The following is a 576716-nucleotide window of genomic DNA, read 5'->3' on the forward strand; positions in this document are numbered from 1 at the left end:
CTCCCCTCTCTCCTCAGGTGTCTGGCGGGGTGGTGGGAGGGGTTGGGTTGCCGGCCCACCCCCTGGTGGCCGTTCCGATGCTGGCCAAGCTGGCCTCTCGGTCGCTGGCTTCCGCACGGGGAGACAAAGCCGCTGTGCTGAAATTGAAGGACTCCTGCTCTGATGAGCTTGAGCAGGCGTCTGTTTCAAATAAAAAAGACAGCTTGAAGGAGGACTTCAGACTCAGCGATTTCTGCCGTAGCCTAGAGTTGGAGAGGAAAAATGTATTAAAATGCGACTGTGCACAGCCCCAGAATTGTGAAATTCAGACAGCAGAGGATAGTGGGAAGCCACCCAATTATCCCAGTAAACCAACAGCTGCAATATTAATTTCGAACCAAAACAAACTGCTCCTAAATGACAATTCTCACACTCTTGGAAGGATACAAACATAAATATTGACACACTTAATAGTACTAAACCAACAATCGAGCAGAGCATACAAGTGCTTGCACAGGCGGCAAGTCCTGCTAATTCACGAAGGAACTCACTGGCAGTTGCCGACCAACTATTGAGAGACTTGAGGCACTTGAATGAAAAAGTGCAAAATGGGGGCTCATATGAAATTCTTAACGAAACTAAGATGGATAACTACGTCCAGTACAATAGCTCAAGAGCCTCAAATAGCATTTATGACATTAACATCACGAATGAAACCGTAGGAGAACAAATTGGTTTTACTTGTGGTGCTACAAAATGACGGCGGCTGGTCCTGAGCGCACAAAGAGACATAATGTCCTCGCAGAAAAGAGCGGATACAAATGTCTTAATCAACCGAGACAGCAAAGACCCAATAAAAAACGCCATGAGCTCAAACATGGATAATAGTGGAATTGAACAAGATTCCTCTTCGGAGGATAATTCCACTGATTCCTCGATTGCAGAAGGAGACTTTCCGAAAGTCAGAAGACTAACTAATGTGAAACAGTACAAACTACATTCACCAAAACATGCATCTAATTCAACATGTTCTCTCGCAGAGACAATTAGTTTGGAAATGATACCAAAAATATCATCGGCCATAACAATAGCAACGGCCCGTTCATAAAAATGTATGAACAATTCAGCGATAATTATCACGATCAAAACACACTAATTGCTCTAATCAATTCAAAAACAGCTAATATGGAAATACGTGAAATGAAAATTCAAATGCACAATGATCTACAAGCCGTGGAGAAGGCGAATGAGCTATTAAAGGATCAATTGCGATGCTCTGCTGATGACAAGAAACTGCTAGCAGAGGTGGCAAGGGAAGCCCTTTCAATCCTTAAAAAAACTCACTTGGAGAACATCACAAAAGAAATAGGAGCTCACCCTACTGATAAAATCGTACTAACGAGACTATTGGACGAAATCGCCCCTGCACGTGCTTGAGAGAAAGCGACGATACAGGGCAACCTAACGTGATCACTGTCCATAGCGCATCTCAAACGATTCCGGCAAATGAAATAACCTCTTCCTCACAACCACAAGCAAATGGATGCAGAAGGATCAGTCCTGAACGGTTACACTGCAACAAACCTGATACTCTTATGCAAACAGCCGTTACGAAACCAGTTGTGAGTGAAGGTGAAGACAGGATAAATTTATATGAAAAAACTATAACAACAGAAAGCAATCAAACTGCCCATGCTTTTGAGGAAAGCATGGATGTTACTACCAAAAATATAACCTGTGGGGAATTGGTTGCAATATCTAAAAAGACAATCGTGAACTTAGAAGTCACGAAAGAAGGGACAGAGATCGAAAAGTCCCAACTGTTCTATCCATTATTTGAAAAGAAAAATCAAGTAGCCCAGATCCCTCAACAAGCTGTTCAACAAAAACAAGGGAAGTGTAAAAAGAAAACTAAGAACATAACATGTCCAAAAAGGCAAAATGGAATGGATCTCGAAAATTTCTAAGGAACTTGAAATCGCTAAATCTAGTAGTGCAAACAGCCAGAATTACAAACGATTCACCTATTGTAGTCATTATCGATCCTCCAATCACTACTAAATCTGACTGGAGTAAAGTGTCAAATGCAAATCAAGAATTTGATGAAGACAGAAGTGAAGAACTACTAGATTGATCAACTTATGAAATAAGTGACGAGGAATATGCCGCTCAAGAGGAACAGTTGGACCATGAAACTGAAAATCAAGGATCGGCCCCTGGTCCATCTAATGAGAAAAAATGTGCAACCGCTCACTCAAACAACTACAATATCCATAAAAAAAAACAATCACAAAGACTGGTTGAAATTGAGGCTTCTCCGGAACCTGAAGAAACAAGTCAATCACTAACAACTTCTTTAAAGCCAACAGTGCAATTCAAGTTTAGCACTTTGGAAGAAAAATGAAAAGCCTTAGAAGTGAAAGCAACAATGATACAACTCCCATTATCTAACGAGGTAACATCAAAAATTTGGAAAACAAGAGTTGATTTGAACCCGAAAAGATCTTAAAAATGTTGTTACAAAATCAATCAAACGACTCTAGGACATCCCACAAAATGTTCAACGGGAGCTGTAACGAAGAACTGTGTATAGCACCCCACTACAAAAATCCTCAAGAGAAAATGTATGGAAAAAGACCACTTTCAAATTATAGCATTCTGCTAGAGAGAATGTATGATTCTGATGATGGACTAATATTAAACAGAGCCAACGTGATAGGATTGTTCCATCGCATTACATGTCTGAAAAATGTTGTCTCAAAAGACATAAAAACAGTTGAATTTTTAAACAAAACTTAAATGGATCGAGTCCTATTGAACATTTATGAAGGCGCAATCAAATACCTCATACTCGAAGGAGAAGCAGATCTTATCGAACTAGGCTTTAAGGTGATCGAACCGGCTGCGGAGAATGTGGCACAGGTAGAACTCCATTCCCTGGCAGGACGCATCAATGAAAATAGAGATTGTGGAGGAAGAGACTAGAAAGAGTTACTACTAAAAAATGAGTGCCTAGCACCTGGTGTCGCTCAAAACGCTCAACCGGAAACTCAATCAAAGATAAACAACAAACAGCTGAACCACTTTCAACCTCAAAAAGATACATACAAATCACAATTTCTCGTGATAACAATGTGAACAACAGTACAAAAGAATCTCCTCAGAACGCAATCAATCAGATAGAAGAAAACTGGAATTGGATAGCTGGTGTTTTAAATTCAAATCAAAATAGTTAATGCTTAAGGAAAGAAGACGAGGAGATTATAAAAATTGGCTCATGGAACACAATAGGCCACTTTCATCTCTTTCACAATCAATTAAATGTTCTAGCAGAACTTGACAATGTATGTCTCCAGGAGACATGGCTATCAACTACACCAATCACTGCTGATTACGAGGTAATCATGAATCCAGCAATTAAACCAAAAAAAGGCCGTCCTATGTCGGGTTCACTAACATTAGTCAAAAAACAAGCTGGACTTCGAATAACAAAATCTACCAACAAATCTTTGTATATTCAAGCATCAGTGATAAACAGTTTCACTGGATTAACTGGAGCCTCCCAAGCACTACTAATAATAAATATCTATTGGCAACATAAAGTCACCGGGACGTGGGCATTTATCGATGAATTATGTGAAATAATAGATGAAACAATGTCAATTAATGATGCTCCACAAATCATCATATGTGGTGATTGAAACTTTGACTTCTTGAACATGAAAGCAAGTATACATGACAACAATGAAGCGTCAAAGAGATCTCGAAGAAACAACCTCGAGCTGTTAGTAGATCACTGGCTACAAGAAATAAGCTCAAGACGAATGAGAATGCTAAACAGAAACACACCTGGTGACACACCTGCTCAGTCTACATGGCAATGCGACAAACAATAGTCCATTCTTGAATATGTTTTTGTCTCAAATTAAGTTGCTGACAAAACCTTGTCACTAAAAATAATCAATATGACTCAGAGCAACCATAATTTAGTAACCTTTGTGAGGAGCAACCCCACTAAAAAAAAGACCAACGATCAGTACAATTGCGAGGTGGAAGTCGAACCTGGACGCAGCAGACTAAGATTGAACTCCGAAAAAAATAGTTAACATCAAAGATGCAATTAAAGGAAATTGTGACACAAACTTTATTCCCCTTTTGGAACAATACAAAGAATTTAGGGCATTCAGTCAAAAACAACAATTTAAGTCAACACAATGCCATAATTACGAAATAGTATCTAAGAAGCGGCAATTACAACACAATTTGCAGGCTCTGTCAAAACCCATATGAAAATCTAAAACATCTAGTGCTTTATTGCCCTGCTCTCAGGGATATTAGTCTAAATCTGTTTGGATCTGAAATTGAGAAAAAATCCACTTGCGATGGTGAACAATGGTGGTCTGCCATCTTCGAAGGCACAAATAACAAAATAACTTTCCCTCTTATACACTTTCTGAAATTGATATTGGGAAAATTGCTGACTGAGAATGTATCCCTTGGGCAATTCATCAAGACTGGACACGTCTGCATCAACTGATTTTGGGGTGTAGGAGTACCACACTAGACGTCCTGACATCTAATTAAGAACTGGTGAATGAACCAGAACACGACAACTAAAATAGTGGACGGTGACGAGTACAATAGTTAAAAGTAGTTAAAAGTAGAAAACTGGATGTGTACCGCGAAGAGCTGCTTGAACTCTCTCTTCTCATACTTCTTCTTCTGTTCCTTTTTTCTTCTTTTCTTTTTTAAAAGTTTGTAACAAACTGTATAAAATAATGTACAAAATAAAAAACTATATAACAGGTTGACTCAAGGTATACATGGAATAATGAACCACATTTGTAACTGTTAGCAAGTATGCAGGGCCTCTTTGTACTTTGGGACTTATTTCCGGTTCAAATTAATTTTGTTTGACAACTCAAATAGCAATGTTGACAACATAAATTACTGTTTTTTAGAATCCTTTCACAAAGTTCATCAATAACTATTGGTTGACTAGACAGGACTGATTTTGCACTTTGTCTTGAAAAAACCCGAGTGAGGGTGAAACTGATGGCCATACAGTTAGTTTTCTGTTACTTTTTTTGAATATATTTTGTCACATTAACTAAAACACTTGAAGTGTACCAGCTTAACCTCTAAAGTTTACATGAATGAAAATAAAAATGCACCATTATAATTGAATTAAAGAAAATTCTGTTTAACAGAGTAGTGCATGTCAGAGAGATATTTTCATTGATTCACTGTATGTCTTAGCCTTAAGTTGTGGGCTAATTCTCTTAGACTTGCAGTCCTCTGAACATTTGAATATTGCGTTATAGGGTAAAAGGTGCAGTTCTAGAGGGTTTGACAACCACTTCTCTTTTCATTAGTTAGTGAGATAGTACCACTGCTTATACCAGTACCCCAGAAACGCAGTGCCTTCACATTGTAAAGCCACTCCACACTGTGATATCACATGTCGTTGCCATGCAGAAAAACGGCAAAGTCAGCACCAGTGTTGTATCAGAACACCTACCCAAGTAACTGGATTGGCATACTGCGATAGTCAGCTGGGGAAAGTAAATACATGGGCGAAAGTTGAGCAGAATATAAAGCAGGAAATGCATGCAATGACCACATGGAATGAGGGGTGAAGTGGAGATGGCCAAGGCACTTGAGAGCACCTGATGAGATGTGAAACATGTTGTGTCATTACATCACTATAATGGGTAATGCATGTCTGCCCATGTACCAGGAGCACAGCCATAGAGCAACATATACAAACCTGGTGCACACAACCTTAACAAGTGTCTGAGCATACCCAAGGACAAAGTAAATTCCTTTGCTGAGAAGGGTGGTGCCAATACCTTTACATCCTGCACATAATCCAGAAATGAGAGGTCATGTCTAAGACACATATGTATAGCAGTATGGGGATCCAGCACCACAGAAAGGAACTCGGGAGCAACCTATATAACAAAAAGAAACACTTTTGTTGTCATATAGGTTGCTCCATAGTCGTTTACTGCTAAGACCTCAACATACACATTTCCAAACAATGACAAAAATTATTTGATGAGGTCAATTAATGCTCATTGATCCTCTCTATGTACAACATTGACTGAGTTTGACAAGACAATAAATGACCACTTAATCATCAGTACATTGAATTCAATTCTAAATGTGTAAACAGTCCATCACAATTGGCAAAGAATAGCAGACACACATTCTATCCATCAATGAGCACATCTAACAATATTCATACAATATGAACACAGTATATGATTAGCAAATAGTATGAAAAGCAATATTGCAAATATGTTTTGCTGTTCTTTTTAAGGAATATAATAGAACATAATTGTTTTGACTTTGTATGTTTGTAATCCTAAAAGGTTGTTCTAGATTTTATAGGTGGTTCTAGATCCACTGGAAATCCACTCAAGACTCTGTGGGTTCTAGGCCGATGTATAAAAATGTTTCAGCATGTTCTGATTAAATAAAATACCTTCATCAGGATCAAATTGCAATTCCAAAAAAGCAGTTTATAGTCTGAGAGAGGAGCTGTTGTAGAGGAGCAGCCTAATGCCTCTACAGGAAGTGCCACCCTTATTTTGCCTATAGGTTGGAAACCGGAACTTGTGACATGTGCCAACCTAGTAATGGTACCTATACTACGAAGAGTTTTTGAAATAAGGTCTCCTGAGAGAGGCACCTGAGGAAGTGTGAAGACGTGAAAAGAAGAAGCTGGTGGCATCACGAGAAATGAGTGTGACACACTGAGAAGGAGGACCAGAGAAGAGAATGCATAGGCGATATAGAATCTGATGGCAAACAAATCAAATAGACTTTTATGTGCAGAATGAAAATTGCATGTGTGAAGAACACTGCAGAAAACACAAGCCATTTTATAACTGTACAGATGCTGCAACACAAGTAGACTAAGTATTCATAAGGCTGGCTATGCATAGTATATAGACTGCAGGCGGTACTGCCAACATATATGTATATAGAATTCTGGACATTAAATGATACAATTTTAGTAAGCGACTTTGTGTCACAGCAAAGAATAGGCTCTAACTACAAAGCAAGACCAAAGACTGGAAGCAGCCAAGAACTGGTTATCAGCTTACGAAAAACAGTAAACGTGAGAAGGTGAGGCATCCCTTGTCAAGTTGCAGAGAGAGCACCATGCATGCCATGTTTCTTTATTAAAGACAATTAAATGCTATAATATGGGCCGATTCACCGTCTCTGATCACATGAACTGATGATGAAAATAGAAGAAAAGCATGGTGCCCCAGATTGAAGATAGCTAGTACTCAAACTCCCTTATATTCCCAGAGACGAGAAGCTACTACAAGGCCGAGATCAAAGACAATGTCAATGACAGACAGCATGAGTGATGAGAGTTGATAGGCTAATCGGGTGGGAAGACACAATCAAGTACACCCGCCAGTACGTGGGTGGGGTACCAGCTTACGTGCTGCTAGAGAATCAAATGTTCCAGAAGGGTACAAGCATGCCAACCAATTGTAGAAGGCTGTATAACAAAGAGCCTTATAGTTTGAGAGCCATTTATGCGTTGTGTTTCTAATTACTGTCGAAGATGACTTGCTCTAAAGGCACGCTTAAATTGTCCACCTGACTATAGAGGACCAATAACAGTCCTATCCCATATAGAAAGTATACTTAGATAGTACCCTTAGTCCAACCACAATCTCCCATACGTTTTCTTACTTTGCCACATAAGGGAAGTCATGCATGATTAATTTTTAGCACCTAAATGTGATTTTTTATGAAATGCATTGAGATTATGCTTTGCAATGTCCCTTTATGTCCGTGTTTTAGACAATTGCAACTAAAACAGAGTTATTTTCCAACTTCCTGAATTGGTCTTATTATTTAGTTTGAGAGGTTATTCTCCATCCCATCCATAGTACGATGTGTTACCTTGATTAAAAGAGCCTCTAGAGTTCACGTGGTAGCATGTTGGATGGTTGACAAAAGACCCATCGACCCAGTAGACTCCAGTGCTTTGGACGATCGTGTGCCCTTCACCATCTAGCAGGAAGATCGCAAGGTTTCCTATGGAGAGCGGCCGATATAGAATTCTTGCAAGAAAATTGAGATATGTGGGACGGGTCCCTCTTTGAAGAATTCCCTCCTGGTTTCCACAGGCCCTTTGCGGCCCGATGGCGTAAGTGGTCGATTGGAGGCCTCGAGCTGAAAGAGCGAATGGTGAGTAGATTTAGTGGAATGACAAATTGAGGGGATGGGATTGTGTTTGTTTTGAAAGTAACGGGGAACATAGAAAATAGTGTGGAAAAAGTAATACGTGGTGTTTTTTTGTGAATATAGATAAGAGATAAGGAGATAAAAGACCCAGAGAGTCCTGGTCCATGAGGATGTCTGAAGAAGTTATTATACACTTCAGTCAAAGTTACTTAGGCGATGCAGAGGACAGGTGCCTTTAAAATGATGACTTAAATCCTGTTAATCATGGAATATTTAGGGGCAAAGATAAGGAATAAAGCAATGTGTATTAATGTGAAGCGTTGACTTGTATGTCTATTTGTGATATATTTAAGGTGTCGAAGAGCGACAATTGTTTCAGAAAATAAAGAGAAGGTTGAGAAGACATAGCATCTATTTGGAGAAGTTGTCAGCACTGACTTAAAGCTAGATTGAGACTATTGGAAAATAGAGGTTTTGAGCAACGATTGTTGAAGCGCGCTCATATTTCTTGTTTTCATAAAAGTATTGTTTGTAAAGCACTGGTAAGTAAAAAAAAAATAGCAAATAAAAATAAATGCAAATAAATAAAGTATTGACAGTCAATGGAAGATGTTACACTTTTGATGCATTTGTGTAAAACCTTGCAAAAACATATGCCCAAGCTTAAACAGTATAGTGCAGAATTGGTGAAGGGCACAGCAGATAAGATGTTCATGCCATGGCCACAAGTGGGATCTTTGTCAAAAGTAGTATTGCAGCAAATGACCACATACTTGCACGCTGCATACACGGGAAAGAAATTGGAGAAGAGGTTAGCTATTTGAGCGTTGGAAAATGTAACAGGAAGAGAAAGCGGATCTGCCACCTGAGGATTGGATTCTTAACCACTGTCAAAAGGAAGGTGTCGAGCCTTCTGCTCCCCTTGCATCATCTGAGGTAAAAAACATTAGTACAGAACATGCAGGAATGTATCCATTGAATGAATTGAAAACGGTGATGGGGTATAGTAATCCAATATACGAACCGCCTGCTTATAACAGTGATGATAGTCCAGAGGAGACTAAGAGGAAAGAGGGGACCTTTAAAGTCTTACAAAACAGGGATGAGAAAAGTGAGCGATCAAATGTATCGACAGACATAGAATGGGAAATTATGGAATGGAAAGGAGAAAAGGAGAAAGCTGATGAGGTAACGCTTGTACAGAACAAATGGATAGGAGGAAAGATATTAATCAAGCTGGATGGAAAAAAAGCATTGCGGATGTTTGGCAAACAGAAGATAGAGATTAGCAAAATAGGAAAGAAATGTAACGAGAAAAGAGATTAAAAGAAGATGAGCAGAAACAAAGAGTTGACAGTGGCGAGAACAGGGGGAGAAGCAAAAGAAAGATAGTATGCCAGATCCTACAGCATGCCCAGAGCACCCTAAAGGACTATCATATGGTGATAGGGGGGAATCGCCACCATATGCAAGCTGATTAAGGTCCCTGCCAGGAAGAAGGCAATCACAAACTATTGTTCCTACTATAGATAGGCAGACGATGGAAGCGGATTGCGGAATATGATTTACACAGTTTCCCCTATTGGAAAAAGCAGGGGCGAGACCACAGTATATTCCATGGCCACAGCGGGTGTGGGAACATGGATTCATGAGTTAGAGAATATGACCGGAAGAATTACCTTAGCAATAGAGGATATTAATGGACTTCCAGCAGCTATCCTTGGAGAAAGAGCAGATGACATTTGGACGAGAGCAGGTTATTCGATTGCAGGCATCTGGAGAGCCGTTAGAGTACAATATCCTGACGTGTCAGATATGGGTGCGATTATGACGCGAAAGATCGAAGAAGATGAGGATCTGCTTGCTTGCATGCAAGACATTCTTGAGCGCTGGTCTCTTGAAACGCGCAAACTAAGGGGAAAAACAGTGGCAGTATTTAACCACTTTTTGTCTCAGGGACTGCCTGAGCCGGTACAAAGACAACTTAAGAAGTTAGTGGGAATAGAAGCAAAACCGTGGCCTGAGATACAGTTGACTATAGTGTATCACTGTCCACTGTAACAGGAAAAGAATAAAAAGAAATACATTGCTAGAAAAATTGAGAAAGCCAGGTTACTCCAGAAAAAACAGTCAAAATACACCATCGAAAGGGGGGTATTGACAGGCGGAGAAGGGCTAGGAGTACAGCAAGCAGTGAATACATCGCAGGCGAATAATCAGCACCCGAGGAATCAAGGAGGAGATGGGTTTATACCTGATATGTCCCGCGGGCGCCGATGGTCCATATGGCAGCATTGGAGGATGATTGGGTTGGTTACTCTTGGCTCTCCCATAATGGCACTGTGGAGGAGAAGAAGTGTTCCAGTTTCCAGCAGTGTTTCATGTTGGCTAGCTCCGCCCCCGTTGTCAAGGTACGGTTATCTGTTAGCAGAGACAGAGCAGCATCACGTTGATACGCTTCCCATGGCTTCGCTCTGTGAGTTCGTCCTGAGATCCTTTCCACTTTTCTTTCTATTCTCTCCCTGACTCTGCACTGAGCTAACCCTGTTGTTTCTTTCCCCTCTGTCAGTCCCCGCCACTGTTAGAAGCGACCTTGCCTCCCATGACAGTGTCAAATCCTTTACTTGCACACATCCAAACATCTACAAGAACAGGAAACTGGTAGGGAAACTGTGTCCATCTATCTGACTTGCTAAACTCATCTATTTTATATACTGCTCAGAACATTCAGTGGTCTGCAACCGACTCCTTTCGGTTTCCACAGCAACCTTCTTTGTGTTCAACAGACCCAGAAGTCTCTGAACGCTCAGAGGTCAGCATAACATTGTCACAATACCCTGCCTTCACAGATGCTGGTAGGAAGACCCTTCTAGCTCATCGGCACCCATTGTACATTGTCTTTCTTGTTGGCTATTCTTTTTACTCATGCTTTACTTTCTTACCCAAAAGCACACTGTAGTCCTTATGTGGCTTCAAATGACGCAAGACGATTTCATGCTGCAAACACCTCTCCACGTCTTGCTGCACTCTGGGTAAGAAAGATTCCAATCAATCTTGTTTTCATTCTTTAAACCCTAGCCCTAAAATCTGATACTTAAATCAACAGATGCTGAAGAATTGCACAAGTTATCTTCATGGCACTAAGAAGTTGACAACGCTATCCACACAACGGTCCTCTCACAGAGGAACCACCAGAGAGTGACGTCCAATCTCTACGACCGTCAGGGTTTTATTCCCCATGGGATTTCCCTGGAAAACCACTTCATGCTTGCTAATAGTTTCAGAAGGTGGACAGGGGGCAACGAGGACAATTCTCCTAGCATATTCGACTGTTGATTCTTATCCAGGTAGGCGGCTTCCTTCTTTACTCGAGACTTGGAAGTTATAACACTTGTGCAAACGTAGTATACAGTACCACGGGTTAGAGGCATGGGTTACAGAGAAAGGGGTGGATTTCAAAACACTCAAAATGGTTTTCAGAATGGGCAGAATGAGAATCAGAATGTGCAAGGAGGATTCAACCAAGGAAGGCTAACCAGATGAAACCCTCCGATATGTTGGACAATGTGGAATGACAGCACACATTGTGCACACATGCAAGAGCCGAGGGGGTATAAAAAATGGTCAATACTTAAGAGTGGGGATAGTTTATCCTCCTGCATATAGCTCACAAGTTAGGGAAAGATTCGCCCAGGATCAGACAGTGTATCAGGGACAAGCACCACAAGTGCAACAGGTGCAGCAACCACAGCGATCCCAGCAAGCACCATTGAATCCACTGCAAGGGCAGTCGCAGCACGCACCATTGCAGATACAGCAGAATGCAAACACAGGACAGTTACTGACACCTAGAATAGGGGGTGTCATAATGGTGGGGGGGAATCCTTTCACAGGTACAGGTATGTCTGTATCCACAATAGGACAGTTCACAGGGCGACTTGATGTGTTCAGTACTATCCATGACACCAAGAGGAACCAAGGGTTCATGTGACTATAGGAGGAAAATATTTTTCATTTTTAGTTTACACTGGGGCAACTCATTCATGTATACAAGAGGGAAAATACCCAATGTTGGGAAATGCCATGAATGCTCAAGTATTCTCTGGATTACCAAGTTGAGTTCCTTTTACTGACAAATTACCAGTCTCTGTAGGAGAATGTGACATGTGTGTTCCATTGTTGTATTCACGACAGATACCAGCTAATATTTTGGGACGAGACTTAATGGCAAGACTTAATATGATGATTTCTTTTACTGATGAAGGTATAGTGTGCTCCACGCCTGGGCTACACTGTATGAATGTGTGTGAATTTATATTGGCATTTACAAGGCAAATGGCTCTGCGAGGTATGCTGATGGAGCCAGACGTTTTCCTTTATGGGGTGAGAATTCTGTTGACATGGTTACCTGGTTTAGTGGGAAGGACTTTGAGGATTGTTAGGCGGAAACCTGTGCAGTTCCCTCTGGGACCACTGCAAAAGATTTAGGACTACAGGTGTTTGGCAGTAAACCCACTTGGTAGCAGTCTGTACCACACAGATTCACTTGGTAGCTGTGGCTGAGCAGTCAGACTTCCCTCAAGAAGAGTTAAGCAGTATGTGGAGTATACAAGATAGGGCAATACTTCACAGTAAGACAAGCAAGCACGCAATGAGGCTTCAGTGTAAAGATATTAAGGTATTTATTTATAACGAAACATCTATCAAAAACACTATGGCACTATCACGGCAAACAAATCAAATACAATTACTCTACGAAGATGAAACGATCAATCCCCCTAACAATATTTCGACAAGTCTAGGTTCTACCAGCACCACTTATTTGCAGACAGAGGTGTATGCCTCAACCTAGATGGCACTCTAATATTAGTTAGGACGGGAGAGAAAAATCAGTAGGTTAAGAAATCAACACAGTTCAATACTTCACGGGAAAGAAAATGCAAGGCAAGAAGGCAAGAACCACAATAGATCATAAAGTTCAGAGGCCAGGCCCACTCGGAGAGAGGCAAGGCGATATGTCCCAAAAAGTCTCTAGTGGAGATGCGTTCGAGTCTTTGTAGCAAATTGTTATCGGCAGATTGAACTAGTTCAGAACAACACGTGAGAAAGCTTGGAGGCGACCCAACGGAAAGGAGAGGATTAAGACACCTCACTCGAACCGATCGAAAGGGAAGCCAGGCGGACACGGTACCTTGTTTGTGGAGAGACAGCTCCGGCAGGGGCAGTTGTTCCTGGTGGTGGATGCACATCGGGTCTTAGCCAAGAGTAGAGATGATCTCGTCATCGAAGAAAAGTGAAGTCTGGTGCACCACCAGGGAAGAGACCAGCCGCGGAGTGCTCCGTCACAAGGCACCACCTTTTGGTCGTGGTACAGGGGTAGTGGCTATCCGGTTGCCGAGGTGCTCTGCACGGGCAATTCAACCACTGCGTCCTGAGGCGGTTGTTCCCACCAGTCAGGGGAAGAGACTCTCCGGCAGGGAGATCTCCTCTGTCGTCGGGAAGTGGTGAGTCGGTTCAGCAGGGCTCCACCGGAGGTGTCGTCCTGCAGGTCGGCTCAGCTTTACCCTCTTCTGATTCTTAGGTCCTGTGGCGACTTCTGAAGATCCAGTCCCAAAAGCCCTGCTTTTATGCAGAAAACCCCCATTCATTCAGCCTAGCTGTCAATCAACACATGCTAAGTGGTGAGCGGGGAGGCTCACCACTTGGGCCAATCACACCATAGTGCGACCGGAGTTGGCAAGGCAACTCGGTCCAGGGTGCCTAAACCCCCTCCCACACCCCTGTGGTAACCCAGACAGAATGGCACCACGTTGGAGGGTCTCTGTACAGAGCCTGCCAAAAGTGGAACAAAGGGCTCAACCTTTGGTTTAGGAGTCACAGAGACGAACACAGAGGCCATTTTAAAAACCGAGTTCTGGCAGAAAATACCATCCGATAACTCATTTACTTATTTAAGATAAGTAGACCGGTGGTACGTTAGAGATTAACGAGAAAAAGTATCAATCTCTAACAATGGGACAAATCCCATAGGGTTATGTTCGGGGTCGAACATAACAAGTAGTTTCCACTGCCACCAGCCAAAACTCGACGAGGGGGGACGGGACAGTGCCCCCTCGAGTAACAGATCCAGGAGTAATCGAATTACCCCTACTAGTACGTCCACAATGAGATGGTTTGTACTAGTTCTGTTAGTAAATTTAGGTCTAGTAAAGCCAATGGTGACTTTACATGCCCGGGGAGACAGTAGTCAGTCCCCGGGTATGGAGTCTATGGTGGGGGTCTGCTAGGACGCCCCAGTGCTACGGCACGTAGGGTGCGGTGTAACGCACATAGAAAAACATATGAGACCCTATGGAGTAAAAGACCCCATATCCCATAGAACACATGGACATTCAAAGGAATTACACACATTCATGTCCAAGAGTGGGGAAAAAAGAGTCCCACTCTTGGCAAGATGGAAAAAAACAAACTCCAGAAATCCAGCAAAGCTGCTGGGGGACTCACTAGGTTAGGAAATTCAGCCTAAACAGAGAATTCTCCCTAACAAGGATACCTGATGAATTTCTGTTTAAACCACAGGTACCTATGGACGAAGAGAGGGGACAGACTATCCCTTTAGAATTAGATGCAGCCAAAGTACGAAGGGTGTTGGCAATGCTCAAAGGAACAGATGATGAGGGTAGGCCATGGAGAACAGTGATTGACATTGGGTGAGGGTGCAGATTGACTGACATAAATGATAATGATATATTTAGAGATGATCCATTGGGTGATGAAGTGATGTTCTTTATGAGCATTATGTATTGGATCAGAATAGAGAAAAGGGAGATCCCACAGCAATGGCAATAATGCAACAACAACCAGCATTTTTTGATGAAGACTTGGAGAAAGTGCCAAGTGATTTATGGACTACAGGCCCTTATGATGTAGGCATACTAAAAGGAGTGGGAGAGGTTAAAATAAAGCTGAAACCAGGAGCAATTTTACCTCAAGTGAGACAATACTCAATGGGCCTCATTACAACCTGCCAGTCCGGGACCGTGCAAAATCCGTGACGGCGGTAAAAACGTTTCCGTGTCCGCAAGGTTGCGGAAAAACCGTCCGATTACACGCTGTTGGTCGCGCGCACCACACGGACTCGGAAACGTTGTTACCGCCGTCACGGAAATGGAAATAACGCAGCCACAAGTGGCGCAAAACCCGTTTCCGCCTCCGCCGCCACGGACACGGAACCGGAAATACCATGATCGCCAAAACAGGAAACAGAGAGGCGGCCATCATATAATAGCACAACCCATTGCCATCCAGAGCCAGCACAAGCACAATCCTAACTCTGAGAAGCTAAAAGGGACCACCAGCATGTCTGCCAGGATTCCTGCTCAGAGGCAGCGCAAACAGCGCTTCAGCGAGGCGGAGCTAACCGTCTTGGTGGAGCACATTGTGGACAATGCGGAGATGCTGTTCAGCGCCAACCAACGGCGTGCCACACAGCAGCGGAGGAAAGAGGTGTGGGCCAAAGCTGCACACAAGTGCACCGCTGTGGGCGTGGCAGTGAGGAGCGTGAAGGACTGCCACAAGCGGTGGGACGACCTGAGGCTGAGGGTACGCAACCTCATTTCCACGCACCGCCAACGCAGCAGTGAGACAGGGGGAGGACCCCCTTCCCCACTGAGGCTGCAAGCATGGGAAGAGCGTTGCAGCAGCGTCCTCCACCTAGAGGGAATCCATGGGATCGGGGAGGCTGAGGCAGGAGTGAGCCTACCTGCAGATGCCGGTAAGTGCCCAAACATGAATGCCACATGTAAATATGCAGTTGTGAGTACTGGGCCAAAGGACCCATTAACAAACCCCCCCCCCCAGGCAGTGCATGTGTGGGCCAAAGGACCCATTAACAACCCCCCCAGGCAGTGCATGTGTGGGCCAAAGGACCCATCATGATCCGCATGGCAACCAATATCACAGAATGCATACAACAGCAATCAGATGCATGTGACTAACACTATTCAATGTACAATCTTAATGACGCATGTGATGCACCCATCTGCCAACACAACAACACTAATTGCATGCCCTTTGTGTCCCCACAGCCGTTTCAAGTGACAGTGATACTGCACAACAGGCCAGCCAATCTGCACCGGCAAGTACACAAGCCACCGAAACCACACAGGAGGATGCTGCCGGCAGTTCTGCACCTCTGGCCACATTACCAGCCACTACAGATGTGCGGCCCACCACCACCACCGACATCCCCACCGTCTCCACACTGGCTGAGTCTAGACAGGTGCCACGGCAACCTATCATGGCCACCCAACACAACACCGAAGGCAGCAGCACTGCAGAGGGGGCGGCCTGCAGTGATAAGAGTGCCCCGCAAGAGCACTCGGAAAGGGGGCCACAGGGGGAGATGCCCACATTGGAAGACCTGGGCTCCTTCCATGAGCTGGGGTTCAGCCCCACATCACTGGGGAGTCCCATGAGGTCGCCCACCCATCCATGGCCGAACTGAATGCCCGCATGCAGTGGATGGAGGACCAGCAGGCTACCCTCACCCAGCTGGTGGAGAGGCAGCTGGAGGAATCCAGGCTGCAGAGGGAGAGCTACAGCGCCTCAGTGCGTCGCCTGTCGAGGTCCATCGGACGCTTTGCGAGCACTATAGTGACCCTTGCACGCCATGTGCGGGAGGGCAACGACCACACCTCCAGGCTTGTAGAGGCCATGTTGGTTGGCCAACAGGCAAATCTGGCACGGATGCCCTCAATCCCAGATTCTGCCCAATCAAACACAACCACCCCATCCAGCTCCACTACTGCCAGTCCAAGGAGATGCTTGAGTAGGCTAACGGGTCCCTCGGGCAAGGTTGCACAGGCACAGAAGCGCACACGGAAGTGATGGCATGTGTGTGGGGTAGTGCAGGACACATGTGGACTACAAGGGTGTGAGAGGGGTGGGCACGTTTGGGTGGTGGGGAAGGTAGTTTTGGGGGTTTGGACAATGGGGTCTGGGTGGGGGTGGGCACGTTTGGGTGGTGGGTGGCCCCGGGTGTACAGCTTCCCTAACCAATGCACCTCCTTCCCTGTTGTTATTACATCAATACATCACCATTTCGAATCAAGACATCCATTCGTGGACATTGATCATTTATTTTGCAGTGCAACTATTAATTCATTGTCGTCACCATGTTCGTGCATTTCTGTGATTGTGCTGTGACTCAAAAGTAAATGTGAATCAGGGCATCCCGTGCTCTCTGGCCATCATGTGGACCCACAGGGGGAGGCGGTGCCATCCCATCCCCATCTCCATCCCCATCCCCATCTCCATCCCCATCCCCATCTCCATCCCCATCCCCATCTTCCTCATCTGCGTCTGGTGGCATTGTGATGTTCCTGCGCAGGCATGTATTGTGCAGCATGGCACATACGAGCGTGATTTTACCCGTCTTCACTGGGCTGTAAAGCAGTGATCTGCCATATCTGCTCAGTCAGCGGAAACGGGCCTTCAGCAGTCCAAATGTCCGTTCAATCATTCCACGTGTGCGGATATGTGCCCTATAGTATGCCTCTTCATGCCTGTTCCTTGGTCTCCGTACAGGTGTCATCATCCATGGCGTGAGTGCATATCCCGCATCACCTACATGGGATGTAGATGGGGGAACATGTCAGTGTTCGTGGCATCATGTCCTCATCTGCTGCTGTGCATTCTTGTATCATCATTCATTCATGCATATGTACCATGCAGTGTATGGAGGTATGTTTAGGGCATCACGATGTATGTCGCTGACTGGATATGGGCCTACACATTAACTTGCATGTTTACTGTGCCCTGCGGGTGACATTTGATTGTGTGCATGTCACGGTGCAGTGCTGTCGACACATGGCAGAGTGACTCCACCATACGGAAGTAGTAAATACACGTCGTCTCATTTACACGCCTCTCGTGCCTTTTGAGGCAGTGTTTCAATTGAGGGTGGGTGTCTGCAGTGGCACAGGGTTCATGGGGCAGTGACGGGATTGGCTGTGCCAGCGTGTGCACGGGCACATTGTGGTGCCCTGTCATGTCTTCCTTCATGATGTTTGGCATCCGCTGTGTATTTGGTAGATGGAAGGGGGGTGATGCATGTGCGGTCACAGCGGCACACTCACAATGCTCATTGGCCTGGACACACACACACCACTTCAACAGGGTTGTAGCATCGTTAGCTGTACTCACCCAATAGCCATGTGCTTTGTCTGGCATAGCGTTCCATGTACTGTGGCAACGTGGAATTCCGCAGTACCATTGAGTCATGTGATGAGCCTGGGAAACGTGCGTAGCAGTGTGTAATCAGTTGCATGGCATCACAAACCATCTGGACATTCAAAGAGTGATACTGTTTCCTATTGCGGAACACCGCCTCAATTGCATGTGGTACTGTCAGCTCGACTTGGGTGCAGTCAACTGCGCCTATGCAATTTGGCATGCCTGCTATGGCATGGAAGGCCAACTTGGTGGCAATGACCTCGGGGAGGGTGCGGGGTAGGGCTATGTGTTCCGACACATGGCGCAACAGGGCATCCAGTACCTGTACCAGGATTTTGGAGAAACAGGGTTGTGATATGCCGTGCAGCTCACCAACCGTGTGTTGATAGGTGCCAGTTCCAAGGAAATGCAGTACTGAGACAACCTTCAAGAGGGGGAGGATGGCGGTGTGGGGGTGTCAATTAGGCTGCTGATGTTGTCCTCAATCATGGCGGTGATGTGCAGGATTGTTGCACGGTCCAGCCGGTATAGTGTGTGGATCTGTCCTGGGGTGAGGTTCCAGGGTGTGGCCCTGATGCGTGGTATTGCTGGCTGGCGGCGGGGTCGGGCTGCCTGGGCAATGGGGTTTGCCATAGCTGCAGGGTTGGCTGGTTGCCGCCTGCGCCTCCTCCGCCTACGCCTCCTCCTCTGCGCCATTACTGCCACCATGTGCAGTGCTGCCTGTTGGTTGAGTAGGCCCAGTCCCAGTGCTACTAGACCTGCTGCCTGCATGGTTCTGTGTTGTGCTGGGCTGGGTGTGGCCCTTTTGTGGGCTCCCAGTGGCCTGCTAGGTCCGGCTGGGCTGATTTGGTGCACCTGTGCCCTGATTCAGTTCAGCAGGCAGTGTATAACGCCATGTTCGCGGTGGCGGCGGTTCCGCCACCGTGATCACGGTATTTACGCCATTTTTTTGCCGGTATTTCCGTGTCCGCGCTAGTTGTGATGGTCACGGTGTTTCGTGTTGACGGTAACGGAGGGGTTTCCGTGCAGACGGACTTAACGGGACCCCTATTTCCGCGGTGGCGGTTTAGGGTGGTGCTATTACCGCGGGTCATGATTGGGCGGACATGGAAACGGTGCCGGTATGGTTTTACCAGCAGTGTTAATTCTGGACCGGAGTACTTGTAATGAGGCCAAATGTCTCGAAAAGCAGATGAGGGCATTGTTTAGACGCAGCATTGATGAAGCAAGGTTTTTTGGTACCATCAGAGTCATCGTGTAATACTGTGGTGTACCCTGTGAAGAAATCAAAGAGAGGATTTTGGAGATTAATACAAAACATGAGAACAATTACGCAGATGGTAGAGGCTGAGTTTCATTTAGCTCTGAATCTGGAGACGATATTATATAGTATCCCAGTAGAAGCGTGATATTTCACAGTGATTGACTTGAAAAATGTGTTTTTCTCAATTCCGTTTCACAAACACTCACAAGACTTAACCTCCTTCACATTTTGCCAAATGCAACTGAAACATACTTGTTTGCCTCAAGGGTACGGTAAGTCTCTGTCGATCTTTAATAGAGTCCTGCAGATGGACCTTGGCAATATTGATTTGAAAAGTCAATATTGTGTGCAGAGCAGCTGCAATGACAGGATATTATGAGCCAGTGATAGATGCTGCAGAGAATGAATGAAAGCACCACTGGCCGAAGATTGTGAAGCACTTGACATGTATCAACGATAAAGGAGGATCTTTTTGCAGATAGTGGGCCTCATTACACGGTAGGTGGTAAGGGTTTACCGGTACCGGTATTTTACCGGTACCGGTAAATCCTTACCGCCTTACTACGAGGTCCCTTTGCGGGGTGGGGAATTTAACGCCTGCTTTTTGCAGGCGTTAAAAACCAACCCGCAAAGGGACCAGTGGAGCTAATTACGGTACCGCAATTTGCAGTGCCGTAATTAGCGCCTTCCCCATTCCCATTATGCCCTATGGGGCAAAAATGGAAATGGGGAAGGGCAATGGAGGAAGGAGGAATTACCGCCCCGCCAACCTTGGAATAGGGCGGGGATTCCCCTTTCCTCCAAGGCGGTACCAGTAAATTACCGGCATGAACCATGGCGCTAATAGCGCCATGGTTTACCGCCTACCGTGTAATGAGGCCCAGTGTCTCTGGCCAGTGCAGCCCTACATTTCAGAAATAATGGTACAAGCAAGATTGGATTAAATTATCAGTGTGGCTGAATCTTTGACATACCAGGAATGAAGGATGGCACAGTAGTACTAACGGATCACTGCTGGGCCTGTGGATATGGAGCTTACATGAATCTGCCCAATGATTGGGGAGGGGTGTGTTCCCTAGTACATGTTCACGTTCCAGCATTAGTGACTCCGAAAAGTGACTTGAATATTGGAGAATTTCCAAAGGCAAATGCCCATTTGAGGAAAAGAAGATAATTTGAGTTCCTCAATCGAACAAGGAGAGAGAATTACTTCTCAGCATAATCGATCGAAACCTTTCATGCTATCCCTTATGAGCATAGACTGTTCAGCAAGACTGCCGCAATATTCACAACTATCTTTATACCAGGGAACCAGACAATGGCCAATGTGAAATGTCTACAGATTACCAGATGGGAACTCCTGCAGACGATAAACACCACTATAAAAGGATTAAATGTGATAAAGGAAGACTTGAGAGCCATAAGGCTGATGACTCTCCAGAATGGATATGTTCTTGACATCATCACAGCAATGGATCGAGGTGTTTGTGCCAAAATTGGAAAATAATGTTGCACGTTCATACCTTCTCATGATGACAAGAATGGAACCTTGACGGAGGCCATAACGATGCTGACACACTTGCACAACAAAATGGAAGATGAGACAGAAGATATTGCAGATGACAGTTGGTTTGCATCCATCTACTCATGGGTACCACAATGGATGGCGAATATCTTCAAGCTCTTGAGAGCAATACTAATGATGGTGATGTTTGGATTATTTGTAATCATCATAATAATTACACAGTGCACGAAGACAGCGAAGAGAGCATTAGGAATGAAGATCATAATAGATGTCGAATCAGGGTTTAAACCCAAGGAATTGACAGCTGAAGAAATCAGAGACTATATAAAGGCCAGTATCATAGCACCAGAGGGAACAAAGTTCCTGCATCCATGAAATCAAAGGAGGTATGTGGGATGATGGATTTGCTGTAATCTGAATGGCCAATGCAGTCATATGACCTGAATTGTCAACGAACATGTTAAATCACCAGGATCATTGAAAAGAGTAATGAAAATGTGGACTCCAAAGAAGCACTTTTTCAAGAGAAAATGTCATGATGTGGAAACTGATGGAGTGGTCGATAAATCGACCAGAGGGAGGAATGTAGAGGAGCAGCTGAATGCCTCTACAGGAAGTCCAGCCCCTATTTTTCCTATATGTTGGAAACCAGAAATTGCGACATGCGCCACCCCAGTAATGGCACCTATACCACGAAGAGTCTTTGAGATAAGGTATCCATTGAATAGACCCTATATGAAGCATCCCCGAAAGACTGGTGGTCTCCAGGGGGAAGCGCCTGAAAAAGTGTGAAGAAGTGAAAAGAAGAATCTGGTGACATCACGAGAAATCAGTGTGATGCAATGAGAAGGATGACCAGTGAAGAGAATGCATAGGCAATATAGAATCTGATGGCGAAATAAGGAATCGAGAAAACTTTTAGGTGCGATATGAAGGTTGCACGTGTGAAGAACACAGCAGAAAACACAAGCCATTTCCTAACTGTACAGATGCTGCAACTGAAGCAGACTAAGGGGTCGATTCATGGAATTAATGTGCGCCGAAAATTCCCGCGCAGAGGTGCCAAAACGTGCGATTTGCAGTAAAAGTGCGAAAATCGCAGTGCAAGTGCGAAAATCGCAGGGAAACCAGCGCACATCGATTCATGGAAGTCCGTGCGCGAGAAAAACATTGGATGTGTGCTAAAAATGTGCGCCACGCACGCCGGCGCACAGGTCATCCGACAGCGTGCGCCACGGCCACTGCGAAATCGCACATAGCGCGGCGCACATCACAAAAGTATGCGGAACACGGGGCGTAGCACTAGGAATGGGGAATAACGCGTGAAAATATGGGCGTCACGGGGGAAGTACAGGAGGCAAGTGCGTGGAACGCCGACACGCTCGCCTACAACCCGTATTCATGGAATCGAATAGGGTAAACCAGCGCACGGTCAAAGACGCGCACAGGGCCAAACAAGTACGCCACAAGAAAGCAGGCGGTAGCGCCCCTGCGCCTGAAAAAAATGTGCGCCAAAATGTGCGCTAACAAAAAGCACCCATATACAGCCATGATGAATGGTTCATAAAGTGGCCCTCTAGGACAAATGAGGTGCAAAGGGGTACCGACAAACACGGACACCCGCTGTGTGAAAAATAGCGTGTGCGTGTGTTCCTGCGTGCGCGGAAAGTTCCACACGCGATTAGCCTGGGTAGGTGTACTACGGGGTGCGCGGGAAGTTCCGCACGCGATTAGCCTGGGTACGTGTACTTTGGGGTGCGCGGGAAGTTCCACACGCGATTGGCCTGGGTACGTGTACTTCGGGGTGCGCGGGAAGTTCCACACGCGATTGGCCTGGGTACGTGTACTTTGGGGTGCGCGGGAAGTTCCACACGCGATTGGCCTGGGTACGTGTACTTCAGGATGCGCGTGAAGTTCCACACGCGATTGTCCTGGGTACGTGTACTTCGGGTGCGCGGGAAGTTCCACACGCGATTGGCCTGGGTACGTGTATTCCGAGGTGCGCGGGAAGATTCACACGCGATTTCAGCAGGGTACGTGTATTTCGGTGGTGCCGGGGAATGCTACATGTGATTTGGCCGTGTGGGTCCTCCCAGGTGTTCCCTCTACACCCTCCACGGCCCCTGCAGGCAGCCCACACCACAGGGGACTACCCTGCACCCCTGCTCATGTCCCACAGGCAACCCATCCACTATGGCCATGCCCACCAGCCAACCCACATGTCACCTTGCACTACCGATCACCAACACATCTCTCCCAGCACCCCCACCCCCCAGCATCCAGAGGCATCCTCCACCAGGCCCCCAAACATGTCTACCACCACCCCCACCCCCCAGCAGTGCAGGGCACCCTCCACCAGGACCCCACACATGTCTACCACCACCCCCACTCCCCAGCATCCAGGGGCACCCTCCAACAGGCCCCCACTCATGTCTCCCTGCACCCCCACCCCCCAGCAGTGCAGGGGCAGCCTCCACCAGGCCCCCACTCATGTCTCCCTGCACCCCCACCCCCCAGCAATGCAGGGGCACCCTCCACCAGGCCCCCACTCATGTCTCCCACCACCCCCAACCCCCAGCATCCAGGGGCACCCTCCACCAGGCCCCCACTCATGTCTCCCACCACCCCCACCCCCCAGCATCCAGGGGCACCCTCCACCAGGCCCCCACTCATGTCTACCATCAACCCCACCCCCCAGCAGTGCAGGGGCACCCTCCACCAGGCCCCCACTCATGTCTCCCACCACCCCCACCCCCCAGCATCCAGGGGCACCCTCCACCAGGCCCCCACTCATGTCTCCCACCACCCCCACCCCCCAGCATCCAGGGGCACCCTCCACCAGGCCCCCACTCATGTCTACCATCACCCCCACCCCCCAGCAGTGCAGGGGCAGCCTCCACCAGGCCCCCACTCATGTCTCCCATCACCCCCACCCCCCAGCAGTGCAGGGGCAGCCTCCACCAGGCCCCCACTCATGTCCCCCTGCACACCCACCCCCCAGCAGTGCAGGGGCACCCTCCACCAGGCCCTAACTCATGTCTCCCACCACCCCCACCCCCCAGCAACCAGGGGCACCCTCCACCAGGCCCCCACTCATGTCTCCCACCACCCCCACCCCCCAGCATCCAGGGGCACCCTCCACCAGGCCCCCACTCATGTCCAACTCATGTCTCCCTGCACCCCCACAACCAGCAGTGCAGGGGCAGCCTCCACCAGGCCCCCACTCATGTCTCCCACCACCCCCACCCCCCAGCATCCAGGGGCACCCTCCACCAGGCCCCCACTCATGTCTACCATCACCCCCACCCCCCAGCAGTGCAGGGGCAGCCTCCACCAGGACCCCACTCATGTCTACCATCACCCCCAACCCCCAGCAGTGCAGGGGCAGCCTCCACCAGGCCCCCACTCATGTCTCCCACCACTCCCACTCCCCAGCATCCAGGGGCACCCTCCACCAGGCCCCCACTCATGTCTACCACCACCCCCACCCCCAGCAGTGCAGGGGCAGCCTCCATGTTAGGCGGAAACCTGTGCAGTTCCCTCTGGGACCACTGCAAAAGATTTAGGACTACAGGTGTTTGGCAGTAAACCCACTTGGTAGCAGTCTGTACCACACAGATTCACTTGGTAGCTGTGGCTGAGCAGTCACACTTCCCTCAAGAAGAGTTAAGCAGTATGTGGAGTATACAAAATAGGGCAATTCTTCACAGTAAGACAAGCAAACACGCAACAAGGCTTCAGTGTAAAGATATAAGGGTATTTATTTATAACGACACATCTATAGAAAACACTCTGGCACTATTACGGCAAACACTTCAATTACAATTACTCTACTAACAAAAAGATCAATCCCCCTAACAATAGTTCGACAAATCTAGGTTCTACCAGCATCACTTATTTGCAGACAGAGGTGTATGCCTCAACCTAGATGGCACTCTAGTATTCGTTAGGACGGGAGAGAAAAATAAGCAAGTTACGAAATCAACATGGTTCCAATACTTAACGGACAAATGCAAGGCAAGAAGACAAAAACCACGATAGATCATAAAGTTCAGAGGCCAGGCCCACTCGGAGAGAGGCGAGGCGATATGTCCCAAAAGTATCTTAGTGGAAATGCATTTGAGTCTTTGAAGCAAATTGTTATCGGCAGATTGGACCAGTTCAGAACAACACGCTAGAGAAAGCTTGGAGACGACCCTATGGAGAGGCGAGGATTAAGACACCTCACTCTATCCGGCAACAAGGGAAGCCAGGCGGACACAGTACCTTGATTGTGGAGAGACAGCTCTGGCGGGGGCAGTTGTTCCTGGTGGTGGATGCACGTCTGGTCTTTGCCAAGAGAAGAGAGGATCTCGTCGTCAAAGGAAAGTGAAGATCGTTGCACCACCAGGGAAGAGACCAGCCACAGAGTGCTCCGTCACAGGGCACCACCTGTTGGTCGCGGTACAGGGGTAGTGGCTATCCGGTTGCCGAGGTGCTCTGCACGGGCAATTTGACCACTGCGTCCTGAGGCGAAGAAAAAGCAAAAGGGACTGGTTGTTCCCACCAGTCAGGGGACGAGACTCTACGGCAGGGAGATCTCCTCTGTAGTCGGGAAGTGGTGAGTCGGTTCAGCAGGGCTCCACCGGAGGTGTCGTCGTTGCAGGTCGGCTCAGCTTTACCCTCGTCGGATTCTTAGGTCCTGTGGCGACTTCTGAAGATCCAGTCCCAAAAGCCCTGCTTTTATGCAGAAAACCCCCATTCATTCAGCATAGCTGTCAATCAACACACGCTTAGTGGTGAGCGGGGAGGCTCACCACTTGGGCCAATCACACCAGAGTGCGACCGGAGTTGGCAAGGCAACTCGGTCCAGGGTGCCTAAACCCCCTCCCACACCCCTGTGGTAACTCAGACAGAATGGCACCACTTTGGAGGGTTTCTGTACAGAAGCCCGCCAAAAGTGGAACAAAGGGCTCAACCTTTGGTTTAGGAGTCACAGAGACGAACACAGACGCCATTTTAAAAACTGAGTTCTGGCAGAAAATACCATCCGATAGACTTATTTAAGATAAGTAGACCGGTGGTATGTTAGAGACTAACCAGAAAAAGTATCAATCTCTAACAATGGGAAGAATCCCATAGGGTTATATTCGGGGTCGAATATAACAAGTAGTTTCCACTGCCACCAGCCAAAACTCGACGAGGGGGGACGGGACAGTGCCCCCTCGAATAACAGACCCAGGAGTAATCGAATTACCCCTACTAGTACGTCCACAATAGGATGGTTTGTACTAGTTCTGTTAGTAAATTTAGGTCTAGTAAAGCCAATGGTGACTTTACATGCCCGGGGAGACAGTAGTCAGTCCCCGGGTATGGAGTCTATGATGGAGGTCTGCTAGGACGCCCCAGTGTTGCGGTGTAACACACATAGAAAAACATATGAGACCCTATGGAGTAAAAGACCCCATAGCCCATAGAACACATTGACATTCAAAGGAATTACACACATTCATGTCCAAGAATGGGAGAAAAAGAGTCTCACTCTTGGCAGGATGGGAAAAAAACAAACTCCAGAAATCCAGCAAAGCTGCTGGGGGACTCACTAGGTTAGGAAATTCAGCCTAAACAGAGAATTCTCCCTAACACATAGCCATGTCAGACATGTGACAATAGGACTGAGAAATCCCGAATAGAAGTGGTGGTATGCAAACAATCTCCCTGAATAAACTGAGGTAAATAAGCAACAATGTTGTGGCAAGATGACACTTCAAGGGCAACTGGCGTGGTGTTGGGCTGGATGTCTAATGTTGGCAGAAGGGATGCTGCTATACCCAAATGCTGGTGCGTAGAATGTATAGGATGAGGCACATGGGTGACCCAAACCTCTCAGGCACACACACCCTCACCTGGCACCCAAACAGAAGCCCTCTCACACACACCATGCACATGGAGGACACACACATGCATGTGCACTCACCGGACAATGCCTCGTAATCTGCTAGTTCTCCCACGCCTTGGATCTGTTCCTCCGTGACGTAGGTACCTCCAGTCACTAGAGTTGCGGCATGACTTGAGGCCAGCTTATTCTTTGCCCTGCGCTTCAGGTCATTCCAGCGCTTGTAGCATTCAGTAGCTGTGCGCCTCACGATTCCAAGGGCACTTATGATATCCACAATGGTCTGCCAGTGTGCCTGACGTTGTGCAGGTGTGGTCTTGGATCCTGCAAAAATCACCATTTCGCGGTCATGTGCGGACACATACTCTACAAGTGCATTCAGTTTGGCATCATTGAAGCTGGGCTTCCTTGACGTGCCGGACTGTGTAGCCGTGTCTGGGGCATCAGCCTCTACTGGACGAGCACTCTTCCTCTTCCGCTTGGAAGGTGGTGGGGATCCTGAGTGTCCTACGCCGCTCCTGACACTTGGGGCAGGAGCCCCGGTGGACTCTGTACTAGGAGTGTGGGATTGCACACTCAGCATGGGAGTTGGGGCAGGCATTAGCTCAAGTGTGATGGTGTCAGGGGGAATGTCAGCATGATGGACTTGGACCGACACTGTCCTGGCTGGGTGTGTGAGAGGTGGGGTGGATGGAGGCTCAGCTGCCCCTGCAGCCTCCCCAGCCTGCCTACGCGGGGCAGCAGATGACCTAGCTGCCCCTGATCCACGTGGCCTGATGACACCAACGTTCACCGGCGCACGTGGCCTAGACCTGCTGACCTGGAAGTCAGCCATGGAGTCACCCAGTGCCAGGTCTGGTTCCACAGTGGGCTGGTCCAACAAGGGCTGAACATGGATGGTGTCAGCCACGTTAACCTCAACCAAGGGGGGGGGCATGGGTGTCCATGACTGCTCCTCCAAACATGGGGGGCTAGGGGCACCCTGCAAGTCACGGCCACGTCCCCTACTGGATCCACCACGGCCACCACTTGGGGCTCGGCCACCTTTGCCACCCTTACGGCTTGTTCGCCTCCCAGCCATGGCACTGATGGTATTGTGCGTATGGGAGTCGATGTGAACTATTGTCCTGGGCAATTGGGGGTCAAAGGGGTTGGGTTCCAGATGGTATTCGTACCCTGGTGCTCTAGCAAGGCTGTATGTCACCCCTGGGGAAAGATGACGGGTCATGCAACGCACAGGCACCCCAAAAAAGGGAAGTAAGGTGCACGCAACCCCTCCTAGACCACGTGCGTGGAAAAATAAACCTGCACTATGCTGTGGCACCCAGAAACACAAGAATGAATGTATGCGTGTCACACGCAGCCTAGAATGACCTATGAAGGGGTACGCGACACAGGGGCAAGCACAGATGTTAAATACGTGCGCGACTCACCGTCTGCCAGGAACAAAAGCGTGAAAAATATGCGCGTGTGCGCGTTGGCAACACCCCTGCCAAAAGAAGAATTGTACGCTGTCTGAGGAGACAGGACAACAGTAGAAGGGAACGCTGTTTGAGGAAACAGGCCCAGGAAAAAGAGGAAAAGAGAAAAAGCTGTCAGAGGTAACAGGGAGTACGAACTTGAAATGCCGTGAAGTAAATCGCGTGTGAACCGACAAGAAGTACAGATTTCACCCACTCGCTCCCCACGAAAAGCACATATAAGGAAATGGCGTTCTACACGTACCTTTTATACACACGGCGCCTCTTGAAGGCAGCGGATGCTAAGGGTGCCGGGCCACTTGTCGGAAGATCAGATGAGGGTCCTGGAACGCATATCCCCAGCGCTCTACGTCCGGGTCCTTGAGAGGCAGACCCGTCTGGAGTCGAGCGGTAAGTGTACATGCATCATGATTGTAAGTTGTGCGTGTGGTGTTGTGCCAGTAGTGTGCCGGTTGCACATCTGTTTGTATGGGGCCGAGTATGGGTGGTGGTGTACAGGACCATGAGGCTAACACATGCGAGGGCTGTCATGTGTGAGACATGGATGGTGCTTGTGTGTGTAGGCTTGCATGCCAAATGCAGTTGTGTGGGCACACATGTTTGGATGAATGTGTATGTAAGTAGGCATGTTCGTGATGTCACGCATGTATGTTGTTTTCAGCTGCATGTATCAGCACTGTGTACATGTGCATGTGTGTGTATTTGACAAGGGTGCAACAGTGATGCAACATGGATGCATGTGACAGCGGGATGTGGAAGCCTGATTGGCAGATGTGACATGGATGCCCATCGGAACACTGCGATAGTTGGCTGAGGTGTACACATGCATGCAAGTGTGGTGGTGTGCGTACATGTGTAGTGCACTCCCTGTGTTGCATGTGATGTCTGGCTCACCTTTGCCTGCTCATGCTGTTGTATGTGTATGGATGGTGCTGGTAGTTGCGATGTGGCTGTGGTATGGCTCATGTGTGCATGTTGAAATGACATGTGTGTTGCCAATTGTGATGCCATGTCTGAGGTTTGCCAATGCCACTCATGTGCAACTGTCATGTGTGTATGTGTCCATTGTACAGTGCCCTGATGCCTGTGTTTTATTTCTCCCTGTCTACAGCGTCAACTGATGAAGAGGGCGGAAAAGGTGCTGTGGAGCACAGCGGCGGGGATCGCACCGCCAGCCGGAGACGCAAGGCCCGGCTCCCCTCCCAGGTTGTGATCTCGTCGGGGAGTGAGGAGTCTGGTGCCGCGTCCCAGGCCGCAGCTGCTGGGGGGAGGTCCAAGAGGCGGAGGTCGGAGTTGGACTCCTCGGCAGCAGAAGGGGCAGCTGGGACCCCACAGGGCCCAACGGGGGAAGATGGCACGGAGTCATCCAGGTTGGTGGGGGGTTTGGGGGAGGAGGAGGCCGTGCAAGCAACAGAGACGGGGTCTGGAGGTGGGGTTTCCACTGGTGCTAGTGGTGCAGTGCAGGACCAGGGACAGGAGGCAGCACAGGTCGCCGCGGAGGTGCCTGTGTGCAATCCTCTCCCTGATCCTGTCACTGCATCATCTTGCACCAGCAGGGATGCCTACGTCCAGACCCGTTTTCAGGCAGGGGATGAGCTCACGACAACTGGCCTTCCTCTGCCTGCGGACGTGGCTATCCGGGTCCGGGTTGAGCCTGTCCTGACTGGTGTGGCGTTGCGTCAACGGGCCATGCGAGGTGACCTGCAGTCTTTTCATGAGGAGACTGCATGTCATCTCGAATGGCTCGTTGACCGCGACGGCCTACTGGGACAGGTCACCCATGCCGGATTCCTCCATTTGATGGGGCTTGCTCAGACCCCCTCCTCAACTGAACCCCCTATGCGCCAGTCGTCCTCCATGCATTCTTCCCACCCATCAGTCACCTGGGTGCCCTGTGGAGCTGCCTCTGACGGTGCGGCCAGGCTGGTGGAGGAGGCATCCCTGCCACAGTCGGGAGTCAGACGTCCAGCAGGGGTGGCCACATCAACGACTGCACCCCAGCCAGCGGAGGATGTGCAGGCAGCAGGAGGCAGTGCACGGGCAGAGGCGCAGCAGCAACGTGGTGGGAGCCATGATGGCTCGGGGCCTTCGACATCGGAGGCGCAGGCATCGGCCGGAGGGCAGGAGGACCCAGGACGGGAAGTGTCTTCCGTGTGGCAGCAGTTGGGCCATGCTATAGATGCGGAGCGGCAGCGGGCGGAAGAGGCACGGCTCACGATGGTCAGGGCGGAGAACTCCATACGGAGGGCCCAGAGGCGGGCCGAGTGCCTCGAGGCAATCCGCAGGGAGTTTGGGGTGAACATGTGGAGGGCAATGCGGACCCTCGGGGCCATGGAGGAGGACCGCCTCCGGGACATTGAGCAGGAGTTCGATGATGCCCTGGCCCGGAACATCCGAAGTGAGCCGTCGGACTAGCCCGCTGCCCTTGTAAATAGTTCTGTAGTTAGTGTTAGGTTTCCTTTGGTTTTGCATTTTTTTTGGACCTTTTGGACAATGTGCCACATTTTTGTATATATTTTCTTTTTTTTAGGTAGTGTTATTAGACAGGTTTCATTTCTTCGGTTGGGATCATGGACCCTGGATTGTTTATCTGTATATAGTTGACTTTTGGATTTTCATTTTTTTTATGATTTCCCCATGGAGCAATGGTTTTGGATTTTATTTTTCCATTGGATTTACTTTTGTGGACTGTGACTTTGGACACCTTTCCTTTACATTATGATTTGTGGTTTTGCATTATTTCACGTACCTGCTGGTTTATTTGTTTTGAAATTTCCATTATTGTTAGTTCATTTTTGATTCAATTTATGTTGCTTTTAATACATATTTTTTCTTCAAACTTCAATGTGTAGTATCATCTCATTGGTTTCATCCTTATCATGATATGGGTTTTGACATTCACTGACACCCATTGGGTGTATGTGAGGGACATGTGTTCATTTCCAAACCTGCAATGTTTTTGCCATTTCTAAGTGGGTGGATGCAATACTCAGGTGGGTGTTTGGCATTAAGAGGCTGACCATAAGGGCCAGGGTTCTAGATTGTGGTGACATGTTGGCTGGGGGACATGAGTGAGGGCCTGGTGGAGGGTGCCCCTGCACTGCTGGGGGGTGGGGGTGGTGGTAGACATGAGTGGGGGCCTGGTGGAGGGTGCCCATGCACTGCTGGGGGGTGGGGGTGATGGGAGACATGAGTGGGGGCCTGGTGGAGGCTGCCCCTGCACTGCTCGGGGGTGGGGGTGATGGTAGACATGAGTGGGGGCCTGGTGGAGGCTGCCCCTGCACTGCTGGGGGGTGGGGGTGATAGGGGACATGAGTGGGGGCCTGGTGGAGGCTGCCCCTGCACTGCTGGGGGGTGGGGGTGATGGTAGACATGAGTGGGGGCCTGGTGGAGGCTGCCCCTGCACTTCTGGGGGGTGGGGGTGGTGGGAGACATGAGTGGGGGCCTGGTGGAGGGTGCCCCTGGTGGCTGGGGGGTGGGGGTGGTGGTAGACATGAGTGGGGGCCTGGTGGGGGGTGCCCCTGGTGGCTGGGGGGTGGGGGTGCTGGGAGACATGAGTGGGGGCCTGGTGGAGGCTGCCCCTGCACTGCTGGGGGGGTGGGGGTGATGGTAGACATGAGTGGGGGACTGGTGGAGGCTGCCCCTGGATGCCGGGGGGTGGGGGTGCAGGGGGACATGAGTGGGGGCCTGGTGGAGGCTGCCCCCTGCACTGCTGGGGGGTGGGGGTGATGGTAGACATGAGTGGGGGCCCGGTGGAGGCTGCCCCTGCACTGCTGGGGGGTGGGTGGGTGGGAGACATGAGTGGGGGCCTGGTGGAGGGTGTCCCTGGTGGCTGGGGGGTGGGGGTGGTGGTAGACATGAGTGGGGGCCTGGTGGAGGGTGCCCCTGGTGGCTGGGGAGTGGGGGTGGTAGTAGACATGAGTGGGGGCCTGGTGGAGGCTGCCCCTGCACTGCTGGGGGGTGGGGGTGATGGGAGACATGAGTGGGGGCCTGGTGGAGGCTGCCCCTGCACTGCTGGGGGGTGGGGGTGGTGGGAGACATGAGTGGGGGCCTGGTGGAGGCTGCCCCTGGATGCTGGGGGTTGGGGGTGAAGGGGGACATGCATGGGGGCCTGGTGGAGGCTGCCCCTGCACTGCTGGGGGGTGGGGGTGATAGGGGACATGAGTGGGGGCCTGGTGGAGGCTGCCCCTGCACTGCTGGGGGGTGGGGGTGATGGTAGACATGAGTGGGGGCCTGGTAGAGGGTGCCCCTGGATGCTGGGGGGTGGGGGTGCAGGGGGACATGAGTTTGGGCCTGGTGGAGGCTGCCCCTGAACTGCTGGGGGGTGGGGGTGATGGTAGACATGAGTGGGGGCCTGGTGGAGGCTGCCCCTGCACTGCTGGGGGGTGGGGGTGGTGGGAGACATGAGTGGGGGCCTGGTGGAGGGTGCCCCTGATGGCTGGGGGGTGAGGGTGGTGGTAGACATGAGTGGGGGCCTGGTGGAGGCTGCCCCTGCACTGCTGGGGGGTGGGTGTGATGGAAGACATGAGTGGGGGCCTGGTGGAGGCTGCCCCTGCACTGCTGGGGGGTGGGGGTGGTGGGAGACATGAGTGGGGGCCTGGTGGAGGGTGCCCCTGGATGCTGGGGGTTGGGGGTGCAGGGGGACATGAGTGGGAGCATGGTGGAGGCTGCCCCTGCACTGCTGGGGGTGGGGGTGATAGGGGACATGAGTGGGGGCCTGGTGGAGGCTGCCCCTGCACTGCTGGGGGGTGGCGGTGATGGTAGACATGAGTGGGGGCCTGGTGGAGGGTGCCCCTGCACTGCTGGGGGGTGGGGGTGGTGGTAGACATGAGTGGGGGCCTGGTGGAGGCTGCCCCTGCACTGCTGGGGGTGGGGGTGGTGGGAGACATGAGTGGGTGCCTGGTGGAGGGTGCCCTGGTGGCTGGGGGGTGAGGGTGGTGGTAGACATGAGTGGGGGCCTGGTGGAGGCTGCCCCTGCACTGCTGGGGGTGGGGGTGGTGGGAGACATGAGTGGGGGCCTGGTGGAGGGTGCCCCTGGATGCTGGAGGGTGGGGGTGCAGGGGGACATGAGTGAAGCCTGGTGGATGCTGCTGCTGCACTGCTGGGGGGTGGGGGTGGTGGGTGACATGAGTGTTGGCCTGGTGGAGGGTGCCCCTGGATGCTGGTGGGTGGGGGTGCAGGGGGACATGAGTGGGGGCCTGGTGGAAGCTGCCCCTGCACTGCTGGGGCGTGGGGGTGATAGGGGACATGAGTGGGGGCCTGGTGGAGGCTGCCCCTGGTAGCTGGGGGGTGGGGGCGGTGGTAGACATGAGAGGGGGCCTGGTGGAGGCTGCCCCTGCACTGCTGGGGGGTGGGGGTGATGGGAGACATGAGTGGGTGCCTGGTGGAGGCTGCCCCTGCACTGCTGGGGGTGGGGGTGATGGTAGACATGAGTGGGGGCCTGGTGGAGGCTGCCCCTGCACTGCTGGGGGGTGGGGGTGATAGGGGACATGAGTGGGGGCCTGGTGGAGGCTGCCCCTGCACTGCTGGGGGGTGGGGGTGATGGTAGACATGAGTGGGGGCCTGGTGGAGGCTGCCCCTGCACTGCTGGGGGGTGGGGGTGGTGGGAGACATGAGTGGGGGCCTGGTGGAGGGTGCCCCTGGTGGCTGGGGGGTGGGGGTGGTGGTAGACATGAGTGGGGGCCTGTTGGAGGGTTCCCCTGGTGGCTGGGGGGTGGGGGTGGTGGTAGACATGAGTGGGGCCTGGTGGAGGCTGCCCCTGCACTGCTGGGGGTGGGGGTGATGGGAGACATGAGTGGGGGCCTGGTGGAGGCTGCCCCTGCACTGCTGGGGGGTGGGGGTGATGGTAGACATGAGTGGGGGCCTGGTGGAGGCTGCCCCTGGTTGCTGGGGGGTGGGGGTGCAGGGGGACATGAGTGGGGCCTGGTGGAGGCTGCCCCTGCACTGCTGGGGGGTGGGGGTGATGGTAGACATGAGTGGGGGCCTGGTGGAGGCTGCCCCTGCACTGCTGGGGGGTGGGGGTGGTGGGAGACATGAGTGGGGGCCTGGTGGAGGGTGCCCCTGGTGGCTGGGGGGTGGGGGTGGTGGTAGACATGAGTAGGGGCCTGGTGGAGGGTGCCCCTGGTGGCTGGGGGTGCAGGGGGACATGCGTTGGTGGGCAGTAGTGCAAGGTGACATGTGGGTTGGCTGGGGGGCATGGCCATGGTGGATGGGGTGCCTGCGGGACATATGCAGGGTAGGCCCCTGTGGTGTGGGCCACCTGCAGGGGCCGTGAAGGGTGTAGAGGGAACACCTGGGAGGACCCACACGTGCAATTCACGTGTGGTGCTCCACGCGCACCGCTGGAATACACGTACCCTGATGGAATCGCGTGTGATACTTCCTGCGCACCCCTGAAATACACGTACCCTGCTGCTTTTGCGTGTGATACTTCCCGCGCACCCCTGGAATACACGTACCCTGCTGCTTTTGCGTGTGATACTTCCCGCACACCCCTGGAATACACGTACCCTGATGGAATCGCGTGTGATACTTCCCGCGCACCCCTGAAATACACGTACCCTGCTGCTTTTGCGTTTGATACTTCCCGCGCACCCCTGGAATACATGTACCCTGCTGCTTTTGCGTGTGATACTTCCCGCGCACCCCTGGAATACACGTACCCTGATGGAATCGCGTGTGATACTTCCCGCGCACCCCTGAAATACACGTACCCTGCTGCTTTTGCGTGTGATACTTCCCGCGCACCCCTGGAATACACGTACCCTGATGGAATCGCGTGTGATACTTCCCGCGCACCCCTGAAATACACGTACCCTGCTGCTTTTGCATGTGATACTTTCCGCGCACCCCTGAAATACACGTACCCTGCTGCTTTTGCGTGTGATACTTCCCGCGCACCCCTGGAATACACGTACCCTGCTGTTTTTGCGCGTGATACTTCCCACGAACCACTGAAATACACGTTCCCCGCTTGGCGTTTGCTGTTTGGCAGCCCTGTGAACTGGTCCAGGGTTAGCGCAGCCCTTTGCGATGATTTGGGGATTTTGAAGGCTTTTCCTTGCGCGAGGGCGTTCTTGGGGGCGTAACTGGCGCTGCTGCAGGGTCGCTGCGCCACTCTGCGCCATGGCTGGTTTCGGAGGCTAAAATCCATGAATACGCTGTGCGATGAAAAGGATTTTTTCGCACGCGGCTGGCGCAGTGTATTGCACGGGGACACTGTGCGCCAGCCGCGTGCGCCATTTTTGTGCAAATTTCTATGAATTACCCTGTCAGTATTTACAAGGCTGGCTATATATAGTATAAAGACTGTCGGCGTGCCGCCAACATATATGTAAATAGAATTCTGGACATTTGATGGTACCATTTTAGTAAGCAAGTCTCCATGAAGGAAGATGGACTGAAAAGCTATGCGTGAAAAGAATAGGCTCAAATTCAAAGCAAGACCAAAGAGGCTGTCTGGCTTGACGTGAAATACTGGAAGCAGCTAATAACTGGTTATTAGCCTGAAAAGAACAGTATAGATGGAAAGCTGAGACATCCCTTGTTAAGTTGAAAAGAGAGATAATCATGAGTGCCAAGTTTCTTTATTAAAGACAAATAAATGCTATAATATGGGCCAATTCACGGTCTCAGATCACATGAGCTGAGGATGAAAATAGATGAAGAGCATGGTGCACCAGATTGAAGATAGCAAGTGCTCACACTCCCTTATATTCCCAGAGACGAGAAGCTACTACAAGGCAGAGATCAAAGACAATGTGAATGACAGATGGCATGAGTGATGAGAGATGATAGGCTAATTGGGTGGGAAGACATGGTCAAGTTCACCCACCATAAATTGTCCACCTGACCATAGAGACCCATTTACAATCCTATCCCAAATAGAACGTATACTTAGATAGTACCCTTAGTCCAACCACAATCTCCCTTAGGTTTTCTTAGTTTTCCACGTATTGTGATGTCAGACATCACAAATTGTTAGTATATAAATGTGATTTTTTATGAAATGCATTTAGATTAGGCTGTGTGACGTCCGTTGATGCCCATTGCCCGCTGTTTTAGACAATTGAAATTAAGTTACTAAGACCTGAATCGGTCTTATTATTTAGTTTGAAAAGGTATTCTCTGTCATATCCACAGTACGATTTGTTACGTTGATTAAAAGGGCCTCTATGGTTCAGTGTTCATTACAATTACTTAAAAATGAGGTAGCCAGGCTCTGTAGACCAAACGCTATAGGTTCAATTTTGATTTCTTTTAGCAGAAGCCATCCTGACCTTTCAATATGCTATCATAATTCCAGGGCGATATTTCAAAATTTTCTCTTCAACGTATAGAAATTAATTTACACTGACATCATTAATAATAATATGTGTGATTCTAAGGTGTTCATTTCATTACATATACTTGATGAATAAGTTACAATATTAAGATTAGATAGGTATTTGGGCTAGAATGAAAGGAGTGCCCACAGAGAGGGTCCTAACTCACAAAGTTTGATAAGACGTCATGTAGCTAATAGGTCAATGCAGGTGAAAGTCACTATTACAAGTTCTTGGTTAAAATTGCACAATGATGTCATTGTGTAATTGTGCAATGGGGTCATTGTGTATCATTAGGCTACATGTAAATATTGCAGAAAACTAAAGCTATGACGGTTACTTACTTATATGTTGGTTTAAAACAAAAAACCAAAGGCTATGAATCTTAAAATAGAGTCACAACAAAGTGTGCATGTCATCAATCTATGAGAGATTTGTATGATGAATAATGTTCTGCATATTTAATACTCATGAGCAGTATCAGAATGTTTGCTAATTCAAGGTGATATGGATATGTTTTTTTTTTTTCCTTTATTTGTTTTGGTTTAGAAAAACCTTTGCAAAAGTTAATTTACATTACAAAATTTCAAACAGAAACAGAAATAGCATTTCACTACTGTTCCAAACAAAAGATCGAACATCGTACACCAAGAGGAATAAAAATCCAATATTCTTTTGTACAAGTCGTGACAAATCTTATGCCTTGTGCAGTGATTAGTATAAATGCTCATTGAAACATTACTTTATCATTCCTCGAACTGCATAAGATTACCGAAAGCAACAACCCAAATCGTTCTCAAAGCTCTTACATAGTAAGAAAACCACATCAAAATTTGACAATCTAAAAAGTTCTCTATATATTTAAAACAGAGCGCAAACGTTTCTTAGAAATGTTGCAACCCTGATATTCAAATTGCCTTTACAGTTGTGTAACATTTTATGCCAAATTAGCTCTCTGTCCACTTCCGCAGTATTATTAACATATTGGGCAAAATATAGCAGTCTTTTTCCCTTCAAAGCCGGACAGACCAAAATAATATGTTTCAGGTCCTCGACCTTGCCTTCTACCCAGCAAAACCTGCACCATGGCCATAGTAGTTGAGCATTAGATCTAATTGCTAATATTTGGTTTGTCTGTAGAACATTGAATCTAAAACGCATGAAGTCATTTCGGATTGTTATATTAGGATACTTATTTAAGTAACATTCCATCATTGGTAGCCATTTATTTAATGCACACACTTGTTGGTAAATTTTTGCATTCAATATCGCGTTTTTGGTATGCATCCAGTCAAATCCCAGGACACTTTCTTTCACCCTCGACGGGTTATTTCTCAGAGAAGTGGCTGATATCCCTATTTTCATCAGACTATTTGTAATCTCGTCATTCAATTACACTATAAAAGGGTTAGCGGTATCTTGGCCTGCATAATAATACAAGGTATTTGAAACTGAAGAATTACATTTCCTCAATAACGACATCCTTCTCCAGGTCACCAAGGTCTGCAGCAAATTAAGACCCAATTCATACTTGATTAAATTAAATGGGATACATTTCGGCAGGTGATACAATACCGATTTCCAGATGCTACTTTCAATTGAGGCCCATTCACTCTCCCATGTTAAGTGGTGAAATTCAGCCCCATATATCAATCTAGGAATCACTTTTTTGGTATAAAATTCTCTGATAGGGATCATTGAGAACTTCACAAATTTTGCATCAAGTGCCCGTATTTGAGAGATAGCAATGTCAGCCTTAAGTTTCAATTGAGTGCCCAGTAGCGGTCTAGATAGTGTACCAGCTATCGAGAAACCCAAATATTTAAATTCTCCTTTGGCTTTAAGACTGATGTTACCCGATACCCATGTCAACCTATTTAAGGTCTTGTTCATTCTCCCAAGTCGTACAATAAATGTTTTGTCAGGGTTAATCTTTAGTACAATTGAGTCACTGTAACCCTCAAAAGCTCTGAGCATACGCTGAAGACCCACTTTAGTGGTGTCAATTAGGAGAAAGTCATCAGCGTAAGCTAGCCAGGCCATCCGTATACTCGAAATTCTAGGTGAAACTAACCCCCTATTTAGTAGAGCCAAGAATGCACCACTAACATATAGGTTAAAAATTGTGGGAGCCAGTCTACAGCCTTGACGCAATCCATTATGAATTGTAAATAGGTCCGAAAGTGTGCCCGCTGAGTCTAATCTGACTCTCACCTCTGTCTGAGAATATATTGCCCTTACAATATCCAACAGGATTGCCGGCATGTTTAAAGTTCTTAGTTTAATCCACAATATATTCCTATCGACCATGTTGAATGCCGAGCTTAGGTCCATCGACGCAATAAAGACAGAGGTCCCCACTTTTTTCATAGCTTCCGCTCTCAAGCACTACACAATGAGTCCCCCACATTCCGTCCCCACATTTCTCCTAAAGCCAAGGTGTCTCATATCCAAAACCTGCTTCTCGTCAATCCATTTCTGGATATCTCGTAACACAAGTGACGAGAAGAGTTTGGATTCCGGGTCCGCCAGGGCGATTGGTCTATAGCTATTCGGACATAATCTGGAACCCTTTTTAAATATGGGTATAATAATCGATACCCTCCATGACATAGGAAAAGTTTTGGTCATCAGTATATTTGTAAATAACGTGCCAAGTATTCCCGCCCATAGTTCCGGGTCAAATTTAAGTATTTTATTTGACAGGTTGTTTGGTCCCTGTGCCGCAGAATTTTTGGATTTTATTATAAGATTTTTTATGTCCCAGGTGGTGAAATTCAAACACCAGGGTAAATCTTGTCTCCCTAGCACATCCGTCACATCCACCTTGGGACAGTACAATTTTGCAAAGTGACCCTTCCATGTTACTTCATTAATGGGATTCACTAAAAACTCTTTCTGGGGTTTATCCCAATTATTAATTAGATGCCAGAAATGTCTTGAGTTAGTACCCCTTAGTGACGCCAACAGTTTTTCCCCATCACTCTGGCCTTTGGTTATTCTGTGCTGTATAGACCAGTTTTTATATGTTTGTTTAGTTTTTTTGATACTATTAATCATATTGATAACAGTCAATCCCGATTACTTAATTATTCTTATATCTTTCTGCAAGATCCACTTTTTATCTCTAATTTCTAGGTCAAAGTTATGGGCACATCCTTTCCTAGGTTGAATAACCCTCTTGTTAGTTTTATCCAATTTTTCCAAGGAACTCCGTATATATTCTGTGAAATTCCTTGCTGCATAGGTCAATTCCCTCTGCTGTTCTGAAAAATTCTCAATATCAGTTATCATGGATGCAGTAAATTGTCTACTTTTTGATCCTGTCCAAGAAATTCGGTTCCCCGCTTGATTAACATTAATATTATACTCGAAGCCCATATTAGACACAGGTGACACAATGATACTTATATCCACCGTCAGAATGCAGTGATCGCTCGCGGTGGTCTCAATGCACTGTAGATTACCTGAGCAATTGAACAGGTCCCCTGAACATATAATATAATCAAGGATTGAATTGCAGCCTCTGGCTATCCAGGTTGGCTGAATGTTTGTCAGGATTTCCAAACCCCACGTCTCTGCGAAGTGGGACCACATCCTCCCCCTGGCTATTAGGTTATCACCCCTTGGATTTAGTTCCCCCAATTTGCTAATCATCACTTTACCAGTGAAGAGGTCCCCCTGTATAGTAGCATTGAGATCACCTGCGATCACCACCTGTCCTCCTGTATTGATTACCAACCAATTCTGCAGTAAAAAGCCTAAATTACATAGTTCCAGGCATAATTGCTTGTCCGACAAATCAGCCGGGTTCCAGTAAATGTTAACCAACAAAAAAGGTGTAACTCTGTTGTTATATAACAGTACGAAACCCACTGCCATAAAATGATGAGCAAAGGCCCATTCTCCCATAATATTAGGTTGTAAGTGGTTCTTTACTGCAATAAATAGGCCTCCTTTTGGACGGCCCCTGCCACCACCCTGAGCACAAATTGAGCACACCGTAAATCCCTCCCAACATAGAGGGACTTTTGACCACGTTTCTTGGATAAACAGTATATCATATTGTGCCAAATCCTCCATTAGATTCACATTATTTAGGAGATTTGCCGACCCTCACGAATTCCAAGTTAACAATTTCAAAGTACCATTTTTCTTTACTAGAGTGGCTTCCCTAGTTTTTTGAGATTATCAATGGACTCTCTCAGGGACAAGGTGAGCCATCTCCAATCCTGTAACTCCTCCTTTACCCTCTCCTCCTTCCTTTCTCCTTTGTAATTATTCAAAGGATTCTCCCTCAGTTCTCTGCCTGAATTTCTCAATGTCCCACTTGGATGAGGCTGGGTCTGTACATATTCAAAAATATCAAAGCCCCTACGATACAGTTCCTCTGCTTCCTTCATCAAAAGGTTTCTAACCAATGGAGATGGTATCACAATACGGACATAGTCCAGCCTCTGTCTATGTATATAGTCAACCAGATATATGTCTGAAGTTTCAATTAAGCTTAAGTTTCGGATCTGACCCAATAGAGACGAATATATGGTCTATTTAAGGAGATATTGTACTGGTCCCGAAACAATGTAGTCAGAACTAGTGCCGGGAGGTCCGGTCTCACCGGATCCTTCAGGTCCAGTACCTGAGATTGATGGAGCTGATCCTTCTCCTTCCTCTCCTTTTCCCTTCCATAAGCCTCTCCCCTCCCTCCATCACAATATTCTTCATAGGACTCCTCCCCCATGATATTCTTTCGCAGTTCCCTCCCAATATTCAATACCTCTTGTAGCTGTTTATCTCTTAAGACCCTTAGTATCTGGTTCTCCTGGGGGGCGATGGATCCCCTCTGAACCCCCCGAATAGCTTCCCCGGTTAGTTCACCCGGATGCTTTATCCCACTCTCCACTCCCAATTCATTGTTACCAAGGATGGGGACATCCAAGATCATGCTCGGCTGAATTTTAAGTACATTGGGCCTCATTACGACCCAGGCGGTAAGTTACCGCCTGGGCCGTGACTTTACCACCATGGCGTAAACTACGTTTACGCCATGGTGGTTGGCGGACTTACCGCCCCATTCCGAGGTCGGCGGGGCGGTAAGTCCCCAATCCCCATTTACCCTTCCCCATTCCCATTTTTGCCCCATAGGGCATAATGGGAGTGGGGAAGGCGTTAATTACGCCACCGTAAATTACGGTGGCGTAATTAACTCCATGGTCCCTTAGCGCCATGGATTTTAACACCTGCTAAAAGCAGGTGTTAAAAGCACCATGGCGCTAAGGGACCTCGTAATTGGCGGTAAGGGGTCGGCGCAGCTAACGCTGGCGTTAACCCCTTACCGCCAGGGTCGTAATGAGGCCCATTGTCTGGAGGAATCTTCCAGTCCCTACTCCCCAGTCCCTCCTTCACGGCAATGGGGATTATATTCCTTCCCAGGGCCTTCTCAGTCGGTATATCATTCATCTTTGTGTTATTTTTAGACATGGGTCCCTCCTTACTAATACAACGATTAATGTCTTTATCTTTAACAGGCCACCCCATATTCGTTGTAATTTCCTGGGGGGGAACCACATTAAAGATTACATATATCACATCACTTGTTTTTATTTTTCAGTACTTCACAGAGTTGTTGATCACCTTCTACATATGAACTTTGGGTGGCTTGATCCTTCATCTTATCAGAGGTCCTTCCCTCATCCATTAGACTCTTTTTATTCTGCTGTTGTATATTACCTCTCATTGGAGATTCCTCCAGATCCTCACCCTGACTAATATTTCTCATAAATTTTCTAGATGTTATACCGTTTTTATTTGCATTTTTTTTTTGTTTAGCCATTTTTTTAGTCTGTCTTTTAGACAGTTTAAATTCAGTCAATGGTACCAGCTGCCCTTCTGTCCCCATTATAGCATCTGGACCTATTAGGTCAATTACCTCCAGTGAGGTATTGCCCCCATCTCGACCACATCTCGGGATGTTTCCTGTGAGGCATCGACCATAATTATCTCTCCCCGGAGAGGCTCTTTAGCAACGTCCATCGGCCTTACAACCCCTTCCCCCTCTTTCCTGAGAGATTTTAGCAGTTTGTCTGATGTTCCATCTGGTAATATTTTGATTTCAGTGAATACACTTGCCAAACACTCCGTTTGCTTACGCAGTTCCGACAAAATTAAGCGATTAAAGATAGTCATCATAACCGTGAATTCCGACGGGGAGGAATTCAATCCAAACTCAGTTGTCTTCTCTTTATCAAAAGTAGTACCATTCGAAAAATCCAACAATTTATCATAATTCAACTTATCATAGACATCATTATTATTGCATTTAAGAGTATTTTCTTGCTCTTTATTACTGTTGGTTACATCCTTATCCTTACACTTAGAAATATTCTCTTGCTCTTTATTTCTGTTGTTTACCATCCCTATAGATTGGTCAGGGTTCCCTATATCGTCCACCCCAAAGAGCAATTGAGAGGAATCAACCAAGTCCTCACTCATTTTCTCCAGAAGGGACCGTTCTTGGGCAATTTTTAAAAATTCAGCCTCTTGCGAGGGATCAATTAGGTCCTCAGCCTGATTCTCTAACTGGGGACCTTGTTGTGCACATTGGAGTAGGTCTATCTCCTCCTCATTGGCCTCAGGCAGCGGTAAAGCAGCTGCTCTGGCCAAACTCGTCCTTCTAGTGCTTACTGCCACAAAGAAATCTGACCTTGCATCTTTGCGGGGTGGAAGTTTAGCTTTCCCCATTTCACACACAAGGAGGTGCTTATAGCTGATTCTAACTTCACCTTGTCACCTCACACCCCCTAAGCAACACAACACATCAAGCCCGCCTCCTGTACAAAATCTTCACGACCCCCAGTAACTCTTACCCCCTCCTCCCTCCGCCAGCCGAACAGCCCAACAGCCACACTTCCACGCACTTCCGGATGCTCGCGCGAGATGCGCGTGCACCGGTGCCTTTAAGGAAGTGGAAGTGGCTGAGAGCAAATGGGCCGGCAGTGGGATGGACCAGTGGGTGTGTCTAGAGAAAAGAGAGAACCAGAGAGAGTTATACACTCCCCACGCACGACCCGCGGTAAACCCGCCGTCGAGTCAGAACAAATAATTCACTGAGGGCAGTGAGAACATAAATACCCTCCAATTCAGGAAAAAACGAAGTCCACAGAAATGCGCGTTACGCGCGACCAGGAGGATGCAGGCTTCCTCTTGACGACGCCTCCACCGTACAGTCCACTTCAGAAATCAAGGTTCCAAAATACGAATCCAACAGCCCAACGCAGCCCAACGCAGCCCAACAGCCACACTTCCATGCACTTCCGGGTGTGCGCGATGCGATATGGATATGTAACAAATCAGCAATATAAAAGAATAAAACACTGAGTCATGAAAATCAGTGCATTGCCTACATCAAATTAAGAAAGATGTCAGAAATAATTTTTTGGAATACATGTAGTGTTGAAAATTCCATAATGGATCTAAGTACATAATACTCAAAAGTCCTATAGGAATAGTTGCTAATTCGAGATAAACTAAATGTATAACAGAAATCAGTAACAGACTATTAAGTAACAGAAATCAGTGTATTGGGTTCATCAAAATTGTGAAAGATGTTAAAAAAAATTGCTGGTATACATGTAGTACTAGCAGTTCCATTATGGATCATAGAAGATATGTCATATAATATGAGGATCTAATTAATACATTCCAAACCAATTCATCATTGAGAATTACAGAATGTGGTGACATTCCTTGTATCGAATATTGTTCGCTATAACGCAGTATTCTTTCAGCATTTACTACATTATCTAACAAGTCTACAACCCACCAAGAAAATGAATTACGTGTGTGTTTGGATTTAAGATAATGTTTCGCCAGTAGTGCCTCATGATGTCTGCATTTAATGTGTGACCTATGTTCAATAATCATGATGTTTGCTAGGCATGAGATTTGGCCAATATGCTTGTCCAAAATACATGACACACACTCATGTTCTTCATATGCAATTTCCCTCACTGACATGAACTACTAGAGGTGGAAATGGGTTCATCAGAACCTGGTCTTAAATTCCACCACTTGGGGTTGGGGGGGGCAAAAGAGGAGCAGTCCACCAGACTTGGAGAAGCCCAGCATAATGGTGAGCCAACCCTGGTGCCAACCTCTGCCCAATGTGAACCACAGGTACAAGCTGGGGACTATGATGCTGACACACATCTTGGACAAACAGACACATCAACCCCGAAAGAAAACACAACACAGCTTGTAAGAATAGCTGCATGAACCAACAGGGCTGTCAAAAACCCATACACTACTTGGGAAGAAGAGATGTGTCCTCATCAGCACATAGTATGTACCCAACTAACCTCCAAATACAACATATTTGTGGAAGGCCCAGTTGGATTTTCAAGGGAAAAATGCAGTCGGTGCAATGTAATAACCCAGGAAACAAGAGCTACCAGAGATCAGATGAGATCAATATGCAAAGCATTGAGAGTAACATGCAACCACAAACAGTGCACCACCTCGAGGACAATGACGCTGCAGATGATGGAGCATGCAGAGACCATATCTGTTCCAAACATCTTGACGGACACATTTCCACTATGGTGGATTCAGCTTGTAGTACTTTTTCCAGCCTATCTTCCATGAACCCCATCCAAAAATAGCATGCCTCACATCACAAGACAACAGAAGATCATCCAGCGGGTAGACAGAAGCAACAAAGGGAAACGACCATGACCCCGCCACGTAGCTAGCACCATGTGCATTACAAATGATGTCGCACAATTGTTGTTATCCAGATGTTCACATTTAAATGGTATCATTTTCCATGTCAATTTGTCATAATATCGGCTGACAAGACTACTAAGACTATTACGACTAATACGTTTTTTCTTTGTTTAGTGAGCTAAGACGAATTTCACCTTTTGTGTATCTTGCATATGGTAGCTTGACAATGGGTCTCTTGGACACATGGATTTTCTAATGTGAAATACCTGACAATCACTTTGCGTAATGCAGATGCCACATCCATCAGTAGCATCATGTGGGAAAGGTGGCTGCAGCTGCTATTCTGGGCAGATGTCAATGTGTAGATATTATGTAGGACTGCACATGTATTTGTATTTGTATTTGTTTTATTTGTAACGTGCACCATCAGGCCCGGAGGCATCAGGTCGCAACTTGTGCAAAATTACATACAGAGCATATAAATAAGGAAACTTGCAAGCACGGGCAAATTTACATACATGATAATCATCAAATAGGACACACTACATAATTACATAGCGAATGATTTACATAAGACATATAGACAACAGTGTACAGCAGGCAAGAAAGGTGGGGTAGTTACTAGTAGGGCTAAGGTGTGCAAAATGTGTTTCAATACTGATTGAAGAGCCATGATTTTGTTTTGGACTTGAATGCGTTAAAAGAGTCTTCAGATCTGATGGAGATTGGGAGGGCATTCCAAAGCTTGGAGGCAAGGACAGGGAAGCTTGTGCCCCCAGCTTTTTGAAGTTTGAATCTAGGGATCGTTAGACAGTGTGTATGGGCAGTTCTTTGAGGTTGGGTGGGCGCATGGCGGGATAGCCGACTGCAAAGGTACGGGGTGGTCTTATTAGCCAGGCATTTGTGCGTGAGGCCAAGTGATTTCAATGAGATTCTTTGCTTGACGTGTAGCCACTGTAGATTGGTTCTGGATTCAGAGATGTGGTGGTTTCGAGGGATATTTAATGCAGCTCTGATAGCGTTGTTCTGGGTGATTTGTAATTTATTCAGATTCTCTTGGCTGGTTCCCAAGTAGAGGGCGCTACCGTAGTCAATTTTGGACATAATGAGGGTTCTGGCTAGTGTGACACTATTAGGAGTAGTCAGGAATGGCCTGCAGGCTGCGATACGTTTGCAGGTGTATGCAGAGGCTGATCTGACTGCATTTGTTTGTCGAGATAAGGATAGAGTGGCATCCAGGTAAAAGCCTAAGGTTTTTGTGTCTTTCGAGACTTGGATGGTATTGCCATCAATGATGAATGACTGGTAGGATGGTTTGAGTTTGCTAAAGCGTTGTGTAGTGCCCTGGATGAGGAGCTCCGTCTTGTCATCATTGAGGCATAGCTGGTGTTGGGCCATCAAGGCTGGATGACCAAGTAGACGTCAGGGCCTTGGTGTCAACTAAGTAGTCTACAGTGATGGGAATGAGTATCTGGGTGTCGTCGGCGTAGTTTGTATAGGAGACACCCAGATGGTCAAGTACATCAAAGAGAGGTTTAGTAAAGACATTGTAGAGTGTAGGTGACACGCCAGAACCCTGAGTGACGCCACAGTGAATTGGAGAGGGATCTGCAGCTGCGGATTGTAAAAAGACCCTCATAGATCTATTACTCAGAAAGGATTTAATCCACGCCATGGCTGACGGAGAGAAGTGGGCAGCAGAGTGGAGGTGCCTGCATAGGATTTGGTGATTGACCAGATCGAATGCCGCAGAAAGGTTGAGGAGAAGTAACAAGGCTAGTTTGCCTTTGTCCTTGAGGACTTCTATTTGTGTTTTAAGTATCATATGATCAAACGTGTATGGGGTAGATCTCCCCCAGAGTTGTCAAGGCACCTGAAGCGTGACCCGAGTATGGCAACTCTGCATTCAATTGGATTCCTGGAGCATATGTATTCTGCATTGTGATAGTGTTGCCCTTGGGACACAGGGCTCCTGCGAGTAGTGAGTAGGTGCATTTTCTGGGGTTATCTATCATCACATGTGGAGAAAAAGGATATTAGGGCAATTTTATTACATTGAGCCTCGAAGTAATTCTGAGAAAAGATGTCAATAATTATCTATATACCAGGTCTTCCCATATAGTCAATCTTCAAATTACTCTGCGATGGCTGAGTGTTGGAATATAAAGCTGTTGTGTGGTTATTTATCATTCACATTCAAGATGATGCTTCCATTGTCACACATTATGTGCACATTGACTGAGTGCCAATGTCTTCGGTTGTTGTAGATATGTTCTGTGACAAGCGGGGTATGAGGGCCACATGAGTGCAAACAATGGCTCCACACACACAAGGAAATCTTGATATTTCATACAATGCTCACACTATGGCTTACACTATGGCACTGCGTGTATCGAGTGGCATTGCTCTGTGTTGCATGGCAGCTGAGAGGATCACATTGAAAACTTGATGTAAGTCCTTCGACTGTGTGGACTGGAAAATGCCAGAGATTATGCCACTGGTTCTCTGAAAGGGAATACAAGGTGCTCACAACTTTTGGCCATAAGGCATGCCCTGCATTGTTGGTGAGGTGAGACCCTCATCCCACACCATTGGGGTTGGAGATGTTACCTCAGAGTGACCTTCTCATTTGCCATTTGGAAAAGAGATATCCTCCTCCTATATTTCCTTTCCTTCTCCTGCTTCCTTCTCCTAATTAGACATCACAGCAGAATAATTCCCTGTAGATTCATCATTTTGGAGATGTGCATGAGCCTCAATGTGGTGGTCTTTTATGCTGTGATGTATATTGAGATTGGACCACAGGTACAGGCTGGGGACTATGATGCTGAAACACAGCTTTGTAACAACCCCACTCATACGTTTCCACTAGCTTAGCAGCGTGCCGAATAGCCAGCCAGCTGCAAGGAGTTTGTCTGCACCCCCAGCCTCCCTCCAATTATTGCAACAATCAATCATCACTTCAGTGGTCAGGTGTCAATTATTTCTTTGTATTTTGGCCTTGAGACTGCTTCTTGGTCTGGAAAAGTTAAGGCGTCTGGGCATGGCACAAATCCATGTGTAGGTATGAAAGTTTCATACCTTCTGCTTGCTCGTTCACGTGATTTCAACACTGTGAAATTGTCTTATTCTTCATGCAATTTTTGTATTTGGTTTAATTTTGCCAGCCATCTGCCTTCTGTGGCTTATCTTGACCTTTCTGAACAGGATACTCTGTTCTTCTCTTCATTAATGGTATCTACTGTTGGGCTATTTCAGCTGATACGACCTTGGCTTCTTGGCATGACTTGCCTTTGTCTGAGTTTTCTCTCTGTTCTTAATTCTCGATTTTCCTGCTGTGAAGCGCTCCTCTTGAGACCTTAAGTAACCTTTGGTCGGTTCTGCTCTTGTGCATAGTGGAAGTATACTTATATAAAGTGTTTTCTTGAGGTAGCTATGTATAGGTGACGCTTGCCGCAATCTATTTGACTACTAAGCTTTAGCAAGCCACGCGATTTTCTTAGCTGCTTGCGGTTCCTTGCATATGTACATGTGCAAACTGGCTGAATATCTTCATCACGCTTATGGCATAGGTTTTAACATCAATTGTTTTACTTTAAACTCAGGATGTAACTTATCCGTGGTGTTTCATCTCTTTTCATCGTTCACAGGTTGTCATATCTTCTATATGTGAGTCAGTCAAGGTCCTTGTGACGTCACCATTCATCTTCCTTCAGTATCTTTTTAGTGTCTTCAGGGACTGCATTCTGACAATCTTCATTCTGTTTCATTTGTCATTATAGTTTTCTCAATGGGTACCTTACTTTCCAGGTTTTCTTAGGTGTTGGTCCCTTAGCAGGTGCTGCTCTTTTTATAGGTACTGGACAGAGCCCCACTGCGGCTCTCTGCTGATTTATTTGCTCATCATACGTCACATATTTCAGCGTGAATGTTCCTGGTACTTCAAAATGGATGGCTGGAGTGCGGGTCATGCTTGGGACCTCCTCTACAACCTCGTCAGCCTCTTCCACCCTGCTGCCCTGCCACCTACTGCTGCCTAATCTGGAGCTCCCTTGTCTTCTGGGGACCCTCCTACACTGGCTCCCTCAGCATCTTCCACTATCCTGGCTCCCTTGCCTGCCCCCTCCTCACTGACACCCCGTCATCCTTGCCTCCTCTGCCTCCTCCTACCTTTATCACTCCAGCACTCTTGCAGCTTTACAGGGGTGACCTCTGTCCCCTGTACCTCCACCGTAAATCCTTCAAATGTCAAAATTTGCACCATGTTGTCACACTAAACTCTCGCTCTGCTGTCAAGCACTCCTCTGACATCTCCCACCTCCTTGAAATCCTTGACCTTGATGTTCTTGCTTTTACTGAGACAGGGTTTAAGGATAGCTCTGTCACCAGTGTTGTCACACTTCTCCATGAAGTCTGCCCAGGTCCAACATGCCAGGAGATGGAGTAGCCTTGATCTTTCTTGAGTGGATCCTTGTTACCATTATTCTCACTCAGGCCTACTCCTCCTTTGAATGCCTGGTCTACAGTCTCTCTCTCTCTCACCTGTCACCTGTCTTACTCTGGCACCTTCTATCGGCCACCGGGCCAGTCCACCCTCTGCCTCTCAGAATGGGCTGACCTGGCCTCTTCTCTCCTCTCTTCCTCTTTCCAACTCCTCCTGCTGGGGGATCTAAACATCCATCTTGACTCTCTGGACTCTTCAGGACCTGTCTGCATCCAGTTCGACTCCCTTTCTATTTCCATTCTACCCTCTGGGCCAATGCACACTGCCGGCCATACCCTGGATGCTCTCATCTCCAAAGACATCCCAAAATCCATTTTTCTCATTACCTTAATCTCATGGACTGATCATTCTCTTCTCTCTTCTCACTTGAAGCTCTGTTCTCCTTTACCAATGGCACAACCTACACCACCTCCTGCCTTCAAGGTCATCCAATCCATGAAAAGAGTGACAGTGGCGGCCGTTGCCTCCACCTACTCTCCTTCTTCTACTCCTGGTGCTGACTCCCAGCCTGATAGAGCCCTCTCTAACTTTCATAGTTCCATCTACAACAATCTTAACATGCTTGCCCTGTCATGAGGGACCGACTGCAGCCTCCCAAAAAGTCCAACTCTTGGTATGATTCTGATCCGGCTGCACTTAAACGCAAGTGCAGAGCAGCGGAACGGAAATGGGGATCTTCAGGTGCACCGTCTGTCAAACTGGCCTGTCGCTTTCTTCAAAGGCAATATAACCTGCATCTGCTCCAAGAAAAGAGTCTAGATTCAAGCCTGCATCTCTATGGCATCTAACAACATGCCCACATTTTTCAAAGTATGCAAGTAACTGATCAACCCTACTGTAGCTGCATCCTCTGTCGAACTCACCCAGACCCTATCCTCGGCCCCGGCCACACATTTCACCAACAAAACACAGGACCTCCTGTTTTCTCTCTCTTCTGCTCCACCTCCTGCACCAGCATATCTTGGAACCCCCCTTAGCTGCCCCGCCTGTCCCCATCTTCACTCTTCCCTCTCTGCTGTCACACCAGATGAGGTAACTAGACAAGTCCGGTCTATGAAAGCCTCTTCCAAACAGGTGGACCCCTGCCACTCCAAAACGATCAAGGACAATATTGACACTCCCATTCTTGGCCGATCTCTGCAACCTCTCTTTCACCACTGTAGTTTTACCCTCTCCTCTCAAGCACTCTCTTGTGCACCCTATGCTCAAAAGACCCTCTGCCAGCCCATCTATTCTGGCAAACTTTCGCCCCAGCACTGTCACCCCTTTCGTGGGAACACTTCTGGAGAAGCTGGCTTTCACTCGACTTAACCTCCACACTGAATCTGCTGTTTATCCTCTTAACCATCAGTCTGGCTTTAGAGCATCCAGAGGAACGGAAACTGCTCTTCTGAACACCTGTGAACACCTGCTCTCAAATCTTGTCTCTAACTCTCCCTCTGTCCTCATTCTACTTGACCTCTCTTCTGTTTTCGAGATGGTGAATCACAACATCCTGATCACCCATCTCTGTGATACCCTGGGCATCACAGATCAAGCCCTGGCGTGGCTCACATCCGTTCTCTCTGACCGGCCCTCCCAGGTGGAATTTGGGTCCTTTCTCTCCTCTATCATTCTCTCTACTTGTGGTGTCCCCCAGGGATTTAACATATCCCCCTGGTTCTTCAATATCTACATGGCCCCCTTTGCCCACAGGTTCTCTACTTTTACCACTATCTTTCTGTGTTATGTGGTTGACACAGAGCTCTCTTTCAGCCTACCCTCAGCCTCCTCCTCTTCCTCGCTCATTCCTGACTGTCTATCTGCAATTCAGTCCTGGTGTGCTGCTAACAATCTCTGCCTGAATGCCAGTAAGACAGAGATCATCCTCATTGGGACATTTGCTTCTGCTTTCCAACTTTCACACTGGCCAGCCTCTCTTGGCCCCTCACCCTTACTTACCAATGAGGCAAAAAATCTAGGGGTTAACTTCGACTCCACTCTCTCCTTCTCTTCTCACATCTCAGACATCTCCAAAAAGTCTCACTACTAACTGCACCTCCTCAGAGGTAGTCTAACTTTTCTCACATTAATGTCTATGCTAACGGGACCGTCTTGGTCCAAGGCCCTCAGGCCAACCTTCACCTCTTTGATAGACGCTTCCCTTGCCTCATCAACTTCCTCTCCGCTCCCGCTGTCCCCCCTCCTCTGTCCTCGGCTACCTTGCCTCTCCCCTCCCTCCCTGCCCCTTCTCTTGCTCCCTCTTCAACTCCTTCTCTAACACCCCCGCAGGGCGTACCTCTGATCTGTACCCCTCCCCGGAAGTTTTTCAAGGGTGGCAACCTTCTCCACATTGCCACTCTAAACTCTCGCTCTGCCATCAAGCACTCCTCTGATATCTGTCGCCTTCTTGAGGAACTGGACCTCGACGTCCTCGGTCTCACTGAGACTTGGTTCACTGCCAGCTCTGCCACCAGCTTCGACACACTCTTACCTGACGGCTACAAGATCCTCTCCGTGCCCAGGCCCAACCGTTCAGGGGGTGGTGTTGCCCTTATCTTCCCTGAGTGGATTCATGCCACTGTCACTCCTACGCAGACCTACTCCTCTTTTGAATGTCTTGTCTGCCGACTTTCTCTCTCTCCTAGCCATTCCCTTACCGTGGCTACTATCTATCGGCCACCTGGTCAAATTTCCTCCTTCCTCTCTGAGTGGGCTGACCTCTCCTCCTCACTCCTGTCCTCAACCACCCAACTCCTCTTTCTCGGTGACTTCAACATCCACCTCGATGCCTCCTGTCCCCCCACTGGTCTCTTCCGCGAACTCTGCAACTCTCTCTCACTCTCTATTCTCCCGTCTGGGCCTACTCACTCTGCAGGGCACACTCTTGATGCTCTGATCTCTTCTGACCTTCCCCTCTCCCTCCCTCTCTCCACTCCTCTCTCTTGGAGTGATCACTTTCTCCTATCCTCCCACCTCTCCCTCTCTACCCCACAGGCAAAGCCACCCTCTTCACTGCCACCCACCTTCTCGGTCATCCGACCCATGAAGCGCGTGTCAGTTGAGGCTTTCGCTGCTACCTTCTCGCCCCCTTCTCCCCCCTTGGCTGACTCCCACCCTGACACAGCCCTCTCCATGCTCTATTCCTCTATATCTGATACTCTCGATATCCTTGCCCCCGTCATGAGAATTCGCCTGAAGCCCAAAGCCAAATGTAACTCCTGGTATGACTCGGATCTCGTCTCCCTAAAACGCAAGTGCAGGGTGGCAGAGAGGAAATGGCGTGCTTCATGCTCATCCTCTGACAAACTGGCCTGCCGCCTGCTCCAAAGGCAATACCGGCTCTCCGTTCTCACCAAGAAGAGAGCCCTTATCCAAGCCCGCATCTCTGAGGCATCAAACAACTCGGCCGAACTCTTTAAAATCTGCAAGGAGCTGGCCAACCCTGCTGCAGTCTCTACCTCTCCTGTCCCCTCCCAGGCCCTCTGCACTGCACTGGCCTCGCACTTCATCTCAAAAACTCAGGACATCCTGTCCTCGCTCTCCTCCTCTCTCCTCCCTCCCTCTCTTCCCGGCTCTTCCTCTTGCTCTCTTGCAGCCACCCCTCCGCCCTCCTTCTCTGCTTTTCCACCTTTTTCTGCTGATGAGGTTTCCAGACAAGTCCGATCTATGAAAGCCTCGTCTAAACAGGTTCACCCCTGTTCCTCCAAAACCATCAAGGACCACATCGACTCCCTGGCTCCTGCCCTAGCTGACTTTTGCAACCACTCTTTCGCCTCTGGAGTCTTCCCATCCCCCCTCGAGCACTCCCTTGTGCACCCCCTCCTCAAGAAACCCTCTTCCGACCCCTCCTGCCCGGCCAACTATCGCCCAATCTCCATTACTCCCTTCCTGGGCAAGCTCCTGGAGAAACTGGCCATCTCCCAGCTTAACCTCCATGCTGAATATGTTGGTAATCTTCATGACCATCAATCCGGCTTCAGAGCGGCCAGAAGCACCGAAACTGCTCTCCTGAACATCCGTGAGGACCTGCTCCTGAACCTCGATTCCAACACTCCCTGTGTTCTCATTCTGCTCGATCTCTCCTCTGCCTTTGACACTGTCAACCATGCCATCCTGCTCAACCGTCTCCGTGATAACCTGGGTATCACTGGTCAGGCTCTGGCATGGCTGACCTCTTTCCTTTCCGGTCGACCCTCCCAGGTCCAAATGGGCTCCTTCCTCTCTGACATCTTTTACTCCACCTGTGGTGTCCCCCAGGGATCCAACCTCTCTCCCTGGCTTTTCAACCAGTATCTGGCATTCCTTGCCCACCGCATCGCCGCTCTCTGCCCCCACTTTCAGTGCTATGCGGACGATACCCAGCTCATTTTCAGGCTACCCTCGGCCTCCTCCTCTCCTTCCCTCATCTCCGACTGTCTGTCTGCTATCCAGGAATGGTGTGCCGCCAATGACCTCTGCCTTAACGCCAGTAAGACTGAGATTCTACTCATCGGCACACCCACTCCCTCCTTTCCTGCAGCTCTCTGGCCGGCCTCCCTTGGCCCCCTTCTTGCCCCTACCTGCAAAGCTAAAAACCTCGGGGTCATCTTCGACTCCACACTCTCCTTCTCTCCTCATATATCTGATGTCTCTAAGAAGTCACACTACCAGCTGCACCTCCTCAGAGGTATTCTTCCCTTCCTCTCCTTCCCCCAGAAGCTCACTGTCTCCCGAGCCCTGGTTCTCTCAAGGCTGGACTACTGTAACAGCCTCTATCTTAATCTGCCTGCCTTCACTCTCCGCCCTCTGCAACTTATCCAGAACAGAACTGCGAGACTTGTCCTTGGCCTCAAGCCCAGGGACCGTATCTCTCCAGGACTGAAATCTCTTCACTGGCTCCCAGTGGCTGCGAGGATTAAGTTCAAAACCCTCTGCATTGTCCACAAGGCCTTCTGGGGCCTGGGGCCTAAATACCTTCAACTCTCTCTTCCTAAATATCTGCCTTCACGAGCCCTTCGCTCATCCGTCTCCAACTCCCTCATGGTCAGCCGCTTCTCGAAGCAACGAGCTGGGGGTAGATCTCTCTCCGCAGCAGGGGCCTCCCTCTGGAACAGCCTTCCTGCCTCCCTGAAACTTGAGGAGAACCATCTCCGGTTCCGGAAGCACCTCAAAACCTTCCTCTTCGCTTCTGCCTTCTCTCTCCCTCTCCCTTGCTAAACCTGCTAAACTCCCCACTGAAGTCTGCACTAAACCTGCATCTGGGCCACTCTGTGACCTCGGTCCAGGGCCCAGCCACTCTCCACTTGCACTGCCTCCCTGGCTCCTCCTGCACTGTGGGACTGTCACTGCATCCCTACAGCCCCCTTCCCAGCACTTGCTCTGCACTTACCTCGCACTTGCCACCAGCTGGCCCTTTTATTTATTATTTATTATTTATTATTTTATTACGCTACTTACCTTGTACTGCACTTTCCCCCCCACCTCCTCCCCCTGCACTTTCTCCTTTTCCCCTTACCTCTGCACTTGCACGATCTGAATGACACCTGGCCTAGTAGGATCGTTTGTCTGTCTTCCCCTTGTTTCCCTCCCTCCCTGCCTCGTCGCGCCTTGAAACACTTGTGTATAGGCGCGTTACAAATACCATATCATATCATATCATATCATATCATATCATATCACTTTCTCCCAGAGGCTCACCACCACGAGAGATCTGGTTCTATCTAGGCTGGACTATTGCACCAGCCTCTTTCTCAATCTTCCTACTTCTACTCTCTAGCCTCTACATCATCCAGCACACAACTGCTAGATTTATACTTGGCCTCATGCCCAGGGACCGCATTTCTCCAGTGCTGAAATCCCTCCACTGGCTCCCCGTGGCTGCAAGGATCAAGTTCAAGACCCTCTGCATAATCCACAAGGATTTCTGTGGTTGGGGCCTGCACTATCTACAACACTCTCTTTCTAAATACTCTCCCTCTAGAGTCCCCCATTCATCCTCCTCCAACTCTCTGCGGGTGAGCTGCTTTCACAAAGAGGTATTTGGGGGTAGATCTTTATCCTCTGCAGGTGCCTCCCTGCCTCGCTCCATCTTGAGCTGGAGCACCTTAAGTTCTGGAAACTCCTCAAGACCTTCCTCTTCCCTTCCTCCTTCTCTCTCCCTCTCCCCTGCTAACCTCTGTTCTTTTTCTCTCCACCTTCCTTCTTCCTTCTCTTCCCTAACTCTTTTCAGTTTTTGCTGGCTGGTTTCCTGGTTCACCTCCAGAGCCTTACAGGTCCCAGGCTCCCCCTCCAGTCTTTTGCACTTCCCTCCGGGCCACTGCACTATGTTCAGCATTACTGTACTTTCACCTTATGCTCCATGAGCGGGACAATCTCTCCACACTTAACGCAAGGATCTGCTGGACTGGACATTCTTGTTCCTCCCCACCACCCTTCCTTGCACCTCCGGCCATATCCATGCATGACCTAAATGTACCAGGACCAGTAAGTTTGCTTGTCCTGCCCCCATACCCTCTTTTTTTTGTCTCCCCTCCCTAGCTGGTCACAACCTGTAACACTTCATGCACTTGCACTCGTAGAAATGCTGTCAGGCCTAGTATGCTAGTTTATCTGATAAATCATTCAGCTACTTCAAGGCCTAAGAATGATTACTGTACTCCCTTGTTCCCCTCGTGCCCTGTATAAATAAACAATTACAATTGCAATTACAATTACACAAAATATTCATATTAACAATAGCTCCAACCTTAATGGTGGGTCAGACCCAGATAGACCCTGTCACTGTCAGTTGTTTAGTTGTCTCCCATTCGCCATAGGAAAAGTTACCCTGTTGATATGTTACATTTTTTAAATAAATAAGGGTAGAATGGAACTGTATACTCTTTTGTTCAATTTCCAAATAGTAATAAAAGGGATCATATGGTTCCTCTACAGGAGGGTAATTATTATCTTAATTTAATTTTCCTATTGAACTTGTGGAAATCCACACTAAGCTTCAACAGATTTGAATTATAAACTGCAACAAAACTAACTCTCCAACTCTAGTATGATAGGCTCAACGTAGGTAAGTGAACATTCTGAAATATTGACACATACAATTATTTTGTGTATGTCTTTATCTTTGCTTCTGGATGTTCTTGATTTACACGTGTGTATTTGCCTCTTTTGCTATCATTTCTCTCTTTTGCTGCTATAAAACCAACATTAAAATGAGTTGACGCAGTAGGTGTGGGATTTGAAGCAGAATGTATAATGTTAGTATCAGAGATAATAACTATTTATGGTCTGTGTAAGGTTTTGCTTTGTGATTCAGAACTAAGAATATCTTAAGAAGAGGAAGATTGACCTTGTAGTGTGTATTTGAATTTATACTTGGTACGATTGTTTTTATACATCCAAGTGTATATGATAACATTTTAAAAATCTAAGCTATCTTGGTAAAACCTCTTTTGTTCTAGAGTCACAGAGTAGTTATCAAGAAATACAATGATATCTACAAATTGCTTAGTGATATCATGGGGAATACAATTCTTTAAGATGTACTTTGATTTTTTCTAAATCAGACTGAAAAAAATAAATAGTTTTAGAGAGTTCTTCGAGAGGAGAGTGACATCTCATGAGCACTTGTTGAGAATGTGTTGCTACAGTTTGACAAACTCCTTGTTTTGGCTGCAGAGTTTATGCTGTGAGCCAATTCTCAAGCCACTTGGGATATGTTTAGCTTGACTATTAAATAAGGGTAGAATGGAACTGTATACTCTTTTGTTCAATTTCCAAATAGTAATAAAAGGGATCATATGGTTCCTCTACAGGAGGGTAATTATTATCTTAATTTAATTTTCCTATTGAACTTGTGGAAATCCACACTAAGCTTCAACAGATTTGAATTATAAACTGCAACAATACTAACTCTCCAACTCTAGTATGATAGGCTCAACGTAGGTAAGTGAACATTCGTAAATATTGACACATACAATTATTTTGTGTATGTCTTTATCTTTGCTTCTGGATGTTCTTGATTTACATGTGTGTATTTGCCTCTTTTGCTATCATTTCTCTCTTTTGCTGCTATAAAACCAACATTAAAATGAGTTGACGCAGTAGGTGTGGGATTTGAAGCAGAATGTATAATGTTAGTATCAAAGATAATAACTATTTATGGTCTGTGTAAGGTTTTGCTTTGTGATTCAGAACTAAGAATATCTTAAGAAGAGGAAGATTGACCTTGTAGTGTGTATTTGAATTTATACTTGGTACGATTGTTTTTATACATCCAAGTGTATATGATAACATTTTAAAAATCTAAGCTATCTTGGTAAAACCTCTTTTGTTCTAGAGTCGCAGAGTAGTTATCAAGAAATACAATGATATCTACAAATTGCTTAGTGATATCATGGGGAATACAATTCTTTAAGATGTATTTTGATTTTTTCTAAATCAGACTGAAAAAAATAAATATTTTTAGAGAGTTCTTCGAGAGGAGAGTGACATCTCATGAGCACTTGTTGAGAATGTGTTGCTACAGTTTGACAAACTCCTTGTTTTGGCTGCAGAGTTTATGCTGTAAGCCAATTCTCAAGCCACTTGGGATATGTTTAGCTTGACAGTATTTGCTAAGTAAGATACAAAGCAATTTCAGATTAATCTCATTTCTGAGTGTATATTCCAATTGTTTAAGAAGTTGTTCTTGTGAGGCTTTGGTATTTACTTTAATAGTACTGATCGGAATCTTTGATCAGAGCTACAATATGAAATGTGTCTTTAGTGCCAAAACCCTTGGTCTCATCACAGTTGTCTGTTAGTTTGTCAATCTCATTTTAGGACATATTTGTAAGTGGTGATGCTGTCCCTTGTGCCAGGAGCAAATGTGGAAAATCAAAGGAGAAAGTAAGACCATGCCAATCCATTATTTAATATAACCTGTATCATGATATCAGTGTTTCCTACAATTAAAATGGGACACAATTGGAGAGATACAATATGGACTGAAGATGAGCTTCTCCCTATTCATCTCATGGTCTCAAGTGCTTTGAACACCTCCCAAACCTATAGAGTAGGCAAGGAATTAGGTTTCTCTCAACCCTATCTTTCACACCTCCAGTAAATGCTGTTTGGAAAAGCCTAACTTCCAGCCCCACCTCCTAAAAACATGACCTCCCTACTGGAGTCTCACAGAGAAAGAAGTGTGTTAACCCATTGCCACATCAGGACTTATGCAAAAGCAACTGAGAGATGCAGCATCCACAATTTGTGATTCAAAAAGTGCAGCACATTCTGAACCATTCTGCCATATTGATCCAAAAAGCGAAACGACGACACCACATTTTCCTCAGCCTTGTATTCTATAAGTTGTAGCCAATGGAATGAAGGCCTTCCCCTCAGGTTCCCGAGCCTAAGCAACAAGGTCCTGCAAAACACAGGTGGAGAATATTGAAATGATTTATTCAGCCCTTACACACATCTACGAATGATAAGATTTTCCAAAAAGTGTCTTGTTTTTGTCAAGAAATTCTAGAAAATGCGCGGTTGGGAGAACGAACCGATGATCAAATCCCCATGCTGTGGAATAAAATATTCTATAAGGTAGATACCATCTTCATTATTTCTGAAGATATAAGTCTTAATTTCCTCATGCTCACATAGGCCTCATTACGAGTCCTGCAGTAGCCGTGCTGGTAAAACCAACAGGCTGTTGCCAGATCGTGATGAATTACCGCAGCCTGACTTGCCGGAATAACCGGGGCATTACAGCCCTGGCGGTCCGGTTAGTCAGGAGGCAGCAATTGTTATCCACATTCCCCTTCGAGTCCCATAGGACTCAATGTGAATGGGGAGGACGGACGCACCAGCACTGTGTGCAACAGTGTCGGTGCTTCCGTTAAAGTCTGCTGGCGGGTGCTGTTCCGCCTGCCAGGGTCAGACCTGGTGGGAGAAACGGCACCTGCCATCAGACTCGTAGTTTGCCGGTCTGGAAACAATGGTGCCGGTTGTTTCCAGACCGGAAAACTTGTAATGAGGCCCATAGTCTGAAAGATGTGTTGTTGTATTCCCAGAGTTAACCGGGGATGAAGGCACACGGTTGAGTGGGAACAGCAAATCAAGAGAGAGCAACACTTAGCAACACTTCTGGTTACAATATCGTCTGATGATACAAAGATACAGACAACTTTAAGGAACCCAGTGGAATAATACAATGGAGAACACAGAGGGAACTATCTCTTGTCACATATAAAAAACACATTTTCTGCCCCTTTGGAATGTCTGGCAATTCTTAGCCACACAGGACAGAAACATATAAAAGTCAGGCAAAGATTGTCATAGGTGGAAATTAGGTTGAGACAACCGTCCCTATGTGTGGTATTTCTTGGTTGTCAGTTAATTCCAACCAAATATATAGTGCAAACAGTAACTATTGAAGTGGAGTTGGTCACCAATTTTATTTTATTCTCTCTTCTTTTGAATGAATCCTTGTTAAACATATATTCGATTGGTCACTGACACCTATGGGTGAACAAGCATGGGCAAATATGCATTAAGTTGTTTAAATGTGCGTCTTGGTGGTGGCCACAAACCTTTAATGGTGTAGGTGGATGCTATAGGGCTATGGTCTTAAAAGGATGAGTACTGGAATCTGAAGTATATTATGAGTGTTTTTTTAACTGTTACCAATAGGAAGATAGTAACAAATATTTTGTGTATTTATTTTCCTTCCTTTGAACATATCGTCATTCCCGTATCTGGTTTGTGTTTTGTTTATATATATATATATATATATATATATATGTTTGAACGTGCTATTATTCCCATATGTAATGATTGGGAGTGTGAAAATGTGTTTACTTTTTGATGATAAATTCAATTTTTTGTGCATTGTGTTAATTAATTATGGATGTATTTATTGGTATAGAAGACGTGAGAAAGACCTTATAAATAAGATTGAAACAGGTATGGGCAATCCAGTAAAGAGTATGGGCCTCATTCCGAGTAGGGCGGTAGGGGCTTAACAGCACCGGTAAGGATGACGGTGCCGTTAACCCCCTACCGCCACATTCCGAGGTCCCTTAGCGGGTCCCACCAGGAGCGGCTGGTCTGACCAGCCGTTCTTAGTGGGACCCGTTAAGGGACCTTAGAGCTAATAACGGGCCCGCAATTTGCGGGCCCGTTATTAGCTCCTTCCCCATTCCCATTGAGCCCTATTGGGGCTCAAATGGGAATGGGGAATGGTTTTCTGAATGGGGACGTAACCTTAGCCTCCAAGGTTGGAATGACCCGGTAATTCCCCATTCAGAGACACCGGACCCGGGTTTGGAGGCTGCCATGGTGCTAATGGCTACCTCCAAACTCTGAATGAACCCCTATATGTATTGGAACCTAATCTGTGCTTTTATTTGAGATTTCATGCATTTGAAGGCAACACTTCTCAAAAACCAAGCATGTGACAGAAGTGGTCATTATTCAGTTATTTGTTGTATTTTAGTGACTTTGGGCTAGTGTTACTTCTTATGATCAGAGCTAGCCAACCCACATATTAAGTCAGTTCTAATAGTCAGATAATTATTTTCTAAATGTGCGGTAGATAGCTCAATGAAGAATTATCCTCCCCTATAAATTTCTTAACTCGAAGAGATGTCTAACAATGTAGGCTAAAGAACACCTTTGTTTCAAGCCTTGTGCTTTGTGGGTCTTTTTAGTTAATTTCCCTTCCTGGTTCAAACTAACATGAAGACATTTAGAGCTATATAACGCTATTATTATATAAAGCCATTACAATATCCAACAGCCGTACCAGGTATCCCCATTTTAATATCTTGGCCCACAGGAGATTACGGTTAATGTTATTGAATGCTAAGGCAAACTCTATAATGCCCATATACATGGTAGTGCAACTAATTCTAATTCCTAGGCCATTTCTTACTGCTATTAACAGGCCTGATGCAGGTCTCCCCTTCGGACCCTTTACTGCCAGAGTTAGTCAAATCGAACGCCCATATAATAATGGCATGGACCATAACCATGTTTCCGATAATAGGATAATGTCATATGACTCAACTTTAAAGTCTACTACCTTACATGAGTCAGTAAATCTGTGGGTATTCCAGAACCCAACAACAATGCCTTTCAAAGTATTAGCATAGTTTAGTTAATCTTTATTCACAATGACGGCTGCTGCTAACCAAGACCAATTTGATCCTTGATCAAACGTTAGATCATGAGGATTATCCAACACAACCTTACAAGAATTGTAACATGTCATTTGAAGAGGTGCGCAATTTGAAAACTGGTTAACCTTCAACAACCCAGACGCATCTTCTACCTTGTCTTCATACCTCGAGCTGAGCACCAGCATTGGTTGCCTATGCAAATTCATCTTTCTTCTTATATGGCTCTAACCTACGTATCCTTCGACCTCTGACAGACATTGGTAGTAGCATCCAAGCCACATCTAAAATGGTTTGCCAACTAAGCCAGATTCGATGTGAAGGAATACCAATTTAACTGCTTATCACTCACAAATTCTACCTGACTTATATCACTGGACATAAGTGTCCGTATCCTGTGATATAAAACAATTTTAGGCCATTGTTACGGTTCAAAATAACAAAATCATCTGAAACCAGTATTCTCTCTAGTAGCAAACAGGTACATGCAGTTTGGTTCTTAGGCGGAAGCCTTTACACAATGTTCCTGTTTCCCTGTGAAATCTGAATCGAGAGAGGAGTGCAAGTCTTTAAGTCTGTCAGCCTCCTTCTTTGCTTTAGACAATTAGGAGCATTAGGGGCATTCGATTGAACTCAGGATTGAACACCTTGTTTAACTTTCATTGGGACAGATGATACCACCCGACTCTATTCTCTCACTTGAAGACAGCAGGACTAGCTGCTCTTGCTTTTGGCTGTACTCCACTGTATAAGTAAAGATATCGAACAAATCCTCAAGAATCTCTGAACTCTGCACCTTGTCAGGAGGTACCAGGCCACTATCTCCTAACTTCAGTTGGTTCTCCAAGACTGACTTACATTGTTTCTTTGCAGTGATGCTGCTGTTGTAACTACAGTTGAGGCTTCAGTTCCTTCAAAGTCATCAAGTTGGCTTAGGCTTTTGCTGTGTAAAGCGCATAAATGGGCCATCTCAAACCATCGCTGACCTGGTACACTTCAAGTCCTTCCCAAGTCTGTCAAAGTCCTTCCCAACACCTGGTTGTGCCTTGTGCCTGGTTGTCACTAATTAGTCACATTACACGGCCTGAGCACAAAATGAGCACCGCCTGTACCCTGGTATTTTCAGGCTACTGGCTTCTTCTCCATCACTGCAACTCTTCCATCAGTTCGGATGTCAGTACAATTGGACAACACCTCTGCATGCAGCAAGGCTGGTGGAGCAGCAGTGCAGCCAGCACATGTGTGTCAAGCCATGTTGACCTTGTTCCCGTCATCAAACGCTTGCGACTTACAGACTTGCAAATTTGTAGACTCCCTTCAAGCGGGTTACTGCTGTAGCATTGCTGTTAGCAATAGTAATACACAGAGATTTCTTCTGCAATCGCCCCTCAGCCCACCTATGCTAGTTGGCCTTCATACTTCAGGGAAAGGAACGGGACCTCCTAACACCTGTGCAGTCCTCGCAGGGAACAGTGGGAACTGCCTGCTACTGCTGCTGCTATGCTGGCCCTTGGGCTTCAGCGTTTACATATGTGTCAACACACCAAAACCACTTGCTGAACTGCACCGCCTCCACACAGTCAAACTACTCACTACTTACAGTGGGAACTGCTGCTACTGCTGTTGCTATGCTGGTACTTGGTCTCTGGCATGTACATATGGGTCAACACGCAAAACCACATACTGCTCTGTGTTGTGATGCAAATGCAACGTCCTAGAGAGGCAAAGAGATTTAGATTGCCGAAAAAAATATTAGCAGGCATCCTAGTGATAGCAGTTCTCTATGGGCATGGCAGAATGTGCATTTACCCATTTGCAGTTAGTTTTGGCACATATTAGAAACACCATATAGCCATACACAAAAAGCAATAATGTATTCATATTGCGGTTGCAGAGGGTTACCAATAGGGTGATGTATTTTGCATTTAGCAGTAGTGGACAGTGTTATGTTTTAAGGGATGTGGGAGCAGGTAGCTGATATAGGTCGGCGAAGGAGAGGGAGTCAGAGAAGTGTTGCGGTAAAGTTGAGGTCGGGGTGGTAAGGTGGCAAGAGTTCCACCATGTTGGATTTTAGAGCATGTTTCAGATTGTGTTTTTGGAAGAAAGAAAACGGCTCAATGTGGAGCGGCAGCTCTGTCCATTTAGCTCTGAGACAAGTCCCACTTCCTTCCCTTCAGAGAGAAGTTATGATGCCAAGGTCGCAGTCAGCTGTGCTGTGTCTATAACAGTAAATTGAGCCAAGCTGCAGAGCTCAGAGGAGCTGGGAGAGGCGTGTTGGGTCCAGGGAGGAAGGGGAGGGATGCACTCTTTGAAGGTTAAATTAATTCGAGCGTGGCATGGGATTCTGGGATTGCAAGAGGTTTGATGAAGATTTAGTGCACTATTGCCTTGACCCCCCGAAGAACGGCCATTTGAACTGCTGACTCTGCACTCTAGATTGATTGATTTGATATTTATTATGCACCTATACAAAAGTGTTTCAAGGAACAACCAGACAAGGGGAGGTGAACAAAGAGGGGACAATACAAATGTGCTAACTAGGCCTAGTTTAATTTAAATTGTGCAAGTGTGTAATAAAAAGTGCAGGGGAGAGGGTACAGGGAGAAGTGCACCCAGAGAAGCAGGGCACTGAGGTAAGTGCAAGGAACGCTCCCACTACAGGTGGAAATCCCACCCTGGTAGTGCAATGTTGGCCAGGCAGCAATGCAAGGTGGGCCAGGCAGCAAGTGCAGGGGGACTGGTCGGGGGGGGGCAGGTGCTATGAGCAGCCAGTCAGCAGACAGAGCAAGAGCAGGGAGGGTTAGCAGAGGAGAGAGAGCGAGAAAGAAGAGGAGAATAGGAAGGTCTTGAGGAGCTTCTGGAACTGAAGGATATCTAGCTCAAGGTGGAGAGAGGGAGGGAGACCATTCCAGAGGAAAGCACCAGCAGTGGAGAGAGATCTACCTCCCATTCTCTGCTTGGAGAAGCAACTCTCCCGCAGAGAATTAGAGCTAGAAGCCTGGAGGGCTGAAGGTACTTAGGAGGAGAGAGTTGAAGGTAGTGAGGGCCATAGCCCCAAAAAGCCTTGTGGACGATGAAGAGGCCAGTTTGTCAGAAGAAGCACCTAAATCTCCCCACTTTGTCCAGCTACTCTGCACTTGGGTTTCAGAGCGGCCAGTGTCATACCAAGAGTTGTACTTGGTGGCAGACTTCAGGCAGATCCTCAGGACAGGGGCAAGGATACCCAGAGTGTTATAGATGGCCAGGTGAAGGTTGGAAATTGTGTATCAGGATGGGAGTCAACCACCAGAATAGGTGGGTATGAGAAAGTGGAGGCAAATGCGGTCATTGGCATGCACTTCATAGGTCAAATGACCACGAAGGAAGGTGGCAGTGTCGGGTGAGCCTTTGCCAAGGGGGGCAGGAAGCGTCAAGTGAGAATAATGAAGAGAGTGGTCAGTCCAGGAGAGAGGAGTAGTGAGAGGATTAGAGAGGGGGATGTCTGAAGAAATTAGAACATCCAAGGTGTATGGGCAGAATGTGTCAAACTAGAGATAGAATGAAGAGGGAAAGTGAGTTGCATAGGTTGCGGAAAAGCCCAGTGGAGTCTGGGGAATCCAGGTGGATGTTGATATTCCTGAGGAAGAGAAGCAGGGAGGTATAGGCTAAGGGGAGTGGAAGTGAGTTCAGCCCATTCATAGAGGAAGAGGGTGACCTGGCCACGTGTTCTGTTGATGGTGGCCAAGGTCAGAGAGAGGCCAGGAGAGACATAGAGCCTGTGACCGGGCATTCAAGGAGGAAAAGGTCTGAGTGGGGATGATGGAAGCAGGGATCCACTCAGGAGAGATCAGGGCCACTCTGCCTCTGAACCTTTTGGGCCTGGGCTCAGAGAGGAACTTGCAGCCCTCAGGGAGGATTGTGTCAAAACTTGTGACAGAGTTGGCCTTGAACCATGTCTTGGTAAGAGCAAGGACATCCAGGTCCAGGAGTTCAAGTAGGTGCCAGATGTCAGAGGAGTGTTTGACAGAAGAGCGAAAGTTGAGAGTCGCCACATGGAGCAGGTTGCCACTTTTGAAAGACTTCTGGGTTGGGGTGCAGGGGAGAGGAACACCCATCAGAAATGGCAGTTGAGCCAGAGTGTTGGAAGATGGAGGCAGCAGAGGAGACAGAAAGGTGGAGGATGGAGGTGGCCGAGGAGCGAATAAATAAGAGAATAAATAAGGGAAGAATAAATATGAGAGATTTAGACACAAGAGTGGTGCCCTGAACATGTCATTCATGAGGACTTGGGTTTGCCGAGGGATAAGGGAGGAGACTTGCTAGAGCTGTACTGTGATTTGGGATGGGAGGAACAGAGGTCCTAAAAGCAAATTTGAGTGGGCACCACAGAGATATCACGTCTTTCTGACGTTTATTAGAAGTCTTTATTGAGGTAAAAAATGGTTGGATCCTATATGCAGGGGCTGGCTGAAAAAGGGCCTGGAGACACCCAGGCCCAGAAAATCGACAAAAAACAAAGATTGGGTGGAGACCCAATCATACAGCCGCTCTCTGAAGTCCCAAATTGGGTTCTATATTCATTGTAATTCTGCTCAAGATAAATCCTTTAGTGTAAACTCTTGAAAAATACGAGAATCAAATGTGTGATGGTTTTTCAGTAATAATTTTATCCTTCAATTAGAAAATTATTATTTTAAGCGTGGAGGTGACCAATAGCCACCAAAATGTCCTTAGTGAGGAAGAGATAGCCACCCATCACTCTATTCATAGACTTCAATTGTGCCAATGCATTTCGGAATAAAATCCTTCATCAGGGCAAGTCTAAAGTTCAACATTCAAATGCAATTATGTCAACCATTTTCATAGTTAATTCAAACATAAGCGAATTTCCATATTTAAAGCAACACGAATATTTCAACATAAACAGTTACCGTCACAAATAGTAAAAGAATACACATACCGGACCACGATATGAGACGGAACCGAAGGATAATACAAAAAAAGAAAGAAAAACAAATCAATACACAGGCCAGTCAAAGCATCTTATAACAAAATGGAGGTAATCGGGTGTTTACCTCATGTGGGTGAATAATGGCGAAAGCTATCGGAGTGCATGCTGCTTCTACCGGGTGCGGAGAGCAGGTGCTGCGAACATTAGGAAAAAAATTTTTTTATTGAAGGACTTATCCTAGATATGACAACATCCCTGGTAGTAATCTCGGATAATCACTTACCCTATGTGGAGAACGAAGGTGTTCTCACCATGTCTTACTGAAAGTAGACTGCCTTCGTTGCATCGGCGCGTTGCCGAGCAACCTTGTTAAATAGGACACGTGATGGGAGGCGAGGTGTCCTCCCTGTTTGGATACGTTGCCGAGCAACCCGGCACGTGATCACGGCTCCGTGTACATAGGCCCGGACCACGACCTATGTCAAAAAAACTGGACGAAAATAAACCTATAATAAAAATTCTTACTAAGGGGCCCTCCTGGGAAAGTGGTGAAAAAAGTCATCACTTTTAAAGGGGGGGGGGGGGGGGGGGGAGGTGTTATCATTCATAGACATAAACAAAATACTAAATCAAAAATACTAAAACAATAATTGGACAAAATACTAGAACTAAATGCTATAACAGTTATAAAAAGCTGGGTTAAATGGAAAAAAGTATCTACAAGTCGCTAATAATGTAATATGGAAGTATGTGCCTGCATGCCGCTAGTGGTGTTGTCTAAACAGACAACACCTCGGGTCCTGGGGGATCCAGGACGCGCAGAATGCAGGGCATTATAATCATATGAAACATTCACATACATTCGAGTATTCGTGTCCATCTGAACCAAACGATGTTAGGTGTAACAAAGAAAAACAATTAGAGAAAATAATTAGAGAAAACACAATTAGAGAAAACGCAATTAGAGAAAACAGTGATAGTTAATCTCCTCGTTTAACCCATTGGGTGCCAGGCTACCAAGCTTGTCGATCCAATATGTCTCTCTGCGATTCAAGCGCTGGCCTAAATCTTCATGAGGGCTGTTTTTGGTTAGCACTTCCAAAATCACAAATTTTATTTGTGACACGTTATGTCCATTGGTCATCCAGTGTCGTGCCACAGCTGAATTCACATTTGCATTACGGATACATGATCGATGTTCTCCCCATCTCAACTTGGCTGTTCGTGTCGATTGTCCTACATAGAATTTCCCACAAGGACATTTAATGCCATAGATGATATTACTACTATCACATGTGGCGAAAGTCTTAAGCATGATCTTCTGCCCCGTTCTTGGATGGTTAATGGAGTTTCCTTTAATAACAAAGTTACAGTTAACACACTGTAAACAAGGGAAAGTCCCAGTTCGCTGGGTCATAGGTTTTCCGACTGTTGGTTTTGTTTGTACCAGCTCATCTCTTAAGTTCCTACTTCTTTGATATGCAAAGATTGGTTTCTCGCTAAAGATATCTTGAACTCGAATGTCATTCTTGAAAATCTCCCAATGTTTCATAATAGTTTTCTTAATCTTTGTGCTTTGTGTAGAGAACTTAGATACAAATACCGGTGACTTCAATTCCCTCTTTCTTCTGGAACTCTGTTCTAATAAGAGAGTTTCTCGTGGTATGGCATCAACTCTGCTCGATGCCTGATCAAGTTCATCCTGCTTGTATCCCCGAGCCAGAAATTTCTCTTTCATTTCCATCTGTTGTGTCCTGTAGTCTTCAGGATCACTGACTATTTTCTTAACCCTCAATAGTTGACTGTATGGCAGGTTCTTCAATAAACTCGGCTGATGGAAACTGAGGCGATGCAGGAGATTGTTCCGATCTGTCACTTTCCGAAACAATGAGGTGCTGTAGCTAGTTGATTTCTTATGAACTTGTACATCAAGGAATGTTATGGTTTCATATGAGATCTCTCTGGTAAACTGTACCCTCTGGTCAATGCTATTTAGATGTATAAAGAAGGTTTCAAAAGACTCTTGTGTACCTTTCCAAATCCCAAAGATGTCATCTATGTATCTCGTCCATAGTCTAATGTCCTTCTTCCATTCTTGTTTGTTCAATACATGATCTGTTTCAAACTTATGCATGAAGCTATTAGCATATGAGGGCGCCATAGTGGCACCCATCGAAGTCCCTGACGTCTGTAGAAAGAAATGGTTCCCATACTGAAAATAGGAGTTCTCAGCAATAAATTGTAATAATGCCAGTATAAATTCCTTTTGGGCACGTATCTCAGGTGCTCTCAGTAACAACCATTCTACTGCTTCCATTCCTAAGTCATGGGGTATGGAGGTGTATAGACTTTTCACATCTATTGTGAACATCAGGTTTTCAGGCAAAGGTGTCAGCAAGCTCAGTTTCTGCAAAAAGTGGGTGGTATCCCTTGTGTAAGTGCTGGTCCCTTGTATCAATGGCTGTAGGAAGAAATCTATATAGACCCCCAGGGGTTGGTTTATGCTTTCCATCCCTGCAACAATTGGTCTGCCAGGTGGTTTCATGGCATCTTTATGGATCTTCGGCAATGTATAGAAGTAGGGGATCTTTGGGTGTTCATTCAGAAGGAATTTTTGTGTGTGCTCGTTAATCCAGTCCAATTCAAACGCTTTCGTTAGAAGACTCTTTAGATTTTGTTTGATCGAGAGGGTGGGATCATGATCCAAATTAGCGTATGTGGTCTGGTCTTGAAGTTGTCTTTTGCATTCAGCATCATAGTCACATGAATTCTGAATAACCAGGGCTCCTCCCTTGTCCGCTGGGCGAAAAGTAATGCTCTTATCACTAAATAAATCTCTAATCAATCTCATCTCGTGTGGTTTCAAATTCCTATATGGAGGGTTTCTGTAGTTGATACGTTCTAGGTCCCGAGTAACTAATCTCTGAAATATTTCTATAGATGGTACTGTGATAGGTGGAACAAATCCGCTCTTAACTTTAAATTCTTGAAAGTCTGGGATCTCAATTGGATTATCATGGGTCTCCAGTTCATTAAAGAAAACTTTTAGTTTCAGTTTGCGAACGAACTTATATAGTTCTATCTTTGTGTCAAACAGGGTAGTACCGTAGGTCGGTACAAAGCTGAGACCTTTCTGTAGAGTCTCCTCTTCTGCCTTGTTGAGTCTCCTTTCTGAAATATTAACCACTAGCTTTTCTTCTGTTGTAATCTCGTTAGAGGTTTGTTTCCTACCTTTCCTCCTCCCCCTGCGGGTTCTTTTCGGCGGGCGCCTAAAAAAGATGCAGCGGGTGGTGCTCGCGTCGAAGGGCTTGTTGTCTGTATAGGGTTCTCTATACTTTGTTCTGCTGGAGTATCCAACTCTCTTTGAGTTTCTGAGTCGGAACTAGAAGTGTTATCAGATGCGTATCTAAATGGTTTCTTTGGTGCTGTTTGGCCGTATTTGTCCATCCAGGTATATACCTCGTCATTAATATAATCGTAGGTATCCCTTCTAAATTTCTTGATCTTCTTTTGCTCCAATTCAGATTTATACTCCTCAAGTTTAGTGTTGACCTCTAGTAGTATGTTGTCATAATCTTCTCTCCCAAGTGTATCAACCAGTTCTTTCTCTATCTCTTCTAAGAGAAGAGCAGAGAGTTCGTTCGAAGGTGGGAGTCTATATTGAATAAATGCTCACTGGACCTGATCCTGTTAACTATCCAAGAGTTATCAAAGAATATAATAACCTTGAGGACGGAAATAGAAGAGATAGAGAAAGAACTGGTTGATACACTTGGGAGAGAAGATTATGACAACATACTACTAGAGGTCAACACTAAACTTGAGGAGTATAAATCTGAATTGGAGCAAAAGAAGATCAAGAAATTTAGAAGGGATACCTACGATTATATTAATGACGAGGTATATACCTGGATGGACAAATACGGCCAAACAGCACCAAAGAAACCATTTAGATACGCATCTGATAACACTTCTAGTTCCGACTCAGAAACTCAAAGAGAGTTGGATACTCCAGCAGAACAAAGTATAGAGAACCCTATACAGACAACAAGCCCTTCGACGCGAGCACCACCCGCTGCATCTTTTTTAGGCGCCCGCCGAAAAGAACCCGCAGGGGGAGGAGGCAACGCAAGAAACAAACCTCTAACGAGATTACAACAGAAGAAAAGCTAGTGGTTAATATTTCAGAAAGGAGACTCAACAAGGCAGAAGAGGAGACTCTACAGAAAGGTCTCAGCTTTGTACCGACCTACGGTACTACCCTGTTTGACACAAAGATAGAACTATATAAGTTCGTTCGCAAACTGAAACTAAAAGTTTTCTTTAATGAACTGGAGACCCATGATAATCCAATTGAGATCCCAGACTTTCAAGAATTTAAAGTTAAGAGCGGATTTGTTCCACCTATCACAGTACCATCTATAGAAATATTTCAGAGATTAGTTACTCGGGACCTAGAACGTATCAACTACAGAAACCCTCCATATAGGAATTTGAAACCACACGAGATGAGATTGATTAGAGATTTATTTAGTGATAAGAGCATTACTTTTCGCCCAGCGGACAAGGGAGGAGCCCTGGTTATTCAGAATTCATGTGACTATGATGCTGAATGCAAAAGACAACTTCAAGACCAGACCACATACGCTAATTTGGATCATGATCCCACCCTCTCGATCAAACAAAATCTAAAGAGTCTTCTAACGAAAGCGTTTGAATTGGACTGGATTAACGAGCACACACAAAAATTCCTTCTGAATGAACACCCAAAGATCCCCTACTTCTATACATTGCCGAAGATCCATAAAGATGCCATGAAACCACCTGGCAGACCAATTGTTGCAGGGATGGAAAGCATAAACCAACCCCTGGGGGTCTATATAGATTTCTTCCTACAGCCATTGATACAAGGGACCAGCACTTACACAAGGGATACCACCCACTTTTTGCAGAAACTGAGCTTGCTGACACCTTTGCCTGAAGACCTGATGTTCACAATAGATGTGAAAAGTCTATACACCTCCATACCCCATGACTTAGGAATGGAAGCAGTAGAATGGTTGTTACTGAGAGCACCTGAGATACGTGCCCAAAAGGAATTTATACTGGCATTATTACAATTTATTGCTGAGAACTCCTATTTTCAGTATGGGAACCATTTCTTTCTACAGACGTCAGGGACTTCGATGGGTGCCACTATGGCGCCCTCATATGCTAATAGCTTCATGCATAAGTTTGAAACAGATCATGTATTGAACAAACAAGAATGGAAGAAGGACATTAGACTATGGACGAGATACATAGATGACATCTTTGGGATTTGGAAAGGTACACAAGAGTCTTTTGAAACCTTCTTTATACATCTAAATAGCATTGACCAGAGGGTACAGTTTACCAGAGAGATCTCATATGAAACCATAACATTCCTTGATGTACAAGTTCATAAGAAATCAACTAGCTACAGCACCTCATTGTTTCGGAAAGTGACAGATCGGAACAATCTCCTGCATCGCCTCAGTTTCCATCAGCCGAGTTTATTGAAGAACCTGCCATACAGTCAACTATTGAGGGTTAAGAAAATAGTCAGTGATCCTGAAGACTACAGGACACAACAGATGGAAATGAAAGAGAAATTTCTGGCTCGGGGATACAAGCAGGATGAACTTGATCAGGCATCGAGCAGAGTTGATGCCATACCACGAGAAACTCTCTTATTAGAACAGAGTTCCAGAAGAAAGAGGGAATTGAAGTCACCGGTATTTGTATCTAAGTTCTCTACACAAAGCACAAAGATTAAGAAAACTATTATGAAACATTGGGAGATTTTCAAGAATGACATTCGAGTTCAAGATATCTTTAGCGAGAAACCAATCTTTGCATATCAAAGAAGTAGGAACTTAAGAGATGAGCTGGTACAAACAAAACCAACAGTCGGAAAACCTATGACCCAGCGAACTGGGACTTTCCCTTGTTTACAGTGTGTTAACTGTAACTTTGTTATTAAAGGAAACTCCATTAACCATCCAAGAACGGGGCAGAAGATCATGCTTAAGACTTTCGCCACATGTGATAGTAGTAATATCATCTATGGCATTAAATGTCCTTGTGGGAAATTCTATGTAGGACAATCGACACGAACAGCCAAGTTGAGATGGGGAGAACATCGATCATGTATCCGTAATGCAAATGTGAATTCAGCTGTGGCACGACACTGGATGACCAATGGACATAACGTGTCACAAATAAAATTTGTGATTTTGGAAGTGCTAACCAAAAACAGCCCTCATGAAGATTTAGGCCAGCGCTTGAATCGCAGAGAGACATATTGGATCGACAAGCTTGGTAGCCTGGCACCCAATGGGTTAAACGAGGAGATTAACTATCACTGTTTTCTCTAATTGCGTTTTCTCTAATTGTGTTTTCTCTAATTATTTTCTCTAATTGTTTTTCTTTGTTACACCTAACATCGTTTGGTTCAGATGGACACGAATACTCGAATGTATGTGAATGTTTCATATGATTATAATGCCCTGCATTCTGCGCGTCCTGGATCCCCCAGGACCCGAGGTGTTGTCTGTTTAGACAACACCACTAGCGGCATGCAGGCACATACTTCCATATTACATTATTAGCGACTTGTAGATACTTTTTTCCATTTAACCCAGCTTTTTATAACTGTTATAGCATTTAGTTCTAGTATTTTGTCCAATTATTGTTTTAGTATTTTTGATTTAGTATTTGGTTTATGTCTATGAATGATAACACCTCCCCCCCCCCCCCCCCCCCCCCCCCCCTTTAAAAGTGATGACTTTTTTCACCACTTTCCCAGGAGGGCCCCTTAGTAAGAATTTTTATTATAGGTTTATTTTCGTCCAGTTTTTTTGACATAGGTCGTGGTCCGGGCCTATGTACACGGAGCCGTGATCACGTGCCGGGTTGCTCGGCAACGTATCCAAACAGGGAGGACACCTCGCCTCCCATCACGTGTCCTATTTAACAAGGTTGCTCGGCAACGCGCCGATGCAACGAAGGCAGTCTACTTTCAGTAAGACATGGTGAGAACACCTTCGTTCTCCACATAGGGTAAGTGATTATCCGAGATTACTACCAGGGATGTTGTCATATCTAGGATAAGTCCTTCAATAAAAAAAAATTTTTTTCCTAATGTTCGCAGCACCTGCTCTCCGCACCCGGTAGAAGCAGCATGCACTCCGATAGCTTTCGCCATTATTCACCCACATGAGGTAAACACCCGATTACCTCCATTTTGTTATAAGATGCTTTGACTGGCCTGTGTATTGATTTGTTTTTCTTTCTTTTTTTGTATTATCCTTCGGTTCCGTCTCATATCGTGGTCCGGTATGTGTATTCTTTTACTATTTGTGACGGTAACTGTTTATGTTGAAATATTCGTGTTGCTTTAAATATGGAAATTCGCTTATGTTTGAATTAACTATGAAAATGGTTGACATAATTGCATTTGAATGTTGAACTTTAGACTTGCCCTGATGAAGGATTTTATTCCGAAATGCATTGGCACAATTGAAGTCTATGAATAGAGTGATGGGTGGCTATCTCTTCCTCACTAAGGACATTTTGGTGGCTATTGGTCACCTCCACGCTTAAAATAATAATTTTCTAATTGAAGGATAAAATTATTACTGAAAAACCATCACACATTTGATTCTCGTATTTTTCAAGAGTTTACACTAAAGGATTTATCTTGAGCAGAATTACAATGAATAAGGAACAGAGGTCCTGCCAATACATGTATCTGCAAGGATGGGGAGCTGTTTGTGCGTGGCACAGTGTTTGATATGAGGAGAACCATTGTATTATCAAAGCAGAGTTGACCTCACATTCACACTTTGATCAGGAACCGGTGAAGGGGTGCACATCACGTGATGGTCAAGAATGTTTTACTCATTAGAGAAATGCATTATGGTAATGTATCTGGTAGTTAATCAACTCCTAAGTTTCATACTGACAATGGGCCTCATTAGGACCCAGGCGTTAAGGGGTTAACGGTGCCGTAAAAGGCTGCGGTGCCGTTAACCCCTTAACGCCTTACTACGAGGTCCCTTTGCAGCTCCCGACCTGAACGGCTGGTCTAGACCAGCCGTTAAAGTAGGGACCCGCACAGGGACCTTGATGACAATTACGGTACCGCAATTTGTGGTACCGTAATTGCCGCCTTCCCCATTCCCATTGAGCCCTATGGGGCAAAAATGGGAATGGGGAAGGGCCATGGAGAAAGGGGGAATTACCTCCCCGCCAACCTTGGAATGGGGTGGCAATTTCCCCTTTCTCCATGGCGGACTCCGGCATGGACCATGGTGCTAATAGCACCATGGTTTAGCGTCGGAGTCCTAATGAGGGCCAATGTATTAGGTCACATGTCTAGAGGAATGTGCTTCAATAATGTGAGACAAATGGGGTTGTGGAAGCTAGGGATAATTAGAATTGTGTAAAGATGTTAGCCAATGGGTAGTGTGGGATCATGTTGTAATCTGTTTTATGTGTAGATTTGTTAATGTGTGGTTTTCTGCTATAAAAGATTTAACTTCTTTGGGTGGGGAGAGCTCCATGTTGGTTCAGTTCTACAGGATCTTTTGTTGGTTTTGCATGTAATAAAACATTGTTTTCCTTATAAACAGTGCATTATTTGGCATGTTAGGGCTTTTTTTTAATCGATCAGGTTTTGGGTCATTAACACTAAAATACAGGTGACTCTCGCATGATCCCAAACTCTCTGTGAGACCTGTGGTTTCCCCACCATGTAACCTAGGTTGTGGCACCCGTCTGAAGTTGCCAGTCCCACGTACACAACTTGAGGAGGTTTGAAGGTGCTGTATTACCAGAAAGCCTACCTGTTCTTTGGAGCAGGGTTATCACTAGGATGCCTGCAAATATGTCTACATCTCTTCACCTGATATTACATGTGCATCCCACCCACACTTTGCACTCATGGTGTAAACCTTCCAACATTCATGGAATATTATTCTGGGGTACTCATCATAAAACAACATCCCCTTCTCTCATGCCAAATCTACCCGATACTCAGCTAACACAATGCTGTTTTCCAACATCCACATGTTGTTTTCCACCATCCCACAGTTTTATCTAATGTCCTGTTGTTCTCTATCAACCTCCTTTTCTCCATGAATTGCTTTTTTTCTACTAACCTATAGATTTTCCTCACCAACCATTTCTTCTCTACCCCCAAACACCTTCTTCTCCCCCGCTTGTCTGGGGTCCCTTCACCAACCTACTCCATCTCTCCTGCTTTTTATCAATCTCCTTTTGCCTTCCCCCTCCAACTTAAACCCTGTTTTCCATCCTCTGTCCACCAACCACCTACAATCCTAGACTGTGTTGGTGGGCCTTTGCAGACCAATTGTAGCACCTACCAAGCTCAGTCTTTGTTTAGGATTTGCACCTATGTCTGGTGATTATTGAGGAGCTGACATTGGCTGCCCCTTATAGGATCACATAAGGTTAATTGGGTGCTTAAGGGCCACACTAATACTGTATCTGTCCTGTCCAACATCTTGGGTCCGCCTCCTTTGCGTTGTAAATAAAGATCGCCGCTTGGCAAGAGGTTTGCTCCCTTGCGTCCCCAAATTGTGTGATTGGTGAAAAAAAATATTTTAAGAAGCTGCCTCAGAACATACCGGGCATGCAACCCCGGAAGAACTGCTACTTGTATCACGTCCTGTGCAACATTCCACCAGGGACACATTTTTGGTGAATTGATTTTATTCATGCTGATAAATGCAGCTAATAGCTCACGTAGCAGCAACATTGTATATCCGGACTGGCAGAGTATTGTGGGAGTGTCAATTTGAAATGATGGACTACTGGAAACGGTCATATTCTGATTTGAATACATTTTCTGGAATGTAACTGAGACAGATTTTCTTTTCTTTTTTGTAGGGTTCTGCAGGGCCACATGAGGGAGGCCAAGTTAAAATGTAAAGGAGATCCTAACCACACTCCTAACCACACTGAAACTGAGGTCACAGCAGTAAGGTTGGTTACATAGTCATGCCAGACCCATTACATGGTTATGCTATAGGGAATAGAAACAAGGACCAGATATGAATGTGTCATGTCATTATTTTTAGAATAACTCCCTCAATCCCCACAAAAGGAAACATTTGGGAGTCGGTTAAATCTCCTGAAGGCTACATTCTAATTATATGAATGGAAAAGAGTAATATTAATTAACATTTGCATGTGCGCAACAGAATCATTCTATATCAGATAGATACCACTGTGCATATGTAATTTGTGTTTATAAGCTCTTAGATACAGCAAATGAATTGAGAACCAACCATACGAAACCATGAAATCTATTTACATTGGATTATGCAAAATCAAAGTTCCATTGAAATATGAAAGAACCCATTGCTTCGGCTTGTACCTGGATTGTCGACTAACCATTTGGCCAAAGGGAACTGAGAAATACTTCCAATAACAGTAGGTAGTTATCGATCCCAGCTCCTTTAGCCTGTCTCCTCTCAAACAGCTGATCGAACAAGAAAGGCAGAAGTAGAGCAAGGCTGTGTTCGAATCTGCAGCGATGACATGAGTTAGACCTGTGAGAACAAAAGGGACAATTTAAATAATATAGTCCTCTAGCTTCTGGCAGTAAATCAAACACAATCCTTCCATAAGCTCTCACTAAAGGACCCGGTCTTGCTACATTTTGTTGCATCAGAATTGACCACCTAATGTGTACAAAATTAAGTATGGGGCCTAACATTGTAGGTGGTATGCTTTCGTTATGATCTCCTAAACATTTAAAATATATTCTGTGCAGCCTCAGACAATAATTTTAAAAGTTATTAAGCTTATTTTTTGTGATTAGCTATGACAACTGTCTCCCAGAGTTATAATCTTAACAGAAGTAATTGTATCCCATTGAAAAATGATTAGTAAGCTATATTAGAACCCAGCGAGGGTCAACCAGAATGAAACAAACATTCTGATGGGCCTCGCCAGGTCCATACCTTGCCAGGAATCCCTCATCTGGGATTCCATCCCTTTGTCCTCGGTGGGGGCGTAGCAGCACCTCAGCCAATGAGGAGGCTCGAAACGGGGCCATTCCTGCTCCGAGCCTACATACTGTAGGCCATCATTCTCCCCTGCTGGGGATTCAGGTACTTTTTTTGTTTGTTCCCAGCACATCCTTTCCTGATGGTTGCCATGGAAAGGGAAAACAGACACTGTTTTCTCTTGCCCGGCAGGCATTTTCCTTGAAAAAAGTGTTTTCTGTTCCGAAACACTGCAGAAAAAGATTGCTTTTAGTATCCCGGTCTGCGGGCCGGGGTACTAATAGCAATATGCCCCTCGCTGCAGTGCCATTACAGAGTCGGTAACTATTGGCCCCGGGGCATTACCTGACTCGGTAATGGCCCCGCAGCTCGGGGCATATTGCTTCATTCTATTGCCAGATGTTGAAAAGATGAGACCACATAAGAGAGCATTCATTCATACACATGAACTGCCAAATAAATAGTCCATGCCCCTGTCCATAGGTGACTGTGTTTGTAAAGAAAACAAAAAAAAACATGAAGACTATTGGTGTGCTGTTTGTTAAATGATTCTAAAGGTGTATTCTTATTTGACTTTTCAATAAATGTCATTTACAACGTCGCTATGATACTTGAAACCAAAAATAAATCAAAATTAAGTGACACTTAATAAAGGTGGTTTAACAACACGACCCAAAAAATAATCACTCAATTGCATATTTGATTTAATTCATTGGTATTGTTTTATTTGTGTTTCAGGTTTTATACATCACATACCTAGCTTAGAAGCAGTGAGGCGCTGTACATGTCATTGAGGGTAGAATGTCAGTTAAGGAGTGGGCATTACAATATGTTTACATTGTTAAAACAGTGTTACAAATGGCTGCATGTTGACAAAATACAAAAGCTATTTATCACAAATATAAAAGAAATTCTAATTTCGATCTTCTCTTCTTTTGTTCTCTTCAACATTAGATCATCTTTAAATGTGCAAATGAACATGTTTTTTCACTATTTTGGTCCTCCCATATGCTATCAACAACTGTTATGGCCATGATGCTGTGTGTGATGCTGGAAAGTAAGGAGACATTTGGTATCTTGGTCTTGACAGAAGACCACGTCCATGAATTCCTTCCTGAACTGCAAGAGAGTTGGAACGGTCCAGATTGCCATTGGCATGATGTTCCATTAGGAAGTGGATAGCAAGAGAAGGCTTGTTTTTAGCCTCTTTCCTTTCTTAGGAATTTCTTTTCAAGCCTAGCAATAGGCAACCCACCTGAGCTACATAAATTGTGCAGTTAAGTATGCAGGTTTTCTACCAGCGGTTACCTCATAGGTTATGCATTTAGTCGTTAAATATATTTTGTCTAGGGTGGGGAGCCAGTGCAACTCCCTTTAGTTGGAAAAATGTACAAACATTTCTTGTTTCCTGTTATGAGTTATGCTGCAGCATGTTGGCTGGCACAAAGCGAGACCAAATGTATAGACAGAACACTTGTAATATGGGCTCAAATTGATCTGCAAGATTAGCAGGACCTAGACTGGTGGTGTTCGGGTGGAAGGAATGGTTTTATCTTCAGGAGAAGGGTTGGTTAATAGCAGGAGGGTTGGGGTGTAGCAGGAAATGTGGGGATTGTTGATATATTGTTGGAAGTAGAGAGTGTTATCTAAATAGAACAAACGTGATTTGGCAGTCGGGCCAGGTGAAGTGTGATGCCATTATGTTGCATTTTGTTTACCCACCCTCGAATGATATACTTCTTAAATGGGTGCCTGAGTAGAATCTTTGTGTGACTGAGCGTCAGGTATGTTCTTGTCAGTTAGGCGTAGATGGAGGTGAGGCAATTCTTTGGAATTCAATTATTTGCATACTTCTGGGTTTTCGGTATAATTGGGTATCAATTGTGCATTGTTGAAACAAGATGTCAGTCTCATTGAAAAGTGATTCCAAAGTATCTATGTATAGGTTAAAGAGCAACAGGGAAAGTATTGGGCATTGTGGAACTCCAAAGTTGCCTAGGTTGTATTCTGACCGGAAGTATGCCACTGGGACAGGTGTCTGTCCACGATATAAGGGTTCTATGTTCTTGGATCACCAGGCTTTTTTAGTGGAGTTTTTTGCCAAAAATGTTCAGCTGAAAAAGAATCACTGACTTTTTTTTTTAATATTCCCCACGACCCCCTTCACTATTTTGTAATCCCTCTACCCAACACCCCATACTCCGTATATGCCTTTACCGACCCACCCGCTATATTTTTCGATGAGCTTTTCGGCCAAACAATTTCGGAAAAAAAACACAGCTAAAAAAGCCTGCCGATGGGATAACGTCTTACCGATATAAGATGCAAACCCTTGTGAACAGTGCCGGTGAAACCCACTGTGTTTGTATATAGGCTGGTCAGTTTGAGATGGTGAAGCATGTGGAACACAGTTCTCCTCGACCTCTATGCTATGAGGCATGAAGAAATCTTTCTCCATGATTTGAAGTGTGTAATCCATGTTGTGGACGGTGACTGTTTCAATGATACATTTTGGTCTAAACCCAGATATGTAATCATAGAGCAGGCCATGTTGTTTTTTCTGATCATACAGCTGGCTGGCACATGCTTTCTCCGTGATTCTCCAATAAACAGTCAGTAGTCCTTGAAATTGTTTGGGTCCAAGGAGCCTTTTTTTTTAGGAGAAGGCAGATTAGTGCTCTTCTTAGGGTGCCTTGAAAGTTGCCTTGTGTGAGTGATGCATTTATTATTTTGAGGAGGGTGTAAGGGTGGCCCAATGATCTGGTTTAATATGGCACCATAGTGGGTGTTATGTTTGTATACAGTTGGTTTAAGTGACAAAACAATGATAGCAAGACCATTGGGGGGCGAGGGGAGTGAAGGCGGTTTAGGTTTGGATTATGTGCTTTAGGATAGAGAGGGGGGGGGGGTGAAGGTTTTTCTGTGGTATGTTATCTGATTTGTTGATTAAAAAATTAACAGAATTGGATTTGTCTGAGACTTAGATAGTTGATGAGTAATATGCAGTTTTCACTTGAATGATGCAAGACCAGTGCATGATATGTGAGGCCCTGAGTTTGAGGAGGTCTTCCGTCCTCGGTACTTGTATCCCAGAACACACGGCTTCATTATAAGTTTAGGGGTATCCTGCTGCTAAATCCAGCGGGATGCCACCACACGGTAATACTGTTACTGGCACTTGGTCTGCAGGAATTGCTGGCAGATTACAAGTGCTGTTAATGGTAGTTACTCCCCATTTCATGGAGTCCGACAGGTGGTAATACCAGCAATGTTGCGTGGCGGGGTGGCGGAATTACCTCCAGGTCTTGGCTTGTAAATGGAATTAGTGGCACGTTATTTCTGCACCAGCATACTCTTTCTGAGGCCTAGTTTCCATCCATAACACCTTCACGCAGCCACTGTACATACAATGTCATTGACATTTAGATTTAAATAGCTACATGGTTGTATGCTTTGAAGAGAAGGCTATGGTAGAGTTTGTATAACACATTTAAATGACCATTTGATACAGATTTCGCCATAATTCAATGCACAGCTGCCTTAAGGATCTTTCACTAATTGAACAAGTAAATCCAGGAGTGATATTTATATGGACGGAAACGTGTTTAACTGATATACAGATATTTTGTATTTCTAAATTTTTTATTCTGCTGCATTGAATAAACTTGCTTGAAGTTGAGCGTGTTATGGATTGGAAGCGTGCCAATCATATTATCCAACCACATTGACTCTTAAAATCATTGACAAATAAGGTTTTAATAACAATAAAAACATAATGCTACACAAAAGAAAAAACATACATTTAACAAAAAGCATGGAAACAAATGCTCATAGAAGCAACATTCATGAATCCTCTCCCAAAATTACATATAAAACGGCAGACCCAATAACAGGTCTTTCACTAGAATGCACTTTTTCGATGTAACCAAACAGCTGATTTTTCTCATGAGCCCTGTGTATACTGCTGTAAAAGATCAAAGAGAGACCGTAAGCTCTTTCACACAGATTATAAAACAATATTCAAACAGGAGAGTTTAGTTATGATATTCAAGCCAGATACATGTATGTACACATATTGTTACCGTATTGTATTCTATCTATTCGTGTTCAACTCAAATTTTGAATTAACTGTTTTTTTAGTGCTAGAAAGCCACACAAAGAAGTCCTTAAAATAAGTTTCAAGGCATTCATTATTTTGGAAAAAAAAATTAGTTAACTTTCTGTTGCAATAGTACTTTCTCCGCTGCCCAGACTTTTGCTTCGAAAGGTTATTTGTAATGACCAAATTCGTCACTGCTTGGAACATTCTAAAGGTTAAGGTACATGATTTCTCAATTGTTTTAAATAAAAGACTGCATTTTAAAAACAAATACTTTCCACGTGTATTTCATGGAAATATCAAAAGATGTTTGCACTATAATTATGTGAATGTTTGACATTTACACAACGTATTGCTTTTGTTGAACAATGTCATTCCAACCTATGTATGCTCACTTCATATGAGATTAGTACTGTCAATTACACATAACACAAGGGTGCATTGGATTTCTAGAATGCTCTCTTGGCCTTTATAAATGTCATTATCTGTATGCTCTTAGCCCAATGTCCATAAGATTACAACACAGCATTTTTAGAGGAATTACTCTCCAGACAACCGTAAAAATGCATAGTGCCTGCCTTGGTTATTAAGGTTATTACATTAAGTTGTAGACATTTCAAGCAAACATCAATGCACGTTTTTTTACTTTGCTAGTAACCCTGACTTTGTACCTGTCAGAATGAGTAAATGCCAAACTTTTGGAAATAGTACATTGCTGTCTTTTTTTAACATTTGTTTTCCATTTAAGCCTAGGTGATGCAAATCAGACGAAGCTTGCCAGAAAAAGGTTGCATCTCAGATGTGAAATCAAAACAGTAATTGCAATAGTGCTACATCTACAGTTCTTGTGAAAGTCACTAACTTGCAATACTTACAATAATCTTTAATATGTATGTTGTGTAATACACTTATGCATTACTGGGCATATGTCAAGATCAATCACTATTCCGCACAAACCTTTTGGGTAAGAAGGGTTTTAAAGATGTCGCCACATGGCAGTGTGCTTGGAGTGCATTTACTTTTTAACCTGCACATAAATCAAATGAACGTATTATTTCGTATAATTGTCATGTGTCAAATCATTGGATTAGGTCGTTGTGTAAAAGATCCAAGTGATGTACTTAGGCAATACACTATGAGCCGGGGGCGGTGGCATTACTGTGTCAGATAATGCCCCCTGTGGGATGTTTTGGTTCATTTTAGCTCTGCAATGCGGCATCACTGTGTCATGATGGTGCCAAAAATAGTAAAATGGCTGCAAAACCCTTGTGCGGGGAAAAACCTCTGAAAATCGCGCTTTACAAAGCACAAAAAGATGGCTGTCCAATCTGCCATGCATGTTGTCAGTGTTGGAACAGAGATTTCTCTCCTGAAACATGTCACTGGGCTCCACAACATGTGAAAATAGAGCACAGAAGGAAAAAGCAGTGCTTTGCTGAAGGAAACTCCAAAATCATGCTTTAAATTATTTTTCTTTGTTGCTGAAACTGCAGAATGCCAGTACGAAACACACTGAAACATCCAACATTCTTGCTGGGTGCTACAATTCACTTAGTTTAAGAAATCGTTGTGAACTTACAATGTCCTGAAAATCTGAAAGCATCAAGGGATGTCGACAGCAAAAGTGGCCTGTCTGTGAATCTGTCAAAATCTGGGTGCAGTACCCTGGGCCACCTGAATGACAGCTGTCAGTAGCCTGCATGATTCAACTTTAAACATCTATAAACTGAAATCAAATGTTTGAAATCTAAGAGGCCTGTTGTTGAGAGTAACCTGTCTTGTAATTGGTTTGATTCCATGGTTTAAAATCTTGAATAAGTATTTAGCTGTGATTTGATCCCACACGCTTGTTTTATTCAACAGAAGTAACAATTAAAGTAAGCTGGCTAAAGCTTCCAAACTGGAATACTAGCTTTCCTCACAGAGGCAAGGCCTCTCTTTCCACCAGGAAATCACACCAAATCGATAATTATAGGGTTTGGGAAGAACCTGGTCTGCAGTGGGGACGGAAACAATGGCAAACTGCAAAACAGGAAATGCTAGGTGTGAGGACAGTCGTAAAATGGGGAGGGAGGAGACTGCTTCTGAACTGAAGGGAGAGAAAAAGAGGCGGACCCGAACAGCCATCTGTGGCAACATTCACAAGGAACATTTTGTTTAAAGACTTCTAACTTACCACTTAAAATTGTCAAAAATACAAAAGTAACAGAATTGTAAATCTAAATTTTGGTTGGACATTTCAAGAGGCGGAAAGATTGTGTGACATGTTCTCGATGTGATTTTACACCAAATGTATTTCTGTTAGAAGTATGAAACTTTATACACGTATGCCCAGGTTATATGTGCACACTTATAGAAATGTGTTGATAAATTGGACATTGTGTTCCTGATGAAAAGGGCGAAATTCGGTGAATAGCAGACACAAGATCCCACAGCGACAGGGTTTTGAGGAGGAGCTGCTACACAAAATATGGAATCTGTATTTATGATTGTTATAGAGGTTACTCACATGTAAATATGTTGTGTGTCAAAAGTAGATTTTGTGTTCAAGGGCTAGGGGTGGACTCTAAGCCTCATAAACCCACACCATAAAGGTGACACACTGTTTATCTCCTCCTACCAAGGCAGAGAGGAGACTCTGACCAATCGCCTGTCAAAGGGGTGAGCTTAGGCTAAACCAGCACACACACCCCCTTTATCATAGCATAAATAGAGGCAACAGAGAACAGATAGGGACACACAGATCACTCACTATCCTGATGCTGGCGGAGCACCCTGCTGTAGAACTTTCCATATTCCTTGCTCCAGACTCCAAAAACTTGGCAAAGCAGAAAGGCCCATTGCATATCTGAACCATTTCAGCTAGGCATCTAATTTCAGAACCAGAATCCCACAAACCTAAGGGGAACTAAAAGACAGCCGGGCTGTGCTGTACTGCTTGCCTGCTGAAAATAAATGTCCATCATAACAAACAAGGGCAGATCCAGTCCAATCCTGTGCCATGCTGTGACCAGAGTCCAAAAGATCCAATCCAGTCCGGTGCCGTGCAGTGACAAGAACACCTTGACGCTGCCCAATCCGATGTGCCCAGCAGTCTGTCCTAAAACCTGACCAGTATCCCTGACCAGAGTCCTGACAGTTCCATTTAAAAACATATCTAGTGAGTATTTATAGAAAGAACTGTGTCACTAGCATATGTACTGTCCACAGTCAATCCCTACCTTAAGCCCATTCTATTCAGAACCTGTGTTGTTAGGAGTATTTTTGAATTGTCTGAACTCCCTATCCAAACCATCCAATCTTCCTCCTGTACTAGAATTGTTAAAACTATCTTGCGCTGATAATTTGTCATCTGAAGAAGGCGAGCTCCTCTGCAGGCAGTCACACTGATCTAGTGGCTGTGTTCCTGTGTGGTATTAGTTTATTCATAGTCATCCTCTAGTGTAAGAAATCCCATTTGTCGTTTTAAATGTGCATTCCTGTTTTCCATTCTTGCACCTATCTCGAAAAACGACCTCTACTAACACGTCCATAGCTTCCTCCATTTTTGTGCTAGAAACAAAATTCTGCTTGTAGCTAACATCCACAGCTTTAAATCACATCTAAAACTGCATCCCAAATCCATACTGTTCTCCTGTTATCGCGATTATTGTGCAGTGAAAGGTTTGCAGCAAATTTTCATTTAGGGAAATTCTGACACGTGTAAAACAGCTTTTGAGTGCTTCCAACTTCAATTTTCAGATTTCAAATTGTTTCTTGGTATTAAAGCATTGCTAGTTTTTGGGTGTAACTATCCAAAGCGGCTCCCATAAGAATTATAACAATTTCAGCAATTTAGACCATATTTAGTGTTTTTGCTAGACATTCTAAGATAACTTTAAAAGCCATTCTGACAGTTTGCCAATCAATTCTGTTTTTCTCTTGTGTTCCTGGGGGTAATGGGGATTGATATTCTGTTTGAATTCTGCCATTCCTGAATACCTGCTCTCTCTCCTCCTATCTATTTACATTGTCTATTGGGGGTTGAGGGGTGTGCAGGGGGAACCTTTAACCACAGTGCTATCTGACCTCAACACACACACACAAAAAGTATTATTTCTGTGCTGAATTGTTTTGCTCACTATTATCCCTTCTGTATTACCCTTGTGTATTAAAGAGATTATTACATCACCCCATTGGTGATTATTGTGTACCCATTAAAACATAGTGTGATTACATTGTAAATATATAAATAAATATGTTAACTTTGCAAACCAGCCTGATTCCTGGTTCAGTGTGACCAGGGGGGGTTCCAAGAGAGGGGCGTGATATGAGTGGTATATCGTTCAGAATAAAGAACTTCTAAACAAAAATAATAAGGATTTCAGTTGTGCATTACATGCCAGGCGTTGACTTGGGTGAGTGCCGGATTGAAATAATTTACAGCTTGGGGGCTCGTCACGAGATCCTGAATTAGATATACCACTTGTGACAGTCTAACACAGCGTGCTAACTGACGGGGTACATACACCTTGTTGGGCTACCACACTGTGCTATACTGTAAAAACACCCTTCAATAGAAATACTCAAAGGAGTTGGGCCTGTTTTGCAAAAATAAAATAACCCTGACATAAGTCACAAGGAAATTAATATTTCCGGAATGGTGGCCCCAGTGGAAATCAATATGGCAAAAGACCACAACTGCGCAAGTTCTTTGTCAGGGTTGAATGGGTAGAGCAGGATGAGAATGCCTGACTGCAGGGAATCAAACAACAAATCACTGCCAAAGAATTAGATACATGGCTGGACCAGGGCCCATTACACCAGGCACCTAGTGAATTGTATATGGCCCCAAAAGTAAAAGAAGAACAATGTAAAATTGCCAAAATAGCGGCTTACCTATACATCCGCATTGGAGTAATACAGGGAAAATATGCCGAAAACCTAAATCTGGCAAAGAGACAAGTACAATCCCTAGAGAAAATCCAAACTGATTTGGACTCTGCAGAGCAAAGTCTACAAAAGAGCCAAGATTCAGAGAGAGAAACCAGCCAGTCCCTGACAAAATTAAAGGAAGATCTGGATCTCCTGCAGCAAGAGAAGGTAGAGCAGGATACCAAATTACTGACACTGCAAAGAGAGTGCCAAGAAAGGTTGGATTCTCTACAACAGAGCCAACAAAAGCTGGAGCAGCGACTGAATTTTAATAGAGCCTATGCAGAGCAGGTAGTCACATTACAGAACCACCTAGAATCCTTGAAAGAGGAAAATAATAATATAATTATTAAAGATCTTGAATCCCAAACAGAGTTTGATGAGGAGTGCCAGAAATGATGTGCCTTCAGAAAACAAAGGGACGACCTGGCCGCCCAGAGGGATACTCTAATTCAGGAAAGGGACACCTTAGGCCAGGGAGTCAGCCATTTAAAAACCAAGGTGGAAGAAAATCACCTGGCCCTTCAGGGACTGGGTGACTCAAAATGCACTATGAAAAGCTGTTAGAGCATACCAGGAGGGTGGAAGATGCTATGGCAAAGAATAATCAGGCCAGTAAGGACCGAACTCAGGTGGTGAGTCTCCTGCAGCAAAAATTGGCCCAATACTCCCAAATCAGACAGGAAGCACAGAGAGACGATGAGGCTCTCTGTGAGAAAAATGACAGGCTCCATAGACAGATAGCCATGCAGGAACAACTAATAGAGACAAGTAAGGCCTTAATAGAAGAAGAAAAGGGTCAGATTCTTGCATGCCATCAGAGAGTAGGGGCTGAGAGATATGAGGTCAGATAGGAAAGGGAAATCTCTGAACATAACCTCAGGAACCCTGGCACCAGAGGCTTTAATCTCTTCAATTCCATGGACTCTGCCACCCCCATATCCACTGGCTCACATGACCCAAGGGCAATGGGGATGGTAGACTTCAACCCAAAGGGGAATATGGAGCTAATAGGTCAGCGCCTCCCAGAAATGGATGGGCGGGCATCTATGTATAGGTTCCCAAATGCTAGGGCCATCTTCTCTGATCAGGGAGACTCCAGTGAGGGGAGAATCAGAGAAATGAATCCTCAAAAATATAATTTACCAAGAGATCAGGAAGTGAAATTTGGTGGGGAATTCCTTGAGATCAGGCCCATTAAGAGCATGCTAAAAACCTCTTCCCAGCTAAGACATTGGGGGTGGGTACTAAACCAATTCTGGGAGCAAGGAAGAGTCATAAGACTCTTCTGAGCGCCACAGGTCCCTAGAGACTCGTCCCTCGCACTCTGCCAGCCATTCCCAAGCTTGCAGAATCCGTGAGAGTCTAGAAGACCGGACAGCCACCTGTGGTAGCAGTGTCAGAGGATGACTGGACCAAGGTGACAAGAACTAAAAAGGCTAACAAAGTTAAAAGGGGTTTACTCAAGGATCCCCTGAAACAAATAAAAGCTATTAGGAGCGTCATCACGCCCTACCACAAAAATGCCAAATATTCGGTTTGGGAGCACCTTGAATTATTTGAGCAGATGATGGAGACTTTACATCTGAAGGACAGCCAAAGCTGTATTCAGTATGTGAAGCAGAGATTTTTTCCTGAGTACTCCAGCTTCTTTGCGGGGCTGGAGGATCAGAACCATTCCAGATGGTCCACCTATAGGGCGGCCATCCTGAAACATTGTTCCATTCATAGGAACCCTCAAGAGGCTCGCAAAGCAGCCTACAACTTACAATGTGGGGAAGATCAGGCCCCACAAGAATTTGTTCAGGAATTGAAACGCGCCTTTATGCAGACTACTAAAAGGGTGCGCACTGACAGTAAGTAATTTGTGAACACCATCTTTCATGCTCTCCCTAAGTATATTTGACCCAGCTAGCGAGGGACTTTCATGAGAAAAGATCACTGGCCTGGGTCATTGAACAAGCAACGTGCATCTATGAAGTACAGAAGCCGTTGGAAAGTAAAAATATGGGCAAAAGCCCCAAACCGACCAGCACCCCTGCTGCTGCTAAGGTGGCGGAGGTGAAGGTTGCCACCATTTTAGATATGGAAATGGGGGGGCCAAAAAACCTTCCTGTGCAGAATCTGATGAACCCCAAACCCAGAAGGCCCTCGGGCCAATCCCAATCAGGGAGCCAGGGAGGTAACCCCACAAATGGGACCCTTAACTCCCCTGACTACATCAGCCCATGCTACAAGGGAAATAGACCCATCCTGGGCTGACTATGTGTGGACTCCTCCAGCCCAAGGGGTGTGGTCCAACCAGACAGCAGGCAACCCAGGAAACTTCCCTTCTCACTCTCCCCAGGAGGGAAGCAATCCCCCAAATGCCGGACCAAATTTCTTTCCCCGGTACCTGCCAAACTTCAACCCCCAAAACAACCCTTCTTTCTTTTCCCACTTTCCTGAGTCCAGACAGCCCAATCCTAGAGAGGGGAGGCCAAGGGTGGAGGAGTACCCAAAATGTCCTAACCAGGGGTATTATGCGAGAAGGTATAGTTACCCTTGCCGGGATCAACCCAGGATAGACCTGAGGACCCCGCTCCAGCCAGAGTGCGCATCTCAACTAGAGCGCCAGGTCCAGAACATGGCACAGGATCTGGTTCACATGCTGAGGGCTCAACAGAACCTCCAATCCAGGGTCTGGTGCTCCAGAACAATGACTGGGGAAGAACCCTGACAACCCACCGGTTCCCAGGGAGGAGGCACAGGGGGGAGGGGGGCGTAAAGCCTTGGAGGTAGCTTCCATCCCCACTTGTGGAAAACTCCTGGAATCCCAGGAACCGGAAACAAAATCTCCTGCCCCTGAAAGTCTGCAACCCAAGGAACAGAGGGGGGGGGGAAATAAAGAGCCTAAAAAGGCCCATTTTGTGGAGGAGATGCAAATATTCCAGTTTGAAGGAGAGGGGTCCTCAGAGGATTCTAGGAAAAGGATCTTCTCCTTCAGGGATGGGGGAACTCCTCCCAAAGAAAAATAGGTCCCGAAATATCCATATCCAGACTGGGTAGATGTGGGGACCGAGTTAGAACCACCCATCATCAAACCCCAGAATGACCAGCACGAAAATCCCCTTGTTCAAACCCATTCTGGGGACTGCCTCCAAAAAATTGGTTGGGGGGGGCAGCCCAGAATCAGAACCAGGGGAGCCCAAAACTTCCCCCATATCTAGCTGTCACCTTTTTTTTACAGGTTCCGAAGATCCCAAACAGAATCCTGCCCAAATCACCTCTCTGTCAGTATCCGAAGCAAAGAAACTAACCCACCAGTTGGCCAAAAATGTGCATTATCTTTGCCCCCTTGAGGAAAAGGAGGGAAGGTTTTATGCCCCAGTCCAAATATAGAGACAATGTACAATTATGGCACTGGTGGACACTGGATCTGAAGCTACCCTTCTGTCAAAAGGGGCCTTTGATCAACTGAATTTGGGAAGGGGGGAGAAATACCAAATTCCTCTCACCCCTCTTCCTGGACAACTTCAGAGCTTTGATGGGAAGGAAATTCCCGTCGAGGGGACTGCGGATTTAGACATTAAAATTGGGCGACACAAGGTGAAGCACCCGGTCATAGTTGTGGCTCTAGAGGGCACCCCTTGTTTACTAGGAAATGACATCCTGCGTAGATTGTCTCCCCTCATAGATTGTGTAAACAAGGTCCTCTGGACCCAGACTAACCGACCAATACAATTAAAACAGAGTGTCAACCATGTTAGTTTAAATGGTACATGCCACATGGTTGAACTAAAACCTGACCAAATTGAATTTCACTTCCAGAATAATCTAATCCCAACGTGACAGTAATTGCAGTTCGACAACAAACTGGTGATGTGGAGTCCTCTGTATTTCTGAAAATCAACCTTCCTTCCAGTCTAAGGTGGCATTCCACACTGGAAGGAAACACTCTGAAATTCTCTACAAACTGAAAATCAGAAAATCCGATTTCTATAGTCCAAAAAGATGAGAAATCAGCTCAAAGCTTGGCTGATATTCAGAAAATTGGAGAACTGTTGTTCATCCCTAGTCAGTTAAATGAGGGGAAGGACTCTGTTCTCACCCGAGTATGTTGGAACAACAGTGAGGCCATGTTCCGCAAACTACCAAAAGATTCAGCCATTCCCACATTTAAACTGATAGATAAATGGGAAATGGACCTGGAAACACCCAATTCCAAACATCTCCTGCCTAGCAGGTGCATGCTAAGAATTTCCATAGAAGCCTAGTCCAAAATTTTTGGGTCGTGTGAGATATCCCTGCTGCATTTTATTTAGGCAGTGACATTCTCAATCGCTTTGCCATTAGTTTGGACCTAATAAACTTCAAAGCCTGGTCTCGATTAGTGGTTAATCCCATGGAATTTGATGACCCAGAGAAAGCATTTCGGTCAGCTCAACTGCTGCCATATGCAGTTGAAACACCCAACTGTTCTCAGCTCTGATTGGCCATTGAGCCCTCTTCTAGAGCCTATCGCCAGCCGGTAGGCGAAGCCGGCCCACTCCCATCAAGGTCCAGGACAATAAGGTCAATTCCTGTCTTCACCTGCCCCAGCCGTGTAACAGATCCCCTTCCACACCAGAGGAGCAGGAGCTCCCCCGGAGCCTGCAGGAGCAGTGGGCCCCCTTGTTGGAGTCAACCTGAATTGCCCTCGAATTCCAGTAAGCACCTCTCCCCGTGCAAGAATCACTTTTCACTGCTGCTAATTGCATCTACCGATTTGCCAGGCTGCAAGAATACCCACACAGCCTACATGCTGTAATATTGATGCCAATTGCTGTTTGATTGCCACTGCCACCATTAGCTACCACAAGGTTTTTGCACCTCCAAGATGGCCGCCCGCCATACCTCGACGAGCCCCAGTGCCTAACTGGGCATAGCTGACTGTTCTCAGCTCTGTTTGGCCATTGAGCCCTCTTCTAGAGCCTATCGCCAGCCGTTACGCGAAGCCGGCCCACTCCCATCAAGGCCCAGCACAATAAGGCCAATTCCTTTCTTCGCCTGTCCTCAGCCTTCCTCGCCGTTCGCCCAGACCCCCTGCCGGATTCCTGACCCATTACAATGGTGAACTCAGCTTCGCTCAGGGGGCCCATGAGTAAACGAACTGCAAATGACTTTTGATAAGACTATGTCTCTGTAAGTTTCATATTGTCATTATTGTGGACCCGTGCCTCACTGCACGTTGTATCTGTGCTTGATGATCCACCCTACTGTAATTTCCTGCTCCCCCTCGCTCCAATCTATGCGTATCTACCAACGCCCAATTGCCCTGCACATCTGCGCCTTCCTAGTTTCTGGGCACCCTGATACTGCTCACGGCCTGAGCGCCAACCTCTGGCCAACCTCCTGCATCAGCTCTGCCGCCGTCCCGATGATAGCGATGACTGATAGCTGGTAATTACTTATGCGCGACAATTATATGTATCGCGCGAGTCCCTGTCCTCACTATTGTCTCCATTACATGTGCACCCTCACTGCTCTTGCTGGCTGGCTGTGCACATAACTGTTGATTACATTGGTGACATAGAAGCATGTGACTTTGTTTGTTCTTGCGACTCCCCTGCTCGCCCAGAACTCACGGCACCCATGCTCCACTTCATTTACTCGTCCGCATTCTGTAGATTAATCCACTAAGCACCAGTAACTGCCTGAACCGTCTCCATGCGCTATGCTTAATTACTGCAATACTTTGCCATCATTGCCTATATGCTCGCTGCCTGTATGCTTAGCCGCACTCACACTCTCTGCCAACTTACATCTAACATAACTCATGTGCCGTTCTATGTATTGGTAGCAAACTGTTGTCACCTGATGTTACATATTACATATGGCCACTTACATCTAACATAACTCATGTGCCATTCTATGTATTGGTAGCCAATTGTTGTCACCTGATGTTACATATTACATACGGCCACGTTCGTGTCACCTCTCGTATTTAAATGAATTAAGGTTAGCCATCACATTAGCCATCACACCTGCCAGTCTGCCTAACCTGAACTACATGCTCTTAATTGAACTCATGTACTGCCAGTGCCACTAGCCTTATGCCATCACCTGATGCTATCCATTGCATTCAGACATAGTACTCACTACACACTCTGAGTCCTCCATCCCTGCCCCCTGGCTTAGCTTACTTCCAATATGTATTGGTGCCTGACCACACTCCTCCACCTAATGTACATTTACACTAGACGTTGGACAGGCCAGCCCTACCTACATACTAACCAATACACACACACTAGCACACCTAAGTTAGCTATTACACACACCTTGTGGACTACAACTATGGACACTGCCAACCCTTACTTGGATGATCCAGCACTCTGGATATGCCACTTTGCTACCAGACCAACTCCCAATCAACCTTGCACTATTGCTAATAGAAACCTCAGACTCAACTCTAGAACCACCACACTAAAACAACGTCCATACTTGAAGCTTTATAATAGCTCATCCCTATCCTGTAACAACATCACTAACAACTATGCCCCAACCTTACCATGCTCTTACCACCCAAGCATCTCAATGAGAAACTCCAGACTAGGAGCACGATTGCGATTAAAAAATCCCCAACCACACGCCCACAAGAGCAACAAACTTCGGCGCAGTAACAATACTCTAGCTAATCTGGCCGCTGATTCAGACAGCAAGCAAGCCACCATCACCATACATGGCCCATCTCTACTATCGCAAAAAACTCCTGCAAAAGACACCTTCATCAAAGCAGCGTTGGTGAATGCTAGGTCCCTATCCACCCATGCACTGGACATTGCTGACTTCATAACTCATGAAAAGCTTGATCTCCTCGCAGTTATGGAAACCTGGCTTAATGCAGCCTCTGGACCATCTCTGGCCCTTGCTATAACAAATGACTATGCTATCATAAGATGCGATAGAAACACCAACCAAGTGAAGGGAGGCAGACTTGCCCTCATCTTCAGAAACACCTACGACATTAGAGTGATTCAGGATGCTCAAATTCCCTCTGCCGAATCCCTGTCCATCAAACTGCCACTATCACCTAACCACACAGCAACAGTGCACCTTATCTACCGACCACCAGGACCCATTTACTCATTCATAGAGGATATTGTATCCCTTGTATCCACCGACACTAAACCTAATTCACAAACTATCCTACTAGGGGACTTCAACCTTGGTTTTAATGACCCCACGAATAATAATGCCCGTGATCTAGCTAACGCCCTATCAGACTTGGGTCATACCCATATTATTCATGAGACCACACATATCAAAGGAAGAACATTGGACTGGCTCACCAACCTTAACTGCTCGATCGATCTTCTATCAAATGATCCATGTATTGTGCGGATCATCATAAAATAACCTTTTCCATCAAAGCCAACACACAGCACCCTGCTCCTATCATCGCTCCAGCCACCCGCACTAGAAATAAGAAAGACATTACCCCAGATAAACTCCAACCACTATTACTTCCCCTTCTTGTAAACATGGCCGCCTCCGACCCCACAGTCTTATACATTTACAATCAGGCAATACTGAAAGCCTTGAATACCATCGCCCCCCTAAAATTGCGGAAACCTAAACCACAACGTCACCTGAATACATGGTTCACGCCGCATCTTAGAGAACTACGTAAAAATAAGAGAACTGCAGAAGCACATTGGAAAAAGTGCCCTTCAGTAAATAATAAAAATGAACTAATTCTAGCAACTTCTAGCTATAAACAAGCTATTATACTTGCCAAAAAAGACACCCGTAACAAAAGGATCGAAAAAGCAGAATCTAACACAAAAGAACTTTTTAAGATTCTAAAAGAATTAGAATCCCCGATTGCCCCTATTGATAAATGTGTCACAGATGCACTATGGTGCAGCAACATCCAGAAGGCACTTCTAGATAAAAACGCCTGTTTACAATCTAAAATCAATGCGAAAAAAGACCTGTTACTCACTGACCCTGATCACAAACAACTTCCTAACAAGTCACCTACCTATGAGCAAACCTGTGAACCATTTAGTTTCTCACCCCTCTCAATTTGGGAAGTAGAAAACATCATTAGGAAACTTGAACCATCGAATTTCCAAGGCGTCGCTTGTCCTGCTCCGGTTATCAAAGCAGCAGCTCATGAACTGGCACCATTCATTACTAACCTTATCAACGCCTCCTTCAAAACGGGAGAATTGCCTGATAACTTAAAAGATGCCTGGGTCATCCCACTAATCAAAAAACCCACTCTTGACCCAGCCAACCCATCTAACTATAGGCTGATAACAACTGTACCCTTCTTACTAAAGATACTAGATAGAGCAGTCTACCTGCAAACACAGGCTTATCTAGAAACAAGCAATCTTCTGGGACTAAGGCAATCCGGCTTCCGACCTAGACATGGCACAGAAACTGCCCTAATAGATCTCACTACTGATATTCAAATTTTAAAAGACAATGGCAAACTAGCACTGCTGTTATTGTTTGATCTGTCAGCAGCTTTTGACTTGGTCAATCACCAAACACTTTGGTGCCACCGGAAATCTGCAGCTCACTTTTCCGACGCAGCCACTGCCTGGATCAGTTCCTTCTTGGCTAACAGAACCATGAGGGTCTTTTCTCCTACTGACACGGCTGAACCCTCACCAGTCCTGTGTGGTGACCCGCAAGGCTCTTGCGTGTCCCCAACGTTCTATACTGTATTTACAAAGCCCCTTTTCGATATCCATGACTATCTGTGTGTCACGTATACTAATTATGCGGATGACACCCAGATACTCATTCCTATCTCTGGCGACTATGAAACTGATAGCAAAACCCTCAATGAAATATACGCAGTAATACAAGCGTGGATGGCACACCATGGACTTTGTCTCAATGATGAAAAAACTAAGTTGATTATCCTTGGTACTCACGCTAAACTAAAAAAACTAAATACTGCTTTCAAATCGTTCACTATTGATGGTAACCCCATCCCTGTCTCTAATAATACTAAAACCCTTGGTATCTACCTCGATGCCACATTATCCTTCACCAAACAAACCAATGCAGTAGTGTCTTCAGCCGCCTACACATGTAAACTTATTACCGCATGTAGGCCATTTATCTCCATTCCCAACTGCATTACTCTTGCTAGAACGTTAGTCTTGTCCAAAGTAGATTATTGTAATGCCCTCTACTTAGGCACTAGCCGCAAAAATATTCACAAACTATAAGTAACGCAAAATAACGCCATTAGGGCAGACCTCAACATCCCTAAGAAGTCGCATATCTCTGAGACGAGGCGTAATCTGCATTGGCTCCCAATTGAGCACAGAATATCCCTCAAAGTTCTTGCCCTTACCCAAAAAGCCAGGGCTAACCTCACACCATCCTACATCTCTAACCAACTTACCCCACACACATCTACAAGACCACTTAGAACAGCTCAAGTTAACACTATGGGCCTCATTACACGGATGGCGGTAAGGATTTACCGGTACCGGTAAAGTACCGGTACCGGTAAATCCTTACCGCCTTATTACGAGGTCCCTTTGCGGGTTGGGGGATTTAACGCCTGCTTTTTGCAGGTGTTAAAAACCAACCCGCAAAGGGACCCAGGAGCTAATTACGGTAACGCAATTTGCGGTACCGTAATTAGCACCTTCCCCATTCCCATTGAGCCCTATGGGGCAAAAATGGGAATGGGGAAGGGCAATGGTGGAAGGGGGAATTACCGCCCCGCCAACCTTGAAATGGGGCGGTAATTCCCCTTCCGTGTTCCATGGTTCTCCGCCATCCGTGTAATGAGGCCCTATGTCTATACCAAGATTCAAACTCCATAACTCGGGAGGAGTTCGTTTCCCTGTACAAGCCTCAAAGTATGGAACACACTACCTGTTCCAATCAGGTCTGTAACCTCCTTCAACCTATTTAAACGCAACACCAAACGTTGGCTTCATGACCTGGACACATTGACAGCTTAACATCCTAGCAGCTTAGATTTACTGCCTACCCACTGTACATATTGTAAATAATATTACTATCTGTCTCACCTTCGGCTCACCACCTTAATTGCAACTTGTTGTACCTGTAATACCAATGTATGTATTTATTTGTAACCGCAACTATTGTAACTGTTGCCTACTGCTTGCTAATGTAACTGTACTCTTATGTAACATGATCAAACAAACGTACGCACCCGTATGCCCCTGGGCTTGTTTGCGCTTTATAAATAAACCAAATACAAATACAAATACAAATAAATGAGGGGAAGGACTCTGTTCTCGCCCGAGTATGTGAGAACAACGGTAAGAACTTCATCAGTGAGGCCATGTTCCGCAAACTCCCAAAAGATTCAGCCATTCCCACATTTAAACTGATAGATAAATGGGAAATGGACCTGGAAACACGCAATTCCAAACATCTCCTGCCTAGCAGCGCATGCTAAAAATTTCCATAGGCAACAAGAGCATAGTCCATAATTGTTGGGTAGTGCGAGATATCCCTGCTGCATTTTATTTAGGCAGTGACATTCTCAATCGCTTTGCCATTAGTTTGGACCTAATAAACTTCAAAGCCTGGTCTCGATTAGCGGGTAATCCCATGGAATTTGATGACCTAGAGAAAGCATTTCGGTCAGCTCAACTGCTGCCATATGCAGTTGAAATTCAGATTGGAGAGGAAGTCACTATCCCAGAACAGACTCGACAATTCTCACTTGAAGTAAAAATTATAAGAGGCCAGAAAATAAAAAAATCCTGACGCCTATGTCCATCTTAATGCTCATTTTCAACAGCAGGGGTTGGGGTAAACCCATCACCACTAGTCAACATAGAAAAAACACTATTCCAATAGAGGTGGATATGAGCGACCTAAAGAATATCACTCTTGCCACAGGCAGCATTATTGGAATGGCAGTTGATGACCAATATTTTTCCATAGATTTAGGTAACGAACTGTTAGGACCAATCCCTAAGGACTGTTTTGACAGTGATAGCGACAATGACACAACACCGGACGGGATCTTCACCCGGCATGGGGGGTATTTCCTGGTGTACTCTTCCTGCCCTTATGGTAAGGGAGATGTGACCTGTGACTTCAGGAGGGGTGAGGTGATCTTTCAAGTCCACGAGCACTGCCTTCCCGCACCTGAAGCCATTAGTCCAAATCAGCACTTTGACCAGGGACTTCTCCACCCAGCTGAGGGAGGCCGCTGAGATAGCCAAATCGGAAGTCTTTACAGGCTTCAGGCAGATTGTTGAAAAGAGAGTCAACCTAGCTGATGCCTGTGAGACTCTGGAGCAAAAGCAAAAATTGAAATAAGTTTCATTAGATTTTCAAGATCTCTTTGCGGTGGACTCATATGACTGTGGTCGCACCAACGTCCTACTTGGCAAATAACTCTGTCCTAGGGAAAAGGCAGTCCGGATTCCGCAAAGGTCCTGGCACTGAAACCGCTTTACTAGACCTGAAGAACCAAATTACCCTAATTTTAGACAAAGGCAAGCCGGCCCTTCTTCTCCTCCTAGACCTCTCGGCGGCATTTGATTTAGTCAATCATGCCATCCTCACTAACCATCTCACTCAGGCCGCACATTTCTCCAAACAAGCCACAAACTGGATTCACCTCCTGCCTCGAAGGAAGAGTGATGAAAGTGTTTTCCAATATAGCTAACGCAGAGCCTACCACCATCAGGCATGGAGTCCCTCAGGGCATATGTACGGCTCCTACTCTCTATAATCTTTTTACCAAACCTCTCTTTGATAAACTGGACGCACTTGGGATCACATACACCAACTACGATGACGATACCCAAGTACTCCTCCCGCTCACAGGACTCTACCATCAGGAGGCAGCCACCCTCCAGAATATATACGCTACCATCCAAGCATGGATGGCCACAAACGGTCTATGTCTTAACGGAGATAAGACCGAAATTCTCATCCTTGGTCAAAAATCCACTCTCACTAACCTCGACCCACTCTACACCAACTTCTACATAGACAATTGTGTCATCCCAGTTCTACCTTCTGTTAAAAGTCCACATCGACGCCTCACTCTCCATGGACAAGCAAGTCAACTCCATTGTTTCTGCCTCAGCCCTGAGCATTAAGTTCATTAATGCCATCAAACCTTTCCTTACCAAAGATAACTGCCTCTCTATTGCCAGAGCCACCATTGGAGCCAAACTAGATTACTGTAATGCGCTATTGGCTGGCACCTCCAACTTCAATCTCAATAAACTCCAAACAACACAGAACAATGCACTAAGAGCAGCTCTCAATATACCTAAAAGGGACCACATCGTGCAAGCCAGAAAGGCAGCACACTGGGTACCTGTCAAAGAGCGCATTACATTCAAAATACTTACCATCGCACACAAATGTATCAACTTGTCTGCACCTTCATACCTGTCTGACAGGCTAGCCAGATCTCACTCCACCAGACCAACCAGGCAATGCCACACCAACCAACTTAGGGTCCCATGCATTAAACGAGCCAGAGCAGGTGGAATAGGTTTCCCCTACATTGCCCCTAAGCTGTGGAACGCACTACCTAGCATGCTCAGAGCAGAAACCTTTCACTGCCTTCTGAAAAAAACTGAAAACCACCTTGTTTAACTAATTCCTCTTCCTTTGTGTCGTCTACTCTCTCCTCCTCTCCTCTCTTCTCCTCCTCTCTTCTCCTCCTCCCCTGTAGCTACCTTTTTTTTTCTTGCAAGTCATTTTCATATCTGTAACAAGCGCTATGATGCCCTCTGGGCTGCCTGTGCGCTAAACAAATGCGAATAAACAAATAAATAAATAAATCCACACAACAACAATTCCCACTGACCCTGGCATGACTCCAGTGTTTGTGAAGCAATATCGCTTGCTTCTCGCATTAATGGAGTCCCTTACTCAAATAATTAAGAACCTTGAGTCCCGTGGGATAATTTGTCCAGTCCACAGCACCTCAATAATCCGGGTTCTGGGGATTTTGAAACCAAACGGCCAGTGGAGACTTTGTGCTGACCCAAGGGAGCTCAACAAATGGGTTCATATTTCCCGATGGCCTCTTCCCTACATTGACCAAGGGCTGGCCCAGATCCAGGGGTTAAAGGTATTCACTGCAATTGACCTGACCAATGGGTACTGGACTATACCTGTCAGTAGGGAGGACCAATACAAGCTGGCCTTTACCTTTGGGGGGTAGCAGTACACTTGGACCCGGACTCCCTTCGGATACATCAACTCCGAAAATGAATTTAACATCTTTCTACACAAGGCCATGCCCAACCTGGGTGGAAGGAGTAACCTGGCCTATGTAGATGATGTTCTAGTCAAAAGCTCAACTGTGGAGGAACACATAGTGGAGATCTGTTATGTCCTGACACAGTTGAGGGCTGCGGGAGCAAAACTCTCCTTTCAAAAGGCACAGTGGTGCAGAATCTGTGTCAATTTCTTGGGGCATGAGATAACTCCTCAGGGTTTCTGTCCCCAGGAAAAGAAAGTGGAAGCACTTCAGAAACTGAAAGACCCCGCAACTCTGCGGGAACTAAGGAGCCTCCTTGGACTAACTAATTACACCATAAAGTTAATTGAGGACTAGGCAGAGATCACAAGACCCCATGTCCATCTTTTGAAGGGGGGGTCAAGTGGGAGTGGGGTCGAGAACAAGTCGAGGCAGAAAGACAACTCAAAAGAAGCCTCTCACACGTGCCTTGCCTAGCTTACCCTGTCAAAAACAAGGAGTTCTTTGTGGAGACAGGGTTCTCAAATACATGCTCGACTGCAGTATTATATCAAAAGCATGACAAGGTCAATAAAGTAATCTCCTATGCGAGTAAGCCTTTATCCTCTTTGAAGGAAAAATTCAACGATTGTGAGAAGGCACTCCTGGCAACGGTGTGGGTATTGAAGAATTACCGTCCTTTTATCCAGGGGGATCACATCATAGTGGAGACTCCACACCAACATTTGCAATATCTTCAAAGTGACAGAATCTGTGCCGTAAATGTGAGTAATTCCCGAATTACTTCCTGGATTCTGTCAATGCAAGGCTTTCCTGTGGAGGTCTGATATGGCCAAAACAAGAATAGTCCCTCGCGCAAGGTCTGGCTGACTTGCATGATTGTGCCAGAGAAAACTGTCTTGAGGACGAAAGTCTTAAAATCAAGGACAATATGGAGGCATACCTTAATTCCCCACACGGAATCTATGAAGAAGACCAGTGTGAGGGAATGCACACTGTCTTTGTGGATGGGTGCTCTTTCCATGTTGACAACAACGGGGAAAAGGAACTTGTGGCCGGCGTAGGGAATGCATGGGTTAATGATCCCACAGAACCCTCCGCTGGGTACAAGATCGGTCCCCGAAGTAGTCAAGTGGCAGAGTTGATTGATGTGCATCAAGCCATCCTCACTGCTGTCCAACACCAACTCCACAAACTGGTCATAATCACAGACTCAGATTATGTATGGAACGGGTTCGTGGAGCACCTGTTTAACTGGAAAATCAGAGGCATCCTATGTGCTAATAATAAACCATTGAAACAGGGAAAATTAATACAAAATATTGATGATCTGGTCACCTCGAATGGGATGACCATCTACTGGAAAAAGATCAAGGGTCATTCTAAAGTAGAGGGACCAGAAAAAACTGGAAATGACCTAGCTGATTAGCTGGGCAAAACCGGATCCATCCAAGGGGATCTAATTGAGATCGAGTCCCTGTTGGGGGAAATCTAGGTCACTGCTATCACTAGGTCCCTGACAAATGCTAAAACATTGAGAAATCACAAATTATGGTCTGTAGGCCCCCGGGGAGAGCCAAATTACAAAATGCTGTATGGTATCTGCAACAAAAACCGATGGACATAGTCTCTGAATATAAGTACTTGGGTTTGTTCATCCAAAATAGTGTGGGTGACTCACGTTACTCAAACAAGCTGCGAGTAAAACTCATGTCTCTTACATCTCAGGCTAAAATTCTTGTCTACAAGTACGGCAAATTTTCTCTAAACCATCTGCTCCTGTTTTACGAGCAAAAAGTCATTCCCATACTTACGTATGGTGCTGAATCAAAATTGTACAATAATGATCAGGTTTGACTCAAGCTAGAGGCGACCTTTTGGAGAAAGGTGCTCCATTTGCCAAACTGTGTACCCATGCCGCTCCTGCGCCTCGAACTGGGTATTAAACCTTTATCCAGTAGAGTCAAATGGAGCACGTGTGCGTTTTTTCTTAAGTGTTTGCTTGGGGTCACCAACAACAACATATTGAGCACGGTTGCCAGCTACTTGTCCTCCTCAAATCTGTACTTTCCCGCCAAATGGCGCAGTTCAGTTTTGAACACTCTATTGGAAGCTGATATCTCTCTACAGTATTTAATTGAGAACCCAGCGAGAGCCAAAATCAAATACTTTCAATGGGCGTGGATCCATAACTATGAAATCTGTGTAAATTACAGAGATTTCAATATTAAAACCTTTGGCATTAAACGCCTGGGGCAAATGGCCGGCTATCTTGTGAAGTGTCCTTCAGCAAAAATTAGGAACCAGTTTTTATGCGTAAGGTTGAATTTATGGCCCACGAGGGAAGTCCTGGTGAGGCGAAAAATTACACCCGCTGATCAAAAATACTGTCGATTTTGTGAATCTACTACTGCCATAGAAACGTTGCAGCATTTGATAGTAACATGTCCTCATTTAAACGCCTTACGCTTGAAACAATTCGCTAATCTAACAAATTTACATTTGGCACGGGACGAAGGCGAGACATGGAGCATTTTAGTAAATAGTCCTAGATTTTCGATCTTAACGTCCATGGTACACTTCTTGGAAACCATTTTACCAACGGAAATTTATTTTTAAATGTGTCATTGCTACATTATAAGTCCATACATGTATGTCTGTCTCCCATTTGATATGGGCTTTCATTTCAAATCATTATTTGGTTTCCTTTGAGAGGTCTACACATGCATATGTGTTTTTTTTTGTATCATACGCATATATGTAATTTTTAAGTTGCTCTCATGTCCCTCTTTGTCCTTCAATCTTTGTTGGTTCCAATGTGAACTTTGAATTGTTTATTGATTTTATTTTGTATCAACATGTAAGTTTGAAAAGTTGATTGACTTCAGCTAAATCAAATAAAAAAAAAATAAAAAAAATGCTCACAATGAACTCTTAACTGCACAATGGAGTAAGGAGACCTGAGATGATGATTTGATTACGGCTCAAAAAGGGGATCCAATAATTGGTAAGTTTTATCAACACATTGAGGACCCTGAGAACTTTCCCCTGATGGATACCGATTATGTAGGGAAAGAGGACCTCAGAGTGTTGATGAAATGTCCAAAAATGTTCCGAATCCAAGACGGTTTGCTGGTAAGGAGATCCATAGCTGGCCATGACCAGTGTGTGGTCTCCACCTCATTGTCATGATCTCTGCTTCCAAAAGATCAGGACTTGCCCGACTCCCTTGGAAGCAGACCCATAACCCCGGTTCCGAGTGCCAGCCAGTCCCAATTGGGACCTTTTGGACCCTGTCCTGGCGCCAGTGGCACCAGGCTCATAAAGATGCCCAGTCCCAGTGCTGGAAGCGCCGGGCTCATAATGTTTGGGTGGACTTACCTGCAGCAGACCATGCTGCTTACTTACCTGCCAGTTGAGCCCCTGATCCTCTTCTGTTTGGGACTACTTTTCCTGTTGGGTGGGGCAGGAGCCACTCCCTAGGTTCAGAACACTGGAACTCTTCTGGAAAGCAGGAACTCTTTTCTCACCTAGGCGAGGCTGTGGAAGGAGACACCTAAGCACTACAGGAGGCTATTTAAACCACACCCGATGGATGAATCTTGCTTTGCGTTATTCTGCATTCTCTGCAGCAGAACGCTCATCGTGTCTTCTGCTTCTGATCCTGGGCCTAAGGGAACAAAGGCTTACCATCCTGGAATCCAGTCTTCAGCAGCACCTGTAAAGACAAAGAAAGAACAGGTTAGCACTACGGTCTTCAGTGGCAGCGCATCTCTTACCTGGTCCATTGGCTGTCACCAACGCCTCGCGCTGCATTCCGGCATCTGAAAGACAAAGGCTTACCTACTCTTCGCATGCTCCGGAGGTCTTCGCACTGTATTCCGGCATATGAAAAACAAAAGCTTACCAGCTCTTCGCACGCTCCGGGGGCCTTCGGCGCTGCATCCCGCATCTGAAAGACAAAAGAAGGTGCGTTTAAAGACATTGGGCAACTTTATTACTCACGTGCCATTACTCCTTCCCACGCCGAATCCAGTGGGTATTCCAGCACCCTTCAGCTTCTCTAAAGCTCCGAACTTGTACCTGCAAGATAAAAGGGACAGTTAGTGCGCATAGTGAAGCAGGCTACAAGCGCTTACTTACGTGCTTCCAGGCGCTTCTATTCCTCACGCGGGTTCGATCCTCAACTCTCATCAGCCCGCCATCCGCCATCGCCGGAACCCTGAAAAACAAGAGATATCATTACAAAAGACTTTTAAGACATTTGAAGTGCCCAGAACTTACCGTTCGTGCAGTTAACGACAGACAGCAGTCCTCTGAGATCAAGAGGCCTGCACCCTTATCCAGTGAAGAAACTGGTTACAGCACCCTGCCCCGAGGCGGATGGAGAGCTCGGCGTTCACTTACCTAAGGTGAGGGCGTTAACCTTTGGGGTTCTACAGGAGAAGAGAAAGGGAGGAGGAGAGAGGCACCCAATAACCCCAGTTCATTAATCCCATATTTTCTATCTGCAGACATCTTACTCTTCGAGTCAGACATACAGTGCACAGAGGTCCAGACCAAAGAGCCAACCGTGTGTTACACATCACCTTTGAAGATACGGCATTCACCCAGTCAAGACCGGCGCCTCTGCGGGAATCAGGTGAGCGTTACACTCAGCCTGATGCTAAGTCACGCCAATGATGCGGCCACAGCCGGTCATCGGGGGTTTCATGCAACACTAGAAATCTTGTGAGAGGTTGCATACTGGCCACACATGGGGCAGGACCTCGACCAATACTTGAAGGGGTGTCTTGTGTGTGCACAATTTCGACCACCATCACTCACACACTGTGCTCCCCTTTAAAAGAGGGGGATGACACTGCCTTGGTCAGATTTACAAGTCGATTTCATCGAGCCCATGATTCGCTCCTCTAGGGGGAACAAGTACATGTTGACCGTAACATGCTTGTTCACTAAATGGGTGGAATGTCTCCAGGCCCCAAATTGCAAGGTAGAAACAGCTGCTGCCCTGATGATCAATCACATCTTCTCGTATTTGGACTACCCGAAAGGATTGAGACAGACCGAGGTAGCCACTTTACTAGCAAAGTGATGACAAATAAGTGGGAGATACTTGGGGTCAAAAGGAAACTACACATTGCCTACCGGCGAGCCTCTAGTGGTGGAGTTGAGAGATACAACAAGACAACTGTGACCATATTAAAAAAGTTTGTGGCAGATTCTGGGCCAAGTTGGGACATTTGATTACCTCTTGTCCTGATGGCCATCAGATCTACCCCTTCTTCTGCAACAAAAATGTGTCAGTTTGAGCTGATGACTGGACGAAGGATGGTTCTACCCCAGCATCTGCTCTACAGAACCCAAGAGCAGACCATGATAAATGCCTCCACAACTCATGAGTATGTTGAGAATCTGAGAAAACACCTTCAACATGCTTTTGCCTATGCTCAGTGGAATCTAAAGATCTGCAGACAGTATGAAGACCCACTATGACCTTAAGACAACTAAAAAAGAATATCTAGTAGGAGACCGGGTCTACTTGTACATTTCCAAAGGAACCATGCCAAACAGCACATATTTCTCCCAAGTTGGCGGGGTCCTTTTGAAATTGTAGATAGAATCTCACCAGTCGCCTACAGAATCCACATCCCCAAGGGCAGTTTGGCAGAAGTGGAAGACAAGTGGGTCCACATAAACCAGCTCAAGAGTTGCCATCCCAGGTATACATTGCAGCAAATAGAGGAGCCATTCGGAAACCCAGAGGAGTACATTCTGGACACCTAGAACAATCCAAATGTTAAAACCATTCAACCTGTTAAAACTATTAGTAAATATAGGCGGGGAATATTGTAAATTATATTCAATGTATGCATCTGCCCCGCTCCATGAATAGTAGTGGGGAAATGTCCAAAACCATGCTCTGTTCTGTCTAATAGAACTGGAACCAAGAATTTCTAAGTACCAAGGAAGACCACTCGGGAACCAGAATGAAAGACCCAAGGATCCCAGAGTATCGCGCCATACTCCCATCCAGAACAGGCTAGGAGAGCATGTCGATCCAGCACTGATGGGAGAAGCAGACCAGATTCTCCACCTGGACCAAAGAAAGAAAGAACATCCCAATTTCCCGACTTCCCTTGATGGGTGGTCAAACTGAAGTTGTGAGGGGGGCTCTGTGGGATGTTTTGACCCACTTTTGCTCTGCCATGCAGCATCACTGTGTCACGATGGTGCCAAAAATAGTAAAATGGCCGCGAAACACTTCTGTGTGCCAAAACCTCTGAAAATCGCGCTTTGCAAAGCACAAAAAGAGGGCTCCCCAATCTGCCATGTATGTTGTCAGTGGTGGAACAGAGATCTCCCTCCTGAGGCATATCACTGGGCTACAAAACATGTGAAAATGGAGCACAGAAGGAAAAAGCAGTGCTTTGCTGAAGGAAACCCCAAAATATTGCTTTAAATTATTTGTCTTTGTTGTTGAAAAAGCAGAATGCCAGTACGAAACACCCTCAAACATCCAAAATTCTTGCTGGGTGCTGCAATTCACTTAGTGTAAGAAATCATTGTGAACTTACAATGTCCTGAAAAGCTGAAAGCATCAAGGGATTTCCACAGCAAAAGTGGCCTGTCTGTGAATCTGTCAAAATCTGGGTGCAGTACCCTGGGCCGCCTGAATGACAGCTGTCAGTAGCCTGCCTGGTTAATACTTTAAACATGTATAAACTGAAATCAAATGTTTGCAATCTAAGAGGCCTGTTGTTGAGAGTAACCCATCTTGAAATTCTTTTGATTCCATGGTTTAAAATCTTGAATATGTATTTAGCTGTGATTTGATCAAACAAGTTTGGTTTATGCTAAGGGAAAATTCAACAGAAGTAACAATTAAAGTAAGCTGGCTTAAGCTACCAAATTGGAATAACAGCTTTCCTCACAGACGCAAGGCCTCTCCTTCCACCAGGAAATCACACCAAAGTGATAATTATAGGGTTTGGGAAGAACCTGGTCTGCAGTGGGAAGGAAACAATGGCAAACTGCAAAACAGGAAATGCTAGGTGTGAGGACAGTCGTAAAATGGTCTCTGCCAAGAGAACAGGGAGGAGACTGCTTCTGAACTGAAGTGAGACTAAAAGAGGCGGACCCGAACAGCCATCTGTGGCTGAACATTCACAAGGAACATTTTGTCCAAGGGGCGAGCTTAGGCTAAACCAGCACACACACACCCTTTATCATAGCATAAATAGAGACAGCAGAGATCAGATAGGGACACACAGATTCACTCACTATCCCGACGCTGGCGGAGCACCCTTCTGCAGAACTTTCCATCTTCATTGCTTCAGACTCCAAAAACTTGGCAAAGCAGAAAGGTCCATTGCATAGCTGAACCATTTCAGCTAGGCCTCAAATTTCAGAACCAGAATCCCACAAACCAAAGGGGAACCAAAAGACAGCCGGGCTGTGCTGTACTGCTTGCCTGCTGAAAATAAATTTCCAACATAACCAAGAAGAGTGCCAAAAGATCCAATCCAGTCCGGTGCCGTGCAGTGACCAGAACACCTTGGCGCTGCCCAATCCGATGTGCCCAGCAGTCTGTCCTAAAACCTCACCAGAATCCTGACAGTTCTGTTTAAAAACATATCTAGTGAGTATCTATAGAAAGAACTGTGTCACTAGCGTATGTACTGTCCATAGTCAATCCCTACCTTAAACCCATCCTATCTTGTATTCAGAACCTGTGTTGTTAGGAGTATTTTTGAATTATCTGAACTCCCTATCCAAACCATCCTATCTTCCTCCTGTACTAGTATTGTTAAAACTATTTTGCGCTGATAATTTTTCATCTGAAGAAGGCGAGCTCCTCTGCAGGCAGTCACCCTGATCAAGTGGCTGTGTTCCTGTCTGGTATTAGTTTATTCATAGTCATCCTCTACTGTAAGAAATCCCATTTGTCATTTTAAAAGTGCATTCCTGTTTTCCATTCTTGCGCCTATCTTGAAAAAAAACAACTTCCACTAAAACGTCCATAACTTCCTCAGTTTTTGTGCTAGAAAAATGTTAACTTTTGCTTGTGGCTAACATCCACAGCTTTAAATCGCATCTACAACCGCATCCCAAATCCATACGGTTCTCCCATTATCGCGATTATCGCGCAGTGAAAAGTTTGCCGTGAATTTTTAACCACAGTGCTATCTAACCTCAACACACACACAAAAGTATTATTTCTGTTCTGAATTGTTTTCCTCACTATTACTCCTTGTGTATTAAAGAAAGTATTCAGTGTTACATCACCCCATTGGTGATTATTGGATTATAGAGTACCCATTAAAACATAGTGTGATTAAAGGTTAAATACATAAATACATATTTTAACTTTGCAAACCAGCCTGATTCCTGGTTCAGTGTGACCAGGGAGGATCCAGGAGAGGGGCGTGATATGAGTGGTATATCGTTCTGAAATAAAGAACTTTTAAACAAAAATAATAAGGATTTCAGTTGTGCATTACAGACCAGGCGTTGACTTGGGTGAGTGCTGGATTGAAATCACTTAAACCCCGAGGCACATAGTTACTGGCACAAACATAGCAAGGGCTTTAACGGTGCGGTAATGCCCCCCCCAACGAGGGGCTTATAATCATTAGTACCCCAGCCCGTTAGACTGTGGTATTAGCGAGATGTGTGGCGTTGCCCCCCAAAAAAGTTTTCTTTTAAAAAATGGCCACCGCAGACTGACAAACATAGTCCATTCTCCCTTTCTGTGGTGGCCATGGTAAACAGAGTAAATTGCTGCCATGGAACAGGAGAAGGGACTACATGCAGTCCCTTCTCCCTTTCCATGGTGGCCATTTTAGCAAAAGGTAAACAAAAAAAATGGCCACCACAGAACAGAAAGAAGGGACTACCTGTAGTCACTTTTCCCTTTCCATGGAAGCCTGACTTTAAGGATACGATATCCACAAGAATGCTTGGAACAGGTGTGAGATGCACACCACAACGTGACCAGGATTACCTCAAAGTAAGGCCGGTAAATGTACCAATCAGTGCATAGATTTAATTTTCATTATGGCTCACCTGGTACTAATAATTGTTATAACATGTATTGTGCGATTCTTTTCTGTATCCAACTAGTTTGCTTTGAAAATGAACAGTTTTCAGTGTGAGATTCATAGACAATCATTGCCATTTTTAAGGATGTAATTGTGTCCATTTTACATCTCCTTGATTAATGCATAACTGTAGAGATGATAAAATACAGTTTTTGCCTTTTTTGATTGAATTAAAAGGATTGATTCAACTTTTTCAGCACCATGAAACATGAGTGTTTGCCCGCATTCCAGTAGCAAATCCATTGGAATACTGGTAAGGGCAGTAAATTCCCATTCCATGGAGTCCGATTTTTCCGCTATTACCGGCAGGGCCAATAATACAGACAGGTTCTGCCGGTAGGGGTCATGTTTAACTCCATCTCTTAGCTGGAGGAAATCCTTAACCCCTGCTGGCAAAGTTGTAGTTGGCCTGTCTGGTAAAAGTGCTGGTACACGCTATTAGAGGCACTTTTATTGTATAACTGTCAACTCGGAATGAGTCCCATTGTGTTTTTCAGTAATTCTCATGTATAACTCATTCCTGGAAGGTCAATACTTTAGTTTTCCGATAGCAGTACAGAAATACTGCAGTAGCTGGTTGCTGCGAAAGGAGATAAAAGGCTGCTCTGCTCAAACATTGGATTTCTTACCTGCAGCTCCAGTGTTTCATGGATTTCACCAAACATTGATGAGGGGGGATTTTGTGGCACTTAAACGCTGTGGGCTTGATTAACAAAAAACGTTTTGCACCAGACAAAATGCCTCAACATCAAAACCGCAGAACTTTGCGTACGGCATAAAGTTTGGGTGTGATTCACAAAAGGCAATTTAGGCTGACACAGTGCCCCTTCTGCCTTGCTCAAGCACACTGTGCCCTACTGCATTTGGACCTCAAGAGTGGAGAATGGGCGGAATATGCATGAAGCCCCATTGTATCAGGATAAAGGAGCAGGTCATGGGCATGCAAAGTGAGGCGCGGGGCAGACATCCAAACACAACCACCAAAGTGCAAAACGTTCGTAGTGCACATAACATATCTCAAATGCCCTCAAACATAGCATTTATCAGGAGCAGGGGCAACGTACCAATGCACAATGCAAGCATAGTCAAACCTAACGACAATGGCAAATCACACACTGCTCGCACTAGTTAGTGCTAGCTCACAATGCCAGAAGGAGGAGGACGCAGAATCTGTAACACAACTGGACCACAGTTTTCGGAATGGCAGACAAAAGAGGTGCTTTGCATGTTTATATGTCCCCTTCATGCAATCATGGACATGGTGAGGGGTTGGAGGCTGATTTAATGCTATGCACCATGTACTCACATTCTGTGCAGCCACAGGTGATGATGTTAGTAGCCCTTCACTTTTTTGTCAGTGTCATTACAGCACATCACATCAGTCAATGGAGGCATATCACAACCAACATAAACCCAGTTTATGCATCAGTTGTCATGTGTACAATCATATGCCTACAAAAACCCATCTATATGCCCCACACTAAGCATTCAAGGCAAACAATTGCTCAGGACTTCTATTCCTTTGTAAGTTTCCCCAGGGTCCTTGGTGTCATTGTCTGCACACATGTGCCACTACAACCCAGTTCCCCGTACACACAGAGTACATCTACAGAAACCGGAAAAAGTGGCATTCTCTCAATATGCAAGTTATCTGTGATGCTAAATGCCAAATCATGCACGTGAGTAGCAGTTAGCAAAGATGTACCCATGACAACTACACCCAAAGCACCCCTCCCCCAAATCACCTCTGCATCAGCCCCTGCCATCTGAAACCCTTGGTAACATGTGTCTGCTTGTTGAGTAAGACTGATCACACATATGTAACCACACCCACAAGCAAGCACATGCAAAGCATAAGCTTAGCATACGAGGGAAGCGAACCAATTCTGCCGATGTTTTTCTTTGCAGGATATCCCACTCTCACCATTCTTGCTGACTCCCTCCATTAATCCATAAACACAATGCCACATGTGGCGTGCACGTTTGGTGTTCACAAATCCCAGTTCCACTGCCTAGAGCAGTCAGATTGCATCTTCCACTGCCTAGAGCAGTCAGATTGCATCTTGCTCTACACACTGCCAGCGGTATGTAAGATTAAACTGTCGTGTGTGTGTGTGTGTGTGTGTGTTGCAAAACAATGAAACATGAAGTGGAATACCTGTGGAGATGCAGGGAGGTGTGTGGCCAACTTCAACTCCTTCACCCATACCCCGAAGTGCACAGGGAGAGGCCACCCAAAACCATGTGGACCATATACTCGTTGCAGGAGCCAAACCCGCATCCATGATGAGTTTATTTTTTTATTTTTTATTAAGTGACTGGTTTATTTCAAAACTTTCAATGTTAAGAGAGACCGATGGAATTATCGTCAACTCAAATAAACAGAACATTTCGTATGTGTTCAGTTATTTGGTTGTCTAAGCATCATGTGGCTCTTGTCCTTCCGGTTTCCCTGGGAGAGATTTAGTCCACCTTTTTCCAGGAATGTCATTATAGCTACAATCATGGGTATGTTTCCTCCGAGGCGCATCAGATCCCACCATTCTAGAGTTTTTTTCACAAGCTCCCTGAGATGTTTTGTTCTGCTGTTGCAGAGCTGTTTTGCATTCAATTATCACATCCTATAAGGATTCTATTGTGGGCTCATCATCACTAAATCGACACCATGGTGCATGTCCTCTGTTGGGTTCTGTTTTGGAGGACTTTGGCCGTGGGCAGAACATTAAGTCAGAATCATAGAAATAAATCTCTGAAGTGACGTGATGGGAATTTGGACAGATAGGGAGACATTACGACTGTGGCATTAAGGGTTTAACTGCGCCGTAAAAGGTGTTGGCGCCGTTAAACCCTTAACGCCTGATTACGAGATCCCTTTGCGGGACCCGACCTTAACGGCTGGTTTTTCCAGCCGTTAAAGTAGGGACCCGCAAAGGGACTTTGGTGCTAATAACGGTACCGCAATTTGCGGTACCGTTATTAGCGTCTTCCCCATTCCCATTGAGCCCTATGGGGCAAAAATGGGAATGGGGAAGGGCCATGGTGGCATTGGGAATTACCGCCCCGCCAACCTTGAAATGGAGTGGTAATTCCCCATTCCGCCATGGCGGACACCGGCATGGACCATGGTGCATAGCACCATGGTCCTCCGCCTGGGTCGGAAAGAGGCCCACAGTGTTAAGTGATCGCCTTTCAGAGTTGTGGATAATAGTGAGTTTGTATTTGAGTCTCTGTATTTGGGTTGATATCCAATCGTGTTGTTATAGTCTCTTTTGGACTGCATTAGGGTTGATAATCAGAGTATCGAGTGATGATCCAATGGTCTCTACCCAAATTGCGCAATTCTGTTCCCATTATTTTATTAGCCGGTCTGTGCTCAGCTATCCCTTTGTTTCTGATCATTTCCAGTGCTGGGACATTATTAGACATCATGACTTTCCTGTAAAGGGATATTGCTTTCCATCGTACATTTGAATCATTTGATTGAAGGCTGAGCTCATACCTGAGCGAGGCTATTGGTAGGCTGTTCGGTAATTTTAGCACTCCTCTCCAGAATATGCCTTCCAGGATGTCCCAGGTTTGCCATGGTAAGTCTAGAGATGTCTCTTCTCCATATGTGATTATTGGTAATACCTTTTGTTTGTAAAATGTTATTACTAGTGTCATCGGGCCTCATTACACGGTAGGTGGGTAAAATACCGGCACCGCCTTGGCGGAAAGGGGATTTACCGCCCCATTCCAAGGTTGGAGGGGCGGTAAATCCCCCTTCTGCCATTGCCCTTCCCCATTCCCATTTCTGCCCCATAGGGCTCTATGGGAATGGGGAAGGTGCTAATTACGGCACCGCAATTTTGCGGTGCCGTAATTAGCTCCGAGGTCCCTTAGCGGGTTGGATTTTAATGCCTGCAAAAAGTAGGTGTTAAATCCCCCAACCCGCAAAGGGACCTCGTAGTAAGGCGGTAGGGATTTACCGGTACCGGTATTTTACGGGTACCGGTAAATCCCTACCGCCATCCGTGTAATGAGGCCCATCGTGTAGGCTCCATAACACCTAAGTATGGCTTTCCCCTGCACTAATGGGCACTTGATATTTGTTTGCAGCACTTTGTTCAATTCTGCGTAATTTCTTAATTTATTGAAAAGTACTCCCAGGTATGTTACCAAGTTAACTTTTTCAATCTTTTCCTCCGCTCGTTTCCATGTGAAGCTGCCTTTTCTTTCCCGTGGACGTTTTGCAAGGCTTGCAAGTTTCATTATGTACGTTTTCCAGACATTACTTTAACTCATTTCAGTCCGTATAATGTAGGAGACTATTGGCAGATAGGCTATGACCTCCTTTTGAGCTAAGCACGTATCAGATATGTATAAGTTGAATAGCGTTGCTGCTGGTATTTGTTTGGTCAAATCACTGTTTTTCGATAAACTTACTTCAATCCCCGTGCTGGGGAGTACATGGCCATACTTGCCTACAAAAAGTATGTGGTGCATCCCCATGTTTCTAGCATGTTCCATAGTTTCTCTCTGATGATGCAGTCAAACGCCTGCTGTAGGTCGATAAAGGCTAGGTAGCAACAGGTTTTTTTGTTTAATAGCTTGAAGTTTTAGTATGTTCAAGATGAAAAGGTTCAAGTATTCCGACTCCCTTCACAAGCAAGTTTGCCTGCTATCAAGCTTTCCGCTGTCAGCGGCCCATTTGTTGAGATGTCGCATTGGTACTGGCCAAAATAGTTTGCCTATGATGAATAGTAGGGCTATGGGATGATAGTTCCGCGGATCTTCTCTATTCCCTTTTTTAAAGATGGGAATTATGATTGCCCGCTTCCAGGACGATGGAATGGCACCTGAGACTTTGATCTGGTTAAAGGGAAGGAATATCAATTCTGCCCAGTATTCACTTTGCTCTTTCAGCATGATGTTTGTGAGGCCAGCAGGGGGCGAAAGATGAGTTTAAGTTCTTGATTGTGGTTAAGTTGTCCAAAAGTGAACACTCAAATGGCCTTTGGTTGGTGGGTGGAATCCTGTTGCATCTGTATGGGCACGGTGCGAAGGGCATTATGAAATGTGTTATCCACGATTCTTCTGATATGTTAGATGCTTGTGTGGCTGATTGGAACCTACCATCATTATTGATAAGTTCCCATATGGTGTTTTTATTTCCAACGGCCATTAGCATTAGTTCTGCATCTTGTTGGGCCCTCATTGCTTTGGACAAAATTAGACAGGTTCTATATGTTTGTTTTCTTTTTTCCTGGGTCCTTCTTTGCTGTGATTTCTCTCTCAAGCATTTGTTTGGCTTCAACGCCTCGTGGGTTATTTAAGTGTTGGGACTTATGGGGTCTCTTGATGTGTGCGGTATTATAGGCCTCTAAGATCCATGTATGTTCTGAGCTGTCTCTATTCTTTTTAATGTAACTATCTAGTTTGTTGGTCATGTTGGAGATGTCTTGGGCTTTTAAACTTATTCTGTTTCTACCTTGTCCCACCGGAATTTTTCAGTCAACTGCTTTCGTATGACTCGTTGTTGGAATCATGGAGGTTATTTCAAGGAGGTTGTGATCGCTAGCCGGCATCTGTCCAATTTGGAACTTTGATATTACTTGCAGGAGCTTTAAGGATGCAAAAGCGTAGTCTATGCAGGCTGCACGTACTCCTTTGTGCCTTGTGTGTTTTCCTGGCATGTCTCCTACAGTCTATGTATTCTGCATATGTAAGTCAAGAATTGAAGTTGCAACTGCCCATCTATGCACATTGCTGGCTAAGAACTCTTTGTTGATGATCATGCTGTGACCATCTGTGAGCCAAATGTTTAAATCAATGCATATTAGGATGTGTGGATCATTGATCTCTAGTCTGGAGACATCCAAAAGTTCCAAGATTTCATCAACACATTGGTCGTAATTGAACTTGTCCACGCTATTGTACACATTACAGATGATCATTGTTGAGTTTCCCTGTCTGTTGTTTGTCGTTTTTCCTTAGTGACAGCAGTTGTACGCAGGGGTTCAGATACTGGACATTTCCCATGAATATTCCAAGTGATATTCTTATGAGGGTTAGCAGGCCTGAGTAGGGTCTGCCACTTTCTCCTTTTTCAGCGTGGTTCAAATAGCAGTCGTATGCATTACACACAGGCATGTCTCTCAGCCAGGTTTCCTGGAAAGAAAGTTTGTCGTTTTTCTCTAGCCCCGTACTCCGGCTAATGAAAAGATGTTGAGAAGCCTCGAGTATTCCAAGGAACAATCATCAAACGGTCCCTCACCTGGATGTCTTGACTCTAATGGTCTTTTAGAGATGATGGCATTAGCACCTTTGTCAGTTAGGACCAGTCTTAGAATTTGTTTTTCATGTTATCATTCTCCGCTGGTTGAACATGGGCAGGTGATTGAGCCATCATTGTGTTATGCGCATCCTTAATGGTATGTAGATTGTCATCTCTGGTCTCTTTTAGAGGTTTGTATAAACCAATAAATAAGTTTTTAAAAAAAATAAAAAAAAGTTATGTGTCAATGTCTCAAATGGTGTGGCGGGCGACTTTCTTTGTTGTGTGGCGTGCTTTGGGAATTTGGGGGGTAATTCATAGAATTTAGCGCAGAAGTGGTGTACGCGGCTGGCGCACAGCGTGCGCGTGCGAATCCCTGCGCCAGCCGCGTGCGCTAAAATCCATTTCCACGCACAGAGTATTCATGGATTCCAGCTACCAAAACCAGCCGTGGTGCACAGTGGCACAGCGACCCTGCAGCAGCGCCAGTTACGCCCCCAAGAACGCCCCTCGCACAGGGAAAAGCCATCAAAATCCCCAATCCAGCGCAAAGGGCTGCGCTAACCCTGTACCAGCACAGCAAGCGGGGAACGTGTATCACTGGGGATCGCGGGAAGTTTCACATGCGACTGGCCCTGTGTGAGCAGGGTACGTGTATTACTGGGGTGCGTGGGAAGTTTCACATGCAATTTCAGCAGGGTACGTGTATTACTGGGGTGCGCGGGAAGTGTCACACGTGATTGGCCCTGTACGAGCGGGGTATGTGTATTACTGGGGTGCGCGGGAAGTTTCACATGCGATTTATGCAGGGTACGTGTATTACTGGGGTGCACAGGAAGTTTCACATGCGATTTCAGCAGGGTACGCGTATTACTGGGGTGCGCGGGAAGTTTCACACGCGATTGGCCCTGTGCGAGCGGGTTACGTGTATTACTCGGGTGCGCGGGAAGTTTCACATGCGATTTCAGCAGGATACGTGTATTACTGGGGTGCGCGGGAAGTTTCACATGCGATTTCAGCAGGGTACGTGTATTACTGGGGTGCGCGGGAAGTTTCACACGCAATTGGCCCTATGCGAGCAGGGTACGTGCATTACTGGGGTGCGCGGGAAGTTTCACACGCGATTTCAGCAGGGTACGTGTATTACTGGGGTGCGCGAGAAGTTTCACACGCAATTTCAGCAGGGTACATGTATTACTGGGGTGCGCGGGAAGTTTCACACGCGATTTCAGCAGGGTACGTGTATTACTGGGGTGCGCGGGAAGTTTCACATGTGATTTCAGCAGGGTACGTGTATTATTGGGGTGCGCGGGAAGTTTCACACGCGATTGGCCCAGTGCGAGCGGGGTATGTGTATTACTGGGGTGCGCGGGAAGTTTCACATGCGATTTCAGCAGGGTACGTGTATTTCGGGGGTGCCGGGTAGTCCTACACGTGATTTGGATGTGTGGGTCCTCCCAGGTGTTCCCTGTACACCCTCCACGTCCCCTGCAGGCAGCCCACACCACAGGGGACTACCCTGCATCCCTGCTCATGCCCCCCAGCAAAGGCACATGTCTCCTTGCACTACTGATCACCAACTCATGTCCCCTTGCACCCCCACCCCCCAGCATTGCGGGGCACTTGCCAGTAGGCCCCCACTCATGTCCCACTCATGTCCCCCTGCATCCCCACCCCCCAGCATTGCAGGGCACCTGCCCGCAGGCCCCCACTCATGTCCCCCTGCACCCCCACCCCCCAGCATTGCGGGGCACCTGCCAGCAGGCCCCCACTCATGTCCCACTCATGTCCCCCTGCACCCCCACCCCCCAGCATTGCAGGGCACCTGCCAGCAGGCCCCCACTCATGTCCCACTCATGTCCCCCTGCACCCCCACCCCCCAGCATTGCGGGGCACCTGCTAGCAGGCCTCCACTCATGTCCCACTCATGCCCCCCTGCACCCCAGCATTGCGGGGCACCTGCCAGCAGGCCCCCCTCATTTCCCCCTGCACCCTCACCCCCAGCATTGCCGGGCACCTGCCCGCAGGCCCCCACTCATGTCCCACTCATGTCTCCCTGCACCCGCACCCCCCAGCATTGCGGGGCACCTGCCAGCAGGCCCCCACTCATGTCCCACTCATGTCCCCCTGCACCCCCACCCCCCAGCATTGCGGGGCACCTACCAGCAGGCCCCCACTCATGTCCCACTCATGTCCCCCTGCACGCCCACCCCCCAGCATTGCGGGGCACCTTATGGGTAGCCTCCACATGCCAAACACCCACCCAAGTATTGCATCCACCCACTTAGAAATGCCAATTACATGATACAACCCCAATGGCAAGTATGTAAATGAGTACATGTCCCTCACATACACACAATGGGTGTAAGTGAATGTCAAAACCCATATCATGATATGCATGAAACCAATGAGATGATACTACACATTGAAGTTTGATGAAAAAAATGTATTAAAAGCAACATAAATGGAATTAAAAATAAACAAATGACAATGGGAATTAAAAACCAAAAGCAGCATGTCCGTAAAATAATGAAAAAAAACAAATCATAATCCAAATGAAAGGTGTCCAAAGTCACAGTTCAAAAAAGTAAATCCAAGGGAAAAACGAAACCGAAAACCATTGCTCCATGGGTAAATCCAAAAAAAAACTATAATCCAACAGTCAACTATATACAGATAAACAATCCAGGGTCCATGATCCCAACTGATGAAATGAAACCTATCTAAAAATACTACCTAATAAAATAACTATATACAAAAACGTGGTCCATTGTCCAAAAGGTCCAAAATAAATAAAAAAGCAAAGGAAACCTAACACTAACTACATAACTATTTACAAGGGCAGCGGGCTAGTCCGACGGTTCACTGGTTGTTTTCATGGGCCAGGGCATCATCGAACTCCTGTTCAATGACTTGGAGGCGGGCATGTTCCCTGGCCCTGAGGTCTCGCAGGGATAATGCAGTGTCCAGCTCCAACTCCCTGCGAATACCCTTGAGGCACTAAGCCCGCCTCAGCGCCCTCCGCATGGAGTTCTCCGCCCTGACCATTGTGAGCCGTTCCTCCTCTGCCCACTGCCGCTCCGCACATATCTGCTGGCCCAACTGCTCCCACACGGAAGACACTCCCATTCCAGGGTTCTCGTGCCCTCCGGCCGATGCCTGCCCCCCTGTTGTTGATGGCCCCGAGCCATGATGCCTCCCACGTCGAGCCTGCCGCTGCCTCCGACGCAACTGCCTGTGCCAGCACGACGGCATCCAGGCTGATGGAATCCACCAACGCTGTTGTGCACGTGCCCTGCCCGATGATGCCGTCACATCCTCCATCTGCTGGGGTCCAGTTGCTGGTGTGTCCACCCCTGCTGGACCTCCGACTCCCGACTGTGGCAGGGATGTGATCCCCACCGAGTTGGCTGCGTTGGTCGGGGCAGGTCCACAGGGGACCCTGGTGGCATCTGCGCCGGAAGACGGCATGGAGAACGACTGACGCATAGCCTCCAAAGAGGAGGTGAGGGTCGCCAGAGTGGCCGACACATGTATGAAACCCCCGACCATGGCCGCTCCCAACTGGGCCACGTTGGCACGGTGCTCTTTGTGTTGACGTGCGTGCTCCCCCCGGGAAGCACGCACGTCATCACGAATGACACCCGTGCGCAACGCGACACCAATCAGGACCTTCTCCATACGGCCAGGGGTCCCCTCGTCTGCAGGTGGAGGGGAGTCAGATGACATGGACATCCCCCCTACCTGCGGACGGGCCTGGGATGGGGCATCCCTGCTGGTGCATGGTGGTGCAGTCACAGTGTCAGGGATAGTGACATGCACAGGCACCTCCATGGCGACCTGTGCTGCCTCCTGCCCCTGCCCCTGGACTGCACCACTTGCCCCAGCATGGATGCCCCACCAGGTCCCATGTGCGGCTCAGTAGCGGCCTCCTCCTCCTCTGTGGAAACCACCAACCTGGATGGCTCCACCCCGTCTTCCGCTATTGTAAGCCCCTGTGGGGGCTCACCCACCCCTTCCGCTGCAGCAGTGGGGGCATCCCCACCACTTTGCTCCACAGCGCCGTCTCCGCCCTCTTCTTCACTTTACGCTGTGTAGAGGGAGACATAGAACACAAGCATCAGGGTACTGTACAATGGTCCCCTAGACAGGAAGCAATAGCAGATGAGTGGCACTGTCAAAGATCACTTCCATCATGTCCCTCCACAACACATGGGTCAGTGCAGGCAAAACACATGCAGTAACAGGCATGGCACATGCTATGGACATTAGCAAACATGTCCAAGGGACTCTTGAAACATACAATGTTGTTTTTAAACTCACATGCATCATGGGTCATGCCTATCACATGCACACACTTCACCGTACTTTCATCCATCTGGACTCGTACACCCCAGAAACAGTGGATGCAAGGATAACTAGGCTGCATCAGTGATTCTGAACATTGTCACAGACATGTGTCATGCATCCATGGCATTCACAAGTCACAGACACACAGGTCAGACACACAGACATTGACACCATACATGTACATGGCATCAGCACCCATCCCTCACCCCAACCCATGTTCAGGAACAGAGACGGGCATGCTCTCATGTGTCCATTCCGCATAGGGCTCCCCATGTTGCATTTAAACACATACACCAACTGTGTGCTTCACACATTACTGGTCTCACATGCATGACCATGATGTCCCTGCACACACACACGCGTACATGGCCTATGTCACACATACAGGCAATTATCAGACAAGCAGCACACTGCAACATGCCCTGTCTCACACAGCAATGCTTGGCCACTTACCGCTCGACTCCAGACGGGTCTGCCTCTCAAGGATCTGGGCATGGAGCGCTGGTCATACGCATTCCAGGACCCTCAGCTGGATGGGACTCATGCTGCCCCGGCCCCCCTCCACGAGGCGCCGGGCCTTTATGAGGGTCCTGGACCTCAAGTCCTCCCAGCGCTTCTTGACTTGCTTGATGTTGCGGGTTGCCACCCCCTCCGCGTTTAATGGCAACCACAAAGTCGTCCCAGATCCTGTCCCGTCCTTCCTTGTCGGCGCGTGATGATCGGAAGAGGGCATTATAATGCCCCAGGACAAGCTCCACCAGGACACCAACTTCCTTCTGACTGAAGCTGGGGGCCCTCTACCCCTCGGGCTGGGGGTCGCCAGTGGTCTCAGATGGTGTTTGCCCCGACATGGCGACCCCCGAGGCAGGCGTGGGTGGGCAACTGGGTCCTGGGGCTGGGCTGTGGAGCGATGGTATCCCAGTCGGGAGTCTTCTGTTCCAGCAGGGGTGGACACAGCAACTGGACCCCTGCAGATGGCTGATGTGCAGGCACCAAATGGCAGGGCACGAGGGCAGCAGGCAGTCAGGCAGCAGCAGATCGCAGGTGGGAGCATGCTCGGGGCTCTGGGGGGCAGTGATTCAGCCTTTTGGGCAGGAGCATGGTCTTCCGTGTGTTTTCGCATGGCCAGCTTGATACGGAGTGATTTGGCACGTGAAAAAATTGCACGTCAGCGTGTAATTCGAGGAAAGGCCCTTAGCGCGTAAGCGCGTCTGCACGCATACGCGATTTCATTGGACCGAAGGCCCTTCAAGCGTAAGCGCCTCTGTGACATGATGCGCGCGGGCGTGCACGGGCGTTTCAGCGCGCGTGAAAAACTTCACGTCCGTGTGGGAATGCATGTAATCCGAGGAAAGGGCCCATGCGCGTAAGTGACATGACGCGCGTGGGCGTTTCCCTCAGCACGGGTTAATGGTGAGCCGGGGCAGCAGTTCGCTGTACGTGCCTTTCGTGGAGATCGACGTGTGTTGCTGCTTCCTGTTGTTTCGCGTGCCATCACAACTTCACAGCTATCAAGGACGTATGTCTTCTTTTGGTGCGGGTATTGGCTACGCGTGTTTTTGTGCATCGCGCTAGTCAGACGGTGAGTCGTACGCGCTATATTTCCCACTGCGGGTGCCCCTGTGTATCGCACCCATTTTCAAGGTCATAGTAGCCTGCGTGTCCCACGCGTACGCGTTATTCGAGTAACTGGGTGCCACCGCGTACTGCGGGAGGTTGATTCCACGCACATAGGCTGCTGGGTTGCGTGCACGGTTTTACTGCAGTTTTGGGGTGCCTGAGTGTTGCGTGACCCGTCACTACATCACCGGGGTGCAATACAGCCTTGCAGGTGCAGGGGGGCTGTTAACATCTTGCGTCCTATCCCCTTCACTCCAATTGCCCAGGTCAATTGGGGTGTACACCTCCCATTGGCACTACTCCATCTGTGCCAGCACTACTACATCTGTGCCATGGTTGGGAGGACACCAAAGGTGAGGGGCGCCTCAGCTGGGCGTACTCCTCGTGGCGGACGTTTTTCTTTGGACCGAAGGCCCTTCAAGCATAAGCGCCTCTGTGACATGATGCACGCGGGCATGCACGGGCGTTTCAGCACGCGTGAAAAACTGCACGTCCGTGTGGGAATGCATGCAATCCGAGGAAAGGGCCCATGCGCGTAAGTGACATGACGCGCATGGGCGTTTCCCTCAGCACGGGTTAATGGTGAGCGGGGCTGCTCTGACCAAGACACGTGTCCCTGGGGCAGTTATGTCATCTGCTGCCCCGAACAGCCAGGTGTTGGCAAGTGCAGGGGCAGATGCACCCAACAACACCCCGGTTGTGAGTCTGCCAACCAGGACCGTTGCCGTCAATGACCCTGCCACAGCAGATGTTGCTGCGCAGGTTCCATTAGAGGGCACCCAGATGCCACTGACACAAGTCAGGCCTTTGGTCGTCCCTCCACCTGCCACTCCCTTGGCTCAATCCACTGAACCCACTGTCCATACTGGTCAGGGCGGCATTAGCCAGCCAGGGTCTGCGCCACAGTCCAAGAGGAGGAAGGTTGCACCTGCAGCACAGGCTGGGACCCCACACACAGCCCAGCCTCCTGCACGTCGAGGAAGAAGCCTTTCTGCAAGCAGGAACTGGACTTCCTCGTGGACTACGTGCGGGGCCACAGCCGTGACATGGTAGTGGGTGCCAATAGTCAGACTACGGCTGCCCACCGTGACACCCACTGGAAGCATGTTGCGGAACATGTCAGTTCATTCGGCAATGAGGTGCGCACGTGCAAGAGTGCAAAAAGCATGCATGCATGGTTCTATGTTGTGTGTCACATGTCTGGCTGATGTGTTTGTTGTCGGTGTGTGTGTGTGTTGTGTGCTTCTGACATGTGTAGTGACCTTTTTTCTCTCTATTTTTCAGGCACAATGTCATTGCATGACTGACGTGCATGTTTCCTCTGCCTGCATGCGGGTACTCCATGTAGGCATGCTCCCTTGCCCCTCCTCCGCCACTCTGCACCCCAGTTCCACCTTTGCACTGGTCTGCTTCAATCTTGCCATTGTGTACTTTCCTGTTCATGCGTCCTGTTTACATGCTAACTTCCAGCGTACAATATGCCAGATATATGCTGTGTGGCTTTTTGCAACTTTGAATTGCTTCTTTGATCAGACCTGTTGAAAGGTGGCAGTTTTGCATGGAAGTGGGTCTATGCAGTGCAGAAAATGTGTATGTCACTCACTACCTACATGTACACGGACTCCATGGTGTGTGTCAGGGAATGTGAAGGCAGTGCAAGGTCAAATTCAGGCATCACGTGCACTGTGCATTCAATGGGTAGCATATCTACAAGCAAAGCACCCCTCCACCCAAGTACAAAAGCAGTGATGCCTAGCATGGTATCAAAAGGCTGACCGTAGACCTGTGTATTGACAGGCAGTGTTGACTGGCATCAACAGCTTAATGTGATTCAAGTGACAACACTGCAAATGATGATGGGACAGTAAGCAGGACACATGATGAAAACTCTGTAGGCCGCCCATGTGTGAAGAAGACACTACAACAGTCGGACCATTGGCCATTAAACAGGCTGAGGCCTGTGAGCCACACAGATTGTCAGACCCTAAACATGTGTGCAACACAGGACTGAGCCACAGTTGACATGGGAAGGCTGATGAGATGGCAGGCAATGTATGTAACCAAGGACTTCTATTACAGTGATCATCCAGTCAAGGACACATAGGGGCATGCGTGCAATGCACATGGAGCATGAATGGGAACTCATGTCCCTGCGGGACATCTGACCTATGCACAGTACAAGTGAGATACCCTGCATCAAGTACTAAGGCTCAGGCAGGGCACGCCAGGCTGAAATGTCGTCTCTGCGTAAAGCGATTGCTGCTCATGCAGAGGCGCACATGGATGCCCTGAGGGAGGAGTATGCTTCCCTCAAATCCACTCTGGGTGTCCTTATGATGTCCCAGAGGCAGCGGGCAGAGGAGAGGTTTGCACAGCTTGAGCGTACCATCTCGGCTAAGCTACAGGCTTGCCGGGAGGTGCAGCGGTTGTCCAGCCAGGCCTTGCAGGAGGAACTCCGTGTTACACGTGCTACCTTGCAAGAGGAAGCACGTGTATCACGGGAGGTTCTGCATGCAGACCTACGTCACATCGCCACACAGAACCAGGCTCACCCATCTGGCAGACTTGCTGCCGTCGAGGGGCAAGCTGCGGCTAGGCGTGGCCAGGCTACTGTGCCACATCCTCCTTTCCAGGATGAGCCAGATTCGGACGACCATCTATCTCCCACATAGATCGGGCTGTGCAGGCGTTGAGCCCATGGAGTTTTTTTTTTGGCTCAGCATCATCGCATGTGGGTGTTGAGCAGCACCCTGTACCCCCCCCTCTTGTGTGCCTCCCCTCCCCCCCCGGGTCGTATGTGGCCATTTTTGATTTTTCTTTTAGTTTAATTAGTTAAGTTTCTGTTTGATAGTTAGTTTAATTAGGTAATATAGGTTTTTCATAGTTAGTGTAATTAGTTAATATAGTTTAAAATTGCTTGTCTATTGTGCTTTCATGTGACGGTGCGGTGCTTTGTGGCTTTTGAAAGCATCCTCTGTCTGTTCCAGCTGGGCCCTTCAGGCTTGTCTTGTGTATGTGTTTGCTGCTTGGGGTCCTTGACTCACATATGCCACTCCTGCCTCCCTTATCCATGGGCTCGCAAGGATGGTTCGGTGTGACAGCCTATTACACAAGGGCTTTGGACTGTCATATCTCTGGCATGTCTGGTGCTGTGTAACTTGTGTTAACACCCCTAGTGGGGATGATTGCAGTGTTATTGACCACTGTTCGGCTTTTGCTAGATGGGGTGTTTCATGATTAATGTGTACATTCATTGCTATGCATTGTGTAGTATGTTTATTATCTTTACTGTACACGTGCTTGTTGCAATTCATGCCGTAGATAGTGTGTTCCACACTTTGGATGTGAAAGACGGACTGATGGTGTGATTTCTGATGTACGTCTCTGACATGGTCCAGTAATGAGATACTTGAAGAGACACACACAGATGACTTTAAAGCATTAATCATGTGTTGCATGCACTTTCTGCAGTGGGATGAGCCTTCAGAGCACCTTTGCCAGCAGACATTACCCATTGGATGTCTGGATTCTGGACATGTTTGTTGGTGCCCACATGCACATGTGTGCACAAGCAGAGGCACAGGGATTGCAGACATACATCCTAGAACTGCTGACGTGTTCCAAGGAACTCCAGGCAAGGTGAGCAGCACAGGGGGGCCTCAACACAGCAAAGCTTCCACCAGGCCATTTGCACATGCAGGCTTAGTAGCAGCACTGAGGGTGAGCTTGGACGAATATTGGTGTTGAAGGACACAATACAGCTCAGATGTGTTGGTGGACTGATGGCTGTTGATTGCAAGGTTGTCTGGGGCACCTGCAGGGGCAGTGGCACATACCCTCCGTTACACCAAGGTCCATTGAGGCACTTGTATCACCCATGTAGCCTTCCGAGACATGGGAAGGAGCAGCTCACAGGGACATACAGCAAGGGACATACTCGGGTGCAGTGCATTTCATTTCCATGTACATTTTGAAACATGCACTGCCTACTTTGTTTCGGTCATGGTGGAACACAACTTGTTCTGAAGTCATGCCTTGCTATATGGGTCTGTCTGCTTACCCAGGGAACATTGCATGTTGTGTGAATTGTGCCCCATTGGTGTTCCATTTGCCACGCACCCCCCAGCGGCTGACTTACTGCATTGACTGTGTATGACCCATCACAGGGGTAATGTTACATATGGGTACGAAGCATCCACACCAGATTGTCTGTATGTAGAGTAGTTTGTTGCTATGGGGCATATTTGGTGGTGTGTTTTTGTGTTATGGGCCCGCACAGATTATTAACTGTGGCTCTCTTTGCACATTGAAGTGCTCCTGTAACCGGACCTGAGAGTGCGCAGGCAGGAGGCCAGCATTCAAAACCAGAGCTTGGTGTCTTGTTGTTTTTCTTTCAAACTGCTCTGCATAGGCGTGCTGGGGGTGCACTAATGTATGGATGAACGTGTAATTCAATTTGGTATGTTTTTTTTTCCCCTAATCACCCGGAGTCCTATCCAATTCTAAACCCTGTACCCTCTACCCGGTGTTCCTGCTTCCCGTACCTATCCAACCAACGTTCCCTAACCCTCTTTCCCCGCTGGGGTTGCGGATGCCTGTGTAAGCCCCAAGCTTGCAGGCGCCGAAACCCTAGAGGGGGTGGTTGGTTCATGCCACTCCTAAGCCTGGACCCCGGAAGGCCCTGACAATGATGTACAAGTTTGTTCGGATTGTGTATGTGTTCATGCAGGTAGTACATTTTCGTGCATTCCCTACTTTCACGTGTCATTCCTCCTCCCCTCTCCTGCCACTCATTCCAGTTATCCAGTGTGCCAACGCCTGTCCCGACTGCATATCCCTGACCCTCCTTCCCCACCAGGGTATCAGAGGCTTGTGTGAGTTTGACCTTGCAGGCACCCGGGCCACGGTGGGGGTGGTTGGTTCGTGCCACTCCTGCGCCTGTACACGGGAGCTGTGACAGTACACATCCGTTCGTGGTGCATCATTCTATGTTATGTACCACACATGGTTCACATCCTGTTGTGACATTGTTTTATTGTGCTACCTTGGTTGTTACATCATTGTGGTAGTACTTGGCCTTTGTGAGGTACTGCAACTTCAAGTCATCTACTGGAGGCTGTTCTGGTTTGTTTTTCTGCCTTGGATTTTGTGTTTTTGCAAATGAAGGTGGACTCTTTGGGTGCAGGCACCTTTTTACACACAAGATGGGAGATGGTGACGAAGGGGAAGGGTGATCCTGTGGCTAGGTGAAATTGAGGGTTGAAGGCTCCATGCCCCAGGTGCAGTTGTTCAGTGGGTCATGGTGATTTGTGAGGGAGGGGGGGGTGTTTTGATGTTGATAGTTGCCTTGCCCTGCAGTGTGATGGGAACACTGACATTGTAATTGTGGTATCCTATGTACATGTTGTGTTCTGCTGATCAATGCGTGGTCATGTGTTGTGTTTACCTTTCAGGTGTGAGGGGATAGTTGTGGTTTGACATGCCGGGGTGTACACATGGTGAATGTTCACATGTGATGTATAGAAGACACTGATGGTCACTTGATTGCACATGCATATGTTGAGTGCATGTCCTTACTGACCCACACACTCGCACTATGATGCACTACATGTACAACCACACTTGTATATCCACGTGTACACTCTGTTTGCCTTCTGGTGCCCATTGTGTCCCTGCAGCACATGTTCTGTGACCAATTATAGATCCTGTACATGCCTAATTTGCTTTTTGATGTGGTTTGTCGCTTAGATGTGATGCTCAGGGTGTGCATCACACACAATAGCTGTTCACTGTGCTGTGCGCTGAGCAGTGTGTTGCAGGAGTTGGACACAGCACACAGAAGCTGCAGTGTTGATTTTGCAATGCACAATGTGCATGTAGACAGGCATTCATTGTTATGTTACGGCTACAACTTTTGTAATGCATTTGGGAATGACTTATTTTGGGTGGGAGGTTGTTGGTCAGTCATTTCATCTGATCCATGTCAGACATCATTGTCTGATGCCAATGTACATTTTTAAAATGGCAATGTGTACCTTATTGGTATTGTGTTGGTGTATGGCTATTGCTTGCCATGTCATGTTGTGGTTTGGGAGGGTTTGAGTGACATAACAGTGATGGGCATGGCCTGTTTTGCAGGTGTGTGTGATTCACACCTTGCATGTCAGGGTCAGCCGCTTCTTGAAGCAACGAGCTGGGGGTAGATCTCTCTCCGCGGCTGGGGCCTCCCCCTGGAACAGCCTTCCTGCCTCCCTGGAACTTGAGGAGAACCATCTCCGGTTCCGGAAGCACCTCAAAACCTTCCTCTTTGCTTCTGCTTTCTCTCTCCCTCTCCCTTGCTAAATTCTTCACTGAAACTGCACTGAATCTGCAACTGGGCCACTCTCACCAACCTCGGTCCCTGGCCCAGCCACTCTGGCCCTGCACTGCGGGACTGTCTCTCTATCCCTACAGCCCCCCCTTCCCAGCACTTGTCTGCACTTACCTTTGCAGTTGCCACCAGCTGGCCTATTTATTTGTTTTTTATTCTACTTACCCTGTACTGCACTCCCCACTTCCCCTTGCACTTTTCCCTTCCCCCTACCCCTGCAATTGCGCAATCTAAATGACACCTGGCCTAGTAGGATCATTGAATGCCTTCCCTTGTTCCCCCCACCCTGCCTCGTTGCACCTTGAAACACTTGTGTATAGGCACTTTACAAATGCCATATCATGTCACGTCATATGTCATATGTGTGCCTTTTGGTCACAGAGGATAGCTTGTGTTTAAGTAGCTAGGGATGCAGACAATGTGGCACTTCCATGGCAACAATCTCAGGGTGGTAAGGTTGTGACAATTGACTGTCTCTTTGCCATCATCGATTGTCACCTGGTATGTGCCAGGCCTGTGTGCACTCCGCAGGGGTGGGAGTTTAGGTGACAAATGTGGCCACAAGCTGGGTCCGGGCTTCCTCGCCACGTGCCCTGTCCCCTCCCATGGGCAGCGCCTGTGCCTGTGGTTGGGGATGTGGGGGCACTGTTAGGGAGAATTCTCTGTTTAGGCTGAATTTCCTAACCTAGTGAGTGCCCCAGCAGCTTTGCTGGATTTCTGGAGTTTGTTTTTTTCCATCCTGCCAAGAGTGAGACTCTTTTTCTCCCACTCTTGGACATGAGTGTGTGTAATTCCTTTGAATGTCAATGTGTTCTATGGGCTATGGGGTCTTTTACTCCATAGGGTCTCATATGTTTTGCTATGTGTGTTACACTGCACCCTCTGTGCCGTAGCACTGGGGCGTCCTAGCGGACCTCCTTCATAGACTCCATGCCCGGGGACTGACTACTGTCTCCCCGGGCATGTAAAGTCACCATTGGCTTTACTAGACCTAAATTTACTAACAGAACTAGTACCAACCATCCTATTGTGGACGTACAAGTAGGGGTAATTCGATTACTCCTGGGTCTGTTATTCGAGGGGGCACTGTCCTGTCCCCCCTCGTCGAGTTTTGGCTGGTGGCAGTGGAAACTACTTGTTATGTTCGACCCCGAATATAACCCTATGGGATTCTTCCCATTGTTGGAGATCGATACTTTTCCTTGTTAATCTCTAACATACCACCGGTTTACTTATCTTAAATAAGTCTATCGGATGGTATTTTCTGCCAGAACTCGGTTTTTAAAATGTGGTCTGTGTTCGTCTCTGTGACTCCTAAACCAAAGGTTGAGCCCTTTGTTCCACCTTTGGCGGGCTTCTGTACAGAGACCCTCCAAAGTGGTGCCATTCTGTCTGGGTTACCCCAGGGGTGTGGGAGGGGGTTTAGGCACCCGGGACTGAGTTGCCTTGCCAACTCCGGTCGCACCCTGGTGTGATTGGCCCAAGTGGTGAGCCTCCGAGCTCACCACTTAGCGTGTTTTGAGTGACAGCTAGGCTGAATGAATGGGGGTTTTCTGCATAAAAGCAGGGCTTTTGGGACTGGATCTTCAAAAGTCACCACAGGACCTAAGAATCCGACGAGGGTAAAGCTGAGCCGACCTGCAACGATGACACCTCCGGTGGAGCCCTGCGGAACTGACTCACCACTTCCCGACGACAGAGGAGATCTCCCTGCCGGAGAGTCTCTTCCCCTGACTGGTGGGAACAACCAGTCCCCTTTGCTTTTTCTTCGCTCCAGGACGCCGTGGTCGAATTGCCCGTGCAGAGCACCTCAGCAACCGGATAGCCACTACCCCTGTACCGTGACCAAAAGGTGGTGCCTTGTGACGTAGCACTCCACGGCTGGTCTCTTCCCTGGTGGTGCACCGGACTTCACTTTTCTTCGACGACGAGATCATCTCTACTCTTGGCAAAGACCGACGTGCATCCACCACCAGGAACAACTGCCCCCACCGGAGCTGTCTCTCCACCAACAAGGTACCGTGTCCGCCTGGCTTCCCTTTCTGCCGGATCAAGTGAGGTGTCTTAATCCTCGCCTTTCCATTGGGTCGCCTCCAAGCTTTCTTTAACGTGTTGTTCTGAACTGGTCCAATCTTTCCATAACAATTTGCGATAAAGACTCGAAGCGCATTTCCACTGAGACACTTTTTGGGACATATCGCCTTGCCTCTCTCCGAGTGGGCCTGGCCTCTGAACTTTGTGATCTACAGTAGACCCTGCCTTACTTGCCTTGCATTTGTCCGAAAAGTATTGGTACCGAATTGACTTCATAACCTGCCTTATTTTTCTCTCCCGTCCTAACGAATACTAGAGTACCATCCAGGTTAAAGCATACACCTCTGTCTGCAAATAAGTGATGCCGGTGAACCTAGACTTGTCAAACTATTGTTAGGGGGATTGATCTTTTTCTTCGTATAGTAATTGTGATTGAAGTTGTTTGCCGTATTAGTGCCAGAGTGTTTTCCATAGATGTGTTGTTATAAATAAATACCTTTATATCTTTACACCGAAGCCTTGTTCCGTGTTTGCTTGTTCTGCTGTGTAGATTGCCCTATATTGTATACTCCACATACTGCCTAACTCTTCTTGAGGGAGGTCTGACTGCTCAGCCACAGCTACCAAGTGAATCTGTGTGGTACAGACTGCTACCAAGTGGGTTTACTGCCAAACACCTGTAGTCCTAAATCTTTTGCAGTGGTCCCAGAGGGAACTGCACAGGTTTCCGCCTAACAGGCACCACCATGTCCACCGGTACGCCCTGCCGTGTTGCAACATTGTGCAGGACACATGCTGCCATAATGATCCTGCACACTACTGGGGTGCATAGAGTAGCTGCCCGCCAGAGTGGTCAAGGGAGCGGAAACGTGACTTGAGCACTCCGAATGTGCGCTCCACTATGGCCCTGGTTGCAATATGGGCGGCGTTGTATCTTACCTGGGATGGTGTGGTGGGGTTCCGGATTGGCGTCATCATGTGGTTGCTCAGAGGGTAGGCACTGTCCCCTGGGGAGGTGTAAATGGTTGTGATTATTGGGGTTTGTGTATTTGTGTGTGTGTGTGTGTGACATGCATGCATGTGCAAGGGCATTTGTACTCACCTAGGAGCCATGTGTCGCCATGCTGCCCAGCTTCCAGGGCCCGGCTCAGGGCGAACATTCTGTATATGAAACTGTCATGGGTGGAGCCAGGGTAGTTTGCATAGACAGAGGTGATGATTCCCTTTGCATCGCATACCACCTGTACATTGATGGAATGCCAGTGCTTGCGGTTTCGGTAGATGTGCTTAGTGCCCATAGGTGGACGTAGGACCACATGGGTGCAATCTATGGCACTGAGCACTTTGGGGAAGTGTGCCACCCTGTAAAAATCCAGGACAATGGCCTGCCTTTCTGCGGGTGTTCTGGGCATGTATATGTGCCTGCGGACTGAGGGACGCACTGTCATGATTGCCAGTACCTGGTGTAGGCAGCGTGACTGCGTGGCCTGTCAGAACCCCCCCACTATGGCAATAGTCCGCTGAAATGACCCAGTGGGCAAGAAATGCAGGACATTGAGCACCTTCTCCAAGGGGCTCAATGCTTGGGAGCAAAGGGTGGGGGATGTAAGGTCATCTTCCCACTCCCTGACCAGGTCTAGGATGATATGGGGTGGAAACCTATGCCTGTCATAGACCTGGTCATCAGGCATCCCAAAAAGGCTTGTCCGTGGTGCGAAAATGCGTGCCCTGGCTATTCTCCTCCTGCGGTGTCCCACGATCAGTGCTGTGACAAATGGGGCATTCATCGTAGCTGTATATACGTGTTTGTTGTTTGCGCGCACTTTTATACTGTGCACGGGGACGCTTCCGCCTGCTTTCGTGTGGCAGACGCGTTGACGCCTGTGTGCGTCTTTTGCCGTGCGCAGGTTTCCTGTATTCGAATCCATGAATACTGGTTGTTTGCGTGCGTGTGGGCGTTCCGTGTAGTTCCCTGCAGTACTTCCCCAGTTACGCCTTCTTTTTCATGCGTTATTCCCCATTCCGCGTGTTACGCCCACTGTTCCGCCCACTTTGGTTGTGTGCGCCACGCAATGTGCACTTTTGCTGTGCGTGTAGCGCATGCGGTTTGGTGGAGTGTGTGCCCGTGTGCGTCATGCAAGGATTTGGCGCACGGACCGTGGGAAACACGCGCAGCGTCTTCCTTGAATCCCACGCATGCGCTGGGTTTCTCACGCTTCCGCCACCTTGCGCCTGCTTGCGCTGGGATTTTCGGCGCACGTTTGCTCCATGAATCGACCCCTAGGTATGATCAATTCCATTTTTCAGGGTCTGTACAATGTTGTTTGAGATTTCGAATCCCAGTCATTAGAAGTCCTCTGCTTGCTCTAGTAGCGCCTCTTTTACTAGGCTAGACTACAAGTGAAGCACCACCCAGTCGGTTTGTCTTTCATTTACGAACTGTACGATTTTTAGATTGTCTGTTGTTATGTGTTTCAGGTAAGGGCTGTGGTGGCGAAGTTTCAGGACAGACCTACAGTTTAAGATGAAGTCGTCATTCTCTTGAAATATTCGCTCCACCACTGTAAGGTTAGCTTTTGTCAGGCTTGCTCTGTCTCTCTCTCTTTGTGTGTAAATGTCCAGGGTTTCCCCACTTCCAAGGTCACAACACCATCTCTTTGATTGGGGCAGTGGGGTGCTCTCATCGCTTTCTCATGGGATGGATCAGGTGGGGGGAGACTTCCTTTTTCTGAAGGTCTAGGTAAGCAATTGCGCATTTCAGAGGTTATTGGTTCTATCTGGTGGAGAGCCTCTCTGTTTTCCTGGATGTTTAGTGCATCCACTAGAGCAATTAGATCATCTTGTTTGATATCTGACTCATTGCTTCAGTGTTTTTAACAAGTATCACATCTTGATCGGCAACAGAAGTGGACTAAACTGTTGTATTCAGATTGGCCTTATTTTCCCTCAGCTCATTCTGAATTCCTTGTGAAGGTGGCATTCTTGTGTTTCTTAGAAAAGCGCATGAGCCGTTAGATCTTGCTATTTTGGTGAGGGGTTGGTTTTTGGTTTTCTTTGTCTGTTGTCCGCTGGGTTTGTTGGGCAGCGTTGGGATCTTCCTTTTGGTCGCATTGCTAAATATTGCACATTTCTTGTCTCCTGTTTTGTTGTCATCTGGGAAATGTTGGGTTGTTGTTGATTGCGGTGGTGATACTTCATCTATTTCAGTTACTTGTAGTATCGAGTTGTCACTGAGCGGTTTTTCCCAGTGGGAGCCTTGGTTGTTGATGGGTCGAGTGATGGTTGCAGACTTCTTTACATTGGTCTCTTGGTTGTGGGTCATTTCAGGTCTATGAGTGGTGGCAGGTGCACATGCCTTGTCGTTAGAAGGAGGGTCCTTGTTGTCATCCTCTTGATATATCACATTGTCTTGTGGTTTTGGTTCATCATTTGGCTGTGTGATATTGGTTACTCTTTCTTCAATGCCATTTTTCATCCCAGAGTGTAGGCGGCATATCCATTTGCAGTTTTCCAGAACAGCCTTTATCAAAGATGACCTATCATTTTCAATCCGTCGTGCGAGCTCACATAATCTAATTTGCCACATCAAAGAGATTTCTGCCTCATTGTCTAGTCTTTCATGGGCTTTGGTTGTGAATGTTTCTAGACTGATCAGTTTAGTGTGAGTCATGGCCAATAGTGTTGCTTGATCTTTCAGGGCATCGTATAAGTGATTCCAGTGTTACAGTGATCATGACAGCTGCCATCATGGTCTTCTGCAATGAAGTGTTTGCTTCAGGTGAAAGGTGCATCATTTGGTTAGGTCCGGCTTGGACAGGCACTTGGTCAGAAGGTGGGAGGATCTCAACAGGGCCACCTGCTGATATTATGCTAGGGCTTGTCGGGCTCTTGTTTAGGGGGATGAATTTTTTATTAGTAAATGGGAGTAGATGGTAACTCCTTTTTTCACGTTTTCCTTAGTTTCTCATCTTTGCAGTGGAGTACATTTTGATGTGGATTTCAGTTGTGATCTTGCGTAAGCTACAGAGTTCCCTTCTGTCTTGGATTCCTCTGGTGCATCACTAAATGGGTTCCATGCTGCAGGATTTGTATGGGTATTTGCGCCTGATGGGGCGTTGTTAGTCTATGACGCGATATTGTCTTTGAGCACAGCTATATCTCTTTTCAACCTGTCTGCCAAGCAGCTTTGGGGAGCATCCAGGAGTTGTGCAGTGGGGTCGGTTTGTCCTCCAGAGCTGCTAGTATGCTGAGAAGGTTCCTCCAGCCGTTCATCACCTGAATTTTTGAGCAGGTGTACGAGCGAAGTACATATGATGTTCTTGCTGTGTCCATCATAAGGTTCATGTCTTCTAATTTCAGGGTGAGCATGTTATTGATTGAGTGGACAGCTTGATGGTGATATGGCTCGATAGTCGAGATGCTCGTTTTGAGGAATGGTGTGTCTCTTGATTGAAGTCTTCTTTGGTTAGGTCTGTGTTTGCAGAAGTCGACTTTTTCTGATGAGGAGGAGGGTTTTGAGAACATGCATCCTCGCTTGTCCTATTTCACATAGGCACCCACTTCTCATGGTGGTGGCAGTTGAGTGAGCTTGAGTTGCTGTTACTGTCAGGGTCAGAGTAAGCCGAGGGAGTCTGAGGTTTTCCTGATCAAACATCGTTATTGGCCTTGATTGATGTTGCACTGGGAGACATGGCTGCTGAGAATTGTTCAGGAGCCTCAAGCTGGTGCGTTACAAGAGCCCCCTGCTTTCCTTTGGTGTCTAGGTTTCACAGAGGTAGTGGATCAGATGGAGTCTTAATTAATGGGCTACACCCTGATGTTCTACACTCAGCAAGCGAGCTGTTAAGTGGGGTCTTGGGCATGGTAAGGGGCTATTTGTTAGGGGTCATGCTGCTGTGTTAGCCACGTTAATGGATGTACATGAGAATGGGCAAATAGGCGTATGATCTCTTTGTAGTTTGCGGGGCTCGATGTGGGAGTTGTGCACAGGGTGGGCAGGGAGATAGGAGCCCGGCTAGGGAAACATCAGCTGGCAGAGCAGAAGAAGGCTGGTAGTTAGAGTCACTCACTGATTTGTGGTGGTCAAGTTGCAGCCTGGGGTTGCAGCATCGCAATGTCTAGTTTTCTGCCGGGTGAGGGGCCCATCGATCGTCATTATGATGTAGTGAACTGTGGCACATGACAACCCCTGCAGAACACCACAAAAAACATCCCGACACACTTCTTGCCACGCTGCGCGGCACTTTTCCCTCTCCAGTTTTTAAAGGTGTAGGCACCAGTTCCAGTACAGTCAGGTTTCCCAGCAGAGAACAACAAGGAAGCAGCAAGCAGCATCTGTAGCAACACTGCAAAACACTTCCAGACACACTTCACGACATGCTTCGCGGTGAAGGCAGGTTTATCAGGAGTTTCCTTCTCCAGTTGTTAAAGGTGTAGGCACCAGTTCCAGCGAAGTCAAGTTTCTCAGCAGAGAGCAGCAAGGAAGCAGCAAGCAGCGTCTGTGGTAACACTGAAAAAAACTTCCTGACACACTTTGTGACACACTTCACGGGGATGGCGATTTTATCAGGAGTTTCCTTCTCCAGTTGTTAAAGCAGTAGGTACCAGTTCCAGTGCAGTCAAGTTTCCCAGCAGAGAGCAGCAAGGAAGCAGCAAGCAACATCTGTGGCAACACTGCAAAACACTTCCCGACACACGTTAGTGATGAGAGAGGGCAATACCTGTCTGCCCAACCTAACACCATGTGAAAACCTTTCCAGAATGGTTGTGTGCACAACGACAGAAGAAACACACTGCTAGGCCATCTGCCTCTACATGCCACCTACACCCCCAAACAAAAATGGGACACCTATACAGCATGACCGACTTTATCATTGACCATTCATAACACAAAGACCAAATGTAATGTCATCATCTGATCATCCAACTTGGCAGCAAAAATAATAAAAACAACCTGCATCCACACACCTAAGAAGCACACATACATCAATACACTGAAACCAACACTTGAGGGACGCAGCAATCAATTCACCATGTCACATTGCCCATGTAACAAGGACATATTTCACAAAACTACTCACACTGATTTAAGATTTTATTCTTGAATGTGTGGAGCCAGTGACCCAGACAGATATTGGAAAATGACATCATAGTCAACCCTATTTGTGGCTTTTCAGGACACTCACTGCGATACAACGCAAACATCTATGGCTGCAGGTGACTGATCAGAGTGAAGCCTCTACTATGGAATCGGGCGTTTCAAAGGATCTCTTTAAGTGCATGACCAAAATTCATAAAAGGAACGAATGCAGATCATATTCCATACACAAATCCCAAAGTAAAATAGCAGTGTTAAAATAACACCAAGAGGTATGGCACCCCAAAAACAAATATCATAGTAGCAGACACCCTAAACCCCACCATCAAGATTAACACAACAACAGGGAAGAGCCCAACTAATAGCATTAATAATGCAGGTAAGGAAATCAAGGGGAGTCATTGGGGGTCATTACGAGTTTGGAGGTAGCCATGCTGCTATTTGCGGCATGGCTGCCTCCAAACTCGGGTCCGGGTCCGGGTTCCTTGAATGAGGAATTACCGGGCCATTCCAACCTTGGAGGACCCGGTAATTCCTCATTCAATTTACCCATCCCCATTCCCCATGAGCCCCTTTAGGGCTCAATGGGAATGGGGAGGGTGCTAACAATGGGCCCGTTAATAACGGGCCCGTTGTTAGCTCCCTGGTCCTTTAGCGGCTCCCGCTAAGGGACCTCGTAATGCGGTGGTAAGGGCGTAATGGCACCAGCATCCTTACCAGCACCATTCACCCCTTACCGCCGACCTCATAATGAGTCCCATTATGTCTTCAATAATTGGGGGGATAATTTTCTTGTGCAGCATGCTGGGCTTGGAGCTTGATCCTCCAATGCCACAGCAATCTGTGTGAGAGAGGCATGCGTGACCACCCTAAATGCCAACATGTCCCAGTGCATGTCCTACCTCAATCCACGCAATTGGGTGACAGCCAAGTGATCCCTACAGGTTTGTGGCTTTTACAGGTGTGATGACATATTTTCAACCTGGGTTGCAAATTCAAACAGCACCCATGTTATTTCTCGAAGATGATGAATATGAACTATGTTTCAGCCAGATTGCTACCAAGTGCAACCGAGATCTGATGTTCCTAAACTTAAAAACAGCAGAAAGACTTGCCACTAAAATACATCAAGAATTAAACACAGAGAAGGCCGTATTTCTTGTCAGTACATTAATTACTGACAGAAGAGACACATTTAATTCCATTAATAAGGGGGAGGAATTTAAAAATGTAACTTGCACAACAAATCCAATACATTGAAAAAGGACATAATTGTTTTGGTTAAGGAAAAAGTATATCCTTATCTTGTGGCGGACTACAGGCCACCGCCTATGAATTTTAGATTCCTTCATAGACAACAGAAAAAAAGATGGATTTCCTTCTCAGACATGAGTAGTTCTGAGGAAGTAAGCAATCAGGAATCAGCAGAAGAATTATGTGGTGGGCCCTCAGCTTTATTAGGGCGAGGCCTTGTTTTTACCAACACAATGACCAATGCCTTAGATATCATAGCGCCAGTGAAACTTCGCAAAAGTAAACAGAAGGTTCACCTCAATGCCTGGCTCACACCCCATCTCAAAGAGCTAAAACTTCAGAAAAGAAAACTACAATCTCTCTGGCGTCACTCTCCCTCAGAGGAAAAGAAACTACAACTTATTCAGCTGGCCAATAAATACAAGAAAGAAATAATCCTCACTAAAAAATCGTATTCAGTGAAAGAATTTCCAAAGCCAGGTCCAACAATAAGGAGCTCTTTGTGATCCTCCTGGAACTAGAAGCCCCTATACTCCCTTTAGACAATGCACTGAAGGACAAACAATGGTGCACTAGCATCCAGAATGCCCTATCTAGCAAAATAACACGTCCCAGATCAAACTTGCTAATAAAAAACCTCATTGCCTCCTACTGAGCCACAAGTTACCACCCCCACTGAAGTCCCTAACACTCCAGCACCTTTCAGATTCACCAAAGGCTCCATCCAGGAAACTGAGAAAATCTTCCTATCTCTAAAGCCATCCAACTGTCAGGACGACAACTGTCCTGCCCAAATAGTTAAAGATGCCGCAAGAGAATTAGAGCCATTTATCTCAAAACGAATCAATGCCTCCTTCAAGACCAACAGTGTCTCAAAGAACCTAAAAGAGTCTTGGGTTCATCCGCTCCTCAAGAAACAGACCCTTGACCCATCCATTCCTACCAGCTACAGACCCATCACCACGGTACCCTTTCTCCTTAAAATAATTGACAGAGTAGCATACTTGCAAATTCAGGACTACCTTGAAGCTAACCACCTACTAGGATCTCGTCAATCCGGATTCAGACCAGGAACTGGGTTATGTGGGGGCATCCATCATGCCCAAAATACATTACAAGTCCAATACCAAGTCATTCTTAGAGCTATGTGTGAGCCTGGCACTACAGGCACCAGGTCTGCCTCCAAGTGGGTCTCTGGTAGGATAGAGAGGCCCTTAGTGGCATATAGTGGATCATGTATAACAAGGGGGGTGGTTACCGCCGTTCAAAGTTAAGCCATTCTGAAAATGTGGAATGTAGAATTTTGAAGGAACTGTAGTGATGTTAGAAAGTGATCACCCTATTCCAAACCTGCAAGAACTAAAACATGAACTCGCATTTCTCTATAGAAAACAAAACAAATTAAATCATTCTCTATGTACCCTTATTACTCAGGGAGGATGTATTTATTTACATGTGATAAAAAAGACGAAGAAAATCATATTCACATCTTTAGGCAAAGCAGACTTTTTATGTTACATTTTGCCATAATGTATAAAGCAACAAAATGCTAGACAATGCTAAACACTAGGATTGTCCATTTGAACGAAAAACAGAGGTTCTGTATTTAAGCACTATAACCAACATTTACATTTTTGGTTTGAAGTATAGCTCTTGTGCATGAACCTGTCTGCAGAGGAAAGTTTTGTTCCTGGTACATCAAGCTGTGGGATGTATTTACCCATGCATCCGAGCCCTACCTCAAAACTGTGCAGTACTGACATGGAAAACCTCATGATGGCCAGAGCTTCCCAGAAAATGCACAGGGAAATGCATGACGAATAGGCTGCCACTCATTTTTGCCGATGTTATGGGCACAGAAGGACACTGCCTAAAACCACCATTGGACTACCCACACAGTAGTCTGAAACCATTGGGAATGGCAATGCTGATTGCCAAAAGCAAACCCATAACTGTTGGGAATTCATTTTCTTAAATCCCAAAAAGGGGTGCAGTACCAGTACTCACCACTATCCAAAAGCCGGCGTTTTAAAACCACCAGATTTTGTAGAAAACTGAATAAATGAACCCAAAACAGGCCAAAGAAAGACTTATTGAGAGGTGGATCCAATGTAAAGTTATATTCTGAAGTGACTTGAAGGTTTATAACAAGACTGGCTGCGCTGTGGATTTCAGCAGTTTAAGTAAATTTGGACTGAAAGACACTAAAAAAAATCTAAATGTTTAAATTGACTGAGTGACCTACTTTTGAGTGTCACATAGGTTGCAATTGTTTAAATGTCATAGTTTTAAACTTAGAATCAGCCTTCTAGCTGCATATGTGAAAATGTTTAGTTTTATTTGAATGCAGAAACTGGGGAACAGAAATGACAGCTTAAAGAGATTCCAATTTGCCTGGCAACTACCCCCATCAGGAGTGAAACTTGAGTCACAGCTGTGTTCCCAGGCCTAGCTGCCCTTTTGCTGCTCACACTAAGGATATGCCATCTATCTGATAATTGAATTACCTGTGCTCTACAGGAGCTCTGAACAAAGCCCTGTCCTGGCTCAGGCAAAGGTTTTATTGGCAGGAGTCGTAAATGGTCGTAAAAAGTGGCTTCCTCCTGAGGAAAGGGGAGGGGCACTGCCTGTGAGAGCAAGCTGGCTTGGCAGAACTGGATAAACCAGTATTTCTACCTTGTGCTGAGAGGAAACCACACCCCTTTGGAGCCAGAACATAACTTTAAAAAGATGGATCATTCATAGAGCGGACATGTGAAAATTTTATAAATGATACCATAATTCTTGTGATTTTTCTGCCCACATTTTAAGAGGTTTTTCGACCCGGTGGCGTGTTCAGGGGGGTTTTAGCGGAAAAGTGGATATTACTCTAAATGTATGCATGTTAAAAATCTGAAACTTCATCAGTTAATGTCCATACTCCCTGCACACATGTATGTAAAGTTGGGTCAATGTCAGAAATTGAAAAATCAGTTAAAAAGTCAATTATGTGCCATTTCTGAATGCAAGCTCTTAGAAACAGCAGATTTGGACAGAGACATGGCTAAATTCAGCCACACCATGTATATGTAATTTCAAGCAACTGTGTAACTGTGAAATATGTCTTTTATTATCAAATATAGAATATGTGCAATCTGACAGAGGAGTGTCCTATCTGCAAGCCATAAAATGACATCACGCTGACACACACTTCCTTCACCAATCAAATGATAACTGGAAGTTTGACCAATTAGAAGCTGAGAGAGAGGTAGGGTCAGTGATGCTAGAACACACCCACATTCTAAACACATAAAAGCAGACAGACAGGACAGATAGGGATTTTCAAATCCATCTGCCGCTGGAAGCTCTGCCGGAAAAATCCATACTTTACCTCCATCAAACCTCCAGAGAGCCAAACTAGAGACTTCAATCTATCCAGAACTAGAGACCCAGACCAGAGAACCAGAGAGAGCTGACCCAGATCACTGTGAAGTGCAGAGACCAGAGGCGAGTTTAAAACCCTGACCAGATCCGTGACGAGGCCCATTTAATTCAAGAATATAGTGTGAGTACCTAGAAAACTGTGCAGAACCAATCTCCTAGTTAAAATAATATAATTCAATCTATTTAATCTAAGTAGAACTGCCTCCTAACTGTCACCTGTCATTTGTAAAGCTGTCACTTGTCATTTCCTAGTTGCAAGCTGCACTTGTCTTATTGAACTTTAAAATTTCAAATCTGAAAAACCTTCACAAAATCGCTCATATCTCCGCAACCGTTTGTGCTAGAGACTTGCAGCAACTTTTATCTGAAAGCTTAGAATCGTGGCTTTCCTACGAACCTAGAACCGCATTCCTACCCCTTATAGTTTTACCGCAATTGCGGAACACGCATTCGCGAATTTTACCGCGATTTGCAAATTTCTTCACATGTAAAAACTGCTGCTGCTTGCCTTCCATTTGCCAGAAATTTGTTTAACCTGCTAACTATCCCTGCATCATTGCTAGTGTGAGCCTGGACTAATATTAACTAGATACCACTCACCCTGAACCTCTGAAAGGGAATTAAAAGCATTTCCAGCATATTTCTCATCCATTGCTAGCCCATATCAAAGCATTTTGCCTGTGTTTTCAAAACTCCTATCTGTTTTCTGTAGTGTAAGCCTGCTGGGGTGAACTGATTTACATTGATTGCATTTCTGAGAACTGTGTGTTTTCCTTCCATTTCCTTGCCTTGCATCAAGGGGGGGAGGGGATTGCCAGAGAAAAGTGATTACATTGTTTGGTTGAAATCATATTGAGTATTTTCTGTACTGCATTCATTGAATATTGCATCCACCTGAGCTTACATAAAGCATTCTCTACCACATTATACTTCTGTACCTATTTACCAGTGTGCTACCTTATCCATTTCATGTCAACTCCTTATTGATTATAGAGAAGCGTGTTAGTGCCAGATTCTCCGTTGTTAATCTTTATCATATCAGATTAAGTGTGATATTCAATTATTAATTTATTATAAAGTGTGATATATACATCTCTTGTTTAAATTGTCAAATAAACCTTTTAACTTGCAAAACAGAACTACTTCTTGGCTCAGTGGGGTCAGGAGGATTCCAACAGAGGGGTGTTATATAGGGGTAGTCATCCAGAACGCATGAACTGGACATAAAGATATATCAATAAGGGTTTTCATTCAGTATTATAGACTAGGCGTTGACTTAGCTGTAGTGTTGAATTGAATCCTCTTACAAAGCGTAACTTGTTTCTCCAGCAAAAGTCTGTATATTGATATTGCTCCTGTAATTTACTAACAGAGCTCCAATATTATCTAGTGCAATTAAAGTATGTACTCATTGACCCAATTATGAAAGCACTCACAGCAAATAAGATGTATTGTGTTTATGTGGGCACTATTATGTACAAGACATTAGGGTCTGGCGAAACCACAGGAACAACAAATCAGCAAAATGAACAAAAGGGCAAAGCAACCACACTTAACAAAAAATGTGGTGTTATTTAGAAAGTGCTCAGTCTGGCTATATGCAATTTAATTTGAGCCAGCCAATTTTTGATGTTTTATGTTGAGGTCTTTACACATCAATGTAATGGTGGCCAATCCTTGGTCAACGTCGGGAACAGAAAACAATCCCTGATGTTTAACTGGAGACAGGCAAAGGCCTGCTACAGTGACGTTTCGGCCTTGGAAGTAAGGGCCTTCTTCTGGGCCAGGAGGATGGTGGAGGCCTGCAATAATGTGTAGAGAAAGGGGATGGAATTTAGATAAAGTACAAGCATGGGACGGTATAACCGTAGCTAGTACAATCTAGGTAACAGTTAAAACATGCGACCATAGAATGCACATAAAAAGGTGCATTCTGGTCTAAAAAGAGGGATTAAAACAACTGACCTTGGATAAATCCGGGCTAAGGAGAGAATGGAGTGAAGGAAAACGCTTGAACTGGATCGTGTGGAAAAAAGAACCAGTCTCGCGGTGTATGATGTCCCTTGTTAAGGTGTGGAGGATGGTCGTTATTTGTATCCTGCAATATCCAAAAACAGGGTTTTGTAAGTAGTATGCCGTGAAGTTGGGCACAGCAGACAAAAGAGAGTATGCACAGAGCTATTGCCGGGCCACTACCATGCAGGTGCATTGGACATCGATATTTGATAGTGTGGAAAACTGCACATACCTCTGGGGCACCAGCTCAAGTGGAGGCGAAATAGACGTGGGACTTGGGCAAGAAGGGGTCCGTGTATCCGGAAGGACGATCAAAGAGCCCGAAACATTTACATAGTGAAATGTATCTAAAAAAGAAGAATGGCGAAATGCTGTGTTAAGCATACTGCCAGCAGACAGAGAATAGTCAACCGATGTGATAGAGGGGCTGGCCATAGTGGGGCCCCCTCAAGCAAAAGCAAATTACTTACATCAGGCCGTGAGTCTAACTGCCTGTGAAGCTGCTAGCCGCCGCGAAAAAGCGTCCGGCCGGCACGGACGCTTGCCTCGAATGTAGGGAAGTGCGCCTGTGCTGGGGAGCAGTAGGAGCGCCAACCAATGGAGCTGGGCTAGCGCTGTGCATGCGTGGGGGGTTAGTGGCTCCGGGACAGAATGAATGTCGTTCCTATTGAGGAGCCACTACTCTCCCCACGCCTGCGCACAACGGAAAGCAACAGAGTTGCACGTCTCTCGTCACGAGAAAAGCCCGGCCTCAAGCAGGCGGCACGGGCAAAAAATACTAACATAAGGTACTGGCATCAGGCACACTGTGCAGGTTAGCCGAGCTATGTATTAGTCCACGCCTGGTGTTTGAGCATTTCGAATGCGCATGATGGATGCTCAGGAAGGTTTTATGAACCACAGGCACGAAAGATGAAAAAAGCTGAAAAGGAAGATAGAAGCATGGGTCCTAGGCTATGATGCACTCTAGGATGTAGCTAGTATCAGTATATAGAAAAGACACTGTAGCGAGAGCTATCCCAAATATGGATAGAGACAGAGTGCTAGGTGGGGGTAGGGGTGGGAAAAAGGGGGGGGGAAGGGGGAGAGGAGGAAATGGGGGGGGAGTTTAGTTTTAGTAATAGTTTTCTAATGCTGCGGCTTCATTCAGCCCATGTTCAATTGTATGTAATTTGAACATCCACCACGCTTCTTTGTAATTCAGAGCATTTCTGATGTTTGACGTGTGTTGGATTTTGTCAAGAACCCACCATTTCAACTGTTCCTGGGTGTGTTTAAATTCCACATAGTGGGAGACCAGTGGTGCTGAGATTGAGCGGCATCTTATTTTAGAACGATGTTCCCCGATGCGTTTGTGTACTGGTCTTGTCGTCTGGCCCACATACCGTAAGCCACATGGGCATTCAATCGCATAAATCACGTTAGGAGTTTTACAGTTGGTAAATTGCCTGAGCGTCCAGTCCTTACCTTGAATTTTGAAGGATTTTATTTTACTTGTGTATTTGCAAGCTGTGCAGTTGCCACAAGGGTGGTGGCCTGTCGGTGTTCTGAGGTCCCACAATCCTGTTCTGGTAGGTTTCTTGGGTAGGCGAGCATGTGTAAGCCACTCACTGAGATTTTTGGACCTTTTCAGTGCCATCCTGGGTATAGGTTCATCTGGAAGAATTTGGTATACCAGGGGCCAGAATTGTTTAATGATTTTTTTGATCTTATTTGTGTCTGGTCCAAAGGTAGTCACACAGGTGATACGGTCTTCTGATGTATCTGGATCCTTAGGTTGGAGCAATGGTTCTCGAGGGATGCAGAGTACTCTTTTGCGGGTGTTTTTAACCAATTTTCTGGGGTAACCTCGTTCCACAAGTTTGTTTTCAAGGTGAGATGCATGTTGGCGGTATTCTCGCGTTGCTGAGCAGTTTCTGCGAACCCTGAGAAATTGTCCAAAAGGTAGATTGGTTCTTAAACTTTGTGGGTGATTGCTATTAAAATGAAGCAGTGTATTGCGGTCGGTCTCTTTCCGATACAGTGTGCATTGGAGCCTATTGTCATCTGAAGAGATTGTTAAATCCAGAAAGTTGATAGTAGTCCGGCTGTAATTGAGAGTGAATTGAATTTCTGTTACTTGAGTATTAAGCCATGCAAAAAATGTGGTGAGATCTGGTATAGTACCTCTCCAGACAAACAAGATGTCATCAATGTATCTGTGCCAGTAAAAGATTTTCTCGAGGAATGGATTCTGTTGATTAAGAACAAAGGAAGCTTCATATTCTGCCATGAAAATGATGGCAAGACTGGGAGCAAATACTGCTCCCATGGCGGTGCCACTAATCTGTAGGTAAAATATTTCTTCAAAAGTGAAGAAATTTTTGGTTAGAGCAATTTCCAAAAGTTCCAAAATAAAGTTAACCGGAACTCTGCTTTGCTCCATGTGATGAGTAAGATGATGTCTTATGCAATCCAGAGCTGCTGTTTGAGGAATGCTAGTATAAAGAGCTTGGATATCCAGAGTGACAAGAGTGTCATTGCTATTGTCAAACGGCAGGTCTTCAAAGATGTTAATGGTAGACATAGTGTCTTTAAGGTAAGTCGGTGTGAGTTGGCACAAAGGCTTCAAGAAGAAGTCAATGAATTTACCAAGGGGTTCCAAAATGGAACCACAGCCTGAAACGATAGGTCTGCCAGGTGGATTAGAGGCATTTTTGTGGATTTTAGGAAGTGCATAAAAAGATGGAATTCTTCCTTCAGAGGTGTTGAGAAATGTTTCTTCATCCTGTTTGATCCAATTTTGTTCTCTGGCGTATCTGGTACTTGTGGAGATTTCTCATTGGATCGCCTGAGTTGGATCTTGACTAAGTTTCCTGTAGTTGTTTTCATCCTCAAGGAGTGTGGCGACCATCCCTTTGTATTGGCTTAGACTTTGTATTACTATCCCGCCGCCTTTGTCTGCTTTCTTGATGACAATATTGTTGTTAGATGATAGTTGTCTAAGGGCTTGCTGTTCTCCATTCGAGAGGTTATGACGGAGTGGTTTCTGTTTCTTCCGGAGTTTTTTAATCTCCTGTATGACGCATTTCTCGAAAGTAATGAGAGCTGGTTTAGTCTCATTGTCACTTGGACAAAACGTAGATTTAGGTTTCAAGCCTGTGCTATTTTCCCCATTGGGAGGCTCAGAATCTTGGAAGAAGGTTTTCAGACGGATTTTATGAAAAAAGCTTTGGAGCTCATTTTCCAAAGTAAACCAGTTGGTGGGATTGGTGGGTACATATGAGAGCCCTCTACCAAGGACAGCTGTTTCTTCGTTAGAAAGATTGTAGTCCGAGAGGTTAAAGATTGGCAAAGTGTCTTTATTTGCTAGCGTCGTCTGTTGCGGCGGCGTCCTGAGGGCGGCTGCCACTGGGGGTACATTTGTAGGGGTGGGGGGCCCCAGAACATGTCGCCGGGACCCCCTCTGCCTAAAAAAGGCGGCTGATGTTGAAAATATGGGGGTCTCTGTGGAGGGTATGATCTGTTTGGCTGATTGGAATCTCCTGAGCCTGACCCAGAGCTGGAGGTGTCAGTGAACTTAACCCATCTTCTTCTTTGTCTTGCCGAGCCTGCATTGCTTTGCGCTCTCTCTTTCTCCTTATTTTCTTTAAATTCGGGAGCCAAGTATGGATACACCTTTTCCAGTTTGAACTCATTCATATCTTTGGCTAATTTTTTGTGTTTTTTTTCCAATGTGTCAGACATGAATTGGTCCAAAATTTTGTTAATTTCTTTCAGTTTTTCTTTGGCATTATCCAGTGCGGTGTTGTTCAGGAATTTCCTCTCTTCTTTTTCTAGGTCTTGCTGGATCCGAAGGTGGATACGTTGCGCCGTCGTGATGGTTAAAACCATCAAGTCTCTGCTGCATTTAGTCGCAATTTGGCTGAAACCTAGCATGTATTCCTGATCTTCAAGAAATAAAGCTGGTTCGTTGCGTACAGTTAGGCCCATTGGTACTAAATTGGCTTTTAGGTACTCCCTTAGAAAAATGGCCATGGACCTCAGTCCGAAAGCATTTCTTTTTTAATTTCAAGAGTTCATCTCCTGAGGCTGTGGCAGTAGTGGTTTGTAGTGCCCCTGGCATATTAAATAATGGTGGACCCTCTATGATAGCGTTTATTTGATCCTCTGTGAAGCTCATGGTGCGGTCCATTGTGAAATAGATTAGGGTTCGTGGGTGGAAGAGGGGGGGAAAAAAAAAAAGGGGGGGAAAGGGGGCAGGAGGGAGGGAAAGTATGGGAAGGGTAGGGTGTGACGGACAACCTTGGTCAGAAGGGAAAAATATATCCCAGTAGGTCAAGTAACTAGTCTTTAGAGAGAGCAATTATATGCTCAGACAGAGTTTATTTGAACTGGGCCCTATTACAGCAGATGCTGCATCGAAGGGGTGGTTTTACAGAAGGGGGAAGCCATACTGGCGGAACCTGAGGCTACATACAAAACTGTATAACAAGGGGGGTGGTTACCGCCGTTCAAAGTTAAGCCATTCTGAAAATGTGGAATGTAGTATTTTGAAGGAACTGTAGTGATGTTAGAAAGTGATCACCCTATTGCAAACCTGCAAGAACTAAAACATGAACTCGCATTTCTCTATAGAAAACAAAACAAATTAAATCATTCTCTATGTACCCTTATTACTCAGGGAGGATGTATTTATTTACATGTGATAAAAAAGACGAAGAAAATCATATTCACATCTTTAGGCAAAGCAGACTTTTTATGTTACATTTTGCCATAATGTATAAAGCAACAAAATGCTAGACAATGTTAAACACTAGGATTGTCCATTTGAACGAAAAACAGAGGTTCTGTATTTAAGCACTATAACCAACATTTACATTTTTGGTTTGAAGTATAGCTCTTGTGCATGAACCTGTCTGCAGAGGAAAGTTTTGTTCCTGGTACATCAAGCGTAACTTGTTTCTCCAGCAAAAGTCTGTATATTGATATTGCTCCTGTAATTTACTGACAGAGCTCCAATATTATCTAGTGCAATTAAAGTATGTACTCATTGACCCAATTATGAAAGCACTCACAGCAAATAAGATGTATTGTGTTTATGTGGGCACTATTATGTACAAGACATTAGGGTCTGGCGAAACCACAGGAACAACAAATCAGCAAAATGAACAAAAGGGCAAAGCAACCACACTTAACAAAACATGTGGTGTTATTTAGAAAGTGCTCAGTCTGGCTATATGCAATTTAATTTGAGCCAGCCAATTTTTGATGTTTTATGTTGAGGTCTTTACACATCAATGTAATGGTGGCCAATCCTTGGTCAACGTCGGGAACAGAAAACAATCCCTGATGTTTAACTAGAGACAGGCAAAGGCCTGCTACAGTGACGTGTCGGCCTTGGAAGTAACGGCCTTCTTCTGGGCCAGGAGGATGGTGGAGGCCTGCAATAATGTGTAGAGAAAGGGGATGGAATTTAGATAAAGTACAAGCATGGGACGGTATAACCGTAGCTAGTACAATCTAGGTAACAGTTAAAACATGCGACCATAGAATGCACATAAAAAGGTGCATTCTGGTCTAAAAAGAGGGATTAAAACAACTGACCTTGGATAAATCCGGGCTAAGGAGAGAATGGAGTGAAGGAAAACGCTTGAACTGGATCGTGTGGAAAAAAGAACCAGTCTCGCAGTGTATGATGTCCCTTGTTAAGGTGTGGAGGATGGTCGTTATTTGTATCCTGCAATATCCAAAAACAGGGTTTTGTAAGTAGTATGCCGTGAAGTTGGGCACAGCAGACAAAAGAGAGTATGCACAGAGCTATTGCCGGGCCACTACCATGCAGGTGCATTGGACATCGATATTTGATAGTGTGGAAAACTGCACATTACTCTGGGGCACTAGCTCAAGTGGAGGCGAAATAGACGTGGGACTTGGGCAAGAAGGGGTCCGTGTATCCGGAAGGACGATCAAAGAGCCCGAAACATTTACATAGTGAAATGTATCTAAAAAAGAAGAATGGCGAAATGCTGTGTTAAGCATACCGCCAGCAGACAGAGAATAGTCAACCGATGTGATAGAGGGGCTGGCCATAGTGGGGCCCCCTCAAGCAAAAGCAAATTACTTACATCAGGCCGTGAGTCTAACTGCCTGTGAAGCTGCTAGCCGCCGCAAAAAAGCGTCCGGCCGGCACGGACGCTTGCCTCGAATGTAGGGAAGTGCGCCTGTGCTGGGGAGCAGTAGGAGCGCCAACCAATGGAGCTGGGCTAGCGCTGCGCATGCGTGGGGGGTTAGTGGCTCCGGGACAGAATGAATGTTGTTCCTATTGAGGAGCCACTACTCTCCCCACGCCTGCGCACAACGGAAAGCAACAGAGTTGCACGTCTCTCGTCACGAGAAAAGCCCGGCCTCAAGCATGCGGCACGGGCAAAAAATACTAACATAAGGTACTGGCATCAGGCACACTGTGCAGGTTAGCCGAGCTATGTATTAGTCCACGCCTGGTGTTTGAGCATTTCGAATGCGCATGATGGATGCTCAGTAAGGTTTTATGAACCACAGGCACGAAAGATGAAAAAAGCTGAAAAGGAAGATAGAAGCATGGGTCCTAGGCTATGATGCACTCTAGGATGTAGCTAGTATCAGTATATAGAAAAGACACTGTAGCAAGAGCTATCTCAAATATGGATAGAGACAGAGTGCTAGGTGGGGGTAGGGGTGGGAAAAAGGGGAGGGGGAGGAAGGGGGGAGGAGGAAATGGGGGGGGGAGTTTAGTTTTAGTAATAGTTTTCTAATGCTGCGGCTTCATTCAGCCCATGTTCAATTGTATGTAATTTGAACATCCACCACGCTTCTTTGTAATTCAGAGCATTTCTGATGTTTGACGTGTGTTGGATTTTGTCAAGAACCCACCATTTCAACTGTTCCTGGGTGTGTTTAAATTCCACATAGTGGGAGACCAGTGGTGCTGAGATTGAGCGGCATCTTATTTTAGAACGATGTTCCCCGATGCGTTTGTGTACTGGTCTTGTCGTCTGGCCCACATACCGTAAGCCACATGGGCATTCAATCGCATAAATCACGTTAGGAGTTTTACAGTTGGTAAATTGCCTGAGCGTCCAGTCCTTACCTTCAATTTTGAAGGATTTTATTTTACTTGTGTATTTGCAAGCTGTGCAGTTGCCACAAGGGTGGTGGCCTGTCGGTGTTCTGAGGTCCCACAATCCTGTTCTGGTAGGTTTCTTGGGTAGGCGAGCATGTGTAAGCCACTCACTGAGATTTTTGGACCTTTTCAGTGCCATCCTGGGTATAGGTTCATCTGGAAGATTTTGGTGTACCAGGGGCCAGAATTGTTTAATGATTTTTTATCTTATTTGTGTCTGGTCCAAAGGTAGTCACACAGGTGATACGGTCTTCTGATGTATCTTGATCCTTAGGTTGGAGCAATGTTTCTTGAGGGATGCAGAGTACTCTTTTGCGGGTGTTTTTAACCAATTTTCTGGGGTAACCTCGTTCCACAAGTTTGTTTTCAAGGTGAGATGCATGTTGGCGGTATTCTCGCATTGCTGAACAGTTTCTGCGAACCCTGAGAAATTGTCCAAAAAGTAGATTGGTTCTTAAACTTTGTGGGTGATTGCTATTAAAATGAAGCAGTGTATTGCGGTCGGTCTCTTTCCGATACAGTGTGCATTGGAGCCTATTGTCATCTGAAGAGATTGTTAAATCCAGAAAGTTGATAGTAGTCCGGCTGTAATTGAGAGTGAATTGAATTTCTGTTACTTGAGTATTAAGCCATGCAAAAAATGTGGTGAGATCTGGTATAGTACCTCTCCAGACAAACAAGATGTCATCAATGTATCTGTGCCAGTAAAAGATTTTCTCGAGGAATGGATTCTGTTGATTAAGAACAAAGGAAGCTTCATATTCTGCCATGAAAATGATGGCAAGACTGGGAGCAAATACTGCTCCCATGGCGGTGCCACTAATCTGTAGGTAAAATATTTCTTCAAAAGTGAAGACATTTTTGGTTAGAGCAATTTCCAAAAGTTCCAAAATAAAGTTAACCGGAACTCTGCTTTGCTCCATGTGATGAGTAAGATGATGTCTTATGCAATCCAGAGCTGCTGTTTGAGGAATGCTAGTATAAAGAGCTTGGATATCCAGAGTGACAAGAGTGTCATTGCTATTGTCAAACGGCAGGTCTTCAAAGATGTTAATGGTAGACATAGTGTCTTTAAGGTAAGTCGGTGTGAGTTGGCACAAAGGCTTCAGGAAGAAGTCAATGAATTTACCAAGGGGTTACAAAATGGAACCACAGCCTGAAACGATAGGTCTGCCAGGTGGATTAGAGGCATTTTTGTGGATTTTAGGAAGTGCATAAAAAGCTGGAATTCTTCCTTCAGAGGTGTTGAGAAATGTTTCTAGTGATATAGTGGATCATGGCCTGGCTCCAGCCTGATGTCTCAGGGGCCTGGGGCAGGAATCATGACACTCACCTTCAAATGCCTCAATAATGCAGCTCCCCCATACCTCACAGAGAGAATGATCAGAAGAGCCTTGACCCGCCCTTCCATGGTGGCCAACTCCCACTGTCTAGAGATACCTAGATTCAAGTTACCCAAATCGGGAGGATGTAGTTTCCCTGTGAAAACTGCACAATACTGGAATGCACTACCTCTGTCCCTCAGAACTGACCAGCCCTATCTTAGCTTCAGACGTAACACCTTAAATTGGCTGCAGTCCAATAATATATGACCCTGTGGACACCATATAAGACATACCTATGTACCAGACTATGATTGTATGTAACTTACTGCACCACCGTCACTGTAATTTACTTGTATCGTTTCTGCTTGCACTGCATTGATTCCATGTTGTAACTAAGTCTTAAGTATCATTGTATCTGCTGCACCCAGTTACCTACGGGTTCGGTGTGCATTACCAAATAAACAAACAAACAAACAAACATGGGTGTCGACCACCTAGGGGGGAAACGCACCATATGTGGGGCATCTTCAAACATATAATACACAGAGGAGGGAATAGCGCATGTAACCCCGCCCCTGTTCAATGTGTCTTCACATCAATTGTCTGGAGTAGAGTCTAGAGACCTTGCAAAGGGTTTGGGCTTTATGCCCACACAGGATTCTGCATTGAACATTACAGAAATGGAACTGATGCAATTTTCTTCACACCATAAAGCTCAAAGCCTTTTTTGGCAACAGGCAAACTATGGAAAAAGTTGTCCACACCAAATTCAGGCCCAAATCAGCATTCACACCTGAGGACAACAAGATTTCCGACTGAGATTATCAACTTTGAGAATGTGCTGAGGCGAGAACTACCATCACTTTTTTTTAAGAAGTCATCCAGTAGGCCAATTTAATACCAGGAGCCAATGGGACATTAAAGCATTGAAAGAACTTGCTTGTAATAGAAATATAGTTATCAAACCTGTGGATAAGGGTGCGAACATAGTGATAATGAACGGTCCCCAATATGTCGAGATGATGAGGGAACTTATAAACAACCAAGACCACTACACTAAGATATGATATGATTTGGCATTTATAACGCACCTCCAGGAAGCGCTCTCGAAGTGTTGTTAGGCTGAACGTTCTGCTGGACATCTTGCAGCGGAATACGAGTGGAATACGACCATAAGGTTAACCTGTTTTATTACATTGTGTCCCTTGACTTTCTACTTGCTGGCTTGCAGCGATAAAGAACTAAAGACTTCAAATACTCTAAAGGACCTTATACCTACTGTTTTACTTGTCTTTAGGTTGGCCCCCCCAACCCCAGGAAAAACAGCTACATTAGGAGTAACCATGCACATCCAGGAAGTGCTCTGGATGTGCTGTTTGGCTGTTTGCAGAGTGAGAGGTGAGGAGGTGAGTCTAATCCTTAACAAGCTTATGGATGCCTGAGTGTTAATGTTACTGTTAATGTTAAAGTATATATGTACCGCGCACTATCACCACCTGAGTGGCCCCTGATCACGCAGGCAGCTCTGAAAAAAGGGAGGGGGTGAGTTAGTGGGAATAAGTTGGAAAAGTGCAAGAGAGCAGTGATGTGCTGTTGGTGGCCTCAACCAGGAATTCTGTTGGCTGGGCTTGGGGTGTTTACCGGTCGGTAGTCGTTGTGTGCTGTTGTGCGAGTCTATGTGTTGTTTGTTTTGTTGTTGCAGTGTAGTGAAGTTTGTGCGGATTGTTGTGTTATAGGCTTGTGGTTGTGTTTGGTTAGAGTTTGAGAGGTATATGCAGAGGGGTGAAATTGTTAGTGGATTGGTTAATTGGGCAAATACTAACATTCACAATTCTATCTAAGTGTGGCAATGCTGACATTTTAAACCTATCTAGATGCAATGCCAGTTAGGTTTTACAATTTTGTCTAGATGCGACTCTGACTAATAGTGTGGCATGTGCGAATAATCATAATTACATCTGAGTGTGGCACATGCTGCCCTTCACGATCCCTTCTAGATGCGATGCCCGGCTTATGTTCAAGATTGCGTCTAGGGTGACGTCGGCTAATGTTCACGATTATGTCTAGAGGCAACGCTGGCTAATGTTCATGATAAAGTCTGGGTGTGGCACATGATAAAATTCACAATTCCATCTAAATGTGGCATTTGCTAATAATCACAGTTATAGCTAAGTGTGGCATATGCTGAACTTCACAATAATATCTAGATGCGCCGCTGGCTACTGTTCATGATTATGTCTAGGTGTGGCATATGCTAATAATCACAATTCTCTCTAAGTGTGGCACATGCCACCATTCACAATTCCAAGTGTGGGACATGCTAACAATTATGTTCTATCTAGATGCGACCTGGGCTAAAGTTCACAATTTCATCTATAAGTCTGGCACATGCTACCATTCACAATTGAGTTTAAGTGAGGCACATGCTACCATTCATGATTCCATCTAGGTGTGAGATATGCTACTGTTCACAATTCCATCTAAGTGTGGCACATGCTACCATTCACAATTGTGTTTAAGTGAGGCACATGCTACCATTCACAATTCGCTCTGGCTGTGGGACATGCTACTGTTCACACTTCTATTTAGGTGTGGGACATTCTAACATTCACATTTATGTTATGTAATGTTATGTTATGTTATGTTATGTTATGTTATGGTATGGTATGGTATGTTATGTTATTTTAAAGGTACTTATATAGCGCACCGTCACCAACGGAATTGGTCCCCAGGTGCCCTGGCGGGTCTGTAAACGAGAAGGTGGTGTGGGTTAGTAAGGTGAAGAGGGTGTAGGATAATGTGAGCATTGGATCGTGTCAGTCCGCGTGTGCTGTTGGTGTGGCTTATGTGTTGTTGCGGTGTTGGTGAAGTGCGTGCAACTTGTTTTGCGAGAGATGGTTGTGTGAGTTTTTTGAGTGAGATAAGTATGCAGAGAGTTTGAGCTTATATTGGTTAGTGGGTTATATGAAATTTAACATGCTAGCATTCACAGTTCTGTCTAAGTGTAGTACTTGCTGGTCTACATAATGCTGTCTAAGTGTGGCACTCACTAACCTTCACAATAATTATCTAGGTATGGGGCAGGATAATGTTCTCAATTCTAAGTGTGGCACATGCTAACATTCAAGTTTCATCTAGGTGTGTCATGTGCTAACATTCAAGTTCCATCTAGGTGTGGCACATGCTAACATTCCAGTTCCATCCAGGTGTGGCATTTGCTAACATTCACAATCCTATCTATATATGGGGCAGGTTAATGTTCTCAGTTCTAGGTGTGGCACATGCTAACATTCAAGTCCCATCTAGGTGTGGTATGTGCTAACATTCCAGCTCCATCCGAGTGTGGCATTTGCTAACATTCACAATCTTATCTAGATACAGCGCATGCTAATGTTTTAAGTTCTAAGTGTGGCACATGCTAACATTCCAGTTCCATCCAGGTGTGGCATGTGCTAACATTCACAATCCTATCTAGATACGTCGCAGGCTAATCTTCTCAGTTCTAAGTGTGGCAAATTCTAACACTCAAGTTCAATCTGGGTGTGCCATATGCTAGCATTCACAATCCTATCTAGATGCGACACAGGCCAAAATCAGGAATTCTGTCTAAGTGTGGCGCATGCCAACATTCACATTCCTATTATTTCTATCAGAGTTCTGTCAAGTGTGGTGTATGCTAGCCTTTCTAATTCCGTCTAAGTGAGGCAGATGCTGACATTCACAAACCTATCCAGTGTATGAGTCATTATTATTTTGAGAGTACCTTTAAGAGTAATGTTAGGGGGACCCCCAGGCAGGCAGAGCCATGCTACGAGTCCTCGGACACCCAGCTCACGGAAGGCCCTAACTCCTTCCCTTGTCCCAAAGAAGTCAAAGTCCCCACAAGTACAAAAGTCTCTGTGGCTTATTACAGATAACAAACACACAGGGTTCATATGCATGTACAGAAGTCCAGGCACATTTCGGAGAACTCTGGCTCACATTACAGTTTTCATACCTTGTGAAGTCACAACCTTCGTCACTCATTAGGTTCTTCCCAGAAAACCTATTGCCACTCACGATAGGTTACTGAGTGGTATTACCCATATAGGAATCTATAGAGGAGTGATATTTGTGGACAAACCTGTGTCAGGTGGTGTGCTTGGATCATCCCCAGCCACGCTATTTGGTCAATCGCCTTTAGTTGCTGCAGATCGTGGCTGCTAGAGCTATTTTCTGGCCCCCTTTTGGAAAAGCGGATTTTGCTTAAGTCCCTGTGTATGGTGCACCATGCCTTTTATGGCCTGGAACCTGAATACATTCAGGATACATTTCCCTACTATGCTCCTACTCGGTGCCTTCGCTCTCAATTTGCATTTCTTGTTGTGGTCCCTCGTTTTAGACTCGCACTGGCGGACATGTCTTCTCTGTTGCTGTCACCAAGGTTTGGAATGTCTTTCCTCTGGCACTGCGCAAGACAGCTGATCATCTGGCCTTCCATCGTTTGCTAAAAACATTGGTGTTCTAATTCTAGTTGCTAGGCTTCTCTGTTTCACATTTTTAGCGCAACAGTGCCTTTGGGCGTTTGTGCGCTCTATAAATCGGGATAACATAACATAACATCGCCAAAAATTGCTACTCTGAAAATGTTACAGTGAGCAAGCCCGGTGATTGGTCCAGCTATCTGTTCCTAGACCCAAGGGGTCTGATTAGCCAGGCCCCGGGCCTCCAAGACTGGGACAAACTCTGTTCCCAGCCCGCGAGAAACCGCTTTGCAATACTGTGTATAGGCGTGTTATAAATGCCACATCATATCATATCAATACATGTATACTATGTGTCAGCGAGGGCCAACTATGTATCCGTTTGTACAATAGTGTTTGGAAGACTAATGCCTTGAGAACATTCCAATCCCATCGCACAAGAGTAGCTGGACAGTAGCAGACCCATGTCTGGTCATGGGACAGATGCTCCTTCCCAGCCTCTGAGTCCTGGCCCAGTGTCAGCTCGGCCTGGGAACCTGTTTGGAGACAGCTCTTGCAAGCTCAAATACTTTGAATTAGTCAGTCTTTTGCAGGGAATATTCCTTGCTGCAGCCAGTGTCACCTTGGCTCTGCATGTGGAATGTCGTTTGCAACATTGTGGCCTTGGCAGTGCTGTCACTCCTGCCGTAGCTGTTCTGCTTGCACAGCATCTTGTGGGCTTGAGATTTCTCTAAGACGAACATGGCCTGCTAGATTTCCTAAGGCGTAGTCTGGCTTCTAGTACGTGTTTTCCATAGTGTCCATAGGTTAGTGCATCATGGCTGCCAGGTCCCAGGTCCCTTGAGTGCTTCTGTCATGCCATAGGGTTAGTTGCCGTTATGCATCTGCAAGCATGTACACAAGCTCTTCTTGTTTCTTGCGTTCCTGTGTTGCTGCAATAAGCCTACGTGGCAAAATAATAAACGTGCAGACAGTATGTATATGTCACAGTCCTGTACTCCTGCGTGCTTTATGTAGGTTGGGTCTGTGAGTGTGCCGGATGTGCGGATTGCACCTGTGCTTCCTGTCCAACGTGGCTATGTCGTTGTGATGTCTCTACTGACTTGAAGCATGGCTTCTTGGTACTTTTAGTCGATTCTGTCCATGTAACCGTTTCCAGCTCTGTCTTGTGTGTCTTCATCCACTGTGGGTAGAGTTCATATTGCTGTAGGGCTGTAAGGTCTGCTAACAGGGTATCTTTCGTGGTAATTGTCCATTGTGGGAGCAGTGGGAATTGCTGTGAGCTCCTATGATTGATGGTCATGTTGTCGTTGGTGCTTCTACCGGTTGGGGTGTCTTTCAGGACTGAAAGCATATTCTGATTTTCCCTCTTCAGTAACTAACAGCTGCTAGAAACTGAAGTATCTTAAGGTCGGTGACGGAACCACATTGTTACTAGTTATTGACTGCGCAGTTACTGATGAACATGGACACTATCACTCTAGATGTAAGCACCAATGATAAAGCTAACACTGCTACTAGCATATTACATGAGGCGGAGCCCCCGCAGTTGACGAATAATGATAACAAGCTCCACCCTGTATCAGCTTCTAAACTGAAATCCCAGTCTAAACATGCATAACCCTGCAGGTGAAACCGCACTTGTGTTCCTAAAACGATTACAAAATGCAGCCTGGGGACTGGGACTGAAAATAAAGTTGCTGTAATGACTAACCATTATCCCAAATCAGAAGCCATACAGGTTATACTGATTGCTTCCATAAAAGTAGTCACACAGATCAAACGCAGTTGTAATGGCCAAAGTGAGCGCTGAAATAGGAATCACAATAGTAGCCGACCGTATGACCCCACAATACAAGCTGCGTAAAAACAATTGAGGCATGCCATTGCCCAGGCATTGTGTAGAGGAGTCTGAGAGATGCTGACTGTCGACATCCCTAAATATATTAAAGCCCTTAAAACAAAGTATCGTGGGTGGTTGAGAAGGCAAATTGCAAGGAGTAGGTGTTATTTGTAGATGCGCTTAAATTTTCCCTATTAATAGTGTTCCCAAGAGAGCTGGTGTACTCATATTAAGAATACATTGGGGGCTATGATACCCAGTGATGAGGAACATCCTCATAATTATCAGAGCTGGCGTTGTAAATCGATGGTTACTGAAATTACTCAGATGATAGCTAAATTACTGACATTTCTGGCAATCAACCCCGATGGTACGTGTAATGGACTTCGGAGGTTATCCCTCTGTATTTGGGTCAATGCAGTACATCCCTTAATTATATAGATTGGGACTCATGGTGAGTTACCTGCCTCCTGGAAGGAGAGTACCATCCTCCCATTTTATAAAAAAAAGGTTGTTGGAGAATTCCTTCTAACTACTGTACGCTGGCCATTCTGGATATACCGGCAAAACTCTTTGCAAGAGTGTTGTGAATGAATTGAATCAGTGGATTACTGAAAATAAGATTCTGCCCCCTATTCAGATCGGCTTTTGAACCAAATCCAGCACTACACATAATCTCCTGTCCTTGACAAGCACCACTGAATATGCCTGGAATAGACGCCAATTGCCAGTTTATGGTGCGTTCATCGGTTTTAGCACAGCGTTTGACACGGTCATGAGGAATAGACTATGGAACAAACTAGTTTCATGGAACATTCTTCATGACCTGTTAAACATGATCAGGCAGTTACATACTGGTACACAGGTTAGAGTGAGAGAGAGGAGTGTCTGACATTTTCTTAACAACTCTTGGAGTTAGTTTTACAAAGGTAGCGGGCGCCCCTCTCTCGCAAGAACAGACATGATAACCTGTTCAGTGGTTATTAACCACTTGAGAGTTCGCAGCCACTGCTTTTACTCACTGTGCCTTTCACAGATGGAAAATATCCATTTGCATATCAGTCTTTGTCCTGCCCAGGGGCAGCCCAGCACCGAAATGCAATGGCAATTCCAACCTGAACGAGAGTACCACCAGCAACCCCATACACGTGTTTCACCCTTGTTGGGGATCATCAGTGAGGTGAAGCTGATGCCTCTCTAAGCACAGTGAGAGGGAGACCACGTCTGGTTGCCCCCAGGAGACCTAGGGTTACCAATCCCAGGTTCCTTAAAAAATAGTTTTACAAAGGTAGCGGGCGCCCCTCTCTCGCAAGAACAGACATGATAACCTGTTCAGTGGTTATTAACCACTTGAGAGTTCGCAGCCACTGCTTTTACTCACTGTGCCTTTCACAGATGGGAAATATCCATTTGCATATCAGTCTTTGTCCTGCCCAGGGGCAGTCCAGCACCGAAATACAATGGCAATTCCAATCTGAACGAGAGTACCACCAGCAACCCCATACACGTGTTTCACCCTTGTTGGGGATCATCAGTGAGGTGAAGCTGATGCCTCTCTAAGCACAGTGAGAGGGAGACCACGTCTGGTTGCCCCCAGGAGACCTAGGGTTACCAATCCCAGGTTCCTTAAAAAATAGTTTTACAAAGGTAGCGGGCGCCCCTCTCTCGCAAGAACAGACATGATAACCTGTTCAGTGGTTATTAACCACTTGAGAGTTCGCAGCCACTGCTTTTACTCACTGTGCCTTTCACAGATGGGAAATATCCATTTGCATATCAGTCTTTGTCCTGCCCAGGGGCAGTCCAGCACCGAAATACAATGGCAATTCCAATCTGAACGAGAGTACCACCAGCAACCCCATACACGTGTTTCACCCTTGTTGGGGATCATCAGTGAGGTGAAGCTGATGCCTCTCTAAGCACAGTGAGAGGGAGACCACGTCTGGTTGCCCCCAGGAGACCTAGGGTTACCAATCCCAGGTTCCTTAAAAAATAGTTTTACAAAGGTAGCGGGCGCCCCTCTCTCGCAAGAACAGACATGATAACCTGTTCAGTGGTTATTAACCACTTGAGAGTTCGCAGCCACTGCTTTTACTCACTGTGCCTTTCACAGATGGGAAATATCCATTTGCATATCAGTCTTTGTCCTGCCCAGGGGCAGTCCAGCACCGAAATACAATGGCAATTCCAATCTGAACGAGAGTACCACCAGCAACCCCATACACGTGTTTCACCCTTGTTGGGGATCATCAGTGAGGTGAAGCTAACTCTTGGAGTTAAGCAGGGTTGTGTCCTTGCTGCCAAACTGTTCAACTCATACCTTGCCGATCTAGCTGAGGCTTAAAATGTGATGGAAGTGTGCACAGTGAAATTTGTGGCACTTAAATCTTAAATTAAAATTGAATAGCTGAGCTATGCAGATGATATTTTGCTCCTTGATTACACCCCAAAAGGGCTCCAACTTTGCTAGATTCCCTAGGCAAGCATCCCAGCAACAATGGCCTCCACATCAACATCAAAAAAACAAAGAGTACAAAAAACACTTAATCAATATGGAAGATTGATGAGAAGATGGTCGACTGCGTGGGGTGCTATAAGTGCTTGGGTCACCTAATCAATAATACGTTGAATTGGTCATGTCAATGGAACCATTCTATCGTCTGCGTTTGTTGGCTGATTTGATTGCTCAGTCTGGAGTCCCCTGTTATACCTATGCCAATGACATTCAGCTAGTGTTTCGGCTTGACTCCCCTCAATGTGAAGCGGCTCGCAAACTTCGGGACTGCCTGGATACTATAGGCAAGTGATGTCAGCCATTTAGCTAAAGCTGAATGAGGATAAAACTGAGGTGTTGGTGTTTGGTCCCCAAGCATCTGGTAGTCTTTGGAATTCTGAATTTTGGCCCGATTTGCTTGGCCCATGCCCAGCAGTCTGTATGTCTGTAAAGAGCCTAGTGGTGAGAGCCATTCCTAGTGGGTCGCAAGAAGCTCATATTTCGGCACTGTGTAATGCAGGGTTTGGGAAACTTAAAATCCTGAGGGAGATACTGCCTCTCCTGCACTCGGATAGTCAAACTATGTTGGTTACATCTACGATAATGGGGCCACTGGACTACTGCAACGGGATCTACTTGGGGCAACCCAGATACAACTTATGCAGGTACTCCAGAATGCAGCAGCAATGCTGGTGCTTAATGCGCCACGTTTGACCCTGTCTGTAGCTCTCCTGCAGTGCCTGCATTGGCTCCCAGTGGCGGCACCAAGCTTTGTACAATGAAGGCCCGGAGTATTTGAAAGATAAGATAGAACGCTATTACCCAACTAGGCAGCAGCTTTCAGCTGCACAGTCACTACTTTGGAGGCTGCTCCTTTTTGGTCATGGCTCCTGAATTGTGGAATCATCTCCCTCTGGATCTGAGAGTCATAGAGGAGTACCTTGCCTTTCGAAGGACACTTAAATCCTTTTTGTTTTAATCTGTCAACGTGCAATCTCTGTCAAATGAGTTTGTTTATCTCTGTATTGCCAATAGCATAGCCTAGATGCTTTCGGACGGTAGTTGCGCTTTATACTTTTTAAATAAAAAAATTGCTATATACATTTAAAATAGTTCCCTGCATTATATATGGTGTGGAAGTGTGGGGAACCAAACTTAGATCTGAGTTACATAAATTTGAGGACAAAATCTTGCGAATGTTATTCAGAATGCCTAAATCACTGTCAATCAAATATATCCTGCTAGAATTCTATATTATGAAAATAATAGGAGTAATTGACTTCACACTTGTCAAGGGTTATCAGAAATTGCGACACCTTGATAATGGAACAATCATGGTTGATGTAATGGTGGTACATTGGGGTATACATGAGTATGACAGCTTTGGCACTCTTGGTGGCTTACGGTCCAAACATCACACTTGGACAAAAGCATTTGCACGTGATAACATAGGTAGCACAGTGGTCAGTCAAAATCTCGAAAAAAAAATCTCGAACGCCAATAATGCCGAAAAAAAAAATCGAAAAAAAAAAAAAGTGAAATTACTCTCTTTTTAATTATATATTTATTTTGGGGTCCGGGATTAAAAAAAATGGGTAAAAAAAAAAAGGGGGGTGGGTTTCGAATAAAAACGGCATTAAAAGAATTTTTTCAACTTTTCTTTTCGACATTTTGACTTTCGAGATTTTATCTTTCGCATTTTATCACTATAAACCAGGTAGCACACAGGCCAAGCTGAAAGAATGGATCAAGAAAAAATATACTATCTGAATAAGGAAAATTATCCCGTTAGCTTGGCATCTAATGTTGACAGCTGCCCCTTTATCAAATACGGGATGGAGCGTAAAAATTTCCCTAAATATATTGAGGCTTATCCTAATAGTGCCATAATAATAAGTTAAGAAGCTACCTTCTGTTGAAATGGTATTGCACACAGGTATTTGAAATAGAGAGAGCAAAATGGGGCATACCACAACTAGAGCGATTAAGTCGCTTGTGAGGTGAAATCACAATGAAAACGGGAACATATCATGTGCTATTGCAGCAGTCTGAATGCTATTAGAGTACAGTAATGTGTTAAATTGTGATGTTGTGTCCTCCTTATGGGTGCCGCTATTGGAAGGCAACGATTTTAATCTTATTTTTCATATGATGACACCATATGATATATGCATGAAGATTCTGGAAGAATTAATAGCAGGGATATGTTGATTTGTGTGTTAAGAGATCATGCTTGAAAAATAGTATTATATAGATGAACAAATTTTTAATTTTGAATAGGCATTTAAGGCTTTATGCTTTTAGCAATCGTTTGTTGTTTTAAATGTGTCTTATACAAAGTCAGTCATATATTAATAAGTATGTAGCAGAAATAACTCAATTGGGAATAAGAACGTCCCTTACGAAGATGTTGCCATCCATACACCTGTACCCCTAGTGTCTGAGTGACAATCAAGCCCAAGAAGTGTGCAACCAGGCGTTTTGGACCCCAAAAAACTCACGACTGCCCAGGCGTGAAAGGGTCCCGTCAATTGAACCATTCTGTTCTCATGGTGCTGTTTAACAAGGTACCTTCCCTGAGGATATTGAATTCAGGAGACTTTGAATTGGTTGACACCAGCTGGGGAAGATAACACTGATCCATTGCTGTCTCCTGGAGACAGCTTCACTGATTCGTCAGCACCAGGCCTTGCTGGACCACACCAACGATTTAAGAGAGGCCCTCATGCTGCACTCAATGTAAGCAGTGCAGGCTGACATGAGATCATCCAAAACTTAACATTGAAGTTGGTGGAGATGTAATATTCCAAACATCGGCCATAAAGGGGAACTGTGGTCAGCTGGCTGGTGGCCTGCTGATCGGTGCAAGAAACCATCTTAACCCTTAGCTTGTCCACCTGCCCCCCCAGTTGTAACACCTTGTCAGTTGAAGCATCTGTTAACAATAAGTGTGGGGAACAGCAGAGTATGCTAGTTGTGAACATTTACGACCCCATGGAATGCTAGATGTGGAGATAAGGATGGGAGCAGGGTGTATAAAAATGCCTCTGAATATTGTAATATGCCACACTAAACATCCAAAACCAGGGGTATGCAGTGGTCATTTTACCTAAAGGAATGGAGTTTGACCATATTAAACAGACGAACAACAGGGGATCGTCCTGGTAATTCCACTTGGTCCGTAGGTACACAAAATGACACTATGGACTACATTTGTGGCAATGAAAGTTTCTTGGAATGGGTAGTTTCACTAAAGATAGACTTTAATGAGATTAGTGATCATGCCACACTTTCCTTGATCATTAAACAGATGGTGGCCTCACGCAGTCTCATATGTGTTGGGACCTGATGCCTTATCATGCAGGAAATTGTGTCAGTTGGAACCAGAGCAAAATCGTCAAACTGTGCACCCTTGCTTTCCCCCAGGGGTCTGTTGATTGGAGCAGTCTTCGAAAATGCTGAAGCTATTGAAGACTGGCTCCACAAACTAGCTCACTCCATTGGTGCCTGCCATAGAAACCCAACCTGACATTGGTTAGTAAAGCCTGGGTGGGTAAACCCTTTGACCTAAAGATCTGTGATAACACACGTAAGATGCACAGGACAATTAGAGCTCTTCTAGAGCATAGGCAGCATTATGGGCCCTCATTCCTGGTGCAATGCGCAATTAAAACCATAGGAAATAGCGTACCTGGCTAAAACATCATCGTCATACAATCCAGAGGTCCGAATGGCAGCATTTTGTTCAAGTGTTCACAACCGAAGACAGTTGTAAAATATGGAAGATCTTGGCAAATGCAAGGGGGGGAGTTACAAGAACCTAAACCCCATATCTGGAGCTGAATGCAATAGTTATATCACTTCTAAATTTTACAAGCCTGAAATTCCTGCGTGGTCTGTTACTTTAGTTTACTTTACTTTATTGATTTGTATTGCGCACCACTGTCCCGAAGGCTTAAGGGCGCTAACACGGGACACAGACGAAGACAATACACAGAGTAATACCATTAGTCAGGCAAGAGGTTAACAATGATTTAAACAAGTGAGGGAACAGGAGATCAGAAAAAGAGATTTAACTAAACAAGTGGGTCTTTAAATTCTTCCTGAAACCAGATGTAGACATTTCCTCTCGAAGGTTCACAGGAATTGTGTTCCACACAGAGGGAACTACCACAAAGAAAGCTTCTTTCTTTGAGACAGTATTTTTAATTGCATGGTGGTGCTGGATCTTAAGTTGTGTGAATTAGATTTCACTTCCAAAACTTCTTTTAGATAGGCTGGTGCTGTACTGTTAAGGCATTTTTGAGTGATTAGAAAAGGTCTCAACAGCTACAGCAGCTTCACTCCCATAATATATTCTAGTCATCAACCAGATACATCTCTTACATACACTGTTACATGGAGGCTTCATCATCGGAGAGCATTTCACACATATACATGCGGAAGGGACCCCATATGTCCTTTGGTTCGACTTGCGCCGGGCTGGGTCAAAACGTATTGTTCCTCGCATTTATTAACATAGGTCAGTTTGTGGAGGAAAGTGGTCCTGCTTGGTGGTGTAGAACTTTTTCAGTTCTGTAGGATACACTTCTTTGCCACCGCACATGAGATATTGAATAGTCTGTGGGGGTATCTGTGTGATTTCCGACAGCATCTCAGCCAGCTTTCCCCAAAATCCCACCAATGCTGGACACTCCCAGTACATATGAAAGGTGCCTACCAGTGAAGACCCACATTTGGGGCACTCACCAGTGCAGTCCCTTGCAAATTTGCCCATTTTAGCCGGTGTGTAGTGTAGTCTATTTAGGATTTTGAATTGGATCAGACGCAACCCAGCATTTAGTGAAACTTTTTTCTTAAGTGCACAATATCAATTCCATTTATCCTCCGGGTTGGGCATCTGCAAGTCTTTTACCCATTGTCTTTAACCCGGTTCATTGTAGGGGTATGAATTGTACTGACATATACAGTTTAGAGATACCCAGCCCCCCTTTTGTGGTAATGAGTTGTGTACAGGTGTGTGGGGGGGGTTCGTCGGGGAAAAGCAGCCACCTTTTCTGCAACACAGCTCTCATCCTATAATATTGTAGTGTTTTGAGTGGTCCACCACCCAGTGCTCTCGTGAAGTCCTCCGGGGTTGCAAATTTACCATTTATGAACATATCACCCATCCAAATTTCCATATTGGGATCCCAGGCCTACTGTATACTTGTATCGAATGTCGGGGGGGATACCCGGAAAGTCCCACAAGGGGCCTCCGGCTTATAAGGTGTCTCCAGTTTCAACTTTTTAAATATTGCGCCCCAGGCCTGGACCATACAGCTAACCGGATCGTATTTGAATGTGACTTTGTGTCGTGGGTTGAATATAACCAACTTTATGTCTGTTAGGGATGTGGTGCGCGTTTCTACCCACGTGTATGGCGCTCCATCAGTCTCCTCATACCAATACTTCGTAAACTGTGCCTGGGCGACCAGATAGTAGAGCTCAAAGTCTGGGGCAGCTATACCTCCTGTGCAGTAGGACTCTGTAATTTTTTGTCACCCTATTCTGGCCGTTTTCCCATTCCAGAGGAAGGTCACTACCATTGATCGTAGTTTGGGGAAGAAATCCCTGCCAGGCCATATATTTACATTTACAAAAAAATATAGTAGCTTTGGGAGGGCTATCATTTGAAGGAGTGCGATCCTACCATGTAGGGACATAGGGAGGTGTCTCCAAATATGTAGCTTAGTATTCAGTGTTTGTAGTGCTTGGTCATGATTGTCAATGTACAGGGTGTGTCTGTTTCTGGATACTAGAACCCCAAGGTATCTGATGTGTTGTTCTGACAATTTGAGTCCGCAGGTGACGGCTGGGCATTTAGTAGAGGGGGTGAGCAGGAATATTTCTGATTTAGCATTATTTATGATGTATCCCGAGTATTCAGTGAACTCATGTATGTCGGCCATTACGGGTGCAATATTTTTCTTGGGTTCTCAGACGTATAGGAGCGTATCATCAGCATATAGTGAGATTAGTTGGGTGGAGCCTTTCGTGTTTATTCCCTTATCTCCATGGCTCAATCTGACAGCTGCTGGCATGGGTTCTATGGTTAAAGCAAATAGTATGGGCGAGAACAGACATCCCTGCCGCATGCCCATACCCAGTTGGAATATCTCGGAGATGGTTCTTTTGGTGCACACTCTGGCCCCGGGGGCAGTGTACAGGAGTCGCACAAATCTAATGAAGCCAGGTCCCACCCCAAATGTTTCCAGTACCGTGAGGAGATAGACCCTAGAGATGGAGTCGAATGCCTTTTCGGCATCAAGGGCCACTGCAAATGTGCTTCTGCCTGGATCTGTCTGCGCCATTACACCAAACAATCTACGAAGGTTTAAGGCAGTAGACCTTTGGGGGTAAACCCATTCTGGTCAGTGTGAACCAAAGTGGAAACTATGGGTAACATTCGATTCGCCAACACTTTCGAGAATATCTTAGCATCAGCATTAATAAGTGAGAGGGGTCTGTATGACGACATATCACAAGATGAGCGTCGGGGCTTGGGTATTACAGTTATTATGGCTTCTCTCATTGTTGGGGGCAGTTTGGTTTCTTCTAGTGCTTCCTCCCATGTTTTCAGCATCATGGGAACTAGTTCTGCATGGAACTCCTTATAGAATTCAGCCCCTAGCCCATCAGAGCCCGGTGCCTTACCTGATGAGAGGTCCTTAATCGCCTTGTCAATTTCTTCCGTAGTGATTGGCTGATCTAGAGACATTTTATTTTCAAGCGGAAGCTTTGGGAGCTCCAGTGTCACCAAATAGGTCTTTATCTCAGTGCTTGTTTTCCTGTCCCTGTTTGCATATAGTGTTTGATAAAATTTGACGAATTCCCCATTTACACCCTCCTCCCTCGTCACCACCTCATTTTGTGCCGTTTGTATACCGGTGATCGGGTGTGGTTGCCTCTCATGTTTGATCAGGTTAGCTAATGTTCTACCCGCCTTGTTCCCCTCGCCATATCTGCGTGCTCTGGTAGGGGCTACCAGATATCGTACTTCTCTGACGGCCAAGTCGTCGAAATCTCTTATGTGTTTGTGAATTTCAGCAAGGGTGTCTCTATCATGCGTGTGGCTGTAGGTTTCCTCTCGGTTGTTTAATGTATTTTCTGCCCCCTCGATGTCCCTTCTTGCTTCCTTTAGGAGACCAGTGGATTTCAAAATCAGCACTCCCCTGGCCCAAACCTTGAAGGTCTCCCAAACCATGGAGACCCGTTCAACCGTCCCACCGTTGTTGGTGAAAAAATTAGCTATTTCGACACACATAGACTCCACCACATTTAGTTCACCAAGTATCCCAGCAGGCATTCTCCATCTTCTAGCCGGTCTGGGGGTGTCTCTTAGCCTAAGCTCCAGCAGCACAGGGGAATGATCAGACAGTGTGCGGGGCAGGATTTCACAGCTCTGCAGCACCTCAGAAAAGCCCTGGGACACGAAAAAATAGTCTATGTGTGACTCACTGTCGTGCACAGAAGAATAGCCAGGCATCATGGTGTAGTGTACGCCATGCATCTATCAGTGCCATTTGTGTGAGTAGGTGGCCCAATGTTAGTGCCAATCTGGTGGGCGTCCTCATTTTCGTGCTGGATCAGTCCAATGTGGGGTCAAGAGCCATGTTAAAATCCCCTCCCCATATTATGTTCTATGCATCAAGCTTATTGAGGGTTTCATATATGTAAAAGTCTGGGTCCTCAATGTTGGGGCCATACATATTAACCAGTGTTATTTGTTTACCCGCTGATTCCCCCCATACATGAACATATCTTCCTACCTTGTGCCCTTTGGTCTGTAAACCCCAGTAAGAGGTGTGTATGAGAATGATAACTCCCCTGGACTGGGACGAGTAGTCCGTATAATGTCGTAGCTTCCCCCATTTGGACAGTATATTCATATTTACAGCTCCCAGTGCGTGAGTCTCTTGTAACATCACAATCTGAGGGCTATGTCTGGTAACATAGTTCCCGACCTTCCTGGCCTTCATCGGGTTGTTTAGCCCTCTGACATTCCAGGATAGCAGTGGTATTCTCAACCCATCTGTAGCATTGCACATATGTGTATTATGAACAGCCACAGTGTCCAGTAGTTCACGTATTCGCATGGCGGGAGCAGCAACCGCATCCGCAAGACCACATTACTGTTAAACCTAAAACATGAGTTGCCCCGCTCAACCATCCATGGACCCAACTTGAAAACATTTCCACATTCCCCCCTACCCTCTTTCCCATATAGCTCAACATAGCTAAACATTCTCTGGTGTCCTGACCCCCCCACCCGCATCATCTCCCTGAACTTGATGATGCTGCCCAAAAACACAAAAAACTTGCCCTGTGGGCATTCCTCTGAGCTAGTGGACCTTTCCTGGGGGACAGCCGCTGTAGCCATCTGGCTACCCTCATCAGAGGCTTCACGGCTCGATAAACAATGAACTTTGTTCCAGGCCAACTTTGTTGATGTTTCTTCACCATTGTCATACAGCAGATATGGTGTTCCTCTATCAGTCTGCAGAGTCCCTTCTCCCTTCACCTGGCCTTGGTCTCGCATTTTGATCTCCCCCACGGTCCCCAGGAGGAAGCGGGATGGAGGCCTCCACATACAGCATGGCTTCCGCAGGGTTCTCGAAGAAGTGGGCTCTTCCTCCATGTTGGATCCTCATTTTTTCAGGGAAGATGAGGGCGTAAGGCACGTTGCTCATCCGTAGCTGTTTCTTGACCACCTCATAGGACCTTCTCTGTGTTTGTATATTCTCTGTGTTTGTATATTTGCTGAGAAGTCCGGATATATGTGTATTCTATTTTCCTCGTACTGTAGCAATCCTTTTTCTCTAGACAGTCAGAGTATTGTTTCCCTGTCACTATAATTGAGGAGATGTGCTATTATGATGCGGGGTGGAGAGCCTGGCTTCGGAGGGGGTGCAAGGGTGTGGTGAGCCCTCTTGACGAGAAGGTGGTCCGTTCCCAGGACAGTTCTCAGCAAATTTTCCACCTTTCTCTCCATGGAGCCCTTGCCAAACGTTTCCGAGACCATGATTATTCGGATGTTATTCCTCCGCGATCTAGATTCAAGATCTTTGCACTTGTTCTGAGTTTTGCATAGTTTTGCTTTGAGTTGGGCTATATCACGGCCATCTTGCGAGATTGTGTCTTCATTTGTGCTTATTCAGTTCTCTGCTTCCGTAATGCACGTACTCTCCTTTTCCACCCGCGCTTTCAAGGATCTGATTGTCGCCACTATGTCATCCAGCTTGACGTTAACCGCCAGGAATCCGTTTTGTACTATTGTTGCCAGGAGGTCTAAAGGATCTGTCTCCTGGCCATCGGATGTTGTGGCGTCCCTCTGGCTGCTGCATGCGGCTGGGAACTGGCAAAGGAGTCCATTGGGCTGTTTTTTTTTCCTTTTGAGCCCTTTTTCTTGTTGCGGCCCATGTGTCACAACTATCGCTTTGAGGGTGGACTGTGTTTTCCTACGTATTTATGTCCAATGTACTGGTGTCCAGCAAGAGAGTTAGGCAAAAACAGGGGGGTGTGGTGTTACTGTCCTTATGCCCCACCCGGCTCAGGATGTGTTGCACATTGAATAGGGGTTGGCCTCCCCTCACCTCTGGTGAACCACCACCGTGTCAGGGCTGCAGAAAAGGACCTCCTGTGACCCCCTGAGGTGTGTTGGTTGGGGCCCCAAGGCCTGCCGCTGAACCACTTTCCTTGGAGGGGACCGCCTTATCCTCTTCACTTTGGTGGATGTGTAGCGTTGGCAGACAGCTGCATCCAGCTTGTGGGTCTATACCTGGGCCGTGCCAGTGGTGTAAATGCAGTTCTTCCTGATTTCCACAGGGCCCAGGTTCTCTATTGGCCCCCAATTACCGCTGCAGCCCAGGAGCTATCCAGCCGGCCCCCCTCTGTGATCCTGCACCGAGCAGTGCCCCGGAATGTATGTGCACTGATAGGGCCCCCCCTGCTGTGTTCCACTTACTTGGGGGGGTGATGTCTGCCCCCCCGTGGGCCACCTCTCCAGGCCCGCCTCTGCGGCACAGCCAATGCACCATGTTGGGGCACGCCAGGTCCCCTGGAGCGGTCACACATGCGGCCGTCTGGGGCCAGGGAGGCCAGGCCCCCAGGAGGTCTGCCGAGCCTCCAGTCGCACCCCCGATAGGAGCGAGGTGCCGCCACCAGCCAGCACCACAGGGCCTCCCACTCCGACGCTGCCTTCCGGATCAGCAATGTGCAGCTTTTGGCTGTGGCTCCAAGGCCACGGCTGTTATTAGTGTTTCACCACGGGGGAGGGGAGCCACATGGTGTGCTGTTTGCTATGGGTATGATGCCCTTCTCACTACTCGGCCTGCTGTCAGTCCCGGCTACTCGGCCCAGCGTAGATGTCCTGTGGAGCCGCCAGGCGGCTGCGTCACAGCCTCTCAGCCACTGCAGATGATAGGCAGGATTTCTCTGGTATCTCGCAGCGAACGTGTCCCGTCTTCTCAGGGCTTGTTCTGTGGACCTTCCGCAGCCGTATTTTCTAGTGTCGGTTTATAAGCGTTGGCTCTGGCAGGGGCTATTAGACACAGGATTTCTCTCGAGCCAGAGCTCTCCACTCAGGCGGCCATGTCCGATGCACGCAACAGCGCCCTCTCGAGATCATTATAATTCTGACTGCGTTGTTCTGCACAGCTCGTAGCCGATTGACTTGTGTTATGGGTAAGCCCACTAACAAGCTACTACAATAATCAAGTCTGGATCCCTTAAGGGTTGTGGCAAGTACCTAAAGAAATAAGGACGTACATGTGCCAGTAGCTTGGTGTAATATGAAGCAGATGTAACCAGGCTACTAACCTGTGCTTTCATATTCAGGTTATGGTTAAAAAAAGACCCCAACGCACTTTACCTTATTTTTTGTTTTGATCTCATAGCCATCAATTTGGATTTGAGCATATTCACTCTCCATCTTAGAGGTTGTAGCTACTGTGCGTACCAGCATCAACTCATTCTTGCTTGTAAAGTGAAAGCTTATTACTGCACATCCAGCATTGAATTGAACCATATATCCGGTTGATCATGATCGCGTCCTCCGCAAAGTTGCCAGAGAGAGGGACAACACATAGTGTACCATCTGCATAGTTAGGAAACTCAATTTTGTTTTCTTCCAAGAAACAAAGAATGGGATGGTAAAAAGATTATAGAATACTGGAAACAGGCAAGCCCCTTGTGGTACACCCTGCATGAGTTCAATGGGTGTTAAATCTGCAACTGTACTGCTTACTCGGCATTGGCGATTGCTGAGGAAAGACTGAACCCAAAAGGCTGGCCGCCTTGAGATCCCTGCCACCTCCTCCAACCTGGCGACCAGCAGAGCATGGTGCAGCAGGTCGAAGGCAGCGGAAAAGTCGAGAAGCATGAGCATGACGGTCTGTCTGTTGTCCATATAACGCAACAGTCTGGACTTAAGATCCAGCCATGCTGTCTGTGTTCCGTGGCCTTCTATAAATCCTGACTTCCATTTATCCCGAATATTGTTAGATCTAAGATATTCTGACACCTGTATATACGCAACTTGATCCAAAATCTTAATTAGAAATGGGAAGCTGGATACAAGCTGATAGTTCAATGGGTTTAATGGACATAGGTCAGTTTTTTTCAGTCGGGGTATGATCCAAGTGCTCTTGATGGTATTAGGAGCACAGCCTTCTCTGAATGAAGCATTAACAAATGTACACAGAGCCAGGATGAGCATTGAAGAGCAGGCTTTGATGGCCAAGGCAGGACAGACATCCCCTTTACAATTAGTGGGTTTAAGTTTATCCAGTATTAGAGTCCGTTTGGATTCACTCACTGGTTTAAAAGAAAACTGTTCCTCTGGATTCCATATTCTTCTGATGGTGCTCAAAATTCTAGTGTCAATGGGAGTGGTAGCCTTCTTGGTGATTTCAATCTTGCTTTTAATAGTGTTTAATTTATCGAACATGGCGTCTTGACTTCAAATGCACCAATCAGCATTTTTTTCGACATCACCTGTATTGTCTTGGTTGGGGTGTTCCAGGTCCTTCAAAATTTTAAAAAGCTCTCTTGGTTGAGAATGAGCTTTATTAATTCGATCATCCAGGCCGTTTTTTTTAGCCTGGATGATGGCTGCCTTATAACTTTTTGCTATAATTGTATATGTGTCTTTATCATACCCCATAAGGATTTATTTCCATGTATACAAAGTTTTGATTTTTTCCCTTTTGAGTGCTTGCAACTCCGTTGTAAACCACAAATCATTCTCCCTCTGGATTACTTTCTTCTCTCTCAAAGGAGCCAGGGCATTAACAGCCTTCTGCAAGGTACCCTGCAGAACATTTACAATTTCATCCACAGTATGGGACTCATTTAGTTCCTCATAGAGCGGTATAAACCAGGGGTTCAAGGACTCTGGACTTAATTTCCTAAGGTTTCTACATAATATTGCGGTTTTTGGCAGTTTCTTATTCATAATTTGCTTCTCACATACCATGACAAAGTGTATAAAAAATGGTCGGACCAGGGGCATGGGGAAATATCCTGATTGACTATGGTCACATTATGCCCCATTAGCCAATCCTAGGTATTACCCTTGTATTTGGTATTTATTTATTTATATTGCGCACCTAACCCCTAGAGGGGTAGCAAGGTGCAGAGGCAACAAGAGGATTGCAAAGCTTGGTTACATACAAGGAATGAAGTCCAGCTGTGGTTACAATGCTGGACGCGTAAAAGGAAGCAATGCACGCCGATGAGGCATGGGTTACAGAAATATACAATATAAGTAATACTATATACAATAAATCGGTTGTCTCATGAAAAGGTATCTACACTGAGCAGTTGACAACCGAAAAGTACATATTTACAATCATAGTGGTGGAGCATTAGGGTAGCAAGAGAGCAAGAGGTTGTTATGTGTCGTGAGTCTTGAGCCAATGGATGGTCTTAGTTCTGAATAGGCGGTAGGGGAGGTCCTCCCTGCAAGGTGGTGGAAGGGAATTTCAGTATTGTGCTGCTTTAAGTGGAAAGCTGTTCCCACCCAACATAGAACGTTTAAACCTGGGCACCAGGAGGAGATTGGAGTTGGCCATTCTAGAGGGGCGAGAGGTGTGTCATGTGTGGCGGACTTCACATGTTGTACAAAGCCAATGTCTGCTAGTGCCTCCACAAGAGACCTAGCACAAGCATCATTGCCATCATTTAACTAAAGATTAAAAGAGCCTAAAATAAGTGCTCTGGTATTAAGTTTAAAAAAAGCAAGAAGACTGTCATATATTTAATGTGCAAAGTCCTGCATAACAGTAGGGGGTCTGTATACCAGGATCATATTAAAAGCATTTTTTGGATTTGATCTTACTTTAATGTGAAGCATATCACATCCATCCAAGTTTACAAAGTCAACTTTCCAGATATCCAGAGTAGTTTTAAAAATGAAGGCAACTCCCCTCCCACTTCCTCTAGTCTATCCTTGCAAAGTATATTTTAGCCCTGAGAGATGGCCAGAGCAAGTGAGGGCCTGGCCGCTGCCTGAATCCATATCTCAGTAGGAGCGGAAATGTCTACGTCATGTAACGCTATATATGTTGCCACATCCAGAGCATGCTTAACAAGGGAATGTGTGTTAAGCAGTAAGCACTTGGCCATTACCGATGAGTCAGAAGATACTGACAGAGGCCATTATAAAGCTCAAGACCTCTAATGTCCCAGGCCCGAATGGCCTGGCAAATATTCTACTAAAAACAGACCCCGGCAATTGGTCACAGGTATTGCTTTCCTTATTCTCACAGGTTTGTAGAGAATGCAAGGTACCGACTTCATGTCAGCAGTCCGTACTTATACAAGTCCACACAAAAAGGGACCGTACTAATGCTAACAATTACTGTCTGCTGTGCATGTTGGATGTTGCCAGTAACATCTTTGCATCTCTGGGATTAAAAGAGTTACACAATTGGGCAGCTGTTAATAATACACTTAACCTTGCTCAGACTGGCTTTTGGCCTGGCTCTGGTACCTCTCATAACATTAGAGCCCTGGATTACCTGATACAGACATCTCGAAGTAGGAAAGATGCCACAATGTATATTGCCTTTGTAGATTTCCAAAGTGCTTTTGATCAGGTGAACAGGCCATGTTCAGCCATTGATGGACCTCATTCACTCCCATGGTCTCCAGTGCAATGCCTATGCCGACGTCACCCAGATTATGTTCCATTTAAACCTTGACCATGCTGAGGTGCCTGGTGCCCGTGGAGGAGTGGATGGGTAGAAACTGTCTGAAACTTAACAGGGACAAGACGGAAGTTCTGGTGGTGGGATCTCCACCCGATACTGCTCTTTGGTCTCCCTCTCTATGGCCCACTGCCCTAGGTGTTGTTCCTACTCCGGTGTCTCTGGTAAAAAAATATCGGAGTATATCTTTCTGCTTCACTGTCTATGTCCGCTCAAGTCAGTGCTGTGAGTAAAACTGTTCACTTTTTTCTACAGGTTCTCCGAAGGATTTTGACTTTCATTCCTGTCAATCTGCACCCGTTAGTGGTAGTGTAAAGACATATGTATATATATATATGTATAGATGGGGATTTTATATTCCAGTATGCAGTACACAGTATGGAAATGCAGCCAGGCCCAGTTTTTCACACTGTAGGCATTATTTCAGTAACAGCCAGCAGGCAAATTTTTAGGAACATTTAGTTAAAAAAAATTACGTTTTAGCACAGCGTGCTGCCTCCTAGGGCTCTTTCCCCTCCGCAGGGCGTACCTCTAATCTTTACCCCTCCCCGGAAGGTCTTTAAGGCTGGCAACCTTCTTCATATTGCCACTCTCAACTCTCGCTCTGCTGTCAAACACTCCTCTAACATCTGCCACATCCTTGAAGAACTAGACCCTGATGTCCTTGGTCTTACTGAGACATGGTTCACAGCCAGCTTTGACACTCTCCTTCCTGATGGCTACAAGATCCTCTCAGCACCCAGATCCTCCTGGTCCAGTGGGGGGATAGCCCTGATCTTTCCTGAGTGGATTCCTGCCTCTATCATTCTCACTCAGACCTACTCCTCTTCTGAATGCCTTGTCTGTAAGCTTTCTCTCTTGCTTTCTCTCTCGCCTACCCATTCAAATCACCTCATTTCTCGCTGAGTGGGCAGACCTCTTCTTCTCCCTCCTGGCTTCTACCACTCAACTCCTCCTCGGTGACCTCAATATACATTTAGAATCTCCTTGCACCACCTCTGTACTCTTCTGTGATTTCTGCGACTCCCTCTCCCTGTCTATCCTCCCCTCTGGCCCAACTCACTCTGCAGGGCACACACTCGATGTCTTGATCTCCTCTGACCTCCCCCTCATCATCCCTCTGACCACTCCTCTCTCCTGGAGTGATCACTCCCTCCTCTCCTCTCATCTCTCCCTCTCTTCCCCCCAAGCCAAGCCTACCCAAACACGGCCACCTACCTTTTCAGACATCTGGCCCATAAAGCGTGTGTCACTTTCTCTCCCCCCTCCAACTTTGGTTTTCTCACATCCTGACAAAGCCCTGTCTCTGCTCTACTCTTCAATTTCTGATACGCTTGATGCTCTTGCCCTTGTCATGAGGATCTGTTTGAAGTCCAAAGCCAAGTGCAATTCCTGGTATGAGTCTCTGACCTAGCTACACTTAAACGTAAGTGTAGGGCGGCTGAGAGGAAATGGAGGACTTCCTGTTCATCCTCTGACAAACTGGCCTGTCACCTGCTACAAAGGCAATACCGACTCTCTGCAAGGAGCTGGCCAACCCTGCTGCAGTCTCTACCCCTTCTATTGCCTCACAGGTTCTTTGAAATGCCCTTGCCTCTCACTTCATTTAAAAAACCCAGGACATCCTGTCCACCCTCTCCACCCACATCCTTCTGCTCCTTTCTCCATCTGTGCTTGCTGACCCTCCTTTAGCCACCCCCCACCATCCTTCTCGTCCTTTCCTCTTTTCTCCCCTGATGTGGTCGCTAGACAAGTCTGATCTATGAAAGCCTCATCAAAACAGGTTCATCCCTGTTCCTCTAAAACCATCAAGGACCACATTGACAACCTCGCTCTGGCCCTTGTTGATTTTTGCAACCACTCCTTTGCCTCGGGATCCTTCTCCTCCACTCTGAAGTACTCCTTTGTGCACCCTCTTCTCAAGAAACCCACAGCTGATCCTTCTTATCCAGCTAAATATTGCCCAATTTCCAATACTTTCTTTCTGGGCAATCTCCTGGAAAAGTTGGCCATCTCTCAGCTTAACCGTCATTCCAATTCTGTTGGATGTCTCCATGACCACCAGTCTGGATTCAGAGCTGCTAGAGGCATGGAAACTGCTCTCCTGAACATCCGTGAAGATGTGCTCTCCAAACTTGACTCTAACATTCCCTCTGTCCTCATCCTCCTCCATCTCTCTTCTGCCTTTGACACGGTCAACCATACCATCCTGCTCAACCGTCTCTGTGAAAAACTGGGTATCACTGATCAGGGTCTGGCCTGGCTGACCTCTTTCCTCTGAGATCGACCCTCCCAGGTCCAACTTGGGTCATTCCTTTCATCTATCTTCCTCTCTACCTGTGGTGTTCCCCAGGGGTCTTACCTCTCGCCCTGGCTTTTCAACCAATACCTGGCAACTCCCGCCCAGTGAATTGACACTTTCTGCTCAAATTTCCTGTGCTACGCTGACAACACTCTACTCATTTTCAGGCTGCCCTCTGCCACCTCCTCTCCCTCTCTCATCTCTGATTGCCTATCTGTCATTCAAGATTGTTGTGCCACCAATGATCTTTGTCTGAATGCCAGCAAGGCACACCTTCACCATCCTTTCCCCTCACTCTCTGGCCAGCCTCCCTTGGCCCTCCTCCTACCTTCACCTGCGAGGCTAAGAACCTCAGGGTCATCTTTGACTCCACCATTTCCTTCTCTGCCCACATCTCCAAGGTCTCTAAAAAGACACATTTCCTACTGCACCTCCTCAGAGGTACTCTGTCTTCCTCTCATTCCCCCAGAAGCTCATGGTATCCCAATGTCTGGTTCTCCCTAGCTTGGACTACTGTAACAGCCTCTTTCTAAATCTACCTGCCTCTACTCTCTGCCCTCTGTAACTAATCAAGAACAGGGCTGCAAGACTTGTCTTTGGCCTCAAGCCCTGGGATCGTATCTCTCCATTGGATCCCAGTGGATGCAAGTATTAAATTCAAAACCCCCTTCATTGTTCACAAGGTTTTCTGGGGCCTAGGTCCAAAATACCTTCAGCTGTCCCTCCGCAAATACCCTCTCCTCTCAAGCTCTTCGCTCCTCTACCTCCAACTCCCTCAGGGTCAGTCGTTTTTCTAAGAAACAAGCTGGGGGTAGATCTCTGTCTTCGGCTGGGGCCTCCCCCTGGAACAGCCTCCCTGCCACTCTAAAACTTGAGGAGAACCATCTCCGGTTCCGGAAGCACCTCAAGACCTTCCTCTTTTCTTCTGCCTTAGCTCCCCCTCTCCCCTGCTGATGTGTTCGCTCTTGGCACCGTGCACCTGACCACACTCTGTCCTCCTGGCCCAGGTACCTGCTCACACTGCTACCCTCCCACACTGCTTTCGGGCCACCCCTTGCACTGGGGTCTGTATCTGTACCCATACAGCCTCCCTCTTTTTCTTCCTGCACTTATCAGACCTACTCTGTCTGTTGCCTTAAACCTAGCACTTGCAAATTGCTGGCTGCACTACCGCTGTTTACTGCATTTATCATTTATTCATTGTTATGTATCTGTTTCTCCTCTGCTTCGCACTTTCCACTTCTCCCCCCTTCCATGCACTTTTCCCCTCCCCCTCCCCAATGCACTTGCGTATTCTCAATGTCAATGGGCCTAGTAGGAACACTGTTTTGTTCTCCCCTGTTCTCCTCCGTTGCCTTGTCGCGCTCTGAAACACTTGTGTACGAGCGCGATAGAAATAAAATATCAATATCAATATCAATTTTAGAATGAAGAGGTGCACATTTTTTAAATTGGATGTTTTCATGTGTGCAAACTGCATTATATATACATAACTGATTAACCTTGTACTAACTGCATTACTTCTATACTATCAGTCCATGTGAGCTTTTTTGTTTCTCTCTGGAGAGCAGAAACATGTACCAACAGGAAAGGAAAATGAAACAATTATTGTTCTAAACAGGCGAAGAATTAATGCAGCACATTCTTTTAGTATGATTGATGGGAATTGGAGGTGGATGATCCACGTAAATAGAGGGCTGACCTAGAGTTTTCTTGAAGAATAACCAGGGGGAAGGATTCATATTGTGCTGGAACAGAGTGACAGATGGTGCTATATCTGATGAACTCCATGTGGGTGTGAGCGCTAGCTACAAACTTAACTGCTGGCAGCTCCCCACACATGCAAATGAGTTCTTAGCACTGGGTCTGCAAAGCGGCGAGGTCATACGGACAAAATCCTGTCAACGAGAATTTCAGACTTCACTGGCCAAGTGTCATGATGCCTACCTCTAAGGAGCCAGGCCGGGCCCAGCAACCCCAGAGGCAGACATCATTTTCCCCAGGGAAGTCTCAGCGGGCCCAAGTCGGGGCCCTTTGGACTCAGTCCTGGCGCCTTAGGCGCCAGGCTCATAGCGGAGCCCAGTCCTGGCGCCTTAGGTGCCAGGCTCATAGAAGAGGATATGTGTTTAAGTGCTTGGGTGCACACTTACCTGATGCAGACCTTGCTGCTTCATCCAGGCCCTCTTGAGGCCTGAATGGGACTACTTAACCTGTAGGACTACTTCACCACCCGGGTGTGGTCGGGGAAGGATACATACCTGATTGGTGGAAGGATACATACCAGGAACTTCTTCCAAGGCTATTTAAACCCCACCCGAACAGCCACACATGCTTCGCATTGTTCTGCACCGAGCAGCTGGACGCTCACCGTGTCAGCTCCTGCATCCTGACTTCAGCCACGCCTGCAAGCACCCTGGAACACCTGCAAGGGGAGAAAGGAAGAGAATAGGAGAAGAAAAGCCCTTACCTGCTAAATCTGCATCCCAGAGTCATTTCTCCAACGGCCCTGAAAAGGAAGACATCATTTTAAAGGCATTTCGTTTCGATCGCTGCAGCGCTGCATTTTACTCACCTTTGCAAGGCGCTTCCATCTTCAGCAGCGATCTTCCGGATTCAGCTACGCCCCGGCGCCTAGAGGAAAAAAGACAAGAACAAAGGTGAGAGGGAGAAAAGGAATAAGGAAAGCTCAGTTTCCTTTTAAGTCTTACCTGTTGGATTATTCCCACTGCATTTCGGGTCCTGCCGCTTCCTGGCATCTCCGGACCCCGGCCCCTATGGGGAAAAAAGACAAAGACATTTAATGAGCGAATGCAAAGACATTACCGGAGCGCTCATCCAGAACTGTTTCACTTCGGGTCGGCGCCATATCTCCGGCACTCCGAACCCCGGCCCCTAAGGGGAAAAAGACATAAGCATTAGCGCTTGCTGCAATTAGACAACGAACATTATTATTAAGCTTGAACTTTTGAACAGAACTTTTACAGCGCCTTACCTGAACAGTCAAGCTTACCTGAACTCCCATCAATCCTCAATCCAGTGAAGTAACTGGGTTTCAACGCGCCCCTGCATCAGAAGCAGGATGGAGAGCTCATCCTTCCAAACCCTAAGGTGAGGCTTCACGGGGAATCGTGGAGGAGGTATCGTGGAGGGTTGGAAGGGAGTGGGAGGCTTGAGCATTGTTCCACAGTTGGTAATACTCCCTTTTCACGCACAGGAGGGTATCCAACGAGCCAGGGAAGCCAGAATAGAGGGGCCCTTCCTGTCCATCTTCAGAGTTCTGCGCCTTCGACGCTGCGCCTCCGTGGGAACCAGGTGAGCGTTACAGAACGCGAAGCCTCACCACAATTTCCCACATGGGCGCTATGGAGACTTCCGAGACAGATCAGCTGGCCCATCTTTTAGGGGAATTACGGGCAGAAGTGCACTCAGCCCGCCAGGAGACTAATGCTCTCAGAAGGGAACTAATCCTATCCAAGGAAAGAACTGATGATCTGGCCAAAAGGTTATTGCAGGGCCAGGCAGAGTACACTCCTTTACCTGTTTCCGGAGATATTTCTACAACAATGGGTTCGAATAACCCAGTACAAATCAATCTACCTGGACACATGCCTTTGGCCCCGCCGGAACGTTTTGCGGGGGATCCCAAGAAATATGCCGTTTTTATGAACCAATGCCGTTTACACTTTTTATGCAGGCCCGGGGCCTTCCCCAACGACCAGACCAAAGTAGCCTTTGTACTATCTTACCTCAGTGGCTGTGCTGCTGATTGGTCTATTCCATTGGTAAATCAGGATGATCCCATTCTCCGGGATTTCCAGGGCTTCCAGGCCAACATGGAAAGATTGTTCGCTCGACACTCGCAGGGACAGGCCCTTGACAACGAACTGCTATCCTTACGACAAGGTAATCAGGATCTTTTGTCCTATATCGCCACCTTTAATAGACTAGTTGTGGAAACCGGATGGCCTGAAAATAAAAGGATCACATTGTTTCATCGAGGCCTGCGTGGAGAGCTTAAAGATGTTATAGCTCAGATAGTAGATCCACCCCAGGCCTGCGCAGACTACATAGACTTAGTGGTTCAACTTGATCACAGACTTCAAAATAGAAAAGCAGATCGGCTCAAGTATGAAACCAGAGTACCTATCAAGACCCACGTTAACTCCAAGAGTACTGACGTTTCCGAACCTATGCAAATTGGCAGTGTTAAAGGACCATTAACGCAGAAGGAATGAGAGAGAAGGCGACAAATGCAACTTTGTCTGTATTGCGGAACTTCCGGTCACTTTCTTCAAAGTTGTCCAGTTAAACCACCCAAGAAGGTGGTTGGAGCCACTGATAACGAGTTATTGACACCTGGTTTGGGAAACGACCTAGCCCGACAAGCGTAGGGGTCCGCTTGCCGAGCTTGAAAACAAACTCTTTGACCTCGCATGTTGTCATGCCAATGGTGCTTGTGAACCCAAAACAGCCTCAGCAGTTGCATGCTATAAAAGCATACATAGACAGTGGAGCTATTGGAAATTACATAGACCGTGAATTGGTTTCCAGGATTAAGCTTCCTCTCCGCCCGAAAGTAACCCAAGATGTAATTACTACAGTTGATGGAACCGAAATAGCCTCAGGGCCTGTAACGCATTCCACAGTTGAAATCACTCTGGTGGGTCAGGACGGACATCAGGAAGCAATCGTGTTTGATGTGATCAAGGCCCCACAATTTCAAGTACTTCTTGGAATCCCTTGGTTAGAAACACATAATCCGAGAATAGACTGGCGAGCAAAGAAGATAACTTTTCCTGATTGTGAACCAACCTGTTACCCAAGGAATCCAGCTATGGGTCTAGCCTCTGTAACTTCCACCCCTATACAGCTACTATCAGAATACCAAGAATTCCAAGATGTTTTTCAGAAAGAGCAGGCTAACACCATACCTCCCCATCGATCTTACGATTGCCAAATCGACTTGGTACCCAATGCACAACTACCTTGTAGTAGGATTTATGCTCTTACTGAACCTGAGAACCTGCATTTGCGCCAGTATTTGGATCAATACCTGGCCAATGGTTTCATTCGCCCATCAAAGTCACCAGTCTCTTCCGCTTTGTTCTTCGTACCTAAAAGGAAGGAGACCTTAGGGCCTGTATTGACTACCGCGCCCTAAATCAGATAACGATTAAGAATCGTTACCCTTTGCCCCTGATACCTGAGCTTATCGACCAAGTAAAAGATGCTCGTGTGTACACCAAGCTAGATCTCCGAGGAGCTTACCACCTGGTACGTATAAAAGAGGGCGACGAGTGGAAGACTGCATTCCGCACCAAATTTGGGCTCTTCGAATATCAAGTAATGCCCTTCGGTTTGTGCAACGCACCTGCCGCCTTTCAGTACTTCATGAATGATGTTCTTCGGGAACTTATCAATGTTTGTGTCATCGTTTATATTGACGACATCCTGGTGTATTCCTCCTCAGAATCTGATCACAGAAACCATGTTAGGGCAGTTCTTGAGAAATTGCGCCAGCACAAATTATTTGCCAAGCTCGAAAAATGCGTTTTTCATACCACAGAAGTGGAGTTTCTCGGATTCATCCTGACACCTCAAGGAATCCGAATGGACTCGCGGAAAGTGGACGCCATTCTGAAATGGCCATCTCCTAGCTCTGTGAAGGGAGTGCAAAGCATGCTTGGCTTTGCCAATTTCTATCGAAGGTTCATCCCGGAATTTTCTCGAACTGTTCAACCCATCACAGCTCTCCTAAAGAAAAACAAACGCTTTGAATGGACTCTTGAGGCTGAACAAGCCTTTCAGGACCTGAAAACCAAATTCACCTCTGCACCTGTATTGAAGCACCCGCGCCCAGATCTCCCTTACATCGTGGAAACCGATGCATCCAGTTCGGCCATGGGAGCTGTCCTGTCGCAAAGAGACCCAGAAACTAACCAACTACACCCTGTAGCCTTTTGGTCCAGAATATTCTCTCCACCTGAACTCAATTACGCAATTACCGACAAAGAAGTACTGGCTATTAAATCAGCTTTCAAGGCTTGGCGTCACTATCTTCTCGGTGCAAGTAGACACCTACTTCCAAGAGCGGTTATTTCTGCCAAGTAAAGAATTGCAGGAACTTGTCATTACCCGTCATCATGAATCATTAATGGAAGGACACCCCGGTATCGCGAAAACAGAAGAAAAGATCAAACGCCACTTCTGGTGGCCTTCTTGGATTGCGGAATCTGTGCCCAAAATAAGAGTCAAAAGAAAAGGCCAGCCGGCCTACTTCAACCTTTGGACATTCCACCAGCACCTTGGCACACCTTGTCAATGGACTTTATAATTGACCTGCCTCCTTGTGGTGGTTACAACACGATTCTCGTTATAGTGGATCTATTCTCCAAAATGGCCCATTTTATCCCTTTAAAAGGTTTGCCGTCAGCTTCCACCTTGGCCAAGGAATTTATGGAAAATATAGTGCGGTTACATGGTTTCCCTTCCATATTAGTCTCAGACCGTGGAAGTCAATTCATCTCCCACTTTTGGAAGAAATGTTGCCAACTAGCACAAATAGACGTGCGGTTATCCACCAGCCACCACCCCCAGACCGACGGACAAACCGAGAGAACCAATCAGACTCTCGAGCAATATCTGCGGTGCATGTTACACCAATCCGAGTTGAATTGGAAGGACATCCTTTGGATTGCAGAATATGCATACAACAATTCAGTGCATTCTGGAACCGGACAGACTCCTTTTTATACCCTGTATGGTCACCATCCTCGGACCTCTGACCTAGATCCACCTCTGACCCTGGAGATGCCTGCAGTAAATCACCTACATTCCACACTAACCCAAGCCTTCAAAGAAGCTAAAACCCACTTACAGCAAGCCAAGAAAAAGTATAAAGAAAACGCTGATTTGCACCGAAGTAAAACTCCTCCTTACCAAGTAGGAGATCAGGTATGGCTAGCAACTAAACATCTACCCCTCAAGGGTCAGCGAACTTTTAATCCCAGATTCATTGGGCCTTACCCCATCAAAGCTATTATCAACCCAGTGGCCTTTAAACTCGATTTACCATCCAATATGTGGATTCATCCGTTTTTCACGCATCTCTTCTAAAACCAGTACAACCTGGAACCAGACTGTCTGAGCCCCCAGGCCCTGTCCAAATTGATGGAGAATTAGAATTCGAAGTGAAAGACATTTTAGATTCCAAGATAGTTAAGTCGAAACTCTTCTATCTTGTTGATTGGAAAGGATATGGACCTCAGGAAAGATCTTGGGAACCCAGTAACTATGTTCACGCACCACGATTAATTCAAAGATTCCATCGAAGATTCCCGCACAAACCAAAACCCCCGGAGGAAAAGACCTTGGGAGGGACCTTGAGGGGGGGTACTGTCATGATGCCTACCTCTAAGGAGCCAGGCCGGGCCCAGCAACCCCAGAGGCAGACATCATTTTCCCCAGGGAAGTCTCAGCGGGCCCAAGTCGGGGCCCTTTGGACTCCGTCCTGGCGCCTTAGGTGCCAGGCTCATAGCGGACCCCAGTCCTGGCGCCTTAGGTGCCAGGCTCATAGAAGAGGATATGTGTTTAAGTGTTTGGGTGCACACTTACCTGATGCAGACCTTGCTGCTTCATCCAGGCCCTCTTGAGGCCTGAATGGGACTACTTAACCTGTAGGACTACTTCACCACCCGGGTGTGGTCGGGGAAGGATACATACCTGATTGGTGGAAGGATACATACCAGGAACTTCTTCCAAGGCTATTTAAACCCCACCCGAACAGCCACACATGCTTCGCGTTGTTCTGCACCTAGCAGCTGGACGCTCACCGTGTCAGCTCCTGCATCCTGACTTCAGCCACGCCTGCCAGCACCCTGGAACACCTGCAAGGGGAGAAAGGAAGAGAATAGGAGAAGAAAAGCCCTTACCTGCTAAATCTGCATCCCGGAGTCATTTCTCCAACGGCCCTGAAAAGGAAGACATCATTTTAAAGGCATTTTGTTTCGATCGCTGCAGCGCTGCATTTTACTCACCTTTGCAAGGCGCTTCCATCTTCAGCAGCGATCTTCCGGATTCAGCTACGCCCCGGCGCCTAGAGGAAAAAAGACAAGAACAAAGGTGAGAGGGAGAAAAGGAATAAGGAAAGCTCAGTTTCCTTTTAAGTCTTACCTGTTGGATTATTCCCACTGCATTTCGGGTCCTGCCGCTTCCTGGCATCTCCGGACCCCGGCCCCTATGGGGAAAAAAGACAAAAACATTGAATGAGCAAATGCAAAGACATTACCTGAGCGCTCATCCAGAACTGTTTCACTTCGGGTCGGCGCCATATCTCCGGCACTCCGAACCCCGGCCCCTAAGGGGAAAAAGACATAAGCATTAGCGCTTGCTGCAATTAGACAACGAACATTATTATTAAGCTTGAACTTTTGAACAGAACTTTTACAGCGCCTTACCTGAACAGTCAAGCTTACCTGAACTCCCATCAATCCTCAATCCAGTGAATTAACTGGGTTTCAACGCGCCCCTGCATCAGAAGCAGGATGGAGAGCTCATCCTTCCAAACCCTAAGGTGAGGCTTCACGGGGAATCGTGGAGGAGGTATCGTGGAGGGTTGGAAGGGAGTGGGAGGCTTGAGCATTGTTCCACAGTTGGTAATACTCCCTTTTCACGCACAGGAGGGTATCCAACGAGCCAGGGAAGCCAGAATAGGGGGGCCCTTCCTGTCCATCTTCAGAGTTCTGCGCCTTCGACGCCGCGCCTCCGTGGGAACCAGGTGAGCGTTACACCAAGTGAGGAAAATAGAATGATGAATGTGAGTTGATACAATTTATTGGCAGTGCAGGGAGTTAAAAGAAGAAAATACTGCATGTTCATTTCTCTCTATGTTTACAGTGCTAAAAAAACAATTTGTTTTTGCAATATGCCTCTTTCTTCAGTTCTCTTTTATATTTTGTAGGTGATGCTGTGATATCATGTGGTAAGATGTAGTCATGTTTATAATTGTTATAACAATACTGAGTGTACAAAAAAACCAAAGGCTTGGATTTCGGTGTCATTCATGCGTCTGTGAATCATTTCTATACAGGGGAATCACAGGTGTTTGATGTTTATACCAGACCGGTAAAGCATAAAATAGCAAGCAAGGAAAAGTGAGTAAAGACCTGCAAGGTAGGAAGGTGTGTGTAAGTGTTGTGAGTGATTACTTCTTTGCATGCGGAAAAAAAGGCAGTGTCAGATGAGACACATCGATTACTGGATGTACATAAACCAGTAATACCAGCTATAAACCATAGGTGGCATTCAGAAAAAACTCATTGGGGTCTCTGAAGTGATAGGTCTGGGGGTTCTCTACAGGTGACCAAAAGACTTTCTAATATAGAGGAAGGATTGTTTTATGATGGGGCTGTAGTATAAACAAAACATGCTCACCACTATACCACAAAAATAGGGTAATTCTGAAAATACCACAAAGTAAGATACCACTAAAATTACCACCAACACAAGCTAAGATTATATTATCACCAAAATAGTGCAATACTAAACTATCTCTAAATGTAAGGCCAGTTTTCCACCAGTTTAGCACCAACATATCAGAGTAAGAAAATACTGCCAAATCCCAAATTTACCCTAATAAGACAAAACCTCTTACAAAATGGTGCTTTGGGCCTGGGAGCACAGACTGTAGAGCATCTACTGGGCGTGTCAAGTGTATTCCACACTACCATACATGCATTTAAGGGAACTCATTTCGCGAGAGCAGTGTGACACTGAAAGTGAATCTCAGAATGTCTCAAATTGATGCCACATTCTCAGAGTTGGTGAAATATTTGGAGGCAAAATTATATGCACATGGAACATGGTCATCAAATAATGCCACACAGTAGCATGACTGTATCTATGGGGAAGTTCAGAAAGAACCATTGGACAACATTTTGAAGAGGGTAGCATAATTCAGGTCTGTCTTCTGAGATTATTAAATGCTGCTGACAAACATGCAGAGAAAGACTGTTTGATACGGTTATGTGCCAAAACATGGTAAATTTTAAATAGGTCTCTGCGAATGCAAGAAAATGGTGCTAAGCTAATTAGCAGAACTGGAGGTATGTCAAAAGGACATGCAATGAAAGTGTAAAGAATTCGACACTCAATTGCCTCAAAGGAAAAAACTGTTTGAGGACAGTGAGCAAGAATTAAAACACTTGAAAGGATTGGTAGGTCACATTAGAAAAGATAAAGACCAAGCTATTTTAGAAATACAAGTTTTACAAAGAGAATTTAGAGAAAGAAGGTGAACTTCAGACTGTTGAACAAGAGATAGCTAAATGTGTCAAGAAAGGGACAAACAAGACAAAGGGCCTCATTATACGGTAGGCGGTGGACCAAGGTGCTTTAGCACCTTGGTCCATGCCGGTAAAATACCGGTACCGCCTTGGAGAAAAGGGGAATTACCGCCCTATTCCAAGGTTGGCGGAGCGGTAATTCCCCCTTCCCCCATTGCCCTTCCCCATTCCCATTTTTGCCCCATAGGGCATAATGGGAATGTGGAAGGTGCTAATTACGGTACCGCAAATTGCAGTACCGTAATTAGCACCCTGGTCCCTTTGCGGGTTGGTTTTTAACGCCTGCTAAAAAGCAGGCGTTAAAGTACCAACCCGCAAAGGGTCCTCGTAGTAAGGCTGTAAGGGTTAACAGTCACCGGTACCATTACCGGTGGCCGTTAACCCTTACCGCCTTCAGTGTAATGAGGCCCAAAGAGTTTAATGAATGTCAAATGCAAATGAGCGATATGCAAAATGTGATTAATAAAATAGGTGATGAAAACACATACTTGCGTAAGGAGGCAGACTGACTTCTTAGATAGTGCAAGGATTTGGAACAGCAGATATGCGATTTCAGGTCCCAAGACAAGCGACAGGGCTCCACATTCAAAGGGATTGAGGTGAATTCCATTTCTACATGGGGAGATAGCACCCCAGTGGCTGTGCCGGTATCTGGGCTTGGTTGCAGTGCCTTTGGGGGTTTTGACTCACCCATTGGGGGTTGACACCAATCCCATACACCTGGGACAAGGGTTGAACCACAAAGTAATGTAATTCCAGATATAGCGCCAAGTAGCCCTATCAAGATAATGAAGTCAATCAAGGCCCTGATCAAACCGTTCAAAAAGCAGGGGACTGCTGTATAGCGGACCACCTAGAAGCAGTGCACAATATATTTAAAGCCATACACATACCCAAGGAACAATACAGACAATACTTTCACTTAACTCTGGAAGCTCCCATAGTGAGCATAATCAGGAGATTAAATGAACAGGAGAACATGTCATGGGCAGAATTTGAAAAAGAGATTAGGTGTCATTTTTCTCCATTCCAGTCATTACAGGAGGCAAAGAAAGTTGCATACACAAGAGTTACATTAGCCCTAGGCACTTAGGAGACAGACCGCAGGCAGGATATCGACCTGATATGTCAGGCATGAACAATAATCAGAGACAAAATCAAGATCAAAAAAGTAATAGTCCCTACCAGAGGATGGGAACACAGAGCAGAGTTGACACCAACACCATGATATATGGTAACCAAGACAAACAACGGTATGTGGATCGATTTACTGAAAATGGGAATCAGCATAAGGGACAGTACTCACAAAATGAGAGGCTGGACATGAGACAGAATATGAACTATGCTCCATGTGAATACAATCAATCACCGCCACCAGGAGATTACTACCAAAGAATAGGTACACCCCGCTCCCCGCCCCACATCAAGAGTTCAGAAACAATTAAAATAGGAATCACTCTCCTGGGAGATACCAGAATAGATTCAACCAGGGGGAGAACAACCAATATCGGAATAGGCCGCAAAGAGAAGATTCTAGAGAAATGGAAAGATTACAGTGTCTCGAGGCCCAAGTAAAAATGTTGGTTGAACAAATAGAAAAACTTTGTACAGCTCAAAATTAAGGGGCAGAATGTCATATAAGTGACCTGGTGGCTTCTGATTATAAGTGACTAAATATTCATGGCATCTGAAATGATAAAAAGACAGATTCCCCTGATCCGTTTTTTGCATAATGACCCTGAGCTGTTAAATGATTTAAAAACAAAAATACCTTCAAATGAATATGAGGCAGAAATTTAAAACACATCTAAAAAAGAGGTTCGGTTTAACCTGGCGGTGAATTAAACCTTGGAAATTTGTACAAATGAAAAAGGAAAAGGAGAAGAACATGAAATTCCAAAGTAACAAAGAGACAGATTTAAGAAAGACAACTCATGAACGGTTAAAATCATTGATGAGGGAGTAGATGTCAATATTAGAACAACCTCCCTACACAATCAAGATGCTAATAAAATACAGACAAGAAGAATAAGTACTAAAAAGGAGGGTACGGATCAGTCACCTGAAGAGTTCTTTGAGCCACAGATTTTGCCAAATACCAACAAATGCCCAGAATTAGAAAATTACAAATTATCAGGTGATGTTTATATGCATATTCAGTTTGAGAATTGCAGTGTGAGCTGTGATGATCCCTGGATGGAAGGACGAACAATGGCCATGCCCCAAATGACCTCTGGACATGAAGAGATGGGTAAGGCTCAAATGGAAATGGTCAGAAAGGAGGGAAAAATGTCCTTTCATTTACCAATGTGCTTAGCCAAGTGTGAGAAGGGTCTGAGTAAAGTGGGTCCTGAAATCAGTAAAAATGTGCACTTTTTGTGTGCATTAGAGGAAGTTGAAGACAGATATTATGCTCCCATTACTGCAGAAGAGAAGTGCAATACATTTTCAATGATTGACACAGGTGCACAGTCCACAATCATGTCCAACGAATTGGTAAAAAGTATCAATGAAGGAAGATCTCCACAGAATCAGATCAAAGTGAGACAGTGTGAAGTACATAATTTTAATGGTGAGGAGGTGCCTATCGAAGGTGTCACTGAAGTTGACATGAAGATAGGAAAACACAGAATGAAACAGGAAGTAATGATCACATCTATTTGTGAAATTCTATTCTTGATGGGAACAGATTGCCTGAAAAGATTTTCTCCTCGCATTGATGGGGTAAATGGGGTTCTGTGGTCTTCAACTAAAAAACCATTACGTCTAAGAAAATAAAGTCACAAAACAGCAGCGTAAAGGAATGCCATACTGTTGCCAAATCGAATGATGCAGTGGAGGTGTATCTCTAGAATAGCTGTGTGCCTACTGTCACTGTTATTTTTATGTGTCAGGACAAAATGCAAAGTGAAAAAGAAAAACAATCTGTGCAGATTTATTTGAATCCTATGAAGAAATGGCAAACTGAAATAGATGAACACACATTGTGCTTCTATTTAAAAGAGAAGAAGTGCAAACGGAACACCATCCCTAAAGCAGACACAGAAAAACACATCACCACTCTTGCCGAAATACATATGGAAGATGAGCAGCCATGGATTCATATTGGTATAAATGGCCATTCTAAAATTATAAAAGCCACTGTGGCGCTTGAACAGCAAAGGAGTTTTATTAATGAGAAACAACTGCAGAGAATAATTGAAAGGGAGGAGATACCAGAATTAAAAACCAATACATCTCTGGTTTGGACAATTCAGATTTCAAAAATCGAATTGCAGGAAGGTGCATGCTAAAGATTAATGTTGAACAAAAAACCATCTACCACAATGTATGGGTAGTGAGTGGAACACACAATTATTTTTATCTGGGCAATGATATCATGCACAGTATGTGCATGGTGTTAGATTTCCTTAAACAAAAAGTATGGCCTGCACCCGAATTTGAAGACAAAAAAAGGCTTATCATTGTACAAAATTGGTGCCATATGCAATTGAACTAGAGGTGAAGAAGGCTATTACTATTCCTGCATTCACCAAGCAGGTTGCTATAACACTAAAGTGCAAAAGTGGACAGCAAATGAAGGATTCTGATGCATTTGTGTGCTTGAATGAATCCATGAAACAACAATGGCTGGATTATGAATATACCCCATTGGTAGATATTGGGGAGGGATCCGTCAAAATCATGGTGGATAATGGAGGATGTCAGAAAATTCATTTAGAAGACAATTCCATGCTAGGAATGGCCATACAAAAATCACATTATACTGCAGATTTCAACAATATGGTGATTGGGAATATCCCTGAGAGATGTGTAGATGCACAGTGTGTGTTGCCAGAGTATATAATTCTCAACCGAAAGGGATGTTCAAAATCAAATCTGTGTACCCTTATGATTTCAATGAGACAGTGTGCTGTCACAAGGAGAATTGTATATTATTTGATTTAAATGAAAATTAAACCGGAAATCAGCACATTGAAATGGAGGCTGATATGCCAAAATATTTAAAAGTGGTAGCTTTGCAGAGAGATACAGCCACACAGTTGGAAGAAAGCACAGAGGGTCCTCCATTGGAGGATTTCCCGGAAATTTTATAAATGGTAGAGGAGTAGATTCTATTAGCAGATGCTTCTGATAGCAAAGAGGATAAGAATGAATTGAGAAAAATATTTATGGAATTTAAGGACGTTTTTGCCAAAAACGTATATGATTGCGGCCTAACTGATTTAGATGTTGCCACATTACCAGAGGGGTGTGGTAGAAATCCAGTATGTGTGCAACAATATCGATTACCACTGGCATGCTTAGAGTCATTGGTAGAGATAATTAAAAACGTGGAGTCTAGGGGAATTATCATGCCCATTCATAGTACCTCCAACACTCCCATTTTGGGTGTATTAAAGCCAAATGGTCAATGGCGTCTGTGTGCAGACCTGAGGGAATTAAATAAAAGAGTGCCAGTGTCTAGATGGCCGCTGCCATTCATTGATCAAGGCCTTGCTCAGGTACATGCGTCAAAAGTATTTACCACATTAGATATTACAACTGGGTACTGCTGTATTGGAAGAAGACATTCCGAATTTATTTGCATTTTCATTTGTAATATGCTTGGTCCAGAACACCATTTGGGTATGTCAATTGGGGCAGTGAATTTGGCATATTTTTGAGGAAAGCTATGCCAGATGCAGCGGAAAGCGGGACCATAGTTTATGTAGATGATGTCCTGATAAAAAATGAAAACTTAAAAAGTAATTTTGAAGAAATTAGACATGTACTTGACAAAGGCAGGTGCCAAAATATCTTTATAGAAAGCCCAATGGTGCAAGAAAAAGGTGAATTTCCTAGGCCATGAAGTAACTGAACATGGGTTAAATCCACAAAAGAAAAAGTTCAAGGACATACAGAAATTGAAAAATCCTAGATACATGAAAGGTTTAAAAAGTTTATTAGAAATAACAGGATATAACAGGACATTTATTGAAAATTATGCTGAAATCACTCAACCATTGACTAAACTATTGAAGCTGAATACCCCCTGGAAATGGGAAAACAAGCAACCTGAGGCAGTTGCTAAATTGAAAGAATGCCTCATAAAGGCACCATGATTGGCCTATCCCATGAAGAACAAAGATGTCTTTATAGAGATAGGATTCACAGAGCAGTGTATGTCAGCAGTGTTATCTCAAAAACATGGTTGAAATTAAATTCAATGAATGTGAAAAGGCTCTTCTGACCACTGTATGGGTATTGCAACATTTCCGTCCCATTGTCCAAGGAAAGAAGGTGATCATTGAGACAAATCATCAATCATTGCAGTTTTTACAGAGTAAAAGGATTAGATCGGGCAATCTAGCACAGTCCAGAATTACTTCATGGTCATTGGCATTGCAGGGCTTTCCTGTAGAAGTGAGATACGGCCCGAATAAATAGAGCCCAATTGCTCAAGGGTTGGCAGATCTACATGACTGTGCAGCTGAATGTGTATCAGATGAGGTAGAGGTGGAGTCCAGTTTGCAGGAGTTTGAACAATCGCCACACAAATCTTTTGATGAAAATACATGCAAGGAATTGCCAATTGTGCATGTCAATGGATGTGCTTTTCACATTGAAAATTACAGCAAAAAACAGTTGATGTCAAGGATCGGAAATGTCTGGTTGAGATGTGAGGCATGCTGACATCTAACAAAAAGCCCCTCAAACATGGGAAAATGATTCAAGCTGTAGACAAATTAGTGTAAGAGAATGATTAACAGTATACTGGAGGAAAATTTGTGGACATTTGAAAACACCAGGAGAGGATAAGGAAGGAAATGATAAAGCTGATCAATTGGCCAAGATTGGGGCTGTTATGGGAGAATTGTTGCCCATTGAACATTAATTGGTGAAATACAAATAGATGCAGTTACACGCTCTAAGGCTCCAAAATAAATTGAACAACTCATAGTGAGATGGAGTTATGATACACCAGACCCCAATCTGATTAAGGCACAGAAAGAAGACCCTGTATTGGGGGTCTATTATAATCATTTGATGGACCCTGAACAAAATCCTTTAACTGAACATGATTGTACAGGAAAAGACGAGTTGAGAGTGTTATTAAAGAACAAAAAACAAATTAAACTACAGGATGGCCTGATGATCATGGAATTCATAACAGGGCAGATATAGTGGGTGGTACTTCTTTCATTCAGACGGCTAATGTTACACCATGCACATGATGTGATAACTGCAGGACACAGAGGTTCACAAAAAACTTTAGAGATACTGAAAGATTATGCTTACTGGCCACACATGTCCCAAGATGTGGAATTATATACCAGGGGGTGTCTGGTATGTGCACAATTCAAACCTGCTTCACCAATGCATAGAGCTCCATTGATGAAAAGAGATTTAACTCTTCCATGGTCAGATTTACAAATCGATTATGTAGGGCCTGTAAAGAGATTGAGTAGGGGAAACCATTATTTTTTGACGGTGGTGTTTAATGACGAAAAGGGTAGAATGTATTCCTGCACCAGATTGTAGTGCGCAAACAGCAGCTACATTGCTCGTAAATCACATATTTTCAGGATTTGGGTTACCACAAAGAATAGAGTCAGACAGAGGAAGTCATTTCATGAGCACCTTCATGAGCAAAGTGTGGCAGATATTGATGGTAAAAAGGAAATTGCATATCGCATATCGGCCTGCCTCTTCTGGGAATGTTGAACGTTGCAACATATCTATCGTGGAGATACTAAAGAGGTTTGTAGCAGAGGCAGGTTCTAGTTGGGATTCATGATTACGTTAGTATTGATGGCCGTTAATACGACTCCTGCTAAAGCGACAGGTGTCAGTCCTCATGAGGTGTTGACAGGAAGGAAAATGGTACTGCCACAACATTTATTGTACAGGACGCATGAGCAGATACTTGCGAGTTCATCTACAGTTCACAAATATGTGGAAGAACTGAGAAAGCATTTACAACATGCATTTGCATTTGTGCAGCAAAATTTGGAAAGAGCTGCTGATAGTACAAAGTCATACTATGATAAAAAAAGACATCTGTGAAAGATTATAAAATAGGTGATCGGGTATATAAGTTTCATTTTGGGAAAGGTAAACATAAAAACTCGAAATTTCTTGTGGCATGGCAAGTTCCATTTGAAATAATAGATAAAGTGTCACTGATAGTCTATAAAATATTAAAGACAGAGGGTGAAATGATGACAGAACAGTTTGCTCATATTAACCAAATTAAGCCCTGTCATCCAAAACATAAAGTCAGGACACTTGAGCAGGTAGAGGCAGGTTAAATATACTGATTACATGGAAAAGAAAGATGCAGTTGGCTATTTCATAATGCATTGATGAAAGGTGCTGAATCAGGTTAACTTACTGTGGTACAGTGTGGTAAAGTATTCTGCATGCAAATTGTGATGATGTATAATAATGTGTAATTTAAATATTGTTGTTTTTATCTAACATGTGCTTAATTGCAGGTATTCGAAAGTAAAGGATCATAATGTTTTGGGCCACTTTTTTGTTTTTGACAAGGTAGAAGAAAGGGTAAAATTGGTATAGTGCTATTTACTTAATCTGTTCCTTTTCTGTTTGATTTAGACACAATGAACTGACATATTGGTAGGGGTCAGAGGTCGCAGGACTGGAGGATGCGAGAGATGACAGATTCCTGAAGTCCCAGGAAAGCCCCGGATGCGGGCGAAGACAAAGTCTGCAAGAAAGAAGACAATGGAAATAGCGTCAGCAACATGGATGTTTGGCACACTGATCGCGGTGAGTCTTAAGGCCACGGGAGAACAGGTCATCATTGAGCCCAGACTTAAGTATGGTAGTGGAGACAAATAAACTGGTGTGCTAAAAGAGATGATTTCTGTGGAAAAACGCCCAAGAGCGCCAGGCTGAAAGAATTCCACTGAAGGGATGAGGTAATGGAAAATTGGTGATCAGGACAGAGGTGCGGTCATGAAGATGGTGAATGCCATCAATGGAACAGAAGTTAGTTGAACTTAATTTTGCAGCATTGCTGATGGAGCATAGTATTGTCCTGTGTGACTGAAAATGGGTATATTGGAGACCCACAAGTTGGTTATTTTATTTAATTGTTTTAGTTAGTTATGTTAGTCATGTGTTTTATTTATTTATTTTATTTTATTATTTTGTTGTCATACATATACATTACATATGCATAAAGAGACATTCAAACATACGTGGACATTTCGGTTGGAAATATACGCGTACAATGTTTCATTATACATGCACATACACATGTGTGAAAAAGGAAAAGGAGAAGAACATGAAATTCCAAAGTAACAAAGAGACAGATTTAAGAAAGACAACTCATGAACGGTTAAAATCATTGATGAGGGAGTAGATGTCAATATTAGAACAACCTCCCTACACAATCAAGATGCTAATAAAATACAGACAAGAAGAATAAGTACTAAAAAGGAGGGTACGGATCAGTCACCTGAAGAGTTCTTTGAGCCACAGATTTTGCCAAATACCAACAAATGCCCAGAATTAGAAAATTACAAATTATCAGGTGATGTTTATATGCATATTCAGTTTGAGAATTGCAGTGTGAGCTGTGATGATCCCTGGATGGAAGGACGAACAATGGCCATGCCCCAAATGACCTCTGGACATGAAGAGATGGGTAAGGCTCAAATGGAAATGGTCAGAAAGGAGGGAAACATGTCCTTTCATTTACCAATGTGCTTAGCCAAGTGTGAGAAGGGTCTGAGTAAAGTGGGTCCTGAAATCAGTAAAAATGTGCACTTTTTGTGTGCATTAGAGGAAGTTGAAGACAGATATTATGCTCCCATTACTGCAGAAGAGAAGTGCAATACATTTTCAATGATTGACACAGGTGCACAGTCCACAATCATGTCCAACGAATTGGTAAAAAGTATCAATGAAGGAAGATCTCCACAGAATCAGATCAAAGTGAGACAGTGTGAAGTACATAATTTTAATGGTGAGGAGGTGCCTATCGAAGGTGTCACTGAAGTTGACATGAAGATAGGAAAACACAGAATGAAACAGGAAGTAATGATCACATCTATTTGTGAAATTCTATTCTTGATGGGAACAGATTGCCTGAAAAGATTTTCTCCTCGCATTGATGGGGTAAATGGGGTTCTGTGGTCTTCAACTAAAAAACCATTACGTCTAAGAAAATAAAGTCACAAAACAGCAGCGTAAAGGAATGCCATACTGTTGCCAAATCGAATGATGCAGTGGAGGTGTATCTCTAGAATAGCTGTGTGCCTACTGTCACTGTTATTTTTATGTGTCAGGACAAAATGCAAAGTGAAAAAGAAAAACAATCTGTGCAGATTTATTTGAATCCTATGAAGAAATGGCAAACTGAAATAGATGAACACACATTGTGCTTCTATTTAAAAGAGAAGAAGTGCAAACGGAACACCATCCCTAAAGCAGACACAGAAAAACACATCACCACTCTTGCCGAAATACATATGGAAGATGAGCAGCCATGGATTCATATTGGTATAAATGGCCATTCTAAAATTATAAAAGCCACTGTGGCGCTTGAACAGCAAAGGAGTTTTATTAATGAGAAACAACTGCAGAGAATAATTGAAAGGGAGGAGATACCAGAATTAAAAACCAATACATCTCTGGTTTGGACAATTCAGATTTCAAAAATCGAATTGCAGGAAGGTGCATGCTAAAGATTAATGTTGAACAAAAAACCATCTACCACAATGTATGGGTAGTGAGTGGAACACACAATTATTTTTATCTGGGCAATGATATCATGCACAGTATGTGCATGGTGTTAGATTTCCTTAAACAAAAAGTATGGCCTGCACCCGAATTTGAAGACAAAAAAAGGCTTATCATTGTACAAAATTGGTGCCATATGCAATTGAACTAGAGGTGAAGAAGGCTATTACTATTCCTGCATTCACCAAGCAGGTTGCTATAACACTAAAGTGCAAAAGTGGACAGCAAATGAAGGATTCTGATGCATTTGTGTGCTTGAATGAATCCATGAAACAACAATGGCTGGATTATGAATATACCCCATTGGTAGATATTGGGGAGGGATCCGTCAAAATCATGGTGGATAATGGAGGATGTCAGAAAATTCATTTAGAAGACAATTCCATGCTAGGAATGGCCATACAAAAATCACATTATACTGCAGATTTCAACAATATGGTGATTGGGAATATCCCTGAGAGATGTGTAGATGCACAGTGTGTGTTGCCAGAGTATATAATTCTCAACCGAAAGGGATGTTCAAAATCAAATCTGTGTACCCTTATGATTTCAATGAGACAGTGTGCTGTCACAAGGAGAATTGTATATTATTTGATTTAAATGAAAATTAAACCGGAAATCAGCACATTGAAATGGAGGCTGATATGCCAAAATATTTAAAAGTGGTAGCTTTGCAGAGAGATACAGCCACACAGTTGGAAGAAAGCACAGAGGGTCCTCCATTGGAGGATTTCCCGGAAATTTTATAAATGGTAGAGGAGTAGATTCTATTAGCAGATGCTTCTGATAGCAAAGAGGATAAGAATGAATTGAGAAAAATATTTATGGAATTTAAGGACGTTTTTGCCAAAAACGTATATGATTGCGGCCTAACTGATTTAGATGTTGCCACATTACCAGAGAGGTGTGGTAGAAATCCAGTATGTGTGCAACAATATCGATTACCACTGGCATGCTTAGAGTCATTGGTAGAGATAATTAAAAACGTGGAGTCTAGGGGAATTATCATGCCCATTCATAGTACCTCCAACACTCCCATTTTGGGTGTATTAAAGCCAAATGGTCAATGGCGTCTGTGTGCAGACCTGAGGGAATTAAATAAAAGAGTGCCAGTGTCTAGATGGCCGCTGCCATTCATTGATCAAGGCCTTGCTCAGGTACATGCGTCAAAAGTATTTACCACATTAGATATTACAACTGGGTACTGCTGTATTGGAAGAAGACATTCCGAATTTATTTGCATTTTCATTTGTAATATGCTTGGTCCAGAACACCATTTGGGTATGTCAATTGTGGCAGTGAATTTGGCATATTTTTGAGGAAAGCTATGCCAGATGCAGCGGAAAGCGGGACCATAGTTTATGTAGATGATGTCCTGATAAAAAATGAAAACTTAAAAAGTAATTTTGAAGAAATTAGACATGTACTTGACAAAGGCAGGTGCCAAAATATCTTTATAGAAAGCCCAATGGTGCAAGAAAAAGGTGAATTTCCTAGGCCATGAAGTAACTGAACATGGGTTAAATCCACAAAAGAAAAAGTTCAAGGACATACAGAAATTGAAAAATCCTAGATACATGAAAGGTTTAAAAAGTTTATTAGAAATAACAGGATATAACAGGACATTTATTGAAAATTATGCTGAAATCACTCAACCATTGACTAAACTATTGAAGCTGAATACCCCCTGGAAATGGGAAAACAAGCAACCTGAGGCAGTTGCTAAATTGAAAGAATGCCTCATAAAGGCACCATGATTGGCCTATCCCATGAAGAACAAAGATGTCTTTATAGAGATAGGATTCACAGAGCAGTGTATGTCAGCAGTGTTATCTCAAAAACATGGTTGAAATTAAATTCAATGAATGTGAAAAGGCTCTTCTGACCACTGTATGGGTATTGCAACATTTCCGTCCCATTGTCCAAGGAAAGAAGGTGATCATTGAGACAAATCATCAATCATTGCAGTTTTTACAGAGTAAAAGGATTAGATCGGGCAATCTAGCACAGTCCAGAATTACTTCATGGTCATTGGCATTGCAGGGCTTTCCTGTAGAAGTGAGATACGGCCCGAATAAATAGAGCCCAATTGCTCAAGGGTTGGCAGATCTACATGACTGTGCAGCTGAATGTGTATCAGATGAGGTAGAGGTGGAGTCCAGTTTGCAGGAGTTTGAACAATCGCCACACAAATCTTTTGATGAAAATACATGCAAGGAATTGCCAATTGTGCATGTCAATGGATGTGCTTTTCACATTGAAAATTACAGCAAAAAACAGTTGATGTCAAGGATCGGAAATGTCTGGTTGAGATGTGAGGCATGCTGACATCTAACAAAAAGCCCCTCAAACATGGGAAAATGATTCAAGCTGTAGACAAATTAGTGTAAGAGAATGATTAACAGTATACTGGAGGAAAATTTGTGGACATTTGAAAACACCAGGAGAGGATAAGGAAGGAAATGATAAAGCTGATCAATTGGCCAAGATTGGGGCTGTTATGGGAGAATTGTTGCCCATTGAACATTAATTGGTGAAATACAAATAGATGCAGTTACACGCTCTAAGGCTCCAAAATAAATTGAACAACTCATAGTGAGATGGAGTTATGATACACCAGACCCCAATCTGATTAAGGCACAGAAAGAAGACCCTGTATTGGGGGTCTATTATAATCATTTGATGGACCCTGAACAAAATCCTTTAACTGAACATGATTGTACAGGAAAAGACGAGTTGAGAGTGTTATTAAAGAACAAAAAACAAATTAAACTACAGGATGGCCTGATGATCATGGAATTCATAACAGGGCAGATATAGTGGGTGGTACTTCTTTCATTCAGACGGCTAATGTTACACCATGCACATGATGTGATAACTGCAGGACACAGAGGTTCACAAAAAACTTTAGAGATACTGAAAGATTATGCTTACTGGCCACACATGTCCCAAGATGTGGAATTATATACCAGGGGGTGTCTGGTATGTGCACAATTCAAACCTGCTTCACCAATGCATAGAGCTCCATTGATGAAAAGAGATTTAACTCTTCCATGGTCAGATTTACAAATCGATTATGTAGGGCCTGTAAAGAGATTGAGTAGGGGAAACCATTATTTTTTGACGGTGGTGTTTAATGACGAAAAGGGTAGAATGTATTCCTGCACCAGATTGTAGTGCGCAAACAGCAGCTACATTGCTCGTAAATCACATATTTTCAGGATTTGGGTTACCACAAAGAATAGAGTCAGACAGAGGAAGTCATTTCATGAGCACCTTCATGAGCAAAGTGTGGCAGATATTGATGGTAAAAAGGAAATTGCATATCGCATATCGGCCTGCCTCTTCTGGGAATGTTGAACGTTGCAACATATCTATCGTGGAGATACTAAAGAGGTTTGTAGCAGAGGCAGGTTCTAGTTGGGATTCATGATTACGTTAGTATTGATGGCCGTTAATACGACTCCTGCTAAAGCGACAGGTGTCAGTCCTCATGAGGTGTTGACAGGAAGGAAAATGGTACTGCCACAACATTTATTGTACAGGACGCATGAGCAGATACTTGCGAGTTCATCTACAGTTCACAAATATGTGGAAGAACTGAGAAAGCATTTACAACATGCATTTGCATTTGTGCAGCAAAATTTGGAAAGAGCTGCTGATAGTACAAAGTCATACTATGATAAAAAAAAGACATCTGTGAAAGATTATAAAATAGGTGATCGGGTATATAAGTTTCATTTTGGGAAAGGTAAACATAAAAACTCGAAATTTCTTGTGGCATGGCAAGTTCCATTTGAAATAATAGATAAAGTGTCACTGATAGTCTATAAAATATTAAAGACAGAGGGTGAAATGATGACAGAACAGTTTGCTCATATTAACCAAATTAAGCCCTGTCATCCAAAACATAAAGTCAGGACACTTGAGCAGGTAGAGGCAGGTTAAATATACTGATTACATGGAAAAGAAAGATGCAGTTGGCTATTTCATAATGCATTGATGAAAGGTGCTGAATCAGGTTAACTTACTGTGGTACAGTGTGGTAAAGTATTCTGCATGCAAATTGTGATGATGTATAATAATGTGTAATTTAAATATTGTTGTTTTTATCTAACATGTGCTTAATTGCAGGTATTCGAAAGTAAAGGATCATAATGTTTTGGGCCACTTTTTTGTTTTTGACAAGGTAGAAGAAAGGGTAAAATTGGTATAGTGCTATTTACTTAATCTGTTCCTTTTCTGTTTGATTTAGACACAATGAACTGACATATTGGTAGGGGTCAGAGGTCGCAGGACTGGAGGATGCGAGAGATGACAGATTCCTGAAGTCCCAGGAAAGCCCCGGATGCGGGCGAAGACAAAGTCTGCAAGAAAGAAGACAATGGAAATAGCGTCAGCAACATGGATGTTTGGCACACTGATCGCGGTGAGTCTTAAGGCCACGGGAGAACAGGTCATCATTGAGCCCAGACTTAAGTATGGTAGTGGAGACAAATAAACTGGTGTGCTAAAAGAGATGATTTCTGTGGAAAAACGCCCAAGAGCGCCAGGCTGAAAGAATTCCACTGAAGGGATGAGGTAATGGAAAATTGGTGATCAGGACAGAGGTGCGGTCATGAAGATGGTGAATGCCATCAATGGAACAGAAGTTAGTTGAACTTAATTTTGCAGCATTGCTGATGGAGCATAGTATTGTCCTGTGTGACTGAAAATGGGTATATTGGAGACCCACAAGTTGGTTATTTTATTTAATTGTTTTAGTTAGTTATGTTAGTCATGTGTTTTATTTATTTATTTTATTTTATTATTTTGTTGTCATACATATACATTACATATGCATAAAGAGACATTCAAACATACGTGGACATTTCGGTTGGAAATATACGCGTACAATGTTTCATTATACATGCACATACACATGTGTGAGGACTGATGGGCCCTATTTGGGATCTACTTCACTTTTGTTATGATTAAGCAATGGTTTCTTATAAAATATGTAAATGTTCATTTTATTGAGATGCTATTATTTCAACCATGATTCATCTAACAACAATGGAAAAAAGACAGATATACATTTTTTTTAAAAAGGAATTTCGGCTTTCCTTCAATTACGTTTTTTTTTTTGCCAGAATTGTCGGTAAAAGGAGGGTATGTAAGGATATATTTATGGGGATTTTATATTCCAGTATGAAGTACACAGTATGGAAATGTAGCCAGGCCCAGTTTTTCAAACTGTAGGCATTATTTCAGTAACAGCCAGCAGGCACATTTTTTGGATCATTAAGTTGTGCCACAAGCAGGTTCCCACCTGAACCATGAGGGCCTTAAAACCACTGCAAAAGGGCTCCTGGAGCCGGTTCTGGTGCCTTTGGCACCAGGCTCATAAGTAGGAAGCAAGGGCTGTTCAAACTTGGTCCCATTTACGTACATGGGCCTTTAAATCCAACATGGAAGCACCCACACAGTCTAGTTCTAAGAACCAAGGCATGCAGTCTAGTGTTTTGGTGTGGCAGGCCTGGAACTACTTTCCCCTGGTACTACTTTACCTGGGCTATATAAACCACACCCTGACTGCAGAACACGCTTTGGGTTATTCTGCAACCCGCAGCGTGACACTCACTGTGTCCAGCTCCTGGTCTTCAGCATCTTCCTGTATTCCTACAAGAACAAGATTATTCTGCCTTACCTGAGAAAACACCATTGAGCACTCAGCATCTCAACTGGGCTGCAATCTGTGGAAACAGAGAGAAGAAGAAACATCACTCACCTGTGAGTACTAGATTAAGGACTTCCAGTGAACCGCTACCACAGCTGATGTTCGAACATTGCGACCTGCAATAACGAGAAAAACAATATTAGAACGTGCGCTTCCAAAACATTGAATTCCATCAGTCTTACCTGAATTCTATTGCGCCACGCCACGCTTCCATCCGGAGCACCACAGCAACATCTGCAAAGGAAAAGAGACATATTCAGGTTCCCTTTCAATATTAAACAACCGCACAGCGCTGTACTTACCTTAACGGATTGCAGGGGCCTGTTTTTCATCGCGCTCTCATCCACTTGCAGCACCACAGTGGCCTGTGAGGAGAAGAAGAGGAAAACACAGGTTAGCTTTAAAAGACAATAAAGGCGCTGCGCTTCGCAGTTTCTCTTACCTAGAAAACATGCCTCTCTATCCGGCATGCCAGCATCAAGACCTTCGCACCTGAAAAGAAGGAGATAAAGACATTAACAAAATCCCACCATAAACAGAACAAAGACTTGGGCCCAAGGAAAGTGTACTGCACCAATGAAGTTACTCGGGCCGCTCGCCAACTAATGTCAAGTGCCTCTGCACAAGAAACGCAGGACAGATAGCTAACCCTATAAATAACTAAGATTCATTATTCAGCACTGGGCAACTATGCGTCCAGGGTTCCATATCTCAGAGCCTTCCAGATGCCCCCAGGGATATCAGGTGAGGGTAACAGAACTCGGAGCCTTCAAACCTTATCCACCTGGGTGTCATGGAGACATCTGAAACTGATCAGTTAGCCCAGCTTTTGGGACAATTACGCGCCGAGGTACACACAGCCCGGCAGGAAACCAATGCCTTAATACGAGAGTTAATAGTCACAAAAGACTGTACTGATGAACTAAGCAAACAGGTACTACAAATACAGGTGGGGCAGGCTCCATTACCCGGATTTGCCCCATCCTTCGCTACACAATCATCTGTCAACCCAGTACAGATAACGTTGCTAAGATAAGGTTGAAAGATGTCATTTTAAAGAGACATTTTCCGGTTTTCAGCAAAGTAATGCTGCCTCTTTCACTTCACTCCATGTTAAATGTTGCAGAGAACACTGGCACATTCCTGCAGTGAGTACTCTGTTCCACACCACCTGAAATGTGTGTGGCAGGGTGGTGCAGCCATTTTCTGGTTGTTGCAAAAACGTAGTTTAGAGATTTTGGCGCGCACAGGAGTCAGCACAGCCATTTTGCTGTTTCTTGCCCCAATGCAGCAAGTGATGTGGTCCGGCAAATCTGAGTGGGTCAAAATATTCCCCAAATTTCCCCCTCCCCACCCCCCAGCTTCGTCTGGACTTCCAGTCATGGGGGAGTCGGGCAAGTGGGATTTTTTTCTTGAAAAACCAAGTTACTTCGGGTATGAGTACTAGTCCTTCTTCCATCAGCAAATGATGCAACATGCTCTCCTCGCTGCCTCTGGTTGGAATGTGGAATGATACCCCCAGCCTTCTCTTAGGTTTTCTTTTCTGGGTCCCCGAGGAGGTCTTCTTTGGTAAGGACGGTGCAACCAGTATGAATCTATAACAGAGAACACAAACCGGTTACAACAATTTCCCACTAGCTGTCCTCCAATCGGGATGACAGCAGTGGGATACGCATGCATTCAGTGAACATTGAAATATTCCTATGCATCAAATGTATTACCAGTGGGTTTCCTATGGACTCCTCTGTTTGCTGCAACGCATGCCTGGGGTGGAAACCCTTTAGCTGATTGATGTGGACCCACTTCTCTTCTGTCAATTCACCCTTGGGGATTCGGATTCTGTAGGTGACTGGTGAGATTTTGTCCAATTTCAAAAGGTCCCCTCCAGGTAGGAGCGCTCTTTGGTCCAGTTCCTTTGGAAATTGTAAAAGTAGACCCTGTTTCCTACTTGGTATTCCTTTTTGGTTGTCATTAGATCATAGTGGGTCTTCATGCTGTCTGCAGATCTTTCTAGACTCCGCTTAGGGCACGCAAAAGCATTTTGAATGTGTTTTCTCAGATTCTCAACATACTCATGAGTTGTGGAGGCATTTATCAATGTCTGCTCTTGTAATATATAGAGCAGATGCTGGGATAACACCATCCTTAATCCAGTCATCAGCTCAAATGGAGACATCTTAGTTGCAGACGAAGGGGTAGATCTGATGGCCATCAGGACAAGTGGTAATCAGATGGCCCAGAGTCTGCCACAATCTTTTTTACTATGCTCACAATGGTTTTATTGTACCTCTTATCTCCACCACTAGAGGAATTCCGGTATGCAATGTGTAGTTTCCTTTTTACCCCAAGTATCTCCCAAATATTTGTCATCACTTCACTGCTGAAATGACTACCTCGGTCTGACTCAATCCTTTGGGGTAGTCCAAAACGCGAGAAGATGTGATTGATCATCAGGGCAGCTGCTGTTTCTGCCTTACAGTTTGGGGCCGGGAGACATTCCACCCATTTAGTAAACAAGCATGTTACGGTGAACATGTACGTGTTCCCCCTAGAGGAGCGAATCACGGGCCTGATGAAATCTACTTGTAAATCTGACTAAGGCAGTACCATTCCCCTCTTTCGGAGGTGATCTCGGTGTGTGAGTGATGTTGGCTGAAATTGTGGACACAAAAGACACCCCTTCAAGTATTGGTCAAGGTCCTGCCCCATGTGTGGCCAGTATGCAACATCTCGCAAGATTTCTAATGTAGTATGGAAACCCTGATGGCCGGCTGTGGCCGCATCATGGGTGTGACTTAGCATCAGGCTTCAGAATGAGGTAGGGACCACCCACTAGTCACAGCCAGATATGGATCTCCTCACCAACAAACCGTCTTGAATTTGGAACATTTTTGGACATTTCATCACACTCTGAGGTCCTCTTTCCCAATGCAATCGGTATCCATCAGGGGAAAGTTCTCAGAATCCTCAATGTGTTGATAAACTTACCAATGATTGGATACCCTTTTTGTGCCGTGATTAATTCAGCATCTGGGGACTCCTTACTCCACTCGGCAGTGGAAGTTCATTGTGAGCATTTGCCTGGGACCTAGTGATAGCAGTGACCTGGATTTCCCCCAACAGGGACTCGATCTCAAGTAGATCCCCTTGGATGGCTCCGGTTTTGGACAGCTGATCAGCTAGGTCATTTCCAGTTTGTCTGGTCCCTCTATTCTGGAATGACCCTTGATCTTTTTCCAGTAGATGGTCATCCCACCAGAGGAGAAATGATCATCAATAGTTTGTATTAGCTTGCCATGCTTGAGTGAATGTTGATAGCACATAACATGCCCCTGGTTTTCCAATTTACCAGGTGCTCCACGAACCCATTCTGGACATAATATGAATCAGTGATTTTGACCAGTTCGTGGAGTTGGTGTTGGACGGCAGTGAGGATGGCTTGATGAACTGCCATCAGCTCTGCCACCTGACTACTACGGGGACCGATTTTGTACCCAGCCCCAGCGGAGTGTTCTGGGGGATCATTCACCCAGGCATTCCCAACGCCGGCCACCAGTTCCTTTTCCCCATTGTTGTCAACATGGTAGGAGCACCCATAGACATATACAGTGGGCATTCCCTCGCACTTGTCTTCTTCATAGACTTTGTGTGGGGAATTCAGGTACGGCTCCATGTTGTCACGGGTTTTAAGACTTTTGCCCTCGAGACAGTTTTCTCTGGCACAATCATGCAAGTCAACCAGACCTTGAGCGAAGGGACTCTTCTTGTTTTGGCCATATCTGACCTCCACAGGAAAGCCTTGCATTGAGAGAATCCAGGAAGTAATTTTGGAATTACTCACATTTCTGGCCTGGATTCTGTCACTTTGGAGATATTGCAGAGGCTGGTGTGGAGTCTCCACTATGATGTGTTCCCCCTGGATAAACGGGCAGTAATTTTTCAATGTCCACACCACTGCCAGGAGTGCCTTCTCACAATCATTGCATTTTTCCTCCACAGAGGATAAAGTCTTGCTTGCAAAGGAGATGACTTTATTGACCTTGTCATGCTTTTGATATAACACTGCTGTCAAGCATGTATTTAAGAACCCTGTCTCCAAGAAGAACTCCTTGTTTTTTACAGGGTAAGCTACACAAGACACTTGTGAGAGGCTTCTTTGGAGTTGCTTTATTGCCTTGGCTTGTTCTGGACCCCACTCCCACTTGACCCCCCCTTCAACAGATGGATCAGGGGTCTTGCGATCTCTGCGTAATACTCAATGAAGTTCATACTGTAATTAGTCAGTCCAAGGAGGCTTCTTAGCTCACACAGAGTTGTGGGGTCTTTTAGTTTCAGGAGTGCTTCCACTTTCTTTTGCTGGGGACAGAGACCCTTAGGAGTTATCTCATGCGCCAAGAAATTGACACGGGTCCTCCACCACTGTGCCTTTTGGAAGGATAGTTTTGCTCTGGCAAACCTCAACTGAGTAAGAACATAACAGATTTCACTATGTGTTCCTACACAGCTGAGCTTTTGATCAGAACTTTGTCTACATAGGCCAGGTTACCCCTTTCACCCAAGTCAGGCATGGCCATGTGTAAGAAGATGTTACATTTGTTTCCGGAGTTGATGTATCCAAAAGGAGTCCGGGTTCATGTATACTGCTGCCCCCGGAAGGGAAAGGCCAGCTTTTATTGGTCCTCCCTACTGACAGGTACGGTCTAGTACCCATTGGTCAGGTCAATGGCAGTGTATACCTTTGACCCCTGGATCTGACCCAGCCCCTGGTCAATGTAGGGGAGGGGCCATCAGGACATATGGACCCATTTGTTTAGCTCCCTTAGGTCAGCACAGAGACTCCACTGGCTGTTTGGTTTTAAAATCCCCATCACCGGATTATTAAAGGTGCTGTGGACTGGACGAATTATCTGACGGGACTCCAGGTTTGTGAGCATTTCCGTCAGGGACTCCATGGATGCGAGAGGCAAGAAATATTGCTTCACAAACACTGGAGTCATGGCATGGTCCGTGGGAATTGTTGTTGTGTGGATTTCGGTGCGACCACAATCATATGAGTCGACCCCAAAGAGATCTTGAAAATCTAAGAACACCAACTTCAACTTTTGGTTTTGCTCCAGAGTCTCACAGGCATCAGCTAGGTTGACTTTCTCTTCAACCATTTGCCTGAATCCTGGAAAGACTTCTGGTTTTGCTATTTCAGCAGCCTCCTCGAGCTAGGTGGAGAGGTCCCTAGTTAAACTATTGACCTGGAGGAGGGTTTCAGGCAGGGGAGGCAGTCCATTGGACCTGGAAAATCACTTCATCCCTTCTGATGTCACAGGTCACCTCTTCCTCACCATAAGGGCAGGAAGAGTACACCAGGAAATTGCCCCTGTGCCGGGTGAAAATTCTGTCTGGTATTATGTTGTTGTCGCTATCATTGTCAAAACAGTCATTGGGGTTTGGTCCGATCAGTTCATTACCTAAATCTATGGAAAAATTATGGTCATCAACCGCCATTCCAATAATAGTGCCGGCGCCCAGAGTGATACTCCTAAGGTCACTGTTATCCATTGACATTGGAATGGTGTTGTGTTCTACATTGTCTAATGGGGTTGGGTTTAACCCCAACCCTTGCTGTTGGAGATGGGCGTTGAGTTGAACATATGCGTCTGGATTTTGTAGTTCCTGTCCTCTTTTAATTTTTAATTCAATTGGGAATAGTCGTGTCCATCCTGGTGTTTTGCTCGCCAAAAGTGCACGGACAATTATTCATCACCAGTACATTTGTAGAGCAAGAAAATACTTTGAACACAGGTAGACGAAGAAATAAACAGATACGCAGTTAGCAAAATAATGAGCACTTATACGGCTATTTATCCATAGCTTAGAAGCAACAAGTGATAAAACAGAAATAAATCACAGAAAGGACAAAGAATTCAAAAGAAAATACATCACTGTGGGCGTAACTGAATCCCTCATCTCGCCAGAAGCGGCTGGAAGACCCCGGTAACAGCCACGCAGAGTGCACAACAGCCCACATGAAGGCCGGAACAAGGCTTCCCCCCTCCGACTGAGGTCTTCGTGTGGTTTCCCCCTGACCTTTCCGATAGCTCCGCATATATGCCCTACTCAAAAAGGGGTGACAATTTCTCCAACCTTCTGGCATTAGCGCTTGCGCATTGCTGAGTGACTGTTGGTTGCCGGCCGGGTCAACCGACAGTAACCCCAAGGAGCAAAGCTTCCCTCTTCTTCTAAAACACCACGGAAAACAATTCCATAACTCATAGCAAGACATAACAAAACCAGCTTTCCCAGCAGAATGTCCTTGACTGAGGCTGGATACCAGGCTTAGCAACAAATAACATTGAAAGCATGTATTTCAGCAAAGCAAGTACAGCTTTTCACTGAGGCAAGGAATAAATATCCATTATGGCTATGAGTGCCCCAGAATGCAATGCATACCAGCGCCATGTTTTAGCTCAAGCATAACAATTCCACCCTTGGATATTTATCTTCCATAGCCCAGTGGCAGAGGAGCCGGTCTCTGAAACCGACGAAACATTAGAACCAAGTTAGGAATACATTGAATGCAACAACAGCCAAGTATTATAATAGCCAAAATAATGCAAATGCAGCCAAAGGCGTAATGCTGTGTACCCCCAATGTCAGGAATCCATGAAACTAAACAATCCCACCAATTCCCAGCATGACTTTGAGACACTTGGGAAATTAGGTCCCTCAGACCTCTAATATGACTTTCAACGGATCGTGAATGGTCACTTAGATTGAAACAACACATAACTTCAACTGCGTTACAGCCCAAATTATGTTTCAGCTAGAGATCATCAACGGCAGCCCTGTTTTGCAATGTTGCTTTTCTAATAACTTTGCTATCAAGGAGCAACTCTTCTAATGCTTGAGAAGTATGATTCAGACCTTTTACCACTAAACATGCTAGTTTAATCAAAGATTTGTAACCTCCAGCAGCTAAACCCCAGACTCCCACTAATGAAAGGGCTAACGCTAGAACTTCAGCCTCTGATAATGAATGCACATGTGGATCGCAATCTGGGGATAAACCCACAGATTCAAAAGTTGACCTTTTGCTTCAAGACATTGCTGGGTGTAAAGGGAACATCATTAGCCCTAATCGAGTTAAGGCACATGGACCACTGGAAATGTTAGCTGGAATGTAAGTGTATGCGACGTTGCCACATGAGAAGAGCCATCCTGTTAGGAGTTTAACGTGACTCAAATGACTGGCAGCTATCATTGTATGATTGCAAGACATAGAAATATTCACACTGGTACATGTGCTTGGAACTTGTGAACACAACCTTTTCTCAAACGCAGTTTGATTTTTCTGTTTGGTTAGATTCAGCTGTTGGCATTTGCCAATTTCTTTTACATTGCAGGTCATAAAGTAACACACATCGCCTTGAGTTATATTATATGTTATAATATGTGTCAAGTTCCTCCACTTGCGATCTGTTTCTTGATAAAACTTGCAGTACTCATAGACTGAAAAGGATTGTCTAATATCGGAATCCTGAACCAAAGAATCATTGTGCATGATGCCAAAAATGTGCTTTGGAACCGGAACTGGCGCCGTACCGCTACTAAACATGTAGTCAGCAAAGCTTCTGCATGTTGCACGACAGTAAGGCAAAAGCGCGTAATGTTGAGTACTTGCTGTGCCAAATATGTCCACATATTCTCTGCTTGTGTAATCATCTGGGAATATTTTCGTCGTCCTAAAGATATTTGTTGTACAGCTGGCATCAACGTTGTTTGCGTCTGCACCTGACGTGATTTTCGCATTCCACAAATCCATTTCTTCGGTCTAGCTGGCTTTTCGGCATTGGCATAGTGCTGCTTTGGGACATCATTGCTCAACATCATCGGTCTCCCCTGGATTGCTGGCACAGATGCAACATTTTTCGTGGGAAGCAGCATGCCGTTTGACTCTGCCTATTTAGTCCCACAATTACACCAGCCAGACACATGATCTACAAGGCAAACCCAGAAAAGAGATATCAGTGTTGAAAATCACTCTCTTAGGTAACATTTGTCTGCGGGCACATACTGCCATTTCTTTCTACCGGGCTCCATCACTAAGACTACCTGGTCTTTGCCTGATGCAATAACATCTGCGGGCACTGGTGGTACAGTCCGAAGAGCCAAAACCACGATCCCCACTGGTAGTTAACAATGTAGGAGGCTCGCCCTTTATAATCATGAACAACTTAACAGGAATAATAATCTAATGGGCCACCCGATCACCCTTGTGGATCGGTAGCAATTGGTCCCCACTATTCATCAAGATGACTTTGATCTCGCCTTGGTAATTGGCATCAATGACCCCTCTTAGCACTTGAACTCCCTTCAATGCTAGGCCAGATCTAGGGCCAATCCATCCCATTTACTCTGGAGGAATTTGTACCCCAATCCCTGTTCCAATCACAACAATCCCTCTTGGGTCTAATCTGATTTCCTCATGAGAATGCAGGTCTACCCCTGCTGACTCTGGAGTTGCCCGATAGGGAGCTAAAGAACCTGGGGTAACTTCCCAGTACAATAGGGTTTCTCTGACTGAGTTGGTTGAATCTGTAAAGCAGAAGTCATTAGCCGCATCAAAGGAGTTTCATGATTATTCACAGGCCTATTGTTTAATACTTGCACCGCATCAAACACACGATCACGCCAGCCTGGTAAACTGCAATCTCCGGATTTGCGCAGCTGTTCTTTCAACAAACCATTCATCCCTTCAATTAATCCTGAAACTTCAGGGTAATAGGGCACGTGGTAGAGCCATTCAATACTCTTTTCCTGACAGTACTCTTGAATTAATTTGACTTTAAAGTGTGACCCATTGTCAATTTGAATCTGCAAAGGCACCCCATAGTGCAACGTGATCTGATCCAACAACTTAATGGTGTTCAGTTGTGTGGCATGCTTGCAGGGTAAAACCATCATATATCTCGAGTATGTATCCACAATAGTGCATGCATACTGACAAACTTTACTGATTGGCAGGGGACCGATATAATCAATCTGCCAAATTTGGCCTGGTAATTTTCCTCTTCGCAACGTACCCTGGACAGTCTGAGGGATAGGCCTGTGCTGTTGGTGTTGGCACACTGGACATTGCAAAATGATTGTTTTCACTACCTCTAAAGGAATACTGATTCCTCGAGCTTGTGCCCACCTGGTAGTAGCCTTTTCTCCAAGGTGCCCACATTTCTGGTGAGCCCACTTGGCCAAACCCTCCAAATCATCTTCCTGAGCCTCCACATCCACAGATGAAATCTTGGTGTGTTTATCTGCAACAGAATTAAACCAACGTTTTAATGAATCTGCAGCACAATGCATATCCACATGATACACAGTGACTTCACTTTGTGATAACATCTCAGCAATATCTTGCCACAGTTCTTTTCCCCACAACTCTTTTGAATGAATCATCCACCCATTCTTTTGCCAGATTGGCAGCCACACTGTCAATCCATTCGCCACTGACCATGAATCTGTGTACAAATGACATTGACATTGACCAGGGGTCTCTTGTTTCAATGCTTGGTAAACTGCGTAAAGTTCTGCAAACTGACTGCTCTTCCCTTTCCCTGATGTGGTCAAAATCTTTTTTGTCTTGGGATTGTAAGACACCACTTTCCAGTATCGCTCGGTTCCCACATATCGGGCAGAGCCATCAGTAAACCAGGCATGTTCTGTCTGCTCTACGGTCAGATCGCCATAAGGTACTCCCCATTTCACTGGAGATTTGTGTTTATGTAATCTGAGGGTGGTATGTTGGCCACTTGCTCATGTAATTTGGCAATCCCACCCTTCCCTTATTTAGCTCTGTCTTGAATGTACCATTTCCATTTGATTATGCTGGCTTCTTGAGTGTGTCCTATTCTGTGTGTTTTAGGAGAGCTCAGCACCCATTGCATAATCGGGATTTCAGGCCTCATCAACACATCATGCCCCACTGTCATTTGCTCAGTATCGACCAGGGCCCAATAACATGCCAGCAACTGCTTCTCAAAAGGGGTGTATGAGTTACCAGCATCGGGCAACTTCCGGCTCCGAAATCCCAATGGCACACGTTTCCTGTCTTGTTTCTGCCACACACTCCAGTTGGCATAATTGTCTTGCACAGACACATTCAATTCCACTTCGCCTTCCTTCAATTGCCATAGATCAAGCACCTGCTGCACAGTATCTTTCGCCAAATCAAATGCTTTTTGCTGCTCCTCCCCCCACTGAAACTCATATTTCTTTTGGGTCACTTTGTAGATGGGGGCCCAGTATCTGCCCTAAATGGGGAATGTGCTGTCTCCAAAACCCAAACAGCCCTATGAACTGCTGAGTTTCCTTTTTGTTCATTGGAGTGGTAGACTCAAGAATTTTCTGTCGGGCCTTCGGCGCCATCTCTCGATGCCCATTATGCCACTGAATCCCTAGGAATATCACTGTCTCAGCTGGCCCTTGAATTTTGTTTGGGTTAATCTCCCACCCTTCCTTCTTCAATCCTTCCATAATGACTGGTGTTGCACACTGCGCTCATCCTTACCCCGAATCAAAATATCATCAATATAATGAGAGATTTGTATGTCAGGTTTATATGGTATCTTGTCTAAGTGCTCTGCCACCAGCCGGTGACAGATAGTCGGGCTTTGTATGTACCCCATAGGTAACCTTGTGAAGGTGTACTGATGCCCGCTCCAAGAAAATGCAAACTGCTCTTGGCACTCTTCAGCAATTGGTACAGAGAAAAAGGCGTTGGCTAAATCTACCACTGCATACCAAGTCCCCTCAAAGTTTTGGACATTCTCAATCAAGGTAATGGCATCTGGGACTGCGGGCACCAAGGGAGGAGTGTGTTTGTTTAATTTGCGGTAATCCAACATCATCCTCCAAGACCCGTCCCCTTTCTTGACATGCCAGAGTGGGTTGTTCCACGCGGTAGTAATAGGGCGTAACACACCCGCCTCTACGTACTCTTTGATGGTGTCTGAAATTTCCTTGTGCTCCCTGGGAATGCAGTATTGCTTCATTGCTACCGGCTTGGTCGCCAAAGGCACCTGCACTGGGGGCATCTTCAATTTGCCTACGGTAATGGGTGTGCCGGTCAATGCACTCACCCCAAACTGATACGTTTTACCTCCTAGTCCCAAAGTCAATACTTCTAGAATGTCAAAGCCAATTATGTACTTGTGTATCGGGACAATCAACACTTGGTATTTCTTCCTAATCACATTGTCTATTTTCATATCCACTTCTGTTTGTACTGCGGGGGTCTCCTTCCCCTCTAGCCCAGTAATGGTAAAGTGTCTGCCTTTGACTTGTGTTGGATTTCCATGAATCAGAGATGCCTCTGCCCTGGTGTCTATCAATGCTCGCACCCCTTGTGTATGACCCGGCCCCCAAAAAATCTTAACATCAACATGGGGCCGCCTATCAACTTTTACGCGAGCTGACGCTGCCGGGGCTTGGCCATAACCCGAGTCAGATTTTGAATGAGTGTAACCTGACTCTTTCTCTAACACTGCACTCACCACCTTCCTCAAATCAGCATATGTTGGCTGGTACGGGGAAGGTGTCCCCATAGGCCCTTCTTCTTGTTCTTCCTCAGGAGGGGCGGAAGGTGAGGTGTCCCCCTGTGGCTTAGTCACTACCTGTTTCTTAACCTGTTTATAGTGTTCTTTGGCTGCAAGCGCTCTCTTTTTGTATAGTTCATACATTACCCTGGTTTCAATGCCATCAATTTCTTCTCGTGGCACACCATCTTTTAACAAAGCCAAACACATGTCCTTTCTGGAAACTAGGAACTCTCTTCTATCTTGCCTTCTGCCTTCAGTTCTCCTCTCACTACGCCCCTCTCTCTCTCGGTTTGTCATCACTCTTATCCCACTCCCCTAAGTCTGTCAATTGCCGGATGGCATCCACTACTTCATCAGTGGGTTTGCCCGTCATACCTACGAGCAAAGTCATAATGACACTTTTGTATGTGGGTGGTGCAGTTCTGATCACCATATTCCTGGTTGAAACTGAGAGCGGCACGGCCCCCATGTGTCCTGGAGCATCTACATGAATTGCCTCCTTCATAGCATGCTCTCTGACCTTTTGAATCGCCTCTTTCAAAGTGTACCACTTCTTTTCCTCGCTAGGCCAATCTGTGGTAATGGGGTACTTACGGTTACATGCCTGGGCTGCTAGGTGCAACAAAGACACCTGTGAATCTTGCCCATTGTCATCAGGGGGCGGCGTTGCACTTAAGACCTCCTGTACATTGGAGTCAGTTGACAAAGGCAAAAAGCGTGGTGAGTCTGTGGAATCCACCAACAACCCTGCGGCGCCACCATCTACCAATCTCACCATCCATGTCAGTAAAGGTTCCCCTTTTTTTTTACCTCAAACGAGTAATGATTTCCCCAACCTCCTGCTGGGTATAATCTTCCAGCATGGTTAAATCCACAACCCCGCCCGCAGGATTCTGTGGGTGGGGTCCGGCACGCCGTCTCCTAACTGGCTTCACTGCCACTGTCTTTTGCTTCAGTTCTGCATTAGAATGAGACTCCTTTGCCGAGCTACTCTCTGAGCTTGTTGAGTCAAAAATGTCTCCAACTTATCAGGGTCCCAATCCACACCAGCAGTAGCGATTACAGTGGCCACTTTCCTTTGGTTGACACCCCCTCGCCTCTTGTTATACTTATAGCGAGCTACCCTAACCACAGCACGCTCTGCTACAGCTTGATACGTATCAGCTTTGTCTTTAAAAAGTTTAATCTGAATTTCCTATAGACATAAAGGAAGACCGACCCCCGCCTGCCTAGCGCGGCACATTCCTTTCCTCTCTCTACTGAAATCTGTTGTAAACAAAGCATTACTTCTGATGGAGCAGCCTCCCCAAAACCAGCATCCCAAGTTTCAAATCATCAGACCTGCTCCGCATGCCCACACCTGGGCTAATTTATCATGTGGGCCTTTAGCCCAACCTGGAATGATAACATTGGGACATTCACCGCCTGCGGGAACACCCTTTTTCCTGAACAAACTATTCATCATTACAGTAATGTGCAAAACCTCTTTTTTTTCTCCTTTCCACACTGCAGTCACTAGCGCAACCACACACACACACACACACACAAAAAAAGAAAAACAAATTAACACAGTCCAAAACTCACTGCCAAACGAACACACTTTCGTTTGCAAAGAAAGCAAAGCCTATCTGCGTTCAAACAGATTCTTTAATATTTGGAAACAATTCATCACAAATACCCTGCTCACAGCGCCAACATTTTTTCTTGCCAAAAGTGCACAGACAATTATTCATCACCAGTACATTTGTAGAGCAAGAAAGTACTTTGAACACAGGTAGATGAAGCAATAACTCACAACCAGATACACAGCAAAATAATGAGCACTTACACAGCTATTTATTCATAGCTTAGAAGCAACAAGTGATAAAACAGAAATAAATCACAGAAAGGACAGAGAATTCAAAAGAAAACACATCACTGTGGGCGTAACTGAATCCCTCATCTCGCCAGAAGCGGCTGGAAGACTCCATTAAAAGCCAGGCAGAGAGCACAACAGCTCACAGGAAGGTCTGAACAAAAGAGTCCCCTCTCCGACTGAGGTCTTTGTGTGGTTTCCCCCTGACCTTTCCGATAGCTCTGCATATATGCATTTCTCAAAAAGGGGTGGCAATTTCTCCAACCTTCTGGCATTAGCGCTTGCGCATTGCTGAGTGACTGTTGGTTGCCGGGCGGGTCAACCGACAGTAACCCCAAGGAGCAAAGCTTCCCTCTTCTTCTAAAACACCACGGAAAACAATAACTCATATCAAGACATAACAAAACCAGCTTTACCAGCAGAATGTCTTTGACTAAGGAGGCATAGCAGGCTTAGCAAAGAATAACATTGAAAGCATGTCTTTCAGCAAAGCAAGTACAGCTTTTCACTGAGGCATGGAATACATATCCATTATGGCTCTGAGTGCCCCCAGAATGCACTGCGCACTAGCACCATGTTTTAGCTCAAGCATAACACCTGGGATGGTAATTTCCTCTCCAATTTGAACTTCAACTGCATACGGCAGCAATTGGGCTGACCAAAATGCTTTTTCAGAATCATCAAAGTCCTTGGGATTACCCCCTAGTCAGGACCAGGCTTTGTAATTTATCAGGTCCGAATTAATGGCAAAAAGATTGAGAATGTCACTGCCTAAATAGAATGCAGCAGGGACATCTCGCACGACCCAACAGTTATGTACTATGCTTTGGTTGACTATAGACATTTTGAGCATACACCTGCTAGTCCATATGCCATTCATCAATCAATTTAAATGTGGCAATGGCTGGATCTTTTGGGAGTTTTCGGAACATGGCTTCCCTGATGAAGCTCTTACCGTTGTTCATGCACACTCGGGCGAGAACTTATTCCTTCCCCTCATTTAACTGAATAGGGATGAATAACTTATCTAATTTTCTGAATGTCAGCTAAACTTTGAGCTGGTTTCTCATCACTCTTGACTATGGAATTGGGATTTTCCGATTGTGAATTAGTATAGAATTTCAGAGTATTTCTTTCCAGGGTGTAATGCCACAGGAAACTGGAAAGAAGGTTGATTTTCAGAAATGGAGAGCAGTTCCCATCACCAGGTTGTGGTCCTACAGCAATTACTGTCACATCCGGTGTTTGGTTGTTCTGAAAAATTGAACTCAATATGATCATGTTTTTGTTCAACCATGTGGCACATGACATTTAAATTAACATGGTTAACACTATGTTTTAATTTTATTGGCCGGTTAGTCTGGGTCCAGAGGACCTTGTTCACACAGTCTGTTAGGGGGGACAAACTTCACAGAATGTCATTCCCCAGTAGAGAGGGTGTGCCCTCTGGAGTCACGACTATGACCGGGTGTTTCACCTTGTGTCGCTCAATTTTTATTTCCCGATCCGCAGTCCCCTCAACAGGAATTTCATTCCCATCGAAGTTCAAGTTTTCCAGGAATGGGTCTGGTATCTCTCCCCCATTCCTGAATTCAGCTGATCAAAGGCCCTCTTTGACAGAAGAGTGGCTTGAGATCCAGTTTCCACCAGTGCTGAAAATGGATATTGATCTTGCACTTGGACCGAGGCATAACATCTACTCTCCTTCTCCTCCAAGGGGCAAATTTAATGGGTTTTCTGGGCAAGTTTGATGGTCAATTCCCTTATTTTTGACTCTGATTCCGGGGTAGCTTTGGCATGATTCGGTGTCGGAGTGTTAGGGAGAATTCTCCAGAATGGCTAATTTCCCTTACCTACTGAGTCCCTCAGCAGCTTTTCTGGATTTCTAGGATTTTTTTTTCCCACTCTTGCATGTGTTTTGCTGTGTGTGTTTTACATGTTTATGTTCATAGACTGTGAAGCTTCACCTTCTCCATAGGCATCATCTTTTTACTGTAGTTACACAGCAAATTTAGTGCAGTGACACAGGATTGTCTTTTTCAGACTTCCCACTTTAAACTCCATTTTCTGGGACTGACTACTGTCTCCCAGAACATGTAAAGTTGCCATTGACTTTATTAGTCTTTTTTAAATTCACAGACCCAGTACAACTTATCTTAGATAAACTTCTGCAAAGGGTTAATAGTTATCCCATTTTGTCTGTTTCTCATGGAACATTATTTTGTTCCCCTTTCTATAAGATTTGGCTGGTGCCAGTGGTATCTACCCTATTTTTCCTACCGCGGTCTATTTAAATAGCCTTGATACGGTTTTAGGCTAAGTTAGTAGCCTTGAACTTAAACCCGCTGGACCCCTTTTACTTTTATTTGGTTCTGGCTGGGTTTATTCACCATTTCTTTTTGTAAAGGTCTTTCTCAGGTTTTACTCTGTGCGCCAAACCAGATTTGGTTCCTTTGTTCGCCGTCCTTTTGTGGGATTCTGCACAGAAGCCCTCCTTAGGCGCCTGAATGTCTGAGGGGGACAGTATGTGAGGGAGGGGTTTCAGACTCCCTGCACAGGGTCTCCTTGGAGACCCATGTCAACCTCTGTATGATTGGCTGTGGTGACTGTCCTGCTGGGACAGCCAACCTGCTGTGTGGTTGACAGCCAGGCTGTGTGAATGGGGGAAAACTGCATAAAAAAAGTTCTCTGGGACTAAGAAGGCAGAGTCGCCACTGGATCAAGAAACCCGAAGAGAAGCTGACAGAGAGGACCTCTACCACGACTGAACCTCCCGGTGAAGCTCTGCTGCGGGTCCAAATCTTCAAACTTCGACAACAGGGAAGATCTGCAAGGAATCTTCTCCCCTTGAGCTGGTGGGGCAAACCAGTTCACCAAACTGCAAGCCAGGCCTCCCTCCTCTGGTCGAATTTGCTGTGCACAGCTACCGTGAACCGGATAGCCAGGAGGACCCGACCCTGCTTGGGTTTTAAGGAGTGCACCTTTTATTTGTTGCTTTGCTCTCCTGCTGGTTTCTTCCCTGGGCAGTGCAGGACCCTCCAGTCTTCCTACTTCGTCTCAGTCCAACAGTCGCTTCAGGAACTGTGAGCCTGCAGGACCTGCCAGGAACCTCTGCCTCAGCTATAGCCTTCTTCTTCATTTAAGGTACTGTTCTATCCTGTTTGTTCGTCCCGTCCGACCGCAATGAAAGCGTTTAAAATCTTTTGCCAATCCAAGGGCTTGTCCTTCTCTATTCTTTAAAGTAAATTTCCTTCCGACAAACTTCGTTCCAAACTCTTGGCTAAGACTTAACCGCAAACTACTCTGAACTGTGTGATCCTCTGCAAAGACTCTGGTCCATTGACTTTGGCTTAGGCCTCTTGATTGAATTCCTCACTGTAGTCGCCTTTTCTAGATTGCCCTGCTTACTTACTTGTTGGTGCTGCTTAATTTTTGTCTAACCTTTCTTTCCCTCCGTTTTAAATTGCTGTAGTGCCATTTTGCTCACACATTTTGAGCTTCATTTGTCCAGAATCTATTGGGTGGTGTGTACTATATTAAGAGTGCGATTTTTCTACTGCTTTACTTTAGTGAATTGTTTTACAACTGATGTGTAAATAAATGTATATTCTTTTACTCAGAAATCTTGAGTCAGTGTTTGTTTTAACCATAGTACCTGCTGTCCTTTGTGTAACTATTGATACTGCTCACTTTACTCTTGAGATAAGTCTGTCTGCTCAGCCATCACTACCACTTTACTGTGTAGTACAGGCTTGTAGCAAAGGTGAATTTGTATTGTCACGCGTAGTCTTCTTAATTGTGGGTGGTGTTCCCAAAGGGTACAGCATATGATTCTGCCTAACAGGGAGCTTGGGGATCTGCCAGATAAATGTGACATTTGGATATTTGGGGAGTTTTGGGCTACCCTTTTCCTGATTCTGGGCCACTCACTGCCCCTTTTTGGAGGCAGTCACCAGAATAGGTCTGGGCAGTGTGGTTTCCTTGATTATCATTCTGGGGTTCAATAATGGGTGATTCTGACTCCGTCCCCACATCGCCCCAGTCTTCATTTGGATCTCTTGGGACCCATTTTTCTTAGGGAGGAGTTCCCCTGTCCCTGAAGGAGATCTTTTCCCAGAATCCTCTGAGGGTCCTTCCCCTTCAAATTGGAGGACACTAATCTCCTCCACAAAGACAGCCTTTTTGGGTTCTTTATTTCTCCTACCCACCCTCTGTTCCCCGGTTTGCAGACTTTCGGGGGCAGGATATTTTTGTTCCGGTTCCTGGGTTTCCAGGGGCTTTTCATGAGTGAGGAAGGAAGCTTCCTCTAAGGATTTAAACCTCCCTTCCCCCCGTGCCTCCTCTGGAACTGGTGAGTTGTCAGGATGCTCTCCCGGTCATTGTTCTGGAGTACCAGACCCTTGGTTTCTGCGGTTCTGAGCCCCCATGTTTATCTGAGGGTTCTCTTGAGCCCTCAACATGAGACCCAGATCCTGGATTGGGCTGTCTGGGTTCTGGAAAGTGGTGAAAGAAAGGAGGGATCTTCTGTAGGTTGGGGTTTTGAGGGTACCATGGGAAAGAAACTCAACCTGGCATTTGGGGGATTACTGCTCTCCTGGGGAAAGTTAGGAGTGAAGTTTCCTGCAATGGTAGCTAGCTGTCTGGATCCCCCCCTTGGGCTGTGGGAGTCCACACATACACCAGGATGGGTTTGTTAACCTTGTATCATGGGCTGATGTTATCAGGGGAGTTAGGGGTCCCATTTGTGCGATTACCCCTGACTACAACCTGTCTGAGATTGGCCTTAGGGCCTTCTGGTTCTTTGATTGGATGGATTTTGTACAGGTATATTTTTAGGCCCCCCATCTCCAGATCTAAAATGGGGGCAACCTTCACCTCTGCCACCTTAGCAGCAGCAGCAGCAGGGGTTTTGGCTGGGTTGCAGTTTATGTTTGTGTTTTTGTTATCTGCCGATTTTTGTACCTAATAAATGTGGGTCACCTGTTCTATGACCCAGTCCAGTGATCTCTTCTCATGAAAGTCCCTCACCAGTTGGGTCATTATATATTTGGGGAGTGCATGAAAGAAGGTGGTGATGAACTCCCGACTATCTGTGTGCACCCTCCTGTTGGTCTGCGCAATGGCGCGTTTGAGCTCTTGCACAAATTCTTGTGGGGAAAATGTGCTCACTATTCTTAGAGAGGCACAGCTCCTCCCTACTGATGAGGTCCAACCAGACCGAAACACGTGTCTGGGGATGCTGTTGGTACTCTTGTTCAGAGGAGAATTGCCTAGCATTTCGGTGCTGGACTGCCCCAGGGCAGGACAAAGACTGATATGTTTGGGAAATTTCTTCTCTGTGAAAGATAGTGAGCTAAAGACTCTGGGTAAGTCTCTCGTAACCAGGACTAATGTCTGGCAGAGGGACTCCCAGGACCCCCCTTGTTAATTTGCATATTTAAGTAACTTTGGGTTTCACCCTAAGTTACTAGGGGAATCCAGACGTGGACCCCTTGCTCACTATTCTTAGAGAGGCACAGCTCCTCCCTACTGATGAGGTCCAACCAGACCGAAACACGTGTCTGGGGATGCTGTTGGTACTGTTGTTCAGAGGAGAATTGCCTAGCATTTCGGTGCTGGACTTCCCCAGGGCAGAACAAAGACTGATATGTTTGGGAAATTTCTTCTCTGTGAAAGATAGTGAGCTAAAGACTCTGGGTAGGTCTCTCGTAACCAGGACTAATGTCTGGCAGAGGGACTCCCAGGACCCCCCTTGTTAATTTGCAAATTGTAGGCTGCCTTGCGGGCCTCTTGGGGGTTTCTATGTGCAGAGAAATGTTTTAAGATGGCCACCCTGTAGGTGGGCCATCCTGAGTGGTTCTGATCCTCCGGTCCCGCAAAGAAACTGGAGTATTAAGGGGAGAATGTGCATTTCACATACTGTATGCAATTCTGGCTGTCCTTTCTATGGAAAGTGCCCATCATTTGTTCATATAATTCTAGGTGTTCCCAGACAGAATACTTTGCATTTTTATGATATGGAGTAATCACACTCCAAATGGCGTTGATCTGCTAAGGGGATCTTTTTGCATACCTCTCTTAATTTTATTTGCCTTTTTTGGTTTTAGTCACCCGAGTCCACTCGTCTTCAGGCTCAGAGGCACTGCTACTGGAAGTGGCTTCTTGATCCTCTAGGCACGCCCTGATCCTGCGAGCTTGAGAAGGGATTGCAGAATGTCGAGGCCTAGTTTCCCTGTTCCAGGGGTGCTCAGAAGAGTTGTCTGACTCTCCCCTGCTCCCAGGATTGGCGGAGTACCCCCCTCACTGCCCTAACTGGGTAGAGGTCTTCAGGATACTCTTTTTGGGCTTCTTTTCCTGGAGTTCCTCACCAAATTTCACAAACTGATCTTTTGGAAGGCAGTATGTTTGTGGATCCAATTCCCTGACTCTCTCCTCAGAGGAGTCTTCCTAGTCTGAGATATCAGCCCTAACATTTGGGGATCTGTATAGGTACGCCCGTCCATCATTTTCTGGGGGGCGCTGATCTGTTACTCCCATCTTACCAACCCTATTGAATTCTGCCATCCCCATGGCCCCGGTTCATATGAGCCAGTAGACATGAAGCTGGCACTGTTCATGGTATTGAAGATGTTTGAGTCCCTGAGTACAGGGGTCCTTATGTAATGATCAGTGGTTGCTCTGTCCCTCTCTACATTTTCTTTTTCAGCCGCTATTTCCAGGTGATAAGCAAAAATGTAGGCCTTTTGTTCCCCTATCAAGGCCTAACTGGTCTCAATGATTTGCTCTTGCATTGCTACTTGTTGGTGGAGCCAATCATTCTTTTCACAGAGAGACCCATTGTCTCTCTGCACTTCCTGCATGGTCTGGGAATACTGGGCCAATTTCTGCTGCAGGAGACTCACCTCCTGAGTTTTAGCATCTTTGATCTTGGTGTTCTCTTCCAGAGCATCCTCCACCCGTCTGGTGTGCCCCAGTAGCTTCCCGTACTCTTCTTTAATTCATTGAGCTCCTGGAGTGCCCGTTTTCTTCCCTCTAACTCAGTTTTTAATTGGCTTATTTCCTTGCGTAAGGCGTCTCTCTCCTGACTTAGGGTGCCCCTCTGTTCAGGCAGGTCATCCCTTTGTTTTCTAATTTCATTGAATTTCTGGCGCTCCTCATCAAATTCTGTTTGAGAGTGTAGGTCTCTCATAATTCATTTATTATTTTCCTCTTTCAAGGTTTCTACGTGGTTTTGTAGGGTAACTATCTGTTTTGCGCAGCTCTATTATAATTTAATTGTTGCACCAGTTTCTGTTGACTCTGTTGCAGAGAGTCAACCCTTTCCTGACACTCCTCTTTTAATGCCTGTAATTGGGTGTCTTGCTCTGCATTCTCTTTCTGTAGGAGACACAGATCTTCTTTTGATTTAGTGACATAATGTTTAGATTCTGCTTCCAATTCTTGGCTCTTCTGTAGCCTTTGTTCTGCAGAATCTAGATCATTTTTGATTCTCTCTAGTGATTCAATTTGATTCTGTGCCAGAAATATGTTTTCAGCATGCTTTTCCTGTATCACTCCTATGTGGAGGTATAGGTATGCCGCTATTCTGGCAATTTTAATTTGCTCCTCTTTAAGTTTTGGGGCCATGTACAATTCACTAAGAGCTTGGTATAACGGGCCCTTGTCCTGCCATGTATCCAGTTCCATGGCAGTGACTGTTTTGTGATTTCATGCAGCCAGAGTTGTTCATTCTGTTCTGCCCACTCACCTCTGACAAAAAGCTTATGCAAGCGGTGCTCCCCAGCCATTTTGATTTCCACTGGAATCGCCATTTACAAAATGTTCTTTGTTTATTAATTATTTTGGGGTTGATTTCCTTTGACTTTTTGCAGACAGGCCTGGTTTTGGAGTATTTGGGCCTCATTACGACCTCAGCGGTAGCCATGCCGCTATTGGCGCATCTGGGTCCACAGAATGAGGAATTACCGGGCCATTCCGAGATTGGAAGGCCCGGTAATTCTTCCCTCCAAGGACCCAGACCCGGCCCTTCCCCATTCCCATTTCAGCCCCCAAAGGGATGAAATGCGAAAGGGAGAGGGGGCAAACAACGGGCCATTACGAGTTGGGGACCTCGTAATGAGGCGGTACGGGGTAAACGGCGCCGGCAACTTTTACAGTGCCGTTAATCCCGTACCACCAGGGTCGTAATGAGGCCCTTTGTTTTCGGAGGCGCTTGTACAGTGTAGCACAGTACACCAACCAAGCAAAGTGTCACTACCCTGCGGTTAGTCTGCTGTGTCAGACTTTCATGAGAGGTAATCAAACTCAAAATCCCGGACGAGCCCCCACATCTGTTAAGTATTTCAATCAGGCAATACACCCTGGTCTCAGCCTAGTATGCAGTGCACAACCAAAATGATTATTTTATTATATATGTATAGGTTCAATATTTTGACTGATACACCACACATATCATACCCCTTTTCAAATACCCCGAGTCACGATGGACCAGGAATCAGGCTGGTTGGCAAAGGTAATATTTATTTATTTATTTAAAATTCAAATCAAACATATACTTTTTAATAGGGAGCAGCAATCACAAATGTGGTGACAATAACATATAAGAAGGTAAGTCATGCACTTAAATTCACTCTTTAGCAACACAGATGGAAAACACCAGAGAAAATAACACTTTTGGCTTGTTTGGAAAGATAGCACTTAAGTTAGAATTTCCCCCTGCAATTTTCCTCAACCCACCAATAAGCAATTCAAAACCGATAAGGAAGGAGCAGGTAATTAGGAATGAGGAATAGAAAAAAAAGAATTTGAATCCAATCTTGCCTCCCCAAACTGTAACGCTCACCTGGTATCCACAGGGACGTCACTCTGGCCTCTGATGACCTCAAACCCTTCCCTGGAGGCTATTCGACTGGTGACTGGGCCTGAAACACAGGATTGGTAGAGTTTAACTCCCTATTGTCTATGTGTGCTTGAACCCTTTCCTCCCCGGGGCCCAACCCTTCCCTAGCTACTGGAACCAAAATCACATTTTTCCACCAATACATATTTATGCAGTTATAACCTCTGAGAAAATCAGATACACAGGTTACATATTTTGTGCGTCATATTTCTATTTCAATCCAAACCCCAAGACTGTGGGACTTGGTTTTGCCTTTCTGCTACATTTTGGCAATTTTAACCATGAAAGATTTGGCCTACTATTTCCCAATTTTGTGAACAGATGTGCTTTTACCCCAGGGATGTATGTACAAAATGTTATGTTTGCAACATCAATACTTTTCCCGTTATCTGACCTTTTTCATAACTTCTGTTCCTTATGCAGTAATGAGTTCTACCAAGGTTTCAAAGAAAGAGCATACATTTAGATTTAGAACTACAAACGTTTCATATTTGTCCTCAATCCTTTTGCAAAGTTAAATGTCTTTAAAGTTCAGTTACAAAATAATCTTTAAAACCAAAGGTCACTTGATACATGTTTTTCCTTTCCCTCAACTGCAAGCAGCTGTCAATTCCTTTGAAGCAGGATTAGGGGCCTCTCTCTTGATTGAAGATTCTATTGCCCCTCACACTTGACAGGTGAGCGTCTCAGCCTGCTATTGTCCAGCCTGGAGCAAAGGCAAATGCCTGATGAGCTGGGGAAGTCCCTTTGTCCTGGTGCATTCAAAGTACTTGCAGCTAGCAATTAATGCTATACTGCGCCAGAAGTGTGTGAGGCGTCACCCTTTGTCAGGGCTAGAAACTGGAAGAGAAATTCTTTTTTATATAGTTTGCCAACTTAGCCTGAGTATTAACATTTTGACTTAAACCTATGGAATCAGAACAGTTTATAAATGTACTTTTACCAGCAACAAATCCTTTTACATTTCTAAGTAAGCAGGCCTTTACAAAACAATTTATTTTTAAATAGACAATTTTCTTTCTTCATGCATAAAAAGCACATTTTACTATTTCTTTAAATTCATTTTTCATCCCTGGCAAATACACACTTTCTGCAGCTATAGTTCTTTTCTTGAGTGCTGGATTTGTTTTGCAGCATGGATACATTTAACAGGCATCTATTTAGAGTCTTTCTCTGAACAGCTGATTCTTGATACTTTTGCAAAGAAAATGGTTGTGTTTCCCGTGTAAAATTAGAACAAAGCCCTGGTTGATTTTTCAAAGATACTTTTTACAGGAGCTGTCATTCAAATGAGGCCTGGTTCCTCCGAGACACAATGGATGATCCAGGGCATTGCAGGGCCTTTTTAACCACAGTGGTTCATGAGAAATTGATGAATATAACACCAAACAGCACTTTTAAGGTTGAAAGATGTCATTTCAAAGAGACATTTGGGTTTTCAGCAAAGTAATGCTGCCTCTTTCACTTCACTCCATTTTAATAGATGCAGAGCACACTGGCACATTCCTGCAGTGAGTACTCTGTTCCACCCAACCAGAAATGTGTGTGGCAGGGTGGTGCAGCCCTTTTCTGGTTGTTGCAAAAATGCAGTTTAGAGATCTTGGCGTGCACAGGAGTCACCGCGGCCATTTTGCTGTTTCCTGCCCCAATGCAGCAAGTGATGTGGTCAGGCACATCTGAGTGGGTCAAAATATCCCACAGATGTTTCACTGCATTGCAGTAAGCCGGCTTGCTGTCAGAGGAAACCTAAGCGGACGCTGTATTCATTTCTCTGGTGCACTGATGCACTGATCCAATATATGGGGATCTGTGTTTGACAGACTGGATAGCTGGGATGCCAGCCTAGAGATGCTTTCCTGACTCACATTGGTCTGAAATATACCCATCCTCTTAAAATGGTAATACTGGGCTGGAACAGGTCTTGAATAAATGAGTCGCAGGAATGTTACTATATCATGAATGAAAATCTATGACTTATCTTACGTGCCTCATGTTTTAAGATTCTTGCTTATGTCATCATCCATTTCATCAGTTGATGTTGCTGTATTTCATTCACTTAACCTAATAAGTATGCTATCTTATCTAATTTAAAGGAATAGTGCTCTCAAAAATATTATTGTCCCGAGCATTGGGCATGTGGTTTTAAGCATACGTTGAACGATCATAAAAAAATTTCCTATGCACCTTACCGTAGTTTTCCTTACTTTTACACATGCGAAATCAGGCAGCAGGGCGCGGCCCTCTTGTGCTAATCTTATCCGTTTATCCAGGTGAACTGCCGTGGCCGCACTAAGTCATATCCCCTGCCCCTGAAGCTGACATCACCATTCCTAGCGATATTCTCTGCCTATCTCCATGACGTTGCTGTGCAGCTTAGCCAAATGTGCCCATCACCTACGTCTTCGCATCAGTTGACGCAGAACCCGGAAAATCAGCACACATCCTCTCACAGCAGAGCACGTCCCAATTCTGAATACAAAACACTATTTTTAAAGGAAACCGCAATACTCTGAAATTTAGAATGTACTTTTATTTCACAATAAACGCTCCAAGAATATCCGCTGATTAGGTTTAGCTCTCAATGGGATGCCGAGGCAGAAGCTGACAGAAGAATTTGAAGAACACATAGATGGCATTTTAACAGAATATTTGCGTAGAATTTGCTGTTGGTAGAACCTGTGGGAACCCAGACCTGGACTACATACATTTCAGTGCTGGACTGCCCATGTGCCCGGGACAAAGACAAGTACACATAGGTTGTTTTTGCATGTTGTTACAATATGCCAAAAACAACAACCCATTACAATGTTAGTCAGCAATACCAGTCAAAAAAATAAACTTGTCTACAGTAAAACTTACATAATATTCAGCATTTCCATTCTCTCTGCGTAAAGCAGAGTGTCTGTTCAGATCAATGAATTTTCATAAAATGAAATTGCCTGTTCCTTTATCCTGTTTTGGAATAGTGAACCTTATAATATTTGACTATATTATACACCTCCCTTCATTCATTCCATTGCAAATCCTCCCTTTCTTCCAAGTATGAAAAACCATCAATCCTGCTTAGGAGTGCCTATGCTAAGTTTGCTTTTGGTGAAGGGAAGCCAAAATCAGAAACATACAGTGTATGATGCGTGGGTGTGCACAGTTCACAAGCAAAAATCATATGTGGTGACCTTCACTCACCACATATGACCAACATGGTATTTGAAATGCCGCGCAAAGTTTATAGTGATTTACTTATTTTATTAAAACAGTTCCAGTTAGTGTCCTCCCCATTGTCACATCTTTGTGTGCCCTGTTTTCGAGAAGGAATGTGCTCTGCAGATAACGTGAGACACTCACAAGTCGTAAATAGAAGTGCCCTTCCATCTCCACTGAACTTTGCACGCACTAACAAATGTTGGAGGAGAGGCAGTATATCCCGCCCCTGAACCATTCTCGTACCGGTCAAATGACGTCTAAGCTAAGGTGGGAGCCACCTCCACCACTCCTGTACCTATTTGCATCACCCATGTTTCATTTAAGTGTATTGACACTCCGATAATATGTATGTTTTGAACCTCATTTTGTTTACTTCCAAATGCCTTATTTTTAGAGTCCCTCTTCCCCTCTGGTGAACTGCTCACTCTCCCAGCACCTCGCACATCCAGCCCCCACCACCTGTCATCTCAGCCTGTCTCACAGCAATCCAGCTATTTATTTTTGTAAGTAGCGAGTCTCGAGCCCTGACAAAATGTGTTTGTACGAGAATGTCAGACCAAGCCCTGATTCAAACTTTTTGCACAATCCATCTCTGCTGACTGACTCATACCATCTCCAAACCCCTCATGCCAGGCCATGGTCCCCTGAACCCATGACACATGTTCCCTTTGAGCACATCTGTTCCCCAGGCCTACCCCTGCACCAATCCGAATTCAACTCCCCTATACTAATATGGAGTGGTCATATATTTTGGTAACACTAACACCTATCCCCATTGTGTTTCAAATTGTTAGACTCCAAAGGCCTCAAATAAAAGATCAGCCCTTCTGATAAGGCATCTGATAGCAACGGCCCCTAACACATGCCCCCATAAAAACATACAGGTCAGAATGCACCTATTTCACACCAACAGCCCCCTGTCATGCATGGTTTTGCTTACAGTCAGTAGTTCTTGCATGCCAAGTTTGTTATCTAGCCTAGGTCTCATTCCTTAGTGGGACGCTTATTTATTCAGCAATTTGGACACATTCTTGCTAAGGCAACTGCAGGGACCACAGTTGCTTTCATGCTGACCCATCTGACCCTCCCCCGATCAGTGAAGGACCCACACAAGCTCAACAAAAGTGGGAGTGTGAAAGCACTGTGTTACACTGTCTGGCATCCTCCAACAGGCACTGTTTGCAGAAAGAAATTGAGAAAGAGGATACAATTGAATAGAGAATTTGGACGTGTTATTTGGACAATTGACAAAAAAAATACATTTGAAAATACAAACTGGATGCTTTATTTAGACAATTAACAAAGAGTACACATTTGAAAAGATATTTGGATGCTTTATTTGGACAATTTATACTTTCAATAGCTTTGAAATTCAATTTGAATAGATTTCCATTGGTCATGTACAATGTATAAACATTGTTGAACAAATAAATAGCAGCTAATCATTTCAACTGGGAAGTGAACTGTTCCACAAGGTCTACTTTTGGGGACAGGGCACATTTGCAATGTTTTGTGGCAATGTATGTGTCCTAGGAACAAAATCATGAGCTATTCCATGAGAATGCATGTTCAACACAGTCAAAGTGAGATCTTTCACAAAACCGAATTCCATTTCCTGGTATATTAGCTTGACCACCCATTTATTGCTTCTTTTTGCAAAGGCCATTGTGTAACGAAGCATCCCAAAGTTTCCTGCAGTTCTCGATTGTTCTCTCCCTATGCTCTTGTTATGCGCTAATACCGCTATTAGTGTTTTATATTGCATCCCGTCTATGCCAAAATGCAATCTCTTGGGACTGTACTTTAGGCACATATTGTGGAACATCACCATATCTCCTGTGTGAAAGAATTCTGTGAGTCTCTTCAGATCTCTTGATAGAGTTTTATCAAACACAATCTTCTCAAGAGCTTTGTGTGGAGGTGAAGATGGAACCAACCACTTCTTCTTGCGTTCCTGGTCCTCCGATAACAGTGCAGGTGCACATTGGTGAAAATTTAGGTTTTCTGTCCACGAGTGGATGTTGGAACAGTGGTGCAATAATGAGCGCAATTTTTCAAGTAGAATTTTCACAGATCCATCCCAAGTTTTGGAGCACCACCAAAGATGGTTGCTCAAAGACTGGGACCACTTTAAAATATTTTCAGAACACTTTTTTTTACCAGCAGCTGTGATTTTTTTATTGATTGATTTGACAACGTTCCATGCAACAAATTGATTGTAAATGTTTGGAAACTGCTCTCGCATGGCCTTGGCTATTGAAACATGTCTGTCGGTGGCTATGAGGTCTATTTGCATTCCCCTCGATTGGAGATCTTCAAGGGATTTTATAAAATCATGTTTCTCCATAGCCTCTGTGGATTTACATTTGGACACCTGCACGACCTCCAAACTAACAATTGTTTTAGTTTCCATGTCCTGAAAGTGGTATATGCAGTACGTTGATGAAAATCCAGTGCTGTCACACTGTCCATCACCAGCTAGCCTGAACCGTTTGAAGAGAATGTCCTTTCTATTGATATTTGTTCAATTTTCCAGGCTTCACTATTAGCGGGGAATAAAAATTATATTTGATATTTATAGTACTGCATTTTAGCAAGGAACTGAAGTCCCTCAAATTGACAGAAGCTGGACAACTTACTAAAAGTAGAGCCACTGAAAAGTAAAGCTGCAGATTTCCAGCTGGCACTTTGCCAAGCATCAGTTGAGCTGACCTTGATAATGTAGCATGGAGCGGGGCCCAGGTGGCTTGGATTTTCAGGTTAGTGCCTTGTGATACACAAGTCACTTTCACCAATGGCTCCCCGCATACTTTCCCTCTCACTGGATGGACACATTTCAGCATCAGTATAATCTGTACCAGGCATCTGTCGAATACAATGTATTTGTGCTCCTTTATTACACTATCGTCCTGCATGAATGTGGTTTGTGACTCAACTGTGGTGGACATATCGGGCAAACTAGACACACTGAAGTCGAGATCTTTGGCAAGTTCCTCGGTCATTTGCGTTGAGGCTTCAGTGTCTGTTATTTCAGCTTTTTTTATTTGCACACGAATTGGAGAAATCTTAAATGTTGATTGTTTATCAGGTGGCCCTTTTTTGAGGGTGTAGGTTGTGTGAAGTGGTCCCTGAGTAATTCAAAAGCATCTTCCTTATATTCAGTTTAGTTCTTCATCTTGTCGAGTTCTCACACTGTAACAATGGTCCAAGGACACTTTGCTTGCTTCGCCGGTCACATTCAATTAATTTTCTGGCGATTGGGCATAAGCATCTCGAGTCTGCTTATTAACTGGACCACGCTGCACCTCAAATAATAATTGCTCCATGGTGAAATCTGTTTGGCAAGCAGCATCTTTGGTTTCATTTGTTGTCTGTGTATTCATACTTCTTTTCCTTCTGAGCCTCTAGGAGATGGGTTGTAAAAACATGTTCAATGTAAATCCAACATACAGCATATATCACTTTAGAAAAAAAAAATGTTATGAAGACAACACCAGCCCAAAACACTTTTCGTAAACAAAATAGATTGCAAGTTACCCTTGTTTTCTTGATTTTCTGTGAAACCATGTTCTTCAATGTAACGACCGCACCAGCATGCTGGTACCCAGCCTCTGATCCATGTGCCCCCTCTTATAATTCCCAACCTTGTATACATCCCTTGAATATAATATTCATTACAAAAATCAATCGTATTTGAAATCAAATACTTTCATCACACACATTGATTACATACATACCCTCGTAAACGGTGTATGTCATTTAGTCAAAATAGAAATTTCAAATTTCACTTGATTGATGGCAAGTGTACTCGATCAGAGATCAGTATGCAAAACCTACTGATTGTAATGTTGCACTAAATCATTTTGCATTGCAGTCTGCATTAGGGTAGAAATTGTAACGTTCATACTGAAATAATAAAAGTTTGAAACACTGCACATTTACATGAATGTCACTATCTAATAGTATCAGATGTAGGATTTACTTTCTTTCATTCAAGTGAACTGTCAGTACCCATACCTCATACTCTGGACCAGCTCCAAAGGATGATGTAATTGTAGTCGAAGTACCATCATCCGCCTGCAACACAGTACTTGTATTAGTATGGATAAAAAAGTGAAAATTGAACAGAGGCAATGGTACATATAAATAAAAACCCATGAAAGAAGAATTATGTAAACAAACAATAGGATACGTAAACTATTTTATATTATTTAAAATTCCATGCATAATACATTCCCATAATCGAAAAGCGAAATAAAACTACCTGATAGGCGCTCGGACTTGTCATTGACTCCTGAAAAGAAATGGATGCAGAATCTTGCACCTTCATTTTCAGTATATTGTCATGAAGAGGTAAAGGTAAAAATAGATTTTCATTAGATATGTAGGATGATCCAACATCAATAATATGAACTTATGCAGGTCTGTATGGCTCACCATTGGTATCCTGGACGTGTCAGTGATTTTGTCACTACCAATGGTCTGTGCTTCGGTCAATATGCTCACCTAAAAGAATTGACATGTGAAGCAACTAATTACAAAAAGATTATGCTTATTTCAAAGGGCACTATGGCATACTTTTCTATGTTCATATTTATTTTCTATGATGCTTCTAAAACTATGGACAGATGTCTAGCAAAATGTGGTATAGTTATAAAGTAATACAATCTAGTAAATATGCAAAGTTTAGTAAGAATTATTTACACCGAAAGCACCAATCCGTTCATGTAGTTTCCTGTTCAGTACCCCCATACCTACAGCTAATTGATCATCCAGCACTCACCTGGTCCAGCGTGTGCATGAATAGGGTTGGAATTGCATTTGCAAGCATTTTATGAGATGTTCTGGGTTGATGTTTCTTTGTGTACTGCGATTGGTTGTACATATCCGCAGTGAAGTGCAGGCAGCAGATGCGGAATCGATCCTCCCTCAAGCCCCCCAAGACATCCTGGGCTCTACTTTCAAGCTCGCCCGGCGCAATCCACAATATCTGACCCATTCTCTTATTTGATCTATATTCCTTAGGAATGTATGCATTATTGTGCCCTTAGGTTTGTTATGGGTCTTAGAACGTCAACCACCAACCATACAAGCAGGCATTCTTGAAAAATCTGTAAAATAAATACACATTATTACAAATATGTTTTATGTGAATGCGTGAGAAAGATGGAATTATATCATCATTTTTCTATGCAAAGTTTGTTTTGGTCACAGAAACAAAACCTGTTTAGAGAAATTCAACTGTACACTAGGATAACTTTCATACAGAATTGATTGATGTGACGCAAATCGTAACATGATACTTGTCTGTTGAATGTACTTTTATGCATCAAAAGGAAATATGCTTATAGACATGGTCGTTGAAGGATGCAATTTACACTGATGACATTTGCTATATATTGGGAACAGCACAAATTAAACAGAAGACAATGGTAAAGGCAATGAGATGAACGGAAATTACACTACTGGGGACATTAGTACGAAATAGATAGACATTTTAGAGATCAAAAAGATGATTATGATTATGTGACCTGCCCTTACCTTGACTAACAAACAGTTAGATTCAGCTAGAAGGGTAGTTAGTACCAGGAGAACAGGTAGCGCGATCACAAGCTGCCTTTCAGTGCGCACAGATGTTCACAGGTAGTACGATGACAAGCTGACTGTCAGTGCTCACAGATGTTCTCAGCATAAATATCAAGGGGTTTATAAAGAATTAGAAAAGTGGGTGTGTATGTACAAGTAGACACGGGGTGTGTCTAGGCAATGTGTTCAATGTCCGCTGCGCGGGAGATAGCTTCAAAGTGTACATGCTGTTTTGCACCATGGCTGTTCCCGTCCTGCCAGCCCCCTTGGGGGGGCACGGCCACAGGTACGGACTGCCCTTGATAATGGATGGCCAAGAGGCATGCAGAAAAGGGCCAGAACACTGCTGAATGGAGACACAATTATGTGGATTGCAGGGGCGCGGTCTGCTTCACGAGAGCATCCCTGGAGACAGTGGGTCCAGGTAAGCCATGTGTACAATGGCACCTGCTTGTAAGATACCTTTGAAGAGTACATGCTGTTTGGTACCTTGACCATTCCCGCCCTATCAGGACAAGTGAGTGTGTCCTTGAGTCAATGAAAAATTGAAACACCTATTCATAAAAGTTCAGTTGTATTTTATTTTGTTGCTGATGTTGATGGCACAAATGTACTACAGATGGTATACTTCAGGTTGCAGCAGAGTGTGGGAAAATTCCCTGTACTGACCACTGCTCTGGGGAATGTGGCTCTAATGGCACCAATGACACATGCAGGTATTACTCGTCGAATGCGGTATCCAAGCCTCCCATGAAGCCACCATCTAAATGCAAATAAGATACAAACTGTATTTAAATGAACATGATAAGTGTATCAAACCTTAGTTTAAAATGCAATCTTGTATCCTATTGCATAGTTGCCAGAACAAATGATACTTCATGGATCAATCAACTTTTGCTTTAAAATGTAGACACATTACAAAAGTGAACAGCTATGCAGTTCGTAACGTTTGGGGCACAGAGAAATATTGTTTCTTGGTTGTACATGAAAGACACATAAGATGATCATTATGATTTCCCCAAATCACGAGTGATGTATAGAATTGCAAGACTACATTAATTTGGTGGTGATAGATCAAAGTTACGACAATATAGGAGACAAACATGACATTTCAGTGGCCTAAGTGTCATCAGATCTAGAGTATGCTTACTCGTTACTTTGATTGCGAGGGCAAACTGTTGCGTGAAGTTCGTGCATAAGCACCATCATAATCCTCAACACGGACCTTTGGAGGCAGGCTGCCTGAAGTCATGCAGCTCGGTGATGCATATCCGTGTTGTTTCTTCTTCTAATATGTAGGCCGAGCATCCAGAGTTTAATCATCAGAAGAATTTCTCCTACTCGGTTGGCATGACCTTGCACCAATTGCAGGTACACCAGGTGGAGACGTCGTTCATGCGACTAGGCTCAGGCTCTTGATCCAATAATTTGTCCTCCCAACTGTCGTCCTAAGCCCCATCATTTGCACATCTTTCTCTTTCTCTTTCGACTAATTCTGCCTGGTAGGGCTGTATTGCTGCCATCATATGACAAAATTAAAATAGATAGTAATGATAGTACTAGTATCTGTTCGCATGGGCTACAAGCAACGAAGATAGCTGAACAGAGCAGAAACGAGCCACAGGATACACAAAAAAAGACAGTGAAATGCTAGAAAAAGCAACTCTGATGTTGCCTTATTAGAAGCGGGGTCAGTTTATACTTATTGAGGACAGAGGCGTCCTGCCATTTCCATGGAGACACGTCATTACTTGGAGCCCAGAGAACATTGACACGAGACGTGCATTGGCGTTGTGAAGTGGGCTGTATGCGTCTAGTGATGTCAGCTCCAGGGGCGGGGATATGATTTAGTGCCGCCAGGGCAGTTCACCTTAGGGCGATGGATAAACGGATATGATTAGCCACGCCTTGCTGCCTGATTTTGAATGTGTAAAAGTGAGGAAAACTATGGTAAGGTGCATAGGAAATGTTTTTACGATCGATCATTGTATGCTTAAAACCACATGCCTGAAACGCTCAGGACAATAATATTTTTGAGCGCACTATTTCCTTAACTCAATAAATGTTGTTGTTTGTTATTACATGTTGTTTTGTTGATTTGTTGATCTGTATACTACTGATTATTCTTATCTTCTTTTGTGTAAGGTTCTAAATGAACTAAATCACAATAAAGGAATTCATATTATTATTATTATTATTATTATTATTATTATTATTATTATATTAACATTAAACATAAATAAACAAAATTATGCGCTTGTAAAGAAGAGATTCTATGCGCAAAAATAAAGGGAGGAAAGACAGGGCGAGGACGAGGCAAACAATCTTACTAGGCCTTCTGTCATTCAGATTGCACATGTGCGACAGCGCAAAAAGTGCAGGTGGAAGGGAGAGGGGGAAGTGCCAGGGGGAGGGAAGGGGGAAGAGCATTCAGAGCATCAATGCTCTGAGTGAGTGCAGCTAGGGCAGCACTTGCAAGGAGGCAGGGGGCTGTAGATGTTACAGTTACAGCCCCTAAGTGCACAGTGGCCTGGAGGCAGTGCAGGGGGAGACTGATCATGGAAGAGCCATGTACTCAGTGAGATTCTGGGGGTAGCCTAGCAACCTGTCGGCACAGCATACAGGTAGGTCAGCAGGGGAGAATGCAGTAGTGAAAAGTAAGGTCTTGAGCAGCTGCCAGAACTTCAGGTTGTCTGGCTCAAGTTTGAGAGGGGCAGGAAGGCCATTCCAGTGGAAAACACCTGGAGAGGAGACAGATCTACCTCCACTCCCTACCTGGAAAAGTGTCGGACCCTCAGCGAGTTGGAGGTAGCTTAAGAAGGAAGGTATTTTGGAAGAGAAAGTTAGATGTAGTGGGACCACTGCCCCAGAAAGCCTTATGGATGATGCAGAGGGTCTTCAACTTGATCATTTCAGCCCCCGGGAGCCAATGAATAGATTTCATGACTGGAGACATATAGTCCCTGGGCTTGAGGGCTTGCAGTCCTACTCTGGATTAGTTGCAGAGGGCAGAGAATAGTGGAAGGAAGATTGAGAAAAAGTCTTTTGCAATAGTCCAGCTTAGCGAGAACCAGGCCTCTGCAGACAGTGAGCTTCTGGGGAATGCAAGAAAATGAAGAATACATCTGATGAGGTGCAGCTGGTAGTGGGCCTTCTTGGCAAGGTCCGTGATGTGAGGAGAGAAGGAGGGAGTCGAATCGAAGATGACTACAAGGTTTTTTGCCTCACAGGAAGGTGGAGGAAGAGGGCCCAAGGAGGGTGGCCAGAGTGAGAGATGGAAAGCGAGAGCAGGGGCCCCAATGAGAAGGATCTCTGTCTTACTGGCATTGTGGCGGAGATCGTTGGAGGAATGCCAATCCTGAATCGTGGATAGACAATCAGGAATGTGCGAGAAATGAGAGGAGGCTGAGGGGAGCCTTACAGAGCACTGAGTGTCATCTGCATAACACTGAAAGTTAGAGGAAAATGTAGAGATCAGGCGGGCCAACGGGGCTAATCATGCATTGAAGAGCCAGGGTGAGAGGATAGAGCCCCGGGTAACTCCACATGTGGATAGAGAGGTGGTGGAGAGAAAGGACCCAACTTGGACCTGCAAGGGTCATTCCAGGTGGAAGGAGGTCAACCAGTCCAGGGCCTGATCCGTTATTCCCAGGCTCTCTCAGAGGCGATTGATCAGGATGATCAGGATGGCATGATTGACCGTGTCAAAAGCAGAGGAAAGGGACAGAAGGAAAGGTAGAATCAAGATTTGAGAGCAGATCTGCACGGGTAGTCTGGAGAGAAATTTCCATGCCTCTGGCTACACTGAAGCCAGACTGATGGTCATGGATACGACCAACAGATTCAATAGGGAGAGTAAGCTGGAGGATGAGCAGCTTTTCCAGGTACTGAATTAAAAACTGTCCAAATTAATTTAAAATGAACAAGCTAACAGACAAGAGGACTCACTGGGCCTGAAGCAGGAGCTCACAGCCCCAAGGACCGCACCAACAGTCTCATGGTGCAGTTACAGAACCTATGCCATTTACTCAGGTTTCCTCACTACTAATGAGGCTATGTTTCTAACTCCCAAGGATTGACAGATACCATCTATTTACACATTACCTAAGATCCACAAAGATCTGCAAAAGCCTCACGGAAGACCCATAGACCCTTTATGTGGTTCGATCTTGGAACCATGCGGACAGTACATTGACAATTTCCTGCAGCCCCTATCGTATCTTGCATGTGACAGAGACAACATACATTATGGTCACATTGGACATTGCTGTGCTGTATACTAGTATACCACAGGACAAAGTCCTGAATATCATTGAAAATAAATTAAACAACCAAATAATTCCACACAAGGTCCCCACCAATGTCATTATGGAACCTTTGCTAATTGGTAATAACAGTTTCTTCACTTTTGATGCAGAACTGTTCCTTCAAAAACAAGGGATGGCCATGGGTGCTGCGTTTGCAACAGGTCTGGGTAATATTGACATATCTGTCTTTGAAGAAAAATTCATTTATAACATGAATACTTTCAGTGAGCACTTGACTCACTGGCAACGTTACATAGATAACGTTTGCTTTGTATGGACAGGCAATGTGGAAGGGCTGGAACAATGTGTTGAATGGCTTAACCAATGTAATGTCAATCTTGAATTCATATGTTGATTCAACAAAGATTGGCTACCATTCTTTGATCAGATGTGTCTTGTTGTGGCAGGGTACTGTCAGCGAGAGCAAGCTAGCCTGTGTCTTTCCCTCAGACTCAGCCTCACACATAAAGTGGAGGAACCCCTCCTCCTCCTGGGTGGTGAGGTCAGGCCATGCAGGAGTTACCCACATATGTCACCAACATCAGTAGCAGTTTTCTATGAGCCATCATGCCTGCTTCCAAGCGCCTGCAAGCATTGCGGATGTTCATAGTACACTGATTGGTGGTCTGTGATGGTAGATGGTGCGTCTGTAAAAGATCACACAACTATATCATCAGACTCTTCATTTATGCACACAGGGTACACTACATCTTCAATGTACCTCAATAATCCAGCATTAAGTGCTTCCAAAGCAGCTAATGGATCCCTATATGCATTCCATATGACCTCCACATAGAAAACATCACATGCCAGAAAAGCATTTAAACATGATGCATGCACATTGCAAATTTCATTCCTACAATCACATATGCCTGGCAATGGGAACAGCTGCTTCAAACAATCACCAATCAAAAATACATGCAATCACGAAGAACCAAAGGCAATTTTATGGAGCCATACCTGCTACATTCAGTGTACATGTAATGGGTGGGTCAAGAGCCTGCGATAAAAAATCTACATCACACATACCAAGAACACAGTCCTTAATCCTACAGCCACACCATGAATGACCCCTAATGTCTACCTTGTCAGTCTACATTGTCCCAGCCCAAAACCCATTACCTCCCCTCCCTTCACAAAACATGCAGCTCCCTATTTCACAGCCCAATATGTCGGCCCACTTACAAATGCCAAAAAGTGCTAATATCCCAAGGGCAGAGTGTAGAAGGGGTCACTGTAGGCAATTTACAACCTTTTTCCTAACACAATTGATGAAAATAGACGGACATGCTGTGCGTGCTGATGGTTTGCATGTAAGGCCCTATCCCTCCATTCAGGTCAGGCTTGCTTAGATGGCAGGGCAAATGATGACAGCACACCCATGTGAGATGCTCTGCTTGACTTGACCCCTGTCCAATGTGTGCACGAACAGCAAGAAGAATGAATGTCCGACTGAGGTTTGGTGCGGAGCATGCCCTGGTGGTCCTTCTCCACCTGCCATAGAGAAAATATGTATAATAACAGGTAATGAATTTGGCCCATGGCTGAATGTACAGCCATCATGGCCCATTCTCGCAAATGAATGAACCAAGGGGTGGTACACACCCACACATGGCAGTGTACAAAGGCTATGCTCATGCTCAAACTTTATGGTGCCAGAAGCAAGACAGTTTGAGAAATTGTCATCACCCTACACACATACAAATGTTTTTCTTGGTGGCAAAGGCCGCTGCCTGTTGCAGTCTCAAACAAGGTCCCTTATATGTATCTAAGGCTTGCACAGATGCTTCCCTATGAGGTCCGTCCATGGTTTACTATGCTAATTTGGATCAGTCTGCCCAGGACATAATGATTGACATTGCATCACTGCAACCTCTGTTTGGTGAGTGAGCACAGAACTCAAGATGGTATTTGAAACATCATTTTGACCCCCCCCTCCTTGTTCAGTGGCTGCCGCAGGCTCTGAACACATGACTTCTACACGGTCAGCAATAAAGTGTATCCCATATGAAGTGATTTGTAGTGCCTGACACACTTATTGGCCACTGTAACCTGTGCGTTGCTTTCTTTCTATGACCAGTTTTGGAGGTTCTCACATTTCAATTTTGTCAACAAATGATTTCAGAATCAAAGAACAGCTGTGAAACACTGTCCATGGGAAGATGCAATGTATCACTTGTGCCAGACCCCATTAGTTAGGACAGGGTATGTTCACATGATATGAGTTATGTGGAGAGAGAAATGGACAAACTATCCTTTAATCACAAGTTGTAGAGGGAAAATGCCTCATGCATTGGTACATGCCATAGAGCCTCATAACCAGAACTGAAAACTCTCAAGTGGATCCCTTAAAAGGAGGCATGGTTCACAAATAAGAAACGTGCACACTTCACACATCCACACAAGGAGGGAGTTTCCATCCCATGGTATACATCCTTGGAAAACTGCATCACATCCATCTGACACATATCAAGCAGACAACTGTACAATTATGTCAATGGAATCAATGGTCTACAACAAAATCAATGCCTCCAAAACCGATTACAAGCTCACTTGAAAGGAGGCCACTGACTACCTCTTTGATAGGGTTCAGCTCCTCTATCTGGGAGGGGCTTGCACTATTTGATTAGGCAGCATGTACATTCCTTCCCAACCTTTCCTTGGTTCTCCTACTAAGTTCTCCCCTGTGCTCATGTACCTCCTTAAAAGTATGGTGTTCTACTCCACAGGCATTTATCTTATCAGTCCCCTGTTGCCATAGTTGCTTGTGTTCTGCAACTTAGAGGGTGCTGCCAGGCAAAATATACAGGTACTCACAATGTTCATCAACAAAGTCAGTGAGGATAACCATCTCCTCATCCGTGAACCGTTTTTTTAACTTGGTGGTCCATTCTCTTTTTGTGGTTGACCCGTCTCACTGATGGTGATCTGCATGGTGAAAAGAAGCACATACGTCCTCTGCGATTTAGCTACGGAAACATAATCAACATATGGGAATCCTTTTATATTCGAAAAGTTTGTGACCATTGTGCATACGTTGCATGCAAATGATGTGCTTGCCACCTCGAAACCTGCTCCTTGATGCCACCCATACTTTCCTTGCCCTCCTGCCTTTGGCACTGCATGTTATTTCTGCTAGACAATGAGATCTTCTGATTCCTGGATGTCTGCCATTGGTTGCTGACCATTAACACTGTCCTGGAGTCACCATCTGAGTTTTGCTATCTCCAGTACTAATCAAATATAACTACTACTAATTTTCCAATGTTTTCAATCTCATTGTTTTATTTTGTGACATGAAAATTAAATTACATTAAAATTGCTTTTCAGCAGACTCCTTCTTGCCAACAAGATTTTCGATTCTTGAATCTTCTTCAAGGCTTTGCCAAATGTATGTCCTATGGGTTCCATTCTCCTCACCAAATGGTCTTGATGTTGACAGCCTTGTCAACCACTTCAACTCTACACTCAATGCAGACATTGACAAACTGTCCCGCTCAAAACACATATCCCTAAAAGAGCCAAACAAAACAATTGCTGGTTCACCCTCGAGCTTGTGGCCTGCACACCTATAACCAGCAGATTCAAATAAAGATTGCTTCACCACACTTGCCAGAACCTGCAAAAAATAAATCCAGATGGCCAAAGCATCCTAATACAGCACCCGAATCACCAACGTCAAGTCCAACTCCTGTGAACTATTCACCATCTGACAGGAACTGGAATCCCCCGTCCCACACCCACCACGGTCACAAAAAACGATACCTGGTGCAATGATGTCGAGAAAGCCCTGCTGGATGAATCAGCTACCTTGCAAAGAAAATCTGAGCTAAAATTAACCACCATCACTACCACCTTCCAGACCACTACCAGCCCGCACCTGCAGTCCATCCACCTATTCAGCTTTCACCTTTTCACAAAGCCAGAGGTCATTGACATCTTTAAGGGTCTCAAACCATCGAGGTGCAAAGCAAACACCCATCCATTTCCCCTCATCAAAGAGTGCACAGTCCTCTTTGTGCTGCAAATCAAGGACATTAATAATGCCTCATTTGCCTCCATTTTTGTCCCACATTCACTAAAAGAATCATGGATTTCACCCCTCCTCAAGAAGCCTTCGATCAAGCCCCTCATCCCCACTAATTACCGGTCCATCACTACAGTTCCCTTCCTATTGAAGATCATAGACCAGACCACCTACCTCCAAATTCAACAACGTCTTGAGCATCACCACATCTTAAGCCCACATCGATCAGGCTTCCGGGCCAGCCATGGAACCGAATCACCACTCCTTTATCTCAAAAACCAGCTTATTTCTCATGCTCTTAGACCTATCTGCAGTCTTTGACTTTATGGACCACTCCATCCTCTGCCACCACTTAACCGCCACCTTTTCATTCTCTGCAAATGCAGCCAAATGGGTCTCATCCTTCCTGGAAAACCGCACATCAAGATTAGTTGCCGAAAATCACTCCTCCACCCCCAAAGCCATTACCTCTGGAGTACCCCAAGGATCCTGCATCCCTCCCACTCTCTACATTTATACTAATCTCTATACAAGCTATGCCAATGACAACCAGATTCACATCCCCCTCACTCGTGATCACATCCAGGACCCCCAACATATGAATGCCATCTATGAAACCATCCAAGGCTGAATGGCCTCCCACTGCTTGTTTCTCAATGACAAAAAGACACAACTCCTTGTGAGCAACCCCTCTCACGTTGCCAAGCTCAGCCAAGACTACCACCTGTTTATCATTGACAGTCACTCCATCCACGTTTCACCATCTGTCAAGATTCTCTGCTTCCTCCTCAATGCCATTCTAACACTATCCCAGCACGTCAACGCCACTGTCTCCTCTGCTGCTTATATGACCAAAATTATCAATTCAAGCCAAACCTTCCTTTCAACCGACAACTGCCTGAACATTGCCCGTGGCGATTATTGCAGCAAAACTGGATTTTTGCAATGCACACTTGGGGGGAACCTTAGAGCGAAACCTAAACGAATTATAAGAAATTGAGAAGAAACGCCCTGAGAGCCGCTCTGGGGCTTAGCGATCACGATCCCATCATCACAGCTAGGAGAGCAGAGAGCGGTCCACTGGCTCCCCATCCGAGAAGAGATCACATTTAAGATCCTCACCATCATCCACCGCTATCTGGACAACACCACCTCAGAGTACCTGTCTGAGAGACTATCCAAACCTGTTACTACCACGCCCACAAAGTCTGCCTATGTCAACCGCCTATGTATTCCTAGATACAAGCGGACCAAAGCCAGAGGCTCCAGCATTGATGTCTCTGCGGCCACGCTGTGTTACGCCCTTCGCCTGCATTGAGATAGAGCCCTCCTATACTGTGTTCCGTAAAAGACTAAAAACCTATTTCATTAATAATATCTCTTCCTGCTAAATGTTCTTCAAAATTCTCATTAGCAGTAAAACTCCTGCTAATGTCTTGACATATTAAAATGCAACAAGCGCCCAATGGTTAAGTGCACTATACAAATGTAAAAATACATAAATATGCGTATACTGGTGTATTATGATGAACATATAGCTATGCATTTTCCTATGTATTGTGTCTTTTAGCTTCAATGTGTGAAAAAGGCAATGAAGATATTCCTTGATAGTAGCTGTTGCCTATTTTTGTTTGTGATTTAGGTGGGTGCCTCTATGCTACCTCAATTGGATGGTGGCAGCTAGTTGTGGCAGCTAGAAAATGGTTGTTGTTTGTGCTCCTCCTTTGTGTTCCTCAAGATGTAAAAATTGAGGCTTCGGGGTACGCATGTTGTTCATGCACATTCTATTGTATTTGGCTTTCTTTTGTGACGTATGTTGGAGTCACTCATACCTGGCTGTACCTCTTCCAGGTATGCTTCATGTTTGTATACTGAGTCATTACCTATGATAGCATCACGTCCTGTTTTGTGAGGGCAGCAGTTAGTGGCTGCATTGACTTGCTGGAGGCAGGTTGTTTGGTGAGTGGTTGCATTGGCCTGTTTGGGTCAGGTTGGTTGGAGAAGTGGACACTCAGTGGTTGTGATGGCCTGTTGGGGAAGGTGGTTTAGTGAAGTGTTATCTATAGTAGCGCCACTTACTCACTTCCTTCTACTGTTTTGTAGGCCATTGCAGTGGAAACTGGATCCATGACACAGTGTTGGGCTACATTATAGCACTTTTTGGTGACTCAGACAGCAGGTGAGTTACCAGAGTCCCATCGCGTCCTGCAAAATTGGTGTATCAGTTTACTGGGTGAGTCCTGATGCTCATCACTATGGTATTCTGGTGTGAATATATATTGCCCTTGTAGAGTGCATATTCAAGCTGACATCGCTTGGAAATTAAATGCAAAGGGAATGGAGACCAGAGAGAACTTTGAAGAGAACAAGCAGGTCTTGGCTGCTTGAAGGATGGGCAGATTGTAGGTAATAGAGCAAATCTGGCATATGAGCGCTTTATACATGTCGACTAAATAAATAAAAAGAATCGTTAAGGAATGAAAGTTACAGTAACAGGGAGTGACATCTGAAAGAGGACCTAAAGAACCTAAAAAATGGGGAAGTAGATTGTGCACAGAGAGCAAATGGGAGTGTCTCTTTGGATCTTCTTACCCCAGAAAAGTGGACGAAGCTTGGAAAAATCACTGTAACAATGGGCCTCATTACGAGAATGGAGCTAGCCATGGAGCTATTAGCTCCATGTCTGCCTCCGTTCCGGGCTCCATTACCAGGTTCCTGCAATGGGGACTTACCAGGTTGCTCCGAGATAGGAGGACCCGGTAAGTCCTCCATGCAGGAACCCATCCCCATTCCCATTTGAGCTCCCATAAGGCTCAATGGGAATGGGGAGGGAGGTAATAACGGGCAGAGTACAACTTGTCCGTTATTGCCTCCCTATTCCCGTCGCGGGACCCGGAAAGCAAGCCTGGTTTTACCAGGCGTGCGATCCGGGTCCAGCGATGGGAAGCTTGTAATCGGCGCTCCCGAATTGAAGTGGGCCGGTACCGTACTGGCCCCCTTCAATCCGGGAGCGCCAGGGTTATAATGAGGCCCCGTGAGTCACGTGGCAAAGAATGGCAGGGATAAATAAAGCTGCTCTTCTTCTGGTAGGTTTTATACATGGCACAGCAACAGGGAATTCCAGCATGAGAAGCTGGACAAGATTTTTTTTTTTTTAATAATTTATTTATAATATATACAATATATACGACATATCTTCACTCAGTAATATTACAGAAACAGGCTGTACAAAAGCAAAATTTAAAAACTAAAATTAAAAATAGTCATTAAACACATTCCAGATCTTCTCATATGAAGACATACATTTTCCATTTCAACTTGTAAATCAATTTTTCTGTCCGTGACAGGCAATGCATTTCCTGGATCCACTCCTCAAAGGAAGGAGGGCCCGCCCTTTCCACCCACGGAGAATCAGCAACTTGGCCACAATGAATGCATGAAAAATCCACTTCTTATTGGCAGAGCTGACATCATCCAATCCAGAATCATCACCCAAGATCACCGTCCTGAAATCTAGGGCAGGCCTTCCTCCAACAATCCTGAAACACACATCACAAACCTCACTCCAAAAAATTCTGACCCTCACACAACTCCACAACATGTGTTCCAACAACCCAACTGCCTGAACACAACCCCGACAGTCAGTACTGTCAGACATGCCTCTTTTATGAAGTGTTTCAGGACACCAATACACAGGATTCGGAATTTTGATTTGTCGGGAACGTTCACCAAGATTCAGCGAACACAAAGAGACATTACCACACATAATCTGCCAATCATCCATATCAATCTCTGAACCAATCCTCTCACTCCAAACTCTCCATAAATTATCATTATTCCGATAATGTGACACAATTAGCTTGTAAAGCCTACTGTCCAGACCACCACTCTTTCCACTGGAATCTGTCAATAAAGCACCCACATCCAAGGAGTCGGACCTGTCCACCTCACCAACAGCCCTCTTTAGGCGCCTATAAGCAGCGTCTGATAAACCATCAAAATTCCATCTCACTCTCAGCTCAGCAGCAGTCAACCACCGGTCATCATTCCCCAAATCGGATACCCATTTAATATCCATCAGAAACCAATCAGGCCAGAAAATTGTCCTTGAATTATCTCTAATCCCAGGATTCAGCCAGATAGAGGCACTCCTACACTTAAATGCGTCCCGACCTAGCAATGACAAAACCGCAGTCCAAGAATTGCGCAAAAATGATGTTGCTAACAAATTACCACCCGGAACCTTTGTATTAGTGGTCAACAAGGCTTCAGGACCCAGCGGCCCAAAGGCACTCGCCTCCGCCACCGCCCAGCTGTCCAATTCACCTGTCAAAAATGGAACAAAAGAATGAGCAGAAAAGGCCAGATGGTAGGCCCAAACGTTCGGTACTCCCAATCCACCTAAATGGACAGGAAGTTGCAACTTCCAAAGACTAAGCCTTGGAGGTTTTTTGTCCCACAAAAATTCCTGGACCAGCCGGTCCAAATCATTCCAGTAACCGCTCTTAATTTTCAATGGAAACATGTTAGATGCAAAGTTGATCTTGGGTGTTGTATTCATTTTCAGGGCATTGACTTTACCCCATAGAGAAAGATTGAGCAAAGACCACCTTTCCAGATCCAATTTACAATCCCGAACAACCTCACTCATGTTCACATCAACTATCCTGGAAAGAGGATGCGTCAACCATATCCCCAAATACCGCAAGCGAGCATCACACCAAGTAAACCCCTGCCCCGTAACCAGAGTCTTATCACATCTATTCGTCAGAGGCAACACTTCAGACTTCAAACGGTTGATTTTGCAGCCCGAGCAATCATGAAAATTGACAAAAGCCTCATGAAACTGGGTAAGGACACCTGCAAATCCCTCAGCACCAACAGGAGGTCGTCCTCAGAAAGCCAAGCCTTCTGTACAACACCCCAACAAGCAACGCCCTTCAAATTAGGTTCATTTTTAATGCCAATGGCAAGAAGTTCAATCGCTAACATGAATAACATAGGAGAAAAAGGGCAACCTTGACGCGTGCCTCGCTCCAAACAAAAAGGTTCCGAAACAACCCCATTGGTCTTAACGTCAGCCGTTGGTCTGGCATACAGAAGAGCAACCCAAGAAATGAAATCCTCACCTAGATTCATCCTCCTCAGCACAGAGAACAAGTAATCCCAACTAACTCTGTCAAAAGCTTTCTCTGCATCAAGGGAAAGGACAGCGGCGTCACAGTCTATCCTGTCCGCCATTTCCATCGTAAGCAACAACCGTCTGATATTACTTGACGTACGCCGATTTTTCATGAACCCAGATTGTTCCTCATCAATCAAAGCAGGCAAAAACTGTGCTAGGCGCATAGCTAGAACCTTGGCAAGAATCTTGTTATCTGTTTTGATAAGGCTGATTGGGCGATAACTAGCCAGATGATGACAGACGCATGGTTAGTACTTTTAGGCAAAGTCCCGATCAGTTTGCTGGAAGCAAACATATCTCTCAAGAGCTCTAAGGCCGACTTTGGGAGGATCCTATAAAACTCACAAGGGAGACCGTCTGGGCCCGGGGATTTTCCCACATTCAGCCCTGAAATCGCACTTTTGATCTCATTCACCGTTATCATATCACCAAGAAGATCACGTTCAGTATCCCGAACCCTAGGCAAATTCAAAGAAGTCTTCACCCCTACCAGTACTTCACCCCTACCAGTAATACCAGCCTCATTGCTATAGAGATTCTCGTAGAAGTCACGAAAAATAAAGTAAATTTTATTGGACAAGATTTTTACAGTGAAACTGAGAAGAGAAAGGATTTTCCCAATCAGATTAAGAGCAAAAAAGGATGTGCTGAGAGGGAGTTGACCACAGACGCAAGAGGAAAGACCAGGGTAATTTGAATTCTAAGTTGCTTTTCTATGGGAGAAGGAAAGGGAGAATACCCCCAACGGAATATCATCCTCTCTGACAAGCAGCATCTCCTGAGTTTAGCTTGTTCCATTGCACTTGCATTGGCTTATCCAAGGGTAACAAATGCTACCTGGTCTGATCTTCTAGTGATGTTCTTTTGGTGCTGCTAGCATACTAACAAGAAACAAGTGCAATGGTGTGGCCATGCTTAGCCAGGCAAAACATTCAGTTTGAAAAGAAAAGTCAGAACAAAGAGCCTTGTGCTGCCTGTCCTTGAGAGACAGGCATGTGGTCAATGGTAAAAAGGTGAGTCACTACAGAAAGCATGCAGTGACATCATTTCACCAAAATGCCAGGGGTAGCAGAAGTAACATCACATAATCCTTGACCTCTGATGGCAACACAGGATATGATATGATATGGTATGGCATTTGTAACACGCCCATACACAAGTGTTTCAATGCGTGAAATGACAGGAAGCAATGTCTTTTGACCCCACCCCAAAGTGACATCACAGGAAGCGATGGAACATGACCTTTCACCCGTTTACAAAACAGGAAGTGGCACCACATACCATTGTTCCGAAGTACACTATGAAAAATATGGTTACGCTATCGCTGTAATGTGATAAACATTTCATACAAGAATGGATCACCATATGTATCATTAATATCAGTATGTATAAACCCATATTACCAAATTCCTGTGAATGCCAGCAGACGTCCAAGGTCGTATTATAATGACGTGTTATGGTATAGCACATACGCTTAAGCGCTTTATATACTACAGATATACATACAATATCACCCAACCTGCGTTGGTGCTCATTTATCAACCTCAGAAAGATGAAAGGCTGAGTTGACCTTGCCAGGATATGAACATGCAAATTGCAGATTCCACACAGATCGCAGCAGTGAACGCTTTACCCACTGAGCTATTTTACTGGCTATAGTAAAATGAGCAAGTACACGTCTGAATGTTCTCACAGTGAGAAAGCAAATTGCACACTGTAGTGGATATCATTAAACTGGTAACTGAAATATTACAGTACACCAGTTAATCTGCAGGTCTGGTGCAAAGTTGGCCACATGTCCAGCCTGCGTGGATCTACTTTTCAGGATTCAGAGGTTGTCAAAATACATACCACTGGGAGGTTCATAACTGTTAATTGAAGAATTTAGAGTAGCACAGTGAAAGCAGCACACTCACACAGCATCCCGTACTCTGGGCACATGTTACCTCATGCATGCACACAAACATCATGAAAAGCATGCCATGGAGATAGGGGAGATAGACACATTACAACAAAGCATGAATTGTGGCACAATGAAATCAAGGGCCACCTTATATACTATTGTCAAACATTTCTACACTGTACACAAGCTTTTAGGCACAGGGATTTTGTCAAGTGACCAAGGACACCGAGATGGAATGTCTTATGATGATCGTAACAGACAACGGTTGAAAACAACATGCTATAACTGCAGCTTGCGAAAAGCAAAATACAAAGTCTGAAATGGATGCTTATTGTACTGTAAATTATGTTTGTGTCTGCAATGTGAATTTGAGGTGTTTAAGAACAGATTAAATAAGTGACTCACCCCTGAAGTGTGTCTGAAATAAACTTTTAATTAGTTTAGCAATTATTACATAGAATTCCAGAAAGACAATTATTTGTTAGTCCTGTTCTTTCTTATTTAGGGTAATTGCTCAACGTGTTACACATGTAGAACCCCCCCTGTTTTTTTAAGAGGCCTGAACACTAAAGCCCACCACTGCAGAATCAAAGAGCCACATGGCCCTGGAGATTCAATTAAAAAAAGACACAGTGAAGACCCCTGGCGACACCCAATGACGTCCCTGCATGTATTCAGAAAGTACGTATTGGCCTTATACATGAACTGAGTCCTCGAGTTTAGCATCAGAGATTTCTTTGAGCTGCATTGCATGGCCAGCGTTGTCAATGACAACCACCAGGTCCAAAAGAACACTATCGCCATTGGCCAGCATGCGTATATTATCCCACCCTGAGAGCAGGATTTAGTACAAGAAATCGTGACTTCTCAACCATTTCACATATAGAAATAGTCTATAGTACCGCTCTGATCCTGGCAGCAATGTGACAAAGGGAGAAAGAGCAGAAACGGCTGGGGGGGCTGATCCAACTATAGCTTTTTTTAAAAAAAAAAAGTACAATACCTTATTTTGTCCAAAACAGAGTGGACAGATGATAAACACAGTGTTCTGAATCATCAAAATGAGTAAATGTCGGAATAATATGGTTTACACAGTTAGTAAAAAGAAATACATTGAACACAAATGTCTGTTGTGGACAAAAAAAATCACACATATAAATTAAATTCTCAGTTAGCTATTGTGCCTCTTCAAAAGTAAATAATCATGAAATGCAGATGTCAACGATGTTCTTCGCTGCCTTGGGCATTTTCTGTGCAATCAAAGGCTGTTCAATGCTTTACAGAACTGTCGACCTTTCCACTTCAGATTCGCACGTGTTTGCAGTGTGCACATTGTTGCCAGGCCTATGCTCCCCTGGGTTTTCATGGAAAGTGATGAATGGACTGAACACATCATTGGACACCTCGGAGCATGCCATAACGGCTGAGGGTAAAAGACAGTACACCTATGGTCTAGTACCACTGGGATGGAGCACGCAAGCTGCCATTTAACCTCAGATACATACCTTGTAGACAGGAGATCGTGCTGGAACTGTTCAGGCAATGAATGCAGTGGGACTGTAAGAAAAGGCCGTGAAAACGAATCAGAATACAGAATTTCAAAGGCTCCACCCCTCCATACAGCTGCAACTCGTACAGGTACGTGGTTTACCAGGTTTGGTGTTCAGAAGGATGACTCCAGCAAGTCAGTGGGGATGAGGAAAGGCCAATCAACTGGGTCGGAGTTTTTCAGAGACTTCTCCGAGACATGCAGGTCGGTGACAAGATGGAATCATGGGGTGGAGGTGATTCTGAGATGGTGTCCACATAAACAAGACTGGAGTCAGAGCTTTAAATAGAGCACTTCAGCAGAGAACAAAGAACATTCCAGAGTGACACTGAAATGCACAAACACCTAGACATGAGATCCGATGTCTGAATCACAGGCTGGTCGATTTCCAAATAGCAGGCAAGCATTGCAAGGCATCATTTACATGTCTTGGGGTATGTGTATAGACAGCAAGCTAACACAACTGTTAGAGACTATTGTTATAGCTAAGCATGCTGTTCTGCCTCACAGACTTAACATTTGTGGAGCCTCTATCTAGCACCACGTCACTCAGAGACAAAGGTCTGCAGGAGCACCTGAGAACTCTGACACGATGGAATTTGAATGAACATTAAAATGTGTCAATCATTCATTTATTGACAATGTGGGTTTTGTGTTTGTAAATCCAGCATTTCTCTTAAGATAGCAGTAATCAACGTCAAACGTGTGTTTAGAGGGAGGAGGGACACATTTTGTCATAGTCAATCTTTTGTTTTACTTCCTTTTGGTTTTTGGTAAAAATGTGAGCATTGCCATAAGCTTGCAAATCAAGTACTCCTGGATGCACTTGACACTTTGTGGTATGACTTGTTGGTTCACATTAACTTGCAAACCATTCTTTCGTTCTTTCCCAAGGGAAGTTCAGTTGTAAATGTGTGAACTTGCACAATTTTTGGTTTTATGGCTCTACAAATAACTCAGCCGCATGAGGGTGAAGCAGGGTTGGTACTGCCAGAGGACACCACAAAAGGAGATGAAGAGAGATTCGATTGTGTGTTTATTTGGTGTATTGTTTTGTAGGCATCTTTTTAATTACACATGTCCACATTTAGTTTGCTTTTTATCTTTAATTTGTAGTAATTGGTTGGGTGTATTACATTACAATATAAGCTGGTGTAACCGAAGGAAAAGTTAAGTATCGAGAGTCCCAACAATAGTACATTCGTTGATGTTGGCTTTGAGATGTTCACTTCTATATTCTGTTACATCAGGTGTCTAAGAATGAAATTGAGAATGAAAATTGTGATGAGCAAGGTAGAGTTCACTGAGGAAAAATAAATCCTGAATATGGAAACTGTTTGGGGTTGTCTTTTGTGGTAATAGTGAGCACATGCTCTCCTCCATGCATACTGCTGCCCCTCCTCCACCATGCCTGAGTGAGTTGAATTCAATTTTGAAAGGAATCTATGGTCTCAGAGTATTGTGTAGCCAAATAAAATTAGGAAAAAAAGAAAGGCGAGGGATGTGACTAGTATATTTACTTATTTATTTGTATACAGGAGGAACAATGCTCTTTTCATCTTAAGTTTGAGGGACATTCTGACCAGGTTGTGGAGGGAAGTAAATGGAACAGTCACCGGGGACAATACATAAGTGGACATACATCGATTAAGGACAACAAACATTGGTCATTTTTAAGCGCAGCTAGGAAGTACGGCCAGTTTTGCTCTGGATGTGACCAGGATGGGTGAAGTGCTAGAATGGAGGAAGAGGAAGTGAGCGACAGAGGCAGGTTAGAGGTAAGGACATTTTTTTAGATAGCAACCGGATGAGAGGTAGGTAAAGAGGGTAACTCAGAGGCGAGGAGATAGGCTTTTAGTTTGGTTTGAACAAATCCATGTGCACTGTTTCTCGGATGGCCGGGGAAGAGAATTCCATGCAAGTGGAGCAAGAAGAACGAAAGAGCGGGAGCAAGAGAGAGCACAGGGAAGGTGAGGATCCACATCGGTAGTCGAGGAGGAAGAGCAGAGATTACGAGAAGGCTTGAAAAGTCAGATAGAGGAGGATAGATACAGTGGTGCCTTACCATGGAAAGATCTGTGAACCAGGAGAAGACTCATACATCTGTCCCTGGTGACGGTACGAGGAAGTCGGTGTGAAGCGAGGGAGTTCAAAGAGAGCCCGGGTAGTGAAGCTAATCATCTTGTCGAGAGGACAGAAAGCATAGTTGCATAGTTAAGGAGACAAAAAAAGGACCCTGACACAGTAGTCCAGTTTAGAGAAGAAAAGAGTGGTTGAAAGGAAGGATGTGCCTGATTTTCCTAATATTTCGGAGGTTGAGATGAGCTGCTGTTTCAGGTTTGGGGGTGAAAGTAGAGATGGTGTGAGAAGGGTCATAGATGAGTCTGAGGTTTCTAGCTGAAGAAGAGTAGGGGAGAGTGTCATGTGGGAACTGGATAGGCAGAGAAAGAGATGAGAGAGAACTTTTGGCAGGGAAGAAGAGTACCTCTGTTTTGGTAGAGTTTAACATCAGAAGTCGAAGCCATCCAATATTTAATGGCAGAGAGACAGTTGGAAATGTTGTTAGATCAGACGAGAGCTCAGGAAAAGGGAAGAAGATTTGGGTGTGTTCCGCGAAGAGTCGTAAGAGAACCTAAAGGAGAAGATTGTTGCCCCAAGAGCAGAAGTGCAGAGCGTAAAGAGGAGCGGACCAAAGACAGAGACTTGTGGAACACTTACAGTTAGAGGAGTGAGATGAGAGGTGTGGTTGCTCCAGGAGTCAGAGCATTGGAGATGCAGGATTATCTTCCTGGTATACTACTCAGGACATCTGGCTCCTCACACATCCTCCTCAGCCTTGGAGGCAATGCTCCATTTCTTTAGTAACAGTTTGTGACTGACATCTACTTTTCTTTGCCAAAAGAAGGACACAAGGATGAGATGCATCAGGTTGTTCCTGTTTAAACACTAATCAATAATAAATAAACAGACCTTCAGCATGTGTGTGTGGCTAGCTTTCTTGATGCAGGACATAGCAATACTGGAGGGGGTTAAAGAATACAATGAGACCACTCTACTTCCAAAATAAGAATTCAATTTTTATTATTATGAACAATGCAAGAATTTGACCTAAAAGCTTGCTTGCACGCATGTATTGGCAAAGTGTCAAATGCAATTCAAAAAGTATCACATGCTTGCTAAGACAATCAACAAATCATGGATCCATCAACAATTAACACAATTCATCCAAACAGTAGAAGAGACAGCAATACATAGAAAGACCACAATACATATACATAACTATAAATCAGTTGTACTTATTATTATTTGGAAATCATGACAACATCAGTCCATATGACTAATAGTACCAGACTCCTTACAAGTAGAGGTGTCAATTCTAACCCATCATGTTCCATTCCTATATCAATGTTTTGATTATCAGGAAATTCTTCAGGGCATGTGTGTCTTCTTCACTGTTATCACTATGAACCACTCAAATAATGGGCTGGCATTTCAATAGGTCACTAAAATACAATGCTCAGTATATTAATACCATTCATAATGCTGGATTCCATAGGTAATATACTTCGCTGTAGAGAGTGTGGATACCTTGAATAATGTTTAAAATTAATAGCCGCAGTAGGCTGAGAAGAGTAATTTCTTCATATATCCCTTATCCGGCTTTTCCTCTGTGTAGTGGTTTATATTGATGTTTTGACTCACAGGCCCTCATTCTGACTCAGGCGTTAAGGGGTTTACGGCGCCGTAAACGGCGCCAACCCTTAACGCCTGATTACAAGGTTCCCTTTGCGGGATGGCTTTTAACGGCTGCTTTTTTGCAGCCGTTAAAATCCATGCCACAAAGGGACCTTGGCGATAATTACGGCTTCGTAATTTACGGTGCCGTAATTATCGGCTTTCCCCATTCCCATTATGCCCTAAGGGGCGAAAATGGGAGTGGGGAAGGGTAAAATGGGAAATGGGGATTTACCGCCCCACTCACCTTGGAATGGGGCGGTAAATCCGCCAACCACCATGGCGTAAACATAGTTTACGCCATGGTGGTAAGGGTACGACCCAGGCGGTAACTTACCGCCTGGGTCGTAATGAGGGCCACAGTGGAATAATTCACATCTGCATAGGTATCCAAAACAATGCCTTTACTTGGTGTTTAATGCGAGCGGTTGTGCACATAGATGTTTGTCTAATGTTCGATCCTCACATTAAGGTCCAGTTTCATCTAGATTGCTGCCATAGCAACGTTTCTATAGATGTTTCTTCTTGCTGGCATCTATGCATAGCCCTTGTTGCCATATGGGATGAGGTTCAATGATGGATTCCTTACTAACATTTAATTGCCTCACCGCTTTCATGCCGTGTTTATTCCTAAAATGTCAGCACCGCACATTAGAAGACCATGGATCTGCTACTGATGATGTCACATTTTCATAAGAAGCCATTTGCCTCTAACAAACTCCATCTGCATTATATACCACTGGGCAGGCACCAGTTAATTTAGCGACACTCCAGCTCTTTTATAGGGTAGGTCTCTCCTGAGGAAACAGATTGCAGCTAAAATGCATTAGTGGTTTCTCCTCCCCCTCCTGTACTTGGGATAATACTGTGACCAGGCTAATAGTGGACATGTCAGTTTGTAGAATAAACTCTTCCGGGAAGTCTGGCATTTTTAATATTAGGCTTTTGCACAATGAACCTTTGAGCTGTTCCAAGGTGTCTTGAGCAACACTGCTCCACAAGATAATGTTAGAAATTTAGTATAAAACATTGATAATACCCCAAGAGGCCCAGGAACTCTTGTATGTATTTCTTTGTGACAGCCAAACCTTCTGGATTGCTTCTTTATTAGCCTTCTGTTTAACAATTACCCTTGACCCACTTGAAATCCCAGATATTTGGCACTCAACTGGCCAAGATGGCACTTGCTTGGTTTGACTGTAAAAGGACTTTCCTTAACTAGTTACAGTTGGCAATATGATGTTGCATATGTTCCTCCAAGGTGGAGCTGTGCATAACAGTGTCAACAAGGTAGGTTGCAGGAAAGGTATGCCAAGGAGCTAAAACGTGGTCAATCAACTGCTGAGTGGAGCTGCATAAAGACAGAAAGGCAAGACTGTGAAATGAAAATGTCCCTCTGTCTTGGAAAAGACTGCTTTTGGTTTAGCTTCTTCATTCCAAGGCATTACCACTACCACATGCTTTTGAGTAAAACTGACAAAACCTGGCCTGGAGCAAGTGGAATGGAGTTGTTACTAAAATGGGAATGGACAGTGTTTCCCTACCTAAGGATTCAAGGGAAGCACATGACCAGACAACCAAGCCAAAATCAACCACAGGGGTATGCTGTGGGACAGCAGCATAGGAACTGAAACTGGAAAGAAACTGCAGGGATACAGTGGAGACCCAGGAACAATTACCAAACCCTGTTTGAATACAACCTCGCACAGGAAAGATGAAAATTCCAGAGCAAACTATCTTGCTGAGCACATGGTTGGCTTCATGAAAATGGAGACTGAAAACGTGGTGGGGCTATAGGACCTTTTTAAGACTTGGAGGTGAAGTTGAGTGCCCACAAAGGGTGCAGCTCAGATAGCAATTGGCCCAGTTGAACAGCTGATGCAGGAACCAATGGGAGCAGCAGGGAATTCTTGAGCAGGCCATAAAAATCCAGCAATTCCAGTAGGGGATGAAATATGTATGGTTGAGGTCAGGGGCAGAGGTGGTGGACCAAGAGACTAGTGAGGATTCTATAAAAGGTGGGAAAGAAGTTGTAAGAGACTATTATAGTGATTTGAGAGAGTGAAGGTAAGTTGTTGTGCCTGAGAAGGTTGTATCAATTGAGTTGTGAGTGAGAGTGTGAGGAACTCAGAGAGGGATATTGATAAATCCAGTGCATGAAGCTTTGGGAGAGAGAAAGGGAGAGATAAAGCCAACCAGAGTATATAGAGAAGGGAGAGATCACTTAGGAGGTGGAGATAGGAAAAGGGATAGGGCAATAAGATCAGGGGTCTGAGGGAGGAGAGAGGGAGAGAAAGACATATGGGGTGTAAGAGAAGAGAGAAAACAGGTGACTTAGGAGAAGCCTAAGAAACAGCCCTCAGGAGAAAGTCAACATAGCAATCACACTACATTTGTAGGTCCTGTGCCAGTCCATGAGAAAGTTAATCAAATGATGCTATATCCTTTAGGCCTCTCTAGGGTAATGGAGAGATTTAGATAGTAGGGGCCCCCTGGATGTAGTTAACCAATGTTGTGGAACCATCATGGTGGAATAAGGGGCCAAGGCTAGGGAGGGGGGACACCACATTTAGATCAAGTGAAGGGTGCAGGGATCCCCTGTAGGCTGGAAACACCCATTGCAGTACACACATATTTTCTTTTCTAATAAATAAGGTAAAGCTTATGAGCAGTTGTCATAATATTTGTTCAGCAGCACACATATTTACTTTTATCATAAAAAGTTAAGACTTTGAGCATTTGTCGTGAGATTCATTTAGCAGCTTCCCACAAATTGCTCAAGCTGGGGTGAGGGACACCACAAGCTGCATGTTTCCCCTGCATCTAGATCATTTCTGTACTCCTAGAATATTGTCAAGCATGAATTGGTCACTTAATTAAAGAGCAGGATACTGTAAGGGTGCAGAAGAAGGATTCTGAAAGGTGACATGTTTGGGGCGAAAGACTTTTATTAGTAAATAAAAGTTCACTTTTCTCAGTAGGCCAGGAGATTTTCTCATTTCTCCTGGTGTTTATCTCCATCTGAAAAAGACCTGGTGGAATGACTCCGTTTCCCAGGCCTGTTGGACCTTCCTCCTGGTCCAAGTTACCAAAAGAATGACTCCCTTTTTCTGGTATCTGTAAAATGATCTCTTATAACCAGGGGGAATGACTCCCTTCTCCATGTCTTCTCCATATTATGTTTCACTTTTCAACACCCAACTCTCAGCGTTACCAGGATCAGCGACCCTGGTTTCTCTCTTATTCTTTGGTTTGGCCCACTTGGTCTACTTCCCTTCCAAGTACTGCCATGAGGGAAATTACTCATATTGCTCTCTTGGTTTGGGTCCTCAACCCTTGTTTCTCTTCTTCTTAGGTTTGGTCCACTTAGTTCATGTCCCTGCCAAGTACTGCCACGAGGAAGATGACTCGTATCACTCTCTTGGGTGGGGTCCTCGACCCCGGTTTCTCTCCCCTTCTTGTTATGTTATGGCTGCCTTGTTTGCAAATTACTTACACAAGGAAGACAGTCCTGCTCATAATCTCGTTATCAGGTTTGTGCCTTCGACACCTTTTAGCCCTTAACGGTCCGTGCTCCTCTCACATTACCTTATCTGCACCCGTGATGTGTGGCTGGTTCATCCTGGGGTACTTCTCCTGCTCGAGCGTTGCGCATGATTCCCTGCATCTTGGTTCCTTCGCCTTGCGGATCTCCTGCCCAGCCCTTGGAGTAATGGGATGGACGTTGCTTCTTGCATTCACATCCCCATATGCCTGCCTCCCATGACAGTTTAGATGGCACTGGGTGAAGGAATCCCATTGTCCTCTTGGCCACGAGAGAGGACTGTTTTTGGCTCCATTTTGGCGTTTTCTGTGTGTCCCTCATGCTTCCCAGTCTTCACGTCTGTTCTGGTTGCCTTTATCTCTCTTTAAGGCAGTCCTTCTTTGGTGTTTATCACGTAAGCAGGACCATGCTTCTGCTAAAACCTGTACTGCTGCAGTTCCTTCTTATTAGTGTTCTTCATTGCTCCTGTGTTCCACCTCATCCCAGTTCTTGAATAAGCTATGTTAATGATGTTCTTCTTCGTCCCAATACTTTCCAGAACCTTGTGGTAGTCTACCTTATAACAGAACAAAGATCTAGTCTCTACAAAGAGTTAGTATAGGAAGAAGAGACTAGAGTGTGTGGGAGTCTGATATTCCTATGAGGGCTGTACCCTAGATGGATGCCCTTCTCCCTAGGGGTGGGGGGAGTCCATTCCCATGAGATCTGCCCTCATTATTTACCCCTTGGGGGACTATCAGGTAGCAGCCTCACCTTGCAGGCCTCATGGAAAGGGACCCGCTCCTGGGCAGATGTGATGCCAACAAAAGGGTCACCACAATACTGATAGGTATCTCCTGAATCCCAGTACCTTTCTCCTACTACAAGGGTCATCTCACTGTCAACACAATGGTGCAAGCTATGCTCAGGAATTCTCAGCTCCTCCCTTTACCCTACAGTCACTCGAGGGCACATGCACTGCTCATTCACTGACAGCCTAATATCTCCTGCCTGACTGAATGTCTGTAGCCTCTTCCATCTGTGAGTTTCATGTGGGCATGTCAACAACAGCACAAGATCACGTCCACTATCACGTATAAAAGAGTACCATCACTCAGAAACAAGTTAGTCTCCAGTTTTTTGTCACCCATTGATAAAAGTCCTCCCTCTTCCAATTGGCTGGCGGTGTCCCCCATTGGCTTTACTAAATGTACCAAATGTAAAGCCTGTGCCCACGCTAATCCCTGCAAATTCTATTTGCATCCGGTCACCAAATGTAAGCAAATCATCAATTACTCCATCAATTGTGACACCAGTTATGTTGTCTATGTTCTTTCATGCCCCTGCATGAAGTGGTACGTCGGGAGCACTACCTGTAAGCTCAAACTCAGGATTCTCCAGCATCTTAGGGCGATTAAAAACTCAGATCCCGCGTACCCTATGGCTAAACACTTTGTGCAGGAACATGCCAATGATTCTAATTTGCTTACGTTTTTTGCAGTGGCACACATCCCCATTCATCCTAGGGGTGGAGACCGTGTTTTAAAGTTAAGACAATTGGAGACACGATTTATTTTGGACTTTGATACCAAGTTCCCTAACGGACACAATCTAGATGAGCTTTATACGTTTCTTGGGATTTAAGGCTGGCCGACATCTTCATTCTCTGTTATGCCCTCCCTCTTGTTGATTCATCTCGATTTTCTTTTGGTTTAGGTGTCTCTAGCTGGTATTTCTTTCCATATTTTGTATCCTTGGCTTGACTGTATTATTTTACACCTTATTTTATTGGTGTTTTTTTGTTTATTTTTTCTGTCTTAGACTTATGTATGTCTATCTGTCTTTTTGCTGCATCACGATTTGATGGGACTTGAGTTCTTTATTGTTTTTTTTTCCTATTATTATTTGTTGTCCTTTTGCTTTTCTTATTCTTGTGGTTCTACCTTCTCTTCCATGTAGTTGCACAGTCGTTTCTCTCTTACTATTTGTACTTTTGCATTGACAATTGTTCCCACTTTTTGCTAATACTACTTGTTCCGTCTTTTCATTGCACCTTTAAAGTTTCATGACTATGGGCATCTTTCACAGCATTTCTTCTTTTCTGGCTAGCCATGTACTAGGTAATGTTATATGTGTTTCTTGCTATCATTCCGGCTTTTGTATGCTGCATACTTCGAGGTTGCTATTGTCTCTTTTAATGATGCTTACACCTTGCACATTTTTGCAATTTTTGACTCTGCAATAATGGTCCGGTATATTTTGCACATTAGCATGCTGCTATGCACTTGCACTTTACTACCATTTTTAATAGGGCCATTATGTTGTCTTTTGCATTGTTTTAGATTTGTATATTGCTGCCTCGGTGTAGCGCACTTGCGCTGTACTATCATGCTGCTCCAATTGCATGCACTTGCACTTCATTCCATTCCTTCAAATGCTGCTATCTGCATTGTTTACACATATTGCCATTGTCACTTTCATTTTGCATCTTTGCACATCAATTGGCTGCTAGAATTGCTTTTAATGTTTTATTATATTGGTTCCATCGGCTTTAGTAATTTATACTTATGTCTCATGGTGCTCTGGATTTATGTCATTTATCTTTTAGTGCGGTTGCTAGACGGTGTGTTTATTTCCATTTTATATTTTATATAATGGTTTTATTTATTGTGGGTGGATATCCTCTTTATTTGACAGTGCTAATACATCATTAATCATAATTATGTATTTATATTGTTATCTACATTCTATGATACCTTGGAATCATGGACCTGCCTTACATGTAAGGCGCGCTACAGATTACACTTCATGGTCATTCCGCCATGACGTGCATTTTTATGCATTTTTCATTGTTGTGCCACTTTTCCCATAATATTGCTTATCTGTGCTATTTCATTCCATCATGGCCGCCGCCTTTTCCATTTGTTTAGGCACTCCTGCAGTTCCAGTGAAATAGCAAAAGGACTGCATTTGTGAAACTACAAAAGTGCCTCAGTCCTTCATCTCTTCACGTGAACCAGCACTCAGTTGATAGTGAAACGCGTTGTGTGCGGGTCGTGCGTACCGGCATCCTGCCTCTGTTTTGGCCGCTGCTCCTCAGCCGTAATTTGTATTTTTGTAATTTTGTCTTTTTTTTTGGTTACATTAAATATTCCAAGACCTTTACCTTTGTTGTGAGCTGCTTTATATATTTTTTTATGGATTCTGGTCTTCTAACTGACCGCAGAGAGTGCGGTTCATTCCTTCCTCTCTTTGATCTCAGTATATATATATATATATATATTACATGGCCACGGTAGCGTAGTTATGGTTAAGTTGGTGTTTCCATAGGAAGAACACTTTTGGGCGGCTTATAACTTCGCTCCCCCTGGACGAATACTCACCAAACTTTGCAAAAAAAGTATATGGCCCACTCTGAATTTTTTTGCAACGTTTGGTGAGGATTCGTCCAGGGGGGGAAAAGTTATAGGGGGGGTCCCAAAACTTTTTTTTTCCCATAGACTGAATACGAAAAAACTTTGCGCATGGCTACACCAAATTTGTGGCAGGAGCGGCGGCCTGGTCCCGAAAGCGTGCTTTTGCAAATTTGGCGTGAATCCGTCCAGTAGTTTTTTTAAAAATGACCAAAATGTAAGGCCAAAAAATTAGTGATATCTGTGTTCGCTTCGCGGAAGGACTTCCCTGTTTGCTCCGCGGACAGCACCCCGATTGGTCAGCGGCTTGCGTCATGTCCGCGGACATGCGACGTGTTCGCTGATTGGGCGGCGTGGTGCGTCAGATTTTCTGTCACACCCGCCATCATGCATTTGCTGACGTCCGCGGACAGCGCAGTGAAAGTTTGTTCAAAATGTGTATTTAGTAGAGTGTGTTGGTGTGTAGAAGTCTTTGGGGAGGATGGGGGAGTATGAGATAGGTTCAAAGTTGTATTTTATTTATTTGCTATACGTTTTTGTTGTGTTCGATTTGTCTGCGGACAACACAGCTGTTCTGGAATGTTCGTAAATAAACAGAATCGATTCGGTGTCAACTTGAAGGTGTTCTAAGAACACTCTTGGGGTCTTGGAATGTTTGCAAGGGGTGTCCTGGAGACGTTGTCTGTATTGTTCGTTGGCAAGGTGAAAATGTTTTAAGAACAATCACTGTGTCCAGAAATGTTCGTACATAAAGAAAATGGGGGTGTCCTGAGGACGCAGTTTGTATTGTCCTCTGGCAAGTTGAATGTGTCCTAGGACCTTCCCCCTGTCCGCGGACATAACAATGGTTGCAATGTTTGGATCTATGGGTGTGATATGCTGCGGTGGTTGTGGCCAGGGTATAGAATGTTGGGTGCATGGCCATTTGGCCATGCACCCAAGAGTGTATGACCTGGCCATAACCACTGCAGCATATCACACCCATAGTGGCTTTTAACTTTGGGTCAAAAACTAATTTATAAGGAACAATGTTATAAGCTTGTATGGGTGTGATATGCTGCGATGGTTGTATTCATCTTGTTATACGTACTATTTGGTTTAGTAACGGGAGTCCATGTTTTTCTTGTTCATTTCTGTAATAAAAGAAAATAGCATGTTAGTATTAGTATTTTATAATGACATATTACATTGTACAATCAACATTTTCTTCTTTTTATTGACCCTCATATTTAGTAGATTACAAACCAGAGTACTGTGCAATGTGCAAAGTTTCTGTGTTTGTTGCTAAAATCATTGGGTCTGTGGGAGAAAAAAAATCCATGTTGGATTAACAAAAAAAAACCTTTTTCTGTTATGCTACAGTTTATTTATTTGTTTGTTTTCCGCGTTTACTTGTTCTTTCTGCCTAATGCTTTATGCATTGGATTGTTCCAGTTTTTGTGAGCAGTAAGATATTAGGTATTTGTTTGGATATTGTAAAATTTTGGCCCATTTAGATACCAGTAGGCGTATTCTAACTGTTTATGTTTTGATATAAGTTCGTGGTATTGATTTATCTGTTTGCATATTTGTAAATTTTGGGACAGTTAGATACCAATTGGCGTATTCTAACTGTCTATTTTTTGCTCTATTTGAGTGGTATTAATTTATCTGATTAGTTGTTGTAGAATCTTTGGGCAGTCAGATAGGTTTTGAAATATTGTGACAGTTTATATTTTTTTACTACAAGTGTACTTAAGGTTTAAGTACAGTTCAGCTATCAAATTTTGGTTTTAAGAACATTAAATACGCGTTTGTAAGATTAGCTGGTAATCTCTGCTTTAGAGTAACGGTACTATCATTACATTCAAACCATCACATTTTTTTTTATATATGCAGTGTAGTGCCCTGAGTTGGTTGTGGCTCCTGCGTGGTAGATTATACCTATTGTTGTGAAGGTTTTCCTACCAAGTGAAATTTACCATGTGTGAATCCAGTCAGCTTGCAGTTGTTTTTCGTACCATCTGCATTGTAACGTAGAAGCATTAGTATTACGTATTTACAATGTGTTTGTATTAGTAACGTGGAGCGATTATCCAAATTGCAGGTAGAACATAATCTACCGTGGTTTGCATTTTGTACAAGTTGCTGAAATGGAACGGATTCACAATTAGGTATTGATATATAGACAAAGCGTTCATTGGGGATTTGTTCTTGTGTCACATTGTTGCAGAGAGTGCATGTATGTTTCCACATGTATGAAATCTGGAAGATTTCATTTATAGGTATGTTTTTGTTTTCCAGTACTAATAGTAAGTACATTAGAAATTCTTGTGGATCTTCCTGTGAGTTTATAGTGAATTTCACCATTCCAGCACAGTAGTCCAATTGTCATCTTATTCCAACAACACTATACGTGTTGTCAGGATTGTTTGCTGCATTTCTGTGAAGTACTAACATTTGCAAACACAATGGGTCTGTACTGTGTAAGTAAATGTTGTCAACAATTGGTGGTAATTGAAATAGAATATTCATTGCTACATTTGCGTAGCAACTTACACCAACTATATTTGAGAATTTAAATGGTCCAGGTCGTTCTGTATCTAACTGCTTTTTTTGGAGTTTGTCTTCCTTCTTTAAAGAAGTACCTGGTTTACTTTCCCTAATTGATTCTTTTTTGCTTGTGGTACTTGATGAAGTTTTAGTTTCTTTTAGTCTCTTTGGAGGATTTGCAGTGACATCCTGTTGCATTTCTGTTTGATTTAGTTTTCTTTTAGAAAATGTTCCTTTTTGTGGAACAGGGCAAGTTTGTAGATGGGGGGTGTATAGTGAATGAAGTCTATTGTATTCTAAAATGCAAGGAATATCAGCGTTTACTTTACTTGCGTCAAAGTTTATTAGAAATAGACCGTCAATTGTACGTAGGCGTGACAGTGCTACGTAGCTCATGCCTTCTTTAAAGACTGTGTTACCAATGTCTATCATTGCTTTGTCTAGAGTAAGACCTTGTGATTTATGAATGGTGACTGCGTATGCAAGAGTTAGAGAAAATTGTTCTCTGCGTACATACATGTCTTTGAAGAGAAGGAATCGAGCTGTTGAGCGTCCTATTCTTTTTACTTCTGAAACTTTGTCAAAGAGAATATTGACAAACTGAATTTTGTTGTCACGTGGGTATGTTTGAAAGCCAACAACTGTACCCAGTTCTCCCTTAACTAGTCCTTGGTCCACGTCAAGGTTACGTTTAAGCATTACTCTGCAATTTAAGGATAATTTTAATATCTTTTCCAAGCCTGCTGTGTTTGAGATTGATTTTTCTAAACTATTTAGTCTTGCTGTGGCTTGGTCACACATGGGTAGTGTCATTCCATGTACATCTAGTTTGTCTGTGGCGCTAATTTCCATAATTGGTTGCATTTCTTTGCTTAATATTATTTCATTGAATTTGAAACATCTTGCAAGAGTTAGCATTAAGGCCATACAATTGACATTTTTGTGGGCTAATTGTTCCATAACATCTGTAGCACATGCATTATCACCATAAAGTGCATGAATGTGCTGGGTTTTCAATATTGCTTCTGCTTCTCTAGAAAGTAAACCAACTCTGATACTTTTTAAGATGTTGGCATAAGTGAGATCTGCAGATTGGCGCATGTTTTCTGTTAATTCTCTGTATTGGAAATGTTGCCAGGGGTTGACATTTCCAATGCTGCCAACAGTTTTATGGCAGAGTTTGTGTCCTAATGTTTTAAAAATAGGCTCACCTTTTACAGGTGCCAATTGAAGAAGATCTGCAAAGAGCTCTTCATAGTTTGTTTTGAGTACTTCTTGTAATCTGAGGTGAATCAAAGCTAACATTAGGTTGTACACCATGCTCACTTCATCTATTAGTAGCATTTTCATTTGTTTCAATACTCTGCGTAGTTCCATTGCAGCTTCTGCAGAAAGTTTGTAATAATCTAACTTGTTTTGGTGTTCTACTGGCAGGAGTAGTAATCGGTGTAAAGTGACACCACCTATGTTGTAGGCAGCTAAACCTGTGGGGGCAGTGACAACAGCTGACAGTTTGTTGTTTGTCAATTGTTTAAGGAACTTACTGATGATTTTGATTAGGAATGTTTTGCCAGAACCAGCTTCACCACTGACATACAATAGTATAGGTTTGTAATTTTGGTAGGTGCATTCTTTGTTTTCATGTTGCACACCATGTGCAATTTCTTTTGTTATTTCTTGAAAAATGCTACGTTGCTCTGTTTAGTTTTGATTGTAGTGTAGTTAAGTCGTATTTATCTTCATAGTGACATATGGTGTTTTCTACTTCTATCATAGCTAATTCTGCCTCATTTGTTATTAGTGGTTCTCCCAGTGGTTCTTGGCTTCCTGTGACAGAAGGTTGACTACTGTCAGGAGTGTCCTTATCTAGTTGGGCCTGGAGTTCCTCTTCGTGTTGCTGTTCATTGTGCAACATTGTTTTGTACTGTGCAAAGTTTACATCAGTTATACTGCTTTCATTGGCTTTGAAAGCGTCTTCATATGAGTCATAGGCATCTAGTATTTCTTCTTCTTTTCTCCATGGTTTGAAGAGTTGTAGCAGGGACATGTAATATATTTATTTATGTTGAGGAGTCTTTAATGACAATTTGATATGATTAATTAAATTTGTTTTGGTGAGTTTTACTAAGCTGCCATCACGGTTTGTCACTTTGTATTTACGGTTTTGCTCATCAGGTTTTATATTGTTTTTGTATGTTTAGTTTTAGGCTATGTGGTATAGACACATGGTTTCCAAAGTGGTACTCCTGTTTGGGTAGTATGTGTTCAATAAATTGTTTTTTAAAATGTCTTGGCTGTTGGGATCATGTTTGGCTATTGTTTCTATATCTTCGTATGATTTTAGAACTCTTTTTCTAGATTTAGCTGGACCAAGACTTAGCCATACTATATTTGCAGATTTACCATACAATGCAGTACCAGTTAATCGATCAGCTGCTTCATAGGATCCACATTCTCTATGGGACAGCATTTTTATGCCCAAGCTGTATAATTTCTGAGACACTGTTTTATCTGATGACAGGTCATTCCAGAGGTCTTGGAGCTCTGTCTTTTCTGATTTGGTTAAGTATGCTGTGACATATCGTGCAACTGCAGTAGAATTGTCTGCAATGTACTGCACATCTATGTTTGCATTCCACAAGTGGGCAATGATTGCATTGTAATCATTGATATATTTTTCTTCTTCTTTTCTTTTTATGCAATATGTATTATTATGTGACTTACCTTTAACACTATGTCTAACTGAAGACATGAGGCTGTTCACTTGACCTGTATTTGTAACTGGTCTAGGGAAACCAAATCAGCATTTGGTGTAGTATTTCCCTTTGTTTTTGTATTTGCGACGACAATATTTGACACATTTGTGTCTTTGGAATTGTAAGATTTTTGCATGAAGATCACTATTTGTGGATTCTGACGGAATTTCACAAGTGACATATTTTTCAATAAACTGTAAAACAGTGGCATCACTGTCTTGACCAAATTTTATGAGCATCTTTAATCCATAAAAGCATGTGGACATGTGGAACTCCTCTGGCTTGGTATTCTTTTCTCCAAAAGAAGTGTTGCACTTCTCCAAGGGGAGGAACAGTTTTATTACAAATAAAATGTAGCATAGCAATGAAGCGATGGTGAAAATATCTAGAAACATTAACAGGATCCTGAGAACAAAGTTCTCCAGGTGTTAGTGTATCTATGTTTGTTTTGTTTTCGTTTGATATGCGTAGGAAAGCATGTAAATCTTCCCATGCATATTCTGCGCAACTTAATGTAACAAACCAAGTGGGTGGGCCAAGGTTTCTGATCATACAACGTACATCTCCATGGCGTCGAAACCAGTACTCTTTAGTACCTTGCATATTTGCTAATAGATTTGTAAGATTTGCCTGTAAAACCTCATCTTTTTGTTGAACTTTTTGTAATAATTGTGTGGCTGTCATATTTTGAAAGTGTGATCCTGATTTTAATATGTGTGCAACTCCGTAACATAAAGTTGCTAGTTCACTTTCAAAGAGTAGGTGGAATATGTATTCCACATTTTGTCGAAATCTGGGATCTTCAGAATACATTCGTAATGAGCGATATTCTGATGCTGATATTTGAACAGGTCTATCATCATATCTTCCTCCATTGCCAGTAGGAAAGAGTAGAGGAAAAGCACGTGCTTCTATACTTTTTTCCCATATGCTGATTGGTGATCCTTTTGTTTGACGCATTTGGTACGTTTCCAGTGCATCTTCTATGGTGTCATTAGAGTGCAATGGGTGAATTGTATAATGGTCTAAAGTGTTTGCTATTGTAGCAGGATCTAGGAGCTCAAATTGACCAGTTTCTTGTGTCTCTTGAATTATTTCAGTTGTATCTTTCAAGTTTTCTTCAATATTAATTTCTTTGCAATAATCATTATTCTCTTTGAGATATTGCAGGGTTTCTCTAACTTTATGTAAATCTACCAGTTGTTGCCAATTTGTTTTGTCTTTTGTAGGTACTCCATTTACCAAGATAATTAAAGATTGTTGCATTGGACGTTGCACTCCTAGAGTGTGCACATTTTCTTTTAGATCTAATGGTAAATACACTACTTTTCCACGAATACCTTTCACTAATTCAGCGGGAGGTAATTTTGCAGTTTTTGGTTGAAGGCGTATTATTGCTTGAAATGGATGAACTGTTTGAATTATGATGCTCTCATATAAATTAAGTTGTTGAAGGAGTTTTGGTAGTGGATGTAATTCCAAGTTATTGGAGATAGCACGTGAAGGAGTTTGGTTGTTGTCAAGTTTGGTAGTGCAGTCACTGCAAAGTATTATGGGGTCAGTTATTTCGTATTTGTTTTCTGCTATAAGGTAGAGAGCTAATTCAAACCATTTAGAATCTTCATTGTCTTCTATTTTGTATGAAAGGTCTATAGTTTTTGTGTTACTTTTATAACACGTTCTGCGGCAACATACACACACGTGGTTTGGTACTTCAGCTGAAGTGCTTTGAAATTTTAGTATTTCTTTTTTGTATGTGTGTAGTGAAAGGTTGCCATGTGCAGATTTGTTACGAAGTTGGTTGACAGCTATTTCATCTTGTAAGTGGGTTTCATTTCCGAAATATTTTTTCTGTATATACTAGATTTCTTCTAGTAGGTCTTTTGGTGTACCATGTAGAAGAATGTTATTTAAATTGGCTAATGCTAAAGCAGGACTTTTTGCATAATACAGTTTATAAACTAGATTTGTTATACTTGCATGATGAGTTGACATCCTTTTGATATCATGGAAGGTAGTTTTGCAAGTAGCTCCTGATATGCAGGCCAACGAATGTCCTTGCAGTCCTGTGTGCTTGTGTACTGGACAAGCATCCATACTTTGTAGTATTTTAATTTTGATTTTGTCTTTGCTTTTCACATATTGATTGAGGAATAGGCGTAAAGATTTGAACATTTTTTTGGGAATGTTACACATTGACGTGCATGGCCATGTGTAAATTAGATGTTCTGATTCAGTCGAATGGAGGGGTAAACCTATGTTTTCAGGGCATATTTTTGTAAGGAGTACTTCTTGTTCCATTATGGTATTATTAACTTTTTCATAACCTCGACCACTGCTATGTATGGCAATTGTATTTGTTTGCTTTTGTTTGTACGCTTCTTCATTAAAGTTTGGTTCTGTGCTTGTAGTTTGACTCCATTCACCTCCACAGATATTTAAGAAGTTATTTCTGTTCACATTTAGTTTATTGAGAAGTCTTTTTTGAAGTTTAGTTATTAGTTTTGTTAGTGGTTTAATTCTGTTTAACACAACAATAAATACGTTTTTTTGAGAAGAATTGCACTGTCTATCAACGCTTCTAAGATTACTTTCCTACGATAGGTTTGAAGTGTTGAACCTGGTTTCTCTCCTGTTTTTATCAGATTTTGAAGGACTTTGTGACGGACCATTTTGGCTAATATACTTTTCTTGGTATGCTTACTTTGTACTATATCAAGATTTATAGAAGACGTTTTATTTGTAGTGATAGTTGATTTTCTGTTAATAGTTTTTTGGGTCGTTTTACTTTGTGATAGAGGAGGCAAAGTTTTTGCACCAGAAACTTCTTCTGTTTCACAACATGACTATATTAGCTGTTGTGTTTCAACGTTTTTTTACAAATTCTGCTATAGATGGGTGTTTATGTTGGAGACTTTTCTTTTCATTTGCTCTACTTCTGCGTCCCTTTCTACGGAGTTGCTTTTTGGTGGGCATTCTGTAGCGTCTGTTGTAAAAAATACAGAAGGTATGGGTTGGGGTTTTCTGCAATGCATGTGTGTTGTGTGCATGATTGTTTCAGTAAGATGATAAAGATGTATGTAATGGTGTGTGATTGTGAATTGGGAAGTTGAACTACCAGGGATGGGTATTCTTCAATTAATGTGTTACTAAACTGGGGTTCAGATGACAGAATAAAATAAGCCGGTGGTGTGGAAAAGAATAAATAATAGAGGTAAAGCTATACAATTAAAACAGTTGTTTGTTCTACAACATCTACATTCTAGCAGCTGAGCTGGGTAATTTGTGTGCCGAAAAATAGAAATTTGAGGGCCATTCTGAAAGGAGATCACTGTTTAAGACGGGGGGGGGATTTTTGGTCAGAATGGTGCAGAATCTCTATTTTTAGGCACAGAAATACCATGAATGCACCGTACAGTGCGTGTGAGTTATAAATCAAATATTATGGTAACAATCTACTTAATTTTTTTTCAAAAATGAGTAGTTTGCTTCTTAGTTGTTCTTTGTAAATCGAAATCGGCTGCTTCTATTCGGGAGAATGGGCTTCACTGCAATTGTAAAAGAAAGAAATAAGTTATTTGGTTGCTATATAGCACTGTTTTCATTTTAGACATAGATTTTTTTAAATTGAAATGCTCTGCGCCTTCCTGAAAACCATTAAAACTATATTATGACTAAGAGTAGGAAAGAAAATATCTTTACTATGGTTTGTGGAATTCATAATCTACCAACGTATACCACTATTCTTGTAACTAAGCTTTTCCACGTAATAGTGAGTCATTGTCATCATAGCTCTCTCCGCAAAGGCGGGTGAAATCACCTGATTTTGTTTTTGGTGGGTGAGACGCCCATTGGAATGAATGGGCGTGCAGGAGGCTTGGAGGGTGAGTCAGTCCTTTACAAGGCGGGTGACACCCGCCAAAAGCGTGTGAGTTGAGAGCTATGTGTCATAGCCTGCTTTTGCACGTAACAGTGAGTGAATGTCATAGTCTGCTTGTCCTATATAAATGTATGTAAGTACTTATATAAACGAAAAAAATTAAAACCAATTATGTGTTTGTACAAATATTATTGTTTGAGATTTGATCATAGAGTGTGTATGTTATTTTGTGTGATTATATGTCATGTATATATTTTATTTCAAAAATGTTAGTTTAATAGTATTTGCATGTGTGTGTGTGTGTATGAAGAAATTAAATGATATAAAGGTTTGTAAGTGACAGGTCATTTTAGGACAATGAAACAATGATCGTCCATTCATTTTTCAGATTATAGAAGGTAAAAGTCGGTTAGAAAATGTGTTCATGTACTGTGTAGAAAATATGCATACCTGTACTTTCTGTTCATGTATATGGATATGGACCAAGCTGCAAGTAGAAATATTGGAGATTTGTATAGTATTTCTCGTAGATCGTGGTTGTCAATGGTATGAGACTTGTACTCCGAGAGATACACCGTACATTTGTAGTGCTGCTCTATGATGATGCAGTTACATGTAGAGTTATTGGATTTGATTGGTGGATGGTCATGTGATTGCTTAGCTACATCCAATGAGGGAATGGCACAGAGAGTGAAATCGAAATGGTAGAAGGGCTGTACATGTTACGATACGTTCGCGGACATGGCGGTAGTTCTAGGACACCGCGTATTACATCCGGGGAATTGGGAAGGGGAGGTATGGAAATGAGATTGGATGAAGCAAGGGATTGGTCAGTAAAGTTTAGTGAGTGTGTTGTGCTAGGAGAGGTTTTCTCAGATATTGTTTTTGCAGAGAGAAGAACAGATAGCTATGGCTGAGTGTTTCAAAACACAGATTGTATGGATTTTGGGAGACTCGTGGATTCATTGGTTGAAGGTGCATGCAGAAAGCTGTGGAGTATCTATAGATCTTGGATTCCCACATGTGGAAGTGCACTGGCATGAAGTGTGTGGAATGATGTGGTTGGACTTGCTACCTCTCTGTGCAACTTTGAAGATAGAGGAACATCCATACATGATTGTAATTCATTGTGGAGGGAACAGTTTAGGACATGTGTCTGGAATTTCTTTGCAATTTGCAATGAAAGAAGGACTTCAGAAGATAATGGACATGTTTCCAAACTCTTAAATAATTTTTTCACGGATTGCGCAGAGACAAGTGTGGCTTCGTTCTTTCTCATGTGGTCCACAAATGGAGAAAGCAAGGCGTAATGTTAATAAGGCTGTTTGTGCCTTCCTAAGAGATTTTGGCATGTCCTCTTTTAACAATGAAAATATTTTGTTTTGTAGTACATACATTTTTCGCAAAGATGGAGTCCATCTTACTTATGCTGGCAATCAGATTTTTCTGAGAAATGTACAAAATGCATTGCGACCTTTTTTAGAAATACAGCATTCGTTTTGAAGTACATCTTACGTAGTTAAAATGTTTTACATTCAAACACCTCCCAAAGGCTCTTTTCAGAGCCACCACTTCCTGTTAGAGAAAAATGCATTGGTTTCAATAGTGTAGCAATGCAATTGTTTTTCTGTTCGCGGACCGTCCGCAGACTTTCACAAAATGGAAATGGCTATGCTTTATGTATCTTCACTTCTATTTTTTAACTGTGAAAGGCGGCTCTGAAAAGAGCCTTATTTTTTTTTTTTGATTTTTGTTATTTTGTATTTTTTTTGTTCTTTTTTATACACGACACACTAGGAGAGGAGGGAAAGCAGGGTAAAGGGAGGGGGACACCAACCACAGGGATAAGAAAGGGTGAGCTGAGAGAGGAAGATGTAGAGTGGGTTTTATTTGGGTAGTGAGCAGGTCTTCTGGTGCTCTAAGACGATCGCCTCAAAAGCACTCCGAAGTCGTTCCCCCCTGCAGAGTACTGTCTCACAGTACACACATACAACTGTGACCCTCGAAAGGTAAGGGTCATCAGAATTCTGTATGGCCTGTGAGGCAGCTTGAGGAAGACGCTGTCCCACAGAGGTGTTCCTTGTGGTGACAGGATCAGGAACGGAGGATGAAGTAGAGGCAATCAACCTACTACGCTTCTTGCAAGGTACAACCTTGCGAATGGCCCCAGTGTGGAATGAGCGCAGGTGTCGCTTCATCGTAGTGGTCACAAAGCTATACCAACCGTGCTTCCCACGACTGAGTACTATTTTGCACTCATTACAGGTGACACGGTTCGCATGAGACTTAGGACCGTTTCCATGAACGGTAAACAACCACCACACCCAAGATTCAGGCCGAGGGCAGGAAGTAGGGATTTCCTCTACCTCATTCTCGTCATCCTCTTCTTCCTCCTCTGTATCCTCACTCCTGTTCCCCTCTTCAGGCCCTTGGGGAAATGGTGGTGGTGGAGGGGGTGGGGGTGGTGCTGAGGCAGATGTAGCACCATGTGGTAATAGTCAAGCCATGGATGTCATAGGCTTGGAGATGGAAATCTCAAAATCTGCAAAGTATGCAGCAAAATGCAGTGTGCTCTGTGGAATAGTCAGAAACACAATGAGAATGCGCTCTAGGGCATGGTCTTATATCGGGGTGCTTGTGCGCGGGTCGCGGTCATGCGTGCCGTCCGCAAGACAGATCGAACATCAAAAAAGGTTCAAAAAGTCACAAAAACTATGTGGAAAGTTAGGATTAGTATGTGGGATTTGTGGTATGGGAATTTTTTAATGAGAAATATTGTGGATTACTTGAAAATGTACTTTTAAACTGGTCGGGGACTCGAACAGTGTCCGCATTTAGAGCACGAGATGAGCGTGGGCGCGGTCAAATGATTGTTTTGTGAGCATGTTCGCTAAGGTAGAGGTCGTCCGCAGGACACCCAATGTACGGACATTGTTTTGCGCATGCGTGTTGATGTTCTGCGGACAGTGTTCGGGTCCTGAACTAATTAAAAGTGCGTCACATGTAAAACGAACAGTTACGGACAGCCGTTTGTTCTTAGCACAGTTTCATTTATTTGCTAACAATACGGACAGGCATAGCGTTTGAAGCACACCTCCATTTTCGTTTATTTACGAACAATTCAGGACACCACTAGTGTTCTTAGAACAGTTTCTGTTTGCTATCGAACACTACGAATAGGCATAGTGTTCTTAAGGACACCTCCATTTTCGTTTATTTACGAACATTTCAGTACACTACGAGTGTTCTTAGAACATTTTCAACTTGCATGAGAACATTACGGACAGATGTAGTGTCCTCAGGACAGTCACATTTTCGTTTCTTTACGAACATTTCCGAACAACCGCGGTGTCCGTGGACACCTAAATTGGTTTTATCACAAGGAACAGAAAGTAATTACAACACAATATAAGAAAAGTAACTTTATTCATTTATATATACAATTATGACTGGGAAGAAACGGAAACAAAAACAGGAGAATTAGGGATTTCTAGATAACTGGGATCAGGTGAAGAAGGGAAGGAAATCTCATCGAAACGCTTTGGTCCATAGACAGGGTTTTTCAAATCCATAACATTTTGCATAAGGTCGTCCATTTTTTGATTAATCTGCTGTAGAGTGATATCCTCTGATTGTTGTTGTGAGATGCTTGGAATTTTTGTATGGTGTTGGGTGTCCTGACCCACGTTTAAGCTATCATGCCACAACATTTGGTGCTGTGGGCTTAGAAAATTCAAGATGGCGGAAAACCCACATGTGCGCCGAAATCCAGGAAAGCTGCGCAGTTTGTGCGCACACCAAAATGGTTGCCTCACTTGCCACCCACCAGTGCGAGAATGGAAGGCCGGGTTGCCATGAGGGAAATGGGTTGCCAAAGGAAAAACAGTAGCGCCGGTTAGCCTCAAAGCGCTTTAAAATCACCATTGGACTACCCGCACAGTAGTCTGAAACCATTGGGAATGGCAATGCTGATTGCCAAATGCAACCTAGAATTGTGGGGAATTCATTTCTTAAATCTCAAAAATGGGTGCAGTACCAGTACTCACCACTATCCAAAAGCCGGCAATTTAAAACAACACCAGATTTTACTTTTTTGTGTAAAAATGAATGAACCCAAAGCAGGCCAAAGAAAGACTTACTGAGAGGTGGATCCAATGTAAAGTTATATTCTGAAGTGACTTGAAGGTTTATAAGACTGGCTGCGCTATGGAGTCAGCAGTTTAAGTTGCACTGGATTTAAAGACACTAAAATCGAAAATGTTTAGATTAAATGAGTGACCTATGTTTGGTGTCACATGCCTTTGTAACTGTTTAAATGTCATAGTTTTAAACTTAGAATCAGCCTTCTAGCTGCATCAGGAGTGAAACTTGAGTCACAGCTGTGTTCCCAGGCCTAGCTGCCCTTTTGCTGCTGGATATGCCATCTATCTGATAATTGAATTACCTGTGCTCTGCAGGAGAGTGAACAATGCAACTCCCTTCACCCAGGCAGAGGGTTTATTGAGAGGATCATAAATGGCTTCCTCTTGAACAATGAGCCTCTCCTGACTCAGGCAAAGGTTTTATTACAGCAGTCGTAAAATGTAGCTTCCTCTTGGCAGAAGCTGGGAGGAGCACTGCCTGTGAGAGCAAGCTGGCTTGGCAGAACTGGATAAACCAGTATTTCTACCTTGTGCTGAGAGGAAACCACACCCCTTTGGAGCCAGAACATAACTTTAAAAAGATGGATCATTCATAGAGCGGACATGTGAAAATTTTATAAATGATACCATAATTCTTGTGATTTTTCTGCCCACAGTTTAAGAGGTTTTTAGAACCGGTGGTATGTTCAGGGGGGTTTTAGCGGAAAAGTGGATATTACTCTAAATGTATGCATGTTAAAAATCTGAAACTTCATCAGTTAATGTCCATACTCCCTGCGCACATGTATGTAAAGTTGGGTCAATGTCAGAAAGTGAAAAATCAGTTAAAAAGTCAATTATGTTCCATTTCTGAATGCAAGGTCTTAGAAACAGCAGATTTGGACAGAGACATGGCTAAATTCAGCCACACCATGTATATGTAATTTCAAGCAACTGTGTAACTGTGAAATATGTCTTTTATTATCAAATATAGAATGTGTGCAATCTGACAGAGCAGTGTCCTATCTGCAAGCCATAAAATGACATCCCTCTGACTCACAGTTCATTCCCCAATCAAATGAGAAATGGAAGTTTGACCAATTAGAAGCTGAGAGAGAGGTAGGGTCAGTGATGCTAGAACACACCCACATTCTAAACACATAAAAGCAGACAGACAGGACAGATAGGGACCTTCAAATCCATCTGCCGCTGGAAGCTCTGCCGGAAAAATCCATACTTTACCTCCATCAAACCTCCAGAGAGCCAAACTAGAGACTTCAATCTATCCAGAACTAGAGACCCAGACCAGAGAACCAGAGAGAGCTGACCCAGATCACTGTGAAGTGCAGAGACCAGAGGCGAGTTTAAAACCTGACCAGATCCATGGCGAGGCCCATTTCACTCAAGAATATAGTGTGAGTACCTAGAAAACTGTGCAGAACCAATCTCCTAGTTAAAATAATATAAGTCAATCTATTTAATCTAAGTAGAACTGCCTCCTAACTGTCACCTGTCATTTGTAAAGCTGTCACTTGTCATTTCCTAGTTGCAAGCTGCACTTGTCTTTTTGAACTTTAAAATTTCAAATCTGAAAAACGACCTTCACAAAATCGCTCATATCTCCGCAACCGTTTGTGCTAGAGACTTGCAATAACTTTCATCTGAAAGGTTAGAATCGTGGCTTTCCTACCCCTTATAGTTTTACCGCAATCGTGGAACACGCATTCGCGAATTTTACCGCGATTTGCAAATTTCTTCACATGTAAAAACTGCTGCTGCTTGCCTTCCATTTGCCAGAAATTCGTTTAACCTGCTAACTATCCCTGCATCATTGCTAGTGTGAGCCTGGACTGATATTAACTAGATACCACTCACCCTGAACCTCTGAAAGGGAATTAAAAGCATTTCCAGCATATTTCTCATCCATTGCTAGCACATATCAAAGCATTTTGCCTGTGTTTTCAAAACTCCTATCTGTTTTCTGTAGTGTAAGCTTGCTGGGGTGAACTGATTTACAGTGATTGCATTTCTGAGAACTGTGTGTTTTCCTTCCATTTCCTTGCCTTGCATCAAGGGGGGGAGGGGATTGCCAGAGAAAAGTGATTACATTGTTTGGTTGAAATCATATTGAGTATTTTCTGTACTGCATTCATTGAATATTGCATCCACCTGAGCTTACATAAAGCATCCTCTACCACATTATACTTTTGTTCCTATTTACCAGTGTGCTACCTTATCCATTTCATGTCAACTCATTAGTGATTATAAGAAGTGTGCTAGTGCCAGATTCTCCGTTGTTGATCTTTATCATATCAGATTAAGTGTGATATTCAATTATTAATTTATTATAAAGTGGGATATATATATATCTATTGTTTAAAGTTTCAAATAAACCTTTTAACTTGCAAAACAGAACTACTTCTTGGCTCAGTGGGGTCAGGGGGATTCCAAGAGAGGGGTGTTATATAGGGGTAGTCATCCAGAGCGCATGAACTGGACATAAAGATATATCAATAAGGGTTTTAATTCAGTATTATAGACTAGGCGTTGACTTAGCTGTAGTGTTGAATTGAATCCTCTTACAAATTGGGGGCTCGTCCGGGATGGAAGGTTGATTTTCAGAAATAGAGAGGACCCCCCATCACCAGTCTGTTGTCCTACTGCTATTACTGTCACGTCTGGAATTTGGTTGTTCTGGAAGTGAAATTCTACTTGGTCAGATTTTTGTTCAACCATGTGGCAGGTGCCGTTTAAACTAATATGGTTGACAATCTATTAGGGAATGACCTCCTGAGAAGGTTGTCACCCCTAATAGATTGTGTAAACAAGGTCCTCTGGACCCAGACTAGCCGACCAATAAAATTAAAACAGAGTGTCAACCATATTAGTTTAAACGGCACCTGCCACATGGTTGAACAAAAATCTGACCAAGTAGAATTTCACTTCCAGAAAAACCAAATTCCAGACGTGACAGTAATAGCAGTAGGACAACAGACTGGTGATGGGGGGTCCTCTCTATTTCTGAAAATCAACCTTCCTTCCAGTTTAAGGTGGTATTCCACACTGGAAGGAAACACTCTGAAATTCTATACCAATCCACAATCTGAAACTCCCACTCCTATAGTCCAGAAAGATGTGAAATCAGCTCAGAGCCTGGCTGATATTCAGCAAATTGGAGAGCAGTTGTTCATCCCTGTTCAGTTAAATGATGGGAAGGACTCTGTTCTCGCTCGAGTGTGTGTGAACAACGGTAAGAGCTTCATCAGCGAAGCCATGTTTCGCCAACTCCCAAAAGATCCAGCCATTCCCACATTCAAACTGATAGACAAATGGGAAATGGACCTGGAAGCGCCTAATTCCAAACATCTCCTGCCAAGCAGGTGTATGCTCAAAATCTCCATTGGCAACCAGAGCATAGTCCACAATTGTTGGGTCGTGCGAGACGTCCCTGCCGCCTTTTACTTAGGCAGTGACATTCTCAATCGCTTTGCCATTAGTTTGGACCTAATAAACTTCAAAGCTTGGTCCCGATTAGCGGATAATCCCATGGGCTTTGATGATCCAGAAAAAGCATTTAGGTCAGCTCAATTGCTACCTTATGCAGTTGAAATTCAGATTAAAGAGGAAGTCACCATCCCAGAAAGGACCCGACAATTCTCCCTGGAAGTGAAAGTTAAAAGGGGACAAGAGTTGAAAAACCCTGATGCTTACATACATCTAAATGCTTCTCTCCAACAGCAAGGGTTGGGGGTAAACCCAACTCCATTAGTCAACATAGAACATGACACCATTCTAATAGAGGTGGATAACAGCGACTTAAAGAGTATTACTCTAGCCGCAGGCACCATTATTGGAATGGCGGTTGATGACCGACATTTCTCCATTGATCTTGTAAATTAACTGTTAGGACCAATCCCCAAGGACTGTGTTGATAGTGACAGTGAGGACAATACAACACCAGACAGGATTTTCACCCGGCAGGGGGGGAACTTCCTGGTGTACACTTCCTGCCCCTATGGTAAGGAAGATGTGACGTGTGACTTCAGGAGGGATGAGGTGATTTTCCAGGTACATGAGGGCTGCCTTTCCCACCTGAAGCCTCCGGTCCAAATCAGCACTCTGACCAGGGACTTCTCCACCCAGCTGGAGGAGGCCGCGGAAATAGCCAAACCAGAAGTCTTTCCAGGCTTCAGGCAGATGGTGGAAGAGAGAGTCAACCTAGCTGATGCCTGTGTGACTCTGGAACAGAAGCAAAAGTTGAAACAAGTTTTCTTGGATTTCCAAGATCTCTTTGCGGTAGACTCATATGACTGTGGTCGCACTGACATCCACACAACAACAATCCCCACGGACCCTGGCATGACTCCTGTATTTGTGAAGCAATATCGTTTGCCTCTCGCATCAATGGAGTCCCTTACTGAAATAATTAAGAACCTTGAGTCCAGGGGAATAATCCGTCCAGTCCACAGCACCTTCAATAATCCGGTGCTGGGAATATTGAAGCCAAACGGCCAGTGGAGACTCTGTGCTGACCTCAGGGAGCTCAACAAACGGGTCCATACTTCCCGATGGCCTCTCCCCTACATTGACCAAGGGCTGGCCCAGATCCAGGGGTCACAGGTATTCACTGCAATAGACCTGACCAATGGATACTGGACCGTGCCTGTCAGTAGGGAGGACCAATACAAACTGGCTTTTACCTTTGGGGGCCAGCAGTACACATGGACCCGGACTCCTTTCGGATACCTCAACTCCGGCAATGAATTCAACATTTTCCTACATAAGGCCATGCCCGACCTGGGTGCGAGGGGTAACCTGGCTTATGTAGATGATGTCCTCATCAAAAGTTCATCTGTGGAGGAACACATAGCGGAGATCCGTTATGTTCTGACACAGTTGAGGGCCGCCGGAGCAAAACTTTCCTTTCAGAAAGCACAGTGGTGTAGAACCCGTGTTAATTTCTTGGGGCATGAGATTACTCCTCAGGGCCTCTGTCCCCAGGAAAAGAAAGTGGAAGCACTTCAGAAACTGAAAGACCCCACAACTCTGCGGGAACTAAGGAGCCTCCTTGGACTGACTAATTACAGCAGAAAGTTCATTGAGGGCTATGCAGAGATCACCAGACCCCTGATTCATCTCCTAAAGGGGGGGGTCAAGTGGGAATGGGGTCCAGAAAAATCCGAGGCAGTAAGACAACTCAAGAGAAGCCTCTCACAAGCGCCTTGCCTAGCTTACCCTGTCAGAAACAAGGAGTTCTTCCTGGAGACAGGGTTCTCTAATACGTGCTTGACGGCCGTATTATACCAAAAGCATGACAAGGTCAATAAAGTAATCTCCTATGCGAGCAAAACTTTATCCTTTGTGGAGGAAAAATTCAACGATTGTGAGAAGGCACTCCTGGCAACGGTGTGGGCATTGAAGAATTACCGCCCGTTTATCCAGGGGGAACACATCATAGTGGAGACTCCACACCAGCCTCTGCAATATCTCCAAAGTGACAGAATCCGGGCCGGAAATGTGAGTAATTCCCGAATTACTTCCTGGATTCTGTCAATGCAAGGCTTTCCTGTGGAGGTCAGATATGGCCAAAACAAGAAGAGTCCCCTCGCGCAAGGTCTGGCTGACTTGCATGATTGTGCCGGAGAAAACTGTCTCGAGGACGAAAGTCTAAAAATAAAGGACAACATGGAGGCATACCTTAATTCCCCCCACAAAGTCTTTGAAGAAGACAAGTGTGAGGGAATGCCCACTGTGTATGTGGATGGATGCTCTTACCATGTGGACAACAACGGGGAGAAAGAACTGGTGGCCGGCGTAGGGAATGCATGGGTGAATGAGTCCCCAGAACCCTCCGCTGGATACAAAATTGGTCCCCGAAGTAGTCAGGTGGCAGAATTGATGGCTGTGCATCAGGCCATCCTCACTGCTGTCCAGCATCAACTCCGCGAACTGGTCATAATCACAGATTCGGATTATGTACGGAACGCGTTCGTGGAGCACCTGATTAATTGGAAAACCAGAGGCATGTTATGTGCTAACAACAAACCCTTGAAACATGGGAAGTTGATCCAAAACATTGATGATCTGGTCACCTCGAATGAGATGACCATCTATTGGAAAAAGATCAAGGGTCATTCCAAAGTAGAGGGACCAGACAAAACTGGAAATGACTTAGCTGATCAGCTGGCCAAAACCGGGGCCATCCAAGGGGATCTAATTGAGATTGAGTCCCTGTTGGGGGAAATCCAGGTCACTGCCATCACTAGGTCCCAGACAAATGCTCACAACGACCTTTCAATTGCACAATGGAGTAAGGAGACCCCTGATGCTGATTTGATTACTGCTCAGAAGGGGGATCCAATTATTGGTAAATTTTACCAGCACCTTGAGGACCCTGAGAACTTTCCCCTGACGGATACCGATTACATTGGGAAAGAGGACCTAAGAGTGTTGATGAAATGTCCAAAAATGTTCCGAATCCAAGACGGTTTGCTGGTAAGGAAATCCAAAGCTGGCCACGATCAGTGGGTGGTTCCTACCTCATTCTGAAGCCTGATGTTAAGTCACGCCCATGATGCGGCCACTGCCGGTCATAGGGGGTTTCACACAACATTGGAAATCTTAAGAGAGGTTGCATACTGGCCACACATGGGGCAGGACCTCGACCAATACTTGAAGGGGTGTCTTGTGTGTGCATAATTTCAGCCATCATCCCTCACGCATCGTGCACCTCTCCAAAAGAGGGGGATGACACTGCCATGGTCAGATTTACAAATCGACTTTGTAGGCCCCGTGATTCGCTCTGCTAGGGGGAATAAATACATGTTGACCGTCACATGCTTGTTTACCAAGTGGGTGGAATGTCTCCCAGCCCCAAATTGCAAGGCAGAAACGGCAGCTGCCTTGATGATTAACCACATCTTTTCCCGTTTTGGTCTACCTCAAAGGATTGAGTCAGACAGAGGTAGCCACTTCACCAGTGAAGTAATGACAAAGATGTGGGAGATACTGGGGGTCAAGAGAAAGCTGCATATTGCTTATAGACCAGCTTCTTCTGGGGCTTTAGAGAGATATAACCGGACAATTGTGAGCATATTAAAGAAGTTTGTGGCAGATTCTGGGCCAAGTTGGGATATCCGATTACCTCTGGTCCTAATGGCTATCAGATCTACCCCTTCATCTGCAACCAAAATGTCACCATTTGAGTTGATGACTGGGCGCAAGATGGTGCTTCCTCAGCATTTGCTCTACAGGACCCAAGAGCAGACACTGATAAATGCCTCCACTACTCATGAGTATGTGGAGAATTTAAGGAAACACCTCCAACATGCTTTTGCTTATGCTCAGCGGAATCTAGAAAGATCAGCTGATAGCATGAAGACCCACTATGACCTGAAAACTTCCAGGAAGGAATATCAGGTGGGGGACCGGGTCTATCTATACAACTTCCAAAGGAACCAGGCCAAGCAGCGCAAATTTTTTGCCTACATGGAAGGGACCCTTTGAGATCATCGACAAGATCTCCCCTGTGGCCTACAAAATCCACATCCCCAAAGGTCCTTTGGCAGCGGGGGAAGACAAGTGGGTCCACATAAACCAGTTGAAATGTTGCCATCCCAGGCACACTCTGCAACAACTGGAGGAATCCTCTGGAATCCTAGCGGGTACTGTCTCAGACTAATTCTGTTCCAATCATAAAACATACCACATCTAGTCTCTAAAATATTGTGATTTGCATGAAACTGTCTCTTAGTTATACTGTTTTTTATCAAAATAAGAATGTAATGTTTCGTCATGATGAAATGCATATGCTGTCCCACCATCTCAACAGTGGTGGAAAAACGTCTATGAGTAGGTATTGCCGCTCTTCCTTTGTCGTCCTAGGAGAAAGAAAACCTGAAGACGGGCCAAGGAGGACGATCCGGAGACCGGGAACGAAGATCCAATGGGCCCAGTGGACCGCCCAATACTCCCATCAGGACTGGCGAGGAGAACTGATCGATCTGACCGGATGGAGGAAAAGATGCTGAACTGTGCCATCTACCGGAAGAAGATTATGCGGACAGACCGGTGCGTGGGTCAAAACCCTTGGGCACGCGACTCCCCATCGACTCAAATTCAAAGTGCAGTCGCGTGGGGGGGCTTGTTGGGTGTCCTGACCCACGTTTAAGCTATCATGCCACAACATTTGGTGCTGTGGGCTTAGAAAATTCAAGATGGCGGAAAACCCACATGTGCGCCGAAATCCAGGAAAGCTGCGCAGTTTGTGCGCACACCAAAATGGTTGCCTCACTTGCCACCCACCAGTGCGAGAATGGAAGGCCGGGTTGCCATGAGGGAAATTGGTTGCCAAAGGAAAAACAGTAGCGCCGGTTAGCCTCAAAGCGCTTTAAAATCACCATTGGACTACCCGCACAGTAGTCTGAAACCTTTGGGAATGGCAATGCTGATTGCCAAATGCAACCTAGAATTGTGGGGAATTCATTTCTTAAATCTCAAAAATGGGTGCAGTACCAGTACTCACCACTATCCAAAAGCCGGCAATTTAAAACAACACCAGATTTTACTTTTTTGTGTAAAAATGAATGAACCCAAAGCAGGCCAAAGAAAGACTTACTGAGAGGTGGATCCAATGTAAAGTTATATTCTGAAGTGACTTGAAGGTTTATAACAAGACTGGCTGCGCTATGGAGTCAGCAGTTTAAGTTGCACTGGATTTAAAGACACGAAAATGTTTAGATTAAATGAGTGACCTATGTTTGGTGTCACATGCCTTTGTAACTGTTTAAATGTCATAGTTTTAAACTTAGAATCAGCCTTCTAGCTGCATATGTGAAAATGTTTAGTTTTATTTGAATGCAGAAACTGGGGAACAGAAATGACAGCTTAAAGAGATTCCACTTTGCCTGGCAACTACCCCCATCAGGAGTGAAACTTGAGTCACAGCTGTGTTCCCAGGCCTAGCTGCCCTTTTGCTGCTCACACTAAGGATATGCCATCTATCTGATAATTGAATTACCTGTGCTCTGCAGGAGAGTGAACAATGCAACTCCCTTCACCCAGGCAGAGGGTTTATTGAGAGGATCATAAATGGCTTCCTCTTGAACAATGAGCCTCTCCTGACTCAGGCAAAGGTTTTATTACAGCAGTCGTAAAATGTAGCTTCCTCTTGGCAGAAGCTGGGAGGAGCACTGCCTGTGAGAGCAAGCTGGCTTGGCAGAACTGGATAAACCAGTATTTCTACCTTGTGCTGAGAGGAAACCACACCCCTTTGGAGCCAGAACATAACTTTAAAAAGATGGATCATTCATAGAGCGGACATGTGAAAATTTTTTAAATGATACCATAATTCTTGTGATTTTTCTGCCCACAGTTTAAGAGGTTTTTAGAACCGGTGGTATGTTCAGGGGGGTTTTAGCGGAAAAGTGGATATTACTCTAAATGTATGCATGTTAAAAATCTGAAACTTCATCAGTTAATGTCCATACTCCCTGCGCACATGTATGTAAAGTTGGGTCAATGTCAGAAAGTGAAAAATCAGTTAAAAAGTCAATTATGTGCCATTTCTGAATGCAAGGTCTTAGAAACAGCAGATTTGGACAGAGACATGGCTAAATTCAGCCACACCATGTATATGTAATTTCAAGCAACTGTGTAACTGTGAAATATGTCTTTTAATATCAAATATAGAATGTGTGCAATCTGACAGAGGAGTGTCCTATCTGCAAGCCATAAAATGACATCCCTCTGACTCACAGTTCATTCCCCAATCAAATGAGAAATGGAAGTTTGACCAATTAGAAGCTGAGAGAGAGGTAGGGTCAGTGACAGACAGGACAGATAGGGACCTTCAAATCCATCTGCCGCTGGAAGCTCTGCCGGAAAAATCCATACTTTACCTCCATCAAACCTCCAGAGAGCCAAACTAGAGACTTCAATCTATCCAGAACTAGAGACCCAGACCAGAGAACCAGAGAGAGCTGACCCAGATCACTGTGAAGTGCAGAGACCAGAGGCGAGTTTAAAACCTGACCAGATCCATGGCGAGGCCCATTTCACTCAAGAATATAGTGTGAGTACCTAGAAAACTGAAATAAAATAATATAAGTCAATCTATTTAATCTAAGTAGACTGCCTCCTAACTGTCACCTGTCATTTGTAAAGCTGTCACTTGTCATTTCCTAGTTGCAAGCTGCACTTGTCTTTTTGAACTTTAAAATTTCAAATCTGAAAAACGACCTTCACAAAATCGCTCATATCTCCGCAACCGTTTGTGCTAGAGACTTGCAATAACTTTCATCTGAAAGGTTAGATTCGTGGCTTACCTACGAACCTAGAACTCCTAGAATTCCTACCCCTTATAGTTTTACCGCAATCGCGGAACACGCATTCGCGAATTTTACCGCGATTTGCAAATTTCTTCACATGTAAAAACTGCTGCTGCTTGCCTTCCATTTGCCAGAAATTCGTTTAACCTGCTAACTATCCCTGCATCATTGCTAGTGTGAGCCTGGACTAATATTAACTAGATACCACTCACCCTGAACCTCTGAAAGGGAATTAAAAGCATTTCCAGCATATTTCTCATCCATTGCTAGCACATATCAAAGCATTTTGCCTGTGTTTTCAAAACTCCTATCTGTTTTCTGTAGTGTAAGCTTGCTGGGGTGAACTGATTTACATTGATTGCATTTCTGAGAACTGTGTGTTTTCCTTCCATTTCCTTGCCTTGCATCAAGGGGGGGAGGGGATTGCCAGAGAAAAGTGATTACATTGTTTGGTTGAAATCATATTGAGTATTTTCTGTACTGCATTCATTGAATATTGCATCCACCTGAGCTTACATAAAGCATCCTCTACCACATTATACTTTTGTTCCTATTTACCAGTGTGCTACCTTATCCATTTCATGTCAACTCATTAGTGATTATAAGAAGTGTGCTAGTGCCAGATTCTCCGTTGTTGATCTTTATCATATCAGATTAAGTGTGATATTCAATTATTAATTTATTATAAAGTGGGATATATATATCTATTGTTTAAAGTTTCAAATAAACCTTTTAACTTGCAAAACAGAACTACTTCTTGGCTCAGTGGGGTCAGGGGGATTCCAAGAGAGGGGTGTTATATAGGGGTAGTCATCCAGAACGCATGAACTGGACATAAAGATATATCAATAAGGGTTTTCATTCAGTATTATAGACTAGGCATTGACTTAGCTGTAGTGTTGAATTGAATCCTCTTACAATGGTCTGTAATAAAAAAATGTATATGTTAAATGTATACAGAATAATATTTATTAATTGGTTTATATAGTAAAGTGTGCACCATTAGGTTGACTATTTTCTAACATGTCCTCTCGTGGGAAATGCTCCTCTAGCCAGTCGAGAGTACTACACATTCTGTGAGAAAACAAAAAAGTTTTTTTTTTCTAATATAGAAAGTTTATAAATATATGAGTAAAAAGAAGTGCACTTACTATGTCTGGTGAGATATGTAATCAGTAGTGTATACGTCTGGTGTTGATGTTGGTTGTGGAGCATATGTGAGGTAATTATGGTGGAAGCCACTTTATCTTCTTTTGGTATATTCCATTTTAAAACATATTGTATTTACATGAATGGTTAGTGTGTTACATATATGGGTAACATTTTTTATGTATTACTACATATACTTTGTATGTGTGCTGCTTTGTGAATTTGTTAAATGTTCCTATGTTATGATATAACTATTACACATACCTCCCCAGAGTTTTTAGGTGGTGGTACTGTTGTCCAAACATGTCTGCGGACCATCAAATTCAGTAGAAAGGGTTCAGTATGTTCCATATTATATGTACATAAAGTCAAAGTTATTATTGTTAAGTTGTGCTACTAAAAAACTATGAAATTCAGTAACAAAACATTGTTAGAGGGACGTTATGGTTAAGTTGCGCTACTAAAAACCTATCAAATTCAGAAAAAACCTTTGTTAATGGGACGTTATGGTTAAGTTGCGCTACTAAAAACCTATGAAATTTAGTAAAAAAACTTTGTTAAAGGGACGTTATTTTTAAGTTGCGCTACTAAAAACCTATGAAATTCAGTGAAAAAACATTGTTAAAGGGACGTTATGGTTCAAAGTAAAACCGAAAAACCCCTGAAATTCGGCAGTTGTGGTAAGATAAGCAACCATAACTCGCGCCGCCACCGTGCACTGCTAAGACTAACACCCAGGACATCAAAGATGACATCACAAATGGTAACCGCTACCCCTTCTCCGGCGTTTGTCTTCATATGAAGAGTGCTGTGCACTGGGGTCCAGTGTGCATGCGTGAAGGGGTAGTGTTGCTCCCGTCAGGCATGCGCACTGGCTATTTTCAATACTAGAGATGGTTGCCATGGAGAGCCGATGCCGTCGGAGGCGCGTCAACTTCGGCGTTGCATATGCTGCAGGTCTCTACCTGGCGCCGGGTGTCTACTCACTATTGGGCATTGCCAGATGAGCACGGGCCGGCCTCTTGTGCTCAGGTAAGTCAGAGGGGCCCCCCACCTGTAGTGAGAATACCCGGGGCCACCATTAAACTCCAGTTTTACGGCATTGAGGTGGGTGTGTGAATAGGTCCTGTCATGGCTCTATATATGTGAGTCTGTATGTTCGCATCACCGTAGGTCCATGGGCATTTTTATAGACAGCCCGGGAGTAGGCTGGTGTATGGAATAAAGTAAGGAGGAGGTAGACTGGCAATTAAAGTGAAAACACGTGTTGCAGATGTGGTCGGAGTGTATCATGAGTTGTCCGTGTAGGTTTAGGTACATATGAACACGCCATCTGATTCAAACTAGAGTATTAGGGGACCAGTGAGCCACGTACGTATATATATTTTTTATATATATATATATATATATATATATATATATATGTATATATATATATATATATATATATATATATATATAAAACCCACTACGCTTCTTTGTGTTTTAATGCATTTTTTGTATTGGTGTTGCCATCCACTTTGTCGATGACCCACCAAATAAAGTTGTCAGGTCCATGGTGGTATTCCAGAAAGTGGGACACTAGGGGTGCATTGTGTACTTTGCACCGAATCCTTGAGCGATGCTTGACTGGTCTTTGCGTTTGGCCAATATACCTAAGCCCACAGGGGCATTGTATAAGATAAATGGCATTGCATGTCTTGCAATTTGAAAAGGGCTTCAGTATCCAGTCTTTTTTGCACACTTTGAAGGATTTCGTTTTTAATGTGAACTTGCATGCCACACAGTTCCCACATGGATGGTGCCCAGTTAGGTCTCTCAGGTTCCACAATTCCAGTCAGCAAACAAGAACATATATATTGTTTTATTCATTGTTATGTTTTATTGCCTTTCTTTCCCTTTCTCATTACCCAGAATACAGGATCTTGCACATTCTCTGTTCTTTCTACAGAGATGAGTTGCAGTGTTTTCTATTTAGTTATTATTGCATATGGTGTTTTTGAGTATATATATTGTTATTGAATCTTGATTGGACATTCCTTTATTTTGTACTTTGCTAGTTGGGTTGCTAGTGTTCCACATTCACACCCCTCTTGAGAGTATAGCCTTCCGATGAGGTTCACTCTTGGTTTGTAGAAGTATGCAGGCAGAGTAGGAACAGTAGCCTCTTCTCATCCTTGTACTCTTGCAGCGCAGAAGCCAATCTGTCACAGTGACACCCTGAAGGTGCACCTTAAAGTCTCCAAAGGACAACTGTACAATTCTCTCACTTCAAGAAGTGGACAGTCACTGACAGTATCGCCTGCCTCCCTGAATGTCTTTGATGTTCTCCCTCCACAAGTGTCACGTTACTGTCAACACAATAGCACAAGCTGCACCCAGAGATTCTCTGATCCTCCCTGCACACTAGTTATCCAAGGGCATGTGCACCATTTATTCTATTCAAGACAAAGACTGTCAGCTTGCTATCTAATGCCTCCCAGAGTAATTGTTACTTCCTCTAATCATGAGTATTGTGTGCGTGTGTCAACAACAGTGCCAAGTGCACTTAGGCGATTTCTGCTCCTCCCTGCAGCCAAGTGTCACCAGAAAGCAACTTCACAGTTCTGTCTTTTGAAGAAATGTTGTTTTGTGTCATAACCGCATGCATGTCTGCACGGGAGTGTCTCCCAATGGCACCTGCACCGTTCACTCAATTCAAGAGTTGAACAATGATACTAATCTCTTTTTCTCTCTACATGTCTGTAACTTTCTCCCACCACATATGTCAATGCATTATGCCAAAACAACAGCTCATGCTGAACTAAAAGATCCTCTGCTCTTCCCTGGACCTGAGTGTCACCCTATCGCATTTGCAACATGCTTGCATTCACTTCTAGACTCAGTATGTCTTGCCTTCCTGAAGATATGTCCCTTTATCTCACCAAGTGTCACAGTACTTTTCTCCAGACCCCAATAAGGGTCACACAAAATCAAATGATTTCTGTGTGTATCCCAATGACCATCCTGCTCTCACACTCAGGGATTCCCTCCATCTATAGTGATGCAACATGAGTAGTTGACTGGTGTCACATTGTGCAGTCAAAAAATATACAAAATCTGCTAATAAACTTGTTTTTAAATCTGGTTCTCCCAAACCATGAAACCGTCACTACCTGCCCCAACCCGTCCTCTCACACAGCTATTATGTCACTTTCCCACAATGACCACAAATGCTCTTACCTCTCTGAAAGTTGCCCAAGAGTCCATGAAGGTCAATGACTCGGCACCATTGTATAGCGAGCAGGCCTGAACTTTTCATACGTTTGACATTCAATCCAACATTTCAAACAACCTGAAATGTGTATGGTTCGTAGCTCAAGCTAATAGATTTGTGTACATTAACGAAGTATAAGAATATGGGTGGGGAAACAAGATCAAATGCAATATATCCACTTAAAATTGAGATTTTGTAAAAATACAAATTATGCAGCAAAGCAAAATCTGATAAACAGAGGACAGGTCTAAAATGTGCATGACAGAAGAGCAATACTAAGACGGACATATTTGTTAATATGAATACTTGCCTCTTTGCATCTCAGAGGCTGATATACATAATACATAGAACAGTATCTATCCAACATGTTGCCTACACCACTAAGCATAGACATAATAAGATTTACAGAGTGTAATACAATGGTAAGTGATACACAGACAAGTAGGTGAATACGTAATTAAATTGTATTCAATTCTTTGTTGCTCTAGCCCTGATGCAGGTTACTCTTTCCCCAACTCTTTGTACCCAGGGTGGAAACACATCAGTACCAATGTTCCCTCTAAGCTGTGCGCATGTGCGCTTGCCCAGCTTCCCTCCGGGTGCCGCTCAGAAGAGTTTTAGCAGCGCACACAAACAATTCCCACCTATTCATAAAGGTGTAATAAGAGACAAGCCACAGTAACTACCTTATATTTGCTTTCTTTCAAAATGAAGATAAATGATACTAACTATTCTTCATATTCTGGTCTAACTGATTTACATTGCCCTAATATACAATCTTGACCTTGAAAACCTAAAAACCCTAAAAACAGAATACACTGACAAGAGGTTAAAAACTATTATGAAAAAGTGACTGTATGAACAGAACATATAACTAAGATATGCATGCACACATTAACCAAATTATCTTCCCTCCCCACCGATGGCTCCTATACTTGATTCTACCACATTACTCAAACTCCACCCAAGGCCACATTTAGATATTACCAGACAACCTTGACTCTGTCTACCTTCGCTCTGCAAAAGGTTACCAGACTTAGATAATAGTCTTGTTTTATGTTTGTAATAATATGAATGACGTTCAAGCACAAGAATTTCTGTTACTCATGGTACCTTAGCAAAAGCATTGCCCACTCTATGTAACCCATGTTTCAGCTCAAGTATTGGATAAGTAAGCAGTCTACTAGGATGTGTAACCTCACCGCATGCTTCCAATGGTTTGTACATATGTCACACAAGCACTTTGAAAAGCCCCACTTGAAAGTTAACGCATTATAAAACTCAAAAATGAATTTGCCCTGTAAGGATTTTGAGTAGGCAAATGTCATGGTCAGCGTCTCCTATTTAGCATTGCTAACATTACCATATACGAGGAGAGCAACATTGCAATATAATTTACTTGGCCTGCGAGAGATCATTGGTATGGACTCTGCCTGGCATTATTCGTATTTAAAATTAGGGCAACACTATTCAGATAACTAGAATGTTTTTCACACCATCTGCAACCTTTCAAAATGTTTAGAGTTCCATGGAGCATAGACGTAACAAATTATATCTTGGTGCTATACAAAAATGGTTTCACTGATCACTTGTATAATCCTATCCAACAATTGAAATATGGGGTATGTTGCAAACAATCTAGTATGTACCAAATAGTAATTGTGCATATGCAGACTTATGACATTTTCTTAAACTCCACATAATATCATTGTGATACTTTACATTGGATTTGCTTGCAAAGTATTGTATGTATGCAAATCTCCCAGTTAGTGTTTCACTGCTACAGTCCCTCACTTTTTACAGAGTCCTGCCAACTAATATTTGAGGCTAGTACAAGAACCGGGGAGGGGAACGGGTGAAAGGGAACAGGAACACTCCTTTGGGGTGAAGAACAAATCAGCAACTTTAAAAAACCATTCAGATGTTTTGGCAGTATAGGATAGTGAAGGAAATGTTTGTTTGCTAAAAAATTAGTAAACTATATTAATAGTCTAGAAAACTGCACCTTCTCTTTCTGTCTTTGCATAACTGCTGAGGGCTTTTCAATATAATCATGGGTTTGCATGTATTGCCTTTAGCATCCCCATGCATCTTGTTCAGCTGATAACAGTGAATTTCAGAGGAGGAGTCCCTACGTAAAGAAGAAGGTACTCAGTATGTTGTACCTGTGAGCATTGCTACGGTTGACAGGGCAAAAATATTTAATGTTCTTTAACAGGGCACCAGAAGAAACCTCAGTAAGGCTCTTGATTTTGTGTCTATGCTGTGGTGGGCAAAACTATAAGCTGTATTATGTGCCCTGTAATTTCACTTCTTATGTCAGGGCTACAAGCAGGGTTCGTATATGATTTGAATCCATACTTGGAATCAAAATATTTTTCAGGGTGTAAGAAGGTAGTTGGCTTTTCCAGTAGGGAGATTCCATGCTTATTAAAATATGTTCTTTCCCCTTAAAATTCCTCTTGAGATCAGGCAGTAATATTATTTGAGTTTCTACCAATGCCACTGCTCTGTTGGTCATTGATTCAAAAAGATATTAGTGGAACTTTGTGGGTAGACACAGGGGTAGATTCTTATATGTTCATGGCTTCCTGTTTTTGTTGGGCACATTGCCTGTTTTTAGGGACTAAAATGGATGGTGTATATGCCTACTAGCTGTAAGACTGGGTTTGAGCATATAGACCAACATAATGTGGATAGTGAGGTGAGGCCCAGGAATTCTGATCATCATATTCTGTTGTGCAGTTATTCTGATGCAATTATCGTCCAATTAGCAAAAATTGCATAATGTCTGAATTCTTTAGTCGCATCACTGATTAGCTACACTTAGTTTTTTGTCATGAACATGAGTTGTTTCCCAATGGCATTAAGCACTTGTCTCTGCGCAGTGCTGACAAATGAATAGCCACGACTAAACCTATTGTTTATCCTAAGCATGCAAAGCTTTTTTTGAGCATACACGTTTTTCTCTCAGGAGTTCTTTTGTTAAGTACTATGGCATATCTTGAAGTCTTGGACTGGTTGATGAGCTCCTCTTATAATCACATATAAAATATTTTTTGTTTAGCCTATATTTTCAGAACAAGAGTTGTAAGATGCTCCTTTTACACTAATTTGTAAAGAATTACAGTGGTTCGGAATGGAAAATTGCCTTCCAAACACTTCAGAGATGGTATCTCACTAACTATGCATGCTGAAAAAGTAGGTTACATCGTTATTCAGTTGCGCACATGGAAAATAATGTGCGCACAAAGAAAAATCATGTCCGCACTTAGAGAAAAATAATTAGAGGGAACATTGATCAGTACTCTAATCAAATATTGGTGTGGAACCAATAGCCACGGGAGAATGTGAGTAAGTGCTTCAACTACAACAATATATGTGGCAAAATAGAATCTACTGTCAATTGGTTCTGACAGGTTGTATAGCCCACATTTATAAGACGTTACCTGGTTTATCTGAATTGTATTAAACTCTGTTAGTTGCAGTTCGCTGAATCTACAATGGAATTTTGCGACATGACAAATAGGATATGGCCCAGAAAGATAGCGTATCAACCAAAAAGCCCATTGTATTAAGTGGCCTAAGCTTTCATCACTTTTCATGTAGGCGAAGCATTTCTTGCACTGATTCAAAAAGAAAAACTATCAGCAATTTTCAAACAAGAATGTATACAATGTATTTCATTTAAACTCTTTAAACAACCTTTCTCCAATACAAAAAAAGTATGAACACCCACAATTCATAAGCAAATACAAATGCATACATAAGCACACAATTTGTTTGTTTATAAACCTATTAAAATCCATCGTACCCCCGTATAAATCCTTCAAACCTACACCGAACATAGAAATACAGCAATAACAACTCTCAATGCAATATTTATTTCTGAGAGTAACATTTAAAGTGCAACTAATCATCTTGAAACCATGTAGCATCAAAACAATCTATTATGTATAGACTCATTAGCCCCAACATACCTGTGTTTCGTACTCTAGTAGTAACAACTACTATGGACCATTTTTCAGGGGAAATTTGTACACGAAATGGACATCAATGTGCTTTATGCATCAGAACTCCAAAACAGCAGAAAAGTGATTAATAAAACAGACTTCAACAGTTTTAATACTAATGTAGTGCATTGCTCATACTGAGTATACAGAAAGATAGCGTATAGTTGGCCTTTTTCAAGGCACTCTTTTTAGATGGACAGGAGCCAATAGCTCTTGCTATGTCACCTGCCATACAGTTGGTGGTTCCCATAGGTGACAGTGTAATCAGCAGAAGTTAAATGTCTTATTGACCCAAAATATTTTAGAGGCCCAGGGGTCTGCAACTCCAGACCTCGTGGGCTGGAAACATGATGGGGTTTTAGGCTATCCCTCATAATTTTTCATTAGCTAAATTTGCATGCGTGTAGAATCACTGTATCTATATGTATTGTATGAATTATAATGATAAATATCCTGAAAATCTGACATGTTTCTGGCCCTCAAAGCCTGAAGTTGGAGAACCTTAGTAGACCAATGACAAAAAAGCCGACAATGCAGAATGCCTCTAGAAATGACATGTGATTTATCCCTCAATTTTGTCGAGTGAGGATTGATAATACTAACCATCATCAAGAGAAAAGTTCTGTTAAGCCTATGAAATTACTTCCCTTGTACATAAAGGAATTGGCTATGGGGCATGCAAAGAATCAATATCCCTATTGTGGGGTGGGAATGGCTCTTATCCATGACCTATCTGCAATGGTGCATCAGGAGCCACTTGGATATTTTTCAGTTAGGCTTTGACAGAAAAACTAGACCTCTTCATTCTTAGCAAGGAACACATAGAACTGGCACTCTACACCATGTTATCATAATTTCCTATTACTTATCAGGCAGTACTATTAACCATGCACATTATTGCCTTAGGGTGTCACCAGCGAATTATGATATTAAAATATATTAAGTTATGTTAAGGCAGCTTTGGTTCACTGAGCACAACCTAGATTTAGATTGGGCAGCTAAAGCAATTACCTTAAAGTGAGCATATTGTTATCATAGTACAGTGCAAATGAACATCAGATACAGGACATCAGGACATTAGTTGAGGAACTCCCAATACCTGCAGTCAAAAGGAATAAGAAAGTATTGGCTGCCGACACCACTTCAGAGTTCACAAATGGCTTTAATGAACAACATGGAAACGTTTTATTTTGATTCAGGCACATAGTATAGTACATGACCTTAAAGGGGAAGTTCTCTCAGAGTTTTTAATGGCCCAATCGATAGGGCATGTATTTTTGACAATTTATATCAATCAATCAAATATTTTGTCCAATGCATGTTACCTTCGATTTTCTGACATTTACACATGCACAACTCATGGGTTGGATAATCCTGTCTGTTAATCAATAGCCCTTAGTTCAAGTGCCCTCACAGCAATAAATGAGATCACTCACCCGTCACGCTGACACCACTAGACGCTTACGCACCTTGTCACAACGCCAGTGTGCGTCTTTGTTGAACGTCTTCTGTGAACAATCTATTGACGTTTCTCCATGGAAATTTCAAGATGCCTCTTTCCTCACTAAGTATCAATAAACCCTTTCTGATGAGAAAAAATTTGAGTTTTTGCTGCCTTAGTGTCTGCCTATTTCACTACGCGCCTCCATATTTTTGCTCCATTTAGCTACTTTACAACTATGAAGAATTAAACTGAAAAAGGTACTTACACTGGCTCAAATGAATTTTCTCTGTAAACACATTCAATTTCAATAATTATTACATAATAAACAAATATCTTTAATAAACCATATTTAAATTGCATATTTACATCAGTTCTTTCTTTCCAGCTTTGGGCCTATTTTTGTTGTCTTCGCACTATGGGTTTTTATAACATGACCGTTTCTTCTGCTCATTTTCTTTTAAATGTCATTTTAAAATAAAACCTCCATTCATTACTTTATTCAAAGTACTATTTTCCTCCCACAGTTTATTTTGTACTTCTTCAATCCTCAATAATGATGGCATCCATTCAGCCATATCTTTACGACCTGGAGTATACCGAAGATGAAATGGTTGAGAGAGAAAGTAGCCAAGAAGATGGTGAATCGAGTGAAACTCGTGACGATAGCACCCTTGATCGCAATTTGCGTGGAATGGAAAATGGTTCCACTAGGTGTACCTGCCATGTATGTGAAATACTACCTACTTTGGTTTAGAACTGTTATTGCTGAGAAAACACTGGCTGCTTGGTTTACATAGCCACCACTATGCATTAACAACTATGCATTAATCAGCTGCATGACGTCAGGGCAGCTTGCCTTACAAGATCAGTGTGTTGAATGCTGATAGTGCAGATGCATGAATTTAATGCAACTGTTCACCCTTGTACTAATAGTAATGAGTAAGTATTGTGTCTGTATTTTTTATTTGTGGCAACCTTGCTCTATAGCCTTTGATGTTGTTCTCCTAGTACGAGTGATATCGTGGGTTCACTCACAATATTTATTTAAATGTATTTGCAAATGTGCAGTTCTTTGTTCATGCCAAACTATTCCATCTTCTACGTGTTGGGCGCAAAGGGATACCGGGCACCGGTAAGGACACCGGTGCTGGTAATCCCTTTGCGCCCTATTCCGAGTTCCCTTAGCGGGTCCCTTCCTTAACGCCTGGTTTGACCAAGCGTTAAGGACGGGACTCGTTAAGGGACTTAAGAGCTAATAACGGTACCGCAATTTGCGGTACTGTTATTAGCGTCCTCCCCCTTCCCATTGAGCTCTATGGGGGCTCAAATTGGAATGGGGAATGGCTTTTTCAATGGGGACTAACCGGTCTCGCAAAGGTCGGAATAGACCGGTAAGTCCCCATTGAACGAGGGCGGACTCGGTACCAGTATTGGAGGTAGTCATGGCGCTAATAGCACCATGATTACCTCCAAACTCAGAATGAGGCCCAATAACAACATTTTAGTTACTTTAAAACTATTAAAAAATCATCTTCCTATCTTTTATTTTTGTTTGTTTGTTTATTTATTTGTAATGTGCGCCAACCCGGGGGAATCAGGGCGCAGAGGAACAGGCAGAAACATGAATACTTCAACTTATAGTTACACAGGTTACATTACAAAAGTATACACCCGTTACAACTAGATTACAGGTGGGTAGATGTGTGCCACATAGATACATACAAATGGGCATAAGAATTGTGTAATTACATAACGTACAGGGTTACAATTCACATATAAAGAACTTTGCAAAATCTATGTACAGTTAGTTCCAGGGTACAGCAGTGAGGCAATAAAAGGGAGGTACATCACAGGGAGAGTTAATGATCTTTGTCTCTAAGCCATTTGAAGATGTTATGTCTGAAGCTCCGAAAGGTTTGATCCGCCCTCAAGAAGGGAGTATGGAGTCCATAGATGAGCTGCTTTAACCGGGAAGCTGCTCCCCCCGGCTTTTGTCAGTTTAAACCTGGGTACGTCTAGACAATCAGTGTTAGTCATTCTGGTGGGTCAGCAAGAGGTTTTTCTATTGATCCTTTCCACCAGGTAGCGAGGTGCGGCATTGTTTAGTTATTTATGGGTTAGCGAAGAAGTTTTGAGCAGAATTCGGTTGCTGGTGGACAGCCATTTGATCTGTCTCCTTGCCTCTGAGATGTGCTCTTTCCTAGCAATGCCCTGTGCCGTTCTCAAGGCATTATTATGGAGAATTTGGATCTTGTTAACAATATATTTGCTAGTGCCCAGGTACAGGTAGTTGCAATAGTCCAACTTGGCCAAAATTAGGGCTCGGACCTGTATGGGGCAGCTATCCTTGGATAGAAAACGTTTACCGGTTCTGATCCCTCACCCACAAATGCTTGAACAATGCAGCACCCCGCTATCTTTGCGACAGATTCACCTTGAAGCCTATCACAAGAATCACCAGACTCTCCAACACCAACTACCTCTGGGTCCCCAGTTACAAACGTGCCAGAATCAGAGGCAGCAGCTTCCAGGTCAAGGCAGCACTCCGATGGAATTCACTACCATCCCACGTAAGAATCGATCAAAGCTATCACAAGTTCCGCCATAGCATCACGAGTTGGCTCAAAGCTGCCGACATCTAGGCACACACCCACTGACTCTGCCCACCACCCTCTACACACTGCAGGCTCCAGCAGCACCAACTACCTACCTTGTAAATCTATGCATGCCACAATGTACCTGCCTATTTATATTGTAACCTTATTGTGCAAACATGTAACCAATTGGCACTTGCACAGGAATGTATTTTCATGTTTTAACCAAGCTTTGAATATCCTTATGCCTTGCGCCTGAATACCCTCGGGTCTGGAGTGCACTACAAATAATAAACTAAACTAAACTAAACTAAACTGATCAGTTTGCATGTGAATGCAGAGGCCGAGGCCATGGCATTGACCTGTTTAGCAAAAGTGAGAGTAGAGTCTAGGTAAAAACCTATGTTTTTGTTCCTCTTTAGCAACCTTGATAAAGTTGCTGTCGATGTTAAAAGAGGTATATTTGTGGCCTAGTTTGTTGAGGTTCAATGCAGTCCCAGAATGAGCAGCTCAGTTTTGTCATCGTTCAGGCATAGACCCTGGGCAGCCATCTATTTTTTTGAAATGGGCATATTCATTATTGTATTACCCTTAGTTCAAAAGTATTGGACCATGACTACTTTACTCACAAAGTATGTTTTTGTAATTCATACCAATGCCTTGTATTTTACAAGATAGGCCAAACAATATAAATACAATTTCTGGATTCATACAGCTAAACTATGTCTCTATCTTTTACACAGATGATACAGGCTTTTGTAGCTATCAAGCGTTTATATGGTGGATTAATGGAAGACTGGGATTTCACATTCAAAATGTCATACCTGCCTGTGCGGTTCAAGACATCTGTGAACAATTTCCTAGTTTCTCCAAACAATACAAGGCATTTTCCTAAGCAGTATTATTACCAGATAATTATAATTTTTCAGTCAGTATATACCATCATCATTTATTTAAAAAATGTGCCTTTTATAAAATATATTACTTTCAATATAAAATATATGTATCCAATAATTTTGGATTGTTTATTTTCTAATTATTTATATTTACAATGTTTCATTTAAAGTTTTTAGTTTTCCTTGCAAATTTCAAGTTTTCTCATATTTTCAACAACATATAGCAAGGCACAAACCCTAAAGACAAAATACAAAGTAGTCATTACTTGCATTATAAGAGCAATTGCATTTGTTATTCTTTTTTTTGCTAGTTTCTAGATTTCATTCCATCCTATTTAGGAAAAGACAACTCTTGTTAATTGTTAACAATGATCACACCTTGACAGTCATAGGAAATAAAAGCAATCAAGTAATATGATGTCAAGTGAATGAAAGTCATGTCAACAACACCATCAAATATAATAATAAAAAAAGGTATGCTCTAACATCAAGCTCAACAATTATCACTGTTACTGCCATCAATGTATGTTCAATATAATTCTCAATTGATATTGATCATATTTGATCCAAACACTTCTCCCTTATCAATGTCCTGTAATCATTATTTCAATACCTTTTCATTCGTTTTTTGGTTTTGGGCCCACAAGTTCAAAAGAGTGTACAACTCAATGTTTTCTTGTGTTTATCGACAATTGTCCACCTGAGACCTTGTGTCTCCATACTGTCCTTTTAAGACCCTGTTCCTGTAATCAACATATCTTTGTATCTTTGATGCTGTGCCCATTGCGCTTGCTTCAACCTTATCCATCCCCCTCCCATATCAATGGCAGTTCTCATTTGGGACTATGCATTTGCAATGAGGCTGGGTGGATGGGAACGTCCAAGGTGCTGAATACCATGTACAACTCAACGGGGCCTTTCGCATGGGGACCATTGGCCACATTGGCTACCCCAGACCAAGTGTCTCCATGCTCCCCTTTGAAGATCCTATCCATTCAAGCAACATATCTCAGCATTATCCATCCCCCTCCAATATCAATGGCAGTTCTCATTTGGGACCATGCGTTTGCAATGGGGTTGGGTACATGGGAACACACAGGGTGCTGAATGTTATGTACAAATGAAAGAGGTCTGGCTTTTAGGGACCATTGACCACATGGCCACCCTATGCCCGGGGTTGTCATGCTCCCCTTTGTAGACCCTGTCCCTGCAATCAACATATCTCTGTGTCCATTGACAAGGTTCTGAACCTATTGCACTCGCTTCAACCTTATCCATCCCCGTCCTGTACCAATGGCAGTTCTCACTTGGGACATTGCACTCACAATGGGGTTGGGTGCATATGAATGCACAAGGCACGGAATACCATGTACAACTCAAAGGGGTCTGACCTCTCTGGACCATTGGTGGCATGTCTACCACAGACCTGGTCATGCATACTCCCCTTTGAGGACCCTGTCCCTGCAAACCAGATATTTACATGATCATTTACGAGGCCCTGGGCTCTTCTGCTCGCTTCATCCTTATAGACCCCCACCATTATCAAAGGCAGCTCTCACTTGGGACCATTCACTTACAATAGTTGTTTAAAGGTTCCCACATTCTTCTTTGAAATTTGACGCCATCAATCTTAACACAAACCCCAATTTGGCTATGAAACAATACTACATCACGCCCCTAAAAAACACAACCAACATAATGTAGAGGCTGCCCCTCCACTCACCAAATTCACATACAACCTCACTTTCAAAGTGTTTATAAACGCATTGAGATCCTCACAAAGAAAACATCTTTGCTATCTGCTACAGATAACATAATCACACTGCTAGTTATCTTCATTGCAGATTTGCTTAATCGATTTAGCATATTACTGGTTATTGGACTCTTGGTTATTAGTGTTCTAGTTTTCAGCTTGGTACATTTATAGTGTGTTTTACTAAATTTCATTTTCAGATATATTATATTTTGAATTCCTACAACACGTGATAGGGTAATTTTTGAATATCTAATGTTCTGTCATCCTTCTTTTCTTTTGGTGGCACAATGGAAGATCAATGTAACAGTAATATGTTTCTTCGTGTGACAGACCATTGACATAAACGTTGGTGGTTAGCCTGGCAGATCATACTAAATTACAGGGCAATATACAAACTCAAAAGAGTTTTGTCTTTGCACATTTTTTTATTGGTGAATTAATCACTATCCTACTTTAATATTTGTTATATGTTTTAATTTATTTTTACTACATCTTCCTGAGCATAAATCAATACCATCATGTGTTGTTTTTTTGGGTGCCTTAATATCAGCCATTATAAAACTCATGGCCCAGTTATGCATATTTTCCCCAAGGATATGTTGTTGATACGAACATGGTTGGTCAATTATGGATTTCCAGCATTCAAGATTGACAGCAGAGCCAAGGATGTCGTGGAGGATGTCAGGGGCAATTGATTCCACGTCTGCAGCATGTTCTTCTTGGAAGATATGTACACATCATAAAAATTCACTAAAAAGTGCCACCCCAGACTCACTTGCAAATTACTTCCCAATGCTGTTCCAACTGTAGTCCTACTGCTAATGTAATGCCTGCTCTCCTTTTTCGAGCGGTCGCCGGTGGCCCTAGGGGAACAGCAGGCCTGGGAAGCCCTGCCTGGGCCTCCGTGAGTGCTTTTAAAATAATTTTGTTTAATTTGCTTTTCGCGCTCTGAGCGCGGTGTTTGGTCTGCTCCTGCTCCCCCCTCCCACTTCCTGGTCCTCCTCTCCCTCCCCACCTCCCTGCCCGCCCACACCCCCCCTTCCTCTCCCTATGCCTATAACCTCCCCCTTCCTGGGCAGCCCTCTGCCCGGCAGCCCCCGCGGCTAAGGGCCCCAGGCCAAGGGCGACTCCTACAGTGCGGCTCCCTGTGTGTCTGCAGGTGTCCGCAGGGGACCCAGGCGCCAGTTCCACCTGTTCTCCGTTCCCCGGCCCACCCCTCCTACTCATGATTACATCCGCATGGGGCCTTGCCTCACTGTATTCACAGTTGAGGTAAACTAGGGTGTTACCCTCCCCTCGCAGGATTCTCAAACTTAGGTGGCCCGGTACCTAATACGCATTACTGTTTGCTCTTGCTCTGAACGGTGGTAAACTAGGGTGTTTTTCTCCCCTCGCAGGATTCTCAAACTTAGGTGGCCCGGTACCTAATACGCATTACTGTTTGCTCTTGCTCTGAACTGTGGTAAACTAGGGTGTTTCTCCCCTCGCAGGATTCTCAAACTTAGGTGGCCTGGTACCTAATACGCATTACTGTTTGCTCTGAACTGTGGTAAACTAGGGTGTTTTCTCCCCTCGCAGGATTCTCAAACTTAGGTGGCCCGGTACCTAATACGCATTACTGTTTGCTCTGAACTGTGGTAAACTAGGGTGTTTTTCTCCCCTCGCAGGATTCTCAAACTTAGGTGGCCCGGTACCTAATACGCATTACTGTTTGTTTGCTCTAATTGTGGTAACTTGTGCTTGCCGCTCACTTCCTGTCTGCGTGCTCTCGTTTCGTCTGTCTCCCCCCTCCCCCCTCCCTCCTACTCCATGGTGCTCTCTGTCTCGCCTATCTTCTCTAACTGCTTCTCCATTGACTATCCTGCTCTCCTCACTAAATCTGGTAGGAAAAAGTTTAAAAAGGACATCCTGGTCTCCAACCCAGGCCTCCCTATCGCTGACACCTACACTAGTGCCTGCTCTAAGGAAACTCTCACTGACATCCTCTTTTTCGTGCCTTCGCCTGACCTATGGACCCTTCATATGGTCTCTGTGCTCTCTCCTTTCTCCTCCTCTCCCATTAATGGTGGCACCCGTTGGGATGTCCTCTTGGCCCCCTTCCGCTCCTCTAAGGCCATCATCAATGTCTACGCTAATGGGACCATCTTGGTCCAAGGCCCTCAGGCCAACCTTCTCCTCTTTGATAGACGCTTCCCACACCTCATCAACTTCCTCTCCTCTCCTGCTGTCCCCCCTCCTCTATCCTTGGCTACCTTGCCTCTACCCTCCCTCCCTGCCCCCTCTCGTGCTCCTTCTTCACCTCCTTCTTCAACACCTCCGCAGGGCGTACCTCTGATCTGTACCCCTCCCCGGAAGTTCTTCAAGGAGGGCAACCTTCTCCACATTGCCACTCTAAATTCTCGCTCTGCCATCAAGCACTCCTCTGATATCTGTCACCTTCTTGAGGAACTGGACCTCGACGTCCTCTGTCTCACTGAGACATGGTTCACAGCCAGCTCTGCCACCAGCTTTGACACACTCCTACCTGACGGTTACAAGATCCTCTCCATGCCCAGGCCTAACCGTGCAGGGGGTGGTGTTGCCCTTATCTTCCCTGAGTGGATTCCTGCCACTGTCACTCCTACGCAGACCTAGTCCTCTTTTGAATGTCTTGTCTGCCGACTCTCTCTCTCTCCTAGCCATTCCCTTACCGTGGCTACTATCTATCGGCCACCTGGTCAAATTTCCTCCTTCCTCTCTGAGTGGGCTGACCTCTCCTCCTCACTCCTGTCCTCAACCACTCAACTCCTCTTTCTTGGCGACTTCAACATCCACCTTGATGCCTCCAGTCCCCCCACTGCTCTCTTTCGTGACCTCTGCGACTCTCTCTCACTCTCTATTCTCCCGTCTGGGCCTACTCACTCTGCTGGGCACACTCTTGATGCTCTGATCTCTTCTGACCTTCCCCTCTCCGTCCCTCTCTCCACTCCTCTCTCCTGGAGTGATCACTTTCTCCTATCCTCCCACCTCACTCTCCCTACCCCACAGGCAAAGCCACCCTCTTCACTGCCACCCACCTTCTCGGTCATCCGACCCATGAAGCGTGTGTCAGTTGAGGCTTTCGCTGCTACCTTCTCGCCCCCCCGCCCCTTCGGCTGACTCCCACCCTGACACAGCCCTCTCCATGCGCCACTCTGCTATATCTGTTACTCTTGATATCCTTGCCCCCGTCATGAGAATCCGCCTGAAGCCCAAAGCCAAATGTAACTCCTGGTATGACTCGGATCTCGCCACCCTAAAACGCAAGTGCAGGGTTGCAGAGAGGAAATGGCGTGCTTCATGTTCATCCTCAGACAAACTGGCCTGCCGCCTGCTCCAAAGGCAGTATCGGCTCTCCGTTCTCACCAAGAAGAGAGTCCTTATCCAAGCCCGCATCTCTGCGGCATCTAACAACTCCGCCGAACTCTTTAAAATCTGCAAGGAGCTGGCCAACCCAGCTGCAGTCTCTACCTCTCCTGTCCCCTCCCAGGCCCTCTGCACTGCATTGGCCTCTCACTTCATCTCTAAAACTCAGGACATCCTGTCCTCGCTCTCCTCCTTTCACCTCCCTCCCTTCCTTCCCGGCTCTTCCTCTGGCCCTTCTGCAGTCACCCCTCCTCCCTCTTTCTCTGCCTTTCCACTTTTCTCTGCTGACCAGGTTTCCAGACAAGTCCGATCTATGAAAGTCTCGTCTAAACAGGTTCACCCCTGTTCCTCCAAAACTATCAAGGACCACATCGACTCCCTGGCTCCTGCCCTGGCTGACTTTTGCAACCACTCCTTCGCCTCTGGAGTCTTCCCTTCCCCCCTCAAGCACTCCCTTGTGCACCCTCTTCTCAAGAAACCCTCTTCCGACCCCTCCTGCCCGGCTAACTATCGCCCTATCTCCATCACTCCCTTCCTGGGCAAGCCCCTGGAGAAACTGGCCATCTCCCAGCTTAACCTCCATGCTGAATCTGTTGGTAGTCTTCATGACCATCAATCTGGTTTCAGAGCTGCCAGAAGCACGGAAACTGCTCTCCTGAACATCCGTGAAGACCTGCTCTTGAACCTCGATTCCAACACTCCGTGTGTTCTCATTCTGCTCGATCTCTCCTCTGCCTTTGACACTGTCAACCATGCCATCCTGCTCAACCGTCTCCGTGAAAACCTGGGTATCACTGGTCAGGCTCTGGCGTGGCTGACCTCTTTCCTTTCAAATCGACCCTCCCAGGTCCAACTGGGGTCCTTCCTCTCCGACATCTTTTTCTCCACCTGCGGTGTCCCCCAGGGATCTAATCTCTCTCCCTGGCTGTTCAACCAGTATCTGGCACTCCTTGCCCACCGCATCGCCGCTCTCTGCCCTAATTTCCAGTGCTATGCGGACGATACCCAGCTCATTTTCAGGCTACCCTCAGCCTCCCCTTCTCCTTCCCTCATCCCTGACTGTCTGTCTGCTATCCAGGAATGGTGTGCCGCCAATGACCTCTGCCTTAATGCCAGGAAGACTGAGATTCTACTCATCGGTACACCCACTCCCTCCTTCCCTGCAGCTCTCTGGCCTGCCTCCCTTGGCCCCCTCCCTGCTCCTACCTGCAATGCAAAAAACCTTGGGGTCATCTTCGACTCCACACTCTCCTTCTCTCCTCATATTTCTGACGTCGCTATGAAGTCACACTACCAGCTGCACCTCCTCAGAGGTATTCTTCCCTTCCTCTCTTTCCCCCAGAAGCTCACTATCTCCCGAGCCCGGGTTCTCTCGAAGCTGGATTACTGTAACAGCCTCTATCTTAATCTGCCTGCCTCCACTCTCCGCCCTCTGCAACTCATCCAGAACAGAACTGCGAGACTTGTCCTTGGCCTCAAGCCCAGGGACCGTATCTCTCCAGGACTGAAATCTCTACACTGGCTCCCAGTGGCTGCGAGGATAAAGTTCAAAACCCTCTGCATTGTCCACAAGGCCTTCTGGGGCCTTGGTCCTAAATACCTTCAACTCTCTCTTCCCAAATATCTTCCTTCCCGAGCCCTTTGCTCATCCGCCTCCAACTCCCTCAGGGTCAGCTGCTTCTCGAAGCAACAAGCTGGGGGTAGATCTCTCTCCACGGCAGGGGCCTCCCTCTGGAACAGCCTTCCTGCCTCCCTGAAACTTGAGTAGAACCATCTCCGGTTCCGGAAGCACCTCAAAACCTTCCTCTTTGCTTCTGCTTTCTCTCTCCCTCTCCCCTGCTGAACAGCTAATATTCTTCACTGAAACTGCACTGATTCTGCAACTGGACCATTCTTAACGGCCTCGGTCCTGGGCCCAGCCACTCTCCACTTGCACTGATGCCCTGGAATCCCCTCTGCACTGCGGGACTGTCTCTGTATCCCTACAGCCCCCCCCTTTCCAGCACTTGTTCTGCACTTACCTTGCACTTGCCACTAGCTGGCCCTATTTATGTATTACTTTACGCCACTTACCTTGTACTGCACTCCCCCCCTCCCCTTCCCCTTGCACTTTTCCCCCTCTCCCACCCCTGCACTTGCGCGATCTGAATGACACCTGGCCTAGTAGGATCGTTGTCTGTCTCCCCTTGTTCCTCCCCTCCCTGCCTCGTCGCGCCTTGAAACACCTGTGTATAGGCGCGTTATAAATGCCATATCATATCATATCATATCAAGAGCATATTTCCACTTGCCCACACCTGTTGCGAGCGATGGCAATGCCTTGATCAAATTATTTCTATCCATGTGGGTCAGGGCACATACTGTGCACTTCCGGGACCTTTATGCAACAATGGACACAGTGTTCCCACCTGCTTCGTCAGTAACTTTCTCCCCCTCTCTTTACTTTGACCACCGCTGTGCGACCTGATCGTGATTTCAGCCTTGTACCCTACAATCGCTCTACTCTCGGTGTCACTCTGGGTGAAACTTTGTCCCATGCTCCTCATATGTTCACCATTCTTCCTCCTCCTCTGATACTGCTGCATCAGCATCTGATCTGATTGACTCATAATCTAAACTCCCTGCTCTTCGTAATTTTCCTAGATACTATTATTGTGACCAGTATCCTCTGTTTCAACATGTATGTACCTAATTGCAGTACTATATATCCTAAATTAAATATCCCCTGCTCACCATTCATCAGCTCCTAATGGTGCTCTTCACCCCTCTGAAAGATCTAACCTTACTTTTGTGAGCTCTGCCTGTGCCTTTCAAAGGGCTGTTTCCAAATTTCTTTGTGCCCTATTCTCTGTCTACATAACTAATGGATCACTTGTTGTATTCACTGCTGGGAGCTGCAGTATATTTTCATTTTCATTGGTTGCTGGTGCTAGCTGTCAGGGGACTGTGTGGGGTATATACTCTGGGTTAGTGTAACCTATCGCAGCTTGCATTGGGCGGTATTCCTGTGGGGGATGTGGGGCTGTGGTGGTTGTATGGATATTACTAGACTCAGGGATTACACTAGGTGTGGGGGTGACAGAGGGCACATGTATTGCAATGTCTCCTCTTTTAAGGTCCCCAGGGACATCTTCCAGATCCCCCACCATCTTCCACAACTCCAAAATACCCTTTCTATTTGCCAACTTCTTTCCCTTATACTTGGCAGCTAAATATGTTTATTTTCTATTCCATAATCAATGAGTCTTGTCTTTTATGTTGCTGCTCTTCTATCACTCCTTAGGGTTGGTATACCCTGCGGTGGGCTGTAAATAAAAGCACTCATAAGGGGTTGGAGTGGTGGATTATGCGTGTGTTCTCTACATCCTCAAACATGTTCCATATTTCCATAATTCATGTACACTCTCCCTATTTTTCAACTGTTTTCCATTAATGTTAATGTTAAAGGTACGTGTAGCTTGGGTGTGATTATCGGATCGATGTGGGTCTTCATGTGCTGTTGGTGCGGGTTATGTGTTGTTTGTTGATGTGGTGGTGAAGTATGTGGGGTTTGCTGTTCAGAGAAGTGGTTGTGTGGGTTTCTGTGTGAGAGATGTGTGCAGAAAGTTGAGCTTTTGGGTTAGTGAGTTTTTGACTCTCAATCTTTGCATTTCTTGTTTCACATCTCTGATTGCCCTATGGGTTTGGCTTTATAGTTTATCAGTCTAGTTGTTAGATGTGAAGGGGTGGCAAGTATCCAACTGAGCTATATCGCGGCTTTGTGTCCTAGGTTGAGGAACACATATCCCCCCCTCTGGTATTGGTGCTGTATGTTTTACATTCATCAGCTCCCTTCCTATCCATGTCCCATTTGGTGATCCATAGCTGCCTATGTCTGCTTCGTCTGCTTCTGCTTCGACAAGTCTTCCTTACCCTTCCTTTCCTTATTTCTCCAAATTCGCTCCTTACTGTGATCCTAACTTTCTATATTTCATTTTGGTATGGTGACATGCCGTAAGTTGTTCTTCCCTCCTCCCTGTGTTTATGGAAGCAAGCTTAGGGAGACAGAGAGAATCAGTTTCAGCTGTTTATGCGCCCCATGGCATTCCTTCTAGGGGAGAAGAGACAGGTTTTGTGTAGCTTCCTATATTGAAGGTGGTCTCTCGTGTGATGTATGTTCTTTGGCATCTAATTTCAGGTTTTTGGTGAAAGGTGAGAGAAAGAGGATCCTCTGAATTTTCTTTTGTCATGTGGTGTTGGTTCCAAACGGATGTCGCTGCACGATCTGAGTGGTCTTGTTGGTGGTAGACACTTATTTTCTTTCTAAGGAACTCATTAATGATAAATGCATATACATAAGTTCCAATATATTTTTGTCATGTGTTGTCTCCTCGAGCCAAGCTTTAAACCCTACTCCTCAAATCCAACCTTGTTTAAATCAAAACATTTGCCAACCACTGATCCAGTGGAATGTCACCACAACAACTCACAATACCCTAACACAACTCTTTGACCTTCACACAACAAAAAACATCCAAAAAAACAGCCCCTCCATCAAAACACCTTTAGCATTATAATCACCACACGAAAGCCTTATCCACACAATCAGTTACTACTGCCCACATAAAACCTGTCTAGCTGCACAATTACTAACATATCCAATAATAAAACACATCTACTTCTGCAATGATGTAGACCCTTCCTCGGTATCCTTCTCTCGAGATCAGGAAACTCAACCCTCCTCACGCCCCTTGACTCTAGGAATGAGGGATACAGGTTTTTTTGTTTCCATTCAGGACCGTCACTTCCACTAAAACACTGTCTTTCCTTGTCTAAGAGAAGATGCCCCACAACAATTCTTCACTTTTACTACTACTTCTGATTCCATCTTTCCCCACATTGGGGGAGATTCACCTCTCTGTTAATAAAAACTCATGCAAAATCACAATGTTGTCTTTCCTCATCTTCAAGGAGATTCCCCTTCTCTCTTTAACTTAGTCATAGACACAAAAAACAAAACTGTCAACCACACTTGTTTTTCCTGTAAGAGTGCACTCATGTTAAGTGTCCTCCAAGCTCCTCCAGTGTGTTGTCCCCTTCAATTGCCTGAACAGCTGGGCACAGTGCCACAATCCAAATATCAGGCAGGCCTTCTGGAAACACAGTGCCTGCAAACCTCCTAAGGGTGTGCACATGGACTAGTCCATGCAGATGGGCTATACAACACTGGATGCATGGTGGGGACATTGCCAGCCTCTCCCAGGAATCAGGAGATCACATTGGGGAAACCAAATTTTAATGGTAGGACCAAAAACCGATCAACAAAAAACAATCCATGAGGTCAATAAGTTGTTTACGTTTTGTAAGAAAAACAAGTTTTAATACATGCATATTTGGTTGTAAGGGTCAATCAGCTTCATAGGACTGGAAACTGAGAACTCACTAGACAGCTGTTAGTTACAGCTTTTAATAACAAGATCCACAAAAACTATACTTGCAACATGTATCTAATGCAGATTAATCCCACATTTCCTATTGGCTATCCCCAATAGAGAAATCCTAAAATCACTTATATTTTACTGCACCATTGGTTAATTACGTATCTGTGATGACATGAGTACAACACACATCGAATGACCTACTTGTATGGCCAGCAAAAAATACTTTGTTCTGATAGTTACTTTACATTCAGGTAACTTGTTCCAATAATGGACTTTCCTTATTGATCAAAACAACTTCAGATCATTTGTGATGCGCATGCCCCTCAAAAATACTAACGAGGTCATTACAACTTTGGTGGTAAGGGGTTAACGGCACCGGTAAAAGTGCTGGAGCCGCCAACCCCTTACCGCCTTATAGTTATTAATGGGCCCGTTGTTAGCATCCTCCACATTACCATTGAGCCATATAGGTGCTCAATCGGAATGGGGATGTTACGGGTCCGGGTTCCTTGAATGAGGAATTACCGGGCCTTCCGAGGTTGGAATGGCCCGGTAATTCCTCATTCAAGGAACCCAGACCCGGTACCCGGTATGGGGGTAGCCATGCTGCTAATAGAGGCATGGTTACCTCCATAGTCGGAATAACCAGGTAAGTCATTGGTGAGTGTGAACAATGAAGTCACTAACCTGTGGCAATGAAATGGACACAATACTAATTTCTCATGAGACCGGAACAACCTGGCAACACTGAACGCCTCTTCAACCTTGCAGCTGTACTCTTTAGCATCACCTCTTGCAACTCCTGTCTTGAAACATGTTGCATTCCTGGTACGTATCCTTCCCTATCTCATTTGGGAACCAGGTGGTTCATAAAAAATGCAACCAAGACACTGCTCCTGTGGATACATTTCTCTTATGCATTTCCTCTATTTAGCTTGGCACTTATAGTTCTGATGAACCTGCCACTTCTCAATGGTGGTAGTATAGCCCCAACCTAGCATAACACTGTGGTAATATCTGACCATCAGGCCTTGTTCTCAGTAACATGTGCCCTTCACATTTGTTACACTAATCTAACTGACAGGAAAAAAGGTGACATCATGCATTCTGTTCACAACTACTGTGGACTGCTCGCCCTTGCACAATTAACTACTAACTGTGCAGTGCTTTCCCCCTTGCTCCAGGGACCTTGACTGTCTGAACACATTGGGAGTAAGGATGAATACAATGTAATTAAATGAACAATACAGAAGCTCCAAGAAGTGGACTAATGCTATAACTAACAGAAGCTGCAACCTCTAAAGGGGCCTAAGGAAAATGTCAGAAATCATGCTAACGTAGCTGACAGTCCTTATGTTACTCGAAAATCAACACCTATTCTACTTACAGGGTAATTCATGGAATAAATGTGTGCCGAAAACGTGTGCTTGCGCGCAAAAATGAGCGCAAGCGCCCATTTTCGCGTGCATATGTATTCATGGAACACATTGCGTGTGGCTTACCTGACACCTGCACTGAATCCACGTGGGTCCAACATGTCACTGCGACACCACGCACGCCTTGCAGGATACGGCCAGCGAAGGCGCACTCTGTCCAGAGCACACACCTAAAAAGGGGGCGGAACACTTGAAATGGGGAACAATATGTGAAAATGTTGGCGTTACGGGGGAAGCACTGCAGTAAAATCCTCGCAACGCCCACATGTGCACTAACAACACATATTCATGGAATCTAAAAGGGCTCACCGGCGCGTGGCAAAAGATGTGCAAACCCATAAACATGTACGCCACACGACAGCAGGTGGAAGCGCCCCTGGCACCAAAGCCAATGCATAAAAGTGTGCGCAAACAACAAATGCGCATATACAGCTACAAAGAATGTACCATTCCTCGCAGCAGTGAACGTGGGAAACGGCAGGAGGAGATGGTGGATAGCCAGGCCCCATATTTATTTACCCAGGCCTGGACTTTTTGGGATGCCTGATGACCAGGTATAAGGCAAGTATAGGTTTCCAGCTTAGATCATCCTAGACCTGGTCACTGAGTAGGAGGATGACCTCACATCACCCACCCTGTGCTCCCAAGAACTAAGCCCCTTGGAAAAGGTGCTGAATGTACTGCATTATTTGGCCACTGGGTCATTTCAGCAGACAACTGCCATAGTTGGGGGCATCTCACAGCCCACACAGTCATGCTGCCTACACCATGTGGTGGCAATCATAACTGCATGCCCCTCAGTCCGCAGGAACATATACATGCCCTGAACACCAGCAAAAAGGCAATCCATGGTCCAGGACTTTTACAGGGTGGCACACTTTCCCAAAATGCTTGGTGCCATTGATTGCACCTATGTGGCCCTAAGTCCACCTAGGGCCACTAAGCACATCTATCGCAATCACAAGCACTGGCATTCCATCAACGTGCAGGTCGTTTGCGATGCCAAGGGAATCATTTCCTCTGTCAATGCCAACTATCCAGGGTCCACCCCTGATAGTTTCATATTCAGAATGTCACCCCTAAACCGGGACCTGGTAGCTGGGAGGCATGGCAACACATGGCTGATTGGTGAGTACACATGCCTGTGAGTACACATGCCTGTATGTGACATGCATGCATGCATGTCACATACAGACAAATAGACAAACCCAACTAATGACAACCACTATCACCTCCCCAGGGCACAGTGCCTACCCTCTGAGCACCTACATGATGACACCAATACAGAACCCCACCACACAATCCCAGGTGAGATACAACACAGCCATATTGCAACCAGGGCCATAGTGGAGCACACATTCGGAGTGCAAAAGTCACGCTTCCGCCCCCTTGACCGTTCCGGTGGACAGCTACCATATGCACCATCAGTAGTGTGATGGATCATTGTGGCAGCATGTGTCCTGCACAATGCTGCAACATGTCGGAGCGTACCGGTAGACATGGTGGTGCCCACACATCCCCAACCATAGGCACGCCCGCTGCCCCTGGGAGGGGAAAGGGCACGTGGCAAGGCTGCCCGTACCCAGCTTGTGGCACAGTTTTTCACCTAAAATCCCACCCCTGAGGAGTGCACACAGGCCTGGCACATACCAGGTGACAATCGATGATGACAAAGGGACAATCAAGTGTCACTACCTTACCACCCTGAGAATGTGTCCTTGGAAGTGCTACATTGTGTGCATCCCTAGCTACATAATGCAGCACAATCCCGTGTGACCAAAAGGCACACATTCAAGATGCAGTATGCCACTAACCCCATGCAAAACAGCAGATCTAAATACTGGAATGTCACCTAAATCCTCCCAAAACCCATGTTACCTGGCCGACACACCACACCATGGCATGCAATGTAAAAAGTCAAAAGAAAATGCACAACACATGACACAATGGTCACAAAGTGCACTTTGACAAATGGAAATATGTCCAAAACAATTCCCTCTGACACATCAAATGAAACCGTACACAGGAAGATCCATTTACCAGCATAACATATCATAAACACAGGACCCAACAGTGACAATGTCAGACTGTGACCAATCACAATTGCACAAGTGCCTCAATGTGACAAAGCCACCACATGGACCCTTCCATCTTAAGTGGGTCTCTTCTAGCTAAAAAGGGCAGGTTAACGCATACATCATGAAGGGTATCAATGATGGACACAGGCAAGGTAATACATGAAAATGTAACATAATACATTTACCAATCTCCAAAGCAAAATGCATGCTAAACATGCACAGGTCAAATAATCATGAATGGGGTGTATACACAGGTTGGACTTCAGACTGGCCACAGAAATGATGGAAGCCCAATGCCTCTCTGTAAGTTATGTATGTTTACTGTCACACGCTGCCCTCCTTGCAAGCCCATGGAAAGGGGAAGCAGGAGTGGCATATGTGTCTGGACCCCAAGCCACAAACACAAACATGAAAGAAGCCTGTATGGGCCCAGCTGGAACACACAGTGGATGCCTACGGGTGCCACACAAAGCAACACGCTGTTACATGAATTCCAAATAGACATACAAATATATATTTTTTTAAAATGGCCATGGTGGACCAGGGGGCAGTGGGGATCACCCAGGAGGGAGGAGGTGCATGGCACACCTCAACACCCGCATGCGTGGATGTTGAGAAAAAAATAAAAAACCCTCCATGGGTTCATGGCCTGCACGGCTAGCCTATAGTTGGAGAGCTCTCACCGCTGTCGGTACCCTCTGGTGTAACACAATGTGAGCGTGGCAAGGGAGGCTGACCACACATAGCCCTGGTATGCTCCTCAATGGCAGCAAGAAAGCAGGATTATGGCACAGAAGCCCCCATCCAGCACCTCACATTGCCCAGAGGTCCGCCTGCAAGGACTCCTGTGATGCATGGATCTCCTCCCGGGTTGCATGGAGTTCTACATGCAAGGCCTCATGTGATGCACGTATCTCCTCCCGGGTTGCACAGAGTTTAGCCGAGATGTTGTGCGTCAGCTGCCCCATCTGGTGTTCCGCCCGACTGCTGCTGGCAATTTCATGTGCAGCCAGAGTAGCTCTGAGGGAGGTGTTCTCTTACCTCAGGGCATCTCTGTGGGCCTGTGCCTCTGCAGCCACGGCTGTGCGCAGAGCCCACATTTCAGCCCGTCGGTCCCTGTTGGCGGCCAATATGTCCAGCCTGTGCGAGCTGCATGTGCACCGCACTGCCTGCTGCTGGAGCTCCATCTGCCTTCCAGGGGGGAGAATGGAATTGGCCACCCTTTCTACGCCCTGAGCCATCATCTCACATGATGCCTCCTGTTGCTGTGCAATGGCATACATGGAATTCTCCGACACAGCATTCCCGGGTGGCATATGGCCACTGCATTGCCGGACACCACCTGGCCCTTGATGTGCTGTCGCTGGCTGTGGCTGCAGGACTGCATTCCTCCCTCGCCCAGCTGCCCCAGGAACAGCAGCAAGTGGTGTGGAACATGACCCTGTATCTGTAACCACCACAGACGGATGTAACAACACTGACTGGCCCCTTGAGAGGTCTACCCCAACTGCAGGTGTGTCAGACAGAACACCATCCACAGCAGAATCACTCACCTGCGACAGCAATGAGAGGTCAATTTCCGATTCAGCGCCAGAGGCATATGGTTCTTCAGAGGTGTACTCAGACACCCCTGGCCAGGATGGTCTGTAGCACCAAGGGATGTCCATGTGCTACCACCCCACAGCCTCCACTGGTGCCTGGTAGTGGCTCTGAATACACCAACCCCTCTGCCATCTCCTCCTCCCCCGCTGCTTCCCGTGCCTCATCACCTGCACAAAATGAAAAAGAAGACATGACCGCACATGTTAACAGCATAGCCCACACACATAGGTATTACAATGTTGACAGCCAACAAATGAAGCAGCCATGTGACACATGACACAAACTCAGGCATGAACACAGTGCCAATGTAATGGAATGGGACCCTGAAAGCAAACATGGATGCCTGTCAAATGGCAAAACAAGACATGTACTGCATGGTGAATAGTACTTGCATCACACACAAGCTTGTGACTGGCATAGTCCTTCCACAAACATGACAGATGCCAACACACAGATGGCACGTAGCAATGCCATGCCCGAACTGTCAACCAGACCTAGATGGAAGCTCATTACCACTGTCCGTGAGCCATGTAGAATGCATGTCATTTGACATTTCATTGAAATCACTATGATAAAACACACGTGTCACAGGCTGCAACAATGCTAGTGTGTTCAAATACAGTGAAGGAAGACACATAGATTCATCAATGGCAGGTCACTTTGACATGACGCAAGTGAATAGGCATGTGGAAGGGGAGAACAGGGCTCAGAAGTGTGTGGGTGCAGTGCAGTACACATGTACGGTGTCAACTATCATTGAGTACACAGAGGCAGTAATGTGAATGTTGTGGACTGATGGCAGTGTAATGGCAAGTGCAGTCTTTCTGTGTAAAGTGTTGGTACCGTGTTGTAGCAGACAGTGGGCAGGTGTCAATTGCATTTTTTCAGTCATATGGGAATACAGCAGGGGTGAGGAGGACAGTAAGTACAACACATGAGGAAGCATTGGAAGTGCCCCCAGACCCAATGAAGCAACAACAGCAGTTGCATAGAGGCAGGGAGGCTGTAAGAGAGGGAGGCTTACTCTCGACACAGACGAGAACCCTAAACTAATGGCCATGAGGAGCAACTGACCCTGAGTGAGCAGGAAAGGGATGATGAAATACCATGAGAAGGAAGCAAATACTGAAGATGGAGTTGAATGGATGACTTGCCCGGGGCCCATATGGACTTTCTGGGAATGCCCAGGGTCCAGGAATGAACACTCATAGCCACTTTGAGCCTGTGCCATTCTCACAGTCCGAGTGAGATACCCTGCACCAAAGCCAAAGGACGTTCCACACAGTCCAGGTTTGGCAGAGGTGCAGAGGGGAGAGTGCATATTCACAGAAATTCGGGTACTACCTGTTGCAGTAGTCCGAAATTGAAATCACCAGTCCCATGGTGACAGTGAGCTGCTGGGGGATGGAGAGGTAAGGAAAAATCCCTCTGAGGAGGAACAGCTTGCAGGATGACCACATAGAGACGTCAGTCATGCGACGATAGAAGGTGAGTGTTGAATGGAAGATAATCACAGGCTATCTGCAACCATAGGTTGGAGCAAGAATAGGGCCGAGAGAGGCAGCACAGAGATTGTGATAGAAGGAGGGAGCAGGTGTGGTGATGACGATTGCCTCTGTGTGCAGGACATGGTGTGCATGCAGTCAGCATGACAACAAGCACGTATCAGTCCAACATCACATGGCTCACACATGGCAGTCATGTCAATGTAGCCTGAACTGACAGACAATCATAACACATCACCCAAGCAACATACACATGGCCTGGACACACATGCACGACCACTCACCGGACATTGCTTCATAATCTGGCAGCCCTCCCACACCTTGGACCTGCTCCACTGAGATGAAATCACCAGCAATCTCCTCATGTGGAGTGAGTACTTTGTCCTCAGATGGTGTCCCACTGCCAGTCACCTGAGTAGATGCGTACTTTGCAGCCAGCTGGTCTTTTGTTTGGCATCAGAGGTCAATCCAACTCTTCATCACATCATCTGCTGTGTGCCTCTCATATCCCTAGGCGCTAATATCCTCTGTGATGCGCTGCCAGTGGCCCCTACGATGAGCAGGCATATGTTTGCTCCCTGCCATCACCAGCATGTCACGGCTGTGTTCAAACATGTAGTCCACAAGTGCATCCAGTTCTGCATTATAGAAACTCTGCTTTCTTGACGTGTTTGAGGGTTGAGCCGTGTCTGGGGTACCAGCCTGTTCTGCTGGAGCACGCTCTTTCCTCTTGGGAGGTGTTGTGGACCCTGAGTGGCTTGTGCTGCTCTGGTCAGTAGAGGTTGAAGCACAGGTGGACTGGCCAATGGAAGCAGGCAATGACACAAGAATTGAAGGTCAGGCTGCAGGGATCAGCAGTTGGGTGCTGTTGCCAGGACCCTGCGCCGCACCTGCCTCAGTGCCAAGCATCGGGACCAACACAGTCCTGGCTGGGTGACTCAGAGCCGGGGTGGTGTCAGCTGCAGCTGCCCCTGCAGCTTCCACACCCTGGCTGCTGTAGGCAGTAGATGACACAGCTGCCCCAGATCTACTTGACCTGGTGACAGCAACCTTCACCACACGTGCCTTGGCCTTCCCGACTCAGAAATCAGCCTGTGAGTCATCCTTTGCCTGTTCCGGGACCAATCCTGGCTGGCTGACCCTGAGCCGGGATGGTGTCAGCTACAGCTGCCGTTGCAGCTTCCACACCATGCTTGCTCGTGACGGCAGATGGCACTGCTTTTCAGGTCTGATGGGTGCTAGGAATGGCAGCAGCAGCTGCATCTCCCTGACCCGCTTTTGGGGGGCATAGCTGTCCATGCATGTGCCTGGACATCCTGCCCTCGTAGACCAATCTGGCCACGGCACCCACCATGGCCAACTTGGCCACCCTGTCCACCCTGGCCATGTCACCCAACATGGCCACCTGCCAACCCTGGCCACCCTGGCCATGTCCCCCACTGCAGCCACCTCTGGGAGGTCACCCAGCTTTGCCTCCCTTACCGCTTGTTGCCCTCCAAGTTGTGGTACTGATGTACTAGCGCAATGCGAGGTGCAGACAACAATTGTCCTGGGCAATTGGGGTGAAGGGGGCATGGTACGTGATGGAAAAGGTACTGCTGTGCTCCTGCAAGGCTGTATGTGACCCCTGGGGAAAAATAACAGGTCATGCAATGCTCAGGCACCCCAAAAACATCCCACAGTACGCTGTGGCACCGGGGAACACAAAAAATGCATACGGCTTGAACACGAAGGCTACTATGACCTCGAAAATGAGGTAGGTGACACACGGGGTCAACCACATTGGGAAAAATATGTGCGCGACCCACCGGCTACCTGGAAAAATGAAGAAAAACACACCCCCAAAAAAAAACAGAAGTACGCACTGCCACAGTAGCGATCAATTCATGTTTGAACCCACAAAAAGAAGAATCTCACCCGTCGGTCTCCATGAAAAGCACGTACAGTGCAATGGTGTCCTACGCAGAACTTTAACCCATGCTGCATGTGAGTCCATTCAAGCGTCACCCACATCAATGGTGTCTGTGTTGCAATGCGTGATGTGCACCGGCATGTAACAAGGTGCACATGTTTGCATACCTGTGTCTGGACTGGGGCATGCTAGAGGTTTGACACATGGGTGCTTATGTCACCATCATGGACATACATGGTGTACATGTGCGTGCGTCTGAGTAGTGAGTGTGTGACTGGCCAACCCCATGGATGCATGACACATGAGCATCTCAATGCATGATTGACTAATGCAGCCCAGTTGTCCCCAAGTGCACTGTGATGGGAGTTCTACATGGCCTGATGCATGACTGTCAGGTGATGTGTGTGCATGTGATATGCATGTACCATGATGCATGTGAGGTACACCTCCTCTTCTGATATGCCCACAGTGCCTTGTACATGGATGTGAATGTTTGTTGCACATGGCATGCATGTTTGTGCATGTGTGTTGCTTGCAGTGACCTGTGTATTCTTGAGGGTGATGATGATTGTGACGTATGACAGTGCCACTCATGTGCATTTGCTTTGTGTGAAGCAGACATTTGTTTGGTACACTGATGCTTGTGTGCAATGTATCCCTATCCACAGCGGCGATGGAGAAAGAGGGTGGAGACAGCGCTGTGGAGCATCGCAGCAGGGATGCCTCCACCAGGCGGAGACGCAAGGGCCATTCATCCTCCAAGGTATCAACATCTTCTGGAAGAGAGGGGACTGGTGCCGCATCCGCAACAATGGTTGCAGCTGCTGAGGGGAAGTCCAAGAAGGTCAAGATGGTTGTGGGCTCCTCGGCAGCGGGAAGGACAGGTGAGCCCCCACAGGGGCAATCCGATGCGGAAGACGCTGGGGAGCCAGCCAGGTTAGTGGTGGACGAGAAGGAGGAGGCCACATCAGCCCAGCACATGGGGCCTGGCAGGGGTGATGAAGTAGGAGCAACTGATGCAGTCTAGGGTCAGGGGAAGGCAGCAGTTCAGGTCACCATGGAGGGGCCTGTCCCTAATCCTGTCCCTGAAACTGTGCCTGCATCAGTATGCACCTGCGGGCATGCCTCAGGCCAGACCCGTCCTCGGGTAGCAGATGTATCCACGTCAACTGATCTTCCACTACCTGCAGATGAGGCAATTCATGACAGGGTGGAACCCATGCTAGCCGGGATCTTGAGGCAGACAGGCACCCTTTGGGTTGATTTGCAGGATTCCAATCAGGGGCACGTCATCACAAAGAGGTCTGTAGCCTCATGAACGGGCTAGGTCATTGTCGTGAGTCTACCACGTGTGCTGGCCACTCATGCGATCCACCTCTTCCTCTTCCTCCACTGTGCACCAGTCGTCCTCCCTGCCGTATTCCAGCCCAGATGACACCAGGGCCCCCTGTGGACCTGTCTCAACCACGGCAGCCAGACTAGCGGAGACCACATCCCTGCCACAGTCGGGAGTCGGAGGATCAGCAGAGGTGGTCACCCCAGCAACAGGACCAGTGGCAATGGAGGTGGTGCAGGCACCTTGCAGCAGGGCACGTGCACGACTGGCCCTGGGGTTGTCATCATCCGGAGGCAGTCCTGGAGGTGCATGCACAGGGCTTATTGGCAGCAGCAGGCTCTACGTAGGAGGCAACAGGACTCAAGGCCCTCAACATCACAGGAACAGGTATCAGCCATCGGGCAGGAGGAAAATGTGGGCCTTGGCACAAGGATGTCTTCCGTGTTACAGCAAATGGGCCATCAGATCGGTGCAGAGCAGCAGCGGGCACGGGGGCACGACTCACCACTCACAGAGGTGGGTGGAGCTCCTCGAGGAGACTCGCAGGGAGTTTGTGAGGAGCATGATGGAGTCCCTGCGAGCCCTCGAGGGTAGAGCAGAGGCCCGCCTCAGGGAAATTGATGCAGAGTTCGATGATGCCCTAGTCGGAACTCTTGGGGGAAATGCTGAGTCATAGGACTAGCCCGCTGCCTTTGTAAATAGCTATTTAGTGGTAGGTTTCCTTTCTTTTTTATGATTTGGAGTTCATGGACTTTGCGCCACATCTTGTACATATTTTCTTTTTTAGTGATTTTTAGGATGTGTATTTTGCATTTGGGATCATGGAGCCTTCAGACTTGTACATAGTTGGACAAATTCATCTTTCTTATAAATGTTTTTTTTTCACCATGGAGTAATGGTTTTTTATGATCTGGATTTGCCATTGGAGGACAAACATTGGACATGGACCACTTTTTTAAGTTTCAAATGTTTTAATATCACATTTCTTTTGTTTTGGATTTTCATGTTCATTGGCATTCCTTTCATTTCCATGTTCATGGTTATGTTTCAGTTGGTGCGATTTTTGTTTCTTAATACATTTTCATTCCTTACATTCCAAGTGGTGTCTGCTCTCAATGGTTTGGTGCATGTGTCACTTTTCATTGGCCCTGTTACGTGTCCCTGCTGTTGGGCAATCTTTATCATTTTTTGTGATTCCAATGACATGGGCCACGTACTGGGGAGCAGGACCAATGGATGGGTGTTGATTTGCACAGTGGGGGGCAGCGCGTGGTTACATTATGGTGGGCATTTGATACATGATTGCATGTTGGGACAATGAGTTTGTTGGGGGCTAGGAGTCGGGCCTGCCTGCAGGTTGCCATCACTGGTGGGGGTGGAGGGGACATGAGTCTAGGCCTGCCTGCAGGTTGCCATCACTGGTGGGTGTGGCGGGGCATGAGTCTAGGCCTGCCTGCAGGTTGCCATCACTGGTGGGTGTGGGGGGGCCTGAGTTGGGGCCTGCCTGCAGGTTTATTTTTATTTTATTTATTGCATTTGTTGTACGCCCAAAATTCTAAGGTATCACAGTGTAATTATACAGAAATAGTTGGTAACAATCTTTGTGGTTAAAGGTACATAGTAGTTGTGCATAATCAGGGTTTAGTTACAGATAGAATACAATGGCTAAGATGTCAAAGTGTCATAAGCAAAAGAAACATCTAATTGGATAACTCAGTTACAATGTGCAGGTTCCGGACGCAAGCTTATTCCTTAGGTATTGATCTTAATTTGCTGCTATTGGGAAGCTGGAGTACCTGATCTTGAATTCTTGAATCTTGGGATGTGAAGGAGAGTGTTATTGTTGGATCTAAGCATTCTGCAAGTGATTTTACGGCTGATGCTTTTGTTGAAATAGTTGGGTGTGTTACCTGTGACACATTTATGTGAGAGTGTAAGGGTTTTGTGGAGAATCCTCTCTTGAATAGGGAGCCAATGTGCATCTCTTCTATGTTGAGATATGTGTTCATTCTTTTTTATGCCTATAGTTGCTCTTAGAGCTTTATTCTTCAGTAGTTGCAACTTATTTAGTTTTATTTTAGAGGTGCCTAGTAGTAGTATATTGCAGTAATCAATCTTAGCAAGTATAAGGGCTTTGGCAAGAGTGATGCACTTTTGTTGTGAAAGGAAAGGTCTACTCAGTGCAATGAGTTTGGCAGTGTATGCAGTAGATGATGATAGGGCACTGATGTGTTTACTCATAGTGAGACTAGAATCCAAGTAGACGCCTAGCGTTTTTACTTGGTTGGAGATAGGGAAGTCAGTGCCATCAATGACTATCGCTGTGTATTGAGGGTGAAGTTTGGCTAGTTTAGTTGGAGTGCCTACAATCAGAATTTCAGTTTTTCCCCATTTAAGCAGAGGCTGTTTGCTGCCATCCAATTGTGGATGATGAATTAGATTTTATTCACTAGCATAGTGGCCTGTTTGAGGTTTCCTGAGATAGGGATTAGTATTTGAGCATCATCAGCGAAGTTGGTGTATAGTACTCCCATTGTTGCCGTCACTGGTGGGGGGACATGAGTCGGGGCCTGCCTACAGGTTGCCATCACTGGTGGGGGTGGGGAGTCATGAGACAGGGCCTACCTGCAGGTTGCCATCACTGGTGGAGGGAAATGAATCAGGGCCTGCCAGCACTTTGCTGTCACTTGTTGGGGTGGGGTGACATGAGTCATGGCCTGCCTGCGGGGTATGTTGATGAGTGGGCTGCCTGCGGGCTATTTTGATGGGTGGGCTGCCTGCAGGGTATGGTCACGGGTGTTGGGGGGCTTCCTTGTGGTGTGGGCTGCCTGCGGGGTATGGCCCCAGGTGATAGGGGTTCTCTTGTGGTGTGGGCTGCCTGCAGGGTATGGTCACGGGTGATGGGGGGCTCCCTTGTGGTGTGGGCTGCCTCCGAGGTATGGTCCAATGTGGGCTGCCTGCGGGGTATGGTCATGGGTGATGGGGCTCCCTTTTTGGTGAGGGCTGCCTGCAGGTATGGTCACGGGTGATGGGGGGCTCCCTTGTGGTGTGGGCTGCCTGCAGGATATGGTCCAATGTGGGCTGCATGCGGGGTATGGTCACGGGTGATGGGGGACTCCCTTGCGGTGTGAGCTGCCTGCAGGGTATGGTCACGGGTGTTGGGGGGTCCCTTGTGGGGTGGGCTGTCTGCAGGTATGGTCACTGGTGATGGGGGGCTACCTTGTGGTATGGGCTGCCTGTGGGGTATGGTCCCATGTGGGCTGCCTTTGGGGTATGGTCACGGGTGATGGGGGCCCACTGTGGTGTGGGCTGCCTGCAGGTATGGTCATGGGTGATGGGGGCTCCCTTGTCGTGTGGGCTGCCTGTGGGGTACAGTCACAGGTGATGAGGGGCTCCCTTGTGGTTGTGGCTTCCTGCGGGGTATGGTCACAGGTGTTGGGGGGTCCCTTGTGGTGTGGACTGCCTGCGGGTACAGTCACAGGTGATAAGGGGCTCCCTTGTGGTTGTGGCTTCCTGTGGGGTATGGTCACAGGTGTTGGGGGGTCCCTTGTGGTGTGGACTGCCTGCGGGTGTTGGGGGGATCCCTTGTGGTGTGGGCTGCCTGCAGGGTATTGTCCATATGGGCTGCATGCGGGTTATGGTCACAGGTGATGGGGGAGCTCCCTAGTGGTGTGGGCTGCCTGCAGGGTACTGCCAAAGCAACATATTCTGACTTCCCTAAATACAAACAAAGCACCACTTAACTCACTGATGCTAGCTACAAAGCCCTTAAAATATCCGGAACATAACCTATAAATATAATAAGCACTATTGTTGCTGCTCCTCCGTTCACCATGTGACGCTCTCTAAAATGTGTTAAAGCTAACTACAAATAGCACGTGTGTGGAAATGCTAAACCAAACATCGAACATGAAAAGCTCTCCTTGCTAAAGAAATTCATGCAGTCCGAACCTCCTTCCATGGTTATGGAGCTGCACTTGCATTTCAGCAATGTTGATGGTAACATGCTTAATGTCAAACGGGTAGAGTGTCTTTCTGCCCCAAATTGTAAGGCAGAGACAGCTGCCGCTCTAATGATGAACCATGTCTTCCGCAAAGGAGTGGGTCAGATAGAGGGAGTCATTTTACCCGTGAGGTGATGACCAAGATGTGGGAGTTCCTAGGGGTAAAAAGAAAACTCCACATATATCACTGCCTGGAGAGATACAGTGATACCATTGTAAGCATACTGAAGAGATGTTTTGCATACTCTGGATCCAGTTGGGACATTCGATTAGCACTGGTCCTGATGGCTTTTAGGTCTACACCATCTTCTGCAATCAACATGTGTCCATTTGAACTGGTGATCAGACAAAAAATTGTGTTACCGCAGCATCTGTTCTACAGAACTCAAGAGCAGACCTTGATTAACGCACCCAACATTCATGAGTATATTGAGAATCTGAGAATGCGCCTCCAGTTTGCTTTTGCTTATGCCCAACTAAAGTCGACTTGAAAGGGTTGAAATCATACTATTACTTGAAGATTACGAAAATGGAGTATGAGGTAGGTGACAAGGCCTATTTCTATACTTTTATAGGAATAATGAAAATACAATGTAACATCTTCATATGAATCAATGGGCGGAAGAAGGGCTAAGGGCACCAAATGGCTGGCATTGCTCCTCCTATCCCTCCGAGGGTGCTAAGGCTTTTAGCATTTGTTGTGGCGTGCTTAAGAACAATAAAGCAAGAAAGAATAGATGTACAAACAAAAATCTGCTACCATCTGCATGCCGCGTTGACTGCCACATTGACTTGGTAGAGTGTGCTTGACCACGGGAGGTGGTGTGATGACAGGATGGACGCTGGGAGAGGTGACTAGCAGTGTGAGTGACAGAGTGAGGAAACCAAGGCAGTGGAGAGGGAAATCTAACTGCTCCCATGACAGAGGCTGGGGTTTGGGGTCATGCTGGGCCGCAGTACATTGGTAGAGGTGGTACTGAAGGAAGAGGAAATTCCTGGAACTATCAGAGACAAGCGCACATAATTCTGTTTTTTTTATTGGTTGTGGCACTTGCAACATTACATGGGTGCTGCACAACATGTTAGCACGCTGTGAATCTAAGTTCAACATCTTAGCAAATTACTACCTTAAACTTCTGCAAGTCTCAACATAAATGAGAAGATTGCATAGTAAGCATTTAGTCACGTGTCATGTATAACTATTAATACTAGTGGCACAAACTAAAATTGTTTCTCATGGAATAATAGGTACTAAAACCTTCGCATGTTGTATTTTCATGTCAAAGTCTGTATAATTCCATCATCTTAAGTATGAAACAATATGATTGTGCGAGATACGCACTCAGCTCTTAAGAAACAGCATTTTCTCAAGCAATGGCCAGTTTGATGTGTTTCGAAATCCACATGAAAAATGGTTCTATTCTCTAAAAGGGGCATGCCCACGTAACTATGGTAGCAGAGAGCTGAAAGGCGGACAGACGTCCAAGATATCAATTAATACACTAGAACAAATTACATACATTTTACAATCACTGAATATCTAATGAGTATTCTTGTTGTGTAACCTTGAGAGCTGAGCTGAATGCCTCCCTTTGGGACTGCTCGGAGGCATTGCTTCATATCAATGGCATGTCCAATATGGACACCTGGAACACTATCTCGCTTGCATATGACAAAGCAGCCTTTTCAAGAATCCATAAATCCGAGTACAGAATGTTTGCGTGTGCTCAGGACCGACCGCCTCATTTAAATAATATATACATTCTAGTTGGCAAGTCAGTGACTGCTGAAGTAAATGAGCTGGAGTTGTTCATAAGGCACAAATGGACCTAATTGTGAATGTTAACGATGAAAGCATATGGCATTTTAAAAAACTCGTGCTTTAAACATGCTTTTTAAGTATGATATGATAGGATATTATATTTTTATTTTATTTATATCGCACTCATACGCAAGTGTTTCAGAGCGCGACCAAGCAAAGGGAGGAGTACAGTGGAGAACAAAAACAACAATCTTACTAGGCCCAGTGACATTGACAATGCGCAACTGCATGGGAGAGGGGAAAAGAGGGAAAGTGCATAGAGGGAGAGGTGGAAAGTGCGGAAGGGAGGAGAGAACAGAATAATAAATAAGTAAACTAAATAAATAAAGGTGATAAAAACAGTGGTAGTGCATCCAGCAAGTGGCAAGTGATAGGTTAAGCAGATAGGGAATATCTGATAAGTGCAGAAGAGAAGTAGGTGGGGGACTGTATGGGTACAGATACAGAACACAGTGCAAGGGTTGGCCCGGAGGCAGTGCAGGGCAGTGGCAGGGTGAGCAGGAACCTGGGCCCGAAGGACAGGGGGTGGCCAGGTGCACGGTGCAAGAGAGAAAACAGATCAGCAGGGGAGAAGAGGGTCAAAGGCAGAAGCGAAGAGGAAGGTTTTGAGGTGCTTCTGGAACCAGAGATGATTCTCCTCATGTTTCACGGTGGCAGGGAGGCTGTTCCAAAGGGAGGCCCCAGCTCGTTTCTTTGAAAAAAAAGACTGACCCTGAAGAGGGAGTTTGAAGTAGAGGATCAAAGGGTTTGAGAGGGGTGGTATTTATGGAGGGATAGTTGAAGGTATTTTGGATTTAGCCCCCAGAAAGCCTTGTGGACAATTCAGAGTGTTTTAAATTGAATCCTTGCATGCACTGGAAGGCAGTGAAGGGATTTTAGAGCTGGAGAGATGCAATCACATGGCTTGAGGTCAATGACAAGTCTCGCAGTTCTGTTCTGGATTAGTGGTAAAGGGCGGAGAGTGGAGGCAAGTAGATTTAGAAAGAGGCTGTTACAGTAGTCCAACCTAGAAAAAATCAAAGCTTGGGAGACAGTAAGCTTCTGAAGGTAGAAGAGGAAAGGCAGAGTATCTCTGACGAGGTGCAGTAAGAAGTTAGAATTTTTAAAGATGTCAGAGATTTGTGCGGTGAAGTAAAGTGTGGAGTCAAGGATGACACCAAGCTTGGATCACTAATTTTATGGACAACATGGGGGTACATAGGCAATACTGCTTGCGATCAATATTCGATGTTGACTCCATAAAGTAGTTTCTATGTAACCCATGTTGTATATGTCCCATGCGACCCCCCTTCATATGTAGGTGATATCTTGAAAACAGGATGTGTTTGAAATTGCACATGATTTTACTGTTACTCATATTTATGCCCAAGAAGCTTTGGTTTCACTGTTCAATAGCATTTCATTCAATTCAACTAATGTGGAAACACCATTTTGCTACAATTATACCTCAAAATATGCCACATTAAATTGTTTTTTTTTCTCAAATGTTATATTATGTTATGTTATTTTGGTTTATACCTTGCACTGCTACCACCTAGGGTCAGTCTCCAGGTGCTTACGTGGCTCTGGAAGAGAAGGGGATTGGGGCAGGAGGAAGGTTAGTGAGGTTAGTGAGGATAGGATGAGAGAATATGTTCAGAACCAGGAAGAACTGGTGTCTGTGAATGTTATTTTGCATGTGGGAGTTGGTGCGGAAGGCCCCATGCATTGTAACCGAATGGGTAAGACTCAGTGTCTCCGGTATGTACTAGTTTTTGTGTTGGTGTTAGTGTGTTGTGTGTAGTTGGGGTGGGTCATGTTTGTGCGTCCTGGTTAGACAACTTCCATAAGGGATCCAGAGTGATGGGTGGTGTAGCTGTAAGACTATCTGGTGTTTAGCTGTGCACTTGCATGTTGACAATTTTATGTACTATGTGGGGTGGTTCACTCTAAGTGTGGTTCCAGAAACCAGAGATGGTGGGTGTGAACATAAAAATGATTCTTGGTTTGTTTATGTGTAGTGTGGCTAGCCCAAGATGGCGTTGGAGGAGCAGGAATGGGAAGTGGGTTAGTAATTCTGTCCGTTTGCTGTTGCTTCTGGTGTGACTCCTTGGTTGCCACTTCATGGTATCTACCAAGGTTCTTGGTTGTGGTTCATCGGCCCATCTCGCCTCCTCTATAGTTGTCTATCATTGATGTTATTGCTGCTGGTGTCCCTTTGTGGTTGCCATTTTCTGGTGAATAACAAGGTTTTGAGTCATTTCCTGAAGATAATGTGGTCTTCTGTGGTTCTAATTACTTTGGGCATGGTGTTCCAGAGGTTAGCAATTGGACGTGAGAACACTGTTTCACCGGATGTCAATTTTCTATAATGTTTTGCCTCTATTTGTAGGTTGCTGGATCTTAGGTGCCTTCTTGGGCAGAAACGGCTAATCTTGTCTTCGTGGAATTCAGCTCCTTGTTTGTGCAAGGCTTTGTGGGTGATGCAGAGTGCTTTGAATGCATTTCTTTTACTAGTGTAGGCTTTTCAGTACTGGCATGATCTGCTCTTTTCTGTTTAGTCCTAATAGGATTCTGACAGCAGCATTTTGCACCTTTTGGTGTTTCTTGTTGAGTCTTTCTGGCATTCCTAGGTAGAGGCTTTATGCATAGTCAATTCTTATGAGTATCAGGGATATGATTGTGAGGGTTCTGTGAGGGAAGGATAGGTAAAGGAATAATTCTCTGAGTAGTCTTAGGAGGAAAAAGCATTTGTTGGTGATTGCGTTGACTTCTGGTTCCAGGGATAGTCCATTGTCCATTATTATTCCTAGGTTATCTACTAAATTGGTGAAAAGTAGAGGAGAGAGGCTTGATCCCTGAAGGTAGGTTCTTTTGGTTCAGTTTGTTAGAAATGAGGTAAGCCACTTTAATGAGGATTCCGGTATGCCACATTCCATCAATCTTTTTATCAGTGTTGCGTGGTTGTTTGTGCAAAATGCTGCTGATATATGCAGTAGAATGAGGGACGATTGGGTGTTGTCATCTGCGTTTATTTTCAGGTCATCCCATATTGATAGGAGTGCTGCTTCTATTCCTCTCATTGGTCTGAAGCCAACTTATGACTGGTTGAGTATTCGCTTGTTTTGACCTATTTAAGTAGGATTTGTATACATGGTTCTTCAGGATCTTTGTTGGGTGGGGCAGGTTGGATATTAGTCTGTAGTTGCACAGGTCTTCTGTGCTTTCTGATTCCTTTTCATCAGTGGTTTGATGTATGCTGATTTGAAGGCAGACAGTACTATTCCTCTTTTGGGTGACAGATGCATTAGGTTCCGGAAGTAATGTGCTGGGGTTCTGTGGCTGAGGATTCCTTTGAAGATGTCAGGGGGCAGGATCCCTTGGGGATCCTGTAAGGTTGATGTCTTTGATCAGTGTGGCAAATGCTTCTTCTATGATTGCTTCCAGGCAGGTGAGTTTTGCTGTAGTCTGTGTTTCACACAGTGTCTGTGGTCTGGCAGTTGTGGATGTATATGCCCAGGCTATGCTGATGTTCTTCTGGATTATGCCTATTTTTTCTCTCAGGTGATTGGAGATGTTGTCACAAAGTGCCTGTGTCGGGATGATGGAATTCTTGCATGCTGTGAGGCTTTTAATCTCTTTTCCGCCGTGCCTTTTTCCACCTCGAAATGTCCACGTATAACCAATTTTGAAGAGTTATTTCTGTGGATTGTTTGCTGATTCTATTATTGTGATGTAATAGTATTTTATTGCTTTGAGGACCACTGATTTGTATAGTTTGAGCTGTCTTTAGTACTTTATTTGGTCTTGTTGGTTGTATTGTTCTCTTCATATTTTTTCCATTTTGCAGTTGTTTTTTTTTTTTTGCAGTTCTTTCAGTTCCTCTGTGAACCATTTTGCTGTACGTTTTTTGGTGTTGCTTTGAATGTTTCTGCAGTGCCAGCTGGTCTTTTCCCTTTGTGAGCCACATGTTGAGTATGTTTTATGCTGTATCTATGGTTGTTTCATGGGTTATGTTCTGCTTTGGGGGGGTTGAGTCTAGAATGTTTGTTAGGGCTTCTAGGTCGAAGTTCTTCCACTTTCTTTTCTTGCTGGCATGGAGGATATCCTTTCCGGCCAGTAAGCGGGTTTGGGTAGTGATGTAGAATGGTATCAAGCAATGGTTACTCCATACCATTGGTGTAGGTGGAACAGATACGCATAGTCCTTCTATGCAAATAATTGCATCCAGGGTATGTCCGGCATTGTGGGTGAATCCATTTACTATTTGCTTGAAATGCAAAAAGTCCAGGAGGGCACAGAGTGAGTTTGCTGTGGATTTGTTTTCTTTTTCTAACCAGATGTTGAAGTCTCCAAGTATGACTGGGTTTTCATGGTAAGTTGAAAAAATGACAGCAGCATACAATCATTTTGGTGCAAAGTTAGGGTTGTAAGGTAGTGGTCAGTAGATCAGGAGGAATACTATATTGGTTTGGTCATTGAGTTCTTGATGAGGAGGTATTCACAGTCTTAATTGTTGGTTTTGATTAGTTGGAGATGTTTGAATGTGTTCTTTATGTATGATTGCGATTCTGCCTCCTCTTCGGTTTTATCTGTTGGCATGTATTTGTTTGAAGTTGACCAGCATAGCTTTGTTTGCAATGGCTCTGTAGTTGCCTGATAATCGTGTTTCCGTAAGAAAGAGCATGTCTGTGCCTCCATCGCTTAGAAGGTCAGGGATTTCTAGTGAGTGTTTTGCTATGGATCTAATGTTGAGGAGGGTGCAATGTAGTTTGCTTGATTTTCCTTTCGGGTCATTGTTTGTATTGTTGATTCAGTTCAGTGTGTTGTTGGTAGGGTTTCTGTTGCTGGTGGTTCTTGCCTGGTTGTGTCTGTTAGGAGGTGGAGTTATTTGGTGGTTGGTCTCTTCATCGAGTAGACTGATACGGTTAATGGCAGGATTGGTTGGTTTTGTTTTGTTCCAGCTGGTGAATTGTGCTGGTACCCGTCCATTTTTCCAGACTTTGGTGATGTAGGTTGTGTAGAGGGTAATGGATTATAGTTGGTCCCTGATTCTCCTTGGGTTGTTGTCCTCGGTGCAGTGCGGGTTGGTTTGGTTTATCAATTGTCGTGTTCCATTTCATGTCCTGGAGGGATCTTTATTGGTAACCTTATCGCCTGTTGGTTTGTTGTTGCTGGTCCGTCTTTGCTTACCAAGCAATCGTATGTGGAGAGGTAGCAAGCAATGTAGTCCCTCTTTGCTCTTTTCTTTGTATGCGTCATCAGGCCGCCTGGCCTGTTCTTTACATAGATTTTCAGAGTTGTGGGACTTTGCAGGTCGGCACTTTCCCACAAGGTTGGGGTTTCCTTATTATTTCTGTTGTGCATTCTGGCTTCTTTGTCTTTCTTGTGGCAAGGCATGGTGCTTTGATTGTGAGTTGTATTCCTTTGAGGGGGCATCCTCTTTGGATTAGTGTGTTTCCTGGTCCTTGCGGTTCAGTCTTCGCTGTTTGTGGTTGGTTGTTGTTTGTTATTGGTGAGGCTGCGGTTGTTAAACCAGGGGTTGTAGACATTTACAGTTTGGTCGCTTGCTGATATTTCCTTTCTTGCTTGATTTGTTATTTTTTCCTTCCTTGTTATTTCTTTTGGTGTTTTTCTTGGGGGTCCTCCGGCTGATGTTGTAGAGGAAGGGCAGGCTGTGTAGCTACCTAGCCATTGAAGTGGTAAAGACCTGGTGGCTCACATGCAGCAGGGGGGTCGTTGGGATGGGGACACTGCTGATGGGGTGTGAACAACCTAGATTTGGTGAGTTTTACTCAGTGGGAGGGATGGTTTATGCAAAACCTGTGACGGGCGCAGGTGTCTGTGATGGAGACATAGCGATTACTCAAAAGGGCATTTGTACCTTAGCTACTAGGGGTTGTGGTGGGGCCCAAGCTGGGCCACAACAGAAGTACTTAGCTTTGGGATGCCAGGTAAGTGGGTGAAAGGTTAGGATTGTGGTTACAACCATAAAAGCCTTGATGCTTAGCTTTGGGATACCTAGCAGGTGGGTGAGAAGCTTAGATTGAGGACAGAACAACTGCGCCAGACATGGCCAGCAAACACAGTTGGCCTAGATGTCAAGTATGGCTAACTGCAATGTGGCTATCTCAAATCTATTAACACTGTGATTTATGACACCTGCACAGTGGAAGAAGGGCCCAAAATTGGGGCACAACTATAACTGCAGCAACCATAGATTCGGAACAACGGAATAGAGGGAGAATGGCCTAAAATGAGGTACTCCTCAACAAAAAAGGGAGACTTAAGGGAACATATAACACCCCAGTTGGACAACCCCTGTGCAGGTTACTAACCTAATAGAAAATAAAGTGTCACTGGGTCAGGTCGTTTCAGAGGTTTTTCGTTTACACCATTCACCACAATGTTATATAGTCACATATGAAAAGGACTAATCAATTCATTAGTGTACAAAGAAGACATTTTATTAGGTTTACATTACTATAAAATGAAAATGTAAAAACATAAGATTAACTAAAGTGATTTGTGCTTCAATGCATACAGTTAATTATACAAACCCAATCATTATCTCCCAAAAACTAAATTCACTCTCTCATACTAATCATACGTCTCACACAACATGTTTCATTCCTTCTACTCAATTAAAAACGACTGTAGGAAATTCATCAGGGCTATGCTATTTCTTGACTCCATTATTTGAAATAAATGCATCTTGTTAGTTAGTCCAATATTATCCCTTGATCTCTCTAACTCGATAGATCCGGGTTTAATCGATGGGGCCAGTTTTCTTCTGAAATGACACAAACATGTGTGTCAAATACCATGTGTATTGCATTTTGAATAATGCTATATGAGTGTTAAATACTCTTGTTAACTTCACATTTAAATTGTGTCTCTTCATTGCTCACAAGTCACTGTTGGTTAGGAGTTACCAACAGCTACTATCCACTCTAGTTTAGACTCCAAAACCTCTCAGTTCCCATTGATATACACACTTTAATTAAACATGGTGAAGTTAAGCCTGATACGGTTGCTCTTTCCAGGTTCTAGAGCAACCCTGTGTGTTAGAATGGGTGAATTCATTTGGAACAGGAAAAGCAGTTTGCACTCATGAATACCGTCCACTGTACTGCTAAGCGTTCTATTCGAGATGAAAGACAAATTGTCTATTGTAGGGTCCCAGTGGCATCATTTCTACTGTGTCCCAGGGTGTCTTTGTATGGAACTGATGAGGAGTGGAGAGGAGGCAGTAGTTACATGCCTCAGATCTTACTCCCTCTCTTTTTCCCTTTGCTTTGCAATTCTTGGGTCCCACATGCCATTTGTATCCTCACCTTGTTGGCTGTCTATGTTCACGTGCCTTCTTCGATCGTAATTTCACTGTGCAGTGTCTTGATTCTCGTCAAAGACATATGATCTGTATTGCTAGTTGCTTTAACTCTAACGGTCTGGTTCTTCAATAAATGTGGAGACAAAGAAGCCACACGTGTGAAAGGGGTTTTCTTCCGCCTATGTCTAAGTACTAACTTTTATAGATAACATTAGGATATGTATCTATTTCCTTACCTCAATCGGTATATGGTCCGGCTCTCAGTTTCCACGGAACCTGCCCAAACCACTGTAATGTGCATTAGCCGTCAAATGGGGTCTTCCCGATCGCTGTTTCTATGGGATAGTAAAAGTAGTTGCCATCTGCTGGCGGGTCATGGCCTGGTCCATTAGCTCTTTTTCCATTTGCAGATAGTCCTCTTTCTGTGTCGGCTGCAAGTCGGATGCCTAGAATTTCACTGTCAGCTAACTGCCCAGCGCACAAGTGTGTTCTCGCAGTCTTATTTACTGTGTGTAAGCTACCAATACTCAGATGTTATTGCAAAAGAAAGGTCTAATGCTATTCCATGACGCATCCATTCCATTGTTGAAAAGTAATTCTATTTCACTGTCCACCTCTTTTTAGCATTTAGGTGGAGAATCCATAGGATAATAACTCAAAATAAATCTTATGAGAATACAAATGTCCACATGGCAAGCATCTAGACATTGGAAACAGTTGAAAAACTGCAATAACTTCACATATGTTTTACAATTCCAACCATTGTCTGTGCTCATTCAGACACTTCTCTACACTTTTTGTTAAGAAGATAAGTTGTTGTTCTTTCAAAAACCGTTTCTTTATCATTATTCATATCTTTACTTGTTTTCAAGCGTAACAAGACAGTCCATTGTATTTCTTCTACAGTTTGAATTGCTTCTATCCAATGGTCAACAGGCGGTGCATTGAATACCTGATTTTGTATGCAAATTTTATGTTCTGTAATTCTGCTTTTGATCTTTCTTTCCATTTTTCCTATGTATAGTTTTCCCCATCTTTGAATTGAAATTCATGAATCTGGTTTATCTCCAGGGGTTTGCAAGTCCAATGTACACTTCTGCAGTTTTTGAAGTAAGAGTGGAACAAACACATTTGCCACTGGGAAAATGTCCCTTAACTGGCGGGATCCCCCATGTTTCTATCAGTGTTTTGACTTCCGGTATTCTGATATTTCCATCATTGTGGGTAATCTGATCCTTGAGATTCTTATTCCTCGTAAAGGCTATTAGTGGTTTATTAATTGAGCCTTTTCCTTTCTCCATGACCTTCCAATTTTTATTGATGATCTTCTTGATGGAATTCAATACATTTCTGTAGGTGTTGACAAACACTAACGTGTCTTCTTTCTTCTTGGTTGACTGTTGTTCTTTATATTCCAATAACGATTCACGGTTGTTGTTGGATGCTCTTTTAAGAGCTTTGGCTGTCAAATCTCTCTGGTACCCTCTTATGTCAGCTTAGTTCTTATTTCATTAGCTTCTTTCTTGAAATCACCTTTCTTGGTGCTGTTCCTTCTTAACCATAGGAATTGTCCCAATGGCAAGTTGTCTAGTAAATGTGGTGGGTGGAAACTGTCATAGTGAAGTAGTGTGTTACGGTCTGTTGGTTTATGGAAAGGCTTCACAAACAGTACATTCTTTCCTTCTTCAACTGTGATGGCAATATCCAGGAAGTTCCATTGTTTATTCCTATAGTTATGTGTGAATTGGAGAAACCTGTCTTGATGGTTTATCCATTCACAAAAAGCATCTGCCTCAGACTCGCTCCCCTTCCACAACACTAGAACATCATCTATATAGCATCTCCACAGCTGTGCATGTTTCTGGTATGTATTTTCTACCCTAAAGATTTTATTTAGTTCAAATGCCTCCATGTATGGGTTAGCTACACTTGGTGCTAGTATGGCACACATGGCTGTCCCATGTATCTGTCTGTAGAGGGATCCATTACAAGGGAAGACATTCTCAGTTAGTGCCATTTCTGCACACCATAGAATGAAGGAAACTTGTGTCAACAATGTACCTTGTTCTGATAAAAGTCGTTCTTCCAGCATATTTAATGAGGCTATTTGGGGAATGATCGTAAAAAAAAGGCTACTGCATCCAAACCCTCTATTTCCTTGAGAGTCTGTGTCATATCTCGTATATACAATGCCATGCTATGTACCAGAGATTGAAGAAATACATCTGCAAATTTAGACAGAGATTCCAACACTGAGTTCACTCCCGAGACTATCGGCCAACCTGGCAGGTTTATTCAACCTTCATGAATCTTTGGGAGTGTGTACATTTGTGAGGGCCTCGGTTTATTCATTACGAGGAAATCTGTGCCTTTTTGTGTCATCCAGTCTCTTTGTCTTGCTTTTTCAACTTTTTGTATTATAGCTAGTTTCAGTCTGTCTGTTGGATCACTGGTAACATCTAGAAATTGTCCTTCGCATTCCTCTATATAGGTAAACGTATTCTGAAGTACAAGTGCTCTGCCCTTGTCCGACTTCCGGATTACAATTCTTGTGTTGTCTAATACATTTTTAAAAGCCTGTTGTTCCTTCTTATTCATCTTCTGGTAACCAGTTAGACCCGTACCCTTTTGTTCAGAGTCTCTATGTCTGTTAATACTCTTTTTTCAAAAACTCTGGCCTCTGCACTCTGTGCTTGAGTGGGTACACAGAAGGTGGATTATCTGTGTAGGCCCGTATCATTTGTCGACTCTACCAATTCCTTATCTTGAAAGAATTGTTTGAAGTGGATTTTCTTCATAAATTCAAATAATTATTATTGGAATAGAAACAAATGAAGCAGATTAGTTGTCACAAAACCCATACCTTTTTCAAAAGCCTTGTTTTCTTCAATAGTTGGTATATATGTTGACAGATTTACCAGAAGGCTCTCATGCTGCAAGCTATTCTCGGTTCCATGTCACATGCCTGGTTGCCCCTCACAAAAACATGGTCATCATTCCCTCTTCTTCCTCGATTGGGCCAATTACCACTCCTACCACTTCCTCTGGATAGAGGGATAATGGCCTAAAATGGGGTGCAACAGTAAATTCAGTCACACTTAAAGCTAATGGCTTACCAAGACAATCCGACTGAATCAGAGATATGGCCGACTAACACATTCTGGCTAAATGCAAGGTATGGCTAACTGATAAAATCTGGCTAAATGTGAGTTATGGCTGACTAACACAATGTGGCTAAATACGAGATATGTCTGACTGATACGATCTGGCTAAATGCGAGTTGTGGCTAACACAATCTGGCTAAATGCAAGATGTGTCTGACTGATACAATCTGGCTAAATGCGTATTATGGCTAACTAACCCAATCTGGCTACATGCGAGATAAGACTACAAATGCAAACATTGGGCTGTACGCATCAGACTATAAGCTAATAGAGCAAAAGATACGATAAGATTGGGTTGGTCAGTTTAGTTGAGGGCAGTAATGGCTGCACCCCTTGCACAAATCAAACTTACCTCGTCAGTAACTGCTGGTTGATGGCTGAAGGCCACACAGGCTAACATAGGCCAACATGGTTTGGAGATGCTTCTGCGGGAGCTGCCCTTTGCCTGAGGGCTCTTAGCTGAGGGCTACCTGGGCAAGAGGGCTGGAAGAACATAGGGATGCAGGAAGTGGGCTCAAGAGGGACAGGAGGAAGCCCACAGAGAAGGTCACAAGAAAGTGCTGAACAAGTGGACAAAAAGCACAAGGGGAATCTAAATGAGCACAGCTGCAGGATAACAGTCAGTGAAGTTGTGGACCATGAAGTTACCAAGGTAAAGTTGTCCTATTTCCTTAATAAGGAAGACAGCTTTCAGAAAGACACATTTTTTTAATTTCCTTCCTTCTGATTTATTGTCCTGTGTTCGTTTATGCTCTTAGCCTCTAAAACAGCTTTAGGATGGGTATACATCAGTTGTTTCTATGCATTTATATTTATATGTATGTGTTTATTCATGTATGGGATTCATAAAGGGACACATAGCTGGGAAACACCAGAGCTCTGTCTATAGATGAAGCACACAGTTGGTTACAAGTAGGGTGTGTGATTACAAACATAAATCCATCCATACATATGATATAGATTTGATATATATTTGTTCTCATTTGCCTTTTACCCATATCTCAAAAGAGATCTCCTCACTTTTTATTGTAGGTTGGAAAAGAACAATGACTGGATTCTGAGAGTAGAATCTGAGGGCTTGGTTCACTGAAAAGCTACCTGGCACAATATGAGGTGCATTTCAAACACAAATGTCAGTCTGCAGTTTAGCACCTCGCAAGTCTTAGATCTGTGACAAAGACTTGAAGGTGGCAGAGGGGATATCTGCAGGCACAAGGGACCCAGACTAAAGACTCCATGCATAACTAAGTGTTGGACATGTTCCCCAGACCTCCAAATGTTAGTGTACGGCTAGTGAATGCTCATTACTCTCTTAATCGACCACATGCGATAGGCTTGTGGTTGGGAACTGGGAGATTAAGGGATCCACATTCCATCCCTAGGCTAATGTATGTGTGTCCAATTTCATATACAACGTTGAGGAAATTGTGGTGGACCATGAAGTTACCAAAGCTCTTGAAAAAAGAAACATAAAGAATGTACAGAGAGCTACTAGTGGCTGATGCAGGGAACAGGTAAACAAATGTGACTGACGCTCAAATCAAACTGAAGTTGGATAAATGTCAACTTTAAAAACACAGAATGTTGGCAGACAGCCCTAGTGATTCCACAAATCTGGCGGACAGAAAGGTTTTTTTAATGTTGGTGCATGGGAATGCACAGTGGGACACAGTACAGGCAAGCTCACCTGAGAAAATGGTAGTCTGTCCATGCCTACGCCAAACACAAATGACACTACAGAGACACATGCAGCTTGCATGCATTTCAAACTCACACAGCCAATTTCGATCTCAGCCTACATGTAAAAACGAAATAATTCAGAGCGGCATCATGGGAATTAGGAGAAGGTTGGAGAGCAAGCAGGAGAGCAAAGGAGAGGTGACAGAAAGAAGGAGGAGGGAGAGAACAGAACAAGGACAAGGAATAATTTGAGAAAGGAAACAGTAGAAAGAATGAACAAGCCAAAGTTGTAAGGCTGTTTGGTGACTTGTGTGTGAGGAACTTTTTTTAAATTACCAAACGGGGACTAGCTAAATCATTTAGGGGAAATTCATCACTAACATGGGAATGGGATTGCTTTTTGGTGTCACCAAATCCCAGCTCAGTCTAAAGACAGACTTCAGGGCCTAGTTTAATCATGAGCCTCACATCATGGATAAAAACACAAGCTATTTTCTGATTCATTTAATTTGTTTAAGTTCATTCTTTCAATCAGAGCCCCATATTTGTATTTATTGCCCCTAGCCAGGAGGGTCTTGGAGCACCTTACTCAGTTCAAAGAATACAAAAGAAGTTATAATATTTTCAGACTCGGATAGGAAGATTAGGATAGAAAAAAGATAGATATTCTTCTTAAAGATATCTCTATATAAGACCCAACTCACTTCCTGTTCCTTTGTATTATTTGCTAGGCTGTTTGGGAAGGGCTACACAGAGAAGGGTTACACTTTGAGATTTTTTATAGGGATTTTAGTTATTTTAGTTATTTGGTTCAGGATTTTGTGTCATTTTTAGGATTTGTAGCAGTTTGTTGATTGAGTTTATTTGTCATTGTGTTTTTTTGTAGGATTGTCTTGATAGGTGCTGATAATCTTTTATCAAGTTCCCATGTAAAAAAGGAAGAAACAATGTGTTTACCTTTTTGCTTGTCTGTTCTACAGTACATCTGGAAATATACCCTAGCCTATCGTCTTACAAATCCTGGACCTAAAAGCTAAGAGAATAAAACATTTGCTACAGATTTCACAGGCAAACAAAAAGTGCAAATATTTGCATCTCAAGTGAGCCCCAGCTTACTACATTGTCGCTACTCTGTGTGCTTGTGTGAAGGATTTATTCCTGAGAAGTCAAGTCCCTAAAAGTTAATGTTGGTTGACCATTTTTTATTGATTTTATTATCTTTCAAACAGACTGTTAAAGAACACTATTATGGGACACTGCTTCATAAAAGGAGATGGTAAAGCACTTTAATGACCACACTACATTTCAAACACTAGATCTGCAGACGGAAATGGGTGTTACAAATCACATTAACATGATAGGAAATTTGATAACACAGAGAATCAGCTATTGATTATTTGACTTGTGTTTAGGTCAAGATCTAATGCTCTCCACATGCTGAACAAAGTGTCCCCTTCTAGATAATCCTACTAGAAAGCTATGACCCCTTAATACCATTGACTTTCAACATCTTTTCCAGGCATACAAGCTTTGATGGAACAGTCCTTCATTGGTTTGCCTGCAGTCTTTCCAACAGACACCAACTGATCCAGCTAGGCCTCAATGGATGCCAGCACTGCCCATTAAGACGTTGATTTCTGCATGGGTCAATCCTATCCCTTCCACCTTTAAACACTACATCAAACAGCTGGGCGGACCCTTCACCAACACTGACATCAGGATACAGCTGCTGATGACAAACATCTTTACCTAAAGATCAATTGCATAAATGGTATTCATCTACACAACCACATTCCTTCTTTGAAGAAAGCCCACCAAACATGTATGCCCAGAACTGGGTGACAGACTTGAAGATCGATAGATACATGGCTAAACTCTCACCCTTTGAAACATGCCTGGGCATTAGTATTGTATGTGCCTCAAAATCAAAGCAGACACAAAGAACATGGTACCAGCTCTTGCTTCTCTACAAAGTTGACCCTTTCCTTCGTGCTACAAGTGTCAGGTCAGGACAATTTCCAAAGTGCTGGACATCTCCAGCCTGGACAGTGGCATTCATCTACTCACAGGATTCTTAGATGTCTAATTGGCCCCTCTGAAAGTCTCTCAACACGTTGCACAATGACTCATCACAGGACTAAGAAAATGTGACCACATCACCCCCATACCACACGTCTAGGAGTTTCACTGGCTAACCCACCAAACACACACCAATTTCAATACAGCCCACATCACCTACAAAACACTAAGAAACAAAGCAACATTATACCTGGCTGAGAAATTTACAAAAAGCCACAATATCACTGTTTTGAAAACAAAGAGTTGCATGAGAAAAACGCTAAGAAATACATTTTCCTGGTCTGCACCCTGACTCTAGAGCAAGTTAGTAACACATATACAACATCCTGTGATATTTTACAATCCAAGAAGTCCCAGATGGCCCTACTGTTCAAAGAACATCCCAACAATTGCCCCAATCAGTCATACATCATCCTTTTTGGAGCTCATCCCTTCCCCTGCTTCCCTAACCATTCCATCACCTCTGTGGCCCCTGCGACTAGCCTGTACCCCCCACAACCATTTTGGCATCTCATATGGATAGCAATCTTGATTCCAAATTAGAATTCTTCTTTAGAAATCTCAGCATACATGCATGCAATTTATCTATTTTGGCGGCTGCATAGCTGTCACTGATGTTACTGCTTTTGACCAATTCTAAAACAAAAAAAGTGAAATGGTTTCATTGCTAATACGCGGTTTATAGTATATGTTAAATTAACAAATTCCTTGATATTCCCAACAGCAATGTATTGGAAACATGGATGGTGTAGGTGTTGTTGGGCCATATTGTTTTATGCATATTTGATGCTGCTCAAAATGACCCAACAATTGCCCAAAAGTGGCCAGAGTGTTTATAAAAGGGGGAATTGAATATGTGTTGATTGTTAGACACACATGAATATAGCATTTAATAGCAGATAACATTGCATAGCATACATAACATGGAATTTTATATGGTCAGATTCTCATACACCCTCATTGCATAGTAATTTCTGAAAGTCACCCTAAGTTTCCTAGGGTCATCCAGATGTCATTGATTGATTGATATTTTATTTCTATCGCGCTCGTACACAAGTGTTTCAGAGCGCAACAAGGCAAGGGGGGGAACAGGGGAGAACAAAACAGCGATCTTACTAGGCCCAGTGACATTGAGAACGCGCAAGTGCATGGGAAAGGGGGAGGGGAAAAGTGCATGGAAGGAGGGAGAAGTGGAAAGTGCTAAGCAGAGGAGGAACAGATAAATAACAATAAATAAATAATAAAGGCAACAAACAGTCGTAATGCAGCCAGCAATTTGCAAGTGCTACGTTTAAGGCAGCAGACAGGGTAGGTCTGATAAGTGCAGGAAGAAAAGGGGGGGCTGTATGGGTACAGATACAGAACCCAGTGCAAGGGATGGCCCAGAGGCAGTGCGGGAGGGTGGCAGGGTGAGCAGGTACCTGGGCTCGGAGGACAGAGGGTGGCCAGGTGCACAGTACCAAGAGAGAACAGATCAGCAGGGGAGAGGGGGATAGGTGGAGCAAAGGCAGAAGAAAAGAGGAAGGTCTTGAGGTGCTTCCGGAAACAGAGATGGTTCTCCTCATGTTTTAGAGTGGCAGGGAGGCTGTTCCAGAGGGAGGCCCCAGCCGAAGACAGAGATCTAACCCCAGCTTGTTTCTTTGAAAAATGACTGACCCTGAGGGAGTTGGAGGTAGAGGAGCGAAGAGCTCGAGAGGGGAGGTATTTGCAGAGGGATAGCGGAAGGTATTTTGGACCCAGGCCCCAGAAAGCCTTGGGGACAATGCAGGGGGTTTTGAATTTAATCCTTGCATCCACTGGGAGCCAGTGGAGAGATTTCAGAGCTGGAGAGATACGATCCCAGGGCTTGAGGCCAATGACAAGTCTCGCAGTCTTGTTCTGGATTAGTTGCAGAGGGCGGAGAGTAGAGGCAGGTAGATTTAGAAAGAGGCTGTTACAATAGTCCGAGCTAGAGAGAACCAGAGCTTGGGATACCATGAGGTTCTAGGGGAAGGAGAGGAAAGGCAGAGTACCTCTGAGGAGGTGCAGTCAGAAATTTAGAGACCTCAGAGATGTGGGCGCAGAAGGAAAGGTTGGAGTCAAAGATGACAACGAGGTTCTTAGCCTCGCAGGAGGGGGTAGGAGGAGGGCCAAGGGAGGCCGGCCAGAGAGTGAGGGGAAATGATGGTGAAGGTGTGCCAATGAGGAGGAACTCCGTCTTGCTGGCATTCAGACAAAGATCATTGGCAGAACACCAATCTTGAATGGCAGTTAGGCAGTTAGACAATCAAAGATGAGAGAGGATGTGACAGAGGGCAGCCTGAAAATGAGTTGAGTGTCATCAGCGTAGCACTGGAAATTTGAGCAGAAAGTGGCAATGCAGTGGGCAAGAGTTGCCAGGTATTGGTTGAAAAGGCAGGGCAAGAGGTTAGAGCCCTGGGGAACACCACGGGTAGAGAAGAAGATAGATGAAAGGAAGGACCCAAGTTGGACCTGGGAGGGTCGAACTGAGAAGAAAGAGGTCAGCCAGGCCAGAGCCTGATCAGTGATACCCAGGTTTTCACAGAGACGGTTGAGCATGATTGTATGGTTGACCGTGTCGAAGGCAGAAGAGAGATCGAAGAGGATGAGGAAAGAGGGAATGTTAGAGTCAAGGTTGGAGAGCAGATCTTCACGGAGCCCTCTCAGCCCAGCAGAGGATCCAGACGAGGAACGAGGATCCAGGCACAGAGCAAGCGTGCCATCGGAACAGGGCCTGCCTGACCCTGTCCCCACAAAGTGCCTGACTTGCCCATGCCGGGCGCATCGCGGCACGAAATCGAGGCTGAACCTCGATTTCACTAGAAGGAACCGCCGGCAGGCGGATCGCCGGCCAATCCGAAGGCCATACTAAGGCCTGTTGTGTGCTTGTTTGGAGCCACAGGAGCCAGGGGCCATAAACTCTGCCCGTGCTGCTCCAGGTAAGCCAGTGTTGCCACATGTATAACACCACCTGCTGTCTAGAAGCGTCTAATTCACAACGCATTACTTACGCTCTTATCTACTAATGCTGCCACCCCACCCGGCTGCACATGTCTATGCTGTCCTTGCCTATAATGTGCCACTTGGATACGTCGCATTTCATCTCCTGACACAGACTGCAATGCCCGCCCAATTGCCATTTTGTACCTAGAAGACTTTATACTGTGCCTAGTAAATTGTGTTGCACTACTGTTGGTTGCCTAATTGTGCCATTTCGCATCTAGATGCCCAGGTACTGCACCTATCCTCTTGCTAAATTCGATTCTAGGTACCCATGAACCTATGCATTTAAATTTGCGTCCCATTGCGTTGCTAATGTATCGATTCATGTTTGCATGATCTGATCTACACCCGTACCCACTATAACTACCATAGCTATGTCCACGCACTTAGACCCTAGTTTTCTTGGTGCTACTTATACCCAGGTGCTCATGGTTCACCTCAGTGCGTTGTGCCTTATGGTCGCTAACGGACCACTTTAACTGTGTTGTGCCCTATGGTCGCTAACGGACCACTTTAACTGTGTTGTGCCTTATGGTCGCTAACGGACCACTTTAACTGTGTTGTGCCTTATGGTCGCTAACGGACCACTTTAACTGTGTTGTGCCTCATGGTCGCTAACGGACCACTTTAACTGTGTTGTGCCTTATGGTCGCTAACGGACCACTTTAACTGTGTTGTGCCTTATGGTCGCTAACGGACCACTTTAACTGTACTGTGCCTTATGGTCGCTAATCGGACCACCTTGATTGTGTTGTGCCCTATCATCATTAACAGACCATGCACTCTAGCCCATACTGTGCTTCGTGAATATCACGCCCTTTATCACTAGGCGCAGCCCCAGCTTCAACTAGCCACCTGCACTACACTTTTGCGCCACCCTAGCCAGACATCTTAGCCAAACAAGGGAAGTAAAGTGCATCAGCGGACCACACCAACTACCATGTGCAGTAACTTGACCTCCCTGACCCTCCTAGCTACAATCATGACCTTTGCTACCCTCAGCTCTCGTCCCCCCATTGATAGAAACTTGAGACTCAGGGCAAGGCTACCTTGCATTTACGAACCTAAAAGAAACAGTACCAACAATACTGCTAGATTCCCTTCTATACAGACACACATGGATAAGCAAACTCTAGCTACGACACCTTTAACTCCAACCCTAACTCCTACTCACCTCTACCAAAAGATACGCCAGAGTCAAAATAAGCATACAAAAAGACTTGCAAGTCTTCCTATTCCCAACAACACCCTAACTCTTACTGGATCCCTTATCAATGCCAGATCCATGGTAGCACATGCAATTGAAATTGCTGACATACTGAACAACAGTAGCATTGACTTCCTTGCCGTAACTGAAACCTGGCTCCATGAGGCAGCAGGACCCTCACTGATGTTAGCCATACCTGACAATTACCAGATCCACAGAGTAGACAGACCCAATGCTAAAGGCGGTGGCCTAGCAATCATCGCGAAAACCACCTTGCCTATCCGACTCACCACCTCACACCCCTGCACTTCCTGCGAAGTACTCTCAGCAAAAATGCAACTCTCCAATAACCGCACGCTAGCCATTCACCTGATCTACAGGCCCCCAGGTCCCCTGGGAACCTTTGAAGATGACCTTACTACCCTCATAGCGAACAATACCCAAAAACACTCGCAAACGCTGCTGATGGGCGACTTCAACATCGGCTTCAATGAGCCAGGCAATAAAAATGCCCTTTCTATAACAGCTATCCTAAATGACCAAGGCCTTACCCAACAAAATTCTCTCCCCCACACATGCCAAAGGCAGAACCCTTGACTGGGTCTCAGAACTCAACTGTAACATAGTCATCACCTCCATCACCCCTCAACTATGGACTGACCACTTTCTAATAAATTTCACTGCCACACTTGACCTCCCCAGCCCCAAGACTATCAAAATGATACCACCACTCCCTACCAGAAGTAAAAAAGATATTACTACAGAAAAACTTATCCCCCTCCTCCTGCCCACTATCAACGGTCTAAAGGACAACACCGACCCAGACACACTAGTAGACACCTTTAACAAAGCTATGTCTCACGCACTAGACACCATTGCACCTGCAAAACTACGCAAAGCTAAGCAAGAAGCCCACCTCAACGCCTGGTTCACCCCCCAGTTTAAGGACCTTAGAAAGCAGAAACGAAAACTCCAAACCATCTGGCGTAATTCGCCCACTAACGACAACAAAGCCAAGCTAACCCAAGCTACAAAACATTACAAGTCTGAAATTATCAACACCAAAAAAAACGTATTCAATGACAGAATTACCAATGCCAAATCGAATACCAAGGAACTATTTGCCATCCTCCGGGAAATGGAATCCCCTATCCAACCCTCTGACACGGTCCCAAAGGACAAGATATGGTGCACTAATATACAGAATGCCCTATCAAACAAAATCTCCACCCTCCAACCTAAAATAATGAACAAAAAAGACACCCTCTCTCTTACTGATCAACAACTGCCTCCAGTAACTGAACCTACCACTATCCCCCCTTTTAGCTTTAAACCCATCTCCATCATCGACACTGAAAAGGCCATCCTCTCACTGAAGCCCTCTAACTGTAAGGGCGACAGCTGCCCAGCTCAAATAATAAAGGACGCTGCCAGAGACTTAGCCCCTTTCATCTCAAAGCTTATTAACTCATCCTTCAAATCTAACACAGTGCCAGCCAACTTAAAAGAATCCTGGGTCCTCCCCCTTCTCAAAAAACAAACCCTCGATCCTTCTATCCCGACTAACTATAGGCCCATTACCACGGTACCCTTCCTACTCAAAATTATCGACAGAGTAGCCTATCTCCAAATTCAAGAGTACCTAGAAGCTAATCATCTACTAGGCTCGCGCCAATCGGGCTTCCGCCCTCTCCATGGCACGGAAACTGCCCTGATAGATCTCAAAACCAAAATGGAGGAATTTAAGGATAATGGGAAAACAGCGCTGCTACTCTTACTGGACTTGTCAGCAGCTTTTGATCTGGTGGACCATGCAGTCTTATGCAACCACCTCAAGCTGGCTGCCAACTTCACAGGAGATGCTATAGCATGGGTCCAATCCTTTCTAGCCAACCGGACTATGAGAGTGTTCTCCTCCACCACCTCTGCTGACCCCATCCAAATCACATGTGGAGTCCCACAGGGCTCCTGTGTCTCACCCACTATGTACAATATCTTCACCAAGCCATTGTTCGACAAGTTGGACAGACTGGGCGTCACCTACACTAACTACGCAGATGACACCCAGATCCTCATACCCCTTTCGGGCAACTATGAAGTGGACTTGGCTCTGGTGAATAAAATTTACATCCTCATTCAAGCATGGATGGCCACACATGGCCTCTGCCTGAACAACGATAAAACTGAAATCCTGCTCCTCGGTTCAGACCACAAACTATCCAAACTCACCCCGGACTACACCTCATTTAACATTGATAACAATACTATTAAGGTTATGCGCGAGGTCAAAACGCTGGGTTTTTACCTCGACTCAGCCCTCACCCTCAAAAAGCAAGTGAATTCCCTCGCCTCCTCAACCACCTACACGTGTAAACTCATCCGTGCTGCCAGACCCTTCCTGTCCAGTGCTAGCTGCCTCACCTTGGCCAATGCCCTTGTCATGTCCAGACTCGACTATTGCAACGCCTTATACTCAGGTGCCAACAAGTCGGTCACTGATAAACTCCAGAGATTGCAAAATAACGCTCTTAGAGCAGCTCTGAACATCCCACGCAGAGAACATATCTCCAAACACCGGTTAGAAGCCCATTGGCTAAAGATAAAGGACACAATTCTACTTAAAACTATTTCCCTCACTTCTAAATGCCTCAACAATCAAGCACCCCCCTACCTAGCAGAAAGAATCAACTGGAGACCCTCTAACCGACTGACGAGATCTGCCAACACCTTCCTACTGGAAGTCCCCAGATTCAAACTTACCACAGCGGGCGGTGCTAGTTTCCCAGTTAGAGCTGCACAATCATGGAACACACTCCCACCCGACCTTAGATGCCCTTTACCCTACACAAGATTCAGAGCCTACGCTCTCAAGTGGCTGCACAACAACGACATGCAACGACCCTCACCCTAGTGGAAACGGCACAACCTGTTAAAATGTTGCTCTTATGCGCTTAAACTTGATATTTTATATGCATTGTATCACCTACTGTAAGCAATCATTGTTTTTCTGTAATAGCCTGTGTCAGGCACTGTAACTAAGTTTCGAGTCCTCTTGTACTGCTGCGCCCAGATGCCCACGGGCTCGGAGCGCATTACCAAATAAACAAACAAACAAACAAACAAACAAACAAACGGATGTTCAGGAGAGCAGTTTCCATGCTTCTGGCAGCTCTGAAGCCAGACTGGTGGTCATGGAGACAGCCAACAGAATTGGAATCAAGGTTAAGCTGAGAGATGGCTAACTTTTCCAGGAGTTTGCCAAGAAAGGGAGTAATGGAAATTGGATGGTAGTTAGCTGGACAAGAAGGATCAGCTGTGGGTTTCTTGAGAAGAGGATGCACAAAGGAGTGCTTCAGAGGGGAGGGGAAGGACCCCAAGACAATGGAGTGGTTGCAAAAATCAACAAGGGCTAGAGCAAGGGTGTCAATGTGGTCCTTGATGGTTTTACAGGAACAGGGATGAACTTGTTTTGACAAGGCTTTCATAGATCGGACTTGTCTGGTGACCTTGTCAGGGGTGAAAAGAGGAAAGGACAAGAAGGATGGTGTGAGGGTGGCTAAAGGAGGGTCAGCAAGCACAGATGGAGAGCGGAGAGAATGGGTGGACAGGATGTCTGGGTTTTTTTAAATGAAGAGAGGCAAGGGCATTGCAAAGAGCCTGGGAGGCAACAGGAGGGGTAGAGACTGCAGCAGGGTTGGCCAGATCCTTGCAGATTTTAAAGAGTTTGGCCGAGTTGTTAGATGCCGCAGAGACACAAGCTTGAATGTTGACTCTCTTCTTGGTGAGGGCAGAGAGTCGGTATTGCCTTTGTAGCAGGCAACAGGAAAGTTTGTCAGTGGATGAACAGGAACTCCTCCATTTCCTCTCAGCTGCCCTACACTTACGTTTAAGTGTAGCTAGATCAGAGTCATACCAGGAATTGCACTTGGCTTTGGACTTCAAACGGATCCTCATGACAGGGGCAAGAACATCAAGCGTATCAGAAATTGAAGAGTGGAGCAGAGACAGGGCTGTGTCAGGATGTGAGACAGCCAAAGGTTGAGGGGGGGGAAGAGAAAGTGGAGGCAAAAGCCTCAACTGACACACGCTTCATGGGCCGGATTTCTGAGAAGGTAGGTGGCAGTGATGGGGTAGGCTTGGCTTGGGGGGAAGACAGGGAGAGATGAGATGAGAGGAGGGAGTGATCACTCCAGGAGAGAGGAGTGGTCAGAGGGATGGAGAGGGGGAGGTCAGAGGAGATCAAGACATCGAGTGTGTGTCCTGCAGAGTGAGTCGGGCTAGAGGGGAGGATGGACAGGGAGAGGGAGTCACAGAGGTCACGGAAGAGCTCACTGTGCTCAGAAAGGCACAGCTCCACCTCACTGATGCGGACCAAAAAGGCTGAAACACGTGTATGGGGTTGCTGTTGGTACTCTTGTTCGGAAGAGAATTGCCATTGCATTTCGGTGCGGGACAAAGAGTGATATGCGAATGGGGTTTTTCCCTTCTGTGAAAGGTACAGTGTGCTAAAGTGTGGCTGCAGACTCTCAGGTGAGTACCTTCCCAAAGAACAGGTAATTTAGCCATGTTCGTTCACCCTTTCCTCTCATCCATCTTTTTTCGCAGCTCCTCCAGTATGCAATTGGTTTCTTTTGTCCTCTGCAACCAATGAGGCAATCCTCTGGAATTGCAGTTCCTGCACTTCATCATCTCAAACGGACTGATCCCTGTGGCAGCATGTGGAGACATCCGGAAGGCATATAATATTACCTTCTTTTCTTTTCCACACGCTTCCACCATCCGTATAGCCTCCATAATGCAACTATTAACCCTCCCACCATCCCATTACACTCAAATGATACAGCACTGTCCTTTTGTACACCACGCCACACCTCTTCAAATTCTCCTTGAAACACACATCCACAAACTGTCTCCCATTTTCAGTAAGCAAACTATCAGGCATCTCTTCTCTATCAAACACCTCCTGTAAAAACGAAACTTCACCTTTGGCTGCCCTCACCACTTAATATTCAGTCCACGTTGACCTCAAGCCCACCAGTACCAAAATAAACTTTCCACAACCATTTCCCATATCCACAGGACCAAGATAATCCCACACCTACCTGGGATCATCCACTTTAACCATGGGTCGGACATGGGCTAACTCCCCCTTACCAGCTCATTCACACTCTGTGCACACTCCCAATCGTCTTTCAATTTCCCCATCGACCCCAAGCCACCAATACTCTCCCCTAAAACCACCTTGGTTCTCGATATGCCCAGATGCCACTCATCATTTTCTATGAGTCGTTCGCACATGAAATCTGGGATCACTGCACAACCACACCAGTACAACAGACCACTCTCACTACTCAGCTCGTCCTTCAACTCCCAATACATTGTTTTTGCCATGGTAAGGATCATCTTGTCTGACCACTCAGATTCAACATACCCCATGACACGCATCATGGTCTCATCTGCAATCATAGCTGCCATCCACTCCTCCTTCTCTAGAATACCGTCATGCTTAACATGGACCAATTCCATCACTTCCACTTTGCCATCCTCTTCCTGTCCACTTAGTCCTGATAAATGGTCTGCTAACACATTTGCCCGACCAGAAATCATCTCCTTCTCAAACATATGCCCCTGCATCCTACCGCTCAACCTGCCACATATCTAGAAACTCTGTCCAGACCTTTTGATTCGGAAATCACCTTTGGTCGGTCTGTATCATAAGTTTAGCTCCCCAAAAAAATTCTCAATTTTTTTCTCAGCCCAATGGCAGAGCACTGATTACTTCTCCAAAACTGAATAGTTCTCAGCACCCTGTAGCACCCTGGAGGCATGCACAATTATGTGCTCTGAGTCCTTACCATCACAGCATTGCTATTCCAACCTCATTTACATCCATGGTAATCACTAACTTCTGCCTCATCTCAAACTGACATAGATCCTTTGACTTTTCAATGTCCTTCTCTATCGACTGCTTTTACACTGGTCATTCCACAGAAAATCTACTCCTTTCTTAAGAGGTTTCCTCATCTTGCCTACCTTGTCAGCGATATTATTTCTGATAGAATTCTTTCATCCTCAAATATTACCGTAATTCACTCTAGGTCTTGGGCACCTCCACTTTCTAAATCGTGAATACCATATGACCAGGGTCGGACTGGGACAAGAAATGGGCCCGCTCACCAAAAAAAAATTGGCCCACCGCTTGCCTCAAAAAAGTGGCCCTCAAACCATCATTCATGAATCGCATCAATTCACGACTTTACAGAAAATGCTACGTAAGGAGTGTTAATGGTGTTTGTTGCATGTTATGTTTTGTGTAAACACTTGAGAAAGTGATACCATTCCTTTTGTTCTTTTTTTTAAAAACAATGTCATCATCCAATAGCTAAATACTACACTTATTTTGCAGAGCCAGACTCAAGGCATGTCTACTAGTTGCGACCAGTAATGCAAATAGTGTTGCATTTAATAAACGGTACAGCCAAATGATGACACCGGAAAGTACCTTGCCAGTTATATTTATGCTAAAATATTACATTACAACACAACTCAGAAAATAACATAACTTTGCACACAATTCTGTGACAGGGTCCACAGCTCTGACGCGCAGGAGTGGCATGAACCAACCACCCGCACTGCGGTTTTTGGTTTTGGGACCTTCAAGTCAATGCTTTTACATTGCTCCAAAACCCCAGCAGGGACGGAGGGTTACGATGATGATGGTTGAATAGGAAGGGAAAGTAGGAAAACCTGAATGAGGTTTAGGGAGAGGTTATGGATAGGTTGGGGATGTTAGGGTAGGGTTTTGACCACTGCAATGATGTTGGCCAGGAGGGTAGCAGTGTGGGAGGGAGCAACGTGAGGCAGGGGCGTATTCTGTTGTTTCTCCCAGGGCAATATAGTCTAGAAACTTCCCTGGAAAGATCAACAACGCTTTTACCAGAAGATTTGTTGTGGGCCTGTGGAACCCGGAGTTAAGTATTCAGTACCATGTGATCATGAAGATGAGTTTGAGGGACATAATTCTTTCAAGGGACAGCATTAGAATCTGATTTTGGTGAAGTGTTTCAGCTGTGAAACAAAGGTTTGAGTGCACAAAGCTTGAAGCAATAGCACTCGCTAAATGTTGTAAGTGACTCCAATCAAGCAATCCCACTATGTCAGTGCCTTGTCTGGGATGCCCAAGGGAAGCCCTTATTTATGTATTTTTATGGCAAGTTATAATCTGGATGATGAACCCTTGTATAACACCCCTCTCTTAGAATCCCCCTTGACCCCACTAAGCCAAGAAGTAGGCTTGTTTTGCACATTTAAAAGGTTTATTTGAAAAATTAAACAATATATATATATATATATATATATATATATATATATATATATATATATATATATATATATCACACTACTATAAATAAATTGATAATGGATAGTACACTTGTGAATATGAGCAGTAATCAGCAAGAGGTAATCCTACAGTAGCACAGTTCTTGGTTACTTATGAATAGGAACAGAAGAATGAGGTGGGAAAGAATGCTTTATATGGTTCAAGGAAACGCAATGATGAATGAAATGCAGTACAGAAAATAACTTGATGTGGCTTCAACAAAAGACAATGTAATCACTTTTCCTTGACAATTCACTCCCCCCCTTTATGCAATATAAGGAGATGGAAGGAAGACACACAGTTCTCAGGAATGCAATCAAATATAATTCAGTTCCCCCCTAGCAAGCTTAAAGGAAAACAGGTATGAGTTTTAACACAGGCAAGATACTTTAATGTGGTTGCAATTAAGTGAAAAATATGCTAAAAAGGCTTGTAATTCCCTATAGAGGTTCAGGGTGGGTGATATCTAGTTTATATTAGTTCAGGCTCACTTTAGTAATGCTCTATGAGTAACTAGCAGGTTAAAACGAATTTTAGCAAAGGAAAGCAAGGAGCTGCTGATTTTTACACGTGGCTGAAATTGTGCAAAATGTCAAATCGCAGCAAATTTAATCGCGTGAGTCGAGCATAATTACGGAGGCCCTATAAGGAGTAAGTTAAATTTCGCTCCTAGCACAAACGGTTCCGGAGATACAGACGATTTTGTGAAGGTAGTTTTTCGGATTTGAAATTTAAAAGTTCAAAATGACAGGTGACAGTTTTCAGCTTTAAAAAGGACAGGATGACACAACGGATTCCTATGAGGTAGTTCTAAATAGGTTAAAATAGTTTTAATTAGATTGTTTTAAACTAAGAGATTGGTTTTGCACAGTGAGTACTCACACTATATTTTTGAAATAAGCCGTCAAGGTCTGGTCAGGTTGGACGGGACTTCCGGCGGGTGGTTCTGGAGTCCCGGCTATCTGGGTCAGCTCTGTTCTCTGGGTCTGTCAAGCACCGGTTCTGGTCACAACGGTCTGGTTTGTGGTTCTCTCTGGTTCCGGATACAGCACTGCTTTCTAGATACTGCTACAGGTTCTTGCAAAAGTTCTTGGCAAAAAATTCAAACAGCTCGCCTGGCTGTTGAATAGTTTGGTTGGTTTTGAGGCCTGCTGAAGAGGATTCCGCTTGTGGATTCAGGCCTCTCTGCTACAAATTCTGGAGTTAATTTCTGCTACAGGTTCTGGAGATTGATGGATTTGAAGTCTGGATCTCTGGATGTGAAGTCTGAAGTCTCCCGGCAAAGCGTCCCGCAAGAAAGGGGAAAGTGAATGTGCCCACCTGTCCTGCACTGTCTGCTATTATGTGTTTAGAAAGTGGGTGTGTGAGTGGCATAACTGAGCCTGCACCTCTCTACTTGTCATTGGCCCAATTCTCCCCTCTGCCATGATTGGGGGAAGGAAATGGATTGTCATCATGATGAGGTCTGTTTATGGGTCAGAGGATCCTCCCCTGGTCAATTTGCCCACAAATCTTTATTTGATTCAAATACATATTTCCCAGATACACAAGTGGTTGACATTACATGTACATATTACAGATGAATTAAGACAGGTCTCTGTTCAAGCCCCATGTTCCTGAGAGCTGGGAATTCAGAAATGACCACATTTTGCGCTTTTCGGTCGGTTTACCAATATCGGACATTTACCAAAAAAATTACACAAATGTGCGCAAGGAATATGGACATTAATTGATGAAGTGTCAGATTTTTAACATGCAGACATTTGGAGCAAGACCCTATTTTCTGCTAGCAACCCCCCAGAATACACCACAGGGTCCTAACACCTCTTAAAACATGCACAGAAAAATCACAAGAATAATGATATTACTTATATAATTCTGACAAGTCCGTACTAGGAATTATACATCTTTTTTTAAAATTATGCCCTGGCCCAAAGGGGTGTAGTTTCCCCCAAGCACATGGTGGAGTTTCTGGTTTGTCCACTTCCCCCAAGCTCAGCTTGCTAGCAGAGGCACTGCCCCTCCCAGTTTCTCCCAAGTGAAAGCCATTTTACGACCCCCCCAATATAACATTTGCCTGAGTCCAGGACAGGGCTTTGTTCAACTTCCTGCAGTCCCCAGGTGCTCCTCCCCTAACCCAATCAGAGAGGTGTCATCTCTTTTTGGCAGGGGCAGCAGGATGCAGCTAGGCCTGAGAAGAGTGGCTGAGCCATTTTCTCCTGTCGGGGGTAGTTGTCAGGCAGAATTCAGCTAAATGTCACTTTAGTTCCCAGTTTTCTACATTCAAATCCAACTTACATGCAGCTATTTTTTATATATACATTAAATAATGACTTCCTTCAAGTCATTTCAGAATATAGTTTTACATTGTATCCACTTCTTAGCAAGTCTTTCCTTGGCCTAGTTTGGGTTCATTTGTTCAGTTTTACACCAAAGTCTGGTGGTTTTAAAACGCTGGCTTTCTGATAGTGGTGAGCACCAGTATTGCATCCATTTTGACATTAAGAAAATTAATTCCCCACAGTTCGGGGTTGCTTTTGGCAATCAGCATTGCCATTCCCAATGGTTTCAGGCTACTGTGTTGTAACCCAATGGTGGTTTTAGACAGTGCCCTCCTGTGCTCACAACATAGGCAAAAATGGGTGGCAGCCTATTCTTCATGTTTTCCCTGTGCACTCTCTGGGGAGTTCTGGCCATCATGATGTTGTCAATGCCAGTAATGCACAGTGTTATTGTAGGGCTTGGATGCATGGGTAAAAACATCCCACAAGCCCCCCTTCTTGCGATGGCCATTCTGACTTTCACTGATGGAACTCGCAAGATCTGGGATGTTAGCCTCATCTTCTTTCAATTCCATAGATGGCACAGTTCAGCATCTTTTCCTCCCTCCAGTCGATCAATCAGTTCTCCTTGCTGGTCCTGATGGGAGGATTGGGCGGTACCCCGGGCCCCTCGGATCTTTGCTCCCGGTCCCCGGTTGTCCTCCTTGGCCAGTCTCCAGGTTTTCTTTCTCCTAGGACGACAAAGCAAAAGCGGCAATACCTATTCATAGACATTTTTCCACCACTATTGATATAGTGGGGCGACATATACATTTTATAAATCATGAGATTAGATCATAGCATTCTTATTTTGATAAACAAGATATCATCATGAAACACATTTTTTTTTCCAATCATAATATTTTAGAGACTATATGTGGGATATTTTAAGATGGGAACTGATTTAATCTGGAGCGGTCCCCTCTGGTATCGCAGAGGACTCCTCCAGTTGCTGCAGATTGTGCCTGGGATGGCAACACTTTAGCTGATTTATATGGACCCACTTGTCTTCCCCTTCCGCCAGACTACCTTTGGGGATGCGGATCTTATAGGCTACAGGGGAGATTTTGTCAATAATTTCAAACGGTCCCTTGCACGTAGGCAAACATTTTCGCTGTTTGGCCTGGTTTCTTTGGAAATTGTATAGATAGACCCAGTCCCCCACCTTGTATTCTTTCCTGGTGGTTTTCAGGTCATAGTGGGTCTTCATGCTATCAGCTGATCTTTCTAGATTCTGCTGAGCATAGGCAAAAGTATGTTGGAGGTGTTTCCTTAAATTCTCCACATACTCATGAGTTGTGGAGGCATTTATCAGCGTTTGCTCTTGGGTTCTGTAGAGCAAATGCTGGGGAAGCACCATCTTGCGTCCAGTCATCAACTCAAATGGTGACATTTTAGTTGCAGATGAAGGGGTAGATCTGATGGCCATTAGGACCAGAGGTAGTCGGATATCCCAACTTGGCCCAGAATCTGCCACAAACTTTTTTAAGATGCTCACAATGGTTCGGTTGTAGCGTTCTACTGCCCCAGAGGAAGCTGGCCGGTAAACAATATGTAACTTCCTTTTGACCCCCAGTATCTCCCACATCTTTGTCATTACCTCGCTGGTGAAATGGCTACCTCTGTCTGACTCAATCCTTTAAGGTAGACCAAAATGGGAAAAGATGTGGTTAATCATCAGGGCAGCTGCTGTTTCTGCCTTGCAGTTTGGGGCCGGGAGACATTCCACCCACTTGGTAAACAATCATGTAACGATCAACATGTACTTGTTTCCTCTAGACGAGCGAATTACAGGGCCTACAAAGTCGATTTGCAAATCTGACCATGGCAGTGTCATCCCCCTCTTTTGGAGAGGCGCACAGTGTGTGAGGGATGCTGGCTGAAATTGTGCACACACAAGACACCCCTTCAAGTATTGGTCGAGGTCCTGCCCCATGTGTGGCCAGTATGCAACCTCTCTTAAGATTTCAATTGTTGTATGAAACCCCCTATGACCGGCGGTGGCCGCATCATGGGCGTGACTTAACATCAGGCTTCGGAATGAGGTAGGAACCACCCACTGATCATGGCCAGCTTGGGATTTCCTTACCAACTAACCGTCTTGGATTCGGAACCTTTTTGGACATTTCATCAACACTCGTAGGTCCTCTTTCCAAATGTAATCGGTATCCGTCAGGGGAAAGTTCTCAGGGTCCTAAATGTGTTGGTAAAACTTACCAATTATTGGATCCCCCTTCTGAGCTGTAATCAAGTCAGCATCAGGGGTCTCCTTACTCCATTGTGCAGTTGAAAGATCATTGTGAGCATTTGTCTGGGACCTAGTGATAGCAGCGACCTTGATTTCCCCCAACAAGAACTCTATTTCTATTAGATCCCCTTGGATGGCCGCGGTTTTGACCAGCTGATCAGCTAAATCATTTCCAGTTTTGTCTGGTCCCTCTACTTTGGAATGACCCTTGATCTTTTTCCAGTAGATGGTCATCCCATTCGATGGGACCAGATCATCAATATTTTGGATTAACTTCCCATGTTTCAGGGGTTTGTTATTAGCACATAACATGCCTCTGGTTTTCCAATTAACCAGGTGCTCCACAAACCGGTTCCGTACATAATCCAAATCTGTGATTATGACCAGTTTGTGGAGTTGATGTTGGACAGCAGTGAGGATGGCCTGATGCACAGCCATCAACTCTGCCACCTGACTACTTTGGGGACCAAATTTGTATCTAGCGGAGGGTTCTGGAAACTCCTTCACCCATGCATTCCCTAAGCCGGCCACTAGTTCTTTCTCCCCGTTGTTGTCAACATGGTAAGAGCATCCATCCACATAGATAGTGGGCATTCCCTCACACTTGTCTTCTTCAAAGACTTTGTGTGGGGAATTAAGGTATGCCTTCACGTTGTCCTTGATTTTTAGACTTTCGTCCTCGAGACAGTTTTCTCTGGCACAATCATGCAAGTCAGCCAGACCTTGCGCGAGGGGACTCTTCTTGTTTTGGCCATATCTGACGTCCACAGGAAAGCCTTGCATTGACAGAATCCAGGAAGTCATTCGGGAATTACTCACATTCCCAGCCCGGATTCTGTCACTTTGGAGATATTGCAGAGGCTGGTGTGGAGTCTCCACTATGATGTGTTCCCCCTGGATGAACGGGCGGTAATTCTTCAATGCCCACACTGTTGCCAGGAGTGCCTTTTCACAATCGTTGAATTTTTCCTCCACAGAGGATAAAGTTTTGCTCGCATAGGAGATTACTTTATTGACCTTGTCATGCTTTTGGTATAATACTGCCGTCAAGCACGTATTAGCGAACCCTGTCTCCAGGAAAAACTCCTTGTTTCTGACAGGGAAATCTAGGCAAGGCGCTTGTGAGAGGCTTCTCTTGAGTTGTTTTACTGCCTCAGTTTGTTCTGTACCCCATTCCCACTTGACCCCCCCTTCAAGAGATGAATCAGGGGTCTAGTGATCTCTGCGTAGCCCTCAATGAACTTTCTGCTGTAATTAGTCAGTCCAAGGAGGCTCCTTAGTTCCCGCAGAGTTGTGGGATCCTTCAGTTTCTGGAGTGCTTCCACTTTCTTTTCCTGGGGACAGAGACCCTGAGGAGTAATCTCATGCCCCAAGAAATTAACGTGGGTTCTACACCACTGTGCTTTCTGAAAGGAAAGTTTTGCTCCGGCGGCCCTCAACTGTGTCAGAACATAACGGATCTCTGCTATGTGTTCTTCCACAGATGAACTTTTGATGAGGACATCATCTACATAAACCAGATTACCCCTCGCACCCAGGTCGGGCATGGCCTTATGTAGGAAAATGTTGAATTCATTGCCGGAGTTTAGGTATCCGAAGGGAGTCCGGGTCCATGTGTACTGCTGGCCCCCAAAGGTAAAAGCCAGTTTGTATTGGTCCTCCCTACTGACAGGCACGGTCCAGTATCCATTGGTCAGGTCTATTGCAGTGAATACCTGTGACTCCTGGATCGGGGCCAGCCCTTGGTCAATGTAGGGCAGACGCCATCGGGAAGTATGGACCCGTTTGTTAAGCTCCCTAAGGTCGGCGCAGAGTCTCCACTGGCCGTTTGGCTTCAATATTCCCAGCACCGGATTATTGAACGTGCTGTGGATTGGACGGATTATTCCCCGGGACTCAAGGTTCTTAATTATTTCAGTAAGCGAATCCATGGATGCGAGAGGCAGACGATATTGCTTCACAAACACTGGAGTCATTCCAGGGTCCGTGGGAATTGTTGTTGTGTGGATGGCGGTGCGACCACAGTCATATGAGTCTACCACAAAGAGATCTTGGAAATCCAAGAAAACTTGTTTCAACTTTTGCTTCTGTTCCAGAGTCACACAGGCATCAGCTAGGTTGACTCTCTCTTCCACCACCTGCCTGAAGCCTGGAAAGATTTCTGGTTTGGCTATCTCAGGGGCCTCCTCCAGCTGGGTGGAGAAGTCCCTGGTCAGAGTGCTGATTTGGACTGGAGGCTTCAGGTGGGAAAGGCAGCCCTCATGGAGCTGGAAAATCACCTCGTCCCCTATGAAGTCACAAGTCACATCTTCCTTACCATAAGGGCAAGAAGTGTACACCAGGAAATTCCCCACATGCCGGGTGAAAATCCTGTCTGGTGTTGTATTGTCCTCACTGTCACTGTCAAAACAGTCCTTGGGGATCGGTCCTAACAGTTAATTTCCTAAATCAATGGAGAAATGTCGGTCATCAACCGCAATTGCAATAATAGTGCCTGCAGCAAGAGTAATACTCTTTAAGTCGCTGTTATCCACCTCTATTGGAATGTTGTCATGTTCTATGTTGACTAATGGTGTTGGGTTTACCCCCAACTCTTGCTGTTGGAGAGAAGCATTTAGATGAATATAAGAATCAGGGTTTTTCAATTTTTTTCCTCTTTTAACTTTCACTTCCAGGGAGAATTGTCGGGTCCTTTCTGGGATGGTGGCTTCCTCTTTAATCTGAATTTCAACTGCATAAGGTAGCAATTGAGCTGACCTAAATGTGTTTTCTGAATCATCAAAGCCCATGGGATTATCCGCTAATCGGGACCAAGCTTTGAAGTTTATTAGGTCCAAACTAATGGCAAAGCGATTGAGAATGTCACTGCCTAAGTAAACGGCTGCAGTGACGTCTCGCACGACCCAACAATTATGGACTATGCTCTTGTTGCCAATGGAGATTTTGAGCATACACCTGCTTGGCAGGAGATGTTTGGAATTGGGTGCTTCCAGGTCCATTTCCCATTTATCTATCAGTTTGAATGTGGGAATGGCTGGATCTTTTGGGAGTTGGCGGAACATGGCTTCGCTGATGAAGCTCTTACCGTTGTTCACACACACGCGAGCGAGAACAGAGTCCTTCCCATCATTTAACTGAACAGGGATGAACAACTGATCTCCAATTTGCTGAACATCAGCCAGGCTCTGAGCTGATTTCACATCTTTCTGGACTATAGGAATGGGAGTGTCTGATTGTGGATTGGTAAAGAATTTCAGAGTGTTTCCTTCCAGTGTGGAATACCACCTTAAACTGGAAGGAAGGTTGATTTTCAGAAATAGAGAGCACCCCCCACCACCAGTCTGTTGTCCTACTGTTATTACTGTCACGTCTGGAATTTGGTTGTTCTGGAAGTGAAATTCTACTTGGTCAGATTTTTGTTCAACCATGTGGCAGGTGCCGTTTAAACTAACATGATTGACACTCTGTTTTAATTTTATTGGTCGGCTAGTCTGGGTCCAGAGGACCTTGTTTACACAATCTATTAGGGGTGACAACCTTCTCAGGAGGTCGTTCCCTAGTAAACAAGGGGTGCCCTCTGGAGTCACTACTATGACCGGGTGTTTCACCTTGTGTCACCCAATTTTAATGTCCAAGTCTGCAGTCCCCTCGACAGGAATTTCCTTCCCGTCAAAGTTCTGCAGTTGTCCAGGAAGAGAGGTGAGAGGAATACAGTAAATCTCCCCCCTTCCTGCATTTAGTTCATCAAAGGCCCTTTTGGACAGAAGGATAGCTTGGGATCCAGTGTCCACCAGTGCCAAAATTGTACCCTGCCCCCGTACTTGTACCGGGGCATAGTATCTTCCCTCCTTCTCCTCAAGGGGGCACAGATAATGCACATTTTTGGACAACTGGTGGGCTAATTTTCTGGTTTTGGACATTGCAAAAGAAGATATTTGGGCAGAATTCTGTGGAGAGCCTGGGGAATCTGAAAGAAAAAGTTGGCAGCTGGAAATGATTTTGGGTTCTGGGCCGCCCCCCCATTTTTGGAGGCAGTCATCAGGATGGGTTTGACCCATGGGATTTTAGAATTGTTGGTTCTGGGATAGAATGATGGGCGGCGACAGCTCAATCCCCATATCTCCCCAGTCCGTTGATTCGGTTTTAGGTCCCCTGGTTCTGGTTCTGGGCTGCCCCTGCCTTTTGGGAGGCAGTCACCAGGATGGGTTTGAACCAGGGGTTTTTGGTTTTGTTGGTTCTGGGATAGGATGATGGGCGGCGACAGCTCAATCCCCACATCTACCCAGTCTGGATTGGAATCTCTTGGGACCCATTTTTCCTTGGGAGGAGTTCCCCCATCTCTGAAGGAGAAGATCCTTTCCCCAGGATCCTCTGAGGATCCCTCTCCCTCAAATTAGAAGACCTGTACCTCTTCCAAAAAATGGGTCTGTTTGGGTCCTTTGTTTCTCCTACCTCCTCTCTGCTCCTTGGGTGGCAGACTTTCAGGGGTAGGAGATTTTGCTTCCGGTTCCTGGTTTTCCAGGGGCTGTCTACAAGTGAGGAAGGAAGCTTCCTCCAAGGCTTTACAGCCCCCTTCCCTTTGTGCCTCCTCCCTTGGAACCGGTGGGTTATCGGGGTGCTGCCCCATTGTTCTGGAGCACCAGGTCCAGAGTTTGGGGTGTCGGGGGGGAAATTCTGCCGGGGTCGGCCGGGCCGTCCGCAGACCTCCGGGCAGGGAGGCCCCAACTCCTCCCGTATATCCCAAAAGAGATAGAGTATGAGACACACGCAAGAAGCAAGGTGACTCTGCTGTTTATTAGACAAAAACGGCAGGGATGGGTCAAGGATCGTACGCGTCCGTCCTGACACACACACAATCGTGGGGCTCGCAGGCCCTTTTTACCTTAGTATGACGCGCTACTTGCGTCACCTTGGAAAGTTAGCAAAAAACCTATCGCCACTCTTAATTGGTTGCTCGAGTGGTAGGGTTAGTATAGCATACGTATAGAGAACAATATTAGTGGTCAAGGGTTAGTCAGGTGATATATCTGGGTTGTCCCTACAATTAGATACATGAGAATTGTTACATGAAGACCCCTGATGATTGGTTAATGTTAATGGCGTCAGTGATAAGAGCCCCATGTTCTGATTGGTGCGCCCGCGAGCTTCCCAGTCTGGGACCATCGCTGTTCCCAGCTCTCGGTGTACCTGTCATTTGCAACAATGTTTCACTATGAGTACGTGCAGACAATGTGAGGACTTATTCATAAGCTGGAAGGCCGACTACTCCCACTGTCGCAGATGTCCATTGAGCCTTTTAATTGTATCTGCCTGTGTCTTGTAACGAGGGATCCAGAAGCCTTCTTCCTCCTGGGCTTGGCATCCTGTCAGGTTCGGCTTGGTCACGTGAGGTGGGACCGTGTTTGAGGCAGAATTCTGCACAATTAATATTGTTTTTCCACTGTGTGCCTGGTTTAATTTGCAGGTGTGACTTTGACGTTGGTGTGTGGCGTGCGAGGTTGCAACATCGTGCCCTTGATTGTCTGCTTTCGGAATGTGGGTTTGCAACATTGCGACCTTGGCTGTCTGCTTTCGCCGGGCTCATTCTGCAGGATCAGCAACCTGACTCTTGTTCTTTTAACGTCCATGGAAGCTCTTGCTTGCGGCCTACTTAGACCTGGTGTATAGGTGGAACCGTTTGGTGCACAGGCGCTTTAGGTTATAGTATCTTCGTTATATTTCTCATTATGTCACCTGGTTTTAGGAGAAGCGTAAGCAAGCTCTTTAGATGAGTTCATGATGCGTCTTGCGTTTCTGCATTTTGAGAGCCTATGTGGAAAATAATAAAGATGCACGTCCGTGAGTATGTCTGTCGCCTACGTCATAGCACTGAGTATATTCTTCGTGTAGATTGGTGCGGGAGTGTCCGGTGTGTATATTTGCACAGGTGTGCTGACCGTTGGCTAGGTCGTCATGGCATCTCTAACGACGTGTAGGTTTTAGTCTAGTTGATCCGTGCCGCAGGTGTCGGCATGGCCAGGGCGGGCTGCTGGGCAGGCAGATGGACACATCTGTATGTTCCTGTACCAGGGTATTTGGTCGTCTGGTAGATGGGCAAACTCTTCTCTTGGCGGGTGCCTGGGCCGTGATCCTTTAGGCCAGGCGCGAGAGGGGAAGGACGGGAGCCTGGTCTTCCATTCTCCCACTTCAGTCCCCCCTCTGGTCGACTTGTCGACCACAAACATATCCTTTTCGTTATCTCCTCTTACTCTCCATATCTTAGTTATTCCTCCTAAATGTCCATAGTGGTTCACATGATCTTCAAATGACCAATACATATATTCACAGGTTCCTTCAGGAGTACAGTATACCCATTTCCCTATGTAACTCCTGGGGTTTCTTGGGTTCTCGATCTTCACAGATGGTGGGTCCAGGTGGTTGGTGATGATCTGGTTGCGCAACTTCTCTCTCTCTTGTATGATTATGCCTGTGTGTTGGCCGTCATCTGCTGGCATCAAGGGGTGCATACCGACCATTTCAAGCAACTCGTCAGTAGTGCGTGCCTTCCGGGCCTTCCAAAATCTTATTATGATCAGTGTAGCTCCAGCCAAAATAGTACAACCAACTATAATTTTCAGTCCATCTGACAGCCAAGATGGCATCCATGACCATAATATTGAAAACCAGCTCTCATCCTTCTTCACACCTTTACTTTCATCCATCATTTTGGAGTGCATCTGGGCCAATTGTGAAACTGCTTCTGTCAGTGTACCATTGTCAGCATCGTTGGCAGGAATGAACGTGCAGCATGATTGTCCTATCTTTGCGCATACTCCTCCTTCCATGGCTGTGAGGAGGTCCAATACATATCTGTTCTGAAGTGCTACCATCCTTATAGCTCGCAGCTCCTCTTTTATTGCGTTAAATCCATTTACTGTAGAATTGATGGTCATCATTAGTTCCCATCTAGTTATCTGGAGCCATTTTGCGTTTGCGTAAGCCTGCAGTCCCGGATGTATTATTGAGGAGAAGAACATTGCTGCTCTGCTGAATAGTCTGTGTTCTGGCGGAATTGAAGTGAGTGCCGTTTCCGACCTTCCCCATAGGTAATTTCCTGTCAGAGGTTCTCCTTGTCTTTTCCTTCTATTTAGGACAGTATTATTGCCGTTGTTCCTGTTCCCTGGCTCCTCCTGAGGTGGTGCAGATCTCTTCTTCCTCTTGTCCCCTTCATCCATTTTGGGAAAGTTCGCCACATTCACATGCTTCTGGGGTACCACTAGTGATGGTACATTGACGTGCACCATCGTGCATACACCATTCCACAGAGGGGGCAGTGTGTGGTATGCCTTTTCTCCACAGGCCCAGTAATGGTCCATTATCACTGCTGTTCCTGCTGCCCCCTCAGGTAACTCCATCACGCTTGCACAGTTGATGTTGTATCCTACGTCCACCTCTCCTTTATGTCGTTAGCATACCTTAGGCGCAGTCAGCGGCAGTATTGTTATTGGGTCTTCATCCGTCTCTATCCACGTGAGCATGGGCACGTACTTGATCCAAGTCGTCCAACATCTGTGGTTGTGTGCATCGATAGTTAAAATAGTTTCTTTTGTTACCATGTTGCTGCCAACCACTCCTATCTCCCATTTGTTGTCCATGTACACCTTCCCCGTTATCGTCACCAGTGGCCTCTCCCAACATCCTGGTTTACCAGGAACTTCAGTGGCGTACCAATCACATGGTAAATACTGCAGTGTTACTTTCTTTGTTTCCCCTTTTTCAGGACCACTTGTTATGTATCTGAATGCTTCAGCATGTAAACTGCTCTTGTGGTAACTCAAATAAGTCTTGAGGAAGTTGTTTTCATATGGGTATGAGTCTCGTGTTTTCCACACCATATGCACCACTGTCCCTTGAAATCTTCCTTTCGTTTGGAACAGTGCCAAGTATATTATGCATTGTGCTGTCTTTTCATCTATTTCTGTGGCAACGAATGTTCGAGAAGCGCTCATGGTGTATGGTATTAATGAGCAAACGTAGCAGCTGTCTTCTGTTGTCTGCTTACCGATGCGGGTCATGTGTTCGTACCATATGTTGTTTGAGACGTGTGCTGAATCTTGTATATAATTGTCAATACCTTTATTATCTGAGTATGTGCTGCGTTGAACTCTATTTTGCTTGTGTGCAATTTTACTAGTATCACCTGACGTAACACCTGTTGCAGCTGGGGATGGGGGTGGATTAGGTTTGGGTACAGCAATAAGATTGATAGCATAGCTGTACTGCCATACAGAGGCAGCCAAGAACCCGGTGATCATCAAAATCCCTATTATTTTTATTACACATGCTAATTTCACCGGCATTTTGCTCTTACCTTGCTGCAGTCCGGCAGCGTACTCTTGCGACGTTAAAGTTGCCCGCCTGAAAATTCTCAATATGCTGGTTATTAAATGTTAGTTGTTGTTTTTTAAGCTCTCCCTATCAAATAGTCATTCAGTGCCCAGGCGAAGAGCTGTTCCCACGCTAATCTAAGCGATCTATCTCTTAGGACAGGCAAGTATGGGTGTAGGTGGGGCATTGAGTATTCTATGGCCAAGGGGAATGCTGTGTAGTAGACACGTACCCTTCTTCTTTTCAGGTACGTTGGCCTTTTTATTTCATATACAAATTGGTGTGACAATTCTTCTGGGTAGTTATCGTCTGAGGGTACCATCTACTCCTGGGCAGTGAATTTGTTAGTTATCTATTTTCTTAGCAGTACAATAATACGCAGTTCCTGCATGTGCGAGAGAAAAGAAAAGAGAGCATTCTCGTGTTTACATGTGTACGTGTGCAAGGCAATGTCCTTCAGTTCAGTTATTACTGCAGTGGGGGTAGGGGTCAATGGGCAGGGGGTTTGGGGCTCAACTGGCGGAAGTATCTTTACTCTTTGAGCGTGTGACCATGGGGTGGGCAGTATAGGGATCACCCCTTTCTTCTTCAGTTATTGTCTCTGGGGAATCTGGGGAGTGACAGGGTATGGGAACACTTAGGCCGTTAGCTGCGGTAGAACTCTCTTCCTCCGTTGGTGATGTTGTTGTTGTTCTCCCAATGGACCTGTCGGTGGCGCTGGGGCGGGTCTGGAGTTTGTAGATCTTTACATCGTGTAGGTGGTTCCAGGCACGCTTGTCCTGTAGCTTTACTGCTCTCGTTGATACCTCCTCTACCAGATCGGGGCCAGTGAATCGTGGACTGTTCCACTTCCTGTTGAAATTACGAAGTAGTACGTGGTCACCTTTAGCAACTTTACACAGTCTTTCCTTTTCCAATTCTTTATCCACGTCTTCTTGTTGATTGCTGTTAGACCCGCCCCGCGTGCGCTCGAGCTGTTGAGACACAAACACTACACTAGTAATCAAGGAAGACACATATTGGTACATTTCATCACCAAGAACACTTGCAGTACTTTCGTGGTCGGTAAATGCTCTTGATGTTGGCGTTAGGGGAAGGCGCATTTGACGTCCGGTAACCACCTCGTGAGGGGTGAGGTGGTGGTCGGACCCTGGTCTATTCCTTAGCTCAAATAGGGCTAATGGAAGGCAATATGACCAACTCTTCTTTGTTGTTTGCTGTATCTTTGCAATTGCCTCCTTTAATAGGCCATTCAGGCATTCACATACACCGTTGGCCTGTGGGTGGTATGCACATGCAAATTTATGCTTGATGTTCAGCAAGGATGTGATGTGCTGGAACATTTCGTTTGCGAAATGTGGGCCATTGTCTGACCTTAACACCTCGCACACTCCCCACCTGGGGAAGACCTCCCTCACTAGGAATTTAGCTGCTCTAAATGCATCTGGGTGTGAACAGGGCCCTGCTTCAATCCACCTCGAGAATGGGCATACTACTACAATCAAATACCTATTTCCTTGACATATGTTGATCATATCAACATAGTCAATATGGAGATGCCGGAAAGGTCCCTCTGGCCGGGGTATAGTACCTCTTATCACCTTTAGAGTATGGCCGGCCGTAAACTGTTGACATGTGAGACAATTGCTGATAAAATTTGACACATGAGAATTTAACTCGGGGCAAAACCAGTCTTCCCTAATTTGTGCTGCAATTACTTCCTTGCCTGTGTGGGCTGGATGATGTAGTTGGCTCAGGGCGGTGTTCAAAAGTGCCAATGGTATTACAACCTTTCCAGTTCCACCCTGGCGCCATAGTGTGTCGGTTGGTGACATTGTGCATCCTCTTTTTACCCATATTTCTTTTTCGGCCATTGGTGCAGCCGCTTGTAGCTCCATAATCTGTGTGGCTGGGAGATGGGTGTACCCTTCTCTTATCAACATCTCCTTAGCCATTCCCCTCCCTCTCCCTCTCCCTCTCTGTGACTCTGGGGGGTTCCATATCTCACCAAAGTATGCAGCATACTTCGCATGTGCGTCTGCTGCTGCATTCCCTTTCGAGATGTGGTCTTCACCATTGGTGTGTGCGGTGCATTTTACTAAAGCTAATTCTTGGGGGTCATTTATTACTTCAATTAGTTCAGCCAATAAGAGGGCATGTTGCACTGGAGTGCCATCAGCTCTCCTAAACCCTCTTCTTCTCCATTTCGACAGCCCTGAGTGGACATTGGATGTAACATATACGCTGTCGGAGTATATGGTCACTCGTTTGTCAAAGCTTTCCTTCAACGCCAAGATCAGTGCAACTAATTCCGCTGCTTGAGCGGAGTAATGCTGTGGTAATTGTACACATTTCATTGCCACACACACCGGTACCTCCATCATTTTTACCACTGCTGCCCGAGTCCTCCTTATACCATCCCTTTGATCGATAGTTGATGACCCATCAATAAACAAGAGCTCACCTCCCTCTAGTGCGTTTTCTTCAACCTTTCTAGTACATGAGTACATTTCAGTTATTTGCGTACAGTCATGGGCATAATCTCCCTCCTCAATTACTTCTGCTAGGAACCTTGCAGGGTTAACCGTGCTACATCTAACAATTGCTAGGTCAGCTCTGGATAAAATGATCTCATAACCTGATACTCTTTGCGTGTTAGGGTGGACTTAGGTTTATTCAATATCGCAAATAGTGCATGTTCCACAAACAGTGTAGTTGGGCACCCCATGGTGATTGCTGATGCTTTCTCTACCGCAAAAGCAGCTGCGGCGAGACCTTGTTCGCAAGGGAAGTGACCTAACATCACAGGATCTAAGTGGCCGCTGTAAAATGCTACTGGTTTGTAGCCCATACTTGTTTTTTGAGCCAACACTGCTTTCATTACTGCTGAGTCGCAATGTGAAAATATAAAAAAATGTCGCTCATAGTCTGGGGATGCCAGTACCGGAGCAGTTGATATCGCATCTTTTAATTCATCAAAAGCCTCTTTCATTTCCATCGTCCGCCCCAGCTTTTTCTCCCCTTTATTAGCTTCCCTTAACGCCTCAAGCAGGGGTCCTATGTACGAACTGTAATCAAATACCCATGCTCTACAGTAGTTGCACAGCCCCAGGAACTGCTGCAGTTCCCTCACTGTTTGTGGCATTGGAGTGTTTGAAATGGCCTGTGCTCTTTGTGGTGCAATTTTTCTTCCATGTTGGGATATAAGCTGACCAATGTAAAGTACCTGTTCTTGACAGTACTGTATCTTTTCCATGTCTACCTTGTAACCTTTTTCAGCCAATATTGTCAACATCTTTAAGGAGTCCTCTCTGCATGTTCTTTCGTTTGTACTGCAAATTATTATGTCATCCACATACTGCAACACTGTGCTTTCCACTTCAATGTTACCCAAATCCATCTGTATTACTCTATTGAAAATTGAGGGTGATTCGCAATACCCTTGTGGCAATCTGGTGTGCTTCCACTTTGTGTTTCTGTAAGTGAAGCTTGTCAGATCTTGTGAGTCTGGGTGCAATGGTATTGAGAAAAAAGCATTTTTAAGGTCGATCACTGTAAATCGTGATGCTTCTGCTGGAATGCCACACAATATTGTGGCCGGGTTTGCTGCTATGGGATATTCTGCTTCTACTATGTTGTTCAAGGGCCTGAGATCCTGTATGAAGCGCCAAGACCCCCCTTTAGCCGTGCGCACTGGGTATACAGCCGTGTTACATGGTGATTCTGAGGGGACCAATATGCCATTATTTATAAGGGCCGTTATGGTTTCATATATGCCCTCATCTGCCTCTTTTGATAGTGGGTACTGTTTCACTCTGGGGAGTATTGCACCTTTTTTCAATTTTATCCTTACTCCCCCTATACTTTTTATGCACCCCACGTCATAGGGGCTAGTAGTCCACAATGATTTGGGTACCTTTGACATATCCTCCTTAAAGAAGGGGACTGGGGTGCATGCGGGTGCCTCAAGTGCCATTGCAATTTTCTGTGCTACTTGTTTGTAAGCCACTCTTAGCCATATTTCCACACTCATCATAAACACCATTTCACCTTCCTCCTTTTCTTCTGAGAACAGCTCCTCATCTGACACCTGGGTGAGCCTACATCCTTCTGCTAATGCTATCACTGCCCTCCATGCTCTTCCTTCTCTGTCTTGGGCATGTACAGCAATGTAATCAGCTGTTGCAATAATGCTCTCAATGTCCATTAGAACACACGCTGGAGACCAAGTAATAATACTGGGTCACACAACCGCTCTCATATGGGGCCCAAGATAGGCACGTATTTATATCTGATTCACGACAATATGTTCAAGTATCCATAATATACCATACTTCTTAGAGAAAGGAGGATGAGTCTTTCTGATTCATATCAAAAATGATTTATCCATAGTAGTTCAAACAAAAAGCTATCACTAATAATCCTTAGTGAGGAAGCAGTTGCCACAATCCACATGTATTAGACTAAAAAAGCCAATGCATTTCGGAAATTATTTCCTTCATCAGGGCGAGTCTAATTATATAAGTCCAGCAAGCAAGTATATAACATAACAAATGCAAGTATGTGACATAAATTCATATAATGGTGACAATTCAAACGAAACATACATTGGAAAAAAATGAATGAAAGGAAACATACCAATCAGTAGATGTTACATCATGGGTAAATATCAATAGCAAAAAAATAAATAGGAAGCTTCATGCAATCACTCTGGGGCGCTACTTTAAAAACCAGCGAATTCCAAGGGGACTCCGAGTACAATTACGCCCGACCCTTTGTAAAGAAAGCAAGGAGTTTGTTCGCAAGTGGGAGGCTATCCTAAACAAATGTTCATTAGACCTGATCCTACTTACCATCCAGGAACTCGCAAAAAACTTTGTTACTTTGGGTACAGAAATTCAAGAGATTGAAAAGGAACTAGTGGCTACATTGGGTAAAGAGGAATACGATTCAATTCTTCTGGATATTAATACAAAACTTGAAGAATACAAAACTGAGCTTGAACAAAAGAAAGTTAAGAAATGTAAGCGCGACACATACGACTATATTAATGATGAAGTGTACACATGGATGGAGAAATATGGCCCAGTAGCACCAAAAAAGCTCTATAAATACCCATCCGACAAACAATCATCTGATAACACCTCTAGTTCAGACTCAGAAGTACAGAGAGATTCAGAAACACCAATTGAACAAGCACTTGACAACCTCAACCACACAGCGAGCTCCTCAGTACAAACATCCACCGCTGTTTTTTTAGGCGCACGGCCAAAAGAACCCGCAGGGGGAGGAGGAAGCCTAAGACCCAAACCTCAAACACGTCTACAATTAAGGAAAACTTAGTGATTAATATCTCAGACAGAACTCTTACTGAACAGGAAGAAGACACATTACAAAAAGGTCTCAGTTTTGTTCCGACCTATAGTACAACATTGTTCAACAGTAAGATCGAACTCTATAAATTTGTAAGGAAGCTTAAATTGAAAGTGTTCTTTGAAGAATTGGAAACATACGATAAACCTCCCAACATGCCTGATTTCCAAGAGTTTAGGGCTAAAAGTGGGTTCATACCTCCCATCAGTGTCCCCTCTATCGATATTTTTCAAAAACTGGTCACTCGAGATCTTGAACGGATCAATTATCGAACCCCGCCACACAAGAACTTGAAACCTCACGAAATGAGACTTATTAGAGATCTCTACAGCGACATCAAAATCACTATTCGCCCAGCAGACAAAGGAGGTGCCCTTGTCATCCTTAACACTACAGACTATGATTCTGAGTGTAGTAGACAACTTCAAGATCAGACCACATATGCCACTCTAGATCATGATCCAACTATCTCAATCAAACAGAACGTAGTTATTCTGCTGGATAAAGCACTCGAACTAGATTGGGTAAATGAACATACACATAAGTTCCTGCTCAATGAACATCCGAGAATTCCGAATTTCTACACTCTGCCAAAGATTCATAAGGACCCTATCAAACCCCCTGGCAGACCCATTGTCGCAGGAATGGACAGTATAAACCAGCCACTTGGTGTTTACATTGATTTTTTCCTACAACCCCTAATTCAAGAAACCCCTACTTATACTCGAGACACAACTCATTTTTTACAGAAGCTTAACAATATTACTTTCCAACAGGATCATCTGATGTTTACTATAGATGTCAAAAGTCTATACACTTCTAGACCACACGACCTTGGAATTGAAGCAGTAGAATGGCTTTTACTTCAATCACCGGATGTTCGAGCCCAAAAGGAATTTATTCTAACCCTTCTGCAATTTATTGCTGAAAATTCTTATTTTCAATACCATAACCAGTTTTTCCTTCAAGTCTCTGGTACATCCATGGGCGCAACTATGGCGCCTACTTACGCCAACTGCTTCATGTACAAATTCGAGTCGGACCACATTTTGAACAAACCGGAATGGAAGAAGGATATCTACATGTGGACTCGATACATAGATGACATTTTTGGCATTTGGACAGGCACAGATACAGCATTTGATGACTTCTTTGAGCACCTTAATAACATTGACCAACGAGTTCAATTCACTAGGGAATCATCACAGGACAAGATTACGTTTCTAGATGTACAAATAATAAAGAAAGACAATGGTTATAGTACCACCCTTTTCCGGAAGCCAACTGATCGCAATAATCTGTTACACCGCCTTAGTTTCCATCAGCCCAGCCTACTAAGGAACCTGCCATTTAGTCAACTTCTTCGAGTCAAAAAGATTGTAAGTGACCCCGAGGATTGTATTTCACAGCAACTGGCTATGAAAGAGAAATTTCTTGCAAGAGGTTACCATCAAGAAGAACTGGATTCTGCAGTTGAAAGGGTCAACAGTCTTGACCGTATAACCTTACTATCCGCTCCTAAGAAACCAACAAGGGAGCTTAAATCACCAGTATATGTATCAAAATTCTCTACCCAGAGCAATAAAATCAAACAAACAATTAAGAAACACTGGAACATTTTCAAAAACGACATAAGAGTACAAAACTTGTTTTCTGAATTACCTGTGTTTGCATACCAGAGGAGTAGGAATCTCAGGGACGAACTTGTACATACAAGACCTCCATTGAAAAAAATTATCACACAACGCACTGGTACGTTTCCCTGCCTACACTGCATTAATTGCAATTCCGTCATTAAAGGCAATGTAATCTTCCATCCACGTACAGGTAAGAAGATCATCCTCAAGACATTTGGCACATGCGACACTGCCAACATCATATATGGCATTAAATGTCCTTGCGGAAAATACTATGTCGGCCAGTCAACTAGAGCAGCCAAAATCAGATGGAACGAGCACCGGTCATGTATCCGTAATTCCAACCCTAATTCGGCTGTAGCTCGCCACTGGGCCTTGAACAATCACAATCTTTCACAGATTAAGTTTCTGATTCTGGAGGTACTCACAAGAAATAATCCTCATGAAGATTTAGGTCTGCGCCTCAATCGCAGAGAGACATTTTGGATTGATAAACTCCGTAGTCTGGTCCCAAGCGGTCTGAATGAGGAGATCAATTACCACTGTTATATTTGATTGCGATACTACTGTTTTGCTTGTGTTAAAGGTGTATGCTTTGCCATGTTTTCACACATAAGGGTCTCTACTGTTCCTCTTGTGACTTTTCTGTTTCTACTGTTCTTTCTGTGCTTGAGTTGTATACTTTAACATGTTTCCATACATAGGGGTCTCTTTGCCCTGTGCTCTAATTATTACTTTTTGATTGCATTGGCTACTCTATATGATGCTCAGAGTAATTTGTGAAAGATGTTCTGAACATTTGGATACTGTTTTTTTACATTTCCACATGTTGACAGCCGTTGAGCTTAACTAGTTCGAATCACTCTACCTCATGTAGCCTTTTTTGCTTTATTTTCTTAATTATTGTCTGGCATATGTTGCCTGTTGTCTAATCATGTTTTGAGCATTCTAGTAACAGCCCTAGTGCATGTCCCGGACGTATGTCTGGGACCCAAGGTGCCGCCCCTGGGCGACACCTTACGCACTGTGACAGTGCTTCAACTGCTCATCTACGTTTGAATAGTCTTACTATTACCTTAGCTTAATTTTGTTATGTCTTGCTGTTCAGACAGCTTAAAGACCTGTGACAGTATTTTTTCTATCTTTACTACTTTGTTACTTTATATATTTATTTGGAATTTTGTCATTACAATTATGGGCACCCTTTGGTGATGCACCATAAATACTTCATTTTTAAATTTTGTGGGCCCTGGCCGACTTTACAACAGTATTCGTGACCAGATAGCCATAGGACCTGTGACAGTATTTTTTCTATCTTCATTATTCTATGGTTTAATTTTTTTTTTTTTTTTTTTTTTCGGATTTTACTATCACAGTTATGGGCACCTATTTATGATGCCCCATAAATACTTGGTTTGACATCATTGTGGGCCCTGGCCTATTTTACATCATTATTTGTGACCACCTACATAAATCCATCACTACTACTTTGTTTTTTCATAATTTTTTCAATTTGGGAATTTGTTATTACAACTATGGGCACCCATTTGTGATGCCCTATAAATACCTCATTTTTTATTATTTTCGGGGGCCCTGGTCGAATTTACAGCAGTATTTGTGACCAGACAGCCACATGACCTGTGACAGTATTTTTTCTATCTTCATTATTCTAATGTTTAATTTTTTTCGGATTTTATCATTACAATTATGGGCACCTATTGATGATGCCCCATAAATATTTGGTTTGTCATTTTTGTGGGCCCTGGCCGATTTTACATCATTAATTGTGACCACCTGCATCTCACAGAAACGAGGTGGTCACATGCTAAACAAAAGAACCGTTGCCTAGACAACGGCTTCACACTGCAGTCTGTGTCACTGCCCTGCAGCTGCACAGTGGAGGATCGTTTCTCTCTGTGTATTACAAGGTAAGAATCTGATCACAATCCTTCTCTTTGACCAAGTATGAGTGTAAAACACAGTATCTGATGGGATCTTTTATGATCCACAGATTGGTTTCCTTGTAAGCACGAGTGGATATTCTCTATGCCTTTGTGCATAATGTCATTTACAACCCACTGCTGAGTGGGCATGAACGCAGGACGTTCTGTTTTTCACCACTGACCACACCAATAAGGTAAATCCACACCTATTATTCTTTGGTTTCATTTATTTACCTTATAAACCACTTACGGCATTTTTCTTTTTCTTTTTTCTTTTTTCTTTTTTGCTATTGATATTTACCCATGATGTAACATCTACTGATTGGTATGTTTCCTTTCATTCATTTTTTTCCAATGTATGTTTCGTTTGAATTGTCACCATTATATGAATGTATGTCACATACTTGCATTTGTTATGTTATATACTTGCTTGCTGGACTTATATAATTAGACTCGCCCTGATGAAGGAAATAATTTCCGAAATGCATTGGCTTTTTTAGTCTAATACATGTGGATTGTGGCAACTGCTTCCTCACTAAGGATTATTAGTGATAGCTTTTTGTTTGAACTACTATGGATAAATCATTTTTGATATGAATCAGAAAGACTCATCCTCCTTTCTCTAAGAAGTATGGTATATTATGGATACTTGAACATATTGTCGTGAATCAGATATAAATACGTGCCCATCTTGGGCCCCATATGAGAGCGGTTGTGTGACCCAGTATTATTACTTGGTCTCCAGCGTGTGTTGCAATTATAAGTCCGGGTGTCTCCAGACTTGTCACAGCCAGCTCCTTTTTCAATTGGATGTATATTCTTTTTTGAAATATTTGATTTTTACTTGAATATTCTGAACATTTTTGAATACATGGTGGTGCCCACTCTCTTCTCTGTTTGTTCCTCAATGTCCATTAGAACCACCTTTCCTTCTGGTTCATTAACAGGTTTTTCTGGTCTGAACAGATAGGCTGCTGTCCTCCTCCATATTTTCCCTTCTATCCCTGGCATCCATGCAAATGCCATATCTGTTCCATACTGGAATAGTTCGCCATCTACTGGCTCCGCCCTAATCGCTGTCTGTCCGCAGTATGCTTGCATAATCTGTCGTGCTGTGAGCATGTTAATCCCTGGAGTAGAGCAAATTATGCCGTCCTCAGTAAAGGAGATCGTCATATTCAACCTGTTCATTATGTCTCTCCCCAGTATATTTACTGGTGAGGCACTATAATATAGAAGTGGAACTGACAGATCATAATCTCCAATAGATAAGGGAATGTTATCAGTAAAGGGAACCAACCCTCTAGCCCCAGAGAATCCTTGGGTGTTCATGGCTTCGCCTGACATCTTAAATTTACCTTCCCTTATGCAAGACCGGGTCGCCCCGGTGTCAACAAGGAATGATAATTTTTTGTCACCTATCGTTACCTCTATGCGTGGTTCCTCCGCACTACTAGGTGTTACTGACAGGATGGGACACACCAAGGCCGTCTGTGGGCTGTCCTATTGAGGGTACAATGATTGGCCATTTCCTGTGTAAGGGTTGTGTCCCAAGACCGTCACCCTACCCAGTTGTGTTTGTTGTGCTTGGGGTTGTTGTGTTATCACTACCTGTTGTTGTGGCAGTGAATATGTCTGTGGCTGTTGTTGTGTTATTAGTTGTTGTTGTTCATTTCCCTGTTGCAACGTCTGCTGTTGCTGTATGCCCTGCTGTTCCTGTGAGGGCCTTGGTTGTCCCTGTTCACTCCATGATGGTGTTCCTGGTCTAACTCTACATGTGCGTGACATGTGCCCTAATAGTCCACAACTCCAACACACCGGTGGTTCCCTACTCTGCCATGGAAAGCTCCCTGTGTTGTCCTGGTATACTGGTTGCCCTGTGGGGTAGGAATTTCTAAGTCCTCCCACCTGCTGTTGGGTGTTATATCCGTATCCTCTCCCTCTCATAATTCCTCCTCTCCCCCTGTTATAATTATAATACCCAGCTCCTGGCATTGGGTGTCCTCCTCCCATGTTGGTCGTGTATGGTTGGAGTGGCGGCGCCTGTTGTGTTATAGTCTGTGAAGGTGGTATTTGGGAGGAATCTTGTGCAGCCACTACTTGTGTGGGGCTTTGGGTCATTGTTGTAGGCGTAGTTATTAGTGCCCCTTCCATTGTGTATTTAGTAAGCTTTTTCTGTACTAGTTTAGCCTCTTCCATTTTCCTGTCCTCTTCCTTTTGTTTCATTTTTCCTTGCCATGTCCTGTAATGATGCACTATAGTCAGTTGTATTTCTGGCCATGGTTTTGCTTCCATTCCCACTACTTTCTTTAGTTGTTTCTGAACTCCTTCTGGGAGCCCTTGTACTAGTATATGATAAAATATTGCTGGTGTTTTATCCCATTGCTCTCTAGTTTCCATGCGCCACTTCTCTTGGATTTCCTGGATATAATCAACAGGATCTTCATTCTCACGCATCTTGCGGGAGGTAATTGCTCCTATGTCTGATGTGTCTGGGTACTGTACCCTCAGTGCCTGCCATAGTGCATGTCTGCAGTTTGCGAATGGTGCCCCATCATGCGATGTGTTTGTTATTGTTACCCCATGGAATCCCGCTCTCTTCCAAATGTCATCCGCTCTATCCCCTAATATCGATATTAAAAGGCCCTTTACATCTCCTACGGCCAGTTTCTGTCCTGCGGTGTGTTTTTCCATTTCATATATCCACTTACCCGCACCTCCACTTAATGATGGGAGCCTGCATTTTATATTTTCTTTATCTGTATGCTTCCAAGGGACATACTGTGGTCTAACCCCTCCTCTCTCCAGAAGTGGCATTAAGTTATGTCTCGTTTTACCCTTTGTGTTCCATAATATCGAGTCCTCACACCCTTCCTCCTCTTCCCTTTCTTCTACATCGTCAATTTCGTCCGTATTTCCCCTGCTCGTAACTCTTTCTTCTCCATCTTTTCCCCTTCTTCCATCATTTCCTGTATTTAATGTGGGCATGTGTATTCGTCTTTCCTGCCTGCGACTAGGGAGGTCTCTAAGCCGACATGCATAGGGTGTCAGTTCGTCTGTGAAGGGCGTGAGTTTTATTTTGCGTAACAAGCGTGAGGTGGTTGAGCATGTAGGGTGCGATGGGGGAGGGCGTGATGGGGATGGGGATGGTGCGGCCTCATGTGTCTGTCTTTCCGCTATTCCTTGCTCTCCCTCCTCACTTCTCTCCAGCTCATCCTTTCTCCTACTGATCCATGGTGAGTCTGTGTTGGTCCGGGTGATGTATAGTTTATCTAAGCTTTCCCTTTCACTGTTTCTTCCTTCCTTCTCCACTCCTTCTTCTTCCTCACTACAAAAGTCAGTCATAAACGGCACCACCCACTCGGTCTTTTTCCCCTTGATTGTTACTGTTTGTAAGTCTATTAGGTCCAGTTCTCCTTTTTCTCCTTTATCAACCGCTCCCCTTTGTGCTGATGTTGTTGCTACTTCTGTGTTTCTATATACATCCCCCCATGCTTCACTCTCCCTTCTCCTATCTTCTCTTTCTCCTTCATTTCTCTCCTCCATCTCCCTACTATTTTCCTCCCTTTTCCTTTTTAATTCCTCCATCACTTCACTACTCATCTGCTCCAATATTCTTTCATCCTCTTTCTTCCTTTCCCATTTCACCCTTTCTCTTTCTACTATACTCTCTATCACCCTCCCTTCTTCGTATTTCTTAGTTGTTTCTGATAGTAATCTCCTCTTCCACATTGCCATTTCTTTTTCTTTTTCTTCTTCTTCCCTTTTCTTTTCTCGCAGCACTACTCTTGATACCCTGTCTGCTGCTGCTTTTACCCTTTCAGCTTCTCTCCTTTGCTCCTCAGTTCGTTCCCTTATTTTTTCCAATTCGTTCTTACCTTCTTTCCTTTTCCTCGCTCTCTCTCTCTCCTCCCTCTCGAGCTGCTTGATCAATTCATTCTGCTCATCCCTTAGCTTTGCTAGTCGTTCCTCCAAAATCTCTTCCTTTTGTCGTAACAGCTCTTCCCCCCTCATTTCACTCTCCCTGGTATTATCCTCGTCTGTTTTCTTTACTACCTCCTTCTCTTCTCCTGTTAATGAACCTCGTAATTTTAATAATATCTGTGCAGCTACCCACTCATCATTTCCTATTTCCACAGTTTGTTCTTCTCCAGTTCTCCCCTCCCCTGCTGGCATCTTCCTATGAGCCACATATGGTGGAGGGCTGTATGCTGGGTTCGAGTATCCCTCAGCCGCCCTTAACTGTCCTCTTTCTATTTCTCCTAGTTCTCTTAAAGGGTACAACCCCCCTCCCTCTCTTTTCACTCCCTTTGCTAGGGGTATATCGTTGCTCAGTTCCTTTTTTATTTCCTCTGATTTATTATTCTTTTCTCCTCCCTCTCCTCCGTTCCCCGTGTTCTTTGGGTCTTCACTCCCCTTTTTCCCATCCTCTCCTTCCTCCTTAATCTCTTTTTCTTCCAGTATTTCCCCCACAGTGAACATTCCATTTGGTCCTGGTCGGGACCCTTGGAACATCCTCCATAAGTTAAACACCTCCACGTGGTTTGCCAACTTCTTCCCTTTGTATGTATTGTGCAGATGGTTTAATAGTGAATGTTGGGCAAATGGATCGAAGCTACCATTAGGCGGCCACGGTGTTAGCATTTTGTTATCCGTCCCCTGGGTCCATTCTATGCTATACTTAATCAGTTTCTCCCTATGGGGTGGCAGTGTTGTGCATATGTGTTGTTGTGGGGTAGTGAGGATGTTCCCCCACCCTCCCGATCCTGTCCCGTATGACATAGTAGCGCTCCACTTGTTACCCTTCCCCTATCTGGTAGTGGTTCTTTCACTAGCAGTTTACAATATACAGCCTTATATCGTTACTTGGCCCCGTAAGTTTGGGGACTTGCGAGAGTCCGCTACGGAAAATTATAAAAAATATAGTATTTTACATTTGTATATTTTCTTCTGTCTTTCTTTCTTTATACGACACCCTTACGGCCCCCTGCGGCCGAGGCGCACGTAGCCCCCTGCGGCTGCATACCCCTTATGACGTTCTTATACAGTCGTCCTATTTTCACGTGCTCCTCCTCCTTCTTCTACACTTGCCGTGGCCGGCGTTCTCCGTGCGCAGCCACGTTCCCCGTTTCGCCTTTCCCCGATCAACTCATTTACCGTTTATCTCCGTTTCCACTCCCTTACCACAGTTCTCTTTCCCACCACTCTCAAAAACGAAGATGCCTTGTGCTCGCGATATCCTATGAAAGCCCTATTGGTGACGTCACCGATCTCTTCGAGCTACTGGTAAGTTCTTCATATATTCTTTAAGTTCAAAATACACTTGCAATCTACCCCCGTTAACCTTACAGCTGTCTTCCTGTCACTCCTGGAACAAGGTAATCAAATCAATAATATAATCGGACTGCGCACGCTGCGTCGCCTCGTGTGTGATACGCCCCTCGACAGGAGGGCTTAACCAGCCAATTATCTTCCAGATTGGGCAACTAACTAGCTACCGCCTACAGGGAAACGTCATCTACCTATCGAGTTTCTTGCTCGAACAATAGGGATCCTCATCTACTCATTGATCAATAAATGCCAAATCGTAGGAAACCACACACACCCACCCTTACACGTAGTCGCGACCTAGGCCAATCAGTTTCTACGAGCGGCCGCACGTGATGTTTCCGTGCTCCGCCCCCCCTTCGCGTAACGTAGCCGACTGCTCTCGCACTTGTTCGGCTACCATTCATTCCATTGCCAACACTAAATTGTCAAACCTTCGCCGCGCACCTGTGCAACACCTCCCACCTCCCGTATTTAATTCCTCCCCCCTCCCTCACAATCTCACATTGCTTGTTGTGCGTGGCATGCTCACCAAGTTTCTTGATGCGGGGCCGCTCGACTGCGTGCACCCCTCCAAGCGGCTCGCCACCTCCCCTCGTCTGGACCACGTCTGGACACTCGCCAACCGCGGGCGGGATACTTCTCAACCGGCTCCCGAGGGCCAATATTGCGCTGTCCGGTCTTCTCGCAGCTCCGCGATGGTCCTGTAGTCCTCAGAAGGGGGCAACGGCAGAGGGGGCCGCGCCGCCGGGCCTCCTCGCAACGGGAGTACCTGGAAAAAGTAAAAATAAAAAAGCGGATCTTAAACAGATCTCAGCAGTGCCTCCAACTTGTCGGGGGGGGAATTCTGCCGGGGTCGGCCGGGCCGTCCGCAGACCTCCGGGCAGGGAGGCCCCAAATCCTTCCGTATATCCCAAAAGAGATAGAGTATGAGACACACGCAAGAAGCAAGGTGACTCTGCTGTTTATTAGACAAAAACGGCAGAGATGGGTCAAGGATCGTACGCGTCCGTCCTGACACACACACAATCGTGGGGCTCGCAGGCCCTTTTTACCTTAGTATGACGCGCTACTTGCGTCACCTTGGAAAGTTAGCAAAAAACCTATCGCCACTCTTAATTGGTTGCTCGAGTGGTAGGGTTAGTATAGCATACGTATAGAGAACAATATTAGTGGTCAAGGGTTAGTCAGGTGATATATCTGGGTTGTCCCTACAATTAGATAGATGAGAATTGTTACATGAAGACCCCTGATGATTGGTTAATGTTAATGGCGTCAGTGATAAGAGCCCCATGTTCTGATTGGTGCGCTCGCAAGCTTCCCAGTCTGGGACCATCGCTGTTCCCAGCTCTCGGTGTACCTGTCATTTGCAACAATGTTTCACTATGAGTACGTGCAGACAATGTGAGGACTTATTCATAAGCTGGAAGGCCGACTACTCCCACTGTCGCAGATGTCCATTGAGCCTTTTAATTGTTTCTGCCTGTGTCTTGTAACGAGGGATCCAGACGCCTTCTTCCTCCTGGGCTTGGCATCCTGTCAGGTTTGGCTTGGTCACGTGAGGTGGGACCGTGTTTGAGGCAGAATTCTGCACAATTAATATTGTTTTTCCACTGTGTGCCTGGTTTAATTTGCAGGTGTGACTTTGACGTTGGTGTGCGGCGTGCGAGGTTGCAACATCGTGCCCTTGATGGTCTGCTTTCGGAATGTGGGTTTGCAACATTGCGACCTTGGCTGTCTGCTTTCGCCGGGCTCATTCTGCAGGATCAGCAACCTGACTCTTGTTCTTTTAACGTCCATGGAAGCTCTTGCTTGCGGCCTACTTAGGCCTGGTGTATAGGTGGAACCGTTTGGTGCACAGGCGCTTTAGGTTATAGTATCTTCGTTATATTTCTCATTATGTCACCTGGTTTTAGGAGAAGCGTAAGCAAGCTCTTTAGATGAGTTCATGATGCGTCTTGCGTTTCTGCATTTTGAGAGCCTATGTGGAAAATAATAAAGATGCACGTCCGTGAGTATGTCTGTCGCCTACGTCATAGCACTGAGTATATTCTTTGTGTAGATTGGTGCGGGAGTGTCCGGTGTGTATATTTGCACAGGTGTGCTGACCGTTGGCTAGGTCGTCATGGCATCTCTAACGACGTGTAGGTTTTAGTCTAGTTGATCCGTGCCGCAGGTGTCGGCATGGCCAGGGCGGGCTGCTGGGCAGGCAGATGGACACATCCGTATGTTCCTGTACCAGGGTATTTGGTCGTCTGGTAGATGGGCAAACTCTTCTCGTGGCGGGTGCCTGGGCCGTGATCCTTTAGGCCAGGCGTGAGAGGGGAAGGACGGGAGCCTGGTCTTCCATTCTCCCACTTCAGTGGTGTTCTGTGCCGGCATGCCCATCTGAGGGTTCTGTTGCGCCCTCAGCATGTGACCCAGATCATGTGCCATGTTTTGGACCTGGCGCTCAAGTTGTGAAACCCGCTCAGGCTGATACGGGGTTCTGTTTTCCCCCCTGGGCTGATCCTGGGAAGGATAGCTATCCCTTCTCTGGTAATAACCCGGGTTGGGAAGATTTGGGTACCCCTCCACCCTTGGCCTCCCCTCTCGTGGATTAGGTTGTCTGGGCTCAGGGAATTGGGGAAAGAAGGATGGATGATTTTGGGGCTGTAAGTTGGGTGGATACCTGGGGAAAAAATTCTGCCCAGGGTTTGGTGAATTTCTGCCCTCCTGGGGGAAGTTAGGAGGGAAATTCCCATGGTTAGGTGCTTGGCCGGATCCCCCCCCTTGGGCTGGAGGAGTCCACACATAACCCAGGATGGGTCGGTTTCCCTTGTAGCGGGGACTTACATAATCAGGGGAGCGAGGGACCCCATTTGTGGGACTACCTCCTTGACTCCCTGTCTGTGACTGGCCCGAGGGCCTTCTGGTGTTAGAGTTATTTGGTGCAGGCAGGTTTTTAGGCCCCCCCATCTCCAAATCTAAAACGGGGGCAACCTTTACCTCTGCCACCTTGGCAGCAGCAGGGGTGCTGTTGGTTTTGGGGGTTTTATGAGCATTATTATTTTCTATGGGCTTCTGCACCTCATAGATCCGGGTGGCTTGCTCAATGACCCAGTCTAAAGATCTTTTCTTGTGAAAATCTCTCACGAGCTGGGTCATTATGTACTTGGGAAGAGCATGGAAAAATGTGTTGATGAATTCTCTGCTGTCCGTGCGAACCCTTCTGATGGTCTGCGCAAAGGCACGCTTCAATTCTTGCACAAATTCTTGTGGGGCCTGACCCTCCCCACATTGCAAATTGTAGGCTGCCTTGCGAGCCTCTTGGGGATTTCAATGAACAGAAAAATGTTTCAAGATGGCCGCCCTACATGTGGACCATCTTGAATGGTTTTGGTCCTCCAGCCCTGCAAAGAAACTGGAGTATTCTGGGGAGAATGTCCATTTGACGTACTGGATGCAGCTATTGCTGTCCTTCAAATGGAAAGTCTCCATCATTTGCTCATAGAGCTCCAAGTGTTTCCAAACAGAATACTTGGCGTTCTCATGATAAGGCATGATGACACTCCTTATTGCCTTTATTTGTTTCAATGGGTCCTTAAGCACGGCCCTTTTTGCCTTATTGGCCTTTTTGGTTCGGGTAACCCTGGTCCATTCATCCTCTGACTCAGAAGCACTGCTCCCAGAGGTGCCTGTCTGATCTTCCAGGTTTTCCCGGATTCTGCGAGCCTGGGAATGGCTGGCAGAATGTGGGAACCTGGTCTCCTGTGTCCTGTGACGCTCAGAGGAGTCTTCAGATCCCTCTTTGCTGCCAGGATTTGCTGGGTACCCCCCCCACTGACCTAACTGGGCAGAGGTTTTCATGATGCCCTTAGTGGGCCTACTCTCCTGGGGTTCCCCACTAAATTGCACTGTGCTTGGGTGCCCATACCCGGATGCCCGCCCCTCCATTCCTGGGTGGTACTGGCCTATGAGCCCCATACTTTTAGCTGGATAGTAATCTGCCATCCCTGTGGCCCCGTGCTCATGTCTGCCAGGGAACATGGGGGTGGCAGAGTTCAGGGACTGGTAGAGATGAAGGCCTCTGGTACTAGGGCTCCTGAGGTTATGCTCAGGCGTTTCCCTTTCCCAGCGAACTTCATCTCTATCAGCCCCTGCTCCCTTTTGCAATGCAAGAGCCTGGGCTTTCAGCTCCTCAACCAAGGCCTTACTCGACTCTATCAATCTCTCCTGCATGGCTACCTGTTGCTTGAGCCTATCATTGTGCTGTCAGAGAGCCTCATTCTCTCCCTGTGCCTCCTGATTGGTCCTGGAGTACTGGGCCAGTCTTTGCTGCAGGAGGGTTACCTCCTGCGTCCCATCCCTACTGGCCTGCTCCTTTCTTGCCAGAGCCTCTTCCACCCTCCTGGTGTGCTCTAACAGGTTCTGATGCTCTTTTTGGAGGTCACCCAGACCCTGGAGGGCCAAGTGATTTTCTTCAGTTTTTCTTTTTAAATGGCAGACTTCCTGGCCTAAGGTGTCCCTTTCCTGACTAAGAGTCTGCATCTGTACCACCAGGTTGTCCCTTTGCCTTTGAAGGGCACCAGCTTTCTGGCGCTCCTGATCAAGCTCTGCCTGGGTATCCAGGTCTTTCAGGATCAGTTTATTGCTCTCTGCCTTTTCCCTATCTAGGTGGCTTTGCAGGGTGACTACCTGCTCAGCACATGCCCTATTGAAATCTAATTGTTGCTGCAGCTTTTTCTGGCTCTGCAGTAGGGAGTCCAAACCTTCTTAGTACTCCTTCTGCAAGGCCAGAAATCTGGTATCCTGGTCAGACTTTTCCTGTTGCAGGATACACATGTCCTCTTTGATTTTAATGAGATACTGTCTGCTCTCATTTTCTGACTCCTGGCTTCTGTGCATCCTCTGCTCAGAAGAGACCAGGTCAGATTGGGCCTTCTCTAACGCGATCTGTTGCCTATTTGCCAGATCTTGGCCTTCAACACATTTGTCCTGCATGGCTCCCATATATAGATACAAATATGCCGCTATCCTAACCATGTTGTCGTGTTCATCTTTAGCTTTAGGAGCCATGTATAGTTCACTCAGGGCCACATGTAAGGGACCCTGATCTCGCCAGATATCTAACCCAGTTGGCTGGCCTGTTTTGTGATTGCCTGCAACCACGCATCCTGGCCCTGCTCAGTCCATTCACCTCTCACAAATAGCTTATGTAAGAAGTGCTCTCTGGCTATTTTGATGTCTACCAGTGTCGTCATTCTAGAATTTGAGTTCCTTCCTGACTTACAGAAGTTTGTATTTTATTTTGCAAAACAGACCGTTTCCTTAGAGCGTTCCTCTGAGGAGTGCTTTACAGCATAACACACCGTGGTGATCTAACCGGATATGTGTATCCGGTGAGGTGGCACACTGTATTAAGCTGCACAAGTGGTAATTCTAATCCAGAATCCCGGACGAGCCCCCACTCTGTAAGTGACTCCAATCAAGCAATCCCACTAAGTCAGTGCCTTGTCTGGGATGCCCAAGGGAAGCCCTTATTTATGTATTTTTATGGCAAGTTATAATCTGGATGATGAACCCTTGTATAACACCCCTCTCTTAGAATCCCCCTTGACACCACTGAGCCAAGAAGTAGGCTTGTTTTGCAAATTTAAAAGGTTTATTTGAAACATTAAACAATATATATATATATATATATATATATATATATATATATATATATATATATATATATATATATATATATATATATATATAAAACACACTTCTATAAATAAATTGATAATGGATAGTACACTTGTGAATATGAGCAGTAATCAGCAAGAGGTAATCCTACAGTAGCACAGTTCTTGGTTACTTATGAATAGGAACAGAAGAATGAGGTGGGAAAGAATGCTTTATATGGTTCAAGGAAACGCAATGATGAATGAAATGCAGTACAGAAAATAACTTGATATGGCTTCAACAAAAGACAATGTAGTCACTTTTCCTTGACAATTCACTCCCCCCCTTTATGCAAAATAAGGAGATGGAAAGAAGACACACAGTTCTCAGGAATGCAATCAAATATAATTCAGTTCCCCCCTAGCAAGCTTAGAGGAAAACAGGTATGAGTTTTAACACAGGCAAGATACTTTGATGTGGTTGCAATTAAGTGAAAAATATGCTAAAAAGGCTTTTAATTCCCTATAGAGGTTCAGGGTGGGTGATATCTAGTTTATATTAGTTCAGGCTCACTTTAGTAATGCTCTATGAGTAACTAGCAGATTAAAACAAATTTTAGCAAAGGAAAGCAAGGAGCTGCTGATTTTTACATGAGGCTGAAATTGTGCAAAATGTCGAGCGTAATTACGGAGGCCCTATAAGGAGTTGCAAGTCGGTTCTAGGTTCGTTGGAAAGCCTAGAATCTTAGCTTTCGCTCCTAGCACAAACGGTTCCGGAGATACGGACGATTTTGTGAAGGTAGTTTTTCGGATTTGAAAATTAAAAGTTCAAAATGACAGGTGACAGTTTTCAGCTTTAAAAAGGACAGAATGACACACACGATTCCTATGAGGTAGTTCTAAATAGGTTAAAATAGTTTTAATTAGATTATTTTAAACTAAGAGATTGGTTTTGCACAGTGAGTACTCACACTATATTTTTGAAATAAGCCGTCAAGGTCTGCTCAGGTTGGACGGGACTTCCGGCGGGTGGTTCTGGAATCCCGGCTATCTGGGTCAGCTCTGCTCTCTGGGTCTGTCAAGCACCGGTTCTGCTCACAACGGTCTGGTTTGTGGTTCTCTCTGGTTCCGGATACAGCACTGCTTTATGGATACTGCTACAGGTTCATGCAAAAGTTCTTGGCAAAAAATTCAAACAGCTTGTTTAGTTGGTTGGTTTTGAGGCCTGCTGAAGAGGATTCAGGCCTGCTGAAGAGGATTCAGCTTGTGGATTCAGGCCTCTCTGCTACAAATTCTGGAGTTAATTTCTGCTACAGGTTCTGGAGATTGATGGATTTGAAGTCTGGATCTTTGGATGTGAAGTCTGAAGTCTCCCGGCAAAGCGTCCCGCAAGAAAGTGGAAAGTGAATGTCCCCACCTGTCCTGCACTGTCTGCTTTTATGTGTTTAGAAAGTGGGTGTGTGCGTGGCTTAACTGAGCCTCTCTACTTGTCATTGGCCCATTCTCCCCTCTGCCATGATTGGGGGAAGGAAATGGATTGTCATCATGATGAGGTCTGTTTATGGGTCAGAGGATCCTCCCTGGTCAATTTTCCCACAATTTTACCCACAAATCTATATTTGATTCAAATACATATTTCCCAGATACACAAGTGGTTGACATTACATGTACATATTACAGATGAATTAAGACAGGTCTCTGTTCAAGCCCCATGTTCCTGAGAGCTGGGAATTCAGAAATGACCACATTTTGCGCTTTTCGGTCGGTTTACCAATATCGGACATTTACCAAAAAAATTACACAAATGTGCGCAAGGAATATGGACATTAATTGATGAAGTGTCAGATTTTTAACATGCAGACATTTGGAGTAAGACCCTATTTTCCGCTAGCAACCCCCCAGAATACACCACAGGGTCCTAAAACCTCTTAAAACGTGCCAGAAAAATCACAAGAATAATGATATTACTTATATAATTCTGACAAGTCCGTGCTAGGAATTATCCATCTTTTTTTAAAATTATACTATGGCCCAAAGGGGTGTGGTTTCCCCCAAGCACATGGTGGAGTTTCTGGTTTGTCCACTTCCCCCAAGCTCAGCTTGCTAGCAGAGGCACTGCCCCTCCCAGTTTCTCCCAAGAGGAAGCCATTTTACGACCCCCCCCTATATAACATTTGCCTGAGTCCAGGACAGGGCTTTGTTCAAATTCCTGCAGTCCCCAGGTGCTCCTCCCCTAACCCAATCTGAGAGGTGTCAGCTCCTTTTGGCAGGGGCAGCAGGATGCAGCTAGGCCTGGGAAGAGTGGCTGATCCGTTTTCTCCTATCGGTGGTAGTTGTCAGGCAGAATTCAGCTAAATGTCACTTTAGTTCCCAGTTTTCTACATTCAAATCCAACTTACATGCAGCTATTTTTTATATATACATTAAATAATTACTTCCTTCAAGTCATTTCAGAATATAGTTTTACATTGTATCCACCTCTTAGCAAGTCTTTCCTTGGCCTGGTTTGGGTTCATTTGTTCAGTTTTACACCAAAGTCTGGTGGTTTTAAAACGCTGGCTTTCTGATAGTGGTGAGCACCAGTATTGCATCCATTTTGACATTAAGAAAATGAATTCCCCACAGTTCTGGGTTGCTTTTGGCAATCAGCATTGCCATTCCCAATGATTTCAGGCTTCTGTGTGTGTAGCCCAATGGTGGTTTTAGGCAGTGCCCTCCTGTGCTCACAACATAGGCAAAAATGGGTGGCAGCCTATTCTTCATGTTTTCCCTGTGCACTCTCAGGGGATTTCTGGCCATCATGATGTTTTCAATGCCAGTAATGCACAGTTTTATTGTAGGGCTTGGATGCATGGGTAAAAACATCCCACAATGTGACCTTTGATATCATACAGATTGGTGAGTTTCATTTCAGGGATAGATGAGGACAATGGGATTCCATTTCCCATCGCAAAGAAGGGGAGGCGGCATCATTAGTTAATAATTTAATGGACATCACAATAGATGTCTGCATGATGCATTGTGCAAAATTTGGCTAATGCCCTGCCCTCTATTTGACCTTCTGATATTCTGCACCAGAAAAGAACTTGCATTTCTCAACCAAACCATAGTCTGCTATCTCTTTTGTTAATAAGAAGAGCGACATTATGGCAAAGGTCTTACTTTAACCGTGTTATGTCAGAAAGGATGTTCAGAAATGGTTTGTAATAATGAGTTTAAGAACAAGTTGCTGCATACCTTCTCCCCAACTATTTGAGCGCAATAAGTTTGCATGCGGTGCATTTTTGCCAAGAGTTTGAGCAAACATTCTCTCCGTACATGAGTGTAAAGGGATACTCAGTGAGGCGATCATTGCATTTATTCAACTTTTGCCTAAACAACTTAAAGTTTTCCAATGTGTACTGAACACACGTTAGCCTTCAGACCAATGATGCAAAAAAGAAAACCCCAATAAGGGAGATATACTAAAATCAGAGAGAGAGAAACGCGTGGTCAGGTTGGAAATAATAACCTGATTGAAGGAAGTTGGGTGGCAGATGGCGTGGTGGAGACAGTCCATAGGCTCTAGAGGGGACATGTGCAGAGGTCTCGAAGAGAAGATTGCCTAAACCGCTCCAAGAAGATAATGTGGAGACTGGAGAAGGAAAAGCAGCCGCAGGCTCAACCTGATGCTGGGGAATATTATCCCTTAGCCTAGGCCCTAGGGAAGGACGGTGAATACATGCTCCTGTAGGGCCGAATGGCTCACTACGTTAGTACACTGCTTTACTAGTATTGGTAATAGTGAGCTATGTAAAACGTCCATTGATCCATCAATCAAACAAACCTGGGGTGCATTAAAAGTGAAGCCTAATTTAAGAAAAATAAAGGGGGCTGTGGTAGAACTCGGAAGAGTATTCTATCTCTTTTTATCTGCTTTTAACTCCCATGTTTTGTGATCCGTTTTTCGTGTTCTGTTCACGTTTTTCTTGATTTCAAAAAGAAAGAACAAGCAAAAGCAGCGCGTGGAAACAATAGTGTGTGTACGTTAATACTGTTTATTAGCGTTCAATTTGGTAAAGCCTAATTTACACCCATGTGTGCCAACTTTTTTCAGGGGCAGAAGTAGACTGAACAATACTTTGATTTTCACCACGGTGGCGGAAATTCACAAACCAAGGGAAAGAAGGAGCCGTATCAATCCCAGTTCACAACAACACATTTTACAGCGCATCGTTTTACAACGCATTTAGCAGCTGCTGGAATTGGGGAAAAGCTATAGCATCTACAAGCAGACAGGCCCTACATCTGAACATGAGTTGCCTGTGGTCAATGCTGAATGGCACACACGGCACCATTACAATTACACCCACCTTGAACATGGACAGAAACGTTTGCCTGAGCGTGTCCATTAACGAATGACCTTTACTAGCTGAAGTTTGAGAGCACTCACAGCAACACAATAGTGTGCATGTACTGGTGATGCCTGCAACACTAAACGGAAACCACCAGAGAGTAGTAAAATCAATACCAGAACATACTTGTTTCTAGGCTCTACGAATGAACGAAAGACCAACAATAAAAAAACAGAATCTACATATCAATGCAAAACAAGTATTCATAATATATACTCAGTAGTAAAGTGGTCAACGAGCTCCTGGCAGGCAGCCCCACCACTCGTGGACACATCGCAGATCACCGCAAAGAAGACCTAGTGGATTCCAGCAAAAACGACACGTATTCTTACATGGGTTTGTATGTCTTGCTTGCCTCTCTAGATTTCAATTACCGTGCAGCAACACCACCCAGCAGGCAGCAGAGACTCTGTGGCTCACATCCGACTCCTCCTCTCTCCTGGCTCCTGGGCTGCTGCAGTGCACTTGCAGGACACTGAGCAAGGCTGCACCAGATCATCCAGATTCTGTCAGCTGGTGCCTCCGAGACTCGTGCATTCCAGCCTGCCACGCCCTGGCGCCTGTAAGGCTCAGTCACCCAGCACTGAGCAGAGCAGAAACACTTTGCTCAGCACTCACTTTCTTTTGAATGCAAATTCAAAAGGAAGTGAAACCGAATGACAAATGGCCTGCTCTCTGCTGGCGTACAACAGGTGTGCCAAGGGGCAGGCCGGGCCAGGAGGGGGGTGGGGATGGGGGAGTGAGAGAGAGAGAAAAGACAGCCTGGAGAGGATACTGAGAGAGCAGATCACTGCTGGGTACAGTGCAGGGGAGGGCAGGTGGGAATAACTGGTGATGGCCACGGCGTAACAACAAATTAAACAAAATAACAAGCCCAGGCAGCCCCACGACCACCATCGCATCATGCAGGCAGTTGAGACCTGCTGCCTGGGTGTAAATTAAATGATATATCTCATGTGATTTTTTTTTCCGGCCCCAGACTGTGTTAATAAAAATCGCCCCACACACATGAGATCTGAATCGGCCATGGGCCGATCGGCCGACTGGCCAGGCCGCCCCTGCATAAGACTCTTGCATTTCACCCCGATTTCCAAAACCTTGTGTCCCAAATATTCCAAAGAGTCCTGGCTGAACACACATGTTACTCCTCTCTATTCCAAAGTATTAAGTACTTGGTCCAACACCACCTCGTGCTGTTCCAATGTCTCCCTGCACACCAACATGTCATCTTAAAAAAAAAACGGTACTCTCCTTTCATCCCCTTAAACAGTTTGTCCATACATTTCTGGGTGACTGATGATGCAGAAACTAGGCCAAACGGCATCCTATGGAACTGAGAGATCCCTTTGTGAGTTATGAAAGCGATCAGCTTCTGCAACACCTCCTCTAGTTCTACCTGATGATAGGCAGAGAACATATCCAAGTTAGAAAATACCTTCCCCATCCCTATTAAAGCCATCATCTGTGTCATGTTAGGTAGGGATGTCCCTCCACCATCACACATGTACTCAATTCTCGAAGGTCCATGCACAGACAAAACTCTCCTCAAGGTTTCTTCACCACCACCAGCGGAGAAATTAATTTAACACTCCCTGCATGCTCAATCATACCCAAACCACACAGCTTATCAAGTTTGGTTCTCACCCTTTCTCTAAGCACTAATGGCAAAGAATGCATTTTTGTGTACACGACCCTCCTTAAGGATGATTTGCTGATTCATTCCCGTCACCCTTCGTGTGGCCTTCGTAAACACTTTCCCATATCGCTCACACACAGACTCACCCACATGCAACACCTGCTCATCAGTTTTGGAATCAGGTCTAATCCCTACCTTTTTCTTCTCTATCCACCCCAACAACATGGTTCCCTTCGTTGTCACGTATACCTATCCTACAGTACTCCTTCACTTAAATTCCAGACCCTCCTGGAAATATTCCAGCAATTCTATCTTATCTAAATTGTACCTCGGCTCCGTGGAGATGCTGACTCTGATCATCTGCCATCACCTGGGTACACCAATTCATCTCCAATGAAATGAGGCTCGCTCCACCCCCAGAGGTGAAGTAAATACTGTTTATTATTTATTGAAGTATGTATTATGTATTGAAGTATATATTAAAGCTCTGCAACCCCCACCTCCACTCTCCTGAGCTCTCACAATCGTCAATCAACCACCCACCGTGGAGCCCTAGAACCTCCTTCATCCATTCACATTCTAACATTCGTATTCCAATACCATGGTGACACTATACAACACATACTTTGCCAGTGATTTCAAAACAAAAAAAATAGATTTATTGGTTTAATGACAACCTATGTTGTTATACCCAGCTAAAGACCTGAAATTGAATGAAACAGGGCACAATGTGTTCAGTACTAATTGCATGTGCTAATTATGTTGCCATTTAAATTCAAATTAAAGAAACTGTGAGTTATGAAAAATATTTATTAGGATTCATCTGTAAGACGCACAGCTAGCTGCACTCTGTAATTCATTAAAAGGTGGAATTTTGCTGTCTATATGAATGGATTTGTGTGATGAGTACATTTCATAGTTCTTTATCTAGGACGACTGTCATGTCATGTGTTTTGTGAACAGCTTAAAATAAGTTATTTCCACGACGACGACAGGAATGTTGAAAGCCGTTATGCAGTGTGCTTTAGAGGGACATATTTTCCCTCCCATGCGTCTGCCATGCTTTTTTCCAGATCTATTCTCCTTTTAATGACAAGGGTGTTGATGGTGACGAAAAAACAATGGAGTTCAAATCATGACATTAATGTATGTACTATCTGTGTTACAGGGCAATGCGATTTTAGCCATATAGCCCACAATTGACATCCTGCGGCTTTTTTCATAGTCATTTATGTTCTATAAAGCAGAACAATATTATTATTATTATTTTTGTTGCTAACAATGAATGTGTGAGATCACACACAAGGGTCACACACACCCTGGTGTGCTGGCGACTAAACGCATGGACATCTGTAGCCACGATTCTATTGCTGCCACTTACTGGACTCTGCAAGTGCAGACCTAGATCAAAGTGGTAGGAGACGTGACATGTAAGCACAAGCAAGTAGGTGTATAGGTTGCGATATGAACATTGAAAAATGTGTGACAGTATTCCTAAAGTAGACACAATTTTTGACAGCACAAATTCACAATGATTTTTAGTTTATTTACCTCTGCACAGTTTTTGGAACATTTTGGAAGCAGATAATACGACTAGATTAGGGATAGAAAGCAATGTTGTTTCAGAAGTGAATGGTATTGTAGCAGGGCACCTGTCAACCTTGTTGTTGCCGTTACACCGCATTTGGAGAAACTGACTTTTTGCTGCATGTTTCGCTACATGGGTTTTATAGTGGGCAAGGTGAGGAAACATGTCATAATGATTTGTGAATTTGTGGGGGAGCGTGAGTGGTGTGTGAGAGGGTGGTATTGGGCACTGACTCCCCATAACAAAAATGCAGTGAAAAATGCATTAAAAATGGTTAGGTGACGAGGTGGGCCAGATCCATGTAGCACATCTTTTCACTTATATGCCAAAAAATCTGCAGGGTGCAAACAATTGGTTGAGATCGTTTAGAGCAATGAGTTTTCTTGGTGGTTTTATGTCAGCATATGTTGTCCAGCGTGAGCTTCACCATGTCACTGAGGGCTCAGGAAAAGCCATCTTTCAAACATGTAGACATAAAAAAAAGCGCACATCTGAACTCTAACGAGAGATGCTATGAAGGGTGACTTCTTGCCGCTGGTTCCTCTAACGCCGAATTAATAACTACTTCCCAATGCAAGTTGGTCATGATTGTTACCTTGAGACAGTTCCACAGCAGCAGGGAGGCACAGTGAGAGCCCATGCTGAAGCACTGTATTTTGAAGGAAAATGAATACCAGCAGACTCTGATTGCGGGTGCTGGCCGGCATGTGATCTGCTTTGATTCAGACAGGGCCATCTTAAGCACTTTTAGGGCCCTGGGTACGGACATCTTTGCCCCCCCCTCCACCAAGCCAAAGGAATTAAGTGATCAAGAATATCTGCCCCGCGCCCCCCTGCGGAAATCACAACCCATAGGTTAATATGCTACCTCACAGCATTTAATATAAGGATGTTTACTCCCTTTAAGTCCACATGCCCTCTTCATTCTTGCTATAATCAGACTGATAAACAAGTACCATTTGAAGACCAACGTTATCAGTCTATGAAGAGGTTACTTCTGTTCTAGCATAGATACACGAGACTTTTTATCAATAGAATCCAGGAAGATATGCAACCTGTAGTATTAGTGCAGGACTGTATGTAAAAGGTACATGTAATCCAGAATAGACTGAGAATAAATAGAGGAGTCCAATTGGAAGGAAGGAGAAAGTGTCACATACCATAGCATGGTTAGCAGAGGCAGATTACAAGCTACCAGAAAGGTGTCAGTATGCAGACAGACTGTGATTACAAGTGGAACATGGTTTTCAAATGTGTTGCCTTTAGAGATCAAAAGAAAAAAAGTGCCTTTGGTGTGCAATATATCAATGTTCACTATTATAGTAGAAACAACACTATAGCCATGAGTGAGGCTGTTTTGAAGATCATACCCTGAGAAGGAAATCTCTCTTAAAGGCTGACAATTTTGAAAGGTTTAGGGACTGGCAATTGCGAGCGGCTAGGCAATACAAGATTAAATTAGATGCTCGGTATTACACAAACTGGTTAAGGGGTGAATCTGGGATTTGTGCCAACTCTGCAATTTCTGCATTTGAACATTTTCATTACCAGTTCTTATTGTGAACTAAAACAATCCAATTTTATAAAACGACTTGGAGTGTACACCAATCACATTACCAAACATGACAATTTTTCAAAACAAAATATTGTAGAAGGGTTCGTTGGTTGGAGTTGTCAGTGTCAGGACTTCCTATCCCCTGCGCACCTCCAGTTGGCTCTTTCAGAATCAGCCTGCAGCCTACATCTTGGTTTGTCTGGGGACCAACTCCAAGGTTCCAGATTGGTTGAAAGATTGGTGGGGATGACAAAGCCTGTGGATCAGTGTGGGCGCTGGTTGGATATATTAGTCCAAGAGGTTTCAGTTATGCCAGTGGTTTTAAGTCATGGTCAAGTCAAGGAATTGTCGGTGCATGTGATTTTTAATTTTTTTAGTTGATCAGAACCAAAAAACATCTTTGTGGCAATGATTGCCAAATATTCAACATAATTCAGTGCAAACAGCCGACGCGCATTTCAACCTAAGTCTTTTTCAAGGCCAATTGAGTATCGTGGTGGGCTCAAGGAGAGCTGTAGTCTGGTCTGTTGGGTATTTTGTGTAGATTTGGGGCCTGGCGGTATTTTCTTACCGCCGAAAAATAATTTAGCAACAATCACTCCTTGTATTCAGATTGGGTTATGTATAATAATAATACAGTGGATATGCATTGTTTCAATACACAGACATGCGTGGATGGTATGCGTGGTTGGTATGCATGATTGGTGGTATTTTGGTGAGCATAATTACTTTGTTTTATTTGTGGCCCCAATATCCAGAACCCCTTATTTTTGTTTGGATTTTTCGTGTAATCACTAGAGAGACCTCAGGCTTGCATTTCAGGAACACCACATTTTCATTTTTAGTGTGCCACCATGGGCAATTTCTCGCTGTCTTATCTACGGCAGCGAGCTATCATGTGGTATTTTTCACTAACTTATATACGGTAGTGAACTATGTCCCGGGTCTCTATTTTTGCTGACTCATGTACCTTCAGCAAAAGGCTATAACACACACAGTTAGTTATAATTGCTCATACTGAATGACATTGTGCACACAGCTGCAGCCAAATCTTATTTTTATCTACCTTAAAAATGACAATTGCACTGTCTAAACATCTCCCCACATCATCAGCACTGTATTGGTAAATGCACAAATGAAAGAGAAAATAAAACATACCACCCGTCTGCTTTCAGATATTTTTGTGTATTATAAAAGTTGCATTTAAACACGATCTCACTCTTTTACAGAAATAAATGAAATAGCACAGTAACAGCATTATTCGTGATACACTGAGAAGAGAGTGGCGGGGAACAAGAATTCAATTTGCAACATTAAACACGTGGGTACAGCACAGGAATTTCCTTTCCTACACGGACTGAATATTTTCGCACACTCAGCCCCCACACTTCAGCGAGATAATTACCAGGCTTATTCAGTATGTAACTTCTTTGGCTGGTCGCCTTCTGGAGGGGTTCACCCAGCAAGGACAAGCATCTGCTGTCACTCAAACTGGGACTTGTTGACTGGAAATCCCAGTCTCTGCAACCAAGTTGAATCTGCTTTAGGATTCAGGCATCCCCAGCTATCAACCCAGTCCTTCTTTGAGCTGTGTCAAGATGTCTCTCCCTAGCTTCTTCCTCGAGATTATACAAGAAAACTCTGGTTACCTCCTACCAAAGGATCCTAACCAATAAAATTCTATCATGCCCTAACCACCCTCTGCACACAATGGCTTGGCTTATACAGTTGCAACTGTAACCAAACTGATTTCCTGCTTATTCAAGGTCTTTGCTACCTGCAGTTACTGTGGACAGAACAGCAGAGCAAAAAGAAAAAAAAAAAAACTGAATGTGCATTTAAATAATGACTTTCAGAGCCTGTCATTTTCCATTCATGTTGCACTGAAGAACACATTATTATTAGTGGGTTATGATCAGGTTAGTTGTTAATGAGGTTAGTTTATTAATTTTCAAATGTGTCTCTTGCAACATAGGCATTTCAGGTGAAAATTAGTGCGCATTTTGAATGTACAAGTGTGTGCTTTTAACTGTGAAAAAACTATTTGCATTTTATATGTAAAAATCGTTTTTGACTGAATAACCTGCCCTCACTTATATGTCCATGTTACACTGGCAACACATAGCTTGAAACAATTGCATCATAGCAATGCACCAAACCCATGCAGTGGTACTGCATAAAAAAAAACATGCTACACATTGATCCTGTGCAGTAGTGCTGTACTCTGTTTTGTAACACGCTAAATAACCTTACATACCCTCCTTTTTTTTTAGAACTTGGCTACGATCCAAGCCAATTTTTTAAAAAAACAAGTTTCCCCCCCATCCTTCTTTTAAAATGCATGTGTATTGGGATATCTTCCTCTTCCTGACGTAGCTACCAAAATCAGCAACATTTTCATTTTTACTGATAGCACAATCAACCAACCACCCATGATTAGCACCAGGACAGCCAAACCTACTATTGAGCGTTCCTCCCAGGTTCCCCAATTAAATCTTTCCACTTCTATTATCCCCAGATTACTAACTGTAATATTGTTTTTTTCTCAGATTCATTTTTATAACATGTTTTTCTTAGTGATTCAATAAAAACTCCACATCCGGATCTATTGGAAAAGTGTCCCTTTGAAAATAATTGATATTTTCCACTTGGCTTTCCCAAATATCGTTTTTACATGAAACAATGTTAACCCTCCAATTGACACAATTGTATCCTTTGGAACCTGTAAATAAAAAACATGATATTTCACCTGTTTACCACATATGTTCCATGGTTCAAATATACTACTGTCATGTTCTTTAAACAGGTGCTGACCAACCATTTACCTCTGACCATCTTAGCCTGTGCCAGTTCTTCACTCCCCATATTGCTAATAATCACCTCACATCCTTCTGATAGACTTGGGTCAGATTTCAAACCACAAGTAGCATCTGTGGCATCAGGAACAAACGGTTTACCTGGGCACATATCATTTTGTTCTTTAAATTTGACACATGTTTCCAAATGTGGTATTAAATAAACCTCAGGCTCCATGACTGAAATGCTACCACTTCTGGAGTCTTAATCTTAATAAATGTGTCCTCTTGCCAAAATCCCACGTTGTGTACCCACTTCGTTTGATAAATAAGTTCAGGAGCTACATATGGTATGCATAGTAGAAATCCAATTTCCAACCTTTCCAGGTCCACATATAATGGCATCGCATTACCCATTTCAAATGCAATTTTTACCTGTACTACATCAATTTCCCTCCTGGTCAATCTTTCTATCATTTGATGAACAATATCCTGCGAAACAAAATACAAGGGGATATGTCCTTGAATCAATTGTGAAACTGGAGTTTGAACTTCTCTCATATAATTCGTTAATAGTCTATCAACAGGACTCATTATGTTCAATATTTCATTTAAAGTTCTGTCATGCTTAATAATTACCTTCGTTGCCCGTTGCATCACATCCGCTTGTTCATTTAGAATGATTGCAGTTTCATTTATGAATCTTACTTGTTCATCCAGTCCCCCCCTAATCCCATCTAATGTTTTTTGTATTATTTCTAGGTCAATACTCAGTTGTTGCGCTTTAGTTCTCAGTGTTCCTACCGAAATAGCATTGGCTGTTGATATTGTGGTACCTATTATGGCTCCAACTATAGACATTACCAATGATATCGCGAGCATCACCGCACCTCTCTTTCCTCTCCTCTTCTTAATGTCTGCTGAATTCACAAATGTTTTCTCCAATTGAATCAATATATCTCTTATCGACTGCTTAGCGTCCTCTTTTCTTATTTCCAGTCACTCTTTAGTCTGTTCAATTTTAATGCCGGTATTGTTCAAATGTTTTTCAATCAAAATCTCAGGATTCGATGGTATGTAGATATTTTGGAAAATCATCCTTCTATCACTCATGATGAATCCTGGTGCCTCTTCCACCGCGATACCAGATGCTGGTCCAGGTTCAATGACAATCTGTGCTTCTGAATTCTTGAAGATCCCTCCAAATTTCATCATCATTAAACATATTGTTGGTGTCATCTTCAATGCTGATCGCTTTGCAGCCTTGGTCTTCGCCCCCCCTCGGGGCTTTCCCGGAATCCGTCCACTTGGGCTCCATGACTCCATCGTCTCCCGTGACCTCCGGTATAAATAGTTAATGTTCTAAATCAAAATAGAAAAGAAACAGATTAAGTATATAGCACAATACTAACTTCACCCTTTTGCCAAAAATAAAACATTTTTTTTTCTGAAATTAAACACAGGTTAAAAAGAAAATAAGCATACATGAAACAACATTTTAAATTCAATGCATTTTCATTCTGCATACCAATCCCATAAGCTTCCATTATACATTTTATTTATTTATTTATGTATGTATTTATTACATTTTATATATATTTACATATATTACAGTGTTTATGTGCCATTATAATAATCAACTTTTTAACTTCTCTGTCACTGCCTCCTGACTGTACCCATTTATTTTATCTTTTTGTGTTCAAGGGACTTTCTGTTGTATTGTGTGCATCAGTGGGCAGTAGCCCCAGAGCTTTCTGTTTCTACATGCTCAAGCTGCCTGATCTCGTGTCTGGGATGGCATGGCTTGATCTGATTTACATGGTCAAACTGCTCTATCGCTGTTTCACCTTCATTCTTCAAAATTCTATAAACTACAGGAGAGAGCTTAGCTATAATTCGAAATGGCCCCTGCCAGGCTGCTAGAAATGTAGAATTTTTCTGTTTACTTTTTCCAAAATGAAACTTGTACACCTGATCCCCTACACTGTATTCTCTCACTGATGTTCTTTTACCATAGTATGTCTAAGCACTGTCAGCAGCCCTTTCCAGATTTCTCTGCACAAAAGCAAATGCATGTTGCAAATGCTTCCTCAGTTCATCAATGTACTCATGAACTGTGGATGCACTCACAAGTGTCTGCTCATGTGTTCTGTATAACAGGTGTTGTGGTAACACCATTTTCCTACCTGTCAAGACCTCATGGGGGCTAACACCTGTTGCTTTGGCAGGAGTTGATCTGATTGCCATCAAAACCAACGGTAAACGTAAATCCCAGCTGGAACCTGCTTCTGCCTCGAATTTCTTTAAAATATCCACAACAGACCTATTGCTCCGTTCAACTCCACCTGAAGAGGCTGCCCGATATGCGATATGTAGTTTCCTTTTCACACCCAGTATTTGCCATACCTTACTCATTAGAGTTCTTGTGAAATGACTTCCTCTGTCTGACTCAATTCTTTGTGGCAACCCAAACCTTGAGAACACATGGTTCACCAGCAATGTGGCTGCTGTTTGCGCACTACAATATGGTGCAGGAATACATTCAATCTACTTCGAGATCAAACATATCACACTTAAAATGTAACAGTGTCTTCTGCTCGACCTTTTTAAAGGGCCTACATAGTCTATTTGCAAATCTGACCATGGGAGAGTTAGGCCTCTTTTCATCAATGGGGATCTATGCATTGGTGAAGCAGGTTTAAATTGGGCGCATACTAGACACCCTCTAGTATATAATTCCACATCTTGGGACATATGTGGCCAGTAAGCATAATCTTTTAGTATTTCCAATGTTTTTTTGTGAACCTCTGTGGCCTGCAGTTATTGCATCATGTGCATGTTGTAGCATTAGCCCTCTGAATGAAAGGGGTACCACCCAATGTATTTGTCCTGTTATGGACTCTCTAATCATGAGTCCATCCTGCATTCTAACTCGTTTTTTATTCTTTAATAGCACCCTCAACTCTTCTTTTCCCATACAATCATTTTCTGTTAAAGGATTTTGTTCAGGATCTATCAAATGGTTATAATAGATTCCCAAAATTCGATCATTCTTTTGTGCCTCAATAAAATCCTGGTCTGGCATATCATGACCCCACTGTACCACTGGTTGCTCTGTCTCCTTTGGTGTTTTAGAAAGTGTTACTGCATCAATTTGTATTTCACCCAGTAAATCATCTATAGGTAGCAATTCTCCCATCACAGCCCCAATTTTAGCCAGGTGGTCTGCCTTATAATTTCCCTACTTATCCTCTCCGGGTGTTTTTAAATGCCCACAAATTTTTCTCCAGTATATTGTCAAATCATTTTCTGACACCAATTTGTCTATGGCTTGTATCATTTGTCCATGTTTAAGTGGCTTTTTGTTGTATGTAACCATGCCTCTCACTTTCCAGCCAGGTAAATACTCCACAAAGCTATTTCGTGCATAGTCAGAATCAGTCAACAGGACAATTTCACTGAATTTATTATCAACTGCAGTAGCAATTGCTTTATAAATGGCCACCAATTCCGCCACTTGACTGCTTCTAGCTCCAATCCTCATCCCTACACTGGGGACGCCTTCACATTTCAACCAGTCATTCCCTATTCCTGACACTAATTGTTAATTACTCTCATTTCCAATGTGAAAAGCACAACCATCCACATATACAGTTGGCAGATCCTTGCATGTTTTTTCATCAAAAGCTTTGTGTGGTGATTGTTCACATTCCTGCAAACTAGGTTCCACTTCCATTTCGTTTGATACTTGTTCAGCTGCACAGTCATGTAAGTCTGCTAACCCTTGAGCAATTGGGCTCTTTTTATTTTGTCCATATCTCACTTCTACAGGAAAACCTTGTAATGCCAGTGTCCATGAAGTGATTCTGGACTGCGCTAGATTACCTGACCTAATTCTTTTACTCTCTAAAAACTGCAAAGGTTGATGATTTGTTTCAATAATCACCTTTTCTCCCTGAACAATAGGGCGGAAATGTTGTAGCACCCACACAGTGGTTAATAGGGCCTTTTCACATTCATTGAATTTCATTTCAACTTGGGAAAACGCTTTACTTGCATATGCAATAGTTTTGTGATTCACATCATGTTTTTGTGATAACACTGCTGACATACAATGTTCAGAGAACCCTATTTCTACAAAGAAATCCCTACCCTTTATGGGATATGCTAAACATGGCGCCTTTACAAGACATTCCTTCAATTTAGCTACTGCCTCAGACTGCTCTTTTTCCCATATCCAGGGTGTATTCAGTTTAAGCAGTTTAGTCAATGGTTGAGTAATTTCAGCATGATTTTCAATGAACTTTCTGTTATAGCCTGTCATCCCTAATAAACCTTTTACCTCTTTCACATTTTTAGGGTCCTTTAGTTTTTGTATGGCCTCTATTTTTTTCTTTTGTGGATTTCGCCCATGTTCAGTCACTTCATGGCCTAGAAAGTTCACTTTTTTCTTGCACCATTATGCTTTTTGTAAAGACACTTTGGCGCCTGCTTTCTACAATTGTCCAAGCACATGTCTTATTTCATCAAAATGGCCTTTCAGGCTTTCATTTTTTATCAGGACATCATCCACATAAACTATGGTTCCTCTTTCCCCTGCATCTGGCATGGATTTTCTCAAAAATATGCCAAATTCACTCCCACTATTGATGTGCCCGAACGGAGCTCTAAGCCAGGCGTATTGAGTCCTGTCAAATGTAAAGGAAAATGAATTCTGTATCTACTCTGCCAATGGCACGCACCAATATCCAGAGGTGAGATCTAATGTGGTAAACACTTTTGAACCATGTACTTGAGCTAAACCCTGATCAATGAATGGTAGTGGCCATCTGGATACTGGCACTCTTTTATTTAACTCCCTCAAGTCTGCACATAGCCACCATTGACCATTTGGCTTTAACACACCTAAAATAGGTGTATTGGATGTGCTATGAATGGGCCTGATGATTCCCCGAGCTTCCACATTCTTTATAATCTCTGCTAATGATTCTAAACATGCCAGTGGTAGTCTATACTGGCGCACAAATACTGGACTTCTGCTACACCCTTCTGGTAGTGTGGCCACATGTAAATCAGTTAAACCGCAATCATAAGCATCTTTTGCAAATACATCCTTAAACTCCATAAATATCTCCCTCAGATTGTTTCTATCCTCATCGCTGTCACAGGAATCCGCTAAGGAGATCTGCTCTTCTACCATTTTGGAAAATTCTGGAAAATCTTCTGGTAAGGAAATCTCTGTGCTTTCCTCTAACTGTGTGGCTGTGTCTTTTTGTAAAGCTGCCACTTTTAAATATTTTGGCATATCAGCTTCCACTTCAATGGGCTGATTTTCTGTTTCATTTTCATTTAAATTAAATTTTATGCAATCCTCTTGATGGCAGCACACTGTCTCATTTGAATCATAAGGATACACAGAATGGATTTTAAATATTCCTTTGGGCTGAGAGTCCAGGTGTTCTGGCAACTCACCCTTGGCATCTACATACTTTTCAGGGATATTTCCAATCACCATGTTATTTAAATCTGCCGTATAATGTGATTTTTGTATGGCCATTCCTAATGGGGAGTTTTCCTCTAAATGAATATCCTGACAACCCTTATTATTTACCATAATTTTTACAGATCCTTCACCAATATCTACCAATGGAATGTATTCATAATCCAGGCCTTGCTCCAGGCCTTGCTGTTTTATGGATTCATTCAGGCATACAAATGCATCAGAGTCTTTCATCTGCTGTCCATTTTTGCATTTCAGTGTTATTGCAAACTGTTTTGTAAATGCAGGAATAATAGTATCTTTCCTCATTTGTAGTTCGATTGCATAAGGAACCAGTTGTGCACAATGATAAGCCCTTCTTTTGTCTTCAAATTCAGGTGCCGGGCCACCTAGGCGTGACCATATTTTTTGATTAAGAAAATCTAACACCATACACATTCTGTGCATGATGTCATTGCCCATGTAAAAGTCATTTTGTGCTCCACTCACTATCCATACATTATGGTAAATTGTTTTCTGCCCAATGCTAATTTTAAGCATGCATCTGCCTGCAATTCGGTTTTCAAAGTCTGGACTGTCCAACCCAGAAATATATTGGTTTTTAATCCTAAATTTCAGGATTTCCTCCCTCTCCATTATTTTTTTCAATCATTTCTCATTAGTGAAGCTCCTCTCCTGTTCAAGCGCTAAAGTGGCTTTTTATTGCTTTAAAACAGTCAGTTATACCAACATGAACCCATGGTTGATGGTTGCTCATCTTCCATGCGTATTTCAGCATGAGTGGTAATGTGTTTTTCTGAATCTGTTTTAGGAGCAATAATCTGTTTGATTGTTTTCTCTTTCAAATACAAACGTAATGTGTGCTCATCTATGGCAATTTTTCCTTGGGTCCAAGTATATTTGTACAGGTATTCTCTCATTGTCGCTCTGCATTTTGTCTTGACACATTAATATAACAGTGACACTAGGTATGCAACTATTCTGGAGATATACCTCCACAGCATCATTTGTTTTGGCAACGGTGTGACATTCATTTATGTTGCTGTTTTGTGATTTTAGTTTCTTAGGTCTCAATGGTTTCTTGGTTAAGGACCACAGCACTCCATTCACCCCATCTATGAGAGGAGACAATCTTTTCAGGCAATCTGTCCCTATCAGAAATGGAATTTCACAAATAGATGTGATCAATACCTCTTGTTTCATTCTGTGCTTTCCTATTTTTATGTCAACCTCAGTTACACTTATGTTGGGCACCTCCTCCCCATTAAAGTTATTCACTGGATCTTGATTTTCCTTCACTGTGATCTGATTCTGTGGGGGCCTCCCTTCATTGATACTCTTTACCAGCTCCTTGGACATAATTGTGGCCCGTGCGCCATTGTCAATCATAGCAAATGTTTGGCATTTTTCTTCTACAGTGATGGGTGCATAATATCTGTCCTCAACTTCCTCTAATACACATAAGAAGTGTGAATTCTTACTGATTTCAGGGCTCACCTTTCTCAGGCCTTTTTCACTTTTGGCTAAGCACATTGGTAAATGGAAAGACATTTTACCCTCCTTTTTAACCATTTCTGCGTGAGAGACTTTATTAATTTATCCATGATCAGAGGTTTTTTGGAGTGTGGCCACTGTTCGCCCATCCATCTGGGTAACATCAGGGACCACATTACAACCTTCCAACTGAACATGTGTAACAACATCATTCAGCAATTTGTCATTGTTTAATTCTGTGCATTTGTCATCATTTAGTGTGGTACCAGCCCTTTCAGCCTCTTCAAAAATATGTGGCTCAAAGAATTCTTCAGGTGATTGACCTGTACCCTCCTTTTGAGTATTTCCTTTTTCTGCCTATGTTTGGTCATTGTTTTGCTTGCCCAGGGAAGGAGCTATAGCATCCCCACTTACTCCCTGTTCACTGGTATTCCCCATGCATGAGTCATTTTTCTTAAATCTGTCTCTTTGTTCTTTTGGAATTTCCGGTGTTTCTTTTTTATTTGCACAAATCTTCAATGTTTGATTTAGTTTTAGGTTAAACCGTACCTCTTTTTTAGAAGTATTTGCATTTTCTGTTACATGTTCATTTATTGGTGCTTTCACTTTTAAATCATTAGGCATCTCAGAGACATTATGCAAAATTACATCAGGGCAATCAGTCTTTTTGGCACTGCAGGTGTCATAAGTACTTAGTCACTTCTCAGAAGCCCCCGGTCATTGCTATGGCCATCAGCCCCCTCTTTAGATGGTTGTTTTTGCGCTGTATAGAGCTTTCCTATTTGCTCAGCTAACATTTTCATTTGGGCCTCAAGGCACTGGAACCTTTCCATCTCTCTAGAATCCTCATTCTGTGGCCTAGGTCGATATTGGTTGTTTTCCCCCTGATTGGATCTATTCTGATACCTCTCAGGTGATTGATGTCTGTTGGGATGGTTTCTGAACTCTTGATTCATTTGTGGAGGTCAGCGGGGGGCACCCATCCTTTGATTATAGTCCCCTGGGGGGGAATCATTGTACTGACGTGGATTGTAGTTCATGTTTTGCCTCATGTCCTGTCTCTCAGATTGTGGGTACTGGCCCCTATGTTGATTCCCATTATCAGTAAATCGATCCACGTATCGGGGTCTATCCTGATTACCATATATCATGGTGTTGGGATCAAATCTGCTCTGTGTCCCCAATGTCTGGTAGGGACCATCATTTCTTTGATCTTGATTTTGTCTCTGGTTATTGTTCATACCTGACATATCAGGCCGATATCCTACCCGGGGTCTGTCCCCTAAATACCTAGGGCTGATGTAGCTCTCCCTATTACTAGCATCATGTGATTGGAACATTGGTACAGGAAAGGGCGATCTTTGTTGATTACCCCTTTGTTCAGGTGTCACATTATTTTTACCTGGGCTTTGAGCAGACTCTAGGGACATTTTGGCTGACCTGATTTCCATTACTGTGGCTGAGGGTTCTTTAGATTTAGGTCTAGTATCTTTCTTTGTATCACTTTCTCTACCCTGACAATAGAGTACCTCATATAGTTTTGTGCTTTGATGTACAATCCATTCAAGGGACTTGTCACGGTCAAATTCACGGACCAATTGGGATATGATGTCTTTCTGTAGCCCATAGAAGTATGCAGTTTTAAACTCATTGGAATTTGGGTCAAAAGATACATCAAAGCGAGAAAATGCTCTTTTTAAGTCTTGTATAAATTGGCAAGGGGATGTTTTAGGCCCAGCAGTGATTGTGTAAGCGACTTTCTTTGCCTCCTGTATTGACTGAAGGAGAAAAATGACGCCTAATTTCTTTTTTAAACTCCACCCATGTCATATTCTGCTGTTCATTTAATCCCCTTATGATGCTGGCCGTCGGGGCATCTAAAGTTAAATGAAAATATTGTCTGTACTGTTCCTTAGGTGTCTGGAGTGCTTTAGCAATGTCATGAACCACTTCTAAGTGATCCTCAGTGCAGCATTCACCTCCCTTTTTAAATGGTTTGATCAGGGCTTTAATGGATTTCATTATTTTTATGGGGCTACGTGTTGCAATGCATGGAATTGCACTACTTTGTGATTCAATCCTGGTTACAGGTGTATGGGATTGGTGGCTGCCCCCAATGGGAGTATCAAATCCCCCAAGGGCGGTGCAACCAAGTTCAGTCACCGGCCCAGTCAATGGAGCACTAGCTCTTTGGGCAGAACTAGAATTCACCTCCACTCCATTGAATGTGGTACCCTGCCGCATCTCCTGGGACCTGGGAATGCACATTTGTTGTTCTAAGTCTTTGCACTTTTTAAGGAGCCTGCGTGCTTCATTTTGCAGATAGTTGTTTTCATCACTCATTTTATTTATTACCTCCTGCATGTCGCACATTTGCATTTGGCATTCATTGAATTCTTTGTTTCTCTTGTCTTTTTCTTGAATCATTTTAACCATTTCTTGCTCTGCACCTTGGAGATCACTTTCTTTTTCAAAATGTTCTTTTTGTAAAATCTGCATTTCTGAAACAATCTCATCTTTATCCTGTCTAATGTGGTCCACAAAGGCTTTTAAGTGTACCAATTCTTGCTCACTATCCTCAAATTGTTTCTTGCGTTTGGATAACTGAGCATCAAAGTCTCTTCATTTTAATTGCATGTCTTTTTGGCATACATCCAATTCTGCTCTTAACATTTCCTGATTTTTACTTGCCCCATCTAATTCAGTCTTTAACCTGTTAATTAGCTGGGTATCATTTTCCTGCATTCGCAAGGACCTATTCAAAGTAAACCATATTTTGCCGCATAGCCGTATTAAACAGTCTTTCTCTTCACTTTTATTGGCTGCATTCAATAATCTTGTAAGGCAGACCTGAATTATGCTGCCTTCTGCAAAAATATTGTCTAGTTTTTCTTTCTACACCTCACCCTGAATGCGGTCATGCCATTCTAAGGTACTGTTCGACGACCACGTCCCATGTGCAAACAACTATGCCTCTAAATATTGCACTAGGTCTGAGGATGTGGTTTCCCTTTGTGACATTCTTAAATTTGTTTTTAGTAACACACTGCTATTATGAAATGGGTTCCCTTTAATGTACAGATGGCAGTGTGAGACACACTTGCCACGCCCAGTAGGTGCTCTGTGATCACTTTCCCGGCCTGCAACGCACCATAAGTATGTTGGGTATTTTGTGTAGATTTGGGGCCTGGCGGTATTTTCTTACCGCCGAAAAATAATTTAGCAACAATCACTCCTTGTATTCAGATTGGATTATGTATAATAATAATACAGTGGATATGCATTATTTCAGTACACAGACATGCATGGTTGGTATGCGTGGTTGGTATGCGTGGTTGCTGGTATTTTGGTGAGCATAATTCCTTTGTTTTATTTGTGGCCCCAATATCCAGAACCCCTTATTTTTGTTTAGATTGTTCGTGTAATCACTAGAGAGACCTCAGGCTTGCATTTCAGGAACACCACATTTTCATTTTTAGTGTGCCACCATGGGCAAATTCTCGCTGTCTTATCTACGGCAGCGAGCTATCATGTGGTATTTTTCACTAACTTATTTACGGTAGTGAACTATGTCCCGGGTCTCTATTTTTGCTGACTCATGTACCTTCAGCAAAAGGCTATAACACACACAGTTAGTTATAATTGCTCATACTGAATGACATTGTGCACACAGCTGCAGTCAAATCTTATTTTTATCTACCTTAAAAATGACAATTGCACTGTCTAAACATCTCCCCACATCATCAGCACTGTATTGGTAAATGCACAAATGAAAGAGAAAATAAAACATACCGCCTGTCTGCTTTCAGATATTTTTGTGTATTATAAAAGTTGCATTTAAACACGATCTCACTCTTTTACAGAAATACATGAAATAGCACAGTAACAGCATTATTCGTGATATACTGAGAAGAGAGTGGCGGGGAACAAGAATTCAATTTGCAACATTAAACACGTGGGTACAGCACAGGAATCTCCTTTCCTACACTGACTGAATATTTTCGCACACTCAGCCCCCACACTTCAGCGAGATAATTACCAGGCTTATTCAGTATGTAACTTCTTTGGCTGGTCGCCTTCTGGAGGGGTTCACCCAGCAAGGACAAGCATCTGCTGTCACTCAAACTGGGACTTGTTGACTGGAAATCCCAGTCTCTGCAACCAAGTTGAATCTGCTTTAGGAATTGGGCATCCCCAGCTGGCATCCCCAGCTATCGACCCAGTCCTTCTTCGATCTGTGTCAAGATGTCTCTCCCTAGCTTCTTCCTCGAGATTATACAAGAAAACTCTGGTTACCTCCTACCAAAGGATCCTAACCAATAAAATTCTATCATGCCCTAACCACCCTCTGCACACATTGGCTTGGCTTATACAGTTGCAACTGTAACCAAACTGATTTCCTTCTTATTCAAGGTATTTGCTTCCTGCAGTTACTGTGGACAGAACAGCAGAGCAAAAAGAAAAAAAAAAACTGAATGTGCATTTAAATAATGACTTTCAGAGCCTGTCATTTTCCATTCATGTTGCACTGAAGAACACATTAATATTAGTGGGTTATGATCAGGTTAGTTGTTAATGAGGTTAGTTTATTAATTTACAAATGTGTCTCTTGCAACATAGGTATTTCAGGTGAAAAATAGTGCGCATTTTGAATGTACAAGTGTGTGCTTTTAACGGTGAAAAAAATGATTTGCTTATATGTAAAAATCGTTTTTGACTGAATAACCTGCCCTCACTTATATGTCCATGTTACACTGGCAACACATAGCTTGAAACAATTGCATCATAGCAATGCACCAAACCCATGCAGTGGTACTCTGTGTTGTAACACGCTAAATAACCTTACAGGTCCTCCTAAGTCTGGGCGCCAGAGGGGCTGGGTAGCCTGGTCGGTGCCGGGTTCGGCGCGCAGGCCGTTGTACGAGTTGTCAGGAAGCGAGTTGTCAGGTAGTGAGATAGCCTATTATCGAAGGGTTTAACGCAGACCGAATCTAGCGTCCTTCTCTCCATCATCAAAAGACACGTGTAAGTACCAGCATACCAATCAGTGTGATTTAAATGTAATCTGGGTTGGTCTTTTGTATTTTAAAGCTTTACATACTTCCAAAACACTGGCTTGTCAAATTGTCATTTATAAACATGCAGACGTTTACGAAAATGCAAAGCGTTTTTTTGTGTCAAACGAGCAAACTTTAAAGTGCTTGCCCAAGTCCTGCATCATATGGTCCGCTCCCTTCTGTCTACCACCCCTTCCACTCAAATGGCCTATATAAGAAGAAAGATCAAGTAATGGGCTAAATGATGCCACCAGCATGCGAGGAGGCAAACTTCACAGATGACAGTACAATAATGTATGAGATATAAGATGATTGATCAGGATCACTGTATTGCCTGCTGGCAAAGCCAGCATACAAGCATGAATGCTTTGGTTACAGATCCTGATACTTATTCATCTCTTGGACTAACAGTTTATGATAATCATTGGAGGTGATTGCCTAAGTTTTACAACACCCCATCTGAACAAACCAATTTCTAGACCTTTATCATAAGGATGACATGTTTGTTTTTAGAGCAACCCCTATCTGGTGCAGGTATATATATTGCTGATAATAGCACCTGTTGTGCTGCAAGACCTATGCAGGCAGGTTTATAAGCTACAGACATAGGAAAGGCTCGGCCAACCGTACAGGAATGTGCAATTCTAATCTTGCATTGGAACACATATAACTGCAATGAGTGCTTAACACACTGAGCTAACTTCTGAACCATTGTGGCGCTCAATTTACCAGTATGCATTTCAAATGTGGCTATTGTACATGATCAACATAATTCCCACAGGAAGGAAAGAATGCTACAGCAGTTGTACCGCAGGGAACACACAAACTATATATACCACAGTGAACACAGATAGCATTACATGTTGAATTGATTGAGGCAGAATGTACTTGCCAAAACAGACAGGCAATAGTTTTAGAGCCTCAGCACCATGCAATACAATATCCTGATGTGTGCTATTTAAGTCTGGTAAACAAATAAATCTTACTTCTTTAGATTAGGCAGCCTTGTGGGGCCCCCTCCAAGTGCCCTTTTTGCCCTCCCATAAAAACGTCTCTGGATACAGCTTGTTGTATGTGTCTGCAAAATTGCCTTCCTTTGGAAGAAAAAGCTTGCATTAGAACTGGCTCTGTGAGAGAGTGGAAACTGTTTGCTTTTGCCAGTATATTTGGTATGCTTGGTACAGTGGCAGAGATTGTCAGTTTGGACTAAAGTCTTTTTAAATGAAGTTTATTATCAGATTTCACAGGCGGTGGAAAACTCAGAGAAAGAGAGACTGAGAGCGCAAAGGATTTGATGGAGAGTAGATGGAGAGTAGAATCTCCATCTACATCTAGAGACCAAGGAGGAAAGATAAGGGGACAAGGCCATGGATCTTTTGAACACCAGGTAATGGAAGGAGAATAGGAGAGTTCTAAAGACATGGAGATATAATCGTAGGGAGAGAGAGTGCAAAGGACGCAGATAGAGGAGTGGTACATAGATTGAAGAAGGGCAAGATGATTAGCCAGGAGACCAAACAGTAGACTTGAACATTAAAATAGTGAAGAAAAGATTAAGGATGAGATGAGGAGTTGAGAAGCATGAAATGTTAGAAACCAGCAGGCTTTACAGATGTTATATAGATGAGAGATAGAGAAGATGTGAATTGAGAACGAGAGAGAAGGGTCAAAACTCTGAATCACAAGTTGCGAGTTGAGGTAGAAATGGAGAACAAAGAGTGTGGAAATGGAACAGACAGAGGGGGAAGAAGGGAGTAATAGTAGAAGCACGGAAGGAAAAACTTCAGTACCTGAAGGCTTCAGATGCAAATAGTGAGAGGACATCCAAAATTAGATGGAAAATAAGCAAGCCAAGAGATAAGAGTGAATAGAGTCTGAGAAGGACGAAAAAGCTAGAAAAATCTGTGAATTTGGTACAGATGATAGGAGAAACCAAAAGAATACATAATGAGCCAAAATGAGAGGTGTACAGAGAAAATAAGAGAGGGCCAGAAACAGAGCCTTGGGGTACTCTATGAGAAAGCGGGAGGGCCTTTAGAAGATAAAGTGATGAGAGCAAGTCAGGATCTGGAAGAGAAAGAGCAAGAATGTGTTTAAGTTAAGAAATAGCTGACTGGAATGAGAAGTGAGAGAGAGAGTCAAAAAGACTATAAACATATTATTGTTTAGTGGAGAGTAGTGAGGAATAGTATGTAGGTTGACATAAGATCAAGATCAGTAGAAGCCCCGGATATGAACCAAATTAATTCAACTTGGTGAAGAACCTGTCGAGGTCTACGAAATGAAGAAGTCATCCAGGGTTGGGATGATATATGTAAGGTCAAAATGGATGGAGAAGAACAAGAGTGTTCACCAAACTGTCAGAGAGAAGTAAATAAGCAGAATCAGTCGAGAGAGAAGCAAATTTATCACAAGAGGGAAGGATTGAGGTGATGGCAGCCAGGAAAGAGGAGGTATTGCATGTTATAAGATGACAGAGGAAACTCAAGGAGGAAGGGGACACTAGAAGTGGAGGGAGAGGGAGAATGAGAAGCATAGAAGAAGGAGATCAGAGAGACAAATAGGAAGGGCAGATACTGAGCACAAGATGGGGATGGTAGTAAAGATTAGGTCCAAAGAGGAAACATAGATGTGGGAGAGGGATGTGGGTATTTGGGTTAAGGAATATGACCCTAGAATAGGGATTAAAGGAACAGATGTGTGGGGGTGATTTCAATCTGAGAGAAGGCAAGAATGAAGTAAATCAAGATTATCACAGAAGTGGGTTAGGTGGGCGATAGATTACCAAGAAAGTGAGCAGTGCCTGTGAGGTAAAGATAACCTAATGATATTCAAAATTCTGACCAGCAAGGTCGGGGAGAGAGGAGTTGGGGATACAGATGGTAGGATACCAAGACCTCTGCCTCAGACAGAGGGGCAGGGGTTTGATAAATGAAAGAATGAAAGGAGGATAGCACAGTTGGAGTGGTGGTAGGTGATATAGGAGGTAAAATAGAGAAAATATAGATGACATCTCAGAAAAGATGTTGAGAGCAGGGTCAGCTTTTTATTGAGTGAGCAGGTGTTCCAGAAGGCTAAATATGATTGTTGTGGTTGCATAAGGTGGGATGGATAGAAGGGTAGCAACTGGAATGACAGCTAGAAAAATTGTGAGGAGGCATAGGAGGCAGAGTTGAGCAGAAAATAGGGTAAAGAGTCAGTAATATTGGAAGAGAATGAACTATGGAGATGCCAGAGTCTATTATGAAAGGTACATCCACTGATGGAGGGATGGGGGCGTAAAAGTGAGCTGCTGACCAATGTAGTTGCAGGTTGTATAAGATTGAATAACACACTGAGGCAGTAGTAGGAGAGGACAGTGAAGAACATAGTGGAAATAATAGAGGAAAACTGCAACCATAAGTGAACAGAAGTGAACAGCAGGGACTTTGCCCAGACTTTGTCAGGGCGTTACTGCGGAAGAAGTGTTTTTTTGTTTCCAAGGGTTGGTGGGGATACTGGGAACATTGCGATTCAGGAGCAGCAGACCGATGGAGGCAGACCATAGTCTTCAGTCCAACATGTTTTGTGGGAGCTTTGCTCCTGCTCCAAGGCTGCACAGAATGGCAGAGGGTGGGGCCGACAGATGACACATGGCTTCCAACAGCAGTCCAGGAGCCAGGGCAGGGAGGAGCATTTACACAGCAACCACATGCCCTTAACCACAGGCAGATGGAATCTCATAAAACAGCTGCGAATTTGCCTGGGCTTTGACAGAGCTTTGCCCTGGAAGAGGTGGGTTTATGCTTCCGGGGGAGTGTGGAGAGGCAGAGGGAATTGTGTATAGGGAGAGGTATGTCAAAAGGGAAGATTGTAGTCTGCAGGCCAACATGTCCTGCATGACCTTCATGTCCTGCAGTTATAGAGAGCAGTCCAGTAGCCAGAATAGGGAGGAGAACCTGCACAGCTACCACATGCCCAACACTACAGGTGTTTGGAATCTAAGCAAACAGCTGGGGCCTTTTCTTGGACTTGTGAGGTGTAAAACTGTTCTATACGAGAAACCAGACGCTGCTGCTATTTGGTAGGCTGCAGCTACTTATTGCATACAGGTGTTTTACAAATGGGAGTAGAACAAGTTCTATCAGGTTGGCTGGGAAGAAGGCAAAATTATCTTGAAGATATGTACACCGTCTGTTCTCCTATAACAAATGTTGTAGTAGGACAAGGTTTTTTAATGAATCTCAATCACTGGCAGCTCTCTGGGCAACCACCCACAACACTGGTGTGCTGAATGTCTGTGCCATTGCCCAAGGTGACTAGCCATTTTAAATCAATTTGGTACTGCCTTTAATGAGAGCAGTCCAGGCCATAATTTATTTACATATTTATTTATTTATTTATTTTTTATTTATTTAATATTTGTATGGCACCAAAACAGTAGAAAGTGTTTCCAGGTGTCACAAGGGGGAAGGGAACAGTGGAGGATAAACGGCTATTAGGCCTTATGACAATCTTATCATGCAGATGCAGTAAACAGGAATTGCAAAGGGGTGCTGGAGGGCAGAGCGAGGGGAGGGTAATAGGAGATGCAGGAGGGAAGGGGTGCAGGGGCTGGATAAGTGCTAGGGGTAGTCGTGGGGGCATACGCTAGCTGAGGCCAGGAGGGCAAGTGCTCTGGGGGTTACGGGAGGTTCAGGAAGTACAGGGGGGTGGGGTGTATCAGACTCAGCAGTATGATGGGGGATAGGTGCCCGAAGGCAAGTGCAGAGTGTTGGGGCAGACTGGACGAGGGGGGGCATGGCCCCTGTATGACTCAGCCGGGGCCAGGCAGCCCGTGGCATCAGCGTGGGGCATTAGCAAGAAGGGGGTGAGGCAAGGAGAAGGAGAAGAGGGAGGTCTTGAGAAGCTTTCAGATCTTAAGGATATCCGGTTCAAGTCTGAGAGGGGCAGGGAGGTTGTTCCATAGGGCTACATCAGGGACGGTATTTAGTGAGAACAAGTTGCATGCAGTGGGGCCCCAGGCACCAGAAAGCATTGTGGGTGATGCAGAGGATCTTGAATTTGATCCTTGAAGTTACCGGGAGCCAGCACAGAGCTTTTAGGGCTGGAGAGATGCGGTCCCTGGGCTTGAGTCCAAGAATAAGTCTTGCAGTCCTATTCTGGATTAGTTGAACTGGGCGAAGGGAGGAAAGAGGCAGATTAAGGAAACACTGTTACAGTAGTCCAGCCTGGAGGGAACCAGATATCTAGAGACATTGAGTTTTTGGGGGAAGGTGAGGAAAGGCAGAGTTCTTCTGAGGAGGTGAAGCTGAAAGTGAGACTTCTTGGCAAAGTCAGCAGTATGAGGAGAGAAAGAGAGAGAGGAGTTGCAGATGACTCCCCAGTGTTTTGCCTCACAAGAAGGTGAGGGGATGGGACCCAAGGAAGAAGGGCAGAGAGTAGGGGGGGGAGGAAGGAGGGGGAGTGCCAATGAGAAGAATCTCTGTCTTGCTGGGGTGAAGACAGAGATCATTAGCATCGCACCATGCCTGAATAGCAGACAATCAAGATTGAGAGAGAACGGAGAAGAGGCAGAGGAGTGAAGCTTAATGGCAAGATGAATGTCATCCGCATAATACTGGAAGTGAGGAGAGAAGGTGGAGATCAGATGGGCAAGAGGAGCAAGGGATATTATAAAAAGCTAAAGTGATAGGCTAGAACCCTGAGGGAAGCCGCAGATAGAGAGTGGGGTAGCAGAGAGAAAAGGGCCCATTTTAACCTGGGAGGGCCGATTTGAGAGTGAAAGAGGTCAACAAGCCAAGCCAGCGCCCAGTATGTAATGCCCAAAATATCATGAATTCGGTTAAGGAGGGTGGCATGATTTATCGTGTCGATGGCAGAGCATAGATCAAGGAGGATGAGAACAGATGGAGGGGTGCAGTTGAGGTTTAAAAGCAAGTTTTCACAGGTGTACAGGATAGAGGTTTTCATGCCTCTGGCTGCTCTGAATCCAGACTGGTGGTCATGAAGACAGCCAACCAATTTAGTGTGATGGATTAGTTTGGCAATGACTAAATTCTCCAAAGGTTTGCCCAAGAAGGGGGAAGTTGTCATGATGCCTACCCCCGGGGAACCAGACCAGGTCCAGCAACCCCGGAAGCAGGCATCAAGTTATTTTGAGCAAGCCCACAAACCCCTGCTAGGGGATATTTGGGTACGGTCCTGGCGCCTATGGCACCAGGCTCATATGGAGAGTCAGTCCTGGTACCATAGGTGCCAGGCTCATAGAGTAGAACTTACCTGATGCAGACCTTGCTGCAAGCTTACCTGATGCAGACCATGCTTCAGAGCTCCAAGCCAAATGAGGCTTGGAAGGGACTATTTTTTACTCGGGTGGGGCTGGGGAGGAATACTTACCTGGGACTACTTTGAGGGCTATTTAAACCACGCCCGAAGAGCAACACACGCTTCGCGTTATTCTGCATCCAGCAGCGTAACGCTCACCGTGTCTGCAAGCTTGTATTCAGTCTTCAGCCACGCCCGCCTCGAGTCTGCAGCTCCTAGAAAAAGGGAGGAACAGAATGAGAAGAGGTTAGAATAAGAGCAAAACCTTCGATCCTTACCTGAATTCCAGATCCACCACGCCTTCAAGCTGGAAGAAAGAAGCATTTTACGCGTGCCGCCTCGCCTACTGCAGCGCTGCGCTGAACTCACCGGCCTTCGCAGCATCCTCACGATCCACCGCATCCTTCTGCACGTTCCCACCGCACTCTGGCACCTAAGGGGAACGCAAGAACAGCAAAGGTGAGCCAAGGGAATAAACAGAGGCAATAGTAAATACCCCCATAGACTTACCTGATTACCGCCGGGGGTACTATTCCTCTTCACAGGTCGGCGCAGTCTCCATTGCATCCTCGCCGTACCCCGGCCCCTAAGGGGAACAAAAGGATAACAAGGTGAGACGAAGGGACAAACAAGGGGAACTCTTCTCACCACAATAGACTTACCTAATTTTACCGCCGGAGGCATTATTCCCCAAACTTCATATTTTCTCTCCATACCTAAATAAGGGAGCAAGCCACAGGTTACATTCTGGCCTTATTTTATTGGACTGTGTAGGACAAGCCAAATCCTTACCTGAACTTCGTCAGCTACCACAAGGAACTTTCGCTGGGGTGAAGCTGCAAACTGTAAGGAATCGGACAAGAGTGAAAGTCAGACATGTGAACTCTTACGAACTACATACTTTTCAGAGTCAATATTGTTCTGGAACTCACCAATTCCTTCGAGCCAGTGAAGCAACTGGTTATCAACGCGCCCCTGCGCTCAATGCAGGATGGAGAGCTCATCTTTTCAAACCATCAGGTGATACTATAAGAGGGGACATCAAAGGTGATCTGTGGGGAGAACAGCGGGGGTGGGGGGATTTACGCTCAACCCCACGGGTGGTTAATTCCCTTTCTCCATTTACAGAAGAATATTCCTACGGGCCAAGCAAACTTAGCTAGGTGGGCCAGTCCAGTCCGTCATCTCGGCCCTACGCGTCACTTTGGTGGAGACCGCAGCTATCCAGTTCAGATCGACGCCTCTGTGGGAGCCTGATGAGCATAACAGAACGCGAAGCCTACCCATAAATTCACACCCGGGCGTTATGGATACTTCAGAGACTGACCAATTGGCCCAATTACTAGGGGAACTGAGGGCTGAAGTGCATTCCGCCCGTCAAGAAACTAATGCTCTTAGGAGAGAACTGATTTTGTCAAAGGTGCGAACTGATGACCTTGCTAGGCAACTAATGCAAAGCCAGGCTGGACAAGCACCCCTACCTGGTTCCGGGGGAAATCCAGCTCCTGTGTTATCGAGTAACCCTGTGCAAATAAAACTACCAGGAAATATTCCATTAGCCCCACCCGAACGCTTTGCCGGAGATCCCAAAAGGTTCGCCGTGTTTATGATCCAATGCCGCTTGCACTTTTTATGCAGACCTAGAGCCTTCCCAAACGATCAAGCCAAGGTAGCCTTTGTATTGTCATATCTCAGCGGCAGTGCAGCTGATTGGTCAATTCCACTAGTTACTCAGGATGACCCAATTCATCGGGATTTTCAGGGCTTTCAAACTAGCATGGAAAGACTATTTGCACGGCACTCCCAAGGACAGGCCCTGGATAACAAACTTTTGTCCCTACGACACGGTAACCAGGACCTTCTGTCCTACATTGCAACCTTTAATAGGTTAATAGTGGAAACTGGATGGCCTGAGGTAAAATGAATCACGTTATTTCATCAAGAGCTTCGAGGAGAACTCAAGGATGTCTTGGCTCAAGTCGTGAACCCACCTCAAGACTGCCCTGAATATATAGACTTAGTGGTCCAGTTAGATCACATACTTCAGAACAGAAAGGCTGATCGAGCCAAGTTTGAGAATCGGGTGTTGGTCAAAATCAACGCTAACACCAAAGGAGCAGATGCTTCAGAACCCATGCAAATCAGAGGGGTTAAAGGACCCTTAACCCAGAAGGAAAGAGAAAGGAGAGGGCAAATGCAATTGTGTCTATGGGCCTCATTACACGGAAGGCGGTAATCCAGGGTGCTATTAGCACCCTGGACCATGCCGGTAAATTACCGGCACCACCTTGGTGAAAAGGGGAATTACCGCCCTATTCCAAGGTTGGTGGGGCGGTAATTCCCCCTTCCACCATTGCCCTTCCCCATTCCCATTTTTGCCCCATAGGGCATAATGGGAATGGGGAAGGAGCTAATTACGGCACCGCAATTTTGCGGTGCCGTAATTAGTACCAAGGTCCCTTAGCGGGTTGGTTTTTAACGACTGCAAAAAGCAGGCGTTAAAGCACCAACCCGCTAAGGGACCTCGTAGTAAGGCGGTAATGGTTAACGGTCACCGTTACCATTAACGGTGGCCGTTAACCATTACCGCCTTCCGTGTAATTAGGCCCTATATTGTGGAACTTCTGGACATTTTCTACGGGATTACCCTGTAAAACCACCCAAGAAGGTGGTAGGAACTGCTGATAAAAGCCATATGGAGTCAGACTCGGGAAACGACCACGCCCAACAAGCATAGAGGTCTGCTTGCCGAGCTTGAAGAAGGATACTCAGACCTCACATTTCATCATACCAATGCTCTTCGTAGATCCAGGGCAGCCATCACGTATGCACGCATAAATTGATAGCGGGGTCAAAGGAAACTATGTGGACTATGAATTGGCTTCCAGGATGAATCTACCTCTCTGCCGAAAAACCACCTCAGTTGTCATCACCACAGTCAATGGAACTGAAATTGCCTCTGGGCCTGTAACTCATTCCACCGCAGAGATGCCACTATTGTGTCAGGATGGGCATCGATAGACTATTGTGTTTGATCTAATCAAAGCCCCTCAGTTCCAATTAATACTGGGGATACCTTGGTTGGAAACACATAATCCTTGTATTGATTAGCGAGAGAAGAGAATAACCTTCCCGGGATGTGCACAAACCTGTTACCCAAAGAAAAATCATAACTCAAGCCTGGCCACAGTAACCACAGCAGTCATGCTACTACCTCCAGAATACCAAGAATTCCAGGATGTCTTCCAAAAGGAACAGGCAAACACCTTACCTCCTCACAGATCGTACGATTGTCAAAAATCGATCTCATACCCGGTGCACAACCCCCTTGTAGCAGGATCTATGCCCTTACGGAACCTGAGAACCTTCATCTACGACAATACTTAGACCAATACCTTGCCAATGGCTTTATTCGCCCATCCAAGTCCCCCTGCATCTTCAGCTTTGTTCTTCGTGCTCAAAAAGGAAGGTGACCTCAGAACGTGCATAGACTACCGCGCGCATTGAACCAGATAACTGTTAAGAACCGATACCTGTTGCCTCTGATCCCTGAACTACTAGACCAAATGAAGGACGCTTGTATATACACTAAATTAGATCTCTGGGGGGCATACCATCTGGTATGTGTAAAAGAGGGTGACGAATGGAAGACTGCTTTCCGCACTAAGTATGGGTTATTGGAATACCAGGTGATGCCTTTCGGGTTTTGCAATGCACCAGCAGCCTTCCAATACTTCATCAACAATGTCCTTCGTGAACTCATTGACATTTGTGTTGTCGTGTATATCGATGATATTTTAGTATACTCCTCTTCAGAATCTGACCATGTGAAGCACGTCCGAGCAGTCCATGAGAAATTGCGCCAGCACTAACTATATGCAAAACTAGAAAAATGCATTTTTCATGCCACAGAAGTTGAATTCCTTGGGTTTATCCTGACCACAGAGGGAGTCTAAAGGGACTCACGAAAGATGGACGCAATCTTTAAGTGGCCATCATCAAGTTCAGTTAAAGGAGTACAAAGCAATCTCGGCTTTGCCAATTTCTACCTCAGATTCATCCCAGATTTTTCACGTCGTACATCCTATCACAGCACTCTTGCGAAAAAATAAACGCTTTATGTGGACTGAAGAAGCTGAGAATGGCTTCCAAGAACTGAAAGCGAAATTCACATCTGCACCTGTGTTAAAGCACCCGCGCCCTGCATCCAGTCTAGCCATGGGAGCTGTCCTGTCTCAAAAGGACCCTGAAACTGGCCAGCTTCACCCAGTAGCATTTTGGTCCAGAAAGTTCTCGACACCCGAGTTAAACTATGCTGTTACCGACAAGGAGTTATTAGCCATTAAATCCGCCTTCAAGGCCTGATGGCACTATCTTCTCGGTCCCAGGCATACCATTACTGTGATCACCGATCACTGGAACTTACAGTATTTAAAAACAGCCAAGGCCCAATCGTCACGTCAACTCCGATGGGCATTGTTCTTTGCCGAGTTCGATTTCGTGATAACCCATCGACCAGGTTGTAAGAATGGTAAAGCAGACGCCTTATCCCGAATAGGGATGGGAGAGGCAAAAGTGAACCCAGAACCAGTACCTATAAGTTCCAAACAAAGGATTCTTGGCATGACTACTCTACAGACACTAGAGGACATTCAGGTAAAGATCCAGCAACTCTTTGATCCTACAGCCCTGCAGGACTGGGTAAAGAAAGGCCCGGACTACTCTGTCACCAATGATCTGCCTTATTACCAAGGGCGGCTATTTCTGCCACACAAGGAACTACTAGAGCTAGTCATTTCCCGTTATCATGATACCCTAATGGAGGGGCACACAGGTATTGCAAAAACTGAAGCTAAAATTAAAAGACTATTCTGGTGGCCCACTTGGCGAAAGGATATAAAATCATTTGTGATGTCTTGTGGCATTTGCGCCCAAAACAAAAGTCAAAAGAAAAAAAACAGCTCGACTCTTACAACCTTTATACATTCCGTCTACACCATGGCACACCTTATCGTTAGACTTTATTACCGATCTACCTCCTTGTAATGGGTTTAACACCATTCTAGTTATTGTGGATCTTTTTTCCAAGATGGCCCACTTTATTCCTTTAAAAGGACTACCTTCAGCCTCAATCCTGGTCAAAGAATTCCTCGAAAACATTGTTTGCATACATGGATTTCCGTCCGTGTTGGTCTCTGAACGGGGCAATTCATTTCACATTTCTGGAAGAAATGTTGTCAATTGGCGCAAATCGATGTGAGATTATCGACCAGACACCACCCCCAGACCGATGGTCAAATGGAGAGCACCAACCAGACTCTTGAACAATACCTGCGTTGTATGTTACATTAGACTGAGAGTAATTGGAAGGACATTATTTGGATTGCCGAATATGCATACAATAATTCAGTACATTCTGGAACTGGACAAAGCCCCTTTTATACCCTATATGGGCACCACCCTCGAACCTCAGACCTTGACTCACCCCAACACTTAGAAATGCCCGAAGTGGACCATTGACACGCTACGATTACACAAGCCTTTAAGGAGGCAACTGCACATTTAAAACAGGCGAAGGAGAAATATAAGAAAGATGCTGATCGGCATAGAAGTGATACTCCACAGTACCAGATAGGGGACCAAGTATGGTTGGCCAAAAAACACATACCTCTCAAGGGAACGCAGACCTTTAAACCTAGATATTTGGGACCTTACTCTATTAAGGCCATTATCAACCCGGTGACCGTCAAGTTGGACTTACCTGCTAATATGCAAATTCACCCCGTCTTTCATGTGTCACTTTTGAAGCCAGTGCAACCAGGGACAAGACTAACCAAGCCACCAGACCCCATCCTTATAGACGGGGAACCAGAATTTGAAGTTAAGAACATCCTGGACTCCAAGATGGTGAAGTCAAAACTTTTTTATTTAATCGACTGGAAGGGTAACCGACCACAGGAAAGGTCTTGGGAACCTAGTGACCACGTGCATGCACCTCGATTGGTGAAAAGATTCCACCGAAATTTCCCAGACAAACCAAAACCATGGGGAAGAACGACTTTAGGAGGGGCCTTGGGGGGGGAGTGCTGTCATGATGCCTACCCCCGGGGAACCAAACCAGGTCCAGCAACCCCGGAAGCAGGCATCAAGTTATTTTGAGCAAGCCCAAAAACCCCTGCTAGGGGCTGTTTGGGTACGGTCCTGGCGCCTATGGCACCAGGCTCCTATGGAGAGTCAGTCCTGGCACCATAGGTGCCAGGCTCATACAGTAGAACTTACCTGATGCAGACCATGCTGCAAGCTTACCTGATGCAGACCATGCTGCAGAGCTCTAAGCCAAATGAGGCTTGGAAGGGACTATTTTACCTAGGGACTATTTTTTACTCAGGTGGGCCTGGGGAGGAATACTTACCTGGGACTACTTTGGAGGCTATTTAAACCACGCCCGAAGAGCAGCACACGCTTCGCGTTATTCTGCATCCAGCAGCGTAACGCTCACCGTGACTGCAAGCCTGCATCCAGTCTTCTGCTACGCCCGCCTCAAGTCTGCAGCTCCTAGAAAAAGGGAGGAACAGAAGGATAAGAGGTTAGAATAAGAGCAAAACCTTCGATCCTTGCCTGAATTCCGGATCCACTGCGCTTTTGAGCTGGAAGAAAGAAGCATTTTACGCGTGCCGCCTCGCCTGCTGCAGTGCTGCGCTGAACTCACCGGCCTTTGCAGCATCCTCACGATCCACCACATCCTTCTCCACGTTCCCGCCGCACTCTGGCACCTAAAGGGAACACAAGAACAGCAAAGGTGAGCCAAGGGAATAAACAGAGGCAATGGTAACTACCCCCATAGACTTACCTGATTACCGCCGGGGGTACTATTCCTCTTCACGGGTCGGCGCAGTCTCCATTGCATCCTCGCCGTACCCCGGCCCCTAAGGGGAACAAAAGGACAACACGGTGAGACGAAGAGACAAACAAGGGGAACTCTTCTCACCACAATAGACTTACCCAATTTTACCGCCGGAGGCATTATTCCCCAAACTTCATATTTTCTCTCCACACCTGAATAAGGGAGCAAGCCACATGTTACATTCTGGCCTTATTTTATTGAACTGTGTAGGACAAGCCAAATCATTACCTGAACTTCGTCAGCTACCACGAGGAACTCTTCACTGGGCTCAAGCTGCAAAATGCAAGGAATCGGACAAGAGTGAAAGTCAGACATGTGAACTCTTACGAACTACATACTTTTCGGAGTCAATATTGTTCTGGAACTCACCAATTCCTTTGAGCCAGTGAAGCAACAGGTTGTCAACGCACCCCTGCGCTCAATGCAGGATGGAGAGCTCATCTTTTCAAACCATCAGGTGAGACTATAAGAGGGGACATCAAAGGTGATCTGTGGGGAGAACAGCGGGGGTGAGTGGATTTACGCTCAACCCCACGGGTGGTTAATTCCCTTTCTTCATTTACAGAAGAATATTCCTACGGGCCAAACAAACAAACTAGGTGGGCCAGTCCAGTCCATCATCTCGGTCCTACGCATCACATTGGTGGAGACCTCAGCTATCCAGTTCAGATCGACGCCTCTGTGGGAGCGAGGTGAGCGTAACAGTAGTGGAGATAGGGTCGTAGTTCTCTGAGCAGGCAGGGTCTGCAGATGACTTTTTTGCAAGGGGATGCACAAGGGAGTGCTTAAGAGGTGAAGGGAAGGAGCCAGTGGCAAAAGAATGATTGCAGAAATCAGGCAGAGAGGGAGGGGAGGTGGCAATGTTGTCCTTGATATTTTTAAAAGAGCTGGGAAGCACCTGTTTGGAGGGGATGTTCATAGAGCAAACAGTCTTGGTGACCTCATCCAGTGCTATGGTAGAGAAGGAGGACAATAGGAGGGATGGAGGGAGAGGGGCCAAGGAAGGAAGCCTAGGTACATGTGGATGAGGGGGGAGTAGAGGAGTGTGATGACAGGATGTTGTGAGTTTTTGTTGAAAAGTGGGAGGCCAAAGCCGTGCAGAGGGCCTGGGAAGGCGGAGGAGAGGTATAAATTCCAGTAGGATTGGAAAGTTCCTTGCAGATTTTGAAATGATCAGCCATGTTATTGATGGCCCCAGAGATGCAGGCTTGGATTTGGGCCCACTTCTTGGACCGAATGGAAAGTCTCTAATGCTTTTGGAGCAGACGACAGACCAGTTTGTCAGAGGATGTGTGCAAATCCAGTCATATCCATTCTGCAACTCTGCACTTGCTTTTTAGCGAGGCTACCTCGGAGTCATACCAACTTTTGCACTTGGAAGGAGGCTTCATGCTGATCTTCATGGCAGGGGCAACGATTTCAAGGGTGTCAGAGATGGAGAGGTGAAGGTTAGCAAGGACTGAGTCAGAGTGGGAATAAGTAGCAGAGGTAGAAGGTAGAATAAAAGAGGTGGCAAAGGTGCCAACTGACACTTGCATCATCGTTTGCATGACGGAGAAGGAGGCTGGAAGTGCAGGCAGAGGCTTAGCCGGGGCGCCCTGCAGCTCCAGATGAGAGGACAGAAAGATAAGACTAAGTGAGAGGTGTACTGATAGGGTTAGAGAGAGAGGGGTCAGCAGAGATGGTTGTGCCCAGCAGAGTGAGTGGGGACAGAGGGAAGAATGGTGGGGGAGAAAGAGTCAAAGAGGTTACAGAAGGGTAAGGCTGCATAGAGAGAGTCAAGATCAATATTGAAGTTGCCGAGGAGGAGAAGTTTAGATGCAAACGTCAGGGGAGAAGGTATGAGGTCAGCCCATACAGATATGAAAGGAGAGACCGGCCCAGGGGTCCAGTAGGTAGTAGCAAGTGTGATAGAGAGGGAAGGAGAGATGCAAGACAAGACATTCAAAGGAGGAGTAGGATTTAAAATGTATGATAGAGGCCTGGATCCATTCAGGGAAGATAAGGGCCACTCTGCCTTCTGGCTTTTTGGCCTGTACTTGGAGATGATCTTGTAGCCCCCAGAAAGAAGAGTGTCAAAAGCAGTGACAAAACTGGCATTGAACCACGTCTCAGTGGGCACAAGGGCGTTGAGGTCAAAGACTTCAAGGAGGTGACAGATATCAGAGGAGTGTTTGACAGTGGAACAGTGGAACAAGAATTAAGGGTGATGAGGTACCAACACTGGAGGTATGAGGTAGGCAGGGGGGAGTGAGAGGAGGTATTGCAGGAAAAGGAACAAAGTTAATGAGAGACAGAATGAGGCACCTGTCAAGAAGGAGGAGGTTGGGCCGAGAGCCCTGGGCCACGATAATGCCATTCAAGTAGATATTGATAATTCACCTGAAAGATGAGAATTGTGCCAAGAGCACTTCCCATCTGGTTGCACCATTAAGGGAGAGGAATAGAAAGGGGAGAGGACAGAAACTATTGGGAAGTCCAAAGGTCTGATGAGGGAATGACAAAGAGAATGTCAGTAGTAGTCTGTCTGGCAAAAGAATTAACATAGGTGTCGGTAATGGGCAGATGTGGATTTGAGACCAGGAGATCCTTCTTAAACTTCTCCTTCCAGGCTTTGAAAGAGATGGAGGATAGGTAATAGAATAGAAGTTATAATAGATAGGGGAGATGTAGAGAACTGTAGATAATGAGCCAAGGACCCCCACCTCAACCTCTTTGCCCATATACCTATATGTTGGGAAACAGAGTGTGAGACACTTGCAAAACCTTTGAAATTACAGATACCGAGGAGAATCCTGGAAGAAAGATTCCCATTGAGAAAACCATACCTGCAAACGAGACTGTATGATGGCCATTTGAATGAAATCCCAGAAGAAACAGGACAGCTGAATGGAAGAGAAGAATGGTGACGTCAAACATGAATCAAGACTGACGTACATAGAAGAGATGCAGGGACAAGAGAATGCAGATATTCTATAAGGCATCAAGAAAGTATCAAAGATAAGTGACATCTTGGGCTCAAGATGAAGAAACATATGCTACAGTAACGGTGAAGATATCAAGTCATTTTACACGTGTACATATGCAAAGAAATACAATCAGATGAAGTATTCTTGAGGCTAGCTTTATAGTGAATAGATTGCAGCATGCACCAATGTATACATGTATAGGAGTGAGTAAAGTATGTATGTTTCCACTAGGTCTTATAGCAGAACTGGACCAGGAAAGAAAGACCTTCTTTTCCAGTGTGTCGTAGTTAAAAACAATTGAATTTACAAGAGTGAAACTCAGAAAGGCAAGGCTGACTGGGCATCAAGAAGCCAAGGTCGTATCATGCTGGGTGGAGCAGTCATTGGATACAAATCATGTGAAAGAACGAAACTCCTGTTCAGAAGGCCTGGACAAAAAAAGGAAGACGTAAGAGGTCTATTATAAAATAGTATTTTAAATACACTAGAGCTCAATTTTGTAGTCTTCAGTCACGTGGAAGGAAATTGGGTAAACATGACGACCACACCTATGCATGGAGGCAGAGCGTGCCTTCACTCCCCAGAATTCTCCAGAGCAAAGAACATTTCCAAGGACGAGTTTAAAGCCTTAATTAACAGCAGACCACTGACGTGGTTATAGATGATATGCTAATTGATGGGATGCTATGGTTAAGACCAGCTCACCAGCACCTGGAATTCTAGCCTGTGTGCTGCTAACATAGGTAGAAAGGTACTTACGGAGGTTAGAGTGCCAACCAATTGTAGGGGGGCTGCGCGATTAAGGGTCCTATAGGTTGTCTAACCAATGGGACGTTGTGTATTTAGTGATGTTCATAGTGATCTGTTTTGGGGGAGGGCTTAGTTGCCCCACCTGATGTTAAGGAGCCTATTACTTTTGTAGACTAGTATGTAATGTATACTTAGATGTTCCCTCCAGTCCTATTACTTTCTTCAATAGGTTTTTGTTGTTTTCCACATAGGATAACGTTAGTAAATACGTAGGATGACGTCACCTATGATGAGTTTTTGTTATAAAAGAAAGGTTTTTTTCAAGATGCATTGAGAAACCATACACTGAGAAGTCCGTTGATGTCTGTTGTACTCCCTGTTTTAGATAATTGATCTTAAAACAGTCAACCTTTTTGCCAAATACATGAGTAATTTCAATTATTGATGTTTGAGCAACTTCTGCATCCCCATTCATCTCCTGGGTATTGCTACCTCGTCTTAAAGGTTTGGTCAGACCCCCAGTTCATGTGGTAACATAGATGATGGTTAGAAATCCATTGAGATAGTATGCTATGGGGTCCGGAAATATCGTACGTCCTCTGCCATTTAGTTGAAAGGACGTGAAGCTCCCTGTAGATAGCAGAACCATTTTTAATGATCATGCTTGCAAGCGTTAGGTGAGACGGGTCCCTTGGTTTCAGACAGAATACCCTCCTGACATCTACAGGAAGCTGAACGAACAGAAGGTTGAAGCAGCTGATAAATAGGCATCGATCCCAAGAGTTGGAAGTCGATAAAGCGAATGGTGAGGAAAACTGAGTTAGATGGCAAAATTGTGAATGGGCAGTAAGTGGAGAAAGTGATATGGGAAAAATAGTAATGAAGGGAGGTTGGGGTAAAGCTTTGAGATGATGAGCATTGAATATAAAGTAATTGACTTGAGCAGAGGTCAAGCAATTGAGTTATTAAGTAATTGACTTGGGAAGAGGCCAAGCAATTAAGAGAAATCGTGAGGAAAGGAGCCACGATAAGAGTAAGCCCAGTGTACTGCGTCGTAAAGACGTAACAGAAGGAACCGTTTCTAGATCCCTATTTATGAGTGATGTTGGCTACAGATTTGTTTAAAGACAATCCAAAGAGAACGGTTCACATCCCAATCAGGGTATTTTTAGGGGTAGGAAAGTCTTGAGGATAAGAGTGAGATATATGTGGCCAGTCCAGTATGTCGGTTTGTCTGTTTGTTTTATGTGATTACATATAGTGAAGAAATAATAGAGGAATTGGGAAACGTGAAAAGGAAAAATGGGAGATTTAAGAATTAATTATTTATTTATTGGAATTGAATTGGTGGTGTTCAGTGAAAAAATAGATTGAGGCACTAAACGTCAGATAGAGGGTTTGAAGCATGTGACGATTGGTTCACGCTCATATTGTTTTGTTTTTCTGAAACGTATTTTTGAAATTTGCAAAGAGTAAAGGTGAGTATTGACAGTCAAGCATGATGAGTCAAAATAGAGGATATTATTCCACTTATACATCTCTGCAAACAGTTGCTGAAACACACACCCAACCTTAAGCAGTACAGTGCAGAATGGGTTAAAGGCACGGCAGATAAGATGTTCATGCCATGGCCACAAGCGGGATCACTATCGAAGGCAGACTTGCAGCATATAATGACATATTTGCATGCAGCATATACAGGAAAAAAGTTAGATAAATGATTAGTGAGCTTAGAGCTCTGGAAAATGTACCAGGAGAAAAGAGAGAAGTCACCTCCTGAAGACTGGATATTGAATATATGCAAAGTGGGGGGTGAAGAGCCTTCTGCTCCCCCGCCACGCCTGAAACAGACAGTGATAATAAGAAAGATAACAGGTTATACTCATTAAGAGAGCTAAAGGCAGTGACAGGGTACAGCAATCCAGCATAGGAGTTGCCTGCGGAAAGCAGCGACGAGGGCCCAGAGAACATTGCTGAGAGAGATATACAGGCCGATTCATGGAATAAATGTGCGCCGAAAATTCCGGCGCAGAGGGGCCTATACGTGCGCTGCGCCGAAAAATAGCGAAAAGCGCAGGGAAACCAGCGCACGTCGATTCATGGAAGTCCGTGCGTAAGAAAAGCATAGGACGTGCGCTGAAAAAGTGCGCGGCGCACGCCGGCGCACAGGTCAACCAACGGCATGCGCCACGGCCACTGCGCTATCACTCCGAGCGCAGCGCACAGCTCTAAAGTAGGCGGAACACAGGGCGGGACACTCGGAATGGGGAATAAAATGGGGCACAACACTCGGAATGGGGAAGAATGTGGGCGGCACGGGGAAGTACAGGAGGCAAGTGCGCGGAACGCCCACACGCTCTCCGGCAACACGTATTCATGGATTCGAACAGGGCAAAACAGCGCTCGATCAAACCAGCGCACAGGCCCAAAAACGTACGCCACAAGTAAGCAGGCGGTAGCGTCCCGACGCACTCAACGAAAGTGCGCCAAAACCTGCGCCAACAAATACCACCCACATACAGCAATGGGCCATACCGTGACCCCAAAGGACTAATGATGTGCAAAGGTGTACGCCATTTACACGGACACCCACTGTTCAAAAATTCGCGCGTGTGTGTACAACGGGTTGCGCGAGAAGTCACTCGTGCGATTGCCCTGGGTACGTGTATCCCGGGGTGCGGGGAAGTCCCACACGCGATTGCCCTGGCCACGTCGATACCAGGGGTGCGTGTGAAGTTCCACACGCGAAAAGCCAGGGTACGTCATTTACAGGGGTGCGCGGGAAGTTTCACACGCGAAAAGCTAGGCTACGGGAATTCCAGGGGTGCGCGTGAAATCCTACACGCGAAAAACTAGGGTACGTCATTTACAGGGGTGCGCGGGAAGTTTCACACGCGAAAAGCTAGGCTACGGGAATTCCAGGGGTGCGCGTGAAATCCTACACGCGAAAAACTAGGGTACGTCATTTACAGGGGTGCGCAGGAAGTTTCACACGCGAAAAGCTAGGCTACGGGAATTCCAGGGGTGCGCGTGAAATCCTACACGCGAAAAACTAGGGTACGTCATTTACAGGGGTGCGCGGGAAGTCCCACACGCGATTACAGCAGGGTACGTGTATTTCAGGGGTGCGCGGGAAGTTCCACACGCGAATAGCCTGGCCGCATGTATTTCAGGGGTGCGCGGGAAGTTCCACACGCGAATAGCCTGGGCGCGTGTATTTCAGGGGTGCGCGGGAATTTCCACACGCGAATAGGCTGGGCGCGTGTATTACAGGGGTGCGCGGGAAGTCCCACACGCGATTACAGCAGGGTACGTGTATTTCAGGGGTGCGCGGGAATTTCCACACGCGAATAGCCTGGGCGCGTGTATTTCAGGGGTGCGCGGGAATTATCACACGCGATTTGGCTTGGTACGTGTATTACAGGGGTGCGCGCGAAGTCCCACACGCGATTACAGCAGGGTACGTGTATTTCAGGGGTGCGCGGGAATTTCCACACGCGAATAGGCTGGGCGCGTGTATTTCAGGGGTGCGCGGGAATTTCCACACGCGAATAGGCTGGGCGCGTGTATTTCAGGGGTGCGCGGGAAGTTCCACACGCGAATAGCCTGGGCGCGTGTATTTCAGGGGTGCGCGGGAAGTTCCACACGCGAATAGGCTGGGCGCGTGTATTTCAGGGGTGCGCGGGAATTTCCACACGCGAATAGGCTGGGCGCGTGTATTTCAGGGGTGCGCGGGAAGTTCCACACGCGAATAGCCTGGGCGCGTGTATTTCAGGGGTGCGCGGGAAGTTCCACACACGAATAGCCTGGGCACGTGTATTACAGGGGTGCGCGGGAATTTCCACACACGAATAGGCTGGGCGCGTGTATTTCAGGGGTGCGCGGGAATTATCACACGCGATTTGGCTTGGTACGTGTATTACAGGGGTGCGTGCGAAGTTACACACGCGATTAGGCTGGGTGGGTCCTGTCACCCTCGACGGCCCCTGCAGGCAGCCCACAAAACAGGGGACTACCCTGCACACCTGCTCATGTCTCCCACCACCCCCACCCCCCCAGTCACCAGGGGTACCCTCCACCAGGCCCCCACTCATGTCTCCCACCACCCCCACCCCCCCAGTCACCAGGGGCACCCTCCACCAGGCCCCCAACCATGTCTCCCACCACCCCCACCCCCCCAGTCACCAGGGGCACCCTCCACCAGGCCCCCAACCATGTCTCCCACCACCCCCACCCCCCACCATCCAGGGGCACCCTCCACCAGGCCCCCACTCATGTCTCCCACCACCCCCACCCCCCACCATCCAGGGGCACCCTCCACCAGGCCCCCACTCATGTCACCCACCACCCCCACCCCCCCAGTCACCAGGGGCACCCTCCACCAGGCCCCCACTCATGTCACCCACCACCCCCACCCCCCCAGTCACCAGGGGCACCCTCCACCAGGCCCCCACTCATGTCTCCCACCACCCCCACCCCCCAGCAGTGCAGGGGCAGCCTCCACCAGGCCCACACTCATGTCTCCCACCACCCCCACCCCCCACCATCCAGGGGCACCCTCCACCAGGCCCACACTCATGTCTCCCACCACCCCCACCCCCCACCATCCAGGGGCACCCTCCACCAGGCCCACACTCATGTCTCCCACCACCCCCACCCCCCAGTCACCAGGGGCACCCTCCACCAGGCCCCCAACCATGTCTCCCACCACCCCCACCCCCCACCATCCAGGGGCACCCTCCACCAGGCCCCCACTCATGTCTCCCACCACCCCCACCCCCCCATTCACCAGGGGCACCCTCCACCAGGCCCCCAACCATGTCTCCCACCACCCCCACCCCCCCAGTCACCAGGGGCACCCTCCACCAGGCCCCCACTCATGTCACCCACCACCCCCACCCCCCCAGTCACCAGGGGCACCCTCCACCAGGCCCACACTCATGTCTCCCACCACCCCCACCCCCCACCATCCAGGGGCACCCTCCACCAGGCCCCCACTCATGTCTCCCACCACCCCCACCCCCCCAGTCACCAGGGGCACCCTCCACCAGGCCCCCACTCATGTCTCCCACCACCCCCACCCCCCAGCAGTGCAGGGGCACCCTCCACCAGGCCCCCACTCATGTCCCCTATCACCCCCACCCCCCGCCACCAGGGGCACCCTCCACCAGGCCCCCACTCATGTCACCCACCACCCCCACCCCCCCAGTCACCAGGGGCACCCTCCACCAGGCCCCCAACCATGTCTCCCACCACCCCCACCCCCCAGCAGTGCAGGGGCAGCCTCCACCAGGCCCACACTCATGTCTCCCACCACCCCCACCCCCCCAGTCACCAGGGGCACCCTCCACCAGGCCCCCAACCATGTCTCCCACCACCCCCACCCCCCAGCAGTGCAGGGGCAGCCTCCACCAGGCCCACACTCATGTCTCCCACCACCCCCACCCCCCCAGTCACCAGGGGCACCCTCCACCAGGCCCCCACTCATGTCTCCCACCACCCCCACCCCCCAGCAGTGCAGGGGCAGCCTCCACCAGGCCCACACTCATGTCTCCCACCACCCCCACCCCCCAGCAGTGCAGGGGCAGCCTCCACCAGGCCCACACTCATGTCTCCCACCACCCCCACCCCCCCAGTCACCAGGGGCACCCTCCACCAGGCCCCCACCCATGCCTCCCACCACCCCCACCCCCCCGCCACCAGGGGCACCCTCCACCAGGCCCCCACTCATGTCTCCCACCACCCCCACCCCCCAGCACTGTGGGGAACCTGCCAGCAGGCCCCCACACATGTCCCCCTGGCCCCAGGTCCTGACGATACACAATCATGGCAGTAATGGCCAGCATACCCAGCACAAACACCCAGGCAAGGATTGCATCCACCCACATAGTGAATGCAATCACATGACACAACCCCAATGCCAAGTATGCAAAAGAACACATGTCCGTCACACACACATACACAATGGGTGCAAGTGAATGTCAAAACCCATATCATGACATGTAACAAACCAATGAGAAAATAACACAAGTGTAAGAAAATATAAAAAATGTATTAAATACCAAAAATAAGTGAAATTTTCAAACATACAACGATGTGGCTAAGTAAATAAATGGTCCATGTCCGAGAACAAAAGTGATAAACAAAAAAACAAAGGAAAAAAAAATTAAAATGAATTTGTCCAAAGCAATATCATGTAATAGGAAATTAATGAAAAACCATTACGTCATGGTGAAAACAATAAGAAATTAAAAAAATGTATCTCCCAAAAAAACAAACTATATACAGGAATGTTCCAGGGTCCATGAGCCCAACACCAAAAATGAAACCTACCACTAACTAATGAAAAATATATGTACAAAAAAGTGGCCATTGTCCGAGCGGTCCAAAATAATAAAAATAAATAAAGGAAACCTAGCACTAACTAACTAAATAACTATATACAAAGGCAGCGGGCAAGTCCTGCGGCTCACTTGGTGATGTTGCTGGCCAGGGCATCATCGAACTCCATGTCGATGTCCTGGAGGCGGGACTCTGTCCTGGCCCCGAGGTCTCGCAGGGACAACCCCATGTCCACCTCAAACTCCCTGCGAGCTTCCTCGAGGCACTCAGCCCGCCTCAATGCCCGACGCATGGAGAACTCCGCCCTGACCATGGCGAGCCGCTCCTCTTCCGCCCGCTGCCGCTCCGCACCTATCCGCTGGCCAAACTCCTCCCACACGGAAGACACCACCATCCCAGGGTTGCCCTGCCCTCCGGCCGATGCCTGCCCCTCTGATCTTGATGGCCCCGAGCCATGATGCCTCCCACGTCGAGCCCGCTGCTGCCTCCGACGCCACTGCCTCTGCCAGCACGACGGCATCCAGGCTGATGGAAACCACCGACGCCGTCGTGCACGTGCCCTGCCCGATGATGCCGTCACATCTTCCATCTGCTGGGGTCCACTTGCTGTGTTGTCCACCCCTGCTGGACCTCCGACTCCCAACTGTGGCAGGGATGGGATCCCCACCGAGCTGGCTGCATTGGTTGGGGCAGGTCCACAGGGGGCCCTGGTGGCATCTGGGCCGGAAGACGGCAAGGAGAACGACCGGTGGATAGCCTGCACAGAGGAGGAGAGGGCCGTCAGATTGGCCAACACATGCAGGAAACCCCCGAACATGGCCGATCCCAATTGGGCCACGTCGGCATGGTGCACTTCGTGATGACGTGCGTGCTCCTCCCGGGAAGCACGCACGTCATCACGAATCACAGCCGTGCGCATCGCGACCCCAATCAGGACCTTCTCCACGCGGCCAGGGGTTACCACGTCCGCAGGTGGAGGGGAGTCAGGTGACATGGACATCCCCTCTACCTGCGGACGGGCCTGGGACGGGGCATCCCTGCTGGTGCATGGTGGTGCACTCACAGGGTCAGGGACAGTGACATGCACAGGCCCCTCCACGGTGACCTGTGCTGCCTCCTGCCCCTGGCCCTGGACTGCACCACTTGCACCAGCAGGGATGCTCCCACCAGGCCCCATGTGTGCACCAGTGTCGGCCTCCTCCTCCTCTGTGCAAACCACCAACCTGGATGGCTCCTCACCGTCTCCCGCCGTAGCAGGCCCCTGTGGGGGCTCACCCACCCCTTCCGCTGCAGCCGTGGGGGCATCCCCGCCACCTTGCTCCACAGCGCCGTCTCCGCCCTCTTCTTCACTAGCCGCTGCGTAGAGGGAGACAAAGGACACAAGCATCAGGCTACTGTACAATGGTCCCCTAGACAGGAAGCAATAGCAGATGAGCACCACTGTCAAAGTACACTTCCATCATGTCCCTCCACAACACATGGGTCAGTCCAGGCAAAACACACACAGTAACAGGCATGGTGCATGCCATGGACATTTCCATGCATGTCCAATGGACTCTAGAAACATTCAATGATATGTAACTCACATGCATCATGGCTCATGCATATCACATGCACACACTTCACCTCAGTCACATCCATCTGGCCCCAAACACACCGAACACAGGCGAAACATGGGTAAGTTGGGTGCGTCACTGAATCTGTGCATTGTCACACACATGTGTCATGCATCCATGGCATGCACAAGTCACAGACACGCAGGTCAGGCACACAGACATGGCTACCATATATGTACCTGGCATCAGCACCCATCCTTCACCCCCATCCATGTCCAGGTACAGAGACTGGCATGCTCTCATGTCCAAAATCTGCATAGGGCTCCCCATGCCGCATTTCAACACATGCAACAACCATGTGGGTCACACATCACTGGTCGCACATGCATTACCATGATGTCCCTGCACACATACATGCATACATGGCCCATGGCACACATACAGGCAAGTATCATAGAACCAGCACACCGCAACATGCCCTGTCTCACACAGTAATGCTTAGACACATACCGCTCAACTCCAGACGGGCCTCCCTCTCAAGGACCTGGGCGTGGAGCGCTGGGCGTACGCGTTCCAGGACCCTCTTCTGGATGGAACTCATGCGGCCCCGGCCCCCCTCCACGAGGCGCCGGGCCTTCACAAGGGTCCTGGACCTCAAGTCCTCCCAGCGCTTCTTGATCTTCTGGACGTTGCGGGTTGCCACCCCCTCCGCGTTGATGGCAACCACACAGTCAGCCCAGATCCTCTCCCGTCCTTCCTTGCTGGCGCGGGACGATCCAAAGAGGGCATCATACTGCCCCAGGACATGCTCCACCAGGACACCAACTTCGGTGGCAGTGAAGCTGGTGCCCCTCTGCCCCTCTGGCCTGGGGTTGCCACTGGTGCCAGATGTGGAAGTGCCCGACATGGCAACCCCAGAGGCAGGTGTGGGTGGGCAACTGGGTCCTGGGGCTGGGCTGTGGAGCGATGTAATCCCAGTTGGGAGTCTTCAGTTCCAGCAGGGGTGGACACAGCAACTGGACCCCTGCAGATGGCTGATGTGCAGGCACCAAATGGCAGGGCACGGTGGCAGCAGGCAGGCAGGCAGGCAGGCAGCAGCAGATAGCACGTGGGAGGCTGCTCGGGGCACTGTGGGGCAGTAACTCGGCCTTCTGGGCAGGAGCGTGGTGTTCCGTGTGTTTTCGGGTGGCCAGCTTGATACGGAGTGATTTGGCACGTGAAAATCCTGCACGTCAGCGTGAAATCCGAGGAAAGGCCCTTAGCGCGTAAGCGCGTCAGCACGCATACGCGATTCTATTGGACCAGAGTCCTTCAGCGCGTAAGCGCGTCTGACGTGACCCGCACGGGCGTTCCCCACTCAGCACGTGATGACGGAACACACGTGGAAATACTGCACGTCAGAGTGTCATCGCGTGATTGGCCTATGTACGTGTATTTCATTGCGTGTAATTGGACAAAAGTGCGCGTACACGCGATTGGCCTATGTACGTGTATTTAATGGGTGCGCGGCCACTTACACACGCAAGTACGTCAGCGAACCTGTATCCCGTGGTGCGTGTGAATTTCCACACGCTATTGGACTGGGAACTGGATTCCAGGGGTGCGCGGGTCACACGCTGTATCCCGTGGTGCGTGTGAATTTCCACACGCTATTGGACTGGGAACTGGATTCCAGGGGTGCGCGGGTCACACGCTCGCCTAGAACACGCGCAAAGCATAAAATTGCGGACTTTAACAATAACAAGCTCAGACGCCAGGATGAACATACCGTTCCTAGCAGCAGTGGCAGTGGGCTACCAAAGGAGGAGGAGGAGGATAGTCAGGGCCAGAATATTCACACCCAGAACCAGCCTTTTCGGGATGCCTGATGACCAGGTGTATGGGAGGTACAGGTTTCCACCACACATCATACTGACCTGGTGACTGAGTGGGAGGATGACCTCACATCACCCACCCTGTGCTCCCAAGCACTCAGCCCCCTGGAGAAGGTCCTCAATGTACTGCACTTCTTAGCCACTGGATCATTTCAGCGGACAAGTGCCATAGTGGGTGGGGTGTCACAGGCCACGCAGTCACGCTGCCTACACCAGGTCTTTAACATCATGACTGCACGCCCATCAGTCCGCAGGCACATATACCTGCCCAGAACACCTGCAGAAAGGCATGCTGCCGCCCTGGATTTTTACGGAGTGGCACGATTCCCCAAAGTGCTAGGTGCCATCGACTGCACCCATGTGGCTCTACGTCCCCCCAGGGCATCAGAGCACATCTATAGGAACCGCAAGCACTGGCATTCCATCAACGTGCAGGTAGTATGTAATGCCAAGGGAATCATCACCTCAGTATATGCCAACTATCCCGGGTCCACCCACGACAGCTTCATTTACCGAATGTCCACCCTATGCCGGGACATAGATGCTGGGCGGCATGGCGATACATGGCTGCTTGGTGAGTATGTATGCCACTGCACATGCATGCATGTTGGATACTGAGCAAGGTCACAACCCCACCAATGATACCAATCACCACCTCCACAGGGGACAGTGCCTACCCTCTCAGCCCCCACATGATGACGCCAATTCGGAACCCCACCACGCCACCCCAGGTAAGATATAACACAGCCCACATTACAACCAGGGGCATAGTGGAGCGCACATTCGGAGTGCTAAAGTCACGCTTTCGCTCCCTTGACCGTTCTGGCGGGCAGCTGTTATACGCTCCCCCAGTAGTGTGCAGGATCATAGTGGCAGCATGTGTCCTGCACAACGTTGCAACACGCCGGGGCCTGGCCGTGGACATGGTGGTGGCCCCACATCCCCAACCACATGCACAGCCGCTGCGCATGGGAGGGGAAAGGGCACGGGGGGAGGCAGCCCGTACACAGCTAGTGGCTAATTACTTCACATAGAAATCACACCCCTGTGGAGTGCACACTGCCCTGGCACATTCCATCTGACAATCAATGATGACTCAACCTGACACTGATCCTGAATGTCTGGAGAATGAACCGGGAATACCATGTCAGCCTGAGATTGTTCACCTGGAAGTGTCACAATGTGTGCATCCCTACCCACACAGACACCACCAATGCAGTTTTGTGAAGTTACACATTGAAGCAGCTAAAATGAATACCCACTTGCAAAATGCAACAAGAGGACAGTGCCATGTCAGCCAACCCAACCCCAGCACCGCCACACGACACACCGTGCCATGTCATGCTAATTGCAGGTAAACAAAGTAATCCCCACAACATGACATCAGTCTCACTATGTACAGTGGCACTATTAGAAACCTGCAACACCTAAAATGCTCACAGCAATGCCGGACCAACAACATACTTGAGCACGTAGTACCATTAACATGACATCACAAATGTTACATATTAGTAGTCTCACCACCTGGAAATGCCTGCACTCCCACCACTACCAACTGTGCAGTGTTGTCGCCATGTAGAGTTGTAGGTGCACTGCTGCCAACATGGTCCCCATCTCCAGACTAGAGGTCCTTGTGTGGACATGAGGAAGGGACCTGCAAATTGGGAGGTAGACACAGAAGAAGAGTTACACATCAATGCAACATGCAGTGTACAACACAACAGCAATATGCACTATGAATGTATACACAGTATTGACTACAGACTGGCCACACAGCTCATGGGAGTCCAACGTCACTGTGTAATTCACTGTCACTTGGGCACACCCTTTGCAAGCCCATGGAAACGGGAAGCAGGAGGGGTGTGTGTGACTCAAACCCAAGCATCTGAACCAAATACATTACAAGCCTGCATGTGCCCAGCCACAATGCAGCGTATGCCCACAGGAACCACGGAAGCCAACAGATCGAAGCCAACAGATCGAAGCCAACAGATCGAAGCCAACAGATTGTCCCAAAAAAATTGGGAATAAAAGAAATCAAAATAAAAATAAAAATAAGAAACAATCAAAAATGGCCATTGATGGGCCCGGGGGGGTTGGGGAGGCCACCCAGGAGGTCCGAGGACAGGATGCACACCAGAACCCACCTGCGTGGATCCTGGGAAGATAAAACACCTCCATGGGCTCATGGCCCACACGGCTACCCTATTGTGGGAGTATCACTGCTGTCGCTATTATCACCCTGTGCAGCTGCATCCGGAGGTGGTTGCACTATGGGAGGCAGCCCACGCAAGGCCCTAGTCTGCTCCTCCATGGCTGCAAGCATGCGGGTGTGGTAGGTCTGGTTCTGGAGGATGAGTGTGCGGAGGTCCCCATGCAACAACTCACGGGATGCCCGGACCTCCGCCCTCGTTGCCTGCATCTCAGCTGAGAGCGTACGGGTGAGACGCTCCAGCTGCTGTTCTGTCCTTTGGTGTGTTGAAGCCTCAAGCTCAACAAGAGTCGTCCTGAGGTGAAGGAGCTCCTGCCTCAGGGCTTCCCTGTGGCCCTGGGACTCAATGGAGATGGCCTCCTGCAGAGTCGCCAGTGCCGCCCGCCTGTCCCTGTTGGACCCCAACATGTCCTCCCTGTGTGACTGGCAGATGGAGTCGGTTGCCTGCTCTAGTCGCTCCATCAGCCTTTCTGGGGGGACAATGGAAGTGGCCACCCTATCCATGGCCTGAGCCATCATCTCGGATGATGCAGCCTGTTGGGTAGCCATACCGTAAATGGATTGCTCCCATGCGGTATTGCCGGGTGGCGTACGGCCACCACGTCGGCGGGCACCACACCTGTCTGGGGCAAGGCGAACTGCGCCTTGCTGTGCCGGCACTGCCTGAGGCTGCAGGACTGCATTCCCCCTCTGATCTGCTGGCCCAGGAACAGGATCAGATGTCGCGGAGTGTGACCCTGCATCCGTAACCACTGAAGGCGTAGCTGCCAACACTGACATCCCCATGGAGGGTACTGACCCTGGTGCAGGTGGGTGAGACAGAACAGAATCCATCCCTGGAACACTCACCTGCGACGGCACGTAGGTCTCATCCGAATCAACACCTGAGTACAGCTCGGGGGAGGTGCAGCCAGAGACACCCCTTGAGAGCACGACCTGCAGCACTTGTGGGTTCTCCCCCACCACCACACCACGTCCCTCACTGGTGGTTGGTCGGCCCTGGGACACCTCCTGGGTCTGCACCATCTCCACAACCCCAGCAGTATCAGGTGCGTCTTCCCCTGCAAAGACATGAAAACAAAGAAATGGAAACAGGCATTAGCACCATGGCACACATTGAGGGCTGAGAAGCAAGAGAACCAGTACTTGATTGACACATGTCCCACATGACTAAAACCCTCCCATGCATGCACCCTCACTGCGTATGAAGTGCAGGCAAATGGCACACACTGATGACACCAAGATGGAAGATGAACACATTTTCTGCATGCTGCCTGGCAGTGGCATCACACATTGGCCTGTGATTGGCAGGTGAAACACACATGCCATCACACAGATGGCATGTACCATTGCTATTGAGTGAAGATGGAGAGGAGGGCAGCACCTATTCATTCAGTCCAGTTCCCGCATGTAATAGCTTTTCTAAATCTAACAGGTCAGATTTTTCACCTGGAGCTGCCAGTCTGAAATGGTCAAATTGCACAGGGACATGTGTGTACAAATGATATCCAGGTAACAAAGTCACTCCACTTTACCATACCCATGTCAGACATGTGACTAGTGGACAGCGACATGCCTAGTGAAAGTGGTGGAATGCAAACAAACTGACTGAATGAACAGTGAAAAAGAAGCAAATATGTTGTGTCAAGGTGACACTTCAAGGGCAACTGGCGTGCAGTTGTGCTAGATGTCTACTGTTGGCAGAAGGGATACTGCTATGGCCAAATGCAGCTGCGCAGGAAGGATTGCATGAAGCACATGGCTGACCCATACGACTCAGGCGCACACACTCTCACCTGGCACCCGAACAGAAGCCCTCACACACACACCATGCACATGGATGACACACACATGCATGTGCACTCACCGGACAATGCCTCGTAATCAGCCAGATCTCCCACGCCTTGGATCTGTTCCTCCGTGACGTAGGTCCCAGCGACTGACTCATGTGGAGTGAGTTCCATGTCTACTACTGGAGACCCACCTCCAGTCACTAGAGTTGCGGCATGACTTGAGGCCAGCTTACTCTTTGCCCTGCGCTTTAGGTCATTCCAGCGCTTATAGCAATCATTGGCTGTGCGCCTCACGATTCCAAGGGCACTTACGATGTCCGCAACGGTCTGCCAGTGTGCCTGGCGTTGTGCAGGTGTGGTCTTGGATCCTGCAACAATGACCATCTCGTTGTCATGTCCGGACGCATACTCGACAAGTGCATTCAGTTCGTCATCCGTGAAGCTGGGCTTCCTGGACGGGCCGGACTGTGTAGCCGTGTCTGGGGCATCAGCCTGTGCTGGACGAGCACTCTTCCTCTTCCGCTTGGAAGGTGGTGGTGATCCTGAGTGTCCTGCGCCGCTCTGGACACTAGGGGCAGGAGCCCTGGTGGACTCTGTATCAGGAGTGTGGGATTGCACACTCAGCATGGGAGTTGGTGCAGGCGTTGGCTCTAGTGTGATGGTGTCAGGGGGAATGTCAGCAGCATGGACTAGGACCGACACTGTCCTGGCTGGGTGTGTGAGGGCTGGGGTGGATGGAGCCGCAGCTGCCCCTGCAGCCTCTCCGCCCTGCCTCCTTGGTGCAGCAGATGACCTTGCTACCCCAGATCCACGTGGCATGATGGCATCAACGTGCACCAGCGCACGTGTCGTAGCCCTGCTGACCTGGAAGTCAGCCATGGAGTCAGCCAGGTCTGGTGCCACAATGGGCTGGTCCAACAAGGGCTGAGCATGGATGGTGTCAGCCACTTCAGCCTCAACGGGAGGGGGGGAGGGGGGGAGGGGGGGATGATGGGTGCCCTTGACTGGTCCTCCACACATGGGGGGACAGGCTCACCCTGCAAGTTACGACCACGTCCCCTACCGGATCCACCACGGCCACCACTTGTGGCTCTTCCACCTTTGCCACCCTTACGGAATCCTCGCCTCCCAGCCATGGCACTGATATTAATGTGCGTATGGGAGTGGCTGTAGACAATTGTCCTGGGCAATTGGGGGTCAAAGGGGTTGGGTACCAGATGGTAATTGTACCCTAGTGCTCTAGCACGGCTGATTGTAACCCCTGGGGAAAGATGACGGGTCACGCAACGCACAGGAGGCCCAAAAAAGGGAGATGACGTGCACGCAACCCCTCCTAGACCACGTGTGCAGAAAGAAAAACCTGCACTACGCTGTGGCACCCAGTAACACAAGAATGAACGTATGCGTGTCACACGCAGCCTAGAATGACCTCTGAAGGGGTAGGCTACACACGGGGCAAGCACAGAAGTTGGATACGTACGTGCAAGCACAGAAGTTGGATACGTACGTGACTCACCGTCTGCCAGGTAAAAGAGCGTGAAAAATGAGCGCGTTTGGCTGGCTAAACCCCCGCCAAAAGAAGATGTGTACGCTGTCTGAGAAGACAGGACAACAGTAGAAGGGGACACTGTTTGAGGGAACAGGGCCAGGTAAACCAGTAAAAGAGAAAAAAGAGAAAAAGCTGTCAGAGGTAACAGGGAATACGAACTGGAAACGCCGTGAAGTAAATCGCGTGTGAAACGACAAGAAGTACAGATTTCACCCACTCGCTCTCCACGAAAAGCACGTACAAGGAAATGGTGTTCTACATGTACCTTATATACAGGCCCACACGTACAGCGTCACTTACGCTGCGTGTACGTTCACCAATCACACGCTTTGTCACTCCTGCGTGTAGATCCATTTTCACCAATCACACGCTTTGTCACTTCTGCGTGTAGATCCATTTTCACCAATCACACGCTTTGTCACTTCTACGTGTAGATCCATTTTCACCAATCACACGCTTTGACACTGGGACGTGTCACGCAACAATTTCCTGCACGTGCAGGTGACTATAGGCGCGCATATGCTGTTGACGGGTTTACGCGCTAAGGGCCTTTGCTGACGTGTGGGATTTCACTCCCTATCAGGCTGTCCACGCGTTCACACACGAGAGACCACGCTCCTGGCCAGGAGGCCAAATTACTGCCCCCCAGAGCCCTGAGCACGCTCCCACCTGCCATCTGCTGCTGCCTGACTGCCTGCTGGCCACGTGCCCCACAGTGCTGGTGGGTGGGGGTGTTGGGAGACATGGGTGGGGGCCTGGTGGAGGGTGCCCCTGCACTGGTGGGGGTGGTGGGAGACATGGGTGGGGGCCTGGTGGAGGGTGCCCCTGGTGGCCGGGGGGTGGGGGTGGTGGGAGACATGGGTGGGGGCCTGGTGGAGGCTGCCCCTGGTGGCGGGGGGTGGGGGTGGTGGGAGACATGGGTGGGGGCGTGGTGGAGGCTGCCCCTGCACTGCTGGGGGTTGGGGGTGGTGGGAGACATGGGTGGGGGCCTGGTGGAGGCTGCCCCTGGTGGCGGGGGGGTGGGGGTGGTGGGAGACATGGGTGGGGGCGTGGTGGAGGCTGCCCCTGCACTGCTGGGGGTTGGGGGTGGTGGGAGGCATGGGTGGGGGCCTGGTGGAGGCTGCCCCTGCACTGCTGGGGGTTGGGGGTGGTGGGAGGCATGGGTGGGGGCCTGGTGGAGGCTGCCCCTGGTGGCGGGAGGGTGGGGGTGGTGGGAGACATGGGTGGGGGCCTGGTGGAGGCTGCCCCTGGTGGCGGGGGGGTGGGGGTGGTGGGAGACATGGGTGGGGGCCTGGTGGAGGCTGCCCGTGCACTGCTGGGGGTTGGGGGTGGTGGGAGACATGGGTGGGGGCCTGGTGGAGGGTGCCCCTGGTGGCGGGGGGGTGGGGGTGGTGGGAGAAATGGGTGGGGGCCTGGTGGAGGCTGCCCCTGCACTGCTGGGGGTTGGGGGTGGTGGGAGGCATGGGTGGGGGCCTGGTGGAGGCTGCCCGTGCACTGCTGGGGGTTGGGGGTGGTGGGAGGCATGGGTGGGGGCCTGGTGGAGGCTGCCCCTGCACTGCTGGGGGTTGGGGGTGGTGGGAGGCATGGGTGGGGGCCTGGTGGAGGCTGCCCCTGGTGGCGGGAGGGTGGGGGTGGTGGGAGACATGGGTGGGGGCCTGGTGGAGAGTGCCCCTGGTGGCGGGGGGGTGGGGGTGGTGGGAGACATGGGTGGGGGCCTGGTGGAGGCTGCCCCTGCACCTCTGGGGGTTGGGGGTGGTGGGAGGCATGGGTGGGGGCCTGGTGGAGGCTGCCCCTGCACTGCTGGGGGTTGGGGGTGGTGGGAGGCATGGGTGGGGGCCTGGTGGAGGCTGCCCCTGGTGGCGGGGGGGTGGGGGTGGTGGGAGACATGAGTGGGGGCCTGGTGGAGGGTGCCCCTGGATGGTGGGGGCTGGGGGTGGTGGGAGACATGAGTGGGGGCCTGGTGGAGGCTGCCCCTGGTGGCGGGGGGGGTGGGGGTGGTGGGAGACATGGGTGGGGGCCTGGTGGAGAGTGCCCCTGGTGGCGGGGGGTGGGGGTGGTGGGAGACATGGGTGGGGGCCTGGTGGAGGCTGCCCCTGCACTGCTGGGGGTTGGGGGTGGTGGGAGGCATGGGTGGGGGCCTGGTGGAGGCTGCCCCTGGTGGCGGGGGGGTGGGGGTGGTGGGAGACATGGGTGGGGGCGTGGTGGAGGCTGCCCCTGCACTGCTGGGGGTTGGGGTGGTGGGAGGCATGGGTGGGGGCCTGGTGGAGGCTGCCCCTGCACTGCTGGGGGTTGGGGGTGGTGGGAGGCATGGGTGGGGGCCTGGTGGAGGCTGCCCCTGCACTGCTGGGGGTTGGGGGTGGTGGGAGGCATGGGTGGGGGCCTGGTGGAGGCTGCCCCTGGTGGCGGGAGGGTGGGGGTGGTGGGAGACATGGGTGGGGGCCTGGTGGAGGCTGCCCCTGGTGGCGGGGGGGTGGGGGTGGTGGGAGACATGGGTGGGGGCCTGGTGGAGGCTGCCCGTGCACTGCTGGGGGTTGGGGGTGGTGGGAGACATGGGTGGGGGCCTGGTGGAGGGTGCCCCTGGTGGCGGGGGGGTGGGGGTGGTGGGAGACATGGGTGGGGGCGTGGTGGAGGCTGCCCCTGCACTGCTGGGGGTTGGGGGTGGTGGGAGGCATGGGTGGGGGCCTGGTGGAGGCTGCCCCTGCACTGCTGGGGGTTGGGGGTGGTGGGAGGCATGGGTGGGGGCCTGGTGGAGGCTGCCCCTGGTGGCGGGAGGGTGGGGGTGGTGGGAGACATGGGTGGGGGCCTGGTGGAGAGTGCCCCTGGTGGCGGGGGGGGTGGGGGTGGTGGGAGATATGGGTGGGGGCCTGGTGGAGGCTGCCCCTGCACTGCTGGGGGTTGGGGGTGGTGGGAGGCATGGGTGGGGGCCTGGTGGAGGCTGCCCCTGCACTGCTGGGGGTTGGGGGTGGTGGGAGGCATGGGTGGGGGCCTGGTGGAGGCTGCCCCTGGTGGCGGGGGGGTGGGGGTGGTGGGAGACATGGGTGGGGGCCTGGTGGAGGCTGCCCCTGGTGGCGGGGGGGTGGGGGTGGTGGGAGACATGGGTGGGGGCGTGGTGGAGGCTGCCCCTGCACTGCTGGGGGTTGGGGGTGGTGGGAGACATGGGTGGGGGCCTGGTGGAGGGTGCCCCTGGTGGCGGGGGGGTGGGGGTGGTGGGAGAAATGGGTGGGGGCCTGGTGGAGGCTGCCCCTGCACTGCTGGGGGTTGGGGGTGGTGGGAGGCATGGGTGGGGGCCTGGTGGAGGCTGCCCGTGCACTGCTGGGGGTTGGGGGTGGTGGGAGGCATGGGTGGGGGCCTGGTGGAGGCTGCCCCTGCACTGCTGGGGGTTGGGGGTGGTGGGAGGCATGGGTGGGGGCCTGGTGGAGGCTGCCCCTGGTGGCGGGAGGGTGGGGGTGGTGGGAGACATGGGTGGGGGCCTGGTGGAGAGTGCCCCTGGTGGCGGGGGGGTGGGGGTGGTGGGAGACATGGGTGGGGGCCTGGTGGAGGCTGCCCCTGCACCTCTGGGGGTTGGGGGTGGTGGGAGGCATGGGTGGGGGCCTGGTGGAGGCTGCCCCTGCACTGCTGGGGGTTGGGGGTGGTGGGAGGCATGGGTGGGGGCCTGGTGGAGGCTGCCCCTGGTGGCGGGGGGGTGGGGGTGGTGGGAGACATGGGTGGGGGCCTGGTGGAGGCTGCCCCTGGTGGCGGGGGGTGGGGGTGGTGGGAGACATGGGTGGGGGCGTGGTGGAGGCTGCCCCTGCACTGCTGGGGGTTGGGGGTGGTGGGAGGCATGGGTGGGGGCCTGGTGGAGGCTGCCCCTGCACTGCTGGGGGTTGGGGGTGGTGGGAGGCATGGGTGGGGGCCTGGTGGAGGCTGCCCCTGGTGGCGGGAGGGTGGGGGTGGTGGGAGACATGGGTGGGGGCCTGGTGGAGGCTGCCCCTGGTGGCGGGGGGGTGGGGGTGGTGGGAGACATGGGTGGGGGCCTGGTGGAGGCTGCCCGTGCACTGCTGGGGGTTGGGGGTGGTGGGAGACATGGGTGGGGGCCTGGTGGAGGGTGCCCCTTGTGGCGGGGGGGTGGGGGTGGTGGGAGAAATGGGTGGGGGCCTGGTGGAGGCTGCCCCTGCACTGCTGGGGGTTGGGGGTGGTGGGAGGCATGGGTGGGGGCCTGGTGGAGGCTGCCCGTGCACTGCTGGGGGTTGGGGGTGGTGGGAGGCATGGGTGGGGGCCTGGTGGAGGCTGTCCCTGGTGGCGGGGGGGTGGGGGTGGTGGGAGACATGGGTGGGGGCCTGGTGGAGGCTGCCCCTGCACTGCTGGGGGTTGGGGGTGGTGGGAGGCATGGGTGGGGGCCTGGTGGAGGCTGCCCCTGCACTGCTGGGGGTTGGGGGTGGTGGGAGGCATGGGTGGGGGCCTGGTGGAGGCTGCCCCTGCACTGCTGGGGGGTGGGGGTGCAGGGGGACATGAGCAGGTGTGCAGGGTAGTCCCCTGTTTTGTAGGCTGCCTGCAGGGGCCGTGGAGGGTGTACAGGGAACACCTGTGAGGACCCACCCAGCCTAATCGCGTGTGACTTCCCACGCACCCCTGTAATACACGTACCCAGCCAAATCGCGTGTGATGATTCCCACGCACCCCTGTAATACACGTACCCAGCCAAATCGCGTGTGATAATTCCTGCGCACCCCTGTAATACACGTACCCTGGCTAATCGCGTGTTAAACTTCCCGCATACCCCTGTAATACACGTACCCTGGCCAATCGCGTGTTAAACTTCCCGCGTACCCCTGTAATACACGTACCCTGGCTAATCGCGTGTTAAACTTCCCGCGTACCCCTGTAATACACGTACCCTGGCTAATCGCATGTTAAACTTCCCGCATACCCCTGTAATACACGTACCCTGGCTAATCGCGTGTTAAACTTCCCGCGTACCCCTGTAATACACGTACCCTGGCTAATCGCATGTTAAACTTACCGCATACCCCTGTAATACACGTACCCTGGCTAATCGCGTGTTAAACTTCCCGCATACCCCTGTAATACACGTACCCTGGCCAATCGCGTGTTAAACTTCCCGCGTACCCCTGTAATACACGTACCCTGGCTAATCGCGTGTTAAACTTCCCGCGTACCCCTGTAATACACGTACCCTGGCTAATCGCATGTTAAACTTCCCGCATACACCTGTAATACACGTACCCTGGCTAATCGCGTGTTAAACTTCCCGCGTACCCCTGTAATACACGTACCCTGGCTAATCGCATGTTAAACTTACCGCATACCCCTGTAATACACGTACCCTGGCTAATCGCGTGTTATACTTCCCGCGTACCCCTGTAATACACGTACCCTGGCTAATCGCGTGTATAACTTCACGCGTACCCCTGATATGCACGTTACCCGCTTTGCGTTCCTTGTTTGGCAGCCCTGTAAACTGGTCCAGGGTTAGCGCAGCCCTTTGCGATGATTTAGCGATTTTGATGGCTTTTCCTTGCGCGAGGGCGTTCTTGGGGGCGTTACTGGCGCTGCTGCAGGGTCGCTGCGATACTCTGCGCCACGGCTGGTTTGGGAGCCTAAAATCCATGAATACGCTGTGCGCCGGATTCGGTTTGGGCGCACGCGGCTGGCGCAGACTATCGCACGCGCACGCTGTGCGCCAGCCGCGTGCGCTACTTGTGCGCTGAATTCTATGAATTACCCTGATAATCTCTCAAGTCCTGAGGGACAAGGAGAGACGCGACAAGGAGAGAGGTGATAGACCAAGTACATCCTTATATATAGGACGAGAGATAAAGAGATGGAAAGGAGAGAACTGGTGATTTAGCACTTATACAGAACAAATGGATGGGTGGTCAGATTTTGCTCAAACTAGATGGTAAGAGCATCAAGGATGTGAGGCATAGGGAAGATGGAGACGAGCAGGACAAAACAGATAGAGAGAGCGAGAGAAACGATTAAAAGAAGATGGAGCAAAAAGGAAGGATAGACAAAGACGGAACAGTTGTCAAGATGAGCAACTGAAAAAGCAGGAAAGAGCAGAGGAGCAAAGAAAATATGACAACAGACAGAGGGCAATTGGAGAAAGGTTAGGAAGAAAAATAATGAAGGAAGAAGAACAGAAATTAAGGGAGAAAAGAATGCAATGACGAAAAGATGAAGAGATACGAATGGCAAATGAGAGAAAAGGAAGGATAGACAAAGATGGAACTGTTGTCAAAATGAGCAACTGAAAAAGCAGGAAAGAGAAGAGGAGCAAAAAAAATAAAATATGACAACCGACAAAGGACAATTGGAGAAAGGTTAGGAAGAAAAATAATGGATGAAGAAGAACAGGAATTAAGGGAGAAAAGAATGCAATGATGAAAAGATGAAGAGATATGAATGGCAAACGAGAGAAGAAATATGAAAAGAAAAGAGGAAGAAAGGGTAAGAGAGGAAGCAATCATCAAATCCTCTGCCACCACCTTAAATCAGCGGCTAACTTCTCTAAGAAAGCCACAGCTTGGATTACATCATTCCTGGACAATAGATCTATGAGTGTCTTCTCCCCCTCTCCCACTGCTGAACCATCCCCTGTCACATGTGATGTCCCCCAAGGGTCATGTGTGTCACAAAACCTCTGTTTGACATACTGGACCGTATGGGCGTCACGTACACAACTATGCTGACAATACCCAAATACTTATTCCCACAAAATTGACTCCCTAGCTATCAACACCATTTATCAAGTCATCCAGGACTGGATGGCGCAGCATGAACTGTGTTTAAACGACGAGAAGACTGAGCTCCTCATCTTAGGTTCACCCCAAAAACTCAGCAAACTTGACTCCTCATTCAAGTCCTTCAGCATCGATGGTAACTCCATCAAAGTGGCCAAGGACACCAAGACATTAGGTATTTATCTTGATTCCACCCTCTCCCTATCCAGACAAACAAATGCAGTCTCCTCAGCCGCATCTTACACATGCAAGTTTATCACAGCTTGCTGCCCTTTTCTGTCTCCTGCCAATTGCACAACTCTAGCCAGGACTCTTGTCCTCTCCAAAATCGATTACTGCAATGCCCTCTATCTGGGCACTAACCAATGCAATATCAGAAAACTTCAAATCACCCAAAACAACGCTATTAGAGCGGCCCTGAACATTCCTAGAACTGCACATATCTCCGAATACAGATGGAGCATTCGCTGGCTCTCAGTTACTCAAAGAGTCTCTCTTAAAGCCTTGGCACTCACACATAAAAGTATCGCTAACCTAGCCCCCAGCTACCTTTCCAACAGGTTCACCTCACACTCAGCTGCAAGACCTCTCAGAAGCGCATACACTAATTGCCTTATCCCACGGTTCAACCTCCAAAAATCTGGAGGCCGCAGTTTCCCTGTCCTAGCAGCCAAGCTGTGGAACACACTACCCAACCCACTCAGAGCTGAACCTTCCTTCACTGCCTTCAAGCGTAATACCAAAGCTTGGCTGTCCACCCTCGACTAAGGATGACTATTGACTGTAACAATATTCTATGACACCAAGGCTATTTTTATGTCTCTGCCATTGCATTCTGCCCTATACTGTAAATTGTATACCTTTGTTTATGTCACTTGTATATTGTAAATTGTATACCTTTGATTATGTCACGTGTATATTTTGTATATCCTAAATGTAAATACTTCTATCTAAGCTGACTGTAACTAAATAATGCGCCCGGTTGTCCTCGGGCCTTGTGCGCTATACAAATAAACAAAATACAAATACAAATACAAACAAAGAGAATTTTATGATGAAGTAGAACGAAAAAGGAGACAATGAGCACACAAAGAAACATTATTGATGGAGCCTAGTCTAGTAGTGGCATGGGAGCACGTAGAAGAATTATTCCCAGCACATGAACCCATACCAAGTCTGTCTAGAGCAAATCTAGAGGATGAGTTTCACTCTACAAGCATTGTGGACGCAATCGATAAAGTCTAACATGATGTGAGGACTAAGAAAAAACAGAAAGGGAAGGGTAAAAATGATTGACTCGTGAGTACCATGGGTCTAACCTCTTGCCCTGACATTTCAACCAATACCTGGCAGCTCTCGCCCATTGCATTGCCATTTTCTGTTCAAATTTCTTGTGCTACAATGATGACACTCAACTCATCTTCAGGCTGCCCTTGGCCACCTCCCCTCCCTTTCTCATCTCAAATTGCCTTACTGCCATTCAAGATTGGTGTTCCGCCACTGATCTTTGCCTGAATGCCAGCAAGACTAAGATCCTCTTCATCGGCACACCTTTACCATCCTTTCCCCTCACTCTCTGGCCGGCCTCCCTGGCCCTCCTACTACGCCCACCTGCGAGGCCAAGAACCTCAGGGTCATCCTTGATTCTACACTCTTCTTCTCCGCCCACATCTCTGATGCTCTAAAAAGTCAAACTTCCTATTGAGGCACCTCAGAGGTACTCTGCCATTCCTGTCCTTCCCCCAGAAGCTCACTGTCTCCCAAGCTCTGGTTCTTTCTAGGTTGGACTATTCTAACAGCCTCTTTGTAAATCTACATGCCTCTACTCTCCGCCCTCTGCAACTAATCCAGAACAGGACTGCAAGACTTGTCCTTGGCCTCAAGCCCTAGGATCGTATCTCTCCAGCTCTGAAATCTCTCCATTGGCTCCCAGTGGATGCAAGGATTGAATTCAAAACCTTCTGCATTATTCACAAGGCTTTCTGGGACCTGGGTCAAAAATATCTTCAGCTATCCCTCCGCAAATACCTCCCCTCTCAAGCTCTTCGCTCCTCTACCTCTAACTCCCCCATGGTCAGTCGTTTTTCAAAGAAATGAGCTGGGGGTAGATCTCTCTCTTCAGCTGGGGCCTCCCTCTGGAACATCCTCCTTGCCACCCTAAAAGTTGAGGAGAACCATCTGCGGTTCCGGAAGCACCTCAAGACCTTCCTCTTTGCCCCTGCCTTCGCCCCCATCTCCCCTGCTGATCTGTTCTCTCTTTGCACTGTGCACCTGGCTACCCTCTGTCCTCCGGGCCCAGTTTCCTGCTCACCCTGACACCCACCCCCCGCACTGCCTCTGGGCCACCCCTTGCACTGGGATCTGTATCTTTACCCATACAGCCCCCCTTCTTTTTCTTCCTGCACTTATCTGACCTACCTTGTCTGCTGCCTTAAACTCAGCAGTTGCTGGCTGCACTACCATTTTTGTTGATTTTATTATTTATTTTATTATGTATTCTGTTTTCTTTTTGCACTGCACTTTCCATTTCATCCCATGCATTGCACTTTTCCCCTCCCCCTCCTCCATGCACTTGAACGTTCTGAATGTCACTGGGCCTAGTAAGATCGCTGTTTTGTTCTCCCCTTTTCCCCTCCCTTGCCTTGTCACGCTCTGAAACACCTGTGTATGAGCGCGATAGAAATAAATTATCACTATCAATATCAATACGCAGCTGTACGACAAAGAGGTAGGCTCATGTAGTTTTGACCCTAAGGAGTTTTCTCTAGACAGGCTAACTCTGAATAGAGACAAAGAGGAGAGAAGCCACACGAGTTGGGGACAGGATATGTCAGAGGAGGACAGAGAAACCTTCCGTGGGGAGGAGGGATGTAACGCATGTGGCCCTGAAGGGTGTTTTTCAGTTGTCAAGGAAGTCAGATTGTCGGATTTAGACTTTCCTATATCTCTGGCATCAGAATGCCTGACGCAGCTAGATCCACAAAGAGGGCGATCCCATGGTGAGAGGGGGGGCTTGCCACCTTATGTGAGCAGGGTAAGGTCACTGCCAGAAAGAAAGTGGTTCAGAGCCATTGGGGGTCATTATGACCCTGGCGGTAGCCGTGCCAGTAAATACCGGCATGAATTTTCCGACGCCCAGGAATGGGAAATTACTGGGGCATTACAGCCCCGGTGGACCCGGTAATTAGCCATTCCCGGGTGCTAGAAACTATTACTGTGCATTCCCATTTGAGTCCCATTGGACTCAATGGGAATGGGGGGGACGGATGCACCTGCACCATTCATGAATGGTGCCGGTTCATCCGTCGAGTTCTGCGACCTGGTGGGCTGAAAGAACTCATAGTAGCAAGCTTAACGGTACCGTTGTTTTTGGACCAGTAAACTTGTAATGAGGCCCATTGTCCATGTTATGAACTGACAGATGATGGGGACGAATGTGAATTTGGGATTTAACAGTTTCCCTGTTAGAGAAAGGAGGAGCCAGGCCACAGTATATACCTTGGCCCCAAATGGACAAGGACAATTTAAGTTGTAAACTCCAGAGTTTAACTTCTGGCACTGGGAAATGGATACATGAATTAGAGAAAATGACAAGGGGAAACATGTTGGCCATAGGGGACATTAAAGATCTCCTAGTCGCTATCCTTGGGGAGAGAGCTGATGACGTTTGGTCGAGAGCAAGTGTTACCACGTTGAACACTGCTCTTGATGGAGAACTGTTGAATTATTGTAGTGTGGCAGTCTGGAAAGCTCTTAGAGTACTGTATCCAGACATGTCAGATATGTGAGCTATAATGGGGAAAGAGATGCAGGAAGGAGATGATCTTCTTGTTTACATTCAGAATTTCCAAGAGCAGTGGGCTTTGGAAACACGCGAGGCTTGGGGGAAATCTATACCTGTATTTTACCATATATTGTGCAAAGTGCTGCCAGACTCTGTGCATAAGCAGCTCAAGAAATTGGTGGGCATGGAAGCTAAAGCCATGTGATAATTACCAGTTATCTGTAGCTCTCTGGCACACAAATTCCCTTGGCTTGCCTCCTCCGAGAAGTGGGCCCGGGGTTTTCTTTTTTAAAGCACACAGCGAGAACATGCAGTTCAATCTGCAATCTGCAGTTCTCAAGCCGGTGCCAAGTGACCAGGAACCCCCAGTCTCTGAAGGTCAACAGTGCAGCTGGAATGACTCCTCCCAATAGCCCAGCAAAGGTGACCGCACAGCAGCTCCGTAAATGTGAACTAACTATAATTCTGTCAGATCTCTTCCAGCACAGCTCTGTTGCTTACGCAGCCTGTCTTCAGATATACTTCCCTCCAAACATATTAACAGAAATTGTTTTAGGTTACCACCCCTGTTTCACAAACAATGGGATCTTCATACTGCAATAACTGTTCTGTTTCTTGCTTCCTGCTGCCTTTTCGCCCTTCACATTTCAATGCAGCCAGAAAAAAATCTGAGAAAAATGCACATTTAAAAATGACTCTCAGAGCACATCTCTTCTGCCTCTCTTTCCACATGGAGAGCACATTATAATGTTATTTAGTTAGAATTAGTGTTAGTATGTGTTAATTAAGTTAGTCAATTAGATACTAATGTGGTCTCCTGTGAATGAGGCATTTCAAGTGAGAAAAGAGAAACAAAAATATATAATATGCTTTTAAATCTGTAACCTGTCTTCATTTGCATATCCATTACACTGGCAACATCTGGCTGGCTATATGTGCGACATTATAGCAAAAATGTGATCCCATGCAATGGTGCTGCACTCCAAAATACAATAAATTATACTAGACACCAATGCACCATACAACACTCTCTCTCTCTACTGACTTGAACTGCTGTTCCTGAGGGTGTTCAACCTACCAGAGCTTTGAGATCATACCACTGATACATAAGGCGCTATATAAATGGCTAGTAACAAAACATAACATGCAGAGATGAGAGAATGCAGATATTCTATAAGGCATCAAGAAAGTATCAAAGATAAACAACATATTGGGCTCAAGATGAAGAGGCTTATGCTGCATAAACGATGAAATTGTTAAAGCCAGTTCACCCGTGTACAGATGCAAAGTACTGCAAGGAGATGAGGTTTTCATGAGGCTATCTTTATAGTAAAATAGATTGTGGCAAGCGCCAATATATATACATATGTATAAAGTACGAGTAAGAAAATTGAGTCTTCCACCATGCATTCTAGCAGAGCCGGACTAACAGAAGGAAGAAAGACATTTTTTCCAAGTGTCGCAGTAAGAAAATAAGTGAAATACAGACGAGTTTCAGAAAGGCTAGGTTGAACGTGGCAAGAAGCCAAGGTCGTTTCCAGCTGGAACGAACAGGAATTAGTTACAATCTGTGAAGGAATGAACCATCTGTTCTGAAGGTGTGGATAAGAACAAAGAATAGATCAGAGGCTCATCAGAAAATACCCTTTTTAATATGTCTTAGCTCGATTTTGTGGTCTTCAGTCACGTGGGGAGAAGGAGTTGGATGAGCAGGATGGTCTCACCTACGCACAAGGGCAGGGTGTGCCTCTACTCCCCTGTAGCTTCCAGAGCAAAAGAACATTTTCATGGACAAGTTCAAAAGGCCTAATTGACAGCAGACCACTGAGGTGATGAGGGATGATGTTCTAATGGGTGAGAAGCTATGTTTATGAGCAGCTCACCAAGCACCTGGCAGTCTGGCCTGCGTGCTTCTAGCATGGGTGGAAGAGGGCTGACGTAGGTTAGAAATCAGACAATGATAGAGGGCCGTGTGATTAGGAGCCCTATAGGTAAGTAGCCAATAGAGGTTGTGTATTTGGTGACATTCATAGTGACCTGTTTTAAGGAAAGGGCTTAGTTTCCCCACATGATGTTAATAAATCTATCAACTTGTTTACGCCCATTAGACTAGTATGGATTGTATACTTAGATGTTCCCTTAGACGCAATCATACTTTTTAGTAGGTTTTTGTAGTTTGCCACATAGGATGACGTTAGTGATACGCAGGTTGTAAGTCACCTATGATTAAATTTTAGTATAAAATAATGCCTTTTTGTGAAGTTTGTTGAGACCTTGCTATGATACGTCCAAAAGAAGTTCATTGTACTCCCTGTTTTAGATAATTGATATTAAAACAGTTAACTTTGTGCCTACTTCCTGAGTCGTTTTGATTATCAATGTTTTGAGTAATCTCTGCATCCTCATTCATCTCAGAATATTGCTACCTTGTCTTAAAGGGCTGGAAGTTTTCCAGTTCAATACCATTACCTATTTTGCTACTGTCTACTGATATATGTTCATAACGTACGATATGCTGCGCAATCCATTGTTTTCAAAAACCTGTGATCACTGTTTTAACTTTGAGAGCACTTACTGTGCCATGTTTCTGCACCCATATTTGCCACCTTCCAGCATCTTTATATCTGTACCTGAATGTTATTCTTGTATTTCTGCTCTGATTAGACTCTGATCACCACCATGATCAGCCCAGTGCTAATTATGCCTTGTCTTTGCACCTAGACAATTGTACCACTATGCAAAGTCCATTCACCTTTATCAAGTGGCACAGCGAGTAGAGCGCTCACTTTGACATCCGTGCAGAGCCTGTTAATGCAGCTTCGAATCCCGACGGGGCCAAACTCAGCCTTTCATCCTTCCGAGGTCGATAAATGAGCACCACACACCGTGGGTAATAATAAGCAGCGCTCAGATACCTGAGGGTTCGTAGTGCTATATTAATGCCTTATTATTATTATTATTATTATTATTATCGTTGCTGATGATTGTACCACTGTGCCAAGTCCATTCACCTTTAGTGTTTCTGAATCCCCCTCTGCATCCATATATTGCCCCAATCCATCCTGAATACCACATATAGCTATGCCCATTGCAAGTGGGATTTAGGGCATCCTATCACCTGCTAACAAGTATCTCACCAGCACCACCAACCTGACTTTTGCTAACTGTACAGCTGACAGGTAAGTCCCGGCTCCCTCCCTTTACCCTTTACCACTGTTCATAACTCTCATAGCCAACCTAAGTTGCCCTTACACCACCCATCAGTAGTGACCACTACATGCCCTCCCTACACACACTACATACCTAAATCAGGACTAGCGATCTCCTCCCTGTCTATAATTAGAGGATCTGCTAGAGCCGTACTCCACCACCATGGCTTCTTACCCATGCTACAACCCCTTACCGTGCTCAGTAGGAGCCTTCACCCCCTAAGGCAACTGCCTAGCCAAGATTGGTTGCCCCCGACACACCGCCACACCATGCCCAATCCCCTTCCTATCCAAAACCTCCCCTTTCCCACGCACTCCACCACCTCTGACCACAGCCAGCAGTGCCTGAGGTGATACCTCAACTCCAATGAAAAATGTTTCTCATCACAGCAACAACACCATCACCAGCTGCCTACCCACGACCCTCTGTACTAATCCTACACATGTAGCATGCCCCAAGTCTAGGCGCACCAGACTCGCAGCACGTCTCCGCCACAGCTCACACCATAACATGAGCCACGCCCTGATGCTAAAACAGCATGCCAAAATACAACCTACCACCCCATCAACTCCAGCTGAGACCTTAACAATGTCCACTCGAACCACACTAAGCAACAAAACCAATAACCTCCTTCCTCATTTCACACTCCGCCAACTCCCTATCTCGACCTCCTCATCGGTGCTTGCACCCCACATCAAAGAGGCCCTCCTCAATGTGCGCTCCTTAGGTGCCCATGCCATTGAGATACATGACCTCATCATAGAACAACTACATTTACTAATAATTACTGAAACTTGGCTGCACCAAGCATCGGGCCCAGCGCTCACACTGGCCATTCCTGTAGACTTAACTATAATCAGGGCTGACCGTACCAACTCAGTGGGAGGAGGTGTTGCAATCATTGCTAAAAACAATCTTCCATTCAGAACATGTCCATTGGATAGTTTGGAAGGCTAAGAATTGCTTCTCATCAAACTGACTACCAACCTCAAAACTACAATCGACTTGCTCATTACTTACAGATCTCCTAATCAACACAACTACCTAGAAACCAATATTCCATTTCTCATCACACCCTAAATCAAGCCGATCACCAAATTTATCATCCTCAGTGACATCAATCTAGGATTTAATGATGCCCTTCACCACAAAGCTAGTGCCCTTCACTCATCACTCTCTGACATGAACTTCACACAACATATGTTGGTACCCACCCATGACAAAGGCAGGGCAGGACTCTAGATTGTATACTCACCTTGACGGTATGCCTATCCATTGATGCTATCTCAGCGATTAACTGGTCTGACCACCATCTCATCTGCTTCCAAGTCACAAGGAATAGCAGCTGTGGCCACAACTTCGATTAGTCCCATTGAAATAAGAAACACCAAGGACCTTACAGCTAATGACATCACCCCCATATTGAGAGAGGCATTTGCCATACAATCCAATTCAGACACGGAACCCAGCCACTTCACAGACACCTCCAATAAGTGTCTTACGACCACCATAAATTCATTAGCACCATTCAAAACCAAAATACTTTGGCCAGTGAAATGATCTAACTTCTGGTTAATTGAACATAAAGCCAATGCCCTTAATACACGTATCAACAATGCGACTTCAAGCTCTAAAGAGCTTTCACCATCCCGAAGGAATTGGAAAGTCACATCCAAATGGCCACCCCTATACCAGCAAAGTGTGGTGCACCACCATAGAATGTGCACTCTCCTCAAAAATTGATATGCTCCCCAAAACAATTGTAGCAAACAAAATATTACTAAACAGTAAAAACGTTCTACAGGCCGAACAACGCAGAAACCATGCCATCAGATGATGGGGGAGGGGTAATGCATCACCTTCACGCCCCTTTAGGACATTTCTACACAGGGGGCCAAGCTGGACTCTGTCCTGGCGCCTTTGTTGCCAGGATCATGAATAAATACACACAGAGACTTTATTTTGATGCAGAAGTGCAAGTGGAGAATCTAGGATGGGCAGAGTGTGGCAGGCAGGCCAGAACCAATGGGCATGGGCAAGAACCAGGCTATATAAACCCCACCTTCCCTCAGACAAGATCTTTGAGTTACTTACACCTCCATGCACGTGACGCTCACCGCCGTCTGATCCAGCTAACTTACCGCACAGGATTCTTCAACGGCTGCAAGCTTACCCAGATTCGAGTTTAGAGCAGCCCGGCTGCATCCATCTTCTTGGCTGATGCTGGTTGCAACTCCGCAGCATCTGCGCACCAGCTCCCGACATCTAAGACCTGAAAAGAGAAAGAAGACAAAGCCAAGGTTAGAACTATTAAGAACACCCACCCAAGGTCGCGCCTTGCTTTAAATCTTACGTGCATCTGTACGGATTGCTTACCAGCTACCAGACTTTCTCTGCTCCCTTCCTCCATACCGCTGGCTCAGTTTCTACCACCGCAGCTACCACCAGGCCGCTACATCACCTGCCAAGGGAAGGAACAGGGAAAGAGACATTACATACAGAACAGGCATTGGTTAACAAACTTAATAAAGACATTTGCGGAAGACAAGCCAATAAGTGGAAACAAGTGAAACACTTACCAGCTAGAAAGGTGGATAAGTCGCAGTCGGTCTGGACCTCCACATCAAGGGACCAGTGAAGGAACTCAGTACCTTTCGACAAGCGCCCCTGCCATAGCAGCAGGACGGAGAGCTCATCGTCATCATTCAACAGGTGAGCCTTCAAGAAAAGCACAACCCGGGGAAGTCACGGCAAGGGAGAAGAGGTCTGGAGAAGGGGTTAGGACTGCAGTCTGCATATTCACACAACCCGCTTTATATTCACGCAGGAGTGTGCTGCTCATCGCCACCGTACCATATAGACACAAGAGGAGAAGCATTATCAGAAGGTTCATCCCTGGGAGGGCTGCAACCGTACCCCAACGCCCCCGCTGAGACCAGGTGAGCGTAACACATTCCCCCTTCACTGATGAATACCGAACTGGAAAATTCTGAAACATCATTCAACTTCTCCCAGGTTATCCAAGAGCAAGTCCTAGATACCATCGCCAAACTTAAATCCTCAAACTTCAAAGGTTCCCTGCTAAACTAGTCAAACTCTGTGCACCTGTACTTACCCAAATCATCACCAAATTCGTCAACGCCTCCTTTGATTCTCAAGTGGTGCCTGCCTTTATCAAAGAAGCATGGGTCACCCATTGCTGAAAAAAACATCACTTGACCCTACAGTCCCCACAAACTACCGCCCTATAACCACCATCTTTTGCTCAAAATAATCAACAAAATTGCCTACCAGAGGCGGTACTAGTATGGGAGGCAGCCATGGAGCTAATTGCTCCATGGCTACCACCATACTCGGAATGAGGCCCTTTGTCTAAATGATGAAAAAACGGAAATCCTTATTGTACGATCGCCAACAAAAATCAAAGCGCTTCACTGCGATTACGGCTCAATCAGAACCGACGGCACACCCATACCGATTCTCAATCAGAACAAAACTCTAGGTGTACATCCTGACACAAATTTAACATTGACTACACATGTGAACACACTTTAAAAAACTGTGTACGTCCTTTGTAAAACAGAGATGTATTTTTCGCATGCAGGTTGTAATCAAAATAGCAAACAACAATGCCCCAGGGTCAAACTCTGTGATAGGAATGCCTAAACAGGATTGAACATGTACAGAAGATAATTAAGGTGCTGCTACTTGTAGAAGATGGCCCACACACTTATTGTAGTAAAGATATAGAACTAACTACACTTAGAAAATAGACGAATGTTAGAAAAAGGATGGCTTGTTATTTATAGCATATGAAACATTTGTAAGTGTTGGGAACAATTAAAGAATGAAACATGGCTAATTAGTGGTTTCCACTAAAGGGGACGAAACTACAAATTAGACCTGAACCGAAATTGAGGTACCCATTAAGTAGATGGCACAAAATGGGATGAATCAAGATGAAGTCTCTTTTTATCGTGGTGCTCATAAATGGAGAGCGCAAATAATTAAAACACGTATGTATACTGTTTTTCTTCTGCAGCCTAGAATGAATTATCAAAGAGTTTGGAAAACTGCAGCAATTAAATAATTTATCTCTTCACACACTGAAAAAGGAATTTAAGGTTTTGATAAATCCACCACACAGAACATAGCGATAAAAGATTGGTACCTCTTAATAATCAACTCCATATGTGCTTTGGTTTCTTAGATTGTCATGGAAATTGAAAGTCGTTGTATGAATAAGAAGTGACCTGAAGACTGTTCCAATCGAATACGTTATATAGATTCATTCATTTACATGTTTTACTTGAATTGGATCTAGAAACACACGTTGAATTTGCACACTTGTTTAAAAAATAATTGAGAAAGACAATTTACGTCTCTAACTATACTTCTCACCCTTGCGTTACTAACCTCACTTCTATCTTTAGAAACTGTTGAGTTCTATTGAGACAGTAATGTCCCTAAATCTATGTGAAGTGGATACTCAAAGCCTGAGCATGTTAGGAAAGGTAGCTGTTCTTGTGGAATATGTCTTTTTGGTGTAGTTTTGGCATCAATGTGGTATCTGGGCTTGAAGGGGGCTAGGTGCTGTTGTGTCAGAGGTGAGGGGACTGGTGGGTGGTGTCTGGGCAGTATTCCCTTGTTCCTTGCGTATTGTCTAAAATGTTTGTAATGCTACTTTCTAACACTTGATATTTAGCTTCACATGTTTTGGCTAGTGTTGAAGCTGTTATATTTCTGTATCATTTTCCTGTATTTCAGGGTAAGGGCAAGTCAGTAACATAGGGTTGCTAAAAAAGTTTCACAATGCAAGTGAAACATATATTCATGATTTAGTCTAAATATGGGGTCTGTTGAATATATGTGACGTGTTCTATATTCAGTGAAAAAGCCATCAGTGGTGTAATTAGTGATGTCATATTTGATGTAATTTGTGATGTCACCAGTGATGGCGTCACTGATGCCATCAGTGATGTAATTAGTGGCCACGGCTAGTGGGCCCCAAAGAAACCTTTTGGTGCAAAATATGCATTGGCCAAGGCCGTTGACAGCATCCATGACTAATGGCCATGTCTAGTGGTCATGTTTGAGATACCTGAAATAGATTACCTAAATCAAATACTTTCCCTGAAATGAAGTATTATAATTGCTTACTAATGCATGACATTCAAACCATTTGTATAATATTACATCGTTTTATTTTAAATTGTATAAGTTGATAAGTGAATGCTCCACCCATAATCATATGATACTTCTGTATCAGTATATTGTTCCATGTTATGCTAGTATTGTAAACTGTAATCAAATAGAATATGAATCAAAAGAGGTGAGCAAAGATATTCAGATCTCTCATCAGTGATTTCTTGTATGATGTCAATAGTAACACCATCAGTGTTATATGCTACGCAACAGGGTGTGCACAGTCAAAGTGCATTTGCTTGAAATGTGAGTGCTGAATTTTAGGGGGTTTGCTGTGTTAAATCTGATCATCTTAACTCTCTCTTAACTAATGTTATTTCACTGAATTAAGGGATTTGTTATACTATAGTTTACTCAGGACCCACTAGCCATGACCTTCGGCCGTGGCCACAGTATATGTTGCACCAATAGTTTTCTTTTGGGCCCACTAGCGATGGCCACTGGCCATGTCATACCATTAGTATGTTAATAACACCCATTGCCCCCTGCTCAGTAGATGTAGGCGCTGCAGATGTTAAACTGTTTTTTTCCTAACTCCTTATTCCTGCCATAATTTCACAGCAATAATTCCAATAACAGAAATTAATTCTGTCTGTTCGATTTAAGACAAAGCTTGATAAATATTATGTCATTTGGGATGTTTTTACTGGACTGTATGTTTAATGCCAATGTTCCCCCTCTAATCCCCCCATGCTTTTTTTCCTTTACTCTTTCTTTTCTTCCTCTTCACTTGTATATAGAAGTTGTTTACTGTTGCTGGTATGTTGTTGTTCCATTTCACTGTTATAATGTTCTCGAAAATCTAAGAAACAAACTTAAAAAAAGAAGAAAAAAACGAAATTCATACTGTAGAGTTGCAGTTTGCCGATTCCTGTGAGAACGGGTAAAAAGGCTCAGAATTAAAAAGATTTCCACATCCTCACAGGCACCCAACATGTGTCCCCTTTCTTTTTTCTAGGTCCCCTCACTCAACTCCATTGCTTTTTCCCTCTCCCATTAGCTCATATTACACATCGCTTTGTTTGATGCACATTTTCGTCTGAGCAAATCTTTCACCGTTATTTCTGTAATCTTGTTAGATTCCTATGGTCTTCACCAGATAAACCTAACATTTTCTACATGTAACTGGCTCACCAATCCACCTCCAAATCCCCAACTCCACATGGTCTTCTTTCCCACTAAAGACCTCTAGCCGGATGTAATTGTTATTGGTATTGATATTGGTATCGGTATTTATATAGTGTCATCGCTGTTACAAAGGGAGTACGACAAGGGCGTGTGGTTGCTCGCACACTCTTCACCATGTACCTAGCAGATCTCTGGGAGGAAGCTGAGACCTGGGGATTTTATCCCCAAAGTGGGGGGACCTATCAGTGGGTTGTATCGCCTATGCGGGCAATAGACTATACGCCGGTAGGCCTATAGGGTTGGTTGATGGGACTCATGGCGTAACTTTCGAAGTACCACCTCACCGTCAACCCAGCAAAATCTATGGTGATGATGTGTAGCAAGAGGAAGAAATAAATCAGCTATAGGTGGAAAATCAACGAGTGGGATCAACAAAGTGGACTGCTTTTAGTACCTCAGCTTTCTGGTGTCCTATAAATGTAAATGACTAGTGGCGGAAGCCAAAAAGGAAGAGAAGGTGGGGGCCAGTCTGTCCCTCACCAAAGCAGTGAAAAGCAGACTTTGCAAATTTTCCCTCCTGCCCCTAATTAAGTTCTACAGGGCAAATATCTTGGGGATTGTCTTGTATAGAGATGAGCTGACACAGGCTTTGAGCAAGAAATTCCTAGACACACAGGAGTGATTCTAAAAAGAGTTTTGGGGTTTCCAACCTCAGTCCCAGTGAGTCTAATTAGACTAGAATTGGGGCTGGTGTCATGGTGGGCAGAAATGATGTAGCACTGTCTCTCATTATACTTTAAACTGGTAAGAGCGGAATGCCCACACTTTCGACCACTACCTGAAAGTTACTATGGGGAAGGTAGTCAAACCATTTCTACATACATTTGAGGTGCAAGGCTTTTATAGATCAGTTGGACATGAAGGGCCCAGTTTCTGGCGACGTAGTAAAAGCAAGGGTCAAGAAATGGGACAGGATAACAGACCTTCGAGACCTGCTCCACCTAAAGAGATATGCGGGTCAGGAAGTCTGGTATTTGACCCCAAGAGAGCTTAGACTATACAAAAAGAAATTCCCCTCAGTGTAGGAGGTTTTGTCTTATTGGGGCAAATTCAGGATTTGGCAGTATTTTCTTAGTGTGATATTTTGGTGGTAAACTGGCCTTACATTTAGAGATAGTTTACTATTACCCTATTTTGGTGATATTATAGTGTTAGCTTGTGTTGTTGGTAATTTTAGTGGTATCTTACTTTGTGGTATTTTTAGAATTATCTTATTTGTGTGGTCTAGTGGTGAGCATGGCTTTTTGTACTACAGCCCCATCATAAAACAAATCTTTCCTCTCTATTAGAAAACCTCTTGGTCGCATGTAGAGACCCCCCCAGACCTATCACACCCGTAGAGAATCCAGTGAGTTTATTCAGAATGCCACCTATTGTATGTGGCTGGCATTACTGGCTTATTTACAACCAGTAATCTATGTGACTCATCTGACACTACCTTCTTTTCTGCATGCAAAGAAGGACTCATTAACACCCACACACATCCATCTACCTTTAAAACTGGTGATAAAATAGTAAACGCTTTATCACTCTGGTATAAACATCAAACACTTGTGATTCTCCTGTGTATAAATGATTCACAGACGCATGAAATGACACCAAAATCCCAGCCTTTGTTTTTGTACACTATGTATTATATAACCATTATAAACAGAGATACATCTTACCACATGATATCACAGCATCGAGCCTACAAAATATAAAAGAGAACAGAAAATAACAGGCACATTGCAAAAAAATGAATTTGGTGTTCAGCACTTTTAAACAAAGATGAACATGCAGTATAATTTTTTTTCTAACTCCCTGCAATAACAACAAATTATGTCATCTCCCATTCATTCTCTTTCCTCACTTGGCACTAACTCACCCAGGCCAGTGAAGTTTGAAACTCTCGTTGTTAGGACCTTATCTGCACAACCTCGCTGTTTCGCAGACCCAGTGCTAAGGACTCCTTCGCATCAAAGCCAGCAACTCAGCCTCCTGGTGTGGGGAGCTCCCAGCTGTTTAAGTTTGTAGCCAGCGCTCACACCCACATGGAGTCCAGCAGCATTTCCTTGGAAGCACCGTCTGTACCTCTATCCCAGCTCAATCTGAACTCTCCCCCCTGTCTTATTCCTGAAGGAACCTCCTCCTGCCTATCACCCCAGGTCAGCCCTCTATTGACGTGGCCCATCCACCTCCCATCCCTACCAATCACAATAAAAGAATGTGTCCTGTACCAGCCTTCGTTTTTCAAGACAATGAAGATTCCAGCCCTGCAAAGCAACTGTTCCCATTTGCCTTCCTGCCAGTGACATATTTCTGCTCTCTACGGAAAACACTCACATGGAATGAATTTCAGAGTGTGCATCTCTTTATGGAAAATGAAGTTGATTTTAAACCGTGCATGTAAAAATATAAAATACATTTAAGTGTGCACAGAATCTGCATTAATAATGTTCGAGGGATTGGGATTAATATATTAGTAATGCATTAGTACAAAGTTAATTAATTATGTATTTCTAATGCAGTTTGCACACATGAAAACATCCAATTTGTAAAAATGTGCACCTCTTCATTTTAAAATGACAGCACACTGTGCTAAAACATTTTACTAAATGCTCTGAACAATTGCCTGCTGGCTGTTACTGAAAACTGCTTTGCACCAATTGTGCACCTATTTTGCACCTATTTTGAAATGGCTACATTTAGATATTGCATACTGCCCAATTGTTCTTACATATCCTCCTTTTTCTGACAATTATAACCAACACGTCTATAATTGGAAGAACACACACCACATTTTAAAATTCATGTGCATTGGGATATCTCTCATTCCCCATTGTGTCTAGTAGTATAACCAACATCCTCATCTTTATAGACAAAACAATCAGCCATCCGGCCATCACCATCACCAACACTGCCAAACACATGATAGTGCGTTCCACCCAGGATCCCCAGTTAAACATATCTAACTCCATTATACCCAGAAAACTAACAGTGATGTTATTTTTCCTAAGATTCATCTTAATGGTGTGCATTTCCTTATGACTGAACAAAAACTACATCTGGGTCGATTGGAAACAAGTCCCTTTGAAAAAACTTCATTCATTTTTTCCACTTGTCTTTCCCAGATATTATTTGCAACGTGGAACAGGGTTAAATCCCCAACTGAGACAATCATATCTTTCAGAACCTGTAGGTAAAACACATTAGATGTCAACTGCTTGACAACACATGTCCCATGATTCAAATGGGTAATCATATAATTCTTCAAAGAGGTGCTGACCAACCACCTATTTTTAACCAGCTTAGCTTGTGATAATTCCTCACTTGAATTGCTAATAACCACTTCACAGCCCCATGATACACCTGGGTCAGGTTTCAAACCACAGATAGCATCTGCAGCATGGGAAACAAATGGTTTACCTGGACACATGTAATTTTGTTCTTTAACCCTTATACATGTGTTCAGATTTGGGATCAAGTAAACCTCAGGTTCCCAGGACTGAAATGCCACCACCTCTGGAGTATTGATTTTTACATATTTCCCTTCTTGCCAAAATCCCACATTATGCACCCATTTAATTTGGTAAATAAGTTCAGGAGCTATATATGGGACACATGAAAAGAATCCAATTTCCATTTTTTCTAAATTCACATATAGGGGCATTGCACTGCCCATTTCAAATGTCATTTTAACTTGCATTGTTTCTATTTCTCTTTGAGTAATTCTCACCATCATCTGATGAACAATTTCCGGCAAAACAAAGTATAATGGTTTATGTCCTCAAATTAATTGGGAAATTGGGAAATTGCAGTTTGAACTTCTCCCACATATTTTGTAAACAACCTATCAAGAGGATTTACTATATTCATAATATCACTTAACACCCAGTCATGTTTAATCATGTTTAATCACAACATTTGTACTGTGTTGCAGAATTTCAGCCTGCTCATTTAACATAACAGCAGTCTCATTGACAAATTTTACTTGCTCATCAAATCCACCTCTAATTCCATTCAAAGACTTTTGGATCATGTCCAGATCATGAGTCAACTGCTGTGCTTTACCATTCAACATCCCTACTGAAATTTCATTAGCTTTAGACATTGTAGTGCCTATTACAGCCCCAATAATAGTCATCACCAGAGAGACCACAAGCAATACTGCCCCTCTCTTTCCCCTCCTTATTTTTTATCCGCTGAATTCATAAAGGTCTTTTCTAATTGCATTACAATGTCTCTTATTGGCTGCTTAGCGTCCTCTTTTCTCAATCCTAGCCAATCTCTGATTAGCCGTAATCATAGTTTTGTTAATAAATCTCTCAATCAAATTGTCAGAGTTTATAGGGACATCTAAATTTTGGTATATCAAATGGCGGTTACCCATAATAAACCCAGGCATTTCCTCCACTGCAATACCTGATGCCGGTCCGGGTTCAATGATGACTTGTGCTCCCGTGGCTTTAAGACCCATCACGATCAGCCATGTTGCCGACGCTATTGTCATTGTCCTTCTTCTTGCAGACTTTGTCTTTGTCCCCATCCGGGGCTTTCCTGGGACTTCCGTGGACTCCAGGAATCCATCAACTCTCGCGTCCTCCGGTCCTGCAACCTTCAATCCCTGCCAAGATTATAGTTAATCGTATCTAAATCAAATAGAAAAGGAACAGATTAGCATAGCACAATACCAATTTTACCTTTTCTACTACCTGGCCAAAAACAAAACTGTGGCCCAAACATTATGACCCTTTACTTTCGAATACCTGCAATTAAGCACGTGTTATAGAGAAACAAGCAACATAAATATTGCGGCTTATTACACATTTCCAAAGACCTGCATGTATAATAACTTTATCACATTGTGCTAGAATAGATTGATTTGACTCAGCATTTTTCATAAACGCATACGGCCTCATTCCGAAATTGGAGGTAGCCATGGCGCTAATAGCGCCCTCCTTCAATGGTGACTTACTGGTCTATACGGACCTTTGCGGGACAGGTAAATCCCCATTGAAAATAATATTCCCCATTCCCATTTGAGCCCCCATACGGCTGAATGGGAATGGGGAAGGTGCAAATTATGGTACCGCAATTTACGGTACCGTTATTTGCTCCCTGGACCCGTTGCGGCTCCCGCTAAGGCCACCTGGTAAAACCAGGCAGTCTTAGCGGGACCCGCAAAGGGACCTCGGAATAGGGCACAAAGGTATTACCGGCAGCGGTGTCCTTACCGGTGCCCGTAATCCCTTTGTGCCAGCCTCAGAATGAGGCCCATAGTGTCCCACTCTTTTTTTTAACGTAGTTTTTTTATGTATTACTATATTACTATACTACGATATCTTTACTGTGTCTTGAAATAAAACACCACCTTGTCATTTTCAATATGCATGCATCATATGGTCAACAGTTCTTCACTCATTCATTAACATACAAACTTACTGTGTTTTCATCAGTTATCTCACTGCTAGCTTTCTTTCCCATGCAGTAAGTACACCTAACCAATCTCCACCTGCCCAAGCCTCTTTATTTCATGCTTTGGATGACAGGACTTAATTTGATTGACGTCAACAAATATCTCTGTTGCTATTTCACCCTCTGTCTTCAAGATTTTATACACTACCGGGGACACTTTATCTCTTATTTTGAAGGGACCTTGCCATACCTCAAGAAATTTTGAGTTTTTATGTTTACCTTTCCTGAAATTAAACTTATATACCCGATCACCTATTTCATACTCTTTCACAGATGTCTTTTTATCATAGTAGGACTTTGCACTATCAGCAGCTCTTTCCAAATTTCGCTGTACAAATGCAAATGCATGTTGTAAATGCTTTCTCAGTTCTTACACATACTCGTGAACTGTAGATGCACTCACAAGTGTTTGCTTATGCAGCCTGTATAATAAATGTTGTGGCAGTACCATTTTCCTTCCTGACAACACCTCATGAGGACTGATACCTGTCACTTTAGCAGGAGTCAACCTAATGGCCATCAACACTAAATTTAATCGCAAATCCCAACTAGAACTTCTTTAGTATTTCCACTACAGATCTATTGCAACGTTCAATATTCCCAGAAGAGGTGGGCCAGTATGCGATGTTCAACTTCCTTTTTACCCCCAATATCTGCCACACCTTGCTCATTAAGGTGCTTGTGAAATGACTTTCTCTGTCTGAGTCTATTCTTTGTGGCAACCCAAATCTTGAAAATGTGTGATTTACTAGCAATGTAGCTGCTGTTTGCGCACTACAATCTGGTACAGGAATACACTCTACCCATTTCGACATTAAACATACCATAATGGATTCCCCTACTCGATCTCTTTACAGGCCCTGCATAGTCAATTTGTAAATCCGACCATGGACAAGTGAAACCTCTTTTCATTAATAGAGCTCTATGCATTGGTGAAGCAGGTTTAAATTGTGCACATACTAGACACCCCCAAGTATATAATTCCACATCTTGGGACATGTGTGGCCAGTAAGCATAATCTTTCAGTATCTCTAAGGTTTTTTGTGAATGTCTGTGTCCTGCAATTATCACATCATGTGCATGGTGTAACATTAGCCCTCTGAATTAAATAGGTACCACCCACTGTATCTGCCCTGTTATGGATTCCCTGATCATCAGACCATCCTGTAGTTTAATTCATGTTTTGTTCTTTAATAACACTCTCAATTCTTCTTTTCCTGTACAATCATTTTCAGTTAAAGGATTTTGTTCGAGGTCCATCAAATGATTATAATAGACCCCCAATACAGGGTCATCTTTTTGTGCCTTAATCAGATCTCGATCTGGTATTTCATAACTCCATTGCACTATGGGTTGTTCACCTTCTTTTGGAGCTTTAGAGCGTGTAACTGCATCTATTTGTATTTCACCAATTAAGTGTTCAATGGGCAACAATTCTCCCATAACAGCCCCAATCTTGGCCAATTGATCTGCTCTATCATTTCCCTCCTTATCCTCTCCTGGTGTTTTCAAACATCCACATATTTTTCTCCAGTACACTGTTAAATCATTCTCTGACACTAATTTGTCTATAGCTTGAATCATTGTCCCATGTTTGAGGGACTTTTTGTTATATGTGAGCAGGTCTCTTCCTTTCCAGCCAGGCAAATATTCTACAAAGCTATTTCGTGCATAATCAAAATCAGTCACCAGGAAAATTTCACTGAATTTGATATCAACTGCAGTAGTAATTGCTTTATAAATAGCTGCTAACTCTGCTACCTGGCTACTTCTAGCCCCAATTCTCATTCCTATACTAGGAATGTCCTCACATCTCAACCAGACATTTCCTATCCCTGACACCAACTGTTTATTGCTGTCATTTTCAATGTGAAAAGCACATCCATCGACATACACAATTGGCAATTCCTTGCCTGCATTTTCATCAAAAACTTTGTGTGGTGATTGCTCAAATTCCTGCAAACAGGACTCCACACCTACCTCATCTGATACACACTCAGCTGAACAGTCATGTAGATCCACCAACCTTTGAGCAATTGGGTTCTTTTTATGCGGGCCATATCTCACTTCTACAGGAAAACCCTGCCATTTCCAGGGTCTACTCAGCTTCAATAGTTTAGTCAATGGTTGAGTGATTTCAGCATCATTTTCAATAAACTTTGTGTTATATGCCGTCAATCACAATCGACTTTTTAAACCTTTCATATTTTTAGGATCTTTCAATTTCTGTATGGCTTCAGCCTTTTTCTTTAGTGGATTTAACCCGTGTTTAGTCACTTCATGGCCTAAGAAATTCACCTTTTTCTTGCACCTTTGGGCTTTCTGTAAAGATAATTTGTCACCCGCCTTCATCAATTGATATTGATATTGATATTGATATTTCATTTCTATCGCGCACATAGACCAGTGTTTCAGAGCGCGACAAGGCAAGGGAAGGTGAACAGGGGAGAACAAAAACAACGATCTTACTAGGCCCAGTGACATTGAGAACGCGCAATTGGTTAAGTACATGCCTAATTTCATCAAAATTAATTTTTAAGCTTTAATTTGTTATCAGGACATCATCTACATAAACTATGGTCCCTCTGTCTGGCATAGCTTTTTTCAAAAATTCGCTCCCACTATTGACATACCAATTGGTGTTCTGGACCAAGCGTATTGCGTTTTGTCAAATGAAAATGCAAATAAATTCTGAATGTCTTCTGCCAATGGCACACACCAGTACCCAGATGTAAGATTTAATGTGGTAAATACCTTTGACACATGCACCTGAGCAAGGCCTTGACCAATGAATGACAGTGGCCATCTAGACACTGGCACTATTTTATTTAATTACCTCAGGTCTGCACACAGACACCATTGACCATTTGGCTTTAATACACCCAAAATGGGGGTGTTGGAGGTACTATGAATGGGTCTGATAATTCCCCTAGACTCCAAGTTTTTAATTATCTCTGCCAATGATTTCAAGCATGCCAGTGGCAATCGATATTGGCGCAAAAATACTGGATTTCTATCACACCCCTCTGGTAATGGGCCACATGTAAATTAGTTAAGCTGCAATCATATCCGTCTTTGGCAAAAACTTCCTTAAATACTTTTCTCAATTCATTTTTATCCTCTTTGCTATAACAGGCATCTGCTAACAGAATCTGCTCCTCTACCATTTTTGAAAATTCCGGGAAATCCTCCAATGGAGGAACCTCTCTGTTTTCTTCCAACTGTGTGGCTTTATCTCTCTGCAGAGTTGCCACTTTTAAATATTTTGGCATATCAGCATCCATTTCAATTTGCTGGTTTCCTGATTCATTTTCATTTAAATCAAATAATATGCAATTCTCTTGGTGACAGCACATTGTCCCCTTAGAATCATAAGGGTACGCAGAATGAATTCTGAACATCCCTTTGGGTTGAGAATCCAGGTATTTGCATCTATATAAGTCTCAGGGATATTTCCAATTACCATATTGTTGAAATCTGCAGTATAATGTGATTTTTGTATTGCCATTCCTGGCACGGAATTCTCTTCTAAATGAACATCTTGACATCCTCTATTATCCACCATGATTTTGACGGACCTCTCCCCAATATCTACAAGTGGGGTATAGTCATAATCCATCCCCTGCTGTTTCATGCACTCACTCAAGCACACAAATGCATCAGAATCCTTCATTTGCTGTCCATTCTTGCGCTTTAGTGTTATAGCAACCTGATTGGTGAATGTAGGAATAGTAATATACTTCTTCACAAGTAGTTCAATTGCATATGGCACCAATTGTGCACAATGATAAGCTTTTTTTTTCTTGAAATTCGGGCGCAGGCACGCCTATCCGGGACCATCATTTTTGGTAAATGAAATCTAACACCATGCACATCCTGTGCATGATTTCATTGCCCAGATAAAAATCATTCTGTGTTCCACTCACTATCCACACATTGTGGTAGATGTTTTTTTTGTCCAACAGTAATCTTTAACATGCACCTTCCTGCGATTTGATTTTCAAAATCTGGATTGTCCAATCCAGAGATGTATTGTTTTTTAATTCTAAACTTTGGGATCTCCTCCCTTTCCATTATTCTCTGCAGTAGTTTCTCATTAAAAAAACTCCTTTCCTGTTCAAGTGCCAAAGTGGCTTTTATAACTTCAGGATGGACATTTCTACCAATATGAATCCATGGCTACTCATCTTCCATATTAGGGATGGTGTTCTGTTTGCACTTCTTTTCATTTAAATAGAAGCACAATGTGTGTTCATCTATTTCAGTTTGACATTACTTCCTAGGATCCAAATAAATCTGCACAGATTGTTTTTCTTTTTCACTTTGCATTTTGTCCTGACACATCAAAATAACGGTGACACTCAGCACACAGCTATTCTGGAGGTACTCCTCCACTGCATCATTCGATTTGGCAACAGTATGGCATTCATTTACATGGCTGTTTTGAGACTTTATTTTCTTGGACCTTAATGGTTTTTTGGTTAAAGACCACAGAACCCCATTTACCCCATCAATGAGAGGAGACAATCTTTTCAGGCAATCTGTTCCCATCAAGAATGGAATTTCACAAACAGATGTGATCAATACTTTCTGTTTATTCTGTGTTATGTTAACTTCAGGGGCACCTTCAATAGGCACCTCCTCACCGTTAAAGTTATGTACTGGGCCTTCACTCTGTCTCACTTTGATCTGATTCTGTGGAGATTTCCCTTCATTGATACTTTTTACCAATTCTTTGGACATCATTTTGGCCTGGGCACCTGTGTCAATCATTGCAAATGTATTGCACTTCTCTTCCACAGTAATGGGAGCATAATATCTGTCCTCAACTTCCTCTAATACACACAAAAAGTGCACATTTTTACTGATTTCAGGACTCACTTTTCTCAGATCCTCCTCACTCTTGGCTAAGCACATCGGTAAATGAAAGGAAATTTTTCCTTCCTTTCTGTTCTTTTCCATTTGAGAAACCTTGCCCATCTCCCCATGTTCAGAGGTCATTTGGAGTGTGGCCACCGTTCGCCCTTCCATCCGGGGGTCATCAGAGTTCACACTGCAATTCTCCAAATGAATATGCGTACAAACATCACCTGATAAGTTGTCATTTTCTAATTCTGGGCATTTGTTGGTATTTGGCATGATACCAGTCTTTTAAATTTCTTCAAAAATCTGTGGCTCAAAGAATTCTTCAGGTGACTGATCTGTACCCTCCTTTTTAGTATGTATTCTTCCTACCTGTATTTTATTAGCATCTTGATTGTCTAGAGAGGGTGTTCTAACATTCACATCTACTCCCTCATCAATTTTTTTATCAGTGCATAAGGTGTCTTTCTTAAATCTGTCTCTTTGTTCCTTTGGAATTTTATGTTTTTCTCCTTTTCATTTTTCATGTGTACAGACTTCCAATGTTTGATTCAACGCTAGGTTAAACCAAACCTCTTTTTTAGATGTGTTTTCAACTTCTGCCTCATGTTCATTTGCAGATATTTTCATGTTTAAATCATCAAGCAGCTCAGGACGATTACGCAAAACCGGCTCAAGGGAATCTATCTTTTTATCATTGCAGGTGTCATGAATATTTAGTCACTTATTATCAGATACCACCGGGTCACTTCTATGACCTTCTGCCCCTTCATTTGAGGACTGTTTTTGAACTGTATAGTGTTTTCCTATTTGTACAGCCAACATTTTTACTTGGGCCTCGAGACACTGGAACCTTTCCATTTCTCTAGAATCTTCTCTGCACGGCATAGGCCGATATTGGTTGTTCTCCCCCTTGTTTAATCTATTCTGGTATATCTCAGGACAGTGATTCCTATTTAAATTGTTTATGAACTCTTGATTCATGTGAGGCGGGGAACGGTGTGTACCTGTTCTTTTGTTGTAATCCCCCGGTGGCGGTGATTGATTGTATTGACGTGGAGAATAGTTCATATTCTGCCTTGTGTCCTGTCTCTCATTTTGTGGGTACTGTCCCCTATGCTGATTCCCATTTTCAGTAAATTGACCCACATACCGTGGTCTCTCCTGGCTACCATATATCATGGTGTCGGGGTCAAATCTGCTCTGCGTCCCCAATGTCTGTGGGGACTATTAATTCTTTGATCTTGATTTTGTCTCTGATTGTTGTTCGTCCCTTACCTATCAGGCCAATATCCTACTCCGGTTTCTCTCCTAAGTAACTAGGACTAATATAACTCTCCCTATTACTAGGATCATGTGACTGAAACATCAGTGATGCGGGCGGCAACCTCTGTGGAGTACCCCTCTGTTTGGGTGTCATATTATTTTTGCCTCGACTTTGAGTGGACTCAAATGACATTTCAGCTGACCTGATCTCCATTACTGCTGCCGAGGATTCCTTAGGTTTTGATCTTGTTTCTTTCATTTTATCACTCTCTCTACCGTGACAGTATAGCACCTCATACAGTTTGGTACTTTGCTGCACAATCCATTCAAGGGACTTCTGCCGATCAAACTCGCAGACTAAATGTGATATTATGTCCTTCTGCAAACCTTAAAAATAGGCAGTTTTAAACTCATTGGAATTGGGATCAAAAGATACATCAAAACAAGGAAAGGCTCTTTTTAAGTCTTGAAGAAATTGACGAGGTGATGTATTTGGCCCAGCTGCGATCATGTATGCAACTTTCTTTGCCTCCTGTAATGACTGAAATGGAGAAAAATTACGCCTAACCTCCTTTTCAAAGTGGTCCTCTATGCAGCACTCTCCTCCTTTTTTGAACTGTTTGATCAGGCCCTTGATTGACTTCATTATCTTGATAGGGCTACTTGGTGCTATATTTGGAATTGCATTACTTTGTGGTTCAACCCTTGTCTCAGGTGAATGGGATCGGTGGCAACCCCCAATAAGTGAGCCATACCCCCCAAAGGCGGTGCAACCAAGCCCAGACACTGGCACGGCCACTGGGGCACTATCTCCCCATGTAGAAATGGAATTCACTTCAATCCCATTGAATGTGGTGTCCTGTCGCTTGTCCTGGGACCTGAAATTGCATATCTTTTGTTCCAAATCCTTGCACTTTTTAAGGAGTCGGTCTGCCTCCTTAGGCAAGTATGTATTTTCATCACCCATTTTATTAATCACATTTTGCATATCGCTCATCTGCATTTGACATTCATTAAACTCTTTGTCGCGCTTGTCCCTTTCTTGAAACATTTTAGCTATCTCTTGTTCAACAGTCTGTAACTCACCTTCTTTCTCTAGATTTTCTCTTTGTAAAACTTGCATCTCTAAAATAGCCTCCTCTTCATCTTGACTAATGTGACCTACCAATCCTTTCAAGTGTTTTAATTCTTGCTCACTGTCCTCAAACTGTTTTCTCCTTTGAGACAATTGAGTTTCAAATTCTTTATACTTTGATTGCATTTTTTTTTTATATACCTCCAGTTCTGCTCTTAACTTTTTCTCCTGTTGACTAGTTGCATCTAATTCCACCTTTAGTCTGCTAATTAGCTTGGCATCATTTTCTTGCATTCGCAGAGACCTATTTAAAATGAAACATATTTTGGCACATAGCCGTATCAAACAGTCTTTCTCTGCATGTTTGTCAGCAGCATTAAATAATCTCAGAAGACAGACCTGAATTATGCTACCTTCTTCAAAAATGTTGTCCAGTGGTTCTTTCTGAACTTCCCCATATGTACGGTCATGCCATTCTGTGGCATTATTTGATGACCATGGTTCCATGTGCATATCATTTAAAAAAGATTCTGGGAATGTGGCATCAATTTGAGATATTCTGAGGCACACTGCTCTCACAAAATGAGTTCCCTTTAACGCACGTATGGCGGTGTGGAACACACTTGCCACACCCAGTAGTTGCTCTACAGTAGGTTCCCACAGGCCCAATACACCATTTATTATGTAGGAGGTTTTGTCTTATTGGAGAAAATTTGCAATTCGGTGGTATTTTCATACCGTGATATTTTGGTGGTAAACTGGTGGTAAACTGGCCTTACATTTAGTGATAGTTTAGTATTACCCTATTTTGGTGATAAAATTGCTAGCTTGTGTTGGTGATAATTTTAGTGGACTCTTACTTTGTGGTATTTTCAGAATTACCTTATTTTTGTGGTGAAGTGATGAGCATGGCTTTTTGTACTACAGACCCATCATAAAACAAATCTTTCCTCTCTATTAGAATACCTCTTGGTCACCTCTAGAGAACAGCCCAGACCTATCACACCCTTAGAGAACCCAGTGAGTTTATTCAGAATGCCAGCTATTGTATGTGGCTGGTATTACTCGCTTATTTACATCCAGTGATCTATGTGTCTCATCTGACACAACCTTCTTTTCTGCATGCAAAGAAGGACTCATTCAGACCCACACACACCCTTCCACCTTTAACACTGGTGATAAAATAGCAAACACTTTATCGCTCTGGTATAAACATCAAACACTTGTGATTCCCCTTTGTAGACAAGATACACAGACGCATGAAATGACACCAAAATCCCAGCCTTTGTTTATGTACACAATGTATTATATATCCATTACAAACAGAGCTATATCTTACCACATGATGTCAAAGCATCAAGCCTACAAAATATAAAAGAGAACAGAAAACAACAGGCACATTGCAAAAAAACAAATTGGTCTTCAGCACTTTTAAACATGGAGAAAGGTGAACATGCAGTATTATTTGTTGTCTAACTCCCTGCACTGCCAACACATTATGTCACCTCCCATTCATTCTCTTTCCTCACTTGGCACTAACTCACCCAGGCCAGTGAAGTTTGAAACTCTCGTTGTCAGGACCTTATCTGCATGACCTTGCTGTTTCGCAGACCCAGTGCTAAGGACTCCTTCGCATCAAAGCCAGCAACTCGACCTCCTTCTGTGGAGAGCTCCCAGCTGTTTAAGTTTGTAGCCAGCGCTTACACCCACGTGGAGTCCAGCAGCATTTCCTTGGAAGCACGGTCTGTACCTCTATCCCAGCTCGATCAGAACTCTTCCTCCTGCCTTATTCCTTAAGAAAACTCCTCCTGCCTATCAACCCTAGGTCAGCCCTCTATTGACGTGGCTCATCCACCTCCAATCCCTACCAATCACAATAAAAGAATATGTCTTGTACCAGCCCTCGTTTTTTAAGACAATGAAGATTTCAGCCCTGCAAAGCAACTATTCCCATTTGCCTTCCTGCCAGTGACATATGTCTGCTCTCCACGGAAAACACCCACATGGAATTAATTTCAGAGTGTGCATCTATTCATAGAAAATGAAGTGGATTTTAAACTGTGCATGTAAAAATATAAAATACATTTAATTGGGCACAGAAACTGCATTAATAATGTTTGAGGGATTGGGGTTAACATATTAGTAATTCAATTAGTACAAGGTTAATTATTATGTATTTCTAATGCAGTTCGCACATGAAAACATCCAGTTTGTAAAAATGTTCACCTCTTCATTTTAAAATGACAGCACACTGTGCTAAAACATTTTGCTTGCACCTATTGCGCACCTATTTTGCACCTATTTTGAAATGGCTACATTTAGATATTGCATACTTCCCAATTATTCTTACAAAAGCTACGAGATTGGTTTCTTACATTTAGGTTGGACTGTCTGCCCACTCTGGATGTGCTAGGGCCCAAATTGGGGATGCCATTGGAGCTCAGATGATGCAGATTGTTTGGTGGGGAACTGGAGTCACTGCATGATTTTTTCCCCAGTATATTGAAGGAGAGAATTGCTACTTTCACCCCCTTTATTAATTCCCCAACAGTTCTCGTAGCATCTGACCTATGGCACAGACTAAAATCTACCACCCACCTATCCCTTACTCTGCAAACATTTTTGATTATTATCTTCTCAAGCCTGTAGAAGGTGATGGAAGGGTCCCTCTTAGAGGCAGAGCCATTGCTGGACATGGGGTAGATTGCTATTTATGTGGTGGGTCAGACCCTGGGTGTCGAAGTGGGCCGTGGAAGGGGAGAGACATGGAGTATCTTTCCCAAGGTCAGTAAGAATAGCAAGAGTGAGCAAAACACTGATAAACATGGGGTTAAGTGTGGGATTCTCCAGATATGTCAATTTATTAATTACATGTACTGTTTTTCCTATTTTGTTTGTTAATGATTTGAATTAGGATTTTTTATTTGAGATAGCATGTCTGCTATGGTGAGTTTCCGAATAATTTGTACAGCCAGGGCATCTAAGTGATTTTGTTTAATACAATCAGTATTCCCCCAGGAGTGACTACATAAACCGCAAAGTTTTGCGTCTCTTTCTGAAATCAATAAGGCTACTAGGCTCTCTAAGGTCATAGGGGAATCCAAAGCTTGATGGCATCCTGTTTCCTCCTCCAAATAGCTTTCTGAGTTCTTTCATTTTCTCTTTCTCTCAGTTTTATTATGGGAATCGCTTACATTAAGCAAAAACAATTAGAAACTTTTCATTTTTTGAAAGCCTCTCTGATACAAAGCACCAAGGCCAATTCAGTAAAAAAACGTTGTTAAAAGGACATTATGGTTCAAAGTAAAACCGAAAATCCCCTGAAATCCGCCAGTTATGGTAATCTAAGCAACTATAACTCGTGCCACCGTGCACTGCTAAGACTAACACCCAGGACATCAAAGATGACATCACAAATGTCATTGATGACATCACTGATGACATCACATGTTTGGCTCCCCCTTTTTTCCTTTACTGACATATCTAGACCACATGGTTTTGTTTAGTAACAGTCAAGAACTAAAAATTTTAAAGGTACTATATTTGTAGACTTATCCTTCAAGTATGCTCTTACAGTAATTCCCTTAGGGGCAAGTCACATCATATGAAACGTATACAAAGCTGAAGACACAGACTTGAAAGAGACCAATCCTTTCTGTGCATGAAGATAATCATTAGGCTTATCAGCACTTTCTCCTAGTTTTTTTTTTGTTACTGTACTTTCCCTATATATACTCATATTGTATACATTGTACTCACACTCCTTTCCTTAGGGTCCCGTCACATCATGTGATACACATACATAGGGTAAGTAGCAGCTTTGAAACATAGCAATCATTTCTCTGCATGAAGATAATCAGTTAGGTTATGAACTCTTTCTGCTACTACTTCTGCTTTTTTGCTTACTTCACTTTCCCTGTATATACTCATATTTGTATGTGTTGTTGTCTCTTTGTGTTTTGTTTGTAATAATGCAATTATGTATTAAGTGAGTTCTATTAGCTACTTATTACATGTTTCATAGTACCCACAACTCTAATAAGAAAGCAGTTATCATTTCACTATTCAACATGGCAAGATTATGAAATTGCACCTTCATCGTGTATGCTGCACACACTGCCTATGTTTCTGCATGAGTAGCTTAGTACACTGGATAGAACTTCATAATAGAATGCTATTTATATCAATGCATTGCTTAATGTACTAAGTAGCTCATGATATTTATTCCAATGATCCTTGACACTTTTTGGTCAAGATTATATGAATCCCTTGTCCAGAGTTTTCATGAAAAGTAAATGCACATGTGATGTCATCAGTGATGTCATCAATGACATTTGTGATGTCATCTTTGATGTCCTGGGTGTTAGAGTTAAGGTTGCTTATCTCACCATAACTGCCGAATTTCAGGGGGTTTTCGGTTTTACTTTGAACCATAACGTCCCTTTTAACAAGTTTTTTCACTGAATTTCATAGGTTTTTAGTAGCGCAACTTAACCATAACGTTCCTTTTAACAATATATATATATATATATATATATATATGTATATATATATATATATATATACACATACATATACATATGTACATATATATATATATGCTTTTAACAGACCAAATAAACAACTTTAGAACAAACTCTCCAGCGCATGGAAGAAAAAATGAACAAGCTCATGACAAATTTCCACCTTTTGAAAGATTTTGTGGAGGGCCATATAAAAGACAAAATTAGATACCATTGTGCAACATGTACCTGTCCCCCCTCTCCGTATCCCAGTCAATTATCCCCAAACCCTCCCCACATAGAAAAACGTTTTGATGAGACGTCCATACCTTCATCTTCTCCTGTCCATCCTCTTGAAAACCCCTATTCCCCTGTGTGTGTGTCAGTTTCTGCTTCACCTTCTCTATCATAAATTGTACATATATAATATAATTAAAAATAAATGTTATGTGTGTGTTAATTTAGTCCATTGTGCTTTTTTTTTTTTAAAGTCATTTTTGGTGTACATGAACAAAGCGGGTGTCCGGAATGTTTGTAAATAAACAAAATAGGGGTGTCCTGAGATCACTACACCTGTCTGTATTGTTCGCAGGCAAGTCAAAACTGTTCTAAGAACTCACGCGGTGTCCTGAAATGTTCGTAAGTAAATGAAATGGGGGTGTCCTGAGGACACTATACCTGTCCATACTGTTCGTAGGCAGGTTGAAACTGTTCTAAGAACACATCAGTATCCTGGGATGTTTGTAAATAAACAAAATGGGGATGTTCTGAGGACACTATGTCTGTCCGTATTGTTCGTAGGCAAGTTGAAACTGTTCTAAGAACACACGCGGTGTCCTAAAATGTTTGTAAGTAAACGAAATGGGGGTGTTCTGAGGACACTATACCTGTCATACTGTTCGTAGTCAGGTTGAAACTATTCCAAGAACACATCAAGTGTCCTGGGATGTTCATAAATAAACAAAATGGGGGTGTCCTGAGGACGCTATGCCTGTCCGTATTGTTCGTAGGCAAGTTGAAACTGTTCTAAGAACAACCGCCTGTCCGTAACTGTTTGTTTCACTTGTGTTGCACTTTTAATTAGTTTCAGGACCCGAACACTGTCAGTAGACTATCTACGCACATGCGCACCACATCCATAAGTCCTACGAACATCATGCCTGTCCGTAACTGTCTGGCACACTTGTGTCGCACTTTTAATTCGTTTGAGGACCCGAACACTGTCCGTAGAACACCAAAGCGCATGCGCAAAACCGTTCCCGTGCATTTGGTATCCTGCGAACGCCCATTCCCTTCGCGGACATGTTTGCGATGCCATCATGGGACCGCGCCCACGCTAAGCATGTGTTCTGATTGCGGATACTGTTCGTGTCCCTTAACAATTTAAAAGTACCTTTTCAGGCAATCTACAATATTTTGTAATAATAAATCACCATAGCACATGTCCCAGACAATGATCCTGACTTTCTACATACTTTTTAGGACTTTTTGAGCCTTTTTTTGGTGTTTGATCTGTCCGCGGACAGCGCGGGTGTCCGCAAAGTGCACACCAGCACCCCTATAAAAGGCCAGACCCCAGAGCTCACCCTCGTGGTGTTTCTGGCTAGCTGACAGAACACTGTACTTCGGCTGCCAATCTTCCTGATTTTTCAGAAACCTGATGGCAACCACGGATCCTCTGCTTCCACCTGGAGCTACATCTGCCATAGCGAACACCACCAACCCCTCCGCCACCACCACCTCCTCAAGGGCCTGAAGAGGGGAACAGGAGTGAGGATGTAGAGGAGGATGAGGATGATGAAGAGGATGAGGTAGTGGAAGTCCCTACTAGCAGCACTCGCCATAACTCTTGGGTGTGGCGGTTATTTACCATTCATGGTAACGTACCAAAGGTGCGTGTGGACAAAGTCACCTTCAAAGAGTACACAATGGTGCTCAGTCGCAGGAGGTTTGGTTCGTACAGCTTTGGTACGACAAATATGAAGCAACACCTAAGGTCATTCCACAGTGGGGCCATTCGCAAGGTTGTACCTTGCGAGAAGCGAAGTAGGTTGACTTCCTCTACTACATCCTCCGTTTCCGATCCTGTCACCAACAAGGAACACTCCTGTGGCAGAGCGTATCCCTCCAGCTTCCTCACAGGCCATTCGCAATGCTGATGACCCTTACCTTTCGAGGGTCACAGTTGTGTGTCTGTACTGTGACACAGTACTATCCAGGGCGGAGATACTTCGTAGTGCTTTTGAGACTACGGTCTCAGAGCATGAGAAGACCTGCCCACTACCTAAGTAAGGCCCACCCTAAATCTTCCTCTCTCCACCTGCACTTTCTTATCCCCGTGGTTGGTGTCTCCCTGACCTTCCTTTCCCCACCTCCCCTAGTGTGTCGTGTGTAAAAAACAAAAATATATATAAAAAAAAGGCTCTTTTCAGAGCCACCTTTCACAGTTCAAAAATAGAAGTGGCAAATAAATGGAGCAGGGCCCTGTGTATTTTTTAGAAGTCTGCGGACAGTTCACGGACATCTAAAATCTTGCGGTGCTGCCCTATCATAACCATTGCACTTTTCTCTGGGAGGAAGTGGTGGCTCTGAAAAGAACCTTTTGGTGGTGTTTGTTTGTGTTTCAAAAACCTGAAATGGTCAACATCTACTGCAAAATGGATGGCTGTAATTCCAAAAAAGGTTGCAATGCATTTTGTACATTACTCAGAAAAATCTGATTGCCAGCATAAGTAAGATGGACTCCTTCTCTGCCAAAAATGTATGTGCTATGAAACATAATACTTTCATTGTGAAAAGAGGATATGTCAACATCTCTTAGAAAGGCACGAACATCCTTATTGACGTTGCGCCTCGCTTTCTCCATTTGTGGACCAAATGAAGAAGAACGCAGCCACATTTGTCTCTGCGCAATCCGAGAAAAAATTACTTGAGAATTTGGAAACATGTCCATGACCTTCCCAAGTCCTTCTTTCATTGCAAATTGCAAAGAAATTCCAGACACATGTCCTAAACTATTCCCTCCACAATGAATTATCATTATGTCTGGATGATGCTCTGTCTCCAAAGTAGTACAGGGAGCTACCAAGTCCAGCCGCTTCATTCCATGCACTCCATGCCAGTGCACTTCCACATGTGGGAATCCAGGATCTACAGCTACTCCACAGCTTTCTGCATGCACCTTCAACCAATGTATCCACGAATCTCCCAAAATCCAGACAATGGGCCTCATTACAACCCTGACGGTACAGAGTGAGCGGCGCCGTAAAAGGTGCCTGCGCCGTTCACTCCGTACCGCCGCATTACGAGTTCCCCTCGTGGGACACGGTAAGCACTCCTGGGAAAACCAGGTGTGCTTACCGGGTCCCGCGAGGGGAAGAGGGAGCAAACAACGGGCCATCTCGTAATAGCCTGTTCATTGCTCCCTCTCCCATTCCCATTTCAGCCCTATGAGGACTGAAATGGGAATGGGGAAGGACCGTGTCCGGGTCCTTGGAGGGAGGAATTACTGTGCCTTCTGAACTCGGAATGGCCCGGTAAGTCCTCATTCCGAGGAAGCGGACTCTGACACGATTTCAGCGGCAACCATGCCGCCAATAGCGTCATGGTTACCGCCGAACTCGTAATGAGGGCCAATCTGTTTTCTGAAACACACAGCCATAGCTATCTGTTCTTCTCTCAGGAAAAATATTTTCTGACAAACTGTCTCCTGACACAACACACCCAGTAAACTTTACTGACCAATCCCTTGCTCTGCTCATTCTCATTTACATACCTCCCCACCCCAAAATCCCCATATGTAACACGCAATGTCTGCTGACTACCGCCATGTCCGCAGACATTTCGTAACTTGGACAGCCCTTCTACCATTTCCACTTCACTCTCTGTGCCATTCCCTGATTAGGTACAGCTAAGCAGTCACACAACCATCTACCAATCAGATCCAAGACCTCTACATCTAACTCCATCATCATGGATCAGCACTTCAAATGTACTGTTAATCACTCTGAGTACAAGTGTCATATCATTGGAAAGCACCTACTACAAGAACTACTGTACAAGTCTCCAAGATTTCAACTTGCAGCTGCATTCATATCCATATGCATGAACACAAACTACAAGTATGCATATTTTCTGTATAGTACATGTACAATTCTTATAAATGCATAAAAATAGATTAACTGTCTTTTAAGCTGTATAACCTATAAAATGAATTTACTGTCATTTTTCCCATCTGCGATAATCAACTGTCACTTCCAAACCTGTCTGCTATTTAATTTCTTTTTACACACACATTTGCAAAGCATGTTGAAATAACATTTTTAAAGTAAAATATAAAGACTGCACATAGTCAAACAAAATTGCATGCACACACTATGTTCAGATATCAAACACAATACTTCTACAAAAACATAAAAATCAATGTCTAAATTAACATCAGTGCTATAAACACACAAAATTACTAACTTCTTTCCTTTACAATTGCAGTGAAGACCACTCTCCAGAAAGGCAGCAGCAGAATCTGAAGTACAAACAACAACTCAGAAGAAACCTGCTCATTCCAAACAAAAAAGTAAGTTAAATACCACCATAATATTGTTACTGTTACTCAAACATACTGTGGGGTTCATTCATGGTATTTCTGCGCCAAAAAACAGAGATTGTGCATCATTCTGCCCACAAATCCACATTTGTTAAAATGGGATTTGCAGGCAGAATGGCACACAAATCCGTGTTTTTCGGCTCACAAATGACATAACTCAGCCCCTAGAATGTTAGTATTGTAGAACAAAGAACTGTTTTAATTCCATACCATTAGATTTACTATTTGTGCTTCTTCTCACCATTAGCTTACTTTCTACTGTCATCTGAACCCCAGCATAGTAACACACAAATTCAAGAATAGCCATCGCAACTAATTGTAGTTGCCCAATGCACAATCACACACTATCAAATACATCTTTACCATCATACTCAGACACTCATGCACACAGCACACATACATTGCAGAACAGCCCAACCCATACCTTCTTTATTTTTTTCAACAGACCCCAAAGAATGCCTACCAAAAAGCAAGTCCATAGACAGCAATGCAGAACTAGAGCAAATGAAAATAGAAGTGTCCAAAATAAGCATCCATCTCTAGCAGAATTTGTACAAAAAGTTCAAACAAAAAAGCTAATACAGTCATTTAGCGAAACAAAACAAGCTTCAAGTACAGAAACTTTGCCTCCTCTATCAAAATGTAAAACAAAACAGAAAACAATTAAGAAGAATTGTGCTACCACTACTGCTAAAACTGCTCCTATATATCTTGATATAGTTCCAAGTAAGCATACCAAAAAAGGTATTGTAGCAAAAATGTTCCACCACAGAGTCCTTCAAAATCTTATAAAAACCAGAGAGAAATCATGCGCAACCCTTACAACCTACCGTAGAAAATTAATCTTAGAAGCTTTGATAGACAGTGCAATACTTCTCAAAAGAAAGTTATTTAATTTAGTGTTAAACAAAATGAAACCACTAACAAAACTAATGACTAAATTACAAAAAAGACTTCTCAATAAACGAAATGTGAACAAAAATAACTTCTTAAATATCTGTGGTGGTGAATGGAGTCATACCACAAGCACAGAACCATATTTTAATGAAGAAGCATACAAACAAAAGCAAACAAATACAATTGCCATACATAGCAGTGGACGAGGTTATGAAAAAGTTCATAATACCATAGTGGAACAAGAAAAACTGCTTACAAAAATATCCCCAGAAAACTCAGAATTACCTCTCCATTGGACTGAACCAGAATGTCCAGTATACAAATGACCATGCACGTCAATGTGTAACATTCCCAAAAAAGCTTTCAAGTCTTTACGCCAATTCCTCAATCAGTATGTGAAAGGCAAAGACAAAATCAAAATGAAACTACTGCAAAATATGGATACCTGTCCAGTGCGCAAATACACAGGACTACAAGGACATTCATTAGCCTGCATTTCAGGACCTATTAGCAAGACCACCTTCCATCATATCAAAATGATATCAACACATCATTCAACTATAAGAAATCTAGTCTATAAACTGTACTATGCTAAAAGTCCTGCTTTGGCACTAGCCAATTTAAAAAACATTTTTGTACATGGTACAGCCAAAGATCTACTCGAAGAAATCGTCTATATCCAGAAAAAAATATTTTGGAAGTGAAGCCACTTACAAAATGCAATAGCTTTACAACAGACTAGCAACAATTCTACGCATGGCAACCTTCTACTACACACATGCAAAAAAGAAATACTAAAATTTAAAGGTACATCAGCTGAAGTACCAAACCATGTGTGTGTCTGTTGCCTCAGAACTTTTTATAAAAGTAAAACAAAAACTGTAGAACTACCATACAAAATAGAAGACAATGAAAATTCTAAATGGTTTGAATTAGCTCTCTACCTTATAGCAGAAAAAAAATACAAAATAACTGACCTCTTAATACTTTGCAGTTACTGCACTATAAAACTTGACATTAACCAAACTTCTTCACGTGCTATCCCAAATAATTTGGAATTATTCCCACTACCAAAACACCTACAACAACTCAATTTATATGAGAGCATCATAATTCAAAAAGTGCACCCCTTTCAAGCAATAATACGCCTTCAGACAAAAACAGCAACATTAACTCCCTCTGAATTGGTGAAAGGCATTTGTGGCAAAGTAGTGTGTTTACCATTAGATCTAAGACAAAATGTGCACACTCTGGGAGTGCAACGTCCAATAGAGCAATATTTCATTATCTTAGTAAACGGTGTACCTACAAAAGACAAAAAAAATTGGCAACAACTGGGAGACTTACATAAAGTTAGACAAGCCTTGCAATATCTAAAAGACAATAATGGATACTACAAAGAAATTAATATTGAAAAAAACTTCAAGTAGTATACTTGAAGTAAGTTATACTATACTTCAAGTTCAGAGTGACTTAAATTAATTCAAGAGTCACCAGAAACCAGTCAATTTGAGATTCTAGATCCTGCTACAGTATCCAATATTTTAGACCATTATACAAATCATCCATTGCATAATGACACCATAGATAAAGCACTGTAAATGTACCAAATGCGACAAACGAAAGGATCACCAATCAGCATAAGGGAAAAAAGTATAGAAGCACATGCTTTTCATGTACTCTTTCCTTCTGGCAAAGGAGGAAGGTATGATGATAGACCTATTCAAATAACAGCATCAGAATACCGCTCGTTACGGATGTATTCTGAAGATCCCAGATTTAGACAAAATGTGTAATACATATTCCACCTACTCTTTGAAAGCGAACTAGCAACTCTATGTTAGGGAGTTGCACACACATTAAAATCAGGAACCCACTTTCAAAATATGTCAGCTACATAATTATTACAAAAAGTGCAAGAAAAAGATGAGGTTTTACAATCAAGTATTTCAAATCTATTAGCAAACATACAAAATTGGCAACAACTGGGAGACTTACATAAAGTTAGTACAAAAGAGTACTCGTTCCGACGTCATGAAGATGTACGTTGTATGATAAGAAACCTTGGCCCACCCACTTGGTTTGTTACATTAAGTTGTGCAGAATATGCATGGGAATATTTACATGATTTCCTACGCATATCAAACATTAACAAAACAAACATAGACATACTAACACTCTTCATGCACAAATTTTACAATTTCAAAGACACAAATGTTGGAAATATTGTCATCGCAAATACAAAAACAAAGGGAAATACTACAGCAAATGCCCCTTTGGTTTCCCTAGACCGGGTACAAAAACAGGTCAAGTGAACAACTTCATGTCTTCAGTTAGACTTAGTGTTAAAGGTAAATCACCTAAAAATACATATTACATAAAAAGAACAGAAGAAGCAAAATATATCAATGATTACAATGCAATCATTGCCCTCTTATGGAATGCAAACATTGATGTGCAGTACATTGCAGACAATTCCACTGCAGTTACACGATATGTTACAGCATACTTAACCAAAGCAGAAAAAACAGAGCTTCAAGACCTCTGGAATGACCTGTCATCAGACAAAACACTGTCTCAGAAATTGTTCAGCTTGGGCATAAAAATGCTCTCCCATAGAGAATGTGGCTCCTATGAAGCAGCAGTCAATACCACATAGCCCAAAACTTCAAATACAAAAATAATATAAAACCCGATGAAAGAAAAGGTAGATAAAGAGTGACAAATTGTGAAGGCAGCTTAGTAAAACTCACCAAACCAAGTTTAATTAATCATATCAAATTGTCATTAAAGACTCCTCAACCTAAAGAACGATATTACATGTCCCTGCTACAACTCTTTAAACCATGGAGATATTAGTCAACCTTATGTAACAGGAAGCCAAGAACCATGGGGACAGTCACTTATAGCAAATGAGGCATAATTGGCTATGACAGAAGTAGAAAACCACATGTGTCAGTATGAAGATAAAGAAGACCTAACTATACTATAATCAAAACTAAACAATGAGCAGCGTAGCATTTTTCAAGAAGTAACAAAAGAAATTGCACATGGTGTACAACATGAAAATAAACAATGCACCTGCCAAAATTACAAACCTATACTACTGTACGTCAGTGGTGAAGCTGGTTCAGGCAAAACATTCTTAATCAAAATCCTCAGCAAGTTCCTTCAACAACTGACAAACAACAAACTGTCAGCTGTTGTCACTGCCCCCACAGGTTTAGCTGCCTACAACATAGGAGGTGTCACTTAACACAATTACTACTCCTGCCAGTAGAACACCAAAACAACTTAGACTATTACAAACTTTCTACAGAAGCTGCAATGGAACTATGCAGATTGTCAAAACACATGAAAATGCTACTAATAGATGAAGTGAGCATGGTCTCCAACGTAATGTTGGCTTTGATTCACCTCAGATTACAAGAAGTACTCAAAACAAACTACAAAGAGCTCTTTGGAGGAAAACACATTATTGTTTTCGGAGATCTTCTTCAATTGACACCAGTGAGGTGAACCCATTTTTAAAACCTTAGGACACAAACTCTGCCGTAAAACTGTTGGAAGCATAGGAAATGTTACCCTTTGGCAACATTTCCAATACAGAGAATTAACAGAAAACATGCGGCAATCTGCAGATCTCACTTATGCCAACATCTTAAAAAATATTAGAGTTGGTGTACTATCTCAAGAAGCACAAGCAATATTGAAAACCCGACACATTCATGCACTTTATGGTGACAATGCATGTGCTACTGATGTTATGGAACAATTAGCGCACAAAAACGTCAATTATATGGCCTTAATGCCAACTCTTGCAAGCTGTTTCAAATTCAATGAAACTATGTTAAATAAAGAAATTGCAACCAATAATGGAAATTAGTGCCACAGACAAATTAGACGTACATGGTATGACACTACCCATGTGTAAGCAAGCCACAACAAGACTAAATAGTTTATCAAATTCAATCTCCAACACAGCTGGGTTGGAAAAAATATTAAAATTATCCTTAAATTGTAAAGTAATGCATATGCATAACCTTGACGTGGATCAAGGACTAGTTAATGGAGCACTGGGTATAGTTATTGGCTTTCAAACATACCCACATGACAACAACATTCAGTTTGTCAATATTCTCTTTGACAAACTTTCAGAAGTGAAAAGGATAGGACGCTCAACAGCTTGATTCCTTCTCTTCAAAGACATGTATGTACACAGAGAACAATTTTCCCTAACTCTTGCATATGCAGTCACCATTCATAAATCACAAGATCTTACCCTAGACAAAGCATTGATAGATATTGGTAACACAGTCTTTAAAGAAGGCATGAGCTACGTAGCATTATCACGCTTTTGTACACTTGACAGTCTATTTCTAATCAACTTTGATGTAAGTAAAGTAAATGCTGATTTTCCTTGCATTTTAGAATACAATAGACTACGTTCACTATACACCCCCCATCTAAAAACATATCCTGTTCCATAAAAAGAAAAACGTTGTAAAAGAAAACTAATTCAAAAATAAATGCAACATGATGTCACTGCAAATCCTCCAAAGAGAGTAAAAGAAGCTAATACTTCATCAATTACCACAACTAAAAAAGAAACTATTACTCAAAGTAACTCGGGTACTTCTTCAAAGAAACAACACACATTCTGAAAAAATGACTTGGACAAATATAACTGGTGTAAGTTGCTACGCAAATGTAGCAATGAATATACTATTTCAATTGCCACCAATTGTTGACCACATTTACTTACACAGCACAGACCAATTGTGTTTACAAATGGTAGTACTTCATAGAAACGCAACAAACAATCCTGACAACATGTATAGTGTTCATGGAATAAGAGAATAATTGGACTACTGTGCTGGAATGGTGAAATTCACTATAAACTCACAGGAAGATCCACAAGAATTTGTAATGTACTTACTACAAGTACTGGAAAACAAAAACATACCTATAAATGAAATCTTCCAGATTTTATACATGTGGAAACATACATGCACTCTCTGCAACAATGTGACAGAAGAACAAATCCCTGATGAGCGCTTTGTCTATATATCAATACCTAATTGTGAATCCGTTCCATTTCAGCAACTTGTACAAATTGCAAACCATGGTAGATTAGGTACTACCTGCAATTCGGATAATCGCTCCACCTTACTAATACAAACATATAGTAAATATGTAATACTAATGCTTCTATGTTACAATGCAGATGGTACCAAAAACAACTGCAAGCTGACTGGATTCACACATGGTCAAGTATCACTTGGTAAGAAAACCTTCACAACAATAGGTATAATCTACCACGCAGGAGACACAACCAATGCAGGTCACTACAGTGCATATATAAAAAGAAATGTGGATGGTTCGAATGTAATGATAGTACCATTACTCTAAAGCAGAGATTACCAGTAAATCTTACAAACACTTATTTAATCTTCTTAAAACGAACATTTAGTAACTAATCTGTACTTAAACATTAACAAAACTTCAATTAAAAAACTATAAACTGTTAGAATATGCCAACATATATCTAACTGCCCCAAGATTCTACAACAACTAAAGAGATAAATGAATACCACTAAATTATATAAAAAAATAAACAGTTAGAATAAGCCAACTGGTATCTAACTGCCCCAAGATTTTGCAATAACCAAACAGATAAATCAATACCACTACATTATAACAAACAATGGACAGTTAGAATACGCCAACTGATATCTAACTTCCCCAAGATTTTGCAATAACCAAACAGATAAATCAATACCACTACATTATAACAAAAAATAGACAGTTATAATACACCAACTGGTATCTAACTGCCCCAAGATTTTGCAATAACCAAACAGATAAATCAATACCACTACATTATAACAAAACATAGACAGTTAGAATATGCCAACAGGTATCTAACTGCTCCAAAAATCTGCAACATGCCAAAAGATAGAACATTAGCCAGAAACAACAAGTGATCACTGAAAACAAACAAACAAATAGACTGTAGCATAACAAAAAAGGTTTTTTTTAATCCGACATGGATTTTTTTTCCCACAGACCAAATGATTTTAGCAACAAACACAGAAACTGAGCAAATTGCACAGTACACTGATTTGTAATCTACTAAATATGAGGGTCAAAATAAATAAAAAATATCTATTATTCAATATTATAAGTCGTCACAAACTACCAATACTAACATGATCTTTTCTTTTATCACAGAAATTGACAAGGAATATATGTACTCCAGTTACCAAACCAAACATAAAGTATTACATGGCCACGGTAGTGGCCATGTAGTTATAGTTAAGTTGCTGTTTCCATAGAAAGAGCACTTTTTGGGCTGCTTATAACTCCGCTCCCCATTGACGAATCCTCACCAAACTTTGCAAAAAAAGTATACGGGCCACTCTGAATTTTTTTTTAAAGGTTGGTGAGAATTCATCCAGGGAGAGAAGAGTTATAGGGGGATCCCAAAATGTATTTTTTCCCATAGACTGAATTGGGGAAAAACTTTGCACACGGCTAAAGGTGAAACCACTGGACGGATTTTGACGAAATATGCGGCAGGTACAGGGGCTTGGTCCAAAAAGCGTGCTTTTGTAAACCATATGTGCAGTACGTTCATTTATAATTATGAAAAAGTAGGTCTGAAAAAATTAGTAATATCTATGTTCGCTCCGCGGTCCCACTTCCCTGTTCGGTCGACGAACAGGAAACCGATTGGCTTAGGGGCTGCCGTCATGACCGCGTACATGCAACGTCTCTGCCCATTGGCTGCTGCGAGACGTGTTCTGCGTCAGATGGTTTGGATGCACCATGCTTTTTTTATTACCCTATTTTGCTGCGTCACAGAGCATTGGGAAAGGTTCACACAGTAAGAGATGTGTGATCTATGCATTTGTTCTTCGGCCGTCATGATGTAATTTCTATGGACACCTTGTACGTACAGTAAATGTGAGGGGTAATAATGATAGCACTTTAGTGCATGTAGTGGGCAGTAAATGTGTAACACTTCAGTCCATGTAGTGGACAGGAAATGTGTAACTCGTGAAAGCACATGGGTATAGTTAGGCAACATTGATTTGACAACATGCCGTGAACACATTATTTCTCCCAATGTCTATTTTTCTATTCATTAGCACGCCGCCATGGGTGGCACATGCTACGGTGGTAGTGGCCAGGGGCTTCAGTCTTAACATATGGGTAATTAATGCACTTGTTCTGGGGGTCGGTCGTTATGATGTAATGTGTATGGACATCTTGTACACACAGTACTCTAATACCTACTTAATGATGTATGTTCTATGGCCTCCTTGTACGAACAGAAAAGGAGGGGTCCAATAAGGCCAGTATTTGAGCATGTGCACTGCCTGGGGGAGTTGTTACATTTGTAAGGACACGTGTGGTGTTAGGGAACATTGAAATTGCCTACATGCTCTGAAAACATTACTGTTTCCAATGGCTATTATTATATTCATTAGTACGCACCCATGGTTGGCACATCCTATGGTTGTTGTGGCCAGGGTCTAGAGTCTTGGATGCATGGCCGTTGGCTGAAGGCGAAGGCCTTGCTTCCAAGACTGTAGGCCCTGACCACAACCACTGCCACATGTGCCACACATGCACACACCCGTCGTGTTCCGTTTTGATTGGCAAGTTGTGGGGAGTGCGTGCAGTCATGGGTGCATGTCCGAAGGCCATGCAACCAATAACAAAGTGGTAAGTATGAGATTTGGAAGACACTGCACACCCATCCCATGTAAGATCTACAAACATACACCTAAGAGGGAAGCCTCTGGGCATAGGTATTTAAAGATAACACACCTATAGAATAACCCCCATTACCACACATCACCGAGGTAGATGTGGGGAGACCCTGCAGTCGTGGGTGCATGGTTAAAGCTCATGCACGCAAGACTGAAGTCATAAACAGTGGAGTTACAAGTTAATAGGGGTGTGGTGGATTGTGGTACATTTATAAGCAGCTAATTTACAAGGACCATGTTTTACATATGCAGCGATGGTTGTGGATAGGACCTGTACTCCTTGAAACTTGAATGTAAGGCGTAGGTGGTAGGTTACTTACCACAGACGAAAGGCCAGCCTACTGGCACTGCAGCATATTACTACCATAGATTAGACGAGTTGATTCCCATGTGTACAAAATGCCTGCCAATATACTTACTCCTTACTTTGTTCAGAATCCATACATTTTTGTAAAATTGGTTATCGTACTTGGCGGAAGTATTATTTTTTCCATTTCTGTGATGAAAGAAAAAGGTGTGTTAATGTTTGCAGTTTTGCCACATTGCATAATCGACAGTTAACTTTTTTTTTAGACCCTCATATTTAGTTTACAAACCAGTGTACTGTGCATTGTGCTCAGTTTCTGTGTTTGCTTTCTAATACTTGGGCCTGGGGAAAATAATCATTGTCGGATTAAAAAAAAACGTCATTTCTTATGCAACTAAGTACTTCATTTTTTCCTTTTAGTGTTTTCTTCATTTTTCTAAGCAATATTTGTTGCCTTCCTGCCCATTTTTAACAACAGTTTGATACCTGTAGGTATATTCTAACTGAGCATTTGTTCCTACAGATCTTTGATACTCATTCATTTGTGTTGTTGTTACATCCTGTTTCCTTCATCTTTTCCATTAATGTTTTCTTTGTTGCCTTCCTGCCGATCTTTACCGATCTTTACAAACAATAAGATACCTATAGGCATATTTTACCTGTGCATTTGCTTCCAACGATCTGTGATTATCATTTATTTGTGTAATTCTTCCATCCTGTTGGGTAATTAGATACCTGTAGGCGTATTATAACTGTGCATTTGTTCCTACAGATTTGTGATACTCATTCATGTGTGTCGTACACATATCCTGATTCCTTTATCTTTCCCATTAATGTTTTCTTTGTTGCCTTTTTGCCGATTTTTAACAACAGTTAGATACGTTTAGGCGTATTCTGCCTGTGCATTTGTTTCCAACATTCAGTGATAATCATTTATTTGTGTCATTTTTCCATCTTGTTGGGTAGTTAGATACATGTGGGCATATTCTAACTGTTTGTAGTCTTTCACATACTTTGTTGACAATTTTGAAGTACACCTTATTACAGAAATGTGGGCTTCAAGAACATGAAATACGCATTTGTTAGGTTAGCTGGCAACCTCTGCTTTAGAGTAATGGTGCTATCATTACTTTCAAACCATCCAGAATTCTTTTTAATGTATGCAGTGCAGTGACCTGCATTGGTTGTAGCTCCTGCATGGTAAATTATTCCTACTGTTGTAAAGATTTTCTTTCCAAGTGACACTTGACCGTGTGTAAATCCAGTTAGTTTGTAGTTGTTTTTGGTGCCATCTGTATTATACCGTAGAAGCATAACTATTATGTAGACACTATGTGTTTGTATCAGTAAGGTAGAGTGATTGTCTGAATTGCAAATACTACATAATCTGCCATGGTTTGCATTTTGTACAAGTTGCTGAAATGGAATGATCTCACAATTTGGTATGGAAATATACACAAATCGCTCATTTGGGATTTCTTCCTGTATCACTTTGTTAAAGAGAGTGCATGTGTGTTTCCACATGTACGAAATTTGGAAGATTTCATTTACATGTATGCTTTTGTTTTCCAATACTAATAGTATGTACATTAGAAATTCTTGCGGATCTTCGTGTGAGTTCATAGTGAATCTCACCATTCCAGCACAGTCGTCCAATTGTTGCCTACTCCATGAACACTGTATGTGTTGTCAAGATTGCTTGTTGCATTTCTATGCAGCACTAACATTTGCAAACACAATAGGTCTGTGCTGTGCAGGTAAATATTGTTAACATTTGGGGCAATTGAAATAGAATATTCATTGCTACATTTGCATAGCAACTTACCCCACTTTCATTTGTAAATTTTAACGGGCAAGCAAGTTCTGTAATCTGAGTACATTTTTCGGTTTTTATGTTGCTTCTTTGCCGATGTGCCTGGTTGACATTCCCTAATAGGTTCTTCTATGTTTGCGGCAATTGATGAAACTTTAGCTTCTTTTCTTTTTTTTGCGGAATTTCCTGTTACATTCCATTGCATTTCTGTTTCATTTACTTTTCTTTTACCACGTTTCACTTTATGTGGAACAGGGTATTGTTTCAGATGAGGGGTGCACAGTGAACACAATCTGTTGTATTCTAGAATACAAGGAATATCAGCTTTGACTTTACTTGAATCAAAGTTTATTAGCAATAGACCGTCAAGTGTACGTAAGCGTGATAATGCTACGTAGCTCATGCCTTCCTTAAACACTGTCTTTCCTATATCTATCAATGCTTTCTCTAGGGTAAGACCTTGGGATTTATGAATGTTAACTGCATATGCAAGAGTTAGAGAAAATTGCTCTCTATGCACATACATGTTTTGAAGAGAAGGAATTGAGCCATTGAGCACCCTATCCTTTTTACTTCTGAAACTTTATCAAAGCGAATATTGACAAACTGAATGCTGCTATCATGTGGGTATGATTTAAAGCCAACAACTTTGCCCAGTGCTCCATTAACTAGCCCTTGCTCTACGTCAAGGTTACGTTTAAGTATTACTCTACAATTTAATGACAATTTCAATACTTTTTTCAACCCAGCTGTGTTGGAGATTGAATTTTCTAAACTATTTAGTCTTGTTGTGGCTTGCTCACACATGGGTACTGTCAAACCATGTACGTCTAGTTTGTCTGTGGTGCTAATTTCTATTATTGCTTGCATTTCTTTCTTTAACATTGTTTCATTGAGTTTGAAACAGCTTGCAAGAGTTGGCATTAAGGCCATACAATTGACATTTTTGTGCGCTATTTCTTCCATAACATCAGTTGCACATGCATTATCGCCATAAAGTGCATGTATATGCCGCTTTTTCAATACAGCTTGTGCATCTTGCGATAATACACCAACTCTAATACTTTTCAAGATGTTGCCATAAGTGAGATCTGCAGATTGCCACATGTTCTCAGTTAATTCTCTGTATTGGAAATGTTGCCAAAGGTTAACATTACCTATGCTACCAACAGTTTTCTGGCAGAGTTTGTGGCCTTAGGTTTTAAAAATCGGTTCACCTTTTATTGGTTTCAATTGTAGCAGATCTCCGAAAACAATAATGTGTTTCCCCTGAAAAGAGTTCTTTGTTATTACTTTTAAGTACTTCTTGCAATCTGAGATGAATCAAAGCCAACATTAGATTGGAGACCATGCTCACGTCATCTATTAGTAGCATTTTCATTTGTTTCAACACTCTATGTAATTCCATTGCAGCTTCTGCAGAAAGTTTGTAGTAGTCTAATTTATTTTGATGCTCTACTGGAAGCAGTAGTAATCGGTGTAAAGTCACACCGCCTATGTTGTAGGCAGCTAAACCTGTGGGGGCTGTTACAACAGCTGACAGTTTGTTGTTTGTCAATTGTTGAAGGAACTTGCTGATAATTTTGATTAAGAATGTTTTCCTGATCCAGCTTCACCACTGACGTACAGCAGTATAGGTAATTTTGGCAGGTACATTCTTTATTTTTGTGTTGTACGCCATGCAAAATTTGTTTTGTTACCTCTTCAAAAATGGTGCGCTGATCGTTGTTAAGTTTTGCTTGTTGTACCGTAAGTCCTCTGTATCTTCTTGATATTGATACATGGTGTTTTCTACTTCTGCCAGAGCAACTTCAGCCTCATTTGCTATTAGTGGCTGTCCTAATTGTTCTTGACTTCCTGTTACAGAAGGTTGACTACTGTCGGAAGAGTCTTTATCTAGTTGGGTCTGAATGTCTTCTTCCTGTTGCTGCTCATTGTGTAACATTGTTTTGTACTGCGTAAAGTTAACATTGGTGATAGTGCTTTCATTTGCTTTGAAAGCATCTTCATAGCACTCATAATTATCTAGTATGTCTTCCTCTGTGAACAGAGACATGTAATATAGTTCTTTCGGTTGAGGCATTTTTAATGACAATTTCACATGATTAATTAAGCTTTGTTTGTTAATTTTCACTAAGCTCCCTTCACAATTGGTCACTCTATATCTACGTTTGCTTTCATCGGGTTTAACATTATTTTTGTATGCAAAGTTTTGAGCTATGTTTTATAGACACATGCTTTCCAGAATGTCTTGGCTGTTGGGATCATTTCTGGCAATTGTTTCTATGTCCTCATATGATTTTAGCAATCTTTTTCTAGATTTTGCAGGACCAAGACTGAGCCATACTATGTTGTCTGATTTTCCATACAAAGCAGTGCCGGATAAACGATCTGCTGATTCATAGGCCCCACATTCTCTACGAGAGAGCATTTTTATGCCTAGGCTGTACAATTTCTGTGATAATGTTTTGTCTGATGCTAGGTCATCCTAGAGGTCTTGAAGCTCTGTTTTTTGTGCTTTTGTTAAGTAGGCTGTAACATATCGTGCAACAGAAGTTGAATTGTCTGCAATGTACTGCACATCTATGTTTGCATTCCATCGTAGGGCAAGGATTGCATTGTAATCATTGATATATTTTGATTCTTCCCTTCTTTTTATGTAATACGTGTTTTTAGGTGATTTACCTTTAACACTATGTCGAACTGAAGACATGAAGTTGTTTACTTCACCTGTTTCTGTAACTGGTCTAGGGAAACCAAAGCGGCATTTGGTCTAGTATTTATCTTTGTTTTTGTATTCACTGCGACAATATTTGCCACATTTGTGTCTTTGAAATTGTAAAATCTGCCCATGCAGCTCACTATGTGTCTGTTGTGAAGGGATTTCACATGTGACATATTTTTGGATAAACTGCAAAACAGTGGCATCACTGTCTTGACCAAATTTTGGTGCACCTTTGATCCATAAAAGAATGTGGATATGTGGTTCTCCTCTGGCTTGATATTCTTTTCTCCAAAAGAAGTGTTGCACTTCTCCAAGGGGAGGAAGAGTTTTATTGCAAATAAAATATAGCATTGCAATGAAACGATGATGGAAATATCTTGAGACATTAACTGGATCTAGAGAGCAAAGTTCTCCAGGTGTTAATATAACTATGTTGTTTTTGTTGCTATTTGCTATGCGTAGGAACTCATATAAATCTTCCCATGCATATTCTGCACAACTTAGCCTAACAAACCAAGTTGGTGGTCCAAGGTTTCTGATCATGCAACGCATGTCTCTGTGCCATCTAAACTAGTATTCCTTTGTACCACGCATGTTTGTAATAACTGCTTAGCTGACATATTTTGAAAGTGTGTTCCAGATTTAAGAATGTATGCAACTCCATAACATAGAGTTGCTAATTCACTTTCATAGAGTAGGTGGAATATGTATTCCACATTTTGCCTAAATCTGGGATCTTGCAAATACATTCGTAATGAGCGGTATTCTGATGCCCCAATCTGAGTGGGTCTATCATCGTATATCCCACCTTCGCCAGTAGGAAATAGCAGTGGAAAAGCATGTGCTTCTATACTTTTTTCCCAAATGCTCATTGGTGACCGTTTGGTTTGTCGAATTTGATAGGTTTCTAGTGCATCATCTATACTTTCATTAGAATGCAATGGATGAATTTCATTGGAATGCAATGGATGAATTGTGTAATGGTCCAAAAGAGTGGCTACTGTAGCTGGATCCTGAAGTTCGAATTGCCCAGTTACTGATGGCTCTTGAATTATTTCAGGTATTTGCCTTAAGCTTTCATCAATATTTATTTCCTTGTAGTACTCATTGTTGTATTTTAGATATTGCAATGCTTGTGTAACTTTGTGTAAGTCTACTAATTGTTGCCAAATTTTTGTATCCTTTGTTGGTACTCCATTCACCAAGACTATTAAAGAATGCTCTATTGAACGTTCCACTCCTAGAGTCTGCACATTTTCCATTAGATCCAATGGCAAGTAAACTACTTTGCCACAAATTCCTTTAACGAATTCAGAGGAAGGTAAATTTGCTGTTTTTAGATGAAGGCGTATAATTGCTTGAAATGGTTGAACTGTTTGAATTATTATGCTCTCATACAAATTGAGCTGTTGCAGGATTTTTGGTAATGGAAACAATTCCAAATTATTGGTAATTGCACGTGAAGGAGTGTGGTTGATATCTAATTTTGAAGTACAGTAACTGCAACATATTAGGCGTTCAGTTATTTCATATTTGCTTTCAGCTAAAATGTACAAAGCTAATTCAAACCATTTAGAGTCTTCATTGTTTTCTATTTTGTATGCTATGTCCACATTTTTTGTGTTCCTTTTGTAAAACGTTCTGCGGCAAGATACACACACATGGTTTGGTACTTCAGCCGATGAGCTTTTAAATTTTAGTATTGCTTTTCTGCATGTGTGTAATAGAAGGTTGCTATGTGCAGAATTGTCGCTACTATGCTCTAAAACTGGTGCATTATCTACGTGGCTTTCACTTCCAAAATACTTTTTCTGAATATGGTCCATTTTTTCTTGTACGTATTTGGGTGTACCATGCAGAAGATTGGTATTTAAATTGCCTAATTCTGAAGCTGGAATTTCTGCATAGTATATTTTATACACTAAATGTCTTACTTTGGAACGATGTACTGCAAATAGGGCCAGAAATGCAGGCTAATGAATGTCCTTTTAGTCCTGTGTGCTTCCGCACTACACAAATATCCATATTTTGCAGCACTTTCATTTTACTTTTGTCTTTACCTTTTACATATTGATTGAGGAACAGACGTAAAGATTTGAAAGCTTTATTTGGAATGGCACACATTGATGTACACAGCCATTTGTATACTGGACGATGTGGTTCTGTTGAATCAAGAGGTAATTCTGAGTTTTCAGAAGACAGCTTTGTAAGCAGTGTTTCTTGTTCCATGATGGTAGTATTGATTTTCTCATACCCTCGTCCACTGCTATGGATGGCTATTGTCTTTGATTTTGTTTGTATGCTTCTTCATCAAAATATGGCTCTGTGGTTGTTGTGTGACTCCATTCACCACCACAAACATGCAAAAACATTTTTTTGTTCACATTCCGTTTATTGCTGAGTTTCATTTGTAGTTTGGTACTTAGTTTTTTTAGTGCTTTCATCCTTTTTAACACTAATATGAACAACTTCCTTTAGAGAAGAATTGCACTGTCCACAAGTGCTTGTAGAATTAACTTTCTACGGTACGTTTTGAGGGGCGAGGATGATTTTGGTCCTCTTCTTAGTAGATTCTGAAGGACTCTGTGACAAAACATTTTTACTAAAATACTTTTTTTCCTATGGGTTCTTCTTACACTATCAGGATTATTAGGAACATTGTTAGCTGTACTGGCAGCTGTTTTTTTTTACAACATTTCTGTGTTTTGTGACACTTTTTGATGGAGGAGGTACAGTTTCGGTAGTTGAGACTTCTTTAATTATGTCACCCAACTGTGCATAAGTGTGATAGGGAAGCTCTTTGGCATGATGTGTCAATGCAGAGTGACCTCTAACTATCATTTGGTAAGGCTACTTAAGTGTTTGTATACTAGTACAATGTGCTTTAGATGAGTGTACAAAGTGCCCTACTTGTGACGAGAACCATTCTTAATAACCAAAATGCCAAAAACGTGCTACCACAACTTATTTTCACAATCTAACCTTCTAAGGATTCCCTATGTTATTTCAGTACCAAACACACAGGGATTTGTCAGCCATTCCACCTGTTATTCTTTGTTCAATAAATGGATATTTGTAGGTAGAATGGTTTACAAATGAATGCTTGCTTTGGTGCCCAAAATAAACAAATAAACCACGCAGCCTCTTTAAAGAGTAGTTACAATATGAAGTTTGTACTGTACTTACTTTTTGTACAAGATGACCACGTTTCCTCGGATATGTCGTCTGCAGTGTAGATGCTGTTGATTCTCAGGAGAGTAGTCTTTACTGAAAATTAAAAAAAAACAATATCAATTACTTTGTGTGTTTGCAGTGGTCATGAAACTGCAGACTTTATTTGTACTTCTTTCGTCAGAATATTTAACTTTCATATTTCAACCCAGTCCACATGCACATTTCACTTCTCTCTGTGCAGTCTTTCCATACTACTTTCAATATTGTACTTAAATTCCTTCAAAGTAACTACATTTTTTAAGGGTTTGGAAATGCCTTGTTCGTTACAAAGTGTAGTATGCATAGGAGAGAGGTTTGTAAGCGATAGGGCAAAGTACTAGTTGGGCAAACATTTTATACGTGTTAATGAAAAACACAATGTCCAAAAATCGCGAGACCCTCCGAAGGACATGTGAGCACCACAATCGGGAGCGATTACTATTCTCATATGATCACATTGCAAGTAGCATTACTGTAGGCAGTACAGAGTACAGAACTCTGACATTTTCACATACAAAAATGAGGTCTGCCCTAAATTCTACTTCACAACTCTCAAGCTTTTGGCGGTTGTTACCCGCCTTGTAAAGGGCAGACTCACTCGTCAAGCCTCCTGCACGGCTATTCAATCCAATGGCCGTCTCAACCACAAAAAACAAAATTGGTTGATTTCACCCGCCTCTACAACAAAAATGGTTGAGACCTATGCCTAAATAGGCATGCTTACAACGTATGTACAAGGTATGCAGAAGATAGTAAGCAGTTGTGCGATTTGTTAATGACAAATCGGCATTGTTGCACTTTAAAAGAGGGAGCGTTGTTATGTGTTCCCTATGGAAATGTACCACCATTATTTTGTCTATTTAAAATCATAAGGCTTCCACATGTACTCTGCTTAAAATGTACATACCACCTGTACTCTATACTGATGTATGTGCACATGCATGGAGCTGTATGTAGAAATTCGCAATCCTTGCACAGTAGCTTGTGAAGTAGATGCTTTGCAATGGTATTCGATTTACATTAAGAATCATCAACAGTAATTTTGAAGTGCGCAATGTTGATGACGGAGTTAAAAATAGCGATGTTCTATGTGATTGGTGGATGATTGTGCGCCCGCTTAGTTGTGTCCAATGAGGGACTCACTTTGATACCGCTGTAGAAAGGGTGGAAGAACTGAGTAAGAGTTACGTGCCGCACGCAGGCAACACTTGTCCGCTGGTAGGGTGTGTCACATACGGGTTTCTACAGCATATCCTGCATGGAAAGATGACTATAGGCATCAGCCAATCAGATGTTCACATTAGTCTTTTGTGTCAAAAGACGGTGCGCACACTGAAAATGGCAGAGGTGCTGCTTGGAGACATTTTGTGCAAGGCTTACAACACTATGCCGAGAGTAGGCATGTGGCACACCATTTCGATGTGCGAGGAGTGGAGGTGGTGTGGAGCGCTGACACTCATGCCAATGCTGCAGCAATTCTGCAAGTTTGTAGAGACATGCGTCGAATGACCACTCCTCATGTGGTAATTTTGCACTACGGTGCTTGCCACTTGGGATACCTGACTTCACGTACTTTGTTGGCAGATTTGGCACAGTTGGTTGAAGCACTCATGACCATCTTCCCAACATCGAAAGTCATTTTTTCTGCTTTACTCCCGAGAGTGCAATGGAAAAACACTTCTGTTTTCTGTCCAGATCAAAGCATCAGGAGGTGCATCATCAATCGCGGCATGTGCGCATTCATGCTACGAGTTGGTATGTTTTTTTGTAGCCATGATAACATTGCTCCAAGCAATGCACATTACTTTGAAGGAGATCGTGTTGTACTACCCTCTTTAGGAAATGCAATGTTTTTTTGGAAAATAACACTTGCTTTAGAGAAGGTTCTGTAATGTTTGCAAGAGTAAAGCAAGGACAAAAAATACAAAAAAATACATAAAATACCACATGTCTGTATGATATGTGGCCAACAATTAAAAAAAAAACTGCTCTTTTCAGAGCCTACCTTAAAGGGGAAAAAGGGGAATAGTACTTTTATGTACCGTCGTCACGCTCTGATCCTGTACATGTCCGCAAACATGGCCGTAGTTAGCGACCGCATGTAAATGAAATGAGCGGAGCTATGGATTGGTCCATAAAGTTCAGTAGGTGTGTTCTGACCGACGTACTTTAGGAAGACCGTCTTCCCCCTCACAGGACACCACACAGCTATGGATTTCCATGCTCGAAAACAGATTATCTGAATTGTGGGAGACTCATGGATACTTTGGTTGAAGGTGCATGCAGAAAGCTGCAGGTTATCTACAAATCTCAGATTTCCACATGCAGAAGTGCACTGGCACGGCGTGCGTGACATGAGATGGGTGGACTTGGTACCTCTTTGTGTTAATTTACAGACAGACCGTCCTCCAGATATACTCATCATTCATTGTGGAGGAAACAGTTTAGGCCATGTAGCTGGCATTTCTTTACAATTTGCCATGAAGTCAAATACTTTTTCCTGTATTGCCCAAAGACAAAAATGGTTGCGTTCTTCTGCATTTGGTCCACAAATATAAAAAGAGAGATGCAATGTGAATAAGGTTGTGTGTGTCTTTTTAAGAGATGTTGGCATGTCCTCTTTCCACAATGACAACATTTTGTTTCGTAGCAGTTTCATTTTCCGCAGAGATGGCGTCCACCTCACAATTTACAAAATGCATTGCGCCCCCTTTTGCAATCACACTAACCTATCTTAAAATCCGTTTTCCACAATCCACTGTTTTTGACCCACACAAAACACCACCAAAAGGCTCTTTTCAGAGCCGCCACTTACTTCCAACGTACACTTTATTGTGTTTGCACCACTTGCACCCTCCCTTTTTCCCCTCTATGACTGTCCGCAAAGTTTTGCTGAACTCTGCAGGGGTCTACGGCCTTCACTTCATACTTCTATTGTTACACTGATAAAGGCGGCTCTGAAAAGAGCCTTTTCTGTTATTTTTGTTGTTTTTACGTTCATTAATTAACAGCACTCGACACACTAGGAGAAGAGGCGAAAGGAGGGTAAGGAAGGGACACCAGCCACGGGGATAAGAAAGGGCAACTCAAGAGACAAATATTACGTGTGATCTTTATTTAGGTAAGGAGCAAATCTTCTGGTGCTCATTGACTGCAGTCTCAAAAGCACTTCGGACATTCTCCCCCCTGCAAAGTACTGCGTCACAATACGTGCACACTACTGTCACCTTTGAAAGGTAAGGGTCCGCAGCATTGCGAATGGCTTGTGAAGCAGCTGGAGGGAGGCGCTCCCCCACAGGAGTGTCTCTTGTAGTGGGAGGAATGGATTCCGAGGATGCTATGGAGGAACTTAAACGACTACGCTCTTCACATGGCTCCACCTGGTGTCCTTTCATGGTTGTCGTACCAAAACTTCACGCTCCAAATCTCCCGCGACTCAACACCACATCGCACTGGTTACACTTCACCAGGTTCGCACGTGCTTTTGGTATGTTCCCATAAACGGAAAACAACCGCCACACCCACTAATCCCGCCGAGTGCTCTAAGTGCGGAGTTCCTCCACTTCATTCTCTTCCTCCTCTTCTTCCTCAATCTCTACATCCTCACCCATATATCTCTCTGCAGGCCCTTGGTGAGGTGCTGATGGTGGCGGGTTTGGGGGTGGTGTAGAGGCTAATAACCCAACAACAGCCATTGAAGTCATACCAATTAGTTTCCTTTTCGTCACTACAGCAGTAAAGGCAACGCACCTCGATCTGCTATAGCTAGAAGGACAATGAAGATGCGCTCGGGGGGTGTCCTTTTGAAGGGGTGCAGGGTTGTGCCTCGTGACCATCTTCATCCCTACAAAGCGGTACACACATTTTACACAGCAACTCCAGAGGAGGCCTATTGTTTGGGATGTGTGAAATTACATCTTTTACACTCCACAATACTTTGCCTTGTGTCTACAAGTTCATTTTTAGTGTTGCGGAGGCACACGAACCACGCAAACTAGTCCCCACGCTCAGCATAGGGGCGGTCACAAGATGACGTCCTCAACACATCCACCCCCTTAATGAAAGTCCCCTGGATAGCAAATGCAAAGAATCAAACATGCGCTTGCGCACAAGTGTCCTATGGACAGTGTTCGGATTCTCAAACTACTTCAAAGTGCGACACAAGTGAGACGGACAGTTAGGAACTGCTGCAATTTTGGCAATCCTTTCGTTTGTACTGAGCATGTGCACGCATGCTATGTTCACTGTACGGACAGTTCCAGTGTCCTTAGGACAACTCCATTTTGTTTGCCTACGAACTTGCCAGGCACTGTGCCTGTTCTACGGACAGCACCATTTTGACTGTGCCCAATAGGGACTGCTATACTGTCCTTCACACACTCCCTTTTTACTCATTTACACCCATTCTGGACATCTTGTGTGTTCTACGAACATGTATTATCTCGTTTCCAAGCGGTACGCCGAGGTAGTATATCCTTTGGACACCCCTTTCTGTTTAAGTACGCACATTTTTAAAAGATGGTGCAGTCACACATCACATCCGTCTTACTTGGCATTACACAGCACCCACATTCCATTGCTTGCGATAGGTCGAACAGGCGCGCTGTTCGCAAACATTTTACGTCTTTTTAAAAAAAATGTAACCACCAACTCTTTCTCTACAACTACTGTACAAAACCATTTACTACACACTCACACAAACATCACTCTAAAGAAACAGCGGGGGAAGCGGACAATGAAACAAATATGGGGGAATTTGGATATAAAACGGGCTAGTTATGAGGGGAAGATTTGTGAGGGGAAGAAGGGGTGGATACTTTGTCGAAACATCTATTTTCCTCTTGCAGGTTTTGGGATGGGTCGCTAGGGAATGGAGAAGCAGGGCAGGTGCAGGTGGGGCAATGGTACCGAACTTTTCCTTTCACAACGTCCTCTACAAACTCCCGTAAACTTTGAAAATTGTCATTCAAAATGTCCATTTCTGCTCTATACTTTTTATCCTGTCTTCTTCTATCTCGTTTGTTGCCCTTTCCTCTTTTTTTCCTGGTCTGTTGAAAAAGAAAACACCATAAGTTAAATGCCTATAAAATACTGGTCACAATTCTCCAAATGCAGACCAATGTGTACCATTGTTGTCGCTGTCTTCTGACATTTCCCCGTGCGGAAAATATTCCTCCAGCCACTCCAAAGTACTAGCCATTTTTGAGTCAAAACAGCAGAAAGTAATTATTATTTCTGCACCACATAACAACAAAAAAAACACCCACATAAAAAAATGCCCTTCACTCACTCTTTTGATGTAATCTCCCTTCGTCCTATTGCGTCTGTCTACTATCGTTCCAGGCTGCTGAGTTTCTGTGAAGTGATTACAGTGGAGGCACCTTTCTTTTTTTTTTTTTTTTTCCATTCACTTCATTCTACATGGTTATTAAATCTGTCATTTTCTTTTCCCACCTTCAGGTTTCCACATTTACTTATTACTACTTATAATATCTTTTTGCCCTTCTTCAACGTTTCACACTTTTTGTATAAGACAATAGTACATTTACAGATACCCCCCGCCTCATTCGGTAATGTTGATCCTGTCCTCCCCCGTCCGCCAACAGGCGCTCAGTCCGTCCCTTTCTAAAACCAATAGGGAGGGGGTTCTGTATGTTCTATGTTAAATGTATGTCAAGTACATAGATTATACTACATATCTCTAAAAATCACATGATTACAGTGTACATTCTGCTCAACAACTTCATTGCCACAATTTCATGCTTTAGTTCCACCTTCCAAAAACCTGTACAATTCCCTACACAAAAAACTTTGTTAAGGGGACGTTATGGTTAAGTTGCCCTCCCAAAAACCAGTGAAATTCACTACAAAAAAAACTTTGTTGAGGGGACGTTATGGTTAAGTTGCTCTAACAAAAACCTGTACACTTCACTAAAAAAAACTTCCCTCCTCCCCTTTATGCTTCAAATTAAAACCGAAAAACCCCTGAAATTCGACAGTTATGGTCAACTAAGCCCCAACCCTGCCACCACCCCTGTGCACTGCTAAAACTGGCACCCAGACCATGAAAGATGTCATCTCACATGTCAATGATGACATCAATGACAACATCACTTGTTTAGCCCCTTTCTTTTCCTTCCCTGCCATACATATATATGTACATTCAGTAAAAATATTTCACTAAAGGAATGTTACACTTCACAGTGCAACCAAACACCACTGCACATTCTCCATTATAGTAAGCTAAGCAACCATAACTCGCCCCATCTACGTGCATTGCTAAGACTAACACCCAGGACATCAAAGATGACATCACAAATAACATTGATGACATCACTGATGACATCACATGTGCAAATATTATTCCTAAAAAGTCCCTACCTACAAGGGGTTCTTTCTACTACGTTGGTAGCAAGATGTGAGGGGTGATTGTGTAATGTTACACATGTAATAACTAGCTCACAAATCTAGACTTAATACACACTTGTACTACAACAAACAATACATATGACGACCCAACGCATATAAATGAGCGGCACATACACAGGAAACTGAGGTAAGTTAGAAAGAACTAGTAGCATCCGACAGTTTATCTTCCTGTATACAAATTAATTGTGTGTTTGAGGCCTACTATTGCCCCATGCATATGCATCATGAGCTGCCACCAGACCCTAAGGAAAGTACTTTAAAAACACACGCCAAAGGTAACTTTTTGCTATACAGCATCTTTTCAATTTTCATATTGTGCTGGTCAGTGATTAAAACCACCTAGCCCACATTTTTCAATGCACCAAAATAAGTGAAGCAAACATGTGATGTCATCAGTGATGTCATCAATGTTATTTGTGATGTCATCTTTGACCGCAGCATATCACACCCATAGTGACTTATAAATTTGGTCTTAGCCATGCACCCAAGACTCTAGGCCCTGCCCACAACCACCACAGCATATCACACCCATACTAGCTTTCAATTTTGTTGCTTATACATTTGGTCTTGGGTGCCAAAGTTATAAGCCACTATGGGTATGATAAGCTGCAATGGTTGTGGCCAGGGCCTAGAGTCTTGGGTGCATGGCCTACGGCCTATGGTCTATGGCCATGCACCCAATACTCTAGGCCCTGGCCACAACCACTGCAGCCTATCACACCCATAGATCACACCCATAGAATCAAACATTTTAACTATGCCACATGGGCACTTTTCTATGGCCACGAACAATATGAGTGTTCTTAGAACAGTTTCAACTTGCCTACGAACAGTATGTACAGGTATAGTGTCCTTAGGTCATTCCCATTTCGTTTATTAACGAAGATTTCAGGACACCACGTGTGTTCTTAGAACAGTTTCAACTTGCTTACGAACAATACGGACAGGCATAGTGTCCTCAGGACACCCCTATTCTGTTTATTTACGAACATCCCAGGACACTTGATGCATTGTTAGAACAATTTCAACTTGCCTACGAACAGTACGGACAGGCATAGCATCCACAGAACACCCCCATTTCGTTTATTTACGAACATTTCAGAACACCACGTGTGTTCTTAGAACAGTTTAAACTTGCCTACAAACAATACGGACAGGCATAGCGTCCTCAGGACACCCCCATCTTGTTTATTTATGAACATCCCAGGACACTTGATGCATTCTTAGAACAATTTCAACTTGCCTACGAACAATACGGACAGGCATAGCGTCCTCAGAACACCCCCATTTCGTTTATTTACGAACATTTCAGAACACCACGTGTGTTCTTAGAACAGTTTAAACTTGCCTACAAACAATACGGACAGGCATAGCGTCCTCAGGACACCCCCATCTTGTTTATTTACGAACATCCCAGGACACTTGATGTGTTCTTAGAAGACTATAGGCCCTGCCCACAACCACCACAGCATATTACACCCATAGTAGCTTATAACTTTGTTGCTTATAAATTTGGTCTTGGGTGCCGAAGTTATAAGCCACTATGGGTGTGATCTGCTGCGGTGGTTGTGGCCAGGGCCTAGAGTCTTGGGTGCATGGCCAACGGCCTACGGCTATCCACCCTGTACTCTAGGCCCTGGCCACAACCACCGCAGCATATCACACCCATAGATCACACCCATTGAATCAAAACATTTTAACAATGCCATATGGGCACTTTTTATGTCCGCAAACAATATGAGTGTTCTTAGAACAGTTTCAACTTGCCTACGAACAGTACGGACAGGTATAGTGTCCTTAGTTATTCCCATTTCGTTTATTAACAAACATTTCAGGACAATGGATGTGTTCTTAGAACAGTTTCAACTTGCCTACGAACAGTACGGACAGGTATAGTGTCCTCAGGACACCCCCATTTTGTTTATTTACGAACATTTCAGGACACCGCGTGTGTTCTTAGAACAGTTTCAACTTGCCTACGAACAATACGGACAGGCGTAGTGTCCTCAGGACACCCCCATTTTGATTATTTACGAAAATCCCAGGACACTTGATGTGTTCTTAGAACAGTTTCAACTTGCCTACGAACAGTACGGACAGGTATAGTGTCCTCAGGACACCGCCATTTTGTTTATTTGCGAACATTTCAGAACACCACGTGTGTTCTGAGAACAGTTTCAACTTGCATACGAACAATACGGACAGGCATAGTGTCCTCAGGACACCCCCATTTTGTTTATTTACGAACATCCTACGACACTTGATGTATTCTTAGAACAGTTTCGACTTGCATGCAAACTATAAGGACAGGTACTGTGTCCTTAAGACACCCCATTTTCATTAACTACGGACATTAAGGACAGTGCTGCTGTCCGTGGTCAGAACGAACACAACAGGGGTGCCTGCCACCCAAATAAATACAACATTTGACCCATCTTTTACTCCTCCACCCTCCCCAAACTGTCTTACAAGCCAACACACTTGACTAAATAGTATTTTTCCACCAGGTTTCACTGCGCTGTCCGTGGATGTCCGCAGATACAAGACGGCAGGCGTGCCCAGAAAATCTGACGCACCACACGCTCTCAACCACCCAATCACCGAGCATGTCAAATGTCCGCGGACATGACGCGGATCGCCCAGCTAATCAGGACCATTTCCGCTGAGCGAAAAGGGGAGTGTGTGATATCACTAATTTTTTTGTCTTACGTTTTAGTCATTTAAAAAAAACTACTGGACGGATTTACACCAAATTTACAAAAGCATGCTTTCGGGACCAAGCCGTCACGACTGACACATTTGGTGTAAATCCAGTGGTTTGGGCTGTAGGCGTGAGCACATTTTTTTCCTATTATGTCTATGGGAAAAACAGAAGTTTTGGGACCCCCCTATAACTCCCCCCCCTGGACCAAACCTCACCAAACTTTGAAAAAATTCATAGTGAGCCATATACTTTTTTTGCAAAGTTTGGTGAGGATTCATCCAGGGGGAGCGAAGTTATAAGCCAACCAAAAAAACAGCAACTAAACCATAATTACACGGACACTACCGTGGCCGTATAATATATATATATATATATATATATATATATATATATATATATATATATATATATATATATATTTTTTTTTTTTTTTTTTTCAGTAAAATAACTTTGTTAAAGGGACGTTATGGTTAAGTTGCGCTACTAAAAACCTACTAAAAACCTTTGAAATTCAGTAAAAACAACTTTGCAACTTTGTTAAAGGGATGTCATGGTTCCAAGTAAAACCGAAAACCCCCGGAAATTCTCTAGTTATGGTGAGCTAAGCAACCAGAACTAGCGCCACCACCGTGCATTGCTAAGACTAACACCCAGTACATCAAAGTGACATCACAAATGTCATTGATAACATCACTGATGACATCGCATGTGCATTTACTTTTCATTAAAACTCTGTACAAGGGCTTCTTATTATAATATTGACAAAAAAATATAAAGGCTGCGCATAGTCAAAGGAAACTGCATGCACGCACTATGTTCAGTTATCAAACAAGAATACTACTACAAAAACATACAAATCAATGTCTAAATTAACATCAGTGCTATAAACACACAAAATTACTAACTTCTTTCTTTTACAATTGCGCTGAAGACCACTCTCCTGAAAAGCAGCAGAATCTGAAGTACAAACAACTCAGAAGAAACCTGCTCATTCCAAACAAAAAAAGCAAGTACAATACAACCATAATATTCTTAATGTTACTGAAACACACTCTGGGGTTGATTCTTGGAATTTGTGCTCCAAAAAACAGAAATTTGTGCACCATTATGCCCACAAATCCTCATTTGTTAAACAGGGATTTGCAGGCAAAATGGTGCGCAAATCCCCGTTTTTCAGCGCACAAATGACATAACTCAGCCCCTAGAATGTTAGTATTGCACAACAAAGAACTGTTTTAATTCTATACCATTAGATTTACTACTAGTGCTTCTCCTCACTAGGTTACTTTCTACTGTCATCTGAACCCCAGGATACTAACACACAAATACAAGAATAGCCTTCCCAGCTAGTTGTAGCTGTTCAATGCACAATGACACACCAACACATACATCCTTAACATCATACTCAGACATCATAGACACAGCACACATACATTGCAGAACAGCCCGACCCATACCTTATTTTTTTTTCAACAGACCTCAAAGAATGCCTACCAAAAATCAAGTCTGTAGAAAGCAACAAAGAAGTAGAGCAAATGAAAATAAAAGTGTCCAAAATCAGGATCCATATCTAGCAGAATACAGTCATTAAGCGAAACAAAACAAACTTCCAGTACAAAAACGTTCCCTCCTCTTTCAAAATGTAACACAAAACAGAAAGTGATTAACAAGAATTCAGCTGCCACTACTGCTAGCACTGCTCCTATAAATCTTGATGTAGTGGCAAGTAAAAATACCAAAAAAATGAAGTATTTTTGAAAACATGTTCAGGCATAGAGTCCTTCAGAATCTTATAAAAACATGAGAGAAATCATGCACCACCCTTAAAACCTACCATAGAAAATTAATCTTAGAAGCTCTCATAGACAGTGCAAACCTTCTCAAAAGGAAGTTATTTATTTTAGTGTTAAACAGAATGAAATCACTGACAAAACTAACTACTAAATTACAAAAAAGACTTCTCAATAAATGGAATGTCAACAAAACTAGCTTCTTAAATATCTGTGGAGGTGAATGGAGTCACACCACGAGCACAGAACCATATTTCAATGAAGAAGCATACAAACAAAAGCAAACAAACACAATTGCCATACATAGTAGTGGACGAGGGTATGAAAAACCTAATAATACCATAATGCAACAAGAAATACTGCTTACAAAAATACCCCCAGAAAACTCAGTATCATCTATCCTTTTGACTGAACCAGAACATCCAGTATACAAATGGCCATGCACGTCAATGTGAAACATTGCCAAAAAAGCTTTCAACTCTTTATGCCAGTTCCTCAATCAGTATGTGAAAGTCAAAATCAAAATGAAACTACTACAAAATATAGATACCTGTCCAGTGAGCAAATACACAGGACTACAAGGACATTCATTAGCCTGCATTTCAGGACCTATTTGGAAAAGCACCTTCCATCATATCAAAATGAAATCAACACATCATTCAACTATCAGAAATCTAGTCTATAAACTGTACTTATCTAAAAGTCCTGCTTTAGCACTAGCCAATTTAAATAACAATCTTCCACATGGTACAGCTAAAGACCTACTCAAAGAAATAGAGCATATCCAGAGAAAATATTTTGGAAGTGAAAGCCACTTACAAAATGCAATAACTTTACAACAGACTAGCAACAATTGTACAGATGGCAACCTTCTATTACACACATACAAAAAATAAATACTACAATTTTAAAGTACATCCGCTGAAGTACCAAACCATGTGTGTGTGTGTTGCCGCAGAACATTTTATAAAAGTAACACAAAAACTGAAAAGCAGAAAACAAATACGAAATAACTGACGCCTAAATACTTTGAACTTACTGCAATACAAAACTTGACAACAACCAAACTCATTCACGGGCTATCACAAATAACTTGGAATCATTCCCACTACCAAAACCCCTGCAACAAATCAATTTATATGAGAGCATCAAACATAAACAGCAAAATTAACTCCCTCTGAATTAGTGAAAGGCATTTGTGGCAAAGTAGTTTATTTACCATCAGATCTGAAAGAAAATGTGCACACTTCTGGATTGCAACGTCCAATAGAGCAATCTTTAATTGTCTTAGTAAAGGGCGTACCTACAAAAGACAAAAACATTTGGCAACAACTAATTATGCATACTACAAAGAAATTAATATTGAAGAAAACATGAGGGAAACCACTGAAATAATTCAAGAGTCACCAGAAACTGGACAATTTGAACTTCTAGATCCTGCTACAGTATCCAATATTTTAGACCATTATACAATTGATTCATTACACTCTAAAGACACCATAAATGATGCACTAGAAACGTACCAAATGCGACAAACCAAAGGATCACCAATCAGCATATGGGAAAAAAGTATAGAAGCATGTGCTTTTCCTCTACTCTTTCTTGCTGGGAAAGGAGGAAGGTACGATGGTAGACCCATTCAGATAACAGCATCAGAATACCACTTGGTATGAATGTATTCTGAAGATCCCAGATCCCAAATTTAGACAAAATGTGGAATACATATTCCACCTACTCTTTCAAAGTGAACTAGCAACTCTATGCTACGGAGTTGCACAAACATTGAAATTAGGTACCCGCTTTCAAAATATGCCAGCTATCAAAAAGATGAGGTTTTACAATCAAGCATTACAAATCTGTTAGCAAACATGCATGGGACTAAAGAGTACTTGTTTTGACATCACAGAGATGTACGTTGTATGATAAGAAACCATGTCCCGCCCACTTGGTTTGTTACATTAATTTGTGCACAATGTGCATTGGAAGATTTACATGATTTCCTACGCATATCAAACAAAAACAAAACCAACATAGATATACTAACACCTGGAGAACTTTGCTCTCTAGGTCCTGTTAATATTTCAAGATATTTCCATCATCGCTTCATTGCTATGCTACACTTTATTTGTAATAAAACTTTTCCTCCCCTCGGAGAAGTGCAACATTGTTTTAAAGTTTATCGAAAAATATGTCATTTGTGAAATTCCATGAGAAGCAATCAATACTGATCTTCATGCACAATTTCAAAGACACAAATGTGGGCAATATTGTCATTGTAAATACAAAAACAAAGGAAAATACTACACCAAATGCCGCTTTGGTTTACCTAGACCAGTTACAGAAACAGATGAAGTGAACAACTTCATGTCTTCAGTTAGACATAGTGTTAAAGGTAAATCACCTAAGAACACATATTACATAAAAAGAACAGAAGGTGCAAAATATATCAATGATTACAATGCAATCATTGCCCACTTATGGAATGCAAACAGAGATGTGCAGTACATTGCAGACAATTCCACTGCAGTTGCACAATATGTTACAGCTTACTTAACAAAAGCAGAAAAAACAGAGCTTCAAGACCTCTGGGATGACCTATCATCGGACAAAACACGGTCTCAGAAATTGTACAGCTTAGGCATAAAAAAGCTCTATCATAGAGAATGTGGCTGCTATGAAGCAATGAATCCCACAGATTGTTTAACCGGTACTGCTTTGTATGGAAAATCTGAAAATATAGTATGGCTAAATCCTGGTTCTGCTAAATCAAGAAAAAAGAGTTCTCAAATCATACGACAGCATAGAAACAATAGTCAAAAATGATCCTAACAGCCAAGACATTTTGAAAAATAATTTACTGGACACATACTACCCAAACAGAAGTACCACTTTGGAAACCAACAATGAAAATAAAGGTAGATACAGAGTGACAAATTGTGATGGCAGCTTAGTGAAACTTACCAAACAAAGCTTAATTAATCATATCAAATTGTCATTAAATTGTCATTAAAAACTCCTCAACATAAAGAACTATATTGCATGTCCCTGCTACAATGTTTTAAACCATGGAGAAAAGAAGAAAAGTTAGTAGATATCTATGACTCCTATGAAGACGCTTTCAAAGCAAATGAAAGCACTATAACCAATGTAAACTTTACACAGTACAAAACAAAGTGGCAAAATGAACAGCAACATGGAATAGAACTCCAGGCCCTAGTAGATAAGGACACTCCTGACAGTAGTCAACCTTCTGTAACAGGAAGCCAAGAACCATTGGGACAGCCACTAATAGCAAATGAGGCAGAATTAGCTATGACAGAAATAGAAAACACCATGCCTCACTACGAAGAAGATACAGAAGACTTAACTGTACTGCAATCAAAACTGAACAATGAGCAGCGTAGCATTTTTCAAGAAGTAACAAAATAAATTGCACATTTTGTACAACATGAAAATAAAGAATGTACCTGCCAAAATTACAAACCTATACTACTATACGTCAGTGGTCAAGCTGGTTCAAGCCAAACATTCTTAATTAAAATCATCAGCAAGTTCCTTCAACAATTGGCAAACACCAAACTGTCAGCTGTTGTAACTGCCTCCACAGGTTTAGCTGCCTACAACATAGGCTGTGTCACTTTACACTGATTACTACTCCTTCCAGTAGAACACCAAAATTAGAATATTGCAAACTTTCTACAGAAGCTGCAATGGAACTACACAGAGTGTTAAAACAAATGAAAATGCTACTAATAGATGAAGTGAGCATGGTCTCCAACCTAATGTTGGCTTTGATGCATCTCAGATTACAAGAAGTACTAAAAATAAACTACGAAGAGCTCTTTGGAGGAAAACACATTATTGTTTTCGGAGATCTTCTTCAATTGACACCAGTGAAAGGTGAACCTATTTTTAAAACCTTAGAACACAAACTCTGCCATAACACTGTTGGCAGCATAGGAAATGTTAACCTTTAGCAACATTTCCAATACAGAGAATTAACAGAAAACAAGCACCAGTCTGCAGACCTCACCTACGCCAACATTTTAAAAAGTATTATAGTTGGTGTACTATATCATTAATCACAAGGACTATTACTATAATAAAAACCCGGCACATCCATGTACTTAATGTCCATAACTCATGTGCTACTGATGTCATGGAACAATTAGCACACAAAAATGTCAATTGTTTGTCCTTGATGCCATCTCTTGCAAGCTGTTCCAAATTCAATGAAACATTGTTGAAAAAAGAAATGCAACCAATAATTGAAATTTGCTCCACAGACAAACTGGACGTACATGGTATGACACTACCCATGTGTGAACAAGCCACAACAAGACTAAATACCTTAGAAAACTCTATCTCCAACACAGCTGGTTTGGAGAAAATATTAAAATTATCTTTAAACTGTAGAGTAATGCTTAAACGTAACCTTGACATGGAGCAAAGACTAGTTAATAGAGCACTTTGTACAGTTGTTGGCTTTCAAACATACCCACGTGACAACAACATACAGTTTGTCAATATTCTCTTTGACAAACTATCAGAAGTAAAAAGGATAGGACGCTCAACAGCTCGATTCCTTCTTTACAAAGACATGAGAACAATTTTCTTTAACTCTAGCATACGCATTCACCATTCACAAATCACAAGGTCTTACCCTAGATAAAGCATTGATAGATATTGGCAACACAGTCTTTAAAGAAGGCATGAGCTACGTAGCACTATCACGCTTACGTACACTTGACGGTCTATTTCTAATTAACTTTGATGCAAGTAAAGTAAACCCTGATATTCCTTGCATTTTAAAATACAATAGACTACATTCACTATACACCTCCATCTAAAAACCTATCCTGTTCCACAAAAAGAAAAACGTTGTAAAAGAAAACTACTTCAAACAGAAATGCAACAGGATCTCACTGCAAATCCTCCAAAGAGAGTAAAAGAAGCTAATACTTCATCAATTATTACAACCAAAGAAGACTCTACTACTCAAAGTAACTCAGGTGCTTCTTCAAAGAAGCAACACACACTCCGAAGAAATGACTTGGACACAGAACTATACGCAAATGTAGCAATACATATTCTATTTCAATTGCCAGTAATTGTTGACAACATTTACTTACACAATACAGACCAATTGTGTTTGCAAATGTTAGTCCTTCATAGAAATGCAAGCAACAATCATGGCAACACATACACAGCCCGATTCATGGAATTAATGTGTGCTGAATATTCCTGCGCAAGCGTGCGAAACCGTGCGAATCACAGTGCAAGTGCGAAAATCGCAGTGCAAGTACGAAAATTGCAGCAAAACCTGCGCACATCGATTCATGGAAGTCCGTGCGTGAGTAAAATCTGGGATGTGCGCTGAAAATCTGCGTTGCGCACGCCGGCGCACAGGTCATCTAACGGCGTGTGATACGGCCACAGTGAAAGCGCACATAGCGCGGCGCACATAACAAAAGTTGGCGTAACACGGGGCGTGACATGTGGAATGGGGAACAATGCATGAAAATGTGGGCGCCACGGGGGAAGTACAGGAGGCAAGTGCGCGGAACGCCCACACGCTCGCCTACAACACGTATTCATGGAATCGAATAGGGCAAACCAGCGCACGGGCGAAGACGCGCACAGCCCTAAACATGTCCGCCACACAAAGGCAGGCGGTAGTGTCCCTGTACATGAAAAAAATGTGCGCCAAAATGTGCGCCAACAAAAAGCATGTATATACAGCTCTGATGATTGTCCCATACTGTGGCCCTCTAGGACAAATGACGTGCAAAGGGGTACGCGACAAACACGGACATCCGCTGTGTCAAAAATAGCGTGTGCATGTATTTCGGGGGTGCGTGGGAAGTTTCACACGCGATAGGTCCTGTGCGAGTGGGGTGCGTGTATTCCTAAGGTTCGTGTGAAGTAGCACATGCGATTGGCCTGGGTACGTGTAAATCTGGGGTTCGTGGGAAGTCTCACACGCGATAGGCCTGTGCGAGTGGGGTGCGTGTATTCCTGGGGTTCGCGTGAAGTTTCACAGGCGATTTGCCTGGGTACGTGTAAATCTGGGGTTCGCGGGAAGTTTCACACGCGATTGGCCTTAGGTGAGCGGGGTAGGTGTATTTCTGGGGTGCGCGGGAAGTTTCACACGCGATTTAAGCAGGGTTCGTGTATTTCTGGGGTTCGCGGGAAGTTTCACACGCGACAGGCCCTGTGCAAGTGGGGTACGTGTATATCTTGGGTGCAGGGGAGTCCTACACGTGAATTGGCAGTGTGGGTCCTCCAGGGTGTTCTCTCTACACCCTCCATGGCCTCTGCAGGCAGCCCACACCACAGGGGACTACCCTGCACCCCTGGTCATATCCCACAGGCAGCCCATCCACCATGGGCATAGCCCCCAGGCAAGCCACATGTCAGCTTGCACTACTGATCACCAACGCATGACCCCCTCCACCCCCACCCCCCAGCACTGAGGGGCACCTGCCAGCAGGCCCCCAGTCATGTCCCCTTGAACCCCCATCCCCCAGCAGTGCAGGGAACCTGCCAGCAGGCCCCCACTCATGTCCCCTTGCACCCCCACCCCCAGCAGTCAGGGGTACCTGCCAGCAGGCCCCCACTCATGTCCCACTCACGTCCCCCTGCATCCCCACCCCCCAGCACTGAAGGGCACCTGCCAGCAGGCCCCCACTCATGTCCCCTTGCACCCCCACCCCCCAGCACTGAGGGGCACCTGCCAGCAGGCCCCCACTCATGTCCCACTTATGTCCCCATGCACCCCCCCAGTAGTCAGGGGCACCTGCCAGCAAGCCCCCACTCATGTCCCCCAGCACCCCCACCCCCAGCAGTCAGGGGCACCTGCCAGCAGACCCCCACTCATGTCCCACTCATGTCCCCTTGCTCCCCCACCCCCAGCAGTTCAGGGCACCTGCCAGCAGGCCCCCACTCATGTCCCCTTGTAACCCCACCCCCCAGCACTGAGGGGCACCTGCCAGCAGGCCCCCACTCATGTCCCACTCATGTACCCTTGCACCCCACCCCCCAGCAGTGCAGGGCACCTTCCAGCAGGCCCCCACTCATGTCCTACTCATGTCCCCTTGCACCCCCACCCCTCAGCAGTGCAGGGTACCTGCCAGCAGGCCCCCACTCATGTCCCCTTGCACCCCCACCCTCCAGCACTGAGGGGCACCTGCCAGCAGGCCCCCAGTCATGTCCCCTTGCACCCCCACCCCCCAAGACTGAGTGGCACCTGCCAGCAGCCCCCCACTCATGCCCCTTTGCACCCCCACCCCCCTGCACTAAGGGGCACCTGCCAGCAGGCCCCCACTCATGTCCCACTCATGTCCCCTTGCATCCCCACCCCCCAGCAGTCAGGGGCACCTGCCAGCAGGCCCCCACTCATGTCCCCCAGCACCCCCACCCCCAGCATTCAGGGGCACCTGCCAGCAGGCCCCCACTCATGTTCCACTCATGTCCCCTTGCACCCCCACCACCCAGCAGTGCAGGGCACCTTCCAGCAGGCCCCCACTCATGTCCCCTTGCACCCCCACCCCCGGCACTGAGGGGCACCTGCCAGCAGGCCCCCACTCATGTCCCACTCATGTTCCCTTGCACCCCCACCCCCATCAGTGCAGGGCACCTGCCAGCAGGCCCCCACTCATGTCCCCTTGCACCCCCACCCCAAGCACTGAGGGGCACCTGCCAGCAGGCCCCCACTCATGTCCCCCAGCACCCCCACCCCCCAGCAGTCAGGGGAACCTGCCAGCAGGCCCCCACTCATGTCCCCCAGCACCCCCACTCCCCAGCAGTGCAGGGCACCTGCCAGCAGGTCCCCACTCAGGTCCCCTTGCACCCCCACCCCCCAGGACTGAGGGGCACCTGCCAGCAGGCCCCCACTCATGTCCCCTTGCACCGGACCCCCCAGCAGTGCAGGGCACCTTCCAGCAGGCCCCCACTCATGTCCCACTCATGTCCCCTTGCACCCCCACCCCTCAGCAGTGCAGGGTACCTGCCAGCAGGCCCCCACTCATTTCCCCTTGCACCCCCACGCTCCAGCACTGAGGGGCACCTGCCAGCAGGCCCCCACTCATGTCCCCTTGCACCCCTACCCTCCAGCACTGAGGGGCACCTGCCAGCAGGCCCCCACTCATGTCCCCTTGCACACCCACCCCCCACGACTGAGTGGCACCTGCCAGCAGGCCCCCACTCATGCCCCTTTGCACCCCCACCCCCCAGCACTAAGGGGCACCTGCCAGTAGGCCTCCACTCATGTCCCACTCATGTCCCCTTGCACCCCCACCCCCCAGCAGTCAGGGGCAACTGCCAGCAGGCCCCCACTCATGTCCCCCAGCACCCCCACCCCCAGCATTCAGGGGCACCTGCCAGCAGGCCCCCACTCATGTCCCCTTGCACCCCCACCACCCAGCAGTACAGGGCACCTTCCAGCAGGCCCCCACTCATGTCCCCTTGCACCCCCAACCCCAGCACTGAGGGGCACCTGCCAGCAGGCCCCCACTCATCTCCCACTCATGTCCCCTTGCAACCCTACCCCCAGCAGTGCAGGGCACCTGCCAGCAGGCCCCCACTCATGTCCCCTTGCACCCCCACCCCAAGCACTGAGGGGCACCTGCCAGCAGGCCCCCACTCATGTCCCCCAGCACCCCCACCCCCCAGCAGTCAGGGGAACCTGCCAGCAGGCCCCCACTCATGTCCCCCAGCACCTCCACTCCCCCAGCAGTGCAGGGAACCTGCCAGCAGGTCACCACTCAGGTCCCCTTGCACCCCCACCCCACAGGACTGAGGGGCACCTGCCAGCATGCCCCCACTCATGTCCCCAACACCCCCACCCCCCAGCAGTGCAGGGCACCTGCCAGAAGGCCCCCACTCATGTCCCCAGTGCCCCCACCCCCCAGCAGTCAGGGGCACCTGCCAGCAGGCCCCCACTCATGTCCCCCAGCACCCCCACCCCTAGTAGTGCAGGGCACCTGCCAGCAGGCCCTCACTCATGTCCCCCAGCACCCCCACCCCCAGCATTCAGGGGCACCTGCCAGCAGGCCCCCACTCATGTTCCACTCATGTCCCCTTGCACCCCCACCACCCAGCTGTGCAGGGCACCTTCCAGCAGGCCCCCACTCATGTCCCCTTGCACCCCGACCCCCGGCACTGAGGGGCACCTGCCAGCAGGCCCCCACTCATGTCCCACTCATGTCCCCTTGCACCCCCACCCCCAGCAGTGCAGGGCACCTGCCAGCAGGCCCCCACTCATGTCCCCTTGCACCCCCACCCCCCAGCAGTCAGGGGCTCCTGCCAGCAGGCCCCCACTAATGTCCCCCAGCACCCCCACCCCCAGCATTCAGGGGCACCTGCCAGCAGGCCCACACTCATGTTCCACTCATGTCCCCTTGCACCCCCACCACCCAGCAGTGCAGGGCACCTTTCAGCAGGCCCCCACTCATGTCCCCTTGCACCCCCACCCCCGGCACTGAGGGGCACCTGCCAGCAGGCCCCCACTCATGTCCCACTCATGTCCTCTTGCACCCCCACCCCCAGCAGTGCAGGGCACCTGCCAGCAGGCCCCCAATCATGTCCCTTGCACCCCCACCCCAAGCAGTGAGGGGCACCTGCCAGCAGGCCCCCACTCATGTCCCCCAGCGCCCCCACCCCCCAGCAGTCAGGGGAACCTGCCAGCAGGCCCCCACTCATGTCCCCCAGCACCCCCACTCCCCAGCAGTGCAGGGCACCGGCCAGCAGGTCCCCACTCATGTCCCACTCATGTCCCCTTGCACCCCCACCCCCCAGGACTGAGGGGCACCTGCCAGCAGGCCCCCACTCATGTCCCCTTGCACCCCACCCCCCAGCAGTGCAGGGCACCTTCCAGCAGGCCCCCACTCATGTCCCACTCATGTCCCCTTGCACCCCCACCCCTCAGCAGTGCAGGGTACCTGCCAGCAGGCCCCCACTCATTTCCCCTTGCACCCCCACCCTCCAGCACTGAAGGGCACCTGCCAGCAGGCCCTCACTCATGTCCCCTTGCACCCCCACCCTCCAGCACTGAGGGGCACCTGCCAGCAGGCCCCCACTCATGTCCCCTTGCACCCCCACCCCCCAGCACTGAGGGGCACCTGCCAGCAGGCCCCCAGTCATGTCCCCTTGCACCCCCACCCCCCACGACTGAGTGGCACCTGCCAGCAGACCCCCACTCATGCCCCTTTGCACCCCCACCCCCCAGCACTAAGGGGCACCTGCCAGCAGGCCCCCACTCATGTTCCACTCATGTCCCCTTGCACCCCCACCACCCAGCAGTGCAGGGCACCTTCCAGAAGGCCCCCACTCATGTCCCCTGGCACCCCCAACCCCAGCACTGAGGGGCACCTGCCAGCAGGCCCCCACTCATGCCCCACTCATGTCCCCTTGCACCCCTACCCCCAGCAGTGCAGGGCACCTGCCAGCAGGCCCCCACTCATGTCCCCTTGCACCCCCACCCCAAGCACTGAGGGGCACCTGCCAGCAGGCCCCCACTCATGTCCCCCAGCACCCCCACCCCCCAGCAGTCAGGGGAACCTGCCAGCAGGCCCCCACTCATGTCCCCCAGCACCTCCACTCCCCAGCAGTGCAGGGCACCTGCCAGCAGGTCGCCACTCAGGTCCCCTTGCACCCCCACCCCCCAGGACTGAGGGGCACCTTTCCAGCAGGCCCCCACTCATGTCCCCAACACCCCCACCCCCCAGCAGTGCAGGGCACCTGCCAGTAGGCCCCCACTCATGTCCCCAGTGCCCCCAACCCCCAGCAGTCAGGGGCACCTGCCAGCAGACCCCCACTCATGTCCCCCAGCACCCCCACCCCCCAGTAGTGCAGGGCACCTGCCAGCAGGCCCTCACTCATGTCCCCCAGCACCCCCACCCCCAGCATTCAGGGGCACCTGCCAGCAGGCCCCCACTCATGTTCCACTCATGTCCCCTTGCACCCCCACCACCCAGCAGTGCAGGGCACCTTCCAGCAGGCCCCCACTCATGTCCCCTTGCACCCCCACCACCCAGCAGTGCAGGGCACCTTCCAGCAGGCCCCCACTCATGACCCCTTGTACCCCCACCCCCGGCACTGAGGGGCACCTGCCAGCAGGCCCCCACTCATGTCCCCTTGCACCCCCACCCCCCAGCAGTCAGGGGCACCTGCCAGCAGGCCCCCACTCATGTCCCCTGCACCCCCACACCCCAGCAGTCAGGGGCACCTGCCAGCAGGCCCCCAATCATGTCCCCTTGCACCCCCACCCCAAGCACTGAGGGGCACCTGCCAGCAGGCCCCCACTCATGTCCCCCAGCACCCCCACCCCCCAGCAGTCAGGGGAACCTGCCAGCAGGCCCCCACTCATGTCCCCCAGCACCCCCACTCCCCAGCAGTGCAGGGCACCTGCCAGCAGGTCCCCACTCAGGTCCCCTTGCACCCCCACCCCCCAGGACTGAGGGGCACCTGCCAGCAGGCCCCCACTCATGTCCCCTTGCATCCCACCCCCCAGCAGTGCAGGGCACATTCCAGCAGGCCCCCACTCATGTCCCACTCATGTCCCCTTGCACCCCCACCCCTCAGCAGTGCAGGGTACCTGCCAGCAGGCCCCCACTCATTTCCCCTTGCACCCCCACCCTCCAGCACTGAGGGGCACCTGCCAGCAGGCCCCCACTCATGTCCCCTTGCACCCCCACCCTCCAGCACTGAGGGGCACCTGCCAGCAGGCCCCCACTCATGTCCCCTTGCACCCCCACCCCCCAGCACTGAGGGGCACCTGCCAGCAGGCCCCCAGTCATGTCCCCTTGCACCCCCACCTCCCACAACTGAGTGGTACCTGCCAGCAGGCCCCCACTCATGCCCCTTTGCACCCCCACCCCCCAGCACTAAGCGGCACCTGCCAGCAGGCCCCCACTCATGTTCCACTCATGTCCCCTTGCACCCCCACCACCCAGCAGTGCAGGGCACCTTCCAGAAGGCCCCCACTCATGTCCCCTGGCACCCCCAACCCCAGCACTGAGGGGCACCTGCCAGCAGGCCCCCACTCATGTCCCACTCATGTCCCCTTGCACCCCTACCCCCAGCAGTGCAGGGCACCTGCCAGCAGGCCCCCACTCATGTCCCCTTGCACCCCCACCCCAAGCACTGAGGGGCACCTGCCAGCAGGCCACCACTCATGTCCCCCAGCACCCCCACCCCCCAGCAGTCAGGGGAACCTGCCAGCAGGCCCCCACTCATGTCCCCCAGCACCTCCACTCCCCAGCAGTGCAGGGCACCTGCCAGCAGGTCCCCACTCAGATCCCCTTGCACCCCCACCCCCCAGGACTGAGGGGCACCTGCCAGCAGGCCCCCACTCATGTCCCCAACACCCCCACCCCCCAGCAGTGCAGGGCACCTGCCAGTAGGCCCCACTCATGTTCCCAGTGCCCCCACCTGTAACGCTCACCTGATTCCCGCAGAGGCGCCGGTCTTGACTGGGCGAATACCGTATCTTCGAAGGTGATGTGTAACACACGGTTAGCTCTTTCGGCTGGACCTCTGTGCACTGTATGTCTGACTCGAAGATTAAGATGTCTGCAGATAGAAAATATGGGATTAATGAACTGGGGTTATTGGGTGTCTCTCTCTTCTTCCCCTTCTCTTCTCCTGTAGAACCCAAAGGTTAACGCTCTCACCTTAGGTAAGTGAACGCCGAGCTCTCCATCTGCCTCGGGGCAGGGTGCCGTAACCAGTTTCTTCACTTGATAAGGGTGCAGGCCTCTTGACCTCAGAGGACTGCTGTCCGTCGTTTACTGCACGAACGGTAAGTTCCGAGTATTTCAAATGTCTTTAAAAGTCTTTGTAATGATGTCTCTTGTTTTGCAGAGTTCCGGCGATGGCGGATGACGGGCTGAAGTGAGTTGAGGATGGAACCCGTGTGAGGAATAGAAGCGCCTGGAAGCACGTAAGTAAGCGCTTGTTGCCTGCTTCACGATGCGCACTAACTGTCCTTTTATCTTGCAGGTACAAGTTCGGAGCTGCTGAAGGGTGCCGGAATACCCACTGGGTTCGGCGTGGGAAGGAGTACTGGCACGTGAGTAATAAAGTTACCCAATGTCTTTAAATGCACCTTCTTTTGTCTTTCAGATGCGGGATGCAGCGCCGAAGGCCTCCGGAGCGTGCGAAGAGTTGGTAAGCTTTTGTCTTTCAGATGCCGGAATGCAGTGCGAAGACCTCCGGAGCACGTGAAGAGTAGGTAAGCCTTTGTCTTTCAGATGCTGGAATGCAGCGCGAGGCGTTGGTGACAGCCGATGGACCAGGTAAGAGAAGCGCTGTCACTGAAGACCGTAATGCTAACCTGTTCTTTCTTGTCTTTATAGGTGTTGCTGAAGACTGGATTCAGGATGGTAAGCCTTTTTCCCTTAGGCCCAGGATCAGATGCAGAAGACACGATGAGCGTTCTGCTGCAGAGGATGCAGAATAACGCAAAGCAAGATTCATCCATCGGGTGTGGTTTAAATAGCCTCCTGTAGTGCTTAGGTGTCTCCTTCCACAGCCACGCCTAGGTAAGAAAAGAGTTCCTGCTTTCCAGAAGAGTTCCAGTGTTCTGAACCTAGGGAGTGGCTCCTGCTCCACCCAACAGGAAAAGTAGTCCCAAACAGAAGAGGATCAGGGGTTCAACTGGCAGGTAAGTAAGCAGCATGGTCTGCTGCAGGTAAGTCCACCCAAGCATTATGAGCCCGGCGCTTCCAGCGCTGGGACTGGGCATCTTTATGAGCCTGGTGCCACTGGCGCCAGGACAGGGTCCAAAAGGTCCCAATTGGGACTGGCTGGCACTCGGAACCGGGGTTATGGGTCTGCTTCCAAGGGAGTTGGGTAAGTCCTGACCTTTTGGAAGCAGAGATCATGACAGCACCCCCCTCAAGGCCCCTCCCAAGCCGGGCTTCTCCGGGGGTTTGGGTTTGTCAGGAAATGTTCGATGGAATCTTTTGATTAGACGAGGAGCGTGGACATATTCTGCAGGTTCCCAGGATCTTTCTTGGGGGCCGTAGCCTTTCCAGTCAATTAGGTAAAATAGTTTAGATTTGGAGATCTTGGAGTCCAGGATGCTTTTGACTTCAAACTCGAGTTCTCCATCAACTAGGATAGGTTTTGGAGATTTAGTTAGTCGGGTTTGAGGTTGCACGGGTTTTAATAGAGAGACATGGAAGACCGGATGTATCTTCATGTGAGGGGGTAAGTCCAACTTGACCGCTACTGGGTTTACTATGGTAGTGATGGAATAGGGACCAAGGTATCTTGGGTTGAATGTGCGTGGTCCTTTTAGAGGTAGATATTTGGTGGATAACCAGACTTGATCTCCTACTTGATATTGGGGGGCTTCCTTCCGATGTTGATCTGCTCCTTTCTTGTATTGTTCCTTAGCCCTTTGAAGGTGAGAAACAGCTTCCTTAAAGGCTTGGGTGATTGTAGAATGCAGGTAGTCTACTGCTGGTGTTCCAAGATCTTGGAGTGGATCCAACTCCGAGGTTCGAGGGTGACTGCCGCAGAGAAGAAAAAACAGGGTTTTCCCAGTTCCCGAGTGGACAGAGTTATTGTAGGCATATTCGGCTATCCAAAGGATATCTTTCCAAGTCTTTTCAGTTTGTTGCAGCATGCAGCGTGAATACTGTTCCAGAGTTTGATTGGTCCTCTCGGTTTGTCCGTCGGTTTGAGGGTGGTGATTGGTCGATAGTCTCACATCAATTTGAGCCGACCGACAGCAACTTCGCCAAAAATGCGAAATGAATTGACTACCTCGATCCGAAATTAGAACTGAAGGAAAACCGTGCAGTCGGACGATGTTTTAGAGAAATTCTCAGGCCAGAGTTGTTGCTGTTGGCAAGCCTTTGAGTGGAATGAAATGCGCCATCTTGGAGAATAAGTCCACGATTACTAGGATCGTATTGTATCCGGAGCATGGGGGTAGATCGGTGATGAAGTCCATAGAAAGCGTATGCCAAGGGCGAGGTGGGGTGTCAATAGGGTGTAAGAGCCCGGCTGGTTTTTCCTTTTTACTCTTGTTTTGGGCGCATACTCCACAGGACATTATAAAGTCTCTGATATCTCTTTTCCAAGACGGCCACCAGAAGTAGCACTTGATCTTTTCTGAGGTTTTGGCCATACCGGGATGTCCTTCCATTAAGGAATTGTGATAACAAGAGATTACCTTTTTCTGTAAATCTGTGCTGGGCAGGTATAATCGTTCTTGGAAATACAATAAGTTGTCCTTCACTGCAAAGTCCTTTCCCTGCAGATGCCAATTCTGTATGTCTGCTGGAGTTAGAAGTTGCCTGGCTTTATCCTTAACTTCCTCTATGGATTGTGTGGCGATTACACCCTGAATTCTTTGTTCGGGAATGATAGGTACAGGTTTAGGGTTGATCAAGTGTTCTTCCACTCCCATCCGGGAAAGGGCATCAGCTTTACCGTTTTTTGTACCAGGTCGATAGGTAATTATGAAGTCAAACTCGGCAAAGAATAGTGCCCAACGGAGTTGTCTAGAGGATTGGGCTTTTGCGGTTTTCAAATATTGCAGGTTTCAGTGATCCGTAATCACAGTAACGGTGTGTCGGGCCCCCAGAAGATAATGCCGCCAAGCCTTAATGGCAGACTTGATAGCCAGAAGTTCCTTATCAGTAATAGTGTAATTGATTTCAGGAGGCGAGAATTTGCGGGACCAAAATGCCACGGGATGCAACTGATTGGTTACTGGGTCCTTTTGTGATAGAACTGCCCCCATGGCAAGGATCGAAGCATCAGTTTCAACGATGTAGGGGAGTTTGGGGCGAGGATGTTTTAAAATTGGTGCAGAGATAAATTTAGTCTTCAAATTCTGGAAAGCTTGCTCCGCCTCGGTAGACCATTCAAAACGTTTGTTTTTCTTTAACAAGGCGGTGATGGGCTGGACTATTCGAGGGAATTCGGGGATAAACCTGCGGTAAAAGTTAGCGAAGCCTAACATGCTTTGAACACCTTTTACGGAGGATGGTGATGGCCATTTGAGAATTGCATCGACCTTCTTTGAATCCATACGCACTCCGCTAGGTGATAATATGAATCCCAAGAACTCAACTTCCGTCACGTTGAAAACACATTTTTCCAACTTGGCGAAAAGTTTGTGTTGACGCAATCTCTCGAGGACCATTTTCACGTGTTTCCGATGTTCAGATTCCGATGAAGAATAAACGAGGATGTCGTCAATGTAAACAACAACACACACATCTATGAGCTCTCTGAGGACATCGTTCATAAAATATTGAAAGGCGGCCGGGGCATTGCAAAGTCCGAAGGGCATGACCTGATATTCAAATAGCCCATACTTGGTGCAGAAGGCCGTCTTCCATTCATCGCCCTCTTTTACTCGTACCAAGTGGTAGGCTCCTCTAAGATCCAGCTTTGTATATATGCAGGCTTTTCTGACTTGGTCCAGGAGTTCAGGGATCAAAGGTAACGGATATCTATTCTTAACGGTGATCTGGTTCAGGGCACGATAATCTATACAAGTTCTAAGGTCCCCTTCTTTTTTTGGAACGAAGAACAAAGCTGAAGAAGCAGGGGACTTGGAAGGACGAATAAACCCATTCGCTAGGTATTGATCCAGGTATTGTCGGAGGTGAAGGTTCTCAGGCTCGGTGAGGGCATAAATTCTACTACAAGGAGGAGTAGATCCAGGTATCAGGTCTATCTGGCAGTCATAAGACTTATGAGGAGGTAGAGAGTTAGCCTGATCCTTCCGGAAAACATCTTGGAATTCTAGGTATTCGGGAGGTAACTGGGGAGTCTCCGAAGAAATTGCTGCCAGTGCAACACCAGGTGGAGGGTGACAAGTAGAGACACATTCTGGAAACTGAACCGTTCTTGCTCGCCAATCGATCTGAGGATTGTGTTTCTCTAACCAAGGTATTCCTAGAATAATCTGGAACTGAGGGGCCTTGATCACATCGAACACGATCTTCTCATGGTGTCCATCTTGAATTACTCGCGTCACTTCTTGAGTGGTATGCGTTACTGGTCCAGAGGCTATCTCCGTACCATCCACCGTAGTAATGACGTCCTTTACAGCCTTGGGACAAAGAGTTAGATTCATCCTCAAAACCATTTCATGATCCACATAATTGCCGATGGCACCGCTGTCGACGTAAGCTTCAATCGCATGTAATCGATCCGGATGATCAGGGTTAATGAGGACCATAGGTATCATGAAATGCGAGGTCACGGAACTGGTTTTAACGCTCGACGAGAGGACCTCTATTCTTGTCGGGCGAGGTTGTTTCCCTGCTCAGAGTTTATGACCTTGGTAACTGCAGCTCCTACTGCCTTCTTGGCTGGTTTCACCGGACAGTCTCGAAGAAAGTGCCCTGAGTTTCCGCGATAGAGGCATAATTGCAACTGTTTTCTCCTTTCCCGCTCCTTTTGTGTTAGTGGTCCTTTCAGGCCCCCTATTTGCATGGGTTCCCCGGAGTCTACTCCTTTGGAAGGAGTTGGTGGTTTGGAAAATACTCGAGCATCAAACTTGGAACGATCGGCCTTCCTGTTCTGCAGTCTGTGATCTATTTGAACGACTAAGTCTATATAGTCCGAACAGTCTTGCGGGGGATTCACTACTTGGGCTAACACATCTTTGAGCTCTCCACGTAGACCTCTATAAAACAGCGTAATCCTTTTGTCCTCAGGCCATTGAGTTTCCACTATCAGTCTGTTGAAAGACGCAATATAAGCCAAAAGGTTTTGATTACCTTGTCGCAACGAAAGAAGCTCATTGTCCAAGGCCTGCCCCTGTGAATGTCTTGCGAACAGTTTTTCCATACTGAGCTGAAAAGCTTGAAAATCATGGAGAATCAGATCATCTTGATTAACTAGAGGGATCGACCAGTCTGCTGCATTGCCACTAAGGTACGAAAGCACGAAAGCTACTTTAGCTTGATCAGTTGGAAAGGCTGCTGGCCGGCATAAGAAATGCAACCGGCACTGATTAATAAATACTGCAAACCTCTTTGGGTCACCAGAAAATCACTCGGGCGGAGCCAGAGGTACATTCCCAGGTAGGTTGATTTGCACTGGATTCATAAAGGATGTTGAAGGAAGATTTGCCCCTGATGCGGCTAATGGGGTCTGTCCGGCTTGTGACTGTAGCAATTGTCTAGCGAGATCGTCTGTTCGCTCCATGGAAATAATCAGTTCCCTTCTTAGAGCGTTCGTTTCCTGACGGGCTGCATGCACTTCTGCTCTTAGTTCCCCAAGTAACTAGGCTAGCTGGTCGGTATTCGAGGTTTCCATAGCGCCTGGGCGGGAGTTTTGCGGTAGGCTTTGCGTTCTGTAACGCTCACCTGATTCCCGCAGAGGCGCCGGTCTTGACTGGGTGAATACCGTATCTTCGAAGGTGATGTGTAACACACGGTTGGCTCTTTCGGCTGGACCTCTGTGCACTGTATGTCTGACTCGAAGAGTAAGATGTCTGCAGATAGAAAATATGGGATTAATGAACTGGGGTTATTGGGAGTCTCTCTCTTCCTCCCCTTCTCTTCTCCTGTAGAACCCAAAGGTTAACGCTCTCACCTTAGGTAAGTGAACGCCGAGCTCTCCATCTGCCTCGGGGCAGGGTGCCGTAACCAGTTTCTTCACTGGATAAGGGTGCAGGCCTCTTGACCTCAGAGGACTGCTGTCCGTCGTTTACTGCACGAACGGTAAGTTCCGAGTATTTCAAATGTCTTTAAAAGTCTTTGTAATGATGTCTCTTGTTTTGCAGAGTTCCGGCGATGGCGGATGACGGGCTGAAGTGAGTTGAGGATGGAACCCGTGTGAGGAATAGAAGCGCCTGGAAGCACGTAAGTAAGCGCTTGTTGCCTGCTTCACGATGCGCACTAACTGTCCTTTTATCTTGCAGGTACAAGTTCGGAGCTGCTGAAGGGTGCCGGAATACCCACTGGGTTCGGCGTGGTAAGGAGTACTGGCACGTGAGTAATAAAGTTACCCAATGTCTTTAAACGCACCTTCTTTTGTCTTTCAGATGCGGGATGCAGCGCCGAAGGCCTCCGGAGCGTGCGAAGAGTTGGTAAACTTTTGTCTTTCAGATGCCGGAATGCAGTGCGAAGACCTCCGGAGCACGTGAAGAGTAGGTAAGCCTTTGTCTTTCAGATGCTGGAATGCAGCGCGAGGCGTTGGTGACAGCCGATGGACCAGGTAAGAGAAGCGCTGTCACTGAAGACCGTAATGCTAACCTGTTCTTTCTTGTCTTTATAGGTGTTGCTGAAGACTGGATTCAGGATGGTAAGCCTTTTTCCCTTAGGCCCAGGATCAGATGCAGAAGACACGATGAGCGTTCTGCTGCAGAGGATGCAGAATAACGCAAAGCAAGATTCATCCATCGGGTGTGGTTTAAATAGCCTCCTGTAGTGCTTAGGTGTCTCCTTCCACAGCCACGCCTAGGTAAGAAAAGAGTTCCTGCTTTCCAGAAGAGTTCCAGTGTTCTGAACCTAGGGAGTGGCTCCTGCTCCACCCAACAGGAAAAGTAGTCCCAAACAGAAGAGGATCAGGGGTTCAACTGGCAGGTAAGTAAGCAGCATGGTCTGCTGCAGGTAAGTCCACCCAAGCATTATGAGCCCGGCGCTTCCAGCGCTGGGACTGGGCATCTTTATGAGCCTGGTGCCACTGGCGCCAGGACAGGGTCCAAAAGGTCCCAATTGGGACTGGCTGGCACTCGGAACCGGGGTTATGGGTCTGCTTCCAAGGGAGTTGGGTAAGTCCTGACCTTTTGGAAGCAGAGATCATGACACCACCCCCCAGCAGTCAGGGGCACCTGCCAGCAGGCCCCCACTCATGTCCCCCAGCACCCGCACCCCCCAGTAGTGCAGGGCACCTGCCAGCAGGCCCTCACTCATGTCCCCCAGCAACCCCACCCCCAGCATTCAGGGGCACCTGCCAGCAGGCCCCCACTCATGTTCCACTCATGTCCCCTTGCACCCCTACCACCCAGCAGTGCATGGCACCTTCCAGCAGGCCCCCACTCATGTCTCCTTACACCCCCACCCCGGCACTGAGGGGCACCTGCCAGCAGACCCCCACTCATGTCCCACTCATGTCCCCTTGCACCCCCACCCCCAGCAGTGCAGAGCACCTGCCAGCAGGCCCCCACCCATGTCCCCTTGCACCCCCACCCCCCAGCAGTCAGGGGCACCTGCCAGCAGGCCCCCACTCATGTCCCCCAGCACCCCCACCCCCAGCATTCAGGGGCACCTGCCAGCAGGCCCCCACTCATGTTCCACTCATGTCCCCTTGCACCCCCACCACCCAGCAGTGCAGGGCACCTTCCAGCAGGCCCCCACTCATGTACCCTTGCACCCCCACCCCCGGCACTGAGGGGCACCTGCCAGCAGGCCCCCACTCATGTCCAACTCATGTCCCCTTGCACCCCCACCCCCAGCAGTGCAGGGCACCTGCCAGCAGGCCCCCAATCATGTCCCCTTTCACCCCCACCCCAAGCACTGAGGGGCAACTGCCAGCAGGCCCCCACTCATGTCCCCCAGCACCCCCACCCCCCAGCAGTCAGGGGAACCTGCCAGCAGGCCCCCACTCATGTTCCACTCATGTCCCCTTGCACCCCCACCACCCAGCAGTGCAGGGCACCTTCCAGCAGGCCCCCACTCATGTCCCCTTGCACCCCCACCCCCGGCACTGAGGGGCACCTGCCAGCAGGCCCCCACTCATGTTCCACTCATGTCCCCTTGCACCCCCACCACCCAGCAGTGCAGGGCACCTTCCAGCAGGCCCCCACTCATGTCCCCTTGCACCCCCACCCCCGGCACTGAGGGGCACCTGCCAGCAGGCCCCCACTCATGTCCCCCAACACCCCCACCCCCCAGCAGTCAGGGGAACCTGCCAGCAGGCCCCCACTCATGTCCCCCAGCACCCCCACTCCCCAGCAGTGCAGGGCACCTGCCAGCAGGTCCCCACTCAGGTCCCCTTGCACCCCCACCCCCCAGGACTGAGGGGCACCTGCCAGCAGGCCCCCACTCATGTCCCCTTGCACCCCACCCCCCAGCAGTGCAGGGCACCTTCCAGCAGGCCCCCACTCATGTCCCACTCATGTCCCCTTGCACCCCCACCCCTCAGCAGTGCAGGGTACCTGCCAGCAGGCCCCCACTCATTTCCCCTTGCACCCCCACCCTCCAGCACTGAGGGGCACCTGTCAGCAGGCCCCCACTCATGTCCCCTTGCACCCCCACCCTCCAGCACTGAGGGGCACCTGCCAGCAGGCCCCCACTCATGTCCCCTTGCACCCCCACCCGCCAGTACTGAGGGGCACCTGCCAGCAGGCCCCCAGTCATGTCCCCTTGCACCCCCACCCCCCACGACTGAGTGGCACCTACCAGCAGGCCCCCACTCATGCCCCTTTGCACCCCCACCCCCAGCACTAAGGGGCACCTACCAGTAGGCCCCCACTCATGTCCCACTCATGTCCCCTTGCACCCCCACCCCCCAGCAGTCAGGGGCACCTGCCAGCAGGCCCCCACTCATGTCCCCCAGCACCCCCACCCCCAGCATTCAGGGGCACCTGCCAGCAGGCACCCAACCATGTCCCACTCATGTCCCCTTGCACCCCCACCACCCAGCAGTGCAGGGCACCTTCCATCAGGCCCCCACTCATGTCCCCTTGCACCCCCAACCCCAGCACTGAGGGGCACCTGCCAGCAGGCCCCCACTCATGTCCCACTCATGTCCCCTTGCACCCCTACCCCCATCTGTGCAGGGCACCTGCCAGCAGGCCCCCACTCATGTCCCCTTGCACCCCCACCCCAAGCACTGAGGGGCACCTGCCAGCAGGCCCCCACTCATGTCCCCCAGCACCCCCACCCCCCAGCAGTCAGGGGAACATGCCAGCAGGCCCCCACTCATGTCCCCCAGCACCTCCACTCCCCAGCAGTGCGGGGCACCTGCCAGCAGGTCCCCACTCAGGTCCCCTTGCACCCCCACCCCCCAGGACTGAGGGGCACCTGCCAGCAGGCCCCCACTCATGTCCCCAACACCCCCACTCCCCAGCAGTGCAGGGCACCTGCCAGTAGGCCCCCACTCATGTCCCCAGTGCCCCCACCCCCCAGCAGTCAGGGGCACCTGCCAGCAGGCCCCCACTCATGTCCCCCAGCACCCCCACCCCCCAGTAGTGCAGGGCACCTGCCAGCAGGCCCTCACTCATGTCCCCCAGCACCCCCACCCCCCAGCAGTCAGGGGCACCTGCCAGCAGGCCCCCACTCATGTCCCCCAGCACCCCCACCCCCCAGCAGTGCAGGGTACCTTCCAGCAGGCCCCCACTCATGTCCCCCAGCACCCCCACCCCCCAGCAGTCAGGGGCACCTGCCAGCAGGCCCCCACTCATGTCCCCCAGCACCCCATCCCCCAGCAGTCAGGGGCACCTGCCAGCAGGCCCCCACTCATGTCCCAATCATGTCCCCTTGTACCCCCACCCCCCAGCAGTGCAGGGCACCTGCCAGCAGGCCTCAACTCATGCCCCCTTGAACCCCCACCCCCCAGCACCCAGAGAAACCCCTTGACAGAATCGTCTGCAGCAAGAGTGGGTTCTCACCCACCACCACACCACGTCCCCCACTGGTGGCTGGTTGTGCCTCAGGTTCCTCCTGAGTCTGCACCATCTCCTCAACCTCAACAGCATCAAGTGTGTCATCCCCTGCAAAAACATGAAATACAAAAAATGGAAACAGGCATTAGCACCACAGCACACAAATAGGCCTGACAAGCTACAGAACCAGTACATGATTTACACATGTCCCACATGACTATAACCCTCCCATGCATGCACTGTCACAGAGTTGGAAGGGGTGGCAAAAGTCAGACACTGATGACACCAAGATGGAAGAGCAACACATGTGCTGCATGCTGGGTAGTACTGCCATCACACATTGGCCTGTGAGTGGCATGTCCTATACACATAAATGACACATGCCATCACACAGATGGCATGTACCATAGCCATGGTACGTTCCACAAGTACATCAATATGCCAGTGAATGAGTACTGTCACCCATCCATGTGAGATGGACATGAAGAGATGAAAAATGCCACATCGTGTGAAAAGATACGCCATGTGCCACACACTGCAACACATCCAGTGTACAAAAATATAGTAATTGCAGGGCCATGTACACATCAATGGTTGTGCACTTCAACATGACAGGAAACAACTAGCATGTTCCACATTCAAACAGGCCCAAAAACATCATGTGATCAGGACAATACTCATTCAGCCTGAATGGTCAAATCATTCAACTACCAAGGTGACACATGTGGGCCAATGTGGGGTTCTTCAATGACAGAAGCATGTCACATATGTCACAATAGGGCTGAGGAATGTGTTGCAAAAGTGGGAGAATTGAAACAATCAGCCTGAAAGAACACTGAAAAATACAAACAATGTTGTTGCATGATGCCACCTCAAGGGCAACTGCCATAATGTTGCGCTAAATTACTGCTTTGGGCAGAAGGGATAGTGTCACACCCAAATTCAAGGCCACAGAATGTTTTGGATGAAGCACATGGGTGACCCATACTACTCAGTCATGTACACCCTCACCTGCCACTCAATCAGAACCCGTCACCCAAACAACATACACATGCATTACACACACACGCATGGGCACTCGCCGGACAATGTGTCATAATCGGGTAGTTGTCCCACACCTCGGATCTGTTCCTCTGTGACGAAGGTCCCAGCAACAGACTCATGTTCAGTGAGTTTGTTGTCCTCTTGTGGAGACCGACCGCCAGTCACCAGAGTAGCGGCATGACTTGAGGCCAGCTTGTTCTTTGCTCTGCGTTTCAGGTCGTTCCACTGCTTGTAGCAATCATCAGCTGAGCGCCTCACAAATCCATGGTCACTTATGTGGTCGGTGATGGTCTGCCAGTGTGCCTTACCTTGACCAGGTGTGGTCTTGGACCCTGCAGTCACCAACATTTCATGGGTCTGTGCCAACACATAGCTCACAAGTGCATCAAGTTCCGAATCATTGAAGCAAGGCTTCCTTGAGGTACCGGAGTGTGTAGCCATGCCTGGGGTCTCAGCCTGTCGTGCCAGAGCACCCTTCTTCCTCTTTCTAGAAGGTGGAGCGGAGCCAGAGTGGCTAACGCCACTCTGGTCAGTAGGGGCAGAATCACTGGTGGACTGGGTTGTTGGAGTGTGTGAATGCACATTGACCATAGGACTTGATGCAGGCATTGTCTGAAGTGTGATGTTGGCAGGGGGAACACCAGTATGATGGACGAGGACCGACAATGTCCTGCCCCTGCAGCCTCACCACCCTGCATACTTGGGGCAGCAGATGATATAGCTGCTCCAGATCCACATGGCTTAGACTTGCTGACCTGGAAGTCAGCCAGGGAGTCATCCTGTGCCAGGTCAGATGCCACAAAGGGCTGGTCCAACAAGGGCTGAGCTGGGATGGTCTCAGCCACGTTTCCCTCAACCAATGGGGGGGTATGGGTGTCCCTGATTGGTCCTCCACACATGGGGGTATAGGGGCACCCTGCAAATCCCGGCCACATCCCATACCGCGCCCACCACGTCCACCTTTTGAAGGTCGGCCACCTTTGCCTCCCTTACCGCTTGGTCGCCTCGCAACCATGGCACTGATGTTGTGCGTATGGGAGGAGTATTAATCTATTGTCCTGGGCAATTGGGGGTCAAAGGGGTAGGGTACTAGATTCGTACCCTAGTGCTCTAACAGGGCTGTCTGTGACCCCTGGGGGCAGATGACGGGTCACGCAACGCACAGGCAGCCTAAAAACAAAAATAAACGTGCAAGCAACCCCTCGTAGACCACGTTTTTGGAAAAATGAACCCGCACTACGCTGCGGCACCTAGAAACACAAAAATAAGCGTACGCGTGATACACGCAGCCTACAATGACCTCTGAAGGGGTACGCGACACACGGGGTAAGCATAGTTGCTAAGTACGTGCAGAACTCACCGTCTGCCTGGAAAAAAAACGTGAAAAATACGCGCATGTGGGCGTTGGCAACACCCCCGCCAAAAGAAGAATTGTACGCTGTCTGAGGAGACAGGACAAAAGGAGAAGTGCACACTGTTTGAGGAAACAGGCCCAAAAAAAAGTAGAAAAATGAAAGCTGTCAGAGGTAACAGGTAGTATGAACTTGAAACACTGTGAAGTAATCGCGTGTGAACCGCCAAGAAGTACAGAATCCACCCACTCGACGTGCCTTTTAAACCGGCCTACACGTAAACGTCACTTACGTGTGTGTACACGATGTTTCCTCCAATTACACGTGCTGATACTCGGACGTGCAGCTTTTCCACGTGTGCTCTGTCATCACCTGCTATGAAGGAAACACCCGCGCGCGTCACGTCACAGACGCGCTTACGCGCTAAGGGCCTTTGGTCCAATGAAATCGTGTATGTGTGCTGACGCGCTTACATGCTAAGGGCCTTTCCTCGAATTACACGCTGACGTGCAAGATTTTCACGTGCCAAATCACTCCGTATCAAGCTGTCCACGTGTTCACACACGGAAGACCACGCTTCTGCCCAGAAGGCCGAATTACTGCCCCCCAGAACCCCGAGCATGCTCCCACCTGCCATCTGCTGCTGCCTGATTGCCTGCTGCCCACATACCCTGCCATTTGCTGCCTGCACGTCAGCCAGGGGTGCTGTTGCTGTGACCACCCCTGCTGGAACCGAAGACTCCCGACTGGGATTCCATCGCTCCACAGCCCAGCCCCAGTACCCAGTTGCCCACCCACTCCTGCCTCTGGGGTTGCCATGTCCAGCACTACACCATCTGGTGGCACTGGCAACCCCCAGCCAGAGAGGCAGAGGGCCACCAGCTTCACTGCCACTGAAGTTGGTGTCCTGGTGGAGCAGGTCCTGGGGCAGTATGATGCCCTCTTCGGAAGGTTGTGCGCTGACAAGGAAGGACGGACCAGGATCTGGACGGACATCGTGACTGCCATCAACGCGGAGGGGGTGGCAGTCTGTGAATTCCATCATGTCAAGAAGCGCTGGGAGGGCTTCAGGTCCAGGACCCTCAACAAGGCCCGGCGCCTCTTGAAGGCAGCGGATGCTAAGGGGTGCTGGGGCCAACTGTCGGAAGACCAAATGAGGGTCCTGGAACGCGTATGCCCAGCGTTCCACGTCCAGGTCCTTGAGAGGCACACCCGTCTGGAGTCGAGCGGTAAGTGTACATGCATACTGATTGGAAGCTGTGCGTGTGGTGGTGTGCCAGTAGTGTGCAGGTCGCACATGTGGTTTTGTAGGGCCATGTATGGATGTGTATGTACAGGGCCGTGAAGCTGACATATGCGAGTCCTTTCATGTGTGAGACACATGGATGGTGTATTTGTGGGTAAGCATATAGGCCAAATGCAGATGTGTGAGCACACATGTTTGAATGACTGTGTATGTCAGTTGTCAAGGTTGTGGTGTCACACATGGATGTTGGTTCCAGCTGCATGTATCTGCACTGTGTAAATGTATGTGTATCTGATAAGTGTGCAACTGTCATGCAACATGGATGCATGTGAGACTGATATGTAGAAGACTGATTGCCAGATGTGACATGGATGCTGATCTCATCACTGCAACACTTGGTGGAGGTGTACACATGCAGGTAAGTGTGGTGGCGTGTGTGCATATCTAGTACACCTCCTGTGTCTCATGTGATGTCTGGCTCACCTTTGCCTGCTCATGCTGTTGTATGTGTATGGATGGTGCTGGCTGTTGCGATATGGCTGTGGAATAGCTCATGTGTGTGATTTGAAATGACATGTGTGTTGGGGATTGTGATGCCATGTCTGAAGTTTGACAATGACACTCGTGTGCAACTGTCATGTGTGTATGAGTCCATTGTACAGTGCCCTGATGCCTGTGTCCTATCTCTCCCTGTCTGCAGCGTCGACTGATGAAGAGGGCGGAGAAGGTGCTGTGGAGCACAGTGGCAGGATCGCAAAGCCAGCCGGAGACGGAAGGCCCGGCTCCCCTCCCAGGTTGTCATCTCGTCGGGGAGTGAGGAGTCCGGTGCCACATCCCAGGTCGCAGCTGCCAAGGGGAGGTCCAAGAGGCGGAGGTCAGAGTTGGACTCCTTGGCAGCGAAGGGGCAGCTGAGACCCCACAGGGCCCGACGGAGGAAGATGGCACAGAGTCATCCAGGTTGGTGGGCGGTTTGGTGGAGGAGGAGGCGTGCAAGGGACAGAGACAGGGTCTGGAGGTGGGGATTCCACTGGTGCTAGTGGTGCAGTGCAGGGGCAGGGCCAGGAGGCAGCACAGGCCGCCGCGGAGGTGCCTGTGTGTAATCCTGTCCACGATCCTGTGATTGCATCATCCTGCACCAGCAGGGATACCTACGTCCAGACCCGTTTTCAGGCAGGGGATGAGCTTACGACAACTGGCCTTCCTCTGCCTGCGGACGTGGCTATCCGGGACCGGGTTGAGCCTGTCCTGGGTGGTGTGGTGTTGTGTCAACGGGCCATGCGAGGCGAAATGCAGTCTTTTCATGGGGAGACAGCATGTCGTCTCGAATGGCTCGTTGACCACATCGACCTACTGGGACAGGTCACCAGGGCCGGATTCCTCTGTTTGCTGGGCCTTGTTCAGACCCCCTCCTCAACTGAACCCCCTATGCGCCAGTCGTACTCTGTGCCATCTTCCCACCCATGTGTCACCTGGGTTCCCTGTGGAGCTGCCTCTGACCCTGCGGCCAGGCTGGTGGAGGACACAACCCTGCCACAGTCGGGAGTCGGACGTCCAGCAGGGGTGGCCACCTCAACAACTGCACCCCAGCCAGAGGAGGATGTGCAGGCAGCAAGAGCCAGGGCACGGGCAGAGGCACAGCAGCAGCAGCAGCAACAAGGTGGGAGCCATGATGGCTCGGGGCCTTCGTCATAGGAGGGGCAGGCATCGGCCAGAGGGCAGGAGGACCCAGGACGGGAAGTGTCTTCCGTGTGGCAGCGTTTAGGCCATGCCATAGATGCGGAGCGGCAGCGGGCAGAAGAGGCATGGCTCACAATGGTCAGGGCGGAAAACTCCATGCGGAGGGCCCTGAAGCGGGCAGAGTGCCTCGAGGCAATTCACAGGGAGATGGAGGAGAACATGTCGTTGTCCCTGCGAACCCTCGGGGCCATGGAAGAGGACCGCCTCCGGGACATTGAGCAGGAGTACGATGATGCCCTGGCCCGGGACATCCAAAAGTGAGACATCGGACTAGCCTGCTGCCCTTGTAAATAGTTAGATAGTGTTAGGTTTCCTTTGGTTTTTTCTTTATTTTGGTTGCGCTTGGACAATGTACCACGTTTCTGTATATAGTTTTTCATTAGGTAGTATTTTTGATAGGTTTCATTTCTTCAGTTGGGATCATGGACCTTGGATTGTTCATCTGTATATAGTTCACTATTGGATTCATCTCTTTTTTTTGGATTTCCCCATGGAGCAATGGTTTTCACTTTTGTTTTTCCCTTGGATTTGCTTTGTTGGACTGTGACTTTGGACACCGTTTCAGCTTTTCTTTTTTTATTCCCATCGTTGTTTGTTTGATTTTAATTCCATTCATGTTGCGTTTAATACATTTTTTTCTTCATACTTCGATGTGTGGTATTATCTCATTCGTTTCATGCATGTCATGATATGGGTTTTCACATTCACTTGCAACCATTGTGTGTGTGTGATGGACATGTGTTCATTTACATACTTGCCATTGGGGTTGTATCATGTAATTGCCCTTTCTATGTGGGTGGATGCAGTACTTGGTTGGGTCTTTGGGCTGGGGAGGCTGGCCATAAGGGCCATGATTGAGGATTGTCATGACCTGGGGGCAGGGGGACATGAGTGGGGGCCTGCTGGCAGGTGCTCTGCACTGCTGGGGGGTGGGGGTGCAAGGGGACATGAGTGGGGGGCCTGCTGGCAGGTGCCCCTCAGTGCTTGGGGGTGGGGGTGCTGGGGGACATGAGTGGGGGCCTGCTGGCAGGTGCCCTGCACTGCTGGGGGGTGGGGGTGCAAGGGGACATGATTGGGACATGAGTGGGGGCCTGCTTGCAGGTGCCCTGCACTGCTGGGGGTTGGGGGTGCAAGGGTACATGAATGGGGGCCTGCTGGCAGGTGCCCCTCAGTGCTTGGGGGTGGGGGTGCTGGGGGACATGAGTGGGGGCCTGCTGGCAGGTGCCCTGCACTGCTGGGGGGTGGGGGTGCAAGGGGACATGAGTGGGACATGAGTGGGGGCCTGCTTGCAGGTGCCCCTGACTGCTGGGGGATGGGGGTGCAAGGGGACATGAGCGGGTGCCTGCTGGCAGGTGCCCTGCACTGCTGGGGGGTGGGGGTGCAAGGGGACATGAGCGGGACAAAAGTGGGGGCCTGCTGGCAGGTGCCCTGCACTGCTGGGGAGTGAGGGTGCAAGGGGACATGAGTGGGACATGAGTGGGGGCCTGCTGGCAGGTGCCCTGCACTGCTGGGGGGTGGGGTGCAAGGGGACATGAGTGGGACATGAGTGGGGGCCTGCTGGCAGGTGCCCCTGACTGCTGGGGGGTAGGGGTGCAAGGGGACATGAGTGTGACATGAGTGGGGGCCTGCTGGCAGGTGCGCTGCACTGCTGGGGCATGGGGGTTCAAGGGGGTAATGCGTTGGTGATCATTAGTGCAAGGTGACATGTGGCTTGGCTGGGGGGCATGCCCATGCTGGATGAGCTGCCTGCAGGACATGATCAGGGGTGCAGGGTAGTCTCCTGTGGTGTGGGCTGCCTGCAGGGGCTGTGGAGGGTGTAGAGGGAACACCTGGGAGGACCCACATTGCCAATTCACGTGTAGGACTCCCCTGCACCCCCTAAAATACACGTACCCCACTCGCAGAGGGCCTATCGCGTGTTAAACTTCCCGCGAACCCCAGAAATACACGTACCCTGCTGGAATCGCGTGTAAAACTTCCCGCGCACCCCAGAAATAAACGTACCCCACGCGCACAGGGCCTATCGCATGTGAAACTTCCCGTGCACCCCAGAAATACACATACCCTGCTGAAATCGCGTGTGAAACTTCCCACAAACCCCAGAAATACACGTACCCTGCTGGAATCACGTGAGAAACTTCCCACGCACCCCAGAAATACACGTACCCCACTCGCACAGGGCCTATCGCGTGTGAAACTTCCTGCGCACCCCAGAAATACACGTACCCTGCTGAAATTGCATGTGAAACTTCCCGCGCACACCAGATATACACGTACCCCACTCGCACAGGGCCTATCGCGTGTGAAACTTCACGCAAACCCCAGAAATATTGGCCCTGTGCGAGCGAGCGGGATACGTGTAGTTCTGGGGTACAGCGTGAAGTTTTACACGCAAAAGGGCCCTGTTGAGTGGAGTATGTGTATTCCTGGCGGTCGCAGGAAGTTTCACCCGCGATTTCAGCAGGGTACGTGTATTCCTGGGGTTCGCGGGAAGTTTCACCCACGATTTCAGCAGGGTACGTGTATTACGGGTTTCGCGTGAAGTTTCACACGCGAAAGGGCCCTGTTCGAGCGGAGTATGTGTATTTCAGGGGTGCATGGCAAGTTTTACACGTGAAAGGGCAACGCCCGTGCACAATACGTCACAGACGCGCTTGCGCGCTAAGGGCCTTTGGTCCAATGATATTGCATATGTGTGCTGACGCGCTTATGCGTTAATGCCCTTTCCTCGAATTACACACTGACGTGCAAGATTTTCCCGTGCCAAATCACTCTGTATCAAGCTGGTCACGTGTACACACATGAAAGACGATTTACCTGCCCCCAAGAGCCCCGAGCACGCTCCCAACAGCCATATGCTGCTGCCTGCCTGCCTGCTGCCCACGTGCCATGCTATTTGCTGCCTGCACGTCAGCCATCTGCAGGAGTGCAGTTGCTGTGTCCACCCCTGCTGGAACAGAAGTCTCCCGACTGGGATTCCATCGCTCCACAGCCCATCCCCAGGACCCAGTTGCCCACCGACTCCTGCCTCTGGGTTTGCCATATCGGGCACATCTCCATCTGGCACCGCTGGCAACCTGCAGCCAGAGACGCAGAGGGCAACCAGCTTCACTGCCACCGAAGTTGGTGTCCTGGTGGAGCAGGTCGCGCCAACAAGGAATCACGGGAGAGGATCTTGGATGACGCAGTGGTTGCCATCTACGCGGAGTGGGTGGCAACCCGCAACTACCAACATGTCAAGAAGCGCTGGGAGGACTTGAGGTCCAGGACCCTCAACAAGGCCCGGCACCTTGTGGAGGGGGGCCGGGGCAGCATGAGTACCATCCAGATGAGGGTCCTGGAACGCTAGGCCCAGCACTCCATGCCCAGATCCTTCGGAAGCAGACCCGTCCAGAGTTGAACGGTAAGTGGCCAAGCATTGCTGTGTGAGACAGGGCATGTTGCAGGGTGGTGGTTGTCTGAAACTTGCCTGTATGTGTGACATCGGCCATGTACGTATGTGTGCGTGCAGGGACATCATGGTCATGCATGTGAGACCAGTAATGTGTGAACCACATGGATGATGCATGTGTTACAATGCAACATGCGGAGCAGCATGGGGAATGCACACATTAATGCATGCCTGTCTTTGTTATTGTACATGGATGGGGTGTGAGAGATGGGTGCTGCTGTCATGGACATGTATGGTGTCCATGTCTGTGTGTCTGACTTGCGTGTCTGTGACTTGGAAATGCCATGGATGCATGACACATGTCTGTGACAATGTTCAGATTCACTGATGCAACCTACTCATCCTTGTATCCACTGTGTCTGGGGTGCACGAGGCCAGATGGATGAAACTAGGGTGAAGTGTGTGCATGTTATGGGCATGACCCATGATGCATGTGAGTTTCAAACCAGCATTGTATGTTTGAAGAGTCCCTTGGACATGTATGCAATGTTCATAGCCATGCCTGTTACTGCATGTGTTTTTCCTGCACTGACCCATGTGTTGTGGAGGAACATGATGGAAGTGATGTTTGACAGTGCCACTCATCTGCTATTGCTTCCTGTCTAGGGGACCATTGTACAGTACCCTGGAGCTTGTGTTCTATGTCTCCCTCTACACAGCGACAAGTGATGAAGAGGGCGGAGATGGCGCTGTGGAGCAAAGCGGCGGGGATGCCCCCACCGGCCGGTGACGCAAGGCCCAGTCACCCTCCCAGAATTTACCATCGTCCGGGAGTGAGGGGACTGGTGCTGCGTCTGCCACTACGGCTGCAGCGGAAGGGGCTTGCAACGGCAGAAGACGGTGTTGGTGGTTTCCACAGAGGAGGAGGAGGCTGCTACTGAGCCGCACTCGGGGCCTGGTGGGGGTGGTACCACTGGTGCAAGTGGTGCAGTCCAGGGCCAGGGGCAGGAGGCAGCACAGGTCACCGCTGAGAGGCATGTGCATGTCGCTGTCCCTGACCGTGTGACTGCACCACCATGCACCAGCAGGGATGCTCCATCCCAGGCCCGTCCGCAGGTAGGGGGATGTCCATGTCATCTGACACTCCTCTACCTGCGGACGAGGGGACCCCTGGCCGTATGGAGAAGGTCCTGATTCGTGTCGCATTGCGCACGCATGACATTCGTGATGACGTGCGTGCTTCCTGGGGGGAGCACACACGTCATCACAAAGAGCAACGTGCCAACGTGGCCCAGTTGGGAGTGTCCATGGTCAGGGGTTTTGTACATGTGTCGGCCACTCTGGCAGCCCTCTCCTCCTCTGTGGAGACTATGCGCCAGTCGTTCTCCATGGATTCTTCCTCCGGCCCAGATGCCACCAGGGCCCCCTATGGACCTGCCCTGACCAACGCAGCCAGCTCGGTGGGAATCCCATCCCTGCCACAGTCGGGAGTCGGAGGTCCAGCAGGGGTGGACACCACAGCAACTGGACCCCAGCAGATGGAGGATGTGCCGGCATCATCGAGCAGGGCACGTGCACGACGGCATCGGTGGATTCCATCAGCCTGGATGCCGTCGTGCTGGCAGAGGCAGTTGCGTCAGAGGCAGCGGCAGGCTCAACGTGGGAGGCATCATGGCTCGGGGCAATCTACATCAGAGGGGCAGGCATCGGCCGGAGGGCAGGAGGACCCTGGAATGGGAGTGTCTTCCGTGTGGCAGCGGTTGGGCCAGCAAATAGGTGCGGAGCGGTGGCGGGCGGAGAAGGCACGGCTCACGATGGTCAGGGCAGAGAACTCCATGCGCAGGGTGCTGAGGCAGGCTGAGTGCCTCGAGGGAATTTGCGGGGAGTTGGAGGTGGACATGGCGTAATCCCTGCGAGACCTTGGGGCCAGAGAACAGGCCCGCCTCCAAGACATTGAACAGGAGTTCGATGATGCCCTGGCCCATGACATCAACAAGTGAGCCGTTGGACTTGCCCGCCGCCATTCTATATAGTTCATTAGTGTTAAGTTTCATTTCTTTTTTATTTCATTTGGGGCGCATGGACTATGCCCCACATTTTTGTATATAGTTAGTAATTAGGTAGGTTTCATTGTCGGTTTCATTTATGTCGTTGGGCTCATGGACCCTTGATTTGCTATTTGTACATAGTTTAACAGTGGATTTTTCTCCTTCATCTTTATTTTTCTTCACCATGGAGCAATGGATATTACGCTTTTCTTTCCCTTTGGATTTGCTTTGTTGGACGGTGACTTTGTACACATTTTCATTTGGATTCATTTGGATTCTCATTTTTTGTATTTATCATTTTTTGGGACATGCTGCATTTTCATTATTATTGGCATTATTGTGTGTTTTTATTTCTTTCCCTTCATTTTGACCTGATTACATTTTTGTTTCTTACTTCAATGTGTGGTCTTCTCTCATTGGTTTCATGCATGTCACAATGTGGGTTTTCTCAGTCATGTGTTGCCATTGTGTGGGTCAGACAGACTTGTACTCATGCGCATGCTGCTTATTTGTGATCTATCATGTAATGGGGATTTCAATTTGGAGTGGATTGAAAGCTTGGTTGGGTGTTTGGACTGGGGTGCTATGGGGTGGGATTTGTGTGGCCATAAGAGCCAGAGATCTGGATTGTGATGACGTGTTGGCTAGGGGACATGTGTCAAGGCCTGCTGGCAGGTGCCTGTCAATGATGGGGGTGGGGGTGCAGGGGCACATGTGTGGGACATGTGTGGGGGCCTGCTGGCTGCCCCTGACTGCTGGGGGGTGGGGGTGCTGGGGGACATGTGTGGGGGCCTGCTGGCAGGAGCCCCTGACTGCTAGGGGGTGGGGGTGCCGGGGGACATGAGTGGGACATGAGTAGGGGCCTGCTGGCAGGTGCCCTGCATTGCTGGGGGGTGGGGGTGCTGGGGGACATGTGTGGGGGCCTGCTGGCAGGTGCCCCTGACTGCTGGGGGGTGAGGGTGCTGGGGGACATGTGTGGGGGCCTGCTGGCAGGTGCCCCTGACTGCTGGGGGGTGAGGGTGCAGGGGGACATGTGAGGGGGCCTGCTGGCAGGTGCCCCTGTCTGCTGGGGGGTAGGGTTGCAGGGGGACATGTGTGGAACATGTGTGGGGGCCTGCTGGCAGGTGCCCCTGACTGCTGGGGGGTGGGGGTGCTGGGGGACATGTGTGGGGGCCTGCTGGCAGGTACCCTGCACTGCTGGGGAGTGGGGGTGCTGGGAGACATGAGTTGGTGATCATTTTGCAACGTGACATGTGGCTTGGCTGGGGGGCATGCCCATGGTGGATGTGCTGCCTGCGGGACATGTCCAAGGGTGCGGGGTAGTCCCCTGTGGTGTAGGCTGCCTGTAGGGGCCGTGGAGGGGGTAGAGAGGACACCTGGGAGGACCCACACTGCCGATTCACGTGTAGGACTCCCCACTCACCCCCGAAATACGCGTTCCCTGCTCTGACAGCAAAATCGCATGTGAAACTTGCGCAGCCCCGTAATACACTTACCCTACTCCAATCGCATGTGAAACTTCCCACGCACACCTGAAATACATGTACCCAAGCCAATCGCGTGTGAAACTTCCCGCGCACCCCTGAAATACACGTACCTAGGCCAATCGCGTGTGAAACTTCCCGCGCACCCCTGAAATACACATACCCAGCCCAATCGCGTGTGAAACGTCCTGCGCACCCCTGAAATACACTACCAAGCCCAATCGCGTGTGAAACTTCCCGCGCACCCCCGAAATACACATACCCAGGCCAATCGCGTGTGAAACTTCCCACGCACACCTGAAATACACGTACCAAGCCCAATCGTGTGTGAAACTTCCTGCGCACCCCTGAAATACACGTACCCAGGCCCAATTGCGTGTGAAACTTCCCACGCACCCTCGAAAAACACGTACCTAGGCCAATCGCATGTGAAACTTCCCGCACACCCCTGAAATACACATAAACAGGCCAATCGCGTGTGAAACTTCCCGCGCACCCCTGAAATACACGTGCCCAGGCCAATCGTGTGTGAAACTTCCCGCGCACCCCTGAAATACACGTACCCGGGCTCAATCGCGTGTGAAACTACCCGCGCAGCCCCAAAATACACGTGCCCAGGCCAATCGCGTGTGAAACTTCCCGCGCACCTCTGAAATACACGTACACAGGCCAATTGCGTGTGAAACTTCCCGCGCACCCCTGAAATACACGTACCCAGGCCAATCGTGTGTGAAACTTCCCGCGCACCCCCGTAATACACGTACCCCCCTCGCACAGGCCCTTTCACGTGTGAAAGTTCCTGCGAACCCTGTAATACACATACCCTGCTGAAATCGCATGTGAAACTTCCCGCGAACCCCAGTAATACACGTACCCCACTCACACAGGCCCTTTCGCTTGTGAAACTTCACGCGCACCCCAGTAATATACGTTCCCCGCTTGGCGTTTGCTGTTTGGCAGCCCTGTAAACTGGTCCAGGGTTAGCGCAGCCCTTTGCACTGAATTGGGAATTTTGATGGCTTTTCCTTGTGCGAGGGCGTTCTTGGGGGCGTAACTGGCGCTGCTGCAGGGTTTCTGCGCCACTCTGTGCCACGGCTGGTTTTGGAAATACACATACCCAGGCCAATCGCGTGTGAAACTTCCCGCGCACACCTGAAATACACGTACCAAGCCCAATCGCGTGTGAAACTTCCTGCGCACCCCTGAAAAACACGTACCCAGGCCCAATTGCGTGTGAAACTTCCCATGCACCCTCGAAAAACACGTACCTAGGCCAATCGCATGTGAAACTTCCCGCACACCCCTGAAATACACGTAAACAGGCCAATCGTGTGTGAAACTTCCCGTGCACCCCTGAAATACACGTACCCAGGCCATTCGCGTGTGAAACTTCCCGCACACCCCTGAAATACACGTACCCAGCCCAATCGCGTGTGAAACTTCCCACGCACCCCTGAAATACACTACCAAGCCCAATTGCGTGTGAAACTTCCTGCGCACCCCCGAAATACACGTGCCCAGGCCAATCGCGTGTGAAACTTCCCGCGCACCCCTGAAATACACGTACCCAGGCCCAATCGCGTGTGAAACTTCCCGCGCAGCCCCAAAATACACGTGCTCAGGCCAATCGCGTGTGAAACTTCCCGCGCACCTCTGAAATACACGTACTCAGGCCAATTGCGTGTGATACTTCCCGCGCACCCCTGAAATACACGTACCCAGGCCAATCGCGTGTGAAACTTCCCGCGCACCCCCGTAATACACGTACCCCCCTCGCACAGGCCCTTTCGCGTGTGAAAGTTCCTGCGAACCCCATAATACACATACCCTGCTGAAATCGCATGTGAAACTTCCCGCGAACCACAGTAATACACGTACCCCACTCACACAGGCCCTTTCGCGTGTGAAACTTCACGCGCACCCCAGTAATACGCGTTCCCCGCTTGGCAGCCCTGTAAACTGGTCCAGGGTTAGCGCAGCCCTTTGCGCTGAATTGGGAATTTTGATGGCTTTTCCTTGCGCGAGGGTGTTCTTGGGGGCGTAACTGGCGCTGCTGCAGGGTTGCTGCGCCACTCTGCGCCACGGCTGGTTTTGGAGGCTAAAATCCATGAATACGCTGGGTGCGGAAATCAATTTTAGAGCACGCGGCTGGCGCAGACATTCACACGCGCACACTGTGCGCCAGCCGCCCGTGACACTTTTGTGCGAAATTCTATGAATTACCCTGATAGTGTTCATGGAATAAGACAAGAATTGGACTACTGTGCTGGAATGGTGAAATTCACTATAAACTCACAAGAAGATCCACACGAATTTCTAATGTACTTACTACAAGTACTGGAAAAGAAAAACATACCTATGAATGAACTTTTGCAGATTTAGTATATGTAGAAACATACATGCACTCTGTGCAACAATATGGCACAGGAACAATTCCCTAATGAACGCTTCCCATATGTATCCATACTTAACTGTGAATCCATGCCATTTCAGCAACTTGTACAAAACACAGCCATGGCAGATTATGTACTACCTGCAATTCAGATAGTGGCTCCACCTTACAAATACAAATACATAGCAAATACTTAATATTAATGCTTCTACGTTACAATGCAGATGGTACGAAAAACAACTGCAAGCTGACTGGATTCACACATGGTCAAGTATTATCTATAATCTACCTCGCAGGAGCCACAACCAATGCAGGTCACTACACTACATATATAAAAAAGAATAGTGGATGCTTCGAATGTAATGATAGTACCATTACTCTAAATCAGAGATTACCAGCAAATCTTATAAACACTTATTTAATCTTCTTAAAACCAACATTTTATAACTGATCTATACATAAACATTAACAAAACTTCAATTAGAAAACTATAAACAGTTAGAATACGCCAACAGGTATCTAACTGCCCCAAGATTCTGCAACAAACAAACAAATAAATCAATACCACTAAATTATAAGAAGAAATAAACAGAATACGCCAACATGTATCTAACTTCCCCAAGAATCTGCAACAACCCAACAGATTAGCAACTTGAGAATATAAATAAAAAACTATAACCAGTTACAATTCGACAACAGGTATCTAACAATCTGCAACAAGCCAACAGATAGCACATTAGCCAGAAACAACAAGTAAACACTGAAAACAAAAAAAAGAAATTTACTGTACCTTAATAAACAAAGCTTTTTTTTAATCCAACATGGATTTTTTTTTTCCACAGACCCAATGATTTAAGCAACAAAGACAGAAACTGAGCAAATTGCAAAGTACACTGGTTTGTAAACTACTAAATATGTGGGTCGAAATAAAGCAGAAATGTCTACTATGCGATGTAATTAGTCTTTATAAACTACCTACACTAACATGATCTTTTCTTTTATCACAGAAATTGAAAAAGAATATCTGCTCCAGTTACCCAAGTCATGAAAAAAATATATCCAATCACAAAAAAATTCAAACAGTAAATATATTATAATAAATACAACTCATAAATACTGCTCCATAACACAACCATTGAAGCAAACATCTAACCATACACCACAATACAAAATGTTTACTTCCATGGATATGTTATACTGCACTGTTTGTTACCATGCTCTACAATCTTAATGACATGACATAGCCAAAACTTCACATACAAACTATACAACTCAAACAGTACACAAACTGTATATTCGCAAATATTTGATAGATGTTTGATTCTATGGGTGTGATCTATGGGTGTGATATGCTGCAGTAGTTGTGGCCAGGGCCTAGAGTCTTGGGTGCATGGCCGAAGGCTAGCATGCACACAAGACTCTAGGCCCTGGCCACAACTACTGCAGCATATCACACCCATAGATCACACCCATAGAATCAAACATTTTAACTGGCTATATGCGCTACTGCATTGCATTTTTTATGTCCGCGGACAGCTGCGGTGACTGCGGACATGACAAACACATCAGGGGTGCCTGCCACCTAAACAAATACAGCATTTCACCCATCTCTTACTCCCCCAACCTCCCCAAGCACTATTACACACCAACACACTTGCCAAATTTGTATTTGTTCACCATTCGTTGCTGCGCTGTCCGCGGATGTCCACGGATCCAAGATGGCGGGCGCATCAAAACAATGCGACACACCTCACGCTTCATTACAGCCAATCAGCGAACACGTTGCATGTCCGCGGACATGACGCAAGCCGATTAGCCAATAGGTGTCCTGTCCACGGAGCGAACAGGGAAGTGTGTCCGCGGAGCGGACATAGATATCACTAATTTGTTTAGACCTAATTTTTGGTAATTTAAAAAAAAAACGACTGGACGGATTTTCGGCAAATTTACAAAAGCACGCTTTCAGTACCAAGCTGCTGCTCCTGCCGCAAATTTGGTGCTTGGGCTGTAGGGTTGAATGCCCTCAGAGGGACCTTAGTCCAAACATGTGCGAGAATTTGGTAGGACCTATTATGCATGGATGCATTTCAGCCATTAAAGTTATACTGCGGACTAAAGGGGGGATTGTGTTTAAGGAGATAGAGAGTTATGTGGGAAGCTACAGTTTGAATATTTGTAGTTAAAAGTAACTTCATTCCTATAGCAGAGACAATGTGCAATAGTGTTTGTGGTATATGTGAGTGCCGGGTGTGTGGAGTGAGCCTGTGCATTCTGCTAAGCTGCAAAGGTGCGCTGTGTAAGAGGAGAAATGAGTAAATGGTACAAACAACAATGTCTACATCCTGGATTCCATCTATGTACCCTGCACAATTGGGCTAAATGTAAGATATGGCTGGCTAACACAAATGGGCTAAATGCTGATTAAGGCTACCTTACACAATTAGCCTAAATGCATGTTATGGCTGACTAACACAAATGGGCAAAAAGCAAGGTAGAGCTGCCTTACTCAATTTGGCCAAATGAGATACCGGGCTGACGAACACAAACAGGCTAGAGGTAATGTAAGGCTACCTTAGACAATTATGCTGACTGTATGATATGGCTGACTAACAGAAAAGTGCTAAAAACAAGGTAAGGCTACTTTATACAATTAGGCTAACTGTGAAATATGGCTAATACGATTGGGCTAAAAGCAAGGTAAGGCTACCTTACACTGTTAGGCTAAATGCAAAATATGGCTAGCTTGCACAATTAGGCTAAATGCGAGACATGGCTGAGTAACACCATGGGCTAAAAACAAGATAAGGCTACCTTACACAATTAGGCTAAACGTGAGATATGGCTGACTAACACCAATGGGCTAAAAGCAAGGTAAGGCTACCTTACACAATTAGGCTAAACATGAGATATGGCTGACTAACCAAAATGGGCTAAACGCAAGGTAAGGCTACCTTACATAATTAGGCTAAATGTGAGATTTAGCTAAGATAAATAGGCTAAAATCCTAGGTAGGGTCATCGATGAGTCATGTGAGAAGAGAACAATACAGGACCTAGCACACACATAAGAAATTCTAGTCTGTCCATATAATATCATCTGCACTCCCTCATCACAACTACATATCAGAAAAAATGTGGTCTAGTTCGGAATGTAATGGGTCTCTTTTACTCCTATGGTGTCCCGAAAGACTATCACAGCAACCATCTATTAGCCAAATATCCATGGGTTGCTTGCGGGGAATGAGTCACACCTACCTACTATCATACTGACTAAAATGCATAAACACATTCTAAAATCATCTTATCAATTCTCATAGATCTGACTTCAGTCCTCCAAGGGTGTTCATCCACAGGCGCTATACAAATGTCAAATAACATAACTTAATATTTTTAAAACTATGGATTGATTTGCCGCAAGCCAGTCAAGGAAATTGTGTCAACTCTTTGTGCCCAAGTTGTTTATTATTTGGTCCAATTCACTGAGTGGTATTCATGCTATGGCTGTTCAAAAACTGTACCTTTTCTCTATGGAAAAATGAATGGGAGTGGACTGAAAACCAAATATTTTTTTAATCTTAATAACTTTCTCATTTTTACTGTATTGTTCCCAAATGTCCAGTTTGATGGAGCCCTTGAAATATTTTTTTATTGGAAAATGTCATCCAAATCCATCTAGCAAGTAAATTGTTATTCGCAAACAATTGTGGGTGAAAATGGCAGCTTTTCTCTGTCTCTCTGCTGCAAAGCACCATGGGAGATATAGCTATTTTTGTGGGGGCAGGCAGCACCCACCTCACAACAAATATTTTAAAAACTGCTAGGTGAATTTACCCCCCAAACTGTTCCGGAAATTAAGTCAACACTTTGTGCCCAAGGTGATTCTTATTTGGTCCAAATATGCACAGCTGTTTTTGTGCTTCAGCAAATGTTGACTTTTTCTCTATGGGAAAATAAATGGGAGTAGGTTGAAAACAGCATTATATTCTTTTTTTAATAACTTCTTCATTTTTTAACAAATCATTCCCAAATGTCCAGTCTGTGGGGGGCTTTGACAAATCCATCTTGCAAATCAAAAGTTATTTGAAATAGAATTTTCAGATTTCCTGCTATCACCTTAACTATAGTGCAGCGACTGTCACCCTATAATTCTGTAGCAGATATTTGTACTGGTGTGTCATCTAATCTTCATCCTCTTGCGTGGGGAACAATTGAGCAAAGTAAGTATTTATCAAATAAACTTAATAATGTGCCCTTTGAGTGTCTCATTTGAAATAATTCCATTGAGTCACATATAACTTATTTTTAACGTAAAGGGTGGATGGTATATTCTTCATATAGATAGTCTGTATTTTGTAGTGCAAAGTTTTCAAACTGTGGAGGTTTTTTGTTTGCATCTTCAAGGTTTACATCCATATTGTGGTTGATCAGAAGAAGGATGAGGACTCTTGCAAGACATTTCAATGGTATCTTTATTAGAGAAAAGCAAAATGCCTATCTTTCTCTACCTCTATGGGGATTTCCCTTGCTAAGAAAACTAGCTAAGCTGCTTGCCGGTCATCATTGACTGTCTTAAAATAATCTGTCTACCATCCAAACTAACCCTAACTGACCCTACCACTGTTTTAGCAACTAAAGATAAGAGAATAACTTCCATCTCCTGTGTTTTGCCTTTAGCAAACCTGTGTTCAATTGCTGATTTTTAAATACTCTCTTCTGACTTCATACAGTTCTGTCAATACTTTGTAAAGCCGTAGTTTCTTCTCAAATTGGAATTTATTTGAATGTGGATTGATATAGTCTCCTTTTGGTTAACACTCTTCTCTTTGTTTTGATACCAAGCTTTATTCGTTCCTTTTCCCAGGTTATCATTATCAAACCAGATCTTCTCTCTTAAAGTTCTGTCCCTTCTTATACAGTTCACACTCTTTTCCTCTGTATTATATCTATCTTCAAAGATATATCTCAGTGTAGCCTTCTCCTCTTTCATACTGACATTGTCTTTACTTGGACTGTGACTACAATAAAGGTTCTTATAGTGATTCTTGTTTCCTTCTCTTTTAGCACTCTTATTGTCTCTATATTTCGACTGGGCTGAGTATAGATACTCTCATAATAATCTTCATTCATGTCTCTTACTTCCACTGCGATTTCCTCTTTATCTTGACTGAGATGAGTATGCACACTCCTTCACTCCCCTTCTCATCTAATTACTAATTAACTTAGATGAGTATGAACATTCTTTTAACGATTCTCCTTGACTTCTCTTATTGCCTCTTTATCATAACTTAGACGAGTATGAATATTCTTGCAATTATTCATCTTCCCCCTCCTGGTTCTCCATTTTTCCCTGTCACCTGTCAAACTCTGGGAATACATCACAGGGATTTCTCTTCCTTGAGGTCTGACTCTCACCATTCTGTGCCCAACTTAATTTCTTTCTTCATTTTACTTGTTCTTTGTCTTTTTGATTAGGATGTCTCTCTGGTATACCATATAGAGGGATATCACGATGTTTCATCCACACCATGATCTTAGCATTGTTGTAATAACCTCCCATCCACCACAGGTTCTTGGTTGTCACACCATAACTGATAGTTTATCTCCATTCCCTGCTTCTCAGACATGCTGTGTCCAACTCTTTAGCTGCGGCTCCCCAGCTGGTTTGAACTTCACAGGCTTCCAGGAGTTCTCTATCTCCTCCCCTTTCAGTTGTGATGTAGGGGCTAGGGCTTCCCCAGCTTGCTTCAGTCTCTCACTTTCTCGGCTTGCTGCAGCTTCTCATTCTCCTGCACATTCTCCTTGTCCCAGTTAAATGGAGTTTTGCATTTAAAGGGATAGTCCCAGTTTCTGTTTTGCAATAACACATCCTTGTTCTTTCCTCATATCAACCTTATGATATGATATGATATCATATGATATGGTATTTGTAACGCGCCTATACACAAGTGTTTCAAGGCGCGACGAGGCAGAGAGGGGGGTACAAGGGGAGACAGAAAACGATCCTACTAGGCCAGGTGTCATTCAGATCGCGCAAGTGCAGGGGTAGGGGAGGGGAAAAGTGCAAGGGGAAGGGGAGGGGGGGAAGTGCAGTACAAGGTAAGAGGCGTACGTAATAAATAAATAAATAGGGCCAGCTGGTGGCAAGTGTGAGGTAAGTGCAGAACAAGTGCTGGGGGAGAGGGGGCTGTAGGGATACAGAGACAGACCCGCAGTGCAAAGGGGTTCCAGGGCATCAGTGCAAGTGGAGAGTGGCAGGGCCCAGGACCGAGGCCGTTTAGAGTGGTCCAATTGCAGGATCAGTGCAGCTTCAGTGAAAATTAATTAGCCGCTCAGCAGGGGAGAGGGAGAGGGAAAGCAGAAGCAAAGAGGAAGGTTTTGAGGTGCTTCCGGAACCGGAGATGGTTCTCCTCAAGTTTCAGGGAGGCAGGAAGGCTGTTCCAGAGGGAGGCCCCTGCCGCGGAGAGAGATCTACCCCCAGCTCGTTGCTTCGAGAAGCGGCTAACCCTGAGGGAGTTGGAGGCGGATGAGCGAAGGGCTCGGGAAGGAAGATATTTGGGAAGAGAGAGTTGAAGGTATTTAGGACCCAGGCCCCAGAAGGCCTTGTGGACAATGCAGAGGGTTTTGAACTTTATCCTCGCAGCCACTGGGAGCCAGTGTAGAGATTTCAGTCCTGGAGAGATACGGTCCCTGGGCTTGAGGCCAAGGACAAGTCTCGCAGTTCTGTTCTGGATGAGTTGCAGAGGGCGGAGAGTGGAGGCAGGCAGATTAAGATAGAGGCTGTTACAGTAGTCCAGCTTCGAGAGAACCAGGGCTCGGGAGACAGTGAGCTTCTGGGGGAAGGAGAGGAAGGGAAGAATACCTCTGAGGAGGTGCAGCTGGTAGTGTGATACCTTGATAGAATATGTGTGAAGAAGTAAAAGCGGAGGTATTTTTAGGGAGTTCCTCACAGGAGTCCTTATCCCCACAGGGGGAGTCTCTCCGGGTGAGGTCTCCCTTGCCCAGAGAGAGGGTGTTGTGGAGCTCACCTTCCTTACCTCCAAGGGTGAATCATTGGGTAGAAGGGACACATTCCCTCGATTTGTCACAGTATGTTCTGCAACATGTACATATTCCTAATGTTTATTGTTTTCGTTTAACCATGTTAAAACATTGGGCAATGTGTAAAATTAAAAAAATAAATGAATTACAGAAGATCAGTCTCTAAGAATGGGAGCAGTATTCAAACCTGTGTTGCTCTGTGTTGTCTTGCTTCCAAGACAAACATATTGAGCTATCCTTCGGCGCCCATTGTGAAAATCAACAAGTTCTTGTCATGTGTTTTATTTTTTGTTGGGACTCCATTAATTAAAACTAATAGTGTGTTTTCAATAGCACAACATATACCTAATGCTTCGACATTATCATGCGGGGCTGATTTACTAAGCTAAAAAAAGTAGGTTAAGTAGAACTAAATTTACTATGATCAAAACTAATCTGTAAGTCGAAAAAATGACATAGGCATGTCTTAAGATACTAAATTAGCATAGTAAATCAGCCCCACATATATTTATACTGGGCTGATTTACTAAGCTCAAATTATTAGCGTGCGTAAAACAAAATTTAATACGCTCAATAAAAAAGTACAAGTCAAAATAATTACTTAGGCACTTACCCTTATTTAGCTTAGTAAATCAGCTCTATGTATATTTATATTGATAACTATACTACTTTGCTTTTGAATGCTTTAGTTAAATCATTAGCTGATTGTTTTTTGAGTTTGTAATTATATATTTGTTTGGAATAGGTTAGGGTTTCATATTATTTACAATTGAACACATAGGTAGTTTATTTGTGTCTTAATATTTACAATAATATAAGCACCTTGTTATATTTTCTTCAAAGAGGACTTTTTCTTCAAGAAATAAATACAAACACATTGTATTTTCCTCATTGATGTTTTTTTAATCTACATATATTAATTGTACAGACTTTTTGTAATTCTACAATATTTACTTACATTTTAAGGCTGTTTACCTATTTCGAACTTTGAGTATCACATGGGTGTTGACAATCAATACTTAACAAAATGATTTTATTTTTTTTGGAAATGTTTGCTACAAAAATATCAGTCTTGTATATCACTGTGAAGACCTACAAGATTTAGTGAACTTTGTGATTCCTTAGACATATAAATGTCTAAATGCTTTATTATGTAAACAAAGCATGCACATATGATAAAATATACTATTCCAATGATTTCCAGAAGAATATGAAATATGATGTACTCATAATGCAGTACATTCTTGCATTTAACAAGAGTACTTTTTTGCAAATGTGAATTTTGTTTTTGTGTGATTTTTGTATATCGAATGTTTGAGTACATGTCTGTTGCTTTACTTGCGGTACTTGTTTACTTGCATTTGGGTGTTTTTGGTTTACTGTATGACTTTCAACTTGAATTAACACAAAGCCAAGTTTTGAAACCTTTTATTGGACTAACCAAATATTATGCTAAAATGGTAGATGCATAAGATTTCCAAGTCCCAGTGCCATCCTAGTCATATGGTGGACACAAGACAAATGGGCAACAACAACAAAAACACAGGGAGAATAAGAATACTTTTTCATGAAAAAATGCAAAGGATTCTTCCATTGTAAACTCAATTGACTGCAGGAAAAAGGAATGCCAGGAATTTAGTTTTGCATGCCCCTTTATCTAAAGGCCCAGAAATTGGAAACAAAACCGACCGATGCTTAAACAGTGGGAGGCAGTTTATTTTGCTGAGAAGTTTCATTTCAAGCAAATTGTTTGCAGATGCGTAATGTGTCTAAACATGTAGATGTGTAGTGTCTAATGAGTGGAACCCAGCATAAGAGAAATTCCAAAATGTTAGATTCAAAGGCACAAAGGTTGATATGGAAGGATATGCTTGTTCACACCTTCGCTGCGCAGTAAAACATTTCACATTTACAGTGGTTTGCATTTTCCAATGTTAGAAGCAAACTCACGCTTTTACAATTACAGTGCTTATAAGGATCTTCCTGGCAGTCACAGCCAAATTGTTCCTTGCAGTGATTGTAATGCCTACTGGTATGTCGACTAAAACCTTGTCAGAGTTTGTTACATGTTTCTGCAGCATCCATGTATTGCTACGGTGGTACGATAGGTCAACCTGTGTTTCTTAGGATTACTTGTATTCATATGGTGGAACCAAAAAAGAAATATTTCCTAAGCTTCCAAGATGCTTTGTTCAAATGTATTATAGTTTTGCCTCATATTTGACAGTGTCTTTATGACTCTCATACAAAGTTGCAAATACAAAAATACATTACCCCTCTTCCAATGGTGAAGTGTCCACTGTTTGCTGGGAATGCTCTTCTTAAATAATGGCTGCCAATCATTTCTGCACAGACATCCAAAATTTCATTACATGATGCCTGTGTCCCTACCTATTCGGAGATCTAAACATTGGGCTTTTTAACCTGTTGGCCAGGGTAGTATTAAAGTGCTTGTAATTGCATATACTGCCACGTTACAACACCGGGCAACTATGAGTTGGTCAGTGGGGAGGAGGAATTAGCTCATAGCCGGAGGTAATTCCAGCAACCCACTGGCAAACATTGCTGGTATTACAGGAGCTGGGAATACAGGACTCCAGTAATTCCATGTTCTGCTATCCTGGTGGATTTACTGATGTAATGAGCCTGAATGTGCCTAAAAGCTGCATGTGAGAGGTAATAGTGGTAGGTCATATGGTTTCACAAAGTACTGTCAATGTGGTTGCCTTGAAGGTCTCAGGCTAAAATGTGTCATAAATCCTGTGTTTATGTTGAGACCCGCAATTTTCAGGTTGAGAATCTTGAAGCACTTAAGCTCCCATGGTCATCTTTGTGTGGTATTCGAGAGGTCACCGTTCAGTATCATCAATGGCAGGGCATGCAGTATGTGCACATCTTATGTGAAGTGTTGGCCAACCAGTGTTTCTGTTGTGTGGTTCAATATGGTGTGTCTGTGCAGATTCATTCTTTGACATAGTTATTTTCAAGACTCCACAACATGATGTCCTTGTAGACATTCCTTGCATTGAATGAGGTATATGACATTGGACGATTTGCAATTGTATGTTACTTGCATCTGTAATAGTTGGTTCTGTAGAGTTTTTACAGCTGATTTGGTGCAGATGTGTTGGCAGGTTTTGCATCATCCAACATTGCACGGGAATGTTCCCTGCTAGATAGAATTTGCTTCTGGTCAGGGACTGTGCAAGATGTTTTTTTTGTTTGTATGCAATTAAAGGGGGTTTCTTATTTCCTTGAAGATGTCACTGTAGAATCTTGATGTCGACCTGAAATAGAGAGGCACAAGTTTTAAAAACACAGCTTTAATGCAATGTAATAATGGCAGGGAGTTCAACCACACTTGTGCCCCTGGAAAACTGAACGTTCAACCCGCCAACATCAGGCAGCAGTATTTGAAAGTGACAACCATGAAATTAGAATGCATTCCAGGCAACTGGTGTATGCACATTTCATCCTCCCAACTATTCCCCTACCTACAAAAATCTAATAAAACATTACATGGCCTACCCTGATTAGCTAATAAAGTAATGTGCTATATCATGTGCATCCCACTGCAGAGGCCCACAAGGAATCTACAGGCCGATTCATTGAATAATTAGCGCGGCGCAAGTGGGCAAAAACGTGCGAATCGCAGTGGAATAGCGAAAATCGCAGTGCAATTGCGAAAATCGCACGAAAAGCAGCGCACGTCGATTCATGGAAGGCCGTGCGCGAGAAAACCAGCGGATGTGCGATAAAAAAGTGCGCGGCGCACGTTGGCGCACAGGCCATCTAACAGCGTGCGCCAGGTCACAGCGAAAATCGCACAGGCCACAGCGAAATTCGCACATAGCGCGGCGCACGCAACAAAAGTAGGCGGAACACGGGCGTAACACTCGGAATGGGGAACAACTTGCCAAAACGTGGGCGTCACGGGGGAAGTACAGGGCACAAGTGCGCGGAACGCCCACACGCTCGCCTACAACACGTATTCATGGAATAGAATAGGGCAAAAAAGCGCACGCTCAAACCAGCGCACAGGCACAAACACGACCGCCACAAGAAAGCAGGCGGTAGCGTCTCTGCGGCTGTAAGAAATGTGCGCCAAAAGGTGCGCCAACAAATAGCACCTATATACTGCCATGATGAATGTCCCATACTGTGGCCCTCCAGGAAAAATGACGTGCAAAGGGGTACCCACAAACACGGACACCCGCTGACAAAAAATACGTGTGCGTGTATACCGGGGTGCGCGGGAAGTCTAACACGCGATTTCAGCAGGGTACGTGCATCACAGGGGTTCGCGTGAAGTTATTCACGCGATCGGGCCTGGGGGAGCGGGCTACGTGTATTTCAGGGGTTTGCGTGAAGTTTCACACGCGATCGGGTCTGGGGGAGCGGGCTACGTGTATTACAGGGGTTCGCGTGAAGTTCCTCACGCGATCGGGCCTGGGTGAGCGTGCTACGTGTATATCAGGGGTTCGCGTGAAGTTTCACACGTGATCGGGCCTGGGGGAGCGGGCTACGTGTATTACAGGGGTTCGCGTGAAGTTCCTCACGCGATCGGGCCTGGGGTAGCGGGCTACGTGTATATCAGGGGTTCGCGTGAAGTTTCACACGCGATCGGGCCTGGGGGAGCGGGCTACGTGTATTACAGGGGTTCGCGTGAAGTTCCTCACGCGATCGGGCCTGGGGGAGCGGGCTACGTGTATTACAGGGGTTCGCGTGAAGTTCCTCACACGATCGGGCCTGGGGGAGCGGGCTACGTGTATTCCAGGGGTGCGCGGGAAGTTCCACACGCGAATAGCCTGGGTGCGCGTGTATTCCAGGGGTGCGCGGGAAGTTCCACACGCGAATAGGCTGGGCGCGTGTATTTCAGGGGTGCGCGGGAAGTTCCACACGCGAATAGCCTGGGCGCGTGTATTTCAGGGGTGCGCGGGAAGTTCCACACGCGAATAGCCTGGGCACGTGTATTTCAGGGGTGCGCGGGAAGTTCCACACGCGAATAGCCTGGGCGCGTGTATTTCAGGGGTGCGCGGGAAGTTCCACACGCGAATAGCCTGGGCGCGTGTATTTCAGGGGTGTGCGGGAAGTTCCACACGCGAATAGCCTGGGGGCGCGTGTATTTCAGGGGTGCGCGGGAAGTTCCACACGCAAATAGCCTGGGCGCGTGTATTTCAGGGGTGCGCGGGAAGTTCCACACGCGAATAGCCTGGGGGCGCGTGTATTTCAGGGGTGCGCGGGAAGTTCCACATGTGATTTGACAGTGTGGGTCCTCCCAGGTGTACCCTGTACACCCTCCACGGCCCCTGCAGGCAGCCCACACCACAGGGGACTACCCTGCATCCCTGGTCATGTCCCGCAGGCAGCCCACCCACCATGGGCATGCCCCCCAGCAAAGGCACATGTCTCCTTGAACTAATGACCACCAACTCATGTCCCCTTGCACCCCCACCCCCCAGCACTGTGGGGCACCTGCCAGCAGGCCCCCACCCATGTCTCCCATCACCCCCACACCCCAGCAGTGCAGGGGCACCCTCCACCAGGCCCCCACTCATGTCTCCCACCACCCCCACCCCCCAGCCACCAGGGGCACCATCCACCAGGCCCCCACTCATGTCTCCCACCACCCCCACACCCCAGCAGTGCAGGGTCACCCTCCACCAGGCCCCCACTCATGTCTCCCACCATCCCCACACCCCAGCAGTGCAGGGTCACCCTCCACCAGGCCCCCACTCATGTCACCCACCACCCCCACACCCCAGCAGTGCAGGGGCACCCTCCACCAGGCCCCCACTCATGTCTCCCACCACCCCCACACCCCAGCCACCAGGGGCACCCTCCACCAGGCCCCCACTCATGTCACCCACCACCCCCACCCCCCAGCACTGTGGGGCACCTGCCAGCAGGCCCCCACCCATGTCCAACTCATGTCTCCCACCACCCCCACCCCCCAGCCACCAGGGTCACCCTCCACCAGGCCCCCACTCATGTCTCCCACCACCCCCACCCCCCAGCCACCAGGGGCACCCTCCACCAGGCCCCCACTCATGTCTCCCATCACCCCCACACCCCAGCAGTGCAGGGGCACCCTCCACCAGGCCCCCACTCATGTCTCCCACCACCCCCACCCCCCAGCCACCAGGGGCACCCTCCACCAGGCCCCCATTCATGTCTCCCACCACCCCCACACCCCAGCAGTGCAGGGGCAGCCTCCACCAGGCCCCCACTCATGTCTCCCACCACCCCCACACCCCAGCAGTGCAGGGTCACCCTCCACCAGGCCCCCACTCATGTCTCCCATCACCCCCACACCCCAGCAGTGCAGGGGCAGCCTCCACCAGGCCCCCACTCATGTCTCCCACCACCCCCACACCCCAGCAGTGCAGGGTCACCCTCCACCAGGCCCCCACTCATGTCTCCCACCACCCCCACACCCCAGCCACCAGGGGCACCCTCCACCAGGCCCCCACTCATGTCACCCACCACCCCCACCCCCCAGCACTGTGGGGCACCTGCCAGCAGGCCCCCACCCATGTCCAACTCATGTCTTCCACCACCTGCACCCCCCAGCCACCAGGGTCACCCTCCACCAGGCCCCCACTCATGTCTCCCACCACCCCCACCCCCCAGCCACCAGGGGCACCCTCCACCAGGCCCCCACACATGTCTCCCATCACCCCCACACCCCAGCAGTGCAGGGGCACCCTCCACCAGGCCCCCACTCATGTCTCCCACCACCCCCACCCCCCAGCAGTGCAGGGGCAGCCTCCACCAGGCCCCCACTCATGTCTCCCACCACCCCCACACCCCAGCAGTGCAGGGTCACCCTCCACCAGGCCCCCACTCATGTCTCCCACCACCCCCACACCCCAGCCACCAGGGGCACCCTCCACCAGGCCCCCACTCATGTCACCCACCACCCCCACCCCCCAGCACTGTGGGGCACCTGCCAGCAGGCCCCCACCCATGTCCAACTCATGTCTCCCACCACCCGCACCCCCCAGCCACCAGGGTCACCCTCCACCAGGCCCCCACTCATGTCTCCCACCACCCCCACCCCCCAGCCACCAGGGGCACCCTCCACCAGGACCCCACTCATGTCTCCCACCACCCCCACGCCCCAGCAGTGCAGGGGCAGCCTCCACCAGGCCCCCACTCATGTCTCCCACCACCCCCACACCCCAGCAGTGCAGGGTCACCCTCCACCAGGCCCCCACTCATGTCTCCCATCACCCCCACACCCCAGCAGTGCAGGGGCAGCCTCCACCAGGCCCCCACTCATGTCTCCCACCACCCCCACACCCCAGCAGTGCAGGGTCACCCTCCACCAGGCCCCCACTCATGTCTCCCACCACCCCCACACCCCAGCCACCAGGGGCACCCTCCACCAGGCCCCCACTCATGTCTCCCATCACCCCCACACCCCAGCAGTGCAGGGTCATCCTCCACCAGGCCCCCACTCATGTCTCCCACCACCCCCACACCCCAGCAGTGCAGGGGCAGCCTCCACCAGGCCCCCACTCATGTCTCCCACCACCCCCACACCCCAGCAGTGCAGTGTCACCCTCCACCAGGCCCCCACTCATGTCTCCCATCACCCCCACACCCCAGCAGTGCAGGGGCAGCCTCCACCAGGCCCCCACTCATGTCTCCCACCACCCCCACACCCCAGCAGTGCAGGGTCACCCTCCACCAGGCCCCCACTCATGTCTCCCACCACCCCCACACCCCAGCCACCAGGGGCACCCTCCACCAGGCCCCCACTCATGTCTCCCATCACCCCCACACCCCAGCAGTGCAGGGTCAACCTCCACCAGGCCCCCACTCATGTCTCCCACCACCCCCACACCCCAGCCACCATGGGCACCCTCCACCAGGCCCCCACTCATGTCTCCCACCACCCCCACACCCCAGCAGTGCAGGGACACCCTCCACCAGGCCCCCACTCATGTCTCCCACCACCCCCACCCCCCCAGCACTGTGGGGCACCTGCCAGCAGGCCCCCACCCATGTCCAATCCATGCCCCCCTGCACCTGGGTCCCAACATTCCCCAATCATGTCCGTAATGCCCATCCTCCCCTGCCAAAAGGCCCAACCAACTATCACACCCACCCACATATCAAAGGCAATTACATGTTACAACCCCAATTTAAATAATGCAATTGAACACATGTCTGTCACACACAATGGCTGCAAGTGAATGACAAAACACCCAACATGACATGCCTGAAAGCAATGAGATGATACGACACATTGAAGATTAAAAATATGTATTGAACAGCAAGTAGAATGGAAATGAAATAAGAAAAAACACAAAGCAAATCAAACAAAACAAGATGAATGTCCAAGAAAATAATCTGAAAAATTAAAATAAGCCAATGAAGAACCATGAAGAAGATCATCCTGGGTCCATGAGCCCAACCAAATTAAACCTAACTATGACTACTAACTAAAAACTGAACTATACACAAAAAAGTGGTGCATTGTCCAATCGCAACCAAAAGAAAAATCAAAAAAACAAAGGAAACCTAACCCTAACTATACAACTATATACAAAGGCAGCGGGCTATTCGGACGGCTCACTGGTTGTTGTCATGGGCCAGGGCATCATCGAACTCCTGGTTAATGGCTTGGAGGCGGGCATGTTCCCTGGCCCCGAGGTCCCGCAGGGATAACGCAGTGTCAAGCTCAAACTCCCTGCGAAGACCCTCGAGGCACTCAGCCCGTCTCAGCGCCCTCCGCATGGAGTCCTCCGCCCTGACCATCGTGAGCCGTTCCTCCTCTGCCCGCTGCCGCTCCGCACCTATCCGCTGGCACAACCGCTCCCACACGGAAGCCACTCCCATTCCAGGGTTCTCCTGCCCTCCGGCCGATGCCTGCACCCCTGATGTTGATGGCCCCGAGCCATGATGCCTCCCACGTTGAGCCTGCTGCTGCCTCCGACGCAACTGCCTGTGCCAGCACGACGGCATCCAGGCTGATGGAAACCACCGACGCCGTCGTGCACGTGCCCTGCCCGATGATGCCGTCACATCCTCCATCTGCTGGGGTCCAGTTGCTCTGGTGTCCACCCCTGCTGGATCTCTGACTCCCGACTGTGGCAGGGATGGGATCCCCACCGAGCTGGCTGCATTGGTCGGGGCAGATCCACAGGGGGCCCTGGTGGCATCTGGGCTGGAAGACGGCAAGGAGAACGACTGGTGGATAGCCTGCACAGAGGAGGAGAGGGCCGCCACATTGGCCAACACATGCAGGAAATCCCCGAACATGGCCGATCCCAATTGGGCCATGTCGGCACGGTGCACTTTGTGATGACGTGCGTGCTCCTCCCGGGAAGCACGCACGGCATCACGAATCACAGCCGTGCGCATTGCGACCCCAATCAGGACCTTCTCCGCACGGCCAGGGGTTCCCACGTCCGCAGGTGGAGGGGAGTCAGGTGACATGGACATCCCCTCTACCTGCGGACAGGCCTGGGACGGGGCATCCCTACTGGTGCATGGTGGTGCACTCACAGGGTCAAGGACAGCGACATGCACAGGCCCCTCCACGGTGACCTGTGCTGCCTCCTGCCCCTGGCCCTGGACTGCACCACTTGCACCAGCAGGGATGCCCCCACCAGGTCCCATGTGTGCCCCAGTGGCGGCCTCCTCCTCCTCAGTGCAAACCACCAACCTGGATGGCTCCTCACCGTCTCCCACCGTAGCAGGCCCCTGTGGGGGCTCACCCACCCCTTCCGCTGCAGCCGTGGGGGCATCCCCGCCGCCTTGCTCCACAGCGCCGTCTCCGCCCTCTTCTTCACTAGCCGCTGCGTAGAGGGAGACAAAGAACACAAGCATCAGGGCACTGTACAATGGTCCCCTAGACAGGAAGCAATAGCAGATGAGCACCACTGTCAAAGTACACTTCCATCATGTCCCTCCACAACACATGGGTCAGTCCAGGCAAAACACACACAGTAACAGGCATGGTGCATGCCATGGACATTTCCATGCATGTCCAATGGACTCTTGAAACATTCAATGATATGTAACTCACATGCATCATGGCTCATGCCCATCACATGCACACACTTCACCTCAGTCACATCCATCTGGCCCCAAACACACCAAACACAGCGGATACAAGGGTAATTTGGCTGCTTTACTGAATCTGTGCATTGTCACACACATGTGTCATGCATCCATGGCATGCACAAGTCACAGACACGCAGGTCAGGCACACAGACATGGCTACCATATATGTACCTGGCATCAGCACCCATCCCTCACCCCCACCCATGTCCAGGTACAGAGACTGGCATGCTCTCATGTTCAAAATCTGCATATGGCTCCCCATGCGGCATTTCAACACATGCAACAACCATGTGCATCACACATCACTGGTCGCACATGCATTACCATGATGTCCCTGCACACATACATGCATACATGGCCTATGGCACACATACAGGCAAGTATCATAGAACCAGCACACCGCAACATGCCCTGTCTCACACAGTAATGCATGGACACTTACCGCTCAACTCCAGACGGGCCTCCCTCTCAAGGATCTGGGCGTGGAGCGCTGGGCGTACGCGTTCCAGGACCCTCATCTGGATGGAACTCATGCGGCCCCGGCCCCCCTCCACGAGGCGCCGGGCCTTCACAAGGGTCCTGGACCTCAAGTCCTCCCAGCGCTTCTTGATCTTCAGGACGTCGCGGGTTGCCACCCCCTCCGCGTTGATGGCAACCACACAGTCGGCCCAGATCCTCTGCCGTCCTTCCTTGCTGGCGCGGGACGATCCAAAGAGGGCATCATACTGCCCCAGGACATGCTCCACCAGGACACCAACTTCGGTGACAGTGAAGCTGGTGCCCCTCTGCCCCTCTGGCCTGGGGTTGCCACTGGTGCCAGATGTGGAAGTGCCCGACATGGCAACCCCAGAGGCAGGTGTGGGTGGGCAACTGGGTCCTGGGGCTGGGCTGTGGAGCGATGTAATCCCAGTCGGGAGTCTTCAGTTCCAGCAGGGGTGGACACAGCAACTGGACCCCTGCAGATGGCTGATGTGCAGGCACCAAATGGCAGGGCACGGTGGCAGCAGGCAGGCAGGCAGGCAGGCAGCAGCAGATGGCACGTGGGAGGCTGCTCGGGGCACTGGGAGGCAGTAACTCGGCCTTCTGGGCAGGAGCGTGGGCTTCCGTGTGTTTTCGCGTGGCCAGCTTGATACGGAGTGATTTGGCACGTGAAAATCCTGCACGTCAGCGTGAAATCCGAGGAAAGGCCCTTAGCGCGTAAGCGCGTCAGCACGCATACGCGATTCTATTGGACCAGAGTCCCTCAGCGCGTAAGCGCGTCTGTGACGTGACCCGCACGGGTGTTCCCCACTCAGCACGTGATGACGGGGCACACGTGGAGATACTGCACGTCAGAGTGTCATCGCGTGTAATTGGACAAAAGTGCGCGTACACGCGATTGGCCTATGTACGTGTATTTAATGGGTGCGCGGGCACTTACACACGCAAGTACGTCAACGAACCTGTATCCCGTGGTGCGTGTGAATTTCCACACGCTATTGGACTGGGAACTGGATTCCAGGGGTGCGCGGGTCACACGCTGTATCCCGTGGTGCGTGTGAATTTCCACACGCTATTGGACTGGGAACTGGATTCCAGGGGTGCGCGGGTCACACGCTGTATCCCGTGGTGCGTGTGAATTTCCACACGCTATTGGACTGGGAACTGGATTCCAGGGGTGCGCGGGTCACACGCTCGCCTAGAACACGCGCAAAGCATAAATTTGCGGACTTTAACAATAACAAGCTCAGACGGCAGGATGAACATACCGTTCCTAGCAGCAGTGGCAGTGGGCTACCAAAGGAGGAGGAGGAGGATAGTCAGGGCCAGAATATTCACACCCAGAACCAGCCTTTTCGGGATGCCTGATGACCAGGTGTATGGGAGGTACAGGTTTCCACCACACATCATACTGGACCTGGTGAGTGAGTGGGAGGATGACCTCACATCACCCACCCTGTGCTCCCAAGCACTCAGCCCCCTGGAGAAGGTCCTCAATGTACTGCACTTCTTAGCCACTGGATCATTTCAGCGGACAAGTGCCATAGTGGGTGGGGTGTCACAGGCCACCCAGTCACGCTGCCTACACCAGGTCTTGAACATCATCACTGCACGCCCATCAGTCCGCAGGCACATATACCTGCCCAGAACACCTGCAGAAAGGCATGCTGCCGCCCTGGATTTTTACGCTGTGGCACGATTCCCCAAAGTGCTAGGTGCCATCGACTCCACCCATGTGGCTCTACGTCCCCCCAGGGCATCTGAGCACATCTATAGGAACCGCAAGCACTGGCATTCCATCAACGTGCAGGTAGCATGTAATGCCAAGGGAATCATCACCTCAGTATATGCCAACTATCCCGGCTCCACCCACGACAGCTTCATTTACCGAATGTCCACCCTAAGCCGGGACCTAGAAGCTGGGCGGCATGGCGATACATGGCTGCTTGGTGAGTATGTATGCCACTGCACATGCATGCATGTTGGATACTGAGCAAGGTCACAACCCCACCAATGATACCAATCACCACCTCCACAGGGGACAGTGCCTACCCTCTGAGCCCCCACATGATGATGCCAATTCGGAACCCCACCACGCCACCCCAGGTAAGATATAACACAGCCCACATTACAACCAGGGGCATAGTGGAGCGCACATTCGGAGTGCTTAAGTCACGCTTTCGCTCCCTTGACCGTTCTGGCGGGCAGCTGTTATACGCTCCCCCAGTAGTGTGCAGGATCATAGTGGCAGCATGTGTCCTGCACAACGTTGCAACACGCCGGGGCCTGGCCGTGGACATGGTGGTGGCCCCACATCCCCAACCACATGCACAGCCGCTGCGCATGGGAGGGGAAAGGGAACGGGGGGAGGCAGCCCGTACACAGCTAGTGGCTAATTACTTCACATAGAAATCACACCCCTGTGGAGTGCACACTGCCCTGGCACATTCCATCTGACAATCAATGATGACTCAACCTGCCACTGATCCTGAATGTCTGGAGAATGAACCGGGAATACCATGTCAGCCTGAGATTGTTCACCTGGAAGTGTCACAATGTGTGCATCCCTACCCACACAGACACCACCAATGCAGTTTTGTGAAGTTACACATTGAAGCAGCTAAAATGAATACCCACTTGCAAAATGCAACAAGAGGACAGTGCCATGTCAGCCAACCCAACCCCAGCACCGCCACACGACACACCGTGCCATGTCATGCTAATTGCAGGTAAACAAAGTAATCCCCACAACATGACATCAGTCTCACTATGTACAGTGGCACTATTGGAAACCTGCAACACCTGAAATGCTCACAGCAATGCCGGACCAACAACATACTTGAGCACGTAGTACCATTAACATGATATCACAAATGTTACATATTAGTAGTCTCACCACCTGGAAATGCCTGCACTCCCACCACTACCAACTGTGCAGTGTTGTCGCCATGTAGAGTTGTCGGTGCACTGCTGCCAACATGGTCCCCATCTCCAGACTAGAGGTCCTTGTGTGGACATGAGGAAGGGACCTGCAAATTGGGAGGTAGACACAGAAGAAGAGTTACACATCAATGCAACATGCAGTGTACAACACAACAGCAATATGCACTATGAATGTATACACAGTATTGACTACAGACTGGCCACACAGCTCATGGGAGTCCAACGTCACTGTGTAATTCACTGTCACTTGGGCACACCCTTTGCAAGCCCATGGAAACGGGAAGCAGGAGGGGTGTGTGTGACTCAAACCCAAGCATCTGAACCAAATAAATTACAAGCCTGCATGTGCCCAGCCACAATGCAGCGTATGCCCACAGGAACCACGGAAGCCAACAGATCGTCCCAAAAAAATTGGGAATAAAAGAAATCAAAATAAAAATAAAAATAAGAAACAATCAAAAATGGCCATTGATGGGCCCGGGGGGGTTGGGGAGGCCACCCAGGAGGTCCGTGGACAGGATGCACACCAGAACCCACCTGCGTGGATCCTGGGAAGATAAAACACCTCCATGGGCTCATGGCCCACACGGCTACCCTATTGTGGGAGTATCACTGCTGTCGCTATTATCACCCTGTGCAGCTGCATCCGGAGGTGGTTGCACTATGGGAGGCAGCCCACGCAAGGCCCTAGTCTGCTCCTCCATGGCTGCAAGCATGCGGGTGTGGTAGGTCTGGTTCTGGAGGATGAGTGTGCGGAGGTCCCCATGCAACAACTCACGGGATGCCCGGACCTCCGCCCTCATTGCCTGCATCTCAGCTGAGAGCGTATGGGTGAGACGCTCCAGCTGCTGTTCTGTCCTTTGGTGTGTTGAAGCCTCAAGCTCAACAAGAGTCGTCCTGAGGTGAAGGAGCTCCTGCCTCAGGGCTTCCCTGTGGCCCTGGGACTCAATGGAGATGGCCTCCTGCAGAGTCGCCAGTGCCGCCCGCCTGTCCCTGTTGGACCCCAACATGTCCTCCCTGTGTGACTGGCAGATGGAGTCGGTTGCCTGCTCTAGTCGCTCCATCAGCCTTTCTGGGGGGACAATGGAAGTGGCCACCCTATCCATGGCCTGAGCCATCATCTCGGATGATGCAGCCTGTTGGGTTGCCATACCGTAAATGGATTGCTCCCATGCGGTATTGCCGGGTGGCGTACGGCCACCACGTCGGCGGGCACCACACCTGTCTGGGGCAAGGCGAACTGCGCCTTGCTGTGCCGGCACTGCCTGAGGCTGCAGGACTGCATTCCCCCTCTGATCTGCTGGCCCAGGAACAGGATCAGATGTCGCGGAGTGTGACCCTGCATCCGTAACCACCGAAGGCGTAGCTGCCAACACTGACATCCCCATGGAGGGTCCTGACAATGGTGCAGGCGGGTGAGACAGAACAGAATCCCTCCCTGGAACACTCACCTGCGACGGCACGTAGGTCTCATCCGAATCAACACCTGAGTACAGCTCGGGGGAGGTGCAGCCAGAGACACCCCTTGAGAGCACGACCTGCAGCACTTGTGGGTTCTCCCCCACCACCACACCACGTCCCTCACTGGTGGTTGGTCGGCCCTCGGACCCCTCCTGGGTCTGCACCATCTCCACAACCCCAGCAGTATCAGGTGCGTCTTCCCCTGCAAAGTCATGAAAACAAAGAAATGGAAACAGGCATTAGCACCATGGCACACAATGAGGGCTGAGAAGCAAGAGAACCAGTACTTGATTGACACATGTCCCACATGACTAAAACCCTCCCATGCATGCACCCTCACTGCGTATGAAGTGCAGGCAAAAGGCACACACTGATGACACCAAGATGGAAGATGAACACATTTTCTGCATGCTGCCTGGCAGTGGCATCACACATTGGCCTGTGATTGCCAGGTGAAACACACATGCCATCACACAGATGGCATGTACCATTGCAATTGAGTGAAGATGGAGAGGAGGGCAGCACCTATTCATTCAGTCCAGTTCCCACATGTAATTGCTTTTCTAATTCTAACAGGTCAGATTTTTCACCTGGAGCTGCCAGTCTGAAATGGTCCAATTGCACAGGGACATGTGTGTACAAATGATATCCAGGTAACAAAGTCACTCCACTTTACCATACCCATGTCAGACATGTGACTAGTGGACAGCGACATGCCTAGTGAAAGTGGTGGAATGCTAACAAACTGACTGAATGAACAGTGAAAAATAAGCAAATATGTTGTGGCAAGGTGACACTTCAAGGGCAACTGGCGTGCAGTTGGGCTAGATGTCTACTGTTGGCAGAAGGGATACTGCTATGGCCAAATGCAGCTGCGCAGGAAGGATTGCATGAAGCACATGGCTGACCCATACGACTCAGGCGCACACACTCTCACCTGGCACACAAACAGAAGCCCTCACACACACACCATGCACATGGATGACACACACATGCATGTGCACTCACCGGACAATGCCTCGTAATCAGCCAGATCTCCCACGCCTTGGATCTGTTCCTCCGTGACGTAGGTCCCAGCGACTGACTCATGTGGAGTGAGTTCCATGTCTACTACTGGAGACCCACCTCCAGTCACTAGAGTTGCGGCATGACTTGAGGCCAGCTTACTCTTTGCCCTGCGCTTTAGGTCATTCCAGCGCTTATAGCAATCATTGGCTGTGCGCCTCACAATTCCAAGGGCACTTACGATGTCCGCAACGGTCTGCCAGTGTGCCTGGCGTTGTGCAGGTGTGGTCTTGGATCCTGCAACAATGACCATCTCGTTGTCATGTCCGGACACATACTCGACAAGTGCATTCAGTTCGTCATCCGTGAAGCTGGGCTTTCTGGACGGGCCGGACTGTGTAGCCGTGTCTGGGGCATCAGCCTGTGCCGGACGAGCACTCTTCCTCTTCCGCTTGGAAGGTGGTGGTGATCCTGAGTGTCCTGCGCCGCTCTGGACACTAGGGGCAGGAGCCCTGGTGGACTCTGTATCAGGAGTGTGGGATTGCACACTCAGCATGGGAGTTGGTGCAGGCATTGGCTCTAGTGTGATGGTGTCAGGGGGAATGTCAGCAGCATGGACTAGGACCGACACTGTCCTGGCTGGGTGTGTGAGGGCTGGGGTGGATGGAGCCGCAGCTGCCCCTGCAGCCTCTCCGCCCTGCCTCCTTGGTGCAGCAGATGACCTTGCTGCCCCAGATCCACGTGGCATGATGGCATCAACGTGCACCAGCGCACGTGTCGTAGCCCTGCTGACCTGGAAGTCAGCCATGGAGTCAGCCAGGTCTGGTGCCACAATGGGCTGGTCCAACAAGGGCTGAGCATGGATGGTGTCAGCCACATCAGCCTCAATGGGAGGGGGGGGAGGGGAGGGGATTATGGGTGCCCGTGACTGGTCCTCCACACATGGGGGGACAGGCTCACCCTGCAAGTTACGACCACGTCCCCTACCGGATCCACCACGGCCACCACTTGTGGCTCTTCCACCTTTGCCACCCTTACGGAATCCTCGCCTCCCAGCCATGGCACTGATGTTAATGTGCGTATGGGAGTGGATGTAGACTATTGTCCTGGGCAATTGGGGGTCAAAGGGGTTGGGTACCAGATGGTAATTGTACCCTAGTGCTCTAGCAAGGCTGAATGTAACCCCTGGGGAAAGATGACGGGTCACGCAACGCACAGGAGGCCCAAAAAAGGGAGATGACGTGCACGCAACCCCTCCTAGACCACGTGTGCAGAAAGAAAAACCTGCACTACGCTGTGGCACCCAGAAACACAAGAATGAACGTATGCGTGTCACACGCAGCCTAGAATGACCTCTGAAGGGGTAGGCTACACACGGGGCAAGCACAGATGTTAGATACGTGCGTGACTCACCGTCTGCCTGGTAAACGAGCGTGTAAAAGGAGCACGTTTGGTTGGCAACACCCCCGCCAAAAGAAGATTTGTACGCTGTTTGAGGAGACAGGACAACAGTAGAAGGGAACACTGTTTGAGGGAACAGGCCCAGGTAAACCAGTAAAAGCGAAAGAAGAGAAAAAGCTGTCAGAGGTAACAGGGAATACGAACTTGAAACGCCGTGAAGTAAATCGCGTGTGAAACGACAAGAAGTACAGAATTCACCCACTCGCTCTCCACGAAAAGCACGTACAAGGAAGTGGTTCTACGGGTACCTTTTATACAGGCCCACACGTCCAGCGTCACTTACGCGGCGTGTGCGCGCTAGGGCCATTTCCACCAATTACACGCTTTGTCACTTCTGCGTGTAGGGACATTTCCTCCAATTACACGCTTTGTCACTTCTGCGTGTAGGGACATTTCCTCCAATTACACGCTTTGTCACTTCTGCGTGTAGGGACATTTCCTCCTATTACACGCTTTGTCACTTCTGCGTGTAGGGCCATTTCCACCAATCACACGCAATGAGACTCTGACGTGCAGTCTTTCCACGTGTGCTCTGTCATCACGTGCTGTGTGGGAAACACCCGTGCGGGTCACGTCACAGACGCGCTTACGCGCTGAGGGCCTTTGGTCCAATAGAATCGCGTATGCGTGCTGACACGCTTACGCGCTAAGGGCCTTTCCTCGATTTTCACGCTGACGTGCAGGATTTTCACGTGCCAAATCACTCCGTACCAAGCTGGCCACGCGTAAGCACACGGAAGACCACGCTCCTGCCCAGAAGGCCGAACTACTGCCCCCCAGAGCCCCGAGCACGCTCCCACCTACCATCTGCTGCTGCCTGACTGCCTGCTGCCCACGTGCACTGCCATTTGCTGCCTGCACATCAGCCAGGGGTGCTGTTGCTGTGACCACCCCTGCTGGTACCGAAGACTCCCGACTGGAATTCCATCGCTCCACAGCCCAGCCCCAGGACCCAGTTGCCCACCCACTCCTGCCTCTGGGGTTGTCATGTCGGGGCAAACACCATCTGTGACCACTGACAACCCCCGGCCAGAGAGGCAGAGGGGCACCAGCTTCAGTGCCACCGAAGTTGGTGTCCTGGTGGAGCAAGTCCTGGGGCAGTATGATGCTCTCTTCGGAAGTTCCCGCGCCGACAAGGAAGGACGGACTCGGATCTGGACTGACATCGTGACTGCCATCAACGCGGAGGGGGTGGCAGTCCGGGACTTACAACATGTCAGGAAGAGCTGGGAGGACTTCAGGTCCAGGACCCTGAACAAGGCCCGGCGCCTCTTGAATGCAGCGGATGCCAAGGGGCGCCGGGGCCACTTGTCAGAAGAACAGATGGGGGTCCTGGAACGCATATCCCCAGCGCTCCACGTCCAGGTCCTGGAGAAGCAGACCCGTCTGGAGTCGAGCGGTGAGTGTACATGCATCCTGATTGTGAGCAGTGCGTGTGGTGATTATTCGGTATTGTGCAGGTTGCACATCTGTTTGTATGGGGTCGAGTATGGGTGGGGGTGTACATGGCCGTGGGGCTGACACATGCGAGGGCTGTAATGTGTGAGACATGGATGGTGCTTGTGTGTGTAGGCTTGCATGGCAAATGCAGTTTTGCATGCACACATGTTTGTATGTATTTGTATGTAAGTAGACATGTCCGTGATGTCACGCATGTATGTTGTATTGGGCTGCATGTATGAGCACTGTGTACATGTGCATGTGTGTGTATTTGACAAGGGTGCAACAGTGATGCAACATGGATGCATGTGACTGCGGTATGTGTAAGCCTGATTGGCAGATGTGACATGGATGCCCGTCTGAACAGTGCGACACTTGGCCGAGGTGTACACATGCACGCAAGTATGGTGGTGTGTGTACATGTGTGGTGCACTTCCTGTGTTGCATGTGATGTCTGGGTCACCTTTGGCTGCTCATGCTGTTGTATGTGTATGGATGGTGGTGGCAGTTGCGATATGGCTGTGGTATGGCTCATGTGTGCGAGTTGCAATGACATGTGTGTTGGGGATTGTGATGACATGTCTGAGGTTTGCCAATGCCACTCATGTGCAACTGTCATGTGTGTATGTGTCCATTGTACAGTGCCCTGATGCCTGTGTTTTGTTTCTCCCTGTGTGCAGCGTCAACTGATGAAGAGGGCGGAGAAGGTGCTGTGGAGCACAGCGGCGGGGATCCGACCGCCAGCCGGAGACGCAAGGCCCGGCTCCCCTCCCGTGTTGTCATCTCGTCGGGGAGTGAGGAGTCCGGTGCCGCGTCCCAGGCCGCAGCTGCCGGGGGGAGGTCCAAGAGGCGGAGGTTGGAGTTGGACTCCTCGGCAGCAGAAGGGGCAGCTGGGACCCCACAGGGCCCAACAGGGGAAGATGGCACGGAGTCATCCAGGTTGGTGGGGGGTCTGGTGGAGGAGGAGGCCGTGCAAGCACCAGAGACGGGGTCTGGAGGTGGGGATCCCACTGGTGCTAGTGGTGCAGTCCAGGACCAGGGACAGGAGGCAGCACAGGCCGCCGCGGAGGTGCCTGTGTGCAATCCTGTCCCTGATCCTGTCCCTGCATCATCTTGCACCAGCAGGGATGCCTACGTCCAGACCCGTTTCCAGGCAGGGGATGAGCTGACGTCAACTGGCCTTCCTCTGCCTGCGGACGTGGCTATCCAGGTCCGGGTTGAGCCTGTCCTGGCTGGTGTGGCGTTGCGTCAACGGGCCATGCGAGGTGACCTGCAGTCTTTTCATGGAGAGACTGCACGTCATCTCGAATGGCTCGTTGACCACGTCAGCCTGCTGGGACAGGTCACCCAGGCCGGATTCCTCCGTCTGATGGGGCTTGCTCCGACCCCCTCCTCAACTGGACCCCCTACACGCCAGTCGTCCTCTGTGCCATCTTCCCACCCATCAGTCACCTGGGTGCCCTGTGGAGCTGCCTCTGACGGTGCGGCCAGGCTGGTGGAGGAGGCATCCCTGCCACAGTCGGGAGTCGGTGGTCCAGCAGGGGTGGCCACATTAACAAGTGCACCCCAGCCGGCGGAGGATGTGCAGGCAGCAGGAGGCAGTGCACGGGCAGAGGCAGAGCAGCAGCAGCAGCAACATGGTGGGAGCCATGAAGGCTTGGGGCTTTCGACATCGGAGGGGCAGGCATCGGCCGGAGGGCAGGGGGACCCAGGACAGAGAGTGTCTTCCGTGTGGCAGCGGTTGGGCCACGCCATAGGTGCGGAGCGGCGGCGGGCGGAAGAGGCGCGGCTCACAATGGTCAGGGCGGAGAACTCCATGCGGAGGGCCCTGAGGCGGGCCGAGTGCCTCGAGGCAATCCGCAGGGGGTTGGAGGAGGACACAGCGTCGTCCCTGCGGACCCTCGGGGCCATGGAACTGGATCGCCTCCGGGACATCGAACAGGAGTTCGATGATGCCCTGGCCCGGGACACCACAGAGTGAGCCGCTGGACTTGCCCGCCGCCTTTGTATATAGTTCTTTAGTTTTAGGTTTCCTTTCTTTCGTATTATGATTTGGAGTCGACAGACACTGCTCCACTTTTTGTATATAGTTGATTTTTAGGTAGATTTTTTAGTAGGTTTCCTTTGTTCAGTTGGGCTCATGGACCCTTGTTATTTTTGTACATAGTTCTTTATTGCATGGAGATTTTTTTACATTTGACTTTGGACAAAAATTTTTTCTATTTGGATTTCAAGTTTCATTTTTTCATACGGACATGCAGCTTACTTTTTTCTCATTCACATTGTAGTTAGTTTTCTTTCTTTAGCATTCTTATTTTTTTTCAATACAATTTTGTTTGCATACTTCACTGTGTGGTATCATCTCATTGGTTTCATGCATGTCATGTTGTGTGTTTTCCCATTCAATTGCAACCATTGTGTGTGACGGACATGGCTTCATTAGCTTCATGAACATTGGGGGTGTAACATGTGATTTCCATTTCCATGTGGGTGAATGGGTTACTTGGTAGGGCTTTTTGGCTGTGGAGGCTGACCATTACGCACATGATTGGGGATTGTGAGGACCTGGTGGGGGCTGCCCATGGTGGCTGGGGGGTGGGGGTGGTGGGAGACATGAGTGGGGGCCTGGTGGAGGGTGCCCATGCACTGCTGGGGGGTGGGGGTGCAGGGGGACATGGGTGGGGGCCTGGTGGAGGCTGCCCCTGGTGGCTGGGGGGTGGGGGTGGTGGGAGACATGAGTGGGGGCCTGGTGGAGGGTGCCCCTGGTGGCTGGGGGGTGGGTGTGCAGGGGGACATGAGTGGGGGCCTGGTGGGGGCTGCCCATGGTGGCTGGGGGGTGGGGGTGGTGGGAGACATTAGTGGGGGCCTGGTGGAGGATGCCCCTGGTGGCTGGGGGGTGGGGGTGGTGGGAGAAATGAGTGGGGGCCTGGTGGAGGGTGCCCCTGCACTGCTGGGGGGTGGGGGTGCAGGGGGACATGAGTGGGGGCCTGGTGGAGGGTGACCCTGGATGCTGGGGGGTGGGGGTGGTGGGAGACATGATTGGGGGCCTGGTGGAGGGTGCCCCTGCACTGCTGGGGGGTGGGGGTGCAGGGGGACATGAGTGGGGGCCTGGTGGAGGGTGACCCTGGATGCTGGGGGGTGGGGGTGGTGGGAGACATGATTGGGGGCCTGGTGGAGGGTGCCCCTGCACTGCTTGGGGGTGGGGTGGTGGGAGACATGTGTGGGGGCCTGGTGGAGGGTGCCCCTGTACTGCTTGGGGGTGGGGTGGTGGGAGACATGAGTGGGGGCCTGGTGGAGGGTGCCCCTGCACTGCTGGGGGGTGGGGGTGCAGGGGGACATGAGTGGGGGCCTGGTGGGGGCTGCCCATGGTGGCTGGGGGGTGGGGGTGGTGGGAGACATTAGTGGGGGCCTGGTGGAGGATGCCCCTGGTGGGTGGGGTTGGTGGGAGACATGAGTGGGGGCCTGGTGGAGGGTGCCCCTGGTGGCTGGGGGGTGGGGGTGGTGGGAGACATTAGTGGGGGCCTGGTGGAGGATGCCCCTGGTGGCTGGGGGGTGGGGGTGGTGGGAGACATGAGTGGGGGCCTGGTGGAGGGTGCCCCTATTGGCTGGGGGGGGGGTGGTGGGAGACATTAGTGGGGGCCTGGTGGAGGATGCCCCTGGTGGCTGGGGTGTGGGGGTGGTGGGAGACATGAGTGGGGGCTTGGTGGAGGTTGACCCTGCACTGCTGGGGTGTGGGGGTGATGGGAGACATGAGTGGGGGCCTGGTGGAGGGTGCCCCTGGTGGCTGGGGTGTGGGGGTGGTGGGAGACATGAGTGGGGGCCTGGTGGAGGGTGACCCTGCACTGCTGGGGTGTGGGGGTGGTGGGAGACATGAGTGGGGGCCTGGTGGAGGGTGCCCATGCACTGCTGGGGGGTGGGGGTGCAGGGGGACATGGGTGGGGGCCTGGTGGAGGCTGCCCCTGGTGGCTGGGGGGTGGGGGTGGTGGGAGACATGAGTGGGGGCCTGGTGGAGGGTGCCCCTGGTGGCTGGGGGGTGGGGGTGGTGGGAGACATGAGTGGGGGCCTGGTGGAGGGTGCCCCTGGTGGCTGGGGGGTGGGGGTGGTGGGAGACATGAGTGGGGGCCTGGTGGAGGCTGCCCCTGCACTGCTGGGGGGTGGGGGTGGTGGGAGACATGCATTGTTGATCAGTAGTGCAAGGTGACATGTGGGTTGGCTGGGGGGCATGCCCATGGTGGATGGGCTGCCTGCGGGACATGAGCAGGGGTGCAGGGTAGTCCCCCGTGGTGTGGGCTGCCTGCAGGGGCCGTGGAGGTTGTGGAGCATACACCTGGGAGGACCCACACGGCCAATTCACGTGTAGTACTCCCCAGAACC

Source organism: Ambystoma mexicanum, chromosome 1q, assembly GCF_040938575.1.
Source record: "Ambystoma mexicanum isolate Mex_15411 chromosome 1q, UKY_AmexF1_1, whole genome shotgun sequence".
NCBI classification, from domain to species: Eukaryota; Metazoa; Chordata; class Amphibia; order Caudata; family Ambystomatidae; genus Ambystoma; species Ambystoma mexicanum.